We start from the raw sequence: 522,340 nt of genomic DNA on the forward strand, positions 1-522,340 counted from the left end.
AACTAAAATGGTGAGAAAAAGAGAACTTTAGTTAAATGTCCTTCTTCAAAATAGTAGGAAAGAACTGTGTAGTTGTAGTTAACTCACTCTCTCGAACACGGGCAGTGAAAGTCTGAATATGAAAAATTACAGTAGGCCGGGCGTGGTGGCTCACACCTGTAATCCCAGCACTTTGGGAGGCTGAGGTGGGTGGATCACTTGAGGTCAGGAGTTTGAGACCAGCCTGGCCAACATGGTAAAACCCTGTCTCTACTAAAAATACAAGAATTAGCCAGGCATGGTGGCATGTGCCTGTAATCCCAGCTACTAGGGAGGCTGAGGCATGAGAATCGCTTGAACCCAGGAGGCAGGGGTTGCGGTGAGCCAAGATCATGCCACTGCACTCCAGCCTGGGGTGACAGAGAGCTAGACTCCATCAAAAAAAAAAAAAAAAAAAAAGAGAGAGAGGAAAATTACAGTAAAAACTGCAGGCTATTTGCTAGTTGTAAGGTAAGGATTAGCACAAAATTTCTTTACAATGCTTAGGATATAAAATATTTTCACAGGAATTTTACTTACTACTTTGTTAAGACAACATTTTTCTGGACCTTTCATAATAAAGTTCCCAGACAGAAAATACTTGGTGTCAAAATACATAATTTTGCATTCAGGATTATAACAGCTGCCTTATTTCTATTATGATTTTGTAGAACAGAACTTATAAACCCGTTATTATAAAGCCAATCTGAGAATTGAAGCTTCAAAAGCCAGAAATTACCTCTGTGATTTAAAAGTCATTATCTATATTTTCCCAGTATTTCATTGGAGTTTTACACAATCTACATTTAAAAGCTGAATTATGAACCAAACAGTCATGGCTATGTTTATATTGCCTCTCCATTTTTATTTACAAAAGTAAAATTTAAGAAACATGGCAGTTACATTCTATTTCCAAGATTAAAAAAAAAACTTATCTACCAAAACTAATGTTTAAATTATGTAGATAACTCTGAGGGAAGAAAATAGTACTACACTGGTTTATTTCATATTTTATATGTAATTTCCTCCATGCTTAGTGATCAGGCTATTTTTCAAATTAATTGTAGTATTTTCATGACTGAACTTGCTGGATAATATGTGTTTTTATTTTCCATAAAACTCACCACCTGTACAAGGGTAATATGTTTTATTTGTGCAGATAGCTTGATGTTGTCTGGTTTGAAAAGAATTCACATTTGTATTATTATCTTCAGTGAAATTAGTTGTATCTGCCCAGCAGTTTGTCTTTAAAAATAGCCATTTCAAACTATCTGTTGACAGAAAACAAGATAGAGGCAGCAAAAATTTGGCATAGCTCAATTTTACCCACCACCCCCAAATTTTATTGGCATTTTAGGTTATAAAAATTAGAATGTCACTGAAAACAAAGACAGTTTTTACTTCTTCCTTTGCAGTTACTTTTCTTGTACTTTTTTTGCTTTTTTACATGTACTTTTCTTGCTTTATTACACTGGCTAGAACCTCAGTACAATGGTGAAAATAAGTGATGAGAATAGACAGCCATACTTTGTTCTTAATCTTTAAAAGAGACCAGTCTTTCACCATTAAGAATGTTATTAGATATAGATTTTCCATAGTTACGCTTTATCAGGTTGAGTAAGTTTCCCTTATATTCCTAGTTTTCCAAGAGTGTTTATCAGGAACAGATGTTGAATTTTGTCAAATATGTTTTATTTACCTATTGAGATGATCATGTGGTCTGTCGATATCGTGAATTGTGGTTGATTTTTGAATATTAAACCAATCTTACATTCCTAGGGAAAATCTCACTTGATCATAATGTATTACCCTTGTTATATATTGCTGGATTCAATTAGCTAGATACACTTGTGTTAAGGAATTTTGCATCTATTCTCATGAAGGATAATGGTATGGAGTTTTCTCTTTCTACAATGTCTTTTTTCTAATTTTGTATCAGAGCAATGCTGTCCTCATAAAATTAAGTAAAAATAGTTCCCAGGTACTTTATTTCCTGAGGAAATCTGTATCAGTTTGTATTATTTTTTCCTAAATGTTTGGTAGAATTCACAAGTAAAGGCATCTGGGCCATAAGGTTTTTTGTAGGAAAATTTTGAATAAGTAAGTTTCTTTACTAAATATGCAGTTATTCAGATTAAAATTTTTTTATGAGTGAGCTTTAGTAGTTTGCGTATTTCAGTAATTGTTCCATCACATCTAATTTGTTGATTTTATTACCATGTATTGCTAAGATTATTTCCTTGTTATATTTAAGTGTTTTGTAGGATCTGCATTGATATTTCTTCTTTCATTCCATATGTTGGTAATTGCGTCCTTTTTTTCCTGACTAGCAGCTTATCAATTTTATTGATTTTTTTTCAAAGCTTTTGGTTTCACTGATTTTCTTATATTGTTTTGTATATTTCCCATTTTATTAATTTTTGGGGTTTTTATTATTTCTTTCCTTCTTCTTACTTTGGTAAGTCTGCTTTTTTTCTAGTTTCTTAAGGTAGAAGTTTAAATAATTGATTTCAGACCATTTTTTATGACATAGGTATATAATGCTGTGAGGTTTCCTCTAAGAATGGCTTTATCTGCATACCACAAATTTTGATAAGTTGTGTTATCTCAGGTTCTCCAAAAGCAGTTTTAAAAATAAGGTTACATGTTCAAGAAATTTATTGAGGGGTAGATATGTTTCGGAGGAAACATAAGACCTAGCAAAACTTCAGACTAAAGTGCATGTGTGGCACCTGTGAAAGGAGAGAAGGAAGGAAGATAAATTGGTTAGAAAGAATATAAAACTGCAGTAGAGCTCTGTAGCAATCTCAGCAAGGCCACTGAAGAGCCTCAGTGAAAATATTGCCTATTAGGGGAGCTTTCATTAAGCAAGATGGCCTAACTTTTTATCCCCACCATGTTCGGTAATAGCCAAGAAACAGCACAAGAGCAAAGCCTTCAAAATTAGTGCTGCCAGAGATTCCAAAGATGTTACCTAATCACACTCCTCAGCAAGTTTTCTCTTGTGGGAGAATGTAACCAGCAAACTCCCATGGCCACCACAGTCCATCTTTTCTGCCACAATGATCCATTTCTTCATTTATTTTCAGCAAACAACGTCTCCACAATTTCTATGGCTCTTTCCCTCTGAGAGGGAACTTAAGAAAGGGAAAGTGAGAAAAATTGCAGTCCCCATCACTCATTTGGTCTCAGATCACAAGAGGTTCACTGTCTTTCTCCACTATCTATTCATTCAAAGTTCCCTCACCCTTAGCTATCACTTCTGAAGATCTTAGTAGCTTATCCACCCCAACTTCTACAGATCTTTATAGCTTACTTACCACGGCACTCCATCTACCTAACAGTAGCTTACCCTAACCCTCACTCCTGAGGGGTCTAATTTACAAGATAATAATCAGCTTCTTAGGATGGAGTCACTGTATGTGTTTACTCACATTTACAACTGGGCAAAGAGTACCAAAAGGGACCTAAATGGATCACCTTGGTTCCACATGTTTTTGTCATTGTTCCCCACTGTAAAAGCAGCTTTACTCCGCCTGCTAATCAGGGTCAATTACCCCTGTTAATATGCTGACTTCTTGACATTTGGTTTCTGGAAACAATGAGACAAAAGTGGAAAGGCAGTATCTGTGGCTTATAGTTCAGACACATCCATGCTATGTCTCCTATCAAGAGGACATCCTCTTTGCAGACCAGGACCTTTAACCAAGCAGATCCTAGAGTTGTGTCTATGTAAGACACAAAACTTTCCAAATGGGTCATTGGAAGTGATAAGTAAAGCTAATCTTGCTTCAATCCCTTGGTTTCTAGACCCACAAATTCTTCCTATTGGAAACACAGAGCCATAGGAGTCTCTGATGTAGTGCATGTATTGTGAAGTAAAGGATGGCACCGCATCATTGCAGAGTATTGCCTTGAAGCTTGTGCCTCATTCATGACTCCACAGACCATTTTAATGCTCCATTGGACAAACTTATTCTGGATGGTGTTGCATGTTATATTTTTAAAATTAATCTGAATCTTTTCTTTTAATTTTATTATTATTATACTTTAAGTTTTAGGGTACATGTGCACAATGTGCAGGTTTGTTACATATGTATACATGTGCCATGATGGTGTGCTGCACCCATTAACTCGCCATTTAGCATTAGGTATATCTCCTAATGCTATCCCTCCCCCTCCCCCCACCCCACAACAGTCCCGGTTGTGTGATGTTCCCCTTCCTGTGACCATGTGTTCTCATTGTTCAATTCCCACCTATGAGTGAGAACATGCAGTGTTTGGTTTTTTTGTCCTTGCAATAGTTTGCTGAGAATGATGGTTTCCAGTTTCATCCATGTCCCTATAAAGGACATGAACTCATCATTTTTTATGGCTGCCTAGTATTCCATGGTGTACATGTGACACATTTTCTTAGTCCAGTCTATCGTTGTTGGACATTTAGGTTGGTTCCAAGTCTTTGCTATTGGGAATAGTGCTGCTATAAACATACGTGTGCATGTGTCTTTATAGCAGCATGATTTATAATCCTTTGGGTATATACCCAGTAATGGGATGGCTGGGTCAAATGGTATTTCTAGTTCTAGATCCCTGAGGAATCACCACACTGACTTCCACAATGGTTGAACTAGTTTACAGTCCCACCAACAGTGTAAAAGTGTTCCTATTTCTCCACATCCTCTCCAGCACCTGTTGTTTCCTGACTTTTTAATGATCCCCATTCTAACTGGTGTGAGATGATATCTCATTGTGGTTTTGATTTGCATTTCTCTGATGGCCAGTGATGATGAGCATTTTTTCATGTGTTTTTTGGCTGCATAAATGTCTTCTTTTGAGAAGTGTCTGTTCATATCCTTTGCCCACTTTTTGATGGGGTTGTTTGTTTTTTTCTTGTAAATTTGTTTGAGTTCATTGTAGATTCTTGATATTAGCCCTTTGTCAGATGAGTAGGTTGCAAAAATTTTCTCCCATTCTGTAGGTTGCCTGTTCACTCTGATGGTAGTTTCTTTTGCTGTGCAGAAGCTCTTTAGTTTAATTAGATCCCATTTGTCAATTTTGGCTTTTGTTGCCATTGCTTTTGGTGTTTTAGACATGAAGTCCTTGCCCATGCCTATGTCCTGAATGGTATTGCCTATGTTTTCTTCTAGGGTTTTTATGGTTTTAGGTCTAACATTTAAGTCTTTAATCCATCTTGAATTAACTTTTGTATAAGGTGTAAAGACGGGATCCAACTTCAGCTTTCTACATATGGCTAGCCAGTTTTCCCAGCACCATTTATTAAATAGGGAATCCTTTCCCCACTGCTTGTTTTTGTCAGGTTTGTCAAAGATCAGATAGTTGTAGATATGCAGCATTATTTCTGAGGGCTCTGTTCTGTTCCATTGGTCTATATCTCTGTTTTGGTACCAGTACCATGCTGTTTTGATTACTGTAGCCTTGTAGTATAGTTTGAAGTCAGGTAGCATGATGCCTCCAGCTTTGTTCTTTTGGCTTAGGATTGACTTGGTGATGTGGGCTCTTTTTTGGTTCCATGTGAACTTTAAAGTAGTTTTTTTCCAATTCTGTGAAGAAAGTCACTGGTAGCTTGATGGGGATGCCAGTGAATCTACAAATTACCTTGGGCAGTATGGCCATTTTCACGATATTGATTCTTCCTACCCATGAGCATGGAATGTTCTTCCATTTGTTTGTATCCTCTTTTATTTCATTGAGCAGTGGTTTGTAGTTCTCCTTGAAGAGGTCCTTCACATCCCTTGTAAGTTGGATTCCTAGGTATTTTATTCTCTTTGAAGCAATTGTGAATGGGAGTTCACTCATGATTTGGCTCTCTGTTTGCCTGTTATTGGTGTATAAAAATGCTTGTGATTTTTTACATTGGTCTTGTATCCTGAGACTTTGCTGAAGTTGCTTATCAGCTTGAGGAGATTTTGGGCTGAGATGATGGGGTTTTCTAGATATACAATCATGTCATCTGCAAACAGGGACAATTTGACTTCCTCTTTTCCTAATTGAATACCCTTTATTTCCTTCTCCTGCCTGATTGCCCTGGCCAGAACTTCCAACACTATGTTGAATAGGAGTGGTGAGAGAGGGCATCCCTGTCTTGTGGCTGTTTTCAAAGGGAATGCTTCCAGTTTTTGCCCATTCAGTATGATGTTGGCTGTGGATTTGTCATAGATAGCTCCCATTATTTTGAGATCACAATTAAAAGAACTAGAAAAGCAAGAGCAAACACATTCAAAAGCTAGCAGAAGGCAAGAAATAACTAAGATCAGAGCAGAACTGAAGGAAATAGAGACACAAAAAACCCTTCAAAAAATTAATGAACCCAGGAGCTGGTTTTTTGAAAAGATCAACAAAATTGATAGACCACTAGCAAGACTAATAAAGAAGAAAAGAGAGAAGAATCAAATAGACGCAATAAAAAATGATAAAGGGGATATCACCACCGATCCCACAGAAATACAAACTAACATCAGAGAATACTATAAACACCTCTACGCAAATAAACTAGAAAATCTAGAAGAAATGGATAAATTCCTCGACACATACATCCTCCCAAGACTAAACCAGGAAGAAATTGAATCTCTGAATAGACCAATAACAGGCTCTGAAATTGAGGCAATAATCAATAGCTTACCAACAAAAAAAAGTCCGGGACGACATGGATTCACAGCCGAATTCTACCAAAAGTACATAGAGGAGCTGGTACCATTCCCTCTGAAACTATTCCAATCAATAGAAAAAGAGGGAATCCTCCCTAACTCATTTTATGAAGCCGGCATCATCCTGATACCAAAGCCTGGCAGAGACACAACAAAAAAAGAATTTTAGACCAATATCCTTGATGAACATCGATGCAAAAATCCTCAATAAAATACTGGCAAACCGAATCCAGCAGCACATCAAAAAGCTTATCCACCATGATCAAGTGGGCTTCATCCCTGGGATGCAAGGCTGGTTCAACATATGCAAATCAATAAATGTAATCCAGCATATAAACAGAACCAAAGACAAAAACCACATGATCATCTCAGTAGATGCAGAAAAGGCCTTTGACAAAATTCAACAACTCTTCATGCTAAAAACTCCCAATAAATTAATCTGAAACTTACACCTCCTTCACTATGAAATGAGTCATCTATTTACATGTTACAATATGTAGGATTCCTTACCTATGGATCAGGCATTCCTACAAGCTCCCAGTTAGTGATGCTGGCTGAGAACATTTTCCATGGTCACCACCACTAAATTCTTAAGAATGAAGGCATCACCTCTCATTGGAGATTATTTGTGCACCACATTGCAGCTAGGGAGTGGGTGATCCAATCACAAAACTCAATCTTATTGCATATTTTCTCAGACCTTTACCAGTATTTGCTGTCAGTTTAGATTCCCTAAGAAGCAGATGTCAGTACAGAATTTGGTACCCAAGAACTTTCTTGGGAAAGACACCTGTAAGCGATAAAAAGGAGAGGGAACAGGAACAGGTGTGGAGAACCTTCAGAATATGATGGAGAAAAGTGAAAAGAGTGAGGGAAAAAAGGATTGGATGGAAAAAGCCTCAGACTGAATGAAAATTCTGCGAATATCATAGCAAAGCTGATAGGGATTCCCAGAGTAAACATTACTCATCAAAGTAATTAGAAGAGTTTCATATTGGGTAAGAATGATCCAGTCTATGTTCAGCAATTATTGATATACTCATGGGACTTGGGAACAAGGGGAAGTGAGGTAAATACGCTGATTCTCATGCTGTTTGCTAAGCCATGGGTAATAAAGTACTCTGTCTCTAATCTAGCATTTAAGAAACTGTGTTATGTTTCTTAAATTTAATGCAACTTGTTAATTAACAACTTATTTAACCAACTTGTTAAGTTGAAAGCAAGGTAAAAAGTCAGATTCTTCGCAGTTCTCAATAGTGTTCTCTTAAAAGCTGTTCCAAGAGGCACATTCCCATGGCTACCACAGCAACACTTTCAATTTCAATCATTTCAAAATATCCTTTCCCCTGTGTTTCTACTTTGATTTATTGATTCAGAAGTATGTTGTTTAATTTCCCAATATTGGAGGATTTGATGGACATCCTTTATGCTGTTGATTTTTTTGTCTAATCCCATTGTCATCAAAGAACATATTTTGTTTTAAATCCTTTTAAATTTGTTCAGATTTGTTTTATGACCCAAATTCCATATGCATTTGAAATGAATGTGCACGCTGCTGCTACTGAGTAAAGTGTTCCGTAAATATCAATTTGGTCCAGCTGTTTGAATCGTTTAATAATTGTAGGGATTTTTTGTTCATTTAAGCTATAACTTACAAAGGAATGTTGAAGTCTTTACTTATTACTATGGAATTTTCTATTCCTTGCTCAATTCAATGTACAAGACTTTTCTGTATGAATTTTGAAGATCTGTTAGTGGGAGCATACACAGTTAAGCTTTTTATGTCTTATTGGTAAATTGAGGTCTTTATATAATGTCTCTTTTTATCCCTCATTTTGATTCCTTTCTCCAAAGTCTAGTTTGTCTAATATCAATATAAATATTTCAGCTTTCCATTGATCAATATTGTTGTGGTAAATCTTTTCTATCTTTTTACTATTAACCTATGAATCTTTACGTTTAAAATGGTGCTCTTATATACAGTTTATAGTTGGGACTTGCTTTTGTTTTCAACCGCATCCTCTCTGCATTTTAATTAGAATTTGTATACCTTTACATGTAATGTAATATGCTTATGCAATTAAAGTCTAATATCTTATGTGTTTTCTATTTGTTCTATTTGGTTTTTTTTCCTTTTTCTTATGTTTTTTGCATTGAGAATTTTTAAATTCCATTTATCTCCATTAATGTCTTATGAGGTATGACTTTTTGTTGTGCTTGTGTAGTTATTGATCTAGTCTTTAAACTATGCTTGAGACGTAATATGATTTACCTTTGGCTACTTTTTAAAATGTTTACAATTTTTCTCTATCACTGGTTCCCAGCAGTTTGATTATTATATATCATTGATTGTAGTGTGGTTCTCTCCAGTTTATTATCTACAATTATCCTGATCTGTCTCTCTGTGCAGCTTCATCTTGGGGTGTTCTGGCACAGCAACCTTTGCCTCCCTAAACACCTATCTTTGTTTCCTCAGTTCAGTAAGTCTGCTGAACTCAGTTCAGGTTCCCTATTTTTAAACTGTGGTGTCAAAACTCTACCAGTAAGCCAGGGCCAAGTGATAGGCATAACCTCATTTGTTTCCCTTTGTTAAATAATCAGTCATTTGCTTTTTCTTTTCCAATGTTTAAAAAACATTGTGTCAGCATTCCACCAATTTCTCTTCTTTCTGGGAGGGCAAATACTATACCCATTAACTCTTTGTGGCTGGAAGCATAGATCATGCTTACTCAAATGTATTCAGTAACACAGAAATGCACAAAATAAAAAGTAGAAATATGCATCCTCCTTATTTGTGCTTAGGTGCATATTTAGAATCTATTACTTGAAAATTTGTTCCTATGCAAAAACAACTTTATGTGTACAGTTACCTTTTGTTTTTATAAAAATGGGACTATACCTGGTTTTCTTTTTAAATTTGTTTATTTTTCTTAACAAGAAACATGGATAAAATTCTATTTCAGTGTATATAGCCCTACTGTCAAATTTTAGATGGTTGAGATGTATTTTATCTTTCCTTCAATTTACATATCTAATTCTTTAATGAATTGCGTTTTGATATTTTTCATTTTTTTCTCTATTACATATTATGGTACAGTGTACATTCTTGGCTTACTATTTACCTTTAGTCACATACACCTGAATTTTTATAAGAGAATGTTTTAGATGTGCTGTATCAAAGACTATGTAAATTTATATTTTTAATGAATATTGCCACCCTCACACCTCTTCCAAATATATTGTCATAATACTTCATCTGAATGGAAAAATGCGTTTCTAGAATTTTTAAAGCACTTTTGTTGCTCTTTATGTGCTTAGTTCAATTAAAACTAAATCAATTTAAATATTGTGATATAGCCACTAATTCTCTATCATCATATAGTCATAACCCATGTTTCAAAAATATACATGCATAGGTTTAAATGCATCTAGGATCACTGATTCTCAACATGACTTTAGAAAGTCACTCCATTTCTGCTATTCAAAATCACAATTCAAAATAATTGTGAGTATAAAAAGACTCAAGCATGTGATAGAGAAATTGATTCACATTCTTGAAAGTCTTGTTTCTATAATTGTATGTAACTGCTTTATATTTAGGTATGTGCTTCTTAGTATATTCCATTCCTTTTGCAGAATGTATTATTTTACCAGAACAGCATGTCTTAATATATTCCTTTCATTCTAATAGTACCTTGTACTATAAGTTCAGTTTTTATTTTATCCTAGAACACTATATATAAATTTGATCTTTCACCCTCCATGCATAACTAATTCCTTCATTAGGCCAACTAGAGTTCAAGTCTAACCAACTGAGCTGAATAGATGCCATGCTAAATCACTTCTTACTAGTGTCCTGGTGGTAGGCAGAGAGAGAGAGAGAGAAAGAGAAAGAGAGAGACAGAAAGCATGCCAACTTGTCTTGGATTTTCAAGGTCTAGAAGAATGATCAAAGAGGATAAAACATGACACCAATTATTTTATGAAAGCTACTGTGAATTGTTTCCTTGTCAGCTAGGGTTATCTCTGCTTCATGCTCAAGGTGACAAAGGGGGAGCATAAATAGAAACCACTGCCACACAAAGAATTGATTAAGATATAGTAAATTACAAAAATAGATGAGTTTAACCCATATCCCCTTAGATATTAGAGCTTCATTTCTTCATGTCAAAGATTTTCCAAAATACCTTCAAATTTTATGGCAAAAATTTATATTTAGCCATCTGAGACATTCACTCATTCAAGGATTATTTATTAAGCATCTATGATAGTTCAGACACTATTCTAAGCACCACTGAAACACATCAGTGAACAAAACATATAAAAATCTCAGGTCTCATTAAGCTTTTATTCTAATGAAGGGAGACTGACACTAAACAAAAATAAACAAGGGAATTGTATGGCATTTGTGTTAGAAAGAATTTTAAGATGTCACCTAGACCCTTGCCCTTGTGTGATCCTCTGCCCTTGAGTTGGGATAGAACCTGTGAATGTGATGAAATATATCACTCCTGTGATTATTTTACCATATCCAAGAAAATATTTTTTAATGTAATCAAGGTCCTAAATGAGTTGAACTTAAGACAGGGAGATTATCTGGGTGGACCTGACCTAATCACACGAACCCTTTAAATCTGGATCTTATAGTCGGAAACAGACAATCACGGATTCAAAGCGTGACAACAACTCAATGTAAGGAATATTCTCTGACTCTGAAGATGGAGAAGGACCACATGGCAAGAACCTGAAGGATCCTCTAAGAGCAAAAAACAGCCCCAGGTTGACAGCCAGAAAGAAAATGGGGATATCACTTCTGCAACTGCAAGAAACTGAATTTGCCAACAACTCAAATAAGCCCCAAAACAGGTTTTCCCTAGAGCCTCTAGTCGAAAATTTAGCCCTGCCAATCCCTTGATTTTAGCTCTGTGAGACACTAAGCAAAACATTCAACCACACTATGCTGAACTTCAGAGCTTCAGAATGTATGCTAATAAATGGGTATTATTTTAACTTGCTAAATGTGTGACAAATTGCTATGCAGCAATAGAAAATGAATACAGTATTTTAGGGGCTAATCAGTGCTATGTAAGAAAGAGAAGAAAGATGACAGGGCATGCTAGGAATGGGAGTGGAATGGGTAGCAATTCAAGTCTAAAAGTAGGCAAAATTTGAGTAAAATGTAGAAAAAGGTGAAGAATATCCTTGGATATATAGCCTTGTGGATATCTGAAAGGAGAAGTTTCCAGCATTGAGAACATCTACAAAGGCCTTAAGGCTGGAGTATGCCAGGGGTGTTATAAATCAATAAACAGAGTTTATGAGTTACTTTGATGAAGTTCCTATGAGGCATAGACCCTGTCTGCTATAAAGGGCTCACAGTTTAGATGAAATGGGTAAACTCTTCTTTCCTACCTACCTTTCCCTTCTTCCACCCTGTTTTCTTTCCTTTCTTCTTTCCTTTCTTCCATCCTTTTTTCAATAAGTGCTTATTATATGTCTATTTTGTGCCTGGAATTGTGCTAGACAATAGAAATATAATGAGATGGACATAGCCATTGCTCTCGAGTTTACTCTCTGGAGACAGTAAACAGGCAATCAAGAGCAGTATGGTTGTATGTCATATAATCATATGTTGCATGACAAAGAAAATACACTATGGTATAGAAAAGCAAAGGAAGGATGGCTAGCTCAGAGTTGGTGACCTTGGGAAGGTGTCTGTGAGTGAGTGATGTCTAGGCTGAGACCTGAGAAAAGAGTGTTATCCAAGACAAGGGAGCCAGAAGGGAGAACACATTTCCTGGCAGAGAGAAGACTAACAGACTCAAAGATCCTGAGGAGGGATAGAGCATGCTCACAAGAAGAGCTTCAAGGAGATCAGGGTGACTGAAGCATGAAGTACAAGGGACATGGGATGAAGAGAGTGGGGAAATCTTAAAATAAGCCTGGGAACAGAATGTACAGGTCTTGTAAGCCATATTAATGAGTTTGGATTTTGCCCTAAGAGCAATAGAAAGCCATTGATGGATTTAAATGGGGAAATTTGCCTTTTAGAAAGATTGCTTAGGTTTTATATGGGGTATAGATGCATATGAGTCAAGACTTTACTGGGTATCTACCCAAAGGACTATAAATCATGCTGCTATAAGGACACATGCACACATATGTTTATTGTGGCACTATTCACAATAGCAAAGACTTGGAACCAACCCAAATGTCCAACAACGATAGACTGGATTAAGAAAATGTGGCACATACACACCATGGAATACTAAGCAGCCATCAAAAATGATGAGTTCATGTCCTTTGTAGGGACATGGATGAAATTGGAAATCATCATTCTCAGTAAACTATCACAAGGACAAAAAAACCAAACACCACATGTTCTCACTCATAGATGGGAATTGAACAATGAGAACACATGGACACAGGAAGGGGAACATCACACTCTGGGGACTGTTGTGAGGTGGGGGGAGGGGGGAGGGATAGCATTAGGAGATATACCTAATGCTAAATGGCGAGTTAATGGGTACAGCACACCAGCATGGCACATGTATACATATGTAACTAACCTGCACATTGTGCACATGTACCCTAAAACTTAAAGTATAACAATAAAAAAATTAAAAAAAAAATAAAAAATAAAAATTTTAAAAAAAAAGACTTGGGAAAGGAGGTCTAGTTAGAAGGGAAGTCCAGCTAACAACAAGAGAAATGTAGACTGCTTTGGTAGAAATAGTGCAAATAGGGAGAAACTGATGGATTCAGTAGAGAGGTGGGGAAAAATTGGAAAAAATTATGTGGAGGGATTGAAGATTCCAGAATTACTTCCAGGTCTCTCATTTAGCTCACTCTGTGAATGTCAATAACTGAATTGTGTTCAATATATATTAATTTGCTACATAATCAAGTACATTATCAAGGTAAGTGGCATTGTGTAAAAACTGTGAGAGTTGAGGTAAAAAAAGAGGATTTTGGACATGGGCAATGTTAGAGAAGGCTTCTGAAGAATATGAAAACAACTGAACACAAATGAAAATACAATTTTTGGCACAATCACACAGAGAGGTACAATTCCCAATGGCTTCAAAGCATAATAATTTGACTCAGATATAGCCTAAAACAAAAAGAAGTGCAATAATAATACTCATAATTCAGCTATTTTGAGTAAACATTGCTGGTGGTAGTGCTACTACAGGTATTTTTTTTTCTTTTTTTTGGACGGAGTATCTCTCTGTCACCCAGACTGGAGTGCAGTGGCACGATCTTGGCTCACCACAACCTCCACCTCCCAGGTTCAAGCGATTCTCCTGTCTCAGCCTCCCAGGTAGCTGGGATTACAGGCATGAGTCACCACGCCAGGCTCATTTTTTTCATTTTTAGTAGAGACAGTGTTTCACCATGTTGACCAGACTGGTCTCAAACTCCTGATCTCAAGTGATTCGCTCATCTCGACCTCCCAAAGTGCTGGGATTACAGGCATGAGCCACCACACCCAGTCTACTACTGGTATTCTTAAATTGTTATATACAGGTATACCGCAGCAATATTGTGTGGTCTACTCCAGCACTGCAATAAAGCAGATATTGCAATAAAGCAAGTCATGCAAATGTTTTGATTTCCCAGAGCATACAAAAGTTATAATTATATAATATTATATTAAGTGTGTTATAACATTATGTCTTAAAAATGTACATACCTTAATTTTAAAAGACTTCATTGCTAAAAAGATACTGACAATTATTTCACCATTCAGCAAGTGATAATCTTTTTGCTGCTTTGGAGTCTTGCCTCCATGTTGATAGTTGCTTACTGATCAAAGTGGTGGTTGCTGACGGTTAGGTGGCTGTGGCAATTTCTTTGTTTTTTTAGACATGATCTTGCTCTGTCTCTCAGGCTGGAGTACAGTGACATGATCATAGCTCACTGCAGCCTTGAACTCCTGGGCTCAGGTGATTCTCCTGCCTCAGCCTCCCAGGTAGCTAGGACTACAGGCATGTGCCATGATGACTAGCTAATTTTTTATATTATTTTTTGTAGAGACCAAGTCTCATTGTGTTGCCCAGGCCAGTCTCGAACTCCTGGCCTCAAGCAATCCTCATGCTTTGGCATATGTGTGTTCACTGGAGTAGCACTTTTAAGTACAGGCATGAGCCACCACACCTGGCTATGTGGCAATTTCTTAAAATAAGACAACAATGAAGTCAGCCACATCAATTGACTTTCCTTCTCACAAAAGATTTCTCTGTAGCATGTGATGCTGTTTGATAGCATTTTACTCACAGTAGAACTTCTTTCAAAATTCAGTCCTCTAAAACCTTGTCACTGCTTTATCAACTAAATTTATTTAATAATCTTAATCCTTTGCTGTAATTTCAATAATAGTCACAGCATTTTCACCAGGAGTAGATACCATCTCAAGAAACCACTTTCTTCGTTCATCCACAAGAAGCAATAGCATGAATTAACTTCTCATCAATTAAAGTTTTATCATGAAATTTCAGTAATTCAGTCATATCATCAGGCTCCACATTCAATTCTACTTCTTTTGCTATGTGTACTACATCTGCAGTTACTTCCTCCTCTGAGGAAGTACATCAATTTACTTAGCCCAGATTTCTCATATAAATCCTTATATATGACAGCTAGATACTTACAAAATGTATTTCTTAAATAATAATATTTTAAAGTCAAAATTACTATTTGATCCAAGGACGACAGGATAGATATCATGTTGTCAGGCATGAAAACAACATTAATCTCTTTGTACATCTCCATCAGAGCTCTTTGGTGACTAACTGCATTGTCAATGAACAGTAATATTTTTAAAGAAATCTTTTGTATTCTGAACAGGAGATCTCAACAGTGGGCTTAAAATATTCAATAAACCATTCTATAAAGAAATGTGCTGTCATCCAGGCTTTGTTGTTTCATTTACAGAGCACAGACAGAGTCAATTTGGCATAATTCTTAAGAGCCCTAGGACTTTCAGAATGGTAAATGAGTATTGGCTTCAACTTAGTGTCACCTGATGCATTATCTCCTAACAAGAGAGTCAACCTGTCTTTTGAAGCTTTCAAGCCAGGAGTTGACTTCTCCTCTCTAAGATAGTCCTACATGGCATCTTCTTTAATAGCAGACTGTTTTGTCTATATTGAAAATCTGTTATTTAGTGAAGCCATCTTTCTCATTATCTTAGCTAGATCATCTGGATAACTTGCTGCAGCTTGTACATCAGCACTTGCTACTTCACCTTTCATGTTCATATTACGGAGACAGCTTCTTTCCTTAAACCTCATGAACTAACCTCCAGTAGCTTCAGACTTTGCTTCTCCAACTTCCTCAACTCCCTTGGCCTTCATAGATTGGAGAAAGTTAGGGTCTTGGTCTGGATTAAGCTTTGGATTAAGAGAATGTTGTGGCTGGTTTTATCTATCCAGAACACTAAAACTTTCTTCACATCAGCAATGAGGCTGTTTTACTTTCTTATCATATGTGTGTTAACTGGAGTAGCACTTTTAATCTCCTTTGACAAATTTTTCTTGCATTAACAACTTGGCTAACTGTTGCAAGAGACCCACCTTTCGGATTATCTTGGCTTTTGACATACCTTCCCCCTAAGCTTAACCATTTCCAGCTTTTGATTTGAAGTGAGAGATGTGCAACTCTTTCTTTCACTTGAAGACTTAGAACTCATTGTAGGGTTATTACTTGGCCTAATTTCAATATTATTGTGTCCTAGTGAGTAGAGAGGCCTGAAGAGAGGGAGAGAGATGGGGAAATGGCAGAATGGCTGTAATTAAAAAGACAAAAAATAACAGATGATGGCGAGGCTGCAGAGAAAAAGGAAAACTTATACACTGCTGGTGGGAATGTAAATTAGTTCAGCTACTTTGGAGAACAGTTTGGAAATTTCTCCAAGAACTTAAAACAGAACTACCATTTGGCCCAGCAATCCCATTATTGGCAATATACCCAAAGAAATATAAATTGTTCTACCATAAAGACATATGAATGCATATGTTCATTGCAGCACTATTCACAACAGCAAAGACATGGAATCAACTTAGATGCTCCTTAATGGTAGACTGGATAAAGTAAATGTGATACATATACATCATGGAATACTGTGCAGCTATAAAATAGAATGAGATCATGTGCTTGCTTTTGGTTTTCTGACCTCATGGATTGAGCTGCAGGGGATTATCCTAAGCGAACTAAGGCAGGAACAGAAAACCAAATATTGCATGTTCTCATTTATAAGTGGAAGATAAACATTGAGTACACATGGACACAAGGAAGGCACAATAGACACTGGGGCCTACTTGAGTGTGGAGAGTGGGAGGAGGTTGAGGATTGAAAAACTACCTATAGGGTACTACAATTTTTACCTGGGTAATGAAACAATGTGTACACCAAACCCCTGCAACATGCAATTTATTTATAGAACAAACCTCCACTTGTTTCACTGAAACTAAAGTTAAAAAAAATTTCCATGTTATATGAGTGCAGTTCTTTGCATCTCAAAACAATTACAGTAGTAACGTCAAAGATCACTGATCACAGATCACCATGATCTATAAAATAATAATGAAAAGTTTTAATTATAGTGAGAATTATCAAAATGGACACAGAGACACAAAGTGAGCACATGATGTTGGGAAAATGGCACTGACAAATTTGCTAGACACAGGGTTGCCATGAACCTTCAATTTTTAAAGAACAGTATCAGTGAAGCACAATAAAGCAAAGTGTAATATAATGTTGTATGTCTATACACATTTTTGGACTATAAAACAAATAAAATTACATGATGCTCTAATTCTTATTCCCAGTTAACTCGAGACTTGCATTCAGTTCAGGAGAAAAATAACTCAAAGGTTGACTTTGAGTTTATATTTGCATTGAAGGTATAAACAAAAACTCCTGATGTATTTTATATCTTATTTTTCCCCTGAATTCTACTAATTGAAAGGCCTAGAAACACTGAGCAAAACAATGTTAATACCCCTAATGTCCAGGGGTATTTTTCAGTTAGATAAATAAATAAATAAATAAATAAATAAATAAAAAATTAGGGATCCTTGGAGAAGGAACTGATTTCCAATCAGGGCCAGGAATGTATAAGATGAGTTTAGAACATCCAATAGTGAGAAAATTGTCAAAGGCTATTAGAATTATGTCAACCAGACATGTAACCAACTTGAAGAAACTCCCACTAGCCAAAGTTAAAGCAATTTAACTGTTAATAAGAATAACTGAAGAACATCAATATGTTTAAATACATGAATTCATAATAATATTAAAATACATTCATTAGTCACTACTGGAGGATATAGTAAGCCAACTGAATATTTTGAAAATAGTAATTGGGGCCAGGCATGTTGGCTCGCGCTTGTAATCCCAGCACTTTGGGAGTTCGAGGCAGGTGGATCACGAGGTCAAGAGATTGAGACCATCCTGGCCAACATGGTAAAACCCCATCGCTACTAAAAATACAAAAACTAGCTGGGCATGGTGGCATGTGCCTGTAGTCCCAGCTACATGGGAAACTGAGGCAGGAGGATCGCTTGAACCCAGGAGGTGGAGGTTGCAGTGAGCCGAGAAAATGCCACTGCACTACAGCCTGGTGACAGAATTGAGAATCTGTCTCAAAAAAAGAAAAAAAGTAATTAAAAACTTGAGCTTCTTTCTTGCTTTTCCAACATGTACTGTACCCCTGGACAACCAAATAGTAGATGAAAAGTTTTGCTTCTGGGTTTGTTTTCATTTTTTAACAGAAGTATTCCAGCCAATAAATGAAGTAGAAATAATAGAATATAGCTCTTACCATTTCGCAACAACATATGGAACCACACTTTGAGAATCAAAGGCTACTAACACCACTTAAAGAGAGGCAACTAGAGATTAGGTGTTTCCTGATGAAAGAATAAACCACCACCACCTTGTAAATTTATTTGAGTTCTTTGTAGATTCTGGATATTAGCCTTTTGTCAGATGAGTAGATTGCAAAAATGTTCTCCCATTCTGTAGGTTGCCTGTTCACTCTGATGGTAGTTTCTTTTGCTGTGCAGAAGCTCTTGAGTTTAATTAGATCCCATTTGTCAATTTTGGCTTTTGTTGCCCTTGCTTTTGGTGTTTTAGACATGAAGTCCTTGCCCATGCCTATGTCCTGAATGGTATTGCCTAGGTTTTCTTCTAGGGTTTTTATGGTTTTAGGTCTGTCATTAGAACAGACACTTCTCAAAAGAAGACATTTATGCAGCCAACAGACACATGAAAAAATGCTTATCATCACTGGCCATCAGAGAAATGCAAATCAAAACCACAATGAGATATCATCTCATACCAGTTAGAATGGGGATCATTAAAAAGTCAGGAAACAACAGGTGCTGGAGAGGATGTGGAGAAATAGGAACACTTTTACACTGTTGGTGGGACTGTAAACTAGTTCAACCATTGTGGAAGGCAGTGTGGCGATTCCTCAGGGATCTAGAACTAGAAATAACATTTGACCCAGCCATCCCATTACTGGGTATATTCCCAAAGGATTATAAATCATGCTGCTATAAAGACACATGCACATGTATGTTTACTGCAGCACTACTCACAATAGCAAAGACTTGGAACCAACCCAAATGTCCATCAATGATAGACTGAATTAAGAAAATGTGGCACATATACACCATGGAATATTATGCAGCCATAAAAAATGATGAGTTCATGTCCTTTGTAGGGACATGGATGAAGCTGGAAACCATTATTCTCAGCAAACTATCGCAAGGACAAATAAAGCAAACACTGCATGTTCTCACTCATAGGTGGGAATTGAACAATGAGAACACTTGGACATGAGAAGGGGAACATCACACACCGGGGCCTGTTGTGGGGTGAGGGGAGGGGGGAGGGATAACATTAGGAGATATATCTAATGTAAATGATGAGTTAATGGGTGCAGCACACCAACATGGCACATGTATACATATGTAACAAACCTGCACATTGCGCACATGTACCCTAAAGCTTAAAGTATAATAAAAAAGTATATATATAAAAATAAATAAGTAGACCACCACCACCTGTGAAACGTTCATTAAAAAAAACAAGCAAAAACTAGCCTGAATCTGACAAAGTCCTACCACCTTCTAACTACCAGTTTAACAAGAAATACAGATTAGAGAGACATATTGCCTAACACCATGGAGATGCAAACAGCAAATTTCAAATGGTGAGAAATTTTTCAAACAAATAAGTTGCAAGAGAAAAAAGAGAAATGAATGAGAAAACTATGAGTGAAAACAGGATTAAGACATGATAATCAATTGAAATATGAGAACCTGATTAAAATCTTGGTTCAAACTATTAAAAATATAAGACAATTGAAATTTTGAACACTATACGTTTTGATGACATTAAGGAATCATTACTATTTTTATTTGTAACAATGGTGAATGCTAGATATTTTTAAAAGATTTCTGACCTTTTAGAAAAACCTGACAAAATATATAAGATTTCTTCAAAACAATATGGAAGGCACAAGTGGATGGAGGTGTATATAAAATGAGATTGGCCATGTGTTGATAATTATTAAAACTGACTTATAGGTATATGTGGGTTCATTATATTTTTCTATGTACTTTTGTATATGTTCAAAATTTTCCAAAATAAAAAATAAATATATTATTTGGGACATCAGCTTAAACTATACAAAACAATTGGTGAAATCATCTAAACATCAGCTTGAACTTCAAATTTTACTCTCACTAGAGAGAATCACAGCTATGAGATGTGCAAGTGCTCAGTATAGTGCTGACTGGCATGAATCTGCTTGATGCAGAATAAATAAGTAGATTATGTACAATCTGATTTTCTAAGGAAGAGGATTTGGATCAAAATCAGGAAAGGCATTTTCCTAGCTACTCTTACATTAGGATGTCATTAGTACTCTAATTAGAAGGTAGACCAGGCAGTGTCAAGGCAGGAAACAGATAAGATACCCCAAATCATTTAACTAAGGAGATTTCAATGAAAAGACTACTTGCAGAAGAGTGGGCAGAGTGATGGGACCAATAAGGGTTAGGAAACATTCAGGAGGTGGGACAGTGGGAAGCTGAATCCGGTAAGAGCTGTTGCCCTGCAAGAGATCTGCCCTATAGGAGCTGTGGCTATGAAGTAGGTAACCACTGCCAGAACCACAGTAAGACAATAGTGGAAAAAAGACATAAATATCAAGCTTGTCTCTCCCACCGCCCTCTGATCTGCAATTTTTTCCATTGACAAAGACAACTAGAAGCCAAAGGACAAAGCAGCCAATGTGATACAATCCATAGAGGTCGTTCTCTCAAGGCAGGACACAGAAAGATAGACAACGGACCCAGAGGGGACAAGCTGACAATAACCAGAACAAAATGCATTGTTCATCAGCACCAAGTCTGTACTGTACATTTCAAATCATTTGTTTGTATAACATGTGTACACACATTAATTGTATGTTTCATGTATTTTGTATATATTAACTTTATGCATATAGAAACACATGTCAACTCCTTTGTGTGTGTGTGTGTGTGTGTGTGTGTGTGTGTGTGTGTGTAGTGAAAGATAGATCCAGAGTATGGATTCAGTTCACCTTTACCTCTAATCTTCCATTTTATGATATTAAAAATAATTCACAGCAAAAGGAAATACAAATGTCTGATAAACTATAAAACAATGTTCAACATTGCCAGAAATCTGTGAAATTGCAAATTAAAATAAAAAGACGCTTTTTTGTTCATCGAATTGGCAAGTATTTAAACATTTTATAATATCAATTGGAATTGGTAAAGGTGTGGGCTAATGGGAACTCACATACAATGCTAATGATGCAGGAAAGTCTCAAAATTGGGGCTCAGCCAGACAGGGTTCTTGGCTTCAGGCATGAAGAAATTCAAGAGTGAGTCAACAGAGTGAAGCAAAAGCAAAGCAAGTTTATTAGAGCAACGGAGTACAGGAAAATGGCTGCCCCAAGAGCAGGGCTATCCCATAGGCAGAGTAGCACTCATGGATTGCTGGCTAGCTATATTTATAACAACTCCTTAACAATATGCTAAATAAGGAGTGGGTTATTCACAAATTTTCTAGAAAAGGGATGAGGAGTTCCTGGAACTGAGGGTTCCTCCCCTTTTAAACCATATAAGGTAACTTCTGGGTATTGTCATGGGATTTGTAAACTGTCATGTCACTGGTGGGAGTGTCTTTTAGCATGCTAATGTATAATAATTAGCATATAATGAGCAGTGAGGGCAACCAGAGCTTGCTTTCATCACCATCTTGGTTTTAGCTGGCTTTGATTGGTTTCTTTAATACATCCCATTTTGATTGGTGGAGATGTGACCAATACTCAGAAAACAAGTCCTGCTGATTGCCTCCATCACCTGGAAGGGTGCAAATCTGCTCAGGTAATTGTTCAGTTTGGTAGTATCTATTATAGAGACAGCATAGCAACATGGTGAAGCATGCAGACATACTTTGGGTTCAAATCCTTGTTCTACTACTTAATCTCCATGTAATCTTCAGCAGGTTCCTTAATCTGTCATGCCTTGGTTTCCATATTTTTATTAAAAATATTTAACCTCCCTATGTCAGACAGTTTCCCTGTCTGTAAAATGGAGAAATAACAGCCTACCTCACATTCATAAGACAGCTAAGTACATACGTAAGTGCTCCATAAACACAAGAAATGCAAATACAAGGAGAGTTTACAATTACAATTTTACTACTATGTTTGTACAAAGAAGCTAACACAAGGATATTTATTTTGCTATTATTGTACTGATTCTTATAGCATATGAATGAAAACAAACTTTCATGTTCATTGCTAGCTATGGAAAAATCCCTGACACAGTGTTGAGTGAACAAAATATCAATGAAAAATATGTTTTCCATGGAACTCTATTTGTATATACTAAAGGCTATAATATATTTATAGGGTGTATCTATATAACAGTTTAGAAAAACTCTGGGGTAATATATCTAAGTTGACAATGGTTATTTCTGTAAAGCGACTGGGATTGGAGGTGGGGAAAGATTTAGATTTTAATTCATCTATTGTATTTGAATTCTTATCATGAAAATGTATTCAAAAGGCACTTGTGTGATTAAAAATTAATACAGTTTTGAAAAATAGTTCAGGTACATCTCACTCCAAAACCAATGCATGCCATCATTACACATCAGAAAAACATTTTTAGTAACCAGGAAAGCTTTTTCTCTATGGTTGTTTCTTCATTCAATCCATAAAAATTGAAGCCATGTTTAAAATTGTTTTCACATGCTGGATTGCTGAAGTTTTGATGTTAATCATTTATTTCCTGCTAAATATGGGTCATATCAAGATGTATGAATAGTAGCAATTATTTGTATCACTTCCATTAGTCCATATTACTTCCATCTTTAGTTTAAAACATTGTTTCTTGAAAAAATAAAAAAATTACAATAATACTAGTATATGCTTATAGTTTATAGTTACCCAACATTTTCATATAAATAATAAGAATATTAGAAAAGTGACAATAATTTTTCTCTAAAGAGTTATAAATAAGATTTAAAATGTGAGCTATGGAATTAAAAATCAGAGATGGAGACTGAATAATTTTGACTAATTCAAAGTTCAGAGTGAGTGAGATGAAATCTGAAATAAAAAAGATGGGAAGCAGATAAAGTTTGGTGAGGGAAGTACCCAATCATGGTCAGAAGTTTTAATTTGCTTTACAAGTTGCTGAATAATATGATGATTAAGATATGTATGCAAGCATTAGAAAGTAAACAGGGACAGTTATTCTTTATTTTAATAAAAATATTTTATGTCACTAAAAGCAGAAAATGACTCAATTGTGTGTTTATCATCTTTTTCCTTTTGGGATTTTTAATTCAAGGAAAGCATACTTTTTGTAAACAACTATAAGCTACTTTCTAAGGTTCATCTGGGAGCAACTACTCTGATATGGTTTGACTGTGTCCCCACCCAAATCTCAACTTGAATTGTAGCTCCCATAATCACCACATTTCATGGGAGGGACCAGTGGGAGGTAATTGAGTCATGAGGGTGGGTTTTTCCCATGCTATTCTCATGATAGTGAATGTCTCATGAGATCTGATGGTTTTATAAAGGGTGGTTCCCCTGCACATGCTCTCTTGCCTGCTGCTATGTAAGACATGACTTTGCTCCTCCTTTGCCTTCTGCCATGATTGTGAGACCTCCCCAGCCATGTGGAACTGTGAGTCCATTAAACCTCTTTTCTTTTACAAATTACCCAGTCTCGAGTATTTCTTATAGCAGTGTGAGAATGGACTAATACATACCCAAAATAGGGTCTTAAGGTTTGCAAGGAAATTGCCTCATACACAATCAAGGAGGCCAAATGATAAACCCATAAATCAGCTGCCACCAAAATTTCAGTCAGTTCAATTACTCTCTTGGATGTTGACATTCTCCTTGACTATTATTAATATAACCATTTGAAAACTATATACTATATTATTTATTATTCGTTAACTTTGACATCAATTTTACTTTATTCTTAATAATACAGTAACACCTTTGTATTACAGAATTAATGATGTAGAGGAAAAATTTAAACTCTATATTTAAAATTTTTTTTTATTCATTATAGTCATTTTACATTTGTCAACATCAATATCATAAAAATTAGAGTTCTCTTTTGGGTTGTACTCCACCCCCAGATAATCTTTCCTTGTTTTAAAAAGTACTAATATGAGGACTAAAAAATTCAAATTGACTTTACTTTTAAAATATGGTGGCATTATTTAATATTTTCAAAATGTAATTAATGAATTTTAGCAGTTCATAATCACCATATTGTGCAACAACTGGTTATATTAGGGGCGAAATATATTAAAAATAGATATTTTATCTATTTTTACATGTGTTTAATCTGTTGAAAGACATGGAACAAATTCCAAGGAGCTGATTTAAGCAAATTTCAAAATAATTGATTTCACTTTGCTTTAAAACTTAAAAACCCGGTAAGTAGATTATGTGGTACTTTACTGGATAGATGCCAATAAGTATCATTTTAGACTAATTGATCATCTTCTCATCTTTCTTTCTTCTACTCTCACCACTGGGATATAGCATTTTTTCATTGCTGCTGCAACCTCGGGGCCCCATATTCTCAAATTCCTCATATGTCAGGCAATGTTAATAAAGAGAAATTTTTAAGGAGGGAAAGGCAGCCTTCCCTTAGAACCTAATTATAACTTTTAAATATTTATGGGAGGGTTCTTTTTTTCTGAATTCACTCTCATTTTCGGTGTCTCTTGCCAACCATTCTTCCTCCGTGTGTAAGCCCCAGTTACCATTTAATATCATTGAATATTAGCAGCAGATGGTATTAAAAGCACAGACAAATTATTGAGACTAGCCAGACTGTTTCATTTTGTTTTTTTTTAATTTGGTTTAGATTTATTTCATTTTCAAATATGCAACTTTAAAAAGATACCAAAAGAAGTTAAAAATCCACTTTGCCTCACTGCCTATAGGCATTTACAATTAACATTTTGTCTAGATCTTTCCAGAGAGTTTCCTATATATATGGCTATCTACATATTTACTTTTTCTAATAAACACAGAAGTCTTTTTGGTATAAACTACTTAATAACAATATATTGCAATTTTCTTAGCATATAAATATTGATTTACAAAAATTATTTTAATAGCATTATACCATTAGATTATTGTATTAGTCCATTCTTACACTGCTGTGAAGAAATGCCTGAGACCAGGTAATATATAAAGAACAGAGATTTAATTGACTCACAGTTCCACCTGGCTGGGGAGGCCTCAAGAAATTTACAGTCATGGCAGAAGGTAAAGGAGAAGCAGGCACCTTCTTCATAGGGTGGCAAGACACAGTAATGCAAACAAGAGAAATTCCAGATGCTTATAAACCCATCAGATACCATGAGATTCACTCACTTTAAGGAGAATAACATGTGAGAAACCAGCCCCATGATTCCATTATCTCCACTTGTTCTGCCTTCAACACTTGGGGGTTATGGGAGCTACAATTGAAGATGAGATTTGGGTGGGGACATAAAGACTAACCATATTATTCTGCCCCAGCCCTTCCCAAATCTCATGTTCTCATATTTCAAAACACAATCATACATTCCCAACAGTTCCCCAAAGTCTTAACTCATTTCAGCATTAACTCAAAAGTCCACAGTCCAAAGTCTCACCTGAGACAAAAGCAAGTCCCTTCTGCCCATGAGTCTGTGAAATCAAAAGCAAGTTAGTTACTTCTAGATACAATGGGGGTACAGGCATTGTGTAGATACATCCTTTCTGAATGGGAAAAATTGGCCAAAACAAAAGGGTTATAGGCACCATGCAAGTTCAAAATCCAACAGGGTAGTCATTATACCTTAAAGTTCCAAAATGATCTCCTTTGACTCCATGTCTCACATCCAGGTCATGCTGATGCAAGGGGTGGGCTCTCACAGCCTTGGGAAGCTCTGCTCCTGTGGCTTTGCAGGGAACAGCCCCTCTCCTGGCTGGTTTCCTGGGCTAGCATTGAGTGCCTGTGGCTTTTCCAGGTGCATGGTGCAAGCTGTTGATGGAACTACCGTTTGCGGTCCGGAGGACAATGGCCCTCTTCTCACAACTCCATTAGGCAGTTCCCCAGTGAGGACATTGTGTGGGCCTCCAATCCCACATTTTCCTTCTGCACTGCCCTAGTAGAAGTTCTCCATGAGGGCTCTGCCCCTGCAGTTAACCTCTGCCTGGACATCCAGACATTTCCATACAGCCTCTGAAATCTAGGCAGGGATTCCCAAACCTCAGTTCTTGCTTTTTGTATATCTGCAGGACAAACACCACATGGAAGCTGCCAACGCTCGGGGCTTGTACCCTCTGAAGCAATGGCCTAAGCTGTACCTTCACTCCTTTTAGCCATGGCTGGAGTGGCTTGGATGCAAGGCACCAAGTCCTAAGGTTGCACACAGAAGGGGGGCCCTGGACCTAGCCCACAAAAGCATTTTTCTCTCCTAGGCCTCCAGGCTTGTGGTGAGAGGAGCTACCGTGAAGTCCTCTGACATGCCCTGGAGGCACTTTCCCCATTGTGTTGACAATGAACATTTGGCTCCTCATTACTTATGGAAATTTATGCAGTGGGCTTGAATTTATCCCCCCCAAAATTAGTTTTTCTTTTCTACTGCATTGTCAGGCTACAAATTTTCCAAAATTTTGTGCTCTGTCACCTCTCGAACACTTTGCTGCTTAGAAATTTCTTCCACCAGATACCTTAAATTATCTCTCTCAAGTTCAAAGTTCCACAGATTTCTAGGGCAGGGGCAAAATGCTACCAGTCTCTTTGTGAAAGCATAGCAAGAGTCACCTTATTCCTTTTCCCAATAAGTTCCTCATATCCATCAAAGACCATCTCAGTCTGGACTTCATTGTCCATATCACTATCAGAATTGTGGTCAAAGCCATTCAACAATTCTCTAGGAAGTTCCAAACTTTCCCACATCTTTCTGTCTTTTTCTGAGCCCTCCAAGTCTCTAGAAAGTTCAAAACTTTCACACATTTTCTTGTCTTCTGAGCCCTCCAAAATGTTCTAATTTCTGCCTGTTACCCAGGTCCAAAGTTGCTTCCACATTTTGGGGTATCCTTATAGCAGCACCCCACTCCTGTTACCAATTTACTGTATTAGTTTGTTGTCACACTGCTATGAAGAAATACCTAAGACTGGGAAATTTATATTAAAAAAAGGTTTAATTGGCTCCATTCTGCACGGCCAGGGAGACCTCAGGAAACTTACTATCATGGCAGAAGGCACCTCTTCACAGGGTGGCAGGAGAGAGAATGAGTGCCAGCAGAGGAAATGCAAGAAGCTTATAAAACCATCAGATCTCATGAGAATTCACTATCCTGAGAACAGCATGGGGGAAACTGCTCCCATGACCCAATTACTTCCTACCAGGTCCCTCCCAGGACACATGGGGATCACAGGATTACAATTTAAGATGAGATTTGGGTGGGGACACAAAGCCAAACCATGTCAATTGTATAATATGTAACATGTTATATAATACATAATATGCAGTTTGTAATCTATAAATATAAAATTTTGATAAAAGTAAATAAATTTTAAAACCTATAAGTAAAACTTTAATTTAAATAAATGTTTCCCAACTTCAATATTAACTATTAGAGGACTGTTTAAATTTTACCTGGTTTCTCAGTTACCCACATCTGCAAATCAAGTCTTCAGATAATTATGTAATCTCTGGGAATAGTTACCTTCTCTTTCTGCTTCATCTGTTGTTGGGGAACATTACTCGCTTTGAATTCTATACCTGCCCATTTATCCTCATTATTAAGAATATTTAGTGTTTTCCCCTTTGTTCCTTCATTTAGCAAATATTTATTGATCCCCTAAAGTACTATAACATTGCCATTACATTTCTTTTTGAAAATTGATGAGGCTTTTTAATTTGCAAATTACACTGGAGAATCTTCTGTTTCCCCCCTCCTGTTGACATTATATTTTACCTACTTTCTCCAGTTATCCTAGGAATACCCTAGTAAGCAAAGAAGCATATAAATGATGATAGTTTAGAGAGGGGGTTAAAAAGGAACAGTGATAATGACAAATAGGCTAAACAGGGTGAAAATAAAAATCAAGTAACTGGAAAAAAAAAAACTAAGTAAAAGGAGGTAAAGCAATACCCATTTACATGAATAGTCATTTTTTCACCCAGCTATCTTCTTTGACTATCTGATATATGCTGCACTGTGTGATGCATCAAAAAGAGAAACATCAAAAAAGAGATTTAAATTATCAAAAAGAGTCAAGTGTAAATTATAGAGTTGAAAAGTCCAATAACTGAAATAATAAATTCACTAGTGGGGCCCAACAGTAGATTTAACTGGGCAGAAGAATTAATGAAGTTGAACCAACAAGACCTAACAGGCAATACAGAACACTCCACTCATAGCAACAGAATATACATTCTTCTTGAGAGCACATAAAATATTCTCCAGGACAGACCACATGCTAGGTCATAAAAGAAACCTCAATACATTTCAAAGGACAAACAAAATACAAAGTATTTTCTCTAAATACAATAGAATAAATTTATAAATCAATAGCATAAAAAATTGAGAACTCACAAATATGTATAAATTAAACAACACACACCTACATAATCAATGCATCAAAGGAGAAATGAAAAAGCAAAATCAGAAAATCCTTTGAAATGAATGAAAACCAAGATACAACATACAAAAATTTATGGAATGCACCAACACAGTGTTTAGAGGAAAATTTATAGCTGCAAATGCCTATGTTGTATTAAGAAAGAAGATCTCAAAAAATAAAAAGTCATCCAGCTTGGAAAGAAAAAAGTAAAACTATTCTATTTGCATATGACATGTGCCACATAAAGAAATCCTAAAAAATCCACTGAAAAAGTATTAGAACAAATTAGCAAGTCCACCAAGTTAGCAGGGTGTAAGATCAGTGTATGAATATTAGTTGTATTTCTATACCCTTGCAAAGAACAATCTGAAAATGAAATTTGAAAGACAATCCCACTTCCAACAGCATCAAAAAGCATAAAATATTTAGAAATAAATTTAACAAAGGAAATGTAAAATGAATACTCAAAAAAACTACAGAACATTGTTGAAAGAAATTAAGGAACATCTGAATAATTCAGAAAATGTCCTGTATTCATGGATCAGAAGACTATTTTAAGATGGTAATACTCCCTAAACTGATCTACAGATTCAGTGTAATCACCATCAGAATACCAGATGACTTCTTTGTAGAAATTGACAAACTGATTCTAAAACTCATATGGAATTGCAAAGAACTGAGAATAGCTGACAGAATTTTGAAAAAAAAAAGTAGAAAGATTCACAATTTTTTAAATTTCAAAACTCACTAGAAAGCCACAGTAATCAAGACTGTGGTAGCTGCATGAGGATAGACATATAATTCAATGGAATAAAATTGAAAGTCCAGAAATAAACCCAAACATCTATGGTCAACTGATTTTTGGCAAGACAGTAAGACCATCCAATGGTCTCTTTTCAACAATTGGTGCTAGGACAACTGGATCGCCACATACAAATGAATTAATTGGCACCCTTACCTCAAACTATATACAAAAATTAACTCAAAATGGATCAAAGAATGACGTAAGAACTAAACTGTAAAATTCTTAGGAGAAACCATAGTAGTAAATCTTGATGACTATGTATTCAGCAAAGGATTTCTGGATGTAACACAAAAACCAAAAACAACAAAAGAAAAAAATAACTTGGACTTTATCAAAATTAAAAATTTTTGTGCTTCAAAGGACACAGTTTAAAAAGTACAAAAACAGCCCACAAAATGGGAGAAAATATTTGCAAATCATGTACCTGAAAAGGGACTAGTATCCAAAATTTATCAAGAAATCTTCTATCTCAATAATAAAAAGACAACTCAATTTCAAAATGGTCAAAAGACATACTAGACATTTCCTCCAAAAAAGATATACAAGTGGCACATAAGCACATGAAAAGATGGTTCATATCATTAGTCATTAGCAAAATGCAAATCAAAACCACGGTGAGATATGACTCATACCTACTAGGATGGCTAGGCTCCAAAAGTCACATAACAACAAATAGTGGTGAGGATGTAGAGAAATCAATAACTTTTTCGCTGCTGGTGGTAATATAAATGGTACAGCCACTTTGGAAAGCAGTCTGGTAGTTCCTCAGATGATTAAACATAGACTTAACACATAATCCAGCAATTCCACTCCTAGGTACATACCCTAGAAAAATGAAAACATATGTCCATGCAAAAAACTTGTGCACAAATGTTTATAGTAGCATTATTTTTACTAGCCAAAAGGTTAAAACAATCCAAATGCCCATCAATCAACAAAATGTGATATAGACTTTAAATATAATATTGTCTGGCCATAAAAATGAAGGAAGTATTATACATGCTACAACATGGATGGACCTTGAAAACATTATGCTATGTTAAAGAAGCCAGTCACAAAAGACGACATACTATATGATTCCATTCATATAAAGTGTCCAGAACAGAGAAATCTACAAAGACAGAAATTAATTTTGTGGTTACTTAGGGCTGGAGAGAGCAGGATAATTAGGTAATTAGAGGGATAATAGTTAAAGGCCAGGAGGTTTCTTTCTGAGGTTATGAAAATGTTCTAAAATTGACTGTGGGAATGATCACACATCATTGAATACTTAATGAGTGAATTATAAGGCATTTAAGTTAGATTTCAATAGAGCCATTTAAAAATATACATATATATCATCTGAATTATGGAAAATAGCCCTTCTTTTCAGAACAAGCAAAGTTTTTAAATTCTGTGATTTCTTTATTTCTATTTTTAATATTTTTACTGAGAGAAAAATTAACTGCATTAGTGTATAGTTTGATACATGCTTATTATTGTAATATTCATGTGTCTGCCACCCAGATAGGAAACAGAACAGTTCCATTACCCTAGCATGCACATTTTTCCTCCTTTCCAGATTTACTCCCTTCTAAAGGTAACCCCTATTTTGACTGTAATTCGAGATCAGTTTTGCCACCTTTTAAGTTTCACATATATGTTCTCCCTTTTATCTGGCTTCTTTTGCTCAACATTAGTTTCCTAAGACTTGTTCATGTGTAACAGTCATTTATTCTTCTTTGTTTTTATTACCTAAAGCCCATAATTTACTCAGCTTTTCTTGATTTTTACCTAATGTCCTTTTTCAGTTCTAGGATCCCATCAAGGGAACCACACTATGCTCATTATACCTCTTTAGGCTTGTTTGTGGCTGTGTCAGCTTTCTAAACTTACCTTGGTTTTAACGACCTTAACAGTTTTAAGGAGTACTGGTCAGACATTTTGTAGGATGCGTCTCTACTGAAATTTATCTGATGTTTTTCTCATAATTAGATAGTAATTATGAGGTTTCAGAAGGAAAGCCACAATGGTCAGGTGCAATTTTCATCTGATCTTACCAAGAGTAAATATAATCACATAATTTGTCACTCTTGATACTAACGTTGAGCACCTAGCTGAAGTAGTCTTTGTTAAATTTCTCCATTGTAAAGTTACTTTCCCCCCATTTCCATACTATACTTTTTGTCAGGGAATTACTCTATATGCCCATACTAAAAGAATGGGAAGTTATGCTCTGCCTCCTTGAGGATGGGCTAGCTATATAAATTACTTGGAATTCTCCTCTACAGGAGCTGTTTCCCCTAATTTATCTATTTACTTATTTAATCATTTATATCAGCACAGAGTCTGTATATTTACTTTATACTCTGGACTTCAATCCAGTATTTTTTTTGCTCAAACTATTTCAACTCCTGTGTCTCTTTGACATTCTCCCATGAATTTTTATTTTGCTTTTTTCTTTTCTTTTTGAGGATTTCTTTTTTAAAAAAAAATTTCGACTTTTATTTTAGGTACAGGGGTAAATGTTCAGGTTTGTTACGTTGCACCCAGGTAGTGAGCATTGTGCCCAATAGGTAGTCTTTCAATCCATGTCCCCTTTTCTCCATCCCCCCATAGTAGTGTCCCCAGTGTCTATTGTTCTCATTTTACTGTCCATGTATGTTCAATGTTTAGCTCTCACTTATAAGTGAGAACATTTATTATTTGGTTTTCTGTTCCCGAGTTAATTTGCCTAGGATTATTGGCCTCCAGCTCCATCCATTATGCTGCAAAGGACACGATTTCATTTGTTTATGACTGTGTAGTATTTCATGGTGTACATATACTACATTTTCTTTATCCAGTCCATCATTGATGGGTACCTAGGTTGATTCCATGTTGTGATGGCTAATATTGAGTGTCAACTTGATTGGATTGAAGGATGCAGAGTATTATTCCTGTATGTGTCTGTGAGGGTGCTGCCAAAGGAGATTAACGTTTGAGTTAGTGGACTGGCAGAGGCAGATCCACCCTCAATCTGAGTAGGCATCATCTAATGAGCTGCCAGTGTGGCTAGAATAAAGCAGGGAGAAGAAAGTGGAATGAGAAGACTTGCTGAGTCTTCCAGCCTTCATCTTTCTCCCTTGCTGGATGCTTCCTGCCTTCAAACATCAGACTCCAAGTTCTTCAGCTTTTGAACTCTTGGACTTGCACCAGTGAGTTGCCAAGGGCTCTCAGGCCTTCGGCCACAGACTGAAGGCTACGCTGTCAGCTTCCCTACTTTTGAGGTTTGGGGACTTGGACTGGCTACCTTGCTCCTCAGCTTGCAGATGGCCTATTGTGGGACTTCACCTTGTGATAGTGTGAGTCAATTCTCCTAATTCTCCTAATTTGTGTTGTCTCTGATTTCTTTCCTAATAAACTCCCCTTCATATATACATACATCCTATTAGTTCTGTCCCTTTAGAGAACCTTGACTAACACACATGTGTTCATTATTTGAATAGCATGGCAATGAACACATGAGTGCATGTGTCTTTTTGGTATAATTATCTATTTTTCTTTGGGTATATACCCAGTAACGGGATTGCTGGGTCAAGTTGTAGCTCTGTTTTAAGTTCTTTGAGAAATCTCCAACCTGCTTTCCACAGTAGCCGAACTAATTTACATTCCCACCTTTTCTCTGCAGCCTAATCAGCATCTGCTGTTTTTTGACTTTTTAATAATAGCCATTCTGACTGGTGTGAGATGGTATCTCATGGTGGTTTTGATTTGCATTTCTGTAATGATTAGTGATGATGAGCATCTTTTCATGTTTATTGGCCACTTTTATATTTTATTTTGAGAAGTGCCTGTTCATGTCTTTTGCCCACTTTTTAATTGGTTATTTGTTTTTTGCTTGTTGATTTGTTTAAAGTCCTTACAGATTCTGGATATTAAACATTTTCAGATACCTAGTTTGCAAATATTATATCCCATTCTGTAGGTTGTCTGTTTACTCTGTTGATAGTTTCTTTGCTGTGAAGAAGCTCTTTAGTTTAATTAGGTCACACTTGTCAATTTTTGTTTTCATTGCAATTACTTTTGGGGACTTAGCTAAAAATTATTTGGCAAGGCTGATGTTGAGAAGAATATTTCTTAGGTCTTTTTCTCGGATTTTTATTCTTTCAGGTCTTACATTTAAATCTTTAATCCATCATTAGTTAATTTTTGTACATGCTGAAAGGTAAGGATCCAGTTTCATTCTCCATATGGCTAGCCATTATGCCAGAACCATTTATTTTATAAGCAGTCCTTTTCCCGTTGCTTGTATTTGTCGGCCTTGTTGAAGATCAAATGGTTGTAGGTGTGTGGCTTCATTTCCAAATTTTCTATTCTGTTCCATTGGTCTATGTGTCTGTTTTTGTACCGGTACCACGCTGTTTTGGTTACTGTAGCCTGTAGTATAGTTTGAAGTAGGATAGTGTGATATCTTTGCTTTATTCTTTTTGCTTGGGATTGCTTTGGCTATTTAGGATATTTTTTGGTTTCACATGAATTTTTAAACAGTATTTTTTTCTAATTCTGTCAAGAATGACATTGGTAGTTTAAAAGGTATAGCATTAAATCTGTAAAGTGCTTTAAGTAGTATGACCATTTTAATTATATTGATTCTTCCAAACCATGAGCATGGAATGTTTTTTCCATTTATTTCTGTTGTCTCTGATTTCTTTCAGCAATATTTTATAGTTCTCCTTTTAGAGATCTTTTACCCCCTCGGTTAGCTGTATTCCTAGATATTTCATTTTCTTTGTGGCTATTGTAAATGGGGCTGTGTTCTTGATTTGACTCAGCCTAGATGTTATTGGTGTATAGAAATGTTACTGATTTGTTTACATTGATTTTGTATCCTGAAAAATTGCTAAAATCATTAATAAGTTCTAGTAGCCTTTTGGTAGAGTCTTTAGGGTTTTGTAAGCATAGAATCATATCGTCAGTGAACAGACATAGTTTGACTTCTTTTCTTTACTTTCTGGCACAATAAGAAGTTCCAGGCTCATCTCATATATTTCCACCTCCAGTCCTAGAATCAGCCATTTCTCCAAGGATTCCTGGATCCTTTTATTGGAGAATGGTATTAAAAGTGAAGATCTGAGTGCTAGATATGTTCATTGTAACTCGGGTGCCATTAATTCTAGTCCCTGTCAGCTGACAGAGCAGGGAAATATATGGTTGTATACTAACCCATGTGTACATACATATCCATAAACATGTATATATGTAAGCATCTGTATTAGTTTCTTGTTGCTTCTGTAACACACTGCCAAAAATCTAAACGCCAAAAATGTATTATCTTTCTAGTTCTGGAGGCTCGAATTCTAAAATGAGTTAGCTTAGCTGTCATCCTTCCATATGCTCTAGGGCAGAATTGTTTCCTTGACATTTTATGTTATAGAGGCTGTGTTCCTTGGCACATGTTCTTGGCTCACGGCTCCACATTGCACTTACCTCTGATTCCATTGTCACACCTCTTTCTCTGGCTCTAACTCTCCTGTATCCCTCTTATAAGAACTCATGTGATTACATTGGGTTTGCCTGAATAATCTGGGATAATGTTCTCAACTCAAAATTCTTAATCACATTTGCAAAATCCCTTTTTCACATAAAATAATGTATTCACAGTCTATGAGGATTAGGATGTGGATTTCTTTGAAATACCATTATTAAGCCTACTACAGTGGGCTAAATTATGCCCCTGCAAAATTCACATGCCTACGCCCTAACCCCCGATACCTCAGCATTTGACCATATTTGGAGATAGGGCCTTAAATGCGGTCATTAGGATGGGCCCTAATACAATCTGACTAGTGTCCTTATAAGAGGAAGAGATACCAAAGGTTCATGCACACAGAGAGAAAGACCATGTGAGGACATAGCAAGAAGGCAGCCATCTGCAAGCCAAGGAATGGGGCCTCAGAAGACACCACACAGGCGGAAACAGTGATCTTGAACTCTAGCCTCCAGAACCATTAGAAAATTAATTTCTAATATTTAAGCCACTCAGTCTGTGGCATCTTATTATGGCAGCCCTAGCAAATGAATACACCTACAATACCATATGTATCTATATTAAGCTAAGCATCAGTTCATACTGATTTCTCACACTCTATTCTGTTACCCCTGTCTCATTCTAGCCTCCTCTGCTTACTCATCTACAATCTCACATTCCAAAAGTGGGACATGTGGCTCCCAACATCCACCATCCATTTACATAACTGTTTAATTCCAATATATATGTGTGGTGGTATCAGAATTATTAACCCATACCCCTGTGGGAACAATTTTATCCACTAGAATACAATGCTTAGTACAGTTTTGCCAATAGTCTTACAGACTCCACACATTTTCAAAGCTACTTATCTCAGCACATTTTGCACTTACCCCCTATAATTAGATTGAGATTGTTTTGTCACATTCTGTATTCCATCCCTTAACTTTTTAAATTACTTTTTAAATGCATACATTAAGTATTACTTTATAGCTGTAAGACCCTATAGATTTTGACAAATGCACAGTGTCATATACTTATTATTACAATATTATACAGAATAGATTCAGCACCCTGAAAAATTCCCTGTGCTTTCCCTTTTCAACATTCCCTCCCTGCCTCAAAAAAAATCCTAGCAAATATTGATCTTTGTATGGTTTCCATTGTTTTGCTTTATTTCATAATGTCACATAATAAAATCATACATTATTTTATGCTGACCTTTTCACTTAGTAATATGCATTTAAGATTTATTCATGTCTTTTCATGGCTTCATAGCTCATTTCTTTTTATTACTAAATAATATTACATTGTATGGATGTACATCGTTTATCCATTGGCTTATTGAACGACATCTTGGCTTTTTCCAATTTGGGGTAATTATGTTTCTTTAAGCATTCAAATGCAGGTTTTTACATGGACATAAATTTCAACTAGTTTTATTATTGTTGTAATTCTAGCTTCACAGACTAAATTAGGAACTGTTCCCTCTAGTTCTATTTTCTGAAAGATACTGTAAAGAATTGGTATTATTTCTTCTTTAAATGTTCAGTACAACTCACCCATAACACCATCTGAGCCTGGTGCTTTCTTTTTCTGAAAAGTTACTAATTATTGATTTAATTTCTTTAGGAAATATTGGCCTATTTAGATTATCTAATTTTCTTTGCATGAGTTTTTATAGTTTGTATCTGTTAATGAATTGGTCCATTTTTTTTTTAGTTATTAAAGTTTTAGGTATATGTCGCTGTGCTGTGACCTTCATAAGTGCATCTCTAATGTCATAATATTTTTTCACCCTTAGGTAAGATGCCAAGGCTCAAGAGCTGAAATAAGAGCAGTGTGCTTACCCCAGCTGAGATAATGCTCTGTTTTAAGACATAGTCTTCCTTGGAGAGTAGACCTTTGTTATGGATAATGCTCTGGGCTTTTTGCACAATGATTACCCTACTCCTCCTCCTTCCAGAGCCATAAGGAGATGTTTCTTAGCTCTTCATCATGAAAATTTGGAGGAGTTCCTGAAAGTAATACCCACAAAAGTTTGGGGCCCCCCAGAATGCGTCCCCAAGAATTTCTTACCCTCATACTAGTCCACATTCAGCTTCCAACAATTCATCAAAATTATAATTTAAATCTTCCCATAACCTCAGTTTTTTCAAATTTTGTTTTATTTTTAATTGACAAATAATAATTGTATATATTCATGGGTACAGTGTGATGTTTTGGTATATGTTTACATTGTGGAATGATTAAGTAAAGCTAATTAACATATTCACCACTTCACATGCTTATTAATTTTTTGTGGGAATATTTAAAATCTAGTCTTTAAGCAATTTTGAAATCTGAAGTACATTATTATTAGCTATGGTCACCATTCTGTGCAATAAATCACTAAAGCTTATTCCTCCTTTCTAACTAAAACTTTGTACCCTTTTACTATTGTCTTCCTTTTCCCTATCCATCTGCCTCCCATAGCACCATTCTACTCTTTACTTCTATGAGTTCTACTTTTTAGATTCCACATACAAGTGAGATCACGTTATTCATCTTTCTGTGTCTGGCTTATTTTGCCTAGCATAATGTCCATGTTGTCACAAATGACAGAATTTCCTTCCTTTTAAAAAGTGATAGTATTCCATTGTCTATATGCCACATTTTATTTATTCATTCATCCGCTTATGGACACTTAGCTCCATCCTCAGTTTTTTGATGGATCCAAAGAGAGTCATTAATATTCAATGTGTTCAACAAGAACAAACAGGAATAGTGAGTTCCAAGCTCTTTACATGTTGGTGCTAAAACAGGAACAATAAGCAAGAAGTTTATTCTTTTTTATTGCTGAGTAGCATTCCATTATATAAATATACCAATTTTTTTATTCATTATCCTGCTGATGGATTTTTTGATTGTTTCAAGTTTTTGGCCATTATGCATAAAGCTGCTGTGAACCTTCTTTTAACTGGCTTTTGGTGTACATAAGCAATCATTAATTTTATAATTCAAGACTCAGACTAAACCACAGATCACAACAAGGCACCTGTATATAGTAAAATATCTATACAGCAAAAGAATCACACACAACATAACCAGCTTTATAACTCACTAGGTACTGGGGGACTGGACATTCTCTGCAGAAAACAGATTTGAATAGAACATCTAACTTACTGTTGATAGACTTCTTTCTGAGAATCATCAATTATTATGGCACAGTCTATGTACTCAGGTACACATAGAAGTAACTTCCTTTATTTTCCTAAAAAATATATTTTTGTTGAGCCACCAGTTGACTTGGTGACAGCATATGCAAGCTTAATCTTTTCTAAGTAAACCCAATTGATGGAAGATTTCACTCAGCCAATAAAAATTTCATATTCTTACTACTTGTTCTCTTCCCCTTCCTCTTCCCTCTCCCTGTGATTTCTCTCCCTGATTCTAAGCTCTGGGGTATAGAGAGTGCCATTATGTTACAGAAGAGGTGACATCTTGATCTTCCCTGCCTGGAACTTGCTGAAAAAAAATTCTCTAGAGGACTCTTTATCTCATAGGTGTTCACTCTTTTTTGAGAATTTATATACTATTTTATTATATTGATGCTTTGTCAACTGAAAATATTATTTTCATAAGTTATAACAAGTTATTATCAAATATCTGCAATTATTTTGTGTGTAAAACTTAAACCGCAGTACAAATGTTGTCTGGAAATCATATCCCTTTTAACCTTAGGATATATCAAATCATCAGGAATATCTGCAGCTGATTCACTTTACGGTAGTGCCACCTGGCTAAGAAAATATTCTACAACCAAAACAGTCATCTGTAGTAGGTTATTTCAAGGTCAACATATCATATGTTTTAATTCTTACTTTTAAGAATGTTAATCTATAATGGGTACAAAAATACACTTAGAAGGAATAAGTTCTAGTGTTCAACGGCACAGTTAGGGTAACTGTAGATAGCAATAATTATTTTTTTTAAATAGCTGGAAGAGAAGAATTGTAATGTCCCCAACACAAAGAAAAGGTAAATGTTTGAGATGATAAATAACCCAATTACCCTGATGTATCATTACACATTGTATGCATGTATCAAAATATCACATGTACCCCATAAAGATGTACAATTATTATGTATCTATAAAAACATACATTTTTCAATAATAAGTGTTTAATGGGTACCTGGAATGAAAACTTGTATGTGGCAAGTTCTATTTATCCTTAGTATAAAGGAGAATAATTCTCCTCTATCACTATCATTTCTTATGAAAGGCTATTTTTACCAAATTTTAGTTGACCTACTTTTTACAGTCATCTAATTTGTCCGCAACCCCCTCACACACACACACACACACACACACACACACACACACAAATAAGGCTTGAGAGATTTTAACATGATACTTAAAGCCCAGCTTCTGAATTTTTACTGGAACTGATCATGATATCAGCAAGACAAAGCGAACATTTCTTTATTGGAACAAGGAAAATCTTAAGAGTCAATGAAGTCAGTTCAGAAGTTGTTGCTAGCCAGTCCATAGAACATCTAGGAAATTGAGCTTCATTTGGATTTTCTTGAGATGATTTATGATAGTCAAATTGAGCAGATTTTTGGTCTTTAGAAAATTTTAACTTGACGTAAACTTATATAATATGGTAGATGTGAAATGAATCACATAATTTTTTAAATAACTGAGTTTTGTAATTATTAGTATAATTCTCATTAGATATTAGTAAATATAAACTTACATTTTTCTGATTTTTAGTTTCTTCAATGTTAAAATGGTACAAGAAGTAAGAAGTTGAACTAAATTAACTCTAAAGATTCTTCCCAGTCAAAAATTTTCTACTTTTCACTTTCCACTTAAATTTACTTCTACCAGAACACAGGAGAAGGGAATGCCTATAAGGCTAAGAAAATGGCAAAAGATATAAGGGACAGAGAGTACATGACATGTTTGGGAGATAGAATCAAGCAATTGGATTACAATAGAGGGTTTATGTCGAGATTAGTACAAAGTACAGCTTGAAAGGTAGTTTGGAGCAGAATTATAAATAGCCTTGAACAGTAGGCTAAAAATTTTGTGTATCATTCTACAGATAATGGAAAACTATTTCAGGAGTTCAACTTAAAGTGAGCACAATAATGGTTTAAAAGGAATGATCTAGTGTTAACAATTACAAATGAATTAAAAGTGAGATAGGCTGGAAGAAGAAAAATCAATAGAGGGGATGTTTGTAAAAATAGGTGTGAGCTAATTATAGTTTCAGCAAGGTGATGTCATAGAATAGCAAAAATTCATAGACTAACAAAATCTGGAAAAAAGAATCAGTGAAACTGGCTGATATATCAAGCTAATGAGAAGAAAGTCAAAGACAATTCCAATTTTATGTTGGGAGAATTATATTTTTACTTTGTTCAACATGGAAAGCTCTTAGAGAAAATAGAAAATATGAGTTCAGTTTTAGAGGTTCTTAATTTGAAGCATAAATAGACATAAGAAAGGAAATATGCTGTTTGCAGTGAAAAATGCAAGCCTAGGTGAGAGGTCAGAGTTGTATCCATTTTAATTTTAAATAAAACTTCACTTAAAAAAACAGACAGATAAAATAGTAAGTTTTCAATTTGAACATCGCATTGAAAAACTGAGGAGATCTAGTCATTTATATTACTTACCATGTTTTTAATTTATACTCAGACATATTAGTTATCTTCTCAATTTAATCATGTCTCTTTTATCCATGTGCTTTGCTGGAATATTGTAAGCAATATCTTCTGAATTAGCAGAGCTTAGCTCTGTAAACTGAATGTTTATTATCAAAGAATAATTTTTACCATTTAATTAAGTGTTCCCAATTAATACCTTGAACAGAAATGAGTAGTGCTAGTTTTCTTAGCAAAAGAGGTCTCTGAATATATTGTGCCTACTAATGCCAAAGTAACTGGTTCAAAGCAGTTGGAAAATAATTCTGTTTTATGGAACTGATTGCTTAAGTCCCAATCAAAGCAGTTAATTTAATATATTTGGGGTAGCACCACAGTATGATCTTCTCCCAAATCAATATAATTTCTTTTTGCATGTTAAAGAGCCTCAGAACATGTAAGAGGTCAAGTCCCGTAATTAAACTAGCTCCAGTCTCCTTATTTGTGAAATGAGAAATTGGGATGACAGCTAAGTTCCCTTTCAGTGAGTACATTTTATTATATATAAACACTACATCATTGAAAAAAACAAAAAGATCTTATTATTGAATATTTCAGGTGTACTAAAAATGTGTCAAAATAAAAAATTCCAAGAAATTCTAAAATCATGGAGTGTCCTCACCAATATCACCTGGAATTTATTTTATTAAGTTGGTACCAAAGTAATTGCAGTTTTTGCCATTGAAAGTAATGGTAAAAACCACAAAAACTTTTGTACCAACCTAATACACAAAGTTTTCTACCTAGCAAATGTAAAGATTTCCAGGGTTGCATTAACTACCTTTTCAAAAGGGAGGAAATAACAGCAAATATCTTAAGCTCCATCTCAGTTGACATAGCAAGCAAGTCTGTAGTATAATCTAGCAAGCTGAAGTGTGGTCTTCAGATCAGCAGTACAGGCATCACCTGGGATCTTGTTAGAAATGCAGACCCAGATTCTATTCCAAACTTGCTGAATCAGAATCTGCATTTTAACCAGATTTCCAGGTGATTCTTATGTACATTAAAGTTTGAGAGACAGTGGTATATAATCCCACTAAATCTGCACCCCAAAAATAGGGAAATTCATACCATCTATCTGTAGCAATCCCATCTGCCTTATTTGTCGTCAGTTAATTAAATTTTATGATACCACCCACTCTAATGTCACACACTTAGTAAATGAAAATATGTAACCCTGAAGAGGTCTTTCATGAAGGAAATAGCTTGAATTAGACTTCGCTTAAGAATGATGCAGACCATGTATGAAGACCTCCTCTACTCTAGCCAAGAAATTAGCGCCTGGAGAAATTTAGCTTAAAATCTTAATCGAGGTCCTTTATTATTTGTACCTTCATTCACCAGGGCAAAAGCAAAGCGAATCCAGAAAACTAAACAGAAGATCCATATGTTCTTATTCATTTTACAATAAATGTTCCACTCTTATCTGCTCTACAGATTGCTTTAAGTAATAAACAAATGACAATTTCCACCTAAGCTTCATTAAGCTTTATTAACATAGAGGGTTACATCTATACTTGAAAACTAGCAAACTGAGCTGTTTGAAAAGCATACTTGTTTGATTTGTTATGAATAGTAGAAGGATGAGGCAATAAAGAAATAAACTAACATTTCTTGAGCATCCACCCTATGCTAAGTGCTACAGTAGCTGTCTGATATAAAGAGAGTCTCTAAACTGTTAAATTTGAGATCTGCTCTCTAATCATATAAATATGGCATTACTGTGATCTGTTAAAACTATATAAACACTGATTCTTAATCATTCGATGACACAAAAATCTATGTGTTTAAAACTTTGCTTTATTATTGAATAGTAACATGTCAAGCCTTTCCCACCTCCCCAATTAGGCATTATTCAGAAATATCTAAAAGTAGGACTGAAGTGTTCTTGTTACTATAATTTCCAAATAAAATGTCTATTTTAGCTCTTAAACAAACATAGAGATCTTATGTGGACCCCTGTGATGATACTGTTTACCTGATTACAGTCCCTGGAAGTATCTTTTGGGACTATAATTAAAACCATTTTGCTACCTAAGTTTTACCATCATGGAAGATATCATTTAGTCATGCAATGTTTCACCCTTTCATTCCTTGCATATCTATTGATTGCTTCCTATTTGTCAAAAAATTTTAACAAAACAGTCTGAAAATAAGTACATAGACATAGTTATAACTATAAATAGTTATAAATTGTGAAAAGTGCTATGAAGTAAAAAAGCATGAGACCATTATAGAAAATGATCAGGAGAAAGAGTTCCTCTTCTGATGCAGACAAGAAAGATCCAGCAAGAATAATCCTTCTGAAGACAGCTATAGACTCTGGACAAAAATATAGGCAGTCCGCGTGTTACCTAAAACCATGTTAAAAGTCGTGCATATCAGAACTATGTCATTGCTTTATACAGTTCTATAGTATCAGCTAATGTGCAAAGAGAAGACGCAGTTACAAAATTCACAGGTTTCCATTGACGCAGTACTGTGCATAGCAAGGACTGTGCGTAGCAAGGACTGCCTTTATAACAAAACATTCATCTGAAAGCACCATAGAGTGAACAAAAGCAAATGGATATCAGGGGTGGTCAACACTTTAAAATGGAATAACACAGAGTATTTTACCTTTTTTACAGCTCTTAGGCTAAAAGAATGCTGCAGAAGGCCCCATGCAGAGTGGATACAATTCCTATAGAAAATCTACAGATTTTCTGACTCAAAGAAACAAAGGATAGAGTTCAAAGATACCGCAACTTGTGAAAAGTAAAGGAATAATCCCAGAAAGGAGAGATAGAGAAAAGAAACCCCAAGTTTTCTTTACAAGCACTGCAGAACCCTAAACCACACATGCATGAGGCAGACCACAGAAGCTAATTAAGAATGAAATAACTATACTGAGATTTGAGTTGCTGCAAAACAGATTGTTTGCAGTTTGACTGCAACCAAGTTTATTACCTGCTAATACAATCAAATGAAAAAATCAACACTCTTTGGAAGAATTTAAAATAGGTTATTTCCAACATTATATGCCCAGTGTTCAGGTAAAATCCCAAATTACTCAAAAAAACAAAAACAAAAAAAATGTGACCCATCCTCAAGAAAAAAAAAACGTAGAAACCAACTCCAAGACAATCAAGGCATTGGCATGAGCAGACAAAAATTCTGAAAAAGCTATTGTAATTATGCTCAATGACATCAGGAGGCTGAGGCAGGAGAATCGCTTGAGCCTGGGAGGCAGAGGTTGAGGTTGCAGTGAGCTGAGATCGCACCACTGCACTACAGCCTTGGCAACAGAGTGAGACTTCGTCTCCAAAAAAAAAAAAAAATGCTCAGTGACATAAAAGAAAATATTCTCAGAGTAAAAAATGGAAATCTCAAAAAAGAAGTAAAAAATGTCAAAAATAACTAAAATTAAATACTAGTATTTAAAAATAAAATATATGAAATAAAAAGTCACAGCACAGGCTCAAAAGCAGAATGGAGATGACAATAAAATGAGACAGTAAACTTGAAGATATATAACTATAAAGAATGCAGTCTGCATCTGGCATGGTGGCTCAAACCTATAATCCCAGCGCTTTGGGAGGCCAAGAGGGGTGGATGGCTTGAGTCGATCAGCCTGTGAAAAATGGTGAAATCCCATTTCTACAAAAAAAAAAAAAAACTACAAAAATTAACTGGGCATAGTGGTGCATGCCTGTATTCCCAGATACTCTGGAAGCTGAGGTGGGAGAAGCACTTAAGCCCAGGAGGTCAAGGCTGCAGTGAGCTGTGATCATGTCACTGCACTTCAGCCTCTACAACAGAGCAAAACCCTGTCTCAGGAAAAAAAAAAAATAATAATAATAATCTGAGAATAGATTGAAAAAATTAACAGGGCCTCAGGTTCCCATGGAACAATACCAAATGGTATAATATATATGTAATTAAAGTTTATTATGACAAGAGTAAGAAAATGGGGCAGAAATAATATTCTAATACATAGTGGTTGACTATATCCAAAATTTGGTGAAACATATATTTACCAACTGCAGGTTATAGAATTTCATCAGGATAAAAGGAAATGATACTAGACAGAAACTCAGATATTTAAAAAGAGATAAGAGCATTAGAAATAGCAAACATCATTGTGAGGTTCCATGGTGTAATGGTGAGCACTCTGGACTCTGAATTCAGAAATAGCAAACATCTGGGTAAATATAAAACACTATTGATCCCTCTTTATTTTTTTAAAATGCTATTACTGTTTAAAAAAAAAATTACAACATTCTGGGATGCTATTGTTTGGATGTGTTTTGTCCATGCCAAAACTCACGTTGAAATTTGATCCCCAGTATGGCAGTGTTGGGAGGTGGTGCCTAGTGGGAGGTGTTTGGTTTGGGTCATGGGGTGGATTCTTCATGAATGGCTTGGTACTGTTCTCCAGGTAGCAAGTGTGTTCTCACTCTTGAGAGACTGGATTAATTCTCACAGGAATGGATTAGTTCCCCTGAGAATGGATTTGTATAAAGGGAGGTTCCTACTAATGTTTGGTCCCTCTTTATAGGAGTCTGTTTTTCTATGACCTTCCACCATATTTTGACCCAGTATAAAAGCCCTCACCAGAAGCTAAGTAGAAGCCAGTGCCATGTCCTTGAACTTCCCAGCCTGCAGAATCATGAGCTAAAGAAACCACTTTTCTTTATAAATTACCCAGCCTCAGGTATTCCATTATAACAACAAAAATTGGACTAAGGCATGGGGCCTATACCATAAATAGAAAAAATATATGCAAAAGTTTTATCATCAAGGTTAAGGTGGGGGAATACATTGACCTATATGTTTGAAAGATTTATATACTTTACACAAAGTGGTACAATAGAAACTCTAAATAGATTGTAAAAAGGTAAGAATGTATGTTATAATTCCTATAGCAACCATTAAACAATAATTCAAAGAGCTATGCTAAAAGCCAATATATTTAAGATTCTAAAAATATCCTATGACTCACAACAAAGACAGAAAAGGAGGACAAAGGAGACAAGTTGAAATTAAATAACAATATAGGAAACCTAAATCCAACCATATTAAGAATTACATTAACTGTTAATTAACTTAACATCTCATTTAAAATATAGTGATTTTCAGAAGACATTAAAAAGCAAGTCCCAAATATATGCCAAAAGTTGTTTCTTCGAGAGTATCAACAAAATGGATTAACCTCAAGCAAGACTGTTCAAGAAAAATAAGACAGAGACAGAGAGAGAGAGAAAATCAGGAGAGAACACAGAAAAGATTAAGGTCATTTGATAGTGAAAAGGGAGTCCATTCTATAAGAGAATGTAAGAATCCTACATGTTTATGCACCTAATAAAAAGCTTCAGAATGCATTAAGTAGAAACTGATAGAAATAAAAAGAGACTGCCACAAATCTACTATTGTAATAGGCAGCTTCTGACATGGCTCCCAATGATTCCATCTCCTAGTGTTCATGCCCTTGTGTTTGTGCTGAACCTCATGACTTGCTTCTAATCAATGGAATATTGTAAAAGTGATAGGATGTGACATTTGCGATTAGGATACAAGGTCTTGCTAGAACTCCCTATCTCCCTGGAACTCTCACTTCTTCTTTCAGTTCCTCACTTTTTTGAAACCACTGCCAGGTTGTGAGATGCTCATGTGAAAAGGAACCAACTGGGCAACAGCTCTTAAAACCTGAGGCCTCGGCCCAACAACCCAAGAGAAACTGAGTCCTGCCAAGAAGCACATGTGTGAACCAGGAAGTGAGTCCTTCCCATCAAGCCTTGAGAAGACTGAAGACTTGTGAGAGATCCAGAGCCAGAGAACCTAGCTAAGCACATCCAGAATCTTGACCCGCAGAAATTCTGAAATAATAAATAGGTGCTTTATGTCGTCACTACATTTTGTGGTATTCTGCTAGGCAGCAATAGATAACTACCATAGCCATTACAGGTTAAAGGTTCCAACACCCCTTTTTCAATAATTGATAGAATAAATAGATAGAAAACTCAGGATGTATTACAGAAGACTATAAAAATATTACCAACCAAATTTCCCTAAATGTAATTTATACACGTCATTCAATAACAAAAGAAAATATTTTCTTTTCAAGTGAACACAGATTATTCACTAGAATAGATCATATTCTGGCCCATAAAATAGTCCTCGATAAATTAAACAGGATTGAAATCATTCAGAGTAGGTTCTGTGTCCACAATGGAAAGGGAAATCAACAGGCGAATAATGTCTGGAAACAACCGCCCAATATACAGAAATTTAAATCACATTTCTAAATAAAATTGATCAAAAAAAAGTCACTGGAAAAATCAGGAAAAATAAACTGAATATAAATGAGAAACAGCAAATCAAAACAGGGATGCAGCTAAAGCAGTGCTTAGAGAGAAAATTATCACATTAAACTCTAATATTAGAAAAGAGGAAAGCACTCAAATCAATTATCTAAATTTCCATCATAAGAAACAGGTAAAAGAAGAGTAAATTAAACCTCAAGTAAGCAGAAGGTAGGCATAAAGGGTGAAACCAATAAAAAAAAAGAAAACAGATAAAAAAGACAGTCAAGAAAAACCAAAAGCTGAGTTTTTGAATAGGTAAATGAAATTAATAACCTCTATAAGACTTACCAAGTATTTACCAAAGAAAGGTAAAAATACAGATCCAAAAAGATAAAACTGATCATGTATTTACCCAAGATAAAAACAGAAACTCTCAAAAATACTCATACAAAAACATTCGTAGCAGTTTTACTCATAAGTGTCAAATCCTGTAAACAACTCAAATGTCTATCAACATGGGAATGTTTGATCCAATTGTGATATATTTACACAACGGATTAAAACTGAGCAAAGAAAAATAAAAGAAACCAACTATTGATACACACAATGACATTGATGAATCTCACAGACATGATGCTGTGCTAAGAGAGACAGACGCAAAAGCATACAATATTGTATAACTTCTTTTACACAAAATTCCAGAACAATCGAAGCAAATCTATAATGGCAGGTATCAAACAGTCATTACCTCTGGGTGTAGGGGGTAAGCCAGGATTTACCAGGAAAGTGCATGGGGAATTTTCTTGGTGATATCAGTGTCTGTATATTGATCAGTATTGGTTACATTTCTCAAAAAGTCAAACTGTGCACTGAAGATCAGAAAGAGCTAGGGAGGAAGGGAAAGAGAGGCAGAAAATGAGGAAAGTGGGAGGGAAACAGGAGAGAGAGAGAGAAACAGAGAGCCAGCGAGAGAGAGACAAAAAAAAGAAATTCAAATTTCTTTTTGAGGGACAAAAAAAAGAAAAAGAAAAAACTGGCCAGGTCTTAGGGGAAAAATTTAACCTGGATCAGGGATAAAAGCATAGAAGAATAACAAAACACCAACTTTGAGAAAAATTCAGAAGTAAACACTAAGATAAAAAGAAACAGCCTTTAGAGAATGGATAGGAGCTTCCAGGAATGAGCAATCTAAGTTATTTACTGTATTTCTAAGCACGTGTAATTGTGTTTGTGTAATGTCCACTTTGTAAAGTATCACACTGGCTTTAAAGATGTACATATGCTGCAGTCGAAGCCAAGTTAAGATTTTTAGAGCCTCTATGCACAGATAATACAGTATTCTGACTTACTTAGGCATATAATGTAATTTTAAATTAAAATTGTAATAATGATATACTATAATATGGATGGATTTATCTTCTTTCTAGAATATGCTTCAAAATAATATGGATAGAGGGATGAATGGTTATGTGGAAAGTTCGGCCATGCATTAGTAATTGCTGCACCTAAATAATGGGTACTGTTATGTATGTTTTAATTCTCAGTAAAGGAAAGCTAAAAAGGAAAGGCCAGGCTTGGTGGCTCATGCCTGTAATCCTAGCACTTTGGGAGGCTGAGGTGGGTGGATCACCTGAGGTCAGGAGTTCGAGACCAGCCTGGTCAACATGGTGAAACTCCATCCCTACTAAAAGTACAAAAATTAGCCAGGCATGGTGGCGGGCGCCTGTAATCCCAGCTACTCGGGAGGCTGAGGCAGGAGAATAGCTTGAACCCCAGAGGAGGAGGTTGCAGTGAACCGATATCGCGCCGTTGCACTCCATCCTGGGCGACAAGCATGAAACTCCATCTCCAAAAAAAAAAAGAAAGCTTAAAAAAATGTAGTGACCATAAAATCAGTGTGCTAATTCCAGAGAAGTTTTCATTTACTTTTCATAAATGACTTTGAAGTTTAAAAAGAATCTTCTAAGTATTTTAGTGCCCCTGTCGCTAACGTTAAAAGCCCATGCATAGTACACCTACTGGATTATCCTGTTCTGGTTAGACTGAAGATTACTGGTTTTGCTTGTTTTGTATCAGGAAAGTTTCATAGGTTAAAGGTGCCCCAGGGGGGCAGTAAAAATAAAAGTGAAGGGAATGAGCCAAATCCTTCATCACTGCCCAGTAAGGATCATGTCAACTAACATGAAAGTGACTGGAAAGGTGTTCATGTCAGATGGGGTGGAGGTAGCAGTGGAGCAGGTCCTAGTGTATTTTTTTTTCTATCCAGGATGTGAAAAATACTATAATTTGGATTTTTATTTTAGAAACAAAAACTCAGGTGGTAAATTTGAATTTCCTGAAGACTAGATATTGTAGATAGCAACTCTTTGATATGACCTATTGTTAAACAAATGTGCTTATTATATATTGGGCATTCAATAAATATTTTTGGTTGTTGAAGTATTTGTTCATTTTCCTTGAACAAATATAAACCATTTTGTAGTACGATTGACAAATAATTGAAAAAGTAAATCAGCTTAAAATTTTAAATTATCAAAATTTTGTAAGAACAAAGAAAAAATGGCAAAGAGAGAAAATCCTTTACATTCAATTAACTCCAGATGCATTTTTAGAAGTTTATTAATATCAGAAATAAAATTACATTACCCAAAATGAATGGTAACTACGGTAATCCTGTCTGGTTAAGGCAGGAACTTAAAAGAACAACACGTACAAATAAACAACAAATTGATTTTGGTTTAATTTTTATTTATTTACTTATGTACAAATACAGATACAAAACTTATCAATTTTATGACATTATTAAAAACAACTTTAATGCTGTGCTAGGAATATATTTAAATATTTGGAAACTCATAGAGATTAATAATAAATAGAAAGAGAAGAAATTACTCTTTCCAATTTTGGGGCAGTGTCATGTCAAAATAGCAGTCTATTTTCAGTCAATCAACAAAGCTATCAGCAAGTATTTCTAGAATAATTGCAAAATGCTGTGAAATGCACAATTGATATATTGGATTAGAAGTTTACAATCTTGATGTCTAATACACATGAAATGGTTAGATAACAATACAGCACATTATATGAATAGGTTTTAAGAGAGTGTTTCCATGAGTAAGTCTTTGATATGAGCTCAAAGAAAATGAGTAACACTGGGCTGAAGGATGCACTTTGAATGATGGTAAGAAAATGAGAGAGAATATTTATTATGGAATACTTTATGTACCATAATCCTTAAAGTATTCACTCCACTTCTACTATAAAATAAGTAAATTGTTTTTATTTTCTTTGAAATAAAAAACAAAAGATCTTAAACTATCCACTATTTCTTTTATATATATCCCAGTGTAGGGTCTTGCTCTGTCACCCAGACTGGAGTGCAGTGGTGCGATCATAGCTCACTGTAACATTGAACTCCTGGGTTCAAGTGATCCCTGGCTTCCCAAGCAGCCAATACTACAGGCATGCACCACCATGACTGGCTATATAAAATATTTTTTAAATGCTCACAGTCTTTTACCGTAATCGTTTAAGACATAGATGTAAATGAGGGAAGTTACAATTATTTTCCTTCATTAAATTAGTGTCATTACAGTAAGAAGTAGATGGCTGTGGTATTGATCATACAATTTAAATGAAAACCTTTCCATATACATAATTCTGCCATCCAAAATTTTTTTGATGTGTTTTAAACATACAAACCAAAAGGTACCCCAATGGCAAAAGCAAACCAAACAAGGTACCCAGTTCATCTTGTTCATATAAAAACATGATATGTCAAAGGAATTCACAAGCTCAAAAAATTATTTCCATGTGCTGTGTAGTGCCAGAAGTAATTTTTAAAAATATTCCTATCATTCTAATCTTATAAACATTTCCCAAGCACCTTCTACATGATATAAACACGCTTGATTCTCTAGGGAAGAAAAAAGTAACAGAATGTTTTTCATTATAAACATTGTCCCTGAGAATCTTAAAATGTTTTTTGAGATATGTGCAAATGAAAATAGCAACAATTTCAATATCAGGAAATGTTCAGATATGTCTACTGAGCAGCAAAGACAATGCTGACCGCAGACGAAGAACTGGGTACAAATTAAAGCTTTTGGTTTTTGGTTATGATAAAACACGTAAAATCCCTGCTATCCCTGTTTCTTTCAGACTACCTGATTGACATAAAAAAGGGGGAAGTTAAAGCAATATGTAAATGAAAAAGCATTGAAATATGGTGGAATGTTCAAGCTGGTGATGTAGGTCAGGGACAAAAAGGAGGAAAGATCAAGATAATCTTGTGTGATATTTGTGGCACATATAAAATACAAGCATCTTGATTAACAAAGAAAATTTGCATATTATTAGAAAAATCATTACACATATAAATACACTTTGAACTATCTCAAAATGTATCCCCTAAAGGCTAAAATATTCTATTTCCCAACAATAAGTTTTAATTATGGATCTACCCACATATTCACTACACAATCTTAAAGATGACAAATTGGTTAGTTTAGCTTCATCCTCCCTCCTTTATTTTTCATTTAGTTTTTCATAACACATAAGGCTTCTCAGCATCAAATAAATTATATGGTATTTGCTGTAGGAATTAACTTTCAAATTAAAATGTGTGCTTGTTAACATAGTTCCTGATGGTCTACAAGAGATTTGGGCTGTATCTACCTGATATGTAAAGAATCATTTCAGCGGGAAAAAATTAAATCAGGCAAACTGATTTTTCATAAATAAAATTGTTTTGACTAAGCTTTTCACTTTGTAACAGCTTCTTTGGTATTTTTTAAAAACATTAGGTTTTCTTCAGAAATCATCAAAGAAAAATTTGACATTTTCCTGAAATAAGTAGATAGCTATTCAGATACTTAATGTGCAATAAGTAGTAGCGGTTTTCTGGTCTTTAATTATTTGGATAAGTCATCTACATTGAACAAATTTATTTGCCAGTATTTGCCATTGATATTTCTGATTTATTCAGTATAATCCATGGTTACACGTATCAAAATATTCTGTATTCTTGGGCAGACACACACACACACACACAAACATTCAGCCAAAAAGCAATTTAAAGTAGAGTTAAAAACAGTTTTAGCAGTAAAGTGAGCAGATTATAAGCACCTTCTCAAAAGCTATTCTCCAGGTGGCTTTTTCCTGCTGTGGCTTTACCGTGACAGTGCATTAAAGTTTCATCTAAAACATTTGTATTTTGTTTATGGTCCATTGAGAAAATAAATTCTCCCAGGAGTAAAGGGCATGCTGGTGTGATGCCATTGAGAGATGTGAATCACCATAATATGTATTTAATGAATTGCCATTATAAGGTGGACTTTCACCCATTTAGAATGTCAACAGACTTGTTCATTCTAACACTAAGAAACAAAATACACTTGACCGCTTACACCAGTTCTGAAGCTAGGTTCTCTCCTTCAGTTCGAGAAGACCCTGGAGAATGGAAACAACATTTCTTCTGAGGTAGTCAGCCAGACAGGAAGATCAACAGAGACATCACAACAGAGCACCATAATAGGCACTGCCAGGGACTGCTGAGCTCGGAGGCCCTGCCCATGTGTAGGGGGCTTCAGTCTAGTTAAGGAGACAGAGCATAGGTGGGATGAAAGGAAGACTACCTCTGCTCTCTTAGACTTAGCAATTACCCCCTAACAGTTGACAGGGCCATGTCTTAATGCTGAGTTTCATAGGCGAATACATATTAAACATATAAATACACATCTTGAAGTGATGCAGAAGGAGATTGAATAGACAGACACCCTTGGTGTTTTTTAATACAAACACATACTCACATCCCCTCAGGTTTCATGAATACTTAGAACACCATTTACACATTTCAGGGGAGGTCAGAACATGGTATCTGTTTTACACTGCTGATGAGTTCCACAATGCGGGTATTTGGAAAAGTGAGAGAACAGCAAGGGGTTGCTGATTATCCCTGGGAGCCCAAAGGCAGTCAGGCCTTCTGCAGGAAGAAGGAGACATTGGGGAAAAAAATGGAGGGAGAAAAATTCATCTACTTCATAATTCTGCCTAGGGCCCACCTTAGCCTCAAAATTTGGTAGTGCTCACAAGGGAAAAAAAACTAACCATGAATTCACCAAGCCACAGCTCAGTTGATCTATTTTCTTGACCCGTGTGGGACTGCTAACATACTTCTTATTCTTGAAAGCTAACCAGTCGGTTGGGGAAGCAAAATTTATGTATATTTTGTGTTTTTCAAGACCCTATTCTTCCCTGAAACAGTCTACATCAAGAGGTAAGAGCTTCTAATTGATAAAATAGCAGTGTCTATTTTTTCAATTCTTTTGAATCATTTAAATACTCCAAAATTGTTAATTCCTCATGCCCCCAAACTATTATCAGTTTACAGATAACAGTAACCATCCCCATTTGACCTTAAGCACATGTATACTCTATATATCATTACATATTAAACCATAGGTACACACATAGAGTTTTACTATTAACATAATATAGTGAACATTCTGATTTTACCCATGGCCATTCTCATATCAATTATAATTTTAAAAAGCAAGAAATTGTAAGAGCAAAACAATAAACATCAGGAATGTATTTTCGTGGATAATGATAGCTTAAGTTAGTACAAACCATAAATACTTGTGCATAACCACATTAAAAATATTTTTCCCCAAATGAAGGATTCTGACACAAACTGCTAGTAATTGTTGAGCCAGTGAAGTTGTAATGCACTTCTGAAACACATGTAATAATCATCAAACCTAAATATATCTCTAATTAAAACAAATCCTGCTATAAGTATGCTGATCAAAAGGAAAGTGCTCTTGATATATTGCTGTTCAATTTAGCCCTCCACCTCTTTTGCAGAAATCTCCCAGGAATGCTGCAAAGCCATTAGAGTCTGCTACATACTAAAGCTTCTAGTTTAACTCCAATAGCATGTGTAAAATCCTGTATTATAAATCACTGTTACAATCTATGCCCAGAAATCCATCTAGACTTATTGTTTAGGAGAAGTATTGGAAGACGATATACTAAGCAACATTTAGAGTTGACTGATCAGAAAACATAATAGTTTCAAAACAATGAGTGAAAATTTTCAGTACTTCTCCATTCAACATGTATTATAAAAAATTAGGGAGAATTATCACTCTTTAAAAATGAAGTCCATAAAGCGGACTACTTCTGATTATTATTAGACTCCATAAAAGTGTATGAAAAGATCTGGAAAAATCTGAAAGTGCTTTAAAATATATTATTAATATTATTTTGCTTTAAATATTGCAAGCTTATCTCTTCATTGCCTACTTTATTATATCAGTGCCTTTGCTTTCCCATCTATCTCCCTTAATTTCAGTGTTAATTTCTTCTTAAAAATGTATATACCATGGCTATTTGATCCCATTGTCATTTTTATTATTACATTATACTGATAGGTCTACTTATTTCTTTTAGTGGATCCTATACTTTTTCAAAACTTGAGATCTTTCAGCACATCCTCTGCAGAACCGACACCTGGTGTCATTGCCACGAAATTCCTGTAAGTTTGTTTAAGAAAAAAAAAATTCAATAAGAAAGTCTACAATTTCCTGAATTTGTTTTCCATGCACCAAAATTTGGAAAATGTTAGCTTTCACACGAAAGTTGATCCTCTTTTTCTTCTCCTTTTGTTTCCTTCTCTTCTTTACTTTCTTATCTTGTAACTTCATTCCCCCTCCTTTTCCCCCCTCTTGACTGCTCTCTCTTCTGCCTTTTCTCTGACCATTCTCTCTTTCATACTATTTGTTTTCTTTTTGGGTTATTAGCAGGCTAGTTAGCTGCTGGAGTTTCTTATCTACACTGAACAGAAGCTACCCAAGAGTGTTCTTTCTGAGAACTTTTACGATATAAAACAATCCCCATTTACTGTTTATGTGAATATGGTGCAAGTGTAAGAGAAGGGCAAGGTTAGACATAATTACCTTGGCCATTTAGAAGGCAGGAGGGTTAATGACAGATTGAAATATAGGGCACATAGGCAAATGAGATGATTTGAACATGGAACAGAAATTAAGTAAAAAGAAAATAAGTGCATTTTGTGCTTTCTTTGTGATAACTCACACCACCAAAATTACAAAGGTTTTTATCTGCAGTCATTCAGTATATGTATCTTGTTTCAACAACTAGATGTAAACTAAAGACAGATACTTATATTAAACTTCTTTCTATCCTTCAAAATGTAGCGTTAGCTCTTCATATACGTCAGGTGAAAGGGGTTTGAATGACATGTACAAATTATGAAATTGGTGACTACTTCAGAAACATTGGCTAAAATTCCTTGAAATTACTATCTAAGGATTTAAACAATGCAATTGGATATAAATGTATGCATACACACGCCACATTCCCCCAAAAAGAAAGAAAATTATATGAAAACGTGAAATTGGAAATATAATACAAGAGAAAATTATATGAAAACATACATATAGTAAGATAAAATAATTTTCAATCTTGGTAACTTAAAAATAATCAATGTTTTCATTATTTTGGGTAAACTAAGTATCTGGGAATTGATCATAGTGAAAAAGCAACCTGTGAGTAGCTATGCAATTAATATTTATAGTGAGATATTGACTTATTATGTGTACCTGGATAGGTCATGTTATCTTACTTATGCTTCCGTGTCTCTGAAGTGACAATACTATTTGCCTTTTCATCCACCTCCTCTGCAAAGATGCTCTGCAAATAAATGAGGTAATGTTTGGGGAATGTTTGCAGCTTGGGAAAGAAACCCACTGCATACATCTAAGAATATTCCATATGCAAGCCTTGTATATTTTGCCTCTGTTTTAAATTGAAATTGTACTGTTTAAGTTCTTGGGTTCTGACCAAAATCTGGGTCAACATAAGAGAATAATTATTTTTAATTTTAAATCTGAGTCTCTGTTCCAATCTCCTGCACGTGTGAGGGAAAACTGTAGGAAATAAACAAAGCACATAAATCAAGCTTTGGAAGAGAAAAATCTCTGTCTGAAGGATTTTTTTTTTTTTCAATGACGAGCGTGCCCACTATTTCCCTAGAGGAATATTTCGGTCCAGGAAGGAGGATAGTGCATTCAGCGTGAGTGTGTGTGTGAGTGTGTGTGTGTGTGTGTGTGCTGTGCGTGCGCGCCCGCGGAGAGAGGGGCGGGGGAGGCGGATGAGGAGGATGAGATCATAGTTTCAGGATCCTCAGGAAACCCTGGTACTGGCAGCAGCCAGCCTCTGCTGTGCCCACATGACCCACAACTCTGGCAGCGGACCCGGCACTTCCAACATTATTAAATAATAAGAAAGCGGCTCCTACTCCAGGCTCAAACCTCCCTGCAGACCAATGGACGCCTTCTAAGAGTTTGGCGAGTCAGTGACTGAAGCGCCCGTCCATTCCAAGGTGTGTGCACAGCGTTTTCTTCTTTGACAGCTCCGGAGTGGGGGAGGGCGCGGGGGTGGAGGGGGTCCGTGTGCCGGGCGAGGAGTGGGCGCGAGGCCGGGCTGCCGCGCTGCCCCCGGCCGCCCGGTGCAGCGGAGCCCGCCGCGGGGCGGGAGGTACACATGACGCGCAGCCCCGGCTGCGCAGGGACCGCAGCCGCCCACGGCGCCGGGGCGCGGACACAGGCGGCTCGGCGCTGGAGCAAGGGCAGGCGCCGCGCACCGAGCAAAGTCAAGAGTGGAAGCGGGCGGAGAGCGCCGGCGGGGGCAGGGATTCGCCTCAACGCCCACTCGCGGGGTTCCCACCTGTGCGCCGGCGCCGGCCGCGGCTAGCGCGAAGCATGTGCCGGGCGCCGCAGCCGGGACTGCGGCGCGGCGCCTCCCCGGGCGGCGGGCGGCGCCTCGGGCCCGCGGGGCGGCGGTAGCGGCTGCTGCAGGATGTCCGGCCTGGGGGCGCGGGGCCGCGCAGGTAAATCTCCACCGCCCTCGAAGGCCTCCGCAGCGCCGCAGCCCCCGCTGCTGCCGCGGCGCCGCTCGGGGGGTGGCAATGGCAGCCGGCTTCCTCGCGTCGCGGGTTGAGTTGTTTTTGTTGTGGTCGCTGCCCTCTTGGTCATCCTCGCGGGCTGAGCTGGTGGGAGGTGGCGTGTCTACCTCCATTAGGGATGATACTCACGTCGGGGAACAGTCTGAGGGGTATTGACCGGGACATCCGCGATGGGTTCCTTTGCAGCCAGCGGCGTCCTCTCGTGTTGCAGTGCACTGCGGTGCCCGGGCCGATGCCTGAGTGGGAGTGGGCTCCGGGCCCCGGGGACGGGGGGCGGCGGGGGCGGGTGGGCACGGGGGTGAGTGTCTTCGGCTTTTATAGCCTGTTGCCCACTTCGAAGTTTTCTGCTGGACAGAGGGCAGGCGGGAGGTTCGTTCTGGTATCCGGAGTGGGAGGTGGAGAGAGGTGTCTGTCAAAAGACCAAAGCCAAAGAGAGAAGAGGGGTGGCGACGGCGGGGCTGGGACTCAGTGGTACCACTCCTGGGACTTGATGGTAAAACTTTGCTGTTTAGTAGGCTTGGGGTATGGCTTTGGGAAGATAACTGTAGAACTTGGCAGTGAGGGGCGCAGGGGGAGGGGGCAGGGGAGGCGCAAATATTGGATGTACCTTGCAGTGAAGCTTACCATGCTTTAGGTTCATTCTTATTCTAAAAAAATTGTCTTTTGAGTTGATGCTATGTTTTCCTGTTATATGTCATCCCTTGGCATTTAATGTGTTTGTGTTTCCTTTTGGACCTCGGAGATACTTGTATTGTTGAAGTGTACAGTTACTGATTTCTTTAAAAAATAATAGTTTTTTTTTTCTTTTGCTTATTCCAAAGGTGGAAACTTTAGGAAAAAAGTGTTCCACATGTTCCACGGTTCTATATGGTTTAGATTTATTCACTGTCTTAATTCTTAGACCACCAAGGGGGTAGGTAATGTTATTAAACAACTTTTGCAGGTGAGAAAATCCAGGCACAGAGAGATAAAATAACTTACCCAAGGTCATACATTTATTAAGTGTTAGAGTCTAGTTGGGCTTTTCATGCGCCCCTGATCAACTCATTATACCTAAAGTCTTCTATACTCACCACATCTTTCTATGAAGATGAGCCTTAATAGGTATGTGCTGCATGTTCAGAACAATTAACTCTTTTTCTACTTTTTCTTCTTCTAACTTTCAATACTAAAATTATGGCAAATAACGTTTGAGTAGTTTCCTTTCACCACAAGTAACCAAGTGTCCTACAGTAATTAAGGTTGCATGTCCTACAATGATTAAAGTTGCATTTCACAACAAAGTTGAGATTTTCAGCAGTTAAGATGTATCAGCAAAGTAAATTATTATAAAGCAGATGGCTAAAGCTATATGTTTGCACTTAATTTTAAATTTCATAGGTTATTAGTTCTTTGTTCAGATCATGACCATCGTTTTCTTCAGAACACCATCTTGCAGATTTTTGAGCAAGTTTAGTTATATTTAATCCACTCACTCTGTCGAGAGTTGGGCAGTTTTAAAAGAAGAATTATGCAATCTCTTTCAACTATCAGTGATTAAAAGCAAGCTGTATTTTAAGGGCATTTGAGTCTGTCATGTCATTTAGCCAATTGTATGTACTTTATACAGAATTGTGTAGCGGTGAAGACTGAAATCAAATTTTCTCATTAGTTCTAAGTTGAAATACTTTTAAAATCTCCACTTGTTTTAAATGAACCATGATGTGAAGAAAGGTCTCAATGGGGTGAGCTCCAACTTACTTAGAGAATTACTCTCACATATTTAGAGAATTACTCTTCATTTAAGCTTATCATAGAGCTTTCGCAATATTCATTTTATTGGGCAGATGTCTCTTAAGTCTTCATCTGTTATTTTTTTCAAGTAAATTTTAATTGCTTCTTCACATAACGAGTTTCAAAATTATTTTGACATTCATAGATTTCCTTTAATTCTCATCTTTCACTTTAATTAAATTCAATATGTATAATTTCAAACTCACACTTGCTCAACATTATAAGTAAAAAGAGAGTGGAATCCAACTAAACGGCACGGAAACATGATCTGTGGATATGAGAAAAAATATTTGGCTCTTCAGTGGTTAACCATCCCCTCCCTGCAACACACACACACACACACACACACACACACACACACACACACACACACACACACACACACACACACACACACACACACCCAGAATTATGGCTACATCTTTATTTTGGGATGCTACAGTGCAGTCCTGTGGTCAGAGTGGTTGTATGCCATCAGTCACAAGTGTTTTTGATATTGAAATTGAATTTGATTTTTCCAAGTCCATTTATATATAGTGTTGATTGTTATCAAGACATAAACCCTGTGATACATACATATATCCTTTCTTAACTCAGTGTTCCAGTTTTCTAGCATCTGTTACTTATTTTAGAGACAGCTTGCTACTTTTATCTCACTTGGTAGTTTGACATGACCTTTTCCTTTCAAGTCCCACACCTCTAGTTTGAAAGAATTGTACTGCTTCTGCTTCTACAGAGCCTCTTTTTTCCAGGTGTGGGGTGCAGGATTGGGGCTCAATAGTGAGCAGAAAGATCTGTGAGCCCTGACTGCACAGGGGGACAAGTTTAAATAAAATAATTATACCAATAAATGATTACTTGTAAGTTGAGGTAAGTTTCCTGAATGAAAGAAGTTCTATGAGAATATCTATTAAAGGATTCTGGACTAGACATGGAGGTCAGAACAAGATGCCTGAAAAGGCACATATTTGTGCAGGAATGACACGTGAGAAGGTGTGTACTAATTCCAATAATCTTTTCCTAAATGCTTGCATGTTAATTTTCTGAATTATGTTCTGAATCAGAGATGTGTGTCACTCTAGTTATCTCTTTACTTCTGTATTCAGCAGGAGACATACTATTTCACCTCATTTTCCATCCATGGACATGGGGAGGTTTACAAAACTATCAGTACTTTTTTTAAAGCACATGGAACATGTGCTGCCTTTATGTGTTTACTCACCTATGTGCAAAGAGTTATTTAGGTTTAATGTAATATAGTCATTTTCTTTCTTTTCCTTGGCAACTACTTTCAAACTGAAAGAAGTAGTTCTGTGTGGTTTGGGAGGTTTTTTGTTGTTGTTGTTTTTGTTAAAGTGCCAGAATGTCTCAAAATAGAACTTTAATTGATTTATCACACAGTCCCTGAGATTGTCTCAACTACCCAAAAGAAGAGGCGAGGCTTCATAGTGATGGAGATGATATTGAGTGCTGAAGATGCTGGGGAAATTCATATTAACGAGTTCAAGCAAACATAGGAGTGACTAAATTTATTGAACACGTACTGTATACTGAGCGTCATTCTGTGGTCTCTATATAAATTAAATGACGTATTCTTCACAAAAGCCATGTGAGGCTTGCATATCATTATCTCCATTTTATAGAAGGGAAAAATGAAGCACAATGGGGAGAGTAACCTTAACCACTGTCACATAGTTTGAGATGGTCTTTAAGACAAAGCATTCTGATTCTGTATTTCATGCTATTAAATATTGATGTATAATACCTGGCTCAGAATCTTACTGCTGAATTAAATTTCCATTGCTGTTGAAAATCATAACACCCCCTAATCTGATGTTTCCATTGTTTAAAAAAAAAAGTGGAAAAAATAGAACTTTCTTTATCTGAATACTTTTTGCCCCACATTTTATAGGTGAAAAATATACAAAACATGAAGATATATGAATGCTAGACAAAAACAGATGACTAATAGATTATGAGAAATGTTTCATTATATTATGTATTTTTTAATTCAAAAATGGTAAATTGAGCACCATTTGAAACTTAACATTTTTAAAATCAAAAGTACAAGAGTATCTATATTAGCATTTAAAATGATCAGGAAAATATCTTTAACAGCTAAAGGTTCTGTGATCATTAACTAATGTAAGAATTTTAAGGCTGGGCGCGGTGGCTCAAGCCTGTAACCCCAGCACTTTGGGAGGCCAAGGCGGGTGGATCACCTGAGGTCAGGAGTTCGAGACCAGCCTGGCCAATATTGTGAAACCCCATTTCTACTAAAAATTCAAAAACTGGCCGGGCGCGGTGGCTCATGCCTGTAATCCCAGCACTTTGGGAGGCCGAAGCGGGCAGATCATGAGGTCAGGAGATCGAGACCATCCTGGCTAACACGGTGAAACCCCGTCTCTACTAAAAATACGAAAACAAAAAATTAGCTGGGGGTGGTGGCAAGACCTACAGGCAGGACCTGTAGTCCCAACTACTTGGAGGCTGAGGCAGGAGAATGGTGTGAACCCGGAAGGCAGAGCTTGCAGTGAGCTGAGATCGCGCCACTGTGCTCCAGCCTGGGCAACAGAACGAGACTCCATCTCAGAAAATAATATAATAATAATAATAATTTAATCACCTAAAAATGATTTATTCCTCAGTTTAAAAGTAGACTCATCAATAACTGATACTCTCACTCTTTTCCAGTGAGAGTTGTGTTTAGTCAAGGAATAATAAAAGCAATGATTTATTTTTGAGTGAATGCATGTAGTAGCCTATTTGACAGCAAGTGAAAGCCTAGAACAGTGCCAATACCTGCCCACAGCAACCAAATTGGGTTTTCTGAACAGATTTGATAGTATCAACATGGTACAGAAATCAGAACAGCTATGTGTGTATCTTTTCTTGTCACCTACCCCAAAATAGACAAAAGTATAATTTCTGCTATCACACATTGTTATAAAAAGTATGCAAACATATAAATCATACTATACATTTATTTTGCATTGCCAAACATAATCTGCATAATTAGAATATATTCAATCAATACTTTTAATTAAACTTTGTATTTTGAGATAATTTGAGGTTCATATGTAGTTGTAAGGAGTAATACAGAGATCCCATGGTCCCTTTACCCAGGTTTCCCCAATGGTAAATTCTTGCAAAATGATAGTACAATATCACAACCAGGATGTTGACATTGATACAGTGATGAACAAATTCCAGCACCAGAAGGATAATTCCTGTTGCTCTTCTATGGCAACACCAACTTGGCTGTAACTACCACCCACCTCCAACCCCTTAATCCCTTGTAATCATTAATATGTTCTCTATTTCTATAATTTTGTCATTGCAAGAATGTTATGTAAGTGGAATTATACATTATGTGAACTTTTGGGATTGGTTTTTCCACTCAGCTTAGTTTTCTGGAGATTTATCTAGGTTGTTGCATGTCTCAATAGCTTATTGCATTTTATTGCTGAATAGTATTTTGTGGCATACATGAGCTATAGCTTGTTTAACCATTCACCTATTGAAAGACATCTGGGTTATTTTTTCCAATTTTTTGGCTACTACAACTAAAACTACTATAGATATTCATGTAAATATTTTTGTATTAATGTATAATAAGTATTAATTTCTTTAGAATAAATTCCCAGAAGTTGCACGTTTACTTTTATAAGAAATTACCAAACTTTTCCAGAGTGGATGTGCCGTTTTACATCCCCATCAACAATATATGAGAAATAAGTTTCTCTGTATCTTCGCTAGCATTTGGTGTTATTGCTGTGCTGTATTTTAGCCATTCTGATAGGTGTGTAGCAATATTTCATTGTGATTTCAATTTCCATTTCCTTAAGACTAGTGATGGTGAACATCTTTTCATGTGCCTATTTGTCATTTAAATATCTTCCTTAGTGAAATGTCTCTTCATTTTCTATTTGGATTGTTTGGGAGTTTTTTATGCTATGTTTTGAGAATTCTTTATATATTCTCAATAATTGTTCTTTGTAAGATACATGGTTTGCATTGGGAATATTTGTTTGGATTTATTTTGGGGTTACTTATTCTTTGGAAACATATTACATAGTTTTACATGTAAATAACTATTGAACTCATAATAGATTGATTCCTCCCACTTTGTTTTTCTTTTTCAAAATTGTTTTAGCTATTCTAATTCCTTTGCCTTTTCATATAAATTTTAGAATTATCTTTAGAATTATCTTGTCTATATTAACAAAAAAGTCTTAATGGGATTTTGATAAGAATTATGTTAAAACTGCTTAGCAGTTTAAGGATAATTGATATTTAATCCATACATGTGGCATGTTTCTCCATTTATGTAGAATGTCTTTGATATCTTTTATCAGTGATCTGTAGGTTTTGGTATTAAGTCCGGAACATATATTACTAGACTTACATATGAATAATTTTTAAGCAATTTAAAATAATAATGTATTTTTAATTTCAGTGTTGAGGTATTCAGTGCAAATATATTGAAATTTAGTTGATTTTTATGTTTATCTAGTATTCTGGGAACTTCCTGAACTCACTTATTAGTTCTATGTGTGTGTGTGTGTGTGTGTGTGTGTATATAGTTGTTGTTTGTTTGTTTTGAGACTGAGTCTCGTTCTGTCGCCCAGGCTGGAGTGCAGTAGCACGATCTATGCCCACTGCAACATCTGCCTCCCTGATTCAAGCAGTTCTCCTGCCTCAGCCTCCTGAGTAGCTGGGATTACAGGCACCCACCCCCACGCCCAGCTAATTTTTGTATTTTTGGTAGAGAGGGGGTTTCACCATGTTGGCCAGGCTGGTCACGAACTCCTGACCTCAGGTGATCCACCTGTATCGGCCTCCCAAATTGCTGGGATTACAGGCATGAGCCACCGTGCCCAGCCAGTTCTATATTTTTTTGACAAATCATAGTTGTGTATGTTAATGAGGTACAATGTGATGTTTTTATATATGTATTCAATGTGACATGTTAAATCATGCTAATTAACAGATTAGCTATGTAGACCACCATCATGTCATCTGAAAACAGAGACAATTTTATTTATTTCTAATCTATATGCCTTTTGTTTCCTTTTCTTGTCCTATTGCACTGGCTAGAACTTCTGGTCCTATATAGAATAAAAGTAGAGAGTGCAAGCTTCTTTGCCTTTTGCTAATCTTCAGTGGAAAGCATTCAGTCTTTCTGCATTAAGTATAATGTTATCTGTAAGTTTTATGTAAGTGTTCTTTATCAAATTGAAGAATTTCACTTTGATTTCCATTTTTTCCTGAGTTTAAAAAAAAATCACAAATAGGTATTGATTTTTGTCAAATGCTTTTCTTCACCAAATGATGTGATCATATGATTTTTCTTATTTAGCTTCTTTGTATGATGGAGTACATTGATCAATTTTTAACTATTGGACCAGCCTTGCATCCTTGCAATAAACTCCATTTATTCATTATGTATGATTAATTCTTTGTATGAATTACTGAATTGATTTGCCAATATTTTGTTAAAGATTTTTACATTTATATTCATGAGGAATATTGACTTGTAGTTTTCTTTTTTTGGTACTGTTTTTGGTATTAGTATCAGGATAATACTAGCTTTATAAAATTAATAGGGATGTGATCCCTCTTCTATTTTCTGAAAGAGATTACATAGGATTCATGTTATTTTTTTCTTTAAACCTTTGGTAGAATTCTGCAGCAAAATCACCTGGGCTGGGAGATTTCTTCTTTAGGGCGTTTTTGTTTTTAGTTATGGGACTCGATTTCTTTAATATCTATATTAATGTGCTGGGGCTGACATAAAATACCACAGACTGGGTGGCTTAAACAACAGAAATTTATTTCCTCACAGTTCTGGAGGTTACAAGTCCAACGTCATGGTGTTGGCATATTTGCTTTCTTCTGAGGCCTCTCTCTTTGGCTTGCAAATAGCTGAGTTCTCACTATGTTTTCACGTGGTCTTTTCCTCAGTGCTCAAGCATCCCTGGTGTCTCTCTGTGTGTCCAAATTTCCTCTTTTTGTAATGACACCAGTCAGATTGTATTAGGCCCTAAACACACCCTAACAGCTACATTTTAATTTAAACTCTTTTTGATCTTAATCACTTTCTTTAAAAGTCCTATCTCTAATAGAGTCACGTTTTGAGTTCCTGGGGGCTAGGACTTCAACATATGAATTTGTGGGACGACACAGTAATGATCTGTTTCATATTGTGTGAGTTACTGTAGTTTAAGTTGATTGAGGAATTGTTCCATTTCATTTAAGTTGTCAAATTTATTTGTGTAGAATTACTCCTAATATTTCAAATTATTCTTTGGATGTCTGCATGGTCTTTAGTGCCATCCCGTGTTTCATTCCTGATGTTACTAATTTGTGTCTTCTCTCATCTTTTCTGTCAGTTTTGCTAGAGCATTTCAATTTTATTCACTTTTAAAAGAACACATTGTTTCATTAATTTTTCTCTATTATTTTTCTGTTCTCCATTTCATTGATTTCTGCTCTTATAATTGTTATTTTCTTCTACTTTTCTTGGAGAAAGATAATATCTTTTTCTATATCTTGACAGGGAGCTAAGATTATTGGTTTGAGATTTTTCCTCTTTTCTAATGTATGCATTTAGTGCTATAGATTTCCCTCTCAGTTCTGCTGTCACTGTATCCCATACATTTTTGTATATTGTATTTTCATTTTTATTTAGTCGAATGTATTTTTAAATTTCCTTGAGATTTCCTCTTTGACCCATTGGATATTTAGAACTATAGTGTTCAATTTCTAAATGTTTGAAGATTTTTCCTGCTTTCTTTCCATTATTGACTTTTAGTTCAATTCTGTTGTATTCAGAGAACACATGCTGTATGATTTCAATTCTTTTAATTTGTTGAGGTTTATTTTATGTCCCAAAATGTGCTATACCTTGGTATATGTTCCAAGGGCACTAGAAAAGAATGTATATTTGGCTGTTTTGGGGTAGAGTGTTCTATAAATGCTGATTAAGTCATGTTGGTTGATGTTGCTGTCAAGTTCTTATATGTCTTTACTGATTTTCTGTCTAGTTTTCCTATTAATGAAAAAGTATATGCCGTCTCCAGTTATAATTGTGAGTTTGTCTATTTCTCGCTTCACTTCTGCCCCTTTGGCTTTACATATTTTATAGCTCTGTTATTTGGTGCATACATATTTAGAATTGTTATGTTTTCTGTTATATTGACTTTATTATTAAATAACGCCCCTCTCTGTATCTGGTAGTTTTATTTGCTCTGAAGTCTACTTTGTCTGATATTAATATAGACACTCATTTTTCTTTTAATGAGTGTTTGCATATCTCTTTTTCCATCCTTGTACTTTCCACTGGCCCATATTTTATATTTTATTTGAGTTCCTTGTAGATAAAATATAGTTGGCTCATTTTTTTGTTTTGTTTTGTTTTGTTTTGTTTTGTTTTTGAGATGGAGTCTCGCTCTGTCGCCCAGGCTGGAGTGCAGTGGTGCAATCTCGGCTCACTGCAAGCTCCGCCTCCCAGGTTCATGCTATTCTCCGGCCTCAGCCTCCCGAGTAGCTGGGACTACAGGTGCCCACCACCACACCCAGCTAATTTTTTGTATTTTTAGTAGAGACGGGGTTCCACCATGTTAGCCAGGATGGTCTCGATCTCCCGCCCTCGTGATCTGCCCGCCTTGGCCTCCCAAAGCGCTGGGATTATAAGCCTGAGCCACCACACCTGGCCTAGTTGGCTCATATTTTTAATGCACTCTGCCAATATCTGTCTTTTAATTGGTATATTTAAACCATTTACATTTACTGTAAATATTAATACAATACTTTAGTGCTTAAATCTGCCATTTTTTGTTTGTTATCTCTATTTTGGATTTCACTGGTTTTTTTTTTTTTCCTACCATCCTGTTATTTACTTGAGCATTTATAGAATTCCACTTCTATATGTATAGTGTTTTTAAGTGTATCACTGTACAGAGTTTGTTTGTTTGTTTTTTGAGACAGAGTCTCGCTGTGTCGCCCAGGCTGGCCAGGCTGGAGTGCAGTGGTGCAATCTTGGCTCACTGCAAGCTCCACCTCCTGGGTTCACATCATTCTCCTGCTTCATCCTTCCGAGTAGCTGGGACTACAGGCACCCACCACCACACCTGGCTAATTTTCTTTTTTTTCTTTCTTTTTTTTTTTGTATTTTTAGTAGAGATGGGGTTTCACTGTTTTAGCCAGGATGGTCTCGATCTCCTGACCTCATGATCTGCCCACCTTGGCCTCCCAAAGTGCTGAGATTGCAGGCGTGAGCCACTGCATCCGGCCAGGTATTTTTTGTTTTGTTTTTTGTTTAATCATCACGCTAAGTGTTACATCATATACACATAATTTATCACTGGCTACTGCTCTTGTCATTTTATCAATTTGAATGAAGTATAGAAACTGTACCTCCCTTTACAACCTCCATTTATAATATGATTGTCTTAAATATTTCCTCTACATACATTTGGAACCACATCAGACAGTGTTATAATTTTTGCTTCAACAGGCAAAGAAGGAAGGTCTGTTGCATTTATTCATATTTTTTCTTACCATGTTCTTTTTTCTTGATGTTCTAACCTTTCTTCTTTTATTGTTTCCTTTTTGTTTTAAGAACTTTCTTTAGCCACCCTTTGTGAGCAGGTCAGATCTGCTGGTGACAAAATATTTTGTTTTCCTCTAGCTGAGAATGTCTTGATTTTTCCTTTCTTCCTGAAAGATTTTCACTGGACATAAGATTCTAGGTTGACAGGCCTTTTCTTAAAGCAATTGAAATATGTTGTGTTACTTCCTTTGGACTCTGTGTATTCTGATGAAAATCCATTGTCATTCTAATGGATTTTCTTCTTTGGTAAAGTAACATTTCTCTCTTGCTGTTTATAAAACCTTTTTGTCTTTAATTTTCATAAATGTGACTATGATGTGTCTTGGCATGGATATCTTTGGAAGGTTTTTTAGCATTCAGATTTACTCAGGTTTTTAAATCTGTAGGTCTATGACTTCTGTCAAATTTGGGAAGTTTTCAGCCATTTTTAAGCAATTTTTCAGCCTCGCCCAATTTTTCCTTTCCTTCAGGTCTCCAAGACATGAATATTAGACCTTTTGTTATTGTCACACAGTGTATTGATTTCCTATGGCTGCTGTAACAAATTACCATACAGTTTGTGGCTTACAGAAGTGCACGTTTACTTTCTTAAAGTTCTGAAGGCCAGAACTCAAAAATCAGTTTCACAGGGCTAACGTCAAGGTGTTAGCAAGGCTGCTTCCTTCTGGAGGTTCTGAGGAATAATCTGTTTCTTTGCTTTCTCTAGCTTCTAGAGGCACCTGTATTCTTTGACTTACAATCCCTTCCTTGGATCACTCCAATTTCTTTCCTCTGTCATCATATCTCCTACTTACTTTTCTGTGGCCAGATTTATCTCTGGTCTTTGCCTCCCTCTTTTAAGGACACTGTGATTACATTTAGGAGCCACCTGGATAGTGCAGGCCATTCTTATCTGAAGAGCTGTAGTATAATCACATCTACCAAATCTCTTTTTCCATTCACAGCTTCCAGGGATTGGAGCCATTCTGCTGAATATCTTTGGGAGCCATTATTTGGCTTACCACACACAGGTTTCTGAGGCTTGCTTTCTCTCTCTTTTTATTCTCTAATCTGTTTTCTCTGTTTTTCAAATTGAGTTGTGTCTGGAGTTGGTTCCTTCCGGTGGGTTCTTGGTCTCACTGACTTCACAAATGAAGCCGTGGACCATCGTGGTGAGTGTTACAGCTCTTAAGGGTAGCACGGACTGAAAGAATGAGCAGCAGCAAGATTTATTGTGAAGAGCGAAAGAACAAAGCTTCCACAGCATGGAAGGGGACCCAAGCAGGTTGCCACTGCTGGCTTGGGTGGCCAGCTTTTATTCCCTTGTTGCCACCCATATTCTGCTGATTGGTCCATTTTGCAGAGTTCTGATTGGTAAGTGTACAATCCTTTAGCTAGACACAGAGCGCTGATTGGTGGATTTTTATAGAGTGCTGATTGGTGCATTTACAATCCTTTAGCTAGGCACAGAGCGCTGATTGGTGCATTTTTACAGAGGGCTGATTGGTGTGTTTACAATCCTTTTGCTAGACACAGAGTACTGATTGGTGCATTTACAATCCTTTAGCTAAACGCAGAGCACTGACTGGTGCATTTTTACAGAGTGCTGATTGGTGCATTTACAATCCTTTAGCTAGACTCAGAGAGCTGATTGGTACATTTTTACAGAGTGCTGATTGGTGCACTTACAATCCTCTAGCTAGACACAGAGCACTGATTGGTACGTTTTTACAGAGTGCTGATTGGTGCATTTACAATCCTTTAGCTAGACACAGAGCGCTGATTGGTGTGTTTACAATCCTTTAGCTAGACAGAAAAGTTCTCCCAGTCCCCACTCAACCCAGGAAGTCCAGCTGGCTTCAGCTCTCAATCCCCTCTCTAAACAGGATACCCCAACGGCTGTTGGGAATTGGGCAATGACCACTCTAGTTACTTCTTGCTGGATAGGGGCGAAGAAGGGGCCCTGCAGTTGTAGTGTCCTCCAGAAGGGAACTCTTTGGGCCAGTCAAAGGGCCAGCAGGTCAGTCCAGGGGTCCTTGGTAGAAGTTGTTAGTTGAGCTCATTTGGGGTTCTATTTGTAAGACCATCTGTAGCTTGATGGCCTCAATCCTAGAGGAAACAAATTTCACAAGGAGGTTAAAAATACAGGGCCTGAAGGCAAGTAATAGCAAGATGGCTGTCACAGGACCTAGAAAGGGGAGAAGCCATGTTGCCTAACTCCAGAGATTGGTATAAGAGTTTGAAAGGTGGTGTCTGATTTCAGAAGCCTTTTCGTGTAAACTTCGGGCAGCATCTTGTACTATCCCTGACTGGTTAGTGTAAAAACAACACTCTTCCCCTAAGAAGGTGCAGAGTCTTCCTTTCTCAGCAGTGAGGAGGTCTAGGCCTCAGCAGTTTTGGAGAGTCACTGCTGCCAAAGAGTCTATTTGGGATTGTAGAGTAAGGGTAGGTTTTGTTATTTCTTGCAAACTGTCTGAGAAATCCTTTGAGAGTGTCTGGTAGTACGATCATGAAGTAGATAAACCTGCTATTCCGGTTCCTATAGCAGTAGCCATTCCTAACCCTGTAAGTAGGGGTATTAGTTGTATGGTTCTGTGCTGATGGACTTGAGCTTTGAGGGGTACTGATACGGTCTTATTTCCACAAGATTAGAAGTTAGGATGATACATGTTACACTGTTAACTTTTAGCAAACTTTACTTTTGTTGAAAACCTTGTAAGTTTGGGATTTCAATTATTCTTTGCTATTAATAAAACCTTGTTCAGTCCATATTAACTTAGAATTGGTATAGATGGCTCCTTCCTGATTCTGTAAGTACTTTACAAACAGCTGAGTGCAAACAGCTCGCACGTTTGAGCAGACCAATTATTAGGCAATTCTTGGATCACTCCAATTTCTTTCCTCTGTCATCAAATCTCCTACTTACTTTTCTGTGGCCAGATTTATCTCCGCTCTCTGCCTCCCTCTTTTAAGGACACTGTGATTACATTTAGGACCCACTTGGATAGTGCAGGCCACTCTCCCTATCTGAAGAACTGTAGCATAATCACATCTACCAAATCTCTTTTTCCATTCACAGCTTCCAGGGATTGGAGCCATTCTGCTGAATATCTTCGGGAGCCATTATTCAGCTTACCACACACAGGTTTCTGAGGCTTTCTTTCTCTCTCTTTTTATTCCGTAATCTGTTTTCTCTGTTATTCAAATTGAGTGATTTCTATTTTTCTATCTTGTAGCTCCCATGTTCTTTTCTGTCACTCACATTTTGCTGTTGAGCTCACCCACTGATTTTTATATTTTGGTTATTTTTTTCAATTCTAAAATTTCTACTTAGTTTTTCCTTATGTGTTCTATTTCTTGGCCAAAGTTTTCTATTTTTTTATTTATTTGAAGCATGTTTATAATCATTCAATTGAAATATTTTTCTTATGACTGCTTTAAAAACTTTGTCAAATAATTCTAACATCTCTGGGATCTTGTTTTTGGCATCTGTTGATTGTCATCTTTCATTCAGTTTGAAATCTTCCTGGTTCTTGGTATGATGAATGATTTCCAATTGAAACTTGGCCATTTTCTTATATGTTAAGCAACTCTGAATCTTATTTAAACTTTCTGATTTAGCCGAGTTCCACTAACATCACCTCAGTGAGCATCAGTGCCAGGTTGGGGGTAGAAATTAGTTTCCTCACTCAGTCTCCCTTGACACCTGAGGGGACTTCACATTACTGTAGGGCAAAGTGGGTCTTCACTGATACTTCCAGCTATGAAGGGTAGAAGTGCCTCCTTTCTGTTCTCCATGTCGTCTCTCCACTGACACGCTAGGGGGACAGAACAGGGGGCCTAATGACTGCTGGGTCTTAGTGACAGTTCTGACTCTCTATTAAGCCACCTGTGACACCATCCCAGCAGAGAAGGAGAAGGGAGACTCAGTACTGCAAGGCAGGGGTAGAACTCCAGGATCCTCACACAGTTACTATTGACAACATAGTGGGGGTGAGGAATAGGGGGGGTCTTTATTACCACTGGTGAAAATGAAAGTCCCAGCTTTTTACTTGGCCTTCTATGATATCATCACGGTGGGGATGGGAGAAGTTGGGGTGTCTTGTTACAGCTTGGCAAGTATGGAAGTGTAGGTTTCCAGCACAGCTTGTGTTGGCATAGGTGTGGTGGAGCCACAATTATTTCTTTCTTCTGTGGCTATAATAGAGCAGTTATTGCCTAAATTTGTTTTTTATCTAGCTATGCTGCTCCTTTCCTGTTCCTTAGGCCAGAGAGAGTATGGTTTTGTTACCCTTTTAAAAGTTGTGCCTGATGGCATTTCTGGGTTTCCAGTTTCTTTAGCCCCAAGAATTGGATATGTGAGGCAACACACAATTCCAGGGAACTCACCATCATGTCATTCCTTGAGCTCTGAGGTCACCTAGCTGATTTGTCTTCTCTTCTCCAGCTTTCAGTGTCTTTGTATGTTTATTTAATGTATAAAATACAGGGGTTTCAGTTGTACTTAGTAAGAAGAGTAGGGGAAAGTGCTTTTTCTCCTTCTTCACAGAAGCAAAAGCCCAATATATATGTTTTATGCAAGCATAAACTGAAAAAATATCACTCCCATTGGTTCTCAGAGGATAAATCTCAGAGGGTTACTGCTTATCTGTTTCTGAATAATCAACACTTGACAGGTAACTGAGATGAGTGAGTCCTCAAATGGTGTTGCAGATAGATGGGTTCACAATGCAGTCCATCATTGTAGGATTCATGGACCAAAGGCAGGTACTCTTACTCCCCCAAATCAATTCTCTCTCCCCTCCTGGAAAGCCATTACTATAGGCTGTGGCATAGTTAGAGATTTCCCCCACTCTCAGAGATGTCTTTTCTGGTGGGATTCTGGAACCACACCATCCCAACTCTTGCTCTACTCTCACTAAATGCTCTTTGTTTCCAGGAATATCATCCACCTGAAATGTAGTTTTGGACCAGTGCGTGCATGGGAAAATGTTTGTAAACTAAGAAATAGTGAATGCAGAATCTATATTTAAATCTAACTGAGGAGCACCTCCTAGAAAGTATTCTTATTATTTTCTTTTGATGTAAAAATTATGCATTAAAAATAAATGTACTGATTTGTCAAGTTGTTTGATCACTACTTGGTAGGTTAAGTACAAAAGATGGAGCTAAGAATTCTCTGCTTGAAACCAATATGCTGAGGAATTACAGTTGACATGGAGGAGATCACAAAGGACAACAGTCTAGGGAAATTCATGAAAAAGACAAATCAAGTTATTGACATTGTAGCCAACCTTGAAATTCTCACTCTACTAGAGCAATGGTTCTCAAAGTGTTGGCTTCAGCAGCATCAGCACAACTTTGGAACTCTTTGTTAATGCAAATTCTAAGTGTCTATCCTGGACCCACTGAATCGCAAACTATGGGGATAGATCCCACAATCTGTCTTATAGCCAGCTATCCAGGGGATTGTGCTACACACTAAAGTTGAGAACCACTGTGCTAGAGTAATCCCTCCAACCATTGAAAAATATGCTAAATTTATGCTTTCAGTGATCCTTGACTTATCAGTTTAGGTTTTTGGAAAATGTATTTATTGTATTTAACATTTTTTGTGCTCATATTATAAATGTTTTTCAAGTAAATATAGTAAGGAAATTAAAAATGCATTACCGAAAACTATCTCCTTGATTGATACATATTAATGATTATGCAATTATTTTCTATCCTTAACTCAGATCTACTCCATGTCTGATTTTGTGGTTGACATCAAAAAAATGAGCCAGGCCTACACTTCCTTCCATTTGTTTCTCATAGTTGCCAAGTCATACATTAATGGATTTTGTAGCTGTTTTTATGTTCTTTTCTAGAGATGACACCCGTCATTAGGTATTTGGAGGTGAGAGTGGGGGTGTCTCTGCATTATTTGAAGAAGATGCTTTTTAGGAGATCTTGTCACACAGTATTGTTAGAGACAGATGCGTATGTGGATGTCCAAATTAATCATTGTCATTACCACATCAGCTCTACCATGGGGGATTCACTGTTTACTGTATGCTGGCATTTTTCTCTGGGGTCATGTGAGATTAAAGGACATCTTGGCTAAAAGGCTGTCCTAAGGAAAGAAAAGCTGCATTTCTATATAGATATTTTATAACTGAGGTAGAATTCCAAACCCCAGGATAGGGTAAGACAAAATCAACAAGATGTAAAAGGTTAAAAGGTTTTAAAATGTTTTATTATGGTACTGAAATACAGACAGATGCAGATTTGAGAAGTAGTCTGTGGCTTCCAGCCCTGAATATGATTCAGTTTCATTGTATTTTAAGGACAGTATTTTATATAATTTTACACTTTCAACTAGCAATTCGCTATACTGAGAGGGCATAATCGGTATTCACATAGTATCCACCTCTTCTGATGAATAATATTTTAGCTTTTAGATTAGGCATCACATTTTACTGTGTATAATTTTTTAAGCTGAATTTTTTAGTTTCTGTAAATCGTATGTTTCAATTACATATACCCTTTATACACTTTTTTGAAAATGTCTTAGTCTGTGTAAGCTGAGGAAATCTGCTTTTCATTTAAGATGACACATATTCTTGGTTTAGAAAAATATTATTTTCTATCCTTTCACTGTTCTTCACCACCAGTTGTCTTAGGCTCTTTTTATTCCTTCTGTTTCATTTGTGCATTCAATTTGATACTATTTATCATTTACTCATTTTGCTTGGGCGTTTAAATGGTTGTGCCTCTGCAGTGTTTTGGGGATAAGACTTTTCCAAACCTTCATTATACAATGTTTGCTCAATAATACCATTTGGGCAGGTTGGAGGAACCACTCCTTTAGGAACAGATTTTTAAATGGTATAGCAGATGTTTCCTCTTACATAGAGTCATCCTTTCTAAAATAAAGGCCCCCAGCCATGGCAATACTAATCAGATGTCTTCTTTCTTATAATCATTACTTGGTTGACATTTTTAAATGTGGTAATTAAATCAGCACCAAAATGCTTTGATAGGAAGTACACACTGTGCCTTCTGTGGGTAGTGGTCCAGATTTTCCCCTACTGTGTTCGGTGCTATTTATAAACACAAAATGTGTCAGGTGATTTTTTTTCCACACGCAGATAAATTCTGCCTCCTCCTTTTAACCCAAATGCTGTAAAAATAATGTTTATCATAAGAGTGTATACAAAATAATGATTTTTGCTAATGATACTAAATACCCTTTAGGAAGTGATATATGAGTCAGATTGATTTTGAAAATTTGATCAAAATATGAATCATTTTCAAAACAGGAAAACATTTCAAATCATCTAGCTGTTCTTTTTTCGTTTGCCTCAGTGTCAACATAGTGCTTAAACCTTTTTTTGTTTCTGCTTTTTGTTTGCTTGTTTTGGGTTTTTTGTTTCTGTTTGATGCCTTCCTTACTTTCCAGACATATGATGTAACAGCTAAAAATAAAAGTTCTCTAAATACCTTTAATATTTCAGATTGAGCTTAGATATGAGATTGAGAGTTGTCCTATGTTTCTACAATTTGAATCCTTGTATAGACAAGGAGGAAAAACAACTAAAGTGAACCCAAAGGAAATGGTATTCTATTACCAGTCTGCCATGGAGTGGTTTTGAAAGCAAAATAATCTAACTTCACTCAGCCAATAGTAGTTTAAGGGATAAAAATAGTCCTGTGGTTTCATGTGAGTGAGTATGTGTAATTTTGTGTGTGTGTGTGTGTGTGTGTGGTTTTTTTGGTTGTTGTTTTTTGTTTTTTTTTTTTGAAGTCTGAGCTTGGTCACAGGTGGGAGAAGGTGACAGATATCAGCGTTTCACTTCTTTCTTAGCTTTGACTGCTTCTGCCCATTTATGAACAGTGCTAATCTATGCCAGATTTTTTTCCTACGAATTTATCTGTTCTCTCCATCTATTTTGTTTTTGTGTGTTTTCTCTGTTTTTCTCTGAGTTTTCATCCCTCAGTACCCCAACTAGCATCTAGCATCTAGTTGGACGGTCATGAAAGGAGACGTGTTCCTAGCATAGTGAAATTGAAAACATTTTGGTTCCTTGCTTGTGCTTCTCAAAGCTTTCACCAAGGCCATGACAAGACTGCATATTTCAGCTTTCCCTCCTCCCTGTTCCATCAGTCATTCCATATTATTTACTAGGAGTCAGTATTTTATAATCAGTGGCAGAACTAGTCTTCGGCATAGTTTATCGTTGCCACGCCTTTTATGAGCCCCTGTGGCTCAGTGTGACTAGGACACTGGTCATTCTTTTTTTTTTTTTTTTTTTTTTTCTGGTGCTTCTCAAATGTATTTCAAGGACCACCTGCATCAGAATCATCTGGGGGGTTTGTTAAAAGTATAGGTATCTAAAACCCATTCTAGAGCCACACATTGAATCAGAATCTATCTTTATGAGTTTAGAATTTTAAGGCTAATAGTAATGATAGGGGCTAGTCCAGATCTGCATGTCACAATCCAGGGCAACTTTTAAAAAATCAGAATGCATGGATCTCATCCCCAAGTTTCCCACTTAAATGGCCTTGTGTGTTTAAATCGTGCAGCTGACGGTAACAACCAGAAATGTGCTGTAGAAGTTGAAATGTAAGAATGGAGATTGGTATTGACAGAAAAGCATTACTTTCAGTGAATTCATGAAAGTCCATGGATTTATCCTGATTTATAAATTCAGAACCCAGATCCTTCTCTGAAAGACAAAGCCACATTAAGCTTATAGAGACTGAGCTATAAATAAGAATTTGCTTAATCACAATTAGAATTGTCATTGTTACTAGGATCAGCATGAGTAAGGCATTCTTACCCTACTGGCTGATCCCCATGGAAAGAAAAATTATTATAAGTTTTCTCTTGAACCTGGAGTCAGACTAAAGAAAGTTATTTGAATAAAAATGGGGAATATATACTTAAGACCTATCTGTCATGAACAATTCTAAACATTTCATCTGTATTATCTCAATCCTACTTAGTAACCCTTTGTGCTAGTATTATTAGCTCTAATTTCTAGATGAGAAAAAGATAGGAAAAGGGATCCTATGTAACTTGTTGAATATGACAGAGCCACCAAAAGGTAGAGCTGAAATTCCTGGGCTCTATGACTTAGTTATTAGTAAAAAAAGAAAGATAACCTGAGAGTTGGCTGGGCCTTAGCATCTAAGTAAGCAATCAAATGGGGCCAGCATAGCTCCTAGTTGGTGAAGAAGAAAGAAATGTGCAAACTGCCATTCACATGGATAGGATGCTTTCAAGTCATGTGTAACTAGAATGGATAGCCCCTGGGTGGATCAAGAGTGATATCATGGTCAGAACCTTGTGGTTTGTCTAACTTACCTCTCCAGAACTGTGATTAAGTGAAAGATATACAGAATCAGAGTCTGCTCTCAAAGTCACATTTGGAAAAATGAATCACAGTTTATAGAAACAGCTAGTATAAATATTAATATATAATAATAGATGCATATTTAAATATATTAGGTGAGTATGCATGTATCAGTTTCTTGAATGTCCCCAAGTCCTTAGGTCACTTTGACTCAGAAAATTTGAGTGAAATTGGCTTGAACTTCCACTAGCTCCAGCTCAAGCATATTTTCTGTTATTTGGGGGGGATTTTTATGGAGCTTACATTTCTCCTGTGACTCTGTTCTGAGTCTCTGCATCTAATGAATGTCCAATCATTACTCTGAGTTTTATTTCCTAAGCACAGTGCCAACTTAGGTCACCCTGCTGGTTATGCCCTTGATTCTTTTAATCCCAGAAGTCCCACTGGCTCTAGGCTGTGTGTTTAGGAGACTTTGTTATAGGTTTAGGCAATAGAGTTGTGTTATGGGACAACAATGTTAGATATCCCTAGTATTGAAACTCCCTCAACCATTATTTTTTTCTAAAAAATATATATAGTTTGCCTTTTTAACTTAAGCTTCAGTACCTTGCTGTGTGAGAAATGGGGTTATTTATAAATGTACAAATTCATCTCAGAACGGCAGGTACACACTAGTAAATCATATTTCTGGCTCTCTGTTTTCCTCAGTCTGCTAGGAACTATCAGATTGTTAACTAATATTGAAATATAACTCTTACTCTCTCAGAAAGGAAAAGTGAATGGCCCTCTCACCTATGAAATAAATGTCTGCCACTAGCAGTCCCTGAAAACTCCTCAGCATAAACATTAACCTTCCATCTTTTATGGTGGTGAATCCAGCAGATGGATGGCGCAGTGGCAGTGTGTGATTTTGCAGTTGATACTATGGGATTCTTTTAAGTAGGAGTGCAACCATAACTCCACAATGGTGGTGGTGTTACTGTTCTCTGGAAGGTATATGTGAGAATTACATAAATTGCTGCGCATGGAAAACTTTAGGGCCCTAGTCATAAAAACATGGTATATCCTTGCGTTGATATCTTTCAGAAAACAACCCTTTCCAATGCTTACATAAGCATTGTTTGCATCTTGCAGGTTATAGTTTACCAGATTTTGCATATTTGGTCAAAAAATAAAAATGAAATTTTTCCACTGTGATGAAAAGTAACCACTGCATTGTGGAATACAAATTAGCAAACCAGTATAGAAGAATACTGGTTTCACATAAGATGTGACCACTGCTATAATCAAGATGACAACAGTGAATGAAGTTTGCTTGCATGAATCTAATAATCCATGGAAAACTTTAATAGTTGCCTAGGATTGATGGTAAACCTAACAGCAGCACTGTTTTAGATTGTCATGTGTTTTCAAAGACATAGCTTTTAGAGCTCCGTTTATTTTCCCAAAGCCTTTTGCCTCATATCCATTAAAACTGCCAAGGTGCACATTACTGTGAGCTGGATTTGTTATGCTAATTTCCGTGTCCATGAATCCAGAAAACACTGGTTGAGATTGATAGAAATCTATAACACAAGCAGAACGCTTAATTAACAACACCTATATGCTAATAGTAAACTTGACATAGAATAGTTGCAAAACTAAATAGTTATGGTCATAACATGTGCCAGTCTTTACCCAGTGATAGGCTAAGAGGAAAATATGGCAAATTTCAAATACAAAAGTAGGGTTTTATTGGTAACATCATTTTCTTTAGCGATACCTAAAATGTTACTCTGGCTCTGCCAGATACAAAGCTGATAATTGAATGATTTGCTCTAAATTCTCATTAGAGAATCCATCGGTCTACTGCAGGGTGACATCTCAGCTATCTAGGTGACCCAGTGTGAGACTGGAGGAAGATGAAGGCATCTGCTCATCAGTGTCTATGTACAGTTGGACCACACTGAGCAGCTGGAGACACCACTTCCTTGTCCTCAGGGAGCTTACATTCTACTTGGGAGAGGCAATTAAGAAACAATGAAACAACATGAGATGAAGAAAGAAAAAATTGTGTTGTATGAAACATGAGAAAATATCTAAACATTCTGAGAAGCAAGAAGGCTATGAGGAGATATGTGACAACATTTTAGTGGCTTTCTTGAATCAACAACTACATGAACAAGTAGATTTTACCATTAACTACTACCTGCACCCTACTTCAAATCTCTTCAATAGAAACCTAAATAGAACTTGGGTCCTACTTGGATGCTGCCAAATTGTAAGTTCTTTGCCTATGTGGATAATGACTCTGACAAGATAGATTTCCCTACCTGTAGGAAACTGGGAGAATGGACCAGAAAAAATAAAATCTCGTTTAAATTGTGCATAGAGGTTCTAGTGGTCAGAATTCACTCCACAGTGGCTATTTAAGGACTCTGAAGATTGCTCTTAGTTATCTGTTATTTTATTACGCCGAAGGATCAATTTCCATCTTCAAGGAAATCTATGATTTTATTATCTTTGTCCTAAGTCCACATCAGCTCTCTGTGTGCATGTGTTTGTGTGTGTGTGTTTGTGTGTGTGTGTATAAATATATGTATAAAACAGTAGTTCAAGCTTTTAGCATGCATAAGAATTACCTGGTTGATGGGGGGAGCTTTTGAAAACACAGCTTGCTGGGCTCCACTGCCAGAGTTTCCGATTAATCAGTCTGGACTGGGAACCAAATATTTGCATTTCTAACAGGTTACCAGACAATGCTGACACTGCTGACCCAGGGACCACACTTAAAGAGTCATCAATGTGACACATAAGGCCCATGGTGAATCACAGTGGCTTTATTAAAAAGTTAATCATTTAAATGCAATATCTAAGGCAGTCTTAAAGAAGAAATGGGGTACTGAAGTGTGGCCAAATGAGTATGTCTTAGTCTGTTCAGACTGCTATAGCAAAATATCATAAGCTGGTGGCTAAGAAAGAACAGAAATTTATTTCTCACAGTTCTAGAGGCTGGAAAGTCCAAGATTAAGGCAGTTTTGGTACCTGGTGAGGTCCTGTTTACTGGCTCATATATGGCAACCCTTGCTGCGTCCTCACATGGTGGAAAGGGCAAGGAGTCTCTCTTGGGACTTTTTTCATAAGGGAATTAATACCATTGATGAAGGTTTTGTCCTCATGACCTAATTACCTCCCAAAGGCCTCACTCCTAACACCATCAACTTGGGTGTTAGGATTTCCACATGTGAGTTTCAGGGGGACACAAACATTCAGACCATAGCAAGATGTGTGTTTTAATGTGAAACTCACCCTGTGCTGGCCTTGAAATTTTGCAGTGTGGGAGTTGGGAGGGTAGACTGAGTTTTTGGGTTGATAAAGCTTTGGGGGTTTGTTTAGTTCAGCTAGTAGGGTAGACTCCCCTTGCTTGATGCCTTTTAAAATTCTTGCTCAAAATATTGCAAAACAGCTGGCTCAACTCATTCCACCTGACTTTCTCTACCCTAACATCAGCTCTGACCCATTCCAAACAGGATTTTTCACTTCTCTCAGTAAGCTCACTGGTTTTGTTTGGCTTGTTAGGTGGCAAACTCCCTTGAGTTTTCTTCCCTTGAAGAAAAACTCCCTTAATTTTTGTTTGGACTGTTGGTCAGCTAATCCTTACAGTTTTAATTGTTGCTCAGGAAATCTGGGTCCTTGTGCATTTCCAGTTTTAACTTCCTACACAGACCTTTCCTTGAAAAATACTATTACAATGCAAAAGGGTGTTAGTACCTTGGTCAATTATTTTAAAAATACTTGCACACACATACACACAAACACAACAAAACCATTCTTAAAAACATCTTACTATTCCATAGTCATAGTTGTATTTGTGAAATAAGCCTTGTATTCAATTGTATTGTGTGGCATCCTGATCGCTGTAATAGATGAAATGTGTTACTCTTGTTCTCTACTACTTGTGTTTTAATAGGATGGTTCTGTGTTACGTTTTCAGTTTTCCTAAGAAAGTGTTCTTAAGCACTGTTCATTGCTTAATGTATCCTGTTTCCAGAGATTAGATTTTCTCATAACCGACAAATGCTGTCCCAAAATCCCAAAACCACCTTGGCGACCTTACCAAAAGGAAAGTTTCTGCCATTTTCTTCTAACCAGGTCCCGGTGATATTTTTCATATTCTTCTGTCGAACTCAGCTCTTATCCTCCACTTTTGTCTTAGGATCATGACGTGCTTGTGGAACATTAAAACTGAAAGAAACAGAGGTATCATTTAGCCCCACCCTTTCATTTAAGAGAGAAGCTAAACAAACTGCTCAAGGTCACACACTAAATTAGTCACACAGAAAATGACTAAAGGTCAAGACCTTTTAGCCAATCTTTTTCTATAACCATGCTTGAAATTTTAACTAATACAATGAATCTCAGCTATTGGGGGAACCACCCCCAATAATTCAATGTAGGTTCTTTTCTATTTTCCCTAAGTGTTGGCTTGTCTGAGAAATAAAGGGAAAGAGTACAAAAGAGAAATTTTAAAGCTGGGTGTCCGGGGAAGGCATCACATGTCAGCAGGTTCTGTGATGCCCCTCAAGCTGCAAAACCAGCAAGTTTTTATTAGTGATTTTAAAAAGGGAGGAATGTATGAATAGGGTATGGGTCACAGAGATCACCTTCTTCGAGGGCAATAAAATATCACAAGGCAAATGGAGGCAGAGCAAGATCACAGGACCAGGGCAAAATTAGAATTGCTGATGAAGTTTCATGTCCCACTGGGCACGCATTATCATTGATAACATCTTATCAGGAGACAGGGTTTGAGAGCAGACAACCGGTCTGACTAAAATTTACTACTCAGGAATTTCCTAATCCTAATAGGCCTGGGGGCGCTACAGGAGACCGGGGCTTATTTCATCCCTTATCTACAACTGTATAAGACAGACATTCCCAGAGCGGCCATTTCTGAGACCTCCCCCTAGGAATGCATTCTCTTTCTCAGGGCTGTTCCTTGCTGAGAAAAAGAATTCAGCGATATTTCTCCTATTCACTTTTGTAAGAAGAGAAATATGACTCTGTTCTGTTAGGCCCCTCAGGCAGTCAGGCCCAATGGTTATCTCCCTTGTTCCCTGAAAATTGCAGCCATCCTGTTCCTTTTGGATGCCCAGATCTCATATTATTCAAACACACATGCTCTACAAACAATTTGTGCAGATAACGTAATCATCACAGGATCCTGAGGTGACATACATCCTCAGTTTATGAAGATGATGGGATTAAGAGATTAAGGTAAAGACAGGCATAGGAAATTATAAGAGTATTGATTGGGGAAGTGATAAATGTCCATAAAATCTTCACAATTTATGTTCAGAGATTACAGTAAAGACAGGCGTAAGAAATTATAAAAGTATTAATTTGGGGAACTAATAAATGTCCATGAAATCTTCACAATTTATGTTCTTCTGCCATGGCTTTAGCCGGTCCCTCTGTTCAGGGTCCCTGACTTCCCACAACACTCAGCCATCCCCATAACTGTTGGATAAGATTAACCAAAGCAGCTGCTACTGCTCAAAAACTTGTTGGAACTTCTTACACTGAAGCTGCCCTAAATTTCTTTAATACTCTTAAATGCCTTCAGTGTTTAAAAACTTTATTTTCAGATAATTACAGATTCACATACGGTTGCAGTAAATAATATAGAGGTCCCATGAACTTGTCACCCAATTTACCCAATGGTAACAGCTTGCAAAACTGTAATAAAATATCATAATGAGAAAATTGACATGGGCACAATTCATAGACCTTATTCAGATTTAACAAGTTTTATATACACGTGTGTGTGTGTATTTAGGTACATGCAATTTTATCTCATGTGTAGCTTTGTATAAATATCACTAAAATAAAGATAGAGAACAGTTCCATAGTGCTGCTCTTTTATATCCATGCTCATTTCTCTTCTCCTCTCCATCCCTCTATCCTTAACCTTTGACAACCTGTAATCTCTTCATCTCTATAATGTTATCATTGCAAAAATGTTGTATAAATGGAATTTTGCTATATGTAAAACCTTTTGAGATTTTAAAAAATTCAGCATAATTTCATTGAGTTCCATCCACCTTACCCCCTGTGTCCATAGTTCATTCCTTTTAATTTCTGAGTAGTATTCCAAGGTGTGGATATACCACGTTTTGTTTAACCATTCACCTGTTAAAGGACATCTCAGTTTTTTCCAGTTTTTGAATATTATAAGTAAATATGCTATGAACATCTGTGAATAGCTTTGTGTGAAAGTAAACTTTCATTTCTCTGGGATACATGCCCAACAGTGCGATTGCTGGATGTTTAGTTTTGTAAGAAACTGCAAGCTATATTTCAGAATGGATGTGCCAGTTTACATTCCCATAAACAATGCGTGAGGGATTAAACTTCTCTGCCTTTGCCAGCATTTAGTGTTAACACTATGTTTTATGTTAGACATTATTGATACATGTGTAGTAATATCTCATTGTGGTTTTACTAAGCGTTTCCTTAATGACTAATGATGTTGAACATCTTTTCATGTGCTTATTTGCCATCCATGTAACCCCTTTTTTGAAATGTCTCTTCATATCTTTTGCCCATTTTCTAACTGGATTGTTTGTCTTTTTACTGGTAGGTTTTGAGAGTCCATTTTATATTCTATATGTTGGATTTGTGGTTTGCAAATAGTTTCTTTCAGTATGTATCTTGTCTTTTCTTCTTGTTATCTAAGTCTTTCACAGAGCGAATAGTTTTGATTTTGATGAGGACCATTTGATAATAATCCATTTTTATTTTAATGGTTTGCGCTTTTGGTATCAAGTTTAAGAATTCTTTACCTAAATCTCTATCCTGAAGATTTTCTCTTTTTTTTTCTTAAAAGTTTCATTATTTTACATTTAAGTCTGTGATCTATTTGGAGTTAATTTTTGTATAAGATCTGAGATTTAGGTTGAGGCTTATTGTTTTGCCTATGAATGTCCAGTTGCTCCAACAAAAATGTCTTCAATTTTGACTTTTCGTTTTTTTTTTTTTTTAATTTGGCAAACATTTTGTGTGTGTGTGTGTGTGAGAGAGAGAAGCTACTATGTGTGAGACACTATTAGATAGTAAAGACGGGAACATTAATAGAATGCAGCACCTGAAATATCTCCTGGTATAGTTGGGGAGGTACATATAGAAATATTTTCAAAATTGCAGGTTAAATTAAAATATAGAACAATGCACAGAGGAGAAGGACTTGAACAATACAAGTGGATGCAGGCAGAGTAGGTGTAAGCCATTGCAATAGCTTAATGAGAGATAATTAAAGCAGGAGCTTAACAGACAGAAAGGAGTGAATAGATCTAAGGAATATTTATCAGAGCCTTGCAGAGAATGGTTTAGTGAGAAGGAAGAGTCAAAGGTAAACAGAGTGGATGGTGATGTTATCCAGAAGGATAAAACAAGGAACAGGTTTGGATTGAAGATAATGATTTTGTTTTAAACTTCTTGAGTTTGAGAAAGCCATTAAACATCCAGGAGGAACTGTCCTAGTAATAGTTTTCTGATATGAAGCTAAAGCTTGTGGGAGAATTTCATGGCAGACAATTTTTGAAAATCACCAGAAATCACTTACAGCTAAGGAAAGATGTTATAAATTTAGGTTGTACTGTTTTAAGTCAAAAACAGAAATCATAAAACTCTAGAAGGAAACATTAAGGATTAATGTAAAGGTTGTAAGCTTTGGTGCACTTCAGGTATGAATCTGAAATGGAGTGATTCTGATTACAAACTTCATTAAATAAATAAATAAATAACTTTTCTGAGCCACAATTTCATCATCTATGAAATGGGTGTATTCATGGCCCTAGAGCTTTTGGGACTGCATTGAGGACCAAATGAGATGATAAGCCTAAAATTCTTGTCCTGTAATGAAGGTTTAGCACATGTTAGTTCCTTTATTCCTAAAAGATACTTTTGAGATTATTTACTATAATGTTTTTCGGGCTACTTTTTTTAAAGGAAGGGAACTCTTTTCAAATGAAGTCTCATACAGAACTGGAAAACAGTTAAAAGCAAAGCAGTCTCCTCTTTACCCAAGTTTTCAATTGAAGCAACAATGTGGCAACATAGGACTCTTGTAAATCACGAAGATAATAAGATCATCCATTTAAAGTTAAGAACACTGTGATCTAAGAAGGTAGAGAAAGTTTTCTCAAGTCACATGATTTGCTGGAGGCACACCCGGGTTTAAGCCCCTAGGTTCTCGTCCCTTTTTCATATTCTTTCTGAAATACCATAGTACCTGTAACTCACATTATAATGTTTACTTGCATAGGTGACTGTAGTTACAGTTCTAGAAGAAGCTGATGTCTTAAATGTTCTTTGAGGTACAGTGGCATTTCTGTGATTTGTGGCCTCCAATGCATCCTTCTGAAAAAGCCTCTTTTTGATAGGTACGTTCTGATATATTTAAGAAATGAGCTTTGTGGGCCCACTTGATATAAAAGACAATCATGATATTCTTTCTGTCCTGCTCTCTTAACAGCCAGTGTTGACAAACATTTCCCATTTTGGTTTAGAAGACTGTGTCCTTGGGTGGTGGTTTCAAACATGCAGTTATCCAAAGAACACTTTTAAATAATAGATTCTGGGATGGATCCTTGCAGATTGAGTCAGTTGACCCAAAGTGGATCTTTACCATCTCATTTTAAAAACTTTCCCAGAGCCAGATACGGTGGCTCATGCCTGTAATCCCAGCGCTTTGAGAGGCTGAGGTGGGTGGATCACCTGAGGTCAGGAGTTCGAGACCAGCCTGGCTAAGATGGTGAAACCCTGTCTGTACTACAAATACAAAAAAATTAGCTGGGCATGGTGGTGCGTGCCTGTAATTCCAGGTACTAGGGAGACTGAGACAGGAGAGTCGCTTGAACGCGTGAGGCAGAGGTTGCAGTGAGCCGAGATCTTGCCATTGCACTCCAGCCTGGGCAACAAGAGCAAAAACCCCATCTCAAAAAAAAAAAAAAAAAAAAAAAAAATATATATATATATATATATATATATATATATATATATATATATATCCTTCTGGGTGAGGCTGAAGCATCTGAGAACCCTTTCTCTATTGTTTATCTCAGGCCTCTTGAAGTTTTCATTGCTGTTCTCCTGCCATTTCCTTCCTAGGTAACTACTGCTTTTGAACACTTTATAGTTTTCCTCAGATTTTCTCTCTAGTTCAGAACTAGAACATGTGCTGATAGATGTTTTAAACAATTTCTACCCTGTCTGAGTCCCCCGGCTCCCATATATCAAACTCCTTCCTAAAGTAACATCTTAGAGGCAAAAGATGGTGTCAGTTCGGTAGTAACAATAACAGCCACAACATAAAAGCCATCACTTATTGAGCATTCACTAGGTGACAGATGTGTCTTTAGTGTTTGGACTGTATTTTCTGATGAAAGAAGTCTCAACTATAGACTTTTATTTACAGCTGCTTACTCAATATTTCAAACAACTCTTGATTACTCCTTTTCCTGATACATGCTCCTCCTCCAGGCTTCCCTCATCTCAGTATGTTTCCAGCAGTCATCCAATGCTGAGTAGGTGTTATTCTTGTCTCCCATTTCCCCTGACATTTCATAACCAGTCCATCAGTAAGTTCTGTCAGCTGTGCCCTCAAAATATGTCCCAGTCTAACCCCTTCTTACTGACTCCACCAAGAGCCATTCAATCCAAGTCACTATTATATTATTTTGGTAGCTGGATGACTGTATTCCCTGCTCCTCCTTCGGCTTCCATGGCTAGTCCTTCAGAATGAACCAAGAATAATCATATAAAAGTATAAATCAGAGATAATATCATTCATTGACCTAAAACCTTCAGTCATGTCCCATCACACTTAGGTTAAACATCAGTTCCCTTGCAAAGCATGACCTGTAAGTCCTAGATGACCGTGCTTGGACCTCCCTCTCTAGCTTCATCTCATATTACTCTATTCCTTGATTTCCATCCCTCTGCTTCACTGTTGTTCTCTGAATAAGCCAAGCTTTTGCCCAGCTCAGGACCATTGCACTTGCTCTGACCCCTGCCTGGAGCACTTACTCCACATCTCCATGGCTTACTCTCTCACTTCACACAGGTCTCTGTTCACATATCCTCAGTGATGCCTTCTCTACCATTCTGCCTAGTAGAGCACCCTGTCTCTCTCTATCCACTTTTCCTGCTTTACTTTTCCTCATAGCCTTTTTTACTACCTGACACTGAAGCATACATATATTTGGCTGTTCATTGTCTCTCTCCCCTACTACAACGTAAGCTGCACAAGGGAAGGGATTTTTATCTGTTTCTTGTTCACCTTTGCATCCCTAGCACCTGGCACAGAGCTGAGGCTCATTAAGTATTTGTTGAATGAATGAGTTAGTAACTATAGCAGTTGTCACTCTCCTGGGTTCTTCTGCAGCAGTGCCTTTGATGCTTGTACATGAAATTCCTAAAAATTTAGATGACATGTCTTGATCTCTATCAGTCACTTTATTCATGACCTTGTTTGCCTTTTGTAACTGCACTTTAATATTTATAAAGAACGGAGCCATGCCTAGATCAGTTTAGTCCTTAAAATATTTCACTGTTATCCCTTTATTATAAAGTCCTGGGCTTTGCATCCTGTTCTTGGCTTTGGGGCTTTCAGATTTAGGTTGAAAGAGGGCTATAAAGAGGGCATGCTATATTGGGTCAACCGTGATCCCAAAGACAGGGAAATACTCTGAGTACACGTATTGTCTGTTCTAGACTTTTATAGAACCATATGAGATAGGGAAATGTACTTTTATGTGGGATGATAGAATGCTCACACTGGGGCTTTCAAGCTAACATTGCTTCTTACCTCTCACACTAATAATAGATAAATGGATCATTTTCCTCCTCCTTTTGTCCATGGCCTCCTTGACCACTCTGAGCCATTTCCTACAGGAAGTTTTGCATGTGTTCTATGTTAACTGATGCCTGATATATTAGTGCAGCTCTGCCCTCTTTTTATTCATGCTAGGAGCATTTGTTTTATGACATATGAGAGCCAACAAGTGTGGTCAAGTGCAAATAGACCCATATGTATGTTGGATAGAAGGGCTCCTTGCAGAAAGCTAGCTCTCACCACAGTATACCCACACCCGGACCCCTAAGAAGGCTGGCAGCTCTGCTGAAGTAAGATGGACCAGCTTGCCAATGGGCACTTTGCCATCAGAGCAGATGGGCCCAAGCAGGGGCAGGCAGCAGAGCACGCATGTCTGTTCTGGACACATGCATATTTATCATTTGTGTCTTTCATTTACAGGAGACAAATTCTTGAACAGAAAGGCTGAGTTATAAACTAAGCGTCAGGAAAGATGAGCTTTCAGCCCTTAATTAAAACATTCAAGCAAAGAAATCAATGTTTCAGTCCCACTTTAGAAAGCTTATGAAGTAACTTGTTAGAGACCCTCTTTACTCCCAAGTCACTCTTCACTAAAGGGGGTGCTGTGTCTTGCTCAAGCAGTTTTTTCACTTGTACATCATGAGGTAACCTAATATTTTCCAAAAAAAGACCAGAGATGTAGGAGAATCACCAATATACTCCTTTTTTGAAAATATTATTAGAATTTTTTCCAAAACTATTCTTCTCTTTTCAATTTTCTTGTTTTAATAAAATGAGAACTAAATTTAATTTCTTTTCCTGCTAACTGCTGAAGGTGACTATATATGGAGATAGGACTCAGCCTGTAGCACAGGCAAAAACATTTACACCTTGAAAATCTACTTTAGTATCACCTGTGTAGTGTTCCATTTGCCCAAGTGGAAAACCTGAAAAAGATTAGAATAATAATAATTATTAAAAAGTGCGCAGATTACCTTAGATAATTTATAAGCATCATGTCCATCTAAATTATAAAAGAAAACCTCTCACAAACCCTACATAAGATTCATGGGCATCTTCTAATAATATTTCACGTTTATATTTCACCTTGCACTTCCTACAGTTTTCATATATATTATCTCCTTTGAACCTCTCCACAACCTTGTGAGGTAAATAAGGCAGGCCTGTTGGTCTCTCTTCAGTTGAGGGAAATAAAAATTGTGCAGGTAAAATGACTAGAGCTCAAACTTCAAGATCATTTGTCTTTTATCATATTAATTTTAATTCGAAGGCTATTTTATAATGAGACAATATCTAGTGATGGCTTTTAATATCAAATGATCATAGTCTTTTACAATCTTGCTTTCTATTTTTGATTTTGCTAATTAAATCTGGCAATGGAGACTTAAGGGAAACTCTTATGTTTCAAGTGTCTTGGACATTGATGGAAATTCAGCATCAGAGGGCTGCTGGTTGACTTCTGTTTATGGTTTTGACAACGGCAAAGTCCTCTACGGATTTGAGTAGGTCACTGTGTTGCCTAGTGTGTGTTAAATTATTGAGTAAACATGAAGTTGGTTGTTCCTGATCTTTGGTTTGCTGTATTCTCTATAGTTTCTCTTAGAGATATTAAAACAATATTACTGCTCTTCAAAAACTATGAGTTGGACCATATTACACATAAACACAAATAGTGACTTTTGCGTATTAATAACAACAATAAATAGAATTCCATAGTAGTAAATTGCTGTGCTCTGTGCACCTTTGTATGAAAATATAATTGTAAAAATATAAAAGTATTTTGTACTACTTCGCATGTGATTTTTTTTCCCAACTGGAAATGCTATGTTCTTATTTTGACATGTGACAAACAATGTGTGATAATTACTATTTATATTTACCATGAAAAATGACAGATTTTTGCCTTTGGACATAAGGCTGATAATGAAATTTTCCAGTCTTGAGAACCAATCAAAAAATATTTTGGAAGTCAGCTCACTTAAAGAAACCCAGAAAACGACTCTCCTTATGAAGCTTGGTAGGATATCATCTGACTTCTATTATAAATAGTCTGTTTGAAGAGATAAGAGTGAGTTAAATTACAAACTGTTTTCCAAGTAATTGATATCCATTACTGAATTTGGACAGAGCAAAATTATTTTTTCTGGTGGCTGGTGCTCTGGTATGCAAACATAGTATGTCTTTTCTGTTGTCAGAGGCTTGCAGAGAAATTATAATTTTTAAAACTTTGTAGAGACACAAGAGGATTTAAAAAAAAAGGTTATATGTTTCTGAATATCTAAAAGAAAAATATTCCTGGAAGCTGTGACAACCCAAACATTTGTGTCCGACCGATAGAGGACTAAATTTAATCACTTGTGCAGAAAACCAAGCACTTGAAAGCAAGTGAGTTTGGGGCGTACTGGAGCTGTATATAAAAGGTGAATTATTTAGCATGGATTGGATGAACACTGAATTTCTAAAACCCACTAATTCCTTAATTCTGCTTTGAGATTGTAAATGGAGAACAATATTCAAAACAAATTTGAAAGAAATCAGACAAATTTTTGAAAGAAATCAGAACTATGTATGTTATTTACAGTACATATAGAAGTGATCATTCATATGGGGACTAAGATGAAGTTCTTTGTTGTTCAACCTTGGAAAGTCTCCGTGACTCCCAAAGAATAATGAGCAAAGTGGGAGTGAATAAGTATTCCACTCTCTGGGACATCAGGTGCCCCAGAGGTTCAGAGAGATCCATAGTAATTGCTTCTGGCCTCCAAAATCAGGGGAAAATATGCGAACAACCAGGGCAGAGGTGCCATTCCTCTGCTACTATTCGTTTCTCCACTGCCCTTCAGACTCTTCCATCTCTCACTGTACTTTCTTACAGACTGTCTTTCCTCCAGCTTTAATTCTTCCTTTGCCCTCTGCTGCCCTTTCAGCTCCTTCTGTCTGAGCCCCACCATTCATCAGTACCTGTCTTATACTATTGTGAGTGTGATCTATCCCTGCTGGAGGAAATGTTTAGGTCTTTGGTTAAGTTTTGAAAATGCATTGTAAGACCAGAGGCTTTTCTTTGTGTATCAGGATTTTCTCTTAAAGGAGAGTATATTCCACAATAGATTGTTTTATGGTGGGAGGTTCCACAATTCAAGTAAAACTACTCCTCTGACGCTGAGTGGTAGAACTAGAAATAAATAATTCCTCAATTATTTTATTGATCCAGAAAAAGCCAATATGTTTTCCAGGAATCCAAAGAGAATGTGACCTATTTGGACATAATGAAAACAAAACAGAAATTGATTGTCTACTCAAGATGTCTTTTAGGAATTTTAAATTATCCACAAATCTGTCTTCTCATTCATGTATTTACCCTGGCTGTGAATAGATTGGTATCATTTCCACATCACAAAACCGAAACGGGGCTCAAGTCTGCTATTGCCTAGTTCAGTGCTCTTTCTTGTAGGTTACTTAGTGTCCTAGAATTATAAGGGCAGGTACATCCCTGAACTCACCACTCTTTCGGAACACGAAGCTATGGTCTTTAGCAGAATATTTGACAGTAGAAAGGAGTGGCTGGTGCTACATGATAAAACAGCACAGCTACGTGTGTTCTGGTTAGAAATCAAAGATCCATTATTCACTTGGGCTTTTGCTGTTAGGCTCTTGAAAGATTAGCAAAATTTCATAAAATGTTGTTTCACTCAAATGAAGTGGGAGACTTTAAGAGAAATAGTTGTGATTTAATGACCTTTGTCTTCTGCAGTATGCTGTCCTTACAGTTTTTAGGCTAAGATTAATTAATTTAAAAATACAACACTCTTAGGAGTTCAGTATCATCATTAGGAGTAGGGATTCTAGACCCACATTGACTGATCTCAGATATTAGTCTCAATTGCGTGCTTTTGGGCAATTAGGTTCAAACATTATTATGTCTGAAAACAGGGATAATGATGATACCTCCATCAAGGGTTTTGGTGAGTATGTGTATACTAAATATAAAATACTAATAACAGTTCCTAGCACACATTACACTAAGTATTACCTATTACTGTTATTAGAATTAATCAATAACAGAAAATGACCATATCCCTATACTTACATAATCAAATAAATACTTATTCTAACAGGAATATGTAAAATTATGATTTGGTGGACCTACACTTCATAGAGGGAGTCAGTCTTATGCAAATAATGTCTGACTATCCTCAGCATAAGAAGTTGACCCTTCTATTGTTTAAGAATGCATGATTTGTGTTTTTTGCTCATTCTCAAAATTTTGATGTTTTCTCAATGAGCAAGAGATGAGAAGCCATTTTTATGGAGGCTATTACTTTTTTTCAGTTTATGTTTTCATTTAAAGCTGAAACACATCATTTTGCAAGTGTATTTGGTTTTCATCTGTAAGAGGTGCAGGCAAGAATTTTCAATGCTGTGATGATTTGTTGGTTCCACTACTAAGGAACAGACACTGAAATCTTAGGCAGATCCTCATGAAAACTCTCTTTGCTTTTCAGGCTATTTTTCTCGGGTTTGATATTTTTTAAGCATTCGACCATCATTTTCTTCCCACTCTGTTCTCTCTCTCTACAACTGTCCTTTCTGTAACACCTTAAACCTCCTTTACCTCATGTGCAAACACATAGGTATATGTGTGTATGGAAATGTGCAGTACGTGTGTTTCCATACTTGGGTCTAGTAGGTAATATCTCTCTGCTAAAGGAGGGCAACAGTAAAACAGATTAGACTAGAGCTTAAAAGGTAATTTAGTCAAATCCTTTTATCTCAAGTCATACTTCCCACAAACCAAAGAGAATTGCCTGCTCGTCAAGAAATAGATTTCCTATCTTCCCTTTGTCCCATACAAAAGCATATTTTAGTGGTTCACCAGATGCTGCCAAAAGTTAATAAAGAATGGCATTTTAATAGTAGACATTCCAGATATAGACAGAAACTTCAGCAAAATGAGACAATGTTTCATTTTATTTTTATTCAAGTCCCTGTGCCTCCTACAGAGAAGGTGAAATTATTTAAGTGGCAAAACAAATCTGTATTTAGAGTTCCAAAATATGTTGAGATATCACTGAAGACATTGTTACTTGTTTAATGTTTTCAGTTTTGTTACATATGTATTTGATCTACGATTTTTTAGTTATTTGTATTCTACAGAACAAAAATAAAAGCCAGAGAAGCAATTCTGTGGAGGCAAGTGCCTAGTTCAAGGTCAGAGAAAATCATTGCTAAGACCAATTTTCAGTTATTAAACTGTTACTTAAACCACTAAGTCATGATAAATGAGTCCAGATACTGCAGTTAGGTAAAATCCCAAGCTTTGCTTGAACCTGTATCAGGCTCAATAAAGTCACCTATTTGGTGAAATTCTCTATGAATTCCTTCTTAAAGTGAAATTACTTACACCTCTATTGTCCATGGAAAGTGCTTTTATGCCCAGCCTTTAGCAAAGGACTGCAACATCAGTTGTTTTCTCTTTTTGGAGTACACAGGAATGTTAATATACCTGCTACTGTGGTTGATTTATTATTTAATTCTATTTTTGTATCTTATTTTAATGAGTTAGAGTCTCCATGCTTCTGTTTTAAAAACTCCATCTGTTTCTAATACATGGCTGCTATGAAGGCATACCCTTGAAACCTGGATTTCCTGTACAACTATTATGCATTGTGCAGGACCTTGAAATTAGACAATTGACTGGACTCAAGGAACTTCTGCCAAATCTGTTGGAATTAATTGTTAAAGTTACTTGGAACTGAAGAAGAGAATAACTTCATGGCTTGGAGCTTGTTCCATTAAAAATTCTAGAATTGTCACCTCAGCTGGTAGTGCCTCCTGCAGACAATCATGGGTTATTCCTATTAGCTCATGCAAGAGGGTGTGGCTATGAAACAAAACATGGGAATTGCAGTAAAAAGAAGCCATAGAGGTAGTGACCTATTATTTTCACCTTCAGCAGTGCATATATATATCTACACACACATATATATTTTTCCGACTTAAATAAGGCTAAGCAAATGATATACTCTGGATAACTGCGAGTGTGTTAGGTTGAAATGCTTTCTAAAAAGGAAAAAAAAAAAAAGAACTACCCAGAACTAATGCATTAGTGTCAAGTTTCACAGTTGGCTCAAGCTTCTGGGGTACAGGGCCCGCTAAGTTGTCTAGAAAAAAATGCCTTTCCTTCTTTTTTTTTTACCCCTAAATTAAATCACTAATTGTGTAAATGCTTCTGTTTTTTTTAAACATGAGCCTGCTTTTCCTAGAAAATAGATAATTTGACTTGAACTTAAACTTACAGTTGAAAATTTGCCATATTTACATAGTTGACACCAGTAGCATAATTTATGTTTTCACACCCAATACCTAATTCCAACCCTACTCACTCACCTGACCCTGCTCTGTAGGTTGTAAATGTTACAGATTATTTTTTCTGATCTCCCTTATAAGTATGGGTGACAGTGCAGCTCAGGCATAGCCATTGATATGTAGGTGGCTGTCCACTGGCACTGCCTCTGCCCCTATTCCTTTCATTTTGCTCTAATAAGCAGCAAAATTAGTGGAGCTGCATAGCCATTGTGTCAACATGAGGAAAAGACCTAAAGGATATAAAAGACATTAAATCCAACTTGTCTGAGCAACAGAACCCATTCTAGTGACTGCTTACTTTTAGAATTCTTGTTATATTACAACTCTATATATTTATATAGGCTGACATATGCTCTGCCTTTTATCCTAGTAAATATCATGGTATAACTTCTTTATTATTAGAATAATTGATTAATTCATTCATTATGTTACAGTATGTGATTGAAGTCAGCGTATAATATGGCAAGGTAAACTAAAATTTTAATAAAAAGAAATATAAGTTGAAGACAATATAATGGTAGAAGAGTAAAATAAAGCCAAAAGAACACAAAAATGTATCTAAAAGATTTATATATATTCTTCAAGATCAAACAAAGATTTGCCTCAAGATTTCCAGCATCCAGTGCAAAGGGGAACACAAGATGAATTATACAATTCACAGTGTCCATAAGAGAATAACAAACAAATCAGTTGCTTAGCAGAAGGCCGACTGCTACTGGCTAGGAAATGATAGAGACGTTTTCCCCATGGAGAGTCACAGAGTGGTTATTGTGGACTATAATGAACAAAATCTATGTAACCGTTGTCATACAGTTATATTTTTATAGTTTTTTAATGTACTGTCTCTTAATATAAGCTGATATTACAGTGTCAAATTGCACGTTAGTAAAAACAACTTTATAACTCACCAGTATGATGCAGTATAAATTCATGATTCTCTGAAAGTCTGGTTTAATCCAGGGTAGAGCAAAGAGTATTTAGAAAAATGGAATGTGAGAATATGCTTCAGAAGTACCTCGGTTCTCTTAACCAAAGTTTTAGTAGTCATTAAGAAACACTGTCATAAAATATTTTTTAATAAATGTAACTACCAGGGGCTTTCCTAGCTTCTTGGAATACATAGATATGATAGTGTGTACCTTTCATTCTATGAGATTATATATGAAGGCCAGAGCCGCGTAGTCCACTGTAAGCCACTTTATCTTTCAGAAAACACTTGGTGGTGATGGCATTTTGTACTCCTGCTCATAGCTGATACAGATGAGCTGGTCAGGCAGCCCACTGTCTGCCCGGGCAGAGCGACTCCCACAGTGGTCAGTCAAGGCTGATTCCCAAACTGAGGATGTAAACATCTTCATCAAGGTTAACTTATCCTAACTGGGGACTGTAATGAATGGTGGCACTGTAATAAAAATGGTAAATCTTGTAAAGGGTCCTTTTACTCTTAGTCCTCTCTGTTCATGCTCCATCATTCTAGATCCCCCTGAAATTTACTCTAGTTCTTTTTTATTCTCCTTTAAGGAAAATAAAATCATTCTGAAATCATGAGCTTATGGTGTGTTAATTCCTTGGAAATCAGTCTGCAAATCACTTTTGGTCTCTTCTCACAAATACTTGTCTTTTTCTATAGTTACTTTCCATCCCCACCCAAACCCTCGTTTCTCCTTTTTATCATATTATCATACATGGAAAAGCAAAATTAATAATTCTATACTACCACTAACAATAATAGCTAAATTAGTGGGGAATTATCAAGTGCCAAAATCTATGCTGAGTACTTTTGCATGTATCATTTAACCTCTTAACAGTGCTTTGAAGAAGATAACTATTTTTATCCCAATTTGCTCATAGGGAAGATTGCTTGAAGTCACACTAAATAGTAGAGCCAGAATTCAAACCAAAGCTGTCTGATCCAGTTCCTACCATTCTTAACCATTCTGCTAATTTCCAGAAGTCCAGCTGATAAAGTGTAAAACAAAAGTTGTTTGTTGCTGTTACCAAGAAAATATCAGGGAATGCCTTCTACTAATACATCAGCACCCTCGCTTCTTCCCCTCTCTCCTCCTCTCTCCACCCAGTTACAAGCTACAGGTGCTTCAAGCATCAAATTGGACATTTCTGTGCAGTCATAGAATAGCTGGAACTTAAGATATTTATTTTTCTGGAAAACCACTGATGTGAGGTAGAGGTGATTACACAGTCACTTAGGTCAAGAGATTTGTCTGAATGGGAACACAATATTAAAAGTGAAAATGGACACATGAGAAACATAGTTTTCTTGGAAATCTCTTGCTTTAGCGTATACGTTCTGTGTTTTAACCCTGAATATAATTCATGACGCTTTGTTGGAGGCATCATGACCTAACACTGTTGAGATAGGTAGAGGACTGATGGTCAGGAGATGTGGATTCGAATCTCTCTCTCACTAGCTGGCTGTGTGACTTTAAGCCAGTCATTGTTTCCTTATCTCTGTCATAGATACATTCTTAACTCTGATAGGGCCTCCTGGTGCATTAGTATTTTGAAGACATGATTACATAAGCTATTTTTTCCTTTGAAAATTTAAAACTATCTCATAAGTAAATGAAAGCAAAAGTATTTTACTCTTCTTTTGTCTTGCATTTGCTCATCCATTATCCAGTTTATAACTTCCTGTTATCTTTTCGTTTATTAACTCACTTCATTCATTGGGCTAAATTCTAGGTAAATTGTTTAACTCTGCAAAGTGGGAACACAAAATATTTAATAAATAAGACTCTGTAGACAGAAAGCACAAGGCAGTGTGAACACCACAGTTTCTGTCCAGTTTTTTGAAGTCATCTTAAATTCATTTATTATTCTCTGTCCACTCAGGCAGGAGTTTTAAACCCTTTCTGACTTTCGGTTTCAAAACAATTTTTAAAGTATCTGAAAAGCCCTGAAACAAAGAATGATAATACTTTATTTGCACATAATTTTTAAGTGGCCAAACAGAGTTTTTTGGCTTTTATTTCTGTTAAAAAGTCCTCCCTCAGAGTTGAAAAAAGAACATGAACATCTTCTGCCAAAAGGTTAAATCCTTTAAATAGAAGGCCTTTCAGGGAAGTGCCCAAAGATCATGAAGAATGAAAATGCCTTCTCAACCATTTTAATTTAATTTAATTCAAACAGCATTCACAGAGTACCTCCTAGGTGCTGCCCATTATTGTAAAAGCCCCTTTGGGAACTACAAAGATGAATGAGACATGACACCCGCTTCCTCTTAGTGCACAAGGCAATGGGAGAGAAAGATGTATGCATAGATTAGTTTAAAACAGGGCACACTGGTCAAGGGAGGAAAGATGACGTAAGCTAATTCTGATGAGGGCATTTTAGCAGACTTCACTGTAGAGGTGGGAGCATTTAACCTGTTTTTTGAAAAATAATAATGGGGAAGAAGGCCACTCTAGGCTGAGAGAAGTAAATGATCAAATAAGTGGGAAAAAAAGTGCTGGTGCTTGGGCTCTTTTGTGGAACTGTAAAAAGACAAGTCGGGTGGATTATAGAGTGTGGAAAACTGCTCTAAGTTAGCTCAATTGAGATCATTGTATGGAGGGTTGGAATGCCAGATTGCAACTGCAGAATTTGGTATCCACCACTTGCAGTAAGAAGCAACTGAAGTTTGTTGTTTTGTTTTTTTTTTTTTTTAGCACTTAACACCCGGAAAGAAGTCTTTGTTCTTATACTCCTGTCCCTAGTCTATGCTACTGCCTCTTCTCTAATCTCATACAATTTTATGCATGTCAACAAAAATAGCATGTATCACACTGTGTTAAAATCACCAGCTCACTTGGCTACCTCCCTAGTGGGCTGTAAGACCTCTGAGAATGAGAACTATATATGTATATTTAAAACCTATATATATATATGTGTGTGTGTGTGTGTGTGCATAGAACAAATAGATTTTAAAAATTAGAAGCCATGTGGTCAGGGTTGTGTTTTAGAAAGAGAAACCTGGTGACTGTATATAGGGTGGAATTGAAGGTGGGGAGGTGAGGAATGGTTGGATACAGGGAAAGTTTTTGTAGCCCTCCTGGGAGGAAGGAAGAAGGACCTGAAGCACCATATTCAGGGTGCCATTTGGACAAGATTTGGTAATTTATTGGGTTTGGGACCAAAGAAGAAGGGATAGGGAGAATGAAGATTTTTTTTGGAGTTTTCTAGTTTATAAAACTGGAACTGATTATGCTACCAACTAGGTAGAAAATAGAATAAAAGGAGTAGTTTGAGAGAGACACGTGGTAGAGGGAAAGGATGAATTCTCTTTTGGATATAGTGAATCTGGGGTAATCATGTCAATGGCTACTACAGTATTAAGTATTTATCAGTTACAGAAAGTGAAATCAAAGATAAGCAGTGGAATTTAACCACCCAAATAATTGTTGCTTATTTACCTGTAACATTTGCTAGATGCTTTTCCAGATACTTTATACATGTATGGGCTCACTTAGATCCTTAAATCATTCAATAAATTGATCATTATCTCTCTCTTATGATGAGATCATGGAGGCCAGCAGAGATTATATGATTTGCCCAGGTTCATGCAGTTGTCAAGTGCTGGAACCAGGATTAAAACCCACACAGACTAACCCAGGGGCTTGGCTCTTTACAATACCATTAGTGCCATAATGCGAGAATGCAGGACACTTATGTTGGCGAAATAATTTAGAAGACTTTGGGAGATGTCAAAAGTAGACTCACTATTTCATTGATCAAAATGCACAGAGTGGGGCTGGATGCAGTGGCTCATGCCTATAATCTCAGCACTTTGGGAGGCCGAGGCGGGTGGATCACCTGAAGTCAGAAGTTCAAGACCAGCCTGACCAACATGGTAAAACCCTGTCTCTACTAAAGATAAAAAAAAATTAGCTAGGCGTGGTGGCAGGCACCTGTAATCCCAGCTACTTGGGAGGCTGAGGCAGGAGAAACACTTGAACCCGGGAGGTGAGGTTACAGTGAGCCGAGATCACGCCATTGCATTCCATCCTGGGAGACAAGAGTGAAACTCCATCTCAAAAAAAAAACAAATGTACAGAGTGGGACGTGAAGATGCTTGCCAAGTGTAATGGCCCCAGTGTCTGGTGTCTTCTACACTGGTTCAGTATCAGCAAGTAACTGCTGCTAAGTCTAGTTGGTAACTCTCAAATATGTGTAACTGGGACTAGAGGCAACCATATGGCAAAAACGACATTTTAGTACGCCTCTGTAGATAATCAAAGATTTGAGTTGAAGTGTTGTAATTGAGTAACTTATTTGCAGCACATGTTTTCTGAAAATTTAGTCTTTTTTCTCAATAAAAAAATACATACACAGAAATCATTATGCTGAAGAAGAGAAAAATCTGAAAATGCATATAGTGTGTATATAAACCATACAAGAAACAAAATATATGTTCTGTATGTAAATATCTGATCCTGTTCTGGACATTATTTCGAAATATCTTGATTGAAGCACTCTGTGGTACAGATGGAAATCTTATGACAATCGTTCTAAAAATAAACAAGAGCTTTAGCTTTTCTGTTGCTTAAATTTGGTGAGACATTTTTGTTTGGATCCTGTAGGAGCAATTTGAATGGCTTTGAGAAATGAATGAATTTTTAAGAGAATAAGGATTTGCTGGTTATTAGTCTTCTAAGCCCTTAACTATGTTGAACCTCACTTTTATCAGAGTGGGAACAGAAGGGACTTCAAAAATACATTCTTGGCTGGGCATGGTGGCTCACACCTGTAATCCAAGCACTTTGGGAGTCCGAGGCAGGCAGATAACTGAGGTCAGGAGTTTGAGACCAGCCTGGCCAACGTGGTGAAACTCCATTTCTAATTTAAAAAATACAAAAATTAGCCAGGCATGGTGGTGCACACCTGTAATCCCAGCTGCTTGGGAGGCAGAGGCAGGAGAACCTGTGTTTTCAACTACTCTTCTTATATTATTAAGGCTTATGTGCCAGTCACTTAAAATAGTATTTTTTAATAACATTTTTACTGAGTAAATTCATTTTGCTATTAAAATACTTTGAAAGGTTTAAAATAATGTGATTGAGAGCATGAAAAGTCAGGACAGCTCTTAGTTGTGAGACATTAGCCCATGCAGACAGACAGGACATCAAGCATCAAGCATTTTTTTTTTTTTTTTTTTTTTTTTTTTTACTTTAAGTTCTGGAATACATGCACAGAACATGCAGGTTTGTTAGATAGGTATACATGTGCCATGGTGGTTTGCTGCACCTATCAACCCATCATCTATGTTTTAAGCCCCATATGCATTTGGTATTTGTCCTAATGCTCTCCCTCCTCTTCCCTCCAACCCCCCTACAGGCTCTGGTGTGTGATGTTCCCCTCCCTGTGTCCATGTGTTCTCCTTGTTCACCTCCCACTTATGAGTGAGAATATGCGTGTTTGGTTTACTGTTCCTGTGTTAGTTTGCTGAGAATGATGGTTTCCAGCTTCATCCATATCCCTGCAAAGGACATGAACTCATTCTTTTTCATGGCTGCATAGTATTCCATGGTATATATGTGCCACATTTTCTTTATCCAGTCTATCATTTATGGGCATTTGGGTTGGTTCCTAGTCTTTGCTATTGTAAATAGTGCTGCAGTAAACATATGTGCATGTGTCTTTATAGTAGAATGATTTATAATCCTTTGGGTATATACCCAGTAATGGGATTGCTGGGTCAAATGGTATTTCTGGTTCTAGATCCTTGAGGAATTGCCACACTGTGTTCCACAATTGTTGAACTAATTTACACTCCCACCAACAGTGTAAAAGCGTTCCTATTTCTCCACAGCCTCACCAGCATATATTGTTTCCTGACTTTTTAATAATTGTCATTCTAACTGGTGTGAGATGGTATCTCATTGTGGTTTTCATTTGCATTAGAGAATGACCAGTGATGATGAGCTTTTTTTCACATTTGTTGGCCAGATAAATGTCTTCTTTTGCAAAGTGTCTGTTCATATTGTTTGCCCACTTTTTGATGGGGTTGTTTTTTCTTGTAAATTTGTTTAAGTTTCTTGTAGATTCTGGATTAATATCCAGAATGGATGCCAGATGGATAGATTGCAAAAATTTTCTCCCGTTCCGTAGGCTGCTTGTACCCTCTGATGATAGTTTATTTTGCTGTGCAGTAGCTCTTTAGTTTAATTAGATCCCATTTGTCAAATTTGGCTTTTGTTGCAATTGCTTTTGGTGTTTTAGTTATTAAGTATTTGCCCATGCCTATGTCCTGAGTGATATTGCCTAGGTTTTCTTCTAGGGTTTGTATGGTTTTAGGATTTACGTTTAAGTCTTTAATTCATCTTGAATTAATTTTTGTGTAAGGTGTAAGGAAGGGGTCCAGTTTCAGTTTTCTGCATATGGCTAGCCAGTTTTCCCAGCACCATTTATTAAATAGGGAATCCTTTCCCCATTGCTTGTTTTTGTCATGTTTGTCACAGATCGGATGGTTGTAGAAACATCAGGCATTTTTTACCTCTGCCCCATAAATACCAGAATTCAGTATTTTAATTTGACAAGTAGCACATGAATGTGTTCTCATGATAGCTATTTAAAATACAGAAGTTTAGAGAGTAAAATTATCTTCTTTTATTCTTCTAACAATTTCTCTCTCTTAAATAAGTTTACCTCTGCTTCTTTCTGCTTCTGAAATTTTATGTTTCTTTTCCTAAGAATTTATAAATACACACGCATACATAATTTTCTGACATAAAATAAGGTGTAAAATACATTTTTCCATTTCTTTCTTTAATTTATTCTGACAATGTTTTTATACTTCAATATAAGGACCTTTCTCATTTTAAGTGGTTACCTAATAAATTATAAATAGATGCTTGTAATTTGTAAAATAATTCCCCTATTGATTGGTATGTCATTTGATTCTAATTAAGCAAACTAAATGTAAATTTGTCTTTTTTGAGGCAAACATCTTCCTGCTCATTGCCAACTTTTTTTTTCTTGTGGATTCCTAGAAGTGGAATTTATCTGATACTACGAACCTTTCCGCTAAATGGTTTTTCAAGTAAACTTTTATTAGATGATGAGTGTTCTAGGTTCTTATTCCTGGACCAACAAAACATGTTATTGATTCTTGTAAATACTTTCCCAGTCTGATCTGGGAAAAGTGATAGCTCATTGTTTTAAATTGTGTTTACTACTGACATTTAGCATGTTTTTATATTGGTATTGGCCATTTGTATTTCCTTTCATAAATCTCCTTTTTGTCCTATTGAGTTATTTTTCTGTCAGTGTGATATTAGTTTTACTATAATATAAAGACATCCTCTATATTTTCTTATATCTAGGAAACATTTCACTTTTCTATCATAGTAAAGTGTAGCTATTATCTAATTTGCATCTAATTTGGCTTTCTTTTTAAGTTGCACATGAGAAATATGTACTACCCATGTGTTAAATTAAATAAATAAAAACCCATATACCAAATTACCCTCTTTTATGTGCTATAACAATAATATTCCTAGTACTTATGAAAAAGTGGCCAAATATATCAGAGCAAAAATATTCTCCTTTGTTGAATACCAAACAATATGGGAGGAGAAGGAAGAAACAGGATACAGGTATCTTTGTTGAGGTTCAGGCACAGAGATAATATAAGTCAGCCAGCTGCTTTTATACTAGCAGCATGACATGGAAAAATGAAAATAAAAATTCAGGGACAATAAAAGGTATTTTCTCCTTTGCTCTGTTGAAGTCAGACTGTGTTCTGTGAAGTATCAGTACAACTTGCTATTACCAGCTATACCTGTCTAAATCTCCGTGACTATTAGGGCAAAACTGTGTCCTTTTTAATTTTTGAAATGCTGGTTGTTAAACTCCTTCAGCTAATGGGGGCTTAGATAAATTTTTACATCCTACTAAAGTTACTGTTAACTCAAAACATGACTACCTAATTTATTCTTAAGGCAACAGAGTCTATTTGTAATTTTCCATCAACTATCTTACTCTTTCTTGCTGATATAGCAAATGTAACAATCTACAGAGAGAAAATTTGCAGTGCTGAAAATAATATGAATATCACAAGAAAAGTCACAGAAGCATGACTCAATAGCATTTTTAAAAAGGAAAATAATTAAGGAAATTGTATTGTATTAGTTCATTAAAATACAATGCTGTTTAAAAATATAAATAACATGTTTTAAAAAGCAAAAAAAAAAAGCACATTTACAATCCCATATTCTCTACAAAGTTGTAATTATCAGAAATTCACCTCAATGCATTTAAATTCTGAAATTTTAGGCATCTCAAATGTGATAAATGCAGCAAAATACGAAGGAATGGCGATAGTACAAAACACAGAAGATAGGTCTGCAGTAAAATTAACAATAACCTGGAACTATAATTTCAGATGACTTTAGCATGTAGTTGGGATCTAGTAAAGGGGAATAAGATGGGGAAATGGAGGAAATATGTAGTAATGCTTTTATAGGAAGGAGGAGAGAGAGGTAGATTGTCTCTAGACTTTGATGAAATGTTATACACTTGAAAAAATATGTTATAAATGTATGAGTATTTATTAGAAGATTACAGATAAGATGCATAACTTTAAAATCATTAGAGGGAAAAAAACAAAGTTTTCAAAATGATAGGAAAAGGCAACGTGAAGCAACATGAAAGTATATTTTAAAAATAAATGTAAGAAATAAATTCATAATTGATACACTTGAACACATCAAATGATCTGAATTTCTCAGTCTGATTAAGTAGCTCTATGCTGTTTAATAAGAGCTACGCTCAGCAAAATGGTAAGTAAAAGTTGAAAACAAAGGAATAGACAAAGTTATACCAGGCAAGTGCTAACAAAAACAGAGCAGTTTTGCTAACCTAAATATCAAATTGTTGACGCAGATTCTCAGGCCACAACCCATACCTACTGAAACAGACACTGTGGGGTTAGGGCCCAGCAATCCAGTTTGGAAACCACTGTTTTATATATGTCCTGAGTCCCAAATTCCATTTATCTAAATTGCTTAGGATTAGAACAAAGACCATGCAATCACAGATTTCTTAAAAATGGAAATTGATCCTTTATCCTAGTAAAATACTGTGAGAACTAAGAGCAACTTTTACCTAGTGAGTCCTTAAATATTCACAGTGGAGTGGATTCTGACCAGTAGAATCTCTACTCAGTGAGCTTGCTTGAGTTCAAATCATAGTTTTCTCATGGAGCGTTATGACCTTAAGGAAGTTAATAACCTGTTTGTTTTAATTTCCTCGTATGAAGATAGTAAGAAAATTAAAAAATCTTATATAAATGTTGGGAGGGTTAAATTTGGTAATCCATTAAAAATAAATAGCCCAATGCCTGATGTATGATAAATACCCCATACATGTTCTTTGGTATTATTTAAAGAATATTTACCTCGTGCAAAAATGAATTCCACATGGTCTAAAGACCTAAACATAAATCAATTTAAGCATCATAAAATAATATATAATTGTATGTGTACAGTCTTTGGGTAGGAATGATCTTCCTAAGAACAAAGAGCAAAAGCAGAATCCACACAGGAAAATTTTGTCCAATTTGCTTATTTATAAATTAAAATTTTCTCAAAACAAGAGACACTAATGAATAGTAAAACAAATACCACACTCAGAGAAAAATAGTTCAACAGAACAAAAGGGAAATTTTATTAAAAGAATATACAAATGACCAATAATGAAAATATGCTAAATGTCACAAGTAAATGCAATGTAAAATAATGAGTTATCACTGTTCACAGATCAGATTGGCAAAATATTTAAAATGATCAAGAATATGCATTGATGGTCCAGGAGTAAGACAGCACACTGATCTCTTAATGCAGGTTTTCTTGGGAAAACTGTTTTAGAGGAAAGGTTCGTAGAATCAGTGAAATTTTACTTCTAGGATTCCATTCAAAAAAAAAAAAGTTGGCAATGAATATGAAGATGTTTGTCCAAGGAAGACAAATTTGCATTTTGAATTCAAAATTTGAATTCTAAATTTGATTCTAGATTCTAGTTTCTTAAAGTTAAACTGAAAACAAAAAAGTACTCTCAGATGTCCACTGGAAATTTTATGAGCTATAAGGGTAATGGTGGTTGGCTGACTTGCTAATTTAGAAAATTAGGGGCAATCTAAATTTCCAAGTTTCTTTCAAGTAATCTAATAAAGTGTCAGGAATCAGAGGTTCCAGGCAGGCTAGTTCAGTGTGATTACTAAGGTCATTATGCTTGGGATTCCATCTCTGTTAACCTAGCTACTGTTCTTTTGGCTTGTGGAGGCAGTTATATTGTTTTCTGCATTGATCTTGACTTCTAAGTTACCAGCAGTTAATTGTATCATTGTCTATATGAACATATCTTTTCCTTTTAGGGTAGGGTGTTTAAAGATATAAACCTTGGACTAAAGTGATTTAGGAATTCTGTTAAAGAAGTCCATGAATTGTAATCTGTTGTCTTTATGTTTTTTTCAGCTGCAATATATAAGCACTAGAAAATGTTGCTTCTATTTTATATATTCTTCAAAAAGATTTTTTTCTACTTAAATTTAAGTAGACATTTTGACTGGTAAAATTAATTTATGCTATATGCTTTTAAGGCCAGTTATCAATATAGTCACTATAATTAACAAAAAATATATGAGTAATTAAACACAATACTAAACCAAGTGACAAATCTGGAAAACATTAATCTGATTTTTGAATAATTCATTTTTATGAACTCTTAGATATTAATATTAAATCTCTTTAAACTTTTTATTTAATAAATCACCTTCATTGAAAATAATATTACATAAAATTGAGGATGTCCAAAAAATGTGGAATATCTAATGCCTATATTTTCACTTACTTAATTTCTCTCTTTATTACAAAAATAATTTGGCAGAGATCATATAATAAAAGGGATTTTTAAAAATTCAAGAACCAAAAATATTAAAGTTGAGGAAAGGAAAGAATAGAACACAAGCATGCAAGCCATAAGATTTTATGTAGCTCCTAATAGTGGATATTAGCATTTATTTCTGGGCTTGCTGTTGTCCACAATAACAAAGAAACATATCATTTATATGATTTTCATTGTATGAAGCATAGAAAATATACTGAACCTGCATGCAAAGAAAAGTTTATCTCGGAACATCACCTTACTGGGGACTTTCTATAACAGACACTCATACAGTGGACGGACAGTGACTTTATTAACATCTCTTCAGCATACACATTATCATAGTCCTTAAAATAATATCTAGTATAATCTTCAACAATATTTAAGGTGTGACACCAAAGCATACAACTAAATAGAAGAAGATCTGTGGGAAGTAAAGAATATATGGCCCAAGGTTACCCTTTATGACAGTCTACTTTAATCCACAGGGAAAATCTAGATTATTTAGGCGAAACATAAACTATCCAGAATAAAAAATAGACTTCATATCATTAAAACTGTGCCCTATAAAAACTGCTTCTCTAAACCAGACATGATCTGCTGGACAACCAAGAATTTGAGATTTTATTGTAGTCATTGTGCATGTTTAACACATTAAACATTTTCAATATCCAGATTGTTCCTTGAAGGTAGGATTTTCATCTTGCACATATTGTCTGATTCTCTTCTGCATTTATAATTGACCTGAGGACCTGTTAGTCCAACTTAGGAATCCTTGCTGGATTCAATGAAATTAACATTTTTATGGATTGTAAAAATTGGGCTATGCAGTAAGACATAATATTCTTCAGTGGTGAGAACACAATGGGACTTTAAAAGCACTGTAAAATGTTAATCCTTTTTCTGTCTCGAAACACCATAAAATTACCTCTATGAAAAGTTTAGTTTTGAAAACAAAATTCTACATACGATAAACACAACACTGTTTTACAAGTTGGGTAATGATACAAATGATACGAATTGGATAGTTACAGGAGTCTAGGCCCACAGTTGAGATACATGTTGTCAAAAGAGAACCATTTCAGCTAGAGCAAGAATGTGATGGGAACTGATATGATTTGGCTGTGTCCTCACCCAAATCTCACCTTTAATTGTGATAATCCCCATGTGTCATGGGCGGGGCCAGGTGGAGATAATTGAATCATGAGAGTGAGTTTTTCTCATGCTGTTCTCGTGATTGTGAATAAGTCTCATGAGGTGTGATGGTTTAATAAAGGGGAGTTCCCCAACAAGCTGTCTTGCCTGCCACCATGTAAGATGCTCCTCATTTGCCTTCAACCATGATTGTGAGGCCTTCCCAGCCATGTGTAACTGTGAGTCAATTAAACCACTTTCCTTTATAATTTACCCAGTCTCCGGTATGTCCTTATTAGCAGTGTGAGAACAGACTAATACAGGAACATTCAGGAAATAGGTTAGAAAATAAAGGATTTTTCTGATGATAGACACAGAGGAATGGTCTAGGACGTATTAAATAGTGGGAGATAAAGTGAGATTAGAAGATATCCAGAGAAATGTGAAGAGAGTTGTCCTTGAGAAAAGGGATGGCATAGGAGCTGTGGACTTCTGATTGTGACCAGAGTAAAAAAGCTGCAAGGTGTGATGGGTCCCGACCTGGTGATTGATTAGAAGTGAAGGTCAACAACCCTAATTAATGCCTCCTTCTTGGGAATAAGCAAATCATAGAAAGTTTGTGGCATGGGGAACAGGGAGACTCCAGGGGCAGTGGAAAGGCAGAGAAGAGTGCTGTCGTGGGACCACACAGAAATCTCTGGGCATCCCCTCAGTCTAGCTGTGGACAGTGCCCTCATTGGGCTGGGAAAGTTTGAGGGAGAGAGAGCTCACCAGGAACATGTACTAAGTTCTTCCATTTTTACTGATGCTGATTTCTATTCATTCTTTTGCCTTATATTGTAGTAAGTGTCTACTAAATTTAGATTTAGTAAATAGTCTAAATCTAAAACTCTACAAATTCACTTTTATCATTGTAATTTGCCACTGAGAACCCCACCATTCAGAACAACAGTCCAACTTCAAATTGCTTCAGTGATTATATTGTTAATATTTCCTAGCTTCCAGAATTGAATCTCATGAAATTCATGGAAGTTGGATCAATATGTGGTGATCCATTCCCTCCTGTGGACTATTTCTCCTGTCTGAACTGAACGCTTTTTTGATTTTATGTCTACTCATTAATGACTACATAGTAACTCACTTCTGACAAAGGCCAGTCTACACTGCCAAAGTGTTTCACTTAGCATGCCTCCCAGTGAAAGCAGAGGTGGAATCCAAAGTTTTCAGTTCATGTTGCTGATTCATTCAAGTTACTGAAGAAATGTCCAGAGACTAGAGACTGTGGAAGTTGTTTCTGTTCTGTAAAAAAAAAAAAAAGTGAAAAATTAAGAATTAAGAGTGGAGATGTATTGTCACTTGGTGTTGCCAGGCTTTGGGGTTTTATATAGTTGTATAATTTTTAAAAATAGAAAAATGGGCACAGAATCAACAACCATTTAAACAACCACCACCACAACTAATACCTGCTTACACCAGCATTTTATTAAAGAATTGCTATTTTCACACTTTAAAAAGCAACTACATTTCACATTATGAAAAACATGTATGTCCTCATTTTTTTTTCTTATTTCTACATCATATTAATGAAAAGTCCAGCATGGATCTCCAACAAGCTGCAGACCTGAGTTAAAGGACCTGAACTAGCTGACCTCTGAGCCTTTACAAATGTGATATTCTGTAACAATCTTATTTAGTAGTATAATGCATAATTGTGTATTTGGTTCTGTACTATTCAGTCTGCTTTATTAATTTCACTTGTAGCTTTAATAAAATTTCCAGGAATGATATTAGAAGTTACATCTAGATGTTTCTCTATGTATTTACTTTGCTGCATTGTTGTCAGTCATTGCACAAGACCTGATACTGCTGTTCAGACTGTTCAAGAAATATATAAAATAATGAAATATATTTATTTATTAAATATAATAATTTAATTATTTTAAACCATCATGTGGGCAATACATAATTTCTCCAAAAAATACTAACAAAAGGAATCTCTGAAAAAGCTGTCTTTCAGCACACGATAGATCAAAATGTGTAAAATAGCATGAAGTTCTAAACACAGCTGAAAGTTCATACAGCATTGTTAACACAACACATTTGTTCTTGGATAGGAAAGCTGATGAAAGTACTCTATTTGCCTTATAGATTAATACACCTACACCTGTTACAATTCTCATGGATGTTAAACAGCATGTCATCCAAAAGGAAAACCGAGAATACTGCCTGTTGCCCCATGCTGTAGCTACCTGCTAACCACAGTAGAATAGAGTATATGAAAGGACTTTGCACAATTTCTGGAATATAGCAAGCCCAAATAAGCATTTATTAATTCAGTCAGTGTACTGGGTTTAAAAATTGTGGACAGTAGATGACAACAGAAAAATCCCACCAAATGGAAGCATCATACAAATACTGCACACACACATACAAAGAAACAATTGGAATTTAATATTCGATTCACTGAAAGTGCTTTTCAACTTTGTAAGCAGGGCCAGTAGACATCTGGGAACCCATAAAAATGAGAAAAATAAGCCTGAGCTACAGCAATCAGGATAGAAAGGTGTGAAGGAAGGGGGCTGTTTTTGCACAAAATTTTAGAGCCAGCTGTTAACTTCAAGAGGGAGTTGCAAAGAGTGACAGCTGTGAAAGCAATAGATTCTCTTACATAAAAAACCAGTTAGTAGGTGTGAGTACAGGAAAATATTGATTATGCAAAGTGGAAATGAGAGTACTTCCTTAGTGAGAAGATTGTGCAGATTAGTATTTTCTAGCCACTGACCTCATGGAAGCCATCATCTGTGGCATCATTAATAAGTACAAGGACTAGCAGAGGTTAGGCAAGCCTGAGGTTTTTCATGTAAATCACACTACACTCCAGTATGTCTTAATTTAAAAATACCTAATGTATCACACTATAATGTCACATGTTTCTTTCCTAAGTCTATGATTAAATAAATATGTTTTTAAAAAAATAATAATAGAAACTCTTGCTGTAGCTGAAGCCTACTGACATACTTACATGTCTTGTTTCAAAGGGCATTATCCCCTGAAAAAGAAAATAATGCAATGCTCAACAAACTCAAGAGAACCATACTTGGGAACTCCCCTTCAATCTTAAAAGGAGAACTAGAAAGGAAAATCAAGGAATTCAGTCTCAATGGAATTTTCCATATAATTGTGGACCTTCTATGGAACGTTCTAAACTTTAGTTGATGTAACAGAATTTTAAATTAGAGTACATATATTTATAATTACATCTGCATTGAGGTTTTATTTGAGAAATTATCTTTTTGAAAAAGCTATCTTTCATAACATCTTTAGAATCTAGTGCCTAAAGTTTTAGGTATCTGTCTAGGCATTCATGAGGAAGCAACTCGTAGTGCGTGTTTGGCTATGGTAATTACTCAAGGTCAGGTAATTACTGGGCAGAAAAGAGTTCTGGTTTCTCAGTGTTGAGGAGGAAGCCTGGAGACTTGCAATGGGTAAAACTGACTGCGCAATAAGTGCCCATTACCAAAAAGGGCCCTTAGGATACTGTCAGAAGCAGTTGGTATTGACCGAGTTATCAACATTTGCAGTTGTGGCCTCAAGAAAAGATGATGTTGTTTAATACTGTGATTCCAAAAAGTGGCAGATAAAGTTCAAGGGTAGCTATCCTTGTCCAGCAAGCTTCCCTAAAAAGTGAATGTGGGAAGCACAAGTGCAGAATCCTATCACCAGAGGGAGACTGATGTAAGTCTTTGGCAAGATACCAAATTTCAATTTAGAGCTTGTGGGGGCTAATGGGAAGGGGATATAGGGAAGTATGAGTCCAGGCAGCGCTTAGAACAAGGGATCTGATAAGCAGCAGAGGTGATGGTAGTGACATGAGATGCCCTACAGTCTGGCTAGCCAATGGACACCGGATCTGGAAGTCTCAATTAATCTTGAGTCCCTTTGGAGTAAAAGGGAAGAACCTCTGCTGGGTGTTGCAGTCAGTGGAGGACAAGGATATGATGTAAATCCAAGTTTATATTCCTACTAGGATATGTACTCCATGGAAAATTATTACATTTTTAAAATTTCTCAGTTATATTTTTGTTATATATTTTCTAATGTGTAATTAACTTAACCAGGCACCATAGTAGTTAGCAACAACAAAGAAGTATAAGTTGATTTTTAATTATAGAATGCATAACTTAAAAAATAGATCTAGCAATTTATTTTCATGGTAGCATGTAAAACATTGAAATGGTTAGTAATGTATCTTTATTTCACCCTCCTTGTTTAAGGAATATGAGTAACGAAATGTCAGATATGCAAGTTTGGATTTCAGAGCTTCCCACTACCTTCAATTCAATCTTCTGCCCAAATCTAAGATTTTATAAATTATATTTAATTTCTTAAATATTTTTATTATAAATGGCAATAGGTAAAGTTTAATGCAGTTTGTTCAGTTGTGTCCATTTCTTTTTCTTTTTCAGGTAAGAGAAAATTATTTTATTGGTTTCTCCGCAGGCTGTAGGAAACATTAATAATTCATGGGGTCAGTTTCTTCTGTGTCAACACTTTCTGCGCACAACACCAGGTCCCAAGCTTACATTGCTTTCTCAAAGCACAGTGTACAGCACATTATTCAGAGATCATTCATTAAGGATCTATGGGAGGCTTGGCTCTGTAGTACTCATATAATCATACTGTGGGAAGAACATTTAAAATACAGTTTCCTGTAAATTGGTACAAGAGCATAAGAAATAGTCAAGTGCTTTGAAAAATGAACTTACTGACACACGATAAAAAAACATGGGTCTCCCCTTACCCCAGCAATGAGAACATATTTCTTCTCATCTTGTCATACTCCCTCCTTCTGGCCTCTGTCTAACCAAAGGCATACATGTCACTTCATCCTAACTGAACACCTTACATTCATTCTGCAACTCTGGGTCAGTAAAGCTGGCTAATTTACATGGAGATCTGCCCTATCAAGTGAGCCCAATCAGTATAGTACTGAAACTCTGAATTAATCATGCCTCTTTAATCAATGAGAAGGAAGAGTCTCAAAGATTAACTCAGATCAACGAAAGGATCTAGAATCATGCATGATTTCCTGGTTGACTGACTCTGTGCTAGTAAATATGCCTCTGACAAATTAGTCACATAGGTTCAATATCCCAAGGAAACTAAAAAATGAAGGCATAATCAATGCATCCAACATTATCTCACAAACACCAAGTCATCAACCAAACCTTTAAACAAAGTTGAAGTGACATTTTGTGGGTAAAATGTGAGTAATTTGAGTAAGGACCATGGGGGAAGGGAAGGCACCCAGTAATTACCTGCCCTTATTTTGTTGTAATTTTCTTTTCTTTTCTTTTCTTTTTTTTTTTTTTTTTTTTTAATCTCAGCTCACTGCAACTTCTGCTTCCCAGGTTCAAGCGATTCTCATGCCTCAGCCTCCCAAGCAGCTGGGATTACATGTGTGTGCCACCACGCCTGGCTAATTTTTGTACTTTTTATTAGAGACGGGGTTTTGCTATGTTGGCCAGACTGGTCTGGAACTCCCAACCTCAAATGATCCACCCACCTCGGCCTCCCAAAATGCTGGCATTACAGGTGCGAGCCACTACACCCCACCCTGTTGTAATTTTCATGTTTATAAATCTGCTGTTATGATATTATCTAAAATGATATAGAAAGAATAAGTGCAATATAGGTTACCATGTACTGGTAATTTACTGCAAATATAGACAATTTTTGAAAGATTGGAAATTTGTATAATAATTTTTTGAAAGAAATTATTTTCTGCTTTTTACAAGTTTGATCAGGCCCTCTTGCTCACCAACAAAAGCAAAATATATACATATTTCAACAGCATAGAGAGCTATTGTTATAATAATACTTTTTAAAATTATTGAATTTCTAACTCTTTATGCCAGGAGTCTCAGTCAACCTGTCAGCTTCGTGCCTTCATTTCCCCCAACGTTCATCACAAAGAAAGCTATAAGTAGCAAGAATTGATCTTTCTACGGATTTGCTCTGAGCTGCAACCAGCCAAGGAATTACTCTATTGTATGTGTCACCGTGAGATGTCTTGGGAGAAGTCTTACAGGGTGGGAAGTACTCTGTGCTCTGACCTGTGTGCATAAGGCCTAACTCAATGAAAATTACACATTGCCCTTATACTGGACCAGTTTATGAAAGACATCCATTATTATTTTTTAAACTATATTGGGTTCCTGGAAATATACCTTACTGTTATCCTTGAGTGAATTGGCTTCACTTTTTTTTTGTCACAGAACAAACCTGTTTACATAAACTGCATCTTAATGTATAGATATACAAGGACAAATTCAACATTTGAAAATCACTTCTAAAAAGACATAGGACTGAGCTTAAATGACAAAAGCTGGAATAGGTTGTTTAGGAGAAGACTATTGGGTATTAAGCCTTTGCTTTATGAATTTGAATTTCAATATATCCCGGGTGCAATCTGTCTCTGCATATTTCAGCTAAATTGTAATCACAGCAACCAAACTAAGTGTTAACCCAGCCAGAATCTTTCTTGGATGCTTTTGAGATAAATCTAAAATAAATGAGACAAAACAAGGATTAATGGAAGATTAAAAGATTCATATAAACATAGCTAAATGTTAACGACTGAAGACAATATTTTTGGAAGTTGGGGAAACCTTTTGCCTTCTGTTTCTTGAGGCTTAGGAGATTTATTCTTGGGTAGTTAGAGACTTTGATTTTCCTCTTTTAATGAATGACTTCCTCCTCTTCCATGCTGCCTTATATGTATTTTTGTGCTATAAATTTTGTAATAGCACATTTAAATGAAAAATTTTAGGCCTACCCTGTCTCAAAAGACAGGACTGTAGTCTTGCCTGAAAATGTCCCTGTACTCTGGTGATTCACACAGGTTAGAGGTGTGTTCCAGACCAGAAAGCAAAGCTGTGAGGGTAAAGGTCACTAGAAAGCCTAAAGATTGACAGCTCTATCTCTTCTAGGCTGAATTCTTTTCAATATTTTTCTTTCTCAGTAGAAACAATCTCATTTGAGGAAAACTTGATGATAATTAACATTATATAAAGCATTTTACAATCGAAGCATTTCTTTCAGCATTTAGAGTATTGAAAGAAAAATATCAAGTGATTAAAAAGGCATGTGCTTTGATTTAAGGGCATTGAAAGAAATATCTATCATTTGGTCATATCTGTGCACACCCTCCCTCCCTGACACTAAGATTCCTAGTAGGCTTTGATTAGTCTCCTAACCATCCCAAGCCAGGAGTCAAAATTCCTAAATATCTGCCTCTACCTCTTGGTTCTTTAAGGACTTTCACTGTCCCCTGAACAAAAATACCTTAAGACCTTAACAGAAGTATGTTAATAGCGGGTAACTGCATAATGACATTATAATCAAACCTTTTGTCTTTTTAATGCTTGACCAATTCAATACTTTACCCTTGGAGGAGATAATGCCACTGGCCAGGAAACAGGAAGCAAGTCTGTGAAAGTGTTCTAGCACACTTAGATTCAAATCAAGTCTCTAGAATGATTGTGGCTAATACTGATTCTTTAGCAATCTTCACACAATGGAGTTTCTTTCCCTTATTCCCACCTTAATAAGTGGTACCACCTTTTAACAAGTCCCTCTCAATCCCCAAACAAATGTCATCTAGAGCTCCTGCCTCCTGGTGTTTTCTTCATCCTCTTTCCCTTTCTCTCTCTCTGCTCCCACTGCTAACACGGTCAGCAGAGCATTGTCATTTCTCTCTAAGAAGTGCTAATACCTAACTGGTATCTGACCCCTCTATGATCTGTCCACACTAGAGCCATCAGAATCTCTCGAGAACATAAATCGGCATCTTCTTTAAATCCCATCATACAAGGATTCCCTGTAGGTTACAGGGAATTTACATTATATAAAGCATTTTATAATCGAAGCATTTCTTCCAGCGTTTAGAGTATTGAAAGGAAAATATCAAGTGATTAAAAAGAAAATCAAAGCATGTGCTTTGATTTAAAGGCATTGAAAGAAATATCCATCCTTTTTAATGTTAATTAAAAAGCCTCCCTCTCATTCACAAAGTCCCTGGACTGCATCCTAACTCTCTCACTTTTCTGACTCTCCTTTTAATCTAGTTTACAGGAGTGCCTGGATTACCACTGCTGTTTATGTTGCTGTGTTCCATAGTTACATCCTACTTGTAATTCAGACTCAACTCAGTCCTGACAAAAGACTTCTGTTTTAGCTTTCCTATCTTATTTCACAATTGCAAGCTTTAATTGTAATTTATTTCCTTTCCTTTTGCTGATTTTTTTCTACTTTGTTTCTCTGAGCATTATTTTAGAGCCATATTAGATGAGATTTTTTACTGTTTGTAACAACTATTGCCTTTTATTACTAATGATAGTGACTGTAGTACTTTAAAAGTTAGTCTTTAAATGGGCCTCATAAAGGGTAACTTTGAAACTGATCTGTTGATTTGTACATTTGGCAAATGAATCAAAATTTGAAATTAAATGAATGAATTTGTCTTGATGAATTCTGGCCATTAAAAAAAGATTTAGAGTAACTATTATCTGAATTTAGATGTCATCTTTTGTTCCTTAAGTACCTTATTAAAGAAATGTTTGAAATCATACTCTCTGCCTTAAAAATCCCAAAGTGTTCTCTGGGAACATAGGTAAACAACTCTACAAAGCTTCTAACAGTGATACTTTATCCTTTTTCTTTTATCCTAGGGTACAACCTCAGTTGGATTAGGCCAATTCCCTAAAATTTCATAGAAAGGAACTTGTTTTCATTGTTATAAACTGAGGGTTTTAGGAATTGGCAGGATGAGAGTGGGATTTTCTCCGCAATCCTTCTGTCAACATTTTTCGTACACTATTTTCTAAGGGACTAGTGAGCAAAGAGTACTCCTGAGTCCACTAGAAGGTGCATGGAGTTTGTTGATTGATTTATTGATTTTTGGCTAGGGGATCTATATGCAGTGCTATACTGGACCTTCTTGCTCACCCAAAGCAAGTAAGAACAGATACTGGATTATCAGAAAAATATCCAGATTTTAACTTAACAGCTATGTCACATCAGGGTGGTGAGCAGGTGAATGGACACATTTTTTAATACATTTTCCAAAATTGCCTAGTTAAATTCTTAGATGTCTTTTGAGTCTGAGAATTGTCATTTTGGGCCTGTCTACATTTTAATAAATAAACCAAATTAAATGCATTGTCAAAAGAACAATACAATTAATCTAGTTTTGTTCTAGTGTTCTTACCTAAAATGAATTAAAACATCAAGTGATTTCAACTCTTCAGGTACATTGCATTGTTATTCAGGGATCTTCTACTTTTTTCTATTACTTCTAAGAGACAGTAGAACTTCAAATAGTGTGGATGTTATCTTTCTAATCAAAAATATCTTTGAAAGATTATCTCTTTAAAGGAAAAAAATTTCATTTTCCTATTATATTTTGCTTTGTCCTCACTTTTTCTGATCACTATATTTATTCCTATAACTATTCAGTTAATTGTACAGCTTTCATTGATGACATTGCATTCTGCATTGTTCAGTAGAGCCCCTTCTTAGGCACTGCTTTTTGTCTCATATTAACTCCAATTTCTTTAATCCAGATTGCCCTTATTTACTTTGATATGAAACATAAGGCCATCTGTTGAGCATGAGCTTTTACTATTTTTATCATCACTATGAATAGACTGGCCTCCATTCATGCTCTCCTGATGGATCTGTCTTTTCAACCATAAAGACAAAAGAGTTTTGTTTTAGCTCGCCTATCTTATTTCACAGAGATTCATAATTTCCCACTCAAACTCTTACAGTTTGTGTCTCATTCATATGAAGGCCTTTCTCTTCACCCTACCCATATGTAGGCAAAAAACACGTCAAGTGGTTCTACCTCCAAACTATATCCCACAGGTGTTCGCCTCACCACAGCCATCACTCAAACCAAGTTCCCAAAATTGCTTACCTAGGCTATTGCAGCATCTTCTCCACGGGTTCTACCACTCAGCTAATGCACTCTCCATTCAGCAGCCAGAAAGCCTTTTTGTTTTACTTTTCATTGGAGATTTTTTTTTTTTTTTTTTGTCAATGCTTGTTGGCATTTCCAAAGTATTTGCTTCTCCAGTGCCCAATCTGGGATGTATAAGGTGAAAAGAAAACCCAGGGAACTCATTGCTGTATTGTTCCTCAGGGGCTGAGGTCCCTAGCAGCCTGTCTTCATCTCTCCAGCTTTCAGAGGATACTTGTGTTTGCTTTATATATAATGTCTAGAGTTTTAAGCTGAACATAGCAGGAGGGCTAGAAAAAAGTATATCTTTTGGTCTAGATCTGAAAGTCCTGAATGCCATTTAAAAATACATATCATATTACATCCCTATACCAAGCTTAAAACCTTTCAGTGACTTTCTCTTGCTCTTAATATACAATGAAAATTTACCTCTGTGACGCATAAGACCGAAATAATGTGATCTTGGCCTGTCTCTGCAATATTTATCTGGCAGTGGCTCTCATTCTATTCAGCTGGCCTTATATTTCCTTGAATAAACTAAGACTCTTTTCCCACTCAGAATCTTTCCCCATGTTGTTCCCTTTGTCTCAGCCATTTGTCATCAATGCTGTCACTGCTTGGTTCCATCTCAGCCTCTGGTTTAAATGCTCCCTCCTTTATAATGTCCTTCCCAAGCCACCTTATCTCATATTCTTCTTTTACTTTCCTATGTTTAAATTTTCTTCAGAAATTAATATAACTCATATTTTTCCATCATTACTTTTCATAGTCTATATGAACAGGTTCCCAACTTAGCCTTTTAATCTTTTGAAAGGTGCATTTAATGAACATCTCGATGGAAGATGGTAGTATGTTGTAATCAATCATTTCATAAAGAAATACGAAAAAAGCCCCTGAGTTATAGATCACTATGTTATCACGGGCCCAGTTGCTAGTTTTAGTTTGCTTATTTTTAATTCATTGATTAATTCAATTAATATTTACCAAGTGCCTATTGTGTGTCAGACACTATTCTAGTTGTCAGTAATACAGCCACAAACAAAAATATGTTACTGCCCTTATGGAGTGTACATTCTACTGGAGAGAAAATAATACACAAATATGAAATGAATGCATAATATATTACGTGATGCAAATAAAAAATAGAGCAGGTTAAGAGAAGAGAAAGTGATTGGAGTAGGCTGGGAATAGGAAAGTGAAGAATTTTTTACATTCAATGGTCCAGAAAGGTCTCTTTGCCATACAGTGGTATTTGAGCAGGGATCTTAATAAAATTGAGAGCCAGCCCATGCAGATATCTAGGGGAAGCAAAGGGAAGACTAAGGACAAATATTCTGAGACTGAAATGTATGTGCTGTTACTGAGGAACAACAGGAGACTGATGTGGCTGGAGCTTAGGGAAGGAGGAAGCAATGCTAAGAGATGAGGCCAGTACTAAGATAGCCAGAATAAGACCATTGATGGAGATGGTTGACAGATTTTGCCTGTGACAAACTGCATATGCTTGTTACACATGGCCACTCTTAATGTTGGTTGATTAGGAGTACTGTCCATTGGAACATGGCAACAGTTTCACCAGTAGAAGCAAGCTGTGTGGTGAGATTTAACTCAAAACATTATTTGATAACTAAATTCTAGTAACAATAATACGTACATGATACCCATAATGCCTGATTTCCCTACTTGACTCTAGGAAGGTAGATAGGGTGAAGAGAAAGTAAAGATAATTAGGGCATATTATAAAAAAGTAATTAGAAATAGTTCTAAAAGGAAATGAACTAATTGTTTCAAAGTTATTTAAAATTCAAAACTCACAGTTGTTTAATTGCTTTCTTACATTGCAGTTTCACCAGGGTAAGCAACTGAATCAAGTTCTGTGGATAAGTGGGGGGAAAAATGAATAGAGAATTAAAATATTCCAAAAATACTGAATGGGCATTTAAATGTGTGCAACCTTTTTTATTTCTTAATTGAAATATGAAAGCTGTGCTTAGTGCACAAATGAGTGCTATATCCTCATTTTGTAGATGTGGGATAAGGATTAAATGTTATGTCGAATACTACGAAGAGAACACACTGCTGTTCTGGACAGGAAATTCAAAAGGAAATAAATGCCTGGTTTCACTCTATGGTATAATTATCAATTTCCTTCATTCACCAAGGCTCATATAATGAAGACCTTTAAATCTGCTGTTGGCTATGTTCAACTGAAACAGAAGTAAAGGTTGCATCCTCTCTTTCCCTTACTGTGGTTCCTCCTGAAATCAGAACTAAGGAGAGCCAGTTTCCAGAGGTCTTTAGTAAACACAGTCTCAGAACTAGACTTCCTTTTCCTCTTATGCTATCCATTTCTTTACTAGTAAGCTGGAATTAATGTTGCATCTCCTCTGTCATCCTATACATTGTACCACAAAATATGTATAGGAAAATACAAATTATGAAGTGCTTGAAATATATTACTTCCTGTTTTAGAATTATTATGATTGTAAACTAGGTTGTGCTGACCTTAATAAACCACTAGAGATTCTATAATTTCACCTTGTTCTTTTTCATACATACCCTTTCCCATGTAGACTTTTCCCTTTATTTGACATGCCTTCCTTTCCCATACTACCTTGCTTGGCCTGACAAACTCCTATTTATCTTTCTGGGCTGAGGTTTTAAGTGATCTCACCCTGTAAACTTTCCCTATCATTCTCTCTGGGTTAGATACCTTTTTGCACCCCAGCTGTGTTGATTTTCATTTTAGATATGTCTTCTGTAGCAGACCACAAACTCCTTGAGAGCAGGAACTGTATTTTCATTTTCCTTATATTCACAATATGTACCATAATGCCAGGAACATAGCTGGGTGCTACAAATATTTGTTGAATAATTTGAATGACACAATTTCAAAACAAATATATTATTTAACCAAATAAGTAGGTAATGAGAAAGTTATAAATTCTAAGTTCATAAAGATACTTATAACTTAGAATGCCTTTTAAAGTAAATGCACTCCAGTGTTATCATAAGTAATTGAAATAAGCCTACACATAGTTTACTCAATTATTTTGATGTTCATTGAGATGAGTTTTGTTTCCACTAAATATTCTGAACATATGATGCATCTTAGTTTTTCATGGTAGTTATAGAGAATCTATAGCAATTTAAAATTTGAATAAGAGGCTGGGTGCTATGGCTCACTCCTGTAATCCCAGCACTTTGGGAGGCTGAGGAGGATGGATAGCTTGAGCTCAGGAATTGGAGACCAGCCTGGGCAACATAGTGAAACCCCATCTCTACAAAAAATACACACACGCACACACACACAATTAGCCAGGCATTGTGGCGTGTGCCTAGTAGTCTCAGCTACTTGAGAGGTTGAGGCATGAAAATCGCTTGAGCCCAAGATATGGAGGTTGCAGTGAGCCGAGATCATGCCACTGCACTCCAGCCTGGGTGACAGAGGGAGACCCTGTCTCAAAAAATAAAATTTGAATAACATTTATTGATTTCTTTCCATTAAACATTGACATTGAATCAAAAGAATCTGAAATTATTTGGTTTAACATATTAAGTTCTATATTTTCATTTTTGATCTATTTAAATTGAATGTTAATTACAATCTGCACAATAAGTGTGATCGTTATGAGATGTCATTTGATAATGAAGAGGATAGCTTTACCAGAAAAGAAAAAAAGTCCTATTTTTTTAAGATGCGGTAACAACTTTACAAATATATACTACAACAAACATGACTGTGACAACAGATTTTAGCATCACTTTCTTTCAAAGATAAAATAGGTTCCCCTAAAAATACTCCATCTTCCTAACATTTTAAAAAAGGATCGAGATGAAATTTATAATACTATTATTGGGAGCCTTAAGAACTTTACAGAACTTCTCAGTACTGAAATCACTACTCTCTCAGGATATTTTTGCATGTGTTTTAAAACACATGCTGTAGTGAAAGATTATACTCTTAGAATTTCGAAGTACTGGTAAAATAACTTGTTTAACTCTTCTAAGTTATATATTTGATATTTGCTGCCTTCTCAACATCATAGTTGAGTTGAAAAAAAATAGTGGCTTTCTTACAATGCTATTGAAATAGCATTATTTCAATAATAATGAATAACAGGTTGGGCATGGTGGCTCATTATTATTTCAATAATAGTGAAATAATGCTATTTAATGGCATTATTTGCTTGTCTTCTTTACAAATCAGTGATTGAACAGTATAGGAAATAATCAATTTTTATCATACCTCATAATTTATAGAAAAAGTATTAACATTTTGCTGCATGTGCTTACTATGTTAGAGAAAAAGGTTACAAATGGATGCTATAGCAACATCTTGGCATAATCCTTCATTTATTGACAATTTTATTGAATATTGTGATTTTTATTGATTTAGTAATAAATTTCATTTTTGAAACTACTTTTATCTACTTATACTTGTGCCGAGGGAAAGTGAGAATGTTGTACCATGACAATTATTAGAGAATACATTTTAATCCAGTTAAATGATTGCATTTTTTTCTTCCCACTCTCCAAGTTATCTTTATTTGTATTTAAGAGTATTAAAATCATTTCCTTTTTTTCCATATACTAGAGACTGTGGTAAAGTTATGTGGTGTTTTCTGTAAAACAAGTTTGGAGCCATTAACTGTTGCTTTACTGTCAAAGGACATTTATGTATTCAAAAACTGTTTCTTATAATAAAACCGTAAAACAACAATCAAGCTAACTAAAAAGCTTCTTTAAAAGAATACATACACATAAATACACACACATACATCTTTAAATAAATTTTAAAATTTTAAAATAAATTTAAAAAAAGGAACCCTGCCCCTAGTTTCACCACATTTATTAGTCTCCATTGAAGTTGCTTTAAATCCACCAAAATTTAGAGACACACAAAATATGGGGGATAAAGAACTTCCCGTTATTTGAGTATGAACTGTAGTTCTGCAGGAACCTTGAACTAGGAAAAGGTTGGTGTAATCATTCCACTTTGTTCTATTCTTAGACTTCGTCCTCAGTCAGAAGTTAATAATAGAGATATGATGCCACCGGAAGTGACATCTCCTTCCTTTTCTTTCTTTACCATGCAGCATTCTACTTTTCTCTGCCATTCATAACATTGGCAGAAGGGAACTTGATAATGAGGGAATAGATTTTTCTCCCTGCAAGTAATAGGGACTCTTACCTGATGATCACTTAGGGCAGTACTCAAAGTGTGATCCCCAGGGCATCCACATCAGCATCACCAGGGGCTTGTTAGATACACAGATGTCTAACTCTGAGGGTGAGGCCCAGCAAATCTGTATTTTAACAAGCCTCCTGGTGATTGTGAAGAACACTAAAGTTAGAGGACTACTGATTTAGGGAGTAGTTATCATGACAATCACGTTAATCACCCATTAGAGAGTGCACAGATAATTCTATGCTATCCTTAAAGATCTTCTCCAAATTTATTGTTTAAATGCGGGGGAAAATGATGTAATGAGGTACTGTACCTTTGGACAAATTGCAAATTTAAAATGTTGTCCCTGAAAACTTTTGACCGTGGAGAATTTACCTAATGAGTTACGGTGTGAATTTGAGAACTTCAAAGACTGAGAGCTTGTACTGGATTGACTAGCTTCCTCCAAAATGTTCCCAGTGGCAGTTTCATGTGGAACTACCCAATGTGACCTTATCTAGAAAGAGGGTTTTTGCAGGTATAACAGTTAGGATGAGGTCCTACTGGGTTAGAGTGGGCCCTAAATTCAATCCCTAGTTCCCTACTGGGAAGGTCATTTCCAGAGGCGCACATGGAAGAAGGTTGTGTGAAGATGAAGGCAGACATTGGAGTTAGGCTGCCACAAGCCAAGGAATATCAAGGATTGCTGCCACCCACCTTCGCTAGGAGAGAGACATGAACAGTTTCTCCTCCAGGGCTTTCAGAAGGAACCAACCCTGCTGACATCTTGATTTTGGATTTCTGACCGCCTAAACTGTTATGGAATAAATTTCTGTTGTTTTAAGCCAACCAGTTTTTGCTTAATTGTTATGGAAGCCTGGTGAAACTAACAGAGGTCTTTGTAGGTTTTATATTTTAAGAGTATTGTTTGCCTTGCTCTTAGTCTATAAAGACCTTCTCATTAAAGTGTGCTTTGTAAAGAAATATGCTCTCATCCTTCCCACCTCATCAGTTCCTCCTTCCTCTTCTGCTACATCCACCCCACACATTTGTTTGTTGGTTTTAAGTTTCATTGAATTATAACTGACAAATTAAAATTGTATTATTCAAGGTGTACAAAGTGATATTACTCTCCACTGAAGTTGCCTTAAATCCACCAAAATTTAGAGACACTAAACTACATTCAGAAAATGTGGGGCAGGGGAGAAATTCCCCTGTTTTTCAAATATAAATTATGGTTATGTTTCTGCAAGAACCCCCAACTAAGAAAAGTTTGTTGTAATAATTCCAGTTCATTCTATCCTTACACTTCTTCATCTCCATCACCTCACACAGTTGCTTTTGTGTGTGTGTGTGTGTGTGTGTGTGTAGTGAGGATGGTTGAGATCTACTCTCTCAGCAAGTTTCAAGTATACACTACATTATTATTAACTATAGTCATATGCTGTACATTAGGTCTCCAGAAGGCTTTTATCATATAACTGCAAGTTTGTGCCCTTTGACCAACATGTCCATACTTTCTTTTTTTTTTTTTTTGAGATGGAGTCTCACTCTATCACCTAGGCTGGAGTGCAGTGGCATGATCTTGGCTCACTGAAACTTTCGCCTTCTGGGTTAAAGTGATTCTCCTGCCTCAGCCTCCCGAGTAGCTGGGATTACAGGCATGCGCCACTACGTCCAGCTACTTTTTGTATTTTTAGTAGAGACAGGGTTTCGCCATCTTGGCCAGGCTGGTCTCGAATTCCTGACCTCAAGTGATCCGCCCGCCTCTGCCTCCCAAAGTGCTGGGATTACAGGCGTGAACCACGGCGCCTGGCCCCCACACTTTTGAAGGATCTTTGAAGAGTCTAGGTTCAGCTGGGAAAGTCATAGTCTTATTTATTGTTGGGGAAAAAGAAACTCTGCTGGGAGCATATTAAATACAAAGCCCTTTTCATTGTGGAGAAATAAAGCATTTGTGTATTTTTAGTTAGAAATTATGCTTATTATCTCCCATTCATCTGTCTTTCAATAAAATTTTAAGTTGAGGTGTATTATGCTTCTTAAGCTGCTTTATACTCATTTGTTCAAATACATACCAAGCCTTTTAATTAGACTATTTGACTATTTTATATGCAAATAGGTAATACTATTAAGTGTATCTGTGCCTCCTTCTGTTGCTGTTTTAGTTGTGTCATGAATGCACTGACCCTCCACAGACAGGGTTAATTGGAGTGTGGGTGTGAGTGCATGCATGTGTGTGGCTGCCTGCTATAGACTTAAGATAAAGAAGGGAGATTTACCAAGCAAAGCTTTTATGTCTTAAAAATAAAACATATGTAATTATGAGTGATATATTTAGGAATCCTGCCTTAATAAAATTAATTTGCATGCACTGTACCTTATAGTAATAGTTCTGAGTGACTTTGCTATTTGTTCCCAAACAGCTTAGCAAAGCGTCTATATTGTAATATATAAGTAGGCATTTTTAAAACTCATACAAATGAAAAGAAACATTTAATAAGAAGACAACTGTGCTAAAATAATTTAAATGACTTGAGAGATCTGCCTTTATTATATGTAGATTTATGCTATTTCTCTAACCAGTAAAACAAACATACAAACAAATCCCTGTTTCATTCTTTCAGCACTTCTATTATGTGCCAAGTATCAGTTATCAAAAATAGAGAAGAAATTGGGAGTCTTGCTTTCAAAGAGTGATAGTTTTAACAGGGAAGAGGAATAATAAACAGACCGTTAAGAATCTGCTTAAGGAGAAAACTGGGCCCTTGGGCTGGGGGAAATTTAGAAAGGGTACCGTATTGGCTTCCTAGGGCTGCTGTAACAAATTAACAGAAACTTGATGGCTTGAAAAAACAGACATTTATTTTGCCACGGTCAGGAGACTGGAAGTCCAAAATCAGAGCCCCAGCAAGGCCACGCCTTCCTCTGCAGGCTAAGTGGGTGGTTCCTCCCTTGCCTCTTCTAGCTTCTGATGGCCCAGAGCATTCCTTGGCTTGTGGCAAAATAATTCCAATCTCTGCCTTCCTCTACATGACTTTCTTCTCTGTGTCTCTCTGTCTTCTCTTCTGTCTCTCTTATTAAGAACCTGTATCCTTGGATTTAGTGCCCACCTTAATGCAGGATGATTTCATCCCAAGATCTAACTTAATTATGTCTATAAAGACTCTTTTCCCAAATAGTGTAATATCCACAGGTATTGGATGGACTTATCTTTTGGAGACCAGCATTCAACCTGCTACAGCTACCTAGAGTAGGTGACACCTCCATTGCAGACCGGGTTTGAGGAGAGAGGGAAAACACATAGTGAGGTCTCTTAGGCATAGACAATGTGAGATGTGCAAGTCTTTCCCATTGACACCATAATGCCTGGCAAATAGCAAGCACTCAGTGACTGTGGGAATATTAATGAAATACACTCAATGAAAATGGCCACTAGCAGGTGGACGTAAGTCTAGTAATCAGGAGAAAGTCCTGGGTTGGACAGAAGAATGGACAAGATTACCAATGCAAGCTGTGTGAGAAGCGAAAAGAGTAAAGCAATGACCAAGTAAAGTAATGTCCATCCTTGAGAAACTCTGAAGATGAGGCTGAGAAGGAGTTTCTGGAAAAACAGTAGGGAAGCCAGCAGAGAAGGGTGGCATAGGAGAGAAGAGAGAAATTAATCTTAAAAAAAAAAGAAAAGAAAGAAAGATGTCAGATTAGGTTAAGCTGATTAAGTAGTATAAAGCCTGCATTTGGGAACTTTGATACACACAGTTTCAGAAGTTAAAAGTCCAATTTTTCATGGATTAAAAATGGTAGAAAGTTTGACAAACATCTAGAATTTTTTTCCTAATGGACAAAGAAATTAAACCAATACATGGCCTTCCCTTCATAACACCCAGTGCACATGTTTCAGAGAAAGTTCTTTAAAAATTCTGTGTGAGGACACATGTCTGTGACCTGTCTCTTTTGAAATATGAGACAGACTGTGCAAGTTGCCCCAGATTGTTAGAGCTGCTGTGCTGGAGTTGTCTACCTGTAACCTCTCTTCTCGTTGCAGGACATCTTATTATATTCACAGTGGGAGAATCCAGTTTCCAAACTGTAATTCTAACTCTGATCTTCCATGTAAAAGCATGTTCTCCAGAGATCCTACTGAATCCACTATGAAACATCAGTCAGGCCTACATAAAGTAGATCAGAGACCTTCCTGATCAGTAGTGTGAAAGATCTTGGGAATAAAAGGAGCCTTAATGTTTATACACCATAGAGATTTAAAACTGCATTATACTTTGAAGCCATCATCACCTTTTTTCTCTGCAATGACATCTGTTGTTAAGTGCATTTAGGTTTTTTAAGGTTAATAACTGAAATACCCGGATCGCTGTAATCTCAACTGTTGGAAAGACACTGAATAAATCATTCCATGGTGTGTCATCAATATACCATCAATTTTGCCTTTTCAGTTCCATGTTAAGGAATGGTTGAACCCTGAGGTTTCTTTTGACCACTTGATATTCCCCCACAAAATTTTTGAATTAGTCACAATGGTAACTATGTTCAAGCGTGCTTGCGTCAACTAACATTTTTTTAATTTAAGGATGGTAAATTTGGGCATTTTAGATGTCTTTATTTTAATTGTTAACAATCATTAATAAGTTTTTAATCCTTTTCTCAGCTTTATGAACTGAGATTATGGTAAGTATGTTTATTTTAAAAACTTAAAGTGGATTTACTATTTGTTACCTTAAAAAGTTGAGCTTTAAAATTAGGTGAAATAAATGATGTCATTTAAAAATCAACTTTTTGGCTGTTATGATATTTTTAGATTGGGAATTTAAGAATTTAAATGACATTATGAAGGAAGTCATTTAAATTTTGTTTTATAAATACTTTGTGTTAGACTTAATAAATCAGAATTTAAAAGTATACAGATTGATGAGAAATTTTTAAGTTGAAGCATATACAAAATCTGATTATATAATTTTATGTCACTTATAATAACTGATAACCTATAAACTTGGAACTAACATCAATCAACAGGTCAACAGCTTTTGTCTTAGGGTTAAACCATGCAATGTTATAGATCTTAAAAAAAAAAAATTTTACCTAACTGCTATTTTGACATCAAATTCAATTAAGAAATAACTCCAAGACTTGAGCACATCTTAGAAAAATTCAATAGTGTATATTTTCTACTCTTTTATATTCACAAAACACATATATGTAACTAATTAGAATTTAATAAAGCCTTTCACTCGAGAGAAAATTTTGGTCTCTGTAAAGCTTTTATCCTTGCCCTACTTTTAATGTCACTATCAAGTTCGTTATTCTGCAGGGTTTTTAAAAATACAATTATATGTTATTTTCCTGCATGTTGCAATTATGCAGTTTTCTTACATGAATATTGCTTTATGGAGAGAATGCTCTTTGAAATTTTAGAAAAAAAATGAATATTGTTTCTATAGAAATAGGAATACTCTGAGCAATAGATTGGGAAATGAGACATATTCAGTATGAATCTGAGTGTTTGTTGTTCACACTAGATGAAGGGTAATTTTATAAAAATAAGGCCAAGAAAAAAATGAAATATGGGATTTCATAGTTTATCTATGATAAGTCAAGCCATTTTATTCTGCCAATAACTCAGCACAATGTAGCCTCAAACCACTCTACACCACCGTGTATATGTGTGTGTTTGTGCAGTGATATACTTTGTCAAGGCATTCTGGCATTAAAAATTTGAGAGAGATTTTTACTGGCTTTTGGTTGTAAATCATGTTATTTCATAAAGAAAAAGATAAGATCTTAGGTAACGTGAGTTCCTGGCGCTTCTGTTCAGGGTTTATCTCATTCCCTACAGTTTCCCATCTGCCACTCATCTTCATTTTATCTCCAGATTTCCTAACCTCTATCCTCCTTCTCTTTTGTCCTTTTACTTTCCTACAGTTTCCCCATGCATAATCATAAAAGTCTCAATTTATTATTACTCCTTTTGAAAGTTTATCCCTAAAGCATTTATACTTTTTTTATTTTCATTTATTTAATTTTTTTGAGGCAGAGTTTCTCTCTGTCACCCAGGCCGGAGTGCAGTGGCACGATCTTGGCTCATTGCAGCCTCCGCCTCCCAGGTTCAAGTGATTCTCCTGACTCAGCCTCCTGAGTAGCTGGGAGTACAGGCACGTACCACCATGCCTAGCTAATTTTTGTATTTATAGTAGAGATGGGGTTTCACTATGTTGGCCAGGCTGGCCTCAACCTCAGGTGATCTGCCTGCCTTGGTCTCCCAAAGTGCTGGGATTACAGACATGAGCCACCACACCTGGCCCGTTTCTCATTTACTAAGTGATAATTAACTAATCAAATATATTCATGACTGTCAATCAAGACTCTTGAACATCTGAGGAAACCCATGTTACTATGCTGAATCCATGACATTTCTAGCACAAAACTTTGACCCTTAACAGGAGGCCAGAAATGCAAAGTCAAGTAAATTGTGCCCCTACCTCTTGTGAAATGGCCTGGCAGGATCTGAGCTCATTGGATTCAGCCCATCTAGAGACTGAGTCATGTTCACGAATGTACACACCTAGACATTTATGTGTGTAGAAATGTGTGTACAGGAGAAGGCTTGAGTGAATCGTAAGGGAAAGGAGAGGAGGAGAGGTTGCAGATGTGACAGAGGAGATCATTATTAGACCAAACTCCCAACAGAATGTCTGAGAAGGACCTGAAGCACAGGTGAAAGATTAGCCTTAGGAAGGAAAGGGAGTACTTTTCCTCTTAAACAGAAAAAAGGAGGAGTGAACCAATAAAGATAAGGGGAACCTTTGAGGTGAATGGAAACAGAGTTGAAAGAGATCATGTTGGATGACATCTATTTCTTGGTAATAGTGAGAAAAAAAAAAGCAAGGGGTGGGACTGAGTCTTGAGAAGAACCAGAAAGGATTCATCTAACTCAAATGCATACTGCATTAGTCAAGATTCTACAGAGAAACAGAGCCAATAGGATGTGCATATATAGAATGATTTATTTTAAGAAATTGGCTCATGTGATTATGGAGGTTGACAAGTCAAAAATCTGCAGAGTGGGACAGCAGTCTGGAGACTCAGAAAAAGTGGATATTGCAGTGCACATCTGAAGGCTGTCTCCTGCTGAATTCCTTCTTGGTTGGGGGAAGTCAATCTTTGTTCTATTAAGGCCTTTAGCTGATGGGATGAGGCCCACTCACATTATGGAGGCCAGTCTGCTTTACACAAAGGCTACTGATTTAAATGTTAATTTCATACACACACACACACACACACACACACACACAAAATATCACAGAAACATTCAGACTAATGTTTGACCCATGGCCAGCCAAGTTGGTACATAAAATTAACCATATGACACATACATTCCATTAGCTGCCAGGCTAACTCCTTGTTCTTCAAAAATCAGTTGTCCTGTCTTCTCTCCAGGAGACCTTCCTGTAAACTTTTCCCTAGGTGGGAGTTTGCCTTTTTGAACTAAATTGCCAAACTACCCTGTGTTTACTTCTGTCATAAAAACATCTTTCTTTAATTCCCCCCACCAAAATCTAAGCCACTGAGTATAGTCGTTTGGGGAGTTTTTTCGTTCACACCTGTATCTCCAACACCTAAAATGTCCCCAGGTGCATTGTAGGCACTCAATAAAGGTGATGGATAAATGAGGTAATAAGTTGCATTTATTTTCCATCAGTTTTACTACATTGTGAACTCTTTGAAAGCAGCGACAGAGTCTTAATTACTTTTTTATACCTATGAGGTAATAAGTTTCATTTATTTTCTATCAGTTTTACTACATTGTGAACTCTTTGAAAGCAGGGACAGAGTCTTAATTACTTTTTTATACCTAACATCTAGCACAAATTAAGAGCTCAGTAAATGCTTACTACAGAAATAATGGAAGTGTGACTTACCAAATGTTTACTGTATATTTTTCCTTGTCCCTGAATATTTCACTTTTATTCCAAAGATTTTTTAAAAACCACATTCTGAAGAATTTTCACAGATTTGCATTGCTGTATCTGGAGAAATTATACTAGCAACGACGGTTATAAATCGCAAAATACTGGTGGTAGGATCAGACATCAGCAGTTTTTAAAGACCTGCGGGTGATTCCAGAGGTCACAAATCCTTGCACTAGATGCAGTTAAAGTGGGGAAGTTGTTTAGGAAGTTTAAAAATGTTGGGTACCTCTATGTAAGGCAGAGCTACATGGGGATACCAGGTTGGAAGCTATGAGTGGGCTCCAGGGGAGGAGTGAAGGATACCTAAAGAGGAGAAAGAAGTACTGAAAAGAAAGCTATGAGGCACTTTGTAAGCACCTCCGAGTATTTACCATGTATCAGGCACAGTACTAAGTGCTTTGCATTCATTGCCACTTGTCTCCATAGTAGCCTTGTAAGGTATAGTGTTACATTCTTTTCACAGATAAGGACACTGAGGTTCGGTTAAGTTCCTCACATCAAACCAACAGAACAGCAAAAAATTCAAGCCTATATTGACTGGCTACAAAGTTTATGTTCTTTCTGATACATCAGCAGTTCTCAACTCTAACTACAGAGCAAAAGCACCCAAGTCTGTACCCCACTTAAGATCAGTTATATGAAAAGTTCTGAGTAAGAGGCACAGGCCTCCATATTTAACTTTAAGTCTCATCAGTATTTCTAAAATGTTTCCAGGGCTGAAAACCACTATCAGAAACATGGTAGATAGTCTTCCATTTTGCCAACTCTCATACTGTGTGCTTACAGGTGTTCTCACCCAGGAAAAGAGACTTGACTCAGTTTATGAATGGCGCACCCTAAACTCAGATGAAATATCCTGAACAGACTGGGTGTGGTGGCTCACCCCTGTAATCCCAGCACTTTGGGAGGCTGAAGCAGGAGGATGGCTTGAGAGTCCAGGAGTTTGAGACCAGCCCGAGCAACATAGAGAGACTCCATCTTGACAAAAAAAAAAGAAAGAAAATCTTGAATAGTCATGCACTGGCCCTGTGATTTGAGGTGCTCTTAATTGGTGGCTGCTTTGATGTTAGCAAGAGTTTTATCCTGTTTAATTTAAATTAATGAAATGGATTACATCATGCCTAGTCTCTAACTCTCTGCAAAGGGTCCTGCTCAGTGCCATTCTGCCTTTGTAAGTTTTCTAGCACAGCTGATGCTTTTTCAACCTACCCCATTCCAAAAAGTAGGTACTACCTGGGCCACACACACATTCACCATACAAATTAAATAGAACAGGTATCAAGAAGCAATTAAGTTTCATATCAGATTTTCTTCCATTAATTTTGGCAACACAGCATTCATTTTTCTTTGTATTATAAAAGCTCGTTGCTAATGTCCAGGGTCACCAACCTCATGTGAAATAAAATGCATTTGTGCAAGCCCCTGACATCATATCAAAATTCAGTCAGGTATCTTAATGCATAATATATATGTAAAAAATCAAGAGAGACTGGGGAAGAAAAACACAAAAATGTGAGTAGAATGGTAAAAGTTCTCTACCCTGGCTGCACATCAGAATCTGGGATAAACAGATTTAGATAAACAGATGCTCAGAACCCAGCCCTAGAGATTCTGATTCAGGCCCGGTCTGACTGGGCCCAATCATTGTTATCCCTAAGTAATTCAAATCTGCTGTTTTTCTTACCTTTCTCAGGCTTTCCACTGTTGTAGAAAATGTGTATTAAATGAAAATACTCTGATTCATATATTTTCTGTCAACCATGATAATGATGATAGTTACTCTAATTGAGCTTGCTATGTGCTAACCAATTTTCCTAAGTGTTTTACATATAGTAGCTAATTTAGTATTCACCACAGCTACTGGGTGAGGCCAATATTATTATCATCTTTTTGCAGATAAAGAAATACATTTATAGAGATTAAGTAACTCACTGTAAGGCACAGCGGAGGCAGAATGTGAGTTCAGGGCTTCTAGCACCCCGTACTCTTAGAGACTCAAGTGAGTTTATGAAATAAACCATATTATGTCTCCCCAGCCTTCCCATCAGGTTCCCCTTTCCTCTTGACTTTTGCAGAGTCTAATCTAGGTATAGGCTCACCAGTTCTACTATTAGGTGGCTAAGAGGTTCTTCCCCACTTCCATCTAACTGCCACACTTGCTGTATTTACCTTGCAGTGGAACAGAACCAAGTCTTTGAGATTCAAGGAAATACAGCTAGGTGGTTCATCTGCTTTGGGAAAGTGGCCTCTTTATTCCTGAAAATAGTAGAAAGAATGTAAGGTTTAAGAATCACACAGCTATAAGATCAAATTTATGTATTTTCACTTATTAATCCTGAGCCCAGGGCAAGTCACTTAATCTCTCTGACATCCCATTTCTTAATCCATAAAATAGAAATAATGATTTCTAAATCACATGATTTAAAAGGATGAAGTACAATAACATATAGAAGGTTTCTTTGCACACAGTAGGTGCTCAGTAAACATGGGTTCCTTCCCTTTTGCTCTGCTCCCATGTCACATATACAATTAACTTTGCACCTGGCAACTCCTGTTTAGCTTCTGTGTTTCTGCTTTCCTTTATTCCTTTATTCCTCTGTGTTTAAAAGTCTGTGCTAAGTAGCCAGTTTTGTATGAGAAAGGTCTGCTGGGAAAAGCGGAGAGCTACACACGTAACACAACTTTAGGGCCCTAAATAAATATTAGGAACAAAAATGCCTCTCAAAACTTTACAGCCTCTCCTGCTTCCCTCCTCTCCTGCCACTCGTACCACCAATATATCCAAATGCCTAAAATCCCATTTTAAGATCTCTCCTAAGGAACTTATGAAGAACATGCATTAGTCTCAATAGGCACGTGTTACCTCATTTTGTTTACACATGGCTACATGTTGTCATACTCTATATGCTATAACCATTAATTGACATGAGACTGGGTAAAGGACTGGATAAAGGGTAGGCTCTTTTTTATTCTTCTAATTGAAAAATTAAAATTGTATACATTTATCATGTACAACATGATGCGTTGCAATATGTATATGTTGTGGAATGGCTCAGTCGAGGTAATTAACCTATGCATTACCTCATGTAGGTATCGTTTTTTGTGGTGAGAACACTTAAAATCTATTTTTGTGATTTTCAAAATATCATACATTGTTAATAACTACAGCCACCATGTTGTACACTGAATCTTTTGAACTTATTCCTCCTGCCTAGCTAAAATTCCATATCCTTTGACCAACATCTGCCCAAACCCTGCCCATCCAGTCCCTAATAACTAACCACCATTACACTCTGCACTCTCGAGTTCCACTCTTTTAGATTCTACATATACGAGCAGGTTCTTCGCTCATTTGTGTGCGTGTGGAACTGAAATGTATTAGAATGTGCTTTCACACAAGCACTGGGGCTGGCCCATGGTGCTCTTCCTGTTTAAAGTATGGACATTCTGCCAGTTCTTCTAGAGCAGCGACACCAGGAAGCTGACAGTGAAGTGGATGTTACATACAAGCTCATCATATGCCATCTTTAGGGGGCCAATGGCCATGGCCAGACATAGCCCCCTTTTCATCTGGAGCTTGATTGTGGGCTCCCACCTCATCAACTTTGGCCAACATATTCCCGTTGTGTGTCAGCAGGGAAGGGAACTTGCCAGCCTTATTTAGGCCTGGGCCAAGGATCCGTGGGATCTGCTTGATCTGAGACTCCAAGGCCAAATGGTACCATACCTCTTGGCCAGCCTCTTGTTCTTGTCGAGTTTCTCCAGTGCCTCCAGGTCCATACGGGGGATTCCACAGCCTTGGCCTTGTCACAGTGCTGCTGGCCTCCAGGATACGCACAGAGGAGTGGAAGTGGGTTGTGGACTTTAGCCCAATGATGCCCCAGAAGTGTTTGTCCTTCTTAGAGTCACAGTGAGCAGTGGTCTGGGCCACACCCTGCAGGAGGCATTGCTGGGGCCATCCAGGAACTTCACACACCCACATGTTTTTGGAAAAGTAGAGCTGCAGAACAGCTTGAGGCCAACAGAAATACCTGTTTTTATTATTATTATTATTATTTTAACAGTCTCACTCTGTCATCCAGGCTGGAATGCAGTAATGATGTGATCATAGCTCAAGGCATCTTGTAACTCTTGGGCTCAAGTGACCTCCTATCTCTGCCTCCCAAGTAGCTGGGACTACAGGCACAAGCCACTATGCTCAGCTGATTTTTATTTTTATTACTATTTTTGTAGACATGGGTTCTTGTTGTTTTGCCCAGACCTTTCTATTTCCTGGCCTCAATTGGTCCTCCTGCCTAAGCCTAGAAATACCTCTTAAAGTTTCAATTATCTCTAGTTACTTTATTGTTCATGAGAAATGCCTGTTTTTCTTAATGTTATGGTAGTCTGGTTAAACAAGTCATAATATAATGCTTTTACTGAAATAGTACAACAACTTAGAAATAATTCTTTTCTGTAGGTGTCCAGCTCCTCAGAGGCATAGCTGATATTGTATCTGCTGTGAAACATTTCTTCTCTCTTTCTAGAGTCTCTTTCCTATAAGGTGAACTTCTTGTGAAGTTTCGTTTTGATAAAATTCCATCACTTGTTTCTTGTCAAGCTTTTGAACTTCATTTTCTATCTTTGCATTTTCTGATGCACTCTTGCTTTGGAATGTTTTAATATAATGCATAAGCTTCTTTTAGTGAATTTACTGTATATTTGATTATGTTTTCAAGAGTTTGTAAGGAAGTTTTTACTTGATGTTATACATGATTGTTCAAAACTCCTCATCTAAGTTGTCTCTTATTTCTGACTCTCTTATTATGTCCAACACCGAATGACCACTGTCCATTTCATCTCTAAGGACAGCAAACAAATCTGTCACCTTCAACAAACATTCAGTCAAATGCTAGATCTGATGTTCCTTCTCACATAGAATTTTTTCCAAACATGGTCTTGAAATTTCAACCTCCTTTTTTCTATGTAAATTAAGACCACTCAGTCTTCCTTTACCTTTGTATAAAAGTAATTTTCCATTTTCCTAAAGACTGGATTTTTCATCGAAAGTTTTCTTTAATACTATCTATAGCTGTGTTTTACTTTTCTGACATAAATTTCAAGATTATTCTGGTTTAGCTACTTGGGATTGGATGGATTCTGATTTATCCTTCAAATGACTGTATTATAGCCTTTGTGTAACATCAACCATCACACCATCTTCTTCTGGATAGTTAGATTTTTCTTCCCCATTTTCCCCTAGAAAGTCTATTTTAACCACAATAAAGAGTAGGACTAATCAGTTTTAAAATATCTGTCTCCAGACAGCATTTCAAACAACTTTATTCAAGTCTGGCCTTCAACCAAGACATTTAATGACCTCTCTTAAAACGCCAGAGCCTGTCAGAAATTTTAAGTTTTTCTTCATCTGGAGCAGACAACATTCCATGATGTTCTTTCTCCCTACATTTATAAAGCAAGCTTAAGTTCTATGAAATGCAATGAGAGCTGCCCATAGAACCATCTTCTGAGGAAAATCCTAGAGTCCTGATCCTGGGCTCACACCTGCAGGCACAATGCTCACAGTGCTGCACGGAGCCTTCAGGATGAGCCAGTGGTAAAGCTGTGTGCCTATTGCATGGCCTCTGTCACACAGGTGACTGCCACAGAACTGCCTCTGATTGAGAATGTCCTATTGGTCACTGTAGTCTTCCAGGAACCCAGAATATCCCACTCAGATCCCAAGTCAGCAATTGACAATCAAGACAAATTTGCAGGGAGGGAATCAAGGGTATGAACACATTTTTCCTCATCTTTGTTTCATCATGGAACACAAATAAATTGGTGATATGTTTTTGTTTTTGCTTTGTTTTATTTGTTTGTTTATTTATTTATTTATTTATTTTGAGATGGAGTCTCACTCTGTCACCCAGGCTGGAGTGCAGTGGTGTGATCTCAGCTCACTCCAACCTCCTCCTCCCTGGTTCAAGTGATTCTCCTGGCTTAGCCTTCCAGTTAGCTGAGATTACAGGCACATGCGGCCATGCCCGGCTAATTTTTATATTTTTAGTAGAGATGGGGTTTCACTATGTTGCCCAGGCTGGTCTTGAATTCCCAACCTCAGGTGATCTGCCTGCCTCAGCCTCCCAAAGTGCTGGAATTGCAGGCGTGAGCAACCATGCCCGGCCGTAAGTTGATGATATTTGTATGACAATCAGGGAAAATGGATGAGGTTGTTTATGACTCACTCAACCTAGAGGCTGCAAGGGACAAACAACCCATGTCTTGTCATACATGTGAACATTCTAACTTTGCTGGCTGTCAGAAAACTGTGCGCTGAGTCTCCCACATTTTGTTTCAGACTTCTAGGCTACAGTCTTAGAGATACAACTTGCCTTGAAAGGTCCCAAAAACTTCTCTCCCAAAACACACCCCACCCCAGTTTATTGTGGGTCAGTAATAGTATTTGTGTAAGTGTGTTGAAATAAAGGTCCTCAAAAGGGTTTCTGCTTGCCTTTAAACAATGATTATGGGTTTGTCTATTCTCACTTTAATTTTGTTCATTTTAGCTTTATGTATTTGGAAGCCCTATTTTTAGTTTTATATCTTCTTGATGAATTGACCCTTTATCACCATGAAATATCTCTTTATCTCTGATAATATATTAATACTTTGTCTTGAAGTTTAACATACCTAATATGTCTTACATAGGCACACAAATATTTTTATGGTATATCTTTTACCATTTTTAAACTTTCAATCAATATGTGTTTTTATATTTAAAGCATTTTTTATATAAACAGCATGTAGTTTGGTCTTGGTTTTTTATTCAGTCTGATAATGGAATATTGAGTCCTTTTACAAAATTTATTTTTAATTTTTTATTTCCATAGGTTTTTGGGGAACAGGTGATATTTTGTCACATGAGTAAGTTCTTTAGTAGTGATTTGTGAGATTTCGGTGCACCCATCACCTGAACCCATTTTGTAGTCTTTTATCCCTCACCCTCTTTCCACCCTTTCCTGGTAAGTCCTTAAAGTCCATCGTATCATTCTTATGCCTTTGCATCCTCATAGCTTAGGTCTCACTTATGAGTGAGACCATATGATGTTTGGTTTTCTATTCCTGAGTTACTTCACTTAGAATAGTAGTCTCTAATCCCATCCAGGTTACTGTGAATGACATTAATTCATTCCTTTTTATGGCTGAGTAGTATTCCATTGTGTGTATATGTATAAATATATGTGTGTGTGACATACCACAGTTTCTTTATCTGCTCGTTGATTGATGGACATTTGGATTGGTTCCACATTTTTGCAATTGTAAATTGTGCTGCTATAAACATACATGTGCAAGTTTTTTGTTTTTTTTAATAATGACTTTTTTTCCTCTGAGTAGATACCCAGTAGTGGGATTGCTGGATCAAATGGTAGTTGTACTTTTAGTTCTTTAAGGAATTTCCACACTGTTTTCCATAGTGGTTGTACTAGTTTACATTCCAACCAGCAGTGTAGAAGTGTTGCCTCTTCACTGCATCCACAGCATAATCTACTGTTTTTTTTATTTTTTTATTATGGCCATTCTTGCAGGAGTAAGGTGGTATCGCATTTTGGTTTTGATTTGCATTTCCGTGATCATCAGTAATATTAAGCATTTTTACATATGTTTGTTGGCCATTTGTATATCTTCTTTTGATAATTGTCTATTCATATCCTTAGCCTACTTTTTGATGGGATTGTTTGTTTTTTTTCTGGTTGATTTGTCTGAGTTCATTGTAGATTCTGGGTATTAGACCTTTGTCAGATGTATACATTGTGAAGTTTTTTTCCCGCTCTGTGGGCTGTCTGCTTACTCTGCTGACTGTTCCTTTTGCCATGCAAAAGCTCTTTAGTTTAATTAAGTCTCACCTATTTATCTTTGTTTTTATTGCATTTGCTTTTGGGTTCTTGGTCGTGAAATTCTTGCCTAAGACAATGTCTAGAAGGGTTTTTTCGATGTTATCTTCTAGCATTTGTATAGTTTAAGATCTTATTCAAGACCTTGATCCATCTTGAGTTGATTTTTATATGTGGTGAGAGATGAGGATCTGGTTTCATTCTTCTACATGTGGCTTGCCAATTATCCCAGCACCATTTGTTAAATAAGGTATCCTTTTCCTACTTTATGTTTTTGTTTGCTTTGTCAACGATCAGTTGGTTATAAGTATTTGGGTTTATTTCTGGGTTCTCTATTCTCTTCCATTGGTATATGTGCCTATTTTTATACCACTACCATGCTGTTTTGGTGACCATGGCCTTTACGTTTAATGTAATGTTTACTGTCATTAGATTTAAGTCTACCATCTTGGTATTTGTATTCTATTTGTCACATCTGTTTTTTGTTCCTGTGTTCCTTATCTGTTTGCTTTCCTTTGAGCTAATTAAATATTTTATTATTTCATTTTATCTCCTTCATTGATGTTTTCTACTATACCTCAATGGAGTGTTTTTATTTTTCATTGTTGTGTCTTAAGATTGCACACATGCATCTTTATTATTGTTTACCTTTAAATAATATTACAAAAATAACCATGTAAGAACCTTTAAAAAGTATAATTCTATTTACTTGCTGTCCTTTGCTTTCTTCTGGTCATGTATTTTATTTACTTATAGGTAACAACACAAAATGTGTTACTATTTTTGCTTTAAACAGTCACAAGTTTTTAAAATGTGAATAGATAGGTAGGTAGATGATGATAGATATGTAGGTAGGTAGATAGATGGTAATTTTTAAAAGGTCTTTTATACTTACCCAGATATTTAGTCATTTATCCACTCTAATAATTTTCAGTTCTCCTTGTAGATTCAGGCTTCCAGCAAGAATTCACCTTGAAAACTTTCCTTGTCTCTTATAGTACGTATTTGCTAAAAATAAACACTCTCAACCTTTCTCATCTTATTTCACCCTCATGTTGAAAGATATATTTGTTGAACATAGAATTCTAGATTAAGAGTTGCTTTCCTTCAATACTTTGCAGAGATTGCATCGTCTTAAGGCAGTCAATATTTTAGTTGAAAACTCAGACATCGTTCCTAAGGTTGTTGCCTGCATGAAATGTCTTTTTCCTCTGGCTGCTTTTAAGATTTACCCTTTATCCCTGTTTTTCAATAGTTTAATCACAAAATGCCTCAACGTGTTGTTGGTGGTGGTGGAGTTTGTTTTGTTTGTTTAGTTGTTTGTTTTTGAATTTTCTTGCTTGGGTTTTACTTAACTTTTTTCATACATGAGTTGATATCTTTTACCAGTTTTGGAAATTGTTCACCTATCATGTTTTCAGGTATTTCTTCTCTTTGATTTTCTCCCCGCTACCTTTCTGAGGCTCCAGTTACAAATATCTTAGATCATTAGATGTTTTGTTACAGTCACAGGATTTCTGTCCCATTTTCTTCACTCTTTTTTTTTCTCTAGTGTTTCAGTTTGGATGATTTTATTGACATGTCTTAAATATTACCCACCCTTTCTTCTGCTGGATTCAGTCTGCTGTTCGACTCCCTGAATGAATCCTTCATTTATTATACATAATTTTTATTTTTATCATTTCTATTTTGCTCTTTTTGATAATGCCCTTATATCTATTGAAATTTCCCAATGTTAATGCATGCTTCTCACTTTTTCATTATATCTTTTTAACATATCTATCATAATTTTTAAACAAATCTCTGCCTGCTGTATCCAACATTTGAGCCATCTGTGGGTCTGCTTCTAATGTTCATTTTTTATTTCATAGTCATATTTTTCAGCTTCTTCATGTGTTTTATAATTGTTTATTGTATGTCAGTGGGTAAAAGCACAGAAGTAAATAATATTTACTCCCATAAAAGGGCTCATCCTTTTCTCTATTTGGCTGTGTGTGGGGTCGGGGGGACACAGGGAGACTGGATTAATCTAATATGATTAGATATGAATGTAAGCTTTGCTATAGCTTTAGTGTGATTTGTCATTGGCTTTAGATGTGTTGGGGGAAGAAATTGAAATTTATCTTTAGGAAGACTGAGAGTAGCATTGCCTCAGAGATGTCTGCATACTTAAAGCCTACCTGCCAGTGTTTCTGGACCACGGGGGATCTCTTTCTTCTTTACACTCCAGCACCGAGCTTTTCAGGTATATGGATATCTCTCTTCACTTCTGGAGAACTGCTACTGTGCACTGAATGAAGACCTGTGCGCCTTGAGGGGATCTCCATCAACTCTCTTGCCCTGCCCCAGCCTATGTCAACCACCCCCAAATATTCAGTGATGATCTGTGGAAAGGAGTTAGCAGGCAGGCATGGATTCTCTCTGTGGTTGTGGGGCCTCAGTGTTCTAATCTGTGGTACCTGTCCACTTGCAACTGTTGAAAGTGTGTTAAGGCCGGGCGCGGTGGCTCACGCCTGTAATCCCAGCACTTTGGGAGGCCAGGGCGGGCGGATCACGAGGTCAGGAAATCGAGACCGTCCTGGCTAACACGGTGAAACCCTGTCTCTACTAAAAATACAAAAAAAAAATTAGCTGGGTGTGGCGGCGTGCACCTGTATCCCAGCTGCTGGGGAGACTGAGGCAGGAGAATGGTGTGAACCCAGGAGGCGGAGCTTGCAGTGAGCCGAGATCGCGCCACTGCACTCCAGCCTGGGCGACAGAGCAAGACCGGGTCTCAAAAGAAAAAAAAAACAAAAAACAAAAGAAAACAAAAAAGAAAGTGTGTTAATACCTGGGCTGGTTGTCCTTATCCAGCTCTGTGGCAAAGGTGCTCCACCTGTTGCTGTGTCCTCAGGAGTGACAACAGCTATAGAATTCTTCTCTCTAAGAAAAGATGAACCTCATTTTGAAAATTAATTTATTTGGATTTCTTTGTGTCTTCAGCTCTCTGATGTGTTTTTTTAAAATATGATTTTGAGACTTTCTGTTGTTAAGGACAGATAAATTTGATAGAGAAGAGAAAGTGTGGAAAGGCACACAGTTACTTTTAGAGCACTGCACTGTAAATTTGGGGGCAATACAGCAGTCAGGCATGCCCCTAGTTGTTGTTGTTATTTTTTTGTTTTTTTTTTTTGAGACGGAGTCTTGGTCTGTCACCAGGCTGGCGTGCAGTGGCATGATCTTGGCTCACTGCACCCTCCACCTCCTGGCTTCAAGCGATGATTCTCCTGCCTCAGCCACCCGAGTAGCTGGGACTACAGGTGCACACCACCATGCCCAGCTAATTTTTGTAATTTTAGTAGAGACAGGATTTCACCATGTTGGCCAGGATGGTCTTGATTTCTTGACCTCATGATCCGCCCACCTCGGCCTCCCAAAGTGCTAGGATTACAGGCATGAGCCACCATGCCCGGCCCTGCCCCTAGTATTTTGTAGGATCTGAGACACGAATACAAAGAGGGACATACAAACAATATGTCTAAATATTTAAAAGCTATAACACAAACTTATAAATTATTAAACCAAATGTGTTTTCCTACCTTAATATGTGTATCTTCATAATTATTTTTAAGGCCAAGTTCAAATTGAAATTCTCTTAAATGAGGCTGCTCAGAGAGAGAGAGCACCCAGACACCCTGTCTTCTCTTCCCATCCCTAGTACTGTCCTGTATCTGAAAGGGCCTTGCACTAAGGTGTGTGTGAACACCTTAGCTCATTCTTCCAAGATTGACTCCTACCCCCTACATCCACATCCCCACAAACAACCACTCTTCAACTACCCTTAAGTCTTTAAGGTGTGTATACTAGAGGCAGGTTCACCTTGGGAAGACAGACCTGGATGCAGTCTCAAGGCCTTTTGAGCAGGAAACTCCAGAGTCTCACATGCTCAGAGCTTGGTTAGAAGAGGGACACTGGTATTTCTTCTAACTCATAGCTCTTTGGGGATGACATAGAAAGCAGAGGAAGACTACAGCAGCAAGGCCCTCTAACGTGTGAGGCCCAGAGCAGCCCGTCCCCACAACCTCCCAACCCCCTTGACTGTATCTTAGGGCAGTACTGATGGCAACAGAATATTTTGGAGCTAGGTGAGCAGACCACATAGAGAGGGTAAATGTGGCAAGAAACTAAAGGATGCCAAGAATAACCTGTGATTCTCTCCTCAGGGCCAACTCTTACAGTTGGATAAATAATTGAATGTATATATCTCTCTAAGTGTAAAAGGTAGCTTCAATGTTGATGGGATACTCTTGAAGAAATAGGGTACAATATTTCTAGAAGACTGATGTCTCCAGACTCACATATTATAAGGAGCAAAACTAGTATGTAAAATGATTCAAGAGAAAACTTACCTCAAATAACAAAATACATAAATGCGATCCATATACGAATCATCATGACAACTTGAAAGGGAAATTAGTTCACTATTAGATTTTACATTGTCTTCTAACAAAAAGCAAATACAAAATGACTGCTAAGTAATTTTACTTGTCTTGACTAGGTTATGACTTAATTAATAGTTTAGGCAGAACTTCAATTACAAAAGAAATGTATTTTCACTTTTTAAGATAGATAGTTTTGCCTAGGAAGGAATTATTTATAATTATATATGTTCAGATATTTAATTCCACAGATAAATGATGGAAGTCTTAATATAGGGGACAACATGTAACGTCAGAATAAAAGGATCTCCTTAGTCTAATTGAATGTTGTACTTCACCATGTCTGTCTGATAGAAATAATTACATTCCTTGCTGGGATTTAGCTTTCATTTTAGCATTGGGTGTACTTGTGGAGAAAAATGAAATATTATGTTGCCCCCGTTGGCCCCCACCCGCAAACACACAACTGCTGAATTTGGTGGGATCATTTTGGAGAGATGTTTGAGAATTTGTTCCCTTTATAAGGCAGTGTCAAAGAGCGAAGGCAGAGAATTACAGTTAAAATGGTGGATGGGACACTTGCTTAAGTCTACCCTCTGCCTCCTAAAGGAACTCCTATAATGACAACTAAAAAAAAGAAGGAAAAAGAAACTCACTTTCTAAAGAAAACAGAAGAGAACACAACAGCAGAGAGCTATTGGATTTTTTTTTTTTAATGGAAATGGAATGAATGAGTGGTATGTGTTTTAGCTAAACAGAGATGTAGAAACCCAGGTGTCTGCAGAGGAGATGCCAAAAAGAAACAAATGGGAACTCCATTGAGAACCCTCAAAAGACTCAAAGACTGGAGGCAAAAAGGATTGCTGACGCTAAGAGACAGACTTGAGGCTGAAAACAGGACTGTTTGAAATTCTTAACAAGAACAGCTGGACTCCCAAATTCCCTCCTCAACTCTTTGCAGCCTGACAACTACCCCTCTCTCACCCTGTAAGAGAGATGGTGGGGTATTATTCTCTGGAGTAACTTAACTATAGAGGCTACAAGCTTAGCATTATTGGGGACAGTGGCAGATGAGGATGAGATACGATATAGAAATCTGGGAGACTAAATAGAAATCTGTGCGCCGAATAGTAACAAACTCTCCTTTCCCTTCAAGCCTTCTTAGGTGGCTCAGCTCCCAGGACACTGGCAATCAGGCTGTACTTCCCAGGCGGAACATTGGAGGGGGCACCTTCCTAGAGGGTCTGACTACCCAAGGGGGAAGAAATCTTGCTATTCTTGAGGGCATTTCGGTGAAACAACTCAGCTTTGTCTAATGGTTTTATGGTAATGTCCTGGAGTCCATAATACATTGCTTGAGCAGACAGCTAAAGAATACCAGATAAGGAGGAAAGTCTCCAACAAAAAGAGACCAAAGCAAACTAACCAACAAGAAATTGAAGGAAACAAAGACTCTGGAGAGAACAGAAAGCTGTTACATGTAGCTTTAAAAAGCTGAAATGTGTATTATAGACAGTAAAAAAGAAATTGTGTTCATGAAACTAAACATGGTGCTATGAAAAAGGAGAAATTAGAGAAAATTAAATTCTTAAAAATGAAAAATGTTAGGTGAAATAATATAATCAACAGAACAAAGATGAGAGACTCTTCTAGAGATAGATGACAAAAAGAAGATAAATAGAAAAGATAATAACGTTAGAGTTTGAGTCTCAAGGTTAGTTTCACAATGAAAGAACAGAAGAAATAGAGGTCAGAAATTGCTAAAAGTACATAACAAAATTTCCTGGAACTGAATAAATGAGTAAAAGTCCCTGAATTTCAAACATAATCAACTGGGGGAACTTGTGCATATCACACCAAATATACTGTTATGAGACAATAGAACACCAGGGATAAAGAAGAAATCATAAGTGTTTTCAGAGAGAAGAAGGAGGGAGGGAAGAGGAGAAGGAAGAAATGAACAAGCAAGGAAAGGAACAAAGAAAGATAGAAAGTCAAATAAAATGAATCAGAGTACAGAATAACTTCTTAATAACACTGGAAGCTAAAAGACAGTAAAGAAATCCCTTGAAATTTCTGAGGAAAAGGTATTTCTAAACAATGAATTCTGTATAAAGTCAAAGTAACAATTAATGTAAGAAGAGAGAAATGCAAATCAAAACCACAATGAGATACCATCTCACACCAGTTAGAATGGCAATCATTAAAAAGTCAGGAAACAACAGGTGCTGGAGAGGATGTGGAGAAATAGGAACACTTTTACACTGTTGGTGGGACTGTAAACTAGTTCAACCCTTGTGGAAGTCAGTGTGGCGATTCCTCAGGGATCTAGAACTAGAAATTCCATTCGACCCAGCCATCCCATTACTGGGTATATACCCAAAGGACTATAAATCATGCTGCTATAAAGACACATGCACACGTATGTTTATTGCCGCATTATTCACAATAGCAAAGACTTGGAACCAACCCAAATGTCCAACAATGATAGACTGGATTAAGAAAATGTGGCACATATACACCATGGAATACTATGCAGCCATAAAAAATGATGAGTTCATGTCCTTTGTAGGGACATGGATGAAATTGGAAATCATCATTCTCAGTAAACTATCACAAGAACGAAAAACCAAACACCGCATATTCTCACTCATAGGTGGGAATTGAACAATGAGAACACATGGACACAGGAAGGGGAACATCACACTTCGGGGACTGTTGTGGGGTGGGAGGAGCGGGGAGGGATAGCATTGGGAGATATACCTAATGCTAGATGACGAGTTGGTGGGTGCAGCGCACCAGCATGGCACATGTATACATATGTAACTTACCTGCACATTGCGCACATGTACCATAAAACCTAAAGTATAATAATAATAATAATAAAAGAAAAAAAAAGAGAGAATAAAGAAATATTTTCAAACATTTAAGTTCTCCAAAAATGTGTTTGTCCCAAACATCTTTCTCAGGAAGCTACTGCATCTCGCCCACCCACCCATGAGGGAGTCCATTGAGAAAGAAAAACAAAGAATTCAGGAAACGGGACCCAAACTACAGAGAGGCAAAGAGCAGTCCTAGGATGACAGCTCAGTAGCAAGATTGCCACAAAAAGCATGAGGGTACTAAAAAACAACAACAACAACAAAAAAAAACTAACATATTTGACTGTATTAAGAGGAATGTTGCATTTCTATTGGAGAGTTTGAGAAAATATAAGATGGGCAGATGAAAAATTAAGAAAACAAAAATATGACACAACTAATGTCAGGAAAAAGAAAAAGAAAAATGTGTAAAAGAAATGTAATCATAAATTCCCATGTGGCTTACATGTGGATAATATATACAAGTTAAAATAATGTAAACACTAATTAGTGCTTTATCTAAGATTGTTGTGTAGTTAAATTGGGAAGATTAAGCTAAGGGAAGCATGTATGTGCTCATGTGTGTGGTAGGGAGGCAGGTGACAGGGAGGCAGGAAAGAAGAAAGAGAGAGAGATAGGGAGAGAGGACACACATGCTGGAGGAAGTATTATATATAATATCCTATATAGAATCCTTATCTCCTATCTGTAGGAGGCCAACAGGTAATATCAACATTTGAAAATCAAAAAGTAGGTATATGGGTATCATGTGGGAATATGGAATCATCATCATAATGAACAGTTAGATGAAGATGGTTGCCTCTGGGCTTCAAAGGTATAGAGAGGTGGATGGGACATTCTTTTAAGCTCTACAGTTTTATGTGGTTTTTAAGAATATGTGCATGAATTTTTATTAATATGAAAAAGCTAATTGTTTGTAAAGAACATGAATGCCATGAATACTAGAGCTTTGTGGTTTCAAGGAGTGCTTCCCAGGTTCATGGAGGGCTCCTGGAGTCCCCACAGGGACTGCCTCATGGAGGAGGGGGCTGAAGAAATGGGGCCACAGGCTTTACACCTGTTACTGCTAAAGGAGCTATGCCTTGTCATTGTTATGTTTCAGTGAACTATTTCCTTTGAAGAAAAGGTTCCATAGAAAACAACAGCAAGTTTGAAAAACACTGATAGTAGTATGCTTATTTGGAGAAAAACTGTTCCCAAATTGCTTTGGTTCAAATATGATTTGTCCCCACCAAAACTCATGTTGAGGCTTGGTTCCCAATGTGGTGGTGTTGGGACGTGGTGCCTCCAAGGGTAGATTATTAGGTCATTAAGAGGGAGTAATGCCTTTTTTATGGGATGAAGTCCTAGTTACTTTGAGGTTGTTACAAAGTAAAACTGCCTCTCTTGTCGGGTTTTTTGTTTTTGTTTTTGTTTTTTTTGCATGGGCCAGGCTCCCCTATCACCTTCCCACCCTGTTATGAAGCAGCATGAGTTCCTCACCAGATGCAGCCACCCGTCTTGGACTTCCCAGCCTCCATAACACAAATGAATATGCTGACTCTAACTATCAGACTCCATCCAGTTTGGCTATCACCTGTCATTTTCTTTTATCACACAAAACAGAATTGTCCTATTTCTAACCCTGGATAGATCTTTAAAAGAACTTGAATTAGAACCAGTTTTCACATGGATTTCAAATATGGATTAGACATTTGATTATGAAAATTTGTATATTTTCATTTTGCTCCAAAATCAAATTTTACCCTCACTTCTTAAGCAGTATCACATACAGTATATGCTGGCAGAGTTCAAATAAGTAATCCAATAGAGGTGGTCCTCTGTCCCTGGGATGAAGTTGGACATTCTGGTTTCACTGAGTGATGGACATATTTATGATTGTGCTCCAATTAGAGTTGACTTTGGTCAAAAGGAAAAATACCCCCGCCTCAGGGTATAGAAAAAATACAACGAAATATTTAGTTTTTATTTATGTTTTTATTTTTTGGAGACAAGGTCTTTCTCTGTCACCCAGGCCTGGAGTGCAGTGGTGTGATCACAGCTCACTGCAGTTTCAAAGTCCTGGGCTCAAGCAATCCTTCCATCTCAGCCTACCTACTTGAGAGGGTCTCAGCTACTTGCTGGGACCACAGGTAAATGCCACCATGCCCGGCTAATTTTTTTTTTTTTTTTTTTTTTTTTTTTTTGTAGAGATGGGGTCTCACTATATTGCACAGGCTAAAAATCTTTATTTCTTTTATACTGAAGATAACCCATATGTTTTGCAAGCATGTTATATTCATTGTTACTGGGGCTTTATAACCACTTAAAGACAAAATATCCTTAACTTGGTGAGTTTAATTTAGGAGAAAATCAAATGCTAAAACAGACACTCCTGAAAAAATATATTTCCTTAGTCAGTTAGTCTCTCTCTTTCATTTTCTTTGTTCTCCTCTGCACTCCACATAGTGTGAAATGCTGTGCCTGTTCTTTGTGCTTCCATTATTTCTCAATATAAAATAATTAAAATCTGCTTTGAAAAATAACTATATGTAATCTAATACAAATTTATATAAAATATATTTGATATAAAGTATAGATTTACACATTTTATATATTCTGAACTTACATGCATATCTCATTTGAAGTTGACAACAACTCTTTGAAGTATTATTATTCTCATTGTAGGGATGAAGAAATAGTGGCCCTTGGTGGTGGACCTCTCCCAGGTTGTGTAGCTAACAAGGGATAAAGACCAAATGAAATCTTTATTTTCAGAGTTTTGGTCTACTTGGGCCTAATAAAAAGGCTAATCTTTATCAAAAGCATACATATAACTTTAAAACTTCCAGATCACATATATAGGATGAACAACTCTGGTTTGTCCGGGACTTTCCTAGTTTCAGCGCTGAAAATCCTATATCCCAGGAAATCCCTCAGGCCCAGACAAAACAGAATGGCTGGCCACTTTACATTCAGCAGTCAGTCCAAGAGACTGTAATAGATACCCATCATGGGAACTGAGAGAGACACAGGGAAGGAAATGCAAGTAGAAGAAAATGATCCAGAAAGTTTGTATAGACAAGAGTAAAACTGATTTCTTACCCTATCAGAGAAAACCAGTTGTAACAACCACCACAACCCAACAATTGGCACCAACTTTTCAAAAATGTTTATGTAACCAAATATATCTATAGATTTAAGATTTATGACTATATCATGAAGTGTCCCAAAGACACACAGACTTGGTACTACCATATCTTGAAAAGTAAAACCTCTCTTAAGTGTTTTATGAGAAGAAATCACAAAACACTCAGACAGATATCCTAGGGCCAAATATCCTAAACCTCTTTTTGAGATCTTGATCTCCTCAACGTCTGCCTCATTGAAGTAGCTGCTCCCCAACCCAGCTTACAGTCTTCCCCCAACCCCCTACCTATAGTATGCCAGATTCTGTTTCCTGCCTGCTATTCTCTCATTCTCACCATCTTAAGAGTGTTCTTTTTCTTGGATGTTTCCCTCCTTGCCCTTTCTTAAAATCAACATAAGTCCCATTAATCTTCTTCTATGTCTCTTTAGACATTAAAGAGCATCTTCATCCCCTTATGCTCCTCTCCCCTATAAGCTCCTGCAACAAAGATCCAGAGAACTAGAGATGCCTCTTCAAAGATGAGGAGGAGGGTAAGGAATGAGGAAATGCTGCAGTTATTCCTACTTGAATATTATAGTGTGTGTGTGTGTGTGTGCATGTGTGTGTAGATTATGAAGGTAAAATAATGTCATTACAGAAAATTTACAAAAAGTGAATTAAGATTTTTCATAAAGGATCCACAGTCATTTTGGTAGGAATTTTTTAGCCTTTATCTTCCTCTCTGGTGCCTACAGGTGTTCTAATATAGTTGAAATCATGGTGCACATACACATGCAAGCTGATTTTTAACCTAAGTAAGCATTAGCCTATGCCATTCTGTTTTTTATCAAAACTATCATTGTTCCCCATTATTTGCTATCAAATATACGAATTATATTTTATATGAATACTATACTAATTATATTTATAATACTATACTAATTATATATATAATACTAAGTATATTTTGTAATTAGTATATTTGTACATACAGCCCTTTGCATGATTACAGTTATTTTCATGTGACAGGCATATATAACAGGTGTCCATTTCAACCAATTTTTATGTATAAATGCCTACTGGCATTTAATAGGATTATATGTAGCATGCTGCTGTGGTTTTCTTTGTTTTTAAAATGTATGTATGTAAGGTATACATGATGTTTTGATATACTTATTTTGATATATATAGTGAGGTGATTACTACAGTTAAACAAATTAATATTCCATTGTTTCCTATAGTTACTTTCATGTGTGTGTATGAGCATGTTTGTATTGTGTGTGTTAAGAGTACCTAATAATCCACTTTGGGAGGCCGAGGTGGGTGGATCCTGAAGTCAGGAGATCAAGACCATCCTGGCTAACACGGTGAAACCCCGTCTGTACTAAAAAATACAAAAAATTAGCCGGGCGTGGTGGTGGGCACCTGTAGTCCCAGCCACTTGGGAGGCTGAGGCAGGAGAATGGCGTGAACCCAGGAGGTGGAGCTTGCAGTGAGCCGAGATTGCACCACTGCACTCCAGCCTGAGCAACAGATCCAGACTCTGTCTCAAAACAAAACAAAACAAACAAACAAAAAGTACCTCATAATCCACCCCCTTGGCAAATTACCAATATACAATACAATATTATTAACTGTAGTCTTCATGCTATATGCTAAATCTCTACGCTTAACTATATAACTCTCTTTTTGTACCTTTTGATCTGTATCTTCCCATTTCTGCCTGCTCCTGGTAACTATTGCTTTACTCTATTTCTATATATTTGATTTTTTTAAAGATTCCACATATAAGTGAGATCATGCAGGATTTGTCTTTCTGTGCCTGGCTTATTTCACTTGGCATAATGTCCTCTAAGTTTATCCATGTTATGGCAAATGGCAGGATCTCTTTTTTGGGGGCTGGATAAGATTCTGCATATGTATATCACAATTTCTGTATTCATTCCTCTGTCAGTGAACACTTTGGTTGTTCCCACATCTTGGTTATTGTGAATAATGCTGCGATGAGCATGGAAGTGCAGATACCTTTAGGAGTTGGTGTATTTCCTTTGGGTATATACCCATAAGAGAGATTGCTGGGTATATTTTTAAGTTGATTGGTATTTAATAAGATAATAAATAGCATGCTGCTGCTTTGAATCTTCCATATTTGTCTGTAGAGCCCCTGTTTTCTAATGCAGTTTATGTATAGTTTTTCTACTTTTTCTTGGACAGTGTCTAATTAAATTACTTTTAAATGACTTGGATGTATTAATGTTTTCTCTTTTAACAAAAATCACAATTATACCCCAAATTATTTTTGCATAAAATGTATATGCTTTTAAAAATAAATGATATGACAAAAATATCAGCTATAAAACTATCACCGTGAGAATACTGCCTGTCCTAGTCTTTTAAGGATATTTATTAGGGAGGAAAAAAATAACAGAGGTCATTTGCTTTTCAGTGACCAGGTTCTTCATACACATGGATGTCTCACAGATCAGCTAAGACCTGTGTTTGAACACCTTGGTCACCCCTGCAAGGAGCCTGCTACCAGCATTTGCCATCCACAGAACTGTGCTAATAGAGTCTATTTCTGGAGAATGGAGGAGAGATTAACTTCTTGTTCATGATAAATCAAGGGTATCTGATTTGCCTGTTACACGCCCAGTTTTCTTTGGAAGCAAGCCCTAGAAGCTGTTTTTCTGATCTAATCCTAATTCTCACGTTAGTGCTTATGAAAGAGAAAAACAACATTTACTCACGATAAAGACTGAGTTCTAGCCATTATAAATCTTATCAATTGCCTTGTGAAGGTTAGGGGGAAAAAGAAGGAAAAAAATGATTGTATTCACTCACACTTGCATCGGGACTAATGTTCCTATTCCCGTTGCAGAGTGTTCTGAGATTTCTAAGACTGGCACAAATGGAAATAGCAGCAGAGATAAAGTTGGGAACCTTAGGCGATATCTGACTGATGACTGTTGCACTATAAAGAGTGGCCAGTAACAGTTCAATAAGGAAAATTATTATAGTTTACTTGTTATTGGGAAATATTGGCAAACCTAAACATTTCATTTTTTTTCTATTTTTCTTATAAGCTACCAAGATCGGTAGAAGTGCTCTTAACAAATATTTGCCATGTTAATATTTAGAATCATACACATGCATACATACATACATACATACATACATAAGATGTATAATGATTTTTTGGCTTCAGTAAAGGTACTTGGTACATAATATACATTCTATATAATATTTTGGTTAATTGCCTGAAGAGAAGCGTATTTTTCCCAAGACAAATACAAAACATGTTTATCTAAGATGTAGGCCAACAAATAACCATTTTCCATAGGTTAAGATATACACTTGCACACGAGCAGTTCTTCAGTTTCAACAACGATTTTTTGAGTATCAGTTATGTGCTAGTGCTCACTCTGAGATACAACAGAGGTGAACAGAGCAGCTGAATGTGAACCATTGATGGCCACACCTCTGTCCACCCTTCTTAGTTCATTTGTGTTTTGACACCATCCGTTAGCCTTGGGAAGGCGTGTTTTTGACAGAGGGATAAAGAAGCACAGGGACAGAAATGTGTACTTTCTGGACTATTGGGTTATTTCTTCCCATTTATTTGTGAAGTCATTAGAATGCCCGTCTATCAGCATTACATAGAGCATGCAGTTTCCCTAAGAAACTGTCAACTTTGGGGACAAAAATAAGGAAAGTTTCTTACTCCTCTGTTTCTATCTTTTGATATTTTTAAAAGACATCTAGTAACAAAGTTAGGCTAAAAGGCTAAAAGCTGGTAAGCCACCAATCTATATGGGGCATCAAAATATCACTAAAATAGGCTAGTAATATGATGCCAATTAATCAAGCTTTCCCTCATGGTTTCTTAAGATGGTATTGCTCTAGATATGGTAAAATATAACCTAAAATAGAAGATTCAAAACCATCAACAAACAAAAACAGAAAGCTTGCTTTCTGGCATCAACGTTTTGCCATTGAATATTTTTGAGATGTCCACGTAAGTTCCAAGGAGCAGCTGCAGCCACACCACCACCCTGAGCCCAGCCAGCTGACAGTTGCCTAGAGTTGGCAGCCACAGCTAGCTGAAATTTGGAAACCCCAGTATGCTTAGGGTTGAGATGTGTCCAATTACCAAATTATAAAGCCTTCATTAGGCTTTTGAAGAAGTTGTGTGGTCTGTAGAATTGCATGTTTTGAACATAAAGAGGTTAGTTATTTTCAGAGGCAGGAGATCTTTTGGCCCCAGTGACCACTAAATATTAATAAATATTAAACACAAGTTAATTAATGGTGATTTAAAGGGACCCCATATTGTTAATTCATATCAGGCTCTATTTCATGAAATGTATCTTTTTCTTTGTTTCCATTCACTCAATTTCTCTTCTTTCAGATATACACGTGTATCTCACACACACACACACACACACACACACACACACTCATTTTGTTTTCCAGTCCACACTCAAGTTTTGCAAGACAGTCCTGAAAAAGAAGTTTCAGTAGGAAGATAGAAGTGTTTTTTGCACTCCCTCCTGTTTGGTTGAAATCAGTTTTTCCACAATTCTTACGGCAAGTTTTTCTCTAACAGAAAATGCACAGATTGAACAGTTGCCCTCCAAAACACTGGCAAGCAGGCGGCATGATGATTTCTTCTTCTAACGGATCCCAACTCATTTACTAAGACTCATTCAACTTTTAACAAAAAATTTGTCATTTCTCTTTCTTACTACAGCCATTGCCATCCTCTGTAAAATTACATGTGGATATTAAAACTTAAATGCTGTCCTACAATAAAAATATTTTTAATGCCCTCCTCAAAGTTAAGAAAAAAAATTTACTTATTTGTATTTTGTGTACCTGGGAAGTTATTCATGCTGAGTAACAGTACAAAACTTGAGCTGCCTTGCTTTCTGCTTCCAGGAATGCCAATCAGAGAACATTCTTTTTCAGGCAGCCAAGTTTGGAAGTCAGTTGGTTTCTGGCAGTGAGTAGGGGGAGGGGATGGCAGGGGAAGCATAGTGAGTCCTTGGGCTGATGTTCAGCTTCCAAGTGTTTCCGTAATATCCATCAATGAAAGCATCTCCTTTTACCCACGTAGAGACAGGTAAAAAGACAGCTGAGTAAATCAGCATTAGATGTAACAGCGGAAGCTCAGTCAGAGGGAGGGGGGAGGAAGGGCGCATGAAAGCCTGCCATTGGCGAGCTTACCAAAGGCATCTGCCAGTGGGACTTCAATGGAATGTGAAACCAAATCATTTTCAAGTTAAAGATAGACACAGTACACACCAGGATCTAGAGGCTGGATTTCATACTCATAGCTCTCCCTAGAATTTCAGGGAGTTCTGTTATGATCTCTGTTGTAATTAACAATTTGGTTCAAGTTTGTTCTTTAAATGAATATGCTAAGAATTCACATATGTTCTGGATGTACTGGAATTAAAAGGATTTAAGAGATCATGGTGTGCATGTTCTAGGGTAAGTGAAAAGATTGGTTTTTAAAGTGCATCACTTTTCTGGGACGGTTAATGTTGAATTTTTCTTTTTATCTCTGAATGAAAAGGTGATAGTAAAGATTTTTCACTGTTGTAGCTTGCTTACCTTTCTTAAGATACTTGGTATTTTACATTTTGTGCAGCAGAAAGAGGATTTTCGCTTAGTTTTGAAATTTGCATTGCAAGTCTATAACTTCAGTTTTGACTTTACCCTTATTTGTTTTTTCCTCTATTCTTCTCTTAAGCACTATGAGTTTACTGAGTTACAATCTCAGTAGTTTTATGTCACAACACAGACTGAATGTTACTGTGTCTATTATGCCATTGGATGAAACTATATTATTGTGAGATGGAGTTCAGTTTCCCCTGCATGGTACTAAGTCACTTCCCAATTTGAGAAACAAAAAAAGAAGGAAAAAGGAGAGGAAAGGTGCTCTAAAGGTGGCCTAAAACTGTGTAAGGAGCCTTTAGAAGATATTCTACTTTTTAAAAAGCAACTGAGAAAAAAAATAGGCACTTTTCAGGAAGAGAAGAATTAATAGAAGTTATTTTTTAGTGTTACCTCATTAATTCCAAGCAGGTTCCCCTCCTTCAGAAAAAAAAAAAAAAAAAAAGCTGATATTTGCTAAGTGTATGGAGGCGTTCTGATTTTACAGAGCTTGAGAGAAGACAAGGGAGAGGAAGAGTTGTCTGATTTTGCTATTGTCGCACTGTTTCAGGATTTCAAACTTCTTCTTGAAAAGAATGACAAACTTTGGTTCTCTTCATATTTTGCCCATGTATAGGTTTTGTTTCTTGTTTTGTCAAATGACCTCGCCCTCTGCTCTTAGAGACAGCTTTTCCAAACTTGCACAGCATTCCTTCTGAATAAATACTGTCCATAATAGTCACAGAGTACATGGTGTGAATTGGAAATTCTACTTTATATGGGGAAAATAAATCTGCTGACACTGTTATTACAGAGTGCACAGATGAGTTGTTAAATGTAACTGGCCAGTTTTTTGTCTTGCCAAATAGACCAGATTCTAATGAACTAAGTTGGCTAAACTAGGTACAAACAATGAAGGGCTTATTATGGATTTTTCATTCAACTTTGATGAGAATAAGTAATACACTTGTGTCACTCTTCTAAAATGAAAAATGGGCATTATATTGATAAAGTCATTCGATTTTACAACTACTGAGTTATCTAGTGAGGCCAAGCAAATGTGAAGTTGGCAGAGCTCAATTCTGATGCCCCTTTCCTCCTTTCTCTTTCCAATTTTCCCTCCCTCTCAGTCCTCCTTATCCCTCCAGACCCCTGATGAATATGACTACTCAGGGCCACCCTTTTCTTGTCAAGCAAGACCTATACTCAAGAAAGAATCTGACTTAAGAGAGTTTTAAAGTCAATGTACTAAGTCCCCCAGTAATATTTGCTTTTCAGTATAAATATCTGACCTTGTGACGTTTAGACAATTTGTTAAATGATAGCTAACCTTGGGTAATATTTATAATTAACCCCTTTAGGTTGCAAACAATTGCAGTTAATTTTCATTTCCCCATAATCAGATGTTAACTTTGTAAATTTTCTGTGGTCACACTGGATGCCTTGTGACATTGTATTACCAGTTGTGTACTGAATGGTTGACAATAAGAATGAACCTGGCAGAAATCACAGGTGCTTCCAAGAAGTTTGTGAATGCACGCACCTGGGTGCTCACCATACACTCAGGTACACACACTAACACATGTAGGCATACCTTTTATGTAACTAATATGTTTTTTATTGAATTATAAAATAAATGAAAATATGTTAGGCTTACCAGTGTGGGATTTGGGTTTTTTTTCAGTGTGTCAAAAAAAACACAAAAAAGAATACAAAATGGAAAATTCTAAAATGAAGAATGTTAAACTATGTGGCCAAATAGTGTTGACAGAAAAACAGACAAATATTTCTCTGCTACTATTATATCACTTTCATAGTTTCTAATTCTTGTATAAAATTGTCAATCTTAACTTTTATTCCTTTGAACATCCTAAGTGTAGTTTTATAATCTATTTCTGATAATTATAGTATCTCAAGTGTTACTGGATTTGTTTCTATTATTACTCTTCCTGCTAGTTCTCATTGATGGTGTCTTAATTTCTTGGTTGCTTGGATATCTTTGACTCTGTGCTGGAAATGTATTTTTAAAATTACATTATGATTAAAGATCGTAAGAGTAAGTTGAGATCTAAGTGATAATGTTTTCCTCCAGAGAAGACTTTGGTTTGCTTCTGCCAGGCACCTGGGGGCGATATCAGACCAGAATCATCTTAAATAAAGTACAACTCCTGATGTTCCCTGAATCACCTCTGTGACAAGAAGGCTGCAAATCAGTGAGAGGAATGGTAGGTTCACTCCTCCCCTAAAGGAGAGTATGACCTTTCATGACACCAGCATAAAACTGGGTTAGTTAATTAAAGCCCCACCTGAGGGCCAAGGACTTTGACTTTTCTATGAGGCACAGAAAGCTACTTGAAGTATAAAGCTGGATTCTCAGATCTTTTTTCCTGATAGTCATATGCTCAAGGGCTTTTAAAAGTGACCTCACCTCTCTGATTTCTGATCTTCTCCTAAGTTTTCATATGCCAAATCTTCACCATCTTATTAAAGGCTCTTTGCTGTTTCTTGATTGGTTGGTTGGTTGGTGTTTTGTTTTGTTTTGTTCTGTTTTGTTTTACTCTGTTGCCCAGGCTAGAGTGCAGTGACATGATGGGATTGATCTCCGCTCACTGCAACCTCTGCCTCTTGGGTTCAAGTGATTCTCGTGCCTTGGCCTCCCAAGTAGCTGGGATTACAGGCACATGCCACCATGCTTGGCTAATTTTTGTATTTTTAGTAGAGTCGGGTTTTCAACATGTTGGCCAGGCTCATCTCGAACTCCTGGCCTCAAGTGATCCACCTGCCTCAGCTTCCCAAAGTGCTGGGATTACAGGCATGAGCCACCATGCCCAGCCTCTTTACTGTTTTTATATCTCAAATATCTTTATTACATCGGGTAATATATACAAATATCTTATTACATCGGGTATAGCAGTCCAGATTGTCTCATTACTATTACCAGAAATGGAAATTCATCCTACTGCTATTATAGTTGTTTCTTTTTACACTCTTCATTCTAGAGAACATATCAAAGTTTGCTGATATCATTAATGATTTCAGATAAATTTTCTGATTTTATTTTTTAGTTGTGACCTGATATATTTAGACTTTTTGGAGAAAATTGCATATGCATGCTGATTGAAAGATTCATGTTTTCTGACTTTATTTGAGCTGTCAACACCACTTAACAGTTCTTTTTTTTAATTATACGTAAGTTGTGGGATACATGTGCAGAACGTGCAGGTTCATTATATAGGTATACATGTGCCATGGTGGTTTGCTGCACACATCAACCCATCATCTACATTAGGTATTTCTCCTAATGCTATCCCTCCCCTAGCCCCCAATTCCCCGACAGGCCCCAGTGTGTGATGTTCCCTCCCTGTGCCCATATATTCTCATTGTTCAACTCCCACTTATGAATGAGAACGTGTGGTGTTCGGTTTTCTGTTCCTGTGTTAGTTTGCTGAGCATGATGGTTTCCAGCTTCATCCATGTCCCTGCAAAGGACATGAACACGTTCTTTTTTATGGCTGTGCAGTATTATTTGTCCCTAGCTGGCCCCTTTCCTTGGCAATTTCTTTAACCTCTAATCCATCCCACAAGCATCCTTCACTCTCAGAAGTTGATTTTGACTCTTTCTGCTTTCTCTTGGCCTATATCCAGTATTAAGACATTTAAAAAATCATCTTAAATCCCATGCTTTCCATTCTCTCTGCAGTTGCTCTACTTCACGTCTTCATCATTTAACTTGGCTATTATATGGTCTTCTGGTTGTTCTCCTGTCTCTAAGCTCCATCCACACCCTCACCCTGCCATTACACACACATCTTGCTGAAACCAACATACCCATCTTCTAAAAACTATAGACTTCAGTTAATTGCTCCCCTACTTAAAAATCTTTAGTGATTCATGACTCCCTTCAAAATAAAGCTTAGCGTCCTTAGTATGTCTTAAAAGGTCCGTCACAAAGCCTTGACCTGTTTCTCAAACATTGACTCCACTACTTCACTGGTTATCACCAACACTTCAATCACATACAATGGCTGCCTTCACAATATGCCATACACTATTTTAGCTCTGTGCTAGTCTACCTTTCCCCACCGCCCCACCCTCAGAATGCCTATTGCTTCTCTCCTTTGTGAGAAAACCCTACTTTTCCTCTAAGGTTGACCTCATAAATCACCTTCACTGTACTTTCTGTACTTTCTTTTTAAGTGTATAGCTCACCCACTGTTCTGGGAGTCCCTAATGCTGTGGCTTGTGTCTTACTCACTTTTTTATTCTCAGTAACTGACACATAGGAACCACTCAAAAAAAAATGTTTAAGAAATGAACAGATGACTATTCCAAAGAAGTTTGTTTCTGAGGAATTTCTTTTGTTAATATATTCTTTTCCATTCTAAACATCATTTTTTCTTTTGACCTTAGACTCTTTGTCTAGAATAGTGATCATTAGTAATCCTGTATGTCAAGTGGAGTCAGTAAAAACATGTTGATTTGTTTGGCTGTTGTCACAGTCTTGGGGAAAGGGAATTCTCTATTTCCTTTTTTTTTTTTTTTTTTTTTTTTACCAAATGTGATGTATAACTTGATTGTGACAACAAGGGAGTAGAAGTTTAAGTATGGTGAATCAGCTGTTTATTATCAGAGAGATTCATAACCAAAAGAGTCATAGAGTGGGAAAACTGACATATTTCAACAAATCTAGTCCAGAATGTTAAATAGCACAATGGGAAAATGTCAGTGAGGCACAACTAAATGAAAATTATCTCATTGCACACAACCTCAATTTCAACCATTAGAAAACACTGGGTTGTTTTCAAATCACAGTGTGGTGCTACAAAGAAAGCAGTTGATTGTTTATGTAATACAATATTGTGACCCTAATCTTGAAAGCTTGTGAAAAACTTTTCTTAAAATTTTTAAGGCCTTGGCCAGGCGCGTTGGCTCATGCCTGTAATCGAGCACTTTGGGAGGCCGAGACGGGCAGATCACGAGGTCAGGAGATCGAGACCATCCTGGCTAACACGGTGAAACCCCATCTCTACTAAAAATACAAAAAAAAAAATTAGCTGAGTGTGGTGGTGGGCACCTGTAGTCCCAGCTACTCGGGAGGCTGAGGCAGGAGAATGGCTTGAACCTGGGATGCAGAGCTTGCAGTGAGCCGAGATCGCGCCACTGCACTCCAGTCTGGGTGACAGAGCGAGACTCCATCTCAAAAAAAAAAATTTAAGGCCTCGAAGTGCAATTTGAATATCATCTTCCTAAAAGCCTCTGCTAAGCAAAGAAAAACTGTATTTGTTTATTAAATATTGAATATAGTTGACGGGAACCAGAGGAAAAGGAAATATAACTTATTAATTCCAAGGATGTTTAATTAATTTTATATTCTTTGGACCACTTATAAACTTTTTACACATTTATTGTGAGGCTTTGATATGCCAACTTCTGAGATTTAGATAAATAAGAAACTTGGCTTATATTATTTCTCATACAGGGCACTCCTACCTTCACAAAGAGAAAAGCCCCAGTATGGGTGGGGCTTCAGAATGTATCTTCAGAAAATGTATCTTCAGAAAACATCTTTGAATTTAATGAAATGTTCAGACTCAGTGTTTGAGATCCCAGAATTCTTCATCACAAAATATGAAAATATGATATTGGCCTTTCTTTTTTGCCTCATCTATAAAAGAACTCTAAACTAGCTCTTGAATAATGGCTAATTTCTAATCATAACTTCCAAATAGCTGAACTCATTTTTCTCATTAATTCAATAATTTGAACTCCTACCTTTTGTTCCAACTGTGTAGACAATGAAATTACTTATTCACCCCCTTCACAGGACACTGGTACTGAAGGATATTATGTTAAAACAATGAATTTAATTAACAATTTTTTTCTTTTTTGTTGTTGAAAAGGGAAAACAAAACCCTCAAACCTGAAAAATTCCATATCCCTTCATTTTACTTTTTCTTATTACAGAAGCAATGTAGGATAATCATGACTTTACCTGTTTTTGGTTGTCGTTATTTTGTTTTCTTGTTGTTGTTTCTTTTTTGAGACAAAGTCTTGCTCTGTCGCCCAGGCTAGAGTACAGCTGACAGCTTACTGCAGCCTCCACCTCCTGGGTTCAAGCGATTATCCCACCTCAGCCTCCCAAGTAGCTGGGATTACAGGCACCCGCCACCATGCCTAGCTAATTTTTTGTATTTTTAGTAGAGACAGACTTTCATCATGTTGGCCAGGCTGATTTGAACTCCTGACCTCAAGTGATCTGCTTGCCTCAGCCTCCCAAAGTGCTGGGATTACAGGTGTGAGCCACCGTGTCCACCCAACAAATTTCTTTATGTATCTTTCATTGATATTTTAAATGTATTTGTCCTAATCTCCACACATATTTAAAAAGTCATTTTGCCTTTCTCAACAACTAGTATTTTCTTCTCAGAAAGGTAAGTTAGAGGATAGTCTTGAGATTCTTAAAAAATCTCTTGTTTAGGAGATGCTTTTATAACAGAAGAGCTTAAAGAGAGCTAACAAATTCTGAAAAAAAAGTTAAGTCAAATGTGTATTTTTTATTACATATTGAATTAAATCTTAATATAAAATAGAAATACATTTATTTGCATAAATAAAACTGGACTTGGCATTTTTGCAAAATAAAAATGATGTAAAGATGACTCAGACACTCTGAATCATGAAAGTTTTGTATACCTCTAAATATTTTAAAAAGAGCAATAGAGTTACTTTAATTATTTTTCTTTTTTAAGTCTCAGTTTATTTTTTGTACTCATTCCTATATAGTGTGATAGTTCACAGACTTATAGATGCTGAAACAATGAATTCACTGAATTAATCACAGTTCAAGAATACAGGTGCCTTAATTAGTTTTTTAAAAGATATGATTTTGAATGAAATTTATCTTCCAATGCATATGAACTTCCAGGTCTTAGATTGTTCATTTCTACACATTTGTAGAATCATGTTTACTAACCAAAAGATATTTAACACCTCAGATAAATGTAGCAATTCTTCCAAGATGCATCCAATGTTTGAAGTTATTTTGTAGGTAAGAGACATTTATTTTACATAAGATAAAACTAAGATGTAGACATATGAAGTGTTCCAGATATACTATGGGTGGTTTCCTCAGGTAACAAACAACTCTCAATTTCAGTGACATATAGAAACCAGGTTTCCTTCTCACTTATACAATTTAGCCACCACAGATTAGCTGAAGGTTCTTCTCTACACAGCTATTTTCACCTGGAAATGACCCATTTTCCTTATGCTCACATTCCCTTAGCCAAAGCATGCCATGTGGCCACACCTAACTTCAGTTGTATGGAAAGTATATATGATCCTACCATTGATCTAGAACAGGTGAGCCCCAGTACTGGGGCTTAGCCCAGGAGGGTTTTTGGCTTTGCCTAGGGCAGGAAAGAATTCAAGGGCAAGCCAGTGATGTTAGACAGCAACTTTTACTGAAGTGGCAGTGTACAGCAGCAGCAGAGGTACTGCTCCTTGCAGAGCAGGGCTACCCCATAGAGTGTCCAGAGTAGCAGCTGAGAGGCAGTTTTGTGGTCATATTTATATCTTTAATTATAAGCAAATTAAGGGGTGGTTTATGTAGAAATTTTTAGGAGAAAGGTGGTAACTTCTAGGTCACTGGTCATTGCCATGGAAAGGGGTGGTAACTTTTGGATGTGACCATAGCAATGGGGAACTGACATGGCATACTGCTAAGCATGTATTATGGAAAGCTGTTTCCATACTGGCCCTGTTTTAGCTAGTCCTCAACTCCTTCCAGTGTCTGAGCCCAGCGTCTGGAGTCAAGTCCCTCCTCCTACCTCACCATGTGCTTAGAAAGAGAAAGGACTGGAATATTTATGTAGAGCTCTGAGGAATTTCTACACTATTGGATAATAGGCAGCCTAAAACTCCCTTAGTAACACAGACTTAGACTTAAAGTCATATATACCTGTGAACAGGTCCATACTTGGTAAATGTACGCCACCTGCAATCTGATACTAATGTCTCTTGCCTGTTTACATCTTGCGGCTCTCATCTCCACTGAGACTTTTCAGCTGTCTAAATCTTTACCATTTCCATGTCTGTGACCTTTTCTGTCAGCTTCTCCACCACTATGGAATTCTAGGATTTTACCTATCCTTACACTTAACAACTCAGGGAGTCCTGCCCATAAACAGTTTTGGCAAGTGAAAGGAGACTCTGTTGGGACAATTCCTACAGAATGTAGAAAGCAAACATGAAATCTTAACGCTTTCTCCTCTCTAGGAACTGCTCATATATAGTAGAGAAATGGAGAAAAAGGAAATTGAATACAATTCTAATCCCCAGCCCCCACTTTTACCAGTAGACAAAGTAAAAGGACTAGGCTCAGGGAATATGGCACAGAGGAATGGTGATATATATTATATATTAGAAATACATAGTCTCGAATAGCATTTATATTATTGGTACTCTACCCTTTGCTTAGCATTTAGTTTTAAGCACTAACTATGATCGATAAAACTCAGGAAATCAAAGATTGAGACACTTAAGAGTCGAAAATTTTTAAGCCAATATTTTAAGGTCCTTTGAATTGTCATTTAAATCAGCAAATCCAATTTGTGCCCTTGGAAGCCAATAATTTTAGGAAATATTATGTGTGTATTGTAGGGTGGGCTGGGGTAAGAATCTTGGATCAAATGAATTTGGAACATGCTGTATACCATATCCCTTTCTTGGAGATTTAGGTGAACATTTGCATTAAGGTGGGAATTGAACAATGAGAACACATGGACACAGGAAGGGGAACATCACACTTCAGGGACTGTTGTGGGTTGGGGGGAGGGGGGAGGGATAACATTGGGAGATATACCTAATGCTAGATGACGAGTTGGTGGGTGCAGTGCACCAGCATGGCACATGTATACATATGTAACCTACTGCACATTGGGCACATGTACCATAAAACCTAAAGTATAATAATAATAATAATAATAATAATTACAATAAAAGAAAAAAAAAAAAAAAAGAATGCATAAAAGTTCTACACTAAAGGGATATGTTTGACTTTCTTTAACCTAGTGTTTTCCAATGTAATTTGACTATGGAACTTTATAATTATAGATAGATACATAGATAGATAGAGATATATCACATTTCAACACCACAAAACACACTTTGGTAATTCTGGTTTCAACAACTTCTAAGGCTGAGTGGTGCAGTGGCTCATGTCTGTAATCCCGGCACATGAGAGGATCATCAGGCCAGGAGTTCAAGACCAGCCTGGGAAATGTAGTGAGAGCCTGTCTCTACAAAAAAAAACAAACAAAAAAAGAGGCCCGGCACGGTGGCTCATGCCTGTAATCCCAGCACTTTGGGAGGCCGGCGGATCAGGAGACCAGGAGTTCAAGAACAGCCTGGCCACATAGTGAAACCCCGTCTCTACTAAAAATCAAAAAATCAGCCGGGCGTGGTGGCAGGCACCTGTAATGCCAGCTACTGAGGAGACTAAGGCAGGAGAATCTCCTGAACCGGTGAGGCAGAGGTTGCAGTGAACCGAGATCGCGCCATTGCACTCCAGCCCGGGTGACAGTGTGAGACTCCCTCTCAAGAAAAATAAAAATAAAAATAAAAAATAAAAAATAAATTAAATTTAATTCAATTTAAAGAAAGAAAGAAAGAAATTTAGCTGAGCATGGTGGTGTGGTGGTGTGTGCCTGTAGTCCCACTCAGGAGACTGAGGAAGAAGGAACACCTGAGCCCAGGAGGTTGAGGCAGTAGTGTTTGTGCCACTGCTCCCCAGCCTGGGCAACAGAGTGAGACCCTGTCTCCAAAAGAAAAGGAAAGGAAAGGAAAAAAAAATCCCATTTAAAAAACAAAAATAAAATAAATACCTCTAGTACATTGTATTAATAATTAAAAGTGCAATAATATTGCAGCTCATATAATACTTTTATATAAAGCTAAGAATTTTAAAGGACTTTTGTAAGTATCCTTAGTATTTGACACTTTATTTTCATTCTCTTTTTTTTAAGTTTTTTTTTTTATTACACTTGAAGTTTTAGGGTACATGTGCACAATGTGCAGGTTAGTTACATATGTATACATGTGCCATGCTGGTGTGCTGCACCCATTAACTCGCCATTTAGCATTAGGAATATCTCCTAATGCTATCCCTCCCGCCTCCCCCCACCCCACAACAGTCCCCAGCGTGTGATGTTCCCCTTCCTGTGTCCATGTGTTCTCATTGTTCAATTCCCATCTGTGAGTGAGAACATGCGGTGTTTGGTTTTTTGCCCTTGCAATAGTTTACTGAGAATGATGATTTCCAATTTCATCCATGTCCCTACAAAGGACATGAACTCATCATTTTTGATGGCTGCATAGTATTCCATGGTGTATATGTGCCACATTTTCTTAATCCAGTCTATCATTGTTGGACATTTGGGTTGGTTCCAAGTCTTTGTTTTTAACAGTTTTTATTCACCTAAAATCTACATGTAAAATTTACCATCTTTACCATTTTTAAGTGTACAGTTCAGTGGTAATAAATACATTCGTATTCTTTTTTTTGTCACCTTTTTTGGTTTTCATTCTCTTGTTAAATGGCATTGATTTTCAACACCAGCAGAAATCAAACTTTAAATTGACAGAGCTCGCAATAATATTTGTTTAATACTATTGAGGAATATTATTTTTTATACACCGCAGGTAAGGAGATTGGTTGTGTTCTTCAGAATACAGAACTCTAAAGTGATTTGCTCCATTTTACCTATTTCATTCAAAAATCTAAAATTATTATTTCGTTTTAGAATATGACCACACATCGTTAAATTTATCAGACTTATTTTTTTTTATGAAGACCTTGTGAAGAGAAAGGTCATCTTCAACTTCAACATCTTCAACTTCTCTTTCTTGGTAGTTTCCTTTAAGTTAAGAAGTTTTAAGGCTTAAAAAGAAAAAATTTGTTAGGTTTCAAAAAAAAGCTCTACTAAAGTTATCATGTATGGGAATTTTTCTGTGCAAGAAGAAAAGCAATAGACTAACAAAAACAAAATGTCCACATTTCTTTTTAGAATACGTGTTATATTTGTGAAGTGTTATGACCATTTAAAATGAAGCAATTGTTCCATGAACTGTTATACTACCAGCAACTCCATTCAAAGAAAATCCTAGATATAAGGTTCACCCATAAATATTAAGGTGGCTTAGGTGTGACCAGGTGTGTGTCCTTTCATCACTTGTCCACTCTGAGAAGATAATCCTGCTTTTCATTCATTAGCAATTTCAGTTCCTCTCCCATCATTTCAAAATAAGAGATAAATCAATACTTTAAAAAAAATTGGGGAAATATAACTTCTTTCTGTACCATAGAAAGAGAAATTATTCAATCAAAACTGTGGGTAGCATAAATTCTTAGCACACATTTTTTTCCTTTAATTAACTTTTGCTTATATTTATTCATAGGGCCATAACAAGATTCAGAGGCTGTAATGATGTCAGTAACTCCTCTAAAATTTTATTGCAAGAGGATCTGAAGATTGCAGGGCTGCTCCTCTGTAACTCTTTGAATAGCCCCACAGCAGAACTCCATTTCTTGTTTGCCAAATTCTGAAGTTAATTGTATTCATATTCTGAAACTGCCTAGCACCTAGAACATTTGGAATGCTGAAAAATATCCCATGTAGCTGTTTGCCAGACACCAGAACACAAATCTAAGTTACTTAGATTTGCAGTATTACCGTTTCTCCTTTAAAAAGGACATGAGGGAAATGTTTAACTTAATGAGGCAGAGGATCCTGGTGTGCAAGTTACATTATATTTTTCATTGCACAAGAGTAAATTATTGCTCCAGTTTCCTATATGGTACCCCAGTGGCCTCAAAGACACAATGTAGCTTCCTGAAATGCCAACTTTTGTCTTAGGCCATAACTTATTCTCAGAGAGTATGCTTTCTGAGAATTACCCATAACATTTCTTACAATAGGCTGAATTTCTTGAAGGTCATTCATAGATACCAACTTAACTGGATTTGTCTTTTTTTTTTAACTTAGAAACATCCAAGTGATAAGTCTGCATACATTATTTTACAAAATGGAAAGACAATAGGCATTTTCTTTGTCTCAAACATTTAGAAAACCAGCAAAAAAAAAAAAAAATCTGGATAAGAAATTAAATTATAGGGCATACAATTTTTTCTTGGCATTTTCCCACTGTTGCTGCAAACTTTTTTAAATAAATAATCATGGATCTTTTGGAGGTGGTCTTTGGGGATTTAGAACTATAATAATTAAATATATTGTTCTATATTTGTAAAAAAAAAAAAACTAAAACAAAAACTTATTTTGAATATCAAATGTATGGACCCAAATGTCCAAATGTGTGTTTGAGCTTTTTAAACAAGCTTTACTTTCTAATAAGGTAATATAAGAATGTAATTAAAACAAAACAAAGTCCCCCCACCAATCAGTGTTGCAACATTTCGGTAAATTTTAGAGCTTGACAATTTTCAAAGCAGAGACATTACTCCAGGCTTTCTGCCAAACCATTACTGGTAATCTGATGACAAGGGATGAAGCAAATGAAAGTGCTGCTGCCTGGGTTAGTTAGATATGCATTTTCTAGAAGAGAAGCCAACACATTTCTTATGCAAACCATCAAAATTGCAACTCAGGCACACACACATACACACACACGCACACACACACACACAGTGCTTTTACAAGTCTAGGAATGTGCACATTAAAACACAACTCCATGCGTAAGGGCAATGCAGAAGTAGCAGACACAGCTAGGGTTGACTGGATCCTTTCTTTACCTTGAGTGGTTTTAATAAATGGCAACATTTCTCTCAATGGCTTCAGTACAAATAATTAAATTACTTATATCTGGACAGGATTTAGCATGCCGTCACATGGTTAAATTCCAACCACTACCCAAAATCACTCATTGATAAGTGGGTGATTTGGGCTGCTATTGTCTGTGGTTTATTTAAATGATTTAAATAAACATCTATTCTCCTACAGTGCTAAAAAACAATTTACGTACTATTAGTGAAAAAAATCCAGTTCGGTTAGTATCTATGAATGACCTTCAAGGTAGGGATATAAGAAAGTAATCAAATCAGGCATGTTTTATAAAAGGAAGACTTTGGAGTTTTATAAGTTCTGTGGAGGGGAAAAATACTGAGTAAATAACTGTGGGTATTTGCATGCATTATTTTGACCACGGGAGGGCTCTATATTTTTAGCTATTTCTTTAGAAATCTACTTGATATAGCTGCAACTCCAGTATAACAAATTTATATCTTGCCATTATAAAGTCTATATTGTCTCTTAGCTCATATGATGGTATATATTTTCAAAATACAAATAAAAGAAAACATTTAATGTACTATGTTCTTTGACTATTTCACAACAAAAATATTTCACAACAAAAAATGGGAAATTAGCAATGTGTCTATTTTTTATAATCATTTCACAACCAAGACTCATGTCAAAATTACACTATCAATAACATGTATATTGGAGTAAGACATTCCTGAATCTCAGCATTATACTCTATATTTGAAGTCTTAAACAGCCTACACAGTGTCAAGTCCCTGCCTTTGAGGAATGCACTGCCCAGTGGGAAGACACATACATATGGTGATAGTTTAGTTAAATTGTAGTAAGTTATAGACAGAGTATTAAGGTGCCCAGAGAAGATATCCGGAAGAAGTGATGCTTATATTGGATCTTAATAGATGAGTAAGAGTTATTTAGATAAGGAAAGATGGGAAGGGCTTTCAGGATTGAAGGACTAGCATGAGCAAAGATATGAAGGGGCATGGTGTGCAGAGGAGATACCCAACAGTTTGGTGTTATAATAGGGTGAACTCTGAGGCTAAAATGAAAGGTGATGAATTTGGAGGGGTAAATAGGTATCCAGACATGGAAGGGTTTTCATGTCATTGTAAGGGGTTTGGTCTCTATTCCTTGGAGGTTTAGTGCTTCGAAATCCAAACCCGTCCCCCAAAGTAAACAAAGCAAAAATAAAATGAATACATTCCCACAAAAGGGACTGAAGCCACAACTCAAAATGGCCTCCCATCTGTATCCAGTTCTTTGAATTCTCAAGTATTTGCATTTTACTTCATAATGAATCTTTGTTTCATTCAGCATAAAAGTATTTTTCTCCACATTTCTAGTATGATGCACCATTTTTATCCAATAGCTCTCATCCCTTGAAATACTATTCGTGTCCTTAGAATTCTTTATGATTATAAATCTTTTTTGATTGAGAAGTGCAGCTTTAGGTAGCAAAGATTATTTAAACTAAGAGTTTCAAGAAATGTGTTTCAGATAAATTGATCACTCTGGATGGTGATTTTAAAGAAGGCAAGAATACAGACTGAGGAGAAAGAGAATATCACAATAGTCCGCTCATAAAATGTTACATATAACAGATTTCATGATGCCTAGTTAGATGGAATATTATTTTGACCACTGAGGGGAGCTCCCCTATTTTTTTCTACTTTGATTCTGTAGAAATCTAATTGATATGGCTGAATATTTTCCAAACTTGTTCCAAAGCAGACATTCTAAATAAATATGTAAAAAATGGACTACATTTTATCATTTTCTCATAGTTTCAGCCCTTCCGCAATACTACAAATACTTACTAGGAGACATGGGAGAAATGTTTGTCACTGTTACCAGCACTTATAACACAGAGAGAGGTGTTTGTCCTGAAGGGTTCCTGATTTCTTCTCATGACCTCTTGACATTTTGTGACAGTCTTCCACAAACACTCAAAGTTCTGGGTTTTGCTGGAAATTAGGGTACTTTGTTTCCTCATGCATTCACACAATCCACTTTATCCAGGGTCAATAGATCAGAAGATACAGAATTGCATACAACAACTAAGAAAAAGGCCAAGAGGTTGCATTTCCATACTCAGTGAGGAAGGCTTTCTACAGATGTCTCTGTTTAATAGATACAGCAGTGAAATGCAAGATAGAGGATTATAACAGTGCTTGATCTAGAAGCGGCAAGGATTCCAAATCCCTATGATTTGAATCTTAAATTGCTATGATGGATGCCAATTAAGGGAAGCCCAGAAGGTCTCTCCAATCCCTGATGAGGCTACCCTACTCTTTTGACAGACTCAATTATAATTTTCAATCTTACAAAAAGAACTGTGACATGTCCTCCTCATTTTATATATCTGAGTAACTGGGTTGGTATTTATATGAATTGGAAGCATGCTTATGTGCCCAAGCCTACATAAAGATAGGCAGCCTGACCTATGATGATATGGTTTTGCTGTTACGATCAGGAGTAGTCTTAATAAGTAGCTGTCTGTTACTAACTGCTGCCAGGAAGAAAGATTTTAAATTAGCAGTGCTAAAAATAAAAGACATATCCTTTATGCAAATAAACAATACTAAATAATCCTATTAGGTCAATTTGTTCATCTACTTGAAATATTTAATACCCTGGAGCACCCATCAGTATGTCTTTCTACTCAAATATTCAGAAATTTGACAAAAGGGACAAAAGTATTTGTTAGGTTTTTTTTTATGGATTCAGGCAGTGTAATGGTGAGAACTATTCTTAAAAATTTCTAGGCCCAAATTGCTTCAGTCATGCCTCATGAGACTTATGAAATCACAAGAGCAGATTCAGATTCTTTATTTTTTCCTTTTTGAGAAAAAAAAAAAAGTTTATCCATCTCTGTGTATTAGAGTGACCCATCTCTTTGTGAGAATAAAAGTCGGGCAGTTTTCCCATCAGAATGTCAACTCTGCTGCCTTCTCACCTGCTGTTTAAACATATAGATCTTTCTTCAATCAACCATGCAGAATATCAGCACTTCTAACAGCTGTCAACAAATTTAACCTTGGATTGGCTGTGCTATAGCCAAGATACCTTCTCTAAGTGCTATTGTATATTGGATCTCAGACCTAGAGCACATTGGCTTAACACTTTCTCTACCCCCTCATACACATATAATGTCATTACTGAGTAACTATTTAATTTTATGCCCTTGATTACTGTTCAAGTTTACCATAAAGCATGGCACTTTGGGAAAATAAAGAATGACTTTGAACAACTGCAGTAACATTATGCTAAATGCTACTTGCTATCTTCAGAATAGGGAGCTAAGCCCACGCAATTCTCATAGGGATTATGCCAGGAAAAAGTTTATCACTCAAGACAAGCTTGTAAGCTTTCTTTATTGTACAAGAGAAACTATATAATCTATCAGTTTCCCTTTTTGTTTTGACTGCTTTAATTCTGTCTTTTTTTCTTTTTTCTTTTTTTTTTTTTTTTTTTTTTTGAGACGGAGTCTCGCTCTGTCACCCAGGCTGGAGTACAGTGGTGCAATCTCCGCTCACTGCTAGCTCCGCCTCCCGGGTTCAAGGGATTCTCCTGCCTCAGCCTCCCGAGATCTGGGACTACAGGTGCCCGCCACCCCACCTGGCTAATTTTTTGTATTTTTAGTAGAGACGGAGTTTCACCGTGTTAGCCAGGATGGTCTCGATCTCCTCACCTCGTGATCCGCCTGTCTCGGCCTCCCAAAGTGCTGGGATTACAGGCGTGAGCCACCGCGCCCGGCCACTGCTTCAATTCTTAAAGCTAAATTTGAATGCTCAGTTGTATTAATGATCCAGTTTTGGGTGCCTGATATAGCTACTGTCTTCAAAATTTGTTTTGACTCATACCTTTGCAGAGTCCCCTTTATTTCCTCTTTTATAACCCTTATCTCCTGAAGGTGGAATTCCTTCCTTGTCTACTTGCTTGTGATTTTGGACTCACGTGATAACTGTCTAGTGTTCTACTGTTTCTCATCATCAAGCAAATAACGTTTAGTGAATTAACATTACTTTGCACTGTCTTGTATGTTTTAACAATGAAATATGCCATTTTGAAAATAGGAAGTAAAATTCTAAACCATCAGGAATGATTAACGAACCGATTAATTAGCTGGGAATAATAAATAAAAACAATAACAATTCTTAGGGACACTTTGAGACCAATTTTCTCCAAAGAGCTTAGCGATATCCTTTTATCCTCCCTCCATTTTTGCTGAGATCTATATATATTATTTTCAGTCAGGTCACATTTTACTGTATTGAGTTTTATTTTCAGCAAGTTTTAACTTTGTTGGAGTTTGCATCAGAGGAATCTAGACAGAATAGTTAAACAATAAGGTCATGCTTGATTACAATGTGTTTATGTCATCAGTTTGTCCTATTCTTACAACCAAGGCCACTAGTCAAGTACGTGAGAAGACTTCTACAGGCTAAGGAAGATTTCACCTGTGAGGCTGTATTTATGAGAACTGGGATAAGTCAAACCAACCAAGAGCTGGTGTTTCTCTCATGGAAATCTTTTGACATCTAAGGAGACTGAGACAGGAGAGATTAAGTAATTATCCAGGACCAGAACAAATCAGTCTAAATGGAAGTATAAATCACAAATTTTCTGGTTTAAAGTCCAGAACTCTAAGATGCTTCCCAGATGTGTCTCATAAATTCTCTGAAACAATGTATTGGGGAAAAAAAAAAGGGTGACTGAGCATAGGGAGCATGATTTTGAAGTGTGGTATATTGTCAACTTATCTTTTGTGCCAATAGCATATACAGTTTGTTTTTAGGTACATTTAAAAAATGTATAGATCCAAAGGGATCTGGGAAGGGGTGCAGAGAACTACATAAGTAACAGTGCACACTGGAAAATGAAATACTTAAGAAAACTGTGATAAATCCACTCAGTAAAATAATATGTGGCCTTTTATGCATTTAGGCTGTTGTCCATTTCTTTAATGATCTAGAACAAAAGTCTTCCTGTAAACTGTATGACTTCAGCATAACTTATTTAACTTTTTATTCTCATCTCTTAAATTGGAACAATAATAGAGCTACTGCCTAGGATTGTTAAAAAGATTCGATGAGATAATCCATGTAAAGAATTGATGAGCTCAGATTATTACATGTAGTAAAATAATGTCTATGAAAAGTGTTAATTACATAGGGAAAGGCTGATGTCACAATGTAACAATACCATAACCAGGACACAAATTATGCAGCTAATTAGAATTACGTGGATATCTTTATAGAAAAGGCTAAGACGGAAACATTAATTGCAATTACTTTAGATTTTGGGAAACAGGAGATTATTTTATTTCTTGTATTCACCTGTATTTTGCAAATTTTCTATAAAATGCATACAACATATGCTCAGAAAAAATATAAAATTCATAAATATAGATCTAAACTCCCACAAAGAAAAATTCTCTTGGATCTTAGTAATTCTTGGATTTTTTGGAGGTAGCTGGTGTGGTTTATTTGCTTACAACCTTTACCTATGAGTGTACATCTCTAATACACCAAGGAAACAGTACCATTCAACTCTAGTGCAAATCCCTTCTAGCTTTTTAGACAGGTTCATTCACCTGTAATGAAAATTTAGCAGGTAGAGAGTGATTAAATCCTGGTCCCAGAAGTTTCCTCCAGTCTCAGGTGCTGAGCCCTATAAATCTTTATTCATATGAACTCATTTCTTTCTTTAGAACTTGTGTTACTCTTAAGCAAGGAGCAAGTTCAGAAGAATCATGTATTCTTGAAAGACATGGGGCTGTGTAACTGTGAAAAGTGGCACCCGAGACTCCAGGCATACTCTGTAGCACCTCTTTGCTAAAGAAATGAAAAACACCAGGGGGAAAATTCCCAGAATCAATCTCAGAAGGGGCACAGGGGGAAAACAAAACTAAACTAAACTAAACCATGTGGGCTCAGGAGTCAGGAATCAGAGTTTCTCGGTTTGGGGACCTGGTTCTCTGCTTAGCTGTGTGTGGCCATGGAGGAGCTACTTCACCTCACTGAAAAATAAGTGAGATGGCAGATATAGCAGGGGTGGAGATGCTGAGCACTCATATCAAGAGCAGTTTCCAGAAGACTCCGCTGGCAGAGGGGTTTCGGGCATCTCGCTGGGCAGGACGTGCAGCACATCACATGCTACCTGGGCAGTCACACAGCTGGGCTGGCGGCACTGGGCCTATGTTTCATGGGGCTCATTGATGGCTGTCAACCCGCCCAGCCCGGGCTAACCATCTGGCCTCCTATGAGTGCATTCTGTGGGCGGCACCCTTCCTTACCCAGCTCCTGCTGAACTGCAGCCAGCTGAGGCGGGCCACCACGCGTGAGCTCACTGAGGCTGTCAAGGACATCACAACGTTCTGGCCTGGGAGGACCTGGGCAACAACGGCGACCTGGCCTCCCTGGCTCAACCCCTGTTGGTTGGCCTGCGCACCTCACTCCCCACCATCTACATGGGCCTGGACCTTGAGCCTAGGACCCCTGGGATCCTGCAGCTGCTGGGTGGGACCCGAGGCCCAGGCCTTCCATGCCAGGTGACTCACAGCCCACCTAACTCACCGCTACTGACTTGTGATGCTCTCATGCACATGGGACAGTAGGCGATGGTGGCCAGGGAGGTCTCACAGGCCCCCAGGGATCCAGCACAAATGCTCAACCTGAGATTAAGGGGACAGAAGGAGAATGAACTCATAGGAGGCCATATGGTCAGCCCGGGCTAGAGTCTCAGCCTACCCTCAGAGTAAGGGGCCCCGGCACCCGCAGTGTGGACCCGGTAATAAAGGGTAATGCCCACCTCTATCTTTCTGGAAAAAAAAAAAGAAAAAAACAGGGAGAGTATTTTCTGCCTATGCTGCGATTAGCTATATTGAAAAGCAATAAACAAAGAAAGATTGTTGTCATTAATTTTGCAGCACTTGCACTCATCAGTAAACGTTATTACATGTTGACATTTTCATGGTGCTCAACTTACCTGTAAACATTTCCCCACCAATGCGCCTTGTTCTTGCCTTATAATTATGAAACACTATACATATTAATCTAAATGAAGATACTATACTCATTAGAATTAATCATGACTAGGAGAGTTTTCAGTGCATAAGTCAATCATAATGAGTCCACCTTCATGCTATACTCATTACTTTTAAAAACATGTACAGGCATATTTCATTTTATTGCAGTTCACTTTATTTCCATTCAAAGATACTGTAATTTTTTACAAATTGAAGGTCTGTGGCAACCCTGCCTCAAGCAAGTCTATCAGTGCCATTTTTCCAACAACATGTGCTCACTTCATGTCTCTATGTCACATTTTGGTAATTCCCACAATATTTCAAACTCTTTCATTATTATCATATTGATTATGGTGATCTACAACTAGTAGTCTTTGATGTGGCTATTATAATTGTTTTGGGGTGCCATGAACTACACCCATATAAGACAGATATTTTAATCAATCAATGTTGTCTGCATTCTGACTGCTCCACTGACCAGCCATTCCTCCATTTCTCTCCCTATCCTCCAACCTCCCTATTCTCTGAGACACAGTAATATTGAAATTAGGCCAAGGAAAAACTCTACAATGGCTTCTAAGTGTTTAAGTGAAAAGAAGGATCCTGTGTCTCTCACTTTAAATAATACTTAGAAATTATTAAGTTAAGAAACACATGTTGAAAGACAAGACAGGCTGAAAGCTAGGCCTCTTGCACCAAACAGTCAGCCAAATTGTAAATGCGAAGTAAAAGGGAAAGTTCTTGAAGGAAATTAAAAGTGCTACCCCAGTAAACCACATGAATGATAAGAAAGTGAAACAGCCTTATTGCTGATATGGAGAAAATTTTACCCATCTGGGAGGAAGATCAAATTAGCCACAACATTCCCTTAAGCCAGAGCCTAATCCAGCTCAAGGCCCAACTCTTCAATTCTGTGAAGGCTGGCAGAGGTGTGGAAGCTACAGAAGAAGAGTTGGAATCTAGGAGAGGTTGGTTCATGAGGTTTAAAGAAAGAAGCTGTCTCCATAACTAACATAACAGAACAAGGTGAAGTACCAAGTACTGATGTAGAAGCTGAAGCAAGTTATCCATAAGATCTAGCTAAGAAGACTGAGGAAGATAACTCCACTAAGCAACAGATTTTCAATTTAGACAAAACAGCTTTCTATAGGAAGAAGACGCCTTCTAGGATTATCATAGCTAAAGATGCAAAGCCAATGCCTGCCTTCAAAGCTTCAAAGGATAAAGTGTCTCTTGTTAGGGTCTAATGAAACTGATAACTTTACATTGAAGCCAATGCTTATTTGTCATTCAAAGACCCTAGGTCCCATCAGAATAATGCTAAATTTACTCTGCCTGTTCTCTATAAATGGAATAACAAAGCTTGGATGATAGTGCATCTGTTTATAGCATGGTTTACTTAATTTTTTTTAATATTTTAAGCCCACTATTGAGACTTACTGCTAAAAAGAAAAAGATAGTGTTCAAAATGTTACTTCTCATTGACAGTGCACCTGGAGCATCCAGGAGCTCTGATGGAGATGTACAATGAGATTCATGTCGTTTTCATGCCTCCCAAGACAACATCCATTCTGTAGACCATAGATCAAGAGTAATTTCAACTTCCAAGTCTCATTATTTCAGAAATATGTTTCCCAAGGCTGTAGCTGCAATAGACAGTGATTCCTCTGATGGATCTGGACAAGGTAAATCAAAAAGCTTCTGGAAAGGATTCTCCATCCTAGATGCTATTAAGGATATTTGTGGTTCATGGGAGGAGGTCAAAACATCATTAACAGGAGTTTAGAAGAAGTTGATGTCAACCCTCATGAATGACTTTGAGGGGTCCAAAACTTCAGTGGGAGAAGTAACAGCAAATGTAGTGCAGATAGCAAAAGAAATAGAATTAGAAGTAGAGCCTGAAGATGTGACTGAACTGCTGCAATCTTTTGATAGAACTTGAAAAGAAGAGGAGCTGGTTCTTACAGATGAGCAAAGGAAGTGGTTTCATGAGATAGAACCTATTCCTGGTCAAGGCTCTGTCAACATTGTTGAAATGACAAAAAGTAATGTACAGTATTTCATAAACTTAATTGATAAGGCAGTGACAAGGTTTGACAGGATTCGCTCCAATTTCGAAAGAAGTTCTACTTTGGGTAAAATGCTATAAAACAGCATTTCACAGTACAGAGAACTCTTTCATGAAAGGAAGAGCCAATTAATGCAGCAAACATTGTTTCCTTCTGTATTAGGTCATTCTTGCATTGCTATAAAGAAATACCTAAAGCTGGATAATTTATAAGAAAAGAGGTTTAATTGACTTATGGTTCTACAGGCTGTGCAAGCATGGTGCTGACACTTGCTTAGCTTCTGGGGAGGCCTCAGGGAGCTTTGACTTACAGAAGAAGGCAAAGCAGGAGCAGACACAACACATAGTGAAAGCAGAAGCAAGAGAAAGAGTGGTGCCACGCTCTTTTAAACAACCAAATCTCACAAGAACTCACAAGGACAGCAACAAGCCATGAGGAATGCGCCCCCATGACCCAAACACCTCCAACCAGGCCCCACCTCTCACTTTGGGGAGTACATTTCAATGTGAGATTATGGGGGACAAACATCCAAACTATATCATCTTATTTTTTAAAATTGCCATAGCCACCCTAACCTTCAGCAACTATTACCCTGATCAGTCAGCAGATATCAGCAACAAGGCAAGACTCCCCATGGGCAAAAAGAGTATGACTCAGTAAAGGCTCGGATGATTGTTGGCATTTTTTGGAGGTGAAAATTTTTTTAACTTTTATTTTAGTTTCAGAGGTAGATGTACAAGTTGGTTTTATAAATACGTTGCGTGTCATGGGGATTTGTTGTACAGATTATTTCATCACCCAAGTAATAAGCATAGTACTCAGTAGGCAAATTTTCAGACCTCACGCTCCTCCCACCCTCCACTCTGAAGTAGGCCCTGATACCTATTGTTCCCTTTTTTGTCTATGTACTCAATGTTTAGTTGCCACTTATAAGTGAGAACGTGAAATGTTTGGTTCTCTTCTTGCATTAGTTCACTTAGGATAATGGCCTCCAGCCCCATCCATGTTGCTGCTAGAGGCATTGTCTCATTCTTTTTTATGACGACGTAGTATTCCATAGAATATATGTTCCACATTTTCTTTGTTCAATCCACCATTAATGGAGACCTAAGTTGATTTCATGTCTTCGCTATTGTGAATAGTGCTACAGTTAACATACATGTGCATGTATCTTTGTGGTAGAACAATTTATATTCCTTTGGGTGTATACCCAATAATGGGATTGCTGGATCAAATGGTACTTCTGTTTTAAGTTATCTGAGAAATTGCCAAACTGTTTTCCACATGGCTGAATTAATTTACATTTCCACTAGCAATGTATAAGTGCTCCCTTTCCTCCACAGCCTAGCCAGCATCTGTTATTTTTTACATTTTAGTAATAGCCATACTGACTAGTGTGAGATTGTATCTCATTGTGGTTTTGATTTGCATTTCTCTGATGATTAGTGATGTTGAGCATTTTTTATATGCTTGTTGGCTACATATATGTCTTCTTTTGAAAAGCATCTGTTCATGTCGTTTGCCCAGTTTTTTAATGGGGTTTTTGGTTTTTGCTTGTTAATTTAAGTTCCTTATAGATGCTGGATAGTAGATCTTTGTCATATGCATAGTTTGCAAATATTGTATACCATTCCGTGGGTTGTCTACTTACTCTGGTGATAGTGTCTTTTGCTCTGCAGAAGCTCTTTGGTTTAACTACATCCCATTTGTCAATTTTTGTTTTTGTTGCAAATATTTCCATAAAATATTTGCCGGGGCCTACCTCTAAAATGGTATTTCCTAGGTTTTCCTCAAGGGTTTTTAATAGTTTTAGGTTGTACATTTAAGTCTTTAATACACTTTGCGTTAATTTTTGTATGTGGTACAAAGAATGGGTCCAGTTTCAATCTTCTGTATATGACTAGACAGCTGTCCCAGCACCATTGATTGAATAGGAAGTCCTTTCCCCATTGCTTGTTTTTGTCGATTTTGTTGAAAATCAGATGGCTATAGGTGTGCAGCTATATTTCTGGGCTTGTTATTCTGTTCCATTGGTCTATATGTGTATGTCTATTTCTGTAACAGTACCATGCTGTTTTGGTTACTGCAGCCTAGTAGTATGGTTTAAAGTTGGGTAATGTGATGCCTCCAGCTTTGTTCTTTTTGCTTAGGATTGCTTTCACTATTCAGGCTCTTTCTGGTTCCATATGAATTTTAGATTTTTTTCAGTTATGTGAACAATGTCATTAGTAGTTTGATAAGAATAGCATTGAATCTGTAAATTGCTTTGAGCAATATGATCATATTGACAATATTGATCCTTCCTATCAATGAGCGTGGAATGTTTTTCCAATTGTTTGTGTCATCTATGATTTCTTTGAGCAGTGTTTTGTAATTCTCATTGTAGAGATCTTTCACCTCCCTGGCTAGCTGTATTCTTAGGTATTTTATCTTTTGGGGGCTATTGTGAATGGGATTGATTTCTTGATTTGTCACTCAGCTTGAATGCTATTGGTATGAAGAAATGCTATTGATTTTTTTCATTGATTTTGTACCCAGAAAGTTTGATGATGTTGTTTATCATATCTAAGATCTTTTGGGAAGAGTCTGTGGGTTTTTCTAAGTATAGGATCATATATGTAAGCAGGGATAGTTTGACTTCCTCTCTTTCTGTTTGGATGCCTTCAATGTCATTCTCTTGCCTGATTGCTTTGGCTGGGATTTCCAATACTATGTTGAATATGTGTGGTGAGAGTGGGCATCCGTGTCTTCTTCTGGTTCTCAAGGGGAATGCTCCCAGCTTTTGCCCATTCAGTATCATGTTTCCTGTGGGTTTGTCTTAGATGGCTCTTACTATTTTAAGGCATGTTCCTTCAAAGCCCAGCTTGTTGAGGGTTACATGAAATGATCATTTAAGTTTTTATCAAAAGCCTTTTCTGCATCTATTGAGATGATCTTGTGGGCTTTGTCTTTAATTCTTTGTATGTGATTAATCACATTTATTGATTTGGGTATGTTGAACCAATCTTGCATCTCAGGGATAAAACCTACTTGATTGTTGTGGACTCGCTTTTTGATGTGCTGCTGGATTCAGTTTGCTAGTATTTCCTTGAGGATTTTTCCATCTGTTTTCATCAAGGATATTGGCATGACGTTTTCTTTTTTGTTGCGTCTTTGCCAGGTTTTGGTATCACGATGATGCTGGTCTCATAGAATGAATTAGGGAAGAGTTCCTCCTCCTCAATGTTCTGGAATAGTTTCAGTAATAATGATACTGGCTCTTCTTTACATGTCTAGTAGAAGTCAGCTGTGACAATAAAGTATTTTTACTTAAGGTATCTATGTTATTTTATTAGACATAATGCTATTGCACACTTAAAAGACTACAGCATAATGTAAACAATAACTTTTGTGTGCACTGGGAAGCCAAAAACTTTGTGTGATCCTTTCATTGTGATATTTGCTTTATTATAGTGGTCTGACACTTAACCCATGATATCTCTGAGGTATACCTGTATGCACATTTTTAGAGAACTAATTTATCTGCACATTTCCTTCATCTTTTCGATAATATAATTTTCCAATATTTTACTGAATACAGAGAAGCTAATCTCTGGGCTGGGTCACCAAATGTTAGAGCTGGGAGCAGGTTTAGACATCATCTAGTGAGTAGTTGAGATTGTTAATTTTCCAGAAGAGGAAACCACAGTCTAGAGAGATTAACTTTGTCCAAGAATGCAAGGGTCAAGAGTCGAACTCAATCCAGTTCTGTTGTGTTAGATCTTTGGACCTTTAAAATATTCATGTCAACCATTTTTGACACATATGATAATGATTTGCCAGCCTAAAGTATCTCATTTTATGGGATTCATTCTCCTTCAATATTTGTAGACAATACTATGAAATCATTTTGATGATGAAAATCCAGAGACAGAAGGATTAATAATTGTCAGCAAATCATTTTAAATCAGTGGTGACTGTAAATTACTGTTTCATTCAAACATGGTATGAGATAGTTCTCTATACACAGATCAAGCAAATGGAAGCATGTCCTTCACAGGCTGGAGTAGATAGGTCATAATTCTGTGACTCACTTTACCATCCTCTCAGTCTCTCAATCATGTATTATTGTTCCTTTCTGCCTATGTCATTTTTGGGGGATTATGCCGAACTGTTCATTTTTAGGATGTAGAATTTTTGGTGTTTTTAAGGGCTTTGTGTTGCAGATGAAGAAAGAACTTCAAAACAATGTCATGTTTTGACATGTTTTGCAATATTGCAAATTACTTGCAATATTGACTAAGCATTTTTCATTTTCATAAAAATATTGCTCAAGTAAGTGACCCTCAATAATGAGGAAAACCCGTATTTTTAAAATTTCTTTTCATTCATTCATCATCTACTTTGATCACCAGCCATGTACCAATTACTTTATTAAGTCTGTGGATGCAATCTCTGCCCCAGGGAGCTCAAAGAGTGTAGGGGAAAGACACATACAAGCAAATTGTTAATATTTCATATGACAGATACAATAGAAGCCCCAAAAGGCATTATAGAGGAGGCAGAGGATTAATTCAGGGAAAGATAAATGCGGTGAAGGTTGGAAGATGACTACAAGTATGTCAGGCAGATTTGCGTTTGTGTGTGCATGCAATATGAATGCAAAATAATATTCTGGAAAAATAAATATCATTTAAAAGGTATTGGAGGGGCAAGAGTATGATATCTTTAGTTAAATGCAAATGGTTTAGCATTGCTAAAGCCTAAGATGTGTTGTAATGAGTGGTACAGAATAAGACTGGGCAGATTGGGGAAAGCATATGGATGAAATTGGAAATCATCATTCTCAGTAAACTATCGCAAGAACAAAAAACCAAACACCGCATATTCTCACTCATAGGTGGGAATTGAACAATGAGAACACATGGACACAGGAAGGGGAACATCACACTTCAGGGACTGTTGTGGGTTGGGGGGAGGGGGGAGGGATAACATTGGGAGATATACCTAATGCTAGATGACGAGTTGGTGGGTGCAGTGCACCAGCATGGCACATGTATACATATGTAACTTACCTGCACATTGGGCACATGTACCATAAAACCTAAAGTATAATAATAATAATAATAATAATAATAATAATTACAATAAAAGAAAAAAAAAAGGTTTTTAACGCTGTGTTAAACAGGTTAACATTTATACTGGGTCAGTGGAAAACCATTTAAGAATTATGAACAGGCAATGGCATAACCAATCTCAATGTTAGAAAAACCACTGTTGCCACAGTCTGAAAGAAAGGATGGATGGCAGAAAACCTCAAACCAGGAAGAATAGCAAAGAAGAAATATACCACAAATTCCAAGCAAGAAAAAGTTAGAGCCTAATGTTCTAAGGAAATCACAGTGATAATGTCAATGAGATAGGAAAGGGAGGATAAATTTAAGAGATACTTCATAAATAGAATCAACATGATTTAAAGATTGGATGGGAGGCTAGGAGGAAAAGACGTATCAAGAATGGTTCCCAGGGCTCTGACAACAGAATGGATGGTAATGTCATCCATTGTGGTAGAGGACGTGGGAAAAGGTTCATGTATGGAAAGGATGAACACAATGGCTTTGGACATTTTGAGTTGGAGGCTTTAGTGGGATATCCAAACTAAAATATCCAGTAGTCATTAGGATAAATAGGATGAAATATCTGGTGTAGAGATATTGATTTAAAAGTCATTTGTATATAAGTATTTAAAGCTATGAGCAGTATGAGTTATCCCAAGAAGCATGTGTATCAAAAAGAAAAGAAGCATGGGGAAGAACCCTAGAGAACACTTATGATTTTGGTTGAGAAAAAGGAATGGTATCATCATGAGACATTGAGAATAATTAGCCAGTGAGGTGGAGGGGTGAAAATAGGACAGAATGGTTTTACTAAAACTAAGGGAAGAACTTTTTAAAGGGAGTACTGCAAGTGGTATTATATGAAACAAACAAGATTGGTAAAGACAGAAGTTCTTGTTGGCTTCCCCAATTCAGAGGTCAGAGACAATCTTACTGGGAACAGGTTCAGTGTAGTGGTGGGAAAATGAGCTAGTTTGCACTGGGGTAAAGAGTGAAAGGGAGATGGAGAAGTATAGACAGTCAGCATAAGATTGCTATTTGGGAAATTTGATGGTGTAGAAAGGAAAATGAGAGGTAGCTAAATGGGGGACCCAAATTGAAGAACTTTTTTTAAATGTCAATTTTAAATAAGTTTGAAAATATTTGAATGCTCATATCAAAAAAGTTCATGGAAATGGATAATTTGAATACACAGAAAATAGAAAATGATTAAGTTACAGAGAATGAAGAGAAGAATCTCTAGAACAGGTATTTGTGTGAAATACAGCTTATTCATCGTATTAGTTTATTCTCACATTGCTATAAATAAATACCTGAGATTGGGTAATGTATAAAGGAAATATCTTTAATTGGCTCACAGTTCTGCAGGCTATACAGGAAGCTTAGTGGCTTCTGCTTCTGGGGAGGCCTCAGGAAACTTACTATTATGTTAGAAGGCGATGAGGAAGCAGGCACATCTCACATGCCCTGAGAAGGAAGAAGAGAGAGAGCAGGGAGGTGCCCTACACTTTTAAACAACCAGATCTCATGAGAACAGCACTAGGGGGATGATGCTAAACCATTCATGAGAAACCGCCCCTATGATCCAATCACCTCCCACCAGGCCTCACCTCCAGCATTGGAGATTACATTTCAACATGAGATTTGGGTGGGACACATATCCAAACCATACCACTTATTACAAACCAAAATGCACATTGCATAGTTAAAATTTTTTCTAATAAAAAAACGTATTTGGAGTAACTGAATTGCTTTGGGAGCGATTGCATAAAATACCATTTAAAAGAAACCCAGCTATTTATTGCAAATTTCAAGTGCTATTTTTTGTTATCAAGGGAAAATTGGTAGATACAATGTGAACCATTGATCCAGAAAAATCTCCTTCTCTCAGTTCTACAAATGATTACCTAGTATTTGAAACACGATTTCTTATGGATCATCATATATTACAAATATATATATTACAAATATATATTATATATAATATGTATATATATACATATTGTATATTACATATATATGATATATATATCCTGTGAATAATGATGTGTGTGTGTGTCAATATATCCTGCAGAAGACATTTTAGAAAGAACTAAATTCTGTGGGAACTGGTAATTCTTTCTTAATAAGTAGAGCTGGTCCACTCCCACGTTCACTGTAGCATTCATTATTCACAAAAGTCAAGATATGGAATCAACCTAAGTGTCTGTCAATGGATGGATGAATGGATGAATGTGGTAGATATCTGCAATCTCTACTATATAGCTTAAAAGAGAAAAAAATTCTGTCATATGTAACAACATGGATGAACTTGAAGGACATCATGTTAAGTGAAATAAGCCAGGTACAGAAAGGCAAACACTGCCTGGTCTCACTTACATATGGAATCTAAAAAAGTTGAATTCATAGAAATTGAGAGTAGAATGGTGGTTACAAAGGGCTGGGGAAGAGACTGGGGAGATGTTAGTCAAAGGATACATTTCACTTAGAAAGGAGGAATAAGTTCAAGAACTCTGTTGTACAACATAGTGACTATAGTTAAAAACAATGTATTTTATTCTTGAAAATTGCTAAGAGAGTAGATATTAGGTGTTCATTATAAAAAATAAGTATATGAAGTAATGCATATGTTAATGAGCCAAATTTAACTATTCCACAATGTATACATATTTCAAAACAACATGTTGTACATAGTATACAATTTATATTTGTCAAATAATAAAGACAAAGTTGAACTCATAGAAGCAGAGAGTAGGACAGTGGTTGCAAAGGGTGGGCAGAGGGGAGGAATTGGGAGATATTGTCCAAAGGGTACAAAATTTCAGTTAGGAAGAGTAAGTTTTGGAGATCTATTGGTGACTATAGTTAGTAATAATGTATACTTGAAAATTGCTAAGAGAGTAAATCTTAAATGTTCTCATCACAAAACCATAAGTATGTGAGGCAATGGGTGTTAATTAGCTTGACTTAATCATAGCACAATGTATACATATATCAAAACATCACATTGTACACTATAAATGTATACAATGTTTATTTGTCAGTTAAACCCTAGTAAAGTAGGGAGGTGGAGAGATCAGAAGCCCCCTATACGTCTAACTTGTGTTTTAAACTAGTGTGATTTACCATCAAAAGAACAACTTGAATTGTTATCCATAGACCACACTGGTTTAGTAAAAAGTGCTACAGTTTGGTGTACATGACAGTGAGATGGTTAATTTGAGGTGTCAACTTGACCGGATTAAGGAATACATGGAAACTTGATAAAGCATTATTTTGGGGTGTGCCTGTGAGGGTGTTTCCAGAGAAGATTAGCATGTGAGCCTGAGTGGACTGGGTGGGGAAGATCTGCCCTCAATGAGGGCAGGTACCGTGCAATCTGCTGGCAGCCCAGAGAGAACCAAAAAAGAGACAAGGTGAGTATGTGATGTATCTGCTGGAGCTGGGTTACACTCTTCCTCTCCTGTCCTTGGACAACAACTCCAGGCTCCCTAGCTTTTAGACTTACATTATTCCTCGTCCCCCTTTCCACCCGTCTTCTCAGGCCTTTGGCCACAGACAAGAGTTATACCATCGGCTCCCATGTTTCTGAGGCCCTCGGATTGGGCTGAGCCATGTTACCAGCATCCCAAAGTCTCCGGCTTGCAGATGGCATGTCATGGAACTTCTCAGCCTACATAATAATGCCAGTTTGTTTAATAAATCTTCTCCCATATATCTATATCTGTTTACATCCATATCTTTATACACCCTATTGGTTCTCTCTGAAGAACCTTGACTAATACAGATGGGTAACATCAGACTCTCTTAAAATAGGAAATATTTTTCTTCTAAGAAATACCCTGGGATAACAAACATCGCTGTGTGTTAAGGCACATGACACCCCCATGGGGCAGATCTCCCAGGGCACCATTCACATGGAATATGTTGGAGCTGCATAACTTGATAACCTTGCCAGTATAGGGTTGAGGGCCAAAAAATACAGGCTTCACCTAAAAAAGGAACAAAAATCTGATTCAGGAAGCAATATCTGAGCCTTGAGCAAGAAAAGACAGACTTTAGAAGACTTTTATTTTGGTTACTGAGAGGCTGCAATAAACCTCAGAAGCAAATCAAGGGAAACTTCATTCATACTGTAGATTTTTGGTGTTGGAGTTTTATAGAATTTTCTAGCAGATAGAAGTACCTTTTCTAATAAAATGTGTAGTACAAAAATTTTCTTTTCTTGTTTGTACAAAATCACTTTATCTTTCTGGAACCTTTGCTTCTCTATTTAGTTTTCACCAATTAGTTTCAGGAGCTCAAGGGCATTTTTATATTCAGAGAACATTCTAGGCTAGAATGAGTAACTACAGTTAAAACACATAGAAGAAATATATGAAGACAGGGCTTTTATATCCTTAAACTCACTCATTCACTCATTCATTCAATCAATAAGTACTTTTAAGCAACTGTTATGTGGCAGGCAGTGTGCTATGTCCTGGCCATAAGCCTAATGAAGAAACTAAGAGTAGGCTAATGGTTCAAGGAATTAAACACATGCTGAGAGAGAAGGCATCATGTATAGCAAGAAATGCAGTCACACCATTGAATGAGGCATCAGTGTTGTTCTCTGAAAGCTGCATTTTAAAAACTATAATTTGGAAGATCCAAATGTGTTGAAAATTGTCCTTAGAAGCTATTTTAACTTTACACAGATGTGGCGCTTTTATAACAGGAAAATGCTCATATTTTCAGCTCAAGTTCTTAAGTGGGGAAAACATGGCAGATGCTTCTGATAATCATAAGAGATTGACTTGAAATGAATTTTTAATTAAAATTACCCAAAGGCCTAGTGAAATGATTTCCCATGACTGTCCAAGTCTATGAAAAGTTCTGCCCACCTCTGAAGAAAGAAATAGTGTCATATTTACATCAAAAAAGCAAGAAAAATACAAGGTAGTTGGTTATGGATGGATTGTGTCATGAAGTTTTCTTGAATGATACAATGAAAATTCAATTTCAGTTCACTTTTGCCAGTTGCAGATCAATTAATCTCAAAATCTTCAGTGTCTCATAAAGACACTGAAGTAAATAAATTAAAAATAATGTAAAATTTTATGCTGAGAACTGGGTAACACATTGATATGTTAACATTTCTATAGAAAGTACCCAGTATATTGAAATATCTGTTATTGCATTTTTGATATAGCAACTGCCCCTTAAGTAAAGATGATCTGACAGCACAACTCACTAACTTATATTTAAATCTAGACTTTAACATTATTTTTGAGTAAACAAATTAGGAAAGCATCAAACATTTTCTTCTCACATGCCAGATGCCAATATAATTTCAAGTATAATCAATGTTAACTGTGGAAATGTTTGTTCTTCAAAAAGATGGCTACTGAGAAGGCTGATATGTTAAATAAAGTTGAAATTTAATAGAAACTTAATTAGCAAGTGCTGTTAAATTCTTTTTATAAACAATGCTATCTTAGGTACTTTGAGAGATAAAAAGATGAATTAGACAGGACTGTGACTCCTCCAGAGCTCACAATGCACAGTGGAAACAGCTGTGATAAGTGCTTTAATAGTTGAATAAACAACATCAAGGCTGAAAGTATTGCAGGGAATGGGGTAATTAATTCCAGTTGGGGACACTTTTTTTCGTTTGTTTTGTTTTTTGAGACAGAGTCTCACTCTTTCACCGAGGCTTGAGTGGAATGCAGTGGCCTGATCTCGGCTCACTGCAACCTCTGCCTCATGGGCTCAAGTGATTCTCCTGCCTCAGCCTCCTGAGTAGCTGGGACTACAGGCAGATGCCACCACAGCCAGTTAATTTTTTTTTTTTTTTTTTTGAGACAGAGTCTCACTCACTCTGTCACCCAGGCTGGAGTGCAGTGGTGCAATCTCAGCTCACTGCAACCTCCACCACCCTGGTTCAAGCAGTTCCCCTGCCTCAGCCTCCTAAATAGCTGGGATTATACCACCACGTCCGGCTAATTTTTTTGTATTTATAGTAGAGACGTGGTTTCACCATGTTGGCCAGACTGGTCTCAAACTCCTGACCTCAGGCAGTCTGCCTGCCTCGGCCTCCCAAAGTTCTGGGATTACAGGTGTGAGCCACCACGCCCGGCCCACCCAGTTAATTTTTGTATTTTTAGTAGAGACGGGGTTTCACCATGTTGCCCAGGCTGGTCTTGAACTCCTGGTCTCAGATGATCTGCCTGCCTCAACTTCCCAAAGTGCTGGGATTATAGGCGTGAGCCACTGCGCCCTGCCAGGGACACCTTTTAAGTGATGTACATCAGATGAAACATTAGGTGCCACAGAGGACAATAACACAAACATACGATGTGACCCTTTCCTTCGGGGAATTTATCTTCTTGGAAACATAAGACATAACATAAAATATATGTCTACATTTATACACATATATACACAAAATATTATCAAATACACAATTGCATGCAAAAGAATAAAAAGTCTTTGATCAGAATGTAGAGGCTCTGAGAGTTCAGTAGAAGGAGAAGTTGGTATCAACGTGAGAAATGAAATAACATCTTGGAAAAGGTGGACCATGATATGGGAGAAGAAGTGCTGGAAGTACTTGCAGAAGCAGCAGAAGGTAAGACTTGAAATGATGAAAACAATGAATGAAGGCAGAACTGACTACATCCTGTTCCATGAACCTCAGAGACTGACCTGGCCAAAGCATGAGGTCTTCTTTGGGGAACCTTGGAAGAACTAATTGGTTGCATTAAGGGTAGGATGGGGGTGCTTCGTGAATGCCAAGACAAGGAATCCGGACTTGATCTGATAGGAACAGGAAATTCTCGTAGACTGTCAAGCAGCCTAGTGACACATGAAAGCAACTAGAAAGATTAGGCTTGTGATTATTGCTTTTTTCAGGAAATGTTTTATATAAAGTTCCTCTAAACAGTTTATAAAGCTTTAGACAGATGTACAATGAATGTTATTATTACATCAGACACATACAGAGAACTAATGAGTGTGTATACAACCCTAACACTCGTGAAAGTGTTCTGTAAAATCTTATAAGTAAGACTTAGAAGAAATCATTTAGTTGGCCTGCTCTACCATAAAGGAGTAGATGAAAAACAGAGATAATGGATTAACGTTCATTAAAACAATGTCAGAGAAACCAAAGTGGAAATGCTCCATGAAAAGAAAGATTTATGTCCAAAAAGGGCCTATCACAGATATTTTAAGAACCTTCAGAAAGTGTCCTGAAGTTAAAAAAAAAAAAAAAAAAAGGAAATTTCCTTTTGTAAGACTGTTTTTTGTTTGTTTGTTTGTTTGTTTTAAGAGGGAAATATCTTTGAGAGTTACAAACTGGTCATTACACCTTTAATACCTGAGAAGAGGCAGACCCAACAGGTTGCCAGCAACCAGCAAAGCATTTAATGTAGGTAGTAATCTACATGACCTTATGAAGGGAAAATCAGGGCAGATCAGTTCAATTTCCACCCAAAACAGAGTAATAGATATTAGTGACAAGGAGGCCATAATGTGGCTGAATTTTTGTAAGGCTTTAGGGTCTGCTCCAGCTGGCGTTCTTCTTAAGAAGCTACACAGATGCAGCCTGGGGTTGTCACACGTGGACATAGATGATGAGGGTTTATATCCAGATATTATTTTTTGTTTAATGGTGTCTCACCATTAATGTGGAAACATTTGTCTGTAGCTGATAAGCTCCCTGATCAAAGGTGTGTGCTAATGACATCAAAGTAATGGAAATCCCCTCCATGTGGACACACATGCTCCTGGAGTCACATTACCAGCTGGGCTCACTCCTTCCCACTGACTCACAATGCATGTTTTTATAGCTAGAAGAACCTGACAAAAACGATAGAACAAAATAAATTTGTCATCACCACTAGAAGAAAAGAAAATCCATAAATTCTGCTTAAGCAAAAGTCTATATCTACGGATGAGTCTGAGAGTCAAAAAAAAAAAAAATCGACTCATTCAAAGTATCTACCACTTCAAGAAAGCTGATGATTTAAGTGACTTGATCTTTTTTGTGTTCACTTGGTTGGTTGAAACAAACAAACAAATTTACACTTGAAGCCAAGAATATCTGTGTGAGAATGTGTGACAGCTGGAGAACCAACGTTCATTCCAAGCACTACCTGTGTAAAGTGTGTTCACTTTCTCTTACTCTTCTACTGAAGTCTCCACTGCTCCCTTTAGCCAAGAAGGACAAATTCTTCCCCAAACCCCATGGTTCCTTCCCAGTCCACTCTTCTCAGGGCCCTATCAGTTCCCATAGCATCCTCCCAGCCAATGCCCACATATCCATTCAAGATATTAAGTTTAGGTCCACCAATATCAATAAGCCTTAGAGATCATAGAGGGCCATGCTATCTGAAAAGTCCCTTTCAATATCTGCAAATGAAATTATTCTCAGATCTCTGGCCCCGTCATCTTTATAATGCTTAGTCTAGTGTTCTTTGTCCTTTGCCTCTCTTGGAACATGGTGATCAACCTTGAGTTCCTGAGTCAGGGAAGGATGATGCACATGACTGTGCCAGTGCAGCTGTGCTTATTGAGAATTCCACCCACAGCCCAGCCTCTCTTTTGAATGTGTGCTAAGTCTGGGCAAAATATGAAAGATTTTCTTTAAAAATCTTCATTCAATTTTTGACTTCCCAATGCTGCTTATATTTCTTCTAACATTAGTTACTTGTAGGAATTCCATGGTACACCCTTCTGTCTGACTGTATGCTAATTTTTGTTGTTGTTGTTGTTGTTGTTGTTGTTGTTGTTGTTGGGTAGAGATGGGATCTCACTGTGTTGCCTAGGCTGGTCTCCATCTGCTGGCCTCAAGTGATACTTCTGCCTCAGCCTCCCAAAGTGCTGGGATTACAGGCATGAGCCACTGCGCCTGGCTCAAATTTGTTAAAATATGAATTCTAATCCTTAAGAATACTCAAGTTATCTACAACAGCTATGAAACACTCAGAGGCTTCTTTAACTCATTTCTCTAGCTTTCATGAAGACCACTTAAAATCCTTCTTATGCATTCCCTCTCTGCTAACCAACGTCTATAACTCATCTTATTTTTAATACAATAAGAAGTTAGAAGATATAAAATAGCTGTGTGCCAAATCAGTTCTACTGAAAGGTTTTCAAATGATTTGGTAAAGGATTTACATATTCATGTGACACAGTGATTTCTTTTGATCCTGTTTTGCCATAAGGATCTTTAGACATGACATGCAATTTTATAAAGAAAGCTAGCCATCAGGTTAGGGATCCATTTGTGGAGAAAGACTCATATCCCTTGGCCTGTACTTACACAATGTTCAAATTGCATTATGTTTATTGAGATTTTTTTCATTGATCCGGATAAATCTTGCTTGGTGCCTTTTCAAAGAATTGCTTATCAGAGAATTTCTAGTAACCTTTTGGCATTTCAAAATTGCATATTCCCTGCATAACAACTTTATTTGTTGTAATTGTCAAGTTTCAATGTTTCTGAAGATATAGCTAATGCAGAAAGACGTATGTGTGAAGTATTATTGGATGCCTGGATTTCTTACAAACTCTGTACATTCTTTTTTTCGTACTTGAACTTGTTTGTCACACTTGGTAAGCTTATATTTTCAAACTGGTTGACACACCTTATACCTACCATACTCAGTTTAAATCATTTAAAATGCATACTATTCACAGTACAATGTTTCCTAACTGAAATAATGTTAATAATTTTATCTAGAACCTTTCTTCTTAGTAGCATAAATAATTTCATGAGTTTAATAACCAAATATTTTATTAAATTATGAAATGGCATATCATATAAATATTTTAATAATTAGAATTCTCTGCTGTGTTTACACAAGCTCTTTTATTTTCTTTATTAATAAAGAACAATCCTCACTACAGCTCAACTTCAGCTTCAATTAAAACACAAAAAAGCTTACTACATTATTTATAGTAAGAATTAACCCAGGTTTTTCCCAGTGCTTGAACATTTTTCTTATTGTAAATTGGCTTAAAACGTCTTTCAACTACAGCAATACTTACCAAAGTGTTCTCTGTTAGTCTGCCTTGACGGAGTTTCCATAAGTAATTGTACAAAGAGCCAGTAAGTGAGGTTGAGACTTGGGAAAACTGGTTTTATTTTTTATGCCTTTATCTTACTTTCTTTTTATTTTATTGCCATTGTTGTCCAGATTCCTAATGAGTATGGTACTTTCAGCCCTAGCTCGGAGGATATCTAGAAGTGGTCCCAGGAATTCACTCAACATGCTATCTGTTCTCCTGGGATAGGATTTCATCAGAAAAACCAGTAAATTCAAGTCTTAGTGAGATATTTTCAGGCAATCCTAAGATGCCCATTCATCTGGGCTTCCAGGACAAGTGCTGTTTAAAACCTGCAACCTCTTTAGTCCTCCAGGCCACCCATGCCTGTTACCTGTGGTCAACTACAACCCAGCATATAAGCCTCCCCAGTCCTTCATTTTCTCCTGGGCTTCTACCACCAGACACAGTGTCCTGAACCACCTTCCTCCTAACTTAGTCCATTTTGAACTGACTGCTGGTCCCGCAGTCCTCCATACTGTCACTCTCTTCACTGAGCATCTCTCTATCTCCTGGGCTTGATACATGCCTGCTGGGCCTCTGATTCCATGCTTCCCCAGCAGCCCAGTCCAGAGATAGCTGCTTATTCTATCTCATGCTCTGTGTCGTAGGATTAAATGATGTTGTTGGCATTTTTCTCTTTCCCCAAAGTGGTTTCCAGGCCGTATTCTACCATCAATTGATGAATATCTCTTTTTGGGATATATGGTGTCCACCTTTACTTCTCTCTACCTCAGTTATCACCACTGTAAACCTACTTGTTGAAGCGTTCAGAAGCCAGTACATTTTTTTTTAATCACAACCCTAGCAACTTCCATCATCTTAAGTGACTTCACGTCTGGGCGGGTGATTTATGAAAAGGAGAGCTTATAGGGCCTTGGCTTCCCTGACTTCTCTATTCATCTTCTCTATCCCACTTCAGGCAGCCCACTGCCCAGCCACATCATAATATTGAATAACCCAATTCTCCTGAATTCATAAAATCATAAATGAAATAACTCATCCTAACTCTAAGCCTTAGCTGCTAATCACATGCAGTGTATGATCATCTTACTCTGTAATAATCATACATTATGTTACAGGGTTACTGTGAGGGTTTGTCAGCGATAAGAAAATGAAGAGTTGAGAATAGTGATGGAAAGGATTTGAAAGGGGAGACTAGTAGCAAAGAGATCAGTGGAAAGTTCATTTTATTTGGAGCGAAGAGGTTCCTGGGAGCCTGGATAGAGGCAGTAGCACAGGAGGTAAAGAGTGTCAGTTTCCTGAGACATGAGTGAGATAAAATCGGGAGGATGTAATAACCTCTTGGATTTAGAGAGGAGCGAGGAGTAGAGGCTGACTCCAAAGTGGCTAGCTTGGGAGGCTAATTGGATTGTAGTTCTGTTAATGCAGCTGGAAGGTGGAGCTGATAAATGATATATTTCAGGTATTATTAAGCCAATCTGTCAAAAAAAAAAAAGGAGGGGGGGAGATGTATGTGTTTGGAATTCAGAAGAATAGCCAGAGTAAAAGATAAAGCTGTGAAATCATCAGCATATAAATGTTATTGAAGTTAAGAGAGTAGACGAAACTACCCAGGGAGAGTGTGTAGAATTAGGAAAAGAAAGGATAAATTTCTGAAGGACCTCAACATCATAGGCTTGGCTAGGAGACACAGAGTCAATCACATGGCCAGAGAAGGAAGTAATGGTTACAAATGAAAATGATTTAAACAATAATACTAGCTAATATATACTGAGTGCTTATTATTACCAAGTAGTTTTGCTATGCATTTTATATGCATTATAGTAGAGGGGTTTAAAGCACACGTAGTGCTTGGGTTCAGATTATAATTCTACCACTTAGTAGCTATAGCCATTACCAAATTACTTAAGCACTCTGTGCTGCTACAGCTTGAGGATAATAAAAGTGCCAAACTTATGGAGTTGGCATGAAGCCTAAAATGGTTAATGGATCATTTAAGGCAGTGTCTGACTCATAGAAAGCCCTATATAAGGATTAAGTTATTTTTATTATTCCAATTTTAATTTCACAGTAACTCAATGGGGAGGCATGATTTTTATCCCTATTTTTAAATTGAGGAAACTGAGATTCTAAAAGGTTACTTGTAGCAAGTGTCAGTGTTGATATTTGAAAGAGATCTACCCGAGAGTCCAAGTATTTAATGAGCAGGAAAGGATGTTGCAGAAAACAAAAAAGCAAATAGTTTTAAGAAGCAGAGAGTGACTAAAAGATCTAAATACAATGACGTAGTCATGAAAATAATCCATAAAGCACATTCTTTTAATTCATCTGGTCTAATAGTAGCAATAGAGATTTGATGAAGATAACGTGATTTCAGAGTTGGTCAATAACAAGGAACTGTTACCACACGGAAATTGAGCTACAAAGAGTCTGTTTACACTCCTACCCTGAGCTATGTACCAAGGACTCCCATGTGCAAACTTGTTCATCACCCAAGAGTCACTGTGCACAGAAGAGCTTACGGATATGATCTGCAATTATGTCAATACAATGAAACCACTGGGTTCTCCTCAAATTTAGTCAGCTATACTTCTATCAGGAGTTTCACAATTCTCCATTTGGCAGATAAGTTTTTTGCATACTACTTTGCACTATTCTCATGGACTTCATTTTAAAAAATTATTGTCTTGGTGTCTCATCACATTTTCAATTTAATATGCTTTTAGTTAAAGAAAATATAATTTATTTCTATTTTTCTTTAATCCATTTAAATTAATCCATTTAAATTAAATCAATAGAATTTAATCCATTTGTAATGTAAACTTCACAAAATGGATTTATAAATCCCTTGGCACCAGAAGCAGATTACAGGACATCATGCTTTTCCTTCTCCTTGTATGGTGCCACAGACATAAATGGCTCATACATATGGGACATTTTGTGTCAACTTTTCCTCACCAGTCCATGAAGCTTATGTTCCCTATGTTAATGGTGATTTAAGGGGAGGATCATTTAGCAAGCAAGTCAAGTGGTTCCCATTGCATTTCAGCTCTTTCGAATGTGGTGGCTGCAAATGATGGTGCTGTGCTTTGTTGTAGGTTTCTATATAACGCTGGGCATGGTGCCTTATTTAACAGTTCCCCAGTGCTATTTTGGAAAAGCCCTCTGCAGAAAATGCCAGAACTCAGCTTGAACTCTTGTCCCCTGTCAGGGAGAATCTTTCTATCAGCGGGATTTCTCAGCTGTTTCAGAAATCATTCAGCCCTTTACTGGTAAATTTTGTTCCTGTAAAATATGCCAACTGTAGCTTATCCTAATTGTTCGTCCTAAGAGCTTTAGAAGCAAAGAATTTTATCTGGGAACTTCAGCATTTGCTACAAACTTTTATACAGAAATCTTAATTTTAATTCACTAAAGATTTTCTCTTGTTTTTCAACTCACTTTAAAAAATATATTAATGCTTATTTTCATCAATAAAATGAGATTTTCTTTTTCTTTTAAGCTAGTCCGCCTGCAATTAACAACAATAATTTGCTAAATTAAGAGTTAGTATATCCTTTGTTATGTTATATACCAGATTATCATTTATTTTTATTCTTTGTGGTGCTATTATTATCCCTATTTTACAGCTAACAAAACTGAGACAGAGAGAGGATTAAAAAAATTCTGAAAGTTAGTAAATGGTAAAACCAGTATTTGAATCCAGGTAGTCTCATTCCAGAGCCATATTTGATGAACAAGGAAGATCTAGAACATTAAGTTAATGTATCTTCCTTGTGATGAATCAATGGTAACTATTCTGGTATCTGGATTAAGACAATTCTTTACAACCTTTGGTGAGTTCCAAAAGTCCAGTGTGAGTTAATTATTTGGAACTCAGAATACAATGCTAGACAGGTCTGGTGCTCTGCCCAGCCCACAAAATCTCATCTGAAATCTAAAGTCGGTGAAATACAGCATATTTATAGTAATCAATATCAAAGCTCTGATGTTGCAATATCAGACATCAAGGAAAACATAAAACAGTAAGAAACTTTTAAAAATTTTTAATAGTATTGCTTGAATTAATGTTAGGTTTAATTATACAATAAAGGGAAATATAAAGATCTATTATAGTAAAAAAGCCATAAGAAAAGAACTGAATAAGGGACGTTACAAGACATGCTAATTTTCAATGAAGTGGAAAAATTGCAAGCTGAGAAACAGAAAAGCAGGCAGGTCGGGATGGCAGACGGCCAGGTGGTATGCAGAAAACTGAATACGCACAGTACTAACAGGTCATACACTCAAAGGGTTCCTCTCACTTTTAAGTATGGTATGTTTTGTGGAACACACACACACACAAACACACACACTCACACACATGCCACATTTCTACTACCCTGTCTGACCACCCAACATTAATTGCTAAGAATTGGGCCAGCCCAAGGATATCCATGCCTGAAGGACTGCAGAGTAGTGAACAGTCTCCTGAGTTTCCAGCCTAAGGAAAAAGAGAATAAATGGGAAAACAGAACATACCTTTCTTAAAACTTCAGTCAACTGTTTGGGCATCATCAAAATTGGTTTCTGTGGGCTTAAGTAGGAATAATATCAATTTAATGGATTGAGATAACATGGAAAATCTACAGTACATTTTGCAGCACATAGTAGATATCCAATAGCTGGTAGTTAATAGTATTACAGGAGAAAACAGATATGCTTCCTCAAGCCCCCAGCCCAAAAAGGAAAGAAAACATAGTGCATATCTATTTGGTGTATTTTAAGTCACTTTTTGGATTTGAGGTTGAGATTTGGAAGATGAAACCTCCAGAGATGTTTGTCTTTCATTCACTGTGGTCGCATTTTTCATCACGTTTTCTCTAAAGCATTTACTCCTTTGCCAAAAATGCATTTCTGTACGTTAGCTATTCTCAAACTTTTTAGTCTCCGAGGCCTTCAAGCTTGTAAAAATTATTCAAAGGACTTTGTTTGTACGGGTTACATCTGTTGGTATTTTTCAACTTAGAAATTAAAATTAAGAAATTTAAAAATTTTTTACTTACGTATTAAGTCAAAAATAACAAACCATTTACATATTACCATGATACTTTATTAAAAATAAACTATAATTTATAAACAAAAATTTAGTAAGAAAGACAGCATGTTTTAACATTTTTGCAAATCTCTTTAACGTCTGGCTTAATAAAGAACTGTTGAATTCTCATAATTGCTTCTGCATTTGATCTGTTGCAATATGTTGTTTTGGTTGAAGTATGTGAAGAAAATCCAGTCTCTCACATATATGTAGTCAGAAAAGGCAAGAGTATTTTCATAGCCTTTTCAGAAAATTATGGATATTCTTTTATATAGCACCTAAACTCAAAAAGTGGTTGTTTCTTTTAAAAAAAATTTAATTAACAAATATAAATTGTATACTATGTACAAAATGTTTTGAAATACGTATACATTGTGGAATGGCTAAATTGAGCTAACTAACATATGCACTACCTCCTTTTTTGTAGTGAAAACACTTAAAATCTATTATCTTAGCAATTTTCGAGAATACAATACATTGTTATTAACTATAGTCACTGTGTTGTGCTGAAAGTTTTACTCACCATTATTCTTGCACCATCAGTGCAAATGGTAACAGTGAATAAATCTGGTAACATGTTAGCATTATGATTTATTCCTCCTTTCTAACTGAAATGTATCCTTCAACCAATATCCACCCACTCCCCACCCTAACCTCTGGTAACCACCATTCTATTCTAAATTTCTGTGAATTAAACTTTTTTAGATTCCACATTTAAGTGAGATCATGTGGTATTTGTCTTTCTGGGCCTGGCTTATTTCACTTACTATAATGTCCCTCAGGTTCATCCATGTTGTTGCAAATGACAAGATTTCCTTCTTTTTAAAGGCTGAATAGTATTCTATTGTGTATATATGACACATATTTAATCCCCTTATCTGTGGATGTGCACTAAGGTTAATTCCACATCTTGACTATTTTAAATAATGCTGCAGTTAATATGGGAATGCAGATATTTCTTTGACCTACAGATTTCATTTCCTTTGAATAAATACCCACTAGTGGGATTGCTGTATCATATGGCAGTTCTATATTTAATAGGAACCTCCACACTGTTTTTCATAACAGCTGTACTAGCTTACATTGAACATGTGATTGTTTCTTAAAGGTGAGTTTCAGTGTAGAATCTTAAATCATATTAATAAACTTTGCATAATTTATTACATTAAAATCCGTTATCTGTCTCATACTTCATATATATCCTTAACTTAGGTATGATTTTATAACATCATGCATTGATCATTTGGAGGATATTGGTTTACAGATCTTACGTAGGCCTTCCAAATATTGACCCATTTTACTTAATGATAACAAAAACACAACTTTTGTTAATATAACCATTAATCTCATCAATCTTTTATCTCAATCAAAAGTCTTTTAGGTACTGGGAAGCTGCCATGCTCATGGAGACAAAGGCAAGTTTTCCAAAATTCTAATTTTTGCTAGAAAGCTCCAATTTTATCACTGGCAACAAATACTGTCATTTGTTTTACTTGAAGTGACAGCTTAATTCTTTCATTTTTTTCAATTTAAAAAAAAAACCTGTGAAATATCCAAGCTTGAATAACCATAGTTTGTCTATCAGTCTTCTTTCACTTAAAATGATGTTCCACAAAAACACACGTAGCCTAGCTCACAATCAGTTGCACAGATGTTTCATGTGTTGTGCACACAATAATGTACTCTTTGGTGTGCAGCAAGTCTTTATGCATACTTTCCATTTCATCACACAAAATGTTAAAAAGACATATATTTGAGGGTGATATTTAAGAAAAATAATTTTTTTTTGAGACAAAGTCTCACTCTGTTACCCAGGCTAGAGTGCAGCGGCGTGATCTCAGCTCACTGCAGCCTCCACCTCTGAAGTTCAAGCAATTCTCCTGCGTCAGCCACCATGCCCAGTTAATTTTTGTGTTTTTAGTAGAGACAGGGTTTCACCATGTTGATCAGGCTGGTCTTGAACTCCTGACCTCAAGTGATCCTCCTGCCTCGGCCTCCCAAAGTGCCGGGATTACAGGCATAAGCTGTAATCCCACAGTGCTGGGCTGAAAATTAATAATTTTTAATGTTTCATCAAGGACACCCTGAAGTAAAACAAACTTTTAAAAAAACTTGTAGTTAAAAATTACTAGTGAAGTCTGAGATAACTCTCTCAATTCTTGTGGAGGTGCTGAAAGTTTTACTCATCATTGTTCTTGCACCATCAGTGCAAATGGTAACACAGTGAATAAAGCTGATAACATGTTAGCATTGTGATGAAAGAGTCTCAGGGTCTCCCAGGAGCCCATGGATCACACTTTGAGGAACAGAACCATACAGAATGCTTCTTTCTAAGTTTGCCTTGTTTTGTCTTATTTTAAAGCATCTCTCTCCTCACCTACAGCTTTTAAATCATTGAGTTACAGAATCCAAAATTGTGACTATGCCGTAAGAATATTCAGAATAAAATTCAGATAATAGGTGTTGGTTAAAATGAATTTAGTAATCTCTTTGCTGACAGTTTTGAAATGCTGTAGGAGATATTTATGCTCAATGGATGCTTAATAGGAGACTCTGTCATTGATTGGAACTTCTAGGGCATTTCTTCTGAAAGGACCCCAGAGAAGAGAGATTAAAATTGTTGGCACCTGCCAGTTGCTTCATACCCTCCAAAGAGTCTGAATTTCTAAATAAATAAATGCCATACTTACATAATACCTTGCTTGCTTAATTGCTGATATTTGCTCCCTAATTGTTCCAAGAGAAAGGAAATGGATGGAATTATGTCCTAACATTGTGCCAAGAGCAAAGAAACTAGGTATATCTTCAGCCCTACATATAATTTGCTTCAGGGCCAGTCTGTTGCTGTCAATGGCATACTCTGCTATTTAGTTTTAGCAACCAGGATTTAATTAAGTGCAGTTCATTGCCCCCTTCACAGTTCTTATCAGATCTTTCAGAAGTGTAAAGCCACTGTTGCTGCCTGAAACATGCTGCCCAAATGGGAAAATTATGGGAAAAAAATATCTATTTCTTCCCCAGAACTGGATGGGAAAGTACCCAAAAGGAGAATATATATAAATAAGTGAATTCCTTACATGTGTAAATATGGCAAGTTAGTTAATTAAAGCCTATTCCATTTGGCTCTCAGATACTATTAGGCTAAAAAATTTGCTTAGCTCTTAGTCCCCACTCCACAAAGCACTCTCACCCTCACCACCACAGTCTGGCATCTAGCAGCATTTCCTCTGAGCATTAGAGTGTAGGACCTGGACCTGTTGATTTGGGGCAGAGACAGACACGGTTCTTTCTCAGAGGTACATTTGTATTATCCCAGCTTATGAAACCCCAAAGCAGTTTATTAAATTCTGTAGTGATAAATGTAAGTGTTACAAGGATACTCTCCATAGAAAGGGAAATAGAACCAGGGAGTTTCTTAATAAGATTCAATCAGAATAAGGCCAATTAGCTGGGTCACTCAAATATTTGAGAGCACTGAGCTAAGCATATATTTCAATAGCGAAGGTAAATTTGTCATTACAGTCTTATCCATGTGAACTTGTCATTGTCATTTTTGCCTGGGCATCTCCTCTTCACATTGTCAGATAGGTCCCAGGCATCTCAGCACTACTTCTTATCGTTGTCTGTCCTTTGATTACTACTTAGCCTCCTTTAGCTAAAGAGTATTCCTTGAAATTAAATGAAGTAATGGATATGGCACACATAATAAAATGCCTGGCATAAGTTAGGAGAGCAAGTATTAATCCCCTTTCTGATGCTTGCCTTTTCTATGCTTCTGATGAACACTTTATTCTCAGGTATGCAAATACCATAAGTGGAGTTATTGTTCAGTTTTGTCAATAATGGTTAATATTTACTGAGTGCTCACTGTGCACTAGGCATTACATTTAATAAATTTTTAAAATGCATTATTTCCTTTACTCCTCACAGCAATCTGTGACAAGTGCTGTAATTATTTCCGTGTTATAGAAGAGGAAACTGAGATACAATGTTTAACTAATTTACCTGTCTGGAAAAGGGCAGAGCTGAGATTGGAATCTAGGCAGTCTAACTCCATCAACCATGTTTCTTGTTGGTACCCTACACTGACACTCAAGTGTGACCTGCCTAGGCATCATTCTTTATCTTCCTAAGGGGACTTTGCATACTCTAGCTCATTTCATTATGTGTTGATTTACAGTTTAATTCTCAGTGGACATCTTGGTTCCTACATTTCTATATTCTATATGGGAACATGCTACCATCACCTTAATGCATAAGCATTTCTGATTGCTGAATTCATAAATTACAAAAATATGATACCCATGCCCACAATGAAAGCAATATTCCACTGTTCAGGAAAATAGGTTCGAGTAATTATCCTAGCATACATTCACATTTTAAATCAGTATTTATTGATCACCTACTGTTTTCCAGGCATTGTTTTTGTTTGTTTGTTTTGTTTTTTGAGGTGGAGTTTCTCTCTTTCTGCCCAGGCTGGAGTGTAATGGCATCATCTTGGCTCACTGCAACCTTCACCTCCCGGGTTCAAGCAATTCCCCAGCCTCAGCCTCCCGAGTAGCTGGGATTACAGCCGTGTGCCACCATGTCCGGCTAATTTTGTATTTTTAGTAGAGACGGGGTTTCTTCATGTTGGTCAGGCTGGTCTCAAACTCCTAACCTCAGGTGATCCACCTGCCTCAGCCTCCCAGAGTGCTGGGATTACAGGCATGAGCCACTGCTCCTGGCCCCAGGCATTGTTTTAGGTACTACTGATACACCTTAGACTAGAGATTGTCAGTCTCTTCACATTGACATTTCAGGCAAATCATCCTTTGTTGTGGGCAGCTGTCCTGTGCTTTGTGGCATGCTTAGCAGCATCCCTGTCTTCCTCCCACAAGACGCCAAATAGCATCACCCTGTCTCCAGTTGTGACAACCAAAACTGTCCCCAGACATTGCCAAGTGTCCTCTGGAGAGAAACAGCAAAATTGCTCCTGGTTGAGACCCTCTTGCCTGGGCCCTGCTTTCATGAAGCTTCTGTATGAATGGACTGAAAAAAGAAGACAAGGATAAATAATAGAATTGCAAATAATATTGATAGAGCATGAGGGAGGGGCCTGTTTAAGTGTGATAGTCAGATACCTCACCTCCAAGCCTTCTTCACACCCCAAAGCACTGCTCAAACTAAACTTCTCTGAATTGATTAAGTGGCATAGTACTGCAAAATCTCCTTCAGCAAAAGGTTTTTATGGGCCTACCTCGATTATAGCTCATGTTCAAGCTATAAACACAGCTCTTCCTGACCTACTCCAGGACTCAGAAGGAAAGAAATACAAGTTAAATTAAACTTAGAATTGGTGGCAGTGTTTTTGTTTGTTTGTTTGTTTGTTTTCCTTATTCTTATTCTGCTCCCATGGAGTCTCAGTGCTTCTCTCTATTTAGAAATGAAGAGGGACTGCAAGCTCTGCTGCCAGCCTGGCAGATAAAAACAGCAGAAGTTGCGACATCACCTGGCTTCATTCTGTTCTGTTTTTATTTGGACACATTTCCCTGAGATTTACTGAGATGGGATTAGGATAATAGTTCAGAGATTATTTTCTGCCTAGCCCAGTGAATACTTGAAAAAAAAAACTATCTTTTCAGGTATAAAAGATTGCACTTCAAAAGTTCCAATAAAAGCCTTTGATGCAAATTTCTCCTGATCTAAGTTTCAAACTGTGCCAGAAATGACTGTTAATCTACAGTTGGACAATCAGAGATAATAATGCTTTTTATATTTTCATATGATTATCACATTTTGTCAGCAGCTTCCTATTTGCACCTTGCAGACCATTTCATTACCTCTCCCAACAACAGCTGTGGGATGGTGTGACTGACTCCCTGCCTGCCTGTCCCTCCTCTGAGTTCTGTCTCCTTTTCCTCAACACTCTCAGGCTGAAAGACAGGCATCCATAGATTAACAATTCTCCCTCATTGGTCTGTAGACAATTGTCCTTCTGGCTTTACTCTGTATTGATGCTCCAGGTCCAATAGCTGGCCCTTGTTATCCTGCCTACCCTCTTTCTCTATTCTTATAGGAACTGCATTGTCAGCAAAAATACCTAATGCCCATGGTAAGGACCTCCCCTGCCAATCACAGACATTCATTCTTTCACTTATTTGTTCATTCATCCTATAGACATTTATGGAATGCAACTGTAATTCAGACCACATGCTAGGTACAGATACCCCTTGATAGTCCTACCAATCTTTCCAGACCTCTTGCTGTGGTTGGGTGCTATGCTTTGACCAACTGCCTAGAATGTCTCCCATGATTTGATCCTAAGCCCAGCTAAATTGTTTGCTTCATCTTTAAAAACCAGTTTGAAGTTTATATTCCTTCCAGCCTTGACCTAGCCTACCTCAGAACTGGCTAGTCTCTATTTTCATATTAAAGTTTAAAAGTTTATTCTAAAAGCAAAGGTTTATTTTTTTCTTATGGACTTCTAGCTGCTTTTCATTGCATAGAAAAGACTAATTGGCAGTGGCGGATGTTGTTGTTTGGTTGGTTTGTTGTTGTTTGCTTTTTTGGGAGGGGAAAGCATTTGAATTTTACCAGGCATCATCAATTTACATATCTGTAAACTTGGGATAAAGACTTTATTATTAATCAAATAACTGATGTGCTATTTTATAATAAATGTTGCTACTAGTAAAAATAAATGTTAAAATAAAAATCTATCTAGAATATTTCTAAAACAGAGTAGATAATATGTGAATATAAGGGTAAGACAGATAATAAATTTTTAACTATCTGTTGAATCATAGAATCTCAAAGATCTACAAGAACTTATTAGTGACTTATCAAATCCCATGCCTAAAAATAATTATAACTATTAATAATGTGATAACTAGCATTTAATGAATAATTTCTATGTACTCTGTTATCAGTGAAGCATATGATTGATTTAGTTTAATACTGGAAATTTCTCCTCTCCAACACTGGGAACTGGCCACTGATCACGGCAGCCTCAGATGTTTCACAGCAACTCTGAATATTACAGTTACTCAGTTTACCCAGGCTAAACCTTCCTCCTCTGGAACCTGGCCGATCAGGCCTAGTCTCTCTTCCTATCACAGCCCCTTAAATATTTGACAACAATCATACTTTTCTTGAATCTTCTTTTCTCCAGGTGGAACAATATCAATAATGCATTTAATCAATCTATCCACTTATAGTATGAGATTCTTTTCTACAGGAATTCCCCCAATCCCTGGACTCAACCCTATCCCTCCTATCAAATATCATTGCTTCTCAAATTGTGGCCCAGATAACCAAACATTGTGTTTCAGGCATAAACAGAGCTGGGGAATTCTTCATTTGGTTATTTATTTTATTTTAATGTACATAAGTTGATATAAGGACTTCAGCTTGGAGTTGAGTGGTGGAGAGAGACAGAGAGCAAGGATAGAAAGCATTGTTTGCCAGAGAACTGAGTTTCCCAAATTAAGTTACATGTGTGCTGACTTTCATGTATGCCAAGAGTTTAAAAGTAATCCCTGAAAAACAGTCACATAGAACAAAGTTATGGCAAATCATAACCCACCAAATAGGCATTAATATCCTTCCCAGCACCATTATTATATAAGGATTGTACTATATTCAGAACTCATTTAACTACTTTATAGCTGCCTTTCAAATAATATATATTGATTATTCACTGGATATGAGGTACTGCTACAGCAGGCAGAAGCTTTCTAATGAAGACTCAGCACATTCTTCCCAAAGCAGCAGAGAGTCTGTGAGAAGCCGCTGAGGCATTCTGGGAACCCTCTAGGGCATCCTAGAGCCAAATTGAATGTGGCATCAGGATGACAAGAATTAAGGCACTTGGGAGCTGCACTGGGGTCCCCCCTTAAAGGTTGCCCAACTGGAAGCTGGGTGTCTCTGAGAAACTCGCACCCTTCATGTTGGGGTTATCTGGGCTTTAGAAGGAGCCCACTGATTTGAGGAAGAGCACTTTTCTTTACTACTTAAGGCTCTTGAATGCCATCTTACTACCCAATCTTACTACCTTGGTAGAGGAGAACAGCTTTCACATTCCACTTTACTTCAGACTGGCTCTACTTGTTTTCTTGCTTGCTTTCCTTCCTTCCTTCCTTCCTTCCTTCCTTTCTTTTTCTTTCTTTCTTTTTCTTTCTTTCTTTCATTCTTTTCTTTCTTTTCTTTCGACGGAGTCTCGCTCTGTCACCAGGCTGGAATGCAGTGGTGCAATCTCGGCTCATTGCAACCTCCCACTCCCTGGTTCAAGCAATTCTTCTGCCTCAGCCTCCTGAGTAGCTGGGATTACGGTCACGCACCACCATGCCCAGCTAATTTTTGTATTTTTTAGTAGAGACGGGATTTCACCATGTTGGCTAGGAGGGTCTCGATCTCCTGACCTCATGATCTGCCCACCTCGACCTCCGAAAGTGCTGGGATTACAGGCGTGAGCCACCGCACCCGGCTTTCTCAGGGAATCATGCTGCCTTGGCTCCAGTGTGAAATCTCTCTGCTTACAGAAATTCAAACCCTCCCAGAAATGTCACAGCAGCACTGCCCTGTCCCAAACTAACACTAACCTGGAATTCATGCGAGTAACTAGCATGCCATAACTTAGCAGCAGGCTATTGCAAACATCTCTGAGTATTAGGTGTAACTGGAAACAAACAAAAAAAGGAATTTGATGACTATTTCTGGTAACATTCTGGAGACATGGCCAGTCTTTAGTGGGTACAGTGACTATGTACCTAAGAGTGGCAAGATGTGTCATGGCTCTTGGTTCCTCAGGGCCTCTCCTGTGTTAACCATTGCTGCTTTTAATTATAATTAGAGCCCATGGTTCTTATCCATGGTGGTAAAGCACATACCCAAATATTTTGAAATCTCAATAAAAGAAGAATGCGTGATGTTAGTTTAATTTTCAAAATTAACGCTCATTAACAAGTATGTGATTTGCATTAGCACATTCTGATTTTGTGATAGGAGTCCACAAGAATCACTCTTAAATTATGGCAGCAGCCTATCCCCAGTTCCTGGGCTTAAACACAATATGACAAAAGAACCAGAAGCAATGTGTTAATTAGCCTGTTTCTGATTTTACCTTCATTTCCACATGTTTCATGATTTTCAGGAAATCCATTTATTCTTTATTATTCTCTGCAGGTGTTTTGAGAATATATTCATTGGATAAACCAGAAATGTTGGCAACAAAATCCCAAGATCCAGTTTCCTTGTCTAGGCTCTTGGTCAGAAGCATCTGACCAGTATCCCAATTTTAACCTTAAACATATTTCCGATTATATGATAGAAACTGCCTTTTTTAAAAGCTGAGATTATGTTTTCTGCTCCACATTTTGAGGGTAGATGCCAACATGAAATCTTAATAAAATTATCATTATGTAATTCACAGCAATTAGATTGTATATTCCTTAATTACATGATTTGTTAAATATCCATACATTATTAAGCATCATCTTTTATACCTACAAAATTATAAGCTCCTTCTATGTAATATAACCCAGATCTACCTGGCTAGAACAAAACTGTATAATTCATCAAAAATTACATTTTTCTTCAGCTGTATATTATGTTGTTCTCTCTAAATTATCTATTACTCTTATCATGGCCAATGTAATTGTGACGGATAATAGAAAATGGGAATAACATTGATATTTTCAATAAAATAATAAGCTAAATCTCTTTTGAGTAAGTAGTTTCAAGCTTCCCTCACCAGATCGTGGTCCACTTATATCCTTGTATTGTCCTATTCACCCTCTAGTGGAATTCTTAGTAAGTAGTGGAAATACATATAGAGAGTGAAACTGCAGAAATAAAGGAGATAGCCAAAAAGCCACAAAACTGAATAATTCATGGAGCATGTAGGAGTCGACTGTATTATCATCAAGAGGATGTTTTTGTGAATGTTTATTATTTATGACTACTTGTAATGTTTATGTTTATTAGTTGAGGTACATAGAGAATAAAATTGCATAGCAGCTAATAAAATAACTTTTAAAAGATTCCAGTTTAAACACACTCATTAGTTTGAAAGGCTTTCTGGGATTACAGACATTAAAACATTTAAATCTTACTAGGGAGCCAAAAGGCTCTCCAAGGATTTGTAGTCACTTAAACATCTCTAAATCTATTTTTGAGTTACAAGTTTGGGTTAGTCACTGTTGATTTGTATATTTTTACTCATCAAGAATATCTAAGAAATATACAATTTGGCACCTCACTTTATAATCTGAAAAGAACATCACTGAGGCTTAAAAATTTTTTTGAGCAAAAGAAGAACATATTTTTTAGTTCATTTCAACCAGTCTTTTTCCTTCAGCCTAATATGGATATAAAATGTAACTGGCATTAGTGTTTCCTAGTATTGCTGCAGCCTGCCAGAATGTTGAGACCTTTGCACAATGAATCCATTATTACAATAAATATGAAAAGACGACATAATATTCTAAACAGCTCATCACATTCTTTCTAATGTTCCCTGTACTGAAGAAAATATTTTAATGTATACTAAGTATTTGAATTTATTTTCAAAATAGTGAATTCATGCTTTCAATTGTTGCCCTTTAGGAGTCCTTAGTGCACATTTGTAAGGTTATGACAAACTGAATCTTTAATAATGATTGTAATGATCACTTTAACACTGGAAGAAAACTCAATGTTTTCCTAAGTTTCTCAAGGTCATTTTTTCACTCCATAGCTTTTCAACATAATGTAGGAGTTGTCATCTTAGGAATAAGGATTTTCACAAAGTCAGGCTCCAGCCTGTCTATTCTGATTCTGGAAAACCTTTGGCAATTTTCATGCTAGGTGGAGGACTTTGTTAAATAAATAGTGTGATTTTAAAGGTGCGCATTATCCTCAATATTAAACACTCATAGTGAAACCTGCATATACCCACTAGGGCAGTGTTATTTATTATTAATAAGATTTTTGTATGGGTTTTTGAGCCTGTTCCTGAAGTTGGCAAAAGCTGAGAACATTATTCGTCCCACCCTGTAATGTGGGCAGGTAATGGAAAATTACTGTTGACTAAGGGAAGAGGAAAATTTAGGCTTTGTTGAAGGAATATTAACTTTAGTAGTATTCCTTTCCATTCTAGATATCCCGATTCGTAGAAAAACCTACAGATATGTATAAATCCATATAGAAGATAAAGAATAAATCTCAAGAAGGGATCTGGTAATGCAGATGGTGTGTATACACTACACTCACAGGTGGATGAAAGAGGTTCATCAACACCAGAAATGGAGAGGGGTTCCTTGATCAGAACTTTGAACAAGCACACCCAATGAATATTATTGAAGTAAATAGGGAGTCTCTTCAGTTTCCTGCAACGTCTTTTCTAGAATGCTGTAAGAGAAGAAAAAAAGTAAGTCAGATGCTTTCTCAGCTGTATTGACTTCAGAAGCCGGCTTACATCATTTTCCACTCTTTAACTCGTTTTCTAGTTTTTTAACCATTTTTTGAAAAAATTGGGTCTTGTTTATTAATATTTTCCTGTTGGTACATCTCCATCACCTATTCTCCTAATCTAATCTAGAAATCAAGAAACAGAGGTAAAGACATACATCCTGGCCCCCTCCTTTTTATCCTTCTAACTGCATGGGATGTAATCATCTGAACTGCATTGACTGCATATGTACTCTCTTAGCTTGTATTCTTTTTATGGTTCAGTATTTTAAGAAATGTCTGATTGTGCTTCCTGCCTTTTCAGTAACCTATAACCTTTAAATCAATATTTTAAAAGGTCATCTTGACAGTTACTTCAGAATAAACAAATGACAATACAACATCTCTCATTAGATGATGAAAATCACAGTGAAAAACTGGACACATTACTTAAATTCCTGTCTTTTGTTTATAATAAACTAAAAAAAATTCATGTTAAGAATTGGCAATAAACTTATTTTCTAGATGTAAGCATTTTAACTTGGTAGTTTTAAAATTAGGACGACACAGCTCATACAAACAATAAGAAACTGTATGTGTTATATTTCACATTTTATTGTGAAAAAGGGCATATTTTACATCCAGTGCTGATTATATTTAATGTCTAAAAGTCATTTTGAGCTATTAAGTAAATGATATGAATTTACCAGAGTAATAATCACCACTTTTAACTTTACTCGATTTGCCACAAGTGAATGCCTCATATAAACTGTACATTACAGATTATTTTAGAAGCAATATGACATTGTACCAAATACAGTGCTACAAATTTTTTAAAGCACAGACCACGTATTCAAATGATTTATTCTTCTTTACAAATCTCCATCTGAAGCTACTAGTTTTATTATTCTTATTATTTTATTTATTTATTTATTTTTTGAGACGGAATCTTGCCCTGTTGCCAGGCTGGAGTGCAGTGGCGCGATCTTGGCTCACTGCAACCCTGCAACCTCCGCCTCCGGTATTCAAGTTATTCTCCTGCCTCAGCCTCCCGAGTCACTGGGATTACAGGTGTGCGCCACCGTGCCCAGCTAATTTTTGTATTTTTCGTAGAGATGGGGTTTCTCCATGTTGGCTAAGATGGTCTTGATCTCTTGACCTCGTGATCCGCCCGCCTCAGCCTCCCAAAGTGCTGGGATTACAGGTGTGAGCCACCGCGCCCGGCAAGTTTTATTATTCTTAAGAGGCTCCAGACTTCTGAGAGGAAGTGAGATAGACCCATGTTTTCATTTGAGTGAATGTGAGTACAAGGGTACCTGTCCAATGGTCCCTCTTTAGGAAGCACTCTCAGGATTCAAAATGAGAATAACACACGGGTAGCCACTTTGGCTAAGATCCTTAAATTTTAACGTTATTAGAATAGCCACATGTATAATAAATTAGGCGGTATGACAAATCCTGAAATGTCTCCACCTACCAGTCCAGGATGGGTGGTCCTGATCAGCAGGTGGCTTTCCTCTATGTGATGATTCAGAGAACCAGGCCCATTTCATCTCAAAGCTCAGCCAACCTCTTGGACCACAGAATTCCTCAGATTCTAGCCACCAGTAGGGGGAAAAATGGCATAGAAGGGCACACAGGGCAGCTTTACAGGAGCAGGCCTAGAAGTACCTCTTATCACCTTTGTTCACAGCCCACATGGCTACAACTTAACCACATGACTTCACTGCAAAGGAGTCTGGGAAATGTAGTAGAGCTGCATGCCAGGAAGAGGAGAACAGCCAGTGGTCTTTGCCACACCTACTGTTCCATATGTTCCTAAAAATGAGGAAAGCACTCAGCTATTTTGGACTGGCTTCTAGGGCTAGCTCTGTCACTAAGGAATTATGAAGAATTTAGCAAGTTCTGACCTCTGCCTTTTGTATGATTTGGTCTCATAAAGCTGACAGTCTTAAAAAAAAGACATTAAGTCAACACAAAAATAAATATATCATTACAATTTTTAGCTAATATAGGCTCTAAAAGAGCTTGGAACATGCCTCTCTGGCACTTAAAACAGTGCTTAGTGCACAGTAGGTGCTCAGCAATAGTTGTTGAATTAATGCATGCCTACCTCCATGCATGCATGAATGAAAATATATAAGGGGGAAAAAATAGTTGCTGTGAAAGAAAGCAGTAGGGGAATCTAAATTAGTTTGGCAATCAGGGAAGGTCTTTCTGAGGAAATAATATTGACATTAAAACATAAAGGCTGACTAGGAGTTAGCAAAAAGAAGAGTTGGGTGGTGGACAAAATTTTTCGGGAAGAGGGAACAGCATGTTAAAGCATCTGAGTTGGGAAGAGATTAATACATTTAAGGAGCTGGAAAAAGGCCAGAGTTACAAGACCCCAGAGGGGCTGAGTGGTAATGGCAGAAGTGAGGCTAAAAAAATAGGCAAGGGCTGTATCAGGCAAGGTTTATAATGTATGTCTAGCCTTTTGGTCTTTCCACAGTCACGATGAAAAGTATAAGGAAGGAAAGGGGGTGATGTGATTATATTTTCATTTTAAAAGATCATGCTGGCTTTCTGTGAAGAGTAGGTTGAGGTGGGGTAAGAGTAGAAGCAGTAAGTTTGACTAGTTGGGAGACTATTGGAAATCATCCAAATAGGATACCTAAATCAGTGCAGTGGTTTGAAGCAAGGTGGAAGCAGAGCAGATAGACGGATTTGAAATCCATTTTGTAGATAAAGGGAAATTGGAGTAGATGGGTAAATACAGCAATAAAGTCCTCTGGCTCTGTTTCTCATTATTGTTATCTTTAGAGATGCCATTAAAATGACTGTGCTGCCACTAAAAAGTCAGTGTGGCGATTCCTCAGGGATCTAGAACTAGAAATTCCATTCGACCCAGCCATCCCATTACTGGATATATACCCAAAGGACTATAAATCATGCTGCTATAAAGACACATGCACACGTATGTTTATTGCCGCATTATTCACAATAGCAAAGACTTGGAACCAACCCAAATGTCCAACAATGATAGACTGGATTAAGAAAATGTGGCACATATACACCATGGAATACTATGCAGCCATAAAAAATGATGAGTTCATATCCTTTGTAGGGACATGGATGAAATTGGAAATCATCATTCTCAGTAAACTATCACAAGAACAAAAAACCAAACACCGCATATTCTCACTCATAGGTGGGAATTGAACAATGAGAACACATGGACACAGGAAGGGGAACATCACACTTCGGGGACTGTTGTGGGTTGGGGGGAGGGGGGAGGGATAGCATTGGGAGATATACCTAATGCTAGATGACGAGTTGGTGGGTGCAGCGCACCAGCATGGCACATGTATACATATGTAACTTACCTGCACATTGGGCACATGTACCATAAAACCTAAAGTATAATAATAATAATAATAAAAGAAAAAAAAAAAGAAAATAAGAAATGAAAAAAAAAAAAAAAAAAAGTAGACCTTTCAAGACAGTTAGTGTTGCTTTATTCAGATTCTTTTAGAAGCTTTGTTCCGACTCTCAAGATTTTTCAAAAATCAGTCAAATAGCAAGCATTTAAACTTAGGCTAGATTACTGGGATTCTTCAAAACTTGTTCCAAGTTATATTGTATTTCTGTTTCCCTTTGTCTTCAAGAAATAGATTAGGTAAGTTGCATAATCACAATGAAGAATTTTGTGTGTGTGCGTGTGTATGTGCAAATGTATTTTTAAGTGCCCGCATACATTAACTTTAAAATATTTTAGTTAAAAGGTAAATTTTGGACAATCTTTAATATTTTTCTAATGTGGTACTGTTGGTTCTCATTTTTCAACTTAATGTTTTAGGAAGTAATTCAAATATTCTAATAGTGTTAATTGAAGCCAGTGTTCTGCTCTTTCGGAGACCATTCTAATGATTCAGGTGTTTATTAGAATGTTTTTTTTGGAGATAAGAACACTGTGTATAGAAGGCTGGAAATTTGATGTTCCTGCATTCCATTCTGCTCTCCTCTCTCTCCCCATTCATTCTTGGGTTACAAATTTATCTCTGTCTGTATTTATCATCTTGAAATGGACATTATAGTGATTTCCCAGAGGTATTGAGAGAGCTATTTCAATGTTTATAAGTCAGCTTTTAAGATGACGTGCACAAAAGAAGATTATGATCTTGGGATTGATATATCTGCAAACGGCTGCTATTGCACAAGTAAGAATGCTGTGAGGGCCTGGTGAATTTCCTGTGGGGACGTTATACCCACGATCAGTGAAATACTTCTGGTAGGTTCCCTCCCTCAATCTAAAGATAGAGCCTCATTTCTGTGACTCTTCTGGCAATAGCATTTACATGTGTTAAATGTTATTGCAATTTTAAATAATTTATTTGAATAATTTTCATCCAAAAGGCACTATTTTGAGCTACAAGTTGTTGGATTAAATTAAACGCTTATTTGCATTCTGGAGAAAGAAATTGAGAGAATTATGATTTCTATAGAAAAAAACTTTTGGTTGTTTCTGCCAAACACATTAATGTTTATAACCTCATTTTTTCATTTCATGTCTATTGGGATATCCTTCACTTTCTTTTTGATATCTACTCCAGATTAACTTTTACCTACATTCTGTTTTAAGATTTTTTTCAAAGATCTTTTTAAATTATTTCTTTATTTTCCATTGCTTTTTCCTGTCACATAGCCACCTCACTTCAAGATTATGCTATACATGATCCAAAGCATAGGAAATTGAGGGAAACTTGTAAATTCACTTTGTTGCTCTGACTTCAGTTTGTATGTGGTTGTAGGATAATAATATAAAAATGACATGTGTTTGCCTTCAAATTCCAAGCTGTGAATTGTAATTCCTGGCAGGTATTTCACTTATTCCAAAACTGGTAGTTCACAACCTAGCAAAAGAAAAAAAAAACTGAAGTCTTGGATAAAGTCCTTTACACAGGAGAACTTGAGAGTCAAAAGACTTAAATTTGTTTCAAGTTTCTCCGTTGCACGGATCAGCCAAGCAGATCTCTGATTACACTGCTTTCTGGCACCTGGCACCTGAAAAGCCTCACTTTCTGAAAGCCAAGTGTTTGAAGACAAAACGTTGACCTTCCAAGCATCTGGATTTACTGCCAAAACACTAAATAAGAACTACAAGCAGAAAGACCATGAGTCAGATGAACTCTTCATTTTATTTCAAGGATGAAGTTCCAGATACATGAATCAACTGTAAATAGTGAAAGAAATGTGTGAGTGTGAGTGTGTGTGTGTGCATGTGCATGTTTGTGTGTTGTTTTTCCTACTTGTAAACACCTGCTTTGTTCCTACTTCTCCTTTTGAGACACAATCTTTTTATAGTAATGGTGGAAATTAGATCCTTTCCTTTTTAGACACTGTTAATCATCATTTGAATTTGAAGCCAATATCTCTACCTCAAAATAGAATGAAAATTCAGTTTCTTAGCCTGTGGCACCTTCGGGCACTCTCTTAGCATTCTATAAACATTTATTGAGCTTAGAGACAGACACTATACTAGGCCCAGAATGCAAAGCTGCTGCAATTGGATGTTCTGTCCTAATATTAGTAAATAACATAAAGTTAGTGCACTGAATCAGACCCTTTGTCCTGCTAAAACCACACTTTTTCTATTATAGTAGTACTAGGATATGTGTTAATACAGAATATAGTTATTCTTTTTACTGTCAGATTAAGAATTTACCTCTAATTCTTCATGTACATTAGTAATTTATTATAGTTCTACTACCCTGAATCATTTGAATGTTTAAAAATTATTTTCTATTTTCAACCTAATCCTACTAATATTAGTAGTACACCCTTTTATGGACCTTACACTTACCTCTTGAAACAACAATAGAGTTCTAGTGGATAAGCTCATTGTCATCTTTTCCAGACCATTCAAAGCTTTCTAGACTTTATGTCTTCTTTTCACAAACAGAATGCCCCATATATATCTTGTGAGCTGTGGCAACTAGAATTACAAGTGGTATTTAAGATGTAGACACAATGTTTTTGTAAAAATGGCCAGATTTTGTTAATGTATAATTGCATTTATGATATCATTTACTTATTAGCAATACCTTCCTAATAAAATGACTATGAAGATAAAATAAGGTAATACTTGGAAAGTATTAGCATGGTGTTTGACATGGTAAACACTCAATAAATGTTAATAGTCATTACTATTTAATTTTGATTTTATAATATTTTAATGGCCATACTCCATATGCTAGCCACTTTTGTTTTTGAAATCCTAGGCTTTCCTCATTCAATAATAGAGGATATGCTTGAGTCAGATCAACATTGCTAAGACTCATTTCTGATCTTGTTTGTTTCATTCACTTAACAAGTTAACTTAATTAATATTGCAGGCATTGAGCTATGTACTGGAAATACAGCTGGCAGAAGGGCAAGGTCTCTGCATTCAAAGGGCCTACCATAAAATTGAAAACTAATAATAAAATTTCATTACGGTGCAATGAGAAGTGCAGAATCAATGGGAGAACACAGAAGGGGAAGCTAACCTAATACAGAGACCACTGTGGTTTCCTGGAAGAAGAGATGTTAAAACTCAGACCTGGGCCGAGCATGGTGACTCACACCTATGATCCCAGCACTTTGGGAGGCCGAGGTGGGAAGATTGCTTGAGCCCAGAAATTTGAGACCAGCCTGAGCAACACAGCGAGACCCTGTCTCTGCAAAAAATACAAAAGTTAGCTGGGCATGGTAGCCCACACATATATAGTCCCAGGCACTCAGGAGGCTGAGGTAACAGGATCACTTGAGCCAGGGGGGTCAAGCCTGCAGTAAGGCATGATCATGCCACTGCACTACAGTGTGGGTGACAGATTGCGACCCTGTCTCAAAAGAAAGAAAAGAAAAAGAAGGAAGGAGGGAGGGAAGGAAGGAAGGAAGGAAAGAAGGAAGGAAGGAAAGAAAAAAGAAACCACAAAACAGCAACAACGAAAAGTGAGACCTGAAGGTGAGTAGGAGTTAGCCAGACAGAGGGCGGGGGAGGGAGGACAAAAGTGGAAAGATCACCAGAAGGAACAGCATGTGTAACACTTGGAGGTGAAAGAAAATACTGTTTATTGAGGAACTGAAAGAAATTCAGCATGAGCTCAGAAATCATCAATGAGTTCTCTTCATCCATCCAATAGCATTCAGCCTTCTTAGCTGGATTTTGTGAAATTTGGCCCTATCCACCTTTCCCATTACTTTCCTCACATACCCCACCCACTGTTCCTGCATGCCCAGGTGTTTGCTTATTTCCTTGACTGGAATGTTCTTCCTCAAATTTTAGAATTCAGGGAGCATTTGCTGAGTAACTGGTACATGCCAGGCATTGTGAGCTATCACCCTTCCAATGTCTTTTCATTCATTCTTTTGATGAAAATTTATTAAGCACCAACATATAGAGGGTGCCATGCTACTTTTCCAGCACTAGTTTAAATGACACTTCTGTGCAGGTCCCCAAATGCTTCAACTGACATAATCTCTTCTAGTTTTCTTCATTCTCTGAAGTCCTAATATCCTAAATGTGCCTCTCTTCCGTCTGTTGCCACTTTTTATACTGCATGACAGCTAAGCAGTTACGTGAATCCGAAATCTCCATGAGACTTCTGTTCTAGGTGACTAAGTCCAGGGATCCAATCTATCATCAGGTAATGCCCATCACCCTGCATTAGCCTAGGAGCTGCAAAGTTCATAGTAAATATGCAAAGGGGTGGATACATATTCTGAACCTGGATAATGGTAACATTATTTTGGTACTTCCTAACGATCCACATTGCCAGAATAATGACTTTATTTGTCACAAAGTGATCATATCTGAATCTAGTATAATTTCTCTTAAATGTCACTATTTCCTGCAGGATTCCAAGATTTACATAAAAACCTGATGGGTGAATAGTATGTTTTTACACATTACACATCTAAAATACTTGAAACTGTATCACCACTGCTATCAGCTCCGTACTATGCATTTACTCATGCTTTTTACTTATTCTTATAATCATGGTAAATCAAAAAAGGGAAAAAAAAGAATAGGCTTCTACCTGTTGATTGCTCAAAATAAAATTCAGCCTCACCTTTAGCATTTCAGTTTTATAGTCCTCTACCTGGATTTATAGCTAATATTTTTAGTGATTGCTTCTGCATTTCCTAGGCACACCAATCTAACTTGTAGCAGGTTCTGTGATTCATAGTGACTACTAGAATTGAATTCTGCTTGTCTCTATAGTGAATACTATAGTTAAGGCTTGATTCTTTCCAATGTATTATTTATGTGATTGAAAGAACAAGAAAAAAAAAACACTTAACACTAAAGAGTTTTTAAAAAATACCACTGAGGGTCAGGCACAGTGGCTTATGCCTGTAATCTCAGCACTTTGGGAGGCTGAGGTGGGCGGATCACTTGAGGTCAGGAGTTTGAGACCAGCCTGGTCAACGTGGTGAAACCCCATTTCTACTAAAAATGTAAAAATTAGCTGGGTGTGGTGGCACACACTTGTAGTCCCAGCTACTTGGAGGCTGAGGCATGGGAATCGCTTGAACCCAGGAGGCAGAGGTTGCAGTGAGCCAAGACTGCGCCACTGCACTCCAGCTTGGGTGACAGAATGAAACTCCATCTCAAAATAAATAAATATAAAAATAAAAAATACCACTGAGGAATCCATGCTAAAATACCAATATCAAACAGCTTTGAATTGGAGACTCACAATACAGTATATGTCTTCAGATACATTGTCCCACTTCAGCCTCCTTGTATCTATCCAAAGGGTTTTGATGAGTTTTTCTTGTCAGTCATTTCAGATGATTTACTAAAGCCAACATTCAGAGTGTTCCTATGAGAGGAAGGCTTGGGACAGGGATGACTCCCTAAGGAACTGTGGATTTATTTATAGGGCTTGGATGGTCTCAGTAATTCACCTGGTCACCTTACTCAGTTTTTTCTCCTGTTATTGGCCAACTATCTTCCAGCTGGATTAGTGACATTCTCAAATAGCTGATATGATAGAGCCGTTGCAAATTGGCAGGAAGACTTTCACCTTGGAAACAGCACTTTGGAAATGTCCCTGTGACCCCATTTCGATGTAGTTACTTCCCATGCCTTACCTTAGTTAATAATCCTCGAGCAGTTACCAGTTACTGAGTGACAGTCGTGTGCTAGGTACAATACATTCATTATCTAAATCAAAACTCAAGATTGCTCTAAGTAAGCTCTATTATTACCTTTATATTAAAGATGAGGAAACACTTTTAGAGAAAATAAGTCACAGATGTAAGTCCATGCTGTTGGTCACTATGCTGTACTTGCCAGTGTATACTCAGAACACACGCAGTACCTTTAATACTAATTGCAACAAAGTTAATTATGAAAGTTAATCTCTTGGGAACATTCTAAATACATACCTCATATGGGTACATTCTAAAAACATACCTCTGAATCCAAATGCAGATTTTATAACTTATCTTCCATGTGGGATAATCTATGTTCCACTGTGTATGTCTTTAGAAAGTGGACTGTAAAAGCTGTAAAGGATTTTTTTTTTTTTTTTTGAGACAGAGTTTGCTCTGTCGCCCAGGCTGGAGTGCAGTGGCGCAATCTTGGCTCACTGCAACCTCTGCCTCCTGGGTTCAAGCGATTCTCCTGCCTCAGCCTCCCGAGTAGCTGGGATTACAGGTGTGTGCCACCACGCCCAGCTAATTTTTGTGTTTTTCGTAGAGACAAGATTTCACCATGTTGGCCAAGCTGGTCCTGAATGCCTGACCTCAGGTGATCCACTTGCCGCGGCCTCCCAAAGTGTTGGAATTACAGGCGTGAGCCACCGTGCCCAGCCTAATTTTTTTAATAGAGATAATAATATTAAGAAATTCTTTTAGTAACACATGTAGTTTTTCAGAACTCCATAATATGCAGGCAATATATGATATTCGATTATTAAATCCGGCAAAAATGTAAACCCCCGTTTAAGTAGACTGGTAAGTAAACTGCTAGGTTCAAGAGGTGACCTTCCCCCACACTCTGCCTACCTACTCAAGCCCTTCTCTGAATCAGTTATTGGACATATTCACTGCCTCCTTCTCTCTTACATAATTGGTGGTACTTTAGAGTAAGGGGAAGGTTAGCATCACCTAAACATAACTCAGACCATTCCAGCCCACCAGGGCCTCCTCCCCCACCTCCCACCTCCACTTCCGTACTCAAAGATGCTAAGAATCCTACTTGCTTAATTTTATCTGGTAAAGGAAATGGTGGCTAAAGGCACAACTAAGCAGGTGTTTCTGAGTATTATGTTCACCTGTATTAGCTATTATTAAATGAAAAAGAAAAGTTCTCAGATACATAAGCAGACTATTGTGCATTTTACCCTTGTGTCTTTCAATTTACTCATGTGTTTTCACTTTTTATCACAGAAATTCTATGGATATTAATTTCTAAAACTATCCAAAGGGTAACTTCTCATGTTAAATTGTGTCCTCTTTTCTGCAAGTACTTAGGTTTACTATTAATAATTAATAAGACAGTCATATTCCTGGCAGCTGGATTGCCCAAGTATTGTTTTAACCAAATAACTCACTGTATTTGAGCACAATAAAACTCTTACTTTGTTGGAGTGTGAATGGACCAGTCCTGCCAGGAGACTCATAACCTTGCTATGGAATAGACAGACTTTGAGGAAAAAGTTAATTGTTCATATATACAAAGAAATTAAGTCTTCATTTTACCTATTCTCTAACTTGTCAACTTTCACATTCTACCCTTTTAAATGAGCACAAAAGGGAGGCTTTACACACATAAACACATGTTTACACACGCATGCACACACCGAGTGATATTTTATTGTCAACTGCTTCTCTTGCTGCAGATGAATGAATCAAATTATGTGAATATATTTTATGTTCTTGATAGTAATGCTGTGGTTTGCATTACAGGATGGTTTATATGATTATCAAATGTTAGCAGTTTATAGGACCCTTTTATAAAGTTATAGTTATAAGTTGCTTTTATCTCTTGAATTAGACATGTGTCAGTTATGAATTTTATTTCCAATTTTAGTGTTGCTAAACTATAAGCACAGATGTCAATCCTAGAAGAGGTGAAGTAAGCCACTCCTGAAAGTGATTCATCTTGGTTAAGTCAGTGAAGGCTGGCTATACAGTTTGGACTTTATTTTCTGCACGTTGTCTTGCTAGGAATTAGAAGAATAGAAGGGTTCTTCTCACCGTAAATGTCTGACAATTGTGTCGTTTTCCTTCTCCTCTTTAGGGGAACATGGTGCTAAAAAGACTTGAAATGAGCTGCCAGTCACCATTAACCCCTTCCCTTCTGAACTTCCGGGTCACCAAGCAGTCCCCAAATGCTTTTTGCTCTCATATTGAAGTTCTCCTAGCCCTGCCAGGTTTCCTAAACCACATTTCACAGATGTCACAAGTTTGAATGGTGTGGTTTTTCTTTTTTAGGTTTCTCCAAAATAGTTTTATTAACACATAAACTTTTAGAATATACAAGATTTGTTATTTAAAATTTCTTCATTATAAAAACTGAAGCAAAGAGAAGAGAAAATTATAGTTGTTAGATGTTGAAATGCTTTTTTAAAACATAGTAATACCGTTATCTAAAAATTTAGTGAAATGATGTTAATAGTCCAATAGTCTATTTTGCATAATCTTTTTATATTTGCATAGCCTTTTTTGTTTGTTTGTTTGTTTTTTTGAGACAGCATCTTGTTCTGTCACCCAGGATGGAGTTCAGTGGCATGATCTCGGCTCACTGCATCCTCCACCTCCCAGGCTCAAGCAATTCTCATGCCTCAGCCTTCCGAGTATCTGGGACTACAGGTGTGCACCACTATGCATGGCTAATTTTTTATATTTTCAGTAGAGACAAGGTTTCATCATGTTGCCCAGGATGGTCTCAAAATCCTGAGCTCAGACAGTCCACCCACCTCAGACTCCCAAAGTGCTAGGACTAGGCATGAGCCACTGCACCTGGTCATATTTATAAAGTCTTAATCAACATCTTTTTAACCCCTACCATTTACTGAAATCTTGTCATAGCTCGCTTTAACTTTTCTTGCTTTTGTGTATTTCCCAAATACGGTACTTTTTTGGTATTGCTCAGCAACACTTGTCAAGAATTTGAATTTTTAAAAAAACTTGTCAAATAGCAAAATGTGTTATAAATCAGTCAGTTTGCTTTCATTGTCCAAACTGAAAGAGTTAAAAAACAATTTCCTTAGAGTGGTAAAAGTAATCTATTTTTATTTATCATGTAAATGTTTATATTGTAACACAATGTCTTTTTAATGAGAAAGCAAAAATATATTTAAAAATCATTAGAATACCAACCAGTTAATTTTTCTTTAAAATATTTTTATAACTTTAAATGGATACACTAAATTTTTCATGCATCACTCTCCATTTAGGCAAGGAAGACTACTAAACAGAGATTTTAGGGGAACACCATGGGCCATTCTCCAATAGAAGTCTATCCAAATTTCAGTTTCTGAATTTGAGGGATGAAATTAGGTTATGCATTTGGGAAGGAGGGGAGACATCACATAGCTCTGAATGAAAAAGAATCTGAAGAATTTCACACTTTCTTCCAACTAGTTCAGGAGCCACACATACTGCCATCTTTGTATTGCTAGAATACACCTTTGGACAATCATTCAGGAAGTCCTGGCCACTATTAATGACACCTCTGCTCAGCTACTTGCTTTCCAGCTTTGCTCATAAAAATTAAAGTCAATAGTTAAAATGGATGAAAGAGAAATTTCAGGAGAATTGGCTGACTTCAGAGTCTCAAACTGGCATCTGTTGACTCCAAAACTCCAAAGTCTTCCAAGTAGATATTGGCTAAGAAGAAGATGAAAGAAGCTGACTGATGAAACTGATTCAAGCACTGAAACTAAAAAGGAGAGAGTATGCAGTGGGATATAGGAGAAAGGCTACTAGGAATCCCTCCACACTAGCCAGAATTTAGGGGGATAATTTACTAGCAGTGACAAATCAGACTCAAAGCACAAAAACACAGTCAGGCAAATCTAGAAATTACAATCTTTCAGTAGTTGATTAAACAGCCAAATTAGTATCCAGATTTTGCTTTTATCAAAATCCTTTTGTTTCTTTGTTTGTTTGTCTTTTGAGACAAGGTCTGGCTCTATCACCCAGGCTGGAGTGCGGTGGCGTGATTTTGGCTCACTGCAATCTCTGCCTACCGGGTTCAAGTGACTCTCATGCCTCAGCCTCCCGAGTAGCTGAGACAACAGGTGTGTGCCACCATATCTGGCTAATTTTTTGTATTTTTGTAGAGATGGGGTTTTGCCATGTTGCCCAAGCTGGTCTCAAACTCCTGATCTCAAGCAGTCCACCTCCCTTGGTTTACAAAGTGCTGGGATTACAGGCTTGAGCCACTGAAGTGGCCTTTATCAAAATCCTTATTAAGTCAAAGTTTTAGCCCAATATGTTATAATACTGTCTTGATTACCACCACCAAAGCAGTCTTAAGAGCATTCAAGTCTAAAACAGAACAGAAAAGTCCAGAGAACAACACTAATTTATTTCTACAGAGCTCATTTTGTTCTTTTATGAGAGTGTCATTTCTCAGCATCTTGGACAGTGCCCTTTCTTTCTTAATAAAATGGCCAGAATTAAATAAATATGGCTAACACTCTTTCTCCCCTGTACCCACAGCTGAGGCCTAATGACAGTTCAGGGTAGAATATCTTTCAGTGCTATGGACTGTGTTGCACTGTTCTTTAGCTTAGAGAACTGGGATTTTCAAATCATCACCTTAAGTGGAATTCCGCAGCCTGCATTTTTAAAACACCTACTGCCTTCCTATCCATTTACTGTACACGTGTGTGTGTGTGCACGCATGTGTGTGTTATGACTGGAAGGAGATGATATCAAATATCTTCCTTTAAAGTAGTACTGTCCAATAGAAACAGGATGCAAGCCACATATGTAATTATAAATTTTCTAGTAGCCACATTAAAAAAGGAAAAAGAAACAGGTGAAATTAATCTAAATATGTTTTACTTAGTCCAATATATCAAAACTATTATCATTTCAACATGTAACTAATATAAAAAGTTATCAATGAGGTCTTTCATTCCTTTTTTGTACTGTATGCTTGAAATCCTGTATAGATTTTACACTTCCAACACATCTTGATTTGGGCTAGCTGCATTTCAACTGCTCAATAGCCACATGTAGCCAATGACTACTGGACTGTACAGCCCAGGTATAAGGCAGGCACTTCTTTGTACAACAGTATCTCATTTGAAATACCTAGCTTCTGATATTTCAGCTCTCAGTTTGAACATGTTTTTCCTTACAGAAGAAATCCATATATATAAATACTTCAGTCTAGATTCTAACACATACACATACACACACACACATACACATACACACACACACACTCATTTAACATCTGGGTTTTAACAACCTGTCCTGATCTTCTTCTAAATAAACCTGAAAAATAAAATATTTCCTCTCACCAGCCCTTTCTGAAGGAGCATGTGAGCCTGCTATATTGCGCATTAACCGGTGACCGTATTTAGTGTTGTCAGAGCTGCTGACTCATTGCCCATGAATGGCCCCGCTGCCAGTGGTGATTGTTTGACAGAATGCCAGTAATGGCTGCCTACGGATGCTGAAAAGCTGACCTTGTAACAACATCCACATTCTTTTGGTTGCTTTTGCTGACATACTCTCAACTCAAAAACTGTTTTCAAAACAAAAGTATAATGAAGTATTGAGCTTTTAAAAGCGATTGTATTTCAGTTCTTTAAATTATCTGAGTGTATCAAGGAGTGCAGAAGGCAAAGAAATGAGTATACAAGAGAGGGAACCATCCTTGAAAGTTGGCATTTGAGCTACAGGCGTATAATACTTGGGGACAGTGTTCTAAGACAGCACGGGCATCCAAATGAAGCAAAGCTGTGTAAACTAAAAATAAAATTCTAAGCCCCCCAACCATCTGAATGGACCCCTCCTCTCAGCCAAGGGCATTCCAAAGTTAACCTGAAAAACTAGTTCAGGTCATGAGAGGAAGTGGGGGGTCAGACATGCCTTGTTATACTCTCCTCCGTTTGGAATTCATGCACAACTGACCAGCAGTAACATTAAAACAGAGATCTTAAGACTTTTTGTGGCAATAGGTCACCAAATTCCAGCCTGATCTAGTATAGCATCACCTGACGGACAGCAGACCCTGAAAGATATCAAAGTATTTTACTCTAAAATATATTTCTTTGACATATTTTGAAATAGCCGTGCAAAGCTATTGCTTGTGGGGAAAATCTGCATTCTGTAGAGAATCCCCTTCCCTTTCCAGGTCTTTTTTCTGATCCGGGAGAGAATCAACTAAGAGTCTGGTACCTTTTTAAGTCTAATAAGAGACATTTACAATCTAATCTCTCTGAAGCCTGTTACTTGGAGACTTCATCTGCATAATAAGAACCTTGGTCTCCAAAACCCCTTATCTTAGCCCAGACATTCCCTTCTATTGATTCCAGGTCTTTAAACAGTAACTTAAGTCTTCCAACCAATTGCCAATTAGAAATTGTTTGAATCTACCTATGACCTTGAAGCTCCCCACCCCCACTTTGAGTTGTGCCACCTTTCCAGACCCAACCAATGTACATCTTACATGTATTGATTGATGTCTTTTGTCTCCCTAAAATGTATAAAACTAAGCTGAAGCCTGACTACTTTGGGCGCGTGTTCTCAGGAGACAGGGCTGTGTCACTGACCATTGCCCACTCATACTTGGCTCAAAATTTATCTTTTCAAATATTTTTCAGAGTTTGACTCTTTTGTCAACAACTATTATGATATCTGTTTTTTATCTTTCTCAGTATCATTTATTAGCTCTGTATTACTAACCTATTTGAAATTCTGTTTATTTGCAAAATGTATTCCATTCTCCACCCTGAAAACATTTTCCCCAAGTGAAGCTTCTAAACAAAGAATATGAGATGCTCTCCATTAATTAATAAGAGCTAAGGTACTATTAAATACTTAAAACGGGGATCAAATTAGCAGTACTTACTAGACACTGCTCTAGCTAGTGGATACGTTGATCATTCACACTATACTCAACTTTGCCCATAAAACTTAGTGTATGCCTTCCAGCTGCAGTATGTATTGATGGCCCTGCCTTCTGTTAGAGTACAAGTTTTTAGATACTTCTCTTTTCCTGGTAACGAGGTCTGAAACTCTTGAATCTTCTAAATTCCTACTTGGGCTGATATCCCTGCTCCCTCTTTCTGGCTTCTTTTACCCCAGAGTCTAATCTGCACTGGTAGTAAAATTTCCTTTCAGTTCACATCTCACACATAATAGCCAGAGTCTGTTTTGCTAATTTTAATCAGACAAAGGATGAGTTTCGCATAGATGAGTTTTCAATAAACAGGATGAATGAACATTCAGCTAGTTGTTTTGGCATATTTTCACCACTAGAGGGAGATAAAGGCGCCTCTCCATCCACTGTTCCCACCCTCTTTGCCCCAAGATAGGAGAGGTGACAGAGTTAAGTGCAGAGGATAATGGTCAGTGAGATCATGGAGGGAAATTAAGTTATATATTTGGAGAAATAAAAAATGTGGCAGCTTGCAAACCCTGCCAGCATGTTTTATGTGGCCTACCCAGTTTGGGGCAACATTTATAAATTGGAAAATTTCACATAAATATCTGGATTTCCACCCTGAACTTGAAAATAGAAAGATGTGGCCACATTGTATGTCTGCGCCTCTGTGTGGCAGTCAGAGGGAGCTTCTCTCTATAAACAAGGCACACACTCTTCATTTCAACTCCATCACTATCACTCTCTATTTTTCTAACACCGAGATTAAATGTAAGCTGTTACTTATTATCAAGCTTGCATCATTTTGTTGTTAAGAGCTGGTTTTTTTTTTTTTTTTTTTTTTAATTTTTGTACTCAGGTCAAAGATGGTAAAAAGAATAACATAGCAAGCAAGCCTCTTGTAATTTCAAGGAAAATGAGGGAGAACATATTTCTTGGAGGCAGTAAAAAATATTCATAAGAGTAAAATATGCAGGCACAATGTGACTGGTCTCCTTGACTTACACTTACCTATTTCCATCATTACATCAGCTAGATGTCCCTACGAGTTTTGCATAACCCTTCGGAAATACCTGCTTCCCAAACATGATATGGCAGGAAGAAGATCAGGGACTGGGCGATTCTGGGACCCAGTCAAATACCATCTCTCAGTTGTCCCCACTAACCAATGACTGAGAAATGTCTCTCATGACTGATTACCCAAGGATTTGCAAAATTGACATGTGAGGGACAAAAATCTCTGTCTTACTTAAAATAGCAGGAAAAACATATCTGCATGTAACTTGTACTCACAGAAGAATTGCAGAACTAAAATTTGGATTTAGGTAGGATAAATTCCAACACACAGCTGATATTCTGATTTACTCATATCATTGCTTCTTGATCTGAAAAAGAAATGATAATATAAATATTAGTAATCGTAGCTAACATCTGTTGAGTTGACAGTTGTGTCAGGCACTGTGCTAAGTGATCTCCTTTAACCCTGAGGAACAACTGTGTTATTCAACCTCAGAGATTTGTCTCAACAACCTTAATATATGCCCTTCCTTTTAGGACAACAGTTCTCAAAATGAAGACACTTTCATGGGATTCTTGAGGTTAAAACTATTTTAATAACAACTGTAACATATTATGTGCCTTTTTCACTATGTGGACATTCACACAGTTGTGCAAAAGTAATGGTAAGTAAAACTGCTGGAACCTATTACTAGAGGTTGAAGGCAGTGGCACCAAGCTCTCCTGGTAGTTATATTTCTTCACTCCCATGAACTTCCAGTGAAAAACAAAGCAAGCAACAGCAACAGCATGTTATTAAGTCTTGGGAGTGTAAATGACATTACTTTATTTATTTATTTTTACTTTTTATTTTTTTGAGACAGGGTCTCACTCTGTCATCCAAGCTGGAGTTCATTGGCACGATCGTGGCTCACTGCAGCCTTGACCCCCTAGGCTCGAGTGATCCTCCTACCTCAGCCTCCTAAGTTGCTGGGACTACATACAGGTGCATGCCACCACACCTGGATAATTTTTTCTTTTTTTGTAGAGACGAGGTCTTGATATGTCTTGCTATGCCCAGACTGGTCTTGAACTCCCAGGCTCAAGTGATCCTCCTGCCTTGGCCTTCCAAAGTGTTGGGATTACAGGCATGAGCCACAGTGCCTGGCCACGTCCTTTTAATAGTCAAGGAAATGGGAAGTACACATAAAGCACTTTTGAAATATGTTGAGGTGCAGTAGTTGTCTCCAAGTATTATTGTTCAAGGTACAAGTGGAACTAGTCATTTCTTTCATAGAACATTTTTATTTGAAAGAACAATGGGCATACAAACTATGATTATTTCAGCAGGGGTATTTGGCAAATTTTTTTTGAAAATGAATGAAGTAAGCTTGTCACTTCAGAAAAAAACAACTGACAGGAATTTCTGACAATGATAAAATTCAAACTTTCAAGTAGAAATTAGAATTTTGAAAAGCCTACATCTGCCACTATAAACTTGACAGCTTCTCAATACCTTTCTGATGAGACTCGTGGTGATATTAACAAAGGTAATTTTTTGTTATCGAAAATAAAATGTAAACATTTGGAAGATCTGCTTTACTAAGTGAGCTGGACCAATTCATTTTGTCATAAAATCATATATAGATTTTTTTAAAAACTATACCAAGTATGAGACAAACAATTGAGTTTACTGTAATAGATTATACGAAGTTCATTGATATGTTTCAGATTCCACATTCCATTTTTAAGGAACAATCACTTGTTGAATTTCACTGTTGTATCAAAGAAAACTGTCCATAATAATCTGAAAGGCTATGAAAAGACTCTACCATTTCAAACTACATATCTATGTGAGCCTGGAGTTTCTTCATATTTGTCAACCAAAACATATTCCAATAGATTAAATGCAGAAGCAGATATGTAAATCTGGCTATCTTCCATTCAGCCAGATATTAGGGGATTTCCAAAAAATGTTAAACCATGCTTATCACCAAAATTCTGTTTTGGAAAATATTTCTATTTTATTAAAAATATATTATTTTATTTATGTCACATGTAATGGTTTTATCATTGTCATATAAATGAATTTATACACCAATTCTTTTAAGATGCTCCAATCACATGGTTTATTAAGTCAATTTTAAACATATAATGAGAATCAAGGGAGGAAAGATGGGGTAGGTTAATGCACTTAGAATAGTATGCAAGTGGGATAAAAGGAACTCCACCACCTGAAGGCTGGGTTATACAATGTCTGTATGTCTTGTTTCTGCTACACCAGCCTTCCAAACTGGTGGTGTGGTTATGGGGTGAGAATAGGGTTTGAGGAAGTGGCCTAAACAGACAGGTGGAAGGTGTCTGGGGTACAAACTTGCTCTATCACAGAGATACAAGGGCAAGTACACCTATCAATAGCTTTAGCTTTCCATTAGCTTGCCAAGTAGCTTTGGGTTTTATCTCCGGTGAATTTATAAATAAATATTTTTAAAGTTTATAAGTTTTCATTTCTAATAGGGTAAATAATGATAGGTATAACAAACATAAACAAAAGCTCTTGGGGGTCTTCAGAACAAAAAGTTTAAAAACCTCTGATGTAGGATATGGGATCATTTTTTTTAACCCCAAAGTAGCATGGCAATTTATTGATACCAAATTAAATGATTTATCTTCTGTCTTCTTCTTCTTCTTTTTTTTTTTTTTTAAGGTACTCATCTCCCCAGAGTCAGATGAAAATGCTAAGTCAAGCTCTCAGTAACCCTCAGGTGGCTCCTAAGGCATATGTCATATGCAAGGCCACCAGTTAAGGTAGAAACGCACCACTAAAGGGCAAGACCTGAGCATTCTTTCCCAGAATTAGATGCTTCTGTCTTTTTATGATTTCCAGTAAAAGTATCTCTTTGACTAAGAAAACAACCACCCATATTTTGCACACAAATATTTTTTTTCCTTAGGGAAACAAGATATACATTACAAACAACAACAACAAAATATTAAGAATCTGATTTTCATGCCTAAGAGTTTGTCAATGAAACTGTGTCCAAATAACTGCTACATTTGTATACACATTTTTTATGAAAGCATTCTTTATGATTGGGGTTTAATGTATATTAGAGAAGAATGATTTATTTTTTTTTATTATACTTTAAGTTCTAGGGTACATGTGCACAAAGTGCAGGTTTGTTACATATATATACATGTGCCATGTTGGTGTGCTGCACCCATTAACTCGTCATTTAACATTAGGTATATCTCCTAATGCTATCCCTCCTCCCTCCCCCCACCCCATAACAGGCCCCGATGTGTGACGTTCCCCTTCCTGTGTCCAAGTGTTCTCATTGTTCAATTCCCACCTATAAGTGAGAACATGCAGTGTTTGGTTTTTTGTCCTTGTGATAGTTTGCTGAGAATGATGATTTCCAGCTTCACCCATGTCCCTACAAAGGACATGAACTCATCTTTTTTATGGCTGCATAGTATTCCATGGTGTATATGTGCCACATTTTCTTAATCCAGTCTATCATTGTTAGACATTTGGGTTGGTTCCAAGTCTTTGCTATTGTGAATAGTGCCTTAATAAACATACATGTGCATGTGTCTTTATAGCAGCATGATTTATAGTCCTTTGGGTATATACCCAGTAATGAGATGGCTGGGTCAAATGGTGTTTCTAGCTCTAGATCCATGAGGAATCGCCACACTGTCTTTCACAATGGTTGAACTACTTTACAGTTCCACCAGCAGTGTAAAAGTGTTCCTATTTCTCCACATCCTCCCCAGCACCTGTTGTTTCCTGACTTTTTAATGATTGCCATTCTAACTGGTGTGAGATGGTATCTCATTGTGGTTTTGATTTGCATTTCTCTGATGGCCAGTGATGATGAGCATTTTTTCATGTGTTTTTTGGCTGCATAAATGTCTTCTTTTGAGAAGTGTCTGTTCATATCCTTCACCCACTTTTTGATGGGGTTGTTTGTTTTTTTCTTGTAAATTTGTTTGAGTTCATTGTAGATTCTAGATATTAGCCCTTTGTCAGATGAGTAGATTGCAAAAATTTTCTCCCATTCTGTAGGTTGCCTGTTCACTCTGATGGTAGTTTCTTTTGCTGTGCAGAAGCTCTTTAGTTTAATTAGATCCCATTTGTCAATATTGGCTTTTGTTGCCATTGCTTTTTGTGTTTTAGACATGAAGTCCTTGCCCATGCCTGTGTCCTGAATGGTATTGCCTAGGTTTTATTCTAGGGTTTTTATGGTTTTAGGTCAAACATTTAAGTCTTTAATCCATCTTGAATTAATTTTTATATAAGGTGTAAGGAAGGGATCCAGTTTCAGCTTTCTACATATGGCTAGCCAGTTTTCCCAGCACCATTTGTTAAATAGGGAATCCTTTCCCCATTTCTTGTTCTTGTCAGGTTTGTCAAAGATCAGATGGTTGTAGATGTGTGGTATTGTTTCTGAGGGCTCTGTTCTGTTCCATTGGTCTATATCTCCGTTTTAGCACCAGTACCATGCTGTTTTGGTTACTGTAGCCTTGTAGTATAGTTTGAAGTCAGGTAGCGTGATGCCTCCAGCTTTGTTCTTTTGGCTTAGGATTGACTTGGCAATGTGGGCTCTTTTTTGGTTCCATATGAACTTTAAAGTAGTTTTTTCCAATTCTGTGAAGAAAGTCATTGGTAGCTTGATGGGGATGGCATTGAATCTATAAATTACCTTGGGCAGTATGGCCATTTTCATGATATTGATTCTTCCGATCCATGAGCATGGAATGTTCTTCCACTTGTTTATGTCCTCTTTTATTTCATTGAGCAGTGGTTTGTAGTTCTCCTTGAAGAGGTCCTTCACATCTCTGTGTAAGTTGGATTCCTAGGTATTTTATTCTCTTTGAAGCAATTGTGTATGGGAGTTCACTCATGATTTGGCTCTCTGTCTGTTATTGGTGTATAAGAATGCTTGTGATTTTTGCACATTGATTTTGTATCCTGAGACTTTGCTGAAGTTGCTTATCAGCTTAAGGAGATTTTGGGCTGAGATGATGGGGTTTTCTAGATATACAATCATGTCATCTGCAAACAGGGACAATTTGACTTCCTCTTTCCCTAATTGAATACCCTTTATTTCTTTCTCCTGCTGGATTGCCCTGGCCAGAACTTCCAACACTATGTTGAACAGGAGTGGTGAGAGAGGGCATCCCTGTCTTGTGCCCGTTTTCAAAGGGAATGCTTCCAGTTTTTGCCCATTCAGTATGATGTTGGCTGTGGGTTTGTCATAAATAGCTCTTATTATTTTGAGATATGTCCCATCAATACCTAATTTATTGAGAGTTTTTAGCATGAAGGGCTGTTGAATTTTGTCGAAGGCCTTTTCTGCACCTATTGAGATAATCGTGGTTTTTGTCTTTGGTTCTGTTTATATGCTGGATTATGTTTATTGATTTGCATATGTTGAACCAGCCTTGCATCCCAGGGATGAAGCCCACTTGATCATGGTGGATAAGCTTTTTGATGTGCTGCTGGATTCGGTTTGCCAGTATTTTATTGAGGATTTTTGCATCAATGTTCATCAAGGATATTGATCTAAAATTCTCTTTTTTTTGTTGTGTCTCTGCCAGGCTTTGGTATCAGGATGATGCTGGCCTCATCAAATGAGTTAGGGAGGAGTCCCTCTTTTTCTATTGATTGGAATAGTTTCAGAAGGAATGGTACCAGCTCCTCCTTGTACCTCTGGTAGAATGCAGCTGTGAATCCATCTTGTCCTGGACTTTTTTTGGTTGGTAAGCTATTAATTATTGCCTCAATTTCAGAGCCTGTTATTGGTCTATTGAGAGATTCAACTTCTTCCTTGTTTAGTCTTGGGAGGGTGTATGTGTCGAGGAATTTATCCATTTCTTCTAGGTTTTCTAGTTTATTTGCGTAGAGATGTTTATAGTATTCTCTGACGGTAGTTTGTATTTCTGTGGGATCGATGGTGATATCCCCTTTATCCCCTTTATCATTTTTTATTGTATCTATTTGATTCTTCTCTCTTTTCTTCTTTATTAATCTTGCTAGAGGTCTATCAATTTTGTTGATCTTTTCAAAAAACCAGCTCCTGGATTCATTGATTTTTGAAGGGTTTTTTGTGTCTCTATCTCCTTCAGTTCTGCTCTGATCTTAGTTATTTCTTGCCTTCTGCTAGCTTTTGAATGTAATTGCTCTTGCTTCTCTAGTTCTTTTAATTGTGATGTTAGGGTGTCAGTTTTAGATCTTTCATGCTTTCTCTTGTGGGCATTTAGTGCTATAAATTTCCCTCTACACACTGCTTTAAATGTGTCCCAGAGATTCTGGTATGTTGTGTCTTTGTTCTCGTTGGTTTCAAAGAACATCTTTATTTCTGCCTTCATTTTGTTATGTACCCACTAGTCATTCAGGAGCAGATTGCTCAGTTTCCATGTAGTTGAGCCATTTTGAGTGAGTTTCTTAATCCTGAGTTCTAGTTTGATTGCACTGTGGTCTGAGAGACAGTTTATTATAATTTCTGTTCTTTTACATTTGCTGAGGAATGCTTTACTTCCAACTATGTGGTCAATTTTGGAATAGGTGCGGTGTGGTGCTGAGAAGAATATATATTCTGTTGATTTGGGGTGGAGAGTTCTGTAGATGTCTATTAGGTCTGCTTGGTGCAGCGCTGAATTCAATTCCTGAATATCCTTGTTAACTTTCTGTCTCGTTGATCTGTCTAATGTTGACAGTGGGGTGTTAAAGTCCCCCATTATTATTGTGTGGGAGTCTAAGTCTCTTTGTAGGTCTCTAAGGACTCACTTTATGAATCTGGGTGCTCCTATATTGGGTGCATATATATTTAGGATAGTTAGCGCTTCTTGTGGAATTGATCTCTTTACCATTATGTAATGGCCTTCTTTGTCTCTTTTGATCTTTGTTGGTTTAAAGTCTGATTTGTCAGAGACTAAGATTGCAACCCCTGCCTTTTTTTGTTTTCCATTTGCTTGGTAGATCTTCCTCCATCCCTTTATTTTGAGCCTAAATGTGTCTCTGCACATGAGATGGGTTTCCTGAATACAGTACACTGCTGGGTCTTGACTCTTTATCCAATTTACCAGTCTGTGTCTTTTAATTGGAGCATTTAGCCCATTTACATTTAAGGTTAATATTGTTATGTGTGAATTTGATCTTGTCATTATGATGTTAGCTGGTTATTTTGCTCATTAGTTGATGCAGTTTCTTCCTAGCCTCGATGGTCTTTACAATTTGGCATGTTTTTGCGGTGGCTGATACCAGTTGTTCCTTTCCACGTTTAGTGCTTCCTTCAGGAGCTCTTGTAGGGCAGGCCTGGTGACGACAAAATCTCTCAGCATTTACTTGTCTGTAAAGGATTTTATTTCTCCTTCACTTATGAAGCTTAGTTTGGCTGGGTATGAAATTCTGGGTTGAAAATTATTTTCTTTAAGAATGTTGAATATTGGCCCCCACTCTCTTCTGGCTTGTAGAGTTTCTGCCAAGAGATCCGCTATTAGTCTGATGGGCTTCCCTTTGTGGGTAACTGGACCTTTCTCTCTGGCTGCCCTTAACATTTTTTCCTTCATTTCAACTTTGGTGAATCTGAGAATTATGTGTCTTGGAGTTGCTCTTCTCGAGGAGAATCTTTGTGGCGTTCTCTGTATTTCCTGAATTTGAATGTTGGCCTGCCTTGCTAGATTGGGGAAGTTCTCCTGGATTATATCCTGAAGAGTGTTTTCCAACTTGGCTCCATTCACCCCGTCACTTTCAGGTACACCAATCAGACGTAGATTTGGTCTTTTCACATAGTCCCATATTTCTTGGAGGCTTTGTTCATTTCTTTTTATTCTTTTTTCTCTAAACTTCTCTTCTCACTTCATTTCATTCATTTGATCTTCAACCACTGATACCCTTTCTTCCAGTTTATTGAATCAGCTACTGGAGCTTGTGTATTCGTCACGTAGTTCTCGTGCCATGGTTTTCAGCTCCATCAGGTCCTTTAAGGACTTCTCTGCATTGGTTATTCTAGTTAGCCATTCATCTAATCTTTTTTAAAGGTTTTTAACTTATTTACGATGGGTTCGAACTTCCTCCTTTAGCTTGGAGAAGTTTGATCATCTGAAGCCTTCTCTCAACTCGTCAAAGTCATTCTCCGTCCAGCTTTGTTCCGTTGCTGGTGAGGAGCTGCATTCCTTTGGAGGAGGAGAGGCCCTCTGATTTTTAGAATTTTCAGTTTTTCTGTTCTGTTTTTTCCCCATCTTTGTGGTTTTATCTACCTTTGGTCTTTGATGATGGTGACGTACAGATGGAATTTTGGTGTGGATGTCCTTTCTGTTTGTTAGTTATCTTTTTAACAGTCAGGACCCTCAGCTGCAGGTCTGTTGGAGTTTACTGGAGGTCCACTCCAAACCCTGTTTGCCTGGGTATCAGCAGCAGAGGCTGCAGAACAGCAAATATTGCTGAACAGCAAATGTTGCTGTCTGATTGTTCCTCTGGAGGTTTCGTCTCAGAGGGGTACCCGGCCATGTGAGGTGTCAGTCTGCCCCTAATGGGGGGTGCCTCACAGATGGGCTACTCGGGGGTCAGGGACCCACTTGAGGAGGCAGTCTGTCCGTTCTCAGATCTCAAACTCCGTGCTGGGAGAACCACTGCTCTCTTCAAAGCTGTCAGACAGGGACATTTAAGTCTGCAGAGGTTTCTGCTGCCTTTTGTTCAGCTATGCCCTGCCCCGAGAGGTGGAGTCTACAGAGGTAGGCAGGCCTCCTTGAGCTGTGGTGGGCTCCACCCAGTTCGAGCTTCCCAGTGGCTTTGTTTTCCTACTCAAGCCTCAGCAATGGCAGGCGCCCCTCCCCCAGTCTCACTGCCACCTTAGTTCAATCTCAGACTGCTGTGCTAGCAATGAGCGAGGCTCCGTGGATGGGGCGTGGGACCCTCCCAGCCAGGTGCAGGATATAATGTCCTGGTGTGCTATTTGCTAAGACCATTGGAAAAGCACAGTATTAGGGTGGGAGTGACCCGATTTTCCAGCTGCTGTCTGTCACAGCTTTGCTTGGCTAGGAAAGGGAATTCCCTGACCACTTGCATTTCCCGGGTGAGGCGATGCCTCGCCCTGCTTTGGCTCATGACAAGCCCCAGTGAGATGAACCTGGTACCTCAGTTGGAAATGCAGAAATCACCCATCTTCTGCATCACTTACGCTGGGAGCTGTAGACTGGAGCTGTTCCTATTTGGCCATCTTCAAGAATGATGTTTAAAAATGTGGAATTACATATGCTCAGTACAAACTTAATTCAGAATATTTTTAGGAAGTACGGTACTCTGCATGCAAATGTTTTCTCTCCTCTCCATTCACGCTGTTTTTCATGTTACTAATGTAACTGATAGAGTTCCTACAACATCTTTTTTTATCTTGCCTTTTTGTTCTATATCTAGTTTTATAAGGTTTTATCCTTTCTTCCTTTATTTCTTCCTTCTTTCCTTCTTTTCTAATTGAACTTTACATCATAGTATCAACAGACACAGTTATACCAGATCACACTGTATCAGTCTCTTAGAAGTGTGCAGTGGGCTTCTCTAACAAATGAATGCATGGAAATTATGAGCAAAACCATGATCACATAGTATCAGAGAGATTTAAATACACTCTATGATATACCTCCTTGTAGGTAACTACAAATATGGCTTTTTAAAAGCCAGTTAGACTAACCTTTGACACATTTTTACTTAACCTGCAAAATTCAATTTAATTCTTTTTTTGGCCAATTTGGTGGGTGTAATGAAATGCAGGAGACAAAAGACTGCACTTTGGTAAACATTGTTTTCTTGTCCTGATCAGCAAAAATACATGAATCTTTCTGCCTTACTTGGAATTAATTTCAACATGGAGAATGTAAAGCTTTAATGAGATTTGTCACTGTGGGGTGGCATTTATCTATACTTAGTTTCATATTGCCCTACTTATATTCATAAAAGGAGATTTTCATCTAATAAAACCTGAGATACTTCTGTTTAGTGATTATTTGTTTAGGTAAATACACAATGAGACTCTCATTGGTTTCTCAATTGTATTTTTTAAAAAATACAAAATGAGATAATCACTCCCTTTAAAAGTGTATTCTAAGAAAGTGACTCCTATTTTTCTGATATTTTGGGATGCCTGAGTTTTGTATGGTAGTGATTTCTATAACAAAATAAGCCTTAATATAAAAATAAAAGTGACTTACTACTTTACCCTGAAATGCAGCTGACATGTGTTCTGTGTGAATGTGTGTATAAAGTACGTGAATAAAATAAAGGAGCATTCAGCCACTACTGATGTCTCATATCTTCATATATATCATATCCTTTAATGAGCAAGTTGAATAAAAATAATTTCATAGCCATAAACAGAGGAAGTATTCATGCTGAAGATGTATAGATTGCTAATAATAGGACAAAAGTTTCAAATATTAAAACAAAATTATATATAGTTTACAGTCCTTCAACTACTTCCTTAAAAATTATGTGGTATGTGTATATATGCACAAACATATGCCTGTGTGTGTATGTATGTGTGTATAACTGGAAGTATAATGTATAAAATCTTCATAGGGATTTCCTGTGGGGTAGAATGTGGGTGATACTAATTTTCTTCACAATTTATCATATTTTCCACATTTCCTAAGAGGAAAGTTACTTTGATTAAAACACACACACACACATACCCGCACTTTAAAAACTCCATGTTTCTTGTTGTCTCTTGATCTATTTTTAATAAAACTTGATTTTTATAAGTATTAGCATGTAAGCCAATTATTTTGACATTTTGTTTGTTTGTTTTTTGAGACAAGGTCTCACTCTGTCACTCAGGCTGGAATGCAGTGGCGCAATCTTGGCTCACTGTAACCTCTGCCTGCTGGGCTCAGGTGATCTCCCACCTCAGCCTCTCAAGCAGCTGGGACCACAGGTACGCACCACCACGCACAGCTAATTTTTGTATTATTAGTATTATTATTATTATTTTTTCTCTACAAAATTTCTGAGATACTTAAGTAAACTTAATCACTGGGGTTTTGTCATGTTGCCCAGGCTGGTCCCGAACTCCTGGGCTCAAGGGATCTGCTTGCCTTGGCCTCCGAAAGTGCTGGGATTACAGGCATGAGCCACCTTACCTTTTAAAAATGCAAGTATCATCTCGATAAGCAACTGTCTTAACCTTACAATAAAATGTAACAGAAAGATACGCAGAGCCAGTCCTTCAGAAATAAAAAAAAAAAATGCTGTGCAAGAAACAGCTGATAAATCCTTTTTAAACCACCTTCATTTTTCTCAGCACCTTTAAAACAGTTGACTGGATACCCAACTGAACTGATATTGACAGGCAGGCCATCATATTATTTCTTAAGTGTTCCTGAATGTCAGCAGGTCTTCGGCTTTGTGGCGTGAAAAATTCTACATTAATTGCTGAAGGTATATATTTTTTTCCTATTGACAGCTATTTTGTCCAAATATTGTTCTCTCTGCTTTATCTTACTTTAACCTAAGTGATAAGGTACAACTTTTTATCCACTTCTATTGACGAAATATCAAGAATAAAACCGAATTCTCTGCTACTATCTTATACTTCTCAAATATCGTCTTGCTGTCTTGTTAAATTTTATCAGAGATAAGTATTAAAGTAGGCAACTGAAAAGTGAGGCACAGCAGTGGCCTATATGGATACCCAGAACTGTGAAGTACACACATGTTTCTGCAATCACTGGGCTGTGATTTGATGGAAACGAATTATAAATGCACAACCCCTTTTGAGATTAGATTAATTTCCCTGATTATTTGTCCAAAGATTAAAAAACTTCACAGAAATGAGGTTGCTGCCCAGCTTAGGAGCTGATGCAGCCAGTCTCAATGGCACTTTCCTTGGGGCCCAGAATCCCTAATGGGAGAGGCCTGCCTGACCGTGTGATCTTGCCCTTCCGCAAAGGTGCCACACTGGATGTGAACAACTAAGATGTCACAGCCACAGCCCCTTTATCCTAGGGGCTTGAAGAAATAAGCTATGCCCTTAGTAGGAAGTAAAGACCTTCCTGCCTCTCATATTGTGCTGTGTGTCGACAAAAATAAGTCCTTAAAATAGAGAGGATGCCTAAGCATCCAGTAGCACTAATTCTGTTTCCACCTTTTAAGTGTCCAAAAAGGCCCATTTGCCAGCCATCCTCTCCCTGACTCTGACTTAATTAATATCCTTGTGTCTGGGGTGATTCTGGGTTTAGTCCAAGGGCCATGATTCCAAATCCATTTTGCTACAACTTTCTAAGCCACTTTGACGTTCTTAGGCTGATAACTAATAATCTGGTGAAATTATTTGAATAAGTTTATACTGCCACTCTGTACAGGAACCAGATGTGAAAACATGAGCTTCGTGTTTGCTAACTGTTCCACCATCAATCATTTATTCAAACAAGCATTTAGTGATGATTGCTATTCATCATTAAAGATTATGTGCTAGAGATGATGAAGAAACAAGCAATAAGTCCCTGCCCAGAGTTGCACATATTCTTATAAAGGGATAAGAAAATTCATGGTAATTTTAAATGATAACAGGTGCTGCAACGAAAGACCTGCAAGAGCAGTGTGGCAGGACTAAGGACTGGAATACAGAGAGGGTCTAACAGCACAGCTGGGAGGTGCAGGAAGGAATTCACATGGTATATAGAGTTGGAGGAAGCTTCAAAAGGGAAATTAGACTTACCTTGTTCAACTTCAGAGGTCTTCATGGGACCTGTGGTAAAATTACACAATAGAATTAGGACTCAGAGGAACTCGGACCACCTACCAGGGTTCCTCAACCTGGGTACTATCAACATTTTGGACTGTTCATTATTTGGCTGGGGGTTGGGGGTAGTAGTCCTATGAATTTTCAGATGTTCAGCAGCATCCTGACCTGTACCTACTAGATGCCAGTTGCACGTACCCACCCTGCACAACCAAAAAAAATTGTCATATGTCCCCTGGGGGCAAAATCACCCTGATTGAGAACCACTGGACAAAAGTCATACCCTCAAAAGAAGTCCTGGAGAGCACCTTTTTATTCCTCCTTTTAATATTTAGGCTACCCATTCTTGAATAATAATGAAAATAGCTAAAATTTCTGCTTGGATTCCTTATATTTTTAGGGTGAATAAAATAATCATGAATTCTTCAGATTGTGATGATGAGATTATTTTTAATATGGTGCAAGTTCACGAGGGTAAGAGAAAGGAAATTGAGCCAAATATTTATAAGAAAAAGAAGACAAATTTTAAAATAAGAAAACGTAATAGGATTTTTCTTTTACTACATTCTTGCTAGTTAATCTTGTATTTCATCCTACCTTGTTTATTCTAAGGTATATATAAATAAAATCATCATCTAGAAGCTTTAATCTGACTTGCAAATATTTGTGCGAAAGAAAAATCCAAACTTCTTAGATTCAAATTTGGTGACAACCAAAAATATACATTCATTCATACATTTGTTTGTTCATGCAATAAATATTACCGTAGGCATACTGTGTGCCAGCCACCATTCTAAGCATCAGGTCCCTTTGTGGAGCTATATTCTTGTGTGAAGAGACAATGAATAAATAATACATCAGGTAAGGGCAGTACAGGGGAATATATCAAAATAAACAATAGAGAGTGAGGAAAGTGCTATTTATGGTAGGAACATCAATCCAAGCATACATAGGAATAATAACATGAATGTTAACTCTTCTCCAGTCTAATATTTGGCTAGGTCCCATAGAATCTGGGCTGAGAGGACCACATATCCCAACTTGTAATAAACGTGTATGTTTTACCAAATTCTGCCACTACAAATGATTATTGAGCCTCTATTTAAATTGATATCATTGGTATGAAGATCACTACCTTTTTAGATGGCCCATTCTGTTTTTGTGTCCTCCAATTTGAGGGGGTCCTCTTATTAAGCAAAAATGTGACTCCTGCAACTTCCATCTAACCTATATGCCTAAAATGCAGCACCCAAAATAAATGAAATACTTCTTTCTTTTATGGTACCCTGTGGTAAGACACTGGTTCCTAGCTCCAACACAGATCCTGGCTGAAAGCTTTTCTGGGAGCTTAGTAAAGAATACAGTATTTTTATTTTATACCGTAATACTAAATTTTAATTTCTAGTCACAAGTTAGCCAACCTAGAATTTAAGTTAGCTGACCTGTAATTTAAGTAAGAATTTAAAGAGAGAAGGGGCCAGGCACGGTGGTTCATGCCTGTAATCCCAGCATGTTGGGAGGCTGAGGCAGGCGGATTGTTTGAGCTCAGATGTTCGAGACCAGCCTGGGCAACATAGCAAAATCTCATCTCTACAAAAAACACAAAAATTAGCTGAGTGTGGTGCTGAGCACCTGTAGTCCCAGCTACTCAGGAGGCTGAGATGGGAAGATTGCTTGAGCCTGGGGAGTCTGAGGCTGCAGTGAGCCACGATCATGCCACTGCACTCAGTATGGGTGAGAGAGCAAGACCTTGTCTCAAAGAGAGAGGGAGAGAATGGAGAAAGGTAACATTTTTATTCCCACCCAATGTTCATGTGACAATTTTGCTTTGCAAGTGTCCAGTAGGCTGCAGGAAGAGTAGAGTAGGATTGATGCCTTTAATTCACTAGCAGCTTGGGAGGCTTCCACCCTCAGGTGAAAGAAAGAGTAGAAAGAATTGAGGGTATTCAGCTCTGCATACTCTGGAGTTGCCATGCAGGATAGAAGCCAAGAATGGTACGGATGGATCTGCCTCCACATTAGACAACTAACTTCTTTTAATCACTATCTGTGATATATGGGGTGAAATGAGGCCACTTCTTAGTGGAAGAGGAACAGCAGAATTCAAAGCTGGCTTGTGATCTGTAGACCACCCAAGGTACAACTTTTATTAATCGTAGATCCTGGTCAAGATGTCAACCTGGACCACCCATTGGGTACTTTAACACAGTGTCTCTATCTGAGCATTGTTTAGACTCCCTCCAAATCTACTGCAGTCTGGAGTAACCCATTGGACCTGGACAAAAAAAAAGAAATATGCAAGTCATCCTTCCAAAAATTGTCAGGTACAGGAGCAACAACCAACAGCCAAATCCTAAGAGGTCCCTAGGACAATACCAAGTGATTTCTTGAGTGATTCTACATTGCCAGATAGAGCTGGATATAAGTTTATCTCACTTTATTATATACATAGATATAGCCTAAGGTGAAAATATAATACTTTAGATTGTATGCGATTTTCATTTATTTCCAGGTGCTGTGGCTTAGATAGCTGTGTTCATGAGGAGAAATATTTTTAATATATAACTTATCCTCAGATACATAGGTCTAATCTACTCCAACTCCAATTTTTTTTAAAAAAGCATGTACTTTAAGAAACAAAAAATATCTGAAAGTACTACTATTGTAATAATACATTTAATTCAAAGAATGTCAAACAGATGTATGTGCCTAGAATCATAGCACAGGGAAAGACTGTTGGGTCTGAATGTCACAGAACAGTGGTTAATTGTGTAGTGAAAGTCTCTTTATATCCTATTAAATTGTATTAGGTCATTCTCACACTACTGTAAAGAACTGCCCATGACTTGGTAATTTATAAAGGAAAGAAGTATAATTGACTCAGTTCCAAATGGCTGGTGAGGCCTCAGGAAACTTACAATCATGGTGAAAGTGGAAGCAAACACATCCTTCTTCATGTGGCAGGAGGAGAGAGAAGTGCCGAGCAAAGGGGGAAAAGCCCCTATACTATCACATGAACAGCATGCGGATAACAGCCGCCACGAGTCAATTATCTCCTATTGGGCCCCTCCCATGATATGTGGGGATTATGAGAACTACAAGTCAAAGTGGGGACACAGCAAAACCATATCATAAGTAAACCTCACGTAATAATGCACATGTCTGAGAACTTAGATAAGAGGAAGGGGAAGATTTTGTTATGGAATTTTCTTTAGTACCTCAAATCATAGGAAGCCTGAACGCAGTTATGAAAGCTGAAATAATTATTGTGTTCATTTTAGATAACCTGGGTTGGGAGAGGAAAGCATGGGGTGGGAGTCAGAAGCAGAAGGCACCCATCACCCCGCAAAGGTGCAGAGCTGGGTTCCTTCCATCCCTTCCCTTTCCACCTCCACTGCCACCAGATGCCTTGTCCCTTTTACTTTACTGTGTCCCTCCTCCCCACACTTTTCCTTCATCTTAACATTAGATTTCCTAAGCTTCAAATTTTTGCTGTTTCAAGCCATCTGGCACCTGGGATAGTAACACCCAGCCTGTGTGTTCACAGGGAGAAGCAAGGAAGAAAGGGTGAGGAGGAAGAGAACACTGGGGAGGACTGGCTGAGGGGAGATGATGAGTGGAGTGCCTGGGTCACTCCCAGGCATAGGGTCAGGGATCTTGGGCATTGGGGCGGGCAGTCTAGAGCTTGTCTCTTTCAGTTCTCATTTGGAAATTTTCTCAGAAGGCAAAAGCTTATAAAATCATTCAGCTTAGTTAAGAAAAATTAACAGCCAATCTTGTGAAATATTTACAATTTATATGTTATTACTACACAACATAATTATATGGATTATTAAGCAACATTAGGTTGCCTTTGTAGTCCACCTTGTTGTAGTCACCTCTTACAGGGTATCTACTTATGACTGCTGAAGCTCAATCCATCAGAGGAAATGTTAGTCTGAGGACTCTGATCTTAGCAGTATTTTACTTGGCTTTAGTAAAAATTATGTCAATAAACTATCCCAGAAAACTATCTACTTGGAAAAAAAAGAAGATTTCATGTTTTCCCATTTCTGGTTTTTCAGTCAACTAAATCCATAGAGCTATATCAGGAACCCAATGTTCCAGGAAACTCTTTATCATTAACCAGCTTTTAAATCTTGGATGATCACTTCATCCTTCTGGGACTCACTGTCCTCATCTGTGAAATGACTTCTACCATAAATGTCTATTATTATAAATATTTCTTATACTAAATGAAAAGCAAGGTTCTAAATTACATATGTTATTAATAGAGGATAAGGGGATTTATAAAATATCGTATGTTCTAGATCTGCCAATTCTGGCTTCCTGTTTGTGTAATAAATATAGAAGTGTGAATTGCTTAGCTAAATAAAAGTCTACTTTCTCATTGCAGATAAATAGGATTTACCAATCCTTGGATGAAGTGCTTGGGAAGTCTTTAAGTGCCATAATCAACTGCCATTTCAAAGAATATAGATGGTTTTGAAAAGTTCATGCTGTCCCTTCATTGAATTTTAGGTGAGTGTGTTTAAGACAAAGAACTTAAGATGACTATTGAACTGTTTCTCTTTAAAGTGCTCCTCTCGTTTGCCTGAAAAGAAAATGGGTTTAAATATTATCAATGCTGAGGTGGAGCAAGATGGCTAAATAAATATTATCAATGCCTTTCAGTTTCGTACCTTTAGTGAGGTTCCAGACAATGAAAGACTTACTGTCTTTTTGTTTATTTATTGTTATTATTATTATTATCAGAAACCATCTGAACTGTGAGCTATATAACATAAAGATAGTCTTGACCGTCACTTCCCGGTTTCTATTAAGCAAATGCCATAATACTTCATTCTATTCTAAAGGTTATATAATTTGTAAAATATAAAATGTATTTAATATCAGAGTAATAAACCAGAATGAGAGAAAATTTTTGATGTCCATAAACTGAATGAAAATTTGATGGTGATAATAGTGGTTTAATCACTAACAAATCTGTGTTTGAGATAGGGATAGCATTTTAGATGTGCTTGTTGGGAGATTTTGCTTAGAATTAAAAGTAGGGCATGGTTAAGGGCAGGTGTGCTAAATTTTTAAAGTGCTGTGTACAATTAAGCACAACACACACACACTCACATTAAGCTTTGTTTTGTCTGGCCATGAAATGAATGAATAAATATATTTTACATCATCATATGTGATCACCCTTCCATGTTAGAAAAGAGAAGAGCCTAAAATTGGTGGTTTAATATTAGTCTGATATATGCTATTGCCATTTTTCAGCAGAATAGAGGGGAATGGAGAAAGTGAGTGGTGGTCATATTGAGGATATTGTGTGGCTTTCCACCTCCTCCTAAGTCTGGTTTTCAAAGTGTGGCTTTATTATGTACTTTGAAGAAAGGTGATCTTCAGAACACCAGCATATACCTATGTGTACAATTCCAATAAAATAATGCAGCTGACAGAGCATTGGCCATTGGCTAAATCTAATCTGAAAGGTAGAGATGCTTCCTTAATACTTTTGATTAACTTCAAAATGATGGCAAATAATGCTTTCATAAACTTACGGGTGTATAAATTTGGTTTATTGAGATTGGATTTAGAACTAAAATGGTAATTCTATTTATTTACAAGATGTGTGTTGAATGCAATTCCCAGTAGCTAAACTTGGTGCCCATCAAAAATACCAGTAAATCAATTTGCCTAGTGTAACAGTTACTCTAGAAGAAAAAAATGAAAATGAAAAAATTATTTTCTGAATCCTTTATTTTCCACTTGTGCCCATCTGTGCCTGTTACCTTCAGGGCCATTCCTTGCCCTGCCCTGCCTCTCTTTATTCCACAGGGACTGACCCTATGGGCTGTATTTTCCAGCCAGAGCCTCCCCTCCCCTCCTACACCTTACCTCCATCTTCTTCCAGTGACCTTGAACCCTGAACCTCATTAACACTACCTCTTCCCTTTTGTCCCTTGAGAATCATGAGTGATAGTGCCTTTGGCTTCCTGAGGCTGCTGATCTTCAATTTGATCCACCATTCCCAATTTAGCTTCTCAATTCCTTCATCTTTATAACCATTTCCTTGTATTAAAATTCATCATTTTAAATACTTAGAATGTTTTCTTTTTTCTTGGTTGAATCCTAACTAATCCATCAATACTTCATTAATTTCTTCCAAAATTATTGGAAGAAAATGAACATGGATTACTTGCTTCTTAAGAAAACAAATGATTCCTAGGAAATTAAATTTAAATGTAAAGTTGGGCAGGGTGTTTTTTACTTTTAAAATACTTTATACTAAGACATTGAGATATAATATACATACAAAGAGGTCACAAGTAAGTGTACATCTCAATGAATTTTCACAAAGTGTATACTTCCCATCAGATCAAGAAGTAGATTACCAATGCCCCCAGAAGTCCTGCTCATGTGACCTTCCAGTCATTCCTCCCACAGAGGAAACCATCATCATGGCTTTTATGAACATTAACTAATTTTGCCTATTCTAGAACTTTATCTAATGGAATCATACAGTTGTCATTTATTTATTAATTTAGTAAAATTTATTTGAGAGCAATTTAGGTCACCCAAAAATTGAGTAGAAAGTACAGTTTTTATATATCCCCTTACACACCACACACACACACACCCCCCACACACACACCCCCCACACACACACCCCCCACACACACACCCTATGGGCATCCTCCACCAGAATGGTATATTTGTTACTACCAATGAACCTACATTAACCCATCATCACCTGAAGTCCACAGTTTACATTAGGGTACATTCTTGGTGTTGTGCATTCTATGGGCTTTGACAAATGCATAAATGACATGTATCCACCACTGTGGTATCATACAGAATAGTTTCACTGCCCTAACAATCCTCTGTGCTCTGCCTATTCATCCCTCCCCTGAACCTCACCCCTCATCTTTTTACTGGCTCCATAGCTTTACCTTTTCCGAAATGTCATATAGTTGAAATCATACAGTGTGTAGCCTTTTCAGGTTGGCCTCTTTCACTCAGTAATATGCATTTAAGTCTCCTTCATGGCTTTTCATGGCTTGATAGTTCATTTTGTTTTAGTGTTGAATAATATTCCACTGCCTGGATGTACCACATTTAATTTATCTATTAACCTATCAGAGGACATTTTTGTTGCTTCCATGTTTTGGAAATTATGAATAAAGCTGCTATAAACATCATAGGTAGGTTTTTGTGTGGACACAAATTTTTAACTCATTTGGATAAGTATTTTAGGTTGGTGCAAAAGTAATTGCGGTTTTGCCATTACTTTCTGATTTAATTACTTTTGCACCAACCTAATATCAAGGAATGTGATTGCTGGATCATAGGGTAAAAATATGTTTAGTTTTGTAAGGAACTGCCAAACTGTCTTCCAAGGTAATTGTATCATTTTGCATTTCCACCAGCAACAAATAAGTGTCCTGTTGCTCCATATCCTCTCCAGCATTTGATGTCAGTGTTTTAGAATTAGGTCATTCTAATAGGTGTATACTTCTGATTTTAATTAGCAGTTGCCTAATGATGTTGAACATCTTTTCATATGCTTACTTTCTATCTTTGTATCTTCTTTGGTGAGGTGTCTATTCCTATCTTTGGCCCATTTTTTAATTGGGTTGTTTTCTTATTGTTGAGTGTTAAAAGTTCTTTGTATATTATGGCTAATAATCCTTTATCACATGTGTCTTTTGAAAATAAGTTCTCTTATCTCTGTCTTCCCTTATCATTCTCGTGAAGGTTTGTTTTTTAAAAAACTGAAAAAAAATTAAACAATATATTTAAAGCCATATCCTCAGCCATACAATATTGTAACATTAATTTGTTGCTGTTAACACAGTTATTGTCAAGTTTCCCATTTTGCATATCAAATTAATGGGAAGATTTTTAAATTTTCTGATATATCCCAAGTATTATTTTTATTTTTTAAATATCCACACTTCACAAAGTTTACTATGTACAGTATAAGAACTTCTTAGTCTCATTCCAACATTCACATTTAAATCAGCCTCATTCCAGCATTCACATTTAAATCTAAAGCTTTTGATTTACTTTATTTTGGTTCTTTTCACCTACAGTTGAGAGATCTGACCTCTCTCTTTTAGTAATGGTTGTTTGCTACTTGAAGGTGCCTTATGATCTGAACATTTCAAATTTCCTGTGATAAATACTGGATGTATTGGAAAGCAATGTGATCAGGATCCCAGTGTCTGTCTTTCTTGATAACTAATCAATTCACTCTGTCTCAACAATTCCATTCATTCTAAAGAGATTCCTTGGTATTAAAGTCGCTTTTCACTTAATCATTTTGGTACTTCACTTAGTTATTTTAAATGGAAGGGCCTTGCTATTTTCATTTCCTTCTCATTTATTTATGTAGACATGTTCCTTTTCAATCTTTTCTCAGAGGTCATCTTGACTGCTCATCTGTCCATTTTAATGTACTGTGGTTGGACTCTAAAGGACATGGTGTTCCTTCTACCAACAATTTTCATCTGTTCAACCAATGTCAATGTTGAACCTGCAATGCCTAATTTAGAATCCATTCAGACAATGTGCAGATGCCATCATGAGCAGAATTTCTAAAACTCCTTTATCATCCTAAAGCTGGGAGACACAGGTATGAGGAGCTTTATGATATAGTTTAAGACAATGAATAACTAATGTTGCCAATACGAGTCTTCCCCTTATTTGATACAGCTCTAAAAATTCTAATCATTAACATTTTTCTCCAGCTTATGGAAATGAGATTTTATAAAATTATAATTTAAAAAAGTACCCTTGGGAATAAAAATGCACCCATTAATTATATATACTACATAATATGTAAATCTAATGAATTAGCAAGGAAGAGACCTGTGAAACAATGGTACAAACATTCAGCATTGGAATTTGGGGTACACATATGTGGGAAATGATCTCACCAACTTTATGATGTTGCCTGTTGGGTCAAGGGAAACACCTGACATCAAAGATAACTCAGGCTGAACGGATCTTAATGTCACGTTGGGAGAGAGGGATGGGAAGAATGGAGGTATTAGTCCTTACAATAATGAACAACATTGTGATGGGAGATTTATATATATATATATACTTCAGGTTCTGGGATACATATGCAGAACATACAAGTTTGCTACATAGGCATACAGGTGCCATGGTGCTTTGCTGCGCCCATCAACCTTTCATCTACATTAGGTATTTCTCCTAATGCTATCCCTCCCCTTGCCCCCCATCCCCCGACAGGCCCTGGTGTGTGATGTTCCCCTCCCTGTGCCCATATGTTCTCATTGTTCAACTCCCACTTATGAGTGAGAACATGTGGTCTTTGGTTTTCTGTTCCTGTGTTAGTTTCCTGAGAATGATAGTTTCCAGCTTCATCCATATTCCTGCAAAAGACATGAACTCGTTCTTTTTTTGGCTACATATTATTCATGGTGTATATGTGTCACATTTGCTTTATCCAGTCTAACATTTATGGGCATTTGGGTTGGTTCCAAGCCTTTGCTTTTGTGAATAGTGCTGCAATAAACATGCGTGTGCATGTATCTTTATAGTAGAATGATTTATAATCCTTTGGGTATATACCCAGTAATAGGATTGCTAGCTCAAATGGTATTTCTGGTTCTAGATCCTTGAGGAATCGCCACACTGTCTTCCACAATGGTTGAACTAATTTACACTCCCACCAATAGTATAAAAGCATTCCTATTTCTCCACATCCTCTCCAGCATCTGTTGTTTCCTGACTTTTCAATGATCGCCATTCTAACTGGCGTGAGATGGTATCTCATTGTGGTTTTGATTTGCATTTCTCTAATGACCAGTGATGATGAGCTTCTTTTCATATGTTTTTTGGCCGCATAAATGTCTTCTTTTGAAAAATGTCTGTTCATATCACTTGCCCACTTTTTGATGGGGTTGCTTTTTCCTTGTAAATTTGTTTAAGTTCCTTGTAGATTCTGAATATTAGCCCTTTGTCAGATGGATAGATTGCAAAAATTTTCTCCCATTCTGTAGGTTGCCTGTTCACTCTGGTGGTAGTTTCTTTTACTGTGCAGAAGCTCTTTAATTAGATCCCATTTGTGAATTTTGGCTTTTGTTGCCATTGCTTTTGGTGTTTTAGTCATGAAGTCTTTGCCCATGCCTATGTCCTAAATGGTTTTGCCTAGATTTTCTTCTTGGGTTTTTATGATTTTAGGTCTTACATTTAAGTCTTTAATCCATGTTGAGTTAATTTTTGTATGAGATGTAAGGAAAGGGTCCAGTTTCAGCTTTCTGCATATGGCTAGCCAGTTTTCCCAACACCATTTATTAAATAGGGAATGTTTTCCCCATTCCTTGTCTGTGTCAGGTTTGTCAAAGATCAGATGGTTGTAGTTGTGTGGCATTATTTCTGAGGGCTCTGTTCTGTTCCACTGGTCTATATATCTGTTTTGGTGCCAGTACCATGCTGTCTTGGTTACTGTAGCCTTGTAGTATAGTTTAAGTTAGGTACTGTGATGCCTCCAGCTTTGTTCTTTTGGCTTAGGATTGTCTTGGCTATACAGGCTCTTTTTTCTTTCCATATGAAATTGAAAGTAGTTTTTTCTAATTCTGTGGAGAAAGTCAATGGTAGCTTGATGCAAATGGCATTGAATCTGTAAATTACTTTGGGCAGTATGGCCATTTTCACGATATTGATTCTTCCTATCCATGAGCATGGAATGTTTTTCCATTTGTTTGTGTCACCTCTTCTTTCCTTGAGCAGTGGTTTGTAGTTCTCCTTGAAGAGGTCTTTCACATCCCTCGTAAGTTGTATTCCTAGGTATTTTATTCTCTTTGTAGCAATTGTGAATGGGAGTTTGCTCATGATTTGGCTCTCTGTTTGTCTATTACTGGTGTATAGGAATGCCTGTGATTTTTGCACGTTGGTTTTGTATCCTGACACTTTGCTGAATTTGCTTATCAGCTTAATGAGGTTTTGGGCTGAGATAATGGGGTTTCCTAAATATACAATCATGTCATCTGCAAACAGAGATAATTTGACTTCCTCTCTTCCTATTTGAATACTCTTCATTTCTTTCTCTTACCTGATTGCCCTGGCCAGGACTTCCAATACTGTGTTGAATAGGAGTGGTGAGAGAGGGCATCCTTGTCTTGTGCTGGTTTTCAAAGGGAATGCTTCCGGCTTTTGCCCATTCAGTATGATTTTGGCTGTGGGTTTGTCATAAATAGCTCTTACTATTTTGAGATATGTTCCATCAATACCTACTTTATTGAGTGTTTTTAGCATGAAGGGGTGTTGAATTTTACTGAAGGCCTTTTCTGCATCTATTGAGATAATCATGTGGTTTGTCATTGATTCTGTTTGTGATGGATTACGTTTATTGATTTGTGTATGTTGAACCAGCCTTGCATCCCAGGATGAAGCCGACTTGATTGTGGTAGATAATCTTTTTGATATGCTGCTGGATTCAGTTTGCCAGTATGTTATTGAGGATTTTCGCATCAATGTCCATCAGGGATATTGGCCTGAAATTTTCTTTTTTTGTTGTGTCTCTGCCAGGTTTTGGTATCAAGGTGATTCTGGCCTCATAGAATGAGTTAGGGTGGAGTCCCTCTTTTTCTTTTGTTTGGAATTGTTTCAGAAGGAATGGTACCAGCTCCTCTTTGTACCTCTGGTAGAATTTGGCTATGAATCCGTCTAGTCCTGGGTTTTTGTTGTTGGTGGTGGTGGTAGACTATTAATTACTGCCTCAATTTCAGAACTTGTTATTGGTCTATTCAGGGATTCAACTTCTTGATTTAGTCTCGGGAGGGTGTATGTGTCCAAGAATTTATCCATTTCTCCTAGATTTTCTAGTTTATTTGCATAGAGGTGTTTATAGTATTCTCTGATCGTAGTTTGTCTTTCTGTGGGATCAGTGGTGATCTCCCCTTTATCATTTTTATTGTGTCTATTTGATTCTTCTCTCTTTTCCTCTTTATTTGTCTGGTAGCCATCTATCTATTTTGTTAGTCTTTTCAAAAAACCAGCTCCTGGATTCGTTGATTTTTTGAAGGGTTTTTCATGTCTCTATCTCCTTCAGTTCTGTTCCGATCTTAGTTATTTCTTGTCTTCTGCTAACTTTTGAATTTGTTTGCTCTTGCTTCTCTAGTTCTTTTAATTGTGATGTTAGGGTGTCGATTTTAGCTCTGTCCTGCTTTCTCCTGTGGGCATTTAGTGCTATAAATTTCCCTCTAAACACTGTATAGCTGTGTCCCAGAGATTCTGATACATTCTGTCTTTCTTCTCATTGGTTTCAAAGAACATCTTTATTTCTGTCTTAATTTTGTTATTTACCCAGTAGTCATTCAGGAGCAGGTTGTTCAGTTTCCATGTAGTTATGCAGTTTTGAGTGTGTTTCTTAATCCTGAGTTCTAATTTGATTGCACTGTGGTCTGAGAGACTGTTTGTTATGATTTCCATTCTTTTGCATTTGCTGAGGAGTGTTTTGCTTCCAATTATGTGGTCGATTTTAGAATAAGTGCTATGTGGTGCTGAGAAGAATGTATATTCTGTTGATTTGGGGTGGAGAGTTCTGCAGATGTCTATTAGATCTGCCTGGTCCAGAGCTGAGTTCAAGTTCTGAATATCCTTGTTAATCTTCTGTCTTGTTGATCTAATATTGATAGTAGGGTGTTAAAGTCTCCCATTATTACTGTGTGGGCGTATAGGTCTCTTTGTAAGTCTCTAAGAACTTTCTTTATGAATCTGGGTGCTCCTGTATTGGGTGCATATATATTTAGGATACTTAGCTCTTCTTGTTGCATTTATCCCTTTAACATTATGTAATGCCCTTCTTTGTCTTTTTTGATCTTTGTTGGTTTAAAGTCTGTTTTATCAGAGACTAGGATTGCAACTTCTGCTTTTTTTTCTTCTTCTTCTCTCTGTTTGCTTAGTAAGTCTTCCTCCATCCCTTTATTTTGAGCTTATGTGTATCTTTGCACATGAGATGGGTCTCCTGAATACAGCACACTGATGGATCTTGACTCTTTATCCGATTTGCCAATCTGTGCCTTTTCATTGGGGCATTTAGCCCATTTACATTTAAGGTTAATATTGTTATGTGTGAATTCGATCCGTCATTATGATGCTAGCTGATTATTTTGCCTATTAGTTGATGAAGTTTCTTCATAGTGTGGATGGTCTTTACAATTTGGTTTATTTTTGCAGTGGCTGGTACTGGTTTTTCCCTTCCGTATTTAGTACTTCCTTCAGGAGCTCTCATAAGGCAGGCCTGATGGTGACAAAATCCCTTAGTATTTGCTTGTCTGTAAAGGATTTTATTTCTCCTTCACTTATAAAGCTTAGTTTGGCTGGATATGAAATTCTGGGTTGAAAATTATTTTCTGTAAGAATGTTGAATATTGGCCCCCACTCTCTTCTGGCTTGTAGCGTTTCTGCTGAGAGATCCGCTGTTAGTCTGATGGGCTTCCCTTTGTGGGTAACGCGACCTTTCTCTCTGGCTGCCCTTAACATTTTTTCCTTCATTTCAACCTTGGTGAATCTGACAATTATGTGTCTTGGGGTTGCAGTTCTTGAGGAGTATCTTTGTGGTGTTTTCTGTGTTTCCTGAATTTAAATGTTGGCCTGTCTTGCTACGTTGAGGAAGTTCTCCTGAATAATATCCTGAAGTGTGTTTTCTAACTTAGTTCCATTCTCCCCATCACTTTCAGGTACACCAGTCAAACGTAGGTTTTGTCTTTTCACATAGTCCCATATTTCTTGGAGGCTTTGTTTGTTCCTTTTCATTCTTTTTTCTCTAATCTTGTCTTCATGCTTTATTTCATTAAGTTGATCTTCAGTCCCTGATATCCTTTATTCTGCTTGATCGATTCAGCTATTGATACTTGTATATGCTTCACAAAGTTCTCGTGCTGTGTTTTTCACCTCCATCAAGTCATTTATGTTCTTCTCTAAACTGGTTATTCTAGTTAGCAATTCCTCTAACCTTCTATCAAGGTTCTTAGCTTCCTTGCATTGGGTTAGAACATGTTCCTTTACCTCAGAGGAGTTTGTTATTACCCACCTTCTGAAGCCTATTTCTGCCAATTAGTCAAACTCATTCTCCATCCAGTTTTGTTCTGGCGAGGAATTGTGATCCTTTAGAGAAGAGGCGTTCTGGTTTTTGGAATTTTCAGCCTTTTTGCACTGGTTTTTCCTCATCTTCATGGATTTATCTACTTTTGGTCTTTGCTGTTGGTGACCTTCAGATGGAGTTTTTGCGTGGTCATTTTTTTTGTTGTTGTTGATGTTGATGCTATTGCTTTCTGATTGTTTTCCTTCTAATAGTCAGGCTCCTCTGCTGCAGGTCTGCTGGAGTTTGCTGGAGGTCCACTCCAGACCCTGTTTGCCTAGGTATCACCAGTGAAGGCTGCAGAACAGCAAAGATTGCTGCCTGCTCCTTCCTCTGGAAGCTTCATCCCAGAAGGGCACCTGCCAGATGCCAGCCAGAGCTCTTCTGTGTGAGGTATCTATCGACCCCTGCTGGGAGGTGTCTCCCCATCAGGAGGCATGGGTGTCAGGAACCCACTTGAGGAGGCAGTCTGTCCCTTAGCAGAGCTCGAGCGCTGTGCTGGGAGATCCACTGCTCTCTGCAGAGCTGGCAGGCAGAAATGTTTAAGTTTTCTGAAGCTGTGCCCACAGCTACCCCTTCCCCCAAGTGCTCTGTTCCAGGGAGATGGGAGTTTTATCTATAAGCCCCTGACTGGGGCTACTGCCTTTCTTTCAGAGATGCCCTGCCCAGAGAGGATGAATCTAGAGAGGCAGTCTGGCTACAGTGGCTTTGAGGTGTTGTGGTGGGCCCTGCCCAGTCTGAACTCCCGGTGGCTTTGTTTACACTGTGAGAGGAAAACCACCTACTCAAGCCTCAGTAATGGTGGAAGCCCCTCCCTCCACCAAACTTGAGAGTCACAGATCGACTTCAGACTGCTGTGCTGACAGTGAGAATTTCAAGCCAGTGGATCTTAGCTTGCTGGGTTTCTTTGCGGCGGGATCTGTTGAGCAAGACCACTTGGCTCCCTGGCTTCAGCCCCCTTCCCAGGGGAGTGAACAGCTCTGTCTCACTGGCATTCCAGGCACCACTGCGGTACAAAAAGAAAACTCCTGCAGCTAGCTTGGTGTCTTCCCAAATGGCCGCCTCGTTTTGTGCTTGAAACCCAGGGCCCTTGTGGCATAGGCACCCAAGAGCATCTCCTGGTCTGCAGGTTGCAAAGACCATGGGAAAAGGGTAGTAACTTGGCCAGATAGCACCCTCCCTCATGGCAAGGTCCTTTGTGGCTTCCCTTGGCTAGGGGAGGGAGTTCCCCGACCTCTTGCATTTCCCGGGTGAGGCAATGCCCCACCCTGCTTCGGCTGGCCCTCTGTGGGCTGTAGCCACTGTCTAACCAGTCCCATTGAGAAGAACTGGGTACCTCAGTTGGAAATGCAGAAATCACCCACCCGTTGTGTTGGTCTCACTGGGAGCTGCAGACTGGAGCTGTTCCTATTCAGCCATCTTGCCACAATGGGAGGTTTTAAATAACTTGTTCTCAAGTAATTCAGATAGGTGATTTTAATTATGATGTCATCTCAAGTACTTCTGTTGAACCACAGAGTATGATGTGAGAAAACCCAAATGTGTTTAAATGCAGAAATCATCTTTTATCCATCTTTGTATCCCTGGAAACTTGACACAGTGCTTGGCACACTGTTAATACTTTCTAAATAAATGGCTGGTGATTAAGGGCAAAGGCACAAAGCAATGCTGGCTAATGCTTACTGAGTTCTTATTTTATGCAAGAAATTGTTCTATATTCTCCCTTTCATGTCTAAACAACCCTATAACATAGGCACTATTATTAGCTCCTTTTTTAAGGATTAGGAAACTCGGGTTCACAGAAGTTAAATAATCTGCCTGAGGTTAAGTCAGTTGAAGGTGAAAATTCAAGTCCAGATAGTCTGGCTTCAGGGCCTGAGCTCCTAATTATGATGCTCCACTGCCTCTTAGGTAAAATAATCACCAAGTAATTTTGAAACACAGGAGCAACATTTTGTATTATTTAAAAACATTCTGTCACTTCATATAGCACACCTATATTAACAGACCTGCAAAAATCATGAACACTCACTTTGAACAGAAATTACCTCTTTTCTGTATTCTTCCTCCCCTTTCCTTTTAAAACATGACTGACTAAACTAACTTTCTAACTTATGTTCAGATCTCATCATTTTCATTCTTCAGTGATTTGTTCTATCTCAAATATCCCATTGCTCCTTTTACAAGATTGCTTAAGGATGTGTAATTTTGAGCAAGTTACTTAACCTCTGTGAGCGTCAGTTGACCAAGCTGAAAAGATAAGTCTATTTCACTTCAAGGACTAGGAAACAATACCTATAAAACAAAGCACAGTGGAGTTCCTGATGCATTGCATGTGTGAAGCGAGCAGTTGAAAATGTCATCCAAGTACTCTCATCCACTTTGGTTTCAAAGCCAGCATTGACTGCCCCATCCAAAGAAAATCTGTGTCCTGTATTCCTTAGCATGTCATAATACTGGTACAATGGACCTCTTGGGTCTCACTGCCTACCTTTGCTTCCCATCAGCTGATCTTTGCTAATATAGGGATATTTTGCCTTTCCTAAGACATGCTCTTTGTTCCTTTACTTTTGCACATGCTGATTCTTCTGCCTAGACGCTCCTCCCATCCACACCCCTCCCTAAATCCCCTTCATCCTCATGCCCTCATGTACTCTTACATAACTTGCAATATGCTAGTCATCTTTCAATATCCAGCACAGCTGTTGCTGTTACCATTTCACTAAAATCACTGATGAACTTCTCATGGGTCATAGTTATGTGTCCTATCTTTGAATGCACATAGACTTTTGGGTTATTTTTTAGGGGATCAGCACCTAATGTAGACAACAAAAAGAAAGTCAACCTTCATTATCAATCACAGCACCATATCTTAACTTCTCATGTTATTTCTCTCTTTTTCTTCTGAATTTTTCATCAAAGACAAATGCCAAGTCTCCTCCTCTTTGAAGTTCCCATACCAAGTTCAGAAGTAGTCTTCCTTTCTGGTTTTGAATGAAGTATGGAGGGTCATATTTTGAGATAAATTTGAGTGCTTTCAGTGTAGTTAAGATCATAACACTTTATCCAGCCATTAGAAGTAAAAGAGAGCTCCGTTCTGGGGAAGGAAACCTCACAGAGGGGGTCTGTGGCACTCTGTGCCAAGCACGAAAGCAGACATTCCATGAACATTATCTTATTTAATCTTCATAATAACCCCACAAATTAGCTATTATTATCCCTGTTATTCAGAGAAAAAAACTAGGGTTCCAGTAGCTTAGCTAACTTGCCAATGTTGTATTTCTGGTAAGTGGCAGAATGAGAATGTTAGATCTTTCCACTGCAGCAAACTGCCACTCTAAAAGAGCTTTCCAATGTAATCCTATAAGAAGAATATGTATGTTAGATAGTGTTAAAATTTTCCATTTAAAACATTTCCCGAGGAGTAAGCTATTTATAACCGCACAGATCTTTACTCATTGGCAAATAAGTTTATGTTTAGGTTGACGCTAAAATTAGCATTATTTCTGTTCAACAAGAGTTTAAAAGATGTAGCACCTTGTGGTTCTGCAAACTACTTATATAAAATCTTCTTTATTGATGTGCACATAAGCCTGGAAATGATGGTATCTAAAGCTGTAGACTGATAGAATTTTAGTGCTAAATGTTATCTAGGATTACCACTGGAAGTAGAGTCTCTTTAAGGCAAGAGTTTCTGTCTCTCTTTCTTTTTTCACCTTAAGAATATTTATGAAATAAATATCTATGACTAATTATAAAAGAATTTCTTTAGAATGCCAAAAAATTTCCTAGACATAGTGATGCTATTAGCACTTCTTAAAGAAGTACATAAACATGTTCTGAAATTTTTATAACACTATTCAAGGGCCATGCATAAGAATAATAATGTATATGAATAAACTCAAAATTAAATTTAATTGCAAAAATCAGCATCCATAGAGAAGGGTTCCTTTGTGAAAAATCGTAAGGATGCATAGGCAGCATTTATACTTATAATGATCATTCATTCATTCGTTCATTCATTTTTTAAACATATATTGCACATCTTCTATGTTCCCTGGCTCTATGTTAGGCACCTGGGAGCCTGAGATAAATAAAGTTTAATTATTTCAAGTAATATCCTAATTATATTTGCCATAGATTATATCATAGAGTCACAGAATATCATAGAATTGAAGCATCAGAAAGGATATTTCATATCATGCAGCCCAGACCTCCTAATTTTTAGTTTGAGGAAATTGAAGACCAGAGAGCTTAAGTACTACCCCAATAATTAGAAGCAAAGCCACAACTCGGACATGTCTGAGTCTCCTCCTACCCAGCTCCTCTCTACTATACAATAAACTAGCTAATATTTCTATATTCTTGAGTTTATTTTCCCCCAAGAGAAGATTCCTGGTCTAAGGAGAGAAGACTGAGAAAATAAAGTTGATTTTTCTTTTAAATATAATAAATAGAAGTATGTTTATGATTCATCAAGTATTAATTGAGAATTAACTAAATATCAGGAACTTTCCTATGAGCTGGTCATATGTGTCAGAAAAACAGAAATGTCTTTCTAGACCACATCCTGCTTGCCATCTTGTGTGCACTGAGTGTGTGTGTGTGTGTGTGTGTGTGTAAAACCCTAGCCTAAAGGCACTAAACTGCCCTTTAATGGGAATATTAAAATAGCCTAGGCAATGGCGAATATAATGTAATGCTAAAAATGGCAACTAAAGTGATTAGAACATATTTATATTTACTTTTTTAAAAAAACGTAAAACAGTGCAATCCTTAAGCACCTTATGTATTACACTGAAAAGATACAGGTATATGTCTTTGGTCTACTACTGTTATATGAATAACTTGTTTTATGACTATTTCCTGTTAAACATTTCAGAAGTGGAAAATAATTTTTTAAAATCTCAGTACATATCTACACTGCTATATCTCTTTGAGTAAGATGAACATACCGTATTTTAGAAAAAAAATGAGAAATCTGTTCACATTCCCATGTTATGTTCCTGATTAGTAATCTTTTGTTTGTTAATTGCCCCTTTACTTCCCTAGAAGAGCTTTGTGGAATGCTATTTACCTTTTCATAAGTATGATTTTTAAAACTATGTTATCACAAGAATGGATGGAGCAATGTTTTTCCATCAAAAACTAGAATTCTGATGGGTTTACAGAAGTTAGTAATAATGTGCTTTAATGTTAGTGCATTCTTAGTAATGACAATTTACTGTTTGAGCTTGTATTTTAGCCATCAACTGATTTTTGTCACTTTCAAAATGCAAATGTTAAGTCTGTACAGAGTTTATTTTAGTGAAATCTTAAACTGTAAATTTGATAGTTTCAAATTAGCAAAGCAGATAAATAATGTAGCTTTCAATTTTGTCTATTTCTAACCATTCTCTAACAGTAGGCTAGAAATTTTACTGCACTTGTGTCTGTGTATAATATGCCTTCAGACTCAGATAAAAACTTGCAGTATTTTTACTTCCAATCCTAGTTGGATAAGTAAGGTGGCTGTCTTTTTTTTTATGAACGGGTTTTTATTATATCATGTCTCCCTAATGTATGTAAACAGCTCTAATGTCACATGATTTCCCTTCCGAAGTTGAATTTCGTCCCAGGGTAGTAGCATCCAGAAAGCATATATTTGGCAGCAAAACAGCACTAGTACATTACAGATAAGGTTACACTCTTCCCATTCAGCCACAGCAAATGAGCCTCTCATCCCCTCAGTTAAACAGGTTCTGGTTTTATACTGAAGCATATTTAGCCTCCCTCAGTTCCTATTCCTCCTGTGTGGTCAAGGGTGCCACTATGAGTAGGACGGAGCATGCCACCACCTGAATCCCTGGCATATTCCCACGGCACTTTGAATTCTCCTTTGGCAAAAAACATTTGCAGACATTAAGTACAGTGGTAAAATTACTCTAGTATAACAACCTTCCCATTCTCTCCTGGATTCTCCCTTCTGTAAGAAGGAGAAGTGCTAGAAGTGAAAGGACCTATGTAGCAGGACTTGTAGATGCCCCCTAAACTCAGCTCTTAACAGGAATTCTTCCATCTGATAATTACACCTTTGAGATTTCCCATATTGTCCAACCCTGGGGCTGTTGTGTGTAAAGTTGTAACTGCAAGCATGAAGGTTTTTCAGTAAAATATTAATCCACCTCCTGAATCCACCTTCTCCCTATTTTGTCTTACCTAATAACAAAGGTAATAGTCTAGCTCAGCTCATGATTGACTTCTCATTAAAATATTCAGATCCTTTTCATACTCATACCTGGGGTTCATGTGTAACATACACAACCTTAATAAGCTGTGGTTGCCTAGTAACCAGTGGAGGCGCTAACCAGTGGAGATGGGTCAGAGAGTCTGAAGAACATAAATAACTGAAACATTGACATTAGTTTCAGCTGGATCACCCAAGCCTTAATTCTGCACTAGCCATCCCAGACATTTCTAATAGGCTGGTGAAACAGTAGCTTTCTCAGAAGTAGCTCATTAAATCATAAAAACAAGAATTAGCATTTAACATAATGTCCTTCTCTCTGGTCTGATAGGAGTTTGGGGAATGACCATGGAAACAACAGGACCAGATCCTAATGCCTTTGAAGTACTTTTTACAGAATACAGAATGAAATATTTGCAAGGACTCAACACTCTCAAACAGCTTTTTCTACGTGTTCCTGATTCTGTTTGCTCCGTTTCATTAGGAAAATTTTTTTTAGCATTTACCCATTCTCTAATATTATTATCTTTTACCTGTTGAGTGGTTAAGGATTCTGAAACATTTTCCCTTGTTTTCAAAGGCTCTTGCTTTAAAAAGCAATGTAGAGACAAAGAAAAATAGAATAAGCAGACTGATAGCAGGATGGTAAAATTAACCCATAACATAAATAATACCTGATAACTTCTGAAGAAAGCACACACAGCTTGAAGCACACCCAGTGCTGTTCCTTATACTGGGACATTTGGCCATATGCTGGGACTTTCAAAGCCCCAGGATAAGATACCCCTGTCTTAAAGTGTGTTACATTTTAAAGGGAAAAGAGAACATTACATTTTTATGAAAACAATAAGAAATACACTATTGACTTGAAAGCAAAATTAGTGTGAATTTTTAAGGGGAAAAATAAGATAGGCTGGGTACGGTGGCTCATGCCTGTAATCCCAGCACTTTGGGAGGCCGAGGCGGGCGGATCACAAGGTCAAGAGATCAAGACCACCCTGGCCAACATGGTGGAACCCCCGTCTCTACTAAAAATACAAAAATTAGCTGGGCCTGGTGGCACATGCCTGTAGTCCCAGCTACTCGGGAGGCTGAGGCAAGAGAATCACTTGAACCCGGGAGGTGGAGATTGCAGTGAGCCAAGATCGAGCCACTGCACTCCAGCCTGGCGACAAAGCGAGACTCCATCTCAAAAAATAAAATAAAATAAAAATAAGGTAAAGGAATCGCAGCATTGGAAAGTAATTCTGTCACCAAACCCACCTCATGTACTGCCATTGCCTCACCTTCCCAGCCCACTGAGTGGGAAATTTGAAGAAGTACAGCTGTACGAGATAGACATTTCACTGTTTGGAAAGAAAGATAATTTTTTTTTATTTAAATGAGAAAAAATGCCACTACTCATAACCAAATAATTTGTTTGTACTCTGCCCTACATATGGGCAGGACAGAAAATTATTAACCACTATTTATTGAGAGCTGTTCAGAGGTCTGCCTACTTTACTCTAAAGCAGTGGTTCTCAACCAGGGGCAGCTTAGCTGTCCAGGGAACATTTAGCAATACTGTAGGCATTTTTGATTGATGCCTGGGAGTGGAAGTGATACTAGCATCTAGTGGGTATAGTCCAGGGATGCTGCTAACAATCTGTGATGCTCAGGGCAGTCCCTAAAAGTAAAGAATGATCTAGCCCAACGTATCAATAGTGCCAATGCTGAGAAATTCTTCTAAAAAGTACTAAGAGCTAAAGTAACTCTGTACCAGGCTCAATATGTGGTATTTTTTTGTTACCATTGAATCCCCACCACCATTCCATTAGGCGGGTATTACTGTTAGCTCCATTTTCAGATGATGAAGTGGAGGCTCAGAAGGTTAACTTGCTCAAGGCCATGGAGTAAACAAGTAGTGGACCCTGAATTCAAAAGCAGATTAGTTTCCACAAGCCAACTCCTGTGAGGTCACTGTGCTTCTTTCTTCAAAAATACCTACATAACTGCCTTCTGTGCTTTCTGAAACTCTTTGTCTCCACAGGGCCCCTATTAAAATGCATGTGTGTCATTCGAGCTGGCTGACAAGATAGTTAATCGTGGCCTATGATTCCATTTCCCGAGTAAATTTACTGGGTTCTAGGGACCTGGACTGGAGAAGAGATGACATTGTTAGAAGGGGAGACAAAAGGTTCCTGAAAAGGGAAATTTCATTTTTAAAAGACCCTCTTTGATGGAGAAGATGGGATTCCAGGACAGGGCTTATAGTGCAGAAAAGGCCTAATTGTGCACCAGGGATTTGATTGTATGAAATAGAGCGAGGCTGTGGTAGCAAGTATTGCAGGAGGATGTGACAACTTCCTTATTCTAAAGGAGAGGACAGGCCGATTCTTCCTGCTAGAGGAACCCATTGGCCCACTTGTGGCCTGCCCTTGAGGGAATCTGAGCTACTGGAAGAGCAAAGAAGGAAGTCAGGCATGGGCACAGAAGAAGCCCAGGAAGTGTTGGTGATCACAAAACAGGAAGGTGACAATCCACTTTAGCCAACACTTGCAGCAAAAGAACCTCATCATCTTCAGCATGTGAAAAGAAAACAGTAACGTTATTTTCAGAGAATGGTTCTGTTCCTTGACTCATCATTCCCTTGACCCACTCCTTCATACGATGCGTCATCTGCTTTTCAATGCTCCTGCTGATGGCCAGCTGCGCTCTATTACCTTTTCGGGCTCTTGTTGGGTCTTGCCTCTCCACTCGTCCTGTGCCCAGTCATACAGAACCATTCGTCATCTCCCTGATGTGTCAACATTGTCTTCTCACCCTGTAGAGTCCCTTTTGTGAGTGAAGAGACCTTTCCCAGAAACTACCTGCATTAGTTTCCTAGAGTTGCTGTCACAAATTACCACAAAGCTTAGTGGCTTCAAACAATAGAAATTTATTCTGTCATAGCTTTGTGGGCAAAAAGTCTGAAATTGAGGTGCTGGCAGGGCCATTCTCCCTATGAAGGTTCTGTGGAAGAATCCCCCATTGCCTCTTCCTAGCTTCTGCGGGTTCCAGTAGTCCTGGCATTCCTTGGCTTGCAGCTGCATCACTGCAATCCCTGCTTCAGTCTTCACATGGCTTCCCCTGTTTGTATGTCTCTTTTTACATTCTCTCCTCTTCTTATACAGATACTAGTTGTCTTAGAACCCTAAGACACAACTCCAAAGAGACACAACTAATAGGATAGATGTACATATAAAGGAGAGTTTATTAAGGAGTATTGACTCACACGATCACAAGGTGAGGTCCCACTATAGGCTGTCTGCAAGCTGAGGAACAAGGAACAAAGCTGAGGAACTTGGAGTCCGATGTTTGAGGTCAGGAAGCATCTAGCATGGGAGAAAGATGTAGGCCAGAAGATTAAAACAGTCTAGTCTTTCCACGTTCTTTTGCCTGCTTTTATTCTGGCCATGCTGGCAGCTGATTAGATTGTGCACACCCAGATTGAGGGTGGGTCTGCCATTCCCAGTCCACTGGCTCAAATGTTAATCTCCTTTGGCAACACACTCACCCAGGAACAATACTTTGCATCCTTCAATCCAATCATATTGACACTCAATACTAATCATCATAACAGTCATTGGATTTAGGGCTCACCACAATCTAGTATGATCTCATTGTGTTGCTTAACTGATTATATCGGAAAAGACTCTATTTCTAAAGGAGATCATAATATGAGTTTGAGATATGAATTTTTGAGGGACACTCCTTGTATTAGTCAGGGTTGTCCAGAGAAACAAAACCAATATGTACTCACATGTGCACACACACACACATATATAAAACCATGTATTATAAGGAATGGGTTCATGTGATTATGGAGTCTGAGAAGTCTCCAGGTGTGCAGTTCAAAGGCCTGGAAACCAAGAATGCTGATGTTGTAAGTTCCAGGCTGAATCCAAAAGCAAGAGAAGACCAGTGCCCCAGCTCAAAGACCATAATGCAGAAAAAGCATACACTCTCTTGCTCAGCCTTTTGTTTTATTCAGACACTGTAATTTTAACAGATTGGATTAGGCCCACTCTCACTGGGGATGGCAATCTGTTTTACTCAGTCTACCAATTCAAATATTAATCTCATCCAGAAATACCCTTGCAAATACACCCAGAATAATGTTTGACCAAATATCTGTGCACCTGGTGACCCAGTCACGTTGACACATAAAATTCACTGTCACACAACTCAAATACACAACCCCCCGCAGACTTTCCCTTGCTGGCAAGCCTGGCAAGGGAAATGCATTCGCAGTGATTGACTTAAACCCTTCCCTGAGACTTTGGTGGAGGCACAGACAACAAATAATTCAGCATTTTGCCAGCAAAGAAAAGGGGGAGAATGGTTATTGGGTAAGTAACTAATAAATCTGTTGCATTTCTATATATTTCTTTTTGGTGAAACAGACCCATCCATTTTAGTCTATGCTTTGTATTTTCAAGCAGCAAAAAGCAAAGCAAAACAAAACAAAAAAACTTGGCTAGCTTAACAAAAAAGAGACAGTTGCACTTTAGACAAGGACAGATCCAAAAGTTCAAAGGTTATACTCAGGACCCTGTCTCTTTCCCCCTTTCTCAGCACCATTTCTCTCTGGTGTTCAATTAATAGTTAAGGAGATTCTATCTATGCAATGATGAAGAAAATCAGCAGACCTCCAACCATAAACAATCTACCCAACTATAGATCACAGAGAAAAGAGCTTAACTTTGACCACCGTAGAACTCTAATTGGCTCTCCTTAGGTCATATAAACATTCCTACTCCAACTCTTATTTTCAATCTTGATTGCTGCAGGATACCTATGATATGGACGACCCAGTCAATACCCTCATTATATCCAGAAAAATATTCCTCCATTTGACCTCAGCCATCTACTTGGTTGACCACTAGAGCTGGTTACTTTCAGGAAATTAACCACTTCCACAATCCAAGTAAGATACTCCTGTCTCCAAATACCACATGCTCCACTTCCAGCTCTTTTGCTCTGATATCTCACATTTGTGATTCTTTGTGTTCATTAAAGGGTCTTTTGGGCCTCATTCTTTCTCACTATCAGACTCTTCCTGTCTTTATTTTCTTCCTTACTTGCTTCTATTCCATAGTTTATCCCTTGTACCAGCTTTCCTTTTATATACCTTCAAGTCCCTACCTCCTGTCCTGCCATCACATTCACCAGGCATTAGTGAACTCACTCACCTGATTTACCATTACTTGTGTCTATGTAGCTGAGCTTTGTTGCAGAAAACCACATAGCAGACCACGCTGAAATCCTACTAGGCTCATAATAAGCACTTCAGGTGTGCTTGCAGCACTCCATGGCTATCCTACTATTTCTATAGTCAGCTCACACTACTCCTCTGCATGGTGACTGGTTCATCACTTCCGCATTTGCATCACGCTTCTTCTCCCCACTCCATGTCTGAGCTACCAACCTTGCTTCTTACTTCATTGAAAACATAAAAGCCATTACAAAGAGACTCCCTCTTCCTTAGGTTTCCAAACATGCAAGTATACCATCATCTGCAGCCTTCAACTCCTTTTTCCCTAGTGTCGCAGGAAAGGCAGTTTCTTGCCACATACACTCTGTATCCTATCCCCTTTCACCCTCTCAAGGACTGAGTGCATTCAACCAGCCATTTTCTCTCTCACATGCTCCGTCTCTCTGCCTGTAGTGGACCACTCAGCAGGCAAATATTTTTAAGAGTCTCCTATATTTAGAAATCTTTCCCTGACTTCATATTTCCTTTCAATTGCTGCCCTACATTTGCTCTTGTACAAATTAAAGTTTCTAAAAAAAAAAAGTTGTCTACACATGCTGACTCCACTTCCTTGCCCTCTATCCTTCTCCTGTTCCTCAGCATTCCCCCCAAAAAGGTTCTTGTTAAGTCATTGTAATCTCCATGTTCCAAAGCCAATGGATGTTTTTTCCATTCTCATCTTACTCAACTTCTCAGTAGCTTTCAACTCAAAAATCAACCCTTTCTTCCTGAAAAATTCCCTTGTCTTAGAGTCCATAGAAGCACACTCACATGGTGTTTCTCCTGCTTCCTAGGTCTCCCTAAGCTGGGGTGGCATCCTAGGCATGATTCTTGACATGTGCAATCTCTTCTTTTCCCAGGGCTTAAAAAAAATTTCTCTCTACCTACAACTTCTACATGTGTATCTGCATCCAAGCCCTATTTTCAGAGCTTCAGGTTTATACAGACACAGCCTATGTGACATCTCAAATTCAAAACTGTTCCTGGCACACACCTCTCCCCACATTACATTCCCTCAGCGCATTCCTGCACCAAGCCAGCTTCTGCGTTAAAGTAAATGGCATCTCCATTTATCTCAGAATGCTGGGAGGTTTTTTAAATACTTTATTCTCACTCGTTTTCCCACATTCAATCTATGACTGATCCCTGTCCCTTCTACCTTCAAAATATGTTTCAAATGTGTCCGCTTGTCATTGTCCCCGTTGTCAGCATCCAGTCCAGCGTCATCAGTCAGCCTCCAAACTCGTTTCACTATATCCACCCTTTCCTCTGTCCCATCCACTCTCCACACCATAGACAGAGTGTTATTTTAAAAACAAAAGTTGTGTTTTATCACTATTATCATTCAAATTCTTCAGAAGCTTTGTGCTGCCCTGAGAATAAATTTCAGAATCCCTAACATGGGCTTGAAAGTCCTGGTCCCTGTGTGACCCTGTCCCCCATCTGCACAGTGCTCCAGCCACACTGCTGTTCCTGCATTCCTCCGTCACACCAGGCTTCCTCTCACTCATGGACTCAGGTCTCCCTTTGCCTGAAATCCCTCGCCTCCTTTTTCACAGGTGTCATCTCAAATGTCCCTTTCTCAGAGAGGTCAGAGATACCACCAAATCACCTCAGAGGTGACATTCTACCCTCATACCCCATTCCAAGCATGGACACAGACTTAATTATCACGTGAAGCTGCGGCCAGCTCCCGAAGCTTTCCTAAAATCTTCACAATAACAGAGACGATACAAGTCAGAAATCGTTAAAATTAGTCTTCAGCATAAGTATTAAACTGTAAGTCTTGCCCTTCATAAGACAACTGCTAGATTGGCCTTTCTTATTCATCCTAATAATAGAATCCATTGGCCTTTCTTCTTGGGCCACCGTTTTTAGAACTTGCTTCCCCCACAGGTGGGTGTTCACTTTGACCTGGACCTTATCCCCACATCCAGAACCTCAGCACCTATTCTCTCCCTTGATCTAGCCCCTAGTCCCTTCCCCATTCCGATTAATATCTTGTAATTTTCCACCGATATCACCCACAATAAACACAGCATTTTTTTCTCTTTTACATAAAGTGGCTTAATTTATTTTTCCTCCACCTCTGTCTTCCAGACTAAGCTATATATAAGCAATACACCTATTAAAATTTATTCCAAAAAAAAAGAGCAATCATAAAGCCATGAACTCTGTAGCCTTCCTTAAAATCTTGGAAAATAGACAGTTTTAAAGGTAACAATTCATTTTACCCAACCTGCATATTTACATAGAGACAGATAGGAAATGGTAACTATAAAGATGTTAACTGTGGTTGTTGGGATTATAAAGGATTAGAAAATATTTTTGCTAACTTTTATTTTTTAATTGGTCTGCAGTGTGTACTGAGGATGTCATAAAGTCTGAAACAGATAAAACAAATAGTCTTTATGTTCATTCTTTACATATGGTTGCTACAAGTATAACAGTATGGGTAGGAAAGCCCAACCGCAGGATTGAATGTGGATTGTCGGGTTTCTCTATGCTCTGTATGTATGTATAGAAGAATTTAAATATAAAACTGGTCATCACAGGGATGTAGAGCGTTCTTACATGTACTACAAATATAAGTGGCTAATATCCTTTGAAAATTCGTCCTTGATGAATAATATAGAATGTTAATGTCTTCCTGACTTGTATACTTATAAGCCAGAATTTTGGTGCTGTATTAGGAGGTTCTTCCTAATGTCTCGCCTGGCAAAAGCATACTATGGTAGCCTCAGTAAAAAACGAAGAACATCTATTCACCATTATTTTCACTGGGATACACTTGCAAATGGTGAAGTGCCTCCCTCACAGGCTTCTCTTCCACTTTCCTTCCTGTTTATTGTTCACCATCTTACCTTTTCCAGTTTCTCCCTTTCACATGTCACTATAAGGCTCCAAACAGAATGCAGTGGCCTGATGGAGAACTGACCAGTGTACCACAAGGAGCATACCTCCCAGATTGACTCCAGGGACCTCTAAAATATCAGATGTACAGTCCTTGCTGGCAGAGTATTTGCCACCACAGACACCCAGAAGTGTTCAAAATGCCTGTTATCTTTATATTATGGGTCAATTTATATGAAATTTGTTCAATTACTAGATGGACCTTTTTTATTCATTCCAATAATGGAATTCATTTAAGTGTATAAAATGAAATTCCAAATACTCGTTTGTTACTTGTCTCAATTTAGTCAAACAACTTTCACAATAGTGTGCCTTTCTTCAGTATTTCCTTCTTTTCTATTCTCCCCTTCTTGGGAATTTTGCTATGTGTTTTCTTGAACCACATATACTTCTCTTTTTCTTTCCCCCAAATCACCTTATATCCTTTTCAAACTGTTTCTTAATCTTTGTTTTACCATAATAATTTATTCTACAGTCTTCCCTTAATTTTTTCTAACTTGCTTTATTTTCTTATATTCTTTTTTTATCATAATGTCATCAATAATTAACTTTGTGTGTCTACAGGGTACATGACATCGCATTTGCTTCCCACTTCTCTCCATCCCATTACCTATGATGCATACACACATATTACTTGATATGTAGTTATAGTTCACCCTCCCCTTGCCCACTGACTACGTAATTACTTGTCTTTTCCCCAGGGAGCCTTACAAAGGAAGGAAGGGAGAAAGTCAGTAGCCTCTGTCACTCCTACATCTCATCTTGGTCACTGAATATGCTTTTAGAGTACATCAGGCATTTCTCCATAGAGCTTTAGAATGTGTACTGTGCTGATGTATTCCAAGTACCTGAATACAAAGTAAAAGAATCTGGGAAAATATACCTAATATCCCCCAAACAAATGCTTTCCAAGCTCAGGGGACACTGACTGGGTGATTTTTCCCTTCCTTAACATTCTGCCTAAACTGACCTAATTAAATTCTCTGTCTACTCTCAAATCAGTTGGTCATATTCATTCTCATATATTGTTATAGCTACAGTTAATATTTCCTTTTTCCATGTTCTTATCTCCCCATCTAGATAGTAGGCCATTTATATTTCTTTGACTACACCTAGTTCACTAACTGTTTTTAGAAAGCACTTAATTAAAATGTACTGAATCAGTACATCTCATTTTAGAATAAGCCACACAGAAGAAACTAAGAAACAATAATCTCTAATACTTTGTATCCAGACTAAGAAAATGAATTCTTTTAAAAGTGAGATCTCAGGAATCTGCCTGTTTCCTTGACTTCACAGGTAGACTTAATTTTCAGAAATGTCCTTCCCTTTTCCCTTTAGCTGAGAGAGAATATATCCTTCAAATAGAGATGTCATGGCTGTGCAAACACACCTGGGTTTACAGGATATGGGAATGTCACAGAGAGTGACCAGACAGGTACTTATTGAGTTACCTGACAGTCTTCCACTCAAAGCACATGGATTTTCTTCTATCCCAACATACTAAAAGGCCATAAAAGAACTTAGAGGCCATAAAAGAGCCCTAATAATTTTATATCAATCTCAGCTCACTAACTTGATGAGCACCCTGACCCTTCAACTCTCTTGGAATTTTTCCATTTTGTTTTCCACAGAACAGATTTTGAACTGGGAGAATATTTACTCCTCAGTATCAATTCTGTCTTGCCACCAATAGAAGGTGTCTTTAGATATACTGCCGGGTGGGTTGTCCCTGACAAAAAAAAAAAAGCAAACAAACAAAACAGCATCACCCACCTCAAAGTAACTACCATTCCTGACTTGGACTCCAGAACACATTCATGGGGTTTCACAGATGACATCAAACTGGAACTGAGAGGGAAACCCTCAGAGATGAATTGCCATTTAGAGTCAGCATGGTAAAATTACAAAAAGCAAAGTGGACTCACAAAGAACGCTGTTTCGTTTCTAGCACTAGAGTAATTTCACGCTGGAACTTCGAGCAAGTTATTTCACCTCTTTAAGCTTCAGATTCCTCATAAATAAAATCAATAAAATGAGGTATAATACTAAATTATGAGTATTGATTCCGCCAATTCTTAAATTTTGTTCTTAGACTTTCTAACTTAAACTCAGTAATCTCCCTCCACTTCCAGGAATCTATTCTAAGGAAATAACCCAAGATATAACCAAAAATTTATATACAAAGATATATTGCTTATAATTAGAAACCTGGAAAAGACTAAACATATGTTAGCAATAAGGGATAGTTAAATAAATTCTGATATATACAAATATTAAAATTTTATGCCATTATTAAAAGGTATTTTCAAAGAATGTATAATACCATAGTGTGCTTATTTTACATGTCTGTCTTTCAGTGAAAAGGCAATATTCAAAATTATTCTGAATTTTTTTTTTTTTTTTTTGAGATGGAGTTTTGCTCTTGTTTCCCAGGCTAGAGTGTAGTGGTGTGATCTCAGCTCACCGCAACCTCCACCTCCCAGGTACAAGTGATTCTCCTGCCTCAGCCTCCCAAGTAGCTGGGATTACAGGCAATACGCCACCATGCCCAGCTAATTTTGTATTTTTAGTAGAGACGGGGTTTTTCCATGTTGGTCAGGCTGGTCTTGAACTCCCGACCTCAGGTTATCCACTCGCCTCGGCCTCCCAAAGTGCTGGGATTACAGGCATGAGCCACCGCGCCCGGCCATGAATTTTTAACATATAAAGAAATACATCAAAATGTTGATACTTGTTATTTCTGATAGTTGAATTATAAGTGCTTTTAATTTTATTTCACAAATGTATTTTTCAACTTCTCCACAATGGACATGTAACATTATCTTTTCATGAGAACATGGAAAGGTACAAGTTTTTATTATTAAGTTTAAAAACCAACGTGTTTTTCACCAAGAATACATCCAGAATATAAGTATATAATTATAATTTTTAAAGACATGAGAAAATACAAAAACAGAGGCTTGAGGATAAATTTCCAAAAATGATACGGCAAAATGATTCAGAGTTCACAATAGGTTATCTGTAAGATATGGAGCCATCAATTTCATAGTGTTATTTAAAAACAGATACTTTCTGTGATGTACTCACAGAAGAAAAGCATGAAGAAATCTTTATTATTTATAGCCCCATTGTTACAATTCAAAGGAAAAGTGCATGTTTGAAACATCTTAAGGGTAAAATAGAATATCTTGATATTAAATTGTATAAATTGAGATGGCTTGCAACAGACTTGTTCTTTCATAGGAAATTTTTATGAGCAGAATAGATACTAATCCGATTAATATTTTTTAGGTCAGCTGCTCAAAGTGGCCCAAGAAACAATGTGCTTGCAAAAATTGTTCAGTAGATCACAATCTTTTTTTGTTGCTGTCAACACACTTTCTTTTTTAATTTAAACCAGTGCCCTAACAATAAAGCACTTTATGGTATGAAAAGATAAATAATAATTTTTAACTGTGATGTGAAAATTGCATTTTCAGAGGTTCAAATTGTTTTGCTTGTTTTAATTTCATTAACATTGGCCACCAACGTTTTTTGCAGCCATGTTGCTTAATTTAAGTGAGTGACTTCTGAGCTCATGTTGTTACCTTGAGTTTGTGGGAAATTAGGTGCTCTCACATCTGAAGAGAGGGCAGTGAAGCATATAACTTTGAAGCTCCCTCCTGCTTCTATGGGACTAGGATTTGGCAAATTGACTTCCTGGGGTACCTTCTGACGCATCATTACCTATGTCTCAAAAACTGTTTCTAAGTGATTGAATTCTTCATATGAAATTAAGTGGGTCACAACAGCACAGATTGTGTTGCATATTTTGTTCACATGAGGGGGAAGTTTAATTTTAACATTTGCAAAAGGAGATTTAAAACTTTGTGAAACCAAATATACTGGCATCATATTCCCTAGGGGTTAAAGAATCAACAGTCACTTTAACATCTGACAAAGGATGCACCTTCTGTTTGGCAATCGATCATATTAAATGCTCTAATAACAGTGTACCTTAACTAGATAAATGATAGGCTCTTACATTTACAAAATGAAAAACAATTAGATATGTGTAATGGCCACATAAGCAATCTGCAGGGGAAAAAAATGTACAAGGTAAACACTCCTGATGAAATGAATGCAGTCAGTGAGAGAGTCTCTATTCAGCCAGCCACACATGAGAATAGGTATAAATTATTCAAATTGGGGTTCAGATTATTCAAATAGTCTCTCCTTCATCAACTGTTTTGAAGAGGATTTGGGAGTGCTAATTTTCCGGTGTAGCTGCTCCTTGCCTTTTTGCCTGGTCGGCCTCACACATTTTTTAGGATTGGATCATTATGAGTCACCACACTGAAGGATTTTTCAAGGTTGGAGCAGTGCCAAAGCTATTTTAATCATCCCAACTGATTTGTTGTGGGGCTTTTCTTTCTTACTTTTTAATGATAGAGAAATCTTGCAATGTGCAACATTCACTTTATTCTTTCTGGTAACTTCCTGCAATGAAAAAAAATTGTTTTTTTCTACCACAGGCTTTTTTAACCCCTGGCTGCTTCTTTGTACCATATTCTTCAAAGGGATTTTAATGCTAATTTTCCTATGCCATTGGCTTTGGTGTCAGGTAATTTCCTGAATTTGATTACTATGGAGAGAAGCAGCTAAAAGTCTACACTGGTGAGCAGTTTACAGTACTTGTTAGAGATCAAGGTGACCTTGTAAAGGCTTCTATTGACACAATATTGGTTAATTACTAAAAATGTAATCTATGTATCTTTATTTTAAAGCCCTTTATGATGAAGATTCTTTACAGTTCATCTTAATTTGAGAAAGTATCATTAACAAATAACATATAGACCATTTTTTAAGAATCCAAAATGAATACCACAATGAACTGCTGTACTTGTGTTTTTCTTCCATATTTAAAGATGAAAAAAATTAACTACCATGTTTAACATTCTTCCCACAGTCCATTTCATACTAGAAATATGCTTAACCTTTTGACTGATCAGTTGCTCCTAGCTGGTTTGTAGGTTGGAGCAAGCAGCCCTTGCTCTTTGCCTAAAAGGGTCTCTATATTTATGCTGTGTTGTTACGTAAACCTATGTTAGGAAACATAGGATTGTTAATGCATACCTTGTTGAAAATGACAGTTTATTCAGCAAAGGGAAGTCACGTGCCAGTCAGCTTTCTCATGGTCCCTCTTGTTCAAAATTCACGTATTTACTAAATAATACTAGCCAGAATTTATTGAGCATTGAGTATGCTTCAATGCTTGGTGCTTTCCTTGGACTATCTCATTTAATCCATTTTCATTCCTTGTTAAAGTAGGAATTTTACAGAAGAGTAAACTGAGGGTTAGAGAGGTTAAGTAACCTATCCAAGATCACAGAAGTAGTATGGGCTAGAGCCAGATTTCAAATCCGCATCTGCTTGATTCCACAATTGATCTTCTTAAGAGCTCCTCTGCCTTGCCTCTCTTTGTGATGTGATGTACTAAGAAAAATTCTGTGCAGATCTCTGAAGGATTTAACCACAGCAAGGCGTGCTGTGAAGACAGTCCTGGAGGAGTTGAGGGAAAGCTTTCAGATGCCATCTTTATCCATTGAAGAAGTAGCCCTACCTAGTGCCAAGTCTTTTGATGGTTACTTGGTAGAGAAAGATGAGTAAGACAATGTTCCTCTTCCTCTGGGAGTCCATCTCTAAAGAGAGAAGATAGATATGCAAACAAATTATTGTGAAATATAAGCTAAGTTTGGGAAATAAGGAAGGTTGTGCAAGAGCAGAGTGATGATGCGAGGCCTGAGGGATGAAGTAGCCACCCCTGGAGGACTGGGGCACCCACTGGCTGGTTAATGTCCCATGGTGGGAGAAAGGACCATGCTGACATGCTGGCATGTGGGGAAGCTCCAGTCACCTGGACTCCCTCGGCCTTTCCCTAAAGGACTGGTAATGCGCTGAAGGTGATTCCTTAAATCCTAACTACATAGCCATTGGTTTGGGGAGTCCCAGGATTGCTCAGAGTTTGTATCGTTTCAAATCCAAGACCGCTGCTCTTAATATAGAGCCCCCCCGCCACCCCGCAAATATAGCCTGATCGATTCCAGCAGGCTGTGTTGCCTGCTTTAAATTTAAATGATAAATTTTAAAAGAACTGAAATCTGTTTAAATAAGAGTTAAATACAAGGTTTTGATGAAAAGAAAATGAAGAATTTTACCTCCCACATCTAAGCTGTGATTAGAAGTTTGCGCTAGAAAAAAAGCACTTTGAAACTAGCCCTTCATACACTGATGTAGTGTTTTCAGCATCTGTGTTTACTGAATACATTACTGCATTTTTTAATGTTTCTAAAGGAGCTGTGGGATTATTGCTGCATTTTCTATTGAATTAGTAACTGACATTTAAAAATATTTAGTTGGCTGATGTAGTAGATAATGATCAGCATTTCAAAAGATTAATGGTGACTTAAAATGCATAGAGTTATTTCATTAGTTAGTTGGGAAACCTTTTATTCTTACACTTCTGTTATTTTTTTCTTGTTCATGAAGTTGAGTCAGCAAGAGAAGCATATTCAAATTAGACTTCTCATACAGAAAAAAAAAAAATCTGACTTTGTCAGGGTGGGTGGAGGGGAAAAAAGCAACTTTTTGTCAGTCTTTTGTATTTCAGCAGCTGGATTCATTGCTACCATGGTAACGGACCACATGATGAGGTGTATTAGATTGCTGTGTGTTGAGCACAAGGGGAAGAATGAACACAGCTTTTTATTGAAGTTAAAGGTTACTTTGGAGTTTCTTTGGAAATGTGTAAGGTCAAATACTATAGTTTTCAGCATATGTAGTACTTCAGAGGAAGAATTAAGGGGCATGTTGGTGCATTTAACTACAAAACCAGGTAAGGTACAATTGAATCTATGAAACTGAACTCTCTGACTTCTGTCGCAGTGGCATAACTTGCTGGGTGGAATTTCACTGTCTCCCCCACCCCCACCCCGACATGGGCACCCGATAAATTTCTCCTGCCCACCGTCCTAGCTCCTCCACCTCCGGTTTCAGCTGTTTTTAATTTGAAAGTCTAAGATGTTGTGAAATGTTATAGTTTTATGGCAGCGTGTGTGTGTGGGAGTTTGCGTGTGTGTGTGTGTGTGTGTGTGTGTAAGTCAAAGAAAGAAAACTGCAAAGGAAGTAATAAGAATGCAATAACTGGTGTCTTCAAATCAGTGTAGACCTGAACAAAGTGTTTTCTTGTTTTGTTTTTTGAAAATGGTCCGCTTTTCTTAAAGGACACCTTATTAGTGGCATTTGTCCAAAGCTACTTGTCTCTTCTACTAAATTAAGTAGTAGGACAAAGTTTTCCAGCAAAGTTATTTAGTGTGTTTATTGTATGTGAGCTTTTGTTTTTCTTTCATCATATTATTGCCAGCCTCATCTAACATGTATAGTCCGGTTTTATCTATATTTTTTAAAACATCTATTATTTCTATTAGCATTCTAATCTTTTAGGCATTGTGGCTGTATGTGTGTTACAGGATTTAAAAATAGAAGTAAATACACCATGGGTGAGTGCAAAATGAACTCTTTTGCTTAGAGGCTGGTAGGAACTGAATGTAAATTGTGTGGCTGTGTGGAGCATCAATTCCCAGAGCGCAGACGCCTTCTCATGCGTTGTTTACATATCACCCTGGCAGCTTGTTTCAAAATGGGAGGCTTTGGTACACACAGAGCAAGTTAAAGGAGAACAATTTCTTTAATAATAACTTATTTCAATTACTTGTTCATGGCTTCTACTGATGTTTGATGTTTGACTTTCTCATAAGATTGTTGGGATTTACTCTAATTTTAGCCAGGGGTTTACTTATGCAACTTCTTTCCTTCCTCTTAGAACAAAGTTGTCTTAGCAGCTTTTAGAAATAAAACCTAACTAAATAGTAGCAAAGCCCTACTGTTATTCTAGTGTATTCACTGTCCACCTGAAAAAGTGCAGATATAGGAAAATCTTTTTGAAAAATACTTTTAGTGAACTAAAATCAATTATGTGCCCTTAATTGGCACTAATTAGGATAAAAGCCAATAAATTATCCCAAGTTTGTTCATACAGCATGCTTTCTTACAAAGGGAAAACTTAGATTTTATTAAATTTATTTATGCTCTGTGATTTTCATCGCTATTTCCTTAGTCTCTCTAGTTTCCAGATGTCCAAGCCATTTTCTAAGTTTAAGCAAGGAGTTATAATCATTATTCAAAAAAATTATTTGCCATGATTTCAAATAAAGAGAACTGTTTCCATGATGACAGATATCAAAAGTACTATAATAGCACCTAGTATTGTAAATGTTCATGCCTGTATCTGAATTTATTCCTTTCTTTTTCCCTTTGTTGTTTGAGTACAAATGAGCTATGACCATGTCTTTCAAAACATGAGATATCTTCATAAACATAAGTTGTTACTACTAGAGAATAGGGTGTTTCTAAAAATCAGTGAAAGATGGTACCTGGTAAACTATTCTAAAGTATGAAATTATTGAAACTGACAATATCTGAGGTAGAAAGTGTTACGTTTTATTAAAAGAAAAATAAAAGAGGGAAAGAAGCAGTAAGACAGAGACACAGAGAGAGAAAAAAAGAAATGAAAAGATATACAAAAGGTAAAGATAAAAGTGTAAATGATCTCTTACCCAAGCGTTTTTCTTTCCCACCAGCAGGGAAAGGGTTAAATCTGTATATGCCAGAGAAGAGAGTAGTATGGATGAGGGAAATTACTAAAAAGTATTTTTATTTCACTATTCCATCTTTAAAATACATGATAAAGTATAGATAGTTCCTGTTAATTAAAATGAAAAAAAAATTCTATAGTGAGGTTGTCTCTGTAGTTATGGGCTACCAGCCAGCTTAGATATTAGAGCTACAAGTGTGTAAAAACCAATATGTGCCCAAATTTCTGTGTTCTTTATTCATCTGACATTAGGCCATATGTACACAAAAACTTCTGAAATAATTTTAACTGACAGATCACAAGATAGAAGATTCTTTTATAGTTGTTTTGGTATTTTCATTCTTAAGAAACAAAATTGACTTCTGATGTACTTGCTTTAAATTGTAAATTTTGCCAAGATGTTTTAATTGTACAATATTTGTTTCAACTCTTGTTTAAATTATGCTTTCTTGTTAATTTTGAATAATTTGTAGTGTTTGCTAACATTTTAGCTTTAATCTCTAGAGCTGCCTAGAGTCAGACCAATAGATAATTATCTGCAAACATTTACCTCTACTAAGGAGATAGATATTTAACAGTTTTTTAACATGTTAAAATAGAACCATATTGAGTAAAACAGTAAAGCCTCTTCTAAAAAATTAATGATATTTGAACTCCAAGAAAATATTTCTAAAATAGATGAAGATGAAGCCAATGAATGATGACTCAATATCATCTAGATACTCCATTTTTAGGAGTTATTTTTTAACATCCAATTTTATTAAGGTGAATTTTATTATTGACCACTATGTAATTTTTGACATGAAAAGAATTGAATTTTTTTTTAGAATTCTAAGACTTTTCAAATGAAAAAGAAAGTAATGGTACCATGATCATGATGATAATGATAACGACAATAATGATTAATTTGGAGAATAAGATAGATTAGAAAGCTCTTGCCTCTTTGTGTAGTAAAAGGCCAATGTTCTTAGAAGGAAAGTGGAAATTACTAATGGGTAGTATGATTCTCAGAAATTAACCCTCAAATTTAATTAATTATATTAATAGCATTTATAAGTCACTAGGAATAGAGGTGCTTGATATGTTATTATCAGACTTTATTATAAAATATCTTGGCTTTGTTCAATAAGCGATAGAGGCTGTCATCAAAAATGATTAAACTTATCAAGAATTGTACAATGTGTGGGTCAGTATCTGACAGGAAAAATGTAAACTCATTTCTAGGAAAGAACAATTAGTTATATTTTTAGTATATAAAGGGGTAATCAGCTGGTCTTCATGGTATTATTAGCTGGATATTTTAGAGTGGTATTACTATAATAATTCCCTCACTCTCAAACACACATGTTATGAAATGTTCACTAGACACCATTTCAATATTTTAATTGTTTTTAAATTTTTAATTATTTATTTTAAATAAACAACAATATTTTATATCTGAAACCTGTTAATTTTGATTTGTTTGGTGGAACATTTACTCAGAAAAAATTACTTACCTCTACACATCCTAACATGAAAGAAAATACTGGATGGATTGGCAATTCCAGTATAAAATGTGGATCCGTAAAAGTAGTGGAAGAAAATATAGAACTTACGATAGAAAAGGATGACCTCAAAAACAAAAATCATAAAGGAATGGTAATATGAAAACTTATTCCTTCTAGAATATGTTATATACAAAATTAAAAAGATAAATAGCAAATTAGAAACCACATTTGCAACATATATGAAAGAGAAAAAGTGAATATCCATGTTATGTAATGAGGTCTCATAAATCTGTAAGAAAAAGCACTTCCCTTTTTATTTTAAAAATATCTACAAATTAAACAAATGCCATTTTAATAATTAGCAACTATTTTTTAAAGGGGAAAGCAAAAGGAGGAAGGGGGAGATAATGTCTGGTTTAGGAAAAGTCTGGAAAATGGGAACACATATACACTGCTATATAACAGTGTACACTGGGTGCAGGTGGGGAGTTGATCAAGCTGGCAATGTGTAGCAAAGTCTTTAAAAATTGCATATCCTTGGACCCTACAGTTCTACTACTAGGAATATGTCCTAACAAAATAAATAGTGAAACGTATTTACATAGTTTTTCCTTGTTTCAGACAATAGCAGTCTGAAAAAGAAAATCCAAGAAATGTAGAAAACACATGAGCTCGTATTTCCTCTCTAGAAGCTATAAAGCTGTAAGAAGTCAGCCGGGCGCCGTGGCTCACACCTGTAATCCCAACAATTTGGGAGGCCGAGGCGGGTGGATCGCCTGAGATCAGGAGTTGGAGACCAGCCTGGCCAACATAGTGAAACCCCATCTGTCCTAAAAATACAAAAAATTAGCTGGGCGTGGTAGCAGGCGCCTGTAATCCCAGCTACTTGGGAGGCTGAGGCAAGAGAATCACTTGAACCCAGGAGGCAGAGGTTGCAGTGAGCCGAGATCACACCATGGTACTCTGGCCTGGGCAACAAGAGTGAAACTCCATCTCAATTAAAAGAAAAAAAAAAAAAAGCTGCAAGAAGTCATAGACATGGCTATATGCTGGTCTAACTGTTGACTTCCCAACTCTTTAGATGGAACATGTATAGGCAACATGGTGTAGAAAAAGAGTCTTGGCTTAAGAATCGGAAAGCCTGAATCATGCTACTAACTAGCTGAGTTAATATAAGTATGCAAATTTATGAAATTATTAAAATAATAATGTTAAAGAGTAGAAAAGTCTGTGAATCCCTTTACCCATCTACATGTGTTTGTCTTCACTGCTGATTTGCAAATAAGAAGTCTCATATCAAGTGGGAAGGGTACATTTTTATAATTTCACTGAAATTCAATACCAAATGGTAAAATCTGGAATGCCTTGACTGTGAGAGAAAATAACAAAATATTTTAAATAGGATATACATTCCAATTATTATTTTTTGAAATTTATTCTAAAGAAATTTCTGCTCATATAAGGATGGGCAGAGGACAACTGGGCCTGAATAACTGGGCCACACCTACATTTAGGTGTGGTGGAGAGGCAGAGCTCCAGAGCAATGCTGTTCAAAATTCTATGATGCTAGAAATGCTCTATATCTGCTTAGTCCAATATAGTAACTACTAGCCACATGTGGCTATTAAGCACTTGAAAGGTAGCTAGTGCGACTGATGAAACAGATTTCAAATCTTATTTAATGCTAAGTAATTGAAATAGCCACATGTGTCTAGTGCTATCTTATTAGACAGTGACACTTTAGAATTAAGCACAACAAATAGGGTCTTTTATTTAATATCGGAGGTTAATTTCAAGCACCTCTGCTAAATTAGGATGATATAGATAGGACAAGAAGGTGAGTATTCTTTGTGCAGTTTCCCTTTTATCTACAGAAATACAGATCAATGAAATCCTTTGATTCTAGTGACTGCAAGTCCAAGATTTTCCAGAGAAGTGTTGGTCTCAAGTAGTCTGTAGTTTTGTTTGCTTAAGAATTTTAATGCTCATTCATTTTCTCATTTGTTTTGTTAAAAAACCTTATATTGAATATATTTGTGTTGGACACTGACATTGAAAAGATAGTAGTAGTGCAGAGTTCCTTGATTCAGGAAATCCTTGGAATATCCTAAGGAGTAAATGGTGCAGAGCAAATATTACAGAGGAGGGGAGAGAAATGCTGTGTGGAGAAGGAAGCACTGGGATAAACCTTAAAGAAATAGCCAGTGTTCAATAGGAAGCTGGGGAAAGGAGGATCTTGAGAAACAGAACAGTATGGGGAAACCAGGGAGAGATGAGAATCAGAAATGTCTGGAAATGTAATAATGGCAGCAGCACAGAAAATAGACTAGTGTGTAGACAGAAGTTAACGTCACAATCCAGAACAAGGATGAGGGAGGTTCTGAGCTAAGGGGATCAAAGTAGAATTTAAAAAGAGTAGACTCCAGAGGTGTTTTGTCTGTTGCTTCTCTTTGCAATAAGTCAGGTAGAGAACAACTAATTTATCTTTTAAGCCCCCTTGAAAATTGTCAATTACTGCATACAATGCTGGAGCAGGATTTTTGTGGCCAAGGAAACTGAGCGTATCTTACAATATGCAAGTTTTTCAAACAGGACCAACTTACATAAATCATCCTCTTGGAAGTAGGCACAACTACATCATGTATGTAGTTGAAATGTATGACACATGACAATTTTGTTTGGGGATGTAATGTAACTGAGGTGGAAACTTAATATTTATGAGACTTCCTCTTTCGTTAAAATCTTAACATTCTTTGATTTTGACAAATAGTGTTTTTATTTCTTCCAAAAATACAAGAATTTTAAAAGTATATAATTAGGCACCATTTAGAAAGGTCAAAAAAGCAATCATCTAGTTGAATTTATGATTTGGGTACATTATTATTCTCCAGTCTTTACCCCATTTTGAAGGATTTTTTTCTTTTGGCAGTATATCCAGGTTCATTTATAGGTTGGAAGACAGTAGAAGCGTTATTCCAGCATCAAAGCCCCCACTGTTTTCTAATAACATGTTAGGTTTTATTTCTTCCAAAGCCTTATGATCACTGCAGTCAAAAAAAAGAAGGTGGAAAATGCAGAAAAATGGTGGAGGAGGTGGAGTATGTCTTGGTCATAAAGAACTGAAAGGAGAAAGGTATTACTGAAGAGTATGGGCATTAGTCTGACTGTAAGGAGGACTTTGGCAGTAACTACAAGCCAGAGTGAGTGAGGAAAGAATAGCAGCCATTTGGGCAATGTGCTGACCATGTAGTTAGTTTCCATATGTGGCGTGATACTAGGAAACCCGAACATACAGCAGGACAGAGAGGAGAACATCATGTGAGAGTTCCATGAGTTCTCGGATTTAAGAAAATAGAAGACTTTCTAAGTGTCAGATACTGTTCTAAGTACTTTTTGTTTAACCTATTTAAGGCAATTAACCCTTTTTTTTCAGAGAACAGTCGTAGAACATGGAAATCACTGAAGAAATATAAGTAGTGGCGGGATGCAGTGGCTGACGTCTGTAATCCCAGTACTTTGGGAGGCTGAGGTGGGTGGATCACCTGAGGTCAGGAGTTTAAGACCAGTCTGGCGCCAACATGGCGAAACCCCGTCTCTACTAAAAACACAAAAACAAAACAAAACAAAACAAAAACTAGCCAGGCATGGTGGTGTGGGTCTGTAGTCCCAGCTAATTGGGAGGTAGAGGCAGGAGAATCGCTTGAACCAGGGAGGTGAAGGTTGCAGTGACCCGAGATTGCACCACTGCACTCCAGCCTGGGTGACAGAGTGAGACTTCATCTCAAAAAATAAAAAAAAAAAAGTAGTTATTATCGCTCCATCAATCCTCACAACAACCCCATGAGCAGGGTACTTTTACCGTCTTTATTTTACAGATGAAGAAATTAAGGCCCGAGAGGTTAAGTAATCCCCCAAACAGCATACAGTTAATCAGAGAGAGCTCTATTTAGTGAGCTTAACTACTACGCCATCTTGCCTACTCTTAATCTATGTTAATTTGATAATATGTACAGAGATGATACTTGTAACGTGCTCACAAAGTGCCTGACGTATAGTAAACCTGCAAAAATGTTAGCAATTATCATTATGTAATAAGATTTAGAAGACTTTCCGGTATTTATGTCATTCTACACCGACACTGCTCAGAAATAGTAACAAGATTTTTAGGGCAGCTCTGGATTTTTCTTACATAAAGTGCAAAGAAAGCTTTGTTTAGGAGCATGCCCTTATAAATTGGAGAAACTCTTCTTCTACCCAAATACTATCAATCAGTTTGACTGGCACAGTTGAAGTTTTTACCTCAAAGAATGGGCCTCATTGAAATGTTCTATATACTCATCTACATGGCTCTGACCTTCTGACAGAGAATGACTGCTGCTAATGGTACTAATGAGAGCAAATGAAATTCCCTTCCAAGCTTGGTATTTGAATAATATGTCAATTTGTTCATTGCCGTCTTACTAGGAATTAAATGCCCTAACATTTTTATAACCTAAGGGAGCTAGTGCGAGGTTGGCAGCCAGAAAAGGGAATCAGGCCAGAGGCTGGCCAAGGCATAGTCAAAGTCAAAGTCAAAGTCAAGCAGGTGGATCCAGGCAGAACCCAACCAGACTCTAGAACAAAGTTAGGTTCAAAGTTGGGTTCTTATCTCCTTTCCCTATATTGTGGGCTGGTAGGGGTGAGTTGATTGTCATCCTCTGTACAAAAAGAATTGTATGGAAAATTAGCTGGCTCTGAAATCTAACTGAAATAAGAAAGTCAATAAAAGCAGAATTAAAGATACTTAAACATTGTAGATACAGGCAATGAAAGAACAATGCCTCTGTTGTACTGGATTTCCAGCGGGGAATGAGGCTGTTTGGGTTAAGACGCAGGTGAGGCAGAGGAGCTTTGAGAATACCATGGCTCAGGAAGGAAGAAATGTGAGAAAGCTAGAGAGGTACAGGAGACTACAGAGGAGAAGGGAAAGGCAACATCTGGATTCTGAGTAATCAGAAGTTGTCATCTGCTTTGGTGGCTCCTATAGTTCCCTTTGTCTTCATCAGTGACCTGAGAATTCACAGGGTTTTCACCAGTAATGTCACTGGGCAAGTGTGCCAGGCTGACCACCCAATAAGAGGACAAGGAAGAGAGAGTGGAACGATCAGCAGAACTGTCACCACTCTGATTCTGGGGTGTGAGAGCTGGGGATGTGGGGTGGGGAATCTCTCTCTAGAGGTTTGTTCTCTGCTATGTTACTCCCATCTGTGATGGCTTTTTCTCCATGGCTTAAATGGTGATGGTTTTCTTGCAACTATTAGGGAATACGTTGATAATGTTAGTGATTCATAGAGTCTCTGAAATAGTCTCTGCAAATGTTATGTGTAGTTGATTATCTGGAGAAGTAACAAGCTTTTATCAACCATAATAACTAAATTTGTATGGTGATTTACTGTTTGCAAAATATTCAATTATGTTATATTTGAATCTCCCACAATCCTAGGAGGTAGATGACACCATCAATTCCTTTATAAGGATGAAGGAAATCCAGCTCAATTACTTTCCTAGAGGCACTGGGTTTGATAGCAAAGCACAAATTTTAATTTACTGGTTTACTAATGCATCCTGCTTCATTCAACACCTTTTCACCTTTAAAAGTAAAAATTGTCTCAGTGATAGCTATTTACCTTTAGAAAATGGCTATTACAAATAAAGAACTCTTACATTTACTCAGATTGTTCAGATTAAATTCTCCCTTTAAACATACTTTCAAGGTAGTTTATGTACACAGTAGGTATTTAATAAGTGTTAACTGCTTGATTATTGTCTCTTTGTACTCCTCCAGAGTAATCATTCTGATTCTCACACATTGGATTAAAAGGTTGTTTATTTTGGAATAGAAGGGAATACTCTGCAATTGCAATTCCCAACATGGGAAACTAATGAAAAACAAAAAAAAACCAAAAATGTGACGCAGTTCTTTTTAACTTAAGAAAATAATCTAGCCTCTAACATATAAATGAGTAGACTTAAAATAACTGGACAAAGCCAGAAGGCAACAAGGCAGACATCTTATACTTAGGCAAAACCAATCAAAGGAAATTATCATGAGCCTCAAAATTACTCTGCTTCTCATATCCATGCAACACCCAAAAAATATACAATTTTATCTTGCCTATGAAATTCCCAGGTATATTCCTAGGTATGTGTTTGTCTTTGTATCACACACTGTCTGTATTCTTTAAAACCTTCCCTTACCTGACATTGCCCTTGAGTTTAGCTATCTTCCTTGCCTATCGAAGACATAAAAAATACTCTTCCCCTGGCTAATGCTCTGTGAGAACCAGTGATTAAAGTCTGGGCAGGAGAAAAGAAGGCGGGGCATATGATTGTCAGTAATAGGGTTTTCCGGTTTGGCTAAAGTGAAGCTCCTTACTTCAGCTAGTATTGCAGCTATTTGAGCTCCCCTTTCCTTATACTCCTTCCTAAAATGTTAAAAAAAAGTCCAAATTGCAACATTTATTACCTTTCTCATTTAAAATTGTATTAAAATAATCCTTTGGGTTTAAATATTATCTTCTGATAGTAATGCTAAGATCTGAGATTCTTTTGATTAGGTTAAGGTTAGGCAGGAAAGGAATATTAAAATAAAGAAGAATGTCACTTACTAGCTATTAAATATATTATAAGCTATAATCACAATTAAGTTGAACTATAATTTAAAAGGGTTTTAATACAGACGAACCCTGGAGTATAAAGAAATACTTGCATAGGTATCAATATATGCTAGATGAGACTGTGCATAGCAACAGGAAAGATTATTATTATTATGCAGTAAAATACTACTGGGAAGGAAAAATATTTTCATTCATACTACAAAACGAATTCCAGGTAAATTAGAGTTAAATACTTATTATAAATCAAATTATAAGGATTAATAGAAAATATACAGGAATTTTAAAAGAGCTTTATTGTGATATAATTGACAATGAACTAAACTATTTAAATTGTACAAATTAATAGGTTTTGACATATACACACACACACACACACACACACATACACACACACATATCCTAAGCCTTCTTTAGAATCAAGATAGTGAACATATTCATCACCACCAAAAATTTCCTCAAGCTCCTTGGTAATGCCTCCCACCTGTCCCTCCCCCATCCCAAGCAACCACAAATGAATTTTCAGTCACTATAGATTAGTTTGCATTTTCTAGAGTTTATGTAAATGGAATCAGACAGTACATACTTTTTTGGTCTGGTTTCTTTCACTCAGTAAAATTGTTTTGTGACTTATCTACATTGTGTGTATCAACAATGTGTTCATCTTTCTTACTTTATTTATTGTTTATCCATTCATCTTTGATTAACATTGAGGTTCTTCCTGGTTTTTGACTATTACAAATAAAGCCACTATGAACATTCATGTGAAAATGTTTAAACAGATACATATTTTCTTTCCTTTTGAGTAAATGTCTATGGGAATTTTAAATGATCCATGAAAGAAAAAGGACTTTATAAATATAAGAATTAAAAGTTCACCATGGAAAATAATTATATTTGACAACATTAACATTTTAAATTACTGCAACTCAAAGAAAAATGTTCTTAACCAAACTTCAGGTTAAATGATATTCAAAGAAACTATGTAAGTAATAGCTAACAGTGATAAGAACTTGCCATAAGCAAAGCATCGGCAACTCTGTCTATCTATCAGTTGATCTTCACAACAGTCCTAAAAGGTTAAACACTATAGTGCCACATCCTGTGTACTTAACCACTGCTCAGTGGTGCCTCCCTGTGTGGAGAAGGAGTATATATTATACATAGACAGTATATTTGTCAAAAAAAGTTTAATATCCAATCGTAGGAAATTATGTGAAACATAATGCAAATAATTTATATATTGTATATCTCTGAAATACATATGTGAGATGATATGTCAATAACCTAAATATAATTTGTGCAAAATATGTAGGAGAATACAAAGGCAATAAAATGGGCAAGGGACATAAGATGTTCACAACTAAAAAAAGTAAAAATAGGGCCAGGCACGGTGGCTCAGGCCTGTAATCCTAGCAATTTGGGAGGCCGAGGAAAGTAGATCATCTGATGTCAGGAGTTCGAGACCAGCCTGGCCAACATAGCAAAACCCCATCTCCACCAAAAATACAAAAATTAGCCGGGCATGGTGGTGGGTGCCTATAATCCCAGCTACTCAGGAGGCTGAGACAGGAGAATTGCTTGAACCCAGGAGGCGGAGGTTGCAGTGAGCCAAGATCGTGCCACTGCACTCCAGCCTGGGCAACAACAGCAAGATTCTGTCTCAAAAAAAAGAAAAGAAAAGAAAGAAAGAAAGAAAAAATTATATGAAAAATATTAAACTTCACTCAATCAAATACATTAAAAATAAAATCAAACTGTGACACCTATCAAATGAGTGAATATTCTTAGATATGTTATTGTTGGTTTTTTATTGCTTTATTTTAATAGTAGTAATATGTAATGTTAGTGAAGTTGAAAGCCATTCTCACACTTTATTGGTGGTGAAATATAAATTAATACAATGATTCTGGAAAGCAATTTGGCATATCAGTATGTATCAATGACTTGACAATAATTATGCCCTTTGATAAAAGATTTTATTTTTGAAATCACCTGAAGCAATAACCTTAAATGGATACAAAGAGTTATGTACAGAATGTCTTTTATAGTGTGATATAATGTCTTATAACAGGAAAATGAATAGCTAAAGTCATTTCATGGCCAAAAAATCCTGTGCAGCTACTAAAGAGGTGTTTACTAAACATTATCATAAACTATTGGTAGAAGTGAGAATTACTACAAATTTATTGAAGAGCAGTTTGATCATTTTTAATTTTTTTTAATTTATAAAGAAAATAGGTTTATTTGGCTCACAGTTCTGCAGGTTGTACACAAAGCATAATGCCAGCATCTGCTCCTGGCAAGGGCCTCAGGAAGCTTGTAATAATGGTACAAGGTGAAAGGGAAATAGCATATCACATGGCAAGAGAGGGGAGAGGTGCCAGGCTCTTTTAAACCAGCTCTTGGTGTGAATTGATACAGTAAGAACTCTCTCATTACAGTGAAGACAACACCAAGCCATTCATGAGAGATCTATCCCTAAACACTTCCCACTAGGCCCGCCTCCCACATTTCAGCATAAGAGTTGGAGGGGTCAGATCCTAGGCAAAAAGAACAAAGCTGGAGGCATAACGCTACCTGACTTCAAACTATACTACAAGGCTACAGTAACCAAAACAGCATGGTACTGGTACCAAAACAGATATATAGATCAATGGAACAGAACAGAGGCCTCAGAAATAACACCACACATCTACGACCATCTGATCTTTGATAAACATGACAAAAACAAGCAATGAGAAAGGATTCCCTATTTAATAAATGGTGCTGGAAAAACTGGCTAGCCATATGCAGAAAACTGAAACCGGATCCCTTCTTTACACCTTATACAAAAATTAACTCAAGATGGATTAAAGACTTAAACGTAAGACCTAAAACCATAAAAACCCTAGAAGAAAACCTAGGCAATACCATTCAGGACATAGGCATGGGCAAAGACTTCATGACTAAAACACCAAAAGCAATGGCAACAAAAGCCAAAATAGACAAATGGAATCTAATTAAACTATAGAGCTTCTGCACAGTAAAAGAAACTATCAACAGAGTGAACAGGCAACCTACAGAATGGGAGAAGATTTTTGCAATCTATCCATCTGACAAAGGGCTAATATCCAGAATCTACAAAGAACTTAAACAAATTTACAAGAAAAAAACAAACAACCCCATCAAAAAGTGGGCAAAGGATATGAACAGACACTTCTCCAAAGAAGACATTTATGCAGCCAAAAAACTTATGAAAAAAAGCTCATCATCACTGGTCACTAGAGAAATGCAGATCAAAACCACAATGAGATACCGTCTCACACCGGTTAGAATGGCAATCATTAAAATGTCAGGAAAAAACAGATGCTGGAGAGAATGTGGAGAAATAGAAACACTTTTACACTGTTGGTGGGAGTGTAAATTAGTTCAACCATTGTGGAAGACAGTGTGGCGATTCCTCAAGGATCTAGAACTAGAAATACCATTTGACCCAACAATCCCATTACTGGGTATATACCTAAAGGATTATAAATCATTCTACTATAAAAACACATGCACACGTATGTTTATTGCAGCACTGTTCACAATAGCAAAGTCTTGGAACCAACCCAAATGTCCATCGATGATAGACTGGATAAAGAAAATGTAGCACATATATACCATGGAATACTATACAGCCATAAAAAAGGATGAGTTCATATCCTTTTCAGGGACATGTATGAAACTGGAAATCATCATTCTCAGCAAAGTAACACAAGAAGAGAAAACCAAACACTGCATGTTCTCACTCATAAGTGGTAGTTGAACAATGAGAACACATGGACACAGGGAGGTAACATCACACACCAGAGTCTGTCGGGGAGTAGGGGGCTGGGGGAGGGATAGCATTAGGAGAAATACCTAATGTAAATGACGAGTTGAGGGGTGCAGCAAACCCACATGGCACATGTATACCTATGTAACAAACCTGCACATTGTGCACATGTACCCCAGAACTTAAAGTATAATAATTTAAAAAAAAAAGAAAAAGAAAGATTTGGAGGGATCAGAACATCCAAATCTATTATTCTTCCCCTGGTCCCCCAAATTTCATGTCTTTCTCACATTGCAAAATACAGTCATCTCTTCCTCATAGCCTCAAAGTCTTACCTCATTCCAGCATCACTCAAAAGTCCAAAGTCTCATCTGAGACTCAAGGCAAGTCCTCCCACCTATGAGTCTGTAAGATTAAAATCAAGTTATTTTCTTCCAACAACAATGGTACTACAGGCATTGAGTAAACATTCCCGTTCCAAAAGGGAAAAATCAGCCTAAGGAAACGGGTAAGGGGCCCCATGCAAGTCTGAAACCCAGCAGGACTGACCTTAAACCTTAATGCTCCAAAATAATCCTTCACTCCTTGTCCTGAAACCAGAGCACACTGGTGCAAGGGATGGACTCCCAACACTTAGGGCATCTCCACCTCCATGGCTATGCAGACTGCCACCGAGTGGCTGCTCTCATGGATTGGAGTTGAGTGCCTGTGGCTTTTCCAGGCTCAGGATGCAAGCTGCCAGTGGCTCTACCATTTTCCCAACTGAAGGACAGCAACCCCCTTCTCACAGCTCCACTAAGCAGTGCCCTGGTGAGGACGCTGTGTGGGGCTCCAACCCCACATTTCCCCTTAGCACTGCCCTAGGAAAATATCTTTGTGGAGGCTCCACCCTGCGTCAAGCACCCAGGCTTTCCTCTGATACATCCTCTGGAATCTAGATGGAAGCTGCCAAGCCTCCTTCACTTGTGCATTCTGTGTGCCTGCAGGCTCAACACCACGTAGAAGCCGCCAAGGGTTACAGTTTGCACTCTCGGAAGTGGCAGCCTGAGCTGTACCTGAAGCCCTTTAAGCAAAGGCTGGAGCCCTAGCAGCTGGGATGCTGGGAGCAGTTTTCTGAGGCTGCACAGGGCAGCAGGGTCCTGGGCCTGGCCCCAAAACCCATTCTTTCCTACTGTGATCCTGGGCCGGCTGGTGATGGGAGGACTGTCCTGAAGACTTCTGAAATGCTTTTAAGGCCTTTTTCCCACTGTCTTGGCTTGATAATATTTTTAATTTGCTTAAAATACTTATGACCATTGACTAGTAATTTTACTTTTAGGAATGTCTAAAATGGAAATATTTTTGGCCCAGAATTTATAAACAAGGTTACTGATCCCAGTATTATAATATCCTTGTGAATCAAGGATATTGATTCACAGTATTGTGAAAACAAATTTTCACTGTAAAACAAACTAAATGCCCAAGAATGAGGAACCAGTTAAATAAATTATGGAACATCTGCATGATGGAAACCATTTAAAATGTCTTTTTTTTTTTTTGAGAGAGAGAGAGTTTTGCTTTTGTCACCCAGGCTGGAGTCCAGTGCCTCAATCTTGGCTCACTGCAACCTCCACCTCCCAGATTCAAGCGATTCTCCTGCCTCAGCCTCCGAAGTAGCTGGGATTACAGGCAAGTGCCACCTTGCCTGACTAATTTTTGTATTGTTAGTAGAGACAGGGTTTCACCATGTTGGTCAGACTAGTGTCAAAGTCCTGGCCTCAAGTGATCCACCCACCTTGGCCTCCCAAAATGTTGGGATTACAGGTGTGAGCCACTGCACTCAGCGCCTAAAATGTCTTATAAAAATGTTTTGTGAAAGAGGATATGCTTTTTATAAAATACCATCTGCTATCTAATCCTAATATTAAGAGGGAGAGGGAGGGAAAGGCAAAAAATGATAGAAAGAAATAAAGCAAGATATCCTTAATGACTGTCCATGGGTAATAGATTAATTTTCCTATCCTTACTTTCCCATGTTTTCTGAATTTTCTTCAGCAGATATGTATTACTTTCGCAATGTTGTGATAGTAAGTTAAAAGTGAGAATTTGAAATTGCATATTCAATGTGAATGCAGCTACGTATAGAAAAAGCAAGAAGACTATCAGCTGAAATGTTAATAGTATGGTTTTTATCTTCTTTTGTATAATTATTGGAGTTTTTCTATATGTTAAGAAATCAGGACAAAAATGATTTTGACAAAGAAAGGACAAAAAACAAGGCCCACTTCTTAGTTTATGAAAAGCAGTATAGGAGAACAGAAGGGGATTATAATAGGCTTCTCCTGTTACAGGTTTGAGAAATACCACTTCAACTAGTTTTAAAAAAATTAAAAAATTAAAATAAATAATTTTTAACGCAGAAATATTTTACATGAAAAGTAAAATTTCCCCACCTAAAATTTCTATTCTCATCCCAGGATAAAACTGTTGAGGGCTTTATATATTTCCTTCCAGTACTTTTTTCAACGAATATTATAAAATAAAGTATTTTTCTCAAAAAAAATAGTAAAAAGGAGGAATCAGCTTATGTAAATAACAAGGACTTGGGTACAGTTGGCTGCAGACTCATTTAGATCCAGAGGCCCAAAGGACATCCCCAAGTTCTCTTTCCCTGTTTCTAGGCTTTGCTTGTTTCTGCTTAGCTTTCTTCAGTGATTCCTACTCAAACACAAAACCAAACCTTATGCCTCTCACTAGCTCCTGGAAAGAGGCTTCCCAAACAGCAGGTAAGATGGCTGCCAGTAGCCCCCAAATCACACCCCACCAGCTTCACTTTCTCAGCAGGGGATTTTTCTTAATAATTCAAAGATCCCAGCAAGTAAGTGAGAAAGCCTGGCTTGGGGTGTGTGTACAGCCCTGAATGGTCACCATGGCCAAAATGGGTGGGGTATTCTGACACCCGGGGTCCTTTCAGTTGTGCACCTCTATGTCTGAAGGAAAACACAGGCAGCCCCACCACGATTACCTGGAAGAGAGTCCTAGAGAAGTCATGAGAAAAAAAAGAGGAAAGGGCATATTGAAAAGAGAATATGATGTCGATGTCAATGGCAGAAACTCATAGGTATAATACCAAATGTCTTATAAAATCATCGTATTCAGTCAGTCCTCATGGAATTATATAAGGAAAATTATTATGTGCACTCTCAAATAAGGAAATGGAGGGTAAGAAAAACTTAAGTTATTTGCTCAAGTACATGCAGGTAGTACCTGGCAGCAAGGAGATTTGAACTCAAGTGTGTCTGATGTCATCGCCAAACCTCCCCTCTAAAATGTTTTTTCTTTCTTGAGTTCTTATGGCTGCTTTACCTGCAATCAAGGGACAGAGAGAGACATTCTGTGTTTCTGTGTGTGAGAAATGGCACAGGGGCAACTAGAAGTGTTAATACCTTCCTATAGGTGGCAGATTGCTGCTCTCTCCTTCAGAACCCTGCTCTGAGGAGAGCTAAGGAAGAGAACAGGATGTCCGAGTGTGTGACTAAGGTACAACGTTGTATATTTTTCACGCGTTAAAATCAGATGTAGGATTCAAATAAACTAAAATAATTTAACACTCAAATTTATAAAACTTCTGAAGGAGGCTGGGCACATTCCATATTGGGCATTCAAAGAGTATTTTCCACGGCGTATGAGGCACTCTCAAAGATACAAAGGTAAACACACTCTAAATTAGGACACAAACAAAAGATGGAAGATGGGAAATTCAAGGTGGAGAGACATAAATGGCAACCAGAAATAATAGTCATTGTAGATCTGGCAGTTCCCCAACCAAAGCAGACAATCTAAAAGAAACCTAAGGTTATTTATACCTACTGAGGATTTACTCTACCCAGTGATTAAACCTCCAGGACACACTAGACAAGTTTAGAAGAGCTTTAAGACTTCAAGGTTTGTGTTTCCTTAACCTTGCTGTTTCTTGTCCTTGGTTCTGCATGAAAAAACTCATCTCTCCACAGTTCCAAGGAATAATTCCAAAAATAAATGTAAGCATTTGCTTGAACCAGGACATTGTGTCCCCAGTTTTCTTTCCGAAGCCTACAGGATGTACGAGTTGCTCTTGAAGCCTGTCTACAGCACAACAAATCCAAGTTCTGCATTTGCTCCCAGCTGAGTGACTGCGCTGGGCAAAGCTGCGCTTAACAGATAATACCCATGGGGGAACTGCTGGGTGAGGAATTTGTAGTGAAAAGCACTGACAACAGTTTGAGATTTATTTAGCACAATTTATTTAGTTCTTCATTCAGAAGAAGTAAAATTCCATGCATGAGGTAATGTATGCAAAAGTGCTTTAAACTTGAAGTGTTAAAGCAGTACACAGTTGTTGGGGGCTCTGATGTGAGAATGGTCAGCCTGTACTCTGGTTAGTCTGGAGCTAATTCCTTCAAGAATCACAGGTCAGAAGTGTTGCATTGTGGCCCCTTGTTCCTTCTTGGCAAAAACTTAGGGAACATGGCAAAGTGGGAAGAATATAGACCTTGGAGTCAGATTTGGGTTCAAATATAGTAATTTTCATGGCTCTGGGACCTCTCTGTGTCCGTATGTCCTCATTTGGATAACCCAGTTGTCAGCTGGGACTTCCTAGCCCCTTGAGGGCTCACATAAAGTTGGCGCAAAGCAATTCGAACCCTTTTCACCATCTTTGGGAATATTGGGGTTACTGTCCCCTAACCTGTTATTCCTCTCACCCTAATATCTATGCACATTGTGTTCTCTTTTCCCCCTTTATCAAATTGCAAGTGAAACTCTGTCACCTCACTGGTGACCACCAAAGAGCTCACTCATGTTGGTGTGTCCAGTAACTTCACTGAAGGTTTGGGGTTGGCAAGGACTGGTGTGGGGAGGCTCACAGCCTTTGTTGTCTTTCCAGAAACTTCTATCTTCTTTTTTCACTCTTCACATATGCCTCCAGATAGTTTCCTAGGAACACAAATATTTTCCCTCTTACTATGCAGAGAAATTTAGCTCTCTTCTGTTCTTGTTCCAAGTTTCCATACTCAAATGCATCAAGATGCCCAGAACAAAGGGTCTTCCAATGGCCTCCTCTGAAAGCAGTCAAAGCTATAAATAGAAAAAAAGGGTTATCTGTTATCTTTTGAAAATGGTAATAATTTCTACCTTGCTATTTTTCAAGATTTGTGCGAATTTTAGATAAAAGGGATATACAATACTTTGCACAAAGTACAGCACATAGCAAGTGCGTAATGAAGAAATGATGATGATGGTGATTCTGTATTGGGTAGCCAGTGTTTGCAGTAACTGTACTTCTTTGAGTATCACTTATCACAATTATAATTAATTATTTGTGTAATCATCTCGTAATGTATGTCTCCCTGAAGTTCCCTGATGGCAGAAACTGTTTCTGTCTTGTTTACCTGTGTGTCACCAGTGCCTTGTACAGTGCCTGGCCCACATATTTAACTCTTTATTGTATTAATTAATAGATAAATGGACAAATGGAGAGTGTTAAATGTGGAGAGTTTTTCCTTCTTTAGAGTTTTAACTTTATAGGGGAAAGAAGTGACAGGGCAGGTGAGGGATGGTGAAAATTCTGAAGATGTTGTTGGAACATTTCAGCTGTCTAAGTGTTTGGGAAAGATTAGCAGAGACTCCATTTCTTTATTCACTCATTATTTCTGTGCATTTTCTACTCTCACCACCAAATCAGTCTCCTCCCTATCCACGTTCCATTTATTAGTATCCCTGAAGCTGAAAAAAAAAGAAAATAGAATATTTATTTGCCTGTTTCCACACTGTCTCACTAACACCATGATCATTACATTTTCAGACTAGTCCAGTAAAACCTACCTTACCCATAATTTATTTGAAATAGTTTATTTTTCCCCCTAATTTTTTTCATGGCAGGTATTTTGTTTTTCAGCTAACTTGTTGGATTGCCTACTAATCTAACTTTAGTGTTACAGCTTTTTCTAAAAAGGACAATGTGCCCTGTGCTGTAATGAAGCTTGTAAATTAACTATAGGATTATAACTCATTCTTATACAGCAGAGTCACCTGTATATGCCGAGACAGCGTGTTCCAAAGCAAAGACACTGGATTTGCAGTCACCTTCCTCTGTGATCCTCTTTTACTCATCTAAAATGAGAAGCCTGGGCTAAAGAAACAAATGCCAAACAGTAGCAAAGGATGCAACCTGGACTGAGATGGGTTCTATTCTCCTTCCCTGTGAGAGCACCTCCCTGCTTACGTTTTAGAAGCTTGGCTCAGGTTATGGAATTCATTTGAATTTTTAAAAATCCATGGCAAAAATAAAAATCAGCAAGCTGGAAAAGACATTCTTCTATAATCCCAAGCAAAGAAAATTAAATCACACAACAAATATTTTCTAAGTCTAAACTGCTATGTTAGTAGGAATATTAGATAAAGCACATGAGGCCCAGTTAAATTTCAATTTCAGATAAATGGTGAATATTTTTTAGTGTGAGTCCTATTCAATATTTGGGATATACCTGTTGTGGGGGTTCTGACAACTGCTAAGTATGTCTATGCCAATTATGCATTCTGGCACTGGGGAAATGACCACAGGATGAGTCTGGGGATCCTCTGGACTCACTGTAAGTTAGATCTGAGATAAAACTCCATTAATTACCTGACCTCCATAAGTCCCTATTTTAACTGGAGGACCACAGTGACATTTTGGGTCCCCTGGAATCAATGTCAGCTCAGAGCCAATGTCCAGTAGTCCCCGAAATGTCTGATCACTTCCCTTTCCCAGTGCACAGTTACCCTGGTTAAAGGCTGGAGGTCTCCTTGGGGAAGAAAGGGAGAAAGATTCACTGCATAAATTGTCAGTAATGTAGTGGGGTCCTTCCTAAAGAGGAGCCAGCCTCCCCTTCATTCGAAGGGTTCTCGGTCTGCAAACTGGCTCAAGTCTGGAAATCGATTGAGGGGCTGTGATTCTCTGGTTTTATAATTCAAATTAGTCTTCTGTCCATTTGACCTAGAAGTTTTCTTCTTGTATAAATTAAGTAGGAATGCAGTAGGCTTCCTGTCAGTTTCACTTCTAGGAACACCGTGATTAATTAGCCAATGCCAGAGCACTGCACAAGTCAGACTATTCTGATTGTAGGTCTGCTTCTGCTGTCCATTATGGTAGCTATGCCCACCATGCCTTTGATGGTTGAGTGCCAACTTGGACCCTGCCACCTTGGGATCCAATTATTCCCACTGTATTTAAATTTTATAGTTGAGTGACTGCGGTTCCCACCATTAGATCTTACATACAGAGAAGAGCAATTACAGAGCTCTTCAAAGATGCAGGTGCTGCCCTCACAAATCTGTTTCATAAGGCATTGGTCAAGGGTATAGCTTCTGGATCCTCCCAGCTGTGATGAGTAGGTCTAAAGTGACTAATCCACTCCACCATCCCAATCTCCCTAAGCCTTTGGATCCCTTCCTTTGTGTTAAACCAAGGGAGATCAGGCATTTCTAGCTCACTCACAGTGGGCCTCTTTTAATCCATATTTCAGCTAACCAAGCAAATAAACTATTAGAATATTTTTTAACTCCCTGAGCTGCAACATTAAAGGCAGAGTTTCTACTTAGTGGGACCAAATTAATAAATTCAGCCTGATCCAACTTTATGTTCCTTCTATCATTATCCCACACCCTTAAAATCCGTTCCCATGCCTGTTCTCCAGATTTTTGTTTACATAAATTAAAGAACTCAAGCAGTTATTTTCGAGTGTAGAGCACCTCCTCATGGGTCACACTCTCAACCTCACCTCTAGGGGACTGCTGGGATTTTAGTCTAGTTATAGGTCTAGAAGCAAACAGAGGTATTGAGGGTGGGTCCTCAGGCGAATCAACATTATCTTGCTTGACAACTGCCTCAGGAGAGTCACTGTTGCCTCAGGCAGTGCAGGGTTTATCTCTTCAGACAAAGGTGGAAAGGCTGATGGCAGTATGGGTCAGGGAAGGGATGTTGCCTCTACTGGGGATGGGAAAGCTCTTTCTTCTGGCAAAAAAGTTTCATCAGAGTTTACAAACTCACTGTCCTCAGTTTCATCAGAATCCTCCCACACGTCCCCATTCCAAGTTGCAGGGTCCCATTCTTTCCCATTCAATGCCCTCACTTTAACAGTAGTCACCTGGCGAGGCTGTGCATGCATCTTTCATTGCAGGTCAGCCACTTGCATGATAAGAGCATGTCTGTTTTTCCACAATTTCAGCTCTTTCTCTACAGGAGATAAGACTCTCACTCAGGGCAATCTTAGCAGATTTGAGGCTCAGTGTCTGCTTCTGAAGCTGGGAGACAGAATCCCCAAGTTCATCATTTTCTTTCAACACTTTGTCCACTGAAGTTAGAAGTAACCAACCAGCTTCATTATGTTCCTTTGTTCTCCACATATGGTCAAAGGTATTATGTATAGAGTCACCAAACTCCTTGCCTCTCAGAAGCAGTGAATCAGAAGTATCAAATGCATTTATTTTGCATAACTCTCTAAACAGTTCACACCAAGGACTATCAGTGTTCTCCATACTATTAGAAGTAGAGTCCTTAGCATTTTGTGGTCTAATCATGCTAAGCAGCCAACTCCAGAAACCTCAAAACCAACGAAAGAACTCCATTCTTAATATTCTGTTCCTCTAGAACCACTCCTGGTACCAAAATCTGTATTAGTCAGGGTTCTCTAGAAGGACAGAACTAATAGAATATTTATATACACACACATTTACATATATATATACACACACACACTCAAGTATATATACATGTGTAAGGAGAGCCAGTCCAAGTCCCAAAACTGAAGAACATGGAGTCCGATGTTTGAGAGCAGGAAACATCCAGCAGAGGAGAAAGATGTAGGCCAGGAGGCTAGGACAGTCTCTCCTTTTCCCGTTTTTCTGCCTGCTTATATTTGCTGGCAGCTGATTAGATTGTACCTACCAGATTAAGCGTGGATCTGCCTTCCCCAGCCACTGACTCAAATGTTAATCTCTTTTGGCAGCACCCTCACAGACACAATCAGGATCAATAGTTTGTGTCCTTCGATCCAATCAAGTTGACACTCAGTATTAACCATCACACCTATACTAAAAAACTGTTTGCCAAGTGTGGCAACCTTATATGCTAGGCTCTTAGGGACTAAAGGATGTGCATTATAAACCGAGAAGAGCGCAAAGACATTTTTTAATGGATTCTTTTGCTGTTGATTTTCTTTTATTATTATTATTACTATTAGTTCATGTGGCTCTTTGCAGTTCATTGCATTATTCCATTGCCTGGCCTCATGTTGCAACACATTATCATTGTATGGACCAGCCAGAAGAGGCAGCTCTCCCTGGACCTAACATTTTTATTTTCATTTTTAGTTCTGGGGTACATGTGCAGGATGTGCAGGTTTGTTACATAGGTAAACATGTGCCATTGTGGTTTGCTACACCTATCAACTCATTACCCAGGTATTAAGCCCAGCATGCATTAGCTACTTTTCCTAATGCTGTCCCTCCCCCAACCTAACTGTTAAGGTGTACTCTTCACATAAGGTGGCTAAAACAGTGCATGAGAAACTAGCCATTTCCTCACCTTCATCTCCTTTTGTTATCTCATACAGGATCCTCACCCAACTCACCCCCAGAGACACCACTTCTTTTGACTTTACTACCTTTGGAATTTATTTCTCACTCAAAAATTGAAGCCAATAGGAAAACAGTGTTCAAAATACAGAAAATATACCTAGAGGACATCTATACCATGAAGTTGGAAATTCTGGTTCAATGCCCTTCATGTGAAGAGCTCTGACAAACACTAATGACTGAGTACTGTAGTTTGTAGCTGCACCTTCAGATTAGCTAACGCTGATAAATATTATAAAGGAGAGCAATACCACATTAAACTCTGAAATGTTACTTTCCCTAATGAGTACTCACACACTACACATATGTATGCACGCACTATTTGTCATTTGTTTCCATTTTTTAGAGATTTCATTTCTAAAAGCTGTAGGAGAATCTTTTCAAATGAATTATATATGAACCATAATTAGTATGAATAAATTTGCTCATGCATAACATTTCAGGATGTACACTTCCCATTTATATTATCACCAAAGGAGGAATGTCATTATTTTTCATAGCTATTTTATCATGGATCTTAAAATGGAGTCACAGATAAGAAGAAAAAATGGAAGATTGTACAGACAGAATCAAATTCCGGGTTCTAAAACCATCAGGGTGGACAGCGAAGACAAAGTCAACTGTATAAAGATAAACATCTCAGTATTCTGAAATTTAAGGCTTCATTTAAATGCCTTGAACTTCTTAGGATTAAAAGATATTTGCCCCGTATGTTCTTGGGATATTCAAAATTGTGCATTAAAATAAACATGATATTATGAACCTCCAAAAAGTGTTCATAGTACATTTTGGCCAAAAACTGTGAATCAACCAAGTCATTTGAGCATAGGTCCTGTTTAAAAGTAATGATGGAAAATTCAGTAATGAATTTTGAAAACCTAAAAATAGTGTGTCTTGTTCTAGAAATGACAAAACCTGGGGGATAACTTTGTTCTCGTTCTTCATATAATTTGATCTTCCTGCTTTGCCACAGGGCATCAGTTTTGTGAGAAAGACATATAGTGCAGGCAACATTTCTCACCTTGTATGGCTTGGGAAGAATGGGCTTCATTCAAAACCAGGGAGTAGTGAGAGTTCATTTGTATTCATTTTTAAACAGATGTATAGTGAAAGTATTAGTATTCTAAGGATATTTGGATTCTTTGAAAATATTCAGTTATCCAAAATTAATAATTTGGGGTTTAACTGAAACAGAACTGTATATTTTATACATAAAAGGCTATCTTAATCATCAAAGGAAGAACTAGCTAATACGTATTAAGGAAATTGAGGCAAGCTGTACCTGTGAAGGCTGTTATCTAAGTTCACATCCACAAACAACATATAGTTTAAAATGTGAAATGATATATGTGTACAAAATTACTTTGTAAAGTGATTGTGAAACCTCACTTAAGTGAATTAGTAATTATTTCTTCTAAAGACGGTCTGGTTCTTACTACGTTTTTCTGTCTCTTAGAAATATATTTGAAGCCATAAGGATACAAATGAAAGATTTCTCTCATTTTCTTTCTAAGTAGTTCACTTAGCTCCAACTGAATCATCTGTGTGGTGTCCTTCCTCTTATGATGCGTACAACCAAGGGATGCTTAGAGAAAGGGCGCCTCCCAGTTCTTGGGAATAGACCTCAATGTGTGAGTTCTCACTGCCAGCCCTTCCAGGTCAAATCTTCCAAAGCTTTAGTCTCTCTCCCTCTCCGATTCATCCTGTGTGTTTACCGTTGGATTCATATTCTCTAATTACTCCTTGCATTGTTTAAGTCCTGTGCATAGGAGTCCTCGCAGAGCTCTTTGTTTCCTCCACTATGAAGTATAAGCCACCTGACCCAGCTGTAGTCAGTGTAGTGCTCCCTAACTTCACTCATTTTAGGCACAAGTGGCACTAATGAACATCACAGAGACACGCCTTCATGAAACCGACAGTCCTATGAATAAAACAGACACCAACAACAAACAATTTCATGAAGATTTTATAACTACAATTGTGAAAACTATTAGACAATTATGGGTATATTCGAGTGTATACTAGAGTATATTAGAGAAATTCGGAAACGCTGTCCTGTGGTAGACATGCCTATTGGAACTAGCCAGGTTTGGGGCTGGGAGGGGTTAGGATATCTGTGAAGAGAAAAAGAGAATATTCCAAGCAATGGGATCAGCAGAAGCAAAGGCCCTGAGGCACATATGAGTGAACACAGAGACATGGGCCTGGGAGCCAGGTGGCTTGGACATACAAAGCCACTTTAAAGATTCGGAACTTCAAATTAAAGGCAGTAGGAAGTCCATCCTGCTTTTACTTGCCATTCTCTCAAAAAGCATCTTAGTTGACCCCAGAGGCTGTCAGACACAACACGCATGTCTACTAAATTAGCTCATGTAATATGAGCTGCAATAATAGAAGCATAATATCTAAACAGAGGAAGGTACACACAGTACAGGCCCAGCTAGCGAGAATATTCCAGGAGCCTCAGAAACAAAACAACATAGTATGTTTACTTTGTTTAAAACAAAGATGCCCATATTGGCTTTTTGCCATTTAAAACGTGGGATTTACTAAAAATCTAGATTACCAAGTAAACCAGGCTGAGTCCAGCTTTGAAGGTGGGCTGGAGGCCACTCTCCTTCTACTCCTTTCTCTTCACCCTGTTCCCTCTTAGCTGCATCTTGGTCTCTTTATCCTCTCCTTCTATCTGCTGTCCCGATGTGACAAATCTCTCCCTGTGCTGTGTTCAGGGTTTAGGATGTCTGATAGAGGAGAGCACGTGATGGTGAGGAATGCCAGTCTACTTAGTCATGCCTTTTTGCACACCTCTGGAGTTTTGTGCATACATAGCTCACAGTCCGGAGCTGCACATTAATGAAGGATTAGTGCAGAATGCGTGCCTAGAGAAAGTTTCCGAGATCATGTTGCAAACCACTTTTTACAAGTTTTGCAGAGAAAAACTGCATAATTCACTTGAACTTTTTTTACAACTTTTATTTTAGATTCGGGGGTATATGTGCAGGTTTGCTACCTGAGCATATTGTGTGATATGATGCTGAGATTTGGGGTATGAATGATCACCCAGGTACTGAACATAGTACCCGAGAGTTAGTTTTTCAACCCTTTCTCCCCTTCCTCCCTCCCTGCTCTAGTAATCCTGTTTCTATTGTTGCACACCATGGAATGCTACGCTTGAGCTTTTTAAAGTAAAATATGCCTGACTGATTCTCTGTGATTAGGATATAAGTGGGATTTATATTAAAAATAAACACATTTGTCCTTCTTCAAAAGTGACATATTTAGAAACTTAAAGTAATTATCATTTTCTTTTTGTTTGGAGGTGCAAGGTCTAGTTCTTTTTCTATTCTTAACTCTCACAAATAGTCTTCCCCTCACAGACCTCCATAAAATATTGGCATAATCCTAAAGTTTGGATGAACAAAGGCACATCATACTTTTAAAAGCTTTGTCATTCAAAAGTCTCATTTGCTTGCCTGTTTTGCAGACTATTAATGGACCTTGGGGAATAAACTACATTTCCAGGCAGATGTGCCCCAGAGCAATGACTTGCTTCCTTGAAAGGACTTCTGTGGACCCTTATAATTATGACAATCACTTGCAAACTCCAAGTCTCTCATTCCTCACCTCCGCAATCCCTGACACTCCATATTCATTTCATGATAGTCATTCTAAAGTGTTTTTTACGCTAGAAGGAGGAACTGGCTCAAAGAAATAGATCTCTAAATCAGAAAACAGAAAAACATCTCTAACCAGGACCCCAAAATGTTAAATTCTGGCTTTGGCTTTGCTCTTTCACTAGGCAGCCTTGGACCTATTGCTTGACTTCTGAGTTTCATTGTTCTCATCATGTGACAATGCAAAGTAGGGAACAATAGTACAGATACCTATGACTAGAAGAGAAGTAATGGTGAGAAACTTCCTGGTGTTATTCCTTTATTCACACACCATTCTTGTTTGTCCTGATGTGTTATGCAGGTCTGGCTTTTATTTGAGATGTCCTGACCTTATATAAGAGATAGGACTGATTCATGTTTCAAGCCTAATGATGTAACAGCTCTCAGCTGGAAGGGAGCATCTCTGAGATTGATTCCTACACTGTGGGAGTTCCAAGTATATATTCGTCACATATAATAAACTTCCTAAGTCCCAGAATCCCTTTTGCCACCTTTTGCTAGCTTTTATAGGACAGTTTTTTAGTAGTTATTTCTTTCAGTGTCTAATCATTTCCAGGTAGTAGTTTAGACTCATTAAGTCTTTGAAGTCACTGGTGCTATTACATGCATCATTGCCTCTGTGCATTGAAGGACAGTGAAGTGGTGGCTGCTTGTCTTTGTGCCCAGAACCATCAGGAAATGGCTTGAGTACCCCTGGGAAAAAGGCTTTGTTAAAAAGGAACTGCTTGTTCACTCTGGGACACTTAGCCTTCTACTTATTAGTCCTTTTACTGTGTTCTCACCAGGTTGAGGGACACTTGTTTCCATAAATGCAGACACTGAAGCTGGAATCTGGAACATGTGCTTTCAGTATTTAGAGATTTGCGGAGTGGACACATACTGGCACATCACAAGCACGATTGTTATGGTCTCAAAAGTGTGGGAGGATCTCCCAATCCCAGGAGTTTTGAGACCAGCCTGGGTGACATAGTGAGACCTTGTCTCTATGAAAAAACTTTAAAAAATAAAAATTAGGGCATGATGGTGCATGCCTGTGGTCCCCATTACTCGGGAGGCTGAAGTGGAAGCATAATTTGAGCCCAGGAGGTCAAGGCTGCGGTGAGCTATAATCGCACCTCTGCACTGCAGCCTAGGTGACAGGGTGAGACGCTGTCTCAACAACAGAAAAAAAAAAAAAAAAAGAAAAGAAAGTGTCCACAGTAGTGTTAATGCTTTTTGGCTACAAATATTTTGTCCATGTGCCACAGTCTTATTTTGTACCCTGGTGACTGTTTCTAGCAGTGTGTTTGTGGAGTGGAGGTGATTTGAGGCACAGGCATCATGAATCAGAGGAGCATGATGTGTGTGTGGGTATTTTTATTTGTTCCGTTTACAAACTCTAACTTGGTGGAATTATAATACAAAAATTAACTTTGTATTCTGGTTCTCTGCGCAGGTCCATTTTCTACATAATTGTATTGTATATCACTTTGTCCTTTATATTATGGTAAGAATAACATAACATAATAAAAGGATGTGATATTTTAATTAGGTTAATGTAATTCACTGAGGTACTGGCTTTTGGGGATCATAAAGTTCCCAGGAGCATGCACTTTATTTTCATACCCTTTGGCTAGCTAGCTACTTTTATGTTTCATAATATTTGAACTAGAATAAGCAGGGTATCCTCCCATTCAGGCAGTCCTTGATATGGGTATTGGGGTTGCAATGATTCTTCTATCATGATAGCCAGATATGTGGGCTGATATTTTAATAACTTCAAAATAATCTTTGCTATATTTACCTCTATTAAATTTGTTCATATTAATTAAGCAATCAGAGCTAACTAAATATATTGACACTTAAATTGTTTCAGAGTGTAGCCTAGCTAATTCTCATCAGGAAACTCAAAACTGAAAAGCTTATGTCAATGGTAACTTTATGTCCAAGGATTTCATCACCAACCCTTTGGAGCAGAATAATCCTGGAGCATAGCTGCTACAGTGACTCCTGTGTGAGCCCTCTAGATGTCTTCAAGAATTACTGGGATCCAAAGTACTCAAATTTGAGTTTCTGTTTTATGCTGGCATTTATCAGATATGCAATAAATATTCACTAATATTTATATCTGATATTAGTTAATATATTAGTCAGTACTTATCTGATGTTAGTCAATTTATTAAATATTGAGTAATATCTGATACATAATAAATATTAGTCAAATATTAGTATATAGTAATATGATGAAAAGGCTAAAAGTTGGACCAAAGGTCAGTTAGACTGATGTGGGTTCAAATTTGAGTTATTTAAATTTGAGTTCTTTAAATTTCAGTTCTCTAAGCCTGAGTTTCCTCGTCTACAAAATCAGGATAATAACACCAACTAACTTGAAGATAAAATTAAATAATTAAAATTAGGAATCACAGTAGGCCTCTCTAAAGGATATTTAGGAGCTAGTAGAGCCTAAGGAGGAATAGGGAGGTAGTGCAGCCTGATGGCTAGGAAGTCTTAGGAGAGACTTCTTAAGTACAGATCCTGGTTCTGTGGCTACCTGCAATGTGATCTTGTGAAAGTTTCTTAAGCCTTCTCAGTTGTATTAGTTTCCTCTTGTTGCTCTAACAAATAACTACAAATGTAGTGGCTTAAAACAACACAAATGTATTATCTTACTGTTCTGAGATCCAGAAGTCTGAAGTGGGTCTTACTGTACTAAAATTAGAGTGTTGGCAGGGCTGCGTTCCTTCTAGAAGCTCTAGAGGAGAGCCCATTTCCTTGCCACTGCTAGCTTCTGGAGGCCACCTGCATTCCTCGGTTTGTGGGTCCTGCCTCCATCTTCAAATCCTCTCTCAACCCTTTATGAGGACTCCAATAATTGCATTGGGCGCACCAGGATAATTCAGGTTAATCTCTCCATTTCAAGATCCTTAACCTAATCACATCCACAAAGTCCCTTTTGTCAAGATAACATATTCACAAATTTTGGGGGGGTTAAGATGTGGACATCTCTGATTATCTTCTATTATCTATGTAGATAGATAGATAATAGATAGATTACCTGTCTATTCCCATTATCCTGTCTACTTCATCAGCCTTTGTTTTCCCTTCTTAAAAACAGGGTAATATAGTATGGCCCCTCTCAGAGTTAGGATAAGAAATAAATGAAATACTTCATGTGAAATGCTTAGTACAGAGCCTACTCACAAAGAGGAAGCACTTAATAAATGTTTGTTATTATTGTTATGACATTCAATGAATGAATCTCAGGGTCTCTTCCGGCTATATAACCCAGGCATTCATGCCTCTGCCTCACCAGGACAATGCAGGAGGCCTGGAAGACTGAAAAAGAAGGCGCCTTCCCACCAGCTATTCTTCCTCACTCAAATTCTTGGCAATCACCAAATTAGAGCCATGGCTCTCTTAAGAAACACATTCTCCCAGTCTTCCCTTAATTTCAGAAAAAATTCTCTTCAATGGAAGGGACATAACTAAAAGCCTTATAATTTATAGGAACAGATCCAGAGGCAAGAAATAAGGGCTGCCTCTGTTTCTTCTCTTTCCATTCTGTATTCCTGTCATAGCCAGTCAACCCTGGTCTTGGGGAAAGGAACCGTGGTGCGCAAAATGCCATTGTTTACTGCTGGAGATTTTGCAGCCATAACTTTTGGCTGCTCATACCCCCGCCTGTTTCTTTTCCATGTGGCCTATTTAGTTTTGGCATCTATGTTTATTAAGCCCGTCTACTTGGCTGTGTTTTCATTGTATAACAATCACCAGAGTCCCTACAATGTTGCTTTCTAAGTTTTTTCTAAATATTGCTGTTTTCTAAGTTGTTTTATATTATATCAGCCTAGGATATCCACCACAGAAAGAATTTAAGTGGAGGAAGGAAAAAATAGAATAATATTAATTAATTTAATATTTAGCTATGAATTAATCTCTATTCCACATGTTACTGATAGGTAAAACTAGATAGTAAACTTGTTAAATGTAGGTTCTCTTATGTTCTCATTGTAAATGCATGTTTATTAAAAATCAAAATAGCTCCGTCTGCAACCTAGAATTTTTGATACTTTTTAAAAATATTTTTGGTACAAATAATTTTGCAGAAACATATAGTAGAATCAGTAGCGAGGAAGGGGATTAATAGACATACTCTATCATCTTTTCCTATCCTTCTTGTACTGACTTTGGAACCCTGTGCTCTTAAGTTTTGCTGTTGGTCTTGAATCTGTAGATACACAGTGATGGTCATATTGACATCCTCCCACCCACCCATCTTAGCCCTCATCTGCCGTTGACCCTCTCATCTTCCTTATCTCAAAAGATGCTTTCCTCGTGTGGCCTCTGGAGAGTATCATCCAGAGCTAGACTCCTCAGAAAGCACACAAGAGCCATTATTATTTCCTTTTCCCAGTGAATCAAAATTGCCACCTCTTCACTATGTTTATCTCGAGGAGGTATGAAGAAGAAAGCAACCAAATTAAATATACTAACTCTGATTTTCCCAAGGAAATTTGCTTTATTAAGGACATAAAATAAACTTCCCATGGTGAAATTTCAAGATACATCTCAATGACACATAGTAAATGAGAGGTTTCATGTTAAAGAGAATTTTCTAGTTTCACTAAAGATCACCCCAAAATGGCAACCCCCTCCATCCTCACTGATTCATTCAAGAATCTTCATGCCTATGCAAAAGCAGCTCTGTGCTCTGAGTATACAGTGATATAAAGCACCATGCCACTGTTGGATTCACACATCACGGATATCATGACTGTTAGGAACTCTCTTGGTATTTCTTTTCCCACTATAATTTCCTGGTCTTTCTTGACCAGGAAAAAAAATATCATGAGGGTTTCTGTCTACCTTGTTGGTTTTAGCTTTCTGTCTAGCTTGTTGGTTTTAGTCACATTCCCTATCACACACATAGAAATGAAGAAGGTGAATAAAGGAACAGAGTTAAGGAAAGGAAAACAAAGAGCAGGGAGGGAAAGTTGGAGCAGAGAATGAGAGAATAAGATGGAAAGAAGAAGAGAGGTGGAAGAAAATGGGAGGAATGCAGAGGAGATAGGCACTTACGGCTCACAGGTCTCTTTCCTTGGCAAAAATGGGCCATTGCACAACCTGTGAACTCCATCCTGCCAAGCTCCCCTCTGGAATTCACTCACACATGTCTTCAGTTATGCTTTAGCCTATGTCCGTGTGTGTCTGTGTGGGCAGTGCCCCACCACCAGTACCCTTGGGAAAAACAGGGCAGTTCCTTTGAGTCTTTTTTCATACAATTCCATTTTGGTCCTCATTAAGAAGCTCAGTGGGATCTGTAGTCAGACATGTCTAGTCTTAAACCTTAAATTGTCCACTTAAGCAAAATCAGCAAAATCTTAGTCTCTGAATCTTGGTTTTCACATTGATAAAATGAGACTAACAATACCAACATTATGGTGTTCTTACAAGAACACAGTGAGAAGGGGCCTGCATAGTACTCGGAACATAGTAAGCTTTTTAAGATGATAATTGCTTTAAATAGTGTCGTGGCTATTACTGTTATTATTTATTATTATTTCTTCTCCCAGAAGTCTGATTTTTTGTCCTATTGCAGAAAACAATATATTCTCCTGCCTCTCCCCTTCCCAACTCTCCAAACTCAGCACTAAAAAGAAAGAAAATGTTAAAGCATACAAGCCTCCTTAGCCTACATCTAGTTCAATGCTACACTTTTACTCTCACTCTCTTTTCCCCAATTCTCCTATGGAAATCATAATTTCAGAAGCCCAGATCACAATTAGCCCATGGCCAGTAGCAGCCCCAGTATTTTTTCTCAGCACATTAGAATTGGACGAGGAAAGATCTGTTTCTTTCTACTACTGTTTCTAAGATCTTCAAAAACAAACAATGATTTAGAGTTTTTTAAGCACCAAGAGTCATGCCAATAATGTTCTAAAACACTTGGGATTTTCAGGATGCGAGTTTCTGCCTGACCATGATTATTGGGTTGTATATCCGGGTACTCTGGTTCCTAGCGCATGAGGAGCGCATCACTGTCTTCTCCCACCATCACTGCTCCACCTTAGCCTTTGCAGGTCGCCAGCAACCTTCTTGCCCTGTCCCCTGGGCAGTTGCTCTGTAGATGTGTCCACTGTAATTGGCTGCTGCCATTTCACTAATAGTTGGCACTCCCCATAAGATAAAACTACCTTTGATTCTTACCAAATCCTGACTTTCTTCTCCTAAACCAGCCTATGCAAGAACTGTAATTCCTTTAGTTGTGTGTGTACATAAACATGAACATTTTGGTGGGGTCCATACCTTCATCAGCTCATTAAAGGGTCTAAAATCTTTAAAATATAGACAGGGCAGCATCACACCACTTAGCCAGCTAAATACCTCCTTGTCCTGTTGCAGCCTCTTTGTTGGGATGCCAAGTTTAGCTCAGTCACTTGAAAAAATTTTGGAATTACACTTTTAAAAGTACTCCAAAATATTTTACTTTTATAAATGTTTATGCATATATACAATATACTCCCCACTTTGATAAAAGGAGTTCAAAAATTCAATTACAAAATTCAAGGTTGTCTTATTGCAAGGTTAATTAAAAAAACAGTCTTCTAATTTGGGGGGGAGAACTTTTCAATTATTTGGGTGTTTTTTTTTTTCATTTATACCTAATCCTGCAGATTCTTTGTTTTTATTTATTTAATATGTAGGAAAAAGAAACAGACATATTTTTATGAATAGTAATGTCCTACACTGAATTGAGAAAGTCCCAAATGATCAGAAGTCAGTCACTTCCTAAAACCCTTTCCCCAAGACTTAAGGACTTGCCTACCGCAGCAGGAGGACAAGAAAGCCTCTCTCTCCAATGTGAGGCTCAGCCATCATTCCCCTATGACAAAGTGGGCCTATGTATATAATATTATTGCTAGTGAGAAATACAGATGCACAGATGTACACAGTCATTCTCCCAAGATACATCATATTGAATAAAACATGATTCTCTGAAAAAAATCTGAGGTCCTGGTACAGTTCTAAAGACAGCAGTACAGCTGACCCCACCTATGATAGTCTCCCCACAGGGACTCTGGAGGTCCTTTTGATCAAGCTCAACCTTTGGCAGGGCTCCCCATTCCCTCTGAGACACTCTAATAACTTTGAACCTCACATGCATGACAGAGTCTGAATTTGGATCATCGTCCTTCCAAAAAGTTCCTTTCTACCCATGCCAATCTGCTCCCAGCCTGGCTCTGCAGTCTTTCCTCATAGTAAGGGGGAGGTGTGGTGTGATACCAGCTGCTATTGAGCAGAAGTACCTAGACTCTTACCAAGCCAAATGACATCAAATGAAACCAAACAAAACCAAATGTCCTTAAGCAACTTGTGCACTCTTACCCAGAACAAGAGGTTTCTTCCTGACTTGAAAGAACCACTAAGAGTAGTTCTTTAGAGAATAAAAATTGTTCTGTCATTTTTTTAATGGCGTTTTTCTGTTTCTTAAAGTTTGCCTCATAAGATACCCATATCAATGTATGTATATGTTTATGTATACTTATATTCCTCTAAAAGAAATAAATATCTTCTCCCTTGGCTCAAAGTAAATTTTAAGGTGGGTCTTAAGTTATAGAAACATATTGCAAAGCAGCGTAAGAATTCCAACCTAATATTGTACAAGCAAGTTCATGTTCAAACTCAACTAGCATCATATTTCCACTCAACCCTAGCCATGTAGCGGATGAACTTAGGGTGCTTTTATTTTTTTTTTAATTTTTTATTTCAATAGTTTTGGGGGCTATAGGTGGTTTTTGGTTACATGGATAAGTTTTTTAGTGATGATTTCTGAGATTTGATGCACCCGTCACCTGAGCAGCAAACACTGTACCCAATATGTAGTCATTTATCCCTCACCTCCCTACCATCCTTCTCCTCTGAGTCCCCAAAGTCCATTATGTCATTCTTATGCCTTTGTATCCTCATAGCTTAGCTCCCACTTATAAGTGTGGATATACGATAATTGATTTTCCATTCCTAAGTTACTTCACTAAGAATGATGGCCTCCAGCTCCATCCATGTTGCTCCAAAATACATTGTTTCATTTTTTTATGGCCAAGTAGTATTCCATGGTGTATATGTATACTACATTTTCTTTATCCAACTCATTGGTTGATGGACACTTAGGTTGGTTCTGTATCTTTGCAATTGCAAATTGTGCTGCAAATTGTGTCTTTTTCATATAATGACTTCTTTTCCTTTGGGGATTGCTGGATCAAATGATAGTTCTACTTTTACTTCTTTAAGGGATCTCCATAGTGTTTTCCATAGTAGTTGTACCAGTTTACATTCCCAGCAGCAGTGTAAAATTGTTCCCTTTCACCACATCCACACCAATGTCTATTATTTTTTTGACATTTTAATTATGGCCATTCTTGCAGAAGTAAGGTGGTATCTCATTATGGTTTTCATTTGCATTTCCCTGATAATTAGTGATTGAGCATTCTTTCATATGTTTGTTGGCCATTTGTATATCTTCTTTTGAGAATTGTCTATTCATGTTCTTTGCCTACTTTTTGATGGGATTAGTTGTTATTTTCTTGCTGATTTGTTTGAGATTCTTGTAGATTCTGGATATTAGTCCTTTGTCAGATGCATAGTTTGAGAAGATTTTCTCTTACTATGTGAGTTTTCTGTTTATTCTGCTGATTATTTCTTTTGCTGTGCAGAAGCTTTCTAGTTTAATTAGGCCTCATTTATTTATTTTTGTTTTTGTTGCATTTGCTTTTGGGCCTTAATTATAAATTATTTGTCTAGGTTAATGTCTAGAAGAGTTTTTCCAATGTTATCTTCTAGAATTTTTATGGTTTCAGGTCTTAGAGATAAGTCTTTGATCCATATTGAGTTGATTTTTTAATAAGGTGAGAGATGAGAATCCAGTTTCATTCTTCTACATGTGGCTTGCCAGTTTTTCCAACACCACTTATTAAATAGAGTGTCCTTTCCCTAATTTGTTTTGTATGCTTTGTTGAAGATCAGTTGGCTATAAGTATTTGGCTTCATTTCTGAGTTCTATATTCTGTTCCTGTGGGCTACACACTTATTTTTATACCAGTAACATACTGTTTTGGTAATGATAGTTTTGTAGTTTAATTTGAGGTCGGGTAATGTGATACCTCCATTTGTTTTTTTTTTGCTTAATATTGCTTTGGCTATGTGGGCTCTTTTTTGGTTCCATGTGAAGTTTAGGATTTATTTTCTAGTTATGCAAGGAACAATGATGGTATTTTGATGGAAATTGCATTGAATCTGTAGATTTCTTTGGGCACAGTGGTCATTTTCACAATATTGATTCTGCCCATCCATGAGCATGAGGTGTGTTTCTATTTGTTTGTGTCATCTGTGAATTCTTTCAGCAGTGTTTTGTAGTTTTCCTTGTAGATTTTTTTATTTCTTTGGTTTAGTATATCCATAAGTATTTTATTTTGTTTTATTTTATTTTATTTGCAGCTGTTGTAAGAGGGATTGAGTTCTGGATTTGGTTCTCAGCTTGGTCATTGTTGGTGTATATCAATGCTACTGATTTGTGTACATTGATTTTGCATCCTAAGACCTTACTGAATTTATTTATCAGATCTAGGAGCTTTTTGTTTTTTGTTTGTTTGTTTGTTTTCTAGGAGCTTTTTGGACTAGTCTTTAGGGCCTCCTAGGTGTGCAGTCACATCATCAGTGAAGAGCAACAGTTTGATTTCTTCTTTTCCAATTTGTATGCTCTTTATTTGCTTCTCTTGTCTGACTGCTCTGGCCAGGACTTCCAGTACCATATTGAATAGAAGTGGTGAAAGTGGGCATCCTTTGTTTAGTTTCAGTTCTCAGGGGGAATGCTTTTAACTTTCCCCCATTCAGGAAGCTCTTAGTATAAATGCTCAGGTCCAACTCCAGATTCAGTAGGTCCAGGTATTTGCATTTTTGATTAGGTCTCCAGGCTAGTGTGAGAGGCAGTCATAGCCGAGAACTACTATACTGGACACTTGATAAGGGAAACCAAATCCCGGATAACCCATCTAGCTGGTTGCTGCACTAAAGTAGTGAGCTCATGCACCAGTCTCCAAAAAAAACAATAATGATAATAATAAATAAGATACCAGTTCCAAGAGTAGAAGATGATATTCAAAGTAAAAGACAAAGTCAGAAACTCATTATAACCTTGTATTTTAGTAACAGTATTTTTGTACTGTCATGGGCTCATATGGATAAAGGACTAGGAAGTAAAAGCAAATGCAATTATATTTTGCCTCAGGAAAGAGCTCTGAATACTTTTTTATTATATTGCCAAAGATTAGGACTAGAATGTAAATTTGAGAAAGTAATATCAAAGGCCTTCCTCATTAACAGAAATGGAAACAGGCATTTATATGCCACCAATAAATCAATTAAAGGAGGAAAGGAGCTTGAAATGGCCTTCATTGTGGTTATTAACTTCAGGGAGTGCAGCAGTTGGGGATTGCTGAACCCAGCATTTTCTTTTCATTCACCTGGAGCAAAATGTAGGAAAATAAAGCATGGTAATGCTGTCATCATATTAAACCCAAAGTTTGCTTAAGTGTTTGCTAAAGTGGAGCAAAACAAAGCAGAGCCAGACGTTTCCAAAAACATTGTCCTGCTTTTGTGGATTTTAATCGCGAGACCGTGAATCAGTGTGTGACGTGGTGTTTCTATGTGTCTGGTTTACATAAATCTGGACACTGGGAATTCTTTTAATCTCCCTGATTATTTCCAGTGTAAAAATGTCCTAAAATAGAAGGATTCCATTAAGAAATAATACACAAAGGAACTTCCTGGTGAAGTTTGAGAGAGCTGTGACCCTTCTCCATCCTCCTTTTGGCCTGTTAATCGCCAAGTCCTATTTACTTTCTTCAGTTTACCAATTTCAGAAAATCTTAATTCACATTGAACAGTAGCATCTGGAATAAGATTACTGGTGAATGAAATCTATACTAGCTTAGGGATTTAATAATTAACAGAAAAAAGAGAATTCAATGTCTTGTCATGCCAGAAAATACCTCATGGTTTTCAGGCAGCCACTTTACCTTCCTGAGTCTTAAGTTCCTTAGCTATAACTTGGGAATGTAATATCTTTTTTACTTCCTCACAAAGTTACAGGGAAAAGCATTTTATAATCTTTAATAAGTTATACAAATGTTGGGCACCATTAGTTTCAGCTTCTGCCTTTAAAATTTGTTATATATCGTGCGTAATAGTAATGTGTATTTATTATGGATGGTGTTGGATGAAAGGTGTGCCGTGAAGGAAGTAACTTGAGGATGTGATATTTCAACGTGAATTCATTTCACCATGCCAAAATATAGTTCACATTTCTTCTAACACTCTATGCCCTACCTTTGGATTTATTTTTTATTTCTTGCTGGTTCCCAAACTGCTTTACTGTTATTTCATCCTTCCCCATACATGGGGGCAAAGAGTTGGAGCCATCCCTCTCCAGCAGTGCACCCCTCTTTTAATGACCATTCTGAAGAAGGGTGACTTGATGACTTCACCTCCTACTAATTCATTAATGCCATGGGGCCAAAAGATTATTTCCTAATATGGGAGAGAAAAAGCTAAGGTCCTCTGAGGTCCTCTTGTCTGCCATTCTCTGTGTGGTCTGGTAGTCACGAAGTCCTATCAAATGTGTCTTCTAAATCTCTCTCAAATCAATGCTTTAATGCAACACATGAGTCTCACTCCTGAAGCACAGAAGTATCCAATTCACTGGACTCTTCCCTTAGTCGTGTGTTCCCACGCCTACCCTCCTACCTACCCAGTCTTCCTTCCACTCACCATGCTGGAGTTGTTTCCTAAACCTGAATCTCTATACATCAATTTCCTACTTAAACTTTGGTTGGCATCTAGCGTCGATTGGAAAGCCCTTTATTGTCTAAACATGACAAGGATGGCTTTCCAGATTTGATGCCTGTTAATCTCTGAAGTGTCTCCACTCACACTTGCACCCAGCAATACTGAGCAACTGCCTGTTCCCAAATGCACCTTACCTGTTTTAAAGCTCCCTGCTTTTCTTCACAATTCTATTTGCCCTTCCTCCACTCTTTTTCATCTGAAAAATTCCCATTTATCCTTTTAAATTCTGTTTCAGAGTCCCTCTTTATTTGATCCTCTTTCAGATCATCCCAGAAATAAACTACTACATCTCACAGTACATATTTTAATTATGGTACATACTACTCCAAATTTTAATTATTTGTTAGAAAAATTTGTTTCCCCTTTCAAAGTTGTGAGCTTCTTGAAGACAAGGATCATGTTGTATTAATCTTTGGGTCTCAAGAAACTACCAGTGTGTTTGACAAAGTATAGCTACTTTATAAATATTGCTTAAGTAAATGAATGGATGGATTCTTATAAGTGAAAACAACATATGTCCTGTATAATTTGTGGGACTGAGCTTTAGTAAAGGAAACATCTGACAGGACTCATCACTCATTTATCACTGTTAGTTCTTTTCACCCTTTTGACATTTATATAATCTTCTTGTAAAATCTAAGGTTGTAAGCATCTTATGTACATGAAGGAGCAACAAAAACTGACCAAATTGGGCTCATCGGTGAGCCACGTGCCCTGTGGCACACATTAGTGTCATCACAGATGGGTTATTTTCCCCTTCACCTCCTCCATATGACTGTGGGCAGCTGTTGTTATACTGAAATTCATGAAAAGCAGAGCTCCTTGTCAATTTCCCTCATTTCAGAAACAAAACTGCTCTCTCTAAAAGCACCTGCTCCTTTCCCTACAGAATGACATGCTCTTCTCTCTTTTGAAGGCAGTGAGAATGTAGTCAGGCATTGTGTGTTTCAGATCCCATTGATCAGAGTTAAATTGGAAACCAAGGAGCCCACAGTGGTGTTCCCTGCCTGTTGAACTCATGAGCTTACTTTGTCCAAGAGTCCCTCTATTGAATCAGTGTAAAGTGTAATCTAGCAGAGCTCCCGTTTTTACTATTATGACTATGATCAATGGGTAATAGGTGAGTATTCTCAATTTTATCTGACTACACTACTTTCCAGAAAACTCTGGGGATAAAATGAGAAGTGTGTTATTTTTCTCTTATATTTATAATTATATTCTATGCCTTCTATTATTTCATACCACAGAGATTTTTCTATCTCTTTCAAGGTACACATTTGACCTAGAAGTGAGAATTAATACCTATTGTGTAACTGATGATGATTCTTTTACAAGTTAATTAATCAAAAAAACATGAGGAATAGAACAAAAGTTGACATCAGTGTACTTTGCATCTTTTTCAACTTCTTCATAGACTTGATTTTGCTTTAAACTGTATGGTCCTAGATTATAAGCAATGTAAATTAGTTTCTGTCATTTCAGATAATTAGTCTCTGAAACTAGTACAGTTTGAATTTCACACTTCTGTAAGTCAGATTAGGGAAATAAAATTGAAAGTTCATTTCATGGAAACCAAACTTAGCTTGTTTTGCTGTTTTCTCTCTTTCCTCTTTTTTTTTTCTCTTTCATTCATTTATTCAATAAATACTAGCTGGCCATATCATTTGTTGGTTGGACTTTGCTGGGCACTGTGAATAATTAAGATATATGAGGTTAGTGCTCTCAAAACCTTACGGAGATACAGACAAAAAGTTAAATAGGAATAGAGTTGTCACAACACCGCAAAACAAGTAGTACAAGCAGCAAGGCCTGCAAGTTCAGATGCCAGTCTTTACCTCTGATATTTTCTATCAAAGCTCCCTAGACTACCATCCTTTGTGATTTATTTTTAATCATTCTTTTCATCTAGTTCTAACACACAGATCCAGGAACACATCACTTGTTCTATCCTCTATCTCTCTTATTGCCTCAAGTCTACTTCTGAGCCCTTGAAATAAAAATTGGAAGCTATATTCGTACTATTTTGTGAAAGTCAGTATTATCTACCCACTTCTTCTGAAATAAAGGAGATGAGGTTATATGAATTAGGAAGGGAGTGTTTTTTTCTAGATTTATATATCAACTTTACCTGCGTATATGAAATCTTATAAAAAGAAAGTATTTGACCATGTTCAGCAACAAATTGTTACCAAATTGATGAAGCTTCATTAGTAACTCTACTCCTTTCCAATAGTTATTTCGGATAGTCCCTGGTATATTATCTAACCCATTGTGAATGTGTACACACTCTTCCCTTGACTCCATAAACCAAAGCTACTCTACGTCCTTCCCTCCCTTCCTGGCAATGGGCAAATAGTTCTTCACCCATAAAAGCATCTGGTCAGGCTACTGCACCAATTTGATAAACATCACTTTTACCACCAATTTTTTTTTTTAATTTTACCCTCAGGTGAGTCATTTTATACACAGCTCATTACCTTTTGAGCAGTCTTCTGCTGTAATTTTGTTAAATTTATCCTCAGGAAATCAACCCCTCTCATGTTCACATCTTTCTTTCCACTTCTATGGCTATAATTACCTCATTGTGTCTTAATTGCTTTTATGCTTCTGTATCTCTACCACTACAGTATAAGCACCTTGAGGACAAGCACTGTGGCTTGATCACTGTAGTGCACTCAGAGGACAGCGTGGTCCTGGCTTGATCACTGTGACGCACTCATGGGACAGTGTGATCCTGGCTTGATCACTGTGGGGCACTCAAAGTGTAGTAGGGTTCCTGGAGTATGAAAGGCACTCAATAAAGGCTTGTTTTGTTTTCATTCATTTATTTTTAATTGGCAGATAATTATTGTGTATATTTATGGGGTACAATGTAATGTGTTGATCCGTGTATACGTTGTAGGAAGAGTCAGTCAAGCTAATTAATATATCCATCACCTCAACAGCTTATTTTTTGTGGTTAACATGCTGTTTGTTGAGTGAGTGCTCAGAATTGAAAGGCATTGTGTGCTGTGGAGGGGCAGAGGACAGGCACCAAACCCAGGCAGTTGTAGAAAGTTGGGGAAGATTTCAGAGGAAGATAGACAAACTGAGATTTGAAGGGTGACCGCAAGTTAGCTTGGCATAGGGAGAGGACAATCCTGTCAAAAAAGAGTGTGGACAAAGTCCTAGATTTGAGAAAGAGCAGGGGCCATAGGCACAGGCAAAAAACCCATGCAGCTACACCTTTTGTTAACTATGCCAGAGAATCAAGGCAGAAGTCAGTGTGGTAGACATACATGTGCATCTATATATGTGCACATGAGAGGAAACTTTGGTTTTTGAAAGTTTAATTAGATGTAATAAAAAGTCAAATCCATCAGCCTCTAAAACTCTTAACATTTAGCCCAAAGCCCTCTACATGATTAAACATATCCATTAACTTTCTCATTATTTTCTTTTTCCTCAAGCTGAAGTTTATTTTTTCTATCATATTTTAATTCTATGTTTTAACTGTTGGCATTTTAGTAGTGTATTTTAAATAGTTCCACTGCAGACAATAGTATGGTTAAGGAAAGATATTTGAATCTAACCACCTTGCATGAAGTCGTTATATACAGGAACTGTTGCAAGTTCCAAACACTCAACTTAGAAATGAACATTTAGAAAATTACCTGTTTATAAATTGAGATTTTGAGTGCATAAGGGACAACTGGCAACAGGATGAGATGGAAGCCATACTGGTCTTAGAGTCCAAACGTCTGCATCCTTCATTCAGCAAGTCCATCAGACTCTTGGTTTCATCATCTGTTGAATGGGATCCACAATATATGTTCTCCAGTCATGTTATTCTTAAAATTGAAAGAGAAACTGAATGGGAAACGAGTCACCTAACAGATGGCAGATCGCTGTATTTAGTTATAGCACAAGGTCATTTGCTACAGTAGTTATTTTTATGTTAGACAATAAAAATTTTATACCCCCTCCAACAACTGCAACAATAATATATATGGAAAAATATGTGCAGCAATTTAGGTTAGTAAAACTAAAGCTGCACTTTTTAAAACAAACAGTTTTAAATAGGTTTTCTATGTGTTTATGTCACAAGTACAGCAAGTACGTTTACAGAGAAATGGCTTCTTGCCTCAATAGCGTGAGGATAATATGCATTGTAATTATTTTGTCTCATAGAATGATTGAAGATAGTGGGAAAAGAGGAAATACCATGGCAGAAAGAAGACAGCTGTTTGCAGAGATGAGTAAGTATGGATCTCTTAAGGAACACCCTATAGTTTCCATTGAATACTCATGGAAAGGCTAGAAATAACCACTTATCTTTATGATATTTGTACTTTTCCTTAGGATCCTAAGTTCCTTTCATGAAGTGTACATTTTGGCCTTTTTTACTTCTTACTTGGTAAGAGTTCAGTTAGTAATTCATCCTAATGTGTTATTAGACTGTATATTTTATGTAGAAGAAAATATTTATAGATCTATATATTTACATTCACAGATATATGCACATACACAGACAGTTGATAAACACTATTTAGTGTTGACATTAATATAGCCCACTAAACTTTAAAGTCTGTGTTCATCCCCCTGAACTGTCACAGCAGCTGGCATATTGTAGGCACTAGATAAAATTTGTGAAATGAATTATTGACTTTCTTTCCTGCAAAGTGATATCATATGTTTACGTGGAAAGGAGAAGTTAGGCACAATTACTGGACCAAACTATAAACTGTCATTCAGACCTCACGTAGAAGAGGAGAATCTATTCTGCAAACTGGTTTTTTAAAAAATACTAAGGAAAATAAAAGATAAAAGGAGCTTAGAGGTGACCTGCTGCACAAGGGAAAGCAAACTAAGTTACTGACTCCAGTGAAGAATCTATTCAATAAAAGCTATTGGTTTATGTAAGTGCACAGTTGCTGTATAAGTAATTGGTTGGTAGCATCTCCCTTGTAGACAATTTTTCTTATTCATAAAGAAAAAGAACTTGACATTGGGGGAAAACCACACATCTCAAGTTGAATATTATAAAGGAAAAAGCATGGTTCCCTTCATGTCTTTTTATCTCTTCTTCCTGCATACAGAATGAGGATGAGCAGGAGTGAGTGGTAAGCCTTTTTCCCTAAGAAGGCAGTAGACAAAATTAGGTTTCTACTAAAGATTGGAAGTGATTGGCAAGAATGAGGGTCAGAACAAAAAAAGGAAAGTCCCAGATAATAAGATTCATATTTTCCTTTATCATTCCCCAATAATCTGGCAGTACCAAGATAGCATTAGAACTAACAAGGAGGAAAGAAAATTAAAATTGATGTGGGGAATCTCAATCGTGTTCCTTGCTTTTTCCACTTTTAGAGATGTGCTTAGAGTGTTTGGGAGAGTTTCAGCCAGGTCTTCCAATTTCCTAGACCCCATGTGTGGTACTGTGTCTTCACCTGGAATTGTGACCTTTGTGCAGTTACAAATCCAACAGAGCAAGGAGCCTAGTGAGTACCTGTCCATCTAAACAAAATCCAAAGTAGCACAGGTATCCTCCAACAGCACATTCTTATATTAAAAAGACATAAAATTATGTCTTATATTATAAGACATCATGGGACAATGTCTTCTCAGACACAGTAGAAAAAAATTATTTACCATAAAAAGGCAATAAAATCTGGGGAAAAATATTTGAACTTATCATTATAACACTAAAGACTGTATCAGACAGCACTCTGTAAGAACTATAAAAGTATGCTTATTTAATGATTTCGTAAAACCTTCTTTGAGTTTAAGTATCCCAATGCTTTCTGAACCTGATATAGTGCCTGGCTCAGACAAATGCATATGTTACAAATATCTATTGAATTAAAATTGCCCAACTCAAAGAAAGCTCGATATGATTTTTAGAGACATAGAAATAAGACAACTCTAAGTTTTTCTTCAAGTGGCAGAGACTTAGGAAAATCATGCATTCAGTTCCCAAATTATAACTTTATATTTTCATAGAAACATCACAGTGATGTCTTGCAGCTTTATTAGTTCTATGAGTTCATGTGATTAATGGTCAGAATAGATAAACAAGCCAAACAAATATGTATCATTCCTCCCTGGGTGTTCCAACTCAAATGTTGGCAAAAACAGCTAAACATGTCTGACCTTAATAATTCATTAGTTTGAGCAACATGTTTATATCAGCACTAAGTAGGACACATCCACAATAAGTAGGATTCTGCTGAATAAAACAATTGGCTGGTTTCAAAGGGAGCAATTGATTTTGACAGTTAGACTGTCATACAAAAGAGAAAGGTAATATTGAGAATGTGCTAAATGGTTGAAAAATATATGGGTATCCCAGCTGTATCAGCAGCACACCAAAGAAAGGAAAGGAAACTCTTATCAGAGAAGACTGACATCAAGATTCAAAAAGTAACTTCTAGGAATCTGTGCTTTCTAGACAGGGAGCAAAAAAGGACTAGACTTGTAAATCTTCTCATCTAAGTATTATATAGAAATGTTTAAAGAAAAAACAACAAAAGAAAGTGCCAATGAGATTCTTTGCTTTAGAAATTAGAAATGTGAAAGAAAAGTTGTAATGGACAGAGTTAAACAGGCAGGGAAGACTTTTATCCAAGACTATTGCAACAGGGGAGAAAGACTGAATCAACTTCCCTGGAACAAAAGGCAGGAGGTACTTTAAGCACTGGGGAAAAATACTGGAGGACTTCAGGGAGGAGATTGGTCAATGTGTTTAGGCCATCTCTTTGCTAATTGTCACATTTAAAAGTTAGGCTTCTACCCTCCTGATAAGACTTGGAGATAGAGGTGATAAGTCCTTCAATTATTATATTTCAAAGGGCTAGAACCCAGGTTCTTGAGAAAGACATTCCTGGGTTGTAAACTTGGCAAGATATTTACATCTCAAAGGGGCAGAGAAAGAATTCACAATGAAAAGTTTTCTAAAGTAAATGCTGTAAGAAAACAGAGGTCAGAAGCCTAGAGCAAGGAAGAAGTCTATCTAAAGTCAGCCAAGTTGAGGAGGTCTTGGTCTTAGAAAAGGTAAAGAACAGAGAGCAATTGATAAGAAAAATTGTTAAGAAAGTTTGGCAAATTCAGGTGATTGCAGCACATATGTGTTAAACATTCACTCTTAGCTCATTACTATAAGCAGCAGAAGCAGGAAGAAATAGCAAAGAAATGAAATTAAGAGAAGCATAGACTAAAAAACAAACAGAAAAAAATAGCTTTATATAAAAAACTTTGATTTAAGAAATTCTGTATGAGTACAAGTTCTCCCTTAACCAAAAATTCTCTTCACAATAATGCCCTAATTATCAGTTTGCTTAGTACCTTGGATTAAAGCTGCAAAAAAAAAAAAAACCCTCTAGTTAAATATAAACGTCATCCTCACCTTGGCTTTTTCAGCCATAAATAAGTTTAGCAGCTCAAATAAGTTCATCAGACTGACTTTTAACAGAATAAATTGTTTGTTCTTGGAATTAAACTCCCTTCTTTTCTGTTGTTTCACTCTCAGAGCACATTTACTTAGCCTTATATGGTAGTTACTTGTGAACATGTCCACACCACTCAGTGCTGTGAACTCCTTTTTAGGGACAGACCTAGGACATGTTCCTTCAAATCCATTCCCCTTAGATGCTGAATCAATGCTTGTTTAAAACCCGATTGGGCACAGGATGGGTAGGTTTTAATAGAAGGGAAGTGATTGGAAAACACACTTTTAGAACATTGAAGGCTGCCTAACAAGGTAAGGAAGGTCTTGGGGAGAAATGAGAGTGATGCCACCAGCCTGTCAGCAAAGACGGGACTTGAAATCAAAAGGAGGCAAATGAAACTACTCAACAAATATCGTTTTTGGCTTTTGTTTCTGCTTTTGTTTTGAGACACAGTTTCATTCTGTCGCCCAGGCTGGAGTACAGTGGCGTGATCTCGGCTCACTGCAACCTCCCGGTTCAAGTGATTCTTGTGCCTCAGCCTCCTGAGTACCTGGGACTACAGGTGCACCACCACACCTGGCTAATTTTTGTATTTTTAGTAGAGACGCCCTGGGTTTCACCATGTTTGGCCAGGCTGGTCTCAAACTTCTGATCTTAAGTGATCCACCCACCTTGGCCTCTCAAAGTGCTGGAATTACCGCATGAGCCACTGTGCCCGCCCTAAGTACTGTTGAATTATTTGAAGGCAGGCCATCCTTGAGAGTGTTGGCTGAAGTCAGCACATGCACGATTGGAAAGGAACCTAGGGCATGATTTTGAAATCATGTCCTATGATTTCACTATGAGTTTAAGAACACCATGAGTTTAAGAACACCGATCTCAAAAATTCATAAAAATGACACGAATGACCCCACCACCGTAGGTTCATGGATACGGTGACTGTTTTCACTTGCTTCTTCATTTCTCATTCTCCTCAGCCTTTTTAAGATATTAACACCATGGATCGCCGCCCCAGAAATTCTCTCTATCTCATCACCCTAACATAGTCTCCTGCTTTTTCTGTCCCCTCTACTTCTCTTTTTCTGTCTCTTAGTACCCTCTAGACACTGAAGTCAGAGAATTTAAAGATTTCTTCTTGACCAGTTTTCTCCGTATACAATTTGTCTTTCTCTCAAGTCTTTACCTTTATTGCTATGGCCCTTGAGTGTTCAGAGTCCCCCAAAACAACTCCCATTTCTCATGAGCCAGCTTATCCAAAATAGGCAGCACATAAACTAAACTTCCCTTCCAGCCTTGCCTACTTTTGTCAAGTCTTCTGCTAATGAAGCAGCTTGAGGAGGGCTCATTGTCACTCCACTAATAGTGCCCATCACAAAAATACCTATCGTTCCTGCCAAGGCGGCTGCCTTCTAGTGTTCCCAAAGCCTGCAGTCTTTGAACAACTGCCAAGCGGCTGGGCACAGTTCAGAAGTGGGGAGAGCACTCCTATTCCCAAGTTTGTGCCTCATTTTGTCACTAGAATTATAGAATAGCCCTACTTGTGCACAGAGTCTCCTGTTGGCAATCTTGGCCCAGTCGAGCACACTACTACATTTTGTGTGCTTGTTGATAATTTCTGGAATATACTAAAGCTCTAATCCTTATATCCAACTGTCCTGTGGATATCTCACTTGGACATCTTAGAAGCAACTCAAACTCTTTAGCCCAAAACTGTCTTCACCCATCAACAAACCTATTCCTCCCTGTTTGTACCTTACTTAGCTCAATGAGGGATACTCTATTCCACTCAGCTACCTAAGGTAGCAATCATTTTTTACCCCCAAACTGCTTTATCTTCCTCTCAGTATCTCTCTCTCTCCCTCTGTCCTTCTCACACACACACACACACACATACATACAGAGCCAATGATAAAGCGTGGCAGAGTTCAGGCAGCAGGTTCGTCATAGGCTTCATTTTTATTCTGGAAATATATGTTGAGCAAAACTTTTAAATGAATGAGATATTTAAGAATCAAAATGGCTATATGTTAATAGAAGGTTTTATATGAGCTATCAAAATATAGAAGGCAAAACATACAAAAATTGTGTGAAAATATTCAGAGTGCAAAAGCTAAAACCAAAAGTTAGATAAGACTGGTTGGTTGATTTGTTGGTTGATTGGTTGGTTGAATGAACAAATGAATGGGTAGGGAAAAGGTGGAAGGAAAGACGGGAGTGAGAGAGAGGGAAGTAGGGACAGAGGGAGAAGAGAAGAAAGAGAATCTTTTCAAAAAGGGCTGAAGAAAGGAAAAACTGCTGTTGATAACAGTGTAAACAATCTGTGTCTTTGCTGTCATATTTATTACTTCCTTCCAACTATGACATGGGTACAAGAGGCTTGAGGAGACGGTGCAACAGCACTGAGTTGCCTTAAATAAATTTGTTTTAGTTTTTTTATTATGAAAAGTTTCAAATATATGTAGAAGTAGAGAAAATAGTATTTATCTCAACCCTTAATTATGTATGCCATCCCCCACTGTATTAGTATGAAGCAAAACTAAGAAATCACTTAAATGAGTTGAATCTCCAGATTTAAAGAATTATATCCCAGTGATATAATTCAGAAAACAACCACTATCCATTATTTTGAAAAATAATGAAGAGTACATTGAAAAAAAAATGTAATGGGAAAATTCTGTACTTTTTTATTAAAAAGTATAGATTCTTTGGAGTTTAGGGTATGAACTGGTTATAAGTTTCATAACGAAACTTATCTAGATCCTGGCCAAAATATAGTGGTAATTCTAGACATGTCAACATGCTAAATGCAAAGATTGTTCTGCTGATTTTATTTCTTTACTCATTTATTTAAATTCCATCTTTTTAATAAATAAATAAAGTCAGGTAATACACTTTTTAATAAGACTACCAGACTGCTAGATCAGAAAAATACCATCTGATAAAAATTAACCTTAATTTCAGCAAGATATTGACAAAAGCTGTTAGACTGTGCATGTGTTGGGGAATTGTGGACTGGGTCACAATACAGTTAGGTAGATTTATAGGGGATGTCATGACCATGTCTAAAGCCACAACTAATGGGTCTATCAACTTGGAGGAAGGCTTCTAGTAGTATCCTGGAAGGCTCTGTTTGTGGCCCTGTTCTGGTCCTTGGTTTTAATCAATGACTCGAATGAAGACACAGAACTAATCCCAAAGTAGGTTTTTGGGTTTATAAACCTTCAAGAAAAGACCACACATGTAAAACTGGGTTAAGTTCATGGTTTGTTGGGGCAAAGAAAAATACATTTATTTTGACAAGGCAGATAAACAGAGTAAGAGGCTATGTATCATATCTCAGCCCAGCTTCTTCTGGTCCCTTTCTGGATGGATCCTGCAGTTAACACATACATTGATTGTGCACGGTTGTGTGCTGCTATATCTGACACAGTAAATTGTATCGTTCACCACATCCCTTTTAATATTCAGGGCTTACATCATCAGCCAGGAAGAATTTATACAACATTTATAGACGTACAGACCTCTTCCTGATTCTTGAACAAAACACAGGGTTAGTTAAGTCCACACAGTGATAGGACAGGAGAGAGCAGTCAGTGCACTTCAGGCCCAAAGCAGCATCTCCACATCCCTCTTTACTGCATCCTGGAGAAGTGCACCTTTGCCATATTTCCGCAGGACTTCAATCAGAGGAAAGTGCAGAGGTGCCAGGGTTACTGTGCTCAGAGGGTAAGGTCTTGCAGAAACTGAGAAACTTAACTATGTGCCACATCACAAACTTTTTTTCATCTGGAGCTTAAATCATTATGCTTGAAGAACTTACACAAATAATCTATGCCCCTAATGTTTTCTTTTAAGTGATTATTTACAAATATTGAGACTCTCCTGATTGCTGAGCCAAATGTAGCACCAATAAAAGTATATCCTCATCTGGGAGCAAAGGCAGATTTAGCATTCAGGTATTTCTAAAAGTCTCTCTGTCTCTGGTTATCGGGCATCCTAGAGAGCTCATTCCCCACATGAGTCAGATTTACAGAGGGCATGAAACTAGGAAAGATTTTTGAAGTTCCAGTGACAACTTAAGAATTTTAAAAGATTCAGAAAAGTTCTTAGTATGAGCTAAATTTTAAAAGTAACTAACCAGATAAATACGACGTCCTACCCTTAGCTCCAAAATAGGCATTTAAATAGCAAATAGAAAAGATTTGACTTATATAGAAGTGCATATGATTTTTCAAAGCAGTTTTTTAATTAACTTCAAACTTAATAAAAGCTGGCATAATGAGCTGTCTATTTTTAAAAAAAGATCACATTAGTTAGGAGTCCTTATCAAAGGTAGTAATAATTGCTTTCTGTATATTCTGTACAGTTAAAGCAATAGCTATTTGGATTAATTTTGGACACCTAATTTTAAACAGATATTAGCCAGTCACAGAACAGGGTGACTAGAATGTTTAAGGGTTTCAAACCATGCTTGATCATAATGAAAATAATAATAACAACTGCCATGAATTGAAGCCCTACTGGGTACCAGACAGATAAACAGTATACCTGAAATGGCTGTGGAGTTGAACATCTTTTACCCTAAAAAAAGTCAAGGAGAAGCTACCTGCCCAGCTAAATTTTAAAGTCCATGATGACAAGGACTTCTGCACATAATTTTCAGATGGTAATGAGGATGCTAATAATGATAATGTGGCTGCTTTGCAATATTTCAGAAATGAATTTTCAAATGGCAGGGGGAAAAGAGTATGTGACTCCAGGGGAAACTAGATCAAATAGGTTGAAGTTACAGGGAGGCAAATCAAAGCTCAAATATAAAAAAGAAATTTCTATCACATATTTTTGCTCAGAAATGGCACATGAAGCCTCTTAAGGGGCCCATTTACTGTTAAGCGGTCATTATGTTCCCAGTGCAGAAGTCGAGACTTTATATCTGTCTATTACCAGCCAGTAAAGTTGATATTGTTATCTCACTTTATCCATGAGGAAATTGAGATGCCAAGGAAAAACTTGGTGAAACTCACACAACTGAGAAGTGACAGAGTTAAAGTTTACTTCCTTTAAAGTTCATTTATTTTCACAAGTAATAATCTTCTCTATCATTGGAAATAATCCTACATGGCCATTGGCTAAATGTTCATCTCTTGAGAACATTTCTAAGGGAATTCCTGCATTGGGTGAGGGTAGTTACCCATCTCTTTGATCCCTCAAGTGCTCAGTGTCACTAAGTCTGTTTGTCAAATAATAAGCTTTATTTTTTTGTGTATAATGAATGCATATGTTAATTCACTCAATTTAGCCATTTAACAATGCATACATATTTTAAAATATGTTGTACCTGATAAATACATACAATTTTTATTTGTCTATTAAAAAATTAATTTTTTTCTATTATTATTATTATTATTATTATTATACTTTAGGTTTTATGGTACATGTGCGCAATGTGCAGGTAAGTTACATATGTATACATGTGCCATGCTGGTGCGCTGCACCCACTAACTTCGTCATCTAGCATTAGGTATGGATTAAAGACTTAAATGTTAGACCTAAAACCATAAAAACCCTAGAAGAAAACCTAGGCATCACCATTCAGGACATAGGCATGGGCAAGGACTTCATGTCTAAAACACCAAAAGCAATGGCAACAAAAGCCAAAATTGACAAATGGGATCTAATTAAACTAAAGAGCTTCTAATAAGCTTTATTAAGAGTGACCGTTTAATGATCTGCTTTGTAAAACCACAAGGTAACAGGACTATTGGCAACACTTTAAGTGAATCTGAAGATATCGGTTTGCGTTGAGGAAATGCTAAATCCCCTACTGAGGGACACTTGCTAATTCATGCTGAGTTTCACTGGGAAAGCACTTAATTGGCCTTCTAATATAATTGCTTCCAGGATAGTTCATTTACTTTCTATTCTGTTTTACTCTAAAGGATTCACATAGCACATTTTATTAGTATGTGACTGGTAAAGATAAAAGTTCAATACATGCCTTTATATCTGTTATGGACCATAAACATGGGCTTAGAAAAAGCAAATATGTAGAAATGGAGAAAAGCAGACATTTATTGGTAGTCTAATGTGTTCTAGACACAGTCTAGAGATTAACTTATTCAAAGGAGGGTGGGAGGAATACTAGGAGCTCAGGTCTTGATGTAACAAGCAGCCCATCTGCAGGGTATTGAGATGAGACTGACCAAGCCCACGAGAGATTCTGAGGTAGAAAGTAGTGGGCAATGTCATTAGGTAAGTAAGCTGGAAAGAACCTGCAGACAAGCTTGGATTCTGAGCAGAGCTTTTAGACCTGATGTTCTGGGCATCAGGAGCAATGCTGGACTCCTAAGTGGAAGAGTGGAATAAGGAAAGTAGTTTAAGAATATAGGGAATGTGTTCCCTCTAAGTTAGGAAGGAACTGAAAGCCACAGTCAAAGAAAGGGGAGAGGTTGCTTTAGAAAGGCATATCTTCCTCTGAGATTGACAGGAAGGATCACAAGAAAGTTGTTAGTAATAAAAATGAATACTTATGCAGCATTTACTGTGTGCCAGACAGTGTTTAAGTGCCTTAGGTATATTCACTCATTTATCCTTACAACAGTCCTGTGAAATAAGTACTATTATTATCATCATCCCCATCTTCCAAGCGAGAAAATTGAAGCTCTAAAAGCAATTGGCCTAAGGGCACACAGAGAAGATGCTCAACAGTCAGTATGCGGTCACCTAACAGCCACATTCTAATGACCAATAGCAATGCACTTTAAATGCTTATTTGATGATAGTATCTATATCATCTAGCTGTTTCACTGTAGGTCACAGCTTGAGCAGATTGTTCTCAGAAGTGGTGGACACAACAGGGATGACATTGTGTTTCTTAATCCAAGAACATGGTTTACAGCCTAATCTCCAATGTTGATTACATGTGTGTGCTCTTTTTCCCTAGAACCTGAGGAACTTGTCCTTGAATAGGACAGATCTGTTCAAGTCTTAAAGTTATATTTATATTCTAATAAAAATAAAATTAGGTGTAAGGATCATATCTGCAGTTGTTTTATTTGTAAACATTGTAAATTTCTTTCTGCACACATGGCATACCTTATGTATCCTTTTTCCCTGCACTAGGGGCTCAAGATCTGGATCGCATCCGACTCTCCACCTACAGAACAGCATGCAAGCTTAGGTTTGTTCAGAAGAAATGCAATTGTAAGTGTGCCAGTTGTTTGGACTAATTACCATCATGAATCCTATAGTTTACATCTTTTACTAAGTTTATTAAACTAGATTCTCTTACAAATATTGCTAATATTGTTATATATGTTTACACAACAATAAAAGGGGCATTATGATGTACAAATGGTAGAGATGACTCCTAAGTAGTCTTGAAATCTGAAAATGCTTAAATACTAAAGCATATGAACCGTTTAGTTCATACTAAAAGGATGAACCTCTGGATACATGTACAATATAATTCTAACTTTGGAATGGTTTAAGTCTAGATGGATGTTTTTCTTCTTTTCTCTAACCTTGGTATCATAAATGCAGTGCCATCAAAATGGCTTCCAAGAACATTATAAAATATCAAACATTAAATCCCTCTTTTATTTGTATTTTCTTTTACAAGGACAGGAAAATATTTTAAAGCTTTGGAAAACATTTAAGTTTTTTTCTGAAAGAAAAAAATTAGCCCTTTGTGTCAGAGTTTTAACTACATTTGTGTACATCAGACAAAAACAAGAAAAGTACAATACTTAAAGAAACAAAGGAACTTGCTCCAGTTTTTTTCAAATTTAAAAATGTAAGCAATAAGCTAGATCACTAGTCACAATGAGCAGTCTTATTCTCTGCTGGATCAACACTTCCATTGTATTACCATATCCATTTTCTCTTGGAAAAAAATATTGATTCACAGTTCATGTGTAATAACTTTTTCTTTTATTTTTAAAAAAGTTTACTTACAAAAAAGGTCTCATTTTTTAATTAATATTGGATGAATTTTTAAAAATGAAAACCGTAATGTTCTCCTGATACATACACATAGTTCTACGATAACTGGCATGGTAATTAGACTTATGGTAAAGGTAGAAACCAGGCATCTCCACATGTCTACCCTCTCAGAGTCTCTAGCAGATGTTTCCTAGGGCCCTGGGCAGGTCACCTCAGCCCCAGGCTTCTAGGCTTACAGCTAATCATGACTGTGAGGATGCAAAGTACACATCTATTCCTCAAGTTTCTCATCTACATCTTATTCCCCAGCCCCAGTGGCTAAAAATGGGGCTGAAGTTTGGGGAAGGAGGGGATGGAAGAAAAATGTAAGTTGGTTGTCTTATTTTCATTTTCTGTTGCTTATAACAGAATACTTGAAACTTTGCAATTTCTAAAGAAAAGGAATTTATTTCTTACAGTTATGGTGGCTCAGAAGTCCAAGTCAAGGGGCTGCCTCTGGTGAGAGTCTGCTTGCTAGTGGGACTCTCTGCTTGCTAGTGGGACTCTCTGCAGAGTCTCAAGATGGTACAGGGCACACTTAGTAAGGAGGCTGAGCATGCTAACTCAGGTCTGTCTTCCCCTACTTATAAGGCCACCAGCCTCACTCCTGTGATTACCTATTAATCCATGAGTGGATTAATCCATTCATGAGGGCAGACCCCGCATGACCAATCACGTCTCAAAAGCCCCACGTCTCAACATTGCCTCACAGGGGGTTAAGTTTCAACACGAGTTTTAGAAGGGACAAACATTCAAACCATAGCACTGGTCACACATCATATATGTGTTTTGACTCCTCACAGGAAGCTAAAGCAATCTAAAATGAGTAGTGAGAAAAGTATTACAGATGTTGAAAGAATTTTTTGCTGTATTTGTAGTCCTAACGAGTCAAGAAAAGTCATCTCCAGTGCTGGTGATAGGGGCCAATGAAAATGTTCCCACAGAAGAAGTTTCCTCTTCCCCTTCAAACACATCACCCAGATTACAAACAAAAGGAAGAATCTCCGTGTTTTCAGCAATTAAAAGGGATATGATTGTCCCATGTTCTTATCATGTGTGACCACTACAATGGCCTCAAAATTGGAGGGGAAGGCAGAGGGTAAGTGGTAGGCGCTCTGTCCCCCTTAGAGCTTTGCCAAGCGGAGCCTGCCTTAGGCTCCGTTCAGGAGAGCTAGAGATTTCCAATAAAAGACTACAAAATGGTAAGAAGGAACTCCCCCCAAAAAAAAGCAAAAAAGGAAAACAAAGAAAAGAAAGAAAGGAAAAGGAAAGGAACGGAAAGAAAGGGAAGGGCTCAGGGAATCAGGGACTTGGCAACACTGCAGTCAACATTAAGGTGGACACACTGTGTTGTCCCCACTCAACATTAAAGTGGACACACTGTGTTGTCCCCAGTTATGGTCCACAGGCCTTATCCCATGCCTCCTGCTCTCTGAGAAAGGCCCTTTCTCATTCTTGGGCATTTCCTTTTCCTCTTTCTGTTCTTTTCTGGTCCACATCCTTATCCTGCATCCAGAATTGTCTTGGAATTTCTTGAAAAACAGTAGGGAAGAAGTGAGGATGCTAATCCATCCCTGGGTGAAAATAGAAGCTTATACCTGTCCAGTGGCCCTTCAGTGTGTCCATTCATTGACCTCTTAATTCAGTAAGTGTATAATGAGCTCCTGCTATATGTTTGACATTGTGCTAGGTACCACAGATAGTGTGATGATGAATGACATGCAATCCCTTCCTTCAAGTTGCTCAAAATCTAACTGAGCATGTGGGCTTTTAAGCAGATTTATAAAACCATGTAGAAAGATAATGATAGAAATATGTACATGGTATGTGAGAGCTTCAGGGAGTCAGTGCCCTGACTTGTTGGGGGTGAGGGTCACTGGTAGGACTTTCCTAGAGAAGGAGATATCAGGAAAGTCTTATTTATTTTACAGTGTACCTTGTAAGGTTCCTGTATTTCAGGATGAGAAAAGATATTACATTCTACAAAATTAGACAAAGTTAGGGCCCAAGGAAGAAAAACAAGCATGTTTTGAATGCTTTGCTAAATTAACGTTTTAAAAATTGTTTCTACCTTGATCAGAGGCATTAAATGCAAGTACTATATGTCTTTGCAAAGTTTTCCTTTCTAACAATAAATAAAACAGTTGTGATGTTCAGAGATATTTGTAAAATGCTTACATAATTGATCTTGGCTTATCTTAATCAAAATTGAAACCTTCCTTCTAGAAAGTTAACCAACCAGAAGCAGCGATGTTTACATGACATAATATTAGTCAACATTGAATATATTCCCTGATTTAAGTAATTTTAGTCTGCAATAAACCTAACCCACAATAAATTATGATACCTTATAATGGAGTTTTGCCCTACAATAAAAGAAATAAGAAACAAAATGTAGGTAGCATATTTGTAAGTGCATTTTTTAATTGGAAAGTGTCAGGCTGCTCTAACAAAAATACCATAAACTGGGTGGCTTATAAACAACATTTATTTCTCATGGTTCTGGAGGCTAGAAAATCCAAAATCAAGGCACTGCCAGATTTGGTATCTAGGGAGGGCAGCCGTCTGGTTCATAGGTGGCCCCTTCTCACTGTGTCCTCCCATGGTGGAAGAAGCAAGGAAGCCCTCTGGGGCTTTTTTTTTTTTTTTTTTTTTTTTTTGACAGAGTTTCGCTCTTTTTTCCCAGGCTGGAGTGCAATGGTGCAATCTCGGCTCACTGCAACCTCCGCCTCTCAGGTTCAAGCGATTCTCCTGCCTCAACCTCCCGAGTAGCTGGAATTACAGGCATGCACCACCACACCCGGCTAATTTTGTATTTTTAGTACAGACAGGGTTTCACCATGTTGGTCAGGCTGGTCTCAAACTCCTGACCTCATGTAATCTGCCCACCTTGGCCTCCCAAAGTGCTGGAATTACAGGTGTGAGCCACAGCGCCTGGTCTGGGGCCTCTTTTATAAGGGCACTAATCCCCATCATGAAAGCTCTTCTCTCAAGTCCTGATCACCTGCTAAAAGGCCCCACCTGGTAATACCATCGCATTAAGGGATTAAGTTTCAACATGAGAATTTGATGGGGACACAAATATTCAAACAATAGCAGAAACTCATTATAGTATTTACTTCGTAGAAATCAATGGATCTTAAATGAAAATAGATTGTTTACTTTTAGGTCCATACCTTATTTAAAATTTATTGCGTATACTAACAAAACTAAGTTTTAAAACTACATAAAGGAGGAAAAAACAAAAACTGGCTGTTGTAAAACTATCACCTAGAAAAAAAAATGAATATTGTCTGGATACAGCACAGACTGTGTAGGTTTTCAGGAGATTTCTTTTTTATCTATGATCTAAATCCAAATTTCATAAATGTTGGTTAATTCCCTATAGTTCTTTCCCCACAGCCCTTGCCTACTTTATGATTTTCCATGTGGACAACTGGTTCCTATCACTGACATTCATGTTTATTTTCTTCTATTCAATTCCTAACGTATGCTGAGAATGGTCAGTTCCCGGGATTCCAAAAGGACTCTGAACAAGAGGCCACTGTCACCTATGAACTAAATGAGGCCCAGAACCTACTTTTTTATAGAGAATGAACTAATGGATTTTACAGATGAATATTTGTAATCGATTTGATAACAGGGAACACTAACTTGTAACCGCAATTTTTAAAAATGCATACTTCCAAGAAGAATTACATTCTTTTTTTTTTTTTTTTTTTTTTTTTTGAGTGGAGTTTTGCTCTTTTTGCCCAGGCTGGAGTGCAATGGCGTGATCTTGGCTCACTGCAACCTCTGCCTCCCGGATTCAAGTGATTCTTCTGCCTCAGCCTCCCAAGTAGCTGGGATTACAGGCATGCGCCACCATGCCCGGCTAATTTTGTGTTTTTAGTAGAGACAGCGTTTCACCAGGTTGGCCAGGCCAGGTGGCATGAGCCACTGCGCCTGGCCAAGAATTACATTCTTCTCATTGGTAGGCCAGCATTTTCTTAATGTACCCAATTATTGGATATTTAACTTCAGTAAAAATGTTGTGTAAATTATTTTTCTCTCTTGTTATGTATGTACTGATATAATATCCCTGATTTTGTCTCTTGGTCCACAAAAAGAATGTTGACCAATCCCTGCTATAAAAGACACTTGTAAGGCCAGGCGTGATGGCTCACGCCTGTATTCCCAGCACTTTGGGAGGCCGAGGCAGGTGGATCACAAGGTCAGGAGATCAAGACCATCCTGGCTGACATGGTGATACCCCGTCTGTACTAAAAATACAAATAATTAGCCGGTCATGGTGGCAGGCGCCTGTAGTCCCAGCTACTTGGGAGGCTAAGGCAGGAGAATGGCGTGAACCCGGGGAGGTGGAGCTTGCAGTGAGCTGAGATTGTGCCACTGCACTCCAGCCTGAGTGATAGAGCAAGACTCCTTCTCAAAAACAAAAAGACACTTGTAAAAACCCATCTTTTTTTTAAGTCAAAGTGTTCTCCTTTCCAAATCGCTTCTTCCCCTTACCATTCATCTTCGTACCCTGCCATACCTTCCCCATGATGTAACTAGCACATTCTCTAACAGAATAAAAGAATGGGTGTTTGTAAAAAATTAGTGGACACCAAGTTGATTATTTTATATTCTAGGAGGAATGGAGCAGAACAAAGAATACAAATAATATTTTAAATAATCCTTTCTAATCAATAGTCTTCTCTTTAGCTTCCAGATTTTTTGTTAACTTTCCACAAAAATTAATACCCCATAAACTCTTATAAGGATATATAAAATGGCATCATCTCAGCCTTTATTTTAGACAAATAGCTGTTTCTACTATAACATTATTTCCTTGGTCAGCATTGACGTGGTTAATGATCCAGATACCCTGTAATGTCAGCAGATCTTTTTTTTTTTTCAGAAATTACTTTGGAGTCAATGAAATGCAGCCCTAAATTCATGAACAACAAAGGACAACAAGAGAAATAAATCAGAAATATCTAATCCCTCCTGTTTAATAGTAGGAACAAAATTAAGAAGGCAAGGGAATATTCTATCCTACACCCACAGCTAACATTGCACCATCTTTTAGTCCTATTGCTTACAGCCTGAATTTTCTTTCTGTTAGTCATATCAACTAAAATTTAATTAAAATTTTGTTTAAAAGGCAAAGAAGAGAAAAGGTCTATAATTATATCTGGGCTGTCAGAGTTTCTCAACATACTCTTTTTCTAGTAATTGAAATATTTTAAAAGTATCGTTCATTCAGATATGTTAAGTTAGAACACCTGCTTTTTCTGTTACTGTCTCTAAATTTCTTTTCGAATTTCCTGTGAACCAAAAAAATGCAGTTACCTTTTTACCTAAATGTTTTTCTATCACCATAAAAGTAAGCCAAGTGAGTCCCATATAACTAGTCAGTCCTGAATCAATATTCTATGAATGAATATGCTCCACTAGATTCATTTCTCACCAGTCAGGTGACTAGAAGAACACTGGTCTTATGTGGCAGGAGTAGCCTTGAGCTATGTTTTTAGTAGTAAATACTAATATTCCACTCATTTTTCTTCCAGCTAGTATATCAATATATTCCTCTTCCCTGCTTCATGTTTAAATATGTGGATTTTTAGCTGCCACTATGAATTTTCTATTCTTGGGTAACAAATTACCATAAATTTAGCAGCTTAAAGCAGCACACATTTATTATCTTACAGTTTTTGTAGGTCAGAAATCCAATGCAGCATGGCCGGGTTTTCGGCTTAGCTTTACTAAAGCTTTAGTTGAGCTTTACACTCAACTAAAATCAAAGTGCTGGTTGGGTCTGTGGTTCTCATGTTGGGGGTCAGGGTTCTCTTCTAAGTGCATTCATTATGGGAAAGTGTTATTTTCTTGTGGTTGTAGGATTGGGGCCCCGTTTCCTTGCTGGCTGTCAGCTGGAGACAACTTTCAGTTCCTAGAGCCTCCCTTATTCCTTGCCTCATGGCCCCTGTTGGCTGCTCAGGGCATGGGTATTTGTGGCTTCTTCCAGCCCAGCTAGAGTGTCCTCTCTGACTTCCCCATTTATGACTAGCCAGAGAAGACTCTGCTTTTCAGTGACTGACATGTTTATATCAGGCCCACTCAGATGATATCCATGTTTTAAGGTCAACTAATTTGGGATCATAATATCATCTGCAAAATCCCTTCACTGCAGCCCCTGGATTCATGTTTGAATAACTAGGAGAAAGTTTGTGACACCACGCACCAGGAATCAACCACACTGCTCAAGAACATAGACTCTTGTATTTCTCAGATAACGATGTATAAAATCTTGGATGTAAAAATAAAGTTTAAAGTCGAAAACACAGGCAAGAGAAATCGAACGAGAGAAAGAAATGTATTTAAAAGAGAAGGATCAGAGGATTCTCCCTAGTCAAGGAGCCAGCAGGAAAAGCAGGAATATTCACAGTTGGGGAAATAAACTGCAGATGACTAACCCTTGGAGCACAATTATCTTTGTTTGTGTTGTTGCAAATGTTTTTACTACATATTTTCATTCCTGATGTTGAATCATTCTAGACACTTGTTTAGAATAAAGGAAGGTGCATTGTGCTAGAATGCAATGCTCCCAAAAATTCCCTGTGGGAAAGTTGGTGGTGGCAGTGGAATATAAACAAACCTATTAAAGATGCCTATGTAATAGGACAATGGAAAAACTGCTCCTCTCTGGCACCCTGGACCTATGGCAAAATTATTTCCCCTTAATCAGAGTAAACCTCTGGATGAGAAAAGCAATGATTTTAAAGTCCTGATGATTATGATATGGGTTTAATTAAAGCTACTTCTTCCCTTTAATGGTTTTTAAGATCTTAAAAATCAGGGTTCTGTTTCCTTGTTAGTAGACTTTTGTTTTAGAGAATGCCAGAAGCTTTGCTCAAACTGCTACCACTGCATAACCTGTGAGCTAAGCCACACCTGTAGTCTCATTTCCAGGCATCTGGATGTAACACACAGTGACTTCCTTCCCTTTCTTCTGCTTCTGCATTACACATGAAAGCTGTGCCAACTAAGCACTTTTGCTTTCACAACTGAGGAAAAACCATCATCTTAAAATGCTCCTGTCAGTTGGTAAAGAGTGATGCATACAGAGGAATGCGTTTGAAGCTTCCCAGCCCTATCTAACAGGTGCCAAGGCAAGATTCGGTGACCTTCCCCTGGTGGCCTGCCAAGCCCTGTTTCTGGGAAACTGCCTGCTTGGCTTGGAGCCAGTCAGCAGAGTGATGAAGGGATACCCAGAAGGGGTTCTCCCACTGCCTGGCTCCCAGGATCTCAGGCCTCCAGCACACATTGTAAAAAAACAGAAGTCAGTCGGGAGGACAGGGATGGGAGAGCAGCTTCTCCCATGAAATCATACCTGAGATTCCATCTGAAAGTCACTCCTGATGTCGCCTGAGTTCACTCCTCACTGAGGTTTTGTTAACATTCGTTGTTATTAGCAATCACTCATTTATGTATTCACTCCATAAATAGAGCCTGAGCACTGACTGCATGCCAAGCATTATTCTAGATCATGGGGAGAACAGTGTGACTACAAAGTGGACCATTCAGAAATTCATCCCTATTTGCATATTCTCTTACTGAAACTTTACATAAATGCATATTTATTTTAGTATACTTTTTCAGCAATAAAAATTTCATTTTCAATGTATCACTCTCACCTGTTGAAGAGTAAAGAAAAAGAGAGATAGAAGTTGGTAATAGAAAAGTGGAAGATTTATTCAGCGAATCCTTTTAAAAGAGAGGTTGCTCCCACAGGGTACCAAGACTCATCAAGTTTCTCAAGCCATAAATCTGGGCATCATCTTTGTCCTCTTATCTCAACCCAGATTGAATCAATCATAAAAATCTCATCAGTTATACTTTCACATATATCTCAAATCTATCCACATCTTTCTGTGCTGACTACAAATGCCTGGTCCAAAACATCTTTACCCGAACTACAATCTAAAATGGCTCCTAAAATTTCCTACCCCCTGAGCAATCCCATGCGTAATCCCCAGGACTGGGAATTTAGTGGAATTCACACCTGTGATTAGATTATGTTACATTGCACAGTTGCAACAAACCTTAAAATAGGAGAATCACCTGGGTGGGCCTGAACTAATCACCTGAGCCCTTTAAAAGCAGAGAGTTAGCCAGGTGCGGTGGCTCACGCCTGTTATCCCAGCACTTTGGGAGGCTGAGGCGGGCGGATCACAAGGTCAGGAGATCGAAACGATCCTGGTGAACACTGTGAAACATCATCTCTACTAAAAATACAAAAAATTAACCAGGCATGGTGGTGGGCGCCTGTAGTCCCAGCTACTCGGAGGCTGAGGCAGGAGAATGGCGTGAACCCGGGAGGCGGAGCTTGCAGTGAGCCAAGATTGCGCCACTGCGCTCCAGCCTGGGTAACAGAGTGAGACTCCGTCTCAAAAAAAATAAAAATAAAAGCAGAGAGTTTTATCTGGCAGCCACAGAAGAGAAAATCAGACGTTTGAAGGGACAGACGAATTTGTCATGCCATTGCTGGCTTGAAGATGGAAAGTGCCACATGCTCAATCACTAGATGTTGGGAGACACCTGGCTCACAGCCAGCAAGGAACAGGGACCTCAGTCCTATGATCAGAAGGAACTGAATTGTGCTAACAAATGTCTTGAAAGTATTTTTTTCCTCAGAGCTTCTAAAATAAAACTGAGTTCAGCCAACACCTTTATTTAATCTTGTGATACCCTGAGCAGGGAACCAGTCATGCCATACTTAACTTCTTAACTACAGAACTGTGAGTTAATAAGAGTCTTGTTTTAAGACTATGAGTTTGTGGTTATTTGCCACACAGTCATAAAGAACTATACACAGTAAAGCATGGACCTGTGCTTTCTGCTATACACAGTAAAGCATGGACCTGCACTCCAGTGACATCTGTGAGAAAGAAGACTGCTCAGATACGTAAGAGCCACTGGGACATATGTTTTGTATAAAATTCAAAGCAGGACTGAGACTGAGTAACCCTGTAGGTTTAGAAGGGGAGTGGACACTGTTTTACACAACTGATGAAGTTCAGCGCTGTTTACTGAAAGCTTTTCCCTTATCAAGTGCCAAGTCCCTTATCATCGTAGAGGGAGAAAAAGGAACCAAAGGCAGGATCTGGACAAGGAGCAGGATAACAAAGGTGGAAGAGAGAAGTCAAAAGTCAACCATTCTGAGTAATGACACCCCCAAAGCATCCTCCAAACACGGAGAAGCCACACAGGGAAATAACACATGAGCATTTTCTTTTTGAGACAGAGTCTTGCTCTGTCGCCTAGGCTGGAGTACAGTGGCGCGATCTCAGCTCACTGCAGCCTCTGCCTCCCGGGTTCAAGCGATTCGCCTGCATCAGCCTCCTGAGTAGCTGGGACTACAGGCACTTGCCACTACACCTGACTAATCTTTTGTATTTTTAGTAGAGACGGGGTTTCACCATGTTAGCCAGGATGGTCTTGATCTCCTGACCTCGTGATCTGCCCACCTCAGCCTCCCAAAGTGCTGGGATTACAGGCATAAGCCACCGTGCCTGGCCCACATGAATATTTTCTACCACAAAATGAATTCAATCTCAGAGGGAATCTAAACCCAAATAAGATCTTGTCACTTCTCTGCTCAGATTCCTGCAGTGGCTCCCCACTTCCCTCGTGGTAAAAGCATACTCCTGACAATGCTCCAGTTGGCTCTACAGGATCAAGTCTTTTTTTTGTTCTGCCCTCATCTCCTCCCACTCTCCTATCCGGTTACTCTGCTCCATCCACTGTTGGCCTCCTTACTTCACTGGGAACATACCAGGCATGTGCCTGCATAGGGCCTTAGCACTGGCTGTTCCCTTCACCTGGAACTCTCTTCCTGTAGCGAACTCAATGGCGGACCTCCTCATCTTTCTCAATTCTTTGCTCACTTGTCATCTTCTCAGTGAGCTCTCTACCTTGGCAAGCCCATTTAACACTCCAGTTCCCCTATCCGCCTTGTCCTATTGTTTGTATTTTTCCTAAAGTATTTATTACATATATATACGCTATGCTATGTAATTTACTTAGTTGTTATGCTTATTACACCTTCCCAACTTGAGTGTAGGCTTCTTTGGGCAAAGATCAGTGTATGTCTTGTGTACCGACATATCCCCCATACCTGGAACATTATAAGTGTTCAAAAAATACTGAATAAGTAAATTAACCTTTTGAGACTACTGGGGAGAAGCTCTTGAACAAGAAAATGATGTCAAAGATAGTGTATGGTTCGGTACCTATTAATTTTAAATGAATAAAATACCACTGGTGGTCTACCTAGTGTGTTGACATTAGGTTGTATTTCAGAAATGAAAAATATTTATAGATATCTTCTAGGTTTACCCCAATGCTCAGTATCTGTCCATTTTCACACTGTATTAGTTTGTTTTCACACTGCTATAAAGAACTTCCCTGAGACTGGGTAGTTTATAAAGGAAAGAGGTTTAATTGACTCGCAGTTCCATGTGGCTGGGGAGGCCTCAGGAAACTTACAATCATGGCAGAAGGTGAAGGAGAAGCAAGTACCTTCTTCACAAAGCAGCAGGAGAGAGAAAAGAGCAAGAGAAGAACTACCAAACACTTATAAAACCATCAGCTCTCATGCGAACTCACTCACTATTATGAGAACAGCATGTGGGAATCTGCCCCCATGATCCAATCGAACACTTATAAAACCATTAGCTCTCATGCAAACTCACTCACTATTATGAGAACAGCATGGGGGAATCTGCCCCCATGATCCAATCGCCTCCCTCACTTGGCACATAGGGATTACAGATCCCTCTCTCCACATGTGGGCATTACAATTCAAGATGAGATTTGGGTGGGGACACAGAACCAAACCACATCAACCCCTAAGTCTGTTTTTCTCTTAAGTGATCTGAACTTTGACTTTTCTTGCCATAAGGCTTCTAAAAATCTTAACCCTCATCATTGTGTTAGTGAGGGAACCGCAGTAGTTTTAAGAAGCTTAGCTATTGAACCTATGACTAGAAGGCCATGTGACAAAACCCATTACAGAGAAAGCCCTATGGATTTGTGAGGTTTTACAGGGGCAGAAGGATCTCGCAACAGATTGAGGTTTTCTTTTCCTAAGTTATTTGGGAGACTTCAGAATCGACTGGAACTTAAGAGCATCATTCTAAAGCTTGATACATAGAAGCTCCTACAGGAGATGGGGAGGGATGATTACATTAAACCTTAAAAATATAAATATCAAAAATAAACCAAGCCAATTTACTATCCAAACAGCTAATGTATTCAGGCAAAAGACTTTTAAAAAGACAATTGCATTTTTTATTACAGTAAGTGCAATGTAGAGTGGCACCGATTGTCTCCACTTCACTCTTTTTATAGCATATTTTATCTTTTTCTAGTTAAATGTATTCAATGGTTTTTAAAAAGGTTGTTAAAATGTACATAACATTTTAACCATTTAACTGTACGGTTCAGTGGCATTGCATACATTCACAATGTTGTTCAAGCATCATCACTATCAATTTCCAAAATTTTTTCATCATCCCAAACAAAAATTCTGCACTCATTAATTTTTTTAATATCCTGGAAATATTGTCTCAGCCATTCTTTTCAGTGATGGCCACCAAATAGACCAACCTCTGGGGTATAGACTCAAATGGCTAAAAGTCAAGCACATGGTTAAGTGACCTTCATGGTACCCCTAAAAAATGTTCGTGAAAATAAAGTTACTTTACAAAACAACCCTATTTGTCAATGACTTGTAAAACAAAAGCTATATTCTATAGGGAAAGTTTTGTTGTTGTTGTTGTTGTTGTTGTTGTTTTGAGACGGAGTCTTGCTCTGTAGTCCAGGCAGGAGTGCAGTGACATGATCTCGGCTTACTGCAAGCTCCACCTCCCAGGTTCACACCATTCTCCTGCCTCAGCCTCCCGAGTAGCTGGGACTACAGGCGCCCACCACCATGCCCAGCTAATTTTTTTTTTTTGTATTTTTAATAGAGACGGGGTTTCGCCATGTTAGCAGGAAAGTATTTTTAAAAATCATTCTGCAAATATGTATGGATCACCCTCCATGTGCCAGGTGCTCTGTAGACAGAACAGTAAACAAAACAGAAAAAAACATTCATGTAGCTTGCATCGTAGCAAACAACACAACAATTTCAGATAGGAGCAAGTAATCTAAGGAAAACAAGACAGGATGATAAGAATTGTTTTGTGTCTTACCACTGTTTACATCCTCCACAGTGTCTAGCACACAGAATGCATTTGACCCATATTCATGTGCAGATGGGTTCATAAAATGTCTATTGAGTAATGACTCTATGCATGACATCTTACTGAGTACCATGAGGGACATGGAGATTATTCAGACTTGGAGCTTCACTTCAAGCTCCTTGTAAATGATCATAAGAAACCTGATATGCACATTCTAGAGGTAGCTATTTGATAACTTATTTAGCTTTTTCCTTGGCCTAAGCCCAGTTTTTATTTCATTTTTCTTTCCATTACTCTAATTTCCCAGGCCCTTTCTAAAATCTTTGCTCAGCATGGTCTGTACAACTTGCTTTAGCATCTTCAAAATGTTCAGCAGTAGCAAGAAATCTAAAAGCCTGAATTTTCCAATAAAGGATTCTCCCTCTCTTCCCTTTTCAAAGCCCCCTCCCCCAGTAATAACAACAACAATCCATCTTCAGGAACAGTTAGACGTGTGTCAATCAGATAATGTTGGTTCTTGGCACTATCTTTGCATTTAAAAGGGAAAAAAATTAACTGGGGCAGCATAAGAAGACAAATGCAATGAGATTTTTCCATTAGTTTAAATTATTCTAGATAGTAATATTCCTTAGTATACAAATTTAGTAATAGGATAACCTCAAGTTTACAGTCTAACGAATGTGTTCTATTTATTATAATGCTTCTGATTTTGTAGATTGGCAGTATCAAACAGTGGATAGTGGATCTACTATCAAATAGTAATTCCCCTCTCATACTTTGCTGCATAAACCGATATCTGCCCTATCAATCTCATGAGCCAAATGTCATTTTCTGAAGGAAAAAGGGGTTACTTATAATTATGGTAGTTACAAAATCAAGTATATATATATAACATATTTAAATAAATTGTGGCTATTTTTAACCATTGATAGTGTTGGGCTAGGATGTCTGCTTTATCTCCTTGTCTGTCAGAAATTATAAAGTTCTATTTGTTCAAGGTGAGGAGAGCATAGTACAAAAGATATTAAGTGGCTTCCCTTGGGTAAATACCAGATAAAATCATGTAATTAAAGAGCCTTACTTCTAACTTCCCAATATTATCCAAGTGTTATAGTAGACAGTCAGTGTCCTACAATGTCTGTCAAGCCTTGTCACCAAAAAACACTGGAACATTGAGAAAAGCATGTGGACCAGCAAACCTGCTGTAAAACTGATAGTAATGGCACCAGCCCTAAGCAGCTTACTTTCTCAGAAAAATAATCAGCCATTTTGATATAATCAAGTATGATGCATTTTATCTTTCAGTTTAAACAGTGCTAAATAAAAGCAGTGATATTATATTGCAGAGAAAAATAAACTGAGAAAAATTTATGTAACTAAGCAGGAATCAGAACCTGCTTCAAACATGGTCATAATCATCATTTTCTTTTCATTTATTGTTCTGGGAGGATTCAAGCAGGAATAGACAGAGACTTTATTAGGACCAGTGCTTAGTCTGTTTCCCCAGGAAGCAGACCTCAGGACAAAACTTGCATGGAAGCAGATCACTGGGATAGTGAACCCAGAACAAACTGAAACCAGGAAGGGAGGAAAGCTGATAGACAGCGCAGGAATTTCCAAGAAACCTTGTCCAATGCACTCCAGAACTGTCCATTAAGGAGACAAAAGGAAAGAGTTCTAATCTAGCTGCTCTGTCCTGCATTGGTCAATGGTTGTCTACAGGAGTTAATGTCCTCATGCTTCTAGGTTGCACATGTGTGAGTGGTAGCTAGGTTCCAGGTGTTTGTACTGAGACATCAGAGGTATGCAGAAAGAGCCTGAGGCCAGCCATTGTCCAGTTGCAGCTGCATCAACCTGGTTAAAATCTGTGTGGTACCAGTCACATGTGCAGGGGCAGGAGAAAGAGGCAGGGCCAAGAGGATTTCAAAAGGTGCACAAGAGGGGTCTGAAATATCACTCACTTGATTTTCATTATTCAGGGTTCTTCATCACTATTTTTCATTGGCTTTCTTAAAAATTTTGTTTTAATTGAAAAAGAGTAGTATACATTAATATGTATGGAGTACAATATGATGTTTTGATAAGGTAGACATTGTGTAATCATTAAAACAGGCTAATTGACATATACATCTACCTTACATACTTATCATTTCTTTGTGATTAGAGCATTTAAAATCTAATCTTTTAGCAATTTTGAAATATACATTATTAACTTTAGTCACCATGCTGTGCAATAGATCACTAAAACTTATCCCATTGGCCTTAAAAGATTTTTTTTAACAAAAGATACACTCCTCATGTTCTTTATACTATATTGATTTATGGATGACCTCACTCAAGATACCTATAAATGACCTGTACTGCTGATTAACCACCTAGAGATCTCTTCATCCCAAATTCTGGTCCTATTTCCCAAGCAATTTTCTATGCACAAGGGAGCTGGGCCATAGCTATTTTCTGAATGAATGAATGAATGAATAAATAAATACATAAATAAATAAATAAAGTAGATTTTCTGTTATTTATTTGTATTTATTCTCATTGCACAGAGAATTGTATAGATATAGATATATAGCACAGAATGAATGAAGTAAAAGTAATACAGTTGCTACTTACTCACTTTTTTCAATGGCCAGGTGTACTTTGTCTATTTGAGTTTATGTTGGCCAGATGGTCACATAATTCAGGGTCAGTGAGTTCAAAAGTTCTAAAGGGCAAGTAGGAGAAAGTTCCTCATGGCTGCCAGCCCTATCAGTGCTCTTTCAGAATGTGGCCTCTGGCTTCTAGGATTCTGGCCACAGCTCAAGTTACTACATAAGAAATAAGAAAGGTTCTGTGGAAAACTATGCCCAAAAAAACTTTGTGGCGCTTTCTTAGAACACTGAGGTAAAGGGAAAGCTTCTAAAGATTATGTGTAATGCTGGGCATCCAGTAGGTGCCCTACTCTATTCCATTCACTAAGCATTATTGAGAACCCAGTTTGAACAAGGTATTATGCAGAGTTGAGAGGAATGCAAAGATGAACAAGACATAGCCCATGTCCTCAAGATGCTAGCATGTAGTTCTGTGGTTTTTAAGTTTACCCCCACGTATCTTCTGGAGAAACTGATGAAAGCCATGGACCTATGTTTCAAAACATACATGACCCTGAGCATAAAATTTAGCTCATAATTTTATATTTAGCTCATGATTTTATATGAATTGGAATTTATAATTCCAATTATGGAATGATATAAAACATGCAGGAAAAAAGTTGTCTATTAATAACTATGGAAAATGTGTAGTGTCATAAATGGTCCAATAGATATGTGAAGGGCTCTGGGAGCAACAAAAGGGAGAAAGTAATCCTACCTGAGTGTATCAGAATGAGCATCCTCAGGCACATGGCATGTGAGTGCTACCTTGAGGGATTGTGATTGTAGGGCACACCTGGTGGAGGGAGCAGGCTGAGTAAAGGCAAATACAAGAAAGCCGAGGGAATGTTCTGGAATTTAAGAAGTCCAGTGTGGAGAGCATAGGACTCTTGGAAGAAGCTGGAGAATAGTGGGAGATGGGACTACAGACTAGTAGACTGAGGTCCAAACACTGATTTTCATGCTTAGCCTGTTGGGTTTTACTCAATAGGCAATGGAGAATGGCATGACCAGAGCAGAACCTTATAATATTTCTTAGGATAGATAGAAAGAGACAGAAAGTGGAGGTGAGTAGGAGGCTTGCTTCTAAGTAGAAGGCTTTTACAAGCCTAGATTAGGGCACTAGAATGTGGGGAATGGTAAGACCACATTAAAGATGTGAGGTCTAAAAGCCCTTTATAAAATGACTATCCACAGGAGAAATAAGATACAAGATTTTCTTGCTTCTAAAGTGATTAATATTCTGAATAAAGTTAAACACTGGCAATGAGAAATTAGCTATCATTCAGAACTGTCTTTTCATTTACCGTCTCTTATTATTTTTATAATCCTTGGTATAATACTTTAAAAATAATGGGCTTAATAAATGCTTGTTCAATTGAATGTTTTTAGATTTAATTTGTAGTATGACAGTTATTGAGTCAACAATTTTCATACCTCATTTTGAATAATGATTCTGATCTACAGACACAATTTAAGGAATACTGAATACCTTTTCCTAATAGGCAATGGATGTACTACCAGGGCCTGTGAAGATTGGCATGATATTCAATTTGATTTTACACCAAAAATATGTTGTAGACCTTTTCATGAAGGTTTATTACATCACCTTAACCAGGAAATTAAAGTGAAACTAAAATGTTATCTCTGTAAGATATGATGCTTCTCTCTAAGGATCCTTAGCAAAGAGAACTGCCTTGGAGATAAAAGCATGCTTTCAGAGCCAGAAAGACGTTGAGATTGGAAGCATAAAAACGCTTGGTGAGCTACTCAGCTGTTGTTTGGGTTCACGTTTTATAAAGGTATAGCTCATGGTCACTAATGGAAAACAAATCTGAAGATTGTGCCTTTAGTAACATTTTCTTTCTGATTTCAATGTTTGGTTAATGTGGGTGATGGTGGATAGCTTCAGTGTAATCACATAAAAATATATCTATTGACCCTGGCAAAGCATACCATTTAATTGAGTCCTTCTTCCCTAAAAGATTTTTAAATACTATTTTCTCGTGATAAGAGGCCTGAACAAGGGCATAAAAATAAATTATTTATTTTAGAGCTCTAACAACTAGGTAATTTGCACCTAGCTTTCTTGGCCACAGTGCACCCAGGAAATTCCTCTGAATCAAAGGAGCATCAGTTTTCTATTCTTCCTGTCTCTTGTCTAACTCCATTCTTTAAGTTGTGCTCCATAGCAGTGGTTCTCAAACTCTATTGTCTAACAAAATCATCTAAGAAGCTGATTATACCTAGAAATGCCTTGGCCACACTCAAGACCTACGGATTCAGACTCGATAGTTTGAGACCCACTCATGGCTCTAAAGAACAGCCCTGGTTTCCACCACCATACTTCTTAGCTTTAGATGGGGCTCTGAATTAGCTCACATAGTAGTCTGAAAATGAAATTAAAGATTTAACTTTATAAGATTCAAATCTTTAATAAAATATAAACACAAAGATATTCCCTCATTGAAAAATTATGAGTGTTATATACCGGGCAATATAAATGAATAGTTATAGACCCTGCTTTCCTCTAAGCTCCAACACAGATTTCTCTGGCTCTAGGTCAATACAAAATCTAAATGCACTATCATCGTTCTTTGCTCTGTGCCACTGCTCACTGAACCCACTTCTTCCTGGAATATCCTTCCCTCCTTATCTCCATCTATGCACTTTCTGCTGTGTTTTAGGAATCAACTTGAGCCTTACCTCCTCTTCCAAATCTTTACATAGTTTCCAGCCCACAAAGCATTCCTGTATTTTGAGCTCCTGTAGCACTTTTCTTTTTAATCTGCACTATGGATGTGGGCTTTGGATAACACAGTGTCTTGTGGTGATCTTCAGTTAGGTCATCTGAGTGTGTCTTTTCCCATGAGACTTACAATCTTTTTTGTAGTCAGGCTCTCATATTTTGTTAAATTACCAATAACATCAACCATAATGCATTGTAGAGCCTTAAAAATGCTGGTTGGATTTAATTTCTTTGAAACTATTATGGAATCTAGCTGCTTGTTCCATTTCCCAACTCTGTGTGTATATGCATATGGCAGTCTTTCTCCATATGTTACAGCCTGCATGTGTGATTGATGCATGGCAACTAGTGATACACTGAAATATTCTTTTTTTTTTTTTTTTTTTTTGAGACGGAGTCTTGCTCTGTCGCCTAGGCTGGAGTGCAGCGGTGAGATCTTGGCCCGGGTTCACACCATTCTCCTGCTTCAGCCTCCTGAGTAGCTGGGACTATAGGCGCCCACCACCACGCCCGGCTAATTTTTGTATTTTTAGTAGAGATGGGGTTTCACCGTGTTAGCCAGGATGGTCTCAATCTCCTGACCTCATGATCCGCCCTCCTCAGCCTCCCAAAGTGCCGGGATTACAGGCTTGAGCCACCGCACCGGCCCCTGAAATATTTGATTTGAAATTGAACTAAACTCGTAATCACTATGATACAGTCTCTCATGGATTTATAACATCATTTCATCCACTAAAGCGAAAACAAACCTCAAGTTATAGAAGAAAGTTCATATTAAGGGACAAATATATTTATAACTGACAGAGTGAGGCAAAGAATTGAAAGAATTTTTGTGAGTGGAAAATTTGTATAATTCTACCTGAATATGACAGTAAATTTTAATGCCTCTCTGTTTGCTCTCAAAAATAAGAATAATGCCTAAAATTTATATAGTACTTTATATTTGACTCTTTTCCCATGTACATTTTCATTGTTCCTCAGAACTCTATTAGAAAGGATATTATTATTCCCATTGTACAAATGAAGAAACACTTGAATCCCAGTCTCTCAGTTCATGTTTCTCTATAAAAGAAAATAAATACTATGTATATATAGATATCAAATCCCATTGTATACCTCTGAATATATACAATTTTATATGCCAATTGAATATTTTGAAATCTAAAAGGAGAGAAAATAGATTATTATTGCATGCTCAATGCACTTATTTAATATCTCTATCTCCTCCCTCTCCGACACACATGTAAGTTCTGTGTGATTAGGGACCTGCCTATTTTGTACACTCCGATTCTAGAAACCAGAACAGCACTGCAACACAATAAGGACTGAATAAACACTTATTTTATGAGAGAAGTTGTAAGACTAAGATGGAAGACTACAAAATGCAGCCAGTGAGCAGCTTAGGGTAATGAGTCTCAGGAACCTAATGTCACTCCTGACACTCTCAAGGAGCTAAGTTCCTCTCCCCACCTCCTCACACCCCAGTTCTGTGAAGCCTGGCCCACATGTGAGCTCCTTAAAAGCATTTTTGCTTAAAGTCTACTTGGTGCTTAGAATACTGAATGAAACTTTCCATTTGAGGGTTGTCGTAGGAACAAGACAATGCTTATATGCGTGTTCATCTGTTCATTCTAAGGACATTGGAACTTTGTTTGATAACTAAAAGAATGAATCTCCATAATTAACTTTTCTACAAGCTAGCAAATGTATTTTAAGAATCTGCTATATGAAAGAACACAATTTGGCACTTCAAACCCGATGTGTAAGCTAATCAGAAATATTACCTGAACTTTGTTCTTGTACTCTGAAGAGTGTAATTGCAATGGAAATTCATGCCAGGAATATTGCACTGAAGGTCAGGAAATTTACATCTAGGGAGGGGAGAACTGGATGCATTTTCAGGAGAAACAATTTATCTTTGTTGCTATGGGGATTCCTGCATATATCTGCATATCTCAAAGAGGGGAAAACAAGTCATAAGAGAAACCTCAGACACCAGTCGCCCTCACTTTAAGCACGGAGAGCAGGGTGGAGATTGAGGGAGCATGTGCATGGATACACACACACACACACACACACACAACACTGTCTACACGCAAGAGGATATATGTATTCCCAATAGCAGATCAACAGATTATATCCAATTTCCAGCATAACTACAATTTCCTTTTCTCCTAATTAAAGCACACCATAATGCAATGAGTGACCTTCTTAGGGATTAAGCCTCAAACCCCTCTAAAATAATATGTATATACATCCTTATACAAATCACTCTTAAACTGCATAAATTAATTTATGGTAATCAGCTTCTTGCAATACACCTCACAACCTATGAAGACATATCATGCTGTCTTGATGCCAAAGGACTGAGAACTACTGACTTCAAGAAGCACTTCTTATACTTAAATGTGAATACAAACTGCCTAGATATGTTGTTAAAATGCAGATTATGATTTTCTAGGTCTGTATGGGAGCTTAAGAGATGCAGCATTTCTAAATAGCCTGTGCTTTGTTACTACAAGTGTGATGTTGGACCACCAGTATCACCAGGAATCCATTTTACAACCTTGCAGGTGATTCCATTGTGAAGCCACAATTGAGGATCACTATTCCATAATGACTAAAGCTAAGTCACTATAATTGTCTACTGACCTTTCTCAGCTGCAAGCCCTTTGAAAAACCTTCTAAAAGTTTATAATCAGTGGTTGTCAGAATCACCTGGAGAGTTTTGTCAAAACCCTTTTCCACTCTTTAATATTTTGGACTCAGGAGGTGGTAGAGTCTGGGTTTGAGAATTTTGAGATCATCAAATGCTTTAGAAAAAGAATATCATGCTTAGATTCAGAGACTTGGACCCAGCCTCAGGGATTCAAGAAAGGCTGGCCCTGGACTAAATCATAAAATAGACTAAATCTTGAAGTTGTCTTTTTGATATTTTTCTCCCCCATATTTTATCCAACTTATGTGATTCTACTATTTCTAATAAAGTTTATGACATCAGCCATCTCTATCTAGGTATAACTATGTTTGTCATTTTAGCACTTTTCCCATGGATGCTTGGATTTAAGTCATCTCTGTGAATGAAGGACTCCATCTCCCATTAAAATAGTGCAAGATGTCAGAAAACACATTAAAAATATCTCTTGAGATCAACAAACTCTCCTTTACCCATCTGCAACTCTCCCCCCAACACCCTAACCTAGCCCTTTTCTACCTGAGATTGCCTGGATTTATAGAAAACCATTGAAGCTTTGTCTGTTTCCATTTATGTATATAAAGACAAATCTTAGGTCTTAATAATTAATGCCTGAAATCAACACTATTACCGTTACTTTTAAGATTCCATGAAGAACTAAATATTAGGTTAAGAATGCATTTTGTCTATTCTCGATGTGGTTATTGTTAACTAAGGAATTTCATTATGCAAACTGTTGCCTTTCCTAGTATATTAATATAAAATATACACAATTGTATAGATGAGGGAATTCCTCCTATCGCCTGTGCCTAGTAGCAGGTGCTCTATTATGGACGACTGAAGTTTGATAGCTATTAAGTAAAATACGCGCAGTGCCATCTAGTGGTTGACAATCATTATTGCACAACCTAAATGTCATCTAAAATGATTTAACTAGCACAACAGTAAGCAACATATTTATACAACTGTCAGACTTTTAAAACAGACTTCTTAATAACTTCCTAATGAATCTCAACTTAGCATTTATCAGTGTCACTATTTAAATCAACAAAAGGCTTATGATACTTAAATTTCTCAATAACTAATGTATACTGAATGCTTATTATACAATGCTTATTATAAGCACTATGTGAAGTGCTTTATGTGAAGTATCTCATTTGACGCCCCAAAACAATGATGTAGTAGAGAAAATAGTATTGTCCTCATTTTACAGGCAAGGAAACTGAAACCTAAGGAAGTTAAGTGACTTGCCCAAGGTCATAGGGACAGTCAGTAGGGGAACCCAGACACTGCCCCGGTTCCTGCACCTTCTGCACTATGATTACACCTCCCAAGGTAGTCGCCAGTGAAATAAAGTTTCCATGAAACCTTTATGAAAGATAATCTCCTCACCAGGCTTCTAATGACCCGATATGGTAAAATCAACTTAAACTCCACTAACTCAAAATTTATGACAACAAAACTAAGTGTCTGCTTTTGTGGCTGCAGTGCACTTTGTGATTCTTTTACTTCACTCACATAATACGTCATCAAGATTATGTGTTGATTAATTTATTGAAATTGGGATACTTGGCTAAAATTTAGTTTTGGACTCGCAGATCTTATAAATTAATAGTAGAATAGTATGGCTTTAGATCAGAGTGTATTTAGTTATTTTATCACAAATAGCTCATTTCTTGAGCACGTATTATATAAATACATGTTCTCTTTTAATCTCACTATAATTGCCTCAGGATGGCATTCGTTTCCTCATTTTAAAAAAGGAATAATACAATGTATAAACAAAATATTATTACATTTTATTTTTATTAATAAAATTTGCCCAGTTTTGCAGTTATTTCCAGAGCAAGGAATGAAACCTTAATCTTTGTGGCTGCAAAATCTGAATTCTTTCCACTATGCCATCGCTGGAAAATAAGGGGTACAATGTGCATGACTGCAGTTTTTTCTGCATAGTACCACCTTGTAGACAAAAATACCGCCATCCTTTACTGGAACTAAAACAATATGCTCCAACTACTTCCCACTGTGTGCCTGTCCGTCTCCACTCCTTTCTTCCCTTAAAGTCAGAAACAACATTTTTAAGCTGCATTCCTGATCATGTTGCTGTCCTACTTAAAACCCATGTCTTCATACTCAGCATAAAGAGCCAAATCCTTATCATAGTTATGGTGCTCCTGCAACCTTATCTTGTTCTCCTGGCCCAATCAAGACCATATCGTAATCCCATTTTATACCTAGCATGCTATATGTCACAGTATGTCACTATTTCTGATCACCTGTTTGTGTGATTATGTGAGTCATGTCTGTATTCCCACCAGACTGTTAGCTCCCATAGGCAGGAACCACATCTATATTGTTTGTATTGAGTCCTCACAATCTACCATAGTGTTTGCATACAATTATGAAAACTAGTTTTACTTAAATCATTTTTAATTATCTATTCTCACAGCCAGAATTATTTTATTTTTCATGAAATATTTTTCTTTTACGTTTCCTTATATTAGGACCTTCAATATGTAAGCACATAAATGCAGCATATTTATGTTTAATAACTTTCATATAATTTCTAGATATTTGTTTATAATAATAAAAAACAATTATTGTCTCCTACATGACATGCCCTATCCCAAGTGTTTTACAGGCATTATTTTATTCAGCTGTCATAGTAATCATCCGAAAGTAGATGCTATTTTCAATTCCACTTTTCTAACATGAAGATTCAGAGAAGTTAAGTAATTAGACTGACAGTATACCTAGGATTCAAACCAGTGTCTCTATGATTCTTCATGACTATGCCTTATTGCATTTTAGAAAGCAAATGCATCCTTAGAAAACCCTGTTTCACTGTTGAGTCGTTTCTTTGTCATTCTCTCATTTAGTCAAAAGACATTTACCAAGTTCTTATGTGTAAAGATGTGTAAGGCAGTGTGAGGGGCACTAGGGTTGTGAACAGTTATCACAATAGACACAGTCTTGTCCTGTGCCACATGCAACGCAGAATGGGAAACAGACAACCTGTTGGTCTACACAAGAGTGCCCACTACATGCTGTGATGGGGAAGGACAGAGCTCTAAGGTGGTGCATGCAAGGGGTATAAAACCTGGAGACAGGGTTTCTGATCCAGCCCAGAAAGATATCCTTGAGGAAGTGATGTTGACGCCGAGGTATAGTAGATGAGGTGTAGATGAGAAGTACACAGGGGCTAGATGAAAAAAGAAAAGAAAAGAAAGAAAAAAAACTGCAATCCTTGTTTAGATTTCAAATTAATGGGAAGTTATTAAAGGACTTTAAGCAGCATACTCTCTCTCTCTCTCTCTCTCTCTCTCTCTCTATATATATATATATATATGTATATATATATATATATTTTTTTTTTTTTGAGACAGAGTCTCGCTCTGTTGCCCAGGTTGGAGTGCAGTGGCGCAATCTTGGCTCACTGCAAGCTCCACCTCCCGGCTTCACACCATTCTCCAAGCAGCATACAATTTTAAGCAGCATACAAGTGATAATGTCAAATTACGGTTTAGAAATCACACTCTGGCTGCAGTGAGTAGAAGGGGAGCACAGAAAGAATGAAGAAAGAACTGACTCAGCCAAACAGTAAGCGTGATAGCATTGGGTAACGAAATTGGGTGGTGGCAATAAAGGTTCATGGAAATGGTGGGATTACAGTGATGTTTAGGAGATATACAGTCCATAGGACTAGGTCATTGATAGAACCCAGAAAGTAAATCTCCCTGGAGGGAGAATAGGCAGCGGGAGGATGGTGGCATTCACCAAGGAAGGGAATCCCAGCTGGCAAGGGGAGAGACGAGTATGGGCTGCTCACGCTGAGGCTGAAGTACCTAAAGAACCCTTACATGGGCACTCATATGTGGGAACCCTTATGTGGGCCACTCCTGTGGTCACTCCCATGGGCCTGGATAATTCCACCACTGGGAATTCTAAAAGGGTTTCCTATTCCTTACAATGGCTCATCGAGAGAAATTGAAGCATCCAGATTCCCTCCCTCTGCCAACAGCCATTTAGCTTTCTTGACATATACCCATCTCCCTCCCATGCTCAAGTTCCCAGTCCATGCTCCTGTCCCCAGATGTCTGTTCCACATCAACCACAACCAGGAACTAGGTGACAATAGGTCACAGGGACCAAGCAGGACAACAGGCTGGATGTCATCAGCACTGCTCTCTTTGCATCCTGTACCCAGACACATCCTGATGACTAGATCCAGAAGATTCACAGATCAAATCTATAGGGAGTAATTAGAGGAATCCCAGCTCTTCCCAACTAGAGTTTAAATAAATAAATAAATTTAGTTCATAAATGCCATTTCCCTGGGAGTGTTTTGCTTGCTAGATAGAAGAGTTGGATAAATAACACCAAGAAATACAAATAATTTCCCTGTTGATTAATTCTTGATATACAGAAAAGGTTGCAAATTTGAAATCACTTAAATCTGAATTTTTCCAAAACTAATAAATATTTAAGTATTTTAGTTGGTATGTGATTTGTACTCATCTGCTTCAAATCAGAGATATATTGCAATATATTTTTCTTTTGACTGACTCACATTATTTACTTGTTCATCTATAATGCATTGTCTGCTAGGTACCAGGAACTACCACTTTTTACTCTATGCATTTTTCCATTTTAGAAATGCCAGCCCCATTTTATAGATGAAGGAAGCGAGACTCTAAGTCTTAGAGGTCATGCACTTGTCGTAGAAGAGCCAGATTTGCAACCTAGGTCTTTGGACTCCCAAGTCCAGTGCTCCTTGAGCACAGGTATCTTCCCTTCATAACATAAAACATTATTTTGAGTAATTGTTAAAATTAACAGCAAAAATCCAAGTAAAGGACACAGTAACGGTTCTATGTAATCTTTTTTTTTTTTAGTTTAGGGATTTGCATAATCTACTCATCTCTTGGATCTCAATATGCACACAAAGTTATTTATGAGAACCATACTTTAGGTTTTTGTTTTTCTTTATGCCTAATTTGAAAATAAGAATGTCTGAACAGATTGCTCTCTCTCTCTCTCTTAGGGTCCTGTGGTTAGAGATCCTGCAGTTAAACCTAGCCTGGGAAAAGGGTCTGACTTCAAAAGACTGTTGGCTAGTTGGCTCATTTGTTATTATAATGGAAGAAATTGGTGATAATTTCTCCTATACCTAAAGTCAGAAACCATAGATCTGTTCTGAAAAGCAAAAGTAAGAGTGAAGTCAAGAAAAAAGTCACATAGCTCAATTCATGGTAGAAGGTGATGTTAGTTTTGCTTATTAGGTATACAGCCAGGAGTGAGCAATGAGGTAGAAGACAAAAACATAGGGAGCTGTTAGTGAAAAAATATATATACAGTGCATATTTCTCAAAAACGGAAACTGATTGTTATATTTCATTGAGAATAAACAAAATATTTATTTGCAAATGCAAAAGCATAATGAAAAGTCAACCTTAAATGGTGAAGCTGTGGAGGAACTGGAACTCTCGTACACTGCTGATGGGAATGTAAGATGGTTCAACTACTTTTGGAAAATACTTTGGAACTTTCTTTAAAAATTAAACATACACTTACCGTGAAACCCAGCCTTTTCATTTCTAAGTATTTACTTAATATTTTTAATGATTTTAATATTTTGAATCCCTCATTATCTAAGAGAAATGGAAGCCATATATCTATACAAAGACTTGTATGTGATTGTTCATAGCAACTTTATTCATAAACAAAAACTGAAAAACAACCCAAATGTTCATCAACAAGTGAGTTGATAACCAAATTGTGATATATCCATATAATGGAATACTACTCAGCAATAAAAAAGAGAAAACTATTGATACTTTCAGCAATACGTGTATGAATTTCAAAATAGTTAACACTAAGTAAAGGAATCCAGACCCAAAAAAGAGTGTTTACCATATACTTACAGTTATTAAGAACTGAAGTTTGCAACAGAAAGCAAATCAATGGTTGCCTGGAACAGGGAATGAGGACGGATTGCAGAGGAGCATGAGAAAACTTTTGAGGGTGAGGACATGTTCTTTATCTTGGTCGTGATCATGGTTTCTGGGATCTCATAACAAGACCTCAGGGCAAATAGGGAAGAAAATAGAAACAGCTTTCTTGACTACCCTAGTGAAAGTAACCATGACTTAAATCAGCTGGTAATAATGTAGCCAAGAAACTTCTTGTTCTTGACCTGCCTAGTTCAGTGATGTGTAACTTAGTTCTGCTGCTGCTGCAGTGTATACATAACTTTTCCTTTTTACCTTGTCTTCCTGCCTACCTTAACTTTCTTTTTTTTTTCTTGTTTCCAACAGCATACTACTAAAAAACACATAAATAAATGAAAACATTTTAAATACTCAAATATAATTTGGACATCCTTTCAAACACTAGAATTTAAATGTTGGCCTTTTCTTTTTGAGGGGGCAGGGTATGCAATGGGGAAATAACTTTTAAACCAATAGACTTGGATCTGAATGCTAGTCTTGCCATTGACTCCTCTTCTACCTTTGCATTTGTCAGTTCAATTTCCAGATCCTCAGTTATCTTACGTGTAACACAGGGATAATAGCTGTATTTCAAGGGTGATTGTGAAGATTGGAAATAACTATCTATTGTGGTGGTCAGTAAATCATTTGCTCGCTGTTATATAATGCACATCAAGTCTTAGAGATAATGCACAGCCTATGTTCATTTACTTATGTTGACCCCCTGCAACAGCTGCACACATGTGAGATACCTAGAAAAAACAGGGTAGAGGGTCATGTAAACTCATTTATTTGCCTTCCATTACTTTGGGCTGATGTGTTAACTCTGCTTTAATTGTAGTGCACCTGGTGGACATATGGAATGTCATAGAAGCATTGCGGGAAAATGCTCTGAACAACCTGGACCCAAACACTGAACTCAACGTGTCCCGCTTAGAGGCTGTGCTCTCCACCATTTTTTACCAGCTCAACAAACGGATGCCAACCACTCACCAAATCCATGTGGAGCAGTCCATCAGCCTCCTCCTTAACTTCCTGCTTGCAGCGTTTGATCCGTAAGCACCCTCTGAATGTCTGTTCCTCTCTACATGTTTGGCTTTCACTTCCTGTCTTACTTGGTCTTTTTCCCAAATAATTTTATATCTCTCTCTTTTTTTTTTTTTTAACTCTCTTTTTTCTTACAGTGGATGCTTATGTCAGTAAAGTCTCCATGTGTTTAATATAAATTTTAAATGCTGTGAAAAAGACTAGAGAGTAAAATGGTGCCAGAGGAACTTGAGGACAATTGTATTTTATGTGCTGACCTTTAGTTAACTCATCCCATGCTTCCTGGAAGCTGTGGATGCTCGAGAGGATTGCCTGTGGAGCGATTTAATGAAGCGTGAAGTGGGAGGATGTTTTTAACTCTCTTCTTTGCAAATTGTTTAAGACAGTGTTTCTGAGGTGTCCTAACAAGGCCCTACAGCAAACAAGAAAGAAATTGAAAAGGGTTTCTTGACTATCCCAGTCAAAGTAACTATGACTTGCGTTAAATGGACTGGTCAATTTAAGTGTTTCGATCATAAAATAAGGGGATGCTGTCCACAGACCACAACTGAAGCTCAGCTTCATTTTTGTGTAATTTGCCCTTTTAGAATCAGAGAATTTCAGGGCTGGCTGAGATCTCAAAGACTGTTCATCCAAATATCTCATTTTACAGATGAAGGAATTGAAGCACAAAGAAATTGTCACTTGTTTGGTGTCTCTCAGCATGTTAGTGGCCGAGTGGGGACTTAGGTGTTCAACAAAGGTTTCTTTACAAAGGTATATGTGGATTCCCCTGAATTACATTCTCAGCCTACAATTTCAAGAGGGCTTTTTGCCAGTAGCCTCCAACCTGGACACAGTACCACCCCCTCCACTTCCACTGCTTGTTTTGAATATTAAAAAGGAAAATTGCTAACCTGACCTTTCAGCAATCGCATTTTAAGATTCTCAGAAGGTTTTACTTAGTCTCATTGTCTGGCCAATGCTTGGAAGTATTTACCCCCGCAGTGGAGATGTTCCAGCCAGGCTAATGTTATTTTGCAATTCACAAAAGCTACCAGCTGTCACTTTGCAACTTAGAGTGTTAACAGAATTGTTCCTGCTCAGTTTTTCCAGTGTGCATTATTGTCTTCGTGATGTTTATATTTTGAGAAATTCTTCAGTTAAAATCAACAATTTTACAACTAGCATTCCAGGTTGGTAGATTCTTTGCTTCGGCTGTGCACACTTCAGAACGAGATGTACTGCTCTGGCTTAATCACTATGGTAGCTGGATGGTGGGGCAGGTAAAGAGGACTGTGGTTCCACATGACAGGCAGCAGAGGCAGCAGAATGGAACCTGGCCATGGCATTTCTGTAGTGGCACTTCTAACCTGGCCCTGTGACAAGAGTGTGGCAGCTTTCAGATTTGCCCCTAAAGATGTCAAGAGACTTATTTGTTAGAAATGTAGCAATGGAAACTGCAAAAAGAGAAATATAATATCTCACTAAATCCTGGAGTATTGCTAGAGAACTCATAAAGAATCAAAGCCAAAGAATCATTGCACCCACTCCATAAATATAGACCAGAAACCAGACTATCAATAAGGAAGGGGGTATTTTGTGAGATATATAGGATTCACACTAATATAGTTAGATTTTTCACTTTTGGTCAGGAATATTGGCTAGATCACTTCTAAATATAGAGCTATGAACAGTCTCTAAATAGCTGCTGAAAATATAGCTGAATCATTTCAAGATTGATGAAAAGCTAAGTTTGACATCTACCCCAAGGTAAGGAACAATTCACAAAAAAGTTCAGAAGAAATCTTTATTTGGTGCCTATTCTTCGTGTAGATAGGAAGCCTCCTGATGTGTACTTTCAATAATCTCATTGTAGTAGATTTATAAACACATCCACATAGACAAATTTCACTGCAAAGATTTATAAACATATCCATGTAGAGATCCTGCTCTGCAGACACTTCTGCGTTTGCTCCTTCAACATAGCAAATGAGCATAGGCAGTCCTACTGACACTCAAATTTTCCATCTGATGGCATGGAATTTTGGATGTGAAATGTAAGCCATCAGGAAGTACAGCTAACTGGATATGTAATTTAGAAGTGAGTATAAGAAGAGAAACTTAAGAATAAAATAAATGTTCAAATTCTATTTCTTATAATAGTAAACTCCAATTTATCCAAATGAGACCCAGCGTGGAAATCTGATGCCACTTCCTACCACCTGTCCCACGACAGAGTCCAAGTGTTTAAGGGAACCGTCTGTATTTTGGCAGACATGAATGATCCTGATACTACTAAAAGAAAGATGTGCTGTTGCTATTACAGAATCACTGAAACATTTAGGGGATTTTCTCCCATTTGCTGTATTTTAAATGGACATATAAATAAACAGGGAAAAAATCCAAAATAAAAGTTAGAGATGCCTTAAGAACCTAGACTCTGAAGAAGTGATGCTAAAAATAAATAAATAAAAAAGAAAGGCAGTATAGTGATTTAAACTCATGAAGAATAAGAACTTGGATTCAAAGAAACTTGGCCATTTTGTGGGGGAGGGGATGGTGCCTTAAGATTCACTAGACCCTCAGGTAGTTGAACTTCGTGAAGAAAGTGGTAACCTGAGATGAGGATTGATGCCTCCTTTACTGGGATGTAGTTCTGAGAACCAGACTTACCTTCCCACAGCCATAGCTCCCCAAGAATAGCATTCCCTCTCCCACCAAAAAAAAATCTGGATCTCAATTTTCATACCAGGATGCTTACTGCAGACTGTAATCAGTTTCCTGGTTGCAAGGTTTCTCTCTGCTCGTTGGCAAGTCAGCCTCTCAGAAGATATGATAACTACATCTGTAGATGATTTGTACAATGTTGGGGGTGGGCAGTGGACCCCAGTGGTTTATGCTCATGCTTGCCGTTCTGTCCCTGAAGACACAGTTCCTTGAGTCCAGAAGATTTTTGTTTTTTGTGACATTCCTTTTAAAAATGGCTGTATTCCTGGGAGGGGGTCACCCAGGGAGCAGTTACCAACCAACTTCTAAGCAAATCTCTCCACGGCCAGATGTTATCTTTTTTAAGGTGTCTAGGGGAATGGATGATTGTGCCTGAGAAGGATAGGAAAAGAGATGTCAGAAATAAGACCAAGGGCTGAGAGGGAAGAAGATATGTGAGGGAGCAGCCAGAACTTGAGCCAGTCTCTTCCTCTTGTCCCTTTCCTCCGATCACCCCAGGAACTGGCCTCCCATCTCCCCTTCTTTGCTGCCAGGAGCCTTCCACTCCTCTGTCTCCTCCAGAATCCCCCCAGCAAACTGGCAGCAGCTTCTTCTGTCACCTCTTGTCCATATTCTATTGAGGAGGGGGAAATCTCTTTGAAGTCTTCAAAGGACCGTTAATGTTGTTCTTATTATTTTGTAGGAAATAGAGAGTAACTCAAAAGAAAAATATTGCAGAAGGTTAAAAGATGAAAATAATTCTTAAAAGCCTATAATGTGCAGCCTTTTTGAGAGGTGCAGTCACAAACTCTGAGGCTCTGTGGAGCCTTTCGCCTGTTATGGTCAAGTTGATCACCTTTCCACAGGTCCACCTCTCCTTGCACCTGATTCTGCTATTGTCTTATAGTGCATGTCTGACTGTTTATATGACTGCCTCCCAAAGACTTCTTTAGGAAAGGACCATATTTTATTCTTCTTCTTATGAACAGCACCTGAGACCATAGCCAACACAAGAATGAATCAATGAATGAAAATCCAAGGTTGATCTTTCTGAGCTCTTGTCATACTAATTTCTTTTAACTATTTTTTTTAAGACCGAGTCTCACTCTGCCGCCCAGGCTGGAGTGCAGTGGCATAATCTCAGCTCACTGCAGCCTTCGCCTCCTGGCTTCGAGCAATTCTTGTGCCTCAGCCTCCCGAGTAGCTAGGACTACAGGCATGCACCACCGCACCTGGCTAGTAATTGTGTTTTTAGTAGAGATAGGGATTCACCATATTGCCCAGGCTGGTCTTGAACTCCTGGGCTCAAGCAATCCACCTGCCTCGGCCTCTCAAAGTGCTGGGATTTACAGGCATGAGCCACCATGTCTGGCCAATTTTCTTTTAATTCTTTTTCTGAGATTAAGTCTTCCTTGATCTCCAATATATTACAAAGACTAGTGGATCCCAGTCACCTAGATTCGGACCCTCTATTTTTACTTCTGCTCCACGGAGGAAAAAAACAAGTGTTCATGGTTACCAATGTTGGTGATCCTATTTTTACAAAAGACTTCTATGTACTCCTCTCACCTTCTCCCTGCTTCCCCAGGAAACACTAAAAACAAGTTGTCTTGACTCAATCTCATTTCAATTCAGTAGTATCTTCTTTCATAAGACAGTTCTCCATAAAGTAGATTATGTGACTGTAGCCTTGTTTTTAGCAAATAACATTATATATACTCAGTCACTCAAAAATCATAGTATGAAAGTAATAAATATTAAAAGGAACAGTGATTTTCCTATTCTCAGAGGTCAAGCTATAGTCTTCCATGATAATCATAATAATTGTATTAATAAATAAGATGTACTCAGTATTTACTATATGTCAACAGTCTTACTGACTTGGCACTATATTATCATGATTTTCCAGTAGAGGAGATAGAAAGAGGTTAAATAATTTGCAGGTCATACAGCATCATACTAAATGAGGTGAATGAGAGAAAACTCATTTTGTTTCAGGAACTGTTTTAAGCTCAGCTCTATTCATGCTTTCTGTTTCACTTTTTAAAATGAAAATTAATTAACATTTTTTCTCCCAGGCTTGTTTTGCTTATTACAGGATATTATTCTGATGCTTACATTCCTAATCTTTCCAGTTTCTGATATTTATACACATTTGAAAGAGTGTATGTGGAAGAAATATTTGGACTTAACATGTTTTACAGTGTAGCATTAGGATCAGTTTTATGACAGCTACCCAGAACTACAAATCCATCACATAATAGTCTTACATAGAGAATACAAAATCCTGGTATTTTCATCCCTGTTTGCCATATTGCACCTTACAGGGCCATTTGAACACCCAGGCCCACTGCTGAGCCTTCCAATGCTACAAAAAAGACCACAGAACTATTTCAAATGCATGGATATGAAATGCCTGGTACTCTGCCAAAATCCTTCCGCCTTTTGAATTTTAAAAATGACTCGATATTTAATGCAAAATGTACTACAAAGTACACAACCATTTCTCTGCACCAAAAAAAGTATTGTTCATGTTTGAGACTATGTAGATTTGTGAAAGCAAAGAAGAAAAAAAGAGAAGAGTTATAAAAAACCAAATGTTCTTCTCTTTTATTATCTATACAGCCAAGACTAGATATTTAAAACAGTGTTTACTTGGCGTGGTGACTTTTTTCTTTGCACATCTTAAATTTCAAGATGTCCATAGAACATTCTCCTCTACTAACTAAAATCTTGTTGTAGTGAAAAATACTTTGTTCAAAATTTCTACATCCTGCTGAAATGGAATCACTTTCCAAAGAATTTTCACAGCTGTAGATACATTAAATATCCTAATGTCACTCATTGTTTATCTGACATACTTTGAATGAGTAGGAGGTAGAATTTCAAGAGGGATGAGGAATTTCAAGGGGTATGGGGGCATTCCAACAGTATTGGCCCCTTCTGTTCTGGAGAAACCCCTAGCAAACTCACCTGCCCCGGCGCTATAAGGAGTTCTTTTCCCAGATGTTTTGCTAACATTGTGGAGGGCCCAGAGAGATGCCAGATCCAAATAAAGGGATTCTGTCTGTTCACAGGTTAACTTCACTACCCCCCAAACCAGAGTTAATTATGCCTGTGATCACTTATAAATTCAAGGCATCACATAACTGCACAATCTAAAAGAAACGGCCATAAAGCCAATCATTATCATCGTATTCAAACACGTTATATTTCTCAATATAAATCTTAAGTGGTAAATCAGAAAGTTGCTTCTCACTTGTGCATTCATTAATTGAACTGACATATGTAAAGAGCTTGCTATGTGGTAGGTGTTATGATAGGCTAGGAATAAATGATAAGACAAGATGAAATGAAATGAGATACCCTTTGAAAAATGGGTTGTATTAAAATTTAACTGTTTCTGACCCTTTATCTCCAATATGTTGTGAGCAAATGAAGAGTAGAGACCACACCTTTTTCATCTGTATATCCCCAACCTCTAGGACAATGCTAATCAATATTTATTGAGTGACTAAATGAGTGATCCATATGAGCATAATAATTTTCAGATTAAAAATGTGTTATAGTAGAGGCATGTTGTGGAAGCAGAGGGAGGAAGCAATTCTCTCCGCTAATTAAGCCACCAAAATGTGTGAGAAAGAGCAGTTTCAGTGCTGTGCCTCTGCTTATCAAAAATGCTTACCAAATGTTTTTGTAAAATATGTTGGTAAAAGAAGAGCTTCTGATTTTAGTACTCTTAAATAGAGAAATAATTCCTTCTGTCTGTTCAAGAAAGAATCAGTCAGAATTGAATCTTACTTAAAAGAACTTCAAATTTCTCATGGGATTTTGTAACTTCAAACAGGAAACTCTGTTGGCAATTTGGAGAAAATTTACCTTCTGTACATAGCATCCAGCCCTATCGATCAATATCTATTTGTTGTTTTATCTTCTTGTCAAAAACAAATATTCTCTTCCCTGCAACTTTTCCATATAAATAATATATTCTTAGTTGAAAGAAATCAGTATGTCTCTTTATAAGATTATGGGAAACCCAGGGCAGACTAAAGCAGTTTCTCGCTTCTTATTATGACAAGTCAAATTTTGAAGTAATTCAAATTTTTAACATAAAACACTCTACAAATCCCTATATATATTTTACCCAAAGAGCAAGTGGCTTCCTCTTTCCATTTTCAATCAGTTGTCCCCTAGAATAACTTGAAAAGTCTCAGAGTGAGAAAACAAAATGTAAAGGAAGATAAAAGATTTAAAGAAACATTGATTTATGAAGCCATTTCAGTTTGTGCTTTTGATAATTTGCGTATATTAGCCTGGTTCTCTTAAATAGCTTGTTACATGTTAATTATACACCAATACACAATTTTATTGAGAATTTTTGAATGTCAATCTAGAACAAGAAAGTAAAGTTTGTATAGGCAAAAGTTCCAGGGTAATTGGCTTAGAAACAGAACATATTCCACTATGCCAAAAGACAATAATGGAGAAAATGAATAAAGTATGTATTATGCGCTGTGTTTTCTCTCTGCATTGAAATGGAAAACATTACAAACAAAATACTATTATTTTATTTTAAAAATAAAATAACCTTTTTTTTTTTTTTTTTTTTTTTGAGATGGAGTCTCACTCTGTCACCAGGCTGGAGTGCAGTGGCGCCATCTTGGCTCACTGCAATCTCCGCCTCCCGGGTTCAAGCAATTCCCCTGCCTCAGCCTCCAAAGTAGCTGGGACTACAGGTGCACACCACCATGCCCGGCTAATTTTTTGTGTTTTAGTAGAGACGGGGTTTCACCTTGTTGGCCAGGATGGTCTTGGTCGCCTGACCTCTTGTTCTGCCCACCTCAGTCTCCCAAAGTGCTGGAATTACAGGCGTGAGCCATCACGCCCGACCAATTACTATTTTAATAATAAACTGATATGCTAATATTAATTCTTTAAGCTTTTACTGTGCCTTTTATATTACCAAAGAATTAACTGTACTAGCAGCCTTAATTCACAAAGAAAGACTTACCTGGCCATGTGATTGACCACATCACAGACTCCTAAGGCTGATCCCGCCCCTAAAAGTCTGTGATTCATCCAGACTTGTGCCCTGTGATGCATCCAGTCTGTCAAACACATCTGGCTCTTTTATGTCTTGAGATGGCAGTCAGAATTGCACATGAAGTTGAAGGCATACTGCCATGGCTTTTCGTAAAAGCAAGAGAAGTGTATAGACTTTTTCTGTGCACTTCCTGATGCTGCCCCACTCCCAGGTTGTTTGGCCTGAAGTTTTAGGGAAAATCTATGTTTTGCAACCTCAGCACACACTGGTGGTTGGCTTCCTGGGTTGCGGCTGACAGCCAGCATTCCATGGGTGCAGTTTTACTACCTTACTGCAAAGGCATTGCCAGAGATATAGTCATTTTGGAGCAATATGCTGCTTTCCTGCTCGTTTGCACAGGACTCTGAGGAGCTTCCCGTTATCCATCCTCATGCACTTGTCTTTCTGCTTCCTAGACACTTAACAGATTTTATTGGCTATTTGTAAATCAAACTGGTCCCAACTAATGACAATTCCTGATGAGCATAGCTCTTAAATTTTTCCATTTGGGATGTATCAGCTTTTCTCTACTCCTTGCTTCCTGTGTTAATGCCAGTGCCTTTTCTCACAATGAAATAGGGACCCTGGTCCCATGTTTTGCTCAAAATATGGGCTGATAACCAGAGGAATATATGCTACCTAACTGTGGTTGGCTAACTCGCCAACAGAAGACGCTTTTCACTTTGGGTTTCATAAACTAATTTTGTGCAGAATAATCTCACAGTCTCTATAATTTATTTAAACAAATCTTCAGAAACGTAATTTTTTTGTTAGAGAATTCCTGAATTTGAAATTAGGGTAACTACAGGTACTTTTTCATCACAAATTTTTTTCAACGATTATTTCCTACTCACAATACAACTGTGCTTATGTGATATATTTACTCTTCAAAAAAAGCTGGTATTTTTTAAAGGCGCCCTCTTTAAAATTGGACACCCTCCTCTTCACCCTGTTATATTTACAAAAAATGTTCTTTTAAAAAAGATCCATTTGTATTTGTCTTTAGTGCTCCCATTCTCTGTTGTAGAGTCAGTCATCTCTGCTCACTCCTCAAACCGCATATTTATCCAGTGCCCGGGATAAACAAAGTATGAACTCACCCAATCTTGGTGTGCTTGCCACGACCTAAATCCCTGCATACCCCCAGAATCCTTCTTCATGACAGAGTCACATTTGCAATCTGGCACAGTAGCTTGCATAACAATAGATTCCAGTGGCCTAATTTCACCCTTGAGTTCCTGTAAAACCCTCATTCGGCTGCCCTCCACTTGGTGATTTATCTAGATTTATTGTGTCAATTTGGCAGAACAGCTCTGATATAACCACTGTTGGATCTAATATCATCAATCTTCCATTTCCAGGAACAATACAGGACTGGCAATCTCCCCATGATCTTCTTCGTTAAAAGCTAAGGTCTAAGAGTACACCTATGAACTATCATTGTTTCATCCTTTGGAGAACTCTCTGTTCCAAAATCATCGGTGGTCAATCCTCTCCTTTTAAATAAATTATTCTCTTGGATTCATTGAAAGGAACTGTGTTGCTCTCGAAGGCTCACATATAATGTTCCTCGATTTCTTTGCATTTTGAGGATCACATTATTGCTATGTGATTGCTAATCTCCCATACCTTGTAGACTTTACTGTTCTCATTATTTGAACCATGTTACAGTTTAGGAAAAGAGTTAATTACCTCCTGAAGTCAAATGTTTGATACTTCCAGTTATCCATGTAATGGGAGGACAGGAATAATTTTGAATAGGCTGGTTTTTACAAAATTATTGCATTTCTATCACAGCTACCTGCTCTAAAATTAATAAATAACTCACTGAGTGGATGGACACTCAAAATTCTTGGTGTAACTTTTATAATGATTACTAATAATTCCTTAATATAAGAAATGTATTAATCACTAACTCTATGTGAGACCAAGTGCTAGGCGCTAGGAATTCAAGTAATTCAGAAAACATCATCTCTGCACTGAATGGTCTCACAATGTAGAATACAGTCACATTGCGGACATGTAAAAATCACATCAAGGTCATTCATTGTGACAGATGCCACATAATAGGTAAAAAGTGAAGGGCAGAGTGATTTCCTAGACATCTAGGAGAAAAGCTGTTTTCAGAGCAGGGTGAATAATGATATTGAGTGGCATCTTGACAAATGGATGGGAGGGTTGTGGGCAGACCACGTTAGGAGGGGAGGGGCCAGGAGGCGTTGAACAGTTTGACCATGGTGTGCGGTACAACAACAGAAATGGTAGCAGAGGAGACTAGATGAGACTGCTGGGTGTGCCATGAGCAAACGTTAGAACTTCATCCTGAGGGCATAAGGCGGCCAGAGGGTTTTAAGCAATGAAATAATATGGTCAAATTTGTGATATGAGCGTGCGAGCAGAGAGATCATTTCAGAGGTTATGACCATGTTAAAGCAAGAGCTGATGGAAGCAGTGACGGTGGGAATGAAAAGAAGGGAATGGATTCAACATACAGGTAACAAGTCTAGCTGAGTCCTTCAAACATTCGTTCAGGGTGGTAGCAATTAAGGAAGAGCAAGAAGTCAAAGGCGACCCCGACTCAGGATTCATTTTCAGGTAACTAGGTACATGGTGTTTCCAATAACCGGCAGAAGGACTGCAGGAGGAACAGCAGGTTAGTACTAAGGTTAGTCTGAGTATTATGGAAGAGCTCTGTAAAGATAATGAGTTCTCTTTTGAACATACTTAGTTTGGCATGAGGTATCTAAGTGAAGGTTTCTGATAAATGATTACATAAATCTAGTGCTGAGGCTTAGAAATAAATATGAAAGAGTCACTAGCATAGGGTTCAGTCAATTTTACATTCTGGCTGGTTGTATTTGAGGTATTACACTAAGAATGACAGTGACAGTGATAAATAACAAATGATCCCTCTCTGAAACCTAGTAAGGAACAAAACCACAATTATTTATATTTTATTCTTCTTATATATAAGGTATATGAATCTTATTCATATAAATTATTTATTCCATGTACTAAAGCTTTGCCAATACAAGCTTTACTTACCTTTCAGACACATTATTATTTTAAATAACTCTTTTGATCATTCTTAAGATTAGCAACTATCAAATAAATGAATTACTAATATGATACAGTTCCCGATTCCAAAGTATAAGAATAAACAGTTGATTCCAGCTGGAAAATCATTTAGCTGAAACATTATACTTTTTATCATATCCCCTTTATATCACATTGATGAAGGACAGATTTGTTATACTTCCTGAATCAATGAAGATTTGGCAGCACTTGTGTCATTTGGGTAGAAAGAAAGTGTTCAAACAGAGCTTTTACTTTTTTTTAAGACAGAGTCTCCCTCTGTTGCCCAGGCTGGAGTGCAGTGGCACAATGTTGGCTCACTGCAACCTCCACCTCCTGGGTTCAAGCGATTCTTATGTCTCAGCCGCCTAAGTAGCTGGGATTACAGACGTGCACCACCACACCTGGCTAATTTTTGTATTTTCGGTAGAGACAGGATATCACCATGTTGGCCAGGCTAGTCTCAAACTCCTGACCTCCAGTAATCTGCCCACCTCAGCCTCCCAAAGTGCTAGGATTACAGACGTAAGCCACCGTGCTCGGCCAGAGCTTTTACTTTTGCCCCTTTAAAATAGCAGCTCTCTTTGCAAAGTAAATATATCACATAAGCACAGTTGGCTTGTGGGTAGGAAATGATGGTTGAAGAAAATGTGTGATGAAAAAGTCCCCATAGTTACCCTAACCTCAAATTCAGAAATTCTCTGACAAAAAAAAAAAATGATTCTCTGAAGCTCTGTTTAAGTAAATTATAGAGATTGTGGAATTATTGTGCGTAAAAATCATTTTATGAAACTCCAAGTGAAAAGCATGTTCTGTTATTTAAATCCATAGTTAACTAGTAGATATTCCTCTGGCTATCAGCCCATATTTTGAGCAAGTGACATATACAAAGAATAAGCTAAGAGATTCTGATGTCTCTTAAGGAAACCTTGAATAGACAGTTTTTCAGATATGTGCATTGAATTGTTTTCACAACCTTTTATAAAACGGATGTGCTCACATAAGGCACGCAGCTATGTATTCTATGATTTCTACAGAATAGAAAATGTCAAACCTTGTTGCTGGAAGTGCTCCAAATGACATCGTGGTTTTCTTTTGTTTTTGTGTTTGTTTTTTTTCTATTACCATTGAACAGGGAAGGCCATGGTAAAATTTCAGTATTTGCTGCCAAAATGGCTTTAGCCACCTTGTGTGGAGGGAAGATCATGGACAAGTTAAGATGTAAGTTATTGTTCTTTGTGTCTCTGTTTGCTTTTCCCTGCTAGGTACCACCCTTTTCTCTCCCTCATTCCCCCATGTCCCCTCCCCATTTGTATCTTTCCTCATTCTATGAGAGTTGTTTGAAATACATTTTTCACTGATGTTTGGATTTCGTCACAGCGACATTTTCGTATTAGATAAATGCTAATGAAGTGAATGTTTTCCTCTACTTATAACCTGTTGAGTATCACCAACTGGCCTCTTTCTGAAATTAAAGCAAAATAAGCACTCTTTGCAGTTAGTTGTGCTATACTGCGTTACAGGTGGCACAGGATGACAGGGACATGAAGGCTTAGTGGGAAACCTTCTCCTTTAAATCTTCTAAAAGCAAGACTCCTGGCACATTTCCTCATTCTTCTCAGCCAGCACTGTTCAAATCACTGGGAACTCCAAAGGTTTCAAAGCCAACAATGTCAGGAAAAAAGAATAGGAATTACATAGAGACAGCATTGACAGAGTTAACTAGATGCCAATAAAAGCATGGTAGCTAAAGTACATTGAGTAATTGTGGGCCTTAATGAACATTTTGTCTCTAAATATGGTAGAGTTCCTTAACCAACAACACCCTGGGGATTGTTTGTTTGTTTGTTTGTTTGTTTTCTTTAGGTAAAGAAACTGAGACTCAGTTAACCATATGGCTAAGATGACACCAGGATTTGAACCCTGACTTTTTTTTTCTACACAGGTGGTTCACAAATTTTAGCATGCATCAGAATCACCTGGAGGGCTTTGGTAAAACATAGATTTCTGGGTCCCACCCCAAGAATTTCTGACTCAGTAGGCCTAGGATGAGGGTGGGTGACAAGAATATTTATTTCTAACTAGTTGAAAATGATGTTGATGCTGCTGTTTAAATTTAAAACTTCCATTTAACCCTATCCTTTCCCCTAAATAGTATGAATTGGGGCTATAATGCTGTGTTAGAAAGGGCACTGTCCTGGGAATTGGGAGTTCCAGGTTGCAAGCCCAGCTATGTGACTAATTTGCTGAGTTATCCTTTGGCAGTTACTTCACTTCTTTAGTCCTCAGCCTCCTTCTGTATCCTAAATTTTGGGATTTTGTGAGATACCCATAGAGTCACACCTGGCTGCATGCAGCCATCTGTGTGGCTCACAGCACAAGGCTCACCTGCTGCCTGTCCTCTTCTGAGTGAGATCTCTTGCTTCTTGATCCACCCAAAAGGAAAGAATAAAGACACAGAAAACACCTTTTGTTCCTTTGAAATTTCCCCAGAGATGCTCCAGGGATGAGTCATTCCAATGGACCAGTAAGTAAGTGAAAGGGACAACAAAGCTTCAGGTAGCCATACAGCTTCCCTCACTTCTGGGACTTCCCTCCATGGAGAGCCAAAGGCAGCCAGGATTCAGAGAAGCCTAGCCAGACCTTAGGAGGAGCCATGTAGCTTCTCTTTTGTTAGCCTGAAAGATATAGAAAATTAAAAACTATCTACCTCAGTGCTTAGTTAAGAGATAATAGCTAAATTAGAAGGTGCTGACACCAAGGGCTTTTTTTTTCCAAAAAAAAAAAGCTTCAGAGTAATCCTCGGGCATTTCCTTCAAGGTTAAGCCAGAAAGAGAAAGTTTAGCAAAACGAACCAAGGCCAAGGAAGGAAGTTCTGAGAACCTTGTCTGCCAACCCCAACTGGCCATTTACGAAGAGGACATTAGATAAATGTAAAAAACAAAACAAAAGCTAAACAAAAAAATCCACTTGAGAGACATCTAAACATACCTATTTAATATTATATTAATAGGTACCTGGATAGAAGGGTCCCATATTAAAATAGGTTTAAGGAAATCTAAGAAAACCAGTTTTCTGCATCTCAGAACATCGTCAACCTTTAACATACCAGGCTAATTCTGAGCCCTCGAAGTCCTGGTGTTTGCTATCTTTCCACTCAGCTTTGCTCAGTGTAAGATTTCATCCTCCTCCTAGAGTAAGGGTGGAGGGTGAGGGAGGGGGGCTTGGTGGAGGTGACAGTCACAGGAGTCACATCTCACTACAGAGGTCCCCAAGCCCTTACAGCTCATCGCCTAGGGTGGTGTCTTAGACCAATTACTAAACTAATTACTGGTTAGAGAAAAAGTATGACAGCAATGGCCATTGTGTAATCCACTTTCACCTCCTGTTCTCAGAAGGGCCATCCCTTTCCCTCAACCCATGAGCAACCCATGAACAAATGTGGGACAAATAAAAATGAAGGGACTAGCTGGTAGGTAAGGGACTAGCAATATCCGCACAGTTACAAAGCTCAAAATATAACTAAGTTATTGATTAGATCTTTACAATTGTGAAAACCCTTCCAGTTCTCTCTTGGGTCCAGGAGTTCAAAAGAAACAGTATAACTGCTACAGTGCTTTCTCCTCACCCCATCCCATCACCCTCCAAAAAGCACTCTCTAGTGGCCAAAGTCTATCCTCTTTAGGGCAGTGAAAGAAGCAACGAATGCATGTGTCCCCTAGGAGGTAGACTAAGTTTTCTAGTCTGCAGAAACAAGCTTCACGATATCACAGATTCTGTAGAAATAAAGATAGTGTGACCCCGATAAATCGCATTCCCCACTTTGAGAGCAGTGCACCTGAATCACACCCTTATGTGTCCCTGGTTCTCTGACTGTGAGGAGTCATTCTTTGTATAGTTAATCCTAGGAAGATGATTTTAGCGGTTTCCAGGTAACTTGGTTAAAATCAATTTGACCAAAAACAATTTAGTTAAAGGTAATTTGGTCACAAACATCTCTCCAGAATGTTAGCTGGTCAAAAATGAATATCCTGAGTCATGAATATTTCTAGTTTCAGTGATAATTATTAATTGAATGAGCCAATGTGGGCAAATTTACCCACAAAATCTGCCCACAGAGACCAGTGGCTGCCCCTTGGTGAGTGGGATTGTGGGTGTTCCTATTGTATTCTTTTGCTGGCTTGCATTTTAATGATAAAACAGATAAGGCAGCCAGGCATGGTGGCACATGCCTTTAGTCCCAGCTACCCAGAAGGCTGAGACAGGAGAATCACTTGAACCCAGGAGGCAGAGGTTGCATGAGTTGAGATCACGCCACTACACTGGGCAACAGAGCGAGACTCCATCTCAAAAAAAACAAATCAAAACAAAACAAAACAAAAAAACAGGTAAGGTCGTGATTTTCTACATTGCTTCTGTAATAAGAAAAAGTAAAATGAAGGAATATGGGATGTTTCAGGCTTGAGGGTTTTGTTTTCCCTGCTTTAAAGTTTTTCTAATTCACGTTAAGCCAAAATGCCAGCTGTGCTTGTTTGGCAATTTTCCTATTTTTGTGCATAGTGTTGAGAGACATTTAGCTTGTTCCAGCTACTCCCTTATTGTTGGGGAACACAGAGCAAGAATAATTGGCTGAAAATAAGTCGGAAATTTTAAAAAACAAAGAGAAAGCAACAGAAAATTTGAAGTTGATTTTCTTAATGCTTTAAAATGCATTAGAAGAGAAAACAACACTATGTTGCAACATAATTTCCAGTAATTAGGGCCACCATTCAGTGGTAGGGTGTTCCCTGTGTAATTCCAGGGAGCATCATTGACACAGCCTAGGAGATGAAGGGCGCCCCCTGCAGTCATGTGCCATGGCAACCTAAACATAAACTTACCTAATAATACTACTATTTTGTCAGATTGTTCTTGGCCCAATTATAAGCTGTTTTAATGGGTTGGAACATTTGTTTATACTTCTGTCTTAGGGCTCCTGGATAGTTCTAAGGATCTTAAGGGATTCTAAATCCAATGCTGTAAGCCTGGTATGTCATATGCTGTTCTAAAGCTTTGAGGAGGACTTTTTAAGTCTTTTTAAAAGACTAGTATTATGGAAAATACTGCATATTTATTGAGTTTCTATTACTGAACTGGTTGTTTTGCCTCTACGCCTACCCATAGGCTTTCTAACGCACTGACCTACTTTAAATTCTTCAGTATCTCCCTCAACATCTTCTGGACACAACCTAAACTCCTCAGTAGAATTCAGCCATAAAAAAAGAATGAAATCCTGTCATTTGAGGCAACAGGGATGAGCCTGGAGGACATTATGTTAAGTAAAATAAGTCAGGCACGGAAAGATAAATACTGCATGTTCTCACTCATATGTGGGAGCTAAAAAAAAAAAACTGAACTCACGGAAGTAGAATTGTGCTTATTAGAGGCTGGGAAGGGTAGGGGGCTGCAGGGGGTTGGGGGGATAGGGAGAGGTTAGTTAATGGCTACAAAATTACAACTATGTAGGAGGAATACATTCGAGTGTTCTATAGCACTGTAGGGTGACTATAGTTAACAAAACTTTATTGTATATTTTCAAAAAGCTGGAAGAGAAGATATTGAATGTTCCCAATACAAAGAAATGATAAATGTTTGAAATGAAGGTAACGCCCATTATCCTGATGTGATCATTACACACCAAACACATGTATCAAATATCACTCTGTAGCCCATAAATATGTACATTAATTTTTTTACTCAGATAGAATCTCTGTAGTCTCATGGTTAATAAACTATTTGAAACAGCAGAAACCCTTTATAAATGGAGTATTTAATGAAAATGAGAATCAATTCATGTTCTCAAAACCATAATCCAGTAAAAGCCTGTGATATGCTTAACATCTGACTTTGGTGTAAAAACAATGTTCCCAGATTATATTTTGACCTTGAAAAATTAAACCTAAAGTGAATAGAAGTGGCACATTCACAGCAGTTTATCCCAGCAGCTGTGCTGGCCTGGTGACAAGCTAGTTAGCATGGTGACAAACTATATAATAGCAAACCCTTTCATTCTAATAGTGATTTGCACAGAGGAATTATAAAGCACCTTGGGAAATTATGTCATTAATATTCATTAAGTGCACACAGTGGCAGAAATTGAAGAACAGTGGTTCAGTGAAGCCACAGGCCCTTCAGAGAAAGACCCAGGACCCTGACTTTACCTCATTGATCATCCACAAGACCAGGCTTCCTCTTCACTATATGAGTCAGAAAACCCTTCCCTGTAAATCAAGTGCCTTCCACCCAGAAAACTGTAATTTATAGAAAGTTTTCTGCTTCTGTAGGAAGTTAATCAAGTGTTTATCATTACATCTTTATCCTCATTGTGTCTTTGATTTTTCAAATATCTTACACCAAAATCCGAAAGTTTTAGTGATAATATAAATTGGTAAATTTCTAGCTAGATAAATGAATATACACACACCCCAACTTTATAGTAAAATTCTCATTGTGTTTCGAATGAAGTCAGCGTCTCTCTCATATATACAAAAATTTCTCTTGTTGAGCTACATGAGAGTTAATAGATGACCTCAAAACAAAAACATAGTGTCTTATTAAAGACATTTAATAGGTGTCTCTCTCATTAAAATGTTAATTTTACCCAAATTACTTGTGATTGCTATGTGCCAGAATCATCTACAAAAAGAAACCAGAGAAAACATTATGCCAGGAATATTTCAGCATAAAAATTAGCTTTTATATTACTCTTTCATAAAAAATGTTTATTTTGCTACCTTTTTGTCGTTTGTAGCAGATATATTGAACAAAAACAGTGGAGAATGTTCATGTGATGAATATATGCCTTTCCTTTTCCTTTCATCAGATATTTTCTCAATGATTTCTGACTCCAGTGGGGTGATGGTTTATGGACGATATGACCAATTCCTTCGGGAAGTTCTCAAACTACCCACAGCAGTTTTTGAAGGTCCTTCATTTGGTTACACAGAACAGTCAGCCAGATCCTGTTTCTCCCAACAGGTAGGAGAAAAATATGTTTAAGGAAGTATCTCTTTCAAACAGTGGTTGCTGTCCTTCTAGATGTCATTCCAGGTCACAAATACTCGGACAAATTATTCTATGTGATAGCAACCTGTAGTGTATTTTTCAGCCTCTGACATATGACCTCTGAGCCAATAACTAAACCCAGCACATCTGCATCACAATAATAGACAGTGTTTACTGACCATGAGGCAGGCACTGTGCTAAATTTTTTCCTTTCATTCTCTAATTTAATCCCTACAACAACCCTTCTGTGTTAGTCTCTTTTCACACTGCTTTAAAGACATACCAGAGACTGGGTAATTTATAACGAAAAGAGGTTTAACAGACTCACAGTTCCGCCTCAGGAAACTTACAATCCTGGTGGAAGGTGAAGGGAAGCAAAGACCTACCTTCTTCACATGGCGGCAGGAAAGAGAAAGAATGAAAAGCCCAGGGGAATCTGCCATTTATAAAACCATTGGATCTCCTGAGAACTCCCTCACTATCACGAAAACAGCATGGGGGAAACCACCCCATGATCCAATCACCTCCCACCAGGTCTCTCCCTCAACACCTGGGAATTACAGTTCAAGATGGGATTGGGTGGGGACACAAAGCCTCACCATATCACCTACACCCTCAGTGTCATTATTTGTACTATCACTGCACTTTCAAAAGGGCTTAATTGTCTCACTCAGCCTCGTGTGAAATACATGCTTGACCCAGCAACAAGCTTTAACATTGGTTTAGCAAAGGATACCAGAAAGGAATCCCAACATCTGCCACTTCATGACCTGAGAGGCCCAAAATATGGCAAACACAGCTGCCTAAATCTTCTACAGCATGATACATTTGGGGTTCCAAGTGATGTGTTTTAACTGGGTATGGCTCAAGCTACCCTGGGAAGCTGCATAGTTTAGGGGGCTATCTATGTGTGTACCTCTCTGGTCATGTAGAGAGACTCCAGGCCCATTCTCCAGCGTAGCCCAGTGGTAGCATAGAAATCCATACATTAAAGGTTAGTTTACCATTTTTTGAGAATCCAAACTAACTTTTTTGTCCTCTAAAAAGGCCTCTTGACTGGGTGTGGTGGCTCACCCCTATAATCCCAGGACTTTGGGAGGCCGAGAGTCAGGAGCTCAGGAGTTCAAAACCAGTGTGAGCAACATAGGGAGACCCCATTTCTACGAAAAATTTTTAAAACTTAGCCAGGCATGGTGGTACATGCTTGTAGTCCCAGCTTCTCAGGAGGCTGAGGCAGGAAGATAGCTTGAGCCCAGATGACGCCACTGCATTCCAGCCTGGGTGACAGAGCAAGGCCCTGTCTCAAAAAATAAAAAAAGGTATATCCCTGCCCCATAAAATGCATACAACAAATGCTCACTACACTGAACTTTATGGATTAAGAGTCAGGAAGTTTTTTCTTTTTACTGAAATTAACTTTTAAAAATGTCAGTAGCCCGGGTGAGGTGGCTCACTCCTGTAAGCCCAGCACTTTGGGAGGCCAAGGCGGGCGGATCACAAGGTCAGGAGTTTGAGACCAGCCTGTCCAATATGGTGAAACCCCGTCTCTACTAAAATTACAAAAATTAGCCGGGCATGGTGGCAGGCACCTGTAGTCCCAGCTAGAAGCAGGAGAATCGCTTAAACCCGTGAGGCAGAGGTTGCAGTGAGCCGAGATTGTGCCACTGCACTCCAGCCTGGGAGACAGAGCAAGACTCCATCTCAAAAAAAAAAAAAAAAAAAAAAAGTCAGTCACTTCAAAACACAAATCTATTTTTTCATTCAATTTTACTGCTTTCCAACTTTTCTCATGGCATGCTAAATGTATGGCTCCTTTTATTTTTATAGTGCTTTATGCCTCACAAAGTGAATTATCTGATTTATGGCTTGCAACAACCCTGTGACCTAACAAGGAAAATATGATTCTTTTTTAACAATATAAAGTTCATAGCTAGTGAGGGCAGGGGGCTGAATTTTTAACTCTGGACTTCTAATTCCATCTGTTAATGTTACTCTTGTGTTCTTGTTGTTGTTGCTTTTGTTTTGTGCACTTTCAGTTCATATTTACAAATATGCAGATGATCTGACTCAAGGAAATGTAACTACCTGTTGTATTACTTCACCCAATCATGGAAACAAGATTAATTTCATTTATAACTGAATTCCTAAATTTTAGGTAGTGTATTATAGAATAATTGGTAAATGTGCTAATGCCTCAGAATATATGTCTCATTCAAAATCAGCTAGAATAATAAGACTGGGGTTTAAAAAAAAAATCTTAGAAGGACGTATGCTGGGTGTGATGGCTCATACAGTAATCCTAGCACTGAGAGGCTGATACAGGAGGAGAGCTTGAGTCCAGCAGTTCAAGACCAGTCTGGACAACATAGTAAGATCTCATCTCTGAAAAAAAAAAATTAAACAATTAGCCAGGTGTGGTGGCACACACTTATAGTCCCAGCTACTTGGGAGGCTGAGAGGAGAGGATCCCTTTAGCCCCAGGTGTTCAAGGTTGCAGTGAGTTATGATTGTGCCACTGCACTCCAGCCTGGGCAACAGAGTGAGATCCTGTCTCTAAAAAAAAAAAAAGAGAAAAAAGGACCTATGTGTTCAAGAATTATATGTGATGTTGACACGTTCAAAATTCCTTTTGAAATATCCTATAGACTGTTCTGTTATATGATTTGTATATATCCCTAATGATAAGCAACTTATACATGTTGAAATCATAATAACATTGTTGGAAACTTCCAGGAGTGATTTTTAGCCAGTATGGCAAATAGTCAAAATGAATAAGATCATTTCAAGTATGAAAAGAGGTACACAAAAATAATAGGACCAGTTTATTTTTGTACTTAATGAATTGGCTCTTAACAGCTACTCAAGAGTCTGAAGGAGGTAGGAGGAGGTAGGAGGATGGCTTGAGACCAGGAGTTAGAGTCCAGCCTGGGCAACATAGTGAGACCCCATCTTTAAAGCAAATAAATAAATATTTTAAAAAATAAATAAATAAAATTATCCCATCCCCTCTGATATTCTAGTTCAAAATTTCAAGTAGTGATTTTTGCATATAAATATGTATTTTGTTATTTATACCATTACAGCACACGTATTAATATAGCTTTCTAACTTTTATCATTTTGAAAGAAACTTATAGATACAATGCATTCCTTTTGTGCATCCAAAAGGACCTGGATAGTGAGAAAGAAGCAGACCGAATTGAGAGGAATTATATATAAAGTAATAAAAGGAGTGAATTTTTAAAAATGTAGATGGTTCTGTCCTAACAGGATTCCCCTCCTGCTCTTGTATAACAGAACCATTCACATTAACCACTAAATATTTAGTACTTTTAGCTCGAAAGGGAAGTTGTTCTACAAATTTAGAAGACTGACTGATAGGAAAATTGTAGAGTGAGCTATGATGCATTCTTGAGTAAAATTCCATGGAGAATTTCAATTCTTTATTTTGCTTCATTATTTTTATTCTGTCTTTCATATATACAAATAATGCTCTTGAAATTGTTTTTCTCCTGATGATATTATTGACTCAGCCTCAGTGGAGAGAATTCAGTCCTATGTCTGCTTAGGTATAAAAAGCAAGCAATGTTTTCAGTTCTGAACTAGTTTAATAACACATTTGGCAAGTTCTGTTTCTTCAGATATTAGACATTTATTGAGTGCTCTTTTGTTTCAGTCTCAAATGATATGATATTTACATAGCAGGTAAATTGAGATGATTCTCTGTCCTAAATTTATGGGGGGTTTTTTTATGCAGAAAAAAGTCACGTTAAATGGTTTCTTGGACACGCTTATGTCAGATCCTCCCCCGCAGTGTCTGGTCTGGTTGCCTCTTCTGCATCGACTAGCAAATGTGGAAAATGGTGAGTAGTTACTAATGAGCAAAGGTGATTTTTTAAATTATTGAAATTAGGCCATTAGTTCTACAGTTAGTAAGCCCAGGTTGTTGTTTTGGGGAAGCCTGTTTAGTGGCTGTTAGTTTTGTTTAGGATAGAACTAACCCATCTCCCTGTTCGGGAAGGCCTTAAAGGACCACTGAAAAATTAGGACTGTCAGTTCTAAAAATAAATCTCATGGTGTTCTTCTCAATTACAAGTCAGGTGTGGTTAAAAGACTTGGCACAATAGAAGGCGAACTTCAACAAGGAGTGTGACATTATTTTGTATTTGTTTTAGATCTGAATTTCTCATATTTGCATACATGGTACTGATTATTTCTTCCCAGGCACTCAGCCAGAAATAGGTGGGAGAAATGAGAAAAAAAAATAGATGATAGCACCCTGTTAATCTTTAGTCATATGTTCCAGATTGTGAGCTTTCAATAGTTGTACTTACGTTAAAGATAAGAGTAAAATAACTTTCGTATCATGTCTTTTTTTAAAGCAAGTATTTCTAAGATAAAATGAACTACTGTTGGCATATCCAGATTTAAATATGAAATACTGCTTGGGGCAAAATTTACAGAAATTTAAACATGGAGCAGTTCAGTGCCTCCATCTAATCTTTAGGTGTTCCTACTTATTGTTCAGTATAACTCTGAAATTTCTCCAGACTTGACGAGGAAATAGTTTAGTTTATATCTCTTACTGAGATTTAACTTAAGTCTCTATATATTACTCAACTTTTGTGTATTTCTTTAATATACATTGCAGCTAAAGTTAGCTTAATTTTAAATTATCATTCAGAATTTTTAGCATCTGCCCTTATTTATCTGTTAGTTAAAAGTTATGAATTTATCCTGTTTTTCTCATGGAGAAAATTTAAGGAATGAATTTATTTTTTATTTTTTGCAATCACTAACAATCATAGTTTTTTTTATGTTTATCCATATGCAGAAGCGAAGAGCAATTAAGGTCCATGTTATTATGCAAAATGAGTTCACGTTACTGTTTACAGTTCTAGAACTAGTCATTTTCCAATCATAAAGCTATAATTTCATTCCTTCTCTCTCAGCATTTCCTGCTGCAGGAGATCAGTTTCTTAGGCACTGTCCCAGAGCAGTTGTCCCTAGATTCAAGTCCCACTCTAGTCTTTCTCAAGAGCCGGGAAGAAAGGTTATGACACTTTTTTAGAAGACAATGCATCCAGAGCTAGTTGTGTCTTTGTTTTTACACTTTGCTTTTTATCTTCATTTATTATTATTTGCATTGTTTTTCCTGACTGGTTAGGCCAGAGAATAGCTTTACCAAAGGCAAGAATTGTTATTGTAGTTTTAGTATCTAGCTGATAGCATGTAGACAACTACTTGGATTTGATCACTTAATTCTAATATTTTACTTTGCTTCAAATCTAGTATTTTGCTTTGCCTGCTTTATAATTCAAATTTCCTACCAAAGAAAGTTAACTGTCTCTTGAGGCATCTGAATTATTTAGAACTGTTTTCAGATAATTTACACATCTTTTTTAGGGCCCTACACACCTGCCTCAGGAAAGAAAAAAAGATGTTTGTCAGATGTAGGCAACACCACTCATTAAGTAAGCCATTAGTCACTCCATTTTTAAAAAAGTAACTTAATTATCTCATCCATATCCAGTTTTCCATTCTCTGCCCATCTTCCTTTCTTTTTTCTGCCTCTCATTCTCCATGTCTCTGATATTTGCTCTCTTCCCACTGGACAATCAGCATTCACCCCTTGTTCTTCTGAGTCTTCCAGTGAGCTGTGCTGGTCTCCTGGAGACAGAGAGCAGTTTGGGGTAAAGGCAAGTCTGTTTGGCTAATTTAAATTCTTGTAATATGAGAGATGGGAATAGAAAGAGCAAATAGCATTACAGAGATTTTTGTTGTTAAAAGGACACCTCTTCTCCATCCCATTTCATTTCATTTCCCCATAGGCATGATTGAAAAGAGTTGTGAGAATCCAGGAATGAACTAAATGTGTCTCTGAGCCCAAATCAACTATCATCTGAAATCGTGGTGCAGAGAAGAAAGATGCAATTCCTGTCAGGCTGTATTTTTCCTTCTGGTTCATACTTTTGTTTTCTTGGTTTTTCTTCACTTACTTCCCCCTTAGTCTTCCATCCGGTTGAGTGTTCCTACTGCCACAGTGAGAGTATGATGGGATTTCGCTACCGATGCCAACAGTGTCACAATTACCAGCTCTGTCAGGACTGCTTCTGGAGGGGACATGCCGGTGGTTCTCATAGCAACCAGCACCAAATGAAAGAGTACACGTCATGGGTAAGGCAAGGTCCAGGCAATACTTGGAGTTGGATGTGTGAGTGTTGCCCAGAATTAAAGGGAATATCAAGGATGGTGGCAGAATTAAAGGGCAAACTTACCTTCCATCCCAGGTCTAGTATTCAGTCCCCCTTCCTCCCACCCTCCACCCCACTGAGTGCTCTTACTTATTCTGTTGGAACCCAGTGTAGCTTCCTGAGATTTAAAATATAGGAAGACTCAAAACTATGTTACTTCTTGGAATATAGATAATTCAGTACTGATTTAAATAACAACTGAATAGCAAGGACCTTCTGGAACATAATCTTACATTCACAGTAAGTTAAAATCTTTTCCAAGTTTTGTTTTGTGGAAACAGCTTAAAAATTATTGTTAGTTTTATTTTTCTTAGATTCTGGAGTTCTTTTAAGTGCATGACTAGAATATTAAAGAAACAAGTATGAGAGGAGAGTGTGGACATAATAATACTGTTCCATTTTACTTTTCTGCAGAGGGTGGGGAGGGGAGATTGTCGTTATATTAGCAAACCATCTTTTCATGAAGAGTGTGAGTGACCAACCTGGCAAAGGTGGCATGTGAGTGTCTGTGTGATAGATGTATTCTCAGGAGCATGTGGTAGCAGGTCTGTGGGAGGAAATGTGACTCCATTTGCTCACTGTTCAAATGGATTATGATTTACTGATTCTTATCTTCGTTAAACTCAAAGATCAGTTCCAGCAGTGTTGCCCTCGCGCATCTCTTCAAGGATTGGTTTTTGTAGGGTATATAGATTGGTTCTTGTGGGATATACCATCAGCCCTTCCAGCACCTCTTGGAATAGATCTGTCACAAGAAAATCCAACCTATTTATGATTTTTTCTATATTTTAATGTATTTCAATTCAACCTATAGTCTTTACTTAAAGAAGTCTTCAGAATTATACATCTTAAATCAAAATGTCCTTCCTAGGAATTATTATTGGGAACTAATATTCAGTGTAAATATACTAGTACTTCATCACTGGTCAGATTCTGAATTCAAGCAACAGTTCTTCACTAAGGCACAGTATACTGAGAACTTGCCAATTCCAATGCAACTCCTCACTGTTGTTTATGTCATGCTGAGGATAGATAGATACATTAACACGGATCATGAACTACAATTTAGTTTAGAAGATAGGAGCTAAAACTTTCTATTTTCTTATTGTTAGCATATTACCAGTTTTCAAACTTCTACCCCATATCCTAAAAGATTTGGTGTTTGAAAACTTATCAAATTTAGTTGTTTTACATAAATGCTAAATCCACATAAGGAGCCTCTTTCTTAGGGGTTGTAGACCTAAAATTATATTCCAGGGCACTATCCATACAAAGAAGGATCAGACTCCTTGAGAGGACAGAAGGCCCTATGGTTTGTGGGGCAAAGAGCTGCTGCTGGCTGCTGTCTTAACTGTTCTAAGAATTACATCTCCTAACAAAAGCCAGAGGGATTTCTTGAGCAATGCTCTTATTACTTAGCTTTTAAAAAATGAGGATAATAGTCACTTCATTATATTACCAATTATGGACTCTAAGTATAAAAGAAAGTGACAAAATTTGAAATGGTTTCTTATGGAAAGGAAAAACATGGTTAAGGTTTTATTATTATGCTGGTGCAAAAGCAATTGCAGTTTTTGCCATTACTTTCAAATGGCAAAAACTGCAATTGCTTTTTCACCAACCTAATGTCTGTGATAGGCTACTTTTTATATAATTTTGACTGTAAAACATCAAGATAAATTTCCCAACAATCTAAACGAAAAAGAGGCAGCATGATTCTCTGGAAATAGCCTGAATTTTAAATTCTGAAGACTCAGATTGAAGTTCCATTTTCACTTCTAACTGGATGTGTTCAGTCACACCTGAAACATCTTTCTTGCACCTGGATTCCCGCAAAATCTTCCGCTCATCTTCATTCCATGCCTATTTCCTCACAAACCATTTTCTGTTCTTAAGTGAGAGCAGTCCTTCTAGAATCAGGTCTGATGCTGTCATGCCTATGATTTAAACTCTTCATGGTCTCCCTCTGTCCTGGGGATAGAGACAGTTCTTAACAAGCCATATAAAGACTTTGAAGATCTGCCTCCTGCTTTCCTCCCCAGAAGGGCTCCCTTCACTGTTGCTGCTTCCTCCCTCTCGAGTGACCTTCCCAGTCTGCTGAGTTTTTGTCAGAAGGACTCCTGCAGGCCCATTAAGTCCCAGCTCAGGTGCCCCATGCACAATGCCTGCTTCCATTTGTTGTAGCATTTGCTGACACTGAGCAGCAGGAGGCAGCTTGTTCGGAAACTCTCTTCCCAGCATTGAGCAAATTTCCAGACTCAGAGTCAGCACTGAAAAAGGATTTCTTCCATAAATGAATATCTGTTATGAAAAGCAAATCATTTGATAAAATATACATAAATATTAGCTGTTGTCACTTCTACCTTCCTTCTTCTTTCCAGAAATCACCTGCTAAGAAGCTGACTAATGCATTAAGCAAGTCCCTGAGCTGTGCTTCTAGCCGTGAACCTTTGCACCCCATGTTCCCAGATCAGCCTGAGAAGCCACTCAACTTGGCTCACATCGTGTGAGTATCCCTACCCTCCCAGTATAGAGACAATTTTCTTCAAAGGCACATGTCTGGAGCCATACAAAAGCAATTTCCTATCAGTGGTCAGCAACCAAGATTTTTTTTAAAAAAGTCAGAGTAATGCCATCATAATTTTTTGTTGTTGTTGAGGTATACAGTACTTCCACCAGGCTGGACAAGTAAAGTATGCAACACTAACATAATTCACCTGGAGGTGGAAAATATTTCAGAAAGCTTAGTTATAAAATATGGATGTTAGTGGTGTCTGCCCGTTGGAAGTTAACAATGGGATCACTGTGGTAAAAAATGATTTACAGCATATTATTCCTTAATTTCATATGTGCTTTGAGTTCCAAATATAAAAGCTGTTTGTTTTATTTCTCTGCAGACCCAGTTTAAGATGCCAGCAAACCTAGAAATTACTTTTGTTTTTCATCCCAAGCTGTATAACTTTAGAAGAATCATAGCCTGGGCAGGAGAAGGTTGAAGAGGGGGAGTGGTGGGAAAATTTATCAGAATATCCAAAGATTCTTTTCTTCAAAGTATGTGTGAGTTTCGTGGCGGAAGGTGTTGGGCCAGCAAACAGTCCTTCCAGCCATCCCTGCTACCTCCCGGAAGTTTCATGCCTTTGAACCTCTCTCAGGCCTGGGTGGCCAAGATAACAAGGGGGCTTAGGTAGAAGAAACAATTTTTTCCTTGGTGTTACCTTGGGCTCATAAGAAGAAAGAGTCTCATTACCTGCTTCTATGCGTAATTAGATGTCATGTAGTCACAGACGCCTCGTTATGAACTGCCTGTAGTTTTCCACAGTTCAGTGGGACCTATCACACCATAGGGCCTGTGTTTGCATGTTGACATCAAGAGGTGGGTGATGGGACCTACAAGTATAGGAATTCAACCACGCAGAGTTCGTGCTTCAGGCAGTTCAGCATATGATCCATATGGGGCACTGTGGTGGGTATGAGACCTTCGTGGAAGCAGCAACTATGTTCTCTGATGGACCTTAGCAAATACCACCAAACGATTTGTGTTGGGTCACGTCTGTGAGCTTTGTATAAATACTTTGGGGCTTTGTTTTGCTTGTTCCTGGGGGTGCTTTGAGGCATCTCTGACCTCAGCAGTATACACAGCCTGGAGGCTCCTGTTTCTCAGCTTACAAGCTGGCATGGGCTCAGCCTCCAGAAACTAATGTAAACTAATTCTGTAGAATGTGGTTAACTTATTTTTGGAAATTATGTTTCTATAAGTAAGCCTTAAAATAAGCCAGGGGTAAATAAATCTGGGGAACGTCCCAAAGGGCCAACCACTTGCAGAAATCTACCTCACAGATGCTTATTAAGAACCTTATTAAGATCTAGACTTTCCTTCCCATAGCCAGTTAGACACAATCACTAAGTTGCTAATGAATGACCACAACGAAGTGAGAGCAGCTGTTGCTCCCTGAGCTCTGCCGAGAGTAATTTCCTACCAGCCCTGCTAGGAGTTTCACCCTAAGAGAGCAGCCTTCAACAGAGCTACTGAGTGTCATGAAGATAGAGGGTGTGGGTGTGAATAGCCTGGCTCTAAGAGCTTTGCTGCTTCCCACTCCTCCAAAGAATTAGGAAGTGATGCACTGCAACGTAAAAGTCTGTTTCACAGTGAGTCTCATTGGAGTATTATCTAGCTCAGGGCCTGTACCCAGTGGGTGCTAGGATTGGGTGGTGTGTGTGTGTGTGTGTGTGTATGTGTGTGTGTGTGTGTGTCTGTATGAGAGAGAGAGAGAGAGAGAGAAAGGTATTTAATTGGCTAAGTAATAATTTTTACATTTTGACTTATGGGGCAATATAATCTGTTTTGTTATTTATTGAATTAACTGAGCGCTATAGCCTCACAATACGTTCTTAGTTTATGTTCCATGGAGAGATTTTAAAATTCTGTACAAAATGTGTCTTCTTCTGAGAAAAACCTCTATGTATTTTACCAGATCCTCAAGAGTCCTTGAATCAAAATAATGATCTCTACTCATTGATAACATATTTTCCCAGGATGAAAGTTTTAATTTTAAAATGCAAATTGTACAAGATATTTAATTGTTGAAATAACATACAAGACATTCTGGATGTAGAATGTCAAGTCTATATTAGAACAGAATTTTTTTTTCTATTTTTAGCCATAGAAATTTTTTCCATATTTGTTTCTTTATTCAAATGCTATTGTCATGAGTAGATATCCATGTCTTTTTCCTGAGATTTCTAATTTTAAAACGTGTTGCTTATTTAACTATTCTAAGTTATCATAGGCACATCAAGGCCATTTAAATGAAAAAATAAATGGTATTAAGCCTTAATCATTTACAAAGAAGAATGCTCTCTTAATCTGCTATAATGAACATGTACATGGAATTAATGAATATTCATACTTCTTCCAAATGTATGTAAATAAGATTTTGATAAATTAGACAAACATATATGACATTCATACCATGTCATTTTATAATAAGCCCACTACTTTTATACAGTGCTGTACAATGGAAATAAGTGAAATTTAAGAAATAAAACACACCAATACTCCCACCTCCACTTAATGCCCTTAATTTATTACTCCCAAATATGACTTAAGTTATAAAGGTCTTATGCAGAAGGAATATTGTCATAGTGCAGAAATGTGTATACTAAGACACTTTATCATTGAGTCTCTAGCAAAAATCATCCTAAAAGTATGTTCCTTAGAACTATACATAGCAATAAAAATATATTTTCTAGCTGTAGCTCTGTCTTGGTCACCCTCATTCCCTCTCTGACCTTTCCCTGTGCTTTCCTAAATAATTTATTAAGCAATCTTTAATTGTAGTACAAGCCACATCTTTGTCATTCTTTGGATGTAGTGCCACAAAAATATTGCAGTCCACATCAGTTACACCCATAGATAAGCTTACAGACAGAGGTAAGAAGGGAGCAGTGAGTGGGGTGCAAGCATTGGCAATATTGATGGGCATACTCTGTCCTGTGCTGATGACCTGAGGTTCTGGACATTGGGAACTATAGCACAGACTCAAAATAAAACATTTTTTTGCCACTGTGAAAAAGTGTGTTGATTTTGTAAATTAATACAAATTCTTCAAAGACATATTCAGAAAAAAATTCCATGATGTAAATGTTTAAGTGAAGGATAACTGTATGTCCTTACATAGTGCTGAAATACATAGAACATTATAGAGCTCATGGATATAAAATTTGATGTTGAACATTATACAGTCTTCTTAAATGCACATCTTGCTGTTTAATGATTGTGTTAAAAATTGCTGGCCAGGCACAGTGGCTCACGCCTGTAATCCCAGCACTTGGGGAGGCCGAGGCGGGCGGATCACGAGGTCAGGAGATCGAGACCATCCCGGTTAACACCATGAAACCCCGTCTGTACTAAAAATACAAAAATATAGCCGGGCGTGGTGGCGGGCGCCTGTAGTCCCAGCTACTCGGGATGCTGAGGCAGGAGAATGGCATGAACCCAGGAGGCAGAGGTTGCAGTGAGCCGAGATGGCGCCACTGCACTCCAGCCTGGGCGACAGAGCAAGACTCCGTCTCAAGAAAAAAATTTTTTTTTACTACATGGCACATGTATACCTACGTAACAAACCTGCAGGTTCTGCACATGTATCCCAGAACTTAAAGTAAAATTTAAAAAATGCTGTTAGTCCTCTAATACATACTGCATCCAAAGTTGAGCAGCAAAAGCCTTATAAGATATAAATACAATTGAGAAAATAATAAGTGGAAAATGCTTTATCAATACCTAATGAATACATTGGAAAATATTTTTATTACTCATTTAAAACTCAAGTTCCAACTTTTTCTTTTTTTTTTTTCTTTTTTTATTTTTTGTAGAAATAGGGCCTCTCTATATTGCCCAGGCTGGTCTGGAACTCCTAGGCTGAGATTACAAGTGTGAGCCACCATACCTGGCCACAACTTAAATGTGAAAAAAATGGCAAAAATATGGCACAGTCTGACTATGTAACAAATTAACATTTTACAGGTAGCCTTAGATACAGTAAAAAAAAAAAATTAAATCAATAGGATTTTTAAACAGGTTGTGGTACTAATAGCTGTCTCACACACATACACACACATACATACATTTGCATATGGAAATGAAGCATGTGACACACAGAAAATGCCATTTTTTTTTTACTATAGCCAAGGGATTTTTCTACCCATCTTGTAGAGAGGTGCTGCCAGTTATGAATTAGTCCTTAAATAGAAATGAGCAGGTGGTGACATTTTGGTATTTTGACATTTGTTCTTAGCTATTGTATTGCTTGTAAATATTACCATGATTAACAGTCTCTATTCTGTTCAATTCTTCGCTGCCAAAAGTGATACTTGGTAAGTAGTGCAGTCATTTCCAGTCTGCTTACGAAGATGTATAATCATGATCATAAGTGGGGATGAGACACAAAACAAGTGAGCAATATGAGGCTAGTTTAGAACTAAGTCTTCTTGTGCTGTACACTCAGTTCACAAGGATGCCACTTATATAAAAATGTCCTCTGTGAAGATCTTGTCTAGAAGGCCGTTGTGACTTACTCTCTTTTGTGGAGCTGTTTCTTTTACATAAAACCAAATATGTTCAAAATTCCCAGTGTGAGCCATTTGTTAGATAAGGTAACTTGCCATTTGATTGTGGAAGAAATAGGAATTTCAGTCCCTCTGAAAACCATCATTTGGTGCCAGGGATAGACATTCTTTGTCCCAAGTTCAACATTTCAATGGTAGACCTTAAACAAAGCCATTTGCTGAGAAACCTTGATTTCAGCTTTGTAGTGACCGGTTTCAATAGAATACATTTATCAAGCTAGTTAAAAAGCATTCTAAATCCACTTGTTTTCTCATTTTTAAACAGAGCAAGATGGAAAAATTTTTTTTAAAAGACAGAATCAGAAGTGTGGGGTCAAGTATTTTTTTCAACTCTTTGCAAAGCTACAATGAAGATATTATACTCTGTTCACTGTTTTAAAATCTAACAGACCAAACTTTTCATAATTCACAGAGGACATTTGTATAAAATTAGCATCCTTCTTCCAAAGTGCTAGTGTTCAATTCAAGGCAGAATTAGTTTTAAACTAGCCTTGTGTTGCTCCCTTATATATCAAAGATATGTCTTAGATAAGTAATGCAAAACACTAAGATTATTTTCAGAACTTCAGTTTTGTCTAGAGTAGATGAGTAGATGTTGTTTTGGCTTCATCCAACAGATGATATGTCTTACAAAATCTCAGAGTATAGTTTAGCACCAGCTACCTTGAAAAAAGTTTTGATGAATTTGTTATTTTTTATTTTTTTAATTTTTATTTTTCCATAAGTTATTGGAGTACAGGTGGTATTTGGTTACATGAGTAAGTTCTTTAGTGGTGATTTGTGAGATTTTGGTGCACCCATCACTCGAGCAGTATACACTGTACCATATTTGTGATCTTTTATCCCTAACCCCAGAGACTTATTCTAAGTCTCAATGAATTTTTGCAAGTAGTATTGACATTTTAAAACCTGCAGAGCTTCAGGTCCATTCCATTCAATACATTGGGTTATACAAGTCTACCTTTTTCCCAGAATGTCTTCATTGTAGAATCCAAAGCTGTTCTCTAAGGTAAAAATTAAACCATTTACAAATTTGGATCTTAATTAAACCAACATAAATTGATTCTTTAGGCTGCTATATTAATGTCTCGTCTTCAAAACGTTCTATACTGTCAAACTCAAATATAGAATTATAGTGAAACTGAAATTTCCTCTGATTCAGAAAATGCCCCACCTCATTTTCCATCTTTTGAACTCTAAGTCCCATCTCATATTACCATTCATTATCCTATATTGAACCTTTTTAGACTAAAAATGGCTTGGAGATGAGATAGGAATCTTAGCCCTATCATTTTACCTGAACTAAAACATTCATATAGGAAAAGAATGACAGAATGAAATGAAAATCAGACGAAGGAAGACGGACTCCATGCAGTTGGTGTGTAGAACCATGAACAATTCTGAGGAAAATTGAATTCTGTTTTCCTTCTCTTATCATAAGAAAACAAGTGAAGCTTATGGGATGCCGTACACCATATACTCTATCATATGGATCACCCAAACAACAGAAACTAACTTCGTATATCCTTGTGGAGCTTACTTGCATCTTCACTTAGAACAAAGGCAAATAAGGTATGATATGATTTTACAGCCTGTGTCCTTTCAGACCAGGCATGTTGGAGAGGCCCATCATCATGGAGAACACAGAAGGAACCTTTCAAAGCCTCAGGAATCTTCCTCTTTCCAAGAGAATATAGATTCAATGATCAGGTCTTCAAGGCTTCTTGAGAAGGCAGTAGAAGTAAAGCCACTACCTTCTTCAAAATCCTTGCTTCATTCCAGAATATTATACAATGAAACATCAAGGCTCGAAGCTCATGCATCAGTATTCACATGGTGTCTGGAGATCTGCCTCCCAGTGTTTACCTGAGATTATATATTCTCAAGGAAATGTAACTTTAAAACACTTAAGGAATTTAATTGGAAAATATAAGATTTCTTGTTGATCCTGGGAAAGGTAGAACTCAGATCTTCCCATCCCGTTTCCTGGAGGGATGAGGGAGAGTTTTAAATTTGTGACTTTTATTTGTTTTAACTTTCCATTCACACTGTGTTTTGTTTTAGGCCTCCCAGACCTGTAACCAGCATGAACGACACCCTGTTCTCCCACTCTGTTCCCTCCTCAGGAAGTCCTTTTATTACCAGGAGGTAAGTTCCAACCCTATTATAAAATAAGCCCTTTCTTGGGTAATGAGCCTTGATTCTGTGGTAAGAAAAATATTCTCATGCAAGCCAAGGGCAGAATATTGTTACTAGAAACTAACTTGCAAATATCCATTATAAGTTTTCAATTTCATTCATTTGTATGCATTTAAAGAGGGGTAGGGTGGCTTTGGGGATTAATGTCATATCTGGAAACCTGCATTTATAATTTACCCACAGTAAGAATGTGGGGGTATGTTTCAGTTTTACTGCTGACATACATGCATCCCATCTCATTAAGGAAGTCACTTTCATAGTCCTCAGAGTTGAAGTCAAAGAACTGGAATTTCAAGATGCAATGGTGTGTTACTATATAAATGGTGAAACGTGTCATTATTTAAAGCTAAGATACAAAAGAATCCTTTGTTGGTGAACCCTGGAGTTCCTGAGGCTAGAGGATAAAGACCAAACTTGGAAATGTAGTTTCCATATAGGTAATTTCATCTATAATAATAAGAACTTTTTTAAAAGGTGGATCTGCATCTCATTTCTTTGCACAAGATCCATTCCCATGTGAGCAAGAAACAGGAGAAGCAAATATTTCTCTAAGAGTTAGCATCAAACATATGCAGGGTCAAGAGGTGCTCTGAGTCATTTGATCAAATATTGCTAATCAAGCACCAGATAATTATTTTATAAATACATGGAGAAGGCTCATGGGAAAGCAAAAACAAAGGTAAGGAAAATTGGAGTGAGTAATTGAATATAAGATTTCAAATGCCTTTCAGCAGAAAAAAGTACAGCCTCATATTTCACAAAATGCACATAATTCATCTTTTCCCTGAAGAGGTTTATAAGGTGCCAGTTTCACTGTAATATCCTGGTACATTCAACTGAGGATTTGAAGACAATGAGACTAAGAACACAGCTGATTTTTTTTCCTCTGAGTTCCTGTATGTGCCCATCAACAGGAACCTGAGATGAAGATGTTCCCCATAATTGTAATTAGCAGAATAAACAGAATATGGCAGAAAATGGTGTTTCTGATGTATAAACGAGGTCTGTAACAAGTGGAAATAAGGAAACAGTTATACAGCAGAACATCCACAGTAAAATAATATGGTTTAGGCCCTCAGTAACTTCCTTTTAGCACTCTTTTTTAGAATCACCAACAAATGCAACCATTTTTTTTTTCTGGAATGAAATCATAAACTGTAAAGTCTATAAAAGACACAGGTCTGTGCATCTATCTAGGGAAGACCTGACGTGATGTTTAGAAATATGTACTTTTATTAAGAAGCTCTGCATTCTGCAAATGTCAAGCAGAGGTAGACCCCATCCTTACTGAAGGTCATTTTATATCATTTCAGCTCGGACGGTGCTTTTGGTGGATGCGTCTAGATGGATAACATGACTTCTTCTACCCTAAAATATTCCTATAATACTTTGAGCTGTTCTGGTTCCTCCAGGGTGCATGGTACCCATTAACCCAAAATATGATTATTTCCCTTTTTTCCCATTTTCAGTCCTTTTGGAATGTTCTCTGTGAACCACAGATATGTTGTTTAAAGCTCACATTTCTTTCTATCACCACAGAGATTGGCCTACGGTTTCTGTTTTGAGGGTGCTGTTCAATAAAGCTGTGTACACTAAATGTCTTTCCTCTCTGAGTGGGCCTTGCTCTGTCCATGGGAAGTTTTAATGAGATCTCATTGTTTGAATCCCTCAGGTTACCTGAGGGGATAAGTGCATCCAGCCCTGTGGCTGAAGAGCATTCCCTCATAAAGCTGTACGTAAATCAGCTTGATCACGGTGCACGGTCAGTATCCCAGCCCTGAATTGCTAATCGTAGTAGTAGTTCCATAGCTAGACTGATAGTCATTCTACTCTGGCACTAAAATCCTCTCATAGTACATCTTATTGGAGATAGAGGTCTTCTGGGGTTTAATGAAATTGTGTTGAGACTTTTCAACTTGAGCTGGACTTTGCAGCTCTTTCCTCTCCTTTCCACATATTTTATGGATTTCATAGCCTCATACCAGTATATAAGAGATGTATATATGTGAAGTGTATCAAGCTGGATCTCGTTTGGACAAGTCTCTGCTTTTGCACAATTTGCAAAAACCCCAGATGGTAATTTCTAAGACTCTTGAATTAAGGAGTCTATTGGAAAGATCATTAGCATTAACTAGGTGAGGCTAGGACAATGTCGTATAGCTGAATCTCATTGCAGTTAAAGACTTGAGGACTTGTACCTTTCTGTCCCATTGGACCTGGTCCATTTTCCCCCCAGGGAGGGCAGTCTGATTCCCAATGAAGTAACAATTTCAAGAACAGTTTCTTGCTCTCAGTGCTTATTCTCTATCTCTTGATAATGCTGGTGGTGATCACTTTTGATTTCTTAATCATGTCGATAAACTAAGATGGATAGAAATCCATCATGCCAGATGTAGGCAAAAGTTAAAGGTCCTATACTTCTATCATTGAAACAGAACCAAAGAAATATGACCTATGGCTCTGCCACCCCTATGGGCTCTGCCCATCCCAACAATGAAGTAAAACCTAAGCAAGCCAAGTATAGTGCCTGTGAGTATAGGGCAGCACCGAGAAAGTAGGGAAGTTCTCCATATTTTTTTTAGCTTAAGTTCAGTCTTTTGTATCATGACAGATCCTAGAAAGATAAAGCCAAATGAGGCTGAATTGAAATCCCCACTCCAGAATCCTCACCACAAACTCCTGGCATTATTCACTTAGGGCCCTTTACAAGCATACCACTTTGATCTTCAAAAGGCACAGGGATATAACTTTGAAGTCTTTCAACATCCTAGTAATCTACTTCATACAGATTTATGAGTGTGTACCTCTGGTTACCAGCATCATCTGTTGCATTCCCTGTTCTTACATCTTTTCTAGCTATGTACTTGACTCTCTTTTCCCTTACTTAAAAGAAAAAAACAGGGATTCTCAAAGGCACTCTCCCTTGGTCCTTTGAAGTCTTCTTATGTGTGTATGTCTATGTGTGTGTGCACATGTGCACATGTGTACATTCAGTGTTGGTTAGAAGAAGTTAGGTAGAATGTGGGTCATATAACATAATCGATGGACCGATTCACTTCATTCATTTTCTTGATCGTAAACTGTATCCCTAATCTATTTTGTTTTCTTATAAATTTATAGGAAAGAATGGCTGATTTGATGGAAATCAATTATCACCACTAGGGAAAGAGCTCTAAGAGCTATGTATGGTGAGCCAGCAACATTATCTAAGCTTATGAAAGATAGTGCATTATTATTATTGCAGATATTATTGCAAGGACCGACCACAAAGCCGGGTCCCAAAGGCTTTTTCTCCCCTTCACTGCCCACAGCTCTGTGCCTCTTAGGATCTGCTGTCTTTTTTGGCATCATGCCTCCTTTGTAAAATCTTAATTATCTTGCCATAATCCTTACTTAGTTTATATGAAAGTTAACCAATACTTTTTAATGTCAAGTAAGCTTCTTTCACTATGACCAAGCTTCATTAGTCACAGTAAAGACTAATAAAAAAATTAGTCACACTTCTTTTACCTCCAATTTTAGAAACTTCATTTAAAGGTTTCACAGGTATTTTCATAGTTGCAACCTCTAAAGTGGTAAGCACTCACAAAAGGAATCACCTTGACTATTCTATATAACATCTAGCCAGGTCTTATCACTCCACCAAATATTAGGAATTTGCTTACAATTCATATAGCATATTGAACACAATCTAATATGCTAGTTTCTGGTTTGCTGCAATAACAAGTAGTTAATTAATCATATTGTATTAGATGGCCGGACAAGGTGGCTCATGCCTGTAATCCCAGCAATTTGGGAGGCTGAGGTGAGCAGATCACCTGAGGTCAGGAGTTCGAGACCAGCCTGGCCAACATGGTGAAACTCCATCTTTATTAAAAATACAAAAATTGGCCAGTCACAGTGGTGGGCGCCTGTAACCCCAGCTACTCGGGAGGCTGAGGCAGGAGAATAACTTGAACCTAGGAGGCAGAGGTTGTGGTGAGCCGAAATCATGCCATTGCACTCCAGCCGGGACAACAAGGGTGAAAATCCATGTCAAAAAAATAAAAAATGATACTGTATTAGGCTCTGTAGTTCCTATGGGGAGAGTGCACCCACCCCAGATACTTCCCAAATCCTGATCCATCCAAGAGGAGCAGCAATTGTGAGTTATTTTTTGGGTTGACTTGTTGGTCAGTTGATTGATAGATTTGGGTTTTCATCCAAAGAAATGCTAATTCACTGTGTTTTTCATTTTAAAAAAATATTTTTGCTTACCCAAAGATTCTTTACATAACAACCGTGGCTTTTAATCTGACTCAAAAAGTTCAAGCTAAATTTTAAATAGTTGTGATTTGGTAATCAAAAGTAGCTAAAAATAAATTTTAGATACTGAATGTAGCCTTTCCTTTTGAAAATCAAAGTTTTCTTCATAGCTAAGTTTTTCTAAGATTAATGCACATTCATTTTCAGTCATAAAAAGATAGATAATATCTTTAGATATTTAGATAGATAATATCTATATATAGATAATATACAGATAATATCTATGTATAGATAATGTACATAGATAATATCTATGTATAGATAATGTACATAGATAATATCTATGTATAGATAATGTACATAGATAATATCTATGTATAGATAATGTACATAGATAATATCTATGTATAGATAATGTACATAGATAATATCTATGTATAGATAATGTACATAGATAATATCTATGTATAGATAATGTACATAGATAATATCTATGTATAGATAATGTACATAGATAATATCTATGTATAGATAATGTACATAGATAATATCTATGTATAGATAATGTACATAGATAATATCTATGTATAGATAATGTACATAGATAATATCTATGTATAGATAATGTACATAGATAATATCTATGTATAGATAATGTACATAGATAATATCTATGTATAGATAATGTACATAGATAATATCTATGTATAGATAATGTACATAGATAATATCTATGTATAGATAATGTACATAGATAATATCTATGTATAGATAATGTACATAGATAATATCTATGTATAGATAATGTACATAGATATTATCTATGTATAGATAATGTACATAGATATTATCTATGTATAGATAATGTACATAGATATTATCTATGTATAGATAATGTACATAGATAATATCTATGTATAGATAATGTACATAGATAATATCTATGTATAGATAATGTACATAGATAAATTTGTAAATCAACATCTGGCACCACCCTGAAGATTTCTCACTCTTTTCAAACTTTCTGGGCGTGTTGTATGAAATTTTATGAATTTGAAATAATCACTCTCTGCAGATAATTCTTTACTTCGTGTAGCCCCAGAGCTCTACTAATATGTTAGATTTTTCCAAACTGGAATTACACCAGTCTACACATCAACCCTAACAATTTTCTGTACTATGTATGATTAAAACCACAGTCACCTCTCTTGTTCAATTCAGTAAACTTTATGCTCCTACTAGAGTTGCTTTGGCTGTTGTCTCTGCATGCCCTGTACCAAGCAAACTTTCCTAGAGGCTCTCCTGACAAAAGTGCAATTGGTGTGACTTAATGATACCTGGGTACAATGTAGTAAATTAAATATGACCTAAGAATTCTTATTTTCTCCATGGTACCTGTTTGAGATGGTTCAACTTCTATGCCAGCCTGAATTGATGACAGCTAATTTTCCCACTGAGACAACCTATTTTTTAATACTGATCCATGAATTTTCAGGTAATACATATTTTATATCTCAGATGTAAGCTATTGAAATCTAGAAAAAAAGAAACAGAATGTTTCAAGACATTATTTCTTGACAAAACAGATTTGTGGATTTTTTATTGTATTTAAATTAGTGTGATGACCTTATTACTAGACTATGTAATTCTAGTGAGAAGGAAAATTTTATCCACTATAGATAGTTACTTAAGGAGAGAGCCAACTTTATAAGTCATTCTTCACAAATCCAAATGTCACACAAGCTTATTAATAATTTAAGAATCAATAGAAATGAAAATATCTGTTCTTAATTCACTATATTTCAAATATTGTTTTTCTTTTAACCATTGTGATAATTATTCTATATTAATATAATTTGTTTCTCTAATATTTTTTCTCTGTGAGATAGCAGCCAGGCCTTTAGTATCATGTTCAATAAAAGAAAAAATAATCTTTGTCAAGGGCTAATATAGTAACTCAACATTAGCAGAAGTGGTTTTTAAAAATATATTTCAGGTATCCCGGAAGCATCTGTGTGTGATTTTGTTAGCTTTGGACCCACCCCCCAAATATTTTCACTGAAGTAAAACTATTGGCATCAGTCGTCACCCTTCAAAGCTAAGGGGATAATTTTTTTAATAAGTATGAAACATTTTGAGATTGTTCTACTTTTCCAGAACCCATTGTGTCACTGTGTGTGTGTGTGTGTGTGTGTGTGTGTGAAAAATTTTGGAAGAAGGTTATTTATCTTTAGATATGCTGCTTTCCAAAGGTCTAAGAAGGAAGTGGTGAGAAGCTAGAGGATTTTTGTTAGAAAAAAAGTCTAAAGGAATATTTCCTGCCTTTTTTCTTTCAGCAGATATATGAACTTCAGAATTTACCATGCCATGCCCTCCAAGGTATAAGGTATGGCTGTTCCCACAACCATCAGTGATAATATGTGTGCAAAAGGATGTGCTCATACAGTGGCAAGGGATTAGTGAAAAGAAAAAGATGGCAATAAGAAAAAGAGATTTGTGTGCATATAATTTTAGAAATGATAGTCTTGCTTCTCTTTGAAACTCAGATTAGAAAAGGTGTATCCCATGGTCAAGTTGAACCTCAGATAGTTCCCAGTTTCGGAGCTTAAAAGGAAGAATGCATTCTGATTTAAAGACAAGGCATGCAGAACAGGAGAAGCTTTTGAAGCTCAGGCTGAGTTGTACGAAAGCCATTGTCACATTCTGACACAATGATATGCTGGAAGCACTCTTTCCTTAGTCAGGAAGTAGGATCCATTGTGCCTGATCCCAAATCCCACAGAGAATTAGAAACTTAACTTCTCCATGCAAACTGCCAAGCTACAAAATGAAAGTTTAGAATCTAAATTAGTCTATAAAATATTGTGATAATATAACACCTTGAAGGGATCATAATAAGCCACACATCATTACTGTTTTAGTCCCTTTATGTTGCTATAAAGGAATGCCGGAGGCTGGGTAATTGATAAAGAAAAGAGGTTTAGGCGGGGCACGGTGGCTCACACCTGTAATTCCAGCACTTTGGGAGGCCACGGCAGGTAGATCGCCTGAGGTCAGGAGTTTGAGACCAGCCTGGCCAACATGGCGAAACCCTGTCTCTATTAAAAATACAAAAAAAAAATTAGCTGGGTGTGATGGCAGGTGCCTGTAATCCCAGCTACTCAGGAAGCTGAGGCAGAAGAATCGCTTGAACCCAGGAGGCAGAGGTTGCAGTGAGCCAAGATTGCACCATTGCACTCCAGCCTGGGCAAAAAGAGTGAAACTCCATCTCAAAAAAAAAAAAAAAAAAAAGAGGTTTATTTGGCTCACAGTTCTGCAGACTGTACGTGAAGCGTGGCATCAGCATCTGCTTCTGCTGAGACTTCAGGCTGCTTCCACTTATGACAGAAGGCAAAGGGAAGCTGGTTTATGCCAAGATCACATGAGGAGAGAGGAAGCAAGCCACAGAGAAGAGGTGCCAGGCTACTTTTAACAACCAGCCCTCAAGGGAACTGACAGAGTGAGACCTTACTCATTGCTGTGAGAATGGCACCAAGCCATTCATGAGGGATCTGCCCCCATAACCCAAACACCTCCCATTAGGCCCTGTTTCCAACATTGAGGATCAAATTTCGACATGAAGTTTGGAGGGGTCAAATATTCAAACTATAGCAATCACTATTTTCACAGCAACTCAAGAGAAAAAATTTCACTTTGGTGCCTCTCTTCAAGCTTGGGAGCTGGAGAAGAGGTTCTGGTGGAAAGTACTTCAAGTGAAAAGACTTTAAAGACCCAAGTTTTAAGTGAAACCTGTCTCCCAGTCAGCTCTCGAGGTTCTTGATTCATTTCATTTTGAAACAGTGGCTATTTTTGTCTTGTTTTCATCATGCATTTAGCTTCCTCTATACATAGTCATATTATGGCTTCCTAGAAACAGATGATGAGAAGAAGAATTTGAGGCTAGCTCTAGAAATTACAGAAACTATGTGAACAGTGAGTATCAAAAAGTTAGAAGTGCTTCTGGCACTAGAAATTAAGAGCTATAGCAAACAAAATAGTTTATTTCCAGAAACTCATAAATGTTCATGATGTAACTCCCATATTTTCCAAGAATTGTTTTTTCTAAGAATTCACATGGGAAAGGAAAGGAAGATAAAAGGTTTTAAACTATTTCTTTAAACCAACACCAGCAAGGGCCAACACAAAGAAAATGACAACAAAAGTTAAGAGATGTATATATATAGAATATGTCTCATTCCTTTGAGGGAAGAAGGGACCTGGTTAGAAGAAGGAAGAAAAGGAAGAGGAGAGGAGAGACAGGCAAGTGGAGTAGAGGAAGGAGGAGAGGAGCCCAAAGATTTGAAGGAAAAAAAAAGGAGAAGGCCACCAAAGAAAAGTCCGGCCTATTGCCCCCTTCCCTCAGCCCTACCCCTACACAATACTGAGGCTAGGGCTCCTCCATGCTTGGGTTTTGTCAGTAATGGGTGGTGGAACCACATTTCTGGGCCTTCACTGACACATCTTCCTCCCATAGAACTTCACCAGAATAATTTGTGGCAAACACCTCTTTGTGGTTGACATTCCTGTGTTTCTTTTCTCTACTGATTCTTGCTTGTTATCTTGTATGTTCAGCATGAGAGGTTGTCCCGGTGCAATTATTCGACTATTTGCTTAAGAAATTATTGCCACAATTTCTGAGATTCAAAGAACAAAGAAGCGTAAGAAGGCAGGGAGATAGTTTAGTTTGGAGGGAAGAATCATGGATGTTTCACACAGTGTTTTGAATGGTTTTGCAAGCATCTGAAATAAATGATGTAATAGATTCATCTATCTTTAGTTACAAAAAAGAATTGGGGGGATATTGGGCAGCAGGGGTACTATAGGTACTGGATAACGAATGTACGGAGATCTGCTTCAGTAGACAAAGTCTGGAATGCAGTTTTGGTGGGGTAACTGTACATCATAGAAAACAGAAACAGTTTTGGTGGTATAATGGTACATCACAGAAAACAGAAACAGTTTTGGTGGTATAATGGTACATCACAGAAAATGATGGCTGAAGGTGGTTATTTGGCCCTGATGGGCAGGTTTCACAGTTTTAAAAGGAAAACATCAATATGCTGGAAAAAGAAAATTGTTAAGGTCATCAGGAAAGTAAATTATCCTAAAACACAATCTAATTTATTTTTAAAGTCAATTTTGAGCCGAGCACGGTGGCTCACACCTGTAATTCCAGCACTTTGGGAGGCCGAGGGGGGCAGATCACTTGAGGTCGGGAGTTCGAGACCAGCCAACATGGTGAAACCCCATCTCTACTAAAAATACAAAAATTAGCCAGGTGTGGTGGCGCATGCCTATAATCCCAACTACTCGGGAGGCTGAGGCAGGAGAATCACTTGAACCTGGAAGGTGGAGGTTGCAGTGAGCCAAGATCACACCACTGCCCTCCAGCCTGTGCGACAGAGCGAGACTCCGTCTCAAAAAAAAAAAAAGTCAATTTTGTTTGGGTACAGTTGAACTTTTTAAGTACAGCAATACTTTGTGTAACAGATGCCTTTCTGAAGAGCTGAGTGAAAATGTCATTCATCTGACAAATATGCATGTTTACTCTTTGCTAGTCATTTTCTTTACAAATCAAATTTAATATTAAATTTATCAGAGACCTCACTATTCAAGGAATCTTTTAATATACACTATTATAAAGCAAGAATTCCAACTATAATGTGCATAGTTCTAATGTGATGTGTATAAATTTATATTTTTTAGTACTTCATGGCCTGAAAGAACGGTGCTTTATAGTAGAGCCTTAAAACTTGTAGTATAAAGGTTTTAAGATTTTAACTAATTTATAAACCATTATATATATATTTGGTAGATTTAGAGTTTCTTGAAAATTTTTGGCAGAACCTCATGATTTAGATCGCAGTAGTTAAATATTTGGTATTCAAACAAAGACAGACAATTTATTTTTCTATTTTCCATGAAGAAGGAGGGGGACGATTTGAGGCTCACCAGTGTGCAGGGCAAATTCTTACTTAATCTATAGAGGAGCAAACTTTCATTACCAATACAATTGTAATACTAAGAATTAATACCGTGTTTCTCAATGTAGCATGACTACAAATTGTCACAGTAGATTTTGGATGACTTTACCATAGCCACACTTAATGAATTGTTATTTATATTTCTGCTTGTACTTTAATAAAACTATATTTTAAACTTTAAAATTGTCATTTAAATTACTAAAGAAAATGAGTAGTTCCCATAATGAATCCATAATGTTAAGAATTTGCTTTAGCAATGAGACTATATTCACTAGCTTTGCATTAATATAAACATAAGAAATAACTATATGTATAAGACTCAAAGGTGTATTTCTGTGTTCCTCTGAAAATTGTCTTCGTAGCTCCACAGCCAAGATTATGTGGCTTTTGCTTGGAGTAGTAAAACACTTCTAATATGAAGCAATCTCTAGCTAGGTAATTTTCAAGTCTTTCTATCTAGAACAGAAAGTTGGAGGATGTAGGGAAGGCTAAAGTTCTTGAGTGGGATCTAAAGGCTGGCAGGACTTAATGAACTATTGGACTGTTTACGTGATATGCCATGATAAATGTTGAATGAATTTTCATTATGTCTAGACATACCCAATATAAATGCTTGCTTGTTAAACAAATAGCAGAGGTCAAATCTGGGATCATGGTGATTGCGATTGTGGTTCTCAGGCTGGGTTTCTATTCCTACTTCAACTCTGTGGAAATCTGAAAACATCTTGAACGTTTCAAAATAATAAGAGATCTGTCCTAATGGAACGTGGATCTAGACTTGGGAGTGTCTGTTGCCAGTTTCTATTCTTGAATGCATTGCCGTGTTTACGCTCTTCTTGGCTTTCCCATCTTATTAACTAGCTCTCCTCCCAAGGACAGTGAAGTAGAGCAGAACAAACTGCTGGCTAGGGCTGCTCCAGCTTTTCTGAAGGGCAAAGGGTAAGTTACAGCCAGAGTGTACTGGAACCCTGCATTAACTAAACTAAAAATGGAGATTTCTTTTGTCAAAAATGCTTTGTGTGTGAAAGACCATCTTTGATTCAGTAAAAGCAGCTCTGCTTTAACCCAATTAACAGCACTAAGTAGTTATTTCCAGTAGACACATCTGTGTTGTTATTCACTTTCCCAGATTTGTGTCTTTTTCTTTTTTGAAATGACTAAGCTGAAGACTCGATTTTCTGAAGGATATTTAATCTTTGCTTGCAACCCATTTCAATGTATTTACTGTACAGATGAATACCTTGGCCTTAGTGGCTGAAAAATGTAAATCTGTTTTCTAAAACTTTATTTAACCTAAATGGAAGTCTTTATTTTTAAAGTTAGTGAAATCGAATTGTGGGTTTCATTGCCTGGATTTCGCTTGTCTTTTTCATAGCACATCACTTACTACCCTTCCTTTACTTGCTTGGTTTTCTAAATGCCTTTTCTACCAAAAACTCACTCCTACCTCCTCTGCTTATTTCTGTCCACCTCTCTTAACAACACCCTTTCTTTTCCCCTGCCCTGTTTCAGGATACAGTACAGCCTGAATGTGGCAGACAGGCTAGCTGATGAACATGTTCTCATCGGGTTGTATGTCAACATGCTTCGGAACAACCCCTCATGGTTAGTGCAGGTTTGGCTGCTTGACTGTCCTTAGAGAGGGATACAGTCTGAGCTGGTAACAAGCAGTCTCAGCAAGGAGCAAGGTCACTGGATGCCAATGGTGACACTGAAGCACTGTTAACTGATTCAATTAAGAAGTCTTTTGTGATGTTAGTTTGGATACTTCCCATGAAGGAACCATAGGATTCATATCCTTGTTTATATATTAGCTAAAGCGAAAACTTGCATAAAGGGATGCCTTGCTAAATATTAGCCTTCAGGTACATTCAGGACTCTGGGTCCCACCAGTCAGTTCTGTGCTACGTGTCATGTCAAATTACCACAGGATGGTGATACAAGAATTTGTCTTATTCCAAGGACATGGATGTCTTTGCTGATTTGGAAAACAATGCTCCATTTTACTTAAGATAAGAGTGAAAAAGAGAAAATGCGATGTGATTGAATCACAAAATAGAAATCATTTCTTTAACAATGATGACAGTAGGAACAGCAATTATATTATACATGTTTCTGATGACCATCCTCCTAAAGCCTGCTTTCACATCTTGGAATACACAAAACTTAGTTTCAGATATGTTAAATTCAGGAATTAAGATAGCCCTGTGTACTTGGATAAAGCCATTCAAAAGGCTTTTCTCCATTTTAATTGTGACATAGGAGACTCCTTCCATTGGTTAAAGTTACTTGATATTAATAATAAATGTGGATTTGCAACTTGAATTAAAGGAAAAGGACAAACTATGTATTTATCATATGTATTTTTCAATCTAGTTCAGACTACTGTTTTATAAACATATTTAGCAAACCAGTTCCTTGAAAATATGTCAATTTTTCTCAACCACTTCAATTTTCTCTGAACTAAGGGCCCATGGATTTTCCATAGTTATAATTATTAAGAGAGCCAATGGGTTCAATTTCCATTAAAATGTTTCAAACCTTTAGCATGGCGAGTCCTCTTTCCTCTACTATTAGAGGAAAAGTAATTGGCAAAATTAATGGCAATTACATTAAAAGTAATGGCAAAACCCGCAATTACTTTTGCACCAACCTAGTATTTCACCAAGGCATCCCTCAGATGCTAGACCATTACTCCGTGCTCCTTGCCCTCACCACTTGATGTTATTAGCCACTTTGCTTCTGAACCTCTTTCCTCCTCACTTGAATATTTTCAAAATTTTCTTCCTATTACTGCTTCTTAGTCCTATTTTTGCAAGATTAGTATGAGATAATTTTTAGTTCTCATGAACTGATGAACATTTATGTGCTTTAGTACATACATGTATCTTAATTTGTATTTTTAAAAATGTATAACTAGTACACTAGTTTAATTTTACCTTAGATCCTACTGTTTAAGGGGGTAAAAATGCACTCTTTGGCTGACGTAAATCCATCTCTTTCTTCAAATTTTGTGAGCTTCTGGATTAAATAGTATCCACTTTTTCACAACTCAGCCTCTCAAAACTACAAAATTGCTTTATTCCCAAGGAGTTTGGTACTCCAGTGTTACATGGTAGCTGAAGCAGTAGAACTAAGCATTGAATTTTTTTTTAGTCGTATTGGTCATCTTTGAAGAATACAGTCAGTATAGATTCAATTGTAAGGCAATGATGCGGTCTCACACCATGTCCTCTTCCCATAATTCTAAGCACACTCCAGTTATTTCTACTGCTCTTCTTTGACCTTTTCTTAATTAAGGTTGTAACAAAGAAATCTCCAAAGAGAAAAGCTCAGAGTTTGTCACTACCAGCCATTTTCCCTACTCAGGTGATTAATCATACTGACTTGACGGTTACTTAAGACCATAAATCTGTCTCAGCAGAGACACCTTGCATCTGCTTGATGAAAGGTAAATGTCATTTGTATTTTGAAAACAAAGCAGAATTTAAGACCAACCAATCAATGAAGGAGGCTTTGTTTTAATAGCTGCACCCTCCATATTTCTCATAGTTTTTTTCTATCCTTAAAAAATTCCAACTTCTTTTTCAAATTTCTCATTTTTTCTTCCCTTTTCTTTATGTTTAATTAGATCCTAACAATTCCTCATACCTGTCATGGTTCTATAAGTAATGTAATGACCTCTTACCTCCTTTAACATCATTGTAGCTACAATGCTTTACCATCATTAAGTTACAGTGAGACATATAATAATAGTAATAATAATAGTAAGTGTTTTTAAAACACTTACCCCATGCCAAGCTCTATGTTCAGAGCTTTGTATACATAATTTCTCCTAGTCCTTAAAGTAAGCCCATGGAGTAAATAAGATCATCCCCCTTTTATAGATAAGTAAAGGTATCATTTTAGAGAGCTTACCTGACTCTCCTATAGTCCCACAGCTACAAAAAGTGGGGCAGAGATTTTAACCATTATCCATCCAAGTTCATAACCACTGTGTTTCATCACCTCTTTTAAAATCTGCATCAACACATGCCTTTCAGGATCTTTTGTGGATACCTCCTTCACACTGCATCCTCCACGTATTTACTGAAACTGTATATCTTATTCTAGTGTTTTTATTTGATTTTAGCAAATATTTTGAGCACATACTAGTAACAGGAATGGTGATTCTTAACAAGTTACCTTTTATGTATGTAGTTCTTTGAGTTGTGACTTCTCATGTTAATTGTAAGCTTCAAAAAGGGCAAGAGTTTTGTCTTCAGTCTCTTTTATATCATTACAACAGCTGGAGTAGGAATAATAAATTTTGTATTTATGAAATGTGTCAATAAGTACAAAGCCTTTTTCCACACATTATTTAATTTACTTCTCATAGTCCTAGAAGGTTGGATATGATTATTTCCATTTCACTGTTTAAAAAATATGAGCTTTGAGACATTAAGTGACTTATCCAAAGTCACATGCTCATAAGGGCTTGCAAACAGGTCTTATGACACTGGGTCCCATCTATTTTCCACCCCATTCCTTGGCCTCCTTGAATGTGCACCCTTCATGAGATGCTCTGCAAAACAGGAACCTAATAAGCTGTTCTCCATCAAAGGCTTTGTTTTTGCCATTATTCAGACATAATCCTGATTAAGTCTATGTGGGGGTCTTCTACCCTATATTAACTACTTAGCGCAATGAGAAACTGACTTATTTGTAATAGTTTGCTGCTAAAGAAACACTTATGTCATTGCTGGTTCTGATGTCAGATAAGTCAAATAAATAAACTGCAGCTCAAGCGAGAATTTCTGCTTCCTTCCTAATTCAATGAAGTTTTAAAAGCCTTAATAATTTTTATGCACCTTCCTCATTGCAGGAGGAGTCTGAAAATGTGATACAGTGTGGGCTTTTATTACCCTTCCCCAAAGCTTGTCAAATGCCTGGGCTTGCTAGTTTATACCCAAGATCTGTAGTGGACCAACCAAATGATTTGAAACCAGCTCAAAACTTCTACCTCTAACCATTGTCACTTGATTAGACTCTTGATGTCATATGAGTAGGTTGAAATTGTTCTGCTCATATTTTTCTCAAGTACAAGGAAGTGTACATTTGTGTTGCCAATAGATTTCTTATTAAGTGTATTAATAATCCATCTAGTTTAAAATTGCTCCACAATATTTTATGCTTTCAGAAAAAAGGACATCTAAGAATGCCTATTTCAGAATTTCATTTACGAGGTCTAAATTTTTATTAGCTTGCATGCTTAAAACTCTTTAATAGATTCCTATTGTTTACAACCCAGACCCCTCCCCATGGTGTACAAACCTGCATGTGACTTAGGCCTTGCCTACTCCTTTCTCAGCCTCAGATCTCATGGGGTTCTCCCATTCAATCACTACATTTAGTCATGTCAGTTTTTGATCAATTCCTCCAACGAACCAAGCTCTTTCCTGCCTCAAGACCCCAATACTAGTTCTCCCCTCTGTCTAGAACATTCTTTCTCATTTCACCCCTACTATATGTACATGAACTTGCTTGTCTAGCTTCCAATCTTAGATTAAAGACACCTCCCCCAGTAGGTCCTCTATATTAGTCTCTATTATAGCATACTATTTTTATTTTCTTCTTATCAGCTGCAATCATTGTTTGGTTGGTTGGCTGGTTAGCTGGTTGGCTGGTTAGCTCGTTGGTTGGTTGGTTGGTTGGCTGGTTAGTTGGTTGGTTGGTGGCTGGTTGGTTGGCTTACTATTTACTGTATCTTCAGTGGGGCAGGGACCCTCTCCAACTTGTTCACCACCTAATCTCTGACATCTAGCACAGTGCCAGGCACTTAGTAGGTGCTCAATAAACATCTGTTGATATTGTAGAATATCAATAGTGCTGTAGCTAAAAATTCATCTTACCCTAAACAAAATTGTTAGGAGTAGTCAGAAACTTTACTAGCAAAATTAGAATTTTTACTATTTAAAATTCACTATTATAGAGTAGCACTTAAATTGAACATTTAGTATAGGAGTATAAAATAGATGAAAAATTAAAGTATTAAGCTTTGTGTAGAGGTAGACATGGGCAAAGATAAGCACCAGCAATTCACTGATGTGAACAGAGCAACTAATAGGGCGTTCTAAAATTTTTTTTAAAAACTTAAAGTGATAATTGGGCAAGAATTTTTTTTTTAATTTTAATGCCCCCTAGATTCTTCATCTTTGTATTAGTTTGCTAAGAATGCCAAAACAAAATGCCATAGACTTGATGGCTTGAACAACAGAAACTTATTTTCTCACTGTTCTGGAGGCTAGAAGTTCAAGACTAAGGTGCCAGCAGGGTTGGTTTCTCCTGTCCTTGACTTGCGGATGGACACCTTCCTGCTGTGTCATCAAATAACCTTTTCTCTCTATCCTACTGTCTCTTCCTCTCCTTAAAAGAACAGCAGTCCTATGAGATTAGGGCCCCACACTATGACCTCATTTAACTGTAATTAAAGGCCCTATCTCCAAATACAGTCACATTCTAAAGTACTGGGGGTATTCATATGCTTTAGCATATGAATCTTGGGGGAGAAACAATTGAATCCATAACCCAGTTCACCACTGAATCCACTGAATTGTATGCCTTTAATATCTTTAATGTGTAGGTCAAGATTTGACTGACTCTTTTTGGTACATTTTGTTGATTTTGAAAAATGTGAGTTTACTGCAATCTGTTGAAGGAAAAAAGAAATCATAATCTGTTGAAAGAAAAAAGAAGAGTTACCTACACTTACGGACAGTGTCTCTTTTATATGAGTTTTCATTTCCTGTTAACACGACTCCTTTTCTTTAGTAAAATTTTTAGGAACTTCAATTATAGAACTGGACTTCTGAGAAAGATATTTCCTTAGAATCCTGGAAATATAAATCTAAAGACTGTCACATCAGGAAGAGTTGGAGTAGAGGGAAATGGAGGAGTCTGAGAGTTTTTAGAAGATAGAATGCATGACCTTGACTGTAACATAGGGGGTTGTTGAAGTCAGGGTCTCAATAAAGGAGTTTAAAGGTCTCCTTTAAGGAAGCCATTATTGTGGTAAATTCTTATTGTTATCCAGGAGGATTGCCATTTCATGATTTCCTGTCTTTTTTTGTTGTTGTTCCAAATCACTCACAAAGGGCCACTACACTAAGCTTTGAGAGTTAGTTTCCTTCCCCATTCTTCAGTACCATAAAACCACTTCTCGGTCCCCAATGTCACTTTGTTCCTTTCTACCCTGACTCTCTTGAGCTCACTGACTCCTAAATGCCAAAAAAAAAGTGCTCTATTCCCTTAGCATTGTGCTCTAAACCAACTGCCAAAGATAGGAAATAATCTAATAAAGCAATCTTCCATTTAACTAATAATGCTTTCTCAGGCACTAATCTTCTTACTAGTAGTACATGAAACTCGATGACCTTCTAAATTAATTTCTAGTGATAAAATTCCCATCACTATCCAGAGTAGTAGAAAAAATATGAAAAGAAAATATAGAAGCATTTATATATGCTTTTGCTTTTGCATTTATATATGCTATATACTTTGGATCACAGTATTTTCTGGTTGACTACCCTAACTTAGAAAGCAGAACAGGCCCAGAGAAAAATCGAAGGAATGTGAACAAACCCTGTGTGCCCAAAAATCTTTGCTAAATCACACTTTCATAAGCCCTAGCTCAGCTGAGGCCACTTGAGTTTCCTAGAATGCCATTTTGAAATCACGGGCAACAGACACTGGCCATGCATTTCAGGTAGAACATGGAGGGCTTTCAAAATAATTGATTTTCCTGCTCTGAAATGCAGTCAACACTGCAATCACTTGTTAATTCATCATAGTCTTGTAGCAAGATTACTGATTATAAAGTCCTGAAATGAATAGCTAGGGCTGGAGAAAGTGTTGGAATTGGTATTTATTTTAATGATTTAGGGATTATTGATCATTCATTTTCAACTATTTGTAATTGAAGTCTTGAAATAGAGGAATTTATCAGAGGAATGCCTCCTTCGCCCTTGTATAATTTGAACATACTGAAATGGCACATGTGGACCCATAAATTGTTCATGTGCACAAAGGGGTAATATATCACACAGGCCCTCATTCACTCAGTGTTGGGGGAGGAAAGGCACAGAAGTATGAGTTATCGCTTGCTATACAGAATCCCATATCTTCACGTCCTACATTTCCAGGAGGCTTTTTAAAAATATAACCATCATATTACTTACACTAGCTAGTCATTCATTTTAAAAGATACTTTCATCAGAAGTTTTTATCAAGGTTTTAAAAATTATTTATTTATCAAAATACAAATGTTTCTGACAAAGTCATTTTCAAGGTGTCAAAGAGATCATGTTCCTGGGCCTGGAGCAATGGGCATTGTTATCCGCACACACTGTGTTGAATTAGATGTATAGCCGCTAATACATGAGCCAGAAATGATAAATATGTTAAAATCAAATTCAGTTGTCTCTTTGTGGGGTAGTTTGATGTCTAAAGAAAAGACAGTGTAACTTTCTTTTTTATTGAAGCTGTAATAAGGAATTTAGTTATTATTTTTAACCACTGCAGAATTCAGACATTGTTTTATAAAGACAGACATCTGCTTTAACGCATCAGTTTTCCAGAGCTAACTCTGCCTTTGCTATTAAAATTATTTTCTTACTCCAAATCTAAACTTGTGTACTGAATAAAATCTCAGTCCACTGGGATTAATACTATACATTATGTAAGCCCTATATCCTACAATTTTCTGTCTTAAGGGAATGTTTGTAACATATCACACATGCTGTATGGGTATCTGTTAAATACTCATGAAAAACTGTCTCTTTTATATCGTTTATATTTAGGCTTCATTTCACGAATTTGTGTTTTCCATTTTGTTTTCAAGATCTTCTAGATCCTTGATACTTGGTGTTGAACCAGTACACTGGACCAATATTATCGACATTTCTTGGAAGCTTGTTAGAAATGCATTTTCTCAGGTCCCACCCTCCCAACCTCCCCTACCCTACCACCACAGAACCAGAAACTGCATTTTCACAAGATCCCTAGGTGATATGCTTACACTTTAAAATTTGAAAAGCACTGCTCTAGATAATTGTCAGATGGTAGATGATATTTTGAAGGAGATGAAGATTACTAATGGATATGAACATGTTACTTAAAAGGCAAAATAATAATAACATTATATTAACTAATATTTTTGAGTACCTCACGTGTTCCAGGCATCACACTCTTTTGATGCTTTTTACATACATTATCTCATTTGAGCAAAAGGAAAGAGAAGCCTCTTTTTCTGAGGAGGGAGAAATCAGTTGTTAGGGAAATTCAGGAATGTTCTAGTTATTTATTATAGCTCAGAGAAAAGGGCTAAGTCTAGAGTGGAAGTATTCACCTTAAAACAGCTATAGCTTATATATGCAAGGGGTATAGGCTAGAGCAGAGATAATGTAGGCAGGAATGTCTTATGAATGACCAGAAAAAAAAAAAAAAAACCTGTTACATAGTGGATTCAGCCAACCAGAGAAGGCTATTTGGAAGTGACATAGCCAAAATGCTGGAAGAACATAATTACTTTCACTCATCTTCTCACTTCAGAACAAAGGTTAAAACACTGTTTCATGTTTACTCTATTTGTAAATGTACATATAAATGATATAATAGTATGTTACTTTATATGGATCTAAGTGATTGCAATGAATAATTCTTACAACCTTAATATTGGTATAAGAGGGTGTCTTTACAATATGTATTTGTGAGTTAATTTCTTTAAGGAAGAGCCGTAAGTATAAGAATTGATGCAGAAGAATGTAAGTATGTTTATGAATGAGAGGAACTAGTTTCTGATCTTGATTCCGAACTGATATATACCACAATAACCGATAAGCCAAACTACAACCAACTAGTCTGTTAACAAGATTTGTGCTATTGGTATGTTTCGTAGAATTATTTTTAATGGCACCCAAAACTTAGTCTTGAATGGAGGATTTCACAGAATGAAGTTTTCTGAAATATGGAAGAATTAATAATGCTTCTATTTGCATTAGTTTTTAGGAACTCAGATCATCCTTATTCTAGTATGAACAGTTTCTGTAAATTTATAGGAGGCACTAAAAAATTCCATTAATGTCATTGGGAGTCACTACTAAAATTCTGTTTCTCTGAAAGTAAATATAAAAGGCAGGTTATAAATAAGTAGTAATATTATAGATGAGACTTGTATTAGTTACCTTATGCTGCATCACAAATTATCCCAAAAGTTAGTAGCTTAAAACAACAAACATTTATCATCTCAGAATTTCTGTAGGTTGAGAATCCAGGTTTGGCTTAGCTAGGTCCCTCTGGTTCAAGGGCTTCCATGAGGTTGCAATCAGGATGTCACTTCAGGCTATGATCTCATCTGAAGGCTCTACCAGTGGGGATCCATTCACATGGTAATTGGCTTGCTTGGGTTTCTCATCACCTAGGTCTTCCCATAAAGGTTGCTTTATGACCTGACAGCTATTTTCCCACCAAACAGACCAAGAGAGCTAAAGAGAAAGCAAGCAAGCCCAAGATGGAAGCCATGGTCTTCTTATAATCTCATCTTGGAAGTGACATTCCATTCCTTCTGCCATATGCTATTCATTAGAAGCAGATTAGTAAGTCCAGCCCATCCTAAAGGGGAGGAAATTACATGAGAATGTAATACCAGCAGGTAGGGATCACTAGACATTGACCACAATGATTTTTTTCTTTCTTCTTGCTTTTATATTTTCTAACATGTCAATTTTGGACATGTGTTACTTGTGTAATAAGGAAAGAAAAAATGTTAAAGGCAATAAAAGTAAGAGAAATTCTTCTTACATCAGATGTATTGATCAGAATAGTCACCTCTCTGTGAGGCTTTCTTAGTAAGACAATTGAATTGACTGAAGACAGGATTTATTAGTGACCTTCCTGACTATATATTAGATCATGTTACGAATTCAAGTCTGAGATTGTTAATCTAACAGGGTTTTGTGTAGTTTGCAAATCTTTTGCACTGAAACATTGAAATAGTAAAAACTCCTGGTGGTAATATGACTACAGCAATCTTTCTCAGTTGCCTAACGGTCTCCTTCTTGCTTTGTTCTTAATAGCATGCTTGAGAGTTCAAACCGGCTTGATGAAGAACACAGGCTAATCGCCAGGTATGCGGCAAGGCTGGCAGCAGAGTCCTCTTCGTCTGTAAGTAGTTGGAGTAAAAGGATTCATCTGTTGGCATCTGGGATCCTTGAATTTTATATGTCATGTTTATTGCTATTATAGCTGGTGCTGATTACCAGGACAATTTGTGCTAATTTATTGTGCCTGTGTTTGTTGCTATGTTTGTGGTGTCTTGGTGGTGAATTTACAGTTTAAAAATGGAAGACTTGAGGAACAAAACCATCCACAGTAGTATGACCCTGGAGTCAAGCTGGAATCCTCGCATCCCCCTTCACTCAGTGTCAACCCCATATGAAGGCCCGAGGAAGGGGGCAAGGACTGGTTTTGATTCCTTCATTTAAAGCAGGTGTGGTTAGTGAAGGCACTAAGTTTAAGGCAGAGTAGTTGCAAGTGACACTTAAAATATACCAGTAGAAATAATAGAGCTAATAGCTTTCTCCATTTGTGTCTGTCTCGAAGACAAAAGCAACTGTCAGCTCAACACATTGATTCAGAATTCATCTGTGCTGACTGAGGGTGAGTTGCAATTAGTGCGTCACAAAGGACAAAGAGTGGTAGGGGAGCAAGTGAGGAAGCTGTTGCCTGCACCTCTCACATCAGATGTTGCAGTTATCAGAGCCCTTCATGCTGAGCCTTTAACCTAATGATCCCAGATGGGAGCTGCATAATGACCGACTGCATTAGCCCTGGCACTTGCTCTCTGTGACATCCATGACTATAACACTGTTAGAAACTACCATGAGCAAGATGGAAGGGATCCAGGACAGGCGAAAAGTGTACTATGTGCCCCCAAAATCAGACGTGGTAAAACAGAGATGTAATTGGAGTATATGAAATTTTAAGGGCCATAAGTAAGAAGCAAAGATGTTAAAGAAAATTAAAATACAAAATCAGCTGAGAATATGGGAGAATTAGATTTTATGACACGCAACCCCTCCAGGAGTCACTTGAAAGTAAAGGCAAAACAAGGTTTCTGGAAAAGCCTCTTTTCCAAGTTTTTTTGCCTTTATCCGTGCATATACTTCTATAAACAGAGGCTATGGTATACCAAGATATGGGATTAGCAATGTGTGTCCCAGCTCTCCATGACCTCATGCAAAGCACTGCTTCTTTGAGTTCAGTCTCCTCATCTGTACATCGGTGTAAATATGCTTATTGTATATGTCAGTGCTGCCTGTTATTAGCATCCACTGAGATAGTAAAATGTATGAAAGTACTGCATAAACCAGCAATTACAAAATGGCAGCCTGCAGACCAAATTTGTCCCCCAGAAATGTTTTGTTGAGCCCCACAGTGTTTTCAATTCTTTATTAGATGTCAGGACTTACAAATCAGATGGTTTTCCTTGAAAGTCTGGATTTTCACCTTATCTTAAAAGACTGACCAGATCAGATGCATGTTCCTTCTGACAGCAGGCAGCTGGAGTGGAGGCATTCCTCTGCTGCTTCGGACAGGGCAAGTGTATGGCACTTTGCCACAGCCCCTACCCTGGCCCACCTCCCTCACTTGGGTTACCTCCCTGCCCCTTTCAGCATTTGAGTTAGTGATCCCTGGCAGACTGCTAAATCTCCATGCACATGTTATTATTTATATGTGTGCTAACTTCTCCAGTCTTGTTCCATTTCTTTCTGGAGAACATTAGTAACTTGTGTTCCTTGCCTACTTACACTATATATAACCTTTGTGGATCCATCATAGGAAAGATACCATCCACACATTAATTCTAGTTCCTTTGTAAATCTCTTCATAACCACATATTAAGAATAGTATGATTGGCTGAATAAATCATGATTAGTAAGATGACACTTGGCTAGAAAGGAGATAGAAAGGTCATTTACTTGGGTCAATGTTTTTCTTTATAATTCCTGATCAATTAATATACATAGCAAAGCATGAAATTCACAACTGGCTCAGATAAGTTTCTACCATTTATCAATACATAAAGTATATGCCAGAAAAGGAAACTTATGTAATGAAATCAGAAGAAAATCTTGAATCACAAGTCAAAGTTGCCATATGCCAGAATTAGCTATCGAAAGTCATTTAGAATCTAAAATGTAGGACCTCAAAATTTCTTGTTAGCTACACAAGTCATTCTTTGCTGAAAAGAGGTGTGAATTAAAATGCATAGACAGCTTTATAAAAGCAAAACCTTTACAAAACTTAATCTTTCCTACAGTTAGGTTTATGGACATTAAAAAGCAGGACAAGATTCTCTGCATCTGGCTTAGGCAACAGTTGCCATTTTTAAAAGCTTTGCATTCTTCGGTAGAAAGATGAGTTGTGATTTTTTAAAATTTGTTTTTAAAACAATAAAAATTGGTGTGGAGGAATTTCTAAAATGTACTGTAAGGCAAAGAAAGCAAGACACAGACAAGTGTACATAATCTGACCCCATTTTTGTAAAACACCACCAAATAAATCCTTGACTAAATATACATAAACGTACACAAACAGATATATATATATATATATGGTATATGATTAATGATATCTATGTTTATATGAGAATGGAGAAAGCTATGACTGCATGTATACCAGTCGTTAAAGCTGATTGCATTACTGAAAATGATGAGCTGGAGTGGTATGAAAGTAGAAGCAGCAAATCAAAGAATATACATGAATATGTGAATTCATCAATCTAAAATTACATGTGTGAATAAAGAAAGACATAAAAGTTTGTTGATTAGAAGAATCAGAAAAGTAAGTCTTATTAACTATGACTTTAAAACTATATTTTTATTTATTTATTTATTTTTGTGAGATGGAATCTCGCTCTGTCACCCAGGCTGGAATGCAGTGGCATGACCTCAGCTCACTGCAACCTCCACCTTGGACTCAAGTGATTCTCCTGCCTCAGCCCCCCTAGTAGCTGGGATTACAGGTGTGTGCCACCAGGCCCAACTAATTTTTGAATTTTTAGTAGAGATGGGGTTTCCCCATGTTGGCCAGACTGGTCTCGAACTCCTGACCATAAGTGATCCGCCCGCCTCAGCCTCCCAAAGTGCTGGGATTACAGGCGTGAGCCACCATGCCTGGCCTAAAACTATATTTTTAATTGTACATTACAGTAATTGAACAGTAACTCTAGAGAAAGCACCCTCTCAACAATGCAACATCTTTTAAAGCCACCTATAATGAAAGAATAGGTACAATGCGGACAGTGTGGCAAAAATAAAATCATTTCCCAAAGATTTTCAGTCAGAAAGCTGAAAAATCATTTTTCCTACCTTTTGTGTATTTGCCTGCCAGAGAATTCTATTCTGCCTTCCACCTCACAGATGTGCTCCCGATCCACAGAAAAGTTGGTCCATAGGAGAAGAATGGCACTTGAGTTTTATGTATTTGCTTTCTTTGTTTTGATAGAAATAGTTCCCTCCTCCTTGTCTGCATATCTCATGACTCCTGCCTTCCCAAATACATAGGTTCACATTCTCAATATGAAATCTTATAAACTACATATTTTACAGCAGCCAACTCAGCAGAGAAGTGCTCCTGACATCTCTTTCACCATCGATGCGAATAAGCAGCAAAGGCAGCTGATTGCTGAGCTAGAAAACAAGAACAGGTGAGACTTTGTAGACGTGCTGGCTTGTTTGATCAACGTGCACATTCCTTAATAACCTATGGTCGTGCTTTAAAGTTTCAGGGCTTTACACCCTGTATGCCTACTCAAGGGAAGACATCTACACTCAGTGATGCTCATTTCCAAAAAGCTGGTCTTTAGATCTTTAGAACTTCGGAAGCTTCATGAGAAAACTGCGTGTGCATGTGTGTGTATAGTTCTGAGATGTCAATGCAATTAATGTTGCCCCTCTAGACGGTCTCACTTCCGTTTTTCTGAGATACTTAATTTTGTTCAAGAGCTTCTAGTACAGGAGGACCCTCCTGGGTTAGGTAGAAGGTGTCTCTACCACCCAGAAACAGGTAGGAGGCTCACCAGACAGGTCCCCTGGAAGGACCCTGAGCTAAAGAGGCATCTGGAGAGACACCACCATCACCCAGTTACTCTCCAAACATCCAAAGATCTCCATCTGCAGCCCATCAGCAGGTTCTTCCTCTATTCAACACATTGACTCACAGTCTACCTCCACAGCATACACCCCAAAAATTGTCCAGCTCATCTCCACCACCACCCAGTTCAGCCCGTCCTTTTTAAAAACATCAAGCTTATGTTATTCCAGGTTTAAACCCTCTAATGTGTTCCCATCACACTTCAGTTAAATCCTACTCCTCTTACCATGACCTGCAAGGTCCTACCTGACCTGATTCCCTCCTGCCATTCCAGCCTCAGCTCACCTTGCTCAGCACACTCCCACCTCCCATGTGTTCCTCCTGTCTACAGCCTTTGAACTAGTCATTCCCTCAGCCTAGAAAGCTCTTCCTCCAGGTCTCTGTGTGGATGGCTCCTTCTCATCACTGAGGTCTCAGCTCAAGTATCACCTCCTAAAAGACCACCTGTCTGATCCTACCTAATCGCCCCTAGCCCAGAAACTAGTCTCAATTACATCCCCCTGTGTGTGTGTTGGGGGCAGGGGGTTGTCACTTATCACTATCTGAAATAACCGTGTGTGTTTGTTTCTTCGTTTATTGTCTGTCTTCCCTGACTGAAACGGAAGTTCTTTGAGAACAGAGGCCATGGCTAAATGGTCCCTGGAGCCCAGAACCAGGCCTGGCAATTGTAGAAGCTCAGTAGATATACATTGAGTGAGAAAACGATGAATAGCTGAGTTAAATCTCAAACTTGGTGCTGAGGAAACCCAACATGGAACAACTTGTACTAGATCGGTGCAAACGTAATTGCGGTTTTTGCCATTATTTTTAATTACTTTTAATGGCAAAAAACGCAATTACATTTGCACCAACCTAACACATTCTAGTAATATATTTCTTGAAACAGCACCAAAACATTTCCACGCTTAACCCCATTCTTAAACACTGATGTGACATTTGAGTTCAAACTGGTGGAGTAAAGGAGGAGGTTGTGATAATTATTTCATGCCTGTAAAATTTCACCTGAGAATTTGGGGATAAATGATCAAAGTATTCTTTAAAGTTCTCAAGAAAGAATAAAAAGGAAGGTGCAAACTCTGGTTGGCACATTTTCATATTTTTTTCTAGTAAGGAAAGCTTTTGGCTTAGTTGTCTTGAGACCTGGCTGTCATCATTAGGAAACCACAAATTAGGACAGAAATAGCTTCATAAATGTGACACCATGACTCCATCGCCTTTGAAACTACTGCTCTACTCTAACCCCCAGGGAGATGTGCTCACATCAGAGCTGGAATGAAAAAATTAAAAAATTAAATTAAAAAAAAGTTTGTCACATGTGATCCCTCTCAATGTAGCAAATAATAGGAGGATAGAGTTAAGAAGGGAAAGAGCAGACGCATAGTGAAGAATTATAAAAAAAAATAGCCATACAAATTGGAATTTGTTCAGGATACTCACAAGTCTGTAAAATTACCTATTCTATTTTATATATCATTTATTATATCTACTACATGCAAGTAATTGTGCCAAGTCAGAAAAAAGCATTGAGAGTGGGAGCCAAGTCTTCAAATGAGCAAATGCACTTAAAAAAGGTAGGAGAAACAACCCAAAAAAAGGAAAAGGGTAGTTGGGGGATGCAAGTAAAAGTGGGGACAGGCAGGCATTGGAGAAAGTGTATGAGCTGAGCTAGCAGGCAGAGGGCTCGAAGCAAACAATGTAAAAGAAACATTGGACTTTGTGGTTCATGGAATGCTTGTGTGAGTATTGATGACATTGATGACAATGGGGAGTAGGAGAATGGAGGGGTCATCCTCAAATGTACTGATACTTTACATCAGTTCGAGCACTAGAAAGATCATGGCAGGAAAAAGAAGCAAAATAAGCCAGTTTTAAATCATTGACAATTAGACTTAATCCAAAGTTTCAGCTTTTTTGGAACAAAATATTATGGTTGATAACCTCAGCAAATGTTAGAATTGGAATGTAAAGCAGTTTTATTTTATTTTGGTTTTTATTTTTTTCAGTCCACAAAGTAAACCAATAATATATGGTGGGAAAGATTTATTTAAAATGACTCAGAATTAACAGATGTCAGTAAGACAGTGAATGTCCCATAATAAAGGCAACAGAAAGAGCTAAAGAAGAAAGGAGGAAAGGAGTGATAAAAACAATCATTTTATCTGCTGTTGGAAGGCTATGCCAGCTTGAGGCCTGAATGAACTACGCCAGAGTTGAGGCCATTTTCTGAAGAAGGACCTAACTTTCTATGTAGTCCGTTCATTCGGAGTTTCTACCAGACATCATTCCATAATCCCTTCTCCATCCCTTAGTCCCTTTTCTCTAAGACATATTATGATTGCTAACGAGCATGGAGCCATCCAATGGGGAAGGGACCACAGCTGGGATTAATAACACATGCTCACAGGTTCCAGGTGGCAGCAGTAAGAAACCTGGGTTTTTGTTTTGAGGGGTTGAAGCGAGAATAAGGACAACTTTAAAATACATTTAAAGTACATGTGTACAAATATAGTTTCATTTCATCCTCAGAACAACTATTTAAGGTAGGCAGGGTGACTATTACATCCCCATTCTACAGATGAAAATTTAAACGTGAGGTGTTATTTCTACTCTTTTTCCCCAACATGACCCACTTCCCCATCATTGTGGTCTAGGTTGTGTAGGGCAAGCTTCATGGGGAAGGTGAGTTTTTAGGACATTTCAGGACAGTGAAATTTTGCAGTGAAAGTTGGGAGACAGAATTAAAGGTAAAAAAACACATAGACTTTGAGAAAAGCAACAAGACACTTGCCAGGCTAGCACTGAGGAATCAAAGAATAAAATGAAAACATCAGTATATGAGGCTCGTATACCAGACCAAAGAATTTTAATTCTATCCTGTCATGATGGACAGCAGTGGTCAGGCAAGTGATAGAATGTCCGCATGTTTATGGCAAAATAATCAGCTCACTAAATATGCAGGTTGCATTTACAAGGGATTGACTAGAAGCTGGTGGGAAGTGATGAGGAACTATGTTAGATAGATGATTCCAGAAATAAAAATAAAGGAACCCAAAAAGGAGATGATTAGACAAAAGGTAAAATAGTGCTGAAATGTTAATTCACAAGATTATATTACTCACTTCTGAACTTTCCATTAGGGATTCCAGATTTTCCAACAACAACCTTCACACAACTCAGATTTTACTAGCAATCCTCTTTTCTTTCACTCTCTTGTTCTTTCCTTCCTCCTATCCATCTGTCCCGATATAAAGAGAAGGGATAAAACGTCAAGGTCAAAAGGGGCTTTGTGGAATATCAAAAGGAGGTCAACCCTGACCAGAGTTTCCACAAGCTGCAGCATCACGCCTCCATCCCTTCTTAGAAAGAAAAGACTAACAGAAATTCACTGGCCCACGATTATCTTATCTCGGTTGCAGTGTTAATTAACCTACTCTTCCACTTCTTCAGAGCACTTTGTTTTCCCTTCCAATACTCTGCTTCCACTCAGGCATGAGGGTAACACATTTGAGGGGAAAGCAGGACTTCTTTTGAAGAAATACCCCAGGGCTATCTGCCTCCATGTGATTCTGTCTATTTCTGATTCCAGAATCAGCATGAAGCACCATGAAGGCCCCAACAGCCCTGGCCATGCCTTAATATCACTCTAGTTTCTTGTTTCCTGGGCGTTTTTGGATCGCACTCTCTAAATGCTTGTCTTTAAGGACTAGAGAGAGAAAAAAGAAATAGGAGTGAGAAGAGATGGCAGAAAGAGAGATTCATTCTGTCCCTAAGTTGTTTTGTGAGTTCCAGAGCTCCCCAACCCATCTCAGATGAGCAGCAAGTCCATCCTTAGCTCATCTCTCTGAGCCAGCACCCTGGCCCTCTAGACATCCCAGGGCTGCTCTCTAGACATCCCAGGGCCAAAAGCTCCTTTAGGTAATACTACTGCACCATGGAAACCCACCCAGGGGACTCATGTCTCTAAGGTGACAACTCAATAATCAGATCTGTGAGTTTAAGGGGAAGATAGAGTTCCTCATTTCATTTAATGACTCTGTCTACCCCAGGTAACTCACAGACATTTCAGCAATGATCTTTAGAAGGTAATGGTTCCTTGTAGCACCTTTGGTGGAGCCAGTCAGGGTTAGTATTAGGAGTACCAGGAATCTTCAAATTATATTGTATAGGTCACAGCCTGTCTTGGCTAGACCTGGCAAAGCAAGTACCAGAAGACTGAGGCAGGCTGATATATGTGGGCTTTGGGGCTAGCCAGCCTGGATTCACATCACCTCTACCACCTACTTGTTATTGAACTTGGGGAAATCTTTTAACTGGTCTGTACCTGGATTCTCTCATTTATTAAACAAAGATAATAATGGTACCTATATATCATAGAACTGTTATAGAATGAAATAAAATAACATTAAAGAAGTCAGCAGAGTTCCCAGGTACAGACTAAATACTCGATGCACGTTACGTATCTCTTCTTTATTTTTTCCTACCAGAGCTGTTGCTCTCTTTTCCTTCCTTGGACCAAATGGCTCTGTCATGTTTCTGTCTTTAGAATCAATAAGGAGAATAGCAGGAGTCATAGAATATCAGGGTGTTAGCCCTGGAGGAAATCTTGGAAATCCCACTGCACTGATTTTCAGGCTGAGCTTTATGGTATCCTGAGGGCTCTGCAGGGGCACCTGGGAGAGCAGAGCAGGGCCCAGCAACACACGGACTTGTCCTCATTTCTTTAACCCCAGCAGCCCCCTGCCCTACCCCACCCCCGCACTTAAACTGTCTGACATATTGGAGATCCATGGCATATATCTTTTAAAGAAAGGATTCCCCCATGGAATCCCAAAGAGGAGAAAAAAAAAAAAAAGATTGAAAACCACTGAATTACAGTTCCATCTTCTCACCACATCCACGAAATGTATAATGGCTCACTAATCATTAGCCTCCTGATTCTGGGGGCTTTGCGAAGCAGGCAGTTTTAAATCAGCCCTCCAAAATGGAAAGCCACTTCCTTGTACACCAAGTTCACCTTCCATTCGCAGTGCTTTGCTCTGTCTTACTGGCTTCTATGTATTTTGTTGAGTAGGAAACTGACACCCCCAGCTCCCAAGGATACATGACTTATAACCCTGCTTAATGGCTTCTGACTCCCTTAGGGATAATTTGCCTTGCCAGGTCACATATCCTTTATGGCTAGCCTAATGCTCACCAAATGCAGGGAAGCCCAGGCTCTGACATCAATAGTTGACTGACACATCTCACCCCCGACAGAGGTTACACCAATAGCACTCTATGTCACAGACTCAATTACTGTGAATCTTTTTAAAAGCACTTACCTTCTAAGGTGGACTTCCCTGAGATCCATTGTTAAGGCTGAGAGATTTAAGAAAAAAAAAAGAGAAAGAATTTTGTCTAACTGGGGTTTTCTCAGATAAATTCAATGAGAAGTCCCTTCTTGGTGAGAGAATGAGGTTACTTAGTTTTGTGAAATGAGCCCCATTTATCCTTATTTTCCCTTCAGGCTCCTCTTACTTGGTAGCTGCAGGTACTTTATGGTGTCAGAGTGTGATCATAAATAACAGGAAGATGCATTTTTGTCTCTTAAGCAGCATGCTCTTCAAAGTTGGACACATTACCACTGCATTACATTACTTGCTAGAGAGATGACTGGACCCTGGTGATTTAACTCAACGACATGCCGCAGGAGCTTCTAAGTTTGGATGTACTGGAAATGAAGTCAATCTTCCCGTCACCCACAGCACCCACCTAGCTATAGTCAAAGCCTCTTAAATACACTGGAATCTGTTGGTTAGGGAAGGTCGGTTCTGCTCCTAAACATAGGATGATCCCTTCTCTCTTTGTTCTGGTGGCCTTGATCTGCTCTGATGTGAGTGTCCTGAAAGCTAACCTTGGTTTCTCACCTTCCTCCTCTCTCCCAAGAGAAATCTTACAGGAGATCCAGAGACTTCGGCTAGAGCATGAACAAGCTTCTCAGCCCACGCCAGAGAAGGCACAGCAAAACCCCACCCTGCTGGCAGAACTCCGGCTCCTCAGGTAAGAGACAGCACCCATGTAATCTCAGGGAATATATATGCGTGAGATTTTTTAGAAAGTCTAGCAATGTCTAGCCAGAAAACAGTCCTCAGCTACCTTAGCTGCTGACGTTTGTTTGTTTGTTCCATAGCACACACGTAATTGCTGATATTTGGGGGATTTAGAGAGAAGCTGTTTATACTTTGTTCTTTCATTTGGTACAGGGAAAAGCAGTGTGTTTCTGTTTTTGTTTTTGTTTTTGAGACAGAGTTTCGCTCTTGTTGCCCAGGCTGGAGTGCAATGGCGCGATCTCGGCTCACTGCAACCTCTGCCTTCCAGGTACAAGCAATTCTCCTGTCTCAGCCTCCCAAGTAGCTAGGATTACAGGCATGCGCCACCACACCTGGCTAATTTTTTTGTATTTAGTAGAGACAGGGTTTCACCATATTAGTCAGGCTGGTCGCAAACTCCTGACCTCAGGTGATCCACCCGCCTTGGCCTCCCAAAGTGCTGAGATTATAGGCATGCGCCACCACACCCAGCCAGCAGTGTTCTTTACATCAAAAACAACATATCTCACTAGGAACAATTTAAACATAGCTCTTTTTAGAAATAATCAGTTAAATAAACATCACAGGTTTTTAAATTTAAAAATTTACCCCTAACTCATAAAAGGAGTCTGATTTTCTCTAAGTCTTGGTCTCTAATATCTTTCTTTATATTCACATCTTTAAAAATAGGCATCACACCTTCTTGTACTATAAAGGAACATAAAAGCCTAGTCTTGTTTAGTCTGTCATCATAAAATACTTGAGTTAGAAGGGACTGTAGAAGTCATCTTGTTACCAGTGAAGGGTCTTGACCACGAAGTTGTCCAGGGTCTTGGCATTTTGAAGAAAGAATTGGACAAAACGCACAAACAAAGCAACAAAAGAATGAAGCAACGAAAGCACAGATTTATTGAAACGAAAGTACACTCTACAGAATAGGAGCCAGCTCCTGTAAGCGGTTCAAGAGCCCTGGTTACAGAGTTTTCTGGGGTTTAAATACGCTATAGAGGTTTCCCATTAGTTATTTGGGTACACCCTGTGTAAATGAGGACTTGGCCCAGGACCACTCTGACTGCTTGCAGGAGGCAACCAATCAGAGGCTGAAGTGAAGTTACAAAGTGACATCCTATGCAAACATTTGATTGGTTGCAGGAGGGGACCAATCAGAGGTACTTTCCATTATTCATCTGCTTCACCGTACAAAGGGAGTAGCCTCGGATCCTTTTGTTCCTTGGGTGTGGAAAGGCGAGGTTTTCCTTTCCACTCAGTTATAGGAAGTCAGTACAAATCGGCCTTGGTTTCGCTGCCTCCAGACCCTATTCTCCTGCCTCAATTAGATTCTGCCGCTGCATTTCAGTGCACTTCTCAGATCAGAAGCTAGGGAGTAGCAGGCCTTGGAAAAGAAATGTGGTTTCTCCGACTACTCCCACGCTGCAAAATGAAAGTCTTGCTGTGGGCTCCATTTCAGACTAGCTTCTTACCGTGCCTTGAACAAGGCTGGTATTCCAGTGTATTTATGTGGCAAACAACACAAAAATAAATTCAAAGACATTCCCTCGTATAAATATCATACTGATCTTTCACAAGGCACCTGTAGTTGGGAAGTATTACATTCTTTTCTTTTTGTTTTTTGTTTGTTTGTTTTTTTGAGACGGAGTCTCGCTCTGTCGCCCAGGCTGGAGTGCAGTGGCACGATCTCGGCTCACTGCAACCTCCGCCCCTCCAGGTTAAAGCAATTCTCTGCCTCAGCCTCCGGAGTAGCTGGGATTACAGGTGCGTGCCACCATGCCTGGCTAATTTTTTTTTTTTTTTTTTTTTCTTAGTAGATACGGGGTTTCACCATCTTGGCCAGGCTAGTCTTGAATTCCTGACCTCGTGATTCACCTGCCTCGGTCTCCCGAAGTGCTGGGATTACAGGCCTGAGCCACCGCGCCCGGCCCATTCTTTTCATCTTTCAGTTTGGGTGCCAAGTATGTTCCAGGTATATCTATAACTCTGAGTCATACTTTTTATAGTAAGTACAGATGCCTCTTTGCAGAAACCCTTGTCAGAATTAGTCCTGTTTTCTTCCTCCATACAAAAAGACGAAATGAAGCCAGTTCTTTATGATTATGTTTGGATTTTACCAAGTTCCTATTGATTGCATGGATGTTTCCGGAGGCTCTATCTTTGCTCTGCTCTTCAGACACCTTAACACCTGAGCACAGCAGAGCTTTGTTTTTCGTTAATGCATACTTTCATTTTTGTCTTAAAATCACAATGAACTTTCTCAACGATCATGTTTCCCTTTCCCTTTTCACTTTCGCCACAAGAAAACTGAAAGCTGAGTCACAGCCAGAAGTGACAATGAATAGGAATGATAGGCATTTCTATGTGCTAATCTGACACTTTGCTGCATACTAACTCTACATACACTGTCTCGTATAATTGCTGTAACAAACCTAGGAGATAGGCAGTATTATTCTACTCCTTTAATGGATAAGGAAACTGAGATTCACAGAAGTCACATAGAATACAGATATCATACCTTTCACTTAGTGTATATATTTGTGTATTTATATATGATTTATAACAAGAGAAATTTTTTCTTAGAAAAAAATTTGTATAATTGTGTGTAATTTATGTATATATTTTCTAAGAAAAAAATTATCTTGTATCACCATGATACCATCTTCAATTCGGGAAAGTTAATGTTGATATATGGTATTTAATATAAACCCATATTAAAATTTTGACAATTGTTCTAACACTGTTCTAAAAGAAAGTAGATTTTAACGGCCGAGCGCGGTGGCTCACACCTGTAATCTCAGCACTTTGGGAGTCCGAGGCGGGCGGATCACGAGGTCAGGAGATCGAGACCATCCTGGCTAACACGATGAAACCCCGTCTCTACTAAAAATACAAAAATATTAGCCGGGCGTGGTGGCGGGCACCTGTAGTCCCAGCTGCTCCGGTGGCTGAGACAGGAGAATGGCGTGAACCTGGGAGGCGGAGCTTGCAGTGAGCCGAGATCGCGCCACTGCACTCCAGCCTGGGCGACTGAGCCAGACTCCGTCTCAAAAAAAAAAAAAAGAAAGTAGGTTTTAACACACATATACATTAGAAATAATCTGACAGAATATCAGAATAAAGGCACTTCTTTAGAGATGAATACATGTAGTGCTAGGAAAGGAAAATCACTATTTAGTCTTGTTTTCTCATTCTCCTTGGAAGGTGGAGGTTACACCACGGATTTGTTATTATACCTACATTTGGAAAACGCTGGTGGAAACTTAGAGAAGATTGAATGAAGACACTCTTAAATTAATTTTTAATTGAATTCGATGTCATATTTTTAAGAGATTACTACTGCAAGATAAACATACAATTAGATTTTTTTAGTGTTGACTAATTCTAAATTAATTTGCCATTACTCTTAATGGCAAAAACCACAGTTACTTTTGCACCAACCTAATAATACCAGTTAACGTTCTCTGATAGTTTTTAAATGCTTCTCTTAGTGTTTCTCACCTACAGTTTTAGAAGGTTGCTTTAACCCTCTTCCCAAAGTGCTTTTGTGGCCAAAGGGCCAAAATTACAGAACAGTATCAAGAAGAGAACTGGAAAGAAATCAGAAACATTATCTACTCTTCTACCAAAGACTACTGTGGATGTACCTGGAACACCATACACAGACAAGGTCAAAAAAAAAAAGAAAAAGAAAGAGAAAGAGAAGGAATACCTCCTGGATTTGTCACTGAGGAATATTCTTGAATGGGGCAAGACTTTTGAAATTAGAATGCTTCAACCCAGGAAGACAAAGACTAAAATAAGATACCATTAAAGCATATAAAATTGTGATGTTTCTCATCCTCTGGATTCAGAAAAGAAGCAATTTTAAAGGAAATTGAAAGAAAGATTGCTTCAAGAGTAAGCAGTCCTTACTCTTGTAAGGATTGCTTGTAAGTGGCAATAATAGTTAAAAATATAAATTTTAAAATTTATATTTTATAGTTATAAAGTTAAAAATATAAATTTATTCAAAAAGAATTGTGAAATGTTTATAAATTTTAAATTCATAATTCATTATAGAAGAAGCCTATAAGAAAGTAAATTAGAAATGTCCTCCGCTGCTTTGGGAGGCTGAGGCAGGAGGAGCTCTTGTAGCCAGGAGTTCAAGACAAGCCTGGGCAACATAGTGAGAAACCGTCTCTTAAAAAAAAAAAATTAGTCAGGCATGGTGGCACATGCCTGTAGTATCAGCTACTCATGAGGCTGATGGCGGGGGACTGCTTGAATCCAGGAGACTGAGGTTACAATCAGCTATGATTATGCCACTGCACTCCAGCATAGGCAACAGAGTGAGACCTTGTCTCTAAAAAAAATAGAAAAAAATAGAAATGTATCATTTATATCACTAACCTGTCCTCCCACAAAATATCTTTCAATTGAGTGAGTCATTGACCTCGCTCACTGTGACATTTTTATATCATCAGTTTTTCGTTGCAGAGTTCTTGTCATAGTTTCATTTAATATGCTATCATTGAGACTAGCCATATCCACTTATACATTAATACATACATGTTTAAAGTTTCCATGCAGTTTTAGTATATAAATATGAATATTTCAAACCCAAACAGAAATCTCTGGGGCAATGGGAAAATTATATGTATTACTTATTCAGTAATAATCATTCAGTAATGGATTTGGAATTTATTTGGAAAGTATACATATACTTCAGAAGTGTGAACCATTAACATTCCTCATCATACTGTTTCATTTCTTTCCCCCTTTTAAGATATTTTTGGTACCTCTTAGTGTCAACATAAATGATCGAGTATAGATTGTCCTTAGTTGTTTTCATTCTTGCTGACAGTTTAATAAGAGGTCTGTAAAACAAAACAAAATTAAGCATGAACCTTATATATCATCTTCACTTGTTAAACAAGTATGTAGAAATGCCTTTATTTTGACTTCACTTTATGAAACCAAACTCAAACCCAAAAATTTAAGTGGATTGTATCTATGTGCTGTTAATATCTCACCTCCGAGAGACACCTCAATGGGTGCTGAAGATTTCAAATGTACTTTTCTAAATCATATTTCCAAATACTAAGGTAATCAATATTTTCTGTGAATTTGCAAAAGGGTTCTTAGATTTGGAGAATCTGGAAGATTTGCCTTTTTCAGTGACAATTTGGTTTTTGTTTGTTTCAAGGGACCCCATAGCACATCACAGGGCCCACTACATAGGAAGCATTCAGAAAATATTTCATTCAATGGTTGATTAATTCAGGGTAGAAAGGTCTGAAGGAAACAAAATGTCTAAAAGGACTTTAATTCTGAAGTAGTATGACTGCTAACAAAAGAAACACTTCCAGCTGTAATTGTTTATTCATTTGACAACAGTTCCCTGCCTGGTAACCGTGTCAGAGACCCAGAGATGCCCTTTTTCTGATAGTCCACAAGTCCCTCAAGAATGGGAATGTGATTAGCTCAGAGAGTTGCATGCCGCTTCTGATGTCAGCTGCTTCTTTCTTAGACAGCGCAAAGATGAGCTGGAACAGAGAATGTCTGCTCTCCAGGAGAGCCGGAGAGAGCTAATGGTCCAGTTGGAGGGTCTCATGAAGCTACTAAAGGTAAGACCTGCCAATAAATTTTTCCTAAGCTTATTTTCCATGTCATCTGTGAAAATTTTTGCACATAATGTGCAATGGTTTTTCCAATTGCTGTATGTGATTTCCCTCAACATGTTGTTTCAAACTCAGATGTAAAACAATTTCTTAGACCAGTGTAGGAGTAGCTGTCAGTAATAGAACACATTCTTATCCATTTCCTGGAACCAGACTGCTGAGGGCCTTCATGGGGCAACTTCTTCTTGGCTTATTTCCAGTTTCTTTATTTCTGCAAGTAATAAAACTGGACTTATTTAGAAATATTTTATATTTAGTAGCTTTCAGCAATTCTGATTAAGAGGAGTGACTGTTAATATCAGTAAAATATTTTATTCCATTAGTATGCTTTATCAGTAAGTCACATGATTTCTAGTGATCTCAAATACAAACTCTAAGAGAGAATATCTCATTACTCTTCTTAAGTAAAATATTTAATAAGATGATTTATAGAAGTCTTCTGTAGAGTGCTGTAATCTATTTTTCTCATTGGGAAGTGGCATTCTTCTTTTAGTAAAGCCTTTTTCCCTTCTTTAGTATACATTAAATTGCATTTCAAGTCAAAAGCAGGCAAATTATGGCCACATGTCCACAGTCAGCCCATGTGATCAGTGCCACGTGATCATCCTGCCTGATATAAACAAGCAAGAACCAGTATGGATTGGAACTGTGACATGCCAAAGGCAGAAAATGAAACTTCTGATAGGAGAATGATAAAGGGAAGACCCTGGGGCAGCTCATTTGCGAGAGAGGGTCTCCCAACTTTCAGTCCATGGATGTCCCACAGCCCCAACACACCAACATTTCTTGTTTTTATTTTGTCTGTCCTTTCTGTCTCTCTTTTTTTTTGTCTACCTTTCTTTTTTTTTCTTCCCTTTTTCTTCATTTTTTTTGTTTCTTTCTTGATTTCCCCCTCTTTCCTTGTTTCATTTTTTTAACAAATATTTTTTGAAAGCTACTTTTTCCCAGCCACTGTTCTTGTAAATTTTCTTTTGTTTTCCTTACTCTATTTTATTCCTTTTCCCTCTATCAGTGTCCTCTTTAACAATTGGTATTGGGAATACTTTATCTTTACTCAACAAAATTGACTTTTGAGTAAATTAGACATGTACAGTGTAGAATTCAATTCTTGTTGATCTATCTTGGGCAAGACAAGACTGGATAATTCATAACCTGCTGCTGTTTCTGGCCTGTTAATCTCATTTGATAACCCAAAAATAAACTCTTTCTGGTTCCCTTTCGAAATATACCAAATGAAAAGGACTGAACCTGTCTTTCCCCTCAGTGAATGACAGGAAGCTTTGAAAACTGTCCCCTATGTTCCTATTGCTTCTGTCACCATTAGCTATGACTCTTTCCCTATGGGATAGAAGTCTATTCACCACCAGCCATGTTGGTATCAACCTAGCCTAACAGAGCACCACCTTTTATCAAGATGTACACCTACCAGCATAGAGAGATGGATTGTGTTGAAAAATGGTTGTACATGCAGAGAAAAGAGATGGGCCTGTAGTCTCAAATAACCAAGTAGACTTGGAGTGATAGTCACTGAGGTGGCAGAGGCCTGGACCTGCCATCAAAGCTGTGTTGATGTTTCCCCATCTTGCGTTCCTTCACACTGTGTATATGCTCTTATTGGAACCCTGGGTAATCTAACTGTTATTGATTCAATCTTTCTGTAGGAAGAAGAACTGAAGCAGGGAGTAAGTTATGTCCCCTACTGCAGGTCTTAACTAACAGTGGAGGGGCCTGCCGACCTGCGGTTTTCTCATTGCTTTTGCTCTAATGTATGTTCATGCTTCAGTTTGGAAAGAGAAAAAAGTCATACTAATTTGCTTCTTTTTCAATGTAGTGCTTGAATTGAGATATATAAATTTAGCATTTTTTAATAACTATCACTACTATCAGCATCAAAAGAAGAACTATTACATCTTTTAGAAAAGGGAACGAATTGTCATTTATTGGAAACATTTTAGATCCCCAGAGGTATAAGTTTCAAACCAGTCTTATGCTTTTCAAGTTGTTGATCAGACCCTTTTCTTAATAGAGAGACACCACAGTCACTAGAGATACACTGAGGTTCACGTCATCCCAAAACCCACAGCACTCAGAAGCTAACCTCTACACCCGCTCACGCTGTGAGTATTCAGTTTGGTTTCATTTTACTGAAAACCTGTGAAACCTCTTTTTATAAAAATCAGGCAATTAAATCCCTTTTCATCACACAATTATTGAGGCTTGTTCCCCATGGCTCACCAAAATGTGCTCAATCTTGTGAGAGAAAGACTGTACTCCATAACTGACTCTTCGCTTCCCATCTTTTTGGCTCTTCTCCAAAGCAGAATCCTTACTGTTGGTTGACAATAATCTCTTTTTAAAAAGTAACTAACTCTCAGCCTTTTCGTTAGCACCAGAGCCTTTCTGCTCTGGGAGACGAGAGGCTCATTACATACTTTTTTTTTTTTCCTGGAAATAGGGGCATTGTGACTTTATAGCCTGAACTGGAGCTGTCTGAACCTGTGGTTAGGCTCAAGAGCCAGCAGGGGGAGCAGCATACTCAAAAAAAAAAAAAAAAAACCTCAAATCAAATTAAATTAAATTAAAATAAATAGAAGCAAAATAAAAGCAGCTTTAATTTCAAGTGCATGTACCACACTATGTATGACAATATATCCCACTCACTAGCATTATTTAAAAGTTTCACATTATTTCCATGGATCAATTAGAACCACAGCCTGTCCAATTTCAACATCTTTTATTTCTTCTGTATGCTCTTTTCTATTATTCATTATGTGTGTTTGTGTGTAACAAAGAATGTTTGGAAAATGCTGGACACATTTTTACCCTTCATTCCCATGGTCTGTAAAAAAGGAAAGTGTAAAATCAATCTGTAATGTCAGACAATAAAGATAATGTATTACATTATTTTGTATTTTGTGAAAAAAAATTACTTTACTAAATTAAAGTCAAATTTTAACAGAAGACAGTCCCCCTGGGTGAAGGACACATAACACTTACAGCCTGTATAATTGCCCATGAATGCATACATGGGGTATTGCTATTGTATTTCCAATACACTTAGATCATGGTAAAGAAAAATGCCTTCTTCATGATACTTCTCTGCAAATGGCTTCTTTTCTTTCCTGTCTCTTATTTAGCATGTGCATAGAAAAAGGAAATAAAGTTCAATTATAACCTCCCTCCTCCTAGCAGAGAGAGAGGGCAATCATCCTGTCGTCATCAGCCTTGCTTTAGCCATTTCCCTTGGGGATACTTTCCGGGCCATTTCCCAGACAGCACGATCTTGAAAGGCTCCTGTGGACCAGGAAGTTCGTAAACAGATGGATGCACAGAGCCAAACTGTGGCAGTGCCCCCAAGGTGGCGCCACTGCCCCCTCACCTTCCAGCTCCTCTCCACCAAGCCCCTCAGCAGCTTCTGCATCTCAGGGGGCCAACAGCGGGTACTGCGGTGTCGGTACCTAAGGACCAGGGCCCACATCACCCAGATGTCAGCAGTACATCGTCTGGGTGGTGGCAGAGTTTGCCTATTTCCCTCATTTATCTTTTTGCTTTTATACACAAGCCTCTTTTCAAAAAAGACCTGAGACAGCTTACAACAAAAGATATAAACAGTGACTTCATAAAATTGAAATAGAAAAATCAAAAACTAAAGAAAAGAAAATGTGAATATGCTAATCTTAAGGGCCAAGGATGTTACTCTGCATGTTCTGGCAATGAAGAAAAAAAAAAAAGAAAATATCGGTGGTTTTATCAGAAATACCACTTCTCAGGGGAACAAAATTTCTGTTGGCATAAAACATGAAAGAAAGTCTTCACTGGGAGCTTTATAGGAGTACTGGACAATAAAAAAGGAAAAAAAAAGCAGTCATAGATTTCATGTGGCTGTTTCTTATACTGACCTCAGTTACAATTCAAAGCGGAACCTTATCAATCCCAGCCCTATAGAGGCGGTTCTGCAAGGAAATAAACAAATGCTGTCCAAATATAGACTTCTCATGGTAAAACATGATCTAAGGAGAGAATTTAGAGGTTTTAGACTGGCATCTGCTTCTAAATTCTGTTTTTATTTATGAGTGTTTCTACCCTTTGGGGACATTATCTTTGTAAAGCCAAACTTAGAACACCCCCACACAACAAATTGTGCTGGATTTAATAACCTCTACTTGCTTTATCATAAGTCTGTGTGGTTCAATGTAGTGTTTTATTATACTGGCATATATAATTTCTACTTACATTGTTTCTTGTTAGAGGTAATGCATGAATTTATCCCTCTCAAGGAGAGAACATGAATTAAAAAAAATAGTGCCTGTAATATAATGTGATGATTATGATATCACAAGCAATAAATTTTTTTTTACAAAACTTGAATTGAAGTTATCCTACCCTCTTTCTTCTTTGTGTATCTTTAAGATTTATTGAAGGAACCATAAAAAGAACACTCATAAAACGTTTAATAATGAAGGCAGCTGGGGTATAATTGCAGTACCAATATGTTCGAGAGTTTCTGGTACACTTCCAGTTCCAAATATTATGTACCAGTCTAAAACTGAGTAGACTGACTTTGACTCCAGAAAGTAAGGTCTCAATATTAGTTTTCTTAGCAAAGTTACTGGAATTAGACCTGAATTACAGTGGTAGCAGATCTTTGCTCACAGCTGTAAGCTTAACTTTCATGTTCATTAATTTCAAACTATTGATAATCCATGGCTAATAGGATTATTGTATAGATTTTAATAGATACTGGATGTGAAAGCACTTTGTAAAATCTTATACATCAGCTATAAGTATGAATGTATGTACATAGGTATACATACACACAGGTATATATAAACTTTTCAAATTTGGTCCATATTTTACACACACTCACATACACACACACACACACACGCACACACACACACTGACTTCTCTTCCTTACAGTTCATTAACAGTGTCTCCATCAGGGAAACAAATTTGAAAAGGACTTTTAATTTGTTCAGATCTCTTGTAATTGCTTTTAACAGTAGAAAAAAAGAGTCATTTTTATGTTAGAGAAAGTGACAGGCAAGTCCAGTAAGTTTATATTTTCCTATTTCTGGTAACATTAGATATGATCCTAGATATACTAATATCTACAGAGTGTGGCTTTCACCAAAATTTGAGTAGGTATATTAAACAGCTAATACAGTGAAGGGCTGCCAGTAACAGATGTTCTATATGAGTGCAATGAAACATCTGATATTTTTTCTTAAGTTTTATCTATAATAAACATTTTTGTGTGAGAGAGGAGATTAGTACAGGGTGCATATTTTAGTCAAGGATAAAACTAAGGCTGGGCGCGGTGGCTCACGCCTGTAATCCCAGCACTTTGGGAGGCCGAGGCAGGCAGATCACGAGGTCAGGAGATCGAGACCATCCCGGCTAACACGGTGAAACCCTGTCTTTACTAAAAATACAAAAAATTATCCGGGTGTGGTGGCGGGTGCCTGTAGTCCCAGCTACTGAGGCAGGAGAATGGTGTGAACCCAGGAGGCAGAGCTTGCAGTGAGCCGAGATCGCGCCACTGCACTCCAGCCTGGGTGACACAGCGAGACTCCGTCTCAAAAAAAAAAAAGGGGGGGATAAAACTAAGCTTATGTTAATTTGCAGGACTTTTTTTCTTTTTTTTCAGACTTGCAATAAGAATTCATTTTTTTAAACTACGTTTTAAATTTTGGGATCGAATCGTTTCTTATTTGGGAAGATAATGTCTATACATTGGTATTATATTAAGTATTACAATTGTTCTAACTTGGTGGGGAAAAAAAGTCAAGCATCATTCCAAATTCCATCTCCTACCCTTATTCTCTTCTCTGTTTATAACTGGATGGTCCAATTGTCAGGAAATTGTAGTCATCAGGTTTCTACTTCTTCCAAACACTTTATGGAATACTAGCAGGCCAGCAATAACCTGCTTGGGCCTCACCTTCCTGGCTTTTCGTAGCTCATCCTCTCTGGTGGGTATTCTGTGCAGGCATGAACCAGCCAAAAGCGAGGGAGAGGGATAATTCACCTCAGAAATGATCAACTGCAATATAAAGATGATCATCTAGTGTTCAAAAACATACCCTTCCAGACTCTCTCTTTTTAAAATTAAGTATTGATTATTATAATTAATTCTAAGTAAGTAAATATTATTTCTCTGCTTAAAAACCTAGGAAGATGACTCTCTGGTTCACAATAAAGTCTACCCTGGAGGTCCCGAGACCTGCCCGTCTCCCTCTTCTAGCCTCATTTCTCTCTGCACCCAGCAGCCAGTCTGACACCAGAGCCACAATGGCCTTCCCACCCTCTCCACAATACGTCTCAGATTTCCCATGCCTTGCTCCTGCTATTCCAAGGCCCAGGTTGCTCTGCTCTTCTCTTCTCCCCACACCTTCTCATTTCTGCCTGGAAATCTTCACTGTTAAAACCCAAGTCAAATGATGCCTCCTGCCTGAACAGTCGGAATTAATCACCTCTCATGTACCTCCACAACACTCTATACACAATGACACTTTAAAAAGGCTGATTATAAAAATTATCATCAATGTGATGATAGTCAGTGAATTTATATTGGAAGAAAGGATGAAAACAGGGTTGAATGCTGCTAAACACTGCTTTGCTGCACCTTCCCAGGCTGCTAAGTGCAGCCAGGCATGACCAGACTTCATTCGCAGCCAAACTGAGAGGCAGACTCTTCAGGTCTAGCGGGGAGGGGGACATATAATTCTCTGCTGTTTCACCAGGGTGTCCTGATTCAACAATTAGACATTTGCTCCTTTCCTTGAAGCATCCCTCATTTCTGGTGGTGAATAGAAACCAAAACACTTCCTGGAAAATACCAGAAAATGTATGAATCTTGTCAGACTTTTAAAAAAATTGATACAACAGCAAGCTGAGTAGACTTGGAGGATGGTGCATAGAAATTAATTTTTCATTTATTCTCCAGGAAGTGAGCTATTTTAAATTTGCCAAGTGTGATATATGTTTTCCTTCTTCCATAAATCAACTCTCTCCTTGGGAATTTTAGATCTATATATTGATCTGCATGGACCATTGTCCCTTAAGTCTTTGCTCCATTAATCATTGAGTAATTTCCAGGAAAGGATATTCACAGAGATTATTCACTCTAACTCTTCTACAGTTGTTAGCAGACAACCATGCCTCATGACCAGGCTGGAGGCCGCCATTTCACCGAGGCCACTTCCTATGAAAATGAAACTCAGTGACATCATCACTGATCTGCCCCAATGCCAAGAGGCCACTGCCTTTTCCTAGTGTTCCTACAAGAACAGAACAGAAAGGAAGGCCAGAGATGGCATTCCTCACAGTGGGTAGGCACTAGGAAGACGCTATGCATCAAACTGGACAGTGTCCTGACATGGAAAGATGGGGCCATGATCACCCAGGGTGTCGGTGTCCTACCCCCAAAAGTCTGGGTAAAGGCTGGATGTGACGTGGGAGTTGCCAGTTGTGGGAAAGATGCAACTGATTATTCTCTTCAGCACAGGATCTTCCACCTAAATTCTTCACATAATCAAACTGCATGAAATTACACCAATTAGAGATTCCTTTGGGAAATGGTGGCTATTCATCATTCACACATTGGTGTAATTTAGATTCAGTCAACTGTTTTTCCCTTAACACACAACGAGAGTCATTATTTTCTTCTTAATGCAGAACCACTAATGGGAGTTTTGAAAAAGAATGCCCACAGAAAGGAGTAGCAAAAGTTGCCTTTGAGACCAGGAACTGAGCAGGGAGAGGTTGGGTGAGGCATGCCTCAGACCCACAGGAATTAGCAGAAGAGTCCAGTGCACTAGGAGATGGGGAGAGGCTTACAGAAAAGGAGGTGGAAGGGCCAGACATATGAGTCTTCTTACAAATGCTGCCTAGAGGGAGGAGCCCCCAGCACCCTGGAGAACCTGGTATAAGAGGTATAAGCAAGGCTGGTGTGCACTACAGCCCCAGAACAGACATTAAAGTAGTGAAATATGGTCCATAGCTCCATATCTCAAATCACTAGATCCAGATATGTTCCAGAATTCCGCATTTATCTGATTTTGAAAAGCAATATGATGCAGATATCGTATCAGTTGCCTCACATCCATTAAGACCAAATTCATTATGGAATGACCAGTGTTTGTCAGAGCTTTTTAGGCTTTCAGAATTGCAAATAAGAGATTGTAGGCCTGTACTCCTGTACCAATTGATAAACAGTCCAAAGGCCCTCCCACCACCCTGAGCACCCACACATCTTTTCCATGATCCAGCAACTAAAGGTATTGCCTGGCCCAGTAGCAGGAAGCCCTAGGACGCTGCTCCAGCACTACAAGGCGGTTTGCACTGGGTCTGTGCCCTGTGTCTTTTCCCTCTTCAGGCTGCTGAAGCTTTCTATACTAGTGAAGCATAGGTGGAAGCATATGATGGCTGGTCACAGTGCCTGCAGTCCTTAGAATCAGCATGGCAAAGCCCTGAGCTTGGAGTCTAAAGACTGGGGATCAATTTTATCTCTGCCATTCTCTTGCTCAGAAACCTTGAGTAATCCAGTTATCTCCTCTTAGCCTCAGTTTGCTAATGTATAAAACGGGAATAATAATACTTCATATGGTTATTACGAGGTTTACATGAAGTATTAGGGGTTAAAGTGCTTTATGGACTGCAAATTGCTATTCAAATATAGGATATTACCACTTGTACTGCTGTACTAGGAAAATGAAACAAAACAATGTATGTAAAAGTGCTTTATACATTGAATTACATACAAAAGTGGAGTTGTATTATTATTATGAACTTCCCACCATGGAAGACAATCTGGGTTCCCAGGGATGAGAAGGTAACCCACACTGATAGCCAAGAGAATCCTACTTCTTAATAACCACTCTGTCCAACTTCCCTTCTCTAGTCCCCACTCCCGGCTGTGATTGGTCCCTTGATAAAGAGGACAGAGACAAAGGCTCAGGAGCCTTGCTAAGGCCTCTGCCTTAAAAAGGGTGTACAAGAGTAATTGCCAAAGTAGGAGGAGCTCAGGGTACCTGACCAGCATCTGTCTCCATTGAGGAACTTTTTGCCAGCCATGGCCATCAAGGGTCCCTCAGCGCAGAGCACTCAGAGCCCCTGGGCTCAGCCCCAGCCCTGCCACTCTGGCGCCATCTCCTGATAAAGCAATTATTTTCGCCTCTCTGAGCACTGGGCTCCACAACTTCACATTTAGAGTGAGAATGCATACTTCCCAGGGTCATGGAGAGAAATCAGTGAGAGTGTATGTGAAAACCCTTTGAACATCATAAAGCACAACGCAAATGTGAAATTATTTATTATTGGCATGGGAAGGTCAAGGACGCAGTGGTAGCTCAGAAGCAGAAGGTTTCAAGGTAATGGGGCTGAGCTGCCAGAGTTTGCTGGGGAAAACTAGACCCTTCCTTGAGCAGGCCAAGGGAAACAGGCTGCAAAAGCATCACAACCGGGCAAAGTTCTCTTCCTTGGGCCTGGACAGACCATTACAAGGTACTGTTGAGAGTGAAAGAATGGGACCCTCAGCCCATTGGGCACCCCATGGGTTATTTTCTGTGCTCTGTTCTGTTTTGCTTCATTTTTAATTCTGGGTTTTTCTCAGTTTATGGCTTTAACAATTATGTGTGATGCTGAGCTCTGGAGAGCTAACAGCATGGCATTTTTCAGGACTGATGTGTGTGTTTTAACCACAAGCCACTGAGCCCAAAGCAAATATCTAAATGGAATATTCCAGAGCATTGCTCTGGTGGTACACATCTAGGAGTTTGAATGAGTTAATGGTGACTCTCTGGGCCTTGCTGGAGAAGAATTCTCACTCTAGCAACCACAGCAAACAGACTGGGATGGAATTGATGTGAACACCTAATCTGTTGTGCATGCACTCAAGGGTCTCCTTGCATTTTCTTACGCATGTGACTGACTTCTTTTGTCAACTAATTATTAAAACAGGGGGAATATTTCCAAGGCACCTCATTTAGAGACAAATCCTTAAGATTCAAGGTGTGACAGTCTCAGAATAGTTTCATGCCAAAAACTGTAGTGCAAAGATAAGTTCCTTCAGTTGTTTTCTACTTTTTTCTTTACTTGTCTTTAAATCCTACTATTCTTATTGTCCTGCTAGAATACTGCTTTTTCATAGGAGAAGAGAAGGACATTTCCTGCAGGAAATAGTACCAAAAAATTAGAAAACAAGGTTTCTTCTTCTTCTTCCCCATTGGAATCCCTGAGTCACTAATTTGACAAAATCAGCTCTTACTATAAAATAGGGATAGAACAATTTACACTTCATTTGATTCTTAATTTGAGACTTAATATGCACAATATTGTATGACATGATTTAAACTCATCCTATAAAGATGATGCTAGTACAGTCAGGCTGAAAATTCAGAAAGCATCCATTGCAAATAGTCTTCTAGTTTGTCTTTTAAACTTCCTCCTTAATGTCTTCTTACTCCTCGGAGACCTTCCTTCAAGGAGAAAGTATTCACGCCTTGTAATTATCTGCATTTAACAGTACCTTCATTTTATGGGCACATGTCTCATATACTGTAGAGCAATGCTGTACTAATATTTTTAGCTTTCAATATTTAACCCAAACTTCAGATTACATACAATAAGGTCCCAAATTATCTGCACGTGCAAATTAGCTTTAGGATTACCAACACAATTACCTAGGATTTCCTCCTGCTTTGAAATTTCATTGTCACTGTTTTCAACAATCAACTGAGGCATTGGGGAATGACATATGACATTTTCTTGGGAAAGCAAATTAATGACCTGCATTGTCTCTCCAGACTCAGGGGGCAGGCTCTCCCCGCTCCTCCCCCAGCCACACCATCAGCAGGCCAATTCCCATGCCCATCCGGTCAGCGTCAGCCTGCTCCACCCCGACGCACACGCCGCAGGACTCCCTCACAGGGGTAGGGGGAGATGTACAAGAGGCATTTGCACAAAGTAAGTGGCTTTATTTTTTGTTGTGGTCTGCTTTTATGTGGCAAATAGGTCACCAAGGTCTATTGAGTGGTCAAGAGTTGTCAGAACCACATGTGACTATTGTAGGGTCTTTCATGGCTGGTGTCAGAGCCTGGCCTGCCAGCCATTTTGGGAACTCCCTACACCGATTTGTTCTCACTTCACGATTTTACCGTCGATTTTACCTTCCTTTGGCTTTTGTTGCCCTGCCTTATTTTTTAGTAAGTCTTTGTTCATCAAAAGACAGGAAATCTTTTCACCAATACCCCCAGAAAACTTCATAAATGTGATCTATTTTTTTTTAATTCTTAGAGATTTTCTTATCTCATTGTCTTTTCTTTATATTAAAGTCAAGACTGAGATAAGTAATCACAGCTCTTTAGCAATGCGGTAACCAAAAAGGACATTTAGTCGTTTGACAGATTCCCTGTTCAGATGCCCCAAAGAGTTGAATCATTGCCTCTGTAAGGTAGGGCTACAGGGTTAAGCCTCTGCAGTTAGAGGAGCACAAAGAGGGATGGGGATGCCAGCCAGCACTTTCCCATGACAGGGAGAGTAACTTTATTAATTTAGAAATATTTTTAATACTTTTTAAAACCTCTTCTTACTATCACTTTTTAAATTTATAGAGAATAATAATTTAAAAAATCATTCTGTAGACATTCACCAGCAGCTTTCATTCCCAGAAGTAACCACTATTAACAGTTTGATCCTTCCCAAAGTTTTGCTTATGTGTAAATAGATATGTTTAAGGATGTGATTATAGACACATATTCTTTTTTTCAGACAAATAGGATAACGCATTGCATTTTGGGGTCTGCAATTTGCATTTTCTTTAAATTAGCAATATATCATTAACATTCTTCAAAGTCTTCACATAGAGATCTAAGGAAAAGAGAGATATGTTCGAATATGGGTTTTAAGGCAAAAGAGATCATAAACAAAGTTAAAAGACAGAAAACAGTCTTGAGGAAACCATTTCCAGCATATGTGTCAATCCAATTTCATAATTGCAGTTATACAAAAATCATGTAGAGATCAGAAAGAAAAGACAACACCAAAACAAAAACAGGTGAAATATACAAATAGACAGAAGAACAAAGAGAAATTGCCAATAAATACATGAAAAGATGTTCAACCTCTAATTACAGAAATATAAATTTTAATAAGTATCACTTTTTACCTAGAAGATTAAAAAAATGTTTTGAAACATCATAATATCCAGGGATAGCAAGAGTGCGAGGAAAAAGATACTCTCGTCCATGTAGAGCGGTGATAAAATCTTAACACACTTCAGTGAGAGAGAATGATGGACTCTCTACTCTCTTATGAGGGAAAAGGAAGGATCTATATTAGAACTTTTTCTTCTAGGCACTGAATATAAGTCAAGAGTTTTTAAAAATGTAATTCACAAAATAACTTTTTTATTTTAATTTTTTGAAAGAAAATATCCCTTCTCTTAATCATATTTTAAAGAAATGTACTATATTTTAAATCAATTTGTGATTTCCATTAAAATTAATATTTTTACTTAACTACTGTGATTTTTTTAATTTAAACATGTTTATTATTTTATTTAGTCAGTATTACTTTCTGAAAAATGACAGAATGAAATTCCATTAACGCTTAGTGTGCCTGAAACAAAATAATAATCTTTCTCTGCCGTAAAGAAACATAGTCTAAGTTCCAATTTATAGTACCAGACATGCATCCGCCCATGTCTTGGGAGAAGAAACAAGAATCCTCACCCCTTTCTCACACTCAAGGGGCATTCAGTGCATGTGGGTTTCCCATTCCCAGGTGGTACTTATACTGGCAGGAAGAGCTCCAGGAGCCCTGATAGGAGACAGCGCATGTCCTAGTAGAGACCAGAATCTAAAGGGCTCAGCCACCAGGTAAGGGCAAGAACAATAACAGCAGCTAGGAAGGTGCAGCTCTCCTGGCAAACCTGATTCATCTGTGTGGATTATTCTTAAGAAGGGTGAACACACGCACTGGTTTACCTGGGACCATCCCAGTTTTGCCAGGTCAGCCAGTCTTATTCATACTGCTCTCTTTCACCTTCAAAATTGTCCCCATTTGGACAAATAATATATGAAACTCCATAATTAGCCATGTCTTCTTACTGCAGGACCCACTGCCCTAAGCAGTGTTTTGTTGTTGTTGTTGTTCTTGTTTCAGGAAATGAACTAAAGCACTTCTGAAAAGAAGTCTTAGAAGTTTTCTTGCTTTAGGTTATTAATGGGAAGGATAAATAAACAACATAAAAATTTAGGATAGAAGGAAGCTTTGGTTTTTTAAATTATTTCTTCTTCCCTGAAGGTTCAAGAAGAAATTTAAGGAATGACTTGCTAGTGGCTGCAGATTCCATCACTAACACTATGTCCTCTCTTGTGAAAGAGCTGAATTCTGGTGAGTTCCTGATTCCCTCTCATTTGTCTGCTCATCATCGAGGGGTCCATAAGTGCTCGGGGTCTCAGAGATCTGCTCATTGTCTAATATCAAAAGATTCTTTAAAGCTCTATGTGATATTTTGTTGGTCTATTCAGATTTGAGGGGTTTTGTTTTTTTTATTTTTGTTTGGTTTTTTGAGACAGGGTCTCTCTGTGTTGCCCGGCTGAAGGACAGTGGCACCATCATAGCTCACTGGTGTGTCAAACGCTTGGGCTCAAGTGATCCCCCTCCTTCAGCCTCCCTAGTAGCTGAGACTACAGGCACATGCCAGCACTCCTGGCTAATTTTTTGTTGTTGTTGTTTTCATAGAGACAGAGTCTTTGCTATGTTGCCTAGGCTGGTTTCAAACTCCTGGCCTCAAGTGATCCTCCTGCCTCGGCCTCCCAAAGTGTGTGAGCCACTATGCCTGGCCTATTCAGATTTTTAAAGTAATGTTTATATTTTGCTTATTAAAAGACTATTAATACATACTCAATGTAGAAAGTTTGAAAAAGGCAGAAAAGAACAACGAAAAATATTCAAACAGACCTATAATTCTGGAATCCAAAGACAGCCACTGTTAACATCTATGGTGACCTAAAACAACATGACGCTAAAGTTATTTTATAGGGTCAAATGTTTTATTTATCTTTTTTTGAGATGGGGTCTTGCCTTTTTTCCCCAGGCTGATCTTGAACTCCTGGGCTCAAACAGTCCTCCTGCTTCAGCCTCCCAAAGTGCTGGGATTCCCAGCCCTTATCTATTTAGGTTTCATTAATTTAGAATGCCTGATCATTTGAATTTGAATTTCAAATTGAAATTTACCTTTGCAATATCTCTGAAGATAGATCTGCCCGGAAATAAATAGCATAAAATTTAAGGAGACTTTTTATCCTCTTAATACTACAAAGAGCGTTCAAAACTTTAGCAGTATGAATATGCAAATAAATATCTTACCAGTCACTAATACATCTCCATCTATTCCTTAAGGCCGACCTACCAAGAGATTTGTCTGGCAAGACTACGGTCTTACAGCTGAGATTACAACTATAAGAAATAAAACTTCAGTATTAAAAAAATCCTGGACTTAACTTTCTTAAAGCCTCTCAATTGAAAATTGTTGCTGCTAATTTAAATTAAGATTACCAAACAGAATAAAATGATAGTAGTTAATACATCATGATTGATGGCAGGTACCCACTGCCCTAGCAAATGATGAGTACAAAGTTATTCTTGGTGTAGAAGTCTTAAGTACTGTTAGTTTATACTCATAATTCTTTAAAGTATTAAGTGATAGGGTTCACTTAGTATTTTAAGTTCATATTTTAAGCATTTTAGGTGAATATTTTATGGTTAGGATTAGGTTTTAACTCATAGTTCTTAAATTAGTGTAATATTAAGAAAAAGTAACAATTTTAGTTAAGTCTCTTACAGAAGGGAAAAAATAGAAGTCTTAAGGAGTTAAGCCAGTTACTAAGATGGCAAAAAATTCCTCATAACATTTCTGAGATTTTTAAAATGCTGTATACCAAATGATTTTATAGTAATTCATGTCAATATCAATTCTTATTTTGAAAAAATAAAAATGTATTTGATTAAAATATGATAACTGGTTAACATTTTACACATCACAGGTTGATTTGTGAAGCCTACTCCTTTATTTGCAGGTCATAAAAAAACTAACAAGTCATTCTTTATTTCTTCAATTGTATCTGCTAGAGGTTGGGAGTGAAACAGAGAGTAATGTGGATTCTGAATTTGCACGGACTCAGTTTGAGGATCTTGTTCCCTCACCAACCTCTGAAAAGGCTTTTCTAGCGCAAATCCATGCCCGAAAACCTGGGTACATTCACAGTGGAGCTACCACAAGTACCATGCGTGGCGACATGTGAGTATCTTCCCCTTGGAGGCATTTTCTCAGTAACAAAACAATCTGTAGGAGACAATAAGAAAGTAAAAGCATAATTGTTTAGGGTTTTTTTAACCTTCAAAAGGGGTGACATAGTTTTCTGTTCTGCCAGAGATATAGAAGGGCGCTACATTTAAATTCTGCATTGTAATATTTCCCCTCTTACAATTTCCAGAGAGTTATCAATAACCTAAACCAACCAGTGCCTATCAAGAGCCTGCCTTGCCCAAGGCACATTTCTAGTGCTATACAAAATAGTATTAAAAAACTGCTGCCACCCTTTTAGGACCCACAGACTAGTTCAGGAGATAAATCATCCTATCTTCTGAACTTACTGTATTTGCACTTAGAGGATACCATGACATTGGAGAGGTCTCTGTCCAGAATTGGTGTAAACAACATCATATAAGTATTTGGAATTGAAATAAGTACATGTATAAAATCTCATTATAAAGAAATCCAGTTTGGTTGACTTGTTGAATATGTATAAATATGACCCTCCAAAGACTTATTAGCAAAAGTTTTCACCCAGTTCTGGAGCTTGTCAGAAACCAGCAGCATCAGTAACGTCCCCACTAGACTTTCTGCCACCCTGGATCAGCTTAAATTAGTCAACAGAGAAAACCAAAGCTGAGAAACAAAGGCAAAGCTGGGACAGAGCTGCAGAGCCCAACTTGGGAGGGAAAGGAGAAAAACAAAAGAAATGAAGAAAGTGGCCCATTAAACGACCACGGTTCATGGAGTTATGGGAAATGTGGCAAAGGCTGACCTGAAAGCTGGGGGAGGGAGTTTCTGAACGCTAAAAATACTTCGGAAGGGTGATGTTGCTTAATATGAAAGTACTTCAGACTAGTCTATAAAAATAAACTGGACATTTTAAAGACTCAGAGAAGAAACTAACCAGAGACCTTTCTGGTGTTTGGCTCTCAATCCAAGCAGTGAATAAACAATCAGTAATCATGGAGAATTATCAAGAGGTGTGGTCTGAGAGTCAGCTATGAAGCAGCAGAGAGTAGGATCAAAACAAAACCATTATCATGGGACTTAACATGGCAGTACGCTGCTGCTTAATATAGTTTGCTTTCTTGTCCTTTCTTCTGTATTCTAGAATTGTTGGATTTGTTATTCAAAATGGTGAATTAGTTGTCATCTGTTTTGTCTGGTAAATGCATATCTATTTGACTTTTTATTATTAAGCATTTATATGGCAGTTAGCTAGAATTTCCTTGTCCCAATTCTAAAATCCAAGACTATTGAGGCCACCCTAATCTGCTAGCCCTGGTATGCTGAGTAGCAGTACCAGCTACCAACATGTGACTCAGGAGTTAGGGAAGGAAAGTTAACAGAGTCCTGGGCAGACCCATGTAGGCTGGCCCCAAACCTCCAAAAATAACCAGAACGTGTCGTACAGCTATAAATAAACACAAACAACGACATTTAAGTTCCAACCTAGAAACAACTTCTTGACCACTTATTTCATTTTAGGGAATAATTTAATATCTCTATTGTCTAAACATGTGCTTGTGTTTTACCCTGAGACTATTTTAGTCCTATGATTTAGATAGTGGGTTTATGTCCAGCCCCATGAAAAGTTTTGCATAGTCTAGGATGAATAGATGGAGACAGAGTCCCACATTAGGGAATGAGGTCATTTTTATCTATTTATTTGATAGTGGAATTGGATAATTAAAATGCTTTTTTTTTTTCCCCCAGATTTAGAGCTAAGGTCAAGAGTTATGGGTTAGTAGCCCTCCTGGCATTGACTAGCTGATATTCTAAGACTTAATTCTGTTAAAATAAGGCATGAATGTGGTGTGCGTGCATATGCGTATGTGCATGTATGTGCATGTGTGTAACACAAAAGAGGTTAAATTATAACCAAATGTCCTTAAGCATTATTTCACTAGAGGGCTCACTCTTCATACAGAAAGTGATCTTGGGTTCTATTTTAAAGAAGAATAGAAAGAGCCCTCAGATTGGGAAAACTTTGTATCCCCTCAAAAGATGTTTGCCATTTTTTAAATTATAGAACACTTAAAGGGCCAACCCATTCCACTAAACCCTAGGAAAAGATAAATGACCAATGATCACAACTGCCATAAAAAAATTGTTTATGAAAATACCTTGATCATATATTGCTTCAAACCTCCAAAATGTTTCCAAGTTTTTTTTAGGTATTACTAACGATGACATGAAAGTGACTTGGAGAACTAAGGGGAAATAAAGGTGCCAACGAAACTACAGCTCACACATGAATCCCGCTTGTAATTCTCTTTTAAGATTTGCTCTAACATGTCATCTGTGCTTTATTTTCAGGGTTACGGAGGATGCAGATCCCTATGTGCGGCCTGAAGATGAAAACTATGAAAATGACACTGTCCGGCAGCTGGAGAATGAGCTCAAGATGGAGGAATACCTGAAACAGAAGCTGCAGGATGAAGCCTATCAGGTACAGGGATCCAGGCCCACCCCACCCCACCTCTTCTGCGTCAACCCCTTGGTAGCTGGGTCTTTGACATGACTTCCAGAATCAGGGCCTTCTCCTTCCTTCCACCCTCCCTTTCCAAAATATACTGATTTCACTCCTTAGTCCATGTCTTTTAGGCAGTAAAAATGTTAAACACTACTTTTTTTTTTTTTTTTTTTTAAGAGTTTCACTCTGTTGCCCAGGCTGGAGTGCAGTGGTGTGATCTTGGCTCACTGCAACCTCCGCCTCCCTGATTTAAGCGATTCTCCTGCCTCAGCCTCCCGAGTAGCTGGGACTACAGGCATGCACCACCACACCCAGTTAATTTTTGTATTTTTTAGTAGAGAAGGGGCTTCACCATATTGGCCAGGCCAGTCTTGAACTCCTGACCTCATGATCCGCCCACTTCAGCCTCCCAAATTGCTAGGATTACAGGCATGAGCCACTGCACCCACTCTTGTAGCTGTCACTCACCATGTATTCTTTTAAATTCTGCCCTAGAAAGTGATAAGCAGCCTTCTCATATTGGAAAAAAACGTGGTAACTAACAGTCCAGACTCTTTCAGGCCCATTAAGAAAGATGCTTTTTCTCATAATTATTTTTAAATGGATACAAAGAACAGGGCACAAGGAAATTGAATAAGCATAAACCCACCACCTCCCTTGAATTATTTGCCCTCAGCCTTCCTCATTGCCCACCTCATGCCAAGTGTAAGTAGGAGAATGGCAAACTTCATAGAGAAATGTTGGGGGAACTGCAGGCCTGTGTTCATCAAGGTATAGACGGACAGATTTTCAGATGTACTGGAGTATGTTAGCCACCTGAAAATTCACTGAACATGACATATACAATTGAGAATAAATGTAACCAGCGACTCATCCTAAAGGCCATGCATTTCCCCATGGAGATCGTTCTACTGCCTTGTTTGTCTTCCTGGTATGTTCCTTTTCCCTTTAATTCACAGGCGTTTGCTTGGGGTTCTGGTATTTCAGGGATGTTTGCCTAGTTGAGACCAGCTTTTTCCTGGGCCTCAATGGTTATTTTATCCTGTCAGACTTTCTGTCCAGTGGCCAGACAAGTTTTCTGCACATTCTTTTGTTTTTCTGGGTTTTTTTTTCATTTTTTTTTTTTTTCTTTTTGAGACAGGGTCTCATTCTGTTGCCCAGGCTGGAGTGCAGTTGCACAATCATAGCTCACTGCAGCCTCTAACTCCTGGGCACAAGCGATTCTCCCACCTCAGCCTCCCGTAGCTGGGACTACAGGTGCACACCACCATGCCTGGCTAATGTTTGTATTTTTTGTGGAGTCAGGGTCTCACCATGTTGTCCAAGCTGGTATTGAACTCCTGGTCTCAAGCGATCCTCCCACCCCGGTCTCCCAAAGTGTTGGGATAATAGGCATAAGCCACCACACCCAGCCTTTCTGCATATTATTAGGGCAGCAGTGCCCTCTCTTACTTTGTTATTGAAAAAAAAAGGGAAGCAGAGAGAATAAATTATCTCCTATTTCTCATATGTCTGTAGATAAAGCCTTGAAATATTTTTCCAAGAAGATTGTAGCAGGAGGGAAACAGAAGCCCACCAATTCCATCCCAGCAATATAAAAACAAAGTTTTGCCTCTTTGGAATATTCCATTTGCCTTTTCAGTTTAACAACCACATTTTAGAAGCAACTAAAATGTTGGTCTAGCCATCCCAAAGAAAGAGGGAAAAAGAAAAACATGAGTGACTATGTATGTAGAGCCGTGCTCCCACACTTCAGAAACAAAGTCGCCTGATTACAAACCCATGGAGAGTGCAGTTTTCCTTGCGCCTTCTATGGCTCCTCCACAGAAGGAAATCAGCCTGGAATGAAACTGCCAGGGTGTCTCTGGGAACTCTCAGGGATGGCATTCCTACACATATCTCATTAGGCTCTGCTGTGTAGAAGGAAAGAAAAATGTGACTAAATAACCAATGTTCTGGTTCATGCTATTAGAAGCGTCTATTAGGCCTCCCTCTTTGAGCTCATGTCACTTTCTGTATTTCAGTGGCAGCAGTAACTGAAATTCTAGGGGTTCTTTTTTTTCTTTAAGGGAGGCAGGCTTACACGATTCCATGTAAAATATTAGATTTTTATTCATTTTAATGAATTAATGTAACCTTCTATGAGTAAAATGAAGGGAATTTCTACCAATGACTTAAGATTCAACTGGAGTTTTTACCATCGCTGGTAAATCTTAAGCTCCGTCTCCCTCTCCTTTCTTTTCCGTGCCTCATGACTTCCAAGAAAAGGACAGGGAAGAAGCTGGGAGAATATAACAGGCCTGTGTATCTCCACTCAAAACATACTCCTTGGAGGATGTCAAAGTGGTTTTCCTTGAATGCTTTGTGAGCATATGGTTGTTGGATGGATTGGAATGCTACTCTCACTCGATAGGCTCTCTCTCTGTGTGTCTTTGTGCATGGCTTCCCGCCAAATAATTCACCAGCTTGACTGCATCACAGACTTGATGTGTCACCTTTCTCGTTTGTGTCCTTTGTCACCCACAGGTCAGCTTGCAAGGCTGAATGCAATATCCTTTTATCACACTCCTCTCAAGTAAGTACCATCTCATTTAGGAGGAAACATGGCCACTGTACACTGAATTCTGATAACCTGTAACGCGAATTCACAATCACTTCTCTTAGTCATTTCTTTCTGTGTGATAAAATATCCTCCTTACCTGCTGATATTGAAGAGTCACCTCAGTCTATGGAGGGTTTCATTATAAACCAGTGGAGATTTGCCAGACATCCTTGGGAGTTGACTTCTTACTCTATTAGCTAGGAAAATTGGCACAAAACTTCTAAACCTAGAGATGTTCCAGTAATCCTCGGTGGCTATGAAATTTACCAATAAGTTCGTCACATCACCAATCCATGACAGTATCGGAGTTTGTAGCCGCTCTAGCACTTGAAAAGGAAGTCAGTACCTCTAGAGATAGGCCAGCTTGTTAGTCATACTATACCTAGGGCTCAAGAGATCAAATGTGTGTGCCTTAACGAGTGAAAGCAAAATCATGCATTAATAAAGAGAACAAAAGAGCCCAAACAGAGGAACAATTCTGCAGCCTTATGTTTTTGGAATACCTGATTCAAATCCATTGTGGAATTCAGCAGTATATAAATTAGTTTAAAATATTATTTTCATGGCATGTGAAACCACTCCAAAGCCCTACCTAAATATGTGGAAAATCCTCAGTAATTTTTTAATGCAGAGAGATTAGCGCTGGACTGGCAGCATCACTTGACTGTAGTGGTCTGAAGCTTAGGCGCCAGACTCTAATAGACCCATTTCAAATATGGGTTTCACCAAATCCTAGCAGCAGAACTCTGGGCAAATTATTAAACCCATATTACCTCAGTTTCCTCTATACAACATATTGCATAATAGCCTCATAGAAGGCTGGTATTATGTATCACCACAGAAGAGGCCGGTATTAAAAACCATATCCTACTCACTGGGATATAGTTTTTAAAGAGCTTGGCATAGTGGAAGGCACATTATCATTTATTATGAACATTCACATATATGCCTGCCCCTATGTTCAGTGCTTTACAGCACTTCAACACCTGACAGCTGCCATATTGCTTACCTAAGTGTACGGGAAACACTGGGATCCAGAACTAGCTTGCTCTCTCTTCTACTTTTATAAACAAGGCTAGGATGCAGCTACATGTGATGACTTGGCACACTGTGGGCCACACTGTTCCATAAGTCTAGATTTTTTCTCTGGCTCCAGCTAATAACCATTTAGATGCCTCCATGATAGTTCAAAGCTAATATACCTCTCAAAGGATTCTGGCTGCACTGGCCCAAACATTTGAGCTTTCCCAATCATGGAATCCCATAAGTCTATACTGCAGTGGACAGTAAATGCTATCAATGCTGGCTGCTATTAATAATTTGAAAAAGGAATAAATATCTATTAAGTGACATACTAATTAGTAAAGAATACATGCTAGTGCAAATGCTACTGACATCCTGTCTCAGTCCTCAGGTTAAAATTAAGCAAGTGAAAACCATGGAGTAATTTCTATGATCATATATATTTTATGAGAGGTGAGGAAGGAGCTCATTGACCACTCTCTATTCTGCCTCTCTTGGATTTGAGAGTGCCACCACATGTGCTCTCCTGACTCATTACAACTAGAGTGAAACAATTCCCAGGAGCTGTTTCTGAAAATATTCACTCCAGTTATAACAAACTTAGTCCCAAGGGGCAGCCCTTTTCCTTTAATAGCACTTTCTTTCTCTTAGCTTCAGCAATTTGATCATTGTTGTTCTGCACATTATTTAAACATCAGTAGCTAGTTCTTAGAAAAATATTTTTGAAAGTCTAATAAAATGTGCTTGCATTAAACCCAGATAAAAAGTGGCATTTGGTACCTAAAAGCCAAAAATTTCAGTAGGCTAGAAGTTCCTAGGCCATTTTTTAAATCTTTCGTTGCAAATTTGGCAGTGAAAAATTAGACAGTTGTAGTCTTTGCCATTTACTGCATCCTGTAGCCTACCTAGCTGGAATTCCACAGAACTCTGAACAAGAACCAGCCTGTCATTCAATCAGCCACATAGGCAAATTCATTTAAAACCTGACAGAATATTGTAAAAACTAGTGGCTTTTTATTTTTGCAGCTGGTTCTATCCTATTGTACTTTTTCTTAATGTAACCAAGAAATACAGGTACATTTTAGACCAATTTATTTTATTAAAACATTTTTGTTTAGACTTTCTGACTGTACTGCAAGACCAGAAAGTATATGTGTCTCTTATCCAAGGGTCCTGAAGCCAGATTCATCAGCTTGACATTAGTTAGCCATTCACCAAGGCAGATAGCCTTGCATGGCGAAGAGGCAGAAGGTGGATGCCAGAGACATAGAAGATGCAACCTCTGCTCAAAAAGGGCTTTAGGCTTATTTGAAAATAAGTACACACTTTCAACATACAATACTAAAAAGAGTGAATAGTTTAAAACCTGGTTTATTGGTTTTCAACTAGCCACTTTTGAAGAAACAGTATACATAATTGCACTCAGCTTAGGGTCCTCCAAGACTCAATTTTGGCCCACTTAGGTATTGAATTTGTCCCTGTTACATCCTGTGGCCACATGGTACACCACTCTCCTTGGCCACTCAAATCCAAATGGAAATTAGAGGATTGGACCATCCAAAGTAGATTTTTTAAAAACCAACATGGCATCCTAATGATGGGTCACTGGTTTTATCTCTTTGTCCAAAAGACAGCACAAATATTTCTGTTTGTGTTGCTTTTCCCCTCCAGATGCCTCGGGTACCCACTAAGAAAGAGATCCACATGGAGGACTTCCTGTCCTCTCTTCCAGAAGGTGCAATAGCACACAGTGTCCTAGGACATTCATTCCTGATTGTCATAGGAAAGGAGTGTATGTGTGTGTGTGTGTGTGTGTGTGTGTGTGCGTGCACTTTCTTCTGTATTGGGAAAAGGGGGGATCCTAAGCTTCATAACCCTAATTTAGAAACAATTTGCATCTTTAAAAAAAATTACACATTCCTTATTCCCAGGCAAGCTATAGTCAGACAGATGATGAAAGTAACATGAAAACTGGTGATGATGGAGAGCCCTGTGGCCACACAGAGGAGGAAGACAGCAGCCTGGCAGCAGCCTCACCGAAGAGAGGAGCCACCACACCCAGCAGCTCCCGACAAACCCCCACCCCTAAAGATGTGTTCTGATGACTATAGTGCAGCTAACTTTTTGTTCTAAGATTTGTAGTGCATAGGTGTGTGTTTCGAGAACGAAAAAAAAAAGACTTCTGTTCAAAGTTAACTTATCAGCTACATCCTCTGTAACATGGTTCATCCCAGGTTAAAAAGCAAACAAACACAGGCTGAAAACCCATGCTGCTGTTATACACAATGGCAGTATTAACAAGCATTTTAAACTTTTGCACATGATATTGAACCTGTTCAGTCTACAATGACAATATTAATACTGTTTATAGCTAGATGTTTGATTTCTGAATTCTTTGAGATTTTAGCAAAACAGTTTATTATACACTGTACATTTTTTTCCACAGCAATTGGAAAAAAACAACCACTTGCAATCATTCACTAACCCTGAAGAATTTGGTTCCTGAGTGTACAAACTCAGAGCCCGGAAGCCAAGAAGGGTCCTTGGCCTCCATGGTCTGTAGTTGACTCCAAGTCTCTGTGAGCAGTGACTTGAACCAAACACACCAGGAATAATCCATTCTTTGGGGCCTCTTTCCAACTTGAGGTTGTTTTCTTTCAAGATACTCTAACTAATCAGCCATAGAATTTAGTGTAAATATTTTTTTCCAAATAGATATCATATTCAAAAAAGGCAGCATTCAAATTATATAGAATCTAGTTTTTAAAATCAGCACAGATCTTCTTAAAAACTGTGAACTATGTTTTGAAATACTCGTTACTAAAGCTGTTTATAAACCACAGGTGCCATAAGATCCCCAAACAGACTAAAGTTATCTCTGCTCTTCCATGGTCTTATTCCTCTCGTTTTGGCTTTAGGAAGCATGTCTTTAACAGCACTGCTCGTTCACAAGTTCCCCCATCAAGTTGTTTGGAGGCCTTCAGCTTTAAATGTACAGGCTTAAAGTGCGCTTGCAAACGTTCGCTCTCCTTTTTTTCTGAATGTTGATTGCCTTAGCTGGCCACCTGGTGTTCTGCATGTAGCCTTCTGTGGTCATGTGAAAGGAGACAGGCTCTTCTAAGTTGAGTTGGGATTTTTGCACTCAGTGAAAAGCTGAAATGCAAAAGAGCTATCAAAAACAAGAGGATAAAAGACTGGGATAGTCTTTTCCAAGGACCCTCTTTAGAGGGCCCTAAAGACCTCCTTTGGGAATTCTGGGGAAAATGAAAAAGTAATCTTCTACTTGCTTCAAGATTTGATTTTTTTAAAAAAGCCTGTGACATATTCAATACATTATGCTTAAATTAGCAGTTTCTCTGGAATTCCTGTCTCTCCTTTAAAAGAAAGGAGAGAACATTTTAGAACAATAGTTCTCAAAGTGTGTTCCCCGGACAAGCAGCATCTGCAACACTTAGGAAGGTCTTCGAAATACTAATTCGTAAGCCCCACCTCAGTCCACTGAATCAGAAGCTCTGGGGGTTGGGTCCAGAAGTCTGTTTTAGTCAACCCTCTAGGTGATTCTGATGCTCGCTAAAGGTTGAGAACTACTGCTTTAGAATGAAGTCGTATAATAAAGTCTCTGAAAAGGCCTTATTCAGAATAAGCAAGAAAGGTTCTGTGATTCACTTTTGCTTCTGGGGCTGGCAAAAACCTCTGAACCCACACACCAAGTTTGTAGTTGGTGGGCGCCCAGCCAAGTCCTGACATCTTCATGCCCCCTCTGCAGAGGGTGGCTGTACGATGTTCACATGTCTGCGTTTGGTCAGACATCATCTCCTTGGCTGCCCTTTGAAACCGAATCACTTGCCTTGGGGATAAAGTGCTCAACTGGCATTAGTGAGAAGCCCATCCTATCCCTTGACATACTTAATCATACATCTCTCCAGAGAACTCGCCTGACAAATGTCCCTGAGCACAGGCTGACACCAAAGTGGCACAACTGCACAGTTCTCAGATTTCTTTGCACAGATTGATTTTTATTGCGGGTTTTGTTGGGGTGTCTTAACGTTCATCTCTTTTCCACTGCCCATCGTCTGTGAACTCATACCTCTCTAGATGGAGCAGGTGGCCACTGGTGCCTCATACTCAGTATTGAAAACCACTACATCTCAGCTACCTATAATGCTGTCAGCTCGAAATCATAGCCAGGTAGTTCTTGAACTCAGAACTTAAATCCTGCACATGGCACTCCACCACTGACTGGACCGAGCTGGCATATGTTGTTTCTTTGTGTTTCTACATCAAAATGTTCGTCTAAGATTTTAACTGTTCTGCTGATAACCTTCCCCGTTGTCATAGCTATTTCATTGCCAACCAACTCCATCACATGGTTGTTGATATCATCATATAAAGCCATTGCAAGGACTCTGGAAACTGCCGCCAATGACCAATTTCTGACTAACCAGCCACCTTTTCTTTCTCTTAGCTCCACGTCAGCACTGAGACCAGACTCAAGCACCCCTGTCCTGTAACCGAGACAAAATGGCGTGTGTTATTTTGGGGTTTTGTGTTTTTTGGTGGGTTTCTTTCCTTGGCTCTCCAGATTTACTTTTGGGGCCTGTTCTAAGTGCAAACCCAGCAGGTTTCACTTGTCCTGTCCATTAGATACAATTACATCTTGCGGGGGTTGTTTCTTTCTTGTTCCACGATGAATTGCACATCCATCTCCATCAGAGCTGATAGCCTATTAATAAGCACTGGTCTAACACAGCCAACCCTCCTCCACAGCGCCATGTTAATGGAGGAGGGGAGGAAGGTGAAATCTACTGCATGGGATTCGGGAAACAGTTGTGGTTGGTCAGGACGGAAGTTGGGGTAAGTTTGGTTGGTCAGAGGGAGTTGTGCTGGAGATTGTGAAAAATGGGTTCTTGAATGATCTACTATAAGGCAGGGAAGGTTCATTTGTAAGTAGTAATGTGAACTGAATTGCATTAAGAGTGTGTGGCCTTTGTTGTGATATACTATGTATTTTCTTATATGCATGAGCCAAACTGTTGCATCATAATTTAGCACTGATGTCTGCTTTTATTTTGATCATCTTTGTCCACCCTTATTAGTTCTTGACTGTTAACTGTAGATAGATCTTGTAAATCCAGCAACCTTTGGTTGCTGCATTCCCCTTGGTTCGATTCCATGCAAGGAGCCACAAGTGAGAACTCCACTGTCCTCAGAAGAAAGGGCATTTTTACTTTTGAACCAAAAAGAGAAAAAAAAAATCAGAAGTGTTACATCTTGAGGCAAATTAACTGTAAGACATTTTTAATTATGACTACTGCAATTTGACACCATTTGAAATAAACCAATTCAGAGACACTAAAGATTTCACAATATTCATTGGTATTATAAAAAAAAATACTATTGTATGGATTTTTGTATTGCTGTTAAGTACTGTTTTGTGTGTGTGTGTGTGTTAGAACCTCCTGGGGACATGTTATATTTTGAAGTGATTAAACTATTTAATTGTGTGTCTATATTTTGGAGTGGAATTATTTCTTCATTAAAAAATGTTTTTAAAAACACTATATCTTGGGTGTTTTATTCCTTTGTTTCAATGAATCTTTCCTAAAGCAACCTGGAGTCAGTCTGTTAAAAGAAGGAAGGCAGGTAGGTACTTGCAGTTTAAAGCAGGACCCATTGATGGAATATTGAGCCACTGAGGCAAAATAGCTCACCTTCTCTTGCCTTGGGGGACACATGGTTTTTACCATTCTACTGTTTTATTAGCATCTGTGAGTATCTAATAGAAATACTATTCTGCTGTTTATGGAAATCCTTATTATAATTGATATGGAAGTGAGTTTGAAATTCTAACAGCTAACATATTTCATGTTTGTATCACACACTGTTCTTAGCACTTTATGTGACTTCACTCAATTCTTTGAATCCTCTGCATCTAGCCATGTATTCTGCAAATATTAAGTGCTCAATGGTTTTTTTGTTGAATTACTGAATAAATGAACTAGTGGTGTTTGGTTTCTTTTTTTTCTGGAGCTAGTGATAAAGGAGGATCAGCAGGCCTAGGAGGTCAATGTGGTGACAACAGCAATCGAATTAAGAGATCCAAGGAGATGTCAAGAGTCCACATGTTAAGTGTTCTTATCTCAGAAACAAACCACAAAGGGACACAAAGAAACTTTTGGAGGTGATGGCTATGTCTATTACCTTGATTGTGGTAATGGTTTCACAGGTATTTAAGTATGTCCAAACTCATCAAATTGTAGATATTAAATAGGTACAGGTTATTGTGTATCAATTATACCTCAATAAAACTTTAAAACAAACACATACAGATATAAATCTTGCATGCAGAGATGGAAGAAACAGAGTCCACAGTGATGATCACTCCTTCCATTCACATCTCTCCCTCAGAACCTCTGTGAGTCCCATGCAATGGAAGATTGGGTGTTTCACTTGCTGAAAGATCTGTTTTCTTTACAGGACCTGTGAGTCTGGCTCTACGCTTCAAGAATAGCATTTTTGGGAAATCTGACTCTGGTGCTGAAAGTCTGTGCTCACAGGGTTGGGTTGATTTGAAGTCCATGGAAACAGCTGTCAACACTCTAGAGGCATTAGAGAGAAAAATTAAGAAGTTCTGCATCAATTACAAAGGCAAATACTGACCTGAGATAATCATGAGAGGGAACTCACACAGTCCACTTCCCTTTGAATGTGAGAGCCAAGGGCATGTCCAGCAGCTCCTGTCCACATCCCTTTGGGCTCTATCCCAGTGACTCACCACTTCATGTCTTAGGGGCCACATTTAGCTCTGCCCTACCTCAGCATTTCCCAAATTTATTGAATTACAAAAGCCTCCTGAGAAGTTGATTAATTCTGATTTGGCAGATGTAGAGTAGGGTCAGGTAATCTGGATGGTATTTTTAATAAGCACTTCAGGTGATGCTTACAGTCTGACCAGTTTTAACAAATGCTATTATGCTATTTCTTTGCTGCTCAAAATATGGTCCAGTGACCAACAGAATTAGCATCACCTGGACTTTGAGGATTCCTGTATATAGGACATAAAGATACCCTTCCCAGAAGTTGCCATCATCTAATCATGTGATTGATCTTTCTGGTGATCAGCCCCATTCTGAAGCTATCTAGGAACCTACAAAGAGTCACCTCATTAGCATAAAAAATATACTCTTGTCACTCAGGAAATTCCAAGGGCTTTTGAAGCTCTGTGCCAGGAGCCAGGTACAAAGACCAGAGAGACCACATATATTCTCCATTATGCTACACAATAATACTTGCTTTTATATTTGCCCATGTAGTTACCTTTACTGTAGACCTTTATTTCTTCATACAGCTTCAAGTTACCATTTAGTGTCCTTTCATTTCAACTTGAGGACACCTTGTAGCATTTCTTGCAGGGCAGGTCTACTTGCAGTGAACCCCCTCAGCTTTTGTTTATTTGGGAATATCTCAATTTCTTCCTCACTTTTGAAGGACAATTTTGCCAGATACAGAATTCTTGGTTTATAGGTTCTTTTCTTTCAGCACTTTAAATATGCCCACTGTTTTCTGGCTTCCATAGTTCCTGATAAATAGCCAACTGTTCATCTTACTAAGGTTCCCTTGTACATGATAGTTGCTTCTTTCTTGTTGCTTTCAAGATTCTCTGTCTTTGACATTCAACAGTTTGATTACAATGTTCTTGATGTGGACCTCACTGAATTTATTCTACCTAGAGTTCATTGTGCTTGTTGGATGTACAGAAATAAATTTCACAGATAATTTTTCAGGGAGATTGGTTAGGACATCACTGCAATAATCCAAACAAAAAGAAATAATGATAGTTTAGACTAAGGGTAGAGTAAAAGTGGTTATATTCTAGATATGTTTTGAGGATAGAACCAACAGATTTTGTGGGTAGATTGGATGTATGTGAGAGAAAGAGAAGAAATAAGGATGATAAAATAATTTGAGAACCGAAATAATTGGGAGAATTAAGTTAAACTACTGAGAAAGAGCAGAATTTGGAAGGGTAGAATTTCAGGAGCTAATTTCTGGACTTAATACCTTCGAGATGCCTATTAAACATCCAAGTGAAAAGAGGGAGGAATATTGGAAATCTAGGCTTGAAATTCAGAAGCAAAGTCTGAACTGGTGCTACAAATCTTGACATCATCACTATGGAGATAATAAAAGAGACTGAAAAGGAATGGTCAGAAATGTAGGAATAAAATCAGGAGCTGTGGTGGTGATCAACTGTGTTGATGCAGCAGATAAGTCAAGTAAGATAAGAAAAGGGAATTAACCTGTCACATGAGTATTGAATTGAATTGATTTAATCATGTTCAAAGAATCTCTTTGCTATTTTCAAGCTTGAAGAACTCCTATGTTCTTAATGAAATCTTCGTGAATACTGAGTGAAGAGTCATGTTTGCTTTTCCTCTAAAAGCCTCAAGGGAGTTGAGTACTATAATAAATCCACAGAGTTGATTCTGATTTCCATCTCCACACACCCTTGCAAGCTAACTCCTTTTCCTAGTTTCTACTTGGTGAGATCAATCCACAAAGACAGTGCTGACAATCTACATATTGTTGATAGGCTTATAACAACTAAGTCAATATAGAAAATATTTCCCTATTGACTCTCTAAATAGCTTTTTAGTGAAAAGGATATATGTAATCATTATTTTTGGAAGAGGAGCCTTTCTTTTATGACTTCTGCAATTTCATCTGCCTCTTATTATTTTCAGAGGAAGAAAGGCTAAGTTATAAAACTCTCCCCTGCTCTTTGATGCATAAAAATAAAGTTTAAAAAATGACTCTGCCACTTTATGGCAATGTGTGTTTGTTTAATCTTACCTATTGGTTGCTTTGAGAGATAAATTAAGTGAAAAGGTACATGCAAAGCACCTAGCAAGGTTCCAGAACATGATGAAAGCTCAACAACTGTCATTTCCTTTCCCTTTTGCCCTTCTGAAGTTTTTGACCCTCATTTATAAAATGAAGGTGATAGTTTTTTTGTTTTCAGAAAATTCACACAAAAGTAAATTACCTCCAAGATAAATATGAAAAAATATATTCAGCCTATTTCGGAATAAAATGACTGGATTTTAAGACAGTGTTATACCCCTTTAAAAACCTACTAAATGAGCAAAGACTTTTAATAAAGTCGGTCAATGCTAAGGAAAGCAGAATATTTGCTACTAAGAATATGTACTTGTGAAAAGATTGTGTATGGTTGGGTAGTCAGGCAGAGGGGTTGGGCAATGAAGGGAGGTAGAAGAGAAATTCCAAAACATTCATACTCTACAACTCAATAGCACCACATCATGGACTTTCAAAGAAATTAAACTTGTTAGACACAAATATAAATACTTAAAAATCTGACAACAGAAAATAGTTAACTGAATCATGGTATATCTAAACAATGCAATATTTTGCAGCAAATAAATATGTATGCATAGACATTAAAATGACTGTGAACTGGTGAGAATGTATAATGATGGAACTACTTTGGAAAATAGTCTGACGATTCCGAAAAATGTTAATCATAGAGTCACCATATGACCCAGCAATTCTACTCCTATGAAAATGAAAATGTGTCCACACAGAAATATGTACATAAATATTTATACCAGTGTTTATTCATAATAGCAAAAAAAGCGAAAACAATTCAAATGTCCATCAACTGATGAATGGATAAACAGAATTTGGTATAAACATACAATGTAGCAATTATCTGACAATAAAAAGGAATGAAATGGGCAGGGTGCGGTAGCTCATACCTGTAATCCCCGCACTTTGGGAGGCAAAGGCAGGCAGATCACTTGAGGTCAGGAGTTTGAGACCAGCCTGGCCAAACATGGCAAAACTTTGTCTCTACTAAAAATGCAAAAAATTAGCCGAGGGAGGTGGCACGCATCTGTAATCCCAGCTACTCAAGAAGATGAGACAGGAGAATCACTTGAACCCAGGAGGCAGAAATTGCAGTGAACCGAGATCACGCCACTGCACTCCAGCCTGGGTGACAGAGTGAGACTCCGTTAAAAAAAATAAATAAATAAGGAATGAAATACTGATACATGAAACAACATGGATAAGCCTTTAAAAGACTATGCTAGGCAAAATAAATCAGTCAAAACAGACCACATATTGTATCATTCCATTTACATGAAGTGTCCAGAACATGCATATTCATATCCATAGAGGCAAGTAGATTAGTGTCTGCTTAGTGTTATGGAGAAAGGGAGAATGACTGCTAGTGAATATGGGGTTTCTTTTTGTGGGGGTGATGAAAATATTTTTAAATTGATTATGTTAATTGTTGCACAACAGTGAACATGCTAAAAAAAAGTCACTAATTCGTACACTTTAAGTAGATGAATTGTATGATGTGTGAATTAAATCTTGATAAAGCTGCTCTATAAATGACTGAAGAACTTTTAATAACAGGATCAAACACTTGTATCTGCTATAAACAATCATTAAAGTAGCATTCAAAAAATTTATATGAAACATACAACTATGTAGAAATATGCACAGAAAAAAGAGTAGGAGCTTCTGGATAATATCTTTAAAAGGCACACATTTGGAGGAAATGGAAGAGGAAATAACATTTTGGTAACTGGAAAGCAAATGAGCACATGGTCACTGACCTAGCAAATCAGAGCAGGCCAACTCCTGTGCTGAGAACCAACCAGAACCCTCAAGTCTCAGGAGTTGGCACCAGGTTAACTCTGAAAATGGGACAGACAATAGGATTTGTTGAAAGCTTCTGAGGAAACAGATCCTAGATCCTCTTCTCTTCTTCACCCCACTGGGTGACTGTCCTTCTCCCATTCTAGTGAAAACAAGAGATTCATACTACAGAGAAGGCAAGATAGAGGGGGTCTGGTCTACTCTAGAGCATACCAGGCCTAACCGAAGGATGAGTATCATACAGACACATGGGGATTTTGTAATCCTCTACATTGTAAATTCTGAGACCCTCCAGCCAACTTTCTCCACTCAACACACAGAACACTGGCAGTCAGGCCTTTACCTTCAGATCAGAGATGAAAGAGCCTTCTTTGGGGCATCTGACCAATCCAAAAGAAAAGCCTTAAACATACTGACGTGGGCCCAGGCAGAGCACCCTAAAGCAAAGCTCATGTTCAATCAGCTCTACTCATATGCTGAGAATACAGATCAGCTATTTAGACCCCCACTTTTAAACAGGAGCAGACAATCAAGTATAACCAGATATTTGAGTAGATCCTTTAACATAAATGTTAGAGACCAAAACAAAGAGAAAGAAAAAAAGAAAAAAAAAACCCTAGAAGAAAAGTGGTCTATGGTGCAGAAATTAAATAAAATAATCCCAGCTGTTACAAAATCAAACCCACATAGAACAATGACTTAAACCCCAAAATGGGAGTTCCTGATTAGTAGGCAGCTCTCCTCCAAGTATTGATTTAGGGATCCAAGTTCCTTTCACTTTTTGAAAATTTGCAATTGCATTTCTTAGCGGATTCCCAAAACTGTGTGATGGCCATGCTGAGAAAAACCTGCATTAACCCTTATTTACATCTAGCAAATAACTAAAAAAGAAAAGCTAGGTAATTATTCATCCCCAAATTGTTCAAGAAAACTAATAAGGCCCAGCGCAGTGGTTCACGTCTGTAATCCCAACACGTTGGGAGGCCGAGGTGGGTGGATCACCTGAGGCAAGGAGTTCCAGACTAACCTGGGCAATATAGTGAAACCCTGTCTCTACTAAAAATACAAAAAATTAGCCAGGCATAGTGGCAGGCACCTGTAATCCCAGCTACTTGGGAGGCTGAGGCAGGAGAATCGCTTGAACCTGGGAGGCGGCGGTTAAAGTGAGCCAAAGTCGCCATTGCAATCCAGCCTGGGCGACAAGAGCGAAACTCTGTCTCAAAAAAAAAAATAAATAAATAAATAAATAAATAAAAAAGACTAATCATAGTAAGCCATATATCTCAGCTTTGAATCTCTTCTCCAAACAGCATATGAAATATAATAATGTAAGCACAGCATGTTAATCAACCAAAATCTCTATGGAGAAGATGGGAGATGAGATATATACATATATATGGCAGGGGGCAGAGCTAACTTCTCTGCTATTTTCCATAATGGGAAGTCCACAGACAATGTCTAAAACTTATAAAACAAGAAGAAACACAAATATGTTATTTAGAGATGAGGTAAATACAAAAAGAAAAAGCTTTAAAAAGAGGTGGAATTAGTTGTTTCTGAGAAAGGAAATTTGGGGAGAATGAAAACTTTTTATGCCATGTGATTATAATTTTTATTTATAAATAGAAAAAAATGGTGGAAAACATTTTAAGGTATTAACAGTGATTTTCCCTGGGTAAAGGATTTTTGATAAACTTTTAAAATATTCTTTCTTCCATCTATATTTTCTGCATATTCTAAAGTAAACATGAAATATTTTTACAACAGAAGTATTAAAGTGTAAAAGTAACATATCTGTCTCAAAAGTTGTAAGAGTTAAATGTGAAATGTTTTTAAACAAACTGGCATTTTTAAATTTTAGCTATTTGAATTAAATAAAAAGGAGATGAGTTTTTATGAGGTTAAATTGCTATTCCATACGATAGAAAATTTGTATATTTTCTATCGTAATAGAATATTACGATATTCTATTACATAATATAGAATATTATGATATCCTATTACGTAATATAGAATATTACGTAATATAATATCTATATTACGTATATCGTAATATAGAATATTACGATAGAATAGAATAGATAGGGTATATTAGATCCTTTTGTAAAACATACCAATTACCACTCTTAATTTCTGAACTATCTTGCCTCTTTTTTTTTCTTCATAACAACAAAATAAATGTCCTTCCAGGAAGTACCATGATTTTTAGGGTTTTTTTGAGGCAAATACTTGACTGGTATATTAGTCTATTCTCATGCTGCTAATAAAGACATATCTGAGTCTGGGTAATTTATAAAAGCAAGAGGTTTAATTGACTCACAGCTCAGCATGACTGGAGAGGCCTCAGGAAACGTCCAACCATGATGGAAGGGGAAGCAAACACTTCTTTCTTCACATGGCAGCAGGCAAGAGAAGAATGAAAACCAAGTGCAGGGGAAGCCCCTTCTAAAACCATCAGATCTCCTGAGAACTCACTATCACAAGAATAGCATGGGGGAAACCACCCCCATGATTCAATTACCTCCTACCAGATCCTTCCCATGACATGTGGGAATTATGGGAACTATAATTCAAGATGAGATTTGCGGGAAGACATGGCCAAACCATATCATTCTGCCCCTGGCGCCTCCCAAATCTCATGTCCTCACAATTCAAAAAATAATCATGTCCTTCCAATAGTCCCCCAAAGTCTTAACTCATTCCAGTATGGTCTCAAAAGTCCAAGTCCAAAGTCTCATCTGAGACAAGGCAAGTCCCTTCTGCCTATGAACCTGTAAAATCAAAAGCAAGTTAGTTACTTCCTAGATACAATGGGGCTACAGGCATTGGGTAAATATGCCCATCCCAAATGGGAGAAATTGGACAAAACAAAGGGGCTACAGGACCCATGCAAGTCCAAAATCAAATACGGCAGTCATTAAAACTTAAAATTCCAAAATGGTCTCCTTTGACTCCATATCTCACATACAGGTCACAGTGATGCAAGAGGTAGGCTACCACAGCCCCGGGCAGCTCCACCCCTGTGGCTTTGCAGGGTACAATCCCATCCCAGCTAGCATAGAGTGTCTGCAGCTTTTCCAGGTGCATGGTGCAAGCTGTCCGTGGATCTACCATTCTGGGGTCTGGAGGACAGTGGCCCTCTTCTCACAGCTCCACTAGGCAGTGCCCCAGTGGAGACTCTGTGTGGGGGCTCCAAGCCTGCATTTCACTTCAGCACTGCCCTAGCAGAGGTTCTCCTGCAGCAAACTTATGCCTGGACATCCAGGCATTTCCATACATCCTCTGAAATCTAGGCAGAGGTTCCCAAATCTCAATTCTTGACTTACGTGTGCCCACAGGCTCAACACCACGTGGAAGCTGCCAAGGCCTGGAGCTTGCAACCTCTTGCCTGAGATGTACATTGGACCCTTTTAGCCACAGCTACAGTAGCTGAGATGCAAGGCACCAAGTCCCAAAGCTGCACACAGCAGGGAGGCGCTGGACCTGGCCGAGGAAACCATTTTTCCTTCCTAGGCCTCCAGGCCTGTGATGGGAGAGGCTGCTGTGAAGGTGTCTGATATGCCCTGGAGACATTTTCCCTATTGTCTTGGTGATTAACATTAGGCTTCTTGCTACCTTTGCAAATATCTGCAGCTTGCTTGAATTTCTCCCCAGAAAATGGGGTTTTCTTTTCTATCACAATAGTCAGGCTGCAAATTTCCAAACATTTATGCTATTCTTCCTCTTGAATGCTTTGCCACTTACAAATGTCTTTTGCCAGATACCCTAAATCACCTCCCTCAAGTTCAGAGTTCCACAGATTTCTGGGATGGGGGCAAAATGCCATCAGTCTCTTTGCAAGGCAAGAGTGACCTTTATTCTAGTTCCCAACAAGTTTCCCATCTCCATCTGAGACCACCTCAGTCTGGACTTCGTTTCCCATATCACTATCAGCATTTTGGTCAAAGCCATTCAACAAGTCTCTAGGAAGTTCCAAACTACCCCACATCTTCCTGTCTTCTGAACCCTCCAAGACTTTATGAATTCCAAATTTTCCCACATTTTCCCATCTACTTCTGAGCCCTCCAAACTGTTCCAACCTCTGCCTGTTACTAAGTTCCAAAGTTGCATTCCACATTCAGGTATCCTTATAGCAGCACTCCACTCTCAGTACCAATTAACTGTATTAGTTAGTTCTCACACTGCTAATAAAGACATACCCAAGACTAGGTAATTTATAAAGGAAAGAGGTTTAATTGACTCACAGTTCAGGATGGCTGGGGATGCCCCAGGAAACTTCCAGCCATGGCAGGAGAAGCAAACATGTCCTTCTTCACATAGCAAAAGGAGAGAAAAGAATGAGAACTGAGTGAAGGGAGAAGCCCATTATAAAGCCACCAGATATTGTGAGAACTTACTCGTTATCACGAGAATAGCATGAGGGAAACCATCCCCATGATTCAATTACCTCCTACCAGGTCCCTCCCATGACACATGGGGATTATAGGAACTACAATTCATGATGAGATTTGAGTGGGCATGCAGCCAAACCGTATCAACTGGTAATTAGAACAATCAGCAGAGCCAACTAAATGTATAAAGTTTCCCAACTTACAGCATCATTTCATGTCATTTGTTTTGTTTCTCTGCCACACACGTATAAGCATCTCAAGGTCAAAATCCACACACCCTCTCTTCTTCCTTCTCTTCCTCTTCTTCTTCATTTTTCTGTCTTTTATTCTTTCCTCCCAAATTTCAGATACTGGGAAAAAATAACTAACATTGGTGTAGTGTTAAGGTAACACTTACAATTTCCACAAAACCTATTTTGTTTCCATTTAATCCTCACAATACCCATTTTAGGAAGGTGGTAATACTCTCCTCTTTTAATGACACAGAGAACAGAATCACAGAGTGATTTGCCCAGAACACTCTGTGGTAAACCACAATTGGAACCTACATGGCTTCATCTTCATGATGGTTATTTACAGCAGGTGTTCAATAAGTGTAGCTCAGCCAACCATAACCTGAGAAGAACCTGGGATACTCAACCTGTAGTTAGTCCAAATTATGCTTCCTTTTGTTCACTGGGCAGAAGAGTGCATAATCATCTGGGAGCTCTCTTTGTGGTGGAAAAATCTTCAGACAAGGTAAAAATAAGAAAGAAGACCCAGGCATGCCATCAAACAAGAAACACAAGGCAAAACACAAGACATTTCCCACTTATGAAAAGATAGTATGCTTCTGGAAGGAGTTTCAAAAGCAGGTTTCTCTCTCTATGCACAGCGAAGTAGACTTCAGCTCACCCCCACCAGATATGGCATCAGCCAAGATTAAGATTTGCCCAAGGAGCTGTGCTCAGTTTCTTGGCTTTAGTTTAATTCCTGCTGCTGTCTTCTGGTTGTCCTAGCAACACATATTAAATATGAGAATTTTTGTTTTAAACACTATTTGTGCTAGTAAAAGAGAACTGGAAGACTAGGGAAAGGTGAAGAGATATTTTCAGTACCAAATGTTTTTCTAAGACATCAGACTCTGCAGCAGTGCTGTGATGTACACTAAGAACCACCCATTCTCAAAACCTTCCCCTAAGATTTCATTGGCAAAAGTCAGGAGTAGGAGGGTGGTCCTGGTTGTAGAACACTAGAGGAGCTTAGGGCAAGAACTTTTTTCTGATTCGTAGTCAATTTCAGAAAAATGGTCCTCTGAAAACTAAAATCCTTTATAGTCTTTTTTTTTTTTTTTTTTTGAGACAAGTTCTCACTCTGTCACCTAGGCTGGAGTGCAGTGGTGCAATCATAGCTCATTGCAGCTTCTATCTTCTGGGCTCAAGCGATCCTCCCACCTCAGCTTCCCAAGTAGGTGGGACTACAGTCATGTGCCACCATGCCCAGCTAGTATTTATTTATTTATTTATTTATTTAGAGAGGGTCTCGTTCTGTTGCACAGTGGTACGGTGGCACAATCTCAGCTCACTGCAGCCTTGATCTCCAAGTCTCAGATGATCCTCCTGCCTCAGCCTCCCAAGTAGCTAGGACCACAAGTGTACGCCACCACGCCTGGCTAATTTTTGTATTTTTTGTAGAGATAGGGTTTCACCATGTTGCCCAGGCTGGTCTCAAACTCCTGGGCTCAAGCAATCCACCCTCCTTGGTCTCCCAAAGTGCTGGGATTACAGGTGTTAGCTATCATGCTTGGCCCCTTTATAGCCTTAAATATAAAAAGAATGCTGTCTTTGAAGGGGTTAGTATATGGAAGAAAGGAAATATTCTCCCTCTGTTGCAAAGACAGCCCTTGATGGAGAGAGATTAAAATATTTTAACACTATAAAAATGAGAATATCATTTTACCAGAAAACTAAATCAAGGCTAAGACAAGATACTGAAAACTGCATGTCAAACTTATATTCATTTCCTGGCTCTCACTGTCCACTACAAGGAAGCATATTTGTTCAACTTCAGAGACAGATGATTTTCCAGCCATGAGCTCTCTCAGTTGTCCCTTAGTAACCACCAAGGATAGGTTTCAGGAACCACCCCAACACCTGATACCAAAATCCCTGGGGCTCAAGTATCTGATGTAAAATAATGTAGTATTTATATAGAACTTATGCACATGCTCCTATACAGTTTAAATCATCTCTAGATTACTTATAACACTCATACAATGTAAATGCTATACAAATAGTTGTTTTACCATATTTTTTAAATTTTGTATTATTTTTTATTGTTTTTTCTGAATATTTGTTATCTGTGGCTGGTTGAATCTGTGGATGAAGAAACCACAGATATGAAGAGCTGACTGTGTTATACAGATCTCTGTTTAATGAATATTGAACTGTGTAAGAGACAGTTATCAATTTTTTTTCTGAAAAAGCACAAAGTCTTTCTTCTTCATGTGACCACTTAGCATAATGCTAAATTGCAAATCTGTGAAGGTGAATTGTACAAAGATGACAGAATTTATCCTAGGACCATAGCTTTGGCTTGGTCTGACCAGGCCTGATGAAGGGACAAAGCTTTGTTAATAGTGCTTGTTCACTCATTTGCCTTATCAGATTCTAACCCCATGGTAGGCAGTGTCTGCCCTCATTGGAAACATCACATAACCCAATGCCTGATGCAAAGTGATTGAGCAAAAATTATAGAAAAAATGAAGAAAACAAGGAGGGCAGAGTATACCTCGGGCTACATTTCTAAATATCAGTGGTCATAGGATCCTTCATTAAGCTTTGGAATAGAGGAAAGTCTGTTTGGAATAAACCTTGGTAAGCACTAGAAACAGGAGGTTGATGAGGCAACCCATGTGCTCTAAAATTAGGTGGAAGTGATGCTTGTTCTGAGAAGTGGAGACACTGATTTGTATTCTGAACCCTGAGCTACAAAAATACCTGACAACAGAGCCAGAACTTTTCTCAGAAAGTGACTCAGCAGCTTGCCTCAGACTGACCCAGTTTAAAGCCCCAAGTCCTAAGAAATCCTCAGTTTCCGTCAGATCAAAACATTGGTCACCCTAGAAAACAGAGATGCTCAAGCACTCCAGCAGGTAACAATTCTCAGCTGAATTCTGCATCATACAGCATGTAAGTTGTTAATCTAGAGTGGGACATTTTGAGGACAAAAAAATGTTTATTCTACCATGAACATATCTTTTTTATCAAAAGCTTAATTTTTAGGAGGATTTCATTCTGATGTCTTGCTGGAATGCATTAGCTGCAGAATTCACTTGAAGGTATCTAAAATGAGAACACGTGTGGATTTACTTTGGTGTTTCTAAAATGAGATGACCTAAGGATTCGAGTTTTTTACACATCTAGATAGTAGAGTCCATTAAAATGAAGTTGAATCTCAATAACTGATATTGAAATTTTTCTAAAGACAGTGATTGGCCATGAGAATCAATTTATTCTTGAGGCCACCTCCAAAATTTTGACTAGATCATTAACTTGCCCTCCCATTTTCTTTGAAAGGAGGACATCATTTAGTTCATGTAAGAACAGAATCAAATTATTCAGACATGAATTTAGATAGAAGGGCTGAGATGCAGCCCTGTTTTCACCACTGCATTGTTCTGTCCACTGCCCATCCCACACCCTGGAAACTCAGTGGGGCATTGAAACTGACTCTGGAAAGACACATGTGAGCTTGGAATCTACAGGGAATATACAATCTGGCCCTTAGAGATTTTTCCATTTATTGAATCAAAAACTAATAAATGCTGTAAAGACTTCTATTCACAATAAAAGTAGCACCTTGACATTTCTGGAAAAAGTTACTAACATATAGTGGGATTCATATATTACATTATTGAATGCCCCTATCCTGCAATTTCTGGAGGAAACTTGTCCTAATATAATTTATTTTTAGTTCTTTAATAATTCAGGGTTTGAAATACATAATAAGCAAATTCTGATGATCCAAAAACTACAAAACAAACCACAAATTACATAAAAGATCTCCAAGACTTCCCGGGTAAGATGCTTCAGCAATTACTAAAGAGTTCACCTCTAAATGAACTTTCATCCTTACCAGTAGCTGATTATTCATTCAGATGAAAATTCAACTGAAAATACTTTCAGTTCAATGGTAACTACCAATAAAGAAAGAATTTTTGCGTAGAGATTTAGGCAAGCACAAATCAGTCTTACATCAGTTTCACTCAGCTTTATGTTACATATAGCATGTATTCCTTGAATACAAAAATAAAAAATTTAAATCCTTGATATTTTTATATCAGAGGCAGTATTTTTCTGAAACATATATCAATATACATCCATTCATTATAGTGGCCCAAGGACCTTATGATCACAGTAATGATATGAGACCCAGAGTTTTTCTTGTTTATAAGTCAGTCATCAAAAAAATGATCCTTTGTGGAGTTTTATGTTATCATTCCACTTTTTTGGATGAAAGAGATAATTTGCAAATCACAAGGAGGAGGGCTTGAAGTTTATATTGTATGCTAGACTAGTGATTAGAAAATATTACCAGGATATGTAAATTACTCACCTACAGCTTGATACAAGAGCCACTTCAGGTGGAGCATGGGAGAGCATATATGTGACTGTTCCTGACTCTAAGAAGATGGGAAAGCCTGAATTCAAGAATGAGAAATGCTGGGAAAGAAGAAAAAATGTTTTGGAATAATAATGGTTATTCTATCTGAAACGGTATATCCTTAGTGAATTGTTCCTAACCGTAACCCAAATCCTTGTATTTTCCACAAATCAGCATTTACTGAACAAATGTAAGAGGATAAATGATTACCATTCCCTCTCTAGGAACATCTGTTTCCAAAGGAATTTTGGCAGAGTTCACAAGTGATGTCAGACTGCTAGGCACAAAGATTACAATCTGGCTAATTCTTGCCCTGGCAGTCCTACCTCCAGGGGAGCCTTCACTAGAAAAATGTGAGCTAGAGTTTGAAATGGGTTACCATACATTCTCACTGGAAAACAAACAAAAGGCTGGAGGCAGGAAGTGCTCATAGCTGGAGTTTTACTGAATCCCTCAAATGTTTACATTCAACATTCCATAAAATGTCTATTTGGGAAGATGAACAAAGAGAAACATTTCCCATTATGATGTTTAGCACCAACAAATATTTACTGAGATAACTCATTTGAGATGGAAGGAGCCTCCAGGTTCTTTCGCTTTTTTTTTTTTTTCTGAGACAGAATCTTGCTCTGTTGCCCAGGCTGCAGTGCAGTGGCACAATCTCGGCTCACTGCAACCTCTGTTGCCTGGATTCAAGCAATTCTCCTGCCTCAGCCTCTTCAGTAGCTGGGACGACAGGTGCGCACCAACATGCCTGGTTAGGTTTTTCGGTAATTTTTAGTAGATATGAGGTTTCACTATGTTGGTCAGGCTGGTGTTCAACTCCTGACCTCAGATGGTCCATCCGCCTTGGCCTCCCAAAGTGCTGGGATTACAGGCATGAGCCACTCCACGTTCTTTCTTTATGGGCCAATGTGGTTCACAACATTCATAGAATAGTTACACTTCAGAGGGGTAGTTGGCTCACTGGGATTTCATAGGATCCTATAATTACTTTCTGTTCATCAGCTTTCATTGGGTCTTTAGAAATGTGGTCAAGAAAGGACTTTGAGTGGATTACTTAGGCCAGGGACTCCAGCAACCACTTTAGACTGGGGAGACTCATTATTGTGAGCATATATTGTGAGCATTTTTAATATGGATGGAAAGAGGTGACATTTGGGTTTGGTTGTAACCTGCAAAATATTGGTCTAAAGAAATGCAACTCTTTCAAAGTTAAGGTTTGGTGGACAAGAGAGACTTTGCCCTAAGCTAATTCAAAAGAGAATTAAAGAAAAGACCACTGAAATCAAGTAAAAATCTGTTTTGATGGTGAAAAGAAAATGGAATAGAAAGGAATGCATCATATGTCATCTCTTGGACCGACAATAAGCAGCAATGATGTTTCCGCAGCATTTTTCTTTTTTTTCCAGGTTAAAACTGGGTACATTAAAGAACAGGGATGTGCTATAGAGATTTTCACTGGATGACATGTAGTCATTTGATTGTATTACAACTGTTGAATCATTAAGTTTGGCTAAGGGACTAACATTCCATAAAGTTAAATGATACACTGAAAAATCAAGGGGCACCAAGCATGAAGTAGGAGACTGGCTTACTTGACCCTAGGCTAATCACGTAACTTCTTATTTTCAATAAACTTCTCATTGAGGATATGGATGCCTGCTCTAAATTCTTTACAGATTTATTTTGATGATCAAATAAAGTAATACAAGAAAATACAAATATACAGTAATTTATGATCATATAAATGAAAAGCACTATGAAGAAATATAATTCACCCTTCAAATATAATGTACTGTTATCGCACACACATCAGTTCCAGCATTATAAACTTAGTTAATTTTTATGTTGAGAGAACTTACTGTGATTAATTCCCTTCACCTCTTTTAAGAAGTGAAGGGCATTGTTCATTTAATGAATGACATTGTTTTTAAATTATTCACCATAGAAAAATGGGTCTGATCTGCAGACACCAATTAACATTATAGTGACCTTTGCCCCTTCCTAGGTTACCAGCCCCACTCCATCACCTTCCCCTCCCCTCCAGCTGTCATTCCTCAGGCAGTTAGGGTAAAGGTTATGTAATTGCAGCAGTTCCTCCACCACTCATGATTAGAGGCCGATGTAACTGCCAACCAAGAAGCTGAAATAAACTCCACAATGATTACACTCCACTGTTCCTGAGATTTAACAGAAATTGCCCAATTAGAACCAGAAAAACATATATATATATATATATATATATATATATATATATACAAGAAAATCTGACCCAATGCCAAAGGAATGTTGTCCCCCTCCTCCAAGTAAACACAAATGTGTATCTGGTTATGAAAGAATTGTCCGGGAGAGTTCTCAGGCTCTGGTGTTAAGAAGCCTGCTGATCTGTCACTCACCACCATCTCCCCAGCCCCAAAGGTTCAGACAGGAAGTCAAAGGATGCATGAATAGAAATGATACAGGGATTTTTTTGTTTTTGTTTTTTTAAGAGTGAGATATTGAAAGCTGGCTCCCATTCCATGGCTGTGGGCCTCCTTTAAATATAAACAGCAGCAAGAGCTGAGAATGACTGCCATATTTGAATGCCAAATAAACACAAAATGATGAGCACAGATTTTTGGCTTTATATTAAAGCTTGGTTTTTTCAACAACCCCTTTTGTTGCCTCTAAAGACAATGGTCTCCGTGTTTCTGAGCCAGATTCCTGGGACTCTGAGCGGAGCCTCCCTTGCCGCACCCCAGCAGAGTTCACTCCACAAGCAGGACTAGTGTTCCTTTTGGGTTGAAAGCAAGCCATCTTTCCCCTCCTGGCCCACTGCTGTAGAAGCATTTGCTTATTGAAAATAAAGAGCAGTGGTATATGACACTTGAAATCTGCAGACCAAGCCCCAGGGTAGTTTGATGAGGGATGTGTTCAGTGGTTTCTGCTTGGTTGGGAAACGGTAGTTTCATCATGAGATCTGCAATGGACTCATGTGGATGGAGTTGAGGATTTATCCACTTCCTTAATTCATTGTAGGTTTAATTTTTTTAATGAGTGTTTGTCATTTTTGGTTTATGTCACGTAAGGTAGCAATAATCAACTTCACTAGATAGAACTACCCGGCTTTTTACTCTCCTTCCAGTCTAACAGTTAAAACAAACCAAAAATTCTCTTAAATGGTTAAGTATCTCAGGTATTTACGTAGTTAAGTGTCTCAGTGCAGATATGTGAGCCACTCAAATACGAAGAGGTCTGGTCTTGTATATCCCCTTATCCCCAGGCACCGCCTTTTTTAAAGCACTACATCAGGATTTCAAAGTTCTATTGCCAAAGCACTTAAATCCTGTGTGAGGGTACTCGTTTCCTACACTTTCCTTGTAACTCACAAAGGATTCCCCTCTGCTGATTTTTAACCTCACGGACAAGAATGGAATTCAAAATTGTATACTAATATTTTAATTATTATTACTTATATAATGTAACCAACTACCAATTAATATTTAATAATTATATATTAAATTTTTAATACTTTTATATTTAATAATTCTTATTCTTTAATAATTATATATTTAATATATAATATATATTATAATATATATTATAATATATATTATAATATATATTATAATATATTATATATTTAATATATTATATATTAAATATATTATATATTATAATAATATATATTTAATATATTATATATTATAATAATATATTATATAATATATTATAATAATATATTATATATTATAATAATATATTATATAATATATTATTATAATATATTATATATTATAATAATATATTATATATTTAATATATTATATATTATAATAATATATTATTTAATATAATATATATTATATATTTAATATATTATATATTAAATATATAATATATCTTATAATATATAAGATATAAAAAATTATATATAATTATATATAATAGTTATAATAATTATATATAATTATAAATTTAATGATTTAATTATTTAAATAATTTAATTAATTTATATAAATTTAAATAAATTTAATTATTTAATAACATGTTTAATTATCAGATTATGTAATACATTTAATACATTGTTAAGGGAAATTATTTAAACATAAACACAGTTAATGTTCATTTACCAGGTTTCCATTGTCTTCAAATTTGTGGCAATAATAACCTAATGGGCTCAATGCCCACCCAGTGGCACCTTCACATTTTGTCTGTGTGAAAAAAGTGATAGTTATAATACCTGATAATTCTTACCATTTCTATAGCTCTTTCCAGTTTACAACACACCTTAATAACCATTATCAGTGTTTATCTTCAAAATCATCCTTATGAGAGGATTATTATCATGTCCATTTTATATAAGAAAAGACTGAGTCTTAGAAAAATTAGGTGATTTACTGACAGTCATGCAAATAACATGGCAAACTAGAATTCAAATCCAGGTCTCCTTATTATGAATTTAGTTTTCATTTGGGTAGAGCATGCTACATGAATGCCTGGAAATATAAATAGTACAAAGTTTGTAAACCACCTGGTGGAGTTGCACATAGCATTGTTCTTATCGATGCTGTTTAAAAAATACAGAATACATTTATTCTTCTTCAAGTATAAACAGCCATTTTGTCAAAAAATAACAGATGCTGGCAAGGTTGTGGAGAAACAGGAACGCTTTTACACTGTATTTGGGAGTGTAAATTAGTTCAACCATTGTGGAAGACAGTATGACAATTCCTCAAACACTTAAAGACAGAAATGCCATTCAACCCAGCAATCCCATTACTGGGTATATACCCAAAGGAATATAAATCATTCTATTGTAAATACACATGCACACATATGTTCATTGCAGCACGATTTGCAATAGCAAAGACATGGAATCAACCTAAATGCCCATCAGTGATAGTCTGAATAAAGAAATTGTGGTATATATACACCATGGACTACTATGCAACCATATAAAAGAATAAGATCATGTCAATTACAGGGACATGGATAGGGCTGGAGGCCATTATCCTCAGCAAACTAATGCAGGAACAGAAAACCAAATACTGCATGTTTTCAATTATACATGAGAGCTAAATGATGAGAACACATGGACACACAGAGGGGAACAAAAGACACTGGGGCCTACTGGAGGGCAGAGGGTGAGAGCAGGGAGCGGATCAGGAAGAATAACTAATGGATACTAGGCTTAATACCTGAGTGATGACATAATCTGTACAACAAACCCCCATGAAACACATTTACCTATGTAACACACCTGCACATCTTGCACATGCCCCCCTGAAGTTAAAATGAAAGTTAAAAAAAAATAGCCATTTTGTACCAAATGATAGTTCCTCAGCCATTCACAGTATAATAGTTGGGTCACTGTGAGAATTATCTGAAGAGGTCATTCCCAACCGACTTTCTATTTATTTATTCATTCATTTGTTCATTTACTCACCTTTTTTTTTTTTTAACTTATTTGCTTGTTTATTCATTTACTTATTTATATTAGGAATTTTTTTCTCTCATACTTGTACTGTTAGCCCTGGTATCAGCCCTGATAAACTAGATTCTAACAATTAAAGCATAAAAAATAGTAATGCAGCCCACTTGAGAAGTATATTGTGAAGAATAACTAGCAAAAATTAATAAACACTTAGCAATCACCGGGTTCTGAGCAGTTTTACAAACACCCATAGTGGGTTTCAATGGAACATTTGTCCTTTTCATATCAATCTATTTTCAACTCAAATTTCACTCTAAAGAACACATTATCATTCTATATTTCTTTCAGCATTTGTGGTAGAACCATAATTCATCTCAAACATGCAAATAATTCTTTGCAGCCAAATTACATTAAATTTCAAAACCAGCATTTGGCATGACTAAAACTGAGTTCACTACATCCTCAAATGAAAGATTTTGTTATGGAGATCATTTACTATCCAAAGTTTTAAATATCCATGCATGAAATTCATAAAGAGAAAGCAAGAAAACAGAAAGTGATGTCCCTAAAAGGCATACATTCTCTGCCTATGTGCTACTTGTGACAGGAAAGCCCAAACTAAACTCTGGATCTGGTGGAATTAAAATGAAGCTGAGTTTCTACATAAACTCAATGAACTATGGACCAAAACTTCATCAACAGCCAAGTTCTTCTTCTGTGTATGCTTAAAAAGTACTCTATGTAATTTTGTTACCCTAGACAATATTTTCTGAACAAAGAAAACAGCAACACCTAACCCACATCCATGAGCTAGGATTCTTCAGATTCACTTGTGTTCAAAGACCTGAGCAGGGGCAAGTGATCACATGTAGATAAACTTCACATTGGATAAAACTCCAATTTTCAAAACAAACTGTTAGGAGAGGATGATAGAAAAAGTCTGGATTTTTGTTAGACTTCTTATCATCGGTGATGCAGGCTGAATATATCTTTGGGCCTAGAAAACTTTAATAAGCCAATAAAATTTTCCTTAGGCATGGCCTATAATTAACAAAGCAAGGTGATAACTCAGAATTCAAGCAATGACATTGATATTCTGAAGAAGGAAAGAACTGAGACCATCATTTTTTATTAGAAAAATAAAATTTTTTTATTTTTATGTTATTATATTTTATGTTATTTTTATGTTATTTTATTTTATGTTATTAGTGTTTATTTTTATGTTATTAGTGTTTCTTAAACACTTTCTTTCAGAATCAGCCTACTTTCTGTTTGCTTCTGGGACTATGAGCATTGTTCTTACCAAAGAAAATATGAAACTGTAAGGAAAGAATAAAGGATAATTTTGAGAACAACATTCACTTAGGAGATGATAAAAATATCACTTAAATATCATTTTGAGGTGAAAAACTGTCCTAGAAAGTTAATGTGTGTGTCTTCCAAAATTGTTCTTACAGACCAATGTATAAATCTAGGCTGTTGATGTTGTTTGTATTAATAATGATGACTCAAAAATAAAATAAAATCAGAGCCCTATACAACCAACATCTTTTTTTTTCACAATAACATAAGTCCTAATACAATTGAATTAAACTTGACTGTGAATAGTTTCAAAATCTAAGGGAGGGAAAAGTGGTCAGATTGGAATGCAAACTTCCCAATATTTCCTACCGGGCATTTGCATTTAATCCTTCTGCCTTCAGCAGCTTTCTATTACCTCTGTCTCTGTCTTTTTTTTTTCTCAGAAAATCTCTTCAGAAATCCCTATATCACCCTCCCTCCCCAGCTCCCTTTTGACCTTTCAGTCTAACCTGTCAGTACTACGGCCTTTGAAGTTGGCGTCTGCGTATCCTCTGAGCTGCTCTATCAAGTACTATTGGTTAATGAACTTTTAGGGCAAAGAACTAGGAGAATCTGATAGCGGTCTTGTGGTTTTTTTCTCTTTAGTTAAATAAAACTAAAGAAAACTTTCTCTTCTGGAAGCCACATAGGGACAGGAGAGTTAAATTGATTAAGACTATGATCTTTTAATTGCATTTCCTTCCCCAGATAACACCTTCAGCAAAGCAGTAATTCTGATGTCAAAATCTCTTGTGCTACCAGACTTAGTGCTCTGTAGTCTCTCTGTCAGGCAGAGTTTTTCCACCCCGGTTTCCTAGGGCTTCTTCAACTGCAGAAAGCATTCTTTCTATCAAAATTTGTCTTTCAGTTCATCTACCAGCTGAATCCACACTCCCAAATCCAGTGCTTGACTTTACAGCTACCCAAGCTGATACCACTGCCCAGAGAAGGAATGCAAAGATGTCAGAGAAAATCCTGGTCAAGTGTGCAGCGGAAACAGTACTTTCTGGCATCTCACCCCAGAACTCTGAAAGTATTTCCCCATAGGGAAACATATCTACACACATACATACATATAAGAAATGGACAAAGACTAGAAAGGTTTAAAGAGAATTAGGAACCCTAGGGAATTTTTTTTTTTTTTTTTTTTCGAGATGGAGTCTTGCTCTTGTCGCCCAGGCTGGAGTGCCGTGGCACAGTCTCGGCTCACTGCAACCTCCGCCTCCCGGGTTCAAGCGATTCTCCTGCCTCAGCTTTCGGAGTAGCTGGTTTCACAGGCGCCTGCCACCAGGCCTGGCTAATTTTTGTATTTTTAGTAGAGACGGGGTTTCACCATGTTGGCCAGGCTGGTCTTGAACTCCTAACCTCAGGTGATCCACCCGTCTCGGCCTCCCAAACTGTTGGGATTACAGGAGTGAGCCACCGCGACTGGCCAGGGAATTTCTTTTGTTTTTTCTTTTATTATTATTATTATTATTATTACTACTATTATTATTTCTAAGATGGAGTCTCGTTCTGGCGCCAGGCTGAAGTACAGTGGCGTGATCTCGGCTCACTGCAACCTCTGCCTCCCAGATTCAAGCGATTCTCCTGCCTCAGCCTCCCGAGTAGCTGGGACTACAGGCGCGAGCCACCACGCCCAGCTAATTTTTGTATTTTTAGTAGAGACAGGGTTTCACCATGTTGGGCAGGATGGTCTCAATCTCATGACGTCGTGATCCGCCCACCTCAGCCTCCCAAAGTGCTGGGATTACAGGCGTGAGCTACCACGCCCCACCAGGAATTTCTTAAAGAAAGTCCTTAAAGGAAATATCATTCCAAAAAAAAGGGATGGAGGAAGCTGAGTTAACTTGAGTCATTAAGCAGGGACCAAAGACTCAATTAAGTCTTGATCCTACTCTGCTTATACTGGTATCTTCCTTCGGAGCACTTGGCTTCATAGAGTTAACTTCAATTCCCATCTTTGATCTTTGCCTCATTCTGTCTTCCCAGGTTTTGAGTCCGAACTTTCCTGTACCCTCTCTGACTTGGCCTGACCCTCCAGTCTCAACAAATGCTATTGCACTTGTGCTTCCATTTCTAACCTCACAGAGACCCATTCATACCAGGGCCCTGTAGACACTGCCTCAGTCTTCCCTGCCTGTCAGATGTGGTAAGGCATACTTGCCTATCACACAGGACTCTTCTGAATGCAAAGGGTAGACTTTGCCTTATACAGCAAAGAGAAGATAGGACTTTTGCACTTAAAGAAACTATAACCATAGACGAGTAAGGAGTTGAGGAGGAACCACCAGCATGTCTCCATTTAGGACTGAATCAGAGCTTTTCTCAAAGTTGCTACAGGGCTGTGTGTTTGCTTTTCTGTCACATTCTGTGCACCCCACCCGTCTTATATGCTGTAGAGAGCTCCCCAACTCTCCAAATTTACCATGGAGAACCCAATGAGAGATTTTTCAAGTTAAAAAAAAGTCTCCAAATGCATTTCCTGGAGTCCGGTTTAAGGTAGCAACAGGTCCCTGCTGTGTACAAGACAGAGCTGCAAACTGCAAAAATGGACAGAGAGTAACAAACAAAGCAAGCATTAAAAAAAAAAAAACTTGTGGAAGTTTTGACATCATTTCCTCCAATGACTGATAACTATTTTAAAAGAAAATATTGGAAAGAGTACTAACCAAAATAGTACTAACCAAAAACCTGGTAACAATAAATTCTTGACCATTATCCATAAATGAGATCATCAGTCCCTGGATAATATAATGTAATACTTTTGTTGAATTGAATTTTTTTCAGAAAAGACTATGCTTTAGCATGATCCTAGCCTTCCCAGAAGGTCTTTTCTTGGAGAAAAACACATGAGTGTATTGTTATGTGACGACAACTTTGACCTGAAAGGGTATTTAGGCATTCTCCCAGACAAGCTGTTGATTTCCACATAAAATTGGCAAAAGAGAGAGGCATCTGGGATAAAATGTTATGCACACTGTTGGTGTCTCACTGTTAAGAAGTGTGTTTCAGTTTTGTACCACAAAAAAACTGCTATTATCCTACTAATAGTTGTTATTTCTCAATAATCTCTAAAATCAGTTTCACAGATTTATAAGGCATCCAGGACGGATGTATTCATTTTACCTATTTCAAAATCTAAAACATAATTTTTAATTGAGCATTTAATGCAACTATCTACTTACCTGCTTTCAGAGTTTTCTATAAAAAGTATGCTCAGTTCCCAGATCCCATGGTACCTATGCAATAGAGATCCATCAAAACATTTAACAAAGAGATAAGAGATCTGGGTCTTAGCCATCGTTCTACTATTCACTAACTATGAGATGTTGTGTAAGACATTTAATATTTCCAGATATACGAGTTAAGATAACATCAGCTGTGGAACAAATACCAACATTTCATCTGTGATAGAAAATTGTTTCTTCTTCATAGGACAGTTCAATGCAAATACTCCAAGTCAGCAGCAACTTTCCTCCACACAGTTATTCAGGGATTCAGGCTCATCCAGTTTTAAAAATTTCTCCATCCACTAGAGCTTTAGAGTTATCTGCTTTTAGCTAGTGGAAAAGAAAAGCGAGTGTGGAGAAGTCTCACTTGCCTCTTAGGAGTCTGGCCTACGAGTGACACATTTCACTTTCACTCACATTCCAATGTCTAGAACTAGCCAAATGGCTATGCTTAATTGTAAGGTTGGAGCCAGGGCCTGAGAAATGTGGTCCAGCTGGGGAGAGCATGCATTTTAGGTGAATAGCTATAAATGTTTCTGTCACACCAGACCTGTACTTATTCACCTGTGAAATAATAATATCAATACCTGACCTGCCACCCCAACAGGAACATTGTGAGAAAAACAAGTAATAAGTATTAATGTGCTTTTTAAATAGTATCAGAGAAACACACCTCCACAAGGTATGTACATCAGAAAGCACATACCATTTAGACTATGACATAATGCTTTCTTATTACATAACTGTAAGACACATCTTGATTTCAGAAATTTAAAATTTTTAAAAATGTCCAGACACAGTGGCTCATGCCTGTAATTACAGCACTTTAGGAGGCCAAGGTGGGCAGATCACTTGAGGCCAGGAGTTCAAGACCAGCCTGGGTAACATGGAGAAACCCGATCTCTAAAAAAAAAATACAAAAAGTAGCCAGGCATGGTGACATTCACTTATAGTCCCACTACTCAGAAGGCTGAGGTGGGAGGATCACTTGAGCCTGGGAGGCAAAGTTTGCAGTGAGCTGCGATTGTGCCATTACACTCCAGCCTGGGTGACAGAGCAAGATCCTATCTCAAAAAAAAATTTTTTTTTAAAAAATGGTTCATGGTGACTGCCTAATTTGGAATCTACCACTCAACCTCCACCCCGTGAAAAAACATAAAACCAACAAAGAGAGCAAATAAAATCATACATAATCCACTCCTTTAGCAGTATTATAAGAGAGAATATCATGACACTCAAATTCTCTGTAAGTAGAGAAAAAACAACTCCAGCTGAGCTCCTGATGCCTACCTACCACTACAAGCCTGTGGGTGAAAAGAGTGGAGGAGGCAATCCTTAAGAGACTATGAAAAGATCAAAGAGGTACAGATAACTGAAACATGGTACAAACAAAAGCATCCCCAGAAAGGGAAAAATCCAGCAGTAAACACTAATCACAGGGGAGAACTTGGTAATTAACAATACCAGCTAAAGGGAAGGGGTTTGAGGATGATGGCACCAGAAGCAACAGTCTCTGAGAAGCATTACTCAGGGGAAAAATCAGTTCTACAGGAAAGGAGATGTAACCCTTGGAAACACAGCAGTAAGAGAAAAGTAGAATGTGAGAAAAGAAAAAGATATTTACTATACTAAATAAAATAATTAAAGAAACAAAAAAAACAAAGCAGACAATTTTTTGTCTTCCTGACACTATCAAACAACACCATCCATAAAAGCAACTCAGGGGGTAGAAACATCAGAATAGAGAATTGTCAAACTAGGAGCACTGACTACAAAATGAATAGGAATACAAATAGTAGACCACATCCATACAAAAACTGAAGAACAACTCAGAAAATGTGAGTTGAGGCATTTTAGTCAATAAAACCCCTCCCGGCAAAATCAACCACAAAGCTAAAGAAATTGTCATACAATACTCCAAACAGAATTAAACATTTTTACACAAATATTTGTAAATATGAAAAAGTCTTGAATTACAAACACAAAAATCAAGAACAGAAATAGAGGGGAATGGGAAAGAAGAAATAAAATGAAAGCTGATTGAATTCAAGAAAGAGAGAAAAAGATAAAATTATATCAGAAATCAAAAGGTACCCAAAATTAGATTCAAATGAGAATTTTTTAAAAAACATAAAAATGAAATAAAGAAAGAAGTAAAAATGAACTCTCAATAGTATAAACACAGAGATCCATACCCTGACATTTTTTGAAAGACAAATAGAAAAGAAAATCTTGAAAGCAGCAAGATAAAAATGAATTGTCCTCTACAAGAGAATCCAACTAGATTAACAGCTGTCTTTTCATCAGAAAAGATGGAGGCTAAAACAGGTGGGATGAAATATCCAAAGTGGTAAGAGAATCTGTCAACCAAGAATCTTGCATCTAGCAAAACTGTCTTTCAAAAACGAAGGGAAAATAAAGTTGTTCCCAGATAAACAAAAGCTGAGAGAAGTCATTACTAGAAGATCCACCTAATGGCGGAGAAATAAACTGGCATCAGCCTTGTCAAAAACAACATACAAAACAAGGCAACAACTGACCCACTGTTTTAGTACATTTCGTGTCACTATAACAGAATATCTGAGACAGGGTAATTTATAAACAGGAGAAGTTTATTTGGCTCACAGTTCTGGAGACTGGGATGTTCAAGAGCATGGCACCAGCATCTGGTGAGGATGTTCATGCTGCATCATCCCATAGTGGAATGTAGGAGGGCAAGAGAGGACAAAAGCAAGAGAGCAAGAGAGGGCCAAACTTGTTTTTATATCAAGCTCACTCTTGAGATAAATAACCCACTCCCATCATAATGACACTAATCTGTTCATGAGGTTAAAGCCTTCATGACCTAGTCACCTCTTATTAGTCCCCACCTTCCAACACTGTTGCATTGGGGATTAAGTTTCCAACACATGAACTTTCAGGGACATATTCAAAACATAGTAACATTTTCAAAAAAAACTAAAAATGTGTAAATTAAGAATATTATACCCATCCAAGCTGTTCTTCTTCAACAATCAATGCTGTAAATAAATGTCTTTGAGCATGCAAGAACTCAATAAATTATTTCCTAATGTACTCATGTGCCCTTCCCAAAAAATCTCCTGAAAAATGAACTTGATCCAAATAAGAAATGATGGCAGATAGTTTGGCAAAGAACAATACCTTGTTTTGTAAGGTAGTAGAGATTTCATTCCCTCAAATGGATTGCAGGAGGGACAGAAGACATAATACAGCCTCCATGGAGGGGAGTTTTTCAATATCTAATAAAAGTAAATATGCATTTAGCTATTTATCCAGCAACTCCACGTCTAGAAATTTACTATGAAGATAGCTCTCCAACATATGGAAATACATGTGTGGAAGAGGCTATTTACTGCAGCATTATCTATCATGGCAAAATATTAGAAGCTATCTAAATGTTGGGGCATAGGAGATTGAAAAAAAACTATGATACATACACACATGGAGTATTACACAGCTATGAAAAAGAAAAAGAACAATATTTATGAACTTACATGGAGAATTTTCTGGAGATATTGTTAACTGAAAAAAGCACAGTACAAATCAACACATAGAGCATGTGCCTTTTCTGTAAGAAAGAAAGAGGAAAACAAGAAAGCATGAATTTACCTGCTTATCCTTACAAAAGAAGTTCAAGAAAGATTAATTAGAAAGCAATGAAGTTGGTTACCTCCAAGGGGTTGGGAGCAGAGTGAACAGGGTGGAAGGGATGTGAGAGGGAGTAATGCTTCTCTGAGGATAACTTCCCATTTAATTTTTCTTTCAGAAGGTTGTTAATGTCCTGACAAGATTAAATCAACACGGTTAGGAAAGAGGAAAAACTGAAGCTGAACTCAAACTAAAACAAGTGAACCCAATTGTAGTTCAAATAAATAATCACACAGAAGGAGGAAAAGAGAGAGAGATTGAATCTAAGTCATGTGTGAACACAATATTTTATTATATACCCTCAGGCTTGGGGAGACCAGGGGAGAAGGAGAAAAACAAACAAACCTTGAATTTTTTTTTTTTTTTTTTTTTTTTTGGAGACAGAGTCTTGCTCTGTTGCCCAGGCTGGAGTGCAGTGGCACGATCTCAGCTCACTGCAACCTCTGTCTCCCAGGTTCAAGCAATTCTCCTGCTTCAGCCTCCCAAGTAGCTGGGACTACAGGTGCATGCCGCCACGCCTGGCTAATTTTTTTTTTTTTTTTTTTTTTGTATTTTAGTAAAGATGGGGTTTCACCGTGTTGCCCAGGCTGGTCTCGAACTCCTGAGCTCAGGCAATCTGCCCGCCTCGGCCTCCCAAAGTGCTAGGATTACAGGCATGAGTCACTGAGCCTGGCCCAAACCCTGAACTTTTAAAATGCGTTTGGGCCAGGCGTGGTGGTTCACGCCTGTAATCCCAGCACTTTGGGAGGCCAAGGTGGGTGGATCATGAGGTGAAGAGATCAAGACTATCCTGGCCAATGTGGTGAAATCCCATCTCTACTAAAAATACAAAAATTAGCTGGGCGTGGTGGCACGCACCTGTAATACCAGCTACTCGGGAGGCTGAGGCAGGAAAATCGCTTGATTCCAGGAGGCGGAGGTCGCAGTGAGCCAAGATTGCACCACTGCACGCCAGCCTGGCGACAGAGCGAGACTGTCTCAAAAAAAAAAAAAAAAAATACAACTGGATGTGTTTAGTGACAAAGAGAGGCAATTGTGAAACTATTTCAGATGCATTACAGGATTGAGCAAATGAATAAGTATGTTGATGTTGTTGAGAGTCAAATTCTAACTGTAAAAGCAATGAGGATGAACAACCCTGTGCAGTGGATTACAATTGGAGGTATAAATGTCAACACATGCTTTCTAAACTAGAAATGGAATATGTAGGTGTTTGCATGTATGCATGTATATGTGTAGATTGTATATATGTGTGTGTACATGTACATGTATGTATCCATATTTACATGGGTGTAAGATACGCATACATTTTCTACCTCTGCCTCTGGAGCCATGCCAATAGCAATTTGTATGCCTAGCACCCAGATATTGGTCTCTATGCCCATTCCCCACTAACAAATACCAAGGATTCTCAGAAAAACAGCTGATTCTGAGGCTGGGTCAAGGAAAGTACAGGTAAGCATGGAACATCTTGTTTTTCCAGATAGTAAAAATGTACTTTAAAAAATTTCATGGGGGCATGTCACAAGATTCAGGTTTCAGTTGGAAAAGTCTATCACTGGCCAAATCTGGGACAATTTGATGACTAAAACAATTAGGGATAGTAAAAAAGTATAGACTATTAGAAAAACTATGTCAATGAGTCCATACCAGTAACAAATAAAGAAATAGGAGAGGGGAGTATTCTTGCTTATGGAACTGACCGATAAAATGTGGAAGGAGTGCAGTTTTGGAAAAATCACATTTTGTTATCATCATAGCAAAGATTGATTCAAGTAAACTATCAGTGGATGCTAAATCCTGGGGAAATTTTTCATGAGAAACAGAATATTTGCATGGTCTTAGGTAACTCCTCACAGATTGTCTATGTGCTTCAAAATAATATAATAATGGGGAGGAGAAATTGGACAACACCTACACCAGGGGAGCAAAATCGGTGTTGCCAATGATGGGCAGATGGACATGATGTGTCTCCAGATGTGAAACCGTGAGAAAGACTCAACATCGCTTATGTAGTATTTCAGTCTGGCACATATATCTCCATCTGACCATGTGGAATCATCAGAGGAACCCCAAATGGGGAACATTCTGTATTCTTCAAAGAAATCAATGCTATAAAAGACAAACAGAGGCTGCAGAAATGTTCCAGATTAAAAGATACTAAAGAGACATGAAAACCAAATGCAATATGTGATCTTATACTATATCCTGTACAGGAGAGGGGAAGAATCTATAAATGACATTATTGGGTCAACTGAAAACACTGGAATGCACATGTTAGATTTCATTAACATATTGTATTACAATTAAAGGTACTGAAGTGGCTAACTGTACTGAGGTTTTGTCATAGAATATTCTTAGTAATGAAAACATGCTGAAGGTTTTAGGGGTAGAGAGCTATGATAATATAATGCAACTTACTCTAAAATGGCTCAAAAATATTATATGTGTATGTTTTATGTGTGTGATTATTCTTGTGTGTAGGGAGAGACAGAGACAGAGGGAGAGGGAAACAGAAGAGAGATAGAGGCAGAGGGAGAGAGAAACAGATAGAAGAGGCAAATAATGAAACTAATGAGACTAAATGTTAACATTAGGTGAATCTGAACAAAGGGTACATGAGTATCCCACATAGCATTCTTATTATTGCAACTTGTCCATAAATTTGAAATTATTTTCAAATAGAGAATAATTTTAAATGTTTGAAAAAATCTTAGAAATTAGACGAATCAAATTAAATCACTCCCATTTAAAACCCTTTAACAGCTTTCCAGTGCTCTTAGGATCCAATCCAAGCTGCTCTTCCTAACACCTAGAGGATGCATCCCTCGCTACCAGCCCCACCCAATCTTGGCGGCTCTCCTCCCACAACCTGCCACACTCGTCCTCCATCTGTTTGGAACTCTTTCAGGCTTCAAGGGTTTTCAAATCGGGGATGGGGGGAGGGGGAGGTTGTTTTTACCTACCCAGAATCCATTTTCCCTCTGGTAAAATCCTCCCACCGTGGGTTTCTGCGCTCTCGGTGCCAAGCAGGACGTGGGGCCTTGGCCATGAGCATGGTGAGGGCATAGCTTAGAAAGAAACTACTACACAGGGAAGCAGAGCTGCGAGGTGAAGAGCAGGACCAAATCCTGACCACGTCATTTGAATCTTTAACTCTAGCCCTGGTGGGAATGAAATCTGACCTTTACTTTTTGCTGCCGTTCCCTCTGCCTGGAAGGCCTTTGCCCTCTCTCTTCGTATGGCTAACTCTTTTCATCCCTAGGTCCCAGCTTAAATGAAGCCCTCCAAATGCTTTCATGAGTGTCCTACCTAAAGGAGGTCCCCTCTCCAAATTTGTTTTTCTTAGCCCCTTGATTTTTTTATTTTTTTTATTTTTTGGCCTCATCACACATAACACAATTTGGACCACTTCATTTAGTTTTTATGTTTATTTCTTTTTAAATTGTTCCCCCTATTTCAGTTAAGGCAGGGGTTTATAAGGTGGTTTCAGGCTGCTTTGATTCCCGAGGGCCTGGGATGTTACCTGATCACATAGCAGACACTCACTATGTATTAAATAAATGAGCACATCTTTTTTCCTCGTTATACTAGGTCTTTTAATACTGAAGAATCTACATTGTTCAAGAGAAGAAAAAATATGAATTGGCACATAATATTTAGGTCTAGAAACTATTTTGCTAAATTATAAGATCACTAAGGAATATGTTTTATTGCATTTTGTTTTCTGCTCATCCCAAATATCTTGCATTGTGTCTTATACATAGCATATGTACAGTAATGGGAATTTTTGCTCCCAATTATTATGCCATTTAAGCCCCTAAGGAGCCAGGCAATACTGAACTGATAACAGTATGCAGAGCTTAGATCTTCTTTTCAGAACTTACTGTTCGAATCCAATGGGGCCAGGTTGACATTCAGAGAAGGACATTTTCCAGGCAAGTGGATTAGGGCTTTGTAAATATTTGTTGAATGAATCATAAGTCACTTTAGCTAAACAAATTCTGGAAAGAGAGGAAGGGAGGGAGGGAAGGAGAGAATCTAAAAGCCTTAGTCATTGAGCCCAGATAAGTCGAACTCATCTGCAACCCAATAATTAGCTGTGATGATAGCTGTGCTTTCAACATTTGAATTTCCAGGTCTTATGAATCAATTTTCAATAATCTATGAAAAAATTACTTAGGCCTCTTCTTCCCATTTTCCTTAATCCCCTCATGAGGCTGGCCACAGAGCTGAGTCATGGGTTGGGTAGAACGGTCAGGTGTTGCAAAGCTGAAACTATGAGATTTAAGGCAGAGCATATGATGTGAGTCCCCATTTGTTGTGGTCAAGTCATGTAACCTAACAAGCATCTGTTTCCTCATCTATAAAGTAAGAATTCATAAGAACACCCAAGCTATGTACCTCAAAAACTGTTTCTATAAATCTAATCATATAATACACTAGTAAAAGTATTTTATGAGTTGTACTAATATCAAAATTCGGTTATGAAACATAATCTGTTATTTTTATTATTACTGATACAAAACCATGCTCAGATAGTTTTAGGATTCCCTAGTCACTTCCATTTACCACAAAGATGAAATCTTTCTAATTATATAATTTTTATAGGCACCTATGAGCTGTTTAAAAAATAAATGTTGTCCAACCACCTGTGATAAAAATGTCTGCAGAAAAGATTTCCAGATATTCATTAGCCCTAAATTGAAATTCAGTTTGTTTGGCTTTCTTTTTTATAATATTTTCTTAAAACATGTGGTCTCTTAAAATTTTTATGATGCAGAGAATCATGAAAAAATGATATATGAGATATCTGGACAACACAGCATAGATTGTCCCTTTGAATGGCAGAGAGAGTCAGCAGTTCCTTTTAAGTCCCCATTGTCCAATCTTAGGCACAACCCAAATTGCAGTTGTGGGTTGCAAAGGATTCTCAGAAAAAGGTGTGTTCCCCAGCCTCCTAACCAACCATAGTAGACCCAGGAGGAAAGTACTTTTTGGTGGGAAGGTGCTAAAAGGAATGAGCCTCGTACTAGTCCAGCTTGTTCCCCAACCTCAGCAACATGGAAAAGAGCCACGGGAGTGATACACAATAAACACATACACTCACACAAATATTATTTAGCCTTGAAAAAGAAGGAAATCCTACCATTTACAACAATATGGATGAACTCGGAGGATAATATGCTGAGTGAAATAAGACAGACACAGAGAGACAAATGTTGCATGATCTCACCTATATGAGGAATCTAAAATAGTTAAACTCATAGAAGCACGGGGTAGAACAGCAGTTGCCAAGAGTTGGGGGCTGGGGGAAATGGGGAGTTGTGGTCAAAGGATACAAAGTTTCAGTTATGCAAGATGAATAAGCGCTGGAGATCTACTATATAGTATAGAGACTATGGTAAATAATCCTGTATTCTATATTTGAAATCTGCTAAGAGGGTAGATCTTAAGTGTTCTGACCATATCAAAAGAAAAGTAGCTTTGGGAGATGATGGATATGTTAACTAGCTTGATTGTGATTTGGTGATCACTTCACAATGTATGGGTATATCAAAACATCAAGTTGTATACCTTAAATATAGATGAATTTATTTGTCAATTATACCCCAATTAAGATGGGGAAAAGAAGAAAAAGAACTCCATTCCCATCCATAGGGAGCATGTGCAGTGTGAAGATTAAGAATTGGGCTTTAGGATTGCTTATTAACTATGTGAGATTGTGACAAGGGCAATTTACTTAACCTCTCTGTGCCTTAGTTTCCTTATCTGTAAAATGGAAATAATGACACAACTCTCAAAAAGATGCTTGGAAGATTTAATAAGGTAAAATGCATACAGAATTAGCAGCATGCCTGAAACATTGTAAGTAAGAGTTCAATAAATGTCTGTTACTACTAATGTTACTAATCATAGCAATAAATTTTTTTTATTTTATTCCCTTTCAGATTTGAAGATTACAGAGCCTTAATATTTCCCAAGTTGACAGTACAGTAAGGAATGTTCAAGAGTTCTTCCTGAGACATCCTTTTTTGCCTGGAAGTCCACATACCCATCAATGACCTTGATTTTAACATATTGGAATAAAAATTATGTCAAAGTTCCAATAGAATCATTTATCAGAATGCTTTAATTCTGAAAGAAAACCTTCAGTTGCATTATTTCTCTTTTATTAAATAGCAAATAATAACAATTTAAACCATTAATCCTAGTGAAGGCCAATGAACACTGCTGTTTTGCTACTAGATTTTAAGCTTCTGCAGTTTTGCCTTTAAGTTACTTAAAAGGTCTCATATCTGATTATAGAGAACCACTCCATTAAGTCCTAGACCCTAACTAAGAGCACTAGGCCATTTTCTACACATGTCCCGAAGGGTATAAAATACCACTTTCTAGGCACGAAAGAGACTCCTTACAAATCAATCTTTCTAATGCTCTTGTGTCATTTTCCCCCCGGGGTCACATCTAATTATCCAGGCCAAAGAATATACCTGATTAAAAGCTGCTTTGAAGGTGAAGCTTAAAATTATTTTTATAAATTTTCAGGGTTACCACAAAGCTGTAAAAATCTTTTGTTTTCACCATAAAATGACCGTTTTCCCAGTGTTTTATTTGTCGGTACTCTCTTGGCCATAACAAATGGAAAAACTCATATAATTTCAATTATTTATTCACTCATTTATTAAATTTATTTTTTCAATCATTCATCTTATGTTGATTGGTGTTCTAGACAATGTGTAGGTTTGGGGAATATAAAATTGAACAAGAAGTAACCCTTGTGGATTATATGATGTTGGAGACACATCAACAAATAATTGCAATATAATCTTATACATGCTTAACACAAATATGTACCAAGTGGTAAGGAAGCTCAGAAGAAGTGATCATTGTTCCTGGAGGAGTTGGAAGAAATTTCACTGAGCAGTGAAATGAAGTTAGTACTCATGACGAGTAGAAGGAGAATTGGGGAACACCATTAATTACAAATTAAATGAGTTAATATATAGAAAATAATTTAAACTCATGATTGGTACATATTAAAGTGCCATAGAAGTGTTAGCTGACATTAGCATTGCCATCACCATCATCATTATGCAGACAATAGGAGTCATTAGAGTGCTTATCAGCACCAATCTCTCTTAAGTGGTGACTGTCTGTGCTGACTTATTATTACCTTCAACAGGTTCAAGTTCCAAAGATCCTGTTTAACAAAAATCCAGCAACATCAAGGTTAGGCATGAATAATAATCACCTAGCCTACTCAAGTGTAGCACATTTTCTTTGTCCAACTAAAATACTAGGCCAAAAGTGAAAAGTTTGTAGTAAGGGAAAAGGGTAGGTGAGATTAAGGCTAAGCTATCCTATGTTTAAATTATAAGTTAAAGAATTAAAGAATGAGTCCCCTAAATTTTCCTAGAACACTGTTAATGTGCTTGGAAGTTTCATCTCTGGATTACTGATGGTGGCAGCAGGGGAATATCAGATATTGGCAATCCATTAGTCAGCATAAGATAGGTTATGCTGCAAGATCAACAACAATGATCTATCAATGGATTAACACACAGCAAGTCTACCATGAGTCTAGAGGCTCTTCAGCATAGCTCCCTTCAAAATGATGACTCAAGGACCCAGTCTAATTCCCTGTTATAGCTACACCATCTAGAACACGTGGATTCTGGGTCACCACAGTGAAGAAGAGAGAACTGGAGCATCACATACCTGTTAATAATGCTTTCTCCTAGAAGTGAACTATATTAATTCTACTTCTACGTCCAACTCACTGACCATAACTAGTCACATGATCCTATTTCATTATATGGGTGTTAGGAAATGTGTACGGGTATTTTGTGAGTAGTGTTTCTGCACAGTCACAATGACTAAGCTAGGTCTTATATGTACAGGCAGAAGGGGAGATTGGGGAGAATGTATCTGCTGTTTTTTCCCTTGTGAATGCCTTATACTTGTTATCTTCACTCTTCTCAGTAAACTGAAAAATCATTGTTTTTTTTTTTAAATTGTACTCCCACCACTTAGACCACTGCTGACATAAATAGGTGTTGAATAAGTAAGAGAGCCAGTACAGCTTACCCACACTGCTGCAAGCAGACTGAGAAGTGTGCTACCGGGATCCCATTCCAGTGATGAAGCTGATTTCATTATTAGAAATGTAGATAAATTCATTTTGTCATTTGAGGAATTACCTGAGGGAACAGCAATAAAAATGACACAATCCTTTCATTATTTACAGAAACGAGCCAATATTACATGTCTCTACACTGTACATTAAACGACCTAACACTTCGCTTAGCATTTCATCGGCACAAGGATTTTCCTTGTCTTTTTTAGTGTCCCGCTAGAAAGTCTCCTTTTTGCCCTATAGATAATTTATAAGGAAAAAAAGAAAAAGTTCTTATGTTATTTCCTTCAAAAAATTTTAATTGATATTAAAGGAAAATATTTAATTCAGTTATTCTTATGAAAAAATTACATTCTTTCACCTTAAATATTTCCTGTGTCATGTTCTTTTTCTTGTTTAATTTCTTGTCTCTCCACTGAAAAAAAACTTGAGAGCCACTGTTCTCCATATCTTAACCTTTTCCATTTTCCAGGCCTTAGAATGATGTCATTGTGGGTAACTACATTTTTACAGCTTTTAAATAGCACCTTAATTGCCAAAGGAAAACAATCCTTTTATTTTTAACAAAGACATACATCCTTCTCAAGCACAATGCCTGGAATATAATATTTATTCAAATGTGTCCAAGTCCTAATTCTCAAAAATCTCTAGAAATGGCACTCAACTGCAGATCCAAAAAAAACTCAATTGATGTAAATAAAGTCCAATCATTATTTTTATCTATAATTCATCAAATTATATTCCCAGATGGCTCACCATCACATCCATTTAAAATAACAAATGATTTAAAGTCATAATGCAAATAGATTTATTGATTTCAAGATTTCATCAAAGCATTTATCTTAGAATTTAATCAATAGTGCTACTTGGTGAACAGCTCAATCCAATAAAATCTGTATGTTGCAATTAATTCAGGTCTTGAAATGCCACTTTCCACTGATAATAAAGAAATCTTGATGACTCATAATGCATGGGTGTTCTCCATGGCCAGAGTCCTCTAGGCCAGCGGTTTTTCAATATGCTATTGGAACAGACTAGTGTACAATAATCAAATGCACGGCTTGCCTTAGTGAAGTATCAACATTTTAAAATGATTTGCTTCTTTTCAGATATATATATAGAATGACTTCCTGCATGTCCTTGTATCTTTCTTTTTTTCTTTTGAGGCAGAGTCTCGCTCCATCACCCAGGCTGGAGTGCAGTAGTGGCACCGTCTGGGCTCACTGCAAGCTCCTCCTCCCAGGTCCACACCATTCTCCTGCCTCAGCCTCCCGAGTAGCTGGGACTACAGGTGTCCGCCACCACGCCCGGCTAATTTTTTTTTGCATTTTTAGTAGAGACGGGGTTTCACCGTGTTAGCCAGGATGGTCTCAATCTCCTGACCTCGTGATACGCCCGCCTTAGCCTCCCAAAGTGCTGGGATTACAGGCGTAAGCCACCGCACCCAGCATGTCCTTGCATCTTTCTCACTCACTCACTTGCTTTAGCTATGTGAGAACTGTGTGTAAGCACAGCTTATCCTGAATAGCAGTCCACAATTTACTATGATATGATACAGTATAATGTTAATAGTTGTAACAACTGTCCACTATGATGTATGAAAAAATACTGAGAATTTCTTCAACATCTGGGTATTCACATGGAAATCTGTCATATGTGTATATCATAGATATGGCAAGAAGAAATACTCCTGGTTCCCATTTTCTGCTACATTTAGTCTAAAGCAAACATGATTTTTCCCTTGGCTATACCTCTGTGATATAACGTTTTCATATTCAGTAACTTAATAATTTATATCTAAAATGTCAAGTTAATAACTTAGTTTGTCTCTTTCCTCTACTGAAACTATTTTTAAAATAATTTAATTTCTGTCATTAGTTGTACATCCCATTCACTTGCATGAAACTACTAACCCAAAGCCTTCTATTAATAATGCAAACATTCTGCATCTATTTCCAACAGCAAACAGAAAAATAGACAGCATTTCAGTTCAAATATATCAATTCAATGATTTTTTAAAAATCCCAAATGCCCATTCATGACTCTATGTTATGTCAGTATAAAATTGAAACCACAGCAGCATCATGGAAATATACTGACATAAATAACACATTTCTTATGAAGTACAACACTCACTCTTATGCAAAAAACTTATAGGAATTCAAATGACTTATTTAGGGAAGAAAAAAAAGCCCACAGTGGTATTCCTTAAACCAATAATACACTTTCAAATACATCTAATATTATGCAAGATCCCTTAGCCAGCTCTGATAACTACCAAATGCAGTTTGACCATTTATTTAAAATACTGTTCTCCATATTTTTACAGCAACATTCTTCCAATTGACAGGTCAGAGAAAATGGCTAATATGCAATATATGACCACATAGCTTACATGAATTTCTCTAATTAGTGCCAAACTGTTTTCAATGAGTCTGTGTGTGAAAAAAAGAAATATTTATGTAATTTTAAATTGTCCTAAAGCAAAAAAGACTCTAGTTGCAAGGAAGTATTATATGATAGTGTTTTCATAAAAGCCAACTGAATAATAAAAAGAACTCCCAACACATCTGAAATCACTTATATCTCCTATTCCATATACAAAAGACAGATAAATCAATGTAAAATTTATTTTATTTGAAATACAAACCACTTCCAAGCAGAGTATTCATCCAGAATGAATATTTATAAAAATTCTCTATTCTTCAAAAAATATATGTGTTTACAATGTCAAACTTTGCCAGAATCCTTAACTTTAAGGCTTATTACTTGAACATTTTCTCACAACTTTGCTTGGGGGAAAAAGATTGGCTTATAAAAAATGCTTGAGGGTTATTTAAAACTATTTTAGAAAAGCTATTAATAAAGATATTAAGTAAAAAATTCACCTAAAATCCTTTCCATGTGACAAAACGTGTTCTTAAATCATCTTTGTAGAGTTTCTAAAATAGTTTGATAGATAGACAAATGTCTATTTTTATTTTTGCCTAGCGTGTTTATAAATTGATAACAATTTATTTTATTTTACGGCCATTGAAATTTTAAATATATTCTGATTATAATCAAAGTGGCAGAACATGTAATAGTTTAAAAGAATAAATAATAAATGCAATTTATAGAAATATTGACATTAAAATTTTGATGATTATTATGATAATTGTCCCATAAAACTTTACACAGAAAAATTATAAGAGCACTCAGGCCAACCACTGGTTTTGACAATGTAATACAAAAATAGAATAGAATAGATACTTTGACATTAATTCTGGTATGAAATTTTATGTGGTTTATATCTCTGGGACTTTGTGCCACCTAGAATCCCTCCCAGCCAGCTGTTTGTAGCCCAATTATCTCAGTCCAGGTATCTCGTTCATGAAACCTCCAGGACTGGGTCTGAGGCTTCCCAGCTGTTCCCATGTATCCCGTGTCTATCCCATTGCAGCACTCACCACACTGAAACATAATTGTCTCTTCATTTGGGAGTATATACCCTTAGCTAAGATTCTTGATGGCTGAGGCTAGGTTTAATTTCTTATGTATTTCTGGCTTCTGTAATCTAGTAGATGTTCAATAAATAATTGCCAATTACTACTAAATGGATGTCTACAAACATACAACATAAGGACTAGCACTTGAAAAACACGTAAACAATTTATTTTAGTATCAAGAACATATATGTTTTGCCTGGAAATTATAGTTCTGCCACCACACATCCGATTTAGAAGCCTGGCCAAGGGCTTAGGGAAAACAATATTATTTTGTGAGTATTCTGCCTGTTTAAACAATCTATACAATAGATTCCATACAATCTGCTTATAAACCTCATTTTTCTATGTATCTTAACAAAAAAAAAGTCATAAATTATAATTGTGTTGCTTGTTCTTTCATTTTAAGTACCATTTCATTTCTTAGCCTTAGTACCTCTCAGTGACTATTCCAAAATGCTGACATCATTTTGGGTCCCTGATTAACCCCCCACATCATCTTTAGTAGATGCCCTTAACTCCTTAAATTTGGTCTTCAACTCTGCCATTCCCTTCCATCCCCTCAAATTTTCTTCTTCTGATTATTCCCTTATCTCTTTCCCTCAAGCCTAAAATGGAAAGGTACCTGGCTTCTGGATCTCGGACCCCACATCCTTTTACAATTTCTGTCTTCCTCCATCAGTTAGAATTATTGATGTTAATCTTACTGGTTCATATGCATTCTAGTCTGTATTTTTTGTTAGATCTTTATTTTCCCTCTTAAAATATAGTCAATTCTCATTATTCATGATAGTTGTGTTGTATAAAGCCACCATGAACACTGACTTAGTAGATCCTGAACCATTGCTCCCAGGGGAAATACAGAGTTAGGTCCCAGCAAGCTTCTAACCACAACATTTTCATCAACGGACAATACATAACCTTGTTTTTCTGTTTCTGTTTAAAAACACCTTATTTAATTTATATTGCTGATTCATGAGCATTGAGCTCACAGCCAATAGTTCTGTAACTAATGCCTGAAGCAAAACTGACACATATATTTTCTCTGTAAAGCGTATTAAAGCTTTCTTGCACTTAAGAACACCAAACAGCACTTTAGCACTATGCTTGGGGGCCACTTCAAACAGCAAAATTAATAACAAAAAGCACAAAAGTGTAAAAAACATGACACTAAATAGACCACTAGAAGGATGCTTGTTTACAGCATGAGAGCTGAGGCAAGAAGGCAGACATCACCTCGCTCACTCAGCTGGGAACGTGTGCATGTGGCGGCTCCATTTTTTTTTTTCCACTCTGCACATGTCCATGAGTGACCAGAAAACACTGCAAGCATTAATCTGGGGTTATAAATAAATGTGAAAATATAGAATCTGAGAATAATGAAGATATTGTAATACATGCTTATGATAAAAAATGTATATCGCTAAGGTTCCTACTTGAGTCTAGGATACTACTAGTTTCTACCTCAGATCAATAATGTTTGGGAATTCCTTATGTTGGAAAAGGAAGTGGGTTTACAAGGAGCCAAGTTCTGTGTAAGCACGCAGGGAATTATGCCAGAGATATTTGGGTTTCTACTCTTAATGTAACTCTATCTTTATACACAGGCAAGTGAGGTCTAAAGAAATCTGGTTACAGCAAGAAAAATACAAACAAGGAAATGAACGTTATCTATAATCCCATATACTTCTTTTCAATCATTTTCTACATGTTTTTGCCATGGAATCACACAATACACACATAAAATTGAGTCTTGTGTTTTTGCTTTATCACTAAAATTTTTCCCATTTGGTTCTCAGGAGTAGTTGATCAGAGACTTGCTTTGTAACATCAAGTATGGAGAAGAGTGAATGGTAAAGTTACTCATGCAAAGAAAAGGCAAACTCAGTAACATGTCCAGGCCCTGTCAAAACACAAGATCAGCCATACAACCAGGCTCTACCAAGATTAGAACATAATTACAAACTACAATGTCTTCCAGCATTCAAGGCAGCGCTAACAACTACTTTGCTGGCCCTTCAGTGGCAGAAATGCATTATCTTAATTAGTGGGCACCATTATTTGACTCAACTACTCACTATCTGAGAATATTCTACTCTCACAACTAAACTTTCACTCTGTTGTTTGCTCTCAACCTCTTGACGGAAATAATACAATTATCTATTAATCACTTCAATGATTTTGAACGGAATTTTTACTCCATAGCATCTTATGGGCCACTGGCAAATCAATACATGACATCAGCTGCTCACTGAGGCCCATCATCTCTCAGTGTGCTGGGGCCATATGGTACCGATCTGGTGACCCAGGCACAGTATGCAGAAGCCACACCCTAAAAGGAGTTTTATGGACCCTAAGAAGCTAAAGAAAAAGTCAAATTAAACCAAAGTAAGTAGGAGAAATAAAATAATAAAGACAAAAGCAAAAATCAGTAAAGTACAAAAGAGACAGTAGAGTAAAATAATTAAACCAAAATCTAGCCTTTGAAAAAAAAAGTCATGTTGATAAACTTCCACCTTGAATGATCAAAAAAAAATTAAAGACAGAAGATACAGATTACCAATATCAGAAATAACAAACGGATATCAGTACATATCCTACAGACACTGAAAAGATAGGGAAATATTATGAACAACTTTATACCAACAAATGTGATAAAGAAATAGGCAAAATTCTTAAAAGATGAAAATTAACAAAAGCGAGTTCAAAGAAATAGATCTTAATAGCCCTATATTCTGTTGAATGAATTACGTTAATTTGTAATAAAAGTCTTACCACATATTAATAGAAAGCTTTAGGCTCAGATGGCTTCATTGTTGAATTCTACAAAATACTCAAGCAAAAAATAATACCAATTCTGCAGAAACTATTTCAGAATTTCTCTAAATCAAATTAAATTAAGAGGGCAATTTTTCTCCAAATTGATCTATAGAGTCAACACAACCCCAATCAAAATTTCAGTAAGCTTTTAGAAATTAAGTTCACATGGTTATTTTAAATCTTATATGAAAATTCAAAGGATATAGAATAGCCAAAACAATTTTGAAGAAGAACATAGTTGGAGCACTTACCCTACCTAATCTCAAGACTCATTATAAAGTTAGTTATTAGGACAGCAACATAGCAGTGAAGGATAAATTGAACAAAGCAGAAAACCCAGAAATAGACCTGTAGGTATGTGATCAATTGACTTTCAACAAAGGTGCCAACATAATCCAATGGGAAAATGCTAATCTTTTTGATAAACGGTGCTGAAATAATTAGATATCCTATGTTTAAAAAAAAACAACCAACATCTTTACTTTATATCCTACGTAAAAATTACCTCAAAATGGATCATTGTTCTAAATGTAAAGCTAAACCTATATAACTTCTTTTTTCTTTCTTTTTCTTTTCTTTTTTTTTTTAGACAGAGTCTCACTCTTGTTGCCCAGTCTGGAGTGCAGTGGTGCACTCTCAGCTCACCGCAACCTCTGACTCCTGGGTTCAAGCGATTCTCCTGCCTCAGCCTCCCGAGTAGCTGGGACTATAGGTGTTGCCACCACACCTGGCTAATTTTGTATTTTTAGTAGAGACGGGGTTTCTCCATGTTGGTCTGGCTGGTCTCGAACTCCTGACCTCTGGTGATCTGCCCACCTCGACCTCCCAACTATATAACTTCTAGAAGAAGAATTGAGAGATTTTTTTCACAACCTTGGAATAGAAAAAGATTCCTAAGGTATAAAAAAACATGAATTTTTTTTTTTTTTGAAAAATAGTCAGACTTTAAATTTAAAAAGTCTGCTCTTGGAAAGATATCACTAATAATATCATTTAAAAAGCCAAGGACTGGAAGAAAATGTGCATAATACTTATATGTGACAAAGAGCTTGAATCTGGAATATGTGAAGACTTGCAACTCAGGAAGATGAAGACAAACAATTTAATCTTAAAATAAGCAAAACATTTAAATTCACAATACATAAAAGTAGATACACAAATTCCCAAAAGCATATGAGAAATGCTCAATATCACGATTCATCACTGACACACAAATTAAAACCCCAGTGAGATACCACTGCATACCCATTAGAATGGCTAAAATGTAAGGAAGGCTGATTTACCAAGGGTTGGGAAGAGTATACAACAACTGGAACTCTCACACATTGTTGATGGGAATGTAAAAAGTGTATAGCCATTTTGGAAAACAGTTTGGCAATTTCTCATAAAGCTAAATACCACTTACCATCTGACCCTAGGATGTAGCAATTCCATTCCTAGGTATTTGCCCAAGCAAAACAAAAACATACATTCATACAAAGGCTTGTAAATGAATATTCATAGCAGCTTATTCTTAACAGCTGAAAACTGAAAACAACCTAAATGTCCATCAACTGGTGAATAAATGTGCAAATTTGGTGTATTCATGACATCACTACTCAATGATAACAAGGCATAACTACCACTATTTGCTTGCAACAACGTGGAAGAATCTTGGAAACATAATACTGAGCTAAAAATGGCAGACGAAAAGAGTACATACTACACTATTTAAAACTCTAGAAAAAACAAATCTATGGTGACAGAAAGCAGGTCAGGGATTTCCTATGGCCAGTGGCTGGGTGAGGATGAACTAGAAAGGGGGAGAGGGAGCTCTTTGAGGTAACATAAGTGCTTTTTATCTTGATCGTGGTGATGGTTACACTGGTGTGAAACTTGTCAGAACTTGTTGAAATGGACACTTAAAATGGGTGCATTTTGTTACATGTAAGTTATGCCTGAATAAATATGATTTAAGAAAAAAAGTGGGGAGGAACATCTTGAAAGGGCTCCTGGGTATGACAAATATTTTGAGCTTGTCTAACCTATCCAACATAAAAACACATGTACCCTAGAGCTTAAAGTAAAATAAAAAATACATATATTTTAAAAACTCAATTATTTTCACCTGAATATTCTTACAGCAGCCAATGGAAATTTTCTCAATGTTGAGTATGTAAGTAGTTACCAATTTTTTGATGCTAAAATTATACAAATCTCTGTTCATTTTATTTTTAATTAAATATTTAAGATACCATTCTAATTGTGGAGTTTAAGTTATGGAAAAGTGTTCAAAGCATTTAAAACTAGGATAACATTCTAGAAATGAAAGTTAAAGGATATAGTGTATATATTTTAAAACCTTTAAAACTTCTCATTTACCTTCTAGAATTTGAGAGGTTGAGATTAATTCTCTGTAGTTTCTATCTTTCCATATCTACTGGGTCCTTCTGCCCAATCTATAAAAATGTTCATTTCTCTGACACTTGAAAGAAAAAAAACGCTATGCTTCCCACTGAATAAATTGCCCTCTTAGTGCTCTTTCTTTTCACAGTCAGGATTCCTGAAAAGGGTAGCTCATGCTTATTGCCCTACTTTTCTACCCTTCATTTACTTCTCAACTCATGACAATCTAGTGTCTGTCACCAGAATGTGCCTTCACTAAAATCAACAAGACTTTGTTAATTTCTGAACTCAAAGTTAATATTTCCATTAACTTCCTTGACTTCTCTGCACCATGTGACCCTATTAGTCATTCGCCCCCGTAGCTGTCTCCTCTTTTCACTTCCATGGTAACATTTTCTCAGCTTCACCCCCAGCTTCTCTGACCATTCCTCCTTAATCTCCTTGCCAGCTCCTCTACTTCTACCTACCCCTTAAATGTTAGTTTTCCTTAGGGTTCTAACCATTGCCTCTTTTTCTTCTCTTTCTATATCTGTACTTCTCAAACTGAATACACAGAATAAACATAGACAATTTTATCTGAAATTTTTAATTATAATCAGTAGTAATCAAAACATTACTTTTATATTAGAATAAATAAGGATGTAGCCTGGAAAGAATGCAAAATTTGCATGGAGAAACAGGGAAGACACCCTAAGTGCTCGCTCTCACTCATTACATCCTATCACCCATGAAGCTGTGACAAAGCTCCTTAAAATTTCTCAAATTTTTCTTTTCTTCTCCACTTGCTTTAGTCTATGTCTTTGTCATTTTTTACCTAAACTACTGCAGTAACCTCTTACCTTGTGCCTCATTTTCCAGTGTGGCCCTCCCATCATCTTTCACATTTTAGCCAGAGGTTCTTTTATTGAAACATATAATTGTGCTGCCTGAAAACCTCAGGTGGCGCCCTAGCTCTTAGAGACTGAAGTTCAAACTCCTACAGGTGTGATCTGGTCACTCACCATTCCAGCCTTCTTTCCTTCATTAATTTGGCAGCATATTTCCTCCAAGTAGCCAGACAGTGGGAGAGCTGTGAAGATACGTTGTCTTCTCTGCCTGCATGGAGGACGTGTGGATCAGGGTGGCTCACGTCCTCCTCCCTCTCCCAGCGCCCAGTTCTGCAGGAGAATGGTTACCTAACATCATATCCCAGTTGAAAAACTGAAGTCTAACAGAAAAGGGGACTCACAAAGATTTTTACCTAAAAGCATGAAGATGAAAGGGAGCTTAAAGTTCATCAAGTCTGAACCCTACATTCTATAGCCAAGGAACAAGAGACCCAGTAGAGGCAAGTGGCTTGTCTAAAGTGAGACAAGATTCCAAGAATAGGAAAATTTCCCACGCAAAATTATTGCTCTCATTTTTCCAAAGGGGAAAAAAAAGCATTTGTATTAAAGTGTGTGTTAAAGTTCCTTCAAAAAGGCAAACAAGTCAAGTTTGACATAATCTGTATCTGTCTATGCAAAATGAAGTAGCTGTCTGAATACTTTGTGCCAAAAATAGATTTGGCTTAAGTGTCCAGGTAATTAGAGCTTGGTAAAATGTTTTTGCTTGAATCATCTAAATCATTGCCCTAGTTCTTTACTTCACTTTAGGACATGGACACCATTGCAAGGTGCAAACTTAAAATGCTGTACCTTTTAGCCAGATACCTCAATCTTTAGAGCTTATTAATATTTATATTTCAATATTAAGTCTCCAGAGCATAATCAGGTAGCAGATGGAGGCCAAGATGTCTAAAAAAGGGAACCTATGAAAAAGTTACAGACTCATCAGCAAACTAAACCTAGAAAAACTTCTATAAAATCTGTGACTTGACTATGAATGGCAACTCTAACTTGCTGAACTAATAGCTCCCAGTCAGCTAACTTGCCTGCTCTTATTATCTTACCACATCAGGAAAATTTCCAAAATTGCCATGCAGGTCATTTATTCATTCTGTCATACATAGCAAAGAACAGTATGCCTATACAGAAAATACCTCATTCATCTTCCATCTGTCACCTACCCAAACATCCAGGACAGATTATATTCTCTTTTATTTTTCATATCATTTAAGAAAAGGACTAGTGCATTTTACATAGTCAAGAGCAGCATTCCTTCATCTCTGGGATGGTGGGGATGCTCTGCCTCTAACCTCTTAGTTCAGTACTGTATAATTTAATAATAAAGATCATAAATGTTTAGTGTCTCTTCATCTGAAAGTAAATGCCTTGAGGGCTTTTATTCATTTTTATTTTATTTCTGAAACATTTCAAGCCTACAGACCAGAATAGAAGAAATAAAAATAGACTTCCATGTCCCTACTACCAAGATTGAACATGTATTTCTATGATTTTTGCTTTAACCTCCATCCTCCATCCATCTAAGCCTTTCTCTCTCACTTTTTTCCTTCTTCCACAGAAGTAGACTGCCATTATATATATGAGTCCTATGAACAAGGAGAAGGGGCAAGACGGGCAGCAGCAGGAGGAGGAGGAGAATGAAAAGGAAGAGAAGGAGCAAAAGAAGGAAGAAGGGAGGAGAGAGAAGAGCAAGAGGAGGTGTTAAGTATTTTCCAAATTTTTTACAATGAGCATATATTACTCTTATAATAAGAAAAAAATATTTAAAATAAAAATTTAAACTACAATATTATCTTCTTATTTCAAGGAGTGCAGATAGAAAATATTCCTGAAATACCATTGTCTATCGCAATTTAGGAAAATATGTGTAGACAGACCTGGTTCGTGCTACATCAGCAGGCAGTGTATAGTCAGGGCTGCTCCCACCATTCTGAATGTGTTCCACCCCTCCAGTGGGTGATGGATGAGGCCAGCACTCTCCCTCCATTCACTCAACGTCCAGGTGAAGGAACTCCTGATGTCACCGTTGTTACAAAGCACACAGTCTACACCAACATTACATTTTTAAAATGTGTTACAGGCCATCATTCCTTTAGATCAGGAAAGTAGGAGGCCATTAGCAACCTTGGTGAAAGTAGTTTCAAAAATTAGTTGAGAGGAAAGATAGTCTGTTCAACAAATGGTGTTAGAACATTGGACAATCATAGGAAAAAACCTTGACCTAAACTTCAAGTAGGAAAAAAAAAAACTTCATGACTTGGAGTTAGGCAAAGAGTTATTAGACATGACACAAAAGACATGATCCCTAAGAGAAAAAAATCAATGAATTGAACTTTAACAAAATTAAAAACTAACTCTGAGAGCAATCCTGTTAAGAGGATAAAAAGACAAGCCACGAAAGGGAGAAAATATTTGCAAATCATATAACTGATATGGCACTTTATCCAAAACATGTCAAGAATTCTAAACTCAGAATTAAAAAAAAAACCACAGCAATCCAATTTGAAAGTGGACAAAAGATTTGAACAGTATATGAATGGCAAATGAGCATCCTCAGTATCTTTAGCCGTCAGGGAAATGTAAAGTAAAGCTACAAGGAGATACCAGTGCATACCTGTGAGAATGGTTAATACAAAAAATGCTGATAATACCAAGTTTGGGGAAGATACAGAGCAAATCTGTACTATTTTTACTGCTTTTTATATGAGTCTTAAATGATTTCAAAATATAGCTGGGCTTGGTGGCTCATGCTTGTACCCAGCACTTTGGGAGGCCAAGGCATGTGGATCATTTGAGGTCAGGAGTTCAAGACCAGTCTGGCCAACATGGTGAAACCCGGTCTCTACTAAAAATACAAAAATACACACACACACACAAAAAAAGCCAGATGTGGTGGCACATGCCTGTAATCCCATCTACTGACGGAGGCTGAGGCAGGAGAATCACTTGAATCCAGGAGACGGAAGTTGCAGTGAGCCGAAATCATGTCACTGCACTCCAGGTTCCATCTCAAAAAAAAAAAAAAAAAAAAAAAAATTTGATTTAAAAATAAAACATTATTTTATAAAATGTGGTGAGAATGGGAGCCTGATTGCAGAACTGATCAGGGAAAGGGAGATGAGGAAGTGGAGTCGATGAGTGAAGATCATGCTGGAAAATCATCTGATCAGCAACCTTATAGAACAGGGCCCTGAGCTGTGGACTCTCTTAGCAGGCAAACTCTGAGCTGGGGCACAGTAGTCAGGCTCAGCATAGCACAGGGTTAAATAGCATGAGCTGCTGGGCTAACTTCTTAGGTTTGATGCTACTTAAAGTTGTACAACCTTAAGACATAACTTTGTGCCTCAGTTTCCTCATTTGAAAACAGGCAAAACAATAGCATCAAATCTTAAAGGGTCATTTTGAGGATTAAATGGAAAAAATTACATATATAACATTATAAATACTCAATACATTTTAACTTTATTATTATTATGATTCATCTAGATTTTACCTAGAATTAGCAGTTCTCAAAGTATCTCAATTCATTTATTTTATATTCTCTTACTCCCCACTTTCAAAAACTCTCTCTCATTATACCTCAGTTCCTGTTCCTGTCTGTGTCTTCTCTATGTAGAATATTATTCCATGTAATTTATATTTTTTGTGATTTTTCGTTTTATTCTAAATGTAGATTTTTTTCATTTTTAAATGAAATTATCTAAAACGGATCTTTTAAAAATAAATGCAAGCCAGGTGCAGTGGCTTATGCCTGTAATACCAGCACTTTGGGAGGCTGAGGCAGGAGGATCGCTTGAACCCAGGAATTGGAGGTCAGCCTGGGAAACATAGGGAAATACCATCTCTATAAAATATTTTAAAATTACCCAGAAGTCATGGCACATGCTCGTAGTCCCAGCTACTTGGGAAGCTGAGGCAGGAGAATTGCTTGAGCTTAGAAGTTCGAGGCTGCAGTGAGCTGTGATGTCACTGCATTCCAGACTGGGCAACAGAGTGAGATCTTTTCTCTAAAACATAAAGAAAACAAATATTAAAATAAGTAAAAATAAATGCATATGAAAATATACTTGTTAACAAATATATATATATCTATATATAGATATATAGATCTATCTATCTATCTATCTATACATATATATATGTGGGCAAATCCATACAGCATCATTATAATTAAAAACAGTTATAAATATAATGTGTGAAGAAATAATTTACCCAAGATGATTACACTATGAGGAAATAGATTAGATAACTTTGTGCTGACTTTTTCTGTAGAAGGTAAAATTATTTTCTCTGTCCTTCAAAGAGTCACCCTTCTTATTAACAAAAAGCATGCCTTTTTTCCCCCAAAGCCCCACACTCTTAGGAACCTTTATGTATGATTTAAGTTGTCAGCAGATTAATTCAAACTTTTCACCAATAAATTATTCACCTTTTTTCCTCCAGTAATGACTAATGGAATATGTAGGAAGTGTGAAATATATTCACATTTTGACAGTCATTTTTATCAGAGTACTGAAAGCACATGTTCTTAAGCATGTATCATTGGACTACATTAAAATTAGTAGCACATAAAAGAAACAGTAGATAATCATTATCTAAATTCCTGAAGTACATAATGATGTGGTTATACCCTTTAATTAACATAATGCTTTACACACAGGTAGGTCTTTCATATATGTCTTTTGTTATATACACTGCAGCTAAGTGTTATGTGATCAACATTTAAAAGCCCTGAGTTTATAAAGTGCTGAGTCACACATATTTAAATCTCATGATCTTTAACCAAGGGGAAGGCCACATTCCAAATGACAGATGCATTGAAATATACGCAGAATATGAAAAGATGGCATCATATTGCCATAATGTGCTTTTCCTCATACTTTGCCATATTTCTTCATTGCCTGCTTCTCTGAAGCAAAAATAACCAGCTGTTGCAAAACATGGCCTGGTTTTATAAAGTGATCTTTTGTCATTTCCGGGAAGACTGCCCATGATCTCCACTGACCTAAAGCAGGCTATCGTAGAGCTACCAAGTGTGGGAGCTCACCATTCAAACAGGCCATCTTTGGGAAATATAAAGAAAATATTTCGATAAAAGCTTTTATTTTCCTTCAAAAAAATGAATTCACTACACTTCAAAGTTTGGAGGTTGGATGAAACAATCAAGGGGGTGCTACTGGTATCTGGCAGGCAAGTACAGCATGTTAAAGAATATCTATCAGGTTATCTTGCAAATCAGATCTTTTTCCCATCTAAAAAGGTGGTATTGAGCAAATAAAGCGCTAGATGGAAGAGCCTTGTGTTTAAATGAAAGTTTTCCCTAAAAACAGGCTCATTTAAGACAAAATACTTTAAAATATAAATATTTATTGATTCTTATCATCAGTTACTGTTGCCCTACATTTAGGTTTCAATCTGTATTTCTTAAGTTCTTTGACGTTTTCATTGATATCACATTTTAGAAGACAGGGCATAAGTACCTGTATTTATTTCAAAATGGTTGATAGAAGTAAATATTTTAACAATCCAGGAATAAGTCTGAGTACCCTGATTACATTGTTTAAGATCGTTCTAAAAGAGAAGTTGAATACTAGTCAGAAAAAAGCACCCAAAAAAGTATGGAGAAAATATTATTTGTATCCCTAATAGCAGTGTTTCTCAAACTTTAATGTGTTTAGGCATCAAATGGGGATCTTTTTAAAATTCGGATTCTGATTCTGTAGGCCTAGGGTGGAACCTGAGATCCTGCACTTCTAACAAGCTCTCAGGTGGTGTTGATGCTGCTGGTCTAAGGACCTCTCTGTGGATAGCAAGGTTTCGTCCCCCTATACCACTGGAAGCTGATCATCAATAGGGAAAATAAAAGAGCAATCTATCTGTAAAAGAGACTCTTTGAAAGGTCTTTTTCACAAACAGTCAATGCACTAGCACTGTCTTCTAGCAATTTCCTTAGACCCAATTCCTTAGACCCAATTTCTTCAGACCCAACTACTTCTGAACTAGTATTTGACACACAATGTGAAAACATGGCAAAGAATTCTACGGAAATAAAAATTAATGATGGCATTTTTCACTTTTTAGCCTGTAAATGTGTTTGTTTGATATGCATGGACTAGAAAAACCTTTTGCATGACAAATACACCTATTTTTTAAAGACAAAATTATAGCAGAAATGAAGTTTAAGCACTGAATGAATCATGTATCAGTGAAATCCCTTTACTCTTTATTGAGCCAAGAAAATGTAGTGGTTGATTAAATCTTTTTCAAAGGCAGAAGCAATTTCAGGAATAAACACCATTTGCTTATTTGAAATAAAGGTGTGGAAGTGACATTGACCCTTGACAGATTTTCCTCTTGTTCGTAGAAAGGAGGGTGTGTTGGCTCTGTTAACTCTATTGTTGATCAACAGTGAGTTTCTCTGAAGTTTCATGAATATCACTAGAACTAGTTATAGAAGTTAAATCTCTATGCTTTAGGAATAAATTTTTATGAACTCTTTGAATTCTCAAAGCGCAGCATCTACTTATTAAACACAGCTTACATCTAATGCAACACATAAGTCAAAAACACTTTATCAAGTAGAATCTGAAGAGAAATGTATCATCTAGTAATTATTTTTGTCTCAGGGGCTCTTTACACTTTATATTTATGTGGGTTATATCTATTGATATTTATTATATTAGAAATTAAAACTGAGAAATGTTTTAAGTATTTATTTTAAAATAATAATAGGCTGGGTGCAGTGGCTCACACCTGTAATCCCAGCAGTTTGGGAAGCTGAGGCGGGTGGACCACCTGAAGTCAAGGAGTTCAAGACCAGCCTGGATGACATGGTGAAACCCCCTCTCTACTAAAAATACAAAAATTAGCTGGGCGTGGTGGCGGATGCCTCCCAGCTATTTGGGAGGCTGAGGCAGGAGAATCACTTGAACCTGGGAGGCAGAGGTTGCAGTGAGCTGAGATCGCGCCACTTCACTCAAGCCTGGGCAACAAGACCAAAAACTCTGTCTCAAAAAAGATAAATAAAAAATAATAATAAATAAAAAATAACAATTGTAAACCCATCACATGTTAAATTAAATAACATATTCGTGTGAAAAATAACGTTTAGCAAAACAAAAATATTTAAAGAGTAATCTTGTCTTATAATTTTACAAATCTCCTTAAGGTCTAGCTTAATGGACAACACTTGGATTCTCATAGCTGCTTCTGCATTCAATCTTTTGCAATATGTTATTTTAGTTGATTTTTTTTTTTGAGACAGAGTCTCGCTCTGTCACCCAGGCTGGAGTGCAGTGGCTGATCTTGGCTCACTACAAGCTCTGCCTCCTTGGTTCATGCCATTCTCCCGCCTCAGCCTCTCAAGTAGCTGGGACTACAGGCACCTGCCACCATGCCCAGCTAACTTTTTGTATTTTTAGTAGAGATGGGGTTTCACTGTGTTAGCCAGGATGGTCTCGATCTCCTGACTTCGCCTCCCAAAGTGCTGGGATTACAGGCATGAGCCACCACGCCCGGGCTAGTTGATGTATTTTAAGAAAATTTAGCCTCTCACAGATATACACTTGGAAAGCAAAGGGCTATTTTAAAAGTCCTTTCAGGTAATTGTGAATATTCTTCTTTGATGTGGTGATGTTTCTTAAAGATTAGTCACCACATGGAATCTGAAATCATATCAATGAACTTTGTTGCTCTGTTACGTTAAAATCCATTGGTCCATCTTGCCCTTTGAATGTACAATATAATTTTGTAACATCATACACTGGTCATTTGAAAAATATTGGTTCACCAAATAATTCAGATCTTCCAAATATAGACATAATTTATTATACAATATTTTTAAAGCACATTTGTTAATATCACAACAGATCTCATCAGAAAAGTATTGGAAAACTGTCCTACTCGTAGCAGCCAATTCAAGTTTCCCAAAATTCTAATTTGCACTTTAGATATTGAGTTTTATTGTTGCCAACAAATTCTGACTGTTGTTTTCCTTAGAGTGACAGCAGATTCAGTTCATTCATTTTCTACAAATATACATGCAGAATACTTAAGTCTAAATAATTATATTTGTCTCATAGTCATTCTTTGAAGTAAAATGGTGTACCATGAAAAAAGAAGTTTAGTTTAGCTCACAACGCTATCACAGGAGTGCTTTTCCTCAACATAACCAACATACTTCAGTATAAAATGAAAACGTTTGTGGGTACTTACTATTCTGTCACACAAATGTGTTCTCAAGGGTCAATATTTGATATAATTAATAATTCTACTTCATTAAGAACATACCTAAATGAAACCGACTTTTTAAAACTGCGAGCATTTTTTACACTCTCAGTGCAAATGTCTGCACAGTGATAGAAGTAAATAATGTCTTAGTATTATTATGAAAATCATTTTGACCTCATAGACTTCCTGAAAGAGTTTCAGGGAACCACCACCATATACAACTGTAGGAATAAATGGAGCATTTTAAACAGATCAAATATATTTGCATAATCTATCCCCTGGGAAAGATCTTGACATAAATGGGCCAAGATTGGAAGACAGAAAATGAGGCGGGATTAATGATTTGTTGTCCTGGCTGAATATCAACTATTGCCTATATCCCCATTCCCAGACCTTAAGTCTCCAGGCTTGAATGAGATGACTCTCCCAGCCTGCTTGTTCCCAGGTGCACAGCCATAGTGCTTGTAAAGGGCATGAGCTTTCTAGGCAGACAGGTCTGTGTTTGAGTCCTAACTCTACCCTCATCTATGTGCAAACTTTAGTTACAAGCTTCAACTTTCTCATCCATAATATAAAGACAATATTGTGTTACACAACCCTTCATAGGGTTGTTGTAAAAATAAAATGAGTTAAGACTCATAAAATGCTTGGCACAGTGCCTGGGTTATAATAAACACTCAATAAAGGTTAGGTATTATTAATGTCTGACATTTGTTTGTTTGTTGTGCGGTTTTGTTTTGTTTATTTGTTTGTTTGAGACAGGTCTCGCTCTGTCACCCTGGCTGAAGTGCAGTGGCACAATCACAGCTCACTGCAACCTCCACCTTCTGGGCTCAAGCAATCCTCCCACCACAGCCTCCTGCGTAGCTGGGACTATAGGTGCGAGCCGCCACACCTGGCTAATTTGTGTATTTTTTGTAGAGATGAGGTTTTGCCATGTTGCTCAGGCTGGTCTTGAACTCCTAAGCTTAAGCAATCCATCACCTTGGCCTCCCAAATTGCTGAGATTACAGGCGTGAGCCACCGTGCCTGGTCTCGTCTCAGAGTTCTTTATGACCAATAAGTTAATGGCAAATATGGCACCACTCTCTTTCCTGAAGCAGTAAGAACAGTTGACTTATCTCTCTAATCATTTCCTGCGTGGCTTTGGATCTCATCATTCAGCCAACAATGCTGAGCTTCTGCTATTTCCCCAACTAAACCAAACCATCTCTCTCCACTGTGTCTGTGTTTGTCCCATCTGCCTATATCCCACTACCTTCTCTAAGAAACTTTTTCTCACCAGCCTCTGGTCCATATTGGACAGATGTCATTCTCTTCTTTGTTGCCATATTGCTATAATTAACTGTATATACTTCTTTGAAGATTGTGCTTGTAGCCCCAGGACCAGTAATGGTGTATGTGTATAACAGTCACTCAATAAATGTGTGTTGCATGACGGAATTAATAATTATATAATAGCTGGATTGGAAATAAGTTACTACTCTTCACATGAAAGGCAAAGCCTCTTGTGTATTCTCATCACAAATATATTTGTAAGGTAATCAGGTTACCTACCAAGTCATCTTTCTCCCCAAACATTTTCATGCCCCAAACCTGAGGGAAAGCACTCTTGAATCTGATTCCAGTCCACCAAGCCTGCCCTTTCTACTGTGTTCACTGCCTCCAGCCACTCTCTGTCCCTCCTCTGACTGACTGGGGAGCTACTTCCCACCTGGCTCCAGCCCATCCCATTTTCCAAGGGCAGATCCCTGCTCTCATTCACCCCTACGTTGCTTCAAGCAAGTTCCCTGGAGTGGCCAAGACTCAGATATGAGCTCATCTCTTTACTTCCAAAGCTGAGTTTCAGGCTCATGTCCTACCTAGTCTAACGTTCCTTCTTTCTAACATATAGGCACTGTAGTCCAAATTGGTCATGGGCTTTACTTTGGTTGTAGGATAATTCTGTTCTCAGTTTCCGGGGTCACTGCTAGGCTTATTTCCTGTAGGATGTAGTTGGGGATCCTTCATTCTCACCAGCTATCAAAGAGGACCAGATATTCCAACCTCCTGCCAAGGCCAAATCCTTGCATTTGCCAATATTGGTGAAGCACAAGGCACCTGCTTAGACCAGTGTACACCAGCTTGGGGCAAGTGCATGTCAGCAATGTCAGGACAGTATGAATACAGTGTAAGCATATTTGGAGGCCATCCATCTCAAGCCAGTGAACCCACATCAGTGGACATGAAAATATAAATAGGGCCCAGGGTTTGATTCCAAATGAAAATTAAAATTGACTGGTACTATCTATCACTCCAATTTATTCTAGTCTGAATAACACTCATCGATTTAATAACTTGGGTCTTTCCTATTCTGCATGTATTAACTGGCCCATTTTCATCTGATAGATAGTCATGACACAAATACAGACTATGCTTTGCATTTTGGTTTTGCCTTTTAAAATGTGCATACTCAGAGACATAACTGAAGAAATGTTAGCTTTTCCTTAGAACCAGATTTAGCTTTGTTTCTTGTTCTTTGGAAAGCATGTTAAGCACGGCATTTGCTCTCCTTTCTAAGCAGTTCTATGGGAGATAAAAGACACGGTAAGCCTCAGACCCGGATTCTGCTCAGCAGAGTGTTTGGGGAGGGTGCAATAACAGTGCAGATAACTTCCTCCAGGCACACAGCATACCTACTTAATATCATTACACAGAGATGTGGACAGGACTACTGACTCCTCAGTGATTTTACTGATCTGAGAACGTGAATAAGCAGATCTGTTCATCTACCACCATGCAATTGGGCCAAGACAATCAACTATAATCACAGCCAATGGTTTAAATAAATTGGGTTCATGTGGAACAAGGATCTAGCACAGACTCAACTCATTTAATAGAGTTCATTTTTGCCAAAATATAATTAGTGCTACTGAGTATTTGTAGGCATCTCCATCCACTTCATCCACATCTGCAGCTACTTAGAGGTGCTGTGAAGGGTAAACTAGCTCCTTTCAAATTGGAAAACATTGATTGCCTAAGAGAATTTCCATTTGGGATATATCTACCTAGCAACATTTGTGTTATAAAAAGTCACCCAGAAACTTTTCTCTGGGGTTCCCATTCACTTTTCTAACCATGTATAAACAATCATTTATTTCAGCAGCCACTGAAGTTTTTGTTCAGCATCTAATTTTATGGTGGAATTACCTTTAAAAGTGTCATAGATAACACTTCTCTATAAAGGTCCAAAAAGTCACCATTGTTCTTTTTGCTTAGGATTGCTTTGGCTATTTGGGCTCTTTTTTGGTTCCATATGAATTTTAGAATAGTTTTTTTCTAATTTTGGAAAGCATGTCATTGGTAGTTTGATAGGAATAGCATTGAATCTGTAGTTTGCTTTGGGCAGTGTGGCCATTTTAACAATATTGATTCTTCCAATCCATGAGCATGGAATGTTTTTCCATTTGTTTGTGTCATGTCTGATTTCTTTCAGCAGTGTTTTGTAATTCTCATCACAGAAAACTTTCACCTTCTTTGTTAGCTGTATTCCTAAGTATTTTATCTTTTTTGTGGCTATTGTGAATGGGATTGAGTTCTTGATTTGGCGCTGAGCTTGTGTGTTATTGGTGTATAGAAATGCTACTGGTTTTTGTACATGGATTTTGTATCCAGAAACATTGGAGAAGTGGTTTATCAGATCTAGGAGCTTTTGGGCAAAGACTATGAGGTTTCTAGGTGTAGAATCACATCATCTGCAAACAGAGATAATTTGACTTCCTCTCTTCCTATTTGGATGCCCTTTATTTCTTTCTCTTGCCTGATTGCTCTTGCCAAGACTTCCAATACTATGTTGAATAGGAGTGGTGAAAGTGGGCAATTTTGTCTTGCACCAGTTCTCAAGGGGAATACTTCCAGCTTTTGCCCATTCAGTATGATATTGACTGTGGGTTTGTCATAGACAGCTATTATTTTGAGGTATGTTCCTTCAATGCCCAGTTTCTTTATGGTTTTTATCATGAAGGGATGTTGGATTTTATCAAAAGCTTTTTCTACATCTACTAAGATGATCATGTGGTTTTTGTTTTTAATTCTGTTTATGTGGCGAATCACATTTATTGATTTGCATATATTGAACTAGCCTTCCATCCCAGGGGTAGAGCTTACTTAATCACGGTTGATTAGCTTTTTGATATACTGCTGGATTTCAGTTTGCTAGCATTTTGTTGAGGATTTTGGCATCTATGTTCATCATGGATATTGGCCTGAAATTTTATTCTTGTTGTTGTTGTTGTTGTGTCTTTGCCAGGTTTTGGTATCAGGATGATGCTGGCCTCATAGAATGAGTTCATCACAGCACTATTCACAATAGCAAAGACATGAAATCAACCTAAATGTCCATCAATAGTGGACTGGATAAAGAAACTGTGGTACATATACACCATGGAATACTATGCAGCCATAAAAAAGAATGAGATAATGTCCTTGGCAACAACATGGATGAAGCTGGATGCCATTATCCTAAGTTAACTAATACAGAAACAGAAAACCAAACACTGCATGTTCTCACTTATAAATGGGAGCTAAACATTGAGTACCCATGGACACAAGAAGGAAACAATAGACACAGGGGCCTGCTTGAGGGTAGAGAGTGGGAGGAGGAGGAGGATCAAAAAACTATCTATTGAGTACTATGCTTATTACCTGGGGGACAAAATAACATGTATACCAAACCCCACGACATGCAATTTATCTATGGAACCAACCTTCATATGTATCCCTGAAAGTAAAATAAATGTTAAATAAATAAATAAAATATAGTTTGGAAGAGGAAAAAAGTCACCATTGTAAGAGAAAGAGCTGAGATGGGGGCCTTTTTTTGTACTGAGCCATAAGCAATCTACAGAGAGCAACTGTGGAACTTGACTTTGTATTATTCATAGTGCCTGATAGAATGTTTTTCACATAATGGGTATGGATGACAGTATGGATTTCAGTAAATGGAAAACAAAATGCTTGATGTGTGATAGTAAAAATTGCCAAGTAATTGTGGCAAATCAGAAGAAGTGATTCTGCTTTTCCTATACACACAAAGATTGTTGATAACTTCTATTATTTAGTCAGAACACCTTATCACAATTAAATGTGCCTCCTTAATATCTCTTCAGAAAATATGACTAATTGGAAAACAGCTCCGACATAAGATTTTGTTTTAGGAAATTTATTGACAATGAATATCATACTCCTCACTGTTGACTTTGATTTACAAAATTTTAGATAACCAGAAGTTTCAATATGGTCATCATATTAACCCAAGACCAGCCCTAGTTCATGTATTATTGGTAAAAAAAAAAAAAAAATTCTCAAATCTCTATCAAATGTGTTCCTTCAACAAACAAAAAAACTACAAAATTTAATTTCATCACGGAAAATACAAAAATAAAACATTTCTGTTTTCATTGTTACTATCTTATGATACCAGAAGGGTACCAGCACCCAATACCAATTCATTTACTTGTTCTAAAATAGGTACATTAATTCCCAGCAGTGCTAATTTCTCTCTAAACAAATTCCTGTCTGTCTCTATACACATGACTCATACTCTTTCCTTCCTCTAGTGATCCAAGAAACATGTTTATTCTATTCCTTTGCATCTACATCTGGGAATCTTATTAGCAGAAGTAAAAATAAATAACTTAGCTTAAATAGCTCAGCTTAGTGAATCTGCCTTTCCCAGCAAATTCACACTTACTAACATCCTGAAAAGGCTTTGTAGTTATTTAAAAGACTTTGAAAATTTTGGAAATTTTAATTCTCATTTTATTTAAACATCTATTATCAAACTGGAGCAAAAACCTCAACAACAATGGTATAAGGAAGGCTGCAAGTGTCCCATTAATATCCTCTCACCCTTAACCACTTCTGTGTATGTGGGCCAGGCTTCCAGCTCCCAATACTTGGGTTTCCTTCCCTGACAGCTTTTTATAGCCATTTCACAACAGGTCAAAAGTGCCAGGAGCCCTTAGCAGGAGCCCTCCACCAATGTGGAAGGGAGTTACTAAATAAATATCCCAGATCCCTTACTCTGGGGAGCAGTGGATAGCACTGAGGCATCTGTTCTACATAGGTCCCAGAGATCCCCCAGTGAGATTAAATTCCAGTTGCCCACAGTGGTAACTAACCAGACAATGCACCTTTATATTGGCTGCCTTCCCTCCTTGTTTTAGTTCCCAATTCTCCTACTGATGTTTGCTTCATCTCTCAAATGAACTTTTTGTTCTACCATCTTTCTCGCAACATATGTTTCTGTGATAGCCCAAATTAAGTTAGCTGGCAAGGCGAGAAATCCTAAGAAGCAGATTTTCAGAATGGGATTCTAGAATTGAACAATTCACCAGCCAAATGGCAACAAGGGCTCCATTACTGGTGATAAGTGGAATAGTACCAATATTAGGCATTCTGTGGCAACTCAACTATTAAGATTCTCACTTGTTATTAACTGGAATCTGATACAGGTAGAAGATGGTGTATTGGATAATGCAGATCACTAGTATTTGAAAGACTTGGAGGAAATGGTCATTAAGAACTATGAAACTAGTTTGTCATAAAGTACAATGAAGTTCTCGAGGAAGAAAATGACAGACAGATTCATGCTTCTACCAATTCAGCTCCTATATGTCTTTGCCTGTGAGCATTTTCTGATCACTGAAAGCACTTTGTCCTGTGGTATAGGCTGAAAGTACTGGAAATTAGTGACCTCCAGGAACAGCATTTAACGCATGACTGACAGGAATTGGTGCATAAACACCTCACCTCACTCACCTCTTGGATGAGATGACTCTGAAACACGTGTTCTATACTGGTTCCCAGAGTTCCCTCATTGGCCTTAAATTCCAGTAGGCCACAGTGACAATTCTTATTGGCTGGCTTCTGTCCCTGTCCCACTTCCCAGTGTTTACTTTGTATCCTACTTAAGCTGCAGTCCTTTTTTCAGGGCCTACTTCCAGGGGCACCCAAACTAAATCAAGTGGTCTTATCCATCATTTCTAGGACTTCAGTTTTGTAGCTGAAGAACAAGGCAAAGCCATGATCAATATGCAGAACCCAATCCAAGGTCATCTAAATATAACAGTTTGGCCCTATCAAGGAAGAAAATTATGAAATGAATTCAGAGTAGAATCAAGAGATAAAGAAATTAGTTGAATTCTATCAACTGGTAAAGCAATTATGAGGAGAAAGAATTGAATTTTGTAGAGACCGAATCTTAGGGGCTAGCATGGGTTGTGAAACGATACCTTTTCTCAGTGGTAGCCCTGTTAAAGCCACTATACAGAGGGCTCACATTGCCCTCTGGTCCTTGACAGTGTCTCAGGACAATAAATACCCTATAATCCAAACAAAATTACCAGCAGATATGCAACTTGTCCATTTGAGAAGGTCTTGGTAGAGTCACCCTAATTTACTGGGTAGAAATTTTTTCCTTTATTTTTTCCCCAGGCAAATGCATATTAAAGGAGAGAGATGAAAAAGTAAGTCAAATATATAGTATTATTGTGTTAAATGTTAGAAATACATATGCATAATTGGCATTAAGAGTATATAAGAGAACAAAGAATATGTTATATGAATATTGTGATTCCAATTTTAAATGTACAATTAGGTGATTCATTTAGATGTATGATTTTAAATGCAAATGCATAAAAGAATTATGGGTTTATAAGCAATATGACAACATTTGGAATAATAAATATTGTAGCTTCTTCATGTTTATAAATATGATTTAATAGATTTTAATAATTTAAATACTTGAGAAAGTGTTATTTGATCTGATAATTTAATCACTCTAAAAATATCAAATGTATTAAATGTATACATCCTCCTTAAAATTAATTTTTAAACTATACCAAATTTTTAAACAGAATCATTAGATTTATAAGTTTAAATTTAAAGCTTAAAGAAGAACTAGAGTTTGAATTTTGTAACTTTAGTGAATCAAATATTAATTTTAAAAGATCAAAGCCAGTACAAATAGTCCTCTCTGAACAAAAGCCGCTCCCAAGAACAACTGAAAGACTCACCCTAAGGTTGGTTATAAGGTTTATAACCACTATGGACTTTGTGTCTTTAAATAGGCCAATCTAGCAGCCCACAAGTACCTGAATTACCAGTTCTTCTCAATAGTTTTCCTTTTCAACCCCTTCACCACCTTGTCTGAATTGCAACTAACCTATTCATTGTCTGATTTTTTTTGGAATTATTTCCATATTTTTTCTATCAGGGACACAACTTTCAGAAATATAAAGATGACCTCCAATTGGATTCTGCAACTCTGTGATCTACAGGTACAGACTTAGCTATGCTGACATTCTATACACCTCAACCATTCCACCTTAAAGTAGGCAAGGCACTTTGTATCTCCATTGCTTCTTCCTCTCCCACTTAAAAATAATATTATTTTTGCTCTCTCTCTCCATTACCCTGGTTAGCTGAATTTTCACACTTATATGAGGTGAAAGTACCAATTTCTCTAAATAAACAAAACAGCTTTATGTTCAGAATGTTAGGTGTATGTGGGAATTTGTTTTGTTTTGTTTTTCATTAGTTACTTTCCTAAGACATTTTCTTACCTTATTAGGTGGACTCTTTTTTTTGTACGAACTTCCTAGAAGGTTACAGGGCATTGCCCAAGTAAATAAAACAAGAAGCCCATTTATGTAAATCAAATTCAACTATTACCAATTTTACTAGGTAGTACTGAATAGTAATAGTTGAATTTGATTTACATAAATGGGCTTCTCAAAGAAAATAAGTAAAATGCTTACTTTTTAAAATGCTGATTACTTTTCAAAGTTATAAATCAGTCAAAAGTTGAAAGACCAAAACATTCCATCTCTCTAGTTCACTGCCACTCTTTTACATAAAATGGAAGCAGTGGAAAAACTCCTTTTCTGTCCTACCCCAAACCAAAACCCAAACCCTATGGCTGCCAAACTCACCTGGAATCCCAGTACTACCTGGAAATCCTGTGGCTTTAACTTAAAAATTCCCATGTCATGCTTTCAAGCTCCAAACCTGTTCCTACTTCTTAACGTTCAGAAGATAAGCCCACTTATTTCACCGAGGAAATAAAAGCCATCCTTTATCTCTTCCCACAAAGCCATCTAACTAACACATCTTTAGTACCTACTATGTAGTATCCAGGTAGCATGCTAGAAAAAAGCTATGCCTGAGAGAAAAATAAGATGTAGTCTCTGCATTCAAGAAATGCATCGCCTGATAAAGAGGAGGATGTAGAAAATAATTAAAACAAAATATAATAAGTGTAGCTGAATGACTTGGGACAGTAATTCACAAAATGTGTAGAGCTCTTATAATAGCAAGTATAAGTAAAAGATGTAGTTACCCGAGATTTTTCCCCGAATTCATTCTAACTACTAGCTATCTCCTAATTTATGATTTTTTTGGTCCATTGTCTGTAATTCCTGCCTAATCTAGTTTAAAAAAAATAAGAGAAAGATGTGAATCATTAAGAACAAAGAAGAAAAAATAAATCACTATTATTTATAATATGAAATTCCAATTCTGAGTTAATATTTAAAATGTTACTGTATATCCTTTTAAAGGTAAAACTTTTGAAATTTTCTCTTTCTCATGTGAGTGTGGTTAAAAGGATGAACAGAAAAATATACAGAAACATTTAAAAGAAAGATAGATCTGAAACAACAACGTATTTTAATGTATTAACTGATTTACTTCCTACCATCCTGTACTTCCCGGCATCCCCAGATCCTTTCCTTTTTTAAACAAAACAAAACAAACAAACAAAAAAAACACTCCTTCCAAAAGAAAAAAAAAAGAAAGCAAAAAAACCCAGTAGTATTGTGGTTACTTATTGATGCACTTAAAAACCACCCCAAAATTCAATGTCCTAAAATAGCAACCATTTTATAACTTCTCACTATTCTGTGGGTTGACTGAGCTCAACTGGATGGTTCTTCTGCTCCACATGATATTGGCTAGGGGTATACTCTTTCTGGACTCAATTGGATTAGAACATCCAAGGTGGCTATTTACATGTCTGGTGCTTTGATGAGGATGACTGGCAGGCCAGGCTCAGCTGGGACACCAGTATATCAGGAGGTCTCTCTCTCACTCGTATTGTATAGCCATCACAAAAAATATATTGAGCCCCTTCTCTATATCAGGCACTGCTCTAGGCATTAGCAATACAGTGGTAATCAAGAAAGAAAATCTCTTTGCTTTCATGAATTTAACTTTTAGCATGGGAAAAATAAATAAATAAATAATAATTTTTAATAGCTACAAGTACTCTGAAGAAAATTCAACAGGTAATGTGATGAAAAATGAGGGAGAGGCATTTAACAAGTGTTTCTTGAATGAATAAGCAAACATTTAGTTTCTCTCTCAGAAACATAGTACCATTATCAAACTAAATAAAAACGAGAAAATGATTGTGTTAACATTTTGCTTAAATTAACATATTAAAATTGAATAACGTATTTCAAAGTGAATTCTGTGCTAACATACAATTCTATATTAATCATGGAACAGAGGATATGATTTATTTTATTTGCCACTGATAAATTTTATCACAGATACTGATAGATTCTGTCACAGCACTAACATTACTCATAGCTCATAGAATTGCAGAAGTAATTTTTTGTACACTGTTACTGTTCATATAATTTTTATCATGATATCATAGACATAGTTAGCCAATTCTGGTCAAAGATACACATTCCAAACCATTTTAAAATTGAAATTAATCCAATAAATTATAATAGCATTTAAGATTTTAGTTCCTGAAATAGTTTATTGTTGAGTGTTTACGGTATAACATGAGTTATCACAAAATAAATAGGGTCTTTTAAAAATTAGTGAATCACAATGGCCTCGGTTCTCCAATGACATTTTAATGGCAGAATATATATGAACAGAAAGACAGTCATGAATTGATGACCATAACCTTGAACCAGGGTTCAAAAACTTTAAAATTGTATTCTAGCTTTGCTAATGACACAGGTCATAACTTCACGCAATAAAACTTCATTTATCAGCCCTTTCTTTCCAGTCCATTGGAAGTCCTGTCTCTACACCAACTACTCTGTGACAGAAAGTCTCTTGAATACTAAAGGGATCATAATACCGTGACTAACTCACAGAAATGTCACAGAATCAAGTTATATAATAGACTGAAAAGTGTTTTAATACCATATGTACATGTGCATGATATGATCTTACTATTTAATGCTCATGTATGTGAGAGCTTGAAGTGGCATGACTGAGGAAGTTGATTTTGAAGCCATTTGAAACAAAAAGTCATATAAAACAATAGAGTACACCGAAAAGAAAATAGATACTAAAAATCATGTACTGCTAGGCCATTTCAAGCAGTGATCTACCGTCTTTGAAAGGAAAACATTTGCCCTCATTTTAATAGCAATAATAAAGTGTTCTGTATCAGCCTAGCTTATATTAGTCTTAGCAGTACAGCAAAGCCAAGTTCTAAGCTTCTGATTTCTTCTTGGACCAATCCAGAAATGTAGGGTCATCCAGGTCGCTATGTGGTGCCAGTAGTATATGCCATATCCTTCCAGGTGTCCTGGGCATTGGCATTCCATCTTTCTTAAAAAATACTTTGATCCAGGCTAAAACATTATTGTTTTTCATCAAGTCTAAAGCATCATTGAATATGACAATCAATGTATTATTATTATACATAATAGATCTATATAGTTTCAGAGTATGTGATAATACATTCATATAATTTGTAAAGATCAAATCAGTGTAATTGGGATGTCCATCATCTTAAATATTTGTCTTTTCTCTATGCTAGAAACATTCAAATTATTCTCTTTCAACTACCTTGAAATATACAATAGATTATTGTAAAGTATAGTCACCCTACTGATCTATCAAACACTAGGTCTTATTTAATCTATCAAACTGTATATTTGTACCCATGAATCAACTTCTTTTCCTTTCCTTCTCTCCCCTACTCTTCCTGGCCTCTGGTAACCGCCAATTTATTCTCTATCTTCATGAGATCTACTTTTTTTCTTCTATATATGAGTGAGAACATGTAATATTTATTTTTCTGTGCCTCGCAACATTACTTTTTAATGTATCCTATGAAAGAAAGTTCTATTAAATTATGACATGCCATGGATTGTATAATACATGCCAATTTCAAGGATTTTAAAAGGTAAAAAAAGTTTGTCTTAGAATCAATTAATATAATAATTATTTTGTTAGTATAAAAGTAATGTATATTTGTTAAAAACCTGAAAAATACTATTAGCTGAAACATGGTTGCAGGTAACAGAAAAGCTTGATTATGTAAGAAAAATGTGTGTAACTGAAAATCCAGAGGAAGAACAGAGGGTAGAGTTGATTTAATTCAGGAACTAATGGCTATCACAACAGCAGTTTCTTTCCATCTCCCTGCTATGTCTCCCATAGTGTCAGCCTTCTTGAGACAAGCTTCTTTCATCATATCTGTTCCAGGCTTCCCATCTGCACCCTCTACACTACAATGGAGACAGAAATTCTATCCTAGCATTCTAAGTAAAAAATCTTTTTTTTTTTTTGAGACGAAGTCACACTCTTGTCCCTAGGCTGGAGTGCAATGATGCAATCTTGGCTCACTGCAACCTCTGCCTCCCCGGTTCAAGTGATTCTCCTGCCTTCAGCCTCCTGAGTAGCTGGGATTACAGGCACCTGCCACCACTCCCGGCTAATTTTTGTATTTTTAGTAGAGACGGGGTTTCACCATGTTGGCCAGGCTGTTCTCAAACTCCTGACCTCAGGCGATTCACCCGCCTCGGCCTCCCAAAGTGTTGGGATTACAGGCGTGAGCCACTGTGCCTGGCCTCTAAGTAAAAATTCTAATATTCATCTGCTAAGGTCATCTAAGTCATCTCAGTTCACCTGAATTGTAACCGTTTTTAGGAAAGTGAAAATGTACATGAAATGTATACGAACTGAACAGGGAAAACTGAAAAATTTTCTTATTACTAAAAAAAAAGAAGGTAAAAATGAATGCTTGAAAAATTTGATGGTTAATTTTATTAGTTAACTTGGCTAGGCAGTGGTGCCCAGTTGTTTGGCTTCAGCACCACAGGCCAAACACACATACGCACACACACACACACAACTATATATACAAAGAGAGAGATTGATTTATTTTTGACACACAAAAGCTGATAAAAATGTCTATTAAAACTTTGGGAGGCCAAGGTGGGTGGATCACCTGAGGTCAGGAGTTCGAGACCAGCCTGGCCAACACGGCAAAACCCTGTCTCTACAAAAATACAAAAATTAGCTGGGCGTGATGGTGCGTGCCTGTAGTCCCAGCTACTTGGGAGGCTGAGGCAGGAGAATCGCTTGAACCCAGGAGATGGGGGTGCAGTGAGCCAAGATGGTGAGATTGCGACACTGCACTCCAGCCTGGGAGACAGAGTAAGATTCCGTAAAAAAAAAAAAAGAAAAAAAATGGAAAAGTATAAAAAGAAAAAAATAGAAATCCCCTATAATCAGGAATATCACCATTTTAAAATATTTTCTTCAACTTTATTTACTTACTTTTCTACGTATGAAAACATATGGGAACTTACTTTACTCAAATGACATCATACTGCATATATCAGATTCAAAACCTTGGAATCTTGTTTTTGTCCCATAATATATTAAAGTGATCATTTTTCCATGCCCCTAAATATCTTTAACCTAAATACCTAAATATATTTAACTGCTGATTTTTTTCAGCAGCTACCAAATAATCCATCACATAACTGAACTATAATCTGTTTAACTAGTTGACTGTTTCTGGGCTTTTTGATGATTTCTTTTTCTTTAAATACACAGTGCTCTCTCCTGATTTGAAAAAGCCAGTTAGACACTGTTTCTGGAATCTGAGGTTTCTAGAGGTTAGGATCAAAATTGTTGTGCTTGGTTCCACTTCACGCAAGCTAGAGCTCATTATGAATAAAAGAGCATGTTGCTAACTTGGCCTTTAGCCAGAGTCTGACCTGGCATCAAAACATATCACTGTTCTGGAGATAATCACAAAGATCTGCAACCATCATAAAGGTTTTTGTGGCAGTGACGTGGACTCCTGATCCCTGCTCCTACGTTGTCATTGCTATTATAAACATGCATTTGTATTAAACTAACATAGTAATGTTTGTGACTTGTCTAAAATTTGTTTAATCTTGTAAAATTCTTGTAAGAAAGAAAATCAACAAAGAAAATAAAAGGAAAGGAGGAGTTATGAATATACCTGTTTAGTATCTCAGTAAGAACGTATTTTGTATTCTATATTTACTCACACTCCCAGTTATGAGACAAAACTAAATGTGTGCTTGTGAGTGATGAACAGAATGGATGTTCTTGGAGAACAAAGGAAACACATGGTAGCATGTGAGTGTTCCTCCAAAGCACAGTTGACTTGGGAGTTTCAGGGCCCAACTCTCCCATTGCTGCAGATATTGTTCTCTATCCATTATCCTCATTTGCAGAAGTCCTGATCCATATCCCTAGACCCAACATACAGCTCACAGCAGCTAGATTTCTCTGAGACAATTAAGTGGCTTTTTTCCCAATTGCTCTTCCCAGAATTTAGATGGGAGAAAAACATTTTGTGAAATGTTAATACTCTAATGGCAAGAATTAATTTGTGGATGCTATCTTAGCAATGCCTTGAAATGTAGCATATGATTAGCACTTCACTGGTACAGATAGTCATTGTCTTTAAGAAATTCATTTTAATGTCTCTTGTTCTATTATTATTATATGCTGGATTTTATGCCTTCCTTTTAAATTTTATTTTACATATTCTAAAGGAAACTGTTTCTTACGAATGATGCATTTTACTTTTCAGACTTATCTTGTCTGTCTCCAAATCTCTTGTTTGGAGATTCATATAAGATGTTTGTTGTCTTCAGGATGTCTGTTAGCTAAAAGAAGATTAGAAGGACATTTTCTCCTACATGCTGAATGACTGAAACTTGTATGTGTGAAAGTTACTATCTTACAATAAATTTATATTACATAGTGTTTCTAAAAAACGGAGTCACTAAATTACGGAGAAATAATACAACATGGTAAAGATGATTTGGATTAAAACAACAGGAAAATAATTCAAATCAGGATATATTTATGAATCTATTCTGTTCTTTTATTTATTTATGTATTCATTTGTTCATTCAAAAGTATTTATTTATCATCTGTCATATCTCAGACACAGTTCTATGCCCTGGAGACAGACCAGTAAACTAAAAGACAAAAATTCTTGTCGTCTTGGGCCCCATATTCTAGTGGAAAAAGAGACATTCCTACACTAAAAGAAATTCCAATTTTATAAGGAAATCACAGCATAAGTGCTGGAAATATTAAATAATAAAATGCCACAAAACATAAGAAAATTCCAAATTTAAATAAATATATATTTGGCATAAAACCATATTTATGAGATAAATATTAGAAATAAAATTGTATGAAGCCTGAAATTATACTGGTAAATTATCTGCAAGTGCTTAGTAAGTATAAGGGAAAAGTAAACACTTTCTCTTCTCTTACAAAGTTGACTCTCACAATTTTGGTTACCAAAATGTTGGGGAGTGGGCTTCTCCACACACCAAGCAATTCTCCAGCAGACTCCAACTGGATGTCCTACAATTTAACTCAATTCTCACACTGCCTACCTAGAAATAGCATCAGATCCCACAGATTAAGGGCTCACTCCAACAAAACCACCCCCAACTGGAAATACCAATCACAAATCTAGGCCTCCACAATTTCTGAACAGCCATCTATAAATTGGGAGTTCCCACAACCCCCTCCTTGAGTTTGATTAATTTGCTAGAATGGCTCATAGAACTCAAGAAAGCAGATTACTTCCATTTACCAGTTTATTACAAAATATATTAGAAAGGATACAGATGGACAGCAAGATGGCAGTGATGCATAGGGCAAGGTACGTGGGAGGGGCACAGAGCTGCCATGCCCTCTCTGAGCAAGCTATCCTCCCAGCACCTCCACGTGTTCAGCAGCCCAGAGTTCTCTGAACCATGCAGTTCAGGGATTTTTGTGGAGGCTTCATCACATAGGCATGACCAATTATTACCTCAATCTCCAGCCCCTCTCTCCTTCCT

General features: G+C 37.4%; 1 protein-coding gene and 1 pseudogene across 26 annotated transcripts; one reads left to right on the forward strand and one right to left on the reverse strand.

Annotated features, from left to right (window-relative positions):
• Positions 1-56,354: 56,354 nt before the first annotated feature.
• Positions 56,355-452,415, forward strand: DTNA (dystrobrevin alpha). 26 transcript variants are annotated; one of them, XM_024235843.3, is made up of 23 exons: positions 272,807-273,063; positions 316,178-316,245; positions 326,554-326,634; positions 354,556-354,769; positions 366,743-366,828; positions 372,470-372,624; positions 376,408-376,513; positions 378,661-378,827; positions 381,286-381,410; positions 388,094-388,177; positions 389,901-389,990; positions 399,358-399,435; positions 400,009-400,101; positions 409,608-409,695; positions 413,145-413,242; positions 419,614-419,727; positions 425,278-425,374; positions 436,237-436,396; positions 438,737-438,826; positions 440,567-440,735; positions 443,073-443,205; positions 445,756-445,804; positions 448,786-452,415. In XM_024235843.3, exons 2-22 carry the CDS (start codon positions 316,179-316,181, stop codon positions 445,771-445,773), a joined length of 2,313 nt encoding a protein of 770 aa, XP_024091611.1. In that variant the 5' UTR covers positions 272,807-273,063; position 316,178; the 3' UTR covers positions 445,774-445,804; positions 448,786-452,415. The 26 variants fall into 26 exon arrangements, with proteins under 26 accessions (XP_054393775.1, XP_054393779.1, XP_054393782.1 ...); XM_054537800.2 differs by lacking the exons at positions 272,807-273,063; positions 399,358-399,435; positions 400,009-400,101 and adding exons at positions 56,355-56,571; positions 242,056-242,180; XM_054537804.2 differs by lacking the exons at positions 272,807-273,063; positions 399,358-399,435; positions 400,009-400,101 and adding exons at positions 56,355-56,571; positions 242,056-242,180 and having other exon boundaries at positions 451,320-452,415.
• On the reverse strand, positions 133,677-134,280 carry LOC100435602 (large ribosomal subunit protein uL1-like; annotated as a pseudogene).
• Positions 452,416-522,340: the final 69,925 nt, after the last annotated feature.

The sequence above is a fragment of the Pongo abelii genome, chromosome 17 (genome assembly GCF_028885655.2).
Source record: "Pongo abelii isolate AG06213 chromosome 17, NHGRI_mPonAbe1-v2.0_pri, whole genome shotgun sequence".
Lineage (NCBI taxonomy): Eukaryota > Metazoa > Chordata > Mammalia > Primates > Hominidae > Pongo > Pongo abelii.

What these genes read in the sequence shown, in the direction of transcription:
- DTNA (XM_024235843.3), top strand. Translation starts at nt 316,179, where the DNA reads ATGATTGAAGATAGTGGGAAAAGAGGAAATACCATGGCAGAAAGAAGA. An exon ending in GCTTTTCTGAAGGGCAAAGG is followed by an intron (nt 399,436 to 400,008) that starts GTAAGTTACAGC and finishes GCCCTGTTTCAG; the next exon opens with GATACAGTACAGCCTGAATG. An exon ending in GTCTCATGAAGCTACTAAAG is followed by an intron (nt 425,375 to 436,236) that starts GTAAGACCTGCC and finishes TTGTCTCTCCAG; the next exon opens with ACTCAGGGGGCAGGCTCTCC.